Raw genomic sequence first — 549,193 nt, 5'->3', positions numbered from 1 at the left:
TCAGCGGGTTTAATGATGGAGGGTGATGAGCTATAAGAGGACTTCCTAAAATCTATAATCATGTCTTTAGTTTTTGACACATTAAGTGAAAGGAAGGACTCATCACACCAATCCACAACATCATCTACAACCTGTCCACGGCCTGACTCGCCCCCACTAGAAGACTGACGATCACTGTGTCGTCAGCAAACTTCAGGATGTGTCTGTTTGTGAAACTGCTGCGACACTCACTCGTGTACAGAATGAACAGAAGGAGGCAGCACGCTGGGATGATGCAGCAGAGCAGGAGAGCACATCAGGAAACACATGATTCACCCTCACACATTGTGACCTATTAGTCAGAAAGTCTGTCACCCAGCCGACCAGACTAGTTTAAAATGATTTTAAAGCCTGTCAGCAAGTAAGAGGGTTGAATTGTGTTGAATGCTGATGAAAAGTCAGCAAATAATAATCTTGCGTGGGTGTGGGGGGCCTCAAGATGCTTATACAAGATGCAGGAGTGTGACAGCAGCATCCTCCACACCTCTCCCTGCTCTACAGGCGAACTGGACGGGGTCAAGATGGTGTTCAACATGCATTAAAATCTTCTTCTTAATTATCTTCTCAAATGTCTTCATCACTAAAGAAGTCAGAGCCACAGGCCTAACATCATTCAGTGCCTTAGCAGAACTGCCCTCAGCAGCAGGAACAATGACAGCATGTTTCCAAAGCTGAGGCACCGTCTGTAGCTCTGAAGAAAGTGAGAAGATAAGGTGAAAATCCCACTCAGCTGATCTGCACAAGTTCTCAGCACCTGTCCACAGACGCTGTCAGGTCCAGGACTCTTACTCTTAGTGTGTCTGAAGAGATTAGCTATCCCCTCATCAATACAACATGATGGGGGAGTGATGGTGCCGGTCTGCCTAGAACAGTCAAAGTTCTCAAAACGCAGGTAAAAACTGTTGAGACTGATGCCAGACGTTTGTCAGAGGTAAACCCCTCTAACGTGATATTACTTTTAGCTTTGGTCTGTAGCCCTGCCATTGTTTTCATACCAAGCCAAGCTCTTTAGGGGGTGTTTGAGAGAAGTTTGAAGACTCCTCTCAAACACCCTCAGCTGCTGGGACCCAGTCGTACCAGTAGGAGTTGATAATCTTGCAGAAGGCCAGCTCGCAGCACATCTTCAGGTTGCTCTGATGTTCGGCCAGGTCTCCGGTGGAGCATCGGCTCGGGTCCACCTCGCAGTTCTCGTCCGACTCGTACAGAGCTTTAATGAACTCGCCTGCAGACACAGACGGACGATGCATGAAGACAAACTGACGACCGGGCGAATCAAACCACACAGGAAACAGTTTTTTAGGAGGCGGCTGAATTTACTGGACACGTCTTCCCTTCATACTCTTAACGTTTCACGAGTCACAGCACGTCTGAGCACATTATCTTATCTGAGCACCTGTGTTGAGGAGCCACCTGTCACACATGCTGTTTCAGAGTGAAACGCAGCCAGGTCCAAACCAGTATGAATTTAAATATGAACTGGAGCGACTGGTTTCACCTTTCTGGCTCTCTCATTAAGAGTGATGCCTTCACTGTCAGCAGAGAAACTCTGTATTTACAGCTTCCATCCCTGTTAATCTTTAATGAGTCATGACACGACTCGGCGAGCTGAAAATTTGATGAGCTGAAAATACGAAAATAAAAAGTCGCTGTGACAATCAAACGCCTTTAATCGATGAAACCTGCCGAGGAGGCAGGAACTTATTTCTATTTCCAGACATGAAGCTATAAATATTTTAACGAGGGTGACGCTGCTCGTGTCTTTGAAGCGTCTCTCAGTAACAGTTTGAAGAAGCTTTATTGGTTTGTAATGGCGGCGGTCTCAGCGGGCCTTCTGCTGTCACGGCCTCGACTATTTACAGCGTCTCTTCACAGCAGAGCAGAATCAGCCGGAGGAGGATGAGGATGATGCAGCAGAGCAAACACATAATTAAAAATAATTTAAAAACTGAGTCTGCTGACAAAATCTTCACCGACTTTCTTCTTCATGTGTTTTTTTCTTTTTCGTGGCGTCAGCTTTGCCGGCGAGGTGGCGTCTGCTCTGTGGAGCAGCTTTGCATGACTCACAGTTCATAATAATCCTCCTTTATCTGACACCAGGACTCTGTACAGCTCCTCAGTTTATCCTGTCTGAAACAAGCAGCTTTAGCTCCTCCTCCTTTAAACCAACTTTCAGAAACGGCGGGTGGGCGTGGCTTCTGAGATTACTATAAAAGGATACCTCATCTCTATGACATCGTACGAATCCAAGAGTACAAAAACTGTGTGAAACTGCACGGTTAGTCAGCGGCTCGGCGCTGCTCATAACTCTGATTCATTGATTAGATGCTAATTAATTATTTAACTGCCAATTATCAATACAGCTGATTATCATTTTTAAGACCTCTCTGAGACTAGATTTGGATATTTTGTTTTCTTAATTGTAAACCTCTGGATCCAATAACAGTTTAAAAATTCACAGGATAAACAAGGTGACTCCGCCCACCAGACGGCAGGTTACAGGTGTGTGCGAGGCTCACCCAGCGCGTCGTGCAGGTATTTCTGTCCCACCAGCTTCAGATACTCCTCGATGGCCTTGGTGGCCAGCGTGTTCTCCCTGAAGATCAGGACGTCGTGGTCGGCGCATCGATCCACCTCTGACATTACCAGGTCTGTCAGGAAGTCCTGAGGAAGAAGAGGCGGAGATGAAGAGGGCGCCATCATAGTTAATCGGCTCACTTACAACATTGGTGCATTTACAAACGCTGCACGCCTCCTCTGTGATCCATGACATGAGCTTCACTGACCAACTCTGGTTAATGTTAATGGAGTTATGGAGTAAACGTGCTTTATGGATCATTTTGGGCTTTTACTGAATCTGCACGGAATCCTCCGGCAGCGAGCATTTATGGAAACGCCGTCGTATTTGGGTCCGACTTTCTGCTGTTATGCTGATATTCAGGAACCCGTGTGAAGGCGGGTCCAGAGCGAGCGCTACCTGCAGTTTAAACCTCTGGGCCGACATGTTTAGCTAACAGGAAGTCAAACGTCAGCGTGGCTGATTCTGACCTTTGCCCTGCCCGTGCTCTGCAGGATGTGGACCAGCGCGCACGCCATCTCCTCCTTGTTCTTCACGCTGATGACGGGCTCGAGCACCGAGCACAGCATGGTGTAGTTGTTGGTGACGAACTCGGCGAACTCCTTGTACTGCTCCATGGGCAGGATGGAGATGGTCTGGAAGCGCGACTTGATGCGGATCGACGGCCCGCCGCCTTTGCCCTTGCTGGTGGTGGGCGTGCTCACCGGGTACCACTTCTCCACGAACTGCCGGCCCGTCACGCTCGCCACCGGGATGTTGACCAGGCCCACGTAGTTGTTCTTGTCCTTTTTCTTCTTCTTGTCCACGTCGCGGTAGATGTGCACGGTGATGCTGTGCACGCCGGGCAGGCTGGAGAAGTCAAAGTACTCGCCCCAGAACAGGCTGTCGTGGCGGGTCTTGCTGGTGGTCCGGGCGTACAGGACGTCGTCCAGACACAGCTCGCAGAAATATTTCTTCTTAGGCGGCAGGTCTTTGGCTTCGATGATCCAGAGTCGCAGCAGGTTCTCGGCGCGCCGGCAGTTGTCCTGCGAACGCAAAGACACCGTTTGTTAAACTGATTTTGTGACAGCACAAACTAACGGACTGCAACTGCAGTTCCTCTGATGGCCACTAGAGGCGTTACAGCAGAAGTAAATATTTCATGGGTGCAGCAGGACAGGAAGTCGGCGTTGAATTGAACAAACTCTAGTTAGAGCTCGTCTCACCTTGTTGGGCTGAATCGTCCTCCTCAGGTTCTCCATCCACTTGTCTCTCTCTGAGGCCGACGTGCAGCTGAAACACTTGCTGCCGCCCGAGTACGTCACCTGACAGGTGAGACAGAGAGGGAGGGTCATCGAAACAACCAGGGGTGCAAAGTGACACGACTACTTACAGGTACCTGCTAAAACATCCAAAGGTAACAAGACCGGGACACAAAACATATCTGCTCTTTTCTATATCCGTCTTTATTTATTCTACAGCGCTGAAAGGACCTGATCAAACTCATCGTTTATCAGTTTTGTGACGTGAAAGTGGAGCTACATCAGTCACAACGAGCAGCGTGGATCCACTTCACGAGCGTCAGTAAAAACGAACGCTGCCCTCCAACACAAACAACAATTAATTAGAAAATCTTTCTGCTGTTAATCATCAGCTTTAACTGAAGCTCAGCTCAGACGTTTCGCCGTGCTTCACCTCGAAGCAGAACTCCTGTCCCAGGATGCTGCTGTGCAGAGGCTTGATGAACACGTCCTCCTCCATGCTCAGGTCCAGAGCCTCCACCGCGCTGCCCGGGCTCAGCAAAGACTCATGGGAGCTCGACTCCTTCAGCTTGGGAAGCACGCGAGATCTGGAAGACAGGAAGGAGATGGAAAGGTAAACGGATGTTAGGGCGAGTTTAAACCACAGGGGGCGCCGCTGAGCCCGGTAAGCGGCGCCACCGGCTTCACCAAACTCCACCCGAGCCGAGAGCACCTACGAAAAACAACCACAGAGCCAGGAGAGGGGGGGGCCCCAGAGCATCCCTCCCACCTCGACCCTCCGGCAGACGCGCAGCAGCTCTGGTCACCGCCGCCGCCGCGCTTCACCCACACAGTCCAGCAGCCGGTAAACAAATCCTGAGACGGCCAATCGCATCCTGCCTGCGGGACCGTAACCGTGGCAGCGGCCCCCGCTGGGACAGCCGGCGCTTGGCAGCGAGTGTGACGCAGCGAGGAGCGTCTCAGAGGACGCAATAACGAGGAAGAGCTGCAGCGCTACGAGCAGCAGAAGAATATTGAATCATTCAATACAGCTCCAATAAATCAGAATAAACTCTGCAGCGAGGCTTCACGGTCACGTGACGGCGCCGACGGCGCTTTTGCAGTTCAGAGCTGATTTTTAAACAGAAACTGGTGAAGCTGCTTTTACCTTTAATGCTCTGACCGGCTGGACCCGCTCACATCAGCCACACCACAACTTCTGCTTTTTATTTGAGCCTCAAACAAAGTTTTCTGCAGATAAAATCTGAACCTGCGTCTCTGAGAAGCTCCTGTTTCAGGTGGTTTCACTTCCCCCATGTTTATCCAGCGCTGGTTTCCAAATGTTTCCCCGAAGCTCATCGAAGGGTCGGCTGGTTCATAGCCCCCTCCCACACATGTGCACGCACACACACACACACACACGGTTATGACACCAGAGTTTCCTCTGATTGGATCATGAGATGGAGACCCGTCCGTGGAGCATCTGCAGACCACAGCGTGTTGTGTAAGCGTTCACTGCTCTGCATGAGATCAGGGGTCATTTCGAATTCACTGAGTGTGTTTGTGCACTTTCTCTGCTGATGCAGTGACGACGCAGCTCTTTCTGCAGAGTCACACTGAGAGCAACAAAAACAACAGCGTGAAGTGAATCATCACGGTTTCCTGTGCAGACGTCCAGGTTAAACCAGAAGGAAACTAATCAATGTGATGGAAACGTGTGTGTGTGTGTGTGTGTGTGTGTGTGTGTGTGTGTAATCCTCCCGCTGTGTCAGATGAGTTACATAAACCCGGATTACCAGCCTGAGATCAGCAGTGATGCTGTGACATCATGATGCTGAATTAAACGCTCTGGCCGTTAGATTCCATCATTGTCGGCCTCGTGATTAAAAAACTGCTTTTATTAAAGCTGAGACTGAAGGTTAAACACCGAGCGATGCACGAGCTTCATCATCTGCCATCCTGATCAAGGCTGGTCACAAACCAACAGCGACGCTCAGCTGGAAGCATCGCTGTGCATTTGACTAATCCGAGACATTTGGCTCTCCGTCCACAAAGCACCAACCAGAAGAAGCTCTTCACTCATTTTAAAGCATCGTCACGCTTTCACTGAATTCAGGTGTACGATAAATAACCTCAGATCTATCTGTAGGTCAGCAGTTCGCCAAGTTTCACTCAAACCTGCAGTTCCTCTGACGTCCACTAGAGGCTCCAGCAGTGAGTCAGGTCTTATACACCGGCCTGTTAAAATCCAGCTTTACAGCAGGACTGCATCAAGATGCCGACACAGTGCAGAAACCAACGTGTGAGCACACGCATCGTTTGTATACAGTCTGTGGGGTTGACTTCCTGTCCCGTCAGCTGATTTCTGATCAGGTGTGCGTCAGGATGATTAAAGGAAAAAACTCCTTATCTGGAAATCCCTGCAGCTCGAAGCTTCAGACTGTGGATGCATTAATTAACCTTGAAGGCAGCTCCTAGCCTCGAGACTAATTTCCCCTGGTGGTCGCCTGTGGTATTACAATTTTAAAACTAAACCACTACTGAGCACGTGCAGAAGCTGGCACCCATCAACACAAACCCAGGAGTGGGAAACTTTTCACGCTCACGACCTGCTTTAGATCCAAAAACCTGCAGTTTCAGCGCGAGTTCAAACACGAGCAGAGGAATCGAGCGCTCCGGTTAGAAGACGTTTGCTAAGACCTGCCTGGTCATGTGACCTGCAGCCGCAACGCTCCATCGGTGAAACACAGTAAGCCATGTTTCACCAAATAAAAGAGACCGTCATAAAACACACAACCTGACTGCTTCTTTGAGTGTCAGCAGAGTGTAAACACACACACACACGCACACACACGCACACACACGCACACACACACACACACACACACACACACACACACACACACACACACACACACACACAGGAAGGGCTGGTCTCCTGCATTAGGACAGAAACCTGATCCACTCTGCTGCCAGAGGAAGACGAGGAGGAAGCACTTACAGGTCTAAGCGCGCGCGCACACACACACACACACACACACACCATCTCTGTCTATGGTAATTCCTGTGATGATGATGATGATGAAGGGCACAGCTGGGTGAATCAGAGGAAGTTTTCAGTTCGCTGAAGTCGAGAGCTCAGAACATCTTCTGGTGTGAGACCAGGAGACACAGAAATCCAGAGTTTTCTTAAAAGTTTTTCCCACAGTGCACCTCTCTGTGTACAGTATTGGCTCCTCGGGGCTCCCGTAGCAACATTATTGAAGCGCAGCAAACAGCAACGAGGCCGCGCTCGGCAGACCGGGTCACCTTCACGGTTCTGAGGCTGCTCGCAGATTTATTTTTGGCTGTCGACCCGTCGCGTGGGTTCTGCGGCACCACAGGACATTAACTCTGCTCCGTAACGAGCTCGACTTCAGCCGCTGCGCTCAGATAACACCGGAGCTCGCGGTGCGGCTCCCTGCGGCTCAGCTCAACCTCAAACTTCATCTGAGACGTCTGTCAGTGCTTCTCCATCGCCCACAAACCCGGAGACTCCCGTCCAAAGACAGCAGGAGTCAGTCAACCAATCACAACGCACCGTTTTCATCTCACACGCGCGAGTGCAGTCCTACCTGAATCGGAGCGATTTGGAGAGCTGAGCTATCCGAGCTCTGCGGAGGAGAGAGGACGAACCATCCATCAGGAGTCAGAGCTCAGAGCTGACTGAGAGCGAGGCTGTGTGTGTGTGTGTGTGTGTGTGTGTGTGTGTGTGTGAGTGAGTGTGTGTGAGTGTGTGTGTGTGTCTGTGTGTGTGTGTGTGTGAGTGTGCAGCATTATCCTGATGTCCAGCTGGCTGTCACTCTGTCGGTTATAAAGCTGCACTCAGCATCAGCACCACGCACGCAGAGGCTGGGACAGATGTTGTGCAGAGGTTCAGCAAACACTTCCTGGTGTCACACACTTCCTGTTGGCCGTTAAACCTCGCTCAGGCTTGAAGCTCCTCCCACACCTGCATGAATCCAGGAGGAGACCTGCATCTGGATTAATTCCTCACTAACAGTTTCCTGTCATGACACGCGCACGCCGACCATGTTTGTTCTCATGTTGGTGAATCAGGTTAATCGCTGCGGTCTGAAATCTGCCACGCCCCCATTTCTCCATATAAGGAAACACACTCACCTCGATGCTGACTCTAACAGTGCCGATTGTCTTAATAAGTCAGGACGCAGTAACCATGGTGATAAATGCTGTAATGCTCGGATTAAATCTGATTATTTTCCCTCAAAGGAAAAATAATCTTGGACTGGTTAAACTGTCGCTCAAAAAAAGCAGACAGGAAATGAGAGGAAGTGCTACCACAGCGTGTGAGGGCGTGGTGGACGGCAGCCCGTCTCTGAGCCTGCTCCTGCTTAAAGGGGCTTCTTCTCCTCACTGTCACCAAGTGCTGCTTGTAGGTGATGGTTGGTGTCGAGTCTTTACAGCTGTACAAACCGTCCGACTGCTGTTGTGTCAAATATCTTTGTTTACTATCATCAAAATCGCCGAGGAAACGAAAAACATTTTTGTTAAAGGACGTTTTTGAATGACATATTTTCTTGGTGACACACATGGATCAGAGCTCAGACAGGAAACGAGTCATTCACGACTTTAAAAATGATTTAACAGGAAAACAGAGTCATACCTGGAAGTTTTCCAGGGAAAAGATCTCATAAAAACACACTCAGGAGGAACCTTTCTCTTACAAACCCACCAAACCTCTGCAGAGTGCAGCAGATTCCAGTAAAACCACCTCCAGGCAGTGCTGGGAAGGCTGGGCGGGTTAATGGAAAGAGGGAAAACCCACAACCTCCACCATCGGCAGGAGGAGAGACCTGCTGCATATTCTCCGACCCGCCCTCTGTCTGCCGCACAGAGTTGTCACATGTGACAGAAGGACGCCGGGCGTCATTACTGGAGGAAACGCAGAGCGACCAGAAGCAGCAGCCAGAGCAGGAAATGAGCTGCAATATCAGAGTCTGCTGCTCAGCGTCACTGAGCATGAACGAACTGCAGATTCACTCAAACCGACGCGTCCGCGACTCTGACCCGGCCCACAGTCAGAAGCTCTCTCTAACAAACCAATCAAACCGTCACCGGCTCGCCGAGACCGAAGGAAACCGTCACATCACGATTCCCAGCAGACCTCTTATGGAGCCAGTTTCCTCCTTCATAACAAACGCTGTTAGAGACCGACTCAGTCGACCCCGCAGGCCTGAGCAAACCTGCAGTTCCTCCAAAGTCCACTAGAGGCTCAGAAGTGAGTCGCCCCCACATGTGAAAGGCAGACGTGATGTTGTTTGCTCATATCAGGGGTAAAAGCACTCAGCCTGGCTCGTCTGTGTTCATATGATCAGTTTACGTTTATAAATTCTGAATTTTAGGAACATTTGTCCGTAAATTCATGTAATTTGTTTACATTTATGTTCATTAACATGCACTGTCCTAAATAATGAAATTAAACTGAACAGACGTGGAAACACACTGTGCAGGACCTCAGTGCCTGTTCCAGGCCAGGCTGTCCTGTTTCTAGCAGGGGGGTCTGAACCGTCCATCTGGACCCTGCAGAACCAGCAGAGAGCCTGAGGTGGACCCCGAACACGCAACAGGAGGCCTGACAGCGTCGCCTGCGGGTGGAGATCATCAGGCTGCAGGCGGAGGAAGGACTGTGCACAGACATCCCGTCTGCACCAAGGCTGGAGTGTGTTTATGCTTAGATTTAATGGAGTAAAAGACTCAAATCTGAGCGAAGAACAGCTGAAGAACAGCTGAAGAACAGCTGAAGAACAGCTGAAGAACAGCTGAAGAACAGCTCGAGCTCTGGAGGTGTTACCTGTCGGCATCAGCGGGCCGGATGGAGGGCAGTCTGAAGCTGGTGTTTCTGTCCAGTTTGGTCTGACTCCTCGTCCTTTTGATGGAGCCTTTAAGACGTTTACTGAAAAACCCCTGAAGGAGAAACAGCAAAGGTCAGAATCAGTCACAGATGGTGATTTTCACGAGAGCAGCACTGATCTTCACAAAGACACGTTAACGTGGACTTTCATGAGCGTTGGATCGGTGAGTAATCGCTTCAGATATTCGACTGTAACCTCAAACCGCCTTCCAAGAATAAAAGCAGCTCCTGTTTCTACTGATCCACCCTAAAAACTCTCAGATCTCTCAACAGCGTCTCACACGTCCTTTTTCCATCCTGTTTCTGTCACAAGAGCCTCGCTGTGAGCGATGCTGCTGTGGCTCACACAAAGCTCCGCTCTGAGCCAGCGAGGTCCTTCACAGAAACACTTCTCCATCCTCCACCTCACAAACTCAACTCACGGGATCCAGGTGATCCACCAGAAAGATGAAACACTGATGCAGCAGCACCATCCCTCAGTCCTCAGCACAAACCACCACCTTCAGCTGCAGTCAGGTTTAATCTCATTATTTTGGTGATTACTGTACGCGATTCAGCAGCGATGAACGGGCTCAGGTGGACGTGCCTCGACTAGAAAACGCCCTCTGGTGGTGTTTTCATGCAGGTGGAATAAATGACGTGAGCACAGCATCCGCACACACCTGTGCGTTTCAGCTCATTTTAGAGCGACTGTAACTCCGTCACGTTTGCACTGAAGACACAACTCCAAGTTCTACAGCGATATTCGCCTGCGCCAGCTGCAGTGAAAGGCGGTGGGGTCTGAGTCGTCCACAGCACAGTGTAGTGTAATGTTTCACAGGTCGCTGAGCTCAGCAGCATGTTTGACCAGCACCTGCTGCCCCCTGGTGGCGTTTTCATGCAGGAGAAACAATAAATGTCTTCAGCTCAGCCACTCTGAGACTTCTGGTAGAAGATTCATGTGTCTGTTGTTTTGCTGGTATTAAAAATCACTCTGACATCTAAACACACCGACACCACCCAGGCCTGCTTCAGGCTGAGTGCTGATTGGTTCCACACTGATGAGTCATCCCTGTATCTCCATCTATGATCAAACTCTGATCAAACCCTTCAGCTCTCAGGTCGTCTGTCACAATAAAAGCCCCGTGCAGAGCTGTGGAAGTGAGCGGCCTCATTTCCGGAGATATTAATATCCTCAAACGCATCACCTCCTCCCCCCTCCCCTGCAGACTCCCTTCAGGCTCATTGGCTCCTTTTAATGCATCAGAATAAAGACGCATCCTGCCAGAGAGCGAGGAACACTTCAAACAGGCCGCCTGCACCCTTAAAAACCGCCTCCACCAAACAGCCAATCACACCTTATTGATCACGATTATTGGTCTCTGAGGATCGCTGAACAGACGACTGAAAGCTTCGTGTCACTTCCTCACCACTGATGAACTCCCAGCATGCTCCCCGGCCGTGTTTACTTAAATCTGCGTGAAGACGTCTGAAACTAAAAATACGACCTGAGAGCTGCGACACAAACTCTCAGCACAGAGTTTCAGCTCTGCTTCAAAGTGCTAACGACGGGAAAACAGTCGCAGCAGAGCTTCAAACAGAGACGCTGGAAACTAACAGAACAACAGCTGCAGTAACAAAAACAACAGCTGCAGTAATATCCTGTGTTCAGTTGCACCGACATTTTATTTACTGAGCACTTTCCTGATAACCAAGCTAGTTAGCATTAGCATGCCACCCTCCCTTCTGGCTGTGAAAAACTGACGAGGCGTTGATGAGTGATGCCACGACCTAAACACACACGTAACTTATTAATATCAAGTATTCAGACTTTAGCGCCACCTGCTGGTAACAGGAACTCTGCCTTATGTACAGCCTGATATACAGCAAACAGGCGACACGTGTCCGTGCTCTGAGGGTGGAGGAACACCAGAGAGGACGACGGAGCAGAGACGGGCCTGAGATCTCTGTGATGGCGTGCAGTAAATAAATACATGCAGAGACGCGTTCCCGTTACTCACCGGCACTTTGAACGGAGACGTGTTTGGATTGTCGACTGCGACGCTCTTCTCCGAGCTCCCCAAACCGGAAATACTCCTCCTCCTCGGAGATCTCTCCGAAGAAACTTCTGCAAAGAGAGAGAGAGAGAAAGGGAGGGTTAACCAGCATCATCATCATCAGCCTCTGAGCTGAGCGACGGAGGACAGGCGAAGACGTTCAGACATGACGGAGGACGAGGACAGACGTCGGGTCGCAGATATCTACACCTTCTGTCAAACGTTCTTCCAGTAATCACGGCGCCAACACACTTCAAGTCATTTTCACCAACCAAAGTGCTGCAAACGGACTGAAAGGTTCAAATAGGAAGAAAACCAGAGAGCGCCAACAGCACGTAACCATGACGACTGCCGCTGACCAGTGCAATCATCTGAGCCGCCACGTCTTATGGGTCGTGTCCTGATTTAACATTTAACTGAAACTTAAACATTTACTGGACTGTAAGTCAAGGCAGATGTTCCACATGAGGTCTACGGGAGAGTCTGATTGGTTACACATCAGAAGTAAAAGCCAATCAGAACTGAGAACAGAGAAACACATTCAGTCTGAAGCAGCAAAAACAAATGAGCTGAAAGAGTCACGATAATAAGAGAGTAACTTTAATGAGACAAACTTTAAAACATGGAGACAAATCAGCTGTGACGGCGCCACAGCGGCTATGCTAATGGCAAAAAGGCTAAATTATGCTAGCAGCTACATGGACAGGAAGCCTCAGACTTCCTGAAACCAGCTCAGCTAAAACTTGAACATGTGAACAGCAAACAGAAGAGGAGCAGACAGAAGCAGTGCTGGGACCATCTCTACGTTATTTAATATGAACACTAACCAGGATTTCCACGGCTCAATGACAGAGGATTCAAAAGTACACGACTAATAATAAATAACATCAGTGATGAGAGCATGACGCCAGATTCTTTCTGCACCTGTAAATCATTCAGATATCGCTCCTCTGTCTCTCCTCCTCTTTAATAATCTGTATCGGCCCGTCTGTGAAGCTCGCCAAGCTTCCTGCTGCAGAAACCAGAGTCTAACATTTCCGCGTCCTCCTCTGCAGCTCTCTGCAAACACATCCAGTGGGCCGGGTTGGGCCCCGAGCCACATGTTTGACACCTCTGTATGAGAGTTCATAACGCAGCCGTTTGGAGCATGAAGACACACACGAGCCACAATCAGCTGTGGGAGTTCCACCCCGACCCAGCTCAGGCCGCCGCCACCTTATACGGAGCCAGCAGCGTCATGGCGACACCAGAACAACATGTGGAGAGACGCTGGCGTCCGACCGGCAGCGTATGGAGCCAACATGATGTTTACATGCTGAGGAAACAAAACGTGCTGCTCTGCAACAGGAAGTGAGCGCAGCATGCAGCAGCGGGGAGCTGTATCAGGTTCCAGCTGCAGGACGAGGCGCTCGCCGCATGCACGCCGCAGGCATGCAGCGCTGCGAGGAAGCCGGGGACAAACTTTCATGCAACCCCCCACACCCCACCAACCGAACCACCCCTGACGATGGAGGAAGAGGAGCGCTGACGGGGACGCCATCAGCGCTGGTCTTTCACTCCCGGGACAAAGTTGAGGCAACATGCGGCAGGAAGCCCGGTATGACAGGTCGGTCACATGACACGGACAGAGACATACACAGAGGGAGAGAGAGGGAGACGGTACCTCGATCGCAGCTGTTCCCCATCATCTGAGGAGAGGACACACACAGAGTCAGACGGGATTGGCCGGAGCCGCTGCCACCTGTCAGCCAATGAGGTTAAGCTGCAAACATCCGTCTTTGTCCCGTCCTCCACTTTGGCATCCCCCAGCCCTCCCCTCTGCCACCCCTCCCTCCTCAGCACCGCATCCTCCTCCTTCACGCTGCCTCCTTTCCCATCTCCTCCTCCTCTCTCTCCACTCAGCAGTAATTCTAAGTCTCGCTCGTCCGCTCGCTGAGGTTTTACCGCATTTCTTCAATCAATCCCACAAACTGCTCCGTTCTGCTGTCTCTCCTCCTCCTCTTCGTGTCTTCCTTCCTCTCTGCAGACCCTCCTCTCCCTCTCCCTCTCTCTCTGTCTCTGCAGCACCTCCCTCCTCTTCCTCTCTCGCTGCGTTTATCGCTGCCCTCGGAGGATAATTACCAAATAAGTTTCCCCTCAGCCGGCTGATGTGGGACACAACTCTGGGGGCCGAATCACATCAGGCCTGCAAATTAACTCTATTTTCAGAGTCTGTTCATTGATCCGATCACTCGCTAATCACCATTAATCACTTTCAAAAGCATAATTTATGTCATCGGTGACCCGGCACTGAAGAGTCGACGCTTTTTAATAACACAAATGTTCACACTCTGGCTCTTTAACCATTCAGCACAGGATCCGACGCCTGTCTCTGAGTCTGAAGACTTTCAGAGTTTCTTAATGATCTGCTCTAAAATGAAAATTATTGAAACTTTTAGAAACTGTACCTGCAGCTGCGTGCAGACTATGAAACAGTAATCAGACGCGTCTGCAGACGCTCTGCCTGCTGTTCAGCTTAAATATTATTTCCTGTTTTTGCACCTGAGTCGTTCAGACCATCAGCATCAGTCCACACCTGCTGTTGTTGGCACACAGGTAGACTCAGTGCAGCAAAATTTAAACCCACTCATGACCAAGTGTCCTCTGTCACACTCAGTGGATCCTCTGATCATCTATAAATATCTATTGATCAGCTGTGTCTCAAATATCTGTACTCTGAGACAAGTAATCAGCAGATGAGCCACACCAGGAATCGAACCAGCAAACATGTGACGTGTGATCAACAGTAATCATCAGTTTGCTCAGGTTTTCACCTTCCTCCTCCTCCTCCTGCTGCTGCTAACGAGATATTGATCAGCGGGAACTCGGCTCAATCTGTCGTTTCAGCGGATCCACCAGAGACCGCGACCTTCACAGACGGGGTCACGGTCAAACCAGAGACCAGCAGCTCGCCAGTCTGGTGCTTTGGTCTATTTTTGCTTAGGTCTGTGACCTGTGGGCGTGGCTTACACTAACACTGTAGCTAACAGACTGAGGTAAAACCATGCACGTGCACTGCTTCTGAAACTTTGCACCTTTTCATCTAAATATGCTTTTAAAAAAAAAACAAAGTTGTCAGCTGATGCAGCTAGCTGCTAATTAGTGCTAACACCCACGTTTGTTAGCAGTAACCTCACAGCAGCCATGTTATTGGCTAGATGATGTCATTAAGCTTCCAACCGCACAAACACGCGCCATTGGTCCAGTTCAGGTCAAGCTAGCAGACAGCTAGCAGCTACAGCCGCCTGTCAGTCAAACAGGCCCCGCCCCCAATAATACGAACTTTAAGCAGGCTGTAAACATGTTGCAAGCATTGACTCACTGCCAGAGCCTCTAGTGGTCATTAGAGGAACTGCAGGTATAAAAGCATGAACGTGTGAACAGATGCACACTGAGGGACTCTGGACGGCTTTCAGTTGCTGGATCTTTCCGCCGCCCTCCCTCTGACCACCACGACTTTGGGTTAAATCGGCTCACGTGTCGGCTCGTAGGTATCGAGCTTCCCGGACGGACTCGTGGGAAAACCGCTGCTAAAAATAAGCCTGAGGGCAGAGAGAGGCAGAGCCGAGGGACAGGAGGAGGCTATCGGGTGTCAGAGAAAGTCATCCATCAGCTGCTGGTGTCGGCGCACGCGATGGTTTCAGCCTGTTTGAGTTTAAAATCCCGTCGGCCTCCGAGGGCTCTCTGAACATCTGTCCGCTCACAGCTGGCTGATTAGTTTAATGTCTGAGTTATCGACTCGACCGCCTGATGAATGAGCAGCTCTGTGAGGACAAACCTCCACAAACAGAAACCTGCACATAAACAACCAGGTAATACTGACCAATCACATCTCAGCAGACAGCGAGCAGGTAAACACTGAACCGTGAGCACCCTCCTCCCATCATAAGTGGTTCAACCTGTCACCTGTGTGTGTGTGTGTGTGTGTGTGTGTGTGTGTGTGTGTGTGTGTGTGTGTGGGTCTGTGTGTGTGGGTCAGTAGTGTGACACCGCTCAGAAAAGATGAATGGGTGGATGTGATGTCATCAGAAAGGAGCGCGAGGAATGCTGAAGCTGACCTCTGTTGAACTCTGGCTCATTCAGGAGTTGACACACCTGACACACACACACACACACACACACACACACACACACACACACACACACACACACACACACACACACACACCAGTCTGCTGCACAAAGAAACCTTTGTGTGAAGCTGTCTGCAGGGCAGAGTGGGCGGAGCTTTCACAGCAGCAGGTATAAGGTGAGATTCCCAGAAAGTCCTGGTTTTAGCGAATGTTTCCCAAAGTGGGAGCGTGTCTAAGAGCAGAGCCGTGAGGCCACAGCGCCTGCATGAAGGTGAAACAGCCTCATGTGTCTGGGCTCACGGCCGTTACATCACAGGTCTGATGGCTCATGACATCATTTATCAGTGTTTACACATTTTTTGTATTAACGGCTGTCAGCCTGCAGCAAATCTCACATATTTTATATGATTATTAGAAAACAACAAACTAAAAGATTCCTCTTAACGGAGCCGTGTAACAAAAAACACTGAAGAGTGACAGTGGGTGAAGGGATCACTTCTTTCCACATTTAAACAATTTCAAGTGTTTGAATGTGAAAATACTGACGGTAGGAACAGCGTGGATCCTGTGGAGGGCTACGACCGCGTTCTCTGGCGTTCGCCTTTTTTAAACTTGTTGTGCCGGCTTTGTTCCTTCTCTTCAGTTGTCATCAGAGTTTTTCTCAGCAGGACTGATAAAAACAACGAGACCCCGTCAGCCCTCCTCCTCACACTCAGCTCCGCTTTCACAACAAATATTCAAAGAATTTCTTTTCACATAATGAAACCAGTTCTGTTTGTCGAGCCTCGTTCGGCCCGTGTGCGTCGGCCGCCTCCTCTCGCGTCGCTTCACATTCCTCTGAATAAATTAACAGTATCAGTGAAACTCTGAGCCACCAGCTCGCCCCGCTGCCGCTGCTCAAACCACGACCACGGCGCCAGGATTCAACCTGCTGTCACCTGCCCGATCGGCTCGGATGTCGTTCGCTTTGTTTCTGTCATGAGGAATGTCGGGGCAGATTTAAGACGTTTGGAACGAGTGTCGGATAATAAACAGCTGGTCCACACACTCAGTTACACGTATTATTTCTATTACAGGTAATCAAAGCTGAAGTTTTGATCGTTTTGTCACATTTCGCAGACCTTAAACGTTCTTGCTTCATCAGACCTCCTGAAGCTGTGGCTTCATTAACAGTGTGGAGCATCAGGTCATCTTCACCTGCAGAGCTCAAACTGGGATCATTTAAAAGCAGTCCTGAGCCGCAGCTTGTATCTTTGAATTCAGGTGTTTTCAGTCTGGATGCCACAGGTGTACGAGATCCAGCTCCGTGAACTCGAGCGTGGGCTGCAACAGGACGCCACCGCGGTGCAGCGTTTGTGCTGATGTCAGAGCGGCAGCGACTCTGCTGAGTCGTGTTTAGGGACATTGATGCAGTTTAATGCATGAAAGTCGCTGCCGCTCTGCTGCCGCTCTGCTGCCGCTCTGCTGACTCAGTAGCTGCAGAATTCATCCTTTGACTTTAACATCAGCACAGACACGGTGAGCCGGGAGCTTCCTGGTACTTCCTGGCAGCTCAGCCTCTGAACGCTGCGCCGTCTTCACCTGATTTTTAACTCAAATGTTTCTGGATTTGAAAACATTTGCTGCTCTGTTATTTGGTAAGCTTCTTTAAAGTCCCGTTGCTGTTCTGAGCTCTACATTATTGTTTGCGACACTTTAATTTCAGATCAGCTCGAATGTAAAGCGTGAATTTGTGGCTGACTTCAGATTTGTTTCCACAGCTCTTAATTCCAAGTTCTGGAATAAACCTTTAGTCTGAATAAATGTTATTTTGTTTCGTCCTATTATTGCAAACTCCTGTTACAAACAGTCGAATCTGACCTGGGGTCAGTCGTCTTCCCGTGCTGCGAGGACGCCGCCCTCATTAAACTCCAGAGTGACAGAATCACAGTTACAGCCTCGATCAGAGCGAGCGAGGCGCCTGTGGAGACGCGTGGTCTCTGCTGCCACGAAGCATCTCTGTAGGTCTTTCATAACGCCGCCTCCTGCAAGGTCAAAGGTCAAACTCTCTAAAAACAAAACTGCAGGAAACAGTGGCGTGCTCCTTTAAAGGGAGCTCCCGTCATGCTGCGTGCATCCTCAGATGGGAGTCGTCTTCGGGAAATTTGGGACACAATGATCTAATCATAGCAGGAGCGGGGACAGCTGGAGCGCCGCGATTTAGGCTAACTGTCACAGCATCCGTTAATAATGACGAGCAGCCGAGCGCACGGAGCCGGAAGAAACGTGAGAGCCGCCGAGCACCAGGCGCCCGCAGTAAGGAGACGTCAGCGTACCTCCAGATCTGAGAGGCTGAAGTCATGTTTGCACACTGAGTGTGACTCAGGCTGGCCGTTATAGTAACCATCATCAATGAGCTCGTTAATACGCTTTAACTAGCAGGTCATTACTGAGCACTAATAACAATGAAACTGAGGTCACTCAGAGGTCACTTTGATCTTTATTGTTGTCCCTGATGACGAGCGGCTCTCCATTGGAGCAACAAGTGCATCATGGGACGGACGCTGACGACTCCGAGCAGTGAATGACTGTAAGCTGTGATAATGGTTGCCATGGTGCTGCAGCCACACAGGTTTTTGTTTTTTAAACTGTCCTCACACAGGAAGTGATGACAGACCGCAGGCAGAAGAGACTGGGCGGGGCTCGCCCGGTTTCTCAAGATGACATCATGTGTTGTGAATGAACTCGGAGATAAGAGGAAGAATCCTGACCTCAGGTGTCACCAGATTTGTTGCTGAGGTGACTACAGGACTGGCTGAGGTCACACCTCTGCATTACTGAGGACTGACAACGTCCCGCTGACTGTCAGCTGATGCTTCACACTTAAATATATATCATTTATTTTAGAGAAACGAGCTGGAAAACATTTATTTGCTGATTAAGTCAGAGGACTGTGAGTCAGGAGAGCGAGGGCCACAGCCTTCTCAACCTTTGTCATGTGCACTTGGTTTCTAACGACCTGGTTAGAAATAATGGTCGGTTTGATAAAATACAGGTTTAGTCGATCTTATTTTTTCCTACAGTCGAGCTCTTGTTCTTTTCCACACACTCGCTGTAGTCTCAGTCCAGTGTAATAACCCTGGAGCAGGTTTTACTCCCAGCATGCTCCGAGAGCTGGTTTTAAAGTTCAACCACGATCTGAAAGCTAAAGTCGGTTCTGCTTCAGATCTCAGCGTGGAGGTTTTAATGCATCATCATTTCTAAATACATGTTTACCTTTAATGTCTAAATGATTCTGACTCTCACCTGTCCTCCGCCATCACGCATCATGCCTGCAGTCTGGGCGTGACCTCTGACACGGAGCTTTGATTTGACATTCAAATCACCAACGGGCCGCAGCCATGTTTTCTCCAGGAACATGAGCCTCCATCATGTGGACTCTGACACAGCCCCACCTCAGCTACTCTGCACAGACTTCCTGTTACATACAGGGCTTTAACCCGCCCACATCACACACTCATGTACACCTGACGACCCGAGCTGCAGGACAGGGATGCAATGATCGGGACCAAAGAACCAAAAGGTGATTAAAGTGCCGCGCTGCGACAGCCCGTTACCTTGCTGGCACGCTCGCTGCGTTAGGTTAACACTTGTTAGGAAGCTTTTATTGCACCATAACAGTAACACAGCATGTCGTTAACTGCCTGCTCCACTCCGTGTGCGAGGAGCTGCATCGCTGCGAGCCGAGAGCAGAGGAAGGACAGACGACATGAACACATAACAGAGAGGTTTTGGCTTTCCATCCATCCATCCATTCGCTTCCGCTTATCCTTTTCAGGGTCGCGGGGGGCGCTGGAGCCTATCCCAGCTGTCATAGGGCGAGAGGCGGGGTACACCCTGGACAGGTCGCCAGTTTGTCGCAGGGCCGACACACAGGGACAAACAACCATTCACACTCACATTCACACCTAGTGACAATTTGGATTATCCAATTAACCTATCCCCACAAGCTGCATGTCTTTGGACGGTGGGAGGAAGCCGGAGTACCCGGAGAGAACCCACGCAAACACGGGGAGAACATGCAAACTCCACACAGAAAGACCCAGGCCTGATGGTGGAATTGAACTCAGGACCTTCTTGCTGTGCAGCAACAGTGCTAACCATCGTGCCACCGTGCTGTTTTGGCTTTCCTCCAGAGCAAAACCCACAGAGCTGACATAAAAACTGTTTAGTGCTTATATGCACAGTCATCCCTTCAAAGACGTCTGAGGCAGAAACACCCAGCAGTTCTCATCACCTCAGTCCTGCTGACTGTCAGGATCTTACTAAAAGACACTCGAGCTTAAATTCAAATTCTGGGGCCTGAGAAATCAGAAATGTGTTCTCCTGAATAATCATCACAACGTTGTCATCATTGTTCACATCTTCGTCGTCACTTCTTTGTGCCGTTTGTGTTTGAAAGCGCTGTATAAAGAAAGTTTATGACTGCACCTGTTAAAGCTCAGAGCTGAACGTCTCTTTTCTTTCATGTCTGAATAAAATTCAGACCAGCAGCAGCTCGACTGATCCATCAGCTGAACACGTTCACCTCTGATGGTGATCGATAACTGATCGATAACTGATGCCAGGCTGCTGATCGGAGAAACTAACTTCTCCTCTCGGTCCGACTCCTCGCGGAGCCTGAAGCTGCAGCTCTGCAGGCAAACTTCAACCGAACACGCGCCCGAACGCAGCCGGCGGAGAGCGCTCCGGAGGCGGGCAGCAGACCGAGCTTCTCCCGGTGTCTGCCCGACCTCCGGAGGTCCGACCGGAGGGTTAGAGAGAGACACTCACCCGGAAAGTCCATCACAACCGCGATAACTCTAAAGTCATGTCCTCACTCAGTCCGGACGGTCTCACTCCGTCAGCAAACAGCAGCTCAGCGCACACTTCCCCCGCACCTTCACAATAAAGGTCCGAACCAGGAAACTGCGCTGTCAGCGAAGCGCTCGGCCTTCAGTATAAAACTGTGATAACATCATTTACAACCCACGGCTCTCTAACACAACGAGCCAGCATTTAAAGCAGCTTGTTGGCAGTTTTATTTTCGTGGCTCTCTCTTGCTATTTGTGTCCCGTTACACAACGAGCTCAACAAGTTAAATTCAAACCTCACAAAACAACAACAAAAGCTTCTCGGAGGCTTCTATGATGGAGACATAAATAAAAAAAGGTGATGTTTAGATGTTAAACCTGCTTAGAGAGCAGTTGGAGAGTGTTTGCAGACACTCGCCAACCCTCATGACCAGCAGTTACATCACATCCAGTGTGGTGGACAGCCCCTTTATAATCTGCCACGTCCAGCAGGAGGAAAAATTAACCGTTAGAGTGAAAAAAACAAACAAGTATCAGTGCATTCAGTTTAAATATCAGTGGCCGAGGACACGTCAAAGAACAGATAAATCTGAATGATGCAAATATAAATGGTGTTTTTCAGATTTGTAGTTTTGCTGCTGATGGACCGAACTGATCTGACTTGAATGATTTAAGTCTGTGTGAACACGACAGAGTCACATGTAGCCTGAGGGAGCACTTTTAATATCAGCAGCATTTGTTTTATTGAGGAATTTATGGACTGAATCCAGACTTGTGTCACAGACTTTTACTTTGAAGGTGAGTTTGGAGCAGGAGGTGGTGGTTTTATTGTGGTGGAGCAGACAGGTGGAGAGCAGACAGGAATGCAGCAGATCCAGAGATGAAGCGAGACGAGAGATCAGCCTGAAACAACAACGAGGAGCGAAGACAAAAACCCGTTTTGGAGACTTTTGCAGCAGCTGAACAGAGAGCGCGGCAAAGAGTGGCGAGAGCTTTAAAAACAGCCCCAAACAAAAGAGCCTGTGTGGGACCCACGAGGAGAGACAGGCACACTGAAAAGCACTCCGAGAGCTCAGGTTAAAGGTCTGGCTTCAAACACATGAAGGAGAACCGTGCCGTTAACTCAGTACGAAGACGTTTCACAACCATGTCTTTGTGCGTGTGTAATAAGACACGTGTAATAATGTATCTATAATATACAAGTACACGGGGAACAGGAAGTGCAATGGTTCCCGTACGGCCACTCTGAAAAAATTCCCGTGCATTTGTACTGAGACGGGACGGAGCAGAGGAGAAGGTGTCGCCGGACTTCCTGGGATTTCTGAAAATGTGTTGTGTGACTTCCAGCTCGTACTCCGGTTGGCTGAGAGAAGTGAAAATCTCAGAGCTGTGAAACGATTCAAAAGCAGCCCGACAGCGATCACGTGACCAGAGAGACGACCCTTCAGCAGTCATGTCTTTACTAACACTGATTGGTCGAATGGATCCAACCAATGTTGAGTGAGTCTGCCACACACAGTATGAAACTCATCATTCAGCCTCAGTCAGACGGTTAAACCATAAATCTGTACTACAGTAGTCCAGCTTACCTAAACCCAGTATTACTCCAGTTAAACCAGTGCTGCTTTTATTTGACAGCCTGGATTCCAGTCCCGTGACCCTCAAAACTGACCGACTGCTCCTTTAACTACAGACTCTCCTGCTGTGACCACCTGCAGCCTGACAGGAAGTCACCTGCACAGGTGAGCGAAGGCGTGACCTGAGGCCTGGGGCTACGTTCACAAACAGATCATCTGCTGCGATCAGGCCGCGGCCCAGGAAGAACCTCAGCTGGACGCTCCTGTGTCACAGCGAGGAAGAGGAGGAGGAGGAGGCTGCAGAGCTGAGACACTTAATGAGCACGCAGTCAGCACTGTAATTAGACTGTACCGAAGACAGAGGACTACAATTATATCTCAGCTCTGTCACTGCTGCTCGGCCTTCAGTTTGCAAACAACAAGCAAAAAGAAGCATAGGAGGAAGAGGAGGAGGAGGAGGAGAATAAAACAGGGTTTAATTTCCTGATTTAGTATTTTGCTTCACGCCCTGGTTTTAAGTCTCAGAGAGCGTCGGGTGTTTCAAAACATCCAGTGAACTCAGAGAAAGGGTCAGAAATGTTTGATTCAAAAACGCTCTGGACACAGTCTGAACAGTAAAGACGAATCAGTTTGACTCCAGACTGAATTCAGCTAAAAACACAGAACAAATAAATCTAACAGCACTGGAACAGGATACAGACAAAGATCGCTCATCGTATTAATCCTGAACAGTCTACACCTGCGAATAAATCCACTTTAAATCCAGCATGAAATACAGGAAAATTCTAGTGTGAAACCAGTGACTCATCAAGCACAATTTCCAGTATTTCCAGTAGAACTTATTAAACTGCCTCAGACCTTTAAAATCAAACATTCAACCCAGTATTAAACCGCAGATTCAGTATTAACAGCCAACAGACACTGGTTTCATCCCCAGTAACAAACACATCATCCAGCCATAATCCAGCTTTAATCCAGATCTGCCAGTAACTACAACAAAATGGTTTTTGCAGATAAAACCAGTTGTAACCCAGAATTATAAACCCAGTTAAACCAGTATAAACTCAGGGTGAGTCTGCTCTGGACCATCAATAAAAACCAGGAAACTCCAGTGTTAAACCAACGATTGCCCAGTATAAATGTTGCCCAGTATAAATGTTGCCCAGTATAAATGTTGTATTGACTGTAAACACAGGAACATTTTCAATGACATCAGTTTGAATGAAGCATTAAACCCAGAAAATTCCATCATTAGATCCTGTAAATTTCCAGTATGAAACCAGTATAAATCTGATATTGTACCCAAGCTAAAAACCAGTGTTACATTCCCACCAGTAGCCTGGTATTAAACCAGTTAAGCTTTTTTTCAAACAAGTATTTACACCAGTATCCACACACTCACTTGCCTGATTTAATACCAGAATAATCCCAGTAGAGATCCAGTTCATACTGGTTGTTAGGGGCCTGTTTTGTGGGGGCAGACTGGCCACATTAACATATAAATAACCTCCCCCCTGTGAGGGGCCGGTGGGTGGTGGGGGATTAAGGAGGTCATTGAATGAATGGGCTCCTGTGTGGCTGAATGATGGGTGAGGGTCAGCGTGGGGGTGAGCTTGGGGGGGGGGGCTTCTATCAGTCCTCTAGCTGATCAATAAAGTCATCAATGCGGGTAACTCCGAGTCAAAGCTTTTTAAACTGTCGGCGTGTTGTTTCCCGACAGCCTCGCGGACCCCTGCAGCTCTGGGTGGGAATCCCCTCAGCCCGGGCGTCGGGGGCAGCGGGGGTCACCCGCGTTCCTTCAGACGGACGGACACTGGACGCTTTGTCCTCAGGCATTCCTCGGTCAGAGGCGACGTTCCCACACAGAGCCGCAAAATTACAGGCTGCACCCGAACGCCTCATTACAGCAGACAAACATCCACCTGAGAGACGCAGCATGCCGACACGTCACAGGAGCCAGAGCTGCAATCACAGGTTACACACAAACCTCCCAAACTGCACGCAAAAACTCTCACGCCTCAGACAGCTGTGAACATCTGGCAGCTGAAACATCCACCAGCAGAAATTCACCAGAAATGCTCCACGACTGGTTTCTAACTTCAAACTTGTGTAGGAGACATCATGAAAATATTCGCTTTTTCTTTTAGATGCAAACAAAGTGAATAAAATCAAGACTTTTTTATATTTTACACTTTTAAATCTTATATTTAAAATATATATGAATCCTTAATTTAGTAGAAAAATCTTTAATACAATGATTGTTATGATGCCGACAAACGTCATGAAAACAGGATCACTAAAAATCAAATAACCAGTATGAAACCAAGGATAGAACCGAGTTTATGGGTAAAACCAGTTTCAAACCCACATAAATCCCAAACTGACACCATCAGGGCCCAGCTTCATACAAACCACCACAACAACCAGTATGAATCCAGCTTCTAAGCAAATATCGTCCCAGTAGTCTCCAGTATAAATATATTTCTCCAGTCTAGTTAACCCAGTATAACGTCACAGTTAAACCAATATAGGATTAGTGTTTAACCCAGTATTAAAGTCAAACCACAGGTCGCCGTGACGCCGAAAACGCCAACAAGCACAAAAGCTCGACGCTAAAATAATTTTTATCTGTTTTATAGTTTTTAATCACACACACACACACACACAGAGCTCTGAAGAGTCCAGGATGAAGCTTCCTCTTCATGTGACGTCACATGACGCAGGTTTCTGTCTGTGATCACATGACCGTGAACATCGTCACAGAGATACTCAAACCCTCCTCATCACAGCCGTTCTTTTGTTTTCACTCTAATCCTCCTGATGACAGCAGGGTTTGGCCTCACACACACACACACACACACACACCTGGTATTACATAACCAGCTCTGATCTTACCGAGCATGGCGGTGGCGCCCTCTGCCTGGAACTCCGGGAACTGTCCCTCTGAGGGGACGCTGACCGTCCTGCGGAGGCTGCGAGCCTTCGCAGAGTCTGTGGGGCTCTCCTGAGCGTCACCTGCAACCTGAGGGGGAGGAAGAGGAGGAGAGGGAAGTCAGAGAGTGTGTTGTGGAGAGGTCACGACCTGTGGGAGCTGCTCAGTTTTACCTCATCATCCTTGTTGAGCAGGATGAGCTGGGTGTCGGTCAGGATGCAGAACTTCCTGTCCCAGGAGCCGCTGTTGGTGTACGGGCTCTGACCGCAGGAGAATCGGTGAGCCGGAGGACCTTTAACATCTGGAAACAGAAGTAGCTCAAATCAGAGGAAGATTTCTGCCAGTCAGGCGCGACAGACGCAGGACAGACGACTTTATTACGATTAGTGGCGTCAAACACATCAGAAAGATGGAGAGATAACATGAGAATAATTTGAGCAAAGAATTGTTCCCGTTCTACTTTCCTCAAAGAAAGGCCTCCAGTCGTTTCATAGAATTTAAATAACAATTTTAAAAAAAACCATTAAGATAACTGTTTTTATTGGCAAAAATAATTATTTTAAATATCTATATAGATCTCTCTCTCTGTTTCAGTTTAATATTTTTTATATTAAAATTCCAGAGTTGAAACACTAAATTCTTTATTAATCCAGAAATAATCCAGCATTCAAATCTATATTAATCTCAGTCAAATCCACTGAAAGTCTAATATCAGCACAGAAGGTCTGAAGCTGTCCCCACAACCCGGATAAGAGGTAGAAAACGATGGATGGGTGGATAAATGTGCAGGTTGCAGTCAGACTGAAGCCTGCAGAGCTCTGGCTGCTCCTGCAGGGGGCGCTGTGGATCTAAACTTCCCAGCCTGCTCTCAGCTCCAGCAGAGGAGAGGAGGAAGAAGGGCAAATAAAAACGAAAGTGATGTGAGGCATCAGCTGACTCAGCAGAGGTCAGAGGTCACGTCACTGTGTATTAAAGGGGAAGTCTTCACACTCCAGCTGCTCAGCTCTGATTTCTCACTTTTACTTTCAGCCAATCAGCTGTTGGTTTGTTGTTAAATTATTAATAAGAAGAAAAAAAGTTCCCACGATGATGTAAGCATCACGAACACAGCTCTGCGCTGCAGGCTGACGGGCTCGTTCACTGAAGCAGTCGTTATTATGTTACTGTTGTTACATGAAGATTGTGCTCATGTGCTGACGCAGGTTCATCACAGCCTGAGAAACTTTCTTCTAGGGAAACAGATTTCACAACCTGACACAATCAACCTCATCAACCTTCAGACGGGACTGAAAGATGCATTTTTCTGTGGAGGGTAAAAGCAGAGCAGAGGGGTGTGTGTGTGTGTGTGTGTGTGTGTGTGTGTGTGTGTGTGTGTGTGTGTGTGTGTGTGTGTGAAGAGGTGGACAACGCTGTGTGTGCCGGCGTCTGTTCGAGTAAACAGACAGTGCTGTCACTGCGCCTAATTGTGCTGGGATCATTCAGTGTTTGTGTGGCTCTGCAAGCACACACACACACACACACACACACACACACACACACACACACACACACACACACACACACACACACACACACACACACACACACAGTATCCAGGCTGTGGCTTTGTTCTGTTTAATTCACTTGTTCGTGTTTATTGTTTTTGTAAATATTTAATATTTTTAACAGCTCGAGATGTTCCACATTTTTTATAGTTTCTTCCCTTTCAGGTTAAATTTACAGCTGCAGAGAAAAGGGAAGACAAGCAGACGTTATCAACTTCCACATTCTTCAAAACTCAGCATGGTGGAAATAAAAAGCAGAAATCTACAGTCTGGCTCTTAGCGTCACCTCTTTAAGTCCTTCACCGTCTAAAGATTAGGATCAAGTTTCCTAGAATCTGCTTTCAGCTCTGTTCCTCCTCATATTCCATCAGGTATACCACAAGGTTCAAGTTTAGGCCCCCTGCTGTTTTTAATTAATGACTTTACTTGAAGATACATCATTAAATAAACGTCCTCTTGTAACTAAACAACCTAAATTAGCTTAAAACTAATTAAAAAAAGAACTAAACCCAAAGTTTGTCTGTTATTTACACTCACACACTGCAAATACACAAAAAGTTCATTAAGGATTTTATTTCGTAGGATAATTATCAACATAATTAAGAATAAACCAAACAAATGTGTTATTTGGGTCGATTTATCTGGAACTGTGAAACCAGACTCATCTGTGAATCTGTAACTTTATTAACACAAAAGCTCCATCACAATCTTGCAAACACACTCGGGTCACTCTGAGGTGGAGGTCTGTGGAGGTACCCTGCACCACCTTTGTGTCTGGGCTCCGAGCAGAAGGTGGAGAACACCGAGGATGCCGTGCTGCTGCAGAAAGCAGCTGAGCAGCTACATTTTCAGCAGACTATTTCTGGCTGCATACTAAATCACCCACGTCACGCTCGGGCCTCCAAAGCCCCCGAGACGGCGAGGGGACGCACACCTGCTTCTGCTCAGAGCCGCCGAGCGAGAGAGCGGCGAGCACGAACAGAAGGATAATTGGATGTTTCTGTCTCGTCCTGTCCACGAGGGACTCCAGCTCGGATAATTAGCTGATCTCAGGTCTGCTGCCACTGATGAGACATGTGGACGCCTCAGAGGGCCGAACAAAGACAGGAAGCAGAGATGGGACGCCGCCGCACGCCGGCCTTACATAACAACACGAACCTGCCTGAACCGCCACGGAGATGCTCGGCCAGGAGAGGAGGAGGAGGAGGAGAGAGACAAAGCTCGTCTGCTTTAAACCCCACACAGCTCCACACAGCTCCACCCATCAGAGACCAGCGGAGCTTCAGATGTTTGTTTTCGTGCTTCTTGCAGGGAAATCACTCCTCCCCAGTTTCTATCTGACATGCTCCACATATATTCACAATTCTCTCACAACTGATTATTATTATTAACTTTTAATCATGAGGCTCGTTAAATTTGAAGAAGTAACTTCAACTTCAAGGGCTAAAAAAGTGAAACTCCAAAAGCTGCACCTGCTCTGAGGTGTACAAGCGAGTCATGCCTCAGAGGCTCCGACGTTAAAACATCCAACTTTACAGCTTTGAACATGTTCGGTGTTCGGCTACAAAAAGCTTTTTGTGTCATCAGCTGTGCGTGGGGCAGAGTCATCACTGTACACGTTTTCATATCGCCATATCTGCTGAGATTAGCAGCTAACCGCCGCCATAACTCATCTGGCAGGATTCCAGGAAACGAGAACCTGAAGCTGCTCGTGTGACGAAGACTGAAAGCAGCCGGAGACATCGGACTTCTGCACTCCGTCACGAGTGGAGACGACTTATTCGGTCTCCGTCTGTGAAACTGCGCTGCGGTCTTTGAGGTGGCGGTCCACAGGAAGTCCCCCCCCCTCTGTTGCCGCCTGCCTCCCTGCCTGCGTGATGGATTAAGCTTCTATATTTGCCGAGCGGCTGGATGATCCAGGCCCGGTGAAAAGGTCAGAACCGGCCGGCGGGATGACGAGCTCACCAGAGAGTGAAAACGATTTGTCTGCTGCTACCGGACACGCCGCAATCTGCAGAGCGTTAATCAGCTGATGAGCCAAACAGGCCGCGTGATGGTCTGATGAACTCTTCTTATAAAGCGATTCGATGTCGGCGGCGAGGCGCGTCCGACTGCGAAGTGAGATGTTGGATCTCCGTCATCCATGCGCTCCACTCACACGCAAAGCGGACGCGTGTCGGGCTGAACTGCTCTGTGCACTTTGGGCCATGGATTCCAGCTTTTTATGGCCAACGTCTGAGCCGAACATGAGCTTCTTCACCTCTGAGTCACAGCTGAGGCCAGGATACACCTGTCCCACTCCAGCTGCAGACACACTGACACGACGACTCATTTATTTGCAGATAAAAGTCTTCTGATGCTCATCACAGAAATATCAGAAACTGAAACATAAAAAACTCGACCTGGGTTCACACAGCAGGTGGACACGCTCCAAAACTCACGGTCTAAAACACCGAACAGGTCTCCCCTCACCGCTCACAGACGTTCATTCCCACTGTGTTCAAATCACTCGTATCAACTGCTCACGTGCCCATGAGCACAGCACCTGCAGTGGTCACAACGAGGCAAGAGCAAAATAAACTTTGTGTTTGTGTGTGAGAGTGTGTATTCGTATCTTTGTGGGGACCAAAATCCACGTCCCCACAAATTTAGAGACATTTTTGAGACACAAAATGTGGTTTGAGTAACAGGTTACAGTTGTTATGGTCAGAGAAAGTATGTCAATCAGATGTCCCCACAAGATAGGACATCCCAACGTGTGTGTGTGTGTGTGTGTGTGTGTGTGTGTGTGTGTGTGTGTGTGTGTGTGTGTGTGTGTGTGTGTGTGTGTGTGTGTGGGGACAGGTGGTGGACTCTCAGACATTCCCAGTGGAGGTTTGGCCGGAGTCAGGTTTCTCCACACACACACACACCCTGGGCGTGCCCGTGACGCTCTCAGTGTGTTTGTGTTTACATGAGTATATCTGGACTCGCTCTAATTGTTTTTTCACACGGTTATTTTCGTGCTGCCGACTGACGGAGGCTGAAACTCCACCTGCCAGAAACCCGACCCCGCAAACCGAACACCTGCACGCCGCCCAAAAATGCGGACCAATGAAAAGTTAGACAGGTGAAGTTAGCGCGTCACAAAAACATACATGTGTGACTAAAACCAGTTTCTCCCCAAATCGTTCAAAAACAGATCAACGAAAGTCTCAAAGTCAAACTCAGGGAATAAGAATCCTGCTGTGTTGTTCCCAAAGTCGTGTCTAACACCTGCCGGGAAACCACAGCTCCCACACACACACACACACACACACACACACACACACGCACGCACGCACGCACGCACGCACGCACGCACGCACGCGCGCGCACACACACACACACACACACACACACACACACACACACAGGCCGCTTTGTCTGTCAACCTGTAGCAGCAGGCAGGCCCAGTTGCTATAGCAGCCGGTAAACACGGACGCTTTCCTCCAATCATACTGCGGTGACATCACACTGCTGCTTTATCAAGATGGGACGGTCCAACAGGAAGTCGGGAGGTGAAACCAAAAAGAGAACAGAGAGGGGTGTGTCACCGAGACTGACCCAGGCTGCAGATAACGCACACAGATCAATACCAGCACACACTTCCTGTTCTGATCAGACGTGGAGGTCAGAGGTGAAAGGCTGCACTTTGACACCTAAAGGTTCAACTCCTCCTCAGATGTTGCACAAACTTAATTCAACTGTTTCCTGACTTAAATAAAGGTAATCGAATATATCACTTAACGAAGACACGGAACTCTTCAGATTACAAATGTTCTGAGAGACCTGTGCTTGCCCCGATGTTGATGTGACACACATATAATCAACTCTGTGCAGCTTTGCCGCAGTTCTGGAAAACGTGATTATGGAGGGAGAACATGCGTCCTCCTTACATCAGGGAAGCAGCACAAACCAGTGATGGAGAAGTAAACAAGAGAATATTTGTTATATTTGCATGATGATAAAATATTTGCTGCTCCAGCAGCTGTTCAGGCTTGATGGGAAGATTTGTTGGACATGCAGTCAGAGGGGTTTACCCTGTGCAGACCTGAGCTCCCCCCGTGTGGCGCCTCCTTCAGCAGCAGCACTCTGTGTGGCGTTATCAGCCTCTCGCATCACTGTGGAGGGAGTTGGCCCACTCTTCGTTACAGCGCTGATTCAGTTCATTGAGGTTTGCAGGTATTTGTTTATGCACAGCTCTCTGAAGCTTCACAGCATTAAAGTCAGGCCGAGGTCTGATTGCAGCAGCTTGGATCAGATCATTGTTCATGGTCCACTCAGAAAAACAAACCATCATCCCTCCACCACTGTGCTTAGAGTTGGTCTGAGGTCTTTGACATGCTGGTTTTGTGTGTTATGGACGAACGTCTGCACTTTGGTCTCATCTGTCACGTTTGCTGAAGCCGTGTGGTTCGATCAGCTTTGCAAAGCTAAGCTGTGAAGATTGTATCCCACCAGAAGGCTCCAGGGCTGCACACTGACAAATGCTCTGCTCTTATAGCAGAGATCAGTCAATGTGTTTGATCACGAGCACCTGGCTGACCCTCCTAAGTCCTAACAGTGAGGGTGGAGTTTTTCACGGGAGTGCAGAGATCCTGGTGAAAACTGATCACGTGATCGGATAAGACGAGGAAAGCAAAGCAGAAAATTCACAGGAATAAGAGCAGAATTTATTTTTGGCGTGCTGATGGGAGAGAGGAGATTAAACGTGTCGCTGGAAGTCGATAAAATAAAAATGAAGATAATTCATTTAATAAGGTACGGCCAGCTCCTCCCCTTCCTGAGGAATCGCTCCAGCAGATGGAGCCGTGCGTTTGATTCGGCACACATTTTACTCCAGAAGCTCCCATTTATCCGAGCTTGGGATCGGCACATGGAGGACACCGACCTGTGACCAGTGAGGTTGAACCATGCGGTTAACTAGCTGTGCACACCCCAACATGACCAACACATCAAGCATAACCGCCGCAGTCGTCTTCTGACAGAAGACCATAACGACTCTGAGCCGAGCGACAGCCGATCCAAACACGGCATCGCAGTATCTCTCATTAGCCAACCTGCAGATAGCAGCGTTTGTCTGCTTGTGGCGCACAGTTGGAAACCGTGCTTTGGTATTTCTCTGCAGGCAGCTGTTCGGCCGTTAAACCCAGAGGAGCCATCGGCAGCTCTGAGGTGTTAAACAGGCTGCAGGGGAGCTTTTGTCCGAGGGAGGAAATTACAGCAATTAGCAGCCTGGACAGAGAAACAGTGTTTTTATAAAGCTGCCCTCCGTCCAGGCGGGAGGAGGAAAAAACCGTCGAGGTTGTGGACGTCTGCGGGGAGACGTTAAAGCTGCAAGTGTGAGAAATAAACGTGTTTTCATGATCGATGAGGGGACAAACTGAAGTATCTTTGAAAAGTTTCCAAAACTCGGATTTATGTAAATATATCATGACACCTCCTGGACACTAGGTGGCGATGGTGTTTCCACACCTAACCAATCACAGACAGAGCTGGAGCTAATAAATGTCAATATAAACAAGGTGACAAATTTAAACTCTGGCCTGATGGTGGCGCTATGAGTTGAGGATCAGTACTTTCACGTGTCTAAACCTTCCTGATTTAACAACTTCCCTTCGTGTACATGGACGTTGTGTAAAATTAAAGGTTCACTTTATAGTTTATGGCTGTAAGAGCTGCCGTGAGACTGACGTAATAAAACAAAGGGCTGTTAGAAATATCAGTGCGCTCATTTTGGGGAATTTACTGCAGGATCTGTACACTAACACTTCCAGGGACGGGACATGAAGCCGCTGCGCTGTGTTGTGAGTTCAAGCTGTAAAAATGTGCCGGATGAGCCGAAGCTCGCTCTGCTGCAGGTCCTCCTGATGTCAGCGCTGCTCTCTGGAGAGGACGCAGACAGCACTCAGCTCAGCAGCACAGAAACGTCAACACGAGTCTGCTAACAGCTCCTCACGCCGCGTACAGGGACGGTCTGGAGGTCATTTTTATGACATTTTACTTCAGCAGAAACTGAACTGTGCTGCAGCTCCTCGCTGCATTTAAACCTGCAAAAACAGCCGCGCGAGAGCAGCGAGCACAGCCCAAACAGGCCGCCCGAGGCCCACCAACCAGCCACATCGCTGGCTGAAAACACTGATCGCCTGGTTAAAGTGAAGCTTTCTGCTGGGAAACTTTGGGTCCAGTTATTCGTGTGGATGCCACCTAAACACACGTACCAACCCCCAACCTCCCCCACCCACTCCGAGGGACACGGTGAAGTTCCGCTCTGCTGATCGGGGAAAGCTGCAGTTTTCCTGCTCAATCATGTCGAGTTCATTTTATTTTATTGGTTTGTGGAAAATGAATCAGCTAAATCTGATTCTCTCACATCTCATTATGTGTGAAGCTCCAGCCTGCTGGCCCCTCACACTGTTCCTGCTGCTGCTCTGATAATGAATAAATAGTCTGAGTCTCCAATCAATCATTAATCGATGGTTTTTTGTTATCGCTTGTACTCGACGCGTCCTGGCAGCAGCGACGGCGGCTCTTTGATGCTCAGCCTGAAGTGAAGGCGGCTGGTTTAATATTTAAACGTGCTGACTTCAGCTGTACTCTGCTGCATTTGCATCTGCAAAGCAGATTCTCTCTCTCTGCTGTCAATCATGGCGGCAGCCTGCACAGAGGGGGGCGGTCTGAAGGGGTCAAAGGTGAGCGGCAATGTCGCTTCCCATCACCCGAGGGAGCAGCAGAGGAGCTCCCGAAGGACTGAAGGAGGTTTGCTGTGTTCACACAGGCGCCGCAGCACACGTGGAAACGTCCGGTACGACGGCTTTGTTTAACCCACCGGTTCTTGTGATGTCACGAGATGCCGATGAGCGCAGCTGTCACATGTCCTGTGGGAGGGGTGGAAAGTATCCTGACCTCATTCAACTGTGCGGTGTCCACGTAAGAGCCGCAAGATTAGCTGGATTTTGATTTCAGTCGCAATTTTAGTTTCCAGCAGAAAACAAATTATTAAAAATAAAAAAATCACTTTTCACCGCAAAGCTTTTGTTAATTTCCCGTGTTATAAATCAAGCGCACCCTCTGACACCTCCGTAAACACTCAAACTCAGTCGCTGGTCAGTTCAGCTCACAGCTAACGTTTCAGAAAAGTGTCAAATACTCGATCTGATGAAGAAAAGCCCGGGCACGAGTCCATCACGGGTATCGGCCTCGCAAACGAGTGAACAGCAGATCAGAGATCGATAACCCTCAAAGGAGGTCCTGCAGACCTCGACAGGAAGAGGACTGCTCACAGTACGAGACACAGATGTGAGAACAGAAAAGAATAATCCATCAATATTTTCCAGTCTCTGATCCTAAAAATCACATTTGCTTTGATATTGGATGGCCGCTAACTTTCTGCTTCTTAATTCAGATCAAACTGAGGTTATTGTACTCGGCCCTGAAAATCTTAGAAATATGGTATCTAAGCAGATTCTTACTCTGGATGGCATTACCTTGGCCTCCAGTAAGGCTGTGAGGAACCTTGGAGTCATTTTTGACCAGGACATGTCCTTCAACACACATATTAAACAAATATGTAAGACTGCTTTCTTCCATTTGCGCAACATCTCTAAAGTTAGAAACATCCTGTCTCAGAGTGACGCTGAAAAACTAGTTCATGCATTTATTACTTCCAGGCTGGACGACTGTAATTCATTATTATCAGGAAGTCCTAAAAACTCCCTGAAAAGCCTTCAGCTGATCCAAAATGCTGCAGCAAGAGTCCTGACAGGGACTAGAAAGAGAGAGCAGATTTCTCCTGTTTTGGCTTCCTGTTAAATCCAGAATTCAAAATCCTGCTCCTCACATACAAGGTCTTAAATAATCAGGCCCCATCGTATCTTAATGACCTTGTAGTACCATATCACCCTATTAGAGCACTTCGCTCTCGCTCTGCAGGCCTACTTGTTGTTCCTAGAGTATTTAAAAGTAGAATGGGAGGCAGAGCCTTCAGTTTTCAGGCCCCTCTTCTGTGGAACCAGCTTCCAGTTTGGATTCAGGAGACAGACACTATCTCTACTTTCAAGATTAGGCTTAAAACTTTCCTTTTTGCTAAAGCATATAGTTAGGGCTGGACCAGGTGACCCTGGATCCTCCCTTAGTTATGCTGCAATAGACGTAGGCTGCCGGGGGATTCCCATGATGCATTGAGTTTTTCCTTTCCAGTCACCTTTCTCACTCACTGTGTGTTAACAGACCTCTCTGCATTGAATCATATCTGTTATTAACCTCTGTCTCTCTTCCACAGCATGTCTTTATCCTGTCTTCCTTCTCTCACCCCAACCAATCGCAGCAGATGGCCCCGCCCCTCCCTGAGCCTGGTTCTGCTGGAGGTTTCTTCCTGTTAAAAGGGAGTTTTTCCTTCCCACTGTCGCCAAAGTACTTTCTCATAGGGGGTCATATGATTGTTGGGCTTTTCTCTGTATCTACTGTACAATATAAAGCGCCTTGAGGTGACTGTTGTTGTGATTTGGCGCTGTATAAATAAAATTGAATTGAATATTCAGCAGTCTGGTTAAAAAAAAAAAATCTTTCCCCTTAAAAAGGGTTTATCCTGCCAAACGCCTGTGGACCCGGAGCAGGACGGCGCCGTCACACAGTCCAGTCTGGAGGGTTCTGGCTGCAACACAAAACAACCTGTTTTCAGACGCATTCATGTGGGAGCCTCCACGTTCCCACCGCCGCTATTCGGAGCACCGAAAGGTTAATGAGCTCAGGGCTGCTTTTGTTACCCAGAAGCTTTTATTGTGGAGGGCCAATTTACATACAAAAGGAAGACACACACACACACACACACGTGTTGTTCTGTCAGTGTGAGGACCTTCGCTTACATAACGCATCAGTTGGACCTTCAGTTTAGCTTTAAGGATGGAAGTGCTGTCTGAACTTCCTGTCCACACAGGGTCACATGATCACAAACCTCCTCCCTGAACCTGACCAGCGTTGACTCTGCCTCATCACACTTTTCTGTATCTGTGCCTTGATGTACTGGTTATGTTAGATAACGTCTGGTAAGAGACTGAGCTGAGAGACTGATAAAGAGTCTGTGGCGCTACAGTCTGTGCTCACGTGCACGAGGTCCAAACACCAAACAGTGTTAGGCATAAAAACACTGGGTTAGGGTTGAAAAACGGAGAGTTAGGTGAGGCAGACCCAATAAGACTGCTTCATTTAATCTCTGGGAATGAGGACGAGCTGAGCTGGCTCTGAAGCCAGCCACACACACACACACACACACACACACACACACACACACACACACACACACACACCTCATTGAGTATGCAGGAGCTGTCCTGGCCTCAAACACACACACAGGGTTTCTGTAGGATGCCGTGAGCCAGAACACCACCACACATATCCTGCCTCAGCCACACACACACACACACACACACACACACACACACACACAGAGAGAGAAAAGAGCCTGATTCACCCTCCCAGTTCTCACACTCAGTTTCCATGTGAAAATGAACAGCTACTGCTAAGTGGGGTCTAATTAACCCAACTCTGTGTGTGTGTGTGTGTGTGTGTGTGTGTGTGTGTGTGTGTGTGTGTGTGTGTGTGTGTGTGTGTGTGTGTGTGTGTTTACAGAAGTGAGAGCTCTGTGGTTTTGATTACCCAGCATGCTCTGGGCATGCTGGAAACTTTCACACTGTGTCTGTTTACAGCCGCTTCTGTTCACGCAGACACATTTACTGCAGTCCTGAAACTGTGTACAAATACTTCACTGTGCTCCACGCTGTACGGCTCTGTGTGCTCTTCATTACTGCTGAGTCACAGCAGAATCAAACACAGTGACTTGAGGCTTTCTGCAGATTAAAGTTAAGCAACAGAAAGCAGAGGAAAGCCGATCTTTATTTATTTTTGTTAAAATGCTGAATTTTCTCACAGACTCTGGTCTGTTTGGGTTTCACTACTTCAAAGTCTCAGGCAGAACAAACTGACAGATCATAAAGTAGAGGGAAAAAGTTTTCACAATAAAGACCTGGGTTAGTTTCTTGTTTGCAGTCATGTCGTGTTGACTAACCCTGCTGGCACGGCTGGTGGGGCATCGCCGCTCTGAGCGACCACACGACGGTGTAGAAACCAGAAGCTCTGCGTGCTGAACCTGTCCGAGCGTTCACATGTTTTTAAGAAATACACCGAGCTGGCTGTACATCTGTGGGTGAACCACAGCAGGAACTAATACGCACACTTTTCTACAGCCTCCAGAGCATTGTAGGAGCTGTAGTTTATAGTTTGACACAAGACTGAAAGTAAAAGGAAGAACAGCCTGCAGCAGGCTGCTGACCTGTGCAGGTGTGCCCCGCCTCTCGCCCTGTGACGGGCTCTAGGGCACGGCGACCCTGAAGAGTATATCTGGTGAACTGAAGTTTTGAGCCAGGGTCAGATTACCACTCATCACAACCGCATGTGGGACCGGCTCAGACCGGATTTTAAAACTGATTTTAGGCCAAGTTTTAAAACTTGTTCATGACTGATTTTACACTGGTTCCCAGTTTGAATCAAGACTGGTTTAAAACCTGCTCTGGAACTGAATTTGGACTGTAGCCTGGGCTTGTTTTAGGTCTAATTTAGCACTGCTTTGAAACTGGATTCAAACTTGATTTTGGGATTGAGTTCAGACTGGTTTTAAACCACTTACGGGCTTAAATGTTTTGGACTTTGGACTTTTTAGAAACGTTTTACGGTAGATTTGAGACTGGGATGGAGCAGGTGATGAGTAAAGAAACCTAAGCCCAAACCCAGGCTGTGGGGTCTGCTTTAAAACTAGTTCCACACTTGATTTCAGTTTAGTTTAGAACTGGTTTTAAACTTATTGCAGACCAGTTTCTGGGCATAGTATTGGACTGATTTTAGGAGCACTCTAAGGTTGCTTTGAGCATCATGTCAGTAACCAGGTCAGGACCTGATTAGAAAGAGTTCAGAGAGAATTGTTAAGTTTTCGTCAGTACTGAGGTAAAAATCTGACAGTTTTCTGTACATCTGTGGGTAAAACCACAAGCAGGAACTTCTGATACCCAGTTCATGCTACAGTTCTACATTCCCCAAAGCATTATGGGAACTTGAGTTAATAATTTGAAGCAGGTTTAGAAGTAAAGCAAATGAGGCCTCTGCAGGCTGAGATGTGTTCTGCTTCTGAGCTCCCACCAGTGCTCCCAGCACATCAGCAGCTTCTGTTTCTGACTCTGCTCTCACACCAGTTTCCCATAAACCACCAGCTCAGACAGATTAAATTAAATCTTTTTCTACATCCCTGATCAGCTCTCCTCCTCCTCCTCCTCCTCCTCCTCCTCGATGCTGTGTTCAAATTTCCGGCGAGGCTGAACGCTCCGATGAACGTGGCATGCCGGGGACGCTGGGAGCTCACAGATAACACGCATCATCTCCGTTTCAGGATGATGGATGACGACAGAAATATATGCGTCTATCAAACAGGTCGGACTCTGGCGAAGCAGAGACACGATGCCCAAAGGCACACATTAATCTGACACGGTCACCAGAACGGTGTACCACAACAGATCCCATTTCCCTCATAACACAAGCTTTCAGTGAGAGAGAGGTCAGAGGTCACAGACAGGAGGTGGAATAAAATCTGTGATAAGGAACCTCTGGAGTCAGAAAATATTCGAGTTCACACATCGATACTATGAGAAGGTCCCAACCCTGAATCCTTTTATCAGTAAGCTCACAGGAACATGTATGTGCATGTCTTTAAGCTCACGGTGAACTCAGATCAGCTGCTTTGTGTTTTTTACATCACGTGTTTTGAGCAGCGTTTCAGTCCCTCATGCGCCTGAGCATGAAATATTTACTCTGCATGTGCAGTCTGTGAAACGTGCAGCATCTGATTTAAAAGGACAGCCTGAGCTCTGATGGTAAACAAGAGCCGGCGAGGTGAGGAGATCCGGCACGCTGCCAAAGATCCAAACCTGCACAGCAGTAAGGAGACCAAGGATAAAGCAGACCCGGTTCTGCTCGGTGCACCTGTGCACAGGTTAGCGCGACTTTCATTACTTCCTGGTTTCATTCGCCCTGAAATTATTTATAATTCAGGCCCGAACAAACTGGACTCCAGGACTGCTTCACACTTGGCTGGTTTAAATCTTGAATTTGGACTGAGATGGATTTTTGCAATGACTCGTTTCTGATTGCATAAAACTGATTTCAGAATCGGGTCTGTTTTTTCCCTGATGTTCAAAAGCTGCTTCTGCGTACATACATGGGTATTTTATTGTGTTTTCTGAATTTCTATAGACTTTGTCATTCAAAGATCTCTGTGGCTCTGATATCAGCCAAAGAAAATTAATTCAGACAATTATTCATATTCAGAGGAGCTGTGTTGCAGAACTAATGGGACTTGATGCAGCAGCGAGTTCTGCATGAAAACACACATTTATTATCTGCAGGCTCTAAATGTTTCCTCATGTGAGGTTGTAGTGGAAACTGCAATTAGCATGACTTAACCTTCAGACTGGCTGCCTGTCTGAGCTTTACACACTCTGCATGAATGTAAATGTTTGGTGAAGCAGCTGCAGACAGATTTCCAGCCTTCAATCAGGAGCAGGAGCAGGAGGAGGAGGAGGAGGAGGAAACCTCTCTGAGAGCACAAAGGACAGCCGAGGTTTTCCTCCCTTAGAGTAGAATGAAGCTGCAGGGGCCACAGGAGAGAAACATCACTCTGCTTTAACTTCACCATGTGGGAATTTTTGTATCATCGTCATAATAATAGTTCAGGTCAGTTTCTGAGGCAGTGATCTAGTGGAGGTAAATGAGGAGGTAATTATACCGTATTGATAAGACAGACTGGTTGAACTGCGTTTTAATGTTTCGCTCTACCTTATTCACACAAATGATGCTAATGCTTTTTATAGACCTGCGCGATCCAGCTAAATCGGACTGCTCTTAATTTAATTTGACCGCTGAGATTTTCACGGCCAGAGCGACATTACAAGGTTCAAGAAAAAGAAAACAGACAAACAAACAAATTATGCTGAATGTGTTGCATGTGGTGCATCACAGATACCTGCTAATTAATGCCCAAATAAAATCGTAGAACCCTGCAGACCTTAGTGACGGTCTAAGTGCAGTAACCTCACAGCAGCCACATAACTGGTCAGATGATGTCATTAAAAAAGCTCTGAAAGGCTCCAAAAGCACAAGCATGGCCCAGAGGTCCAGCTCAGGGCCTCCAACTAGCTGTGGTGAAGCCTAGTGGACAGCTAGCAGCTACACCCGCCTGCGTCTCCATCCACCTGCCAGGGAGAGAGGCCATCCCCCTACGAATGCAAAACTTTGATCCCAAAAAACAAACCAACTCTGAGCACATTGAAGCGAACACACCAACGGACTGCTCTTTAACATTCAGGTAAGGATTTAAAACTCTGTTTTAACAGCTCGGTTTCCCCCCGAACGAGGTTCCTGTTTATTCTGAAAGTTCTGCTGTTTGAGAGAAAACCACCCGGGAAGAATTCTGGGGGATTCCCTTTAGAGAATAATTCAGGCTAGTTCCTGGTGTCTATTTGTGTTGGCGTCAAAGCTTCTGAGCCGGAGGCAACACAACTGTCTTCTCTTCATCTCATCGTGCTTTTAATATGTTAAGTGAAAATGAAGCTGTTAAAAAGAAAACTTTTTAAAAGAGGACACAAGCATGACGTAGACACCCCTACCGTCCTCTCCTCCTTCATCTTCGCTGCCTCCGCCTTCTTCCCTCAGGACTTTGCCGATCCTTCGAGACAGCGAGCTGAAGAAGCTGCTGACGGATGGCGTGCTCCTCTCGGCGACCGATTCTACCTTCCTGAGCGGTTCCCTATTGTTGTCGTTGTTGGCGCCGGGCTCGGACATCGACCGGAGAAAGATCCTCTGCAGGGCGCCGGGCTCCCCGCTACGTTTTTTCGGGTTTGGGAGGGTGCCGAACCTCGGCAGGCTGAGCAGTCGCCGGTGAGAAGGCTCCATGGTTTGTGCTTTGCCCTCGGGAGTGGACGTACCGGCCGACCTCGGCGCCTGGCGAGCAGATGTCTCCCATTTGTATTTGTCCAATAACTGCTCAGAAGCCGGTGGGGTGTTGGTTCTCCGCCAGGGCCTCCTGTAAAAGTGCCAGTGGTACAAGGTCCCCTGGATTAGACCCTCACCGATCAAAGGGTGGGCGCCACTTCCACTCATAGTCTAGCACACGCAAGCTTCCTCCAGGCAGCAACGAGCAGATGGAGGCCCCCAAAATGGCCGTCACTGCTGGTTCGCCGACAGCTGTGCTGTGACACGGACACACGACCCCGGCGGGTCGGACGGATGAGGATTCGTCAGGTTGTCCTCATGTGCACGCCGAGCTGGAGCTGCCGTTCGCTCGCTTTCTGTGGGCTGACGTTCGTCTTCCTGGGAGGAAGTCAAGAGCCAGAGAAAGACCGAGGCCAGCCAATCAGGGCTGAGCAAAGGCAAAGCAGCAGACTGTGGTTTCCCCTATGAAGACTACAGCGTCGAGCATCAGCTTCTCCTTTTTCTGATCAGTTTCCTGGTTTGGTTCTTATTCAGCAGCAACGACGATGACGATGACGCAGAGCTCTCATAATGAATCATATGGATGGATTTAGATCTGTAGACTTGCTGCAGTTTGCAAACAGCCTGAATTTTGCTCCAAAATAGGTGGGAAATCCCCCTTTCATACTTCCCACATTGGCGATTTATGCACTTTGCGAGGGACCAGGATGGGTTGTAGTCTGTGGTGTAGGGTGGGCAGCTGGAAATAGTAGGTGGATGGAAAGAAAAAGGGTTTCGGTAGCTGAAAAGTAACCCACAGAGTGCCAAATTCAGTCAGTGATATCCTCTAATATTTATAATACCCATTTCCATTCATTCTACACGTAGCAGCAGAGAAGGATCTGAAGAATAGGAGGCAAGATCTGTACGTTTACTATCTATGAAAGTAACACAGGCCAGAACACAATCTGGACGCGCTGATACAAAAACATTTAACTGGTATAGTTGAGTGTAATTTAGTCAAGCTCTTACCCACATTCAGGCCAGTCATTCTCTGTTTATTGGGTTAAATTTCTGAGCTCTCAGGCCTCCATACATGTTGTGATCCCTAAATATTCATGAGGACTGAAGAATGTCCCCCCGCCCCCCGAGGCCTCTGTGACCAGAGAGGAAACAGGAGCAGAGTCCCAGAGAGCAGGGAGGAGCTCTGAGGACACTTTATTCAAGCCCCGCTGATAGAGAAGCTTTGAAGCAGCAGAAGCGAGATAGAAAAATCCCCGCAGCTCACTCCGCGAGTTTCATAATATGGAAATGAGGAGGTTTGTTGTCGTTGTTGTTCAGGCTGCAGGTTACATGTGAGAGCGTTCAGTCCTCCACGTGGAGCTGGAGGTTCACCTGCAGCAGGCCAAACGTGGCCAAGATACAAGCTGAGGGCGATCTCAGGCTGCAAACAACCCCCGAATACATATCATCACACACTTTGTGACAGTAAAAAAAACAAATATCAACCAGCTCTCCAACAAGCTCCTCCCCCCAGTGGCCGGACTGGAAGTGGACTCCATCTCCGCTGTTGTGGAACGAAGCTTGTGATGATAGTTTTCACCTCATGGCTCATGAACCAGTTCTCCACCTATGGCAGGTTCTGGTCAGAGTGACCGTTCAGGTCACAGGAACAGGAGGACCATCCCTGTCTGCGACACGTAGATCTACTGCAGCCCAACGCGGAGGAGGAGGAGTCTGTGGGACCCGCAACAATGACCTCACCAGCTTGGTCGGCTTGGTCTCATAAAAGTCGTTTGTCCCTGATCGTGGACACAAATTGACCTGTTTTTATGAGATGGTCAGTGCGGCTTTGTAACAGGAAGTACATTTCCTGTGAGTAGTTTTTGGCGAGCACGCAGTACCAAGAAAACGGCGCTTTGGGAGAAGTTTTAACTTTTTAGAATTTAAACCCAAAAAGTCGCTCTAAATAGTTTTAATGATTATTACTAACATATTTTAATAATGCCAACATTTTCAAAATAATACAAAATAAATAGAAACTTCTGACACATTTAAGAATCAACATGTGGTCTGTGAGCAGCAAAACCCCAACATCTCCAACCTCTGAGAATATTCATTTTGTGTAAATGGGTACAAACAGAGAGCGGACGGATGAACGATCATGTTCAGAGTCCCTGACTAGTTACAAACTGCCGTGAGACTGCGTTACAGAAAACAGAGCTGAGCTCCTGGAGGATTCAAACATGTGCTCCTCGTGGCCCTGATGCAGTTAGGAAAAAGATCAAACTCTCTCCAACTCTCAGATCAACCTTCTTCTTCTTGGGACTTTAAAGGCACGCCGCCCTGGCTGACCCACATATCAGCCCTGATTGGATAATGAAGCGACGCTGCATGTAGGTCAGAGTTAAGACTCGGGGAGGTTAAGCGGAATCAGAGGGAGGCAAGTCCTCCTCGAGCCAGCGGCGACTGACCGAGTCTGAGGCCAGAGGTCAACATCAGGACGAGCGGTTCCTCTTCCACGTCAGTTTAAACACATGTTCACGCCAAGTCTAAGCAGCTAAACGCACAACTGTAAACACTTCCTTTAGAAATTAAAAAATGAGAGCACGGGCGCTGCTACAGCTCACCTGACTGATCAGGCAAACGAAAGCTATCGTGTCCACCCGAGGTTGTTTCCTGCGTTTCATTCCTTCGTACTTGTCCCTGCTTTCCGATCTACACCGTGCTGTCCAAAAAAGGCCAAATGCAAAAAACAAATCTTACAAATAATGAAAGCTCCTCTTAAGAGGCTGTGGACAGATTTCTATGGATGGATTCAGGATAAACTTCCAATAAGATCGAAGGAATGGGACGTTTTAGACCGAAACCGGCTCGCTAACGTCAAACATAAATACCTCAGACAACATTACAAATCTAAATTACAATTTCCAGGAGTGGACCGCCAGTTCAGAAGCCACACATGCTTTGAGTCCTTTGTTTCGTCTGAAAAGTCGCCCAAAAGCCATCAAGCAGCAAAGAGAACATCAAGGCTCAGGCAGGTCTCATTTCACCTGCATTCAGATACCAGCCCCGATTCTAACAGCTCACTCTGACTGAACCAGACTGATGCTTCTCCCCAATTTCCTGAGTTTAAAGGCCAAACAGGAAGTCCTACAAACATTTATGCTCCTCCAGAGAAAGGAAACAAAACAGGAAGAGAGGAGACAAACAGGAAGTCAGGTGGAAGCCAGCAGTGACACGGAAGATGTGGATTAAAACTTCTCTGGTGAGTGTTGTGGTATAATTTAGTCTTATTGCATTAAAATGAATCAGTGTTATGAAAACTTCTGCACAAAATCAGAGTGGATCAGAAGCACAAACTGATCCGTGATCGATTGTCAGATTCAGCGACAGAAACCTCTCACTGACTGCAGACTCAGCTCAGCCTTAGTTCGGTCGTTTTTCCTCATTGACAGACTCGACTGCTCACTTTCTCTCATTCTTCATTAATGTGTCTGCATTCATTCAAGACGTGATGCAGAAATCTTCCAGGCCCACATGTTTACACATAAAACTGCTGCAAAGTGAGCAGAACAGGCTGCAGGACTGACCCGGGGCAACAGCTTAAAGTTGCTGGTGCCTTCATCAGGCACCACTTTGTTCACTTTTCATCTCCGTCCTGCAGGAAGCCAGGAGAAGAGCGGGCAGCAGCAGCAGCCTCCAGCTAAAAATAACTCGCAGCCATAAAGAGAGCTGTAAATCAGCAGCTGATAGCACCAAAGCCACTCGGAGCTCAGGAATCCAGGCTGGAGTCTCAGCTGGAGGCCGGCGGGCTGGCCCTCGACGGTCTGAGGACGGAGCACACTTCCAGAAAACAGGAAGTTCAAGATCAGCGGCTGGATGTGAGGAGGCCGCATGAAACACTCCAAAAAACATCATCTGAAAGGAGCCGAAGCAGCTCCAGATTTTAGCCTGTGACAGCAGTGGCACGGTAGATCAACGCAGCGGTCTGTGACACCACCACACGCCGCCTTCCCATCATTCACACATACTTCAGATTAGCTAAAACCCAGAGGGGCCCGTCCAACATTTTACAAAGTCACAAGTTCATTTGGAGAAATCAATCAATGATTCTTCCAGGAGCATATTAAAATAAAAGCCTCTGATGGATAAACTACTTATTTCCAAATTAATCGGCAGGTGACTGAAAGCCACAGCAGCTAACACACCGACCCCGAGGCAATAAAGTCAACTTCTAATCCGAGTTTGAAGCTAAACAGAGCTGAAAATATCTACGTTAGAGCCTCGTGAAGCGACAAACAGGAAGCGAGTCGGCTGATGTTCTCGAGGTCAAGTTAACTTTGAGCGGCTTAATCGCCCAAACACTCAGGTGTTGATTTAAACTACAAACAAGGTGTCTGATTGGTTGTTTGGCGGCGTGAGCGTCCTCCTCAGACAGCAGCAGCGTTTGGTGCTCAGACGATTGACTAATCCAATTTTCATCCACAACTCAGGCTTTAATCTGCAGCCGCTCTGACACAGTGATCCACTTCTGCTCTCCGCTCACAGCTTTCAGAGCAGCAGACGTCCTCTGAAGTAATCTGATTACTTCCTGCTGAATGCAGGAGCCTGCTATCATGTGACACATAAACAGGAAAGCTGGTTTCCCTTCATTAACGTCTGAAAAGGGAAGAAAAATACGAAGCATCTGGAAAATTCACCTGTCAGTCAAAGAGGCCACACCCCTATTTTTGTAAACTTTAGGCCCTAATACAATTGAATCAGGTGTGTTATAAAAACCTGACCCCACAGTTATAATGAGGTAGATAAATTAGCTATAGAGACCAAAACTGCTGCGACTGACCCACTAAAACCCTTTAACTCACTGCAGTCCACAGTCCACTGACAACAGCATCTTTTACCTCGAGGTAAAAAAAAAAATTGCTGGTTTACTTTGTGTGACTTTTGCATTTTTATTGGTCAGTTTAGATCCCAAACAAACAGTGAAAACATTCAGGTCCAAGACTACTAACCATAATCATTCAAGGAGGCAGACAAACAGCTTGTGTGTTATGAGATGTAAAATCATAGATTTTGTGAATGGAGTCTGGTAGAGTGTAAGAGCAAAATGCAAAGTATATAAAACACGCAGACAGGGTTTCTTTGTAAAGGTATAGGATGAACGATCATTTTATTTCATTTGACATCTATAAATAACAGACACAAATCTTTTTATTCACGGTTTCTTTCTCCTGAATCTAAAACAAACCCTGATTACCACAGCACTGATTTCCCTTCGCATCAGACAAATAAAAACACACATCCAGCGCTGTGTGATTACGACGAGTGCGTGTCGTCCCCGAGGATCCTCCGGTGCTTTTCCCACCCTGCCCTGAAATAGACAGCAGCTTTTTTTGGTCCAGAGAAGCAGGACTGCTCCTGTTTTGTTTCAGAGAGGAAATCCTGCCTCACCGCCCCCATCCTGAAAACAGCCAGGCCTGTGAGGAACTTTCCATTTCCTGCTCCCATCGGCCTCCATTGTCCTGCAGACCACCGCTCAGACCTGAACCCATTCCCCGACACTGATGAACCACACCGCCACTCAGACACGCAGACTCTGGGCGGAGATTCCCTGAAGATCCGCGAAGATCAATCCGACTCTTAGAAAATATGTTTACATGCGTCTCAGTTTGAAGAGCAAACGACCGCGTCTTCCATTCCTGCCCCGGAGCCTCCACGTCAAACACGAAGCACTTCAAACACACGCCAGTGGATCACATCCATCGTTCAGTCCTCACCAACTCATCATCAAAAGGTCAGGCACGGACACGCCCACGCCAAGCGCTGAGGCGAGCCCCGCGGTTGGATCCTGCGTTTGGGATCCGGCTCTAAATCTTGTCCCGTCTGTTTACGCACACACACAAAAGATCCAGGATTTTCTCAGCCGTCACAGACGACACACACTCATACAGAAGATCGAGCTGTTCCCTGAGCTAACCGCTTATTTCCAGCCAGATTTCTCACGTGGTGCAACCGACCGAGTCTGTCCACAACCCTGGAGACTGCTCACAGACTGCTTCGCCCCTTTCTCTCCAGCTTCTTCCTGCTTATAAAAGCTTCTTTGATTCGTGCAGACAGCTCCAGCTCAGGAGGAATCAGAAAATTGAAGTATTTCAATACGAGTTTGAAACGCTGACAGAAACCATCATATTGTTAAATAATCAGCTCGTGTGGCTCTGTATCCATGTTCAGGCAGATGGATTTTATTCCACTTCACATCTGAAGGAATCTGATCAAAGCTGGAAGAAAAAAACAACCCATCACCTTGTTTTTCTCAAACTTTGATTGCATTTCAGTAAAACAACCACAGCTGATGTACCGGCTCGTCTTTCCTGCACATCTGTCCCATCAGTAAACCTTTTTTCTGGACCTAAACATCCTGTTTTCCAAGATAAGATCTACTATATTTATCCCAAAAGTTGGGAAAGCACCCACTCACGACAGCTCTACGCTTTTTACAGAACAGACTCGGCCAAAGAAAACATCCGTTTCTGCTCGTTTCTCACGTGCAGCCTCAGAGGAACGTGACGTCCCGTCAGTCCCGCAGGAAGCTCAGGTGTGAATGGGCTCACCGGCAGCAAACTCCCAGAATCCCCGTCCAATATGGAGGCTGAGAACCTCAGTGGGGCTTCAACATGACAGCAGGAGGAAGGAAACCTTCGGAGTGCGAGTGTTAACTCCTGACACTCTCAGCCGGTGGGCTGGAGGAGGAGGAGGCTCTGCGATGTGTTTAAGCGTCTGTCTGCGGTCAGCTTTAATAGGCTTACGTACAGCAGCCTTTCTCTGGATAATGCACTCTGTCGATGCTTTCAGAGAGACGCTGGATCCAAACAGCGGCAGGAGGAAGCTTCACCTGCAGTTTGATCAACGTCTCGCATCGATCGCTCTTTCATCACTTCTTAGTGTCGTACGTCCATCGGGGCAGAACGCCCACCACAAATAAAGTTATTGCAACACAACGTAACACACACACAGACACACAAACACGGACACACTCTCTGCTTTCAGGATCGGGCAGGCTGGACTCTTGGGCCCAGAGGAGACTGTACACAGACCAGAGGGTGGATCACTGAGGTATCACCTCACACCTGGTTAGCTCAGAAAGGAAGGAACGTTATAGGTCACATGATGTCATTAAAATGCTCCAACAGCACCAACATGGTACAGGGGTGACAGCTAGGAGAGCGCTAGCAGCTACAGCCGCCTGAGTCGCCATCCACCTGTCGGTCAAAGAGGCCACACCCCCTAATCATGCTAACTTTAAACAGGCTTTAAAAAGATGTTTGTTTCTGCTGTAAAGGTGCACATTTTAACACAGGCATCTGTGGGACAGACTCACAGCTGGAGCCTCCAGTGGACGTTAAGAGGAAGTGCAGGTTTTGGTATTCTTTGATTAGAAATTCCAGTGCTAACCTCCTCCTGTCTGAGCGGGAAGCTGCTACAGCGTCTCAGCAGCACAAACTCAACACAGTCTGACACGAGGCCCCAGCCTGCTCTGTAAATACACCGGCAGGGTGGAGGAGACCCCACCCTCTGATGTAACGTGAATGCAGCAGAAAAACACAAACGACCCGCCGCTGCATTTTTCTGCAGTGAGGTGGACCTGAAGGCAGCACGGCGGCAGCCATTGTTGAATCTATTTGAGGAATGCGAGCCGCGGAGGGCAGCGAGGACCCGATGCCAGAGCCGGAGTCCTGCCCGGTGAGATCACCGGCACAAACTGGCTGCTGACATCACACCCTGCCAACAGCGGGAGGGTGGAGGAGGTGCAGGAGGAAGAGCAAACATCCTGATGCAGCCTCGCAGCTACAGATAGCAGCGCTGCATTCAGGCCTCTGTGAGCGTGCACATCTACGTTCAAAATAAACCGAGTTATAATCACGCTCAGGTTCATGAACACATCAGTGATGGGTCATAGCAGCCTTCAATGCTCCACCCTGTTGGTTCACAGGACGTCACCACCACTTCAGCCTCACTCATCCACTTTATTCCCAGTTTCGGATGAGTTCATGGGCCGCCGGAGCCTTTAGGTCTAAAGTGACAAACACGACTTTATTCTTACATTAACATCGAGAAACTCTGGGTTCAGTTTGAGACTGAATGAATTTAGAAGTTTTAAACTTTATAACTGGGATCATTAAGGTGATTAAAGGCAGTCAGACTATTCTTCAGTGTTTTCACTCTGTGCTGGTTTTGTCTTTCAACACTTTGGTTTTTTAGTTTTGCACCTTATTATTATTATTATTAATTTGTGCATCTGTCTGGTAGTTCTTGACTTGGTTTTTTGTGGCTTTCTTTGCTTACATCCCTTTGTGATCATTTTGTTCCATTTTTAGCATCATGTTGTGTTTTAGAGTCGTGTTTCATTGTTTGGTGGCCAGTTTGAGCCTCTTTGTGGTTGTTTGTGTTTCTTTTGTCATTGTGTCTCTTTTTTTGTTCATTTTGAGTGTTTAAGAAATGACTTTCCACGTGTTCGTGGTCATTTGGAGACTCTTTCCAGTTACTTTACGTCTCATTCTGAACACTTTGCTGCTCTGAATGTCTTTTGGTTATTTTGAGTGTTTTGGATGACTCTGACTTTCCATTCTGAATCTAAAAGGAGATTTGAAAGGAGAAAAACACTAAAATTCGCCCTCTGATGTCACATTAAGCAACACGATCCAGTCTCTTCTGCTCATCCTTATCAGGGTCGGGTCCAAACTCAGAACAGCGACTCAGACGCCCATTTCTCCCATGTTTTCAGGATCCTTTGAAAGTATCAACATCACCTGCAGGCTGTGTCCCTCAGGTGAATTTAAATAAACACAGAAGAGTTTCTGTAATTCACTGCAGCCATCAGTGATTACTCAGTGCATTCTCAGTCCTCGCCAACGCCGCCATGTGACCGCCTGTCCTGGAAAACTGTTCGGTCTCACAGAGCTCTGAAGCTTTTATTTTAGGAAGTGAAGCAGCAGCAGTCCTGCAGGGAAACATGAGACAGCAGCTGCAGCACCGGCCTCTCGTGTGAAGTCCGCGCAGAAAAACTGAGTCATGTTACCGTTTTCTGCCTCACAGGACGCCGCTGTGAGTCACAGCCCCACACGGCCCCATGTGACTGCGAATAAGACGTCTCCTTACAGTTTCAGCGACCTCTGACCTTTCTGTCAGCTTCTCGTTCGCTACACACTGGAAGCTGGAAACTTGTGGTTGTATTCATGTGGCTTTATTGTGGGTGTCTGAGGTTTGTTCGCTTTAAAACAGTAACATCAGCGACTCCACCTGTGAATAAAACTCAACACGCCGGATAAACTCAGCGCTCAGGACTAACGCCACTGTTTGCACTTCCTTTCCCATCACTTTACGTCTCATTCTAAAGATCTGGACACTTTAGACTTTAGTCATGTTTTGATTATTATGAGATTTAAGCGTTTCTGAAGTTATCTCGCATCCTTATTGGTTCATCTTGCGTCTCTTTTTGGTCACTTGGGACTTGTTTGTTTTTTGTGGGCTTTTGTGGTGTTTTTGCATCGCGTTGTGAACACTCTTGTTTTGTGGCATTTGTATGGTTACTTTGAATGTTTTGGGACGTTTCTGTGGTTTTGAGCCGCTTCCTGAATACACGCAGGACTGTGTGACCCTAATCTAATCTGAGAGGTTCCCCGACGATTCAGATTACTGAGGTCAGCTGGTTTGAGCGCAGATTAAGAGCAGTGTTGTTGCTTTATTTTGACAAACTAAACTCAGGGAGACCTTTTCTGCTTCAGCTGCGATTAAACGCTGCAGTGCTTCCTGTAAGGACAGTCTGTCTCAGGAGGTCTAAGCTTTAAACCCTGAACCTTCAGAGAACAAGAAAGTTTTAAGGGATTATTAAGAGGGTAAGGGAACCAGAGCAGTTTAAGAGTCTGGCCCCAGGAACCCTTCTCAAGGAGGCTGAGTCGAAACCTCACGGAGCTGCAGCTCCCGGTCCCCCCGGTGGCCTCCATGACCTCGGCCTGGGCTCTAGGTGGATACCTGGCTATCCGAAAGGTGGCCGGTGCCCTCTCTACCTGCTGACCCCGGTCCCGAGACCCGCCCGGCCGCCGGGTCTCGGTCCTGCCCCCCCAGTGTGTTCTTCTTACCGTAGACCCGGAGCCAGCCCTGCTGCTGTGACACAGCGTCCCCCAGGATCCGGTCCACCAGCGGATCCAGGAGGCTCAGCCCGCCGCGCAGAGAATCCACGTCGCCTGGAAGCGAGTCCGTCTCCATGTCCGAAAGCAGAGAAAAAAAACTTGCTGTGGCTTCAAGTGTCCCTCCACAAGTGTGAGACAGTCCCGGAGCGGCGAGTCCAAGTGTCCACGCGCGGAGAGGAAGCGGAAAAAGTGTCGGGAGGATCCGTTACGGGACAGTTTGGTCGCTTTCACCGCCCAGCTGCTCCCTGTTAGCCGTTAGCTCGGGTCCGGCTGCCCGGCTGGCTCTCCCTCATTGTTCCGCTTCTCGGCGTAGCTGAAGGGGCAAACTTCCTCCAAACCAGCGTCCAGGTGAGACCGGGAGCGCCCTACCTCTGTCCCCGAGAAAAGTCCACACAGAGGCAGCCGTTAGGTCCGCGAAAGCCGCTGGAAGACACCGAGAGTCACGCGGTGGTCTCTGTGCCTCCGGCGGGCTGCCCCTCTCTGCCGCTGCTCCGCTCACAGTCCACCGCACGGGGACGGGCACGAGCCTGACCGGGCGCGCTCCTGCCAGGAGAGTCAGGAGCGCGCAGGGACGTCTGGCTGACGGGATGTTTCCCTGAACCTGACCACGTGACACGAGTCAGTATTACCAGGTTCTAATGAGCCCGGAGGATCTTCTGCATCCGCACTGAGGTCCGGCTGTATAAGAGCTCGGCCTCAGCCCACAGACACGCAACGTGACGACACAAAAGACCGCGTAGGTGGTGCAAAGTAACCCCACAGACACGCAAACGACCGAAAACACCCGAAAAGAAACCCAACCCGACTGCAAGCTGTAATAAACATCCACAAAAACACTCACATTACAAACATGCACACAACAAGTGACAAGATGACCTGCAAAACAAGTCCAGTGACCCACTGAGACAAAGACTCAGAACAAAAGGACATTTATTCAATAACTTTAAAAATGCCACCAAACTAACAAACAAGCCCGAAACGAGTCCAGAGAGCCCGGGTGATCAAAAAAGGGCCTCAAAACAGCCAAAACAGATCCACGAGATCAGAAAGACACGTCAATACGAGGAAAACAGGTGCAACAATACTTTATATAAACACAAACAAGAACAACAAGAACAAACAATAATGAAAACGATCAAAAAGATGAAAAAAACTGTTAGCAGAGCTGCTCTGTGCAGCGTTATGGCATAATAATTTTAAGGGAGAATAAAAAGTCGACACACATATCTCATTCCTGACGGAGGACTCTACCACTACACTTCTCCAGTCCATTCACAGAGTCGTTGCATGGCAAGACATGGATAGGAAGTGGGCGGAGCCTTTTACCGTCATTTTATTACGACGCAAAGTACAAACACCTGTGGACACACAATCCAACAAAAACATTAAATGAATTCTAACAAAACAACAAGCTCACAAACATGCTAAATAACAAATTGACACAAAACAGGCCCGATGATGAAACAAGAACAAAGCGGCCCTCGAACAACTCGAACAACGATAAAAACACAAAACGAGCTCAGAAAAACGTCACACAAGAAAATTAAAAAGTTTCCAAATGATCACAAGAGGACAGAAAACACATTCATCACAACCGCGTGTTCAGAAAGCAGCAACAGGATGCAAATAAATAAATAAAAATGGAAAATGAAGAAGATGAATACTTCCACAAAATCAGATCAAAAGAGACAAATAAACACTTTGACTTAGTTTTATTATATCATTTTAACACGAACATACATTTAATGCAACACAAACACTCATCAGTCACTGAATAATCCATTCATAAACTTTTTAAAGAGTCTCATCAGAAACTTCCAGATTAAAATCCTTCATGACGTCACACGTTGGACGTTTAAATTACGGTGGAATCACGTGATCCTAAAAACCCACTAAAAACGTGTCCCAGCAGCAGTAAAACATGTCCTCCCGTGTCCGTGCGCGCTCTGTGTGTGTTTGCATCCATGAATCTCCCTCACGCTGTCATACAGGCACCGAAGCAGCGCTCTGATGCCCCCTGCTGGACGCTGCGGGACTTCACGTCATCAGCACTTCAACTATGAACGTATTAGCTAGGCTTTAGCTTCAGCCAAGTGGAAGCTAAATTGTCTAGTCATTCATATGTAAATTAGGTTGTTACCTGAGAATTCTGGAGGGGAGTGGGGGTGTGTGAATGAGGGGGTGGGGGAGCTGCTAAAAGCTGTGAACTTCCTTTTGTGTTCATCTTGATGCATTCTCAATCATCCAGGGAAATAAATCTCCAAAAGTCACCAACTTGGAGTGTTTCAGTTTGCCATCTTAGGGAGAAATCAACAAACATGGGTGTATGTCCTTTGTTGCTGAGATTTATTGATAAAAACAGTACAAAAAACCAACCATTTGTACACATATTTACAAATAATAATAAAAAGTGAGTGAGTACACTTCAACATTTTCAGCAATCACTCACAATCCTGGCACTGCCATGGTATCTGTAGTCTGCATTTACCACATGTGTATCTGTAGCAGTGAACACATCGCTCAGTGGCATGATTGTTCTTGCATTTGTGTTTGACCTGACACATGGCTCTTTTTCCAGGGCTTGGTGTGGAGGGTTGTGTCCAAAGCAACTGTTCTTTTCTTGCCTTCTTCCCAGCTTCCCAACACTACCAAAAGGAAGCCAAACACTGTCACCCTTTACAACAAAACAAAGTGTGGCGTGGATGTGATGGACCAGATGGTTCGGGAGTACACTGTCCGCAGAGGAACACGGCGCTGGCCAGTTGCCGTGTTTTATAACATGATTGACATGGCAGCACTGAATGCACATGTGCTGTATCAAGCATGCACCGGGACGAAGGAAAGACGGGTGGACTTCCTGGTGGAGCTTGCAAGAGAGTTGGCTCACTCTCATGTAGCTGCGAAGAAGGCAAGAAAAGAACAGTTGCTTTGGACACAACCCTCCACACCGAGCCCTGGAAAAAGAGCCACGTGTCAGGTCAAACACAAATGCAAGAACAATCATGCCACTGTGCGATGTGTTCACTGCAACAGATACACATGTGGTAAATGCAGACTACAGATACCATGGCAGTGCCAGGATTGTGAGTGATTGCTGAAAATGTTGAAATGTACTTGTGTGATTCTTACTCTGAATCTGAATAAGTACGCGGGACCACTGTGTGCGGTAAGACCATCTCTTTTACCTCCTGTATGACCATCTACCGGCATGCATTGCCAGTGCGTAACACGTAATTACACAATCAAACAGTGAACACATACTGCCCATACAACAAATGTACCAGAGACAATTATGAATACACCACAGTACTCACTCACTTTTTATTATTATTTGTAAATATGTGTACAAATGGTTGGTTTTTTGTACTGTTTTTATCAATAAATCTCAGCAACAAAGGACCTACACCCATGTGTGTTGATTTCTCCCTAAGATGGCAAACTGAAACACTCCAAGTTGGTGACTTTTGGAGATTTATTTCCCTGGATGATTGAGAATGCATCAAGACGAACACAAAAGGAAGTTCACAGCTTTTAGCAGCTCCCCCACCCCCTCATTCACACACCCGCACTCCCCTCCAGAATTCCCAGATAACAACCTAATTTACATATCAATGACTAGACAATTTAGCTTCCACTTGGCTGAAGCTAAAGCCTAGCTAAAAGCCTACCAGCCATTTGGAAGGCGGGTTTTAAAGGTAGAAAGGTGGAAGCCTGGGCACTGCTGCTCTCGGGGGACTCTAAGTGTTAAAGTGTTGCTTATGTGTGATTGTTCTCTAAATAGCATCATGTCTGCTTTTATGAGCTGCTTTTAGATTTGTGAGCCATCAGTCCTCTGATATATCAACCAATGAAGGCGCTGATGTACTTTTTCATTGTATTTTAGTAAAGTTAAAGTTGGGGCTTCATTGTTTGTCTGCAGTATCTCTCACCTGGATGACCGAGCATGCATCAAGACGTTTGTCTGCAGTACTTTTATTGACGGTGAACTGAGGTGCTGACAGCAACCATGACTCATAGACATCGGTTTTAAATATGGATCATTTCATAGTTTTTATTGGGTTGTAAACTCAGTTTCACTGTGAGGTCAAAGGAGCTTGCAAAGAAAAGTGTCTGGACTTCTTTAAGTTACTTGAAGACGTTTCACCTCTCATCCGAGAAGCTTCTTCAGTTCTAAGGTCAAATGGTGGAGAGTTTCACTGTGAGAGCTGACTGACGACGGCAGACAGAAGCAGGTGAGTGTGCTGGTGTCAGTGTTGAGTCTTTATAATAAAGAGTTTTATGTAAAACAGCTCTCTGTCTCTCTGTTTGCTTCTTGTCTCGGTGTGTGGAGCAGCAGCCTGGTTTTCCTGTCCGTGCTGAATGATGCTGCTTCAGTTGGTGGACTGTCTCTCTGTGTGGTTAGGAGGCTGAAACAACACCGTGCACATCCCTCTTCACATCTGCTCTGATTTAAACAGCTGGGGCCTGTTCTTCGTACCTCGCTAAGTGAGTTAGCTGGATGAGATTGTTGACGATTTCGCGTGATCCTGGATCGTTCGGTTCCCCGAAGCCCATCCGGGACTTGCTGTCATAGCAACAGAGCCGTAAGCGTAAACCTGCTGGGGAGCAGGTTCACTTTATGTAAACAGGATTAGATCGCGGCCACGCAGGTATGCCCGCGTCATTCATACGAAAGCAACAGCGATATTCCACCACTGTTTCACCATAAATAAATAACATCAATGTAACTAAAGATAATGCAGCACTTGATCCTTTTATTGATGTCACACAGATACATACAGGTCATTTCCTAAAAAAGGGAAATGTACTATTAACATTCTATTACATGTATGTGATTATTACAGATGTAATTCATATTTCAGAGTAGTAATTGTAAATTACTTCGTGTAATCAAGATGAGAGACCACGGCTATAAAAGCGAAGGTGGATTTGGGAAGTCTGTCGCAGCCATGTCCTGTCCGTATACGCGAGCCACCCATTGCGGAAGGTGCAAGATTGATAAGGAGAGTCCTCAGAATTCAGCGTATATTGCGGGATAGACAGGATCCTTTAGCTCAGCGCGACAGTGTGCTCATAGAGAGATATCGATTTTCCCGTGAGGGTATTATTCACTTAACCAACTTGTTGACGAGGGGGTGCAGGACCACCACCTGTCTTTTGTTGCTCTGCCCTTTTCTTGGTTGCTGTTATAAACAAACAGATTATTTCAGGGTCTCTTTCCAAGAGACTAAAAGCAATATAAGTGATAAATATTACCATTCTGTAGAATATTCTTATATTTCACTTTTACCTGTTTCCATGTTCTAGTGGGTCCTGTCGTGGCTCTAATGTGAAAGAGGATAAAATATAACATATTATAATATAATGTAATATAATATTGGATAATATAGTGTGATATGATAAATCTACCCTACCGCCTACTGGTGTTGGTCAGAGGGGCCGATGGCGCGATATGGCAGCCTGGCTTCTGTCAGTCTGCCCCAGGGCAGCTGTGGCTACAACTGTAGCTGCCTCCACCAGTGTGTGAATGTGAGAGTGACTGAATAGTGGCATTGTAAAGCGCTTTGGGTGCCTTGAAAAGCGCTATATAAACCCACTCCATTATTATTGTTATTATTAAATTACTTACGAGTTTGATTTGTCAGCAACTTTCTGCCAGCCCTCTCTCCTTGCTTTTGCAGCCTTTGCAGTGTTCCCTTGCGTTCTGATTAAACTCTGAAACTCCTGAAATCCCTCACTCAAGAGTTCTTGCTCTGCTGCCGAAAAATACCGAGCCGAGCGCGCTCCGTCGACATTTTCGCCGACCAATCAGAGGGTTGCCGATCAATGTTTCTACTATCGATGCGTAGCCCCTTTTACGACACCCAGTGATCTCACATTACTTCATCCAGCTATACTAATCGTCAACAGCAGGTGTGTTCGGGGAACCGGATTAGCGCGCTCACGGTTAGCGCGATGGTTTGGTCTTGGATGTTTCATTTGATCTTGGATGTAGTAAGCGACGTACGAAGCACAGGGCCCTGCTCTAGTTTCTGTGGATAAATCTGATAAACATGGTTGAGCCTTAGCCCCATGTTTAATTTCTGAAAACTGGCAGGTTTACCTGAAACAGGGTAAACAGCCCTGTGATGATTCTCTCTGAATTATTCTTTGACACGTCGTCCCCTGAGCTGCTTTGGAAGCTCACACTGTAACGTGATGTGTAATCACATGAGTGATTGAAGCTGTGCAGAGTTATGAAGGCCTGAATATATTTGCCAGCAGCATGTCCCAGCATTCATTTACTTAAAAATATTTGTAGCATAAAGCTGCTGAAAGTCATTAAGTCTTCTTGTTTTATTAATGTGTCCTGCTGAGTCAGCGCGCAGACACCAGTCTCTGTTTGCTGACACATCAGTGTCGTATCAGGTTACTTTGCTCTTTCCTCCTGTTCCTCTTTTTTACGCCACCATGTCCAGCATGGAGGTGTGGTGCTGCTTTCTGATTGGCTGGACTGTGGCTGGTCTGACGTGTGAAAGCCTCCTGCGGTAAAACACCCTTGTTTAACAGCTTTTTCAGAGACTCTGGAGCTCCCTGATTGTTTACCAGGAGATGAAAGCATGACCAGCTTTTAAATCAAACTTTATTCAGTCTTAAAACCTGCTCTGAAACAAACAGGAGGCCGTAACCTGCAGCCAGGTTTAACACTTAGAGTCCCCCGAGAGCAGCAGTGCCCAGGCTTCCACCTTTCTACCTTTAAAACCCGCCTTCCAAATGGCTGGTAGGCTTTTAGCTAGGCTTTAGCTTCAGCCAAGTGGAAGCTAAATTGTCTAGTCATTCATATGTAAATTAGGTTGTTATCTGGGAATTCTGGAGGGGAGTGGGGGTGTGTGAATGAGGGGGTGGGGGAGCTGCTAAAAGCCGTGAACTTTCCTTTTGTGTTCGTCTGATGCATTCTCAATCATCCAGGGAAATAAATCTCCAAAAGTCACCAACTTGGAGTGTTTCAGTTTGCCGTCTTAGGGAGAAATCAACACACATGGGTGTATGTCCTTTGTTGCTGAGATTTATTGATGAAAACAGTACAAAAAACCAACCATTTGTACACATATTTACAAATAATAATAAAAAGTGAGTGAGTACATTTCAACATTTTCAGCAATCACTCACAATCCTGGCACTGCCATGGTATCTGTAGTCTGCATTTACCACATGTGTATCTGTAGCAGCGAACACATCGCTCAGTGGCATGATTGTTCTTGCATTTGTGTTTGACCTGACACGTGGCCCTTTTTCCAGGGCTCGGTGTGGAGGGTTGTGTCCAAAGCAACTGTTCTTTTCTTGCGTTCTTCGCAGCTACATGAGAGTGAGCCAACTCTCTTGCAAGCTCCACCAGGAAGTCCACCCGTCTTTCCTTCGTCCCGGTGCATGCTTGATACAGCACATGTGCATTCAGTGCTGCCATGTCAATCATGTTATAAAACACGGCAACTGGCCAGCGCCGTGTTCCTCTGCGGACAGTGTACTCCCGAACCATCTGGTCCATCACATCCACGCCACACTTTGTTTTGTTGTAAAGGGTGACAGTGTTTGGCTTCCTTTTGGTAGTGTTATCAGTCTGAACCACGCTGTGCATGCTGCTAAGAATATAGACTGTCTTCTTCCGTTTGGCCGCATACGCCGTCAGCGTGGCATCAGAGGTTGAAAACACCTAAGAAATAAGATAAATTGTTATTTCCATAGCACTTTTACACACAATGAAACACATAAACATAGAACCACAAAAGACCTGTAACATACCTGAGTGGTGAATTCATTGCGATCTGTCTGTCTAGTGGATTGAGGAATTTCCCTGCGAATCCTGTTGACTGTGCCGAGGATGGTGGTTTTCCGTCCAAGAAGTTTTTGCGCAAGTGAAAGCGATGTGAAGAAATTGTCCGTGGTAACATTTCTGCCCTTGTCTAGGAATGGTTCCATCAGCCTCATCACTACATCTTCAGAAAGTCTCTCCTCACTGGGACGACTGGGGTCCTTGCCAAGATATGGGAGGACATTGCAAATGTACTTGGATTTTAGGTCGCAAGCCACCCAAAACTTGATCCCAAACTTGTCTGGTTTACTTGCAATATACTGCAGGAAACAGCACCGAGTCTTTGATGGGAAAAGCTGTTCATCAACGGTGATATGTAGACCAGGGTTGTAGCACGTGATGCAGTTGGTGACAAATGATCCCCACACACTGGAAATTGCAGCGAACTTATCAGTCTTTGCTCGATCACTGCGGGTGGACTTGTCATCAAAGCGTAGGTGTTGCATGATGTCTTGGAAGCGGTTTCGTGCCATAGTTCCAATGATCTGTGGGTTTCCCAGGTTTGCTGACCAGCAGTCACGTAGAGATGGAACCCTGTTAACTCCCCGCAAGATGACAATTGCAATAAATGCCATTAGTTCAGGGAGGTCCATGAACCAATGAACATGCTCCGTTTCCTGTGCATGTTGAATAGTCCATTCTTGAATGCTATGAAGCATGTCAAGAGTGATGAAACACAGGAAGCTCTGAAGGCGACTTGAGATACTTTTCCTGGCCTTAGCCGTTGGCTCTCCATCTGCAGCGTACGCTTCTATTGGGGTGAAAGGGAGACAGGTCCCCACCTGTTCTTCACGCCACACTGTGCCATCTTTCGCTGTCTCAGTCCCCAAACAAGCTCTCTTTTTAGGTGGAGAAGCAGTCTCCTCATCTGCAGTGTGAACAAATTCAAATTGTGAGCAATGGGAAGGTCAAACAAAATCACAAATGCATGCATAGATACTAATTATAATTCCAGTATCTCCTCATCTGTATCAGAATAATGTCTGAAATATCTTACTTACTACATCCACTTACTTGTTTGAAATGAAATAGGAAATGATATGAAATGAAATGTCTTCCTAAATAAAAAGAAACAACTAGAGTTAGGGTTACTAGCTAACCCTAATCCTGCTCTGCTTTTTTAGTATTTCTCACTTACTTGTTTGAAATGAAATAGGAAATAATATGAAATGAAACCTAACCTGAAGACTGATCAGACAGCTCCGAGTCCGAATCCGGCTGAAGTTCTAGGTCTTCTCCATCCGAGTCACAAGGGTTGACTTCGCTCAGGATCATTTCCAAGGCCTGCTGCATTTTCTTTCCTTGGAGAGGAGGTTCGTACACCACAGAATTCTTCAGGGCAATGAAGGATTAGGCTAAATGCAGTGAGATTGTATCCACCTCAACACAAAAGGAAGTCCCCCCCCCCCACACACACGCACACACAAAGAGGCAGTTGGCAGTTACACATCAGCAATCATTCACACACACCCACTCCCCTCCAGAATTCTCAGGTAACGACCTAATTTACATATGAATTGATGCTAAAGACTAGTGATGGTCCGCTTGAAGCTGACGCTCCGGTGCGTGTGTCAAAAAAATCAACACACTGCTTCAGAAGCTCTGTGTCGAAGCTTGATTCGTTTGGCCAGAGTCACGTGATCAGTGACGTCCGAAGCTTCATTTAGAACCGAACGGCTTCGGTGTCTGATTCAATGGTTTAAAAGGAAATGAATCATTCGCGGGATTTGTGGAGTGTTTTGATGGTGACAGCGAACCACTGATCATTCCACTGAGAGATTTGGAGCCAGCGAGGAATAAAGGAGGTTCTGTTGTGTGGGAGAATTTTGAGTTGATTTTGGTCGATCGGGTGGGTTTTCCAGCTTTGTGTTCTGGCTGTTTGCTTTTGTTTTGTGCGTGTTTATTATATCTGAAAACGGGAAAAAGGTAAAATGTCAAAAATCTGCTTCCATAATATAAATATCATTAAATAACTTTAGAAAAACTTCCACTTGACTCTTTACATGTAATGTTGTAAAACTATATATTTTATTGTTTAATTAATCTGAAAATGTTAGTCTGCCAAATGTGCAGCAATTGAATTTATCTATTCTCTTTAGCTGATAGTTTGTGGGGCCCAGGTAGACTGTATACCTGCATCTCTACCAGTTTCTCTGCACTCCAGCCTCCTCTGTGCCATGTGAAGGGATTTTCCTTAAGGCAGGAGAAATTATCGCCACGAAAAGGAACAGTTTCGGCCATCGCACAGTGGAACAAATTTTCTTCTTAAATACAAATGAAAAAGGGTTACCTTAAATGCATCATGTTTTTCATTTGCAAGTTCATAAGCATTTTCCCTTTCCAGTTCACAATCAGTTCTACCCCCAGGTCAAAAATATGTCTTGGAAAATTTCCCTAATATAATATTATTTATAAATACACCTGTCTAGCGATTAACTGCATAAGTGCATAGAGGCAGGACCTCACAGCAGAAGCATACTCCATAATGTGTTGTACATTATCATATGTATATTATATGTAATGTGGTATTTTTCAATTATTGTATTTACCAACATCAAGAAGTCACAAGCAAAGAAAGACCACACCATGATGCATGTTTAAACAAGGAAAGCTTACTGGTCAAAATTATTTATTAACCAAATAAACCACATTTTTAACCACCAAAGAATACACGTTCAACGCAACACAACGGCGGCCCAATATCAGACAGAACTCCGCTCTGTAGTGGGCAATCTTAATGAAGCAGTTGGTTTTATTTTGTGGATTCAAGCGGCTCTTCATATTTTTGGCCACCAGATGTCACCAGAGAGGACGGTGTTGAAAAGCTTCGAGTAATGAACCGTTTTTCAATACAAGCTTCAGAAAGCTTCATTTGGCCATCACTACTAAAGACGAGCCAAGTTCGCTTCCATTTGGCTGACAGAGGGTTAGAAAAGTCTGGGGCTCTACTTAGAGCCCCCGAGAGCAGCCAGTTGGCTTTTCTACCTTTAAAACCTACCTTTAAATCGCCCTGCATCGTCACAAGAGTTTGGACTTTTGCTCGTCAACATTTCAGCTAGTCTGTTTGATTTCATGAAATGAAGTCTTCGTCCTCTTCCTGCTGCAGGACGAGTTGGATTTATTAAAGCACACAGCGCCTCTGTGTGAGCGCGCACATCACTGACACCGACGTTTAAACCTGCTCCCATTCAACGGCACCGCCTGCAGAATATTCAGGTGAAATGTCAGAATAAGAAAATGCTTTATTTCCAATATTACTGTAGTTATTTTTGGGAGCGCTCAGGTTTAGAGTCCTGTAAAGGATCTGAACTCACCGATGACGGAAAGTCGCAGTCACACTTCATGTGCAGCTCTTATCTGGTTTTACTTTACCTTCATTAACCTTTGAACCAAAAACTCAGGACCGAAAAGAACGAGAAAACAAAAAAAATATCTCTCTCACACACATACACAGAGAGACTTGAGACTGCTAGAAAAACATTTCAAATCCACAAAACATATAAAATAACTTAAAAAAATATTCAAGGCTGCAGGATAACAGAAATATACAAATATAAGCTCTTATTGTGAAGTGTAAGTGGAACTTCCGTCTCCTGCTGTTGACGCAGCCGCAGTGCGCTGCAGGGACTAAAATCCGGCGGCTGCTGCCTGTTTTCGGCTGTTTTCGGGCTCTTCCGGTCAGCATGGCGCACCTGCGGCTCCTCCGCGCGGCGGTAACGGAGCGGCTCGCGGCGGCGGCGGAGGAGATCCTCGTGCTGGTGGAGAGAGTGATGGTGGAGCGCGAGGACGAGCTCATCCGCCTGTACGCACCTACGAAGCCCGCGACTGTCGGCGGGGACGCGCACACAGGTCCGGTCCAACGTGAGCGAGCTTCTGGTTCTGTTGTTTATTTTTCACAATAAAAGCTTCAGCGGAACGAAAACTGACAGACCCGCTAACGTCAAACTTCCTCACCTGGTTCCGCCCCCTGACGTCACAGGTTTGAGCTCCTCTGAGGGTGAAGGAAACACGCTGAATAAACTCTTTCATTAATCGGGTGATGTTTGACTCGAGCCGGCTCCAAGCTCTTTGAACAAATAAACAAACGTTCTGTTATTTCTGCTTTGGTTCGTTATCAGGGCTAGTTTTAGCCCCTCCCCCCCAGCATCAGTGAGCAGATCAACACAGGCTGACCTGATGGATTATAATAAATGAGTGTTTAATGTGCGAGGCTTTCACACTCTGAGTATAAAAACGAATAAAGACAAACGCAGGTGTTCTGATTTAATCATCGTAAAAGGATTGTAAAGTTGCTTTCAGACAACAGTCAAAGTTTCTCACTGAGGCTCTTCAGGTAGACTTCAGACCCTCCCACCTGCACTGAGGGGTCCTCCAGAGATCTGATTGGTCAGCAGGCAGGGAGACCTGTCCTGGGCTCGTCTATGGGGAGATGAATGGGTTAGCTAGCGTGGTTAAGTCGCCATGGCAACCTACACTGATCACACCCGGTGGCGAGCAGGTTATCTTCAGTGTCAGCTTAAAACTGTCACGTTCTTCCTGATTCTTTTATTCACGGCAGGGGTCTCGACCTCCAGTCCTCGAGGGCCTGAGACGTTTCCATGTGTCCCTGCTGCAGCACACCTGAATGCAACTAGTAGGTCATTAACAAGAGTACAGAACTTGACTGCATGCTGAAGTGGCGACCCCTAACCCCACTCAAGTAAATGCAAGAAAATTCAAGTGTTTGGAAAAATGTCCTTCTGACAATACATTTATTGCACCATGTTCATTCACTAATGAGCTGCTCGTCGATTTGTTTTCTGCAGTTTGTGGTTCTGTTTGTTTTCTTTAAGCTCAAGAATCTTTTTAATGTTTCAAATATTCTCCAGAAATTAAAAAAAACACGCTCTCGTCCTCTGCAGACACTCAGCACCTCCAGGAGTCTGAGCCGCCGACCATCAAGCAGGAGCAGCAGGAGCAGCAGGAGGAGGTGTGGGTCGCTCCTCAGGCAGCAGAGGAGGATGTTAAACCATTCAAGCATGAGCTGCCTGAGGAGGAGGAGGAGGCTCAGATGGTGGAGATAATGAAAGACGAAGCCCAGCCGAGCACTTCCTGTGAGGAGCCCGTTGCTCCTCCTCCGCATGGTGCTCCTGCTGTTGGTGAAGGCGGTGGAGGAGGTGGGACTTCCTGCAGCTGTAAAGTTTGCGGGATGAAGTTCAGCTACCGGGGCTCTCTGCTGAACCACGCCGAGACTCACGCTGCCACCGAGTGCTGCCTCTGCAGCGTGTGCGGCGAGCCGCAGGCTGACCGGCAACGCCTGCTGGAGCACCTACGGACACACCTGAAGAGCCACGTCTGCAAGTTTTGTGGGAAAAGCTTCCAGCGGCGGGTGGAGCTGAAGGTGCACACACGCAGCCACACGGGCGAGAAGCCTTTCAGCTGCCGGCTGTGCGGGAAGCGATTCACCCGCAAGAACAACATGGAGATTCACATGAGGACGCACACTGGCGAGAAGCCGTACCACTGCACCATCTGTGGGAAGGGCTTCAACATCACCTCCTCCATGATCCGCCACGCCCGCACGCACACCGGGGAGAAACCCTACAGCTGCCGCATGTGTGGGAGGGGCTTCACGGCCAGCTCGGACATGAAGATCCACATGAGGACGCACACGGGCGAGAAGCCCTACACCTGCCCCGTGTGCGGGAGGGGCTTCGCTCTCAGCACGCCACTTAAACACCATATGAAGCACCACACGGAGGAGCGGCCGTACTGCTGCAGCCACTGCAACCGCTGCTTCAGCGACGTGTACACGCTGCGGCGCCACATGAAAAACCACGGTGAGAGTGCGGCGTCCTGACGGGTGGCGAGGACTGTGGGCGGAAATCACACTTCCTGTTTTAACCACAGATTGGGTGGTGCCACTCCGTGAATCAGGACTTTTTTTTTTCCTTTTATAATCTGGATTATTTATCAGGCGCTGCGGGGTCGACCACCATTCGCTGTCAGTTACGGACCAATGAGAGCCCAAAAGTGGAACGAGGTCACGTGGGCTCGAGGACGCCGCAGACGCCACGGCCGTGACTTATTTCCTGTTAAAGTTCTGGAGGCCGCATTCACACCTGGTGCACTTTTAAACCTCCACGCAGTCTCACGATGATAAAAACCTGCGTGGTGTCTGCAGACCGCGGCTCACGGTTCACCTGCAGAAACACTTCTTCACGCCCTCTGGATCAGTGAGGCCCAGACTGTGTGTCATGGCCCTCTGGTGGGCCCTGAAGGTACTGCAGGCCGGACTGAGAGCTCATGCGCAATAAAAATCTCAGCTCAAAAGAGTTTAAAATCTTTAACATTCACACTTTCTAAACCTTTAGACAAGAAGAAGATTCAGTTTTGTACTCCTGTTAATTCTGACAGGATTTGGTTGATGACATCAGATTTTTCCATGAAAGTTTTCTTTTGAATGCCAGAAGAACTTTTTGACTCAGGTTTTACATTTTAGCTTAAAAATTCCTTTAAAATTTACACTGAAAGAATGAAACATCCACGGGACGTAAACAAGTTCCTCGCTGCTGTTCCTAAGTGATCGTTTTAAACATTTCTCAAAAGACAAGATTCAAAAACAGCACAGACACACAGGTCACGTGTCAGTTTCCTCTCATTTTAGTTTTTATTAAAGGCGATGCAGAAGTTTGAGACCCAATAAAATTTTCTTTTCATGTGATTTGCTTTGATCTGTGTTCAAAGGGAACCAGAGTAAATATGGTGTCAGTCTGATCAGAACTGATATTAATATTTTGTTTTATTTAAATGTTGGGATTTTGTGTGAAATATAAAAAAATGAATGCAGTGACCTCTGACCTTTTCAACAAATAAGACATCACTTTGTATATTTTATATTCAGGAATCTTTTGATGCACAAAAAAGGTTTAAATAAAGTTGATACAGGAGCTTTCACACAGCAGCAGCCCAGATGTTTTCAGGTGTCGCTTGATGAGTTCACCTGCTCGGCCCTCCGTGTTCGGTTTCATGACCTCAGGACGTCGGCGGTTAACTTTTGCGTGGTTGGTCTGGATGACGAGAGTTGGCAACAGAAAACACGTCAAACATTCGGTGTGCGCAAGGACTCAAACACTCTGTTTAGGAGGAAAAGCCCACGGATAGAAACATGCATGTAGTTATTCCCTCTTTAGTTCCCGGAGTTTTCCAGAGTTTTCCAATTTTCAGTCTTATAAAAACAAAAGTAAAAGCTAACCCTGCAGTTCCTCTAACGTCCACTGGAGGCTCCATGTTAAAATGTTTACAGTTAACACCTGTACAGGGGGAGGATGTTCTTACAGCTCACCTGTTTACATTTATTAAGGCTTAAGGTTTGCATTATTAGAGGCGTGGCCTCTTTGACCAGCAGGTGGATGGTGACAGAGGTGGGTGGAGCCGCTAGCTGTCTGCTGGGCTTCACTTAAGCTAACCCGACCCCTGGACCGTCTTTGTGGTGTTGGGACCCGATCCTCCAAATGTGTCTCCGTCATGCCTCCAGGAAACCAGCATGGCAGCCGTTGTAACACTAGCGCTAAGGCTCTGTGGCGTTTACGTCCATCTTTGTGTTACAGTCTGCTGAGAAAACAGGAGCACACGCGAACAAACTGTAGGAATTTATTTATTATTCAAATGTTACGTTTGGATTTACAGGCACGTGGGCACAAACAAGAACAAACACTCGGGTGGTTCAGGTCCTCACAGGGCTGCAGACGTGCGGCCCTGCACGCCGCGCAGCTCGCACATCACTGTCTGAGGCGACGTGGGGGGCGGTGCAAAACGAATAAGCGGTTCATTATAACTTAAAATACTGTTTATACATCACGTGAGCTGCACCACCTGCAGAGCGGCCGAATGGATGGAGGAGGGAAATAAAAACAGACAAAAGCCTCCCCAGCACTGGTCAGGGGAGGGGGTTTCAAAATAAAAGCACAATAGTCTAGTGGCATTTTAAATTCTGTTTGGGACCTGATTTTTAAACAACAGTACCGACACGAGGACAAAATGAAAGCATGGACGCCCTCGCAGGAACTTTAATATTAAGGCACAAAAACACTAATCAAAAGCTACTTTAGCCACATGTGACTTGTTAACTCCATTCAGTGAAATGACTGGTGAGGCAGGCCACGCCCACTCAAAAAACAACCTGATTGGTGAGAGGGTGAAAACAAACACGAGAATCAAAACACAAACGTAATGGTGTCGCTATGAGGCAGCAACACTGAGCCTTGTATACAAGCAAGCATAATAATAATAATAACTAGGCACATGTGATGAGATATTCATATTTATAGATATTTATAGATATTTATGCTGGAGGTTCCCGTTGATTGATTGTGATGGAGGCTGTTTGCAGGGTGGAGAAAATCAGCCCGTCCTGAATCATCAGATATTTACACACGACAAAAGTTCCTCACTCTGTGTCAGAATAATAAAAAAAACATTCACACAAAAATAGAACATTTGAAATAATTATTATTAGCACCAGTGTATCAGATAAAACTCTCGCTACGCAAAATGTACAAAGTTGCATAGTGTTGGATCGAGCCTGGAGCGAAGCGTTAACGCGTGACAGTCCAGACGGGAGCGTTGAAGCGTGGAGAGCGCGCCGAAGACGAAGCAGGAAAAGCCCCGAAAACACAAAACTGAAAAGACTTCCTGCCAAACACCTGCGACAGCTTATCGACACCGAGGAGCAGCAATGCTCGCGTCGCTCTCCCAGATCGTCTTGCGACAGGAAATCGTCAAGAACATCGAAATAACATCGAGATTTCATCTCATTGCAAGAAAGAAATCAGCGTTTTAGAGCCATTCTGGGTAAAAACGCTCACTCGGCATTTTATCTTTTTAACAACATCCTGAATCTCACATCTCTCACAGTCATGACGGCGCTTTCATTTTACCTTCGTAACTCGAGAGAATCTCCCAGGTTTACATCTTCAGGCTCAATATTCCAAGTTTTACATTTTTAATTTTTTGCAAGCTTGACGAGAAATCTTGATATCATCGCGATGCGTCATCTAGAAACGAGTTTAGTTTTGAAATGTTTTTGGATTTCTGCGGTTCGTCGCGGAGCGGCCGAGTTTGCATCTTTAACCTGTTTGGAGGAGAAAACACTGTCGGAGGAGGTGCAGGATGAGGAGGTCTCCTGCTGTTTGCATGGGCACGTAGCTTCAGAGGAAAAGCGAGGGTTCCTTCACTGTGTTTGCCGGTTAGAGGAGGCAGTGGCGTTCAGTGAGCGGACGCTGCGAAAGCGCCCCTGGGCACGATGGGAAATGGCTGGTGGGACACAGAAAACAGAAATGTGGGCAGAGCTTCCTGCGTCGCTCAAACTTCCTGCTGTGGAGCAGACGGCTGCAGTCACGTCGGGTTTGTGGTTCTGGTTCCTCCGCACGGCTTCTCGACGCCGTTTAGTTCGTTCGAGCGTAACCACGCCCCTGCGTCTCGGGAAAAAAAAAAATCAGCTGCTTCTCGGCGGCTGAAAACGTGATCATGGTTTCACACGTCGGCTTCTGTCTCGTCAAAGAAAAAAAAATCTGAAACAAAAAGTGTTTTTGGTAAAAGGCGGCGTGCTCGCCGGAGTGTTAGATGTGAGTGTGGGGCAAGGGGCGGGGCTAGAGGAAGAGAAGGGCGGGGTTAGGGTTAAGGATTCTCCAGGGACTGCGTGTTGAAGCAGCCTTCGGGTAATGTGTTCTTGATGTCGTTGAGGTTGGCGATGTCGGCGCGGATCTCGCGGATCTGCCGGTCGTAGTCGTCGATCATCGCCTCCTGAGTCTGCGCCACGTTGTTCAGCTCCTTAAGCTTGTTCTCCAGGTCGCTTTTGTCCATCTCGCCCTTGGCCTTCTTCAGCGACTCGTCGATCTCATTCAGTTTGCTCAGGTCGATCTTATCGATGTTTCCTGCACACGAAACAAAACCACAGTTAGTTTCCCCGTCAATCGCTCAGTTCTTTAATCAAAAAGGCAGCGTTATGGTTTCTCCCGAAGAAACGAGTCATTCTCAGAAGTTCAGGTGCTGCAGCTCGACTGGTGTTCTTACCGAGCTGGTTCATCAGGTCCGTGATGACCTTCAGGACCGTCTTCACTGTACTCTTCGCTTTGCGGGCGTTATCCTCGGCGTCCTTTGCACTGTTTGAAGCCTGAGGACAGGAACACGGATGTTAAACTTTTTATAATGTCCGGAGAAAGAGTCTGAGAGTTCAGTGACGAGCGAGTCGTACCATCCCCGCCATCATCATGTCCTGGTCGGCCTGGGCCTTCTTCTCCTTGAGCTCCTTCTCTGCGTCGGTCAGCTGTGCCATCAAGTCGTTGACCTCGTTGTCGAGATTGGTGGTGTCCTGGAAGGCTTTTTCCGCCTCCTCTTTGGTCTTGGCGGAGCCCTGCGAGGACACGAGTTTAATCACAGTGAGAGGAGAGAAACCGGCGAGCTGACACAGGCCAATGACGAGCCGCCGCTTTACCTTCTGCACATTACTGGCTATCCTCTCGGCGTCCTCCGCCTTGCTCTTTGCCTCTCGAGCATCGGCGGCAGCGTTGCCCAGCGCCTCCTCCGCCTGCCTGGTCTTCTCGTTGGCGGCCATGATAGTGGCGTTGATGATGGGGATCTTCTTCAAGGCTTCCTCTGCGGCGGTCTTGTTGTCGTTGACCCTCTTATCAAAATCTGCAGGAAGTCAGAGAGAAAAACCCCGCAGGTGGACGAGGATCAGAGTTACGTGACGAAAACGGCTTTATTTTAAATCTCCGTGCAGATTTGTACCATCTCACCCGGAGCCTGAAGCAGAAATGGTGCATTTCAGGAAAATGGAAAAGGGGACGCATTACAAACTATTAGCACCTTCAAGAGGTTTTTTTGTTGTTAAAGTCAACTCAAAGCCTCGATGGACAGTTTTACAGGATTTTTTTATTAATTATCTTGTTTTGAACGGACCAATAACGCAGCACGGACAGAAACCGGTGAACGGCGGACACTCGGGTACCTCTGAGGTTGTCCAGGATGTCCTGAGCCTCCTTAAACGTCGCCTGGCCCTTCTTCGCCGCCTCCTCGGCCAGAGCTTTGGCGGCGTCGGCTCGAGCGAGCAGCTGATCGGCCGTCTGTTGCACAGGAAGAGGAAACAGTTTTGTGTGTTGCGTTTTTTTCTCCTGAGAAGCTCCCAGAGGCCCTGAACTCACCTGCTGTTCACTTTTGCCTTTATCCAGCAGTTTGCGCACTTCCTGCTCTTTGGGCTTCAGGTCTTCTCGGAGGTCGTTGTACTCCTTCTCCGTCTTATCGATCAGCTTGTCGACGTCCGCCGCCTCCTTCTTGATCTTATTGGCATCCTCCTGAAAACAGAAACGTGAGTTACGACACTTTTCCTCCGCTGTTTCACATTAAACTGCGGCGTCCATCTCTCACCTCCAGGGCCTTGGTGTCGATCTGCGGGAGGCTGGTCAGGTTAGCGAAGAGCTTCAAAGCTTTGTTTCCGGCCTCCTCGGCCTCGGTCTGAACCTTGGTGGCCTGTTTCTCCAGGCTCTTGGCCAGTTCCTTCGCCTCGTTGTACCTGGACAGGACACAAAACACAGACGATCAGGAAGTCTGCTCAACGACTCTTCCTCTTCCATCTTTGAAGGAAATGTCTGACAACAAAAATCACTCTGGATCTGAAGCCAGCTGTGAGACCAAAGAACGAGCTGTACGTTTCTGTCCTTTCCAAAACGATCTGATGAACAGCTTGCTGGATGCACGAGAGCCCGTGTGGACGAGCTGCAGAGCATCAAATAACATTAAAAGAATCCCAAAAACTTCAGTATTAATTCCAGCGATTGGCATTATTATGGTATTATAAAGGGATGAAAAATGACTTTAAGAAGCAAAGTAACGACAAAAGGAAAATGACTGAAGGGGCGGAGCTCTAGACTAACGGGTCGCCACGGTTGCACTGGTGCCGCACCAGCAGAAAAGTTAGGCGCACCCAAGTTTTTCAACCGCATTGCTGAACACCGCAGTGTTATAATAAGAGAATGAATAATACAGAAAACAGAGATTTGAGATGAGAAACTGTCTGTGTGAGTTTTATTGTGGTGGAAGCAAAACAGCGACGCTCAGAGGGAATTCATGACGATGTTTATCAAATGTGGAGCGTAGTTTGATCTTCTTTTGCTGCTGGTTCAGTGAATTTTGGTTGGCGAGAGACAAAACCTGCAGCTCAGAATCAACACAAAAAAGACGTAAACACAGCGCGGACCCGACGCATCAGCGAGCTGTCGGCTTCCAGCCCCGACGGCGTGTCCGTGTACGGGCCGTCGGGTCAGAAAGCCGAAACAGAAAACTGATTCTGATGCTTCGGGTCTGTGTTTCCGTCTTTGTGTGGAGTCCGTGTGCCTGCTCTCATTTACTGTTTGTGGAAATATTTAACCTGAGATTCTGGCGTTTCTGGCCAAACACGGTTATACTTAAAAGTTGATTCAGGATTAAATGAATCGATATCGCTTTATTCAAGCTACTCACCTCCCTCTCTGCCTGCACTTTCAACTGGACCACGGCCAATCAGAGAGGTCCCGCCCTTGACTATCTCTGATTGGTTTAGACAACGATAACGTGCGTCTGTTGTTGACCACACGGAGACTTTCAGAGTTGCAGACACTTTTTCTTTTTTTACTCAAACAGTTGGTCGATGCGGTGCGACCTAAGATTTTTTTAGTTGCACCATTGAAAAATTTGGTCACATTTGCACTCCAGAGCCCTGGGGGGAGACAAACTGGCCAACAAAATGGGATGCAAAGAAACCACCAAGGAGTTCAGAAAGTTACTATAAAAATAGTTAAAAATGAAAAAAAAAAAATTCCTCACAGCTATAATGACCAGGAGACACAATATGACCACAAAGAGATGCAAAATGACCACAGAGCCGCGTATAATCACTACAAAGGTCCCAAGAATGAGTCGAAATAAAGCAAATTAACCACAAGAACAAGAAAAAAATAGAGACTCAAAAAAAGGGATGGAATAACTGAACAGATGTGACCGAAGATTCAAAAAACCACAACGTGGACAAAACCGAAGCAGAGCAACCGTGAAGGATGAAAAACAAATGAAGGGGAGACGAAACCTCCAAAAAACCTCCACAGGGCCAAACCGAGGAGGATTTCTCACACAAAGCAACAAAAACTCACAAATCAAAAACAAAAAGGCAAAAACCACCTGTAACCATGACGGCAGGGAAAAACTAACTAAAGTGAGGTTTCGTCAGGCGGTGGGACGTACTTCGTGTTGAGCTCCTCGATCTCCTCGCTCGTTTTCCTCTCTTTCTCCAGAGTCTTCTGCAGCAGGTTGTATGCTTTGTTGGACGTATCGTTGGCGTCTTTGGCGATCCTCTCAATCTGGTCAGCGTCCATCTTGTGTCTGCAGGGAGAAAAGTCCAAACGGTTTGTGTCTTTGACGAGTATTCAGGTTAAGGTCAGGCCGTCAGCGCGTGTTGATGACACGTGTCGTGGGGTCTTACTTGTCGGCGAGCTTCCGCGCCTCCTCGGCCAGCAGCGTCAGGTTGTTGGGCGCTCCGGTGCCGCCGGGCGGTTTGATGTCCTGTCGATGACATCAGTCGTGTTTTATAAAAAACCCCAAATGCCTTAGAGCTCGGTTAGTCGCCATGGAAACAGCACCCTCACTCACCACTTTGCTGATGGCGTCCTTGGCTTTGTCCAGCTCCTGGCGGGCGCGGTCGATCAGGTTCTCGGCGTCGCGTACTCGGCCCCGGGCGAGGTCGGCCTGAGTGCCGGTGTCGTCCACTGTGTTTCGGATGCTCTTCAGACGGTTCCACTGAGTGGTCAGAGTGTTGTTGATGCCGTTTAGGCGGTCCAGCAGGCCTTGGTCCGCTTCTGCGGGGTCAAAGGTCACAGACATTCAGTCTGGCTTTCTGCTCAGCAACAGGAAATAAACTGCAAACGTCAGATCTCAGTTCAGGCCTCACCTTTGCTGGCCTTGGCCTCCTCCAGCAGGTCCATGATGGCCCTCTCTGCCTCCTTCAGACGATCCTCGAAGGCCTGATCGCTGACGGTGTCCTGACCCGAGCCGAGGTTATCGATCAGCGTCTGCAGTTCGTGAAGCTTCTGCCTCTGCTGGTTCACCTGGACGCGCAGACAGAAACGTTAGCTCCTCTGTGCGAGGAGAGCGAAGGCGTTGCCTCGGAGTCGGGCTCACCTTGTCTCTGACCAGACTGTAGCAGGAAGGACACTGCTGGCAGCCCGGCACCGAGCGGTTGTAGAAGTAATTCTCCTCACACATGTCGCACCGAGCTCCGACGAAGCCGGGCCGACACTCGCAGCGACCGTCCTCCTTACACTGACCCGACACGGAGCCCTCGGGGTCGCAATCGCAGGCTGCAGGAACAAAGACGAGGACGTCGGTCCATTAATAACAGCTCTCATACACACAGCACAGCTCGTCGCCCTGAACGCTCAAAGGATTCTTAAAGTTACAGGACTCGGTTTTGTCTAACACACAGACTCGAGCCTGCCTGATGTGATGGAAGACGACGCGGCTCAGACCTGCAAACTGCAGGCTGAATAAAGTTGAACTTTACAGTTTGTTAGAGCAGAGAAGGTCTGAGTCTTCACTGAAGCAGGTGCTGCAGCGTCCAAGTGGGCAGGAATGCAAACTGGGATCCTGCCTTTCAGTCCCAGTTTACTCCACACTAACAGACGGCGCGCTGTGACATTACAAACTGCTGTGTTTACCTTAAACAGGTATCAGGGTTAAGGAAGTTCTCAGAGGATCTATTCTGGAGCCGTACAATATGATATCAAAAACAGCGTGTTGGCAGGTTGGATCTGTGCAGGTGCAGAAACTAGATTTAAACACTTCCTGGTGCACGGTGCACCTCGTGCACGCAGTTGATGCAAAGCCCTGAAAAGCTGATCATGGCTTCATGTTTCTGGTTCTAACAGACCTGAGCCGGTGCCTGCTGACCTCCGACCGGAGGAGATCCACCAGGATCTATTCTGGGTCCTGTTCTGTTCACGTAACGCTAAAACGTCACAGCGATGGACTCGCTGTGACATTATCGAGTTTCCTCACGTTTGCATCCAGACACGCTGAAGCCGAAGAAGTTGGTCTCGCAGCGCTCGCACCGAAGGCCGGTGACGCCCGGCTGACACTCGCACTGTCCCGTAACGATGTCACACTGGCCGTTGGTGGAGCCAATGGGATTGCAGTTGCACCTGTGGGGAGAAGTAGAAGAACATCATCTATGAGTAAACAACACAATGAAACACGTGCATGTTTGCATTTTCCTGGAAGAATTGCTCAGAATCGACTAATCACAGGTTTCCAGTCAGCTGGAAATGAAAGAGAATTTAAAGTTTATCGCTGTAAGCGTGACTAAGACTGAGGTTTCGTGCCGTGAGCCCGTGAAGGCGCTCAGAACCGAAGCACAGCTACAGATGTGTGGGCGTGATGGACGCACCGCTCGCAGCCATTCCCGCTCCGCAGGTTGAAGAAGCCGGGCATGCAGGCGCTGCAGTCGCGTTCGGCCACGTTGGGGAGGCACTCGCACTGACCCGTGCCCTGAGAGCAGCTGGTCTGCTGGTTCCTGGTGCCGAGCGGCGAGCAGGCGCAGGCTGGGGACAAATCAGAGATCACACTGTTTCCTCGCTGCGCTCGCAATTCAAACATCACGGGAAGGATTTCGGTTTTGGACTCCTCTTACGTTTGCACTTGTCGGCAGGCTCGGGGGCCAGCGCGTTGCCATAGAAACCCTCTTTGCAGCGGTCGCAGAAGAAGCCGTCGGTGTTGTAGATGCATTTGAGGCACTCTCCGTTCTCGCGGTTGCAGTTTCCGACGGCGTTGGGGTCGATGTTGCCGCTGCACTTGCAGCTCCGACACGTTCGGACTACGCCGCCGTTCTGACCCAGAGGGTCGCCGAAGAATCCATCATCGCACAGCTCGCAGCGCTTACCTGCACACAGGTGAGGTCACGTGATTGGCACACGTAACAGTTAATCAAGGAAACCTATTTTTAATCACTTCATGAAACCTACAGGGCACCGGGGACACGCCCGACACCGGCACAGCATGGAAGAACAACACACCTCACACTGGACTAATGGCTGACAGTTTAGCATCTGGTACCTGTAGTCCCAGTGGGGCAGTTGGTGCACACCACCTCTCTGGTTCTGGGAACGACAGCGCAGGTAGCTCCGGGCGGGCAGGGACATGGCTGACAGTCACCTGGCGTTCCCTGGGTGGCGTCGCCATAAAAACTGTCCTGGCAGCGCTCGCAGCTCAGACCGGCCGTGTTGTCCTGACAGTCGCACGCTCCTGGGTGGAGGACAGAAAAAGCAGCCGTGAGTATTAACGAACCCATCACTCAGCCCTCTGTGACGCGCTGACACCACCCTCACCTGTGTTGGTGTTGCAGGTCTCGCTGTGGCCGTTACAGTTGCACGGCTCGCAGGAGCTGAAGGGTCCGAGCTCCGGCTGGGCGCGGCGGTATCCAACCGTGCACTGCTCACAGTGCTGACCCTGGTAACCTTGAGGACACGTGCACTGCTCCACCCAGCGGGCCGGGACACCTGGTCCCCGCCTTGCTGTCACCAAGGAGACATCATCCAGGTAACCAGCACCTGGAGGGTGTGAGTGATTAGTGAACAATAGTAGACGATAAGAGTGTGTGTGTGTGTGTGTGTGTGTGTGTGTGTGTGTGTGTGTGTGTGTGTGTGTGTGTGCATGTGCGTGCACGCTGCATACTCCTGTCGCTGTAGGTGCCGCGGATCTTGATGGCCGTCAGGTTGTGGAGAAGTTTGTAGAATTCGGCGTGGCTGATGGTCGGCCTCCAGGGGTAATCTGTGCTGTCGTGGAGCCTGAACCAAATTTAATCCAGACCAAAGACAAAAGCATTGAAAAGGAAAATCAGATTATCAAATAATCTACAGGATTTAAATCAGCTGACATCATCAGCAGATTCTGAAACAAATCCTGAGAATCATACAAATATCACAGCTTCATCCAGATTATTTGCAAAACAAGGAGGACAAAACAGATTACCACCAAACCTCTAACTTAATCCAGATTAAGAGAGTATTAGTGGAGTTTAATAGTAATCACCCCGCGTTCACAATTCAACTAATCATTTTAAATCTTATGACCAAAATATTTTCAATTTAATCCAGATTAAATGACTATGAAGAAATTAACAGCAAATAATCTGTGTCAGCAAAACATGTCAGGGACTGCAACCAGACAGTCCAGATTAAATCAATCTATGTGAACAGGTTGTAAATAAAAACTGCATGATTATGTTCAGATTATGAGTTTAATTTACACCCAAAACTCCAGATTAACGCTGAGAGCAAACGTACTGGTGCAGATTATCTGCTCCAGTTTGCTGGATTAAATACTGGTTTTCACTGGGAAAACAACACACGGCGCCTCACCTGAACACATATGTCTGCGTGTTCTCATTGGGGTAGGAGTTGCCCTGGGCGATGAGGGGGACGGCCACCCGCAGGTTCGCCCCCTCTAGCACCAGATCCTCGGCCGACAGACGGCTGTCCCGCCGGTCCACTCGGAAGTTCAGGGTCAGGTTCTGCCCATAACTCAAAACCTGGTTCCCCAAAAACTTCTCTGTGACACAGAAACGAGTCAGAGTCACCGACCAATCAGCAGCAGCGTCACACAGGGACAAAAACAAATCCATGTTTTGTTTCTTGCCTCTGAGGTGGGGCCTCCACCTGTGTGTGGACTCCTGGGTCTGCACCCAGAACGCCCACCAGATAATCCACAGACGACTTCTACAGAGTCAGAAACGACCAAACCGCCAAAATAGGCCACCCCCCTCCTCCTCTGCTGGTGTGTGTGTGTGTGTGTGTACCTGGTGCCACAAAGTAAATGGGGAAGTAGTCCTCTGAGATGAGGAAGATTTCCTGTCCGCTGGATGACCACTGCACCTGGCCCCTGGCTCCATCACGCTCCTGACCAGTCCACTGCTCATCATCTAACACACACACACACACACACACACACACACACACACACATATTAGCGCATGTACAGTGGAGTTAGAGTGGGGTCATCTCTGTCCTGAGTGGGGCTTGCAGGCAGTGTTACCTCTGCTAAAGTCAGATTTGATGGCGTGGACGCTGAAGCCGTCGGCGCTGTCGCACACGGACGAGTGCTGGAAGCAGAAGCATGGCGTGCAGCCCTGAGGGTTGTTCTCATCCAGGTTAAAGTAACCCAGCTTACACCTGAGGGGCACAAGCAGCAAGAACACACCTGTGACGTGCTGCTGCACGAACTGCACTTTCACTCGCTGCATGTTAACGGAACGTGTGTGGGCGGGTCTGTGTGTGGGCCCCGCCCTGTGTGGGCGGGACTGTGCGTCACCTGTCGCAGCTGAAGCCCTCCACGTTGTCTTTGCAGCGACACTGACCCGTGTTCACGTCACACTCCTGCGTGCTGCCTGAGGGCGAGCAAGAGCACTGCCTGATGGGGGAGAGAGAGAGTCAGACTCATCAGGTTTTTTGTTTGTTTGTTTTCTCTTTCTTTTGTTGTTGTTTATTTGTCTGTTTTGTTAGCTTGGAGAAAAAAGGGGCATAAGTTCTATCAATCTGTAACAACCATGATACTTCCTAATAAAAGATGTTTGAAACAGTTCAGTCAGCAGGGGGCGCTCACAGCTCAGTGGTCATTCTCCAGCAGCCAACCACACTTCAGCTCATGTAATCGTGACCCTTGACCTGACCCTGTTTCCTCCTGGGTCAAAGTTCAAGTTCTTCTTCACTGAAACGGGGTTTAATACTCCTGACGTGGGAGAACGTCTCCTCTTTGGACGGTTCAGTTTGTCTCTGAGACGTCCGGCTTCTCTCTAACAAGCTGGCGCCGTGCAGCTGACAGCTCCGCTCAGCAGAGTCGTATCTGACCCACACAGGAACGCCACGGCTCCGTCACCTCCGGCTGGACTGCCGGAGCTCTGTGGATGCCCGGCTGCTGGACTTCAGAGAAAAAGCGTGTCAGCTCAGAGGACGGATCAGCTCGGCCTCTCACCTGAAACCCAAAGGTGGCCGGGCTCTCTGTTACTGCCCCCCACATAAAACCAAACACAGGACAATTTAAATCTGTCTTCAGTCCTGATTTATGTCCAGTTTTCTTCTGCTCCGACTTTATTGTTCCAATTTTTTATACATGATTTCATTTTTTAAATGTTTCTCACGTGGGGCAGCTCGGTGTCGCGACCCTGAAGAGGATGAGTGGAAGAGCATGGACGGATTTTTCACATCATTGTGATTTCTGCTGTTTTTCAGTCGAGTCGTGCTGCTGATGTGTTTTCTGCTGTTTCTGGAGACCTGGAATGTAAATGCGCCTGAACTGGGAAACCTCCTGCTCTTTCAAACCTGCTGCAGAAGGAAACGTGACTTCCTGACCGGCTGACGGCTGACGTCAGTCACCAAACAAGCTGGAAAACCAGCGAGTGACAGAGATACTCAAAGTGTTTGCTGTGAGAGAGCCGTGCACCCAGCAGGAGGTCAACCTGAGCTGATGACCTCTGCCGGGCCACGCTCGCGTGTCTGAGCTCAGCTGATGTTTGGGGTTAGCGGCGTACCTGCAGCCGGCCTCCATCAGGCTGTGGTGTCCCGGCTGGCAGCGGTCGCACTTCTCTCCGGTCACTCCGGGTTTACACGCACACATGCCGCGGTCATCACACTGAGGGGACACAGAGCCTGCACGCGCGCGCACACACACACACACACACACACACACACACACACACACACACGCACACACACACGTTAACCTCCAACCACATGCAAACAATCAGCTGCATTAATGAGCCGTTGCAGTGCAGAGCGGGTGGAGCAGCTGGCTCACATTAGGCGGTGGTTTCCTGCTGCGCTCCGTTAAAAACTGCTGAAAACCACAAAGTCCATGCCTGCGGTTTCACATGTTTTCACTCAAACATTTACAAAATCACCAAAACTGATCTTTAAACCTTTTCTGCAATTTGTGTTTCGATTCTCTGCAAACGACTCGACAGATTTCCTGAAAAATCACAACAGAGACGTCCGACAAACTGACACCAGAGAGAAAAACTGCTGCAAGGAGTCGACAGAATGTCAAGACGGGTGACAAAGAGCAAACAAGTGATTTCAACGTGCTGCAAAAACATCCAGAAGCATCACGAACACAAACATTTACCACATAAACACAAACAAAGGCCAAAAAAAGATCAAATAGAGAAAATAATCAGCAAACACTCGAAACAACGCGAGAACAAACGATCACACTCACACACACACACACACACACTCACACACACACGTCTGACTGTTGTGTTCAAGTGGAAATGTAAACGTGAGCACATCACTGTTCATTCATGGTGTGTTCAAATGTCCGTGGGAAAGGCCACTCTCTCTCTCACACACACACACACACACACACACACACACACACACACACACACACACACACACACACTCACACACACTCTCTCCAGTGTGCACCACTCACCGACAGGGTTGCAGAGGCAGGGCAGGCAGCGGCTGGCGCCCGGGTCTCTGTAGTAGTTGTCGAGGCAACGCTCGCAGTTGGGGCCGTCCGTGTTGTCGGCGCAGTTCCTGCAGTGGCCGCCGTGACCGGTGGCCCGGTACAGCTCGGCGTCGAAGAAACACTCGGCACTCTTCCCGCTACACTCGCAGGCTGAGAGATGGAGAGTTTCACAATAAAAGACCCGAAACAGGTAACAGTGAAAAAGTTGAAGATGCACCAAAATCTCTCGTGACGCAGTGAAATCATCGGTGACGGGGCAAACGTGCGGCGGCAGACTTACGCAGACACTCGTTGGGGCTGTCGGCCGTCGCTCTCCTCCAGGGCCGGTCGTTGAAGAACGGTTGGCACTCTTGGCAGTCGTCGCCGGCGGTGTTGTGTTTACAGTTACACACCGGCCGTCCTCCATCGTTCCTCGCGCACTCGCTGGCGTGGCCGTTACACTTACACCTGGAAGTAGAGAAGCACACCTGTCACACCTGGACCAGGTTGCTGCTAACGCTCACACACCGTCATTAAAGCTCAACTCTTTGTTCAGTTTACTGTCGTCATTGTTTTCGCTCCCGATGAGGTTTTTCCGCTCTCAGCTCCGAGCAAAGGTTTTCTCAAACCTCCCGAGGGAGCGCAGCCACCCGCCTCAGCAGGACGGGACTTGCTCAGCAGCCACCTTTGGCTATGGTCTCAGGTGTCTCTTGGCAGCGAGCTGTTGGAAAAACTGACAGTGGGAAGGAAGAGAGGCCTGGGTTCGTGCTTCGAGCTGTTAAAGCTGCACCGCCTCGGGCTTACAGCACTGAGTCAGTGTGCAGCGGGTTTAATACTGTAAACGTGCAGACTTCAGCATGCAGCCTGAGCCCTTCTGGAGCTCACGGCACAGAACGAAGGAGCGATAAAGCAGCGCACAGATAAACAGTCAGCGCGACTCACGAGCAGCGCTGAGGAATGTGTCGGAGATACACCGCCATCTAGTGACGCACAGAACCTCCGTGGGACAACACGTCCTTTATTCTCCTGCGGTGAGTGCGAAGGCTTCAGTGAGATGTCCCCACAATCACTCCTCAAGAGCAGAAGGAGGCAGTCTGTGGCCGTTAGCGGGACAGAGCCACACACTTTTGTGCAAAAGTTTCGAGTCCTTTCTTTATGTGCTGCTTCAAAGGAGCCAGACTTTACTGAGGTGCTCTCGAGTTCGGGATTTCTGAAGCTCTATCAAAGTTTTTCTTTGGACCACCGAGCAAAGAACCAGTTTTAAGCTCTTTGTTTCCATCGGCCCGTCGCAAAAACATCGTCTGCTCCCATTTCTTTAGTTCAAATGAAAAATGTTAGGGATAACAGTTTGACAACCAAGTATTTTTACACCAACGAGGTGATTCTCAGAGCTGAAAGCCTGGCTCACCTCGGCGCAGAGAAAGGACACCTGTACGCATCACTCCGCGAGGCTCCTGCCTACGATAGCCGTAATGCTCCGATTGATTGTAAGTGCGCCGTATTTTCCAAGAAACACGGTAATAACGACGGCCCGCTCGCATGCGCTACCAAAAATAGTGCTTTGTTGTGTATCTGAGGGACGAAAGCCAAACCAGTTCCACACCACTGAAGCTGCAGCATTTTTACAAACCAGTTCTGGTTCAATCGTGGCTCAAGAGTTGGGAGTTCGCCTTGTAATCGGAAGGTTGCCGGTTCGAGCCCCGGCTCCGACAGTCTCGGTCGTTGTGTCCTTGGGCGAGACACTTCACCCGTAGCCTGCTGGTGGTGGTCAGAGGGCCCGGTGACGCCAGTGTCCGGCAGCCTCGCCTCTGTCAGTGCGCCCCAGGGTGGCTGTGGCTACAGTGTAGCTGCCGTTTCATTTCATTCATCCGTTTCATTCAACGATCTGCTTTCGCCCTTCTCATTCTCCGTCACCGCCATGTGCGTATGAAAACACTGCACATGCGTGTTTTACCCATATTCTATCGCCATATTTCATTTTCTTATCGTTGCCCAACATTATACCAGTATCACCGTGAACGGTTTGATATGGCCCAGCCCCAGCATGCACACTATAGAAGACCTGGACTGATCAGTGGAACCGTTCTGATGGGAAATCTGATAAATCTAGATTTGGTTCAGGGAGGAGGTCGGGACAGAGGTCCTTCTGTGCAACAAGGTGGAGGCTCCATCGTGGTTGGAGCAGATTTCAGCTGGTGGGATCAGCCTGACGGAGAAGAGCTCCGAACGATACGTAAAGAAAGCAGAGCTCACGCTGTGCTGAAGGAGGTCACACCAAAGATTCACTCACGAGCCCGTTAAACTCCGTTTTTGGATTAAAAGCTGTATTTTCACGTTTGCACACAATTCAATAAATCGCTGCGCCCGCTTCACAGCAAACTATAAAGATCATCGTCTCCGTGGCTGTGTCCTGGGTTTACACAGGATCAGAAACCTTCCTGGTTACACATAATTCACAAGACCTCAAAAACAGAAAGATTGTTGGAGGTTCAGTCGAACCCGAGCAGGCACGGAGGGAGAAGCATGAAAGAAATCCTGAACATCACACATGTTAAGCTGGATTTAAACCCTTTGCTCCCTCCCGGCCAAAACGTGAGCAAACGGGAAAAACTCCAGGTGATCTTCTGTCCAATGAGCAGCGAGCTGCTGCTTTCAGAAAGTCTCTACCTGCTTCAAGCTGCTGCACGAGTTCAAGGAGTTCAAAGGAGCGTTCATGAGCTGTGTGTTTGCATGAATGAGTCACTGGCAGAATTGCACAATGAAAAGTGTTGATATAATAAAGTGCAGATAAATCTGCCCACAGAGCTGCCAGCTGAGCACGCTCAGGTAGATCCAGGTGAAGGTGCAGAAGGAAAATCTCCTCCTGGGACAAGTAAAGGTTAAATCCTCCAGGTGCTCGGCTCGGGAATCGCCCCTTTTCTTCCATCCGTCACGGCTGTCGGACCGCCTCATTCCGGTTTCCCTATAATCTGGCCCTGCCGGCTAGGAATTTCAGGAATGCTGGCGGTGTAAGGGAAATGTGCTCCACATTCAAACAGATTATGGCTGCAGAGTCGTGCTCCGTGCAACACTCGAGTAATGCCTGTCGAAAACGAATTCTAGTGTGGATCCTGCGCCGGTCACAAGGAAGCGGACCACACAGTGACACGGCGGGACCTGACCGCAGAGCAGAGCTCCGCCGGAGGACTCGACTGAAAAACAGGACCTGCAGTGAATCTGAGGCTTTACCTTCCTCCCACCGCGAAGTCAGAGATGGCGTAGTAGTAGGACTTGAGGACCTTGGGGTCATTGAAGACCTCGTCTCCGAATGTGTTGAGCCGGTTCAGGGTCACTCTGATGTCGGTGGCCGTCACCCAGTCCTGCAACAGACACAACATGGATGCTGCGTTAGACACACGAGGGCAAACAGAGGAGCATCACCTGCCAACGGAGCATGCTCATACACCTGACCATGCTCTGATGTCCTGATTGGCTGGAAATAATTTATGTCTTTATGATCCAACTACTAAAGAAATATTTAAAACGATTTGGTTTTTCTCCCGTTTATCCAAACAGCTGGAACGATGTCACTGCTGGATGAGCCTCAGCATGTTTGTGCCGATTCTGCCCCAAGAGTGATTTAAGATCACACTGAAGAGAGCATGACTACCTCACCCAGTAATCTGATTACTTTAATTAAACTCAAAGCAAACGCAGGCGTGTGAAACATCCTGGTTTTTGTACTCTGCAAACAGAGAAGTGGTTTCAGTTCCAGCTGTGGGAAAAACAGTGACGCAGACACCAGCAGGCCCTCACACTGTGACATTTCCACAGAAATGAATTTATTTTCTTGGCCTTACGATACAAGATCCAGATGGAGGGAATTACTCAGGACACCTGTTGTGTTTCAGAGGATAAAGAAAGTTACTCAACCTCCCGCCTCGTGGGAAAGCCAGCGATAGCTCCGTTCAGCAGGAAGCTCGTCAGGCCCGAAGCTTCGGAGAAGCTGAAGACGAAGCGGCGGCTCGAGGGGAAAGTAGAGCTGAATATAAGCGAGCTGGCCCGCTGTCAGACCTGCTCCATGTTTGTCCGCCCACTCAGAAAAACTGTGACTTCGCGCATGCCTGTTAAATCCTCGGACAAGTGCTGGGAATGTGGAACAGCCTGCGACTCACAGGCTCGGAAACAGGAAGTTTACCTGTCCTGAGGTAATCCTGTGAAGACCCTCACAGGAAACAAGCAGAGCATAAAACCTTGAAAGCACCGAGCACGACGGTTAAATGTTGATGTAACCGTGTCACACATGTAGCCTGGTAACACAGCCGACCGGCACTGAAACAACTTCCTGGGTTCATTCCCAACATGAGCAACACAAATAATCTGCTCTGAACACGACAGCCGGTTCCTGAAACATGAAGCTGTGCTTTCTTGTTATAGAGGCTACTCCATGACCAGGAGCTCCACAGACTCAGCGTGCCGGCCTCCACCACTCTTGGTTTTTAGAGCCAGATTTCTCCTTCACTGGCTGCCTGTTAAATCCAGAAATCCTGCTCCTCATCTACAAGGTCTTAAATAATCAGGCCGCTCTTCTGTGGACCAGGTGACCCTGAATCCTCCCTTAGTTATGCTGCAATAGACGTAGGCTGCTGGAGGATTCCCATGATGCACTGGGTGTTTCTTCTTCACTCACTATGTGTTAACAGACCTCTCTGCATTGAATCATATCTGTTATTAACCTCTGTCTCTCTTCCACAGCATGTCTTTATCCTGTCTTCCTTCTCTCACCCCAACCAATCACAGCAGATGGCCCCGCCCCTCCCTGAGCCTGGTTCTGTTGGAGGTTTCTTCCTGTTAAAAGGGAGTTTTTCCTTCCCACTGTCACCAAAATCCTGCTCACAGGGGGTCATATGATTCATATCATATCATTTTCTCTGTATGTATTATTGTAGGGTCGACCTTATAATATAAAGCACATTGAGGACGGTTGTTGTGATTTTGCACTGTATAAATAAAACTGAATCTAAATAAATTGAATAGAGGCCACGCCCCTAATGCAAACTAATCTAGGCGAGTTATAAAGGAATGCTGGAGCCTCCAGTGGACGCTACAGGAACTGCAGGTTTCTCACTTCCATGATGGCGTCCTGAGACCAAAGGCTGCTCTTTGAGGAAATGCTGGCCAATGAAGTCACAGCTATACTGCGTTTCCTCCTTTCAAACCCTCCACATGTGCATTACTAAGTTGGTCCCACAGTCCACCTTTATCCAGACACAAAACTTCTAAGATGCTCAGAGAAAGACGGCATTTATGCAGAATTAGCTGCCACGTAACTCTGTTACACTCTGATGTGATCGGTGGAGCGATATCAGCCGATTAGGAAGCTGTAAACTCATTTAAACGCTGATAAAACAACCAGTTCATTTTTTTATTGGTAATATTTTCAGTGTAACCTTTGACTATGTTTCAGTTCAGGCAGTCTGCCCCATCACATGACCCATCCCAGTTTGGAAAAGCGATCAGCCGAAGCCTTCTGGAAAAGCATTTTCACGGCTCGTCATTTCCTCCCTTGCTTCCTTCGAGCCTCGTACTTCCTCTCCGTGTAAATGAACAGATTTAGCTCTGCAGCTCAGCTCTAAACTTCCTTATTTGTCCCGCTGGCATCGAGCTATTTATACCAAAGCCAGGATCTTTTTGGAGGCGGCGGCCTGCCGGAGGCGTCAGACGGCTGTTTGTCGCTCTGTGACATTCCTGCTGTCTGTCATCTCTGAGCGGGAAATAACCAGCAGCTGAGAGCGTCCACCTCAACGGGCAGACGATCAACCATCACGCCGTTAAATACAGCCGAGAGCTGCTGGCACAAGTGTTTACAGGCCCGACTTTTCACCTCTAACTGTTTCTGAGTGAGCCGCAGAGAAATGCAACATCCCTGATTCACCCCTGCTGGACCATCCTCACCGAGGACTGTGGCCTTAGACATCCACAGGATCTTTATTACATTTAGATCGATCGTTTTATTCTTTCCTGTCAGACTCACGTCTGCAGCTGCTGAACTATAAACCATCTGCTGACCAACGACACCACATTTACTCCACTTTGTGCTTCCACGACAAAAATCAGCCTTAAATGTCGCGACCGTTACATGAAAGTTAGCTAACATGTTAAAGTGGCTGATGGAGATGTCACGCTCCGGGTTTCTTTTCCTACGGTGGCCCCGAGGCGGGAAACCCCTTCAAAAAACAGAAAACACAACATTTTGGAAAAGATAACGAGACATGGCAGATGCAGGAAAAGGACAGGAACAGTTTTTTATTTTTGAAATGAAGTGAACCAGACTTCCTGTTAGCTTGCTGATGTCATTTCCTGTCTGAGCTGTGTCCTTCGTTTCAAACAGACTGAGCTCAAAGGGTCTGAGCGCTCTGCTCGTTTACGGCATCGTGTTGGAATCGACGTCTTTGGGTTTTTAACCGATGTTTGGCTGAAACGAGCCAGCAGAGGGCGCCACCTCCAGTTACAGGCGCAGTGACAGTCTGTTCCCACGCTTTTAGGTGTGCGCTACAACCGGAGCTACAACCGTTAATGTTGCGTAACGTGGCCCCAGCAGGCTCACTGTTCCTGAGTTACACATTCTGGAAACACCCGGGAAGACACAGGTACATCTGCAGCTAGGGCTGCTCGATTATGGCAAAAATGATAATCACGATTATTTTCACTGAAATTGAGATCTCGATTATTTGACGATATTTATTTAACCCTTAAGACCTACCATAGAACCAAGTCTGCCAGAGCTTATATTATTTTTTTACATGTTGTAGTGCCATTTGTGGGAGCATTTCAAGTTGCTATACAACTGTTACAGCCCATATTTTAATAATATGTATGCATTAAGTCCATAGTAACTACATTAATTGCAAAAAAGTGCAATAAACTACAAAAAAATTGAAAGTCGTTTTTGTTGTTTTTACATATATTTCTACTTGGAGAAATTTAAGAGGTTTATCCCTCAAAACTTTAAATACAAAAAAGTTGCAAAAAATAGTTTACAACAACAGGAAATTTATTTTGAGTGTCTTCATAGTTTTATTTTGGAGATACACCAATTTTTATATACTGCAGGAAAAACAAAAAACAATCCTATGATGCAAATTTGCAAAGAAAACAGCAGGTGCATCAAAATAAACTATTTCCAGCAGTGCAATTCGAGTTCTAAGCATCCCAGAAACTATTCAGAAAAGTATAGAGTCAAACATGACTTATAAAAACACCAGTATAGGCTTTTAAGGCCTACAAGTAAAAAACTACATTTCCCGCGAAAATGACGTCGCTTCCGGTTTCGAGCAGGAAATGGCGGACATGCGATAGTTCGCGCTGACGTCTGTTTCAATGTGGGAAGTGTTACGAACAGCTGATGGATCGGCAAAGCGTGTTTCTGAAATATTATGTTTTTGTTCCTGCAAGCGCTTTTTATGCAGTTTTTGCAAAGCTTTATGTGGAAGGAAACCGTGACCGAGGACAAGCTGATGGCATCAGATGTAAGTACAACTCCTCCGGTTTCATATGCAAAACAAATTATTGAGCTAGCTTACACGGTTCAGGTTCTACAGGGATTTAAAAATAGTTACGCAAAACGTAGCGTGCTGCTCTGACCGGCTTTAAAGGGTTAACAATGACTTTAAAAAATAATATAACATAGTGTGCAACACCACTGAAGTTTTTTTTTACCTCTCTTTTCAACCAACAGCAGTCACTCTCCTCTCCAAATAACTTCTGCTTAGCTTTCCGAGCTTCCCTCGGGTCCTCTTAATCAGCGGTCTCCAACCTTTTTTGCGCCACGGACCGGTTTATGCCCGACAATATTTTCACGGACCGGCCTTTAAGGTGTCGCGGATAAATGAGGGAGGGGCTAATAATCGGCTCCGTCATTTTTAATGATCGTTGAAAGCCCAGATCGTAATCGTGATTAAAATTCGATTAATTGAGCAGCCCTATCTGCAGCTGACGTCGGTCGGCTAACGGAGACGAGTCGGATCTTTCGTCCCGGACGCTCACAGCGCATCTGGACAAAATCCCAGCAGCACTTTCAGGACATCTCTGGGAATTTCCCCCTCTTGGGCTCGAGGAAGAACGGATTAAGATTTCAATCCGTGGAGCAGTTTTAATGTGGAAGACTTGACACGCTGCAGACTAAACAGCTGAAGCTGGACGTTTATTCCACCTCTAAAATAATCACTGGCTGCGTCTCTGCTCGCTCTCGTTCGCCTCCTGACAGGCTGTTTGTTTCCAGGCTGAATGTTTGTGATGCCCGGAGGACTTCCTAAAACCAAGCAGCATTCTTCCTTCAAGAAAACACATCCCGGGCGAGGCCTCCACACTGGCACGGAGCTGCAGTTGATTGATGGCAAACAAATGTTCGCTACAGTTTAGACAGCGGCGATTTGGAGACGAGGCTGCTCCGGCTTCCTGGATGGGACAGCGTGAGGATCTGCAGCTGCTGGACGGGCCGGATGCGTTTATGCCGCATGAATGTCGGAGATAGGAGAAGAACCGGCCTTTAAAACGGTCAGCAGATAACCGGACCAGCTGCACTTTTTAACAAGCCTTCATCTGAGCCAATCGACACCTGAACCTCCGTCGGGGTTTAGTTATCTGAGGTTAAGGCGGAGAGCGCAACAGCAGATTTGTATTTTGAGTTCCTCGGATCATATACTTCCTGAGTTAATCACCAGCACACAGGTCACGTCAGGTCATGGCTGGTGGTTTATCATCAGCTGACTCTTCTCAACGTTTAGTCTTTGTTTTAATATCGTCTTTAAAATCAAGCCAAACTTAAATAAATCAAATGTTCTAAAATAAGAAAAGACTGAAAAATAACACGAAAGCGTTTCAGAGTTCGTGGGCTTCGGCTTTTTAAGGACCGACCTTACTGAAAACTGACGACGGTTCAGAAACAACGAGCTGCGTCAGATCCTGACTGAAACTATGATCCGTCCTTAAAAAGGATCTCCATGCATGAAGATCTGATCTCCAGCATGTCCCGGAGACCTGCAGCAGCTATGAGGAACACCGTCTGCAGACAGTGCACGAATAAATTCATCTGATAAAAACCGAACCAGCAAAGTAGACGAAACGCTGATGGACGGGCAGCTCCGTCCATCCATCAGGACCTTCTGTCACTCGCTGTTTTCAGAATAAATACTTACACACAGCCTCCTTTCAGGACCGTCCTGATTAAAACACATCAGCTCTAAATGAATAATGTGAGTCACTGATGCCACAAACTCTCCCGCAGAGTCTGACAGAGGAACATTCATCATGAGAGTCTCTCCCACTGCATCATTCGTGTTTCTTCACCTCCAGTGTGATGACTGTGGGAAACTCAGTGTTCCTCTTGTTACTGATAAAACCTATAAACTGTATTTAGTGCACTGTGTGTGTGTGTGTGTGTGTGTGTGTGTGTGTGTGTGTGTGTGTGTGTGTGCGTCTGTGTCTGTGTGTGTGTGTGTGAGAGAGTGTGTGAGAGTGTGTGTGTGTGTGTGTGTGTGTGTGAGAGTGTGTGTGTGTGTGTGTGTGTGTGTGAGAGTGTGTGTGTGTGTGTGTGTGTGTGTGTGTGTGTGTGTGTGTGTGTGTGTCTCTGTGTGTCTCTGTGTGTGTCTCTGTGTGTGTGTCTCTGTGTGTCTCTGTGTGTGTGTGTGTGTGTCTCTGTGTGTGTGTGTGTGTGTCTCTGTGTGTGTGTGTGTGTGTGTGTGTGTGTGTGTGTGTCTCTGTGTGTCTCTGTGTGTGTGTGTGTGTGTGTGTGTCTGTGTGTGTGTGTCTGTGTGTGTGTGTCTCTGTGTGTGTGTGTGTCAGAGTGACCTTACAAAACAAAAACTGAGGCGAGAGGAATGAACACAGACTCTGCTTCCTGCTCATGAAGCAATCACAAACACGCTGACGGGCGACAGGAAGAGGAGGGGACAACGAGGAGCGCGCTCCAGCTGCCGGGCGCTCGGGCCAAACCGAGCTGGGAAATCCGGGGGCGTCGCCTGGAAGCGGGTCGCAGCGCAGGCGGTGCTGCTCAAGAACTTCTGTCTGCAGAACGAGGGAACACTCGCTTACAAAAGCATTGCAGATGCTGATGTCTGAAACTTTCCCTTCATTCTGGGAATATTTCATCAGTTTCAGGCTCCAAGGGAACAAATCGAATATTCAAAAGACAAAGAATCTTTGATGGTTACGGAGAGTTTGTTTAGGGGAAAGCAGCGATCTGGTTCATGTGAGCTTTTCCGACTGTGTGAACGACTCCCACCGAACTCCGATTTCACGGAGCTGCTGCTCTTTATCAAACGAAACCTCCCTGTGCCCAGATGTGCGGCGTAACCTCCGGCTTCTCGTTCTGTGAGGGGAGGAGTCACGATGTCTCAGGTGGCGTCACACGCATGCCTTCATCCGTAGTTACTGAGGCTCAAACGGTGTCCTTATTTTATTTCTAAATAAGAACTTTATGAAGAACAGAAGACACGTTTAAAAGGATTAAAGGTCAAATTTGTGCCTCAACATGATTCTCGTCACATTTCTGTTTTCAGATTTTCTAACATCACTTTTCTGTGGAGCTGATGTTGTTTCTGCTCTCAGAGCCTTTAAAAGTGATTCATGAGGTAAAATCAGAAGTAAAAACACGCTCACCTGGAGGACGGGGCTGTTGTCGAAGTTGTAGGCGCTGGGCCGTCCCTCCAGCGTGGAGAAGGCCACGTTTCCTCCCGTGAGCGGCGAGATGTCGCTGAACTCGTCGGTGCAGAGCGCCTGCTGCTCGTCCTGGCCGGTGCGGATGAAGCCGCGGTTCGCTTTCTGGTAGGTCTTCTCGCAGGAGCTGCTGTAGTACTGGTACGGCACCCAGGGGCTGCCCTCGCTGGTCCGCTTGTAGATGGCGAAGCTCTCCGGCCGGCTGGTGTGGAACTTGAGGCGGACGTAGGTGATGTCGAAGGCCTTACCTGCAGAGAGAGGGAGGAGCGTTAGGTTAGGTTTAGTTTGTGTAACAGATGGAAGGAGACTAAAAACCTGCAGACCGAAAGAAGCTGAGAGTCGGACGAGCTGCAGGATCAAAAATACTGATGTTCCAGGGCGGAGGTTAAACCATGCACAGCACAGCTGGATGCAGCTGTACCTCCGCCCTGACTGTAACCTGAGGATCTCTGCGGAGCATCGTGTCTCTGCAGGACTGTTTCCTGACGCCCGCTCGGGCGCTGTCGGGGCGATGATCTCGGGCGATTTGGGAAATGCTGAGCAGGAATGTGAAGTGCAGTTCTTCCTCTGACTGCGACACTCGGGGCTGCGGACGGTCTCCGCATATTTGGCGAGTCTGAGCAGGTCGGCCTGAGCGCTCCAGCAGCCGTCAGTCAGCGAGCAAAGGGAGGCCGCCGCGTTTGAGCCGGGCGGCGGGGGGTACGGCTGTTTGCTCAGCCAAAGAATCTGCTCTGTAAACAGTGCGCTGACAGGGCCCCGGTCTGGAGGGGCCCCTCTGTGTCAACGGCAAATAAAGGTGAAGCTGCTGATAGGACTGAAGCGCACAAAGAGCTGCAGTTTATTACAGGAAACAATGAAGCAACAGCAAACACGCCGCCGGCGTCCTCCCCGTGTGTGCGTGACGCTCTGAGGACCACACCGAGTTTATGAGCCCATTTACTGCTCACAATCAAAGCCTCGGTGGATGCGACGTCACCGCTGAGGTTTCATTTTCTGAATTACCGGCCGCTCCGTTCACACAGCGCTGCAAACACAGGCGGCCAATCAGAGGTCAGGCTGAAGGTTTTAAATTTCACGCAGCGGTTTAACAAACAGCACCGACCCTGGAGCGCTGGATCAGGGACGCATCAGCACATCTCATGAAGACCAAACTGCTACTGTGCTGCTTTCATCTTCACAAACATGCTCGCTTCGTCTTTTCACCGCAAACCAAACTCGGCGTGAAACAAACAGAAGCAGATGTTTTTATTTCCTGATGTGACAGACGATTGAAACCAGCCGCCGTGAACCTGCTCTCCACAGCAGATCCAGGACCAACCGTCACGCAGAGCCGCCGAGTTATAATCAGGGGCCACAACACTGTAGACTGTCAAAATAAAAGCATGGACACTGGCCATTGGTAAGTCAAACATGGGTGGAGGTGTTTTCTTAGAAGAATGAAAACCAGACATGAAGAAAATGTTCAGAACGGATTAAATGTGTGTCACTGCGTTCCCAAAGTGTCGGCCTTGTGAGGCTGTTTACAGTAATCGAGTTTGAAATATCCTTCAAACATTCATGATTACATATTTACAGAGTCATAAAACAAAAGCTGTTCCCATCACAGGTGGGAAACGGCTCAAACGCAGAGATGGAGCAACAAGATCAAACAAAAGGAAGACGCTGAGGTGACGTTTGTGAGGGGAGCAGAACGGGCCTCGGGTGGACGGAGGTCTGAACACCAACCGTGCTGCTTTTATGTAGCCTCCCCAGAACGTCCCCTCACAGGCCGGTGTGCTCGCAGAGATCACAGCATGAAAAGGAAGCGCTCCGTCATGGTTTCCCACACATTCCTCCACAGCCGGTTCAGTTCCTGGAACAAACTGGGCTGAGTGAAGTTCACCAGTTTCAGAATAAAAGGCCGTTTCATTCAGATCTGACGGCGAACACGTGGGACCTGCAAATGTCCCGTGGAGCCTCGCCGGCCTCGGATCAAAGGTTTATGAAGAGGCGTCAGAGGAGACGAACGCCACTGACAGGAACACAAACCAGTCGGTGACGTCTCTTCAGAAACCGCACAGAAACACGCCTCCGCATCCTCACGGACGGGACAAAAGCGTCTGTTGTCGCAGCAATCGGGAGGCAAACAAAGTCCAGGTGGCTGCTGGGACAGGAGGCCGGAGGGGCCCGCAGGAAGTGACGCTGCAGACAGACGACAAAGTGCCATCCTGAGAACACAAAGAGGAAGCCACACAGACTGGAAAAACAAACCGAGGATGAACCGAGCTCCTGCTGACGAGGAGCCATCTTCATGCTGCCACCATCTTTCATCTGTTTCCCAGCATGCACAGAGGAAAGTTGATGAAACTTAAAACTCTGGAAGACGTGGCTCTATGAGAGCAGGTGGAGCCTTCCAGCAGAATAAACCCTCATAAATCTGAGATGATTCAGGTTTTATGGAGATGAATTACAGGGAGTTAACAAGAGCTATAGAGGTGAAGGGTTAACAGCCTCGCCTGCAGCTGGACGACGTGTCCGTTTCACATATTTGACATTTGTTTCATTCTCGTCTTTTTACCTAAATCACAGAACAGGTCAGCCATCCTTAAAATGACTACGAGCGCTTAGCTACAGCGACTGAGCACGCTGGTGGAGCGAAGCAAACATACCCCTCACCCAGGAGAGCCGGGTGCACCAAAGCTCCTTCACCCCAGGGATCGCTTTATTGTCAGAGTTTAAAAAAGTATTTTAATTAAAAGAAAAATAAACATACATCAAGTAAATCAGATTATTGTCCTCTGCACAGTCACAGGCCTCCAGACGCTGGATGTAAGCTGCAGGCTGTGACGTCACACACTGGTTTAAGTCTTCTCGGTCTGTTACCACAGTAACCTCACAGCAGGTCACATGGTGTCATTAAAAAGGCCCCAAAAACCTCCAACAGCTCCAGTTAGCTGCAGTGAAGCTAGCAGACAGCTAGCCGCCTGTGTCGCCATCCACCTGTCGGTCAAAGAGGCCACGCCCCTAACGATGTATCCGGTTGTTCAGTCTGACGTCACTAGCCGTGTCTGGACCTAAACTCCGCTGCAGGTCCATATATCAAACGATCACTCAGCATTACTGAGAGTTGAAAAACTGTCTAAAGTCTTTCATCTTTAATAAAATGATCAGCGTTCTGCTCTACCAGGTGTAACAATTGAGTTTAACATCCAGGCATCCATGAAAACGGAATTTATGACATTTAACGGAGTTAGAAGTTAGCAGGAACTTAGCTCGCTAGCTTCTATCTAAATACAATATAGCATGTCCTGACTGCGGGGTTTTGGAAACAAATTCAAACGTACAGCTCTGCTATCACTTCCAGCATAAATGAAGACAGAAAACTAAACAGCAGTGATGTTTGTAGGGTTACTGAAGTTTGGCTAGCTGGTATATAATGATGTGCTACGTGACCGCTAGCGACACAGCTATGTTAGCATAATATAAACAAGCTAACTTTTTTTCCACTCGATAAAAGTTAGCGTGAGTGTTCTCGGTGGTCAGGAACAAATGTAATCGCATGGCAGGATGCTGTAAAAGGACCAAACTTCAGCCAGGAGAACAACTGAGATAATCCATCCACAATACGAGGTTAGTCATTCATATACTGCTGCATGGACTGGGCTGTAGTTACATCCTAAGGTTTTAAAAACTGAGCTTAAATAAATGATTAGCGGTAATAAAAGCCGAGGGAGGTCAGCAGTGATCACTGACTGTTTTAGGAGCTTTTTGAGATTAAATAGAAGAAAATACAAAACATTAAACATGTTAACAACACAAAAGCCATATTAAACGCAGACTGCTTTAGACCCGGAAGTAGGATTCGTCGTGTCATCACTGAACAACCAGATAGCAACTACAACCAGAGCTGCAAACACGTTAACATGGGAGTTCATGGGGACTGACTCACCGGAGCCCCGGTGGACATTAGTGGAACTGCAGTTTCTGACTCGCACAGATTAAAGTGAACGTTTTTCCTCGATTTGAAAATGTGAGATTTGGTTTTTGTACAGCTTTATTTTTCTGATTTATTTCTCATCAGCAAAGCCAAGTATTCTATTATCTAACACGGTGACCTGGAATAAACCAGTTGAGATCATTTTTTACACGTTAAGCCTCCTAAAAGTGTAAGAAGTGAGTAAAAGAGGAGCTTTTGTCCTCTCATATTGTAAACAGGAAACGGCGCTTTAATAAAGGCCGGATTAAAAAACAGTGAACTCAACCTTTAAGCCAAATTCACTATAGAAGCTTTTTGTCTGCCCCTCCTTGGAGCCTCTGAGGATTTAAGCTGCCGTTAAGACGCTCCTGCAGCAAAGCCGCCGCTGAGAAACAAACGCAGACATCGTCAATTAGCTGGTTTTGCTTTAAGCGGCGCTAACCCGCCTTTTGTGGCACGCTGACCCTGCCAGAGTCTCCTCGGGGGGCCTCGGAGTCACGCCCGAACATGAAAAGAGCCTCCAGTCGTTCTGGAGAAGCAGCTTTTCTTTCCGAGGGACCGGTGGGGGTGACGGGGGTGACACGGCAGGAATGTGTTTCCGCTGGGCATAGTGACGCCGGACGGAGGGACGGACGGAGGAAGAAAGAGACCACAGAAACTCAAAGACGGAGAGGGGGCAGAGGGGGCTGCTGGGAGTTTTTCCTGCCCTGATATGGAAGACACGACGACTCAGTGAGCAGAAATGCAAACGAGCACGAGGGAGGACGAGCTCTGCTTAAGTGCCAGCGAGCAACGTAACGAGACCGACAGCTTCCGTAGCTGCATGTGACCTCTGACCTCTGGCCTGAATCTCCCAGTCTAAGCCTGGAGTCCAAGTTTGGATCAGAAGCAACAAACTTATCAGAACTTTAGCTGGAAAAACTCAAATGTACGGAGGCCCAGAGAGGCCACGATTACAGCAAACAGTCTCAAAGGAGTCGATATGAAGGCCGCTGCTGTGACTCACTGATCTGGTACTCTGTCTTACTTTGAGCTGCGTGATGATTCTTATTGCAGCCTCGCTCTCTGCAGCTCTGATCAACTGAGCATGTGCGCGTGTTCGGCTCCCCGCGGCACGTCTGCGTCACGCCACTCTGCAAGCGGAGGATCAGGTCGGCAACGGGATGGCAAAGAGGAATTTGTTTGGGAAATGCTTCCAAAAATATGAGAAGGGTGACGCAAACTGCCCGTAACCAGCGTCTGAATAAACCGGAGAGATGAATCAGCGCCGTCGCCATCTGAGCTTTTATTTTGGCAACTGTGGACACAGTCAGGTGCGTTTGGTCACAAACCTCAGATAGTCTCTTATAAAGGAGGCTTTATTTCAGAGGCAGATGTTCTTCGTCCACAGAGGACGGCGTTTAACGAGGAAGACGTCCTTCTGGAGGACAGATGAGGCAGGGGGAGGAAGCCGATGCAGTCGGCTCGCTCAGGCCAGACCTGAAAATCACGAGCTGTCCTTCAACGTGTTCGAGATGCAGCCGTTTCCTCTGACACACTCAAACCTGATGAACCCACATGGAAACAAGCAAAGACTGTAAAGAATCACGGACAAATAACCGGACGCAGGCCTCACTGCGAGCAGCCGTCACACGTCAGCCCGGCTGAAGAACAAAACCAGGATCAGGAGACGTTTTTTTCTCTCGTGGATTCCTGACATCGCTGCTCCGAACGTATCCGAGCCTCGGGGTCGGCCTGAGGGGTGGTGGGGGTGGGAGGGGCACGCCCCAGCACGCTGTGCGGCCCGGTGACATCATCGCATTTTTCTCAGAGCTGTGACATTTTCCTCACAGTAAAAAAATAAATTCTTGAAATGAATTCTGCTGTCACATTTCATAGCTGCTCTTCACTTTGAGAACATTCATTTCTGGCAGTTTGGCATTAAATCACGTTTTGAGAGAAACCAGCACACTGCACTTGGGTTGTTCAAGTACTCCGAGGTAACGAAATGACAGAAAAGGAAAAGGTGACAAATCTCAGAGCATCCGTGACTCTGATGAAGGCTAACAGCTTCACTGTGTCGCTCGCTTCCTGCCATTATAAACACATATTTCCTTAGAAGAAATGAAAATAAACGTGCAAACATGGCCGTTCGTAGCTTCTGTCAGGTCTTCAAACTCCGTGTTTTATAGTGTAAACTCCACGAAACTGGGGGCTGAGCTCCTTTAACACATTTCTTGGATGTTTGAGAGCTCTGGAAACTTCCCGGGCTCGTCCTGAGGGCTGGGAGGGGGGAGGGGGGTTACAGTTGTTGTGAAGGTGGGGGGGGGGGGGGGGGGGCACGCCTCAGCTCACAGCACGGTCCAATTAAATTTCCTCCCATGACATCACCGCATTCTTCTCCAGGGAAACGAACAATGGCCGCTTTGACTGTTGGACGTGTGGGCACCGCCGAGCTTCGAACTCACGCTGACGAGTCCGGGCAGCAGGTACCGCGCAGGAGAAAGGTCAAAGGTCGCACTGAGCGCGCTCTCTCTATTTACATCCACTCCAGTAATCCGATTATTGTCAGCTCAGGCGTGAACGCAGCGGGCTGAGGACCACTGCAGACTTTCAGTGTTTGGAAACAAACACGTGAAAATGTTTTGAATGCCGAATTCAGCCGAAGAGCCTAAAACATGAAGTCAGATCATCATGAGTGGGTTTAAACGCAGCTGCTCTCGCTGCGGGGGAAGCATCACCAAATCAGCTGATTTTAAAAGGGAGTTTGGATAAAGCTGCTATTCCAGGGCTGCAGGGTTGTAAAAAAGGATTTAAAGTGATGACAAACAAGATGAGGCAACAGGAAACAAAGAGGACCAAACTTTGTTACGAACCAGACGATTAATCAATGACCAAAATCAGCTGATCGATCGGCGATCGCTGCCGGAAACGTGCGAGTGTTTCAAGTGAAGCGTGTTTCACATTTACGTACAAACATGAACTTTGACCCAGTCTCTGACTGAACAATGGAACTAAACGAACTTTCATTAAAGACTAAACCCTGTCGAGAGCTGCGAGGATCCTCCACCAAGCGTGCTCGTCTCCCAGCAGGTGCCGGGGTCAGAGGTCAGCGGGCTGAAGCCGCTCACAGATAAAAAGCACCATCAAATTGGATTGGGCTTCTGTGAAAGGCTGCTGGGGATGACGCAGGAGGAGCAACGCGAGGAATGCAGCGGCGTTTAACCCTTTACGCCCCGCGGCGTTCCACGCTGCGTCCTCGTCTCCAAGGATACGTGACAGATATGAGAATCGGGTCACTGACTGCGGCCGCGACATGTGCAGTGCAGTTACACATTAATGTCCCGGTTAATCTCCAACCTGCTGCTACCTTAAAGGAACAAACCTCACACAGTTCCAGACTTCATTCACTAGTTGCTGAATTTATCTTTATTCGTAGATTCGTTTGCTTTGTGTGAGAAGCTGTGACCTCCTCCTGCCTCCGTGCACACGCTCATACGTCCAAGTAGAAACAGCCGACGCTTTAAAAGTTTCCTGAAAATGAAGAAGACTGAAGAATGCAGAACGCTGTACAGATGTGTGATAACGACCAGGTGTTATCTCTAAACATGCAGAGAGTCAGAGGGGAGCCGAAGACGAGTCCAAGCCGCTATCAGCTCCATCTGTTTGATAAACAACCGCTGGCTGAGCGAGCGCTCCGATTGGCTGTGAGGAGATTAAAGAGGCAGGCTGGATGTCGAGGTGAGAATGCAGAGGTGTGTGTGTGTGTGTGTGTGTGTGTGTGTGTGTGTGTGTGTGTGTGTGTGTGTGTGTGAGTGATAACGAGGCTGCAGGCGGAGCTGAACGCTCGTCAGCAGCTCCAACATAAACTGAGCCGAGCGTCTCCACCGCCGTGACATCAGCACAGGTCACGATGGTCACGAGCAGGCAGAGAAACTGTGACCTTCCTGTGGGAGTTTCACAGCTCGCTGATCATGTGACCGAGCAGTGAAATTAAAGCCGTTCTTTAAAATAAAAATGAAAGTTTCTGAGCACGAGCAGCACGGCGACGCTCACACGCTACCCCGACGTTCCATAGCGTGTGTTGGGGAAAGAGATGTTTCACTCTTCTTAACACGAGTAAGAGAATGACTGGAACATTTGTCTGTAACAGTGAGGCGCTGTGAAGCGCGGGGGCTTCTGATCCAATAATCAAACCCAGGAAAAGTTCCTCCTGCTCTCCTCTGAATCAGCCCATTGTGAAGAGAAACAGATTTTTATGAGCCTGCGAAGTAAATCAGGGTCATCCTGGACCTTTTATATTTTCAGGGCTGAAAAACACTGAAGCTGGAAACTGCAGTCACATCAGTTTTACACCCACACTCTCCTCATCGCTCAGCTTTGAGCTTCAGCCTGACACAGAGGAGCAGAGGCCTGGACGTTTCTGACTCTAATGGAGAACACATCAAGTGCATTGTGGGTAAACTGTGAAAGCTCGTGTCGGCGTAGACTTAGAGCAGATGAAAAGTGTCCTTTGAGCCTACATTTGGAAAGCAGGCTGACCTTCTAGCTGTGCGTCCTTCTGTGAGACGCAGCTGCAGAACGACACGAACAAAGTCTGCAAAGGTCAGGATGGAAGGACGGACTCCTGTGTGTGTGTGCACCTGTTTATACATCTTTGTGGGGACCAAACGTCACTTGTGAGGACAAAAGAGACAGACTGTGGTTTAGTGTTACAGTTACCCTAAACACAACCACCTCCTAAGGGTTAGGCTGGGCGGCTGGGAGAAGCATGGATGGATGTCCTCACTAAGGTATCAAAACGAGAGAGAGTGTGTGAGTGTGTGTGTCTCAGAGGGGGGATTTCCAATTAAGTGTTTGAGGGGGAGGGCAGCAGGAAGGGAGTGAAGGTGGGAGGCAATGATTGTTTTTAATGGCTGAGAAGAAGCCCTGTCATCATTCAGTGAGCGCTGCAACGCGCTCTTAATGTGAAAAGACCCGAAATGACTGATGAAGAGTTTGATCCAGTTTCCTTTATGAGTTTGAAGCTGCGAGTTCAGCTTGTCTGAAGAGCAGATCAGTTTCCACCTTCAGATATCTTATAAAGTAAAAAGTGAGTTTTTTCCCCAAAAGCTGGAAGAAAAAATCTGAATTTAATCCTTAAAAGTTAAAAGTTCAGCAGCAAACAGACGAGCTGGAACTCGTTTCTTTTCTCACTCGTTTGTCTCCTATTTCTTCTTTAAATGCGTAAAAACCAAAACGATTCCGCTCACGATGTTTGCAGAACAGGAACAATCGGCTCCTCCTCAGGACGTCATGACAAAATGCAGCCTTTTCTTCTTCACGAGCTCGGCAGCCCCCCCTCCTCGAGAGCCAGAAATAACCAGCAGATTCCCATCAGTGAAGAAGCTGCGATCTAATCAGAGGGCGCCCCTCCCCCTCCTCCACCACCTCCACCTCCTAACAGGAGGGTGTTTGGGGAGGATTTGGCAGCAGGACCACCAAAGAAGCGGGCGCCCCGCCCGGAGGTGTCACCACACCGGGACGTCAGGAACAAACAGCAGCGGCCCTCGTTACCACAGACTAAGAGTCCCAGCAGGGCGTCCCACCCCCGACACCACCCCCACCTACAGCACCACCAACAACCCCGACAAAGAGTTCACAGCTGCAGGGAGCCGAACCTGACGTCACAGAGTTTGGTGCCAAACACGGGGAGAGGATTAAAACCTGTGCACAGGTTGTGAAGACCTGACGGGGTCCCGGGTATTTAACCTTCGTGAGGTCATCGCCTTGCAGGTGATCCTGACACATCAGGACATGTTTGCGAGTCGTCCAATCCCACCGTCACGAGTGGTCAAGGTGGAAAGGGCTGACTCTGAGGAAGCCTTTCAGATGAGAAGAACCAAAACTCAACCGTGACCTGAGAACAGAGAGCCTGCAGAAACAAGCCACACCCACACAACCACTGCTTCCCAGGGGCGGAGAGAGACTGTGCTGATGTCCGGATTAAGATAAAGAAGGATTATTTTGAACTTTGCTCATGCAAAGCGGCTTCAGGAGAGCTCGGGAGCAAAAACCACAGAGCTGGAAATGAGCAGATCAGATCGGCTGTGACTGGAAAGGAAAACGAAGCATCGAAGATTCTTCTGTTAATTCAGGTGTAATAAACAGAAAGAGCGAGACGCCAACATGAAGGCCATCGAGTGTTTAATCTCGCTTTAATAATCCTCTGAAGACGAGAGGACCCGGAGACATGATGTCACCGAGTGAGCTTCACTTTGAACCAAAGAAAATAAAACTGGATGTGAGGGAGATTTCAGTCTCCACACAGCTGCCGCCTCTTCACCGAAGCCGTTTCATTTTGTTTTTATTGATGCGCCAGTCTCGCTTCGCCAAACGCCGCCTGGCTCCTGTCAGGTTTACTGGTGTCAGAGGAGAGCAGCTGGACACGAAGCTCAAACACTCCAACGCACTTCGGCGGGATTAATCGAGAACATCGTGTTCTGTCAGGAGAGCACAGGGGAGAGAAAACATCTGGAAATCTGCTGCAGCTCGCCTTCATATAAAAACCACATCAGTCGAGACGTAAACAAGCAGAACAATGAGCGAATGAGCTCAGAGCGCCCGAGGACGCTCAGCTACTATCTGCTCATCTGAACAAAGGAGGGGATTATTAAAAAAAACTCATATCCTGCTGAGATCGTCTCTGAGAGCTGATCAAAGATTAAATTAAGCTTCAGCTCTGCCTGCGCAAACACGGAGCCTGGAAACAAAAGCCGGGCCGCTGTTTACAGAAGACGACGGCCCAGGCCTCAGCGGGGACGCGTCAGGACAACAACACCACCCGCCCAGCAGCTGCACGGCGAGCCAGAGCGCCGGCCGAGCGGCAGCGTCACAACCAGGGCGTGAACGCGCCACGTCTGAACCGTCCGCCTCGTTACTCACAAATACACGTGCTGCTGTGACGACACCGCCATCAGTAAACTGTGCAAAATGGTCACATGGAGCAAACGCAGAACTTAAACAGCTTACATTAGTTTTAATGTTTGACTTTGTGATGTTAGGAATGTTATCTTCAGCTGTGAGTGAAGACGAGACGCTGTAATCTAATCCCAGGAGATTACGGGTCCGCGTGGTCACACCGAGGACGCTGAGGAGAAGATGACCGACTGTGTGCACAGCTCAACATCCTGCCATATTAAATTACACTGATTGTTTTTTGTGTTGGAATAATTTCCATCCACTTTTCACTTTTGGCCACGCCCACTGGCGACAGAGGTTTCCCATCAGCTGCAGCTCTTTCCCTGTGACCCGGAGTTCCACAGACCTGACGTTTCCACAGCCGGGGTTCGAGCTGGAGGGGCGAGGGACCGCCTCTCCATCAGCCGTGTAATTACGCCACTCGAGTGGAAGAAACACGAACAAACAGCCGACGATCGCGTTTCCCGGGACACAGTCAGCTCGCGTGTTTACCCTCAACCTGCTTTGATAACGTTTTACTCTCCCTCGCTATCTGCCCCCTCCTCCCAGGCAGCAGGGCTAAAATTACCCTGCATGCATCTGCTTGTCCCTGTAATGCATCTCTACTTGTTCACAGACTCCACGCCGTCTATAATAAGAGAAACCCCCCCTCCCCCGGGCTCCCTGCTCTCCCTGGGGCGCTGAATCACTTCCTGCAAAGCAAATCTCAGGCTAAGTCCACACTAATGTGGTTTCATTAGAAAACGCATCGTTCTGGCCTCCCGTCCACGCTGAGACGGCGTTTTCCTCAAGGACAAACGCTAACAAGAACGCATACATTTCAAAACGGAGCTGTCCCGTCGCAGTGTGGACGCTCGAAAGCGCAGACTCTCTAAAACGATTAAAACCAGTTAAACAAAGACAGCAGAGGCATTACAGTCGTTTTGATTACTCTCAATTTTGACAGCCCTAAAAAAGATGAATCAGTCTGCACATGCTCCAGAGAGCTTTCCTGCAGATTCTTCAACTCTCACTTGCTTTTGCAGGACTGGAACGTAAGCGTTTGGGCCGTTGCAATGTGCACGCACGACTCTGAAAACGCTAGTGTGGACGCAGCCTCAGAGTCTGAGCAGGACCGGGCCCACCGGGCCCCCTGCCCAGCCTCCCCCCGCTGCTTTAACAAACTCCGGCTCAGTTTCCTCCGAGGTCACAAGCCGCTTCCCTCAGAGCCTTTTCCCATCCTGCTGAATTCCCACAGCAGCTCGTCTTCCCACAGGAGGAAGCACTTTAAGTCAGCTTACAGTCAGGTCAAAGGTCAAAGTTTTCTGACAGGACTGGAAGTTATAACTGTAACCAGACCAGAGTCCATGCAAGAAAAACACGATTTAAAGAGGTCGGCTACGCAAAGTTTCACATCAGCATCAAAATGACGACTGAAATAATCGAATAACGTCTGAAGGCTTTTCAGAGGTTTGGTGCACCTGCGTGTTCACTCAGGTAAATGGCCTGTATTTATATAGCGCTCTACACATCCAGTCATCCACACACTGGACACTGGTGCCACCGGGCCCTCTGACCAACCAGGTACATATGAGAGAGAGAGAGAGAGAGAGAGAGAGAGAGAGAGAGAGTGAGTGAGTGTGTGTTGAAAAGAGACGTTATGATGCGGCTGAGGGGAACCAGAAAGTTAAGGGCCACCGACGATGAACGGTTTGATGAACCTGCCAGAATCACTCTGAGAAAATCTGCACATTTTTATTTCTTCTACAGGAACGAGGGATTACGGAGCAGCTCGGTGCTGCTAAGCTAATGCATTGATTCACTGATGTGCATAAAGTTTAAGCAGCTCTGTGCAAGCAGAGGTTTTGAAGCATTCGGGTTCGTGTTAATGACCCCATCTTTGGGGAGTGGACTCCCAGGGAATTCAGCCCAAGGTCAGAGCAGAAAACCCAACAGCTCTCAGACTCTGCAGGCCTCAGTGAACAGGTTAAAGGTCAAAGACTTCAGGAACAGTGTGCTTCAGGCAGACGAAGCCAAAGTAGAGATGCTTATCCATCAGGCACAAGAAGCAAACTCAGCACGAACAGCTGAGACCATCTGTCAGCGCGGTGCAGGAGCCATCTCCATCTGAGAGGACCTCCTCTGTCCACAGACTCAGAGCTGAAGCTCAACACAAACCGGGTCATCAGCAGCAAAGCTTTCTATCACCGAGACACAAACGTCTTTTCACATTTCTCACCTTTTTTGATGACAAGAGATTTCAGCACAAAATATCTGAAACTCACCAGCTTCTGGCATACTTTGCATTTTAGGACCAGCAGATTTTCCCCCAGATTGGAGGCATTCAAGCTCAGGTCAAAGCGTGATGACAAAGATAAAAGAAGAAGATGGAAGAAAAGAGGAGAGAAGATGCGTCTGTCCCGATTCCCCTCGTGTGTCTGCGCTTCCTGTCTAATCCTTTAAAGAAACACGATAAGAGAACAGACATCTTCCCTTCTTTCAGCCTCCACTCTGAACCCGCTCGCTTTATCTGATCTCGGTTTGTTTAGTCTGAGCCAACATGAGCGCATTTATTCCCATTTCTAATCTGACGGCGGGAAGAAAGGCGGAAACTTCACGTGATGGGAGATAACGGAAGTTAAAGGACCAAAGAGGTGATCTGTGACGTTGAGTTTTAAGGACATCCTGAGGTTTCAGGTGAGCAGATGAAACTAAACGCAACAAAAATCCAAGTTTCACAAAGTCACGGTGCATTCAATGACACGTCTGGAATCACCAGCTGCTAAAATCGAGTCATGCAGCGGAAAACCTGCCGGGAAAACGACGACTCCATGAAATAACAAACGCGCTTCATTCCTGGATCTAGGACGAGAGAAACAATCGGAGATTAAAGCTGCTTCAGACGCAGGAACGACCACCGAGCTGCAGCAATAAATCAGCTGCTGCTCGTTGTTATGTTCACGTGCAGTGAAACAGGTAAATCTGCAGCTCCTATAAACTCTCATCAGCTCGTCTCCGGTGGAAAGTATCCGACGTGAAGCTGTAATTACAGCTCTAACTTCCTGTGCGCGCCTGGCGTCACGGCGGAGGTTTGATCCAGATGTGAGTTTAATAACAGCCTGTCGCAGCTTCCACAGTTTAGGAGGTGACAGGAAGAATAAATGCACCGACGAGCTCGTACACGCCGCAGACGACGTCGCACACCGACCATCGTTCAGGTCACAGACTGTACACGACGATGGCAGCTACGCGCTATTAAGGCCCCGCCTCCTGAACAGATCCCTTTCAATTCATGCAGAGGGTCAAAACAATCGACATCAAGGGAGAACTTCCTGCAGCCAGCTCAAACCTGATTGGTCGGCAGAATTGTGGGCTGAACAGAGAAATGTTCCCTTTGCTTCAGCTTCTCATACACTTATTTAACTATAGAGAGACATGTGATGAATCAAAACAAACCCCCACAGTCTGCAACTCAAAGCACATCAATCGAACAAACTAAGAATAAAAAGGAAAAAGAATTCGTTTGCGACGCACGGCCGCCTCAGTGTTTGGGACAGGACTGGACTCGCGCTGGTACAGAAGTCCCGCAGTGACCCTGAACGCACCGCAGGCCTTTTAATTAGCGCACAGCAACAAGAATGTGGAGTTTGTACTCTAAAGTGAAGCGCGATGAGTGAACAAACAGCAGGAGAAGAAAAGGACGGCGTTTGTTGTGGGGGGAGGATGGAGGGAGTGAAGGGGGGGGGGGGGGGGGGGTAAATAAAGACGCTTCAGCAGCTGGAAACAAGCCTGGAAATTTCCAATTTTCAGGATTAAGACATCCAGACTCACTGTGGTGAAGTAATGAGTGAATTCTCAAAGTCCACGAGCACGTCAAAGCAAACGTGGCTGATTCTCAGAGATCAGGGAGACCTGTGGACGTTTATACGCAAATAAAATGAATGAAACAGATCCAGAGAGCGAGCGCAGCTTCTGGTGTAAGACGCCGTTCACCCACACATCGCACTCAATTTAACAGTTTGCACGCTGAAGTTGCTGCTCACAGTCACGGCCTGCAGGACTGCAGGATACTGATCAGCAGTGCCGGTGAGCGAGAATCCTCAGGATCCTCTGACGGCCAACGACAACCTGAGGTGACGGCAGGAGCAGATCGACCGCGGAGACGAGAGAAAACGCAGACAGAGCAGAAATCACAGCAAAACACCCCGAGGGAGGAAGAGGGTGATGGAAACCTGCAGGCTGGATCATATACAAACTCCCTCTGTGGGAAGCAATAAGGGGAATTCCCCCAACTTTGGAATATCTGAATTTCAGGCCCTGGAGCTGAAAGCTGGATGAACAAATAGTTCAGTCTGTTTGTTTGTGTCGGCTGCTTCACCTTCATTAGACCAACACCCCCCCCCCCCCCCCCCCCCCGCCCCACACCCACCCACAGGGCCCAGTTTCTTGTTCTGCACCAACATTTCCTTTTAACCATTTACACGACAGTTTCACAGCTCGCTGGGCTCTGCGGCCAAGTCGCCCTCTGCGGCCAGGTCGCCCTCTGCGGCCAGGTCGCCCTCTGCGGCCAGGTCGCCCTCTGCGGCCAGGTCGCCCTCTGCGGCGTGTTACATGCAAGCAGATGGATTTTAGGTATTCACAGAAACTGTTTCAGAGAAAAGTTACAGACGAATGAGCCAATCAGGAGAGCCCACGGGCTCAGAGTCCGTCCCACCGTCTCTGAGAAAAGAGCGGGAATCACAGAGGGCTAAACATCCAAACATCATCATCATCATCATCATATCTGTGACACCAAAACGTCCTCAGGACGCCCGACCTCAGCTGAGGCGAGTCCGATCGAGCGGCCGCAGGTTTCTATTAAAATATTGATATTTGGGCATAAACGCAGCATAAACCAAGTTTCTGTCACAGGCGGCTGAGACGCCGGCCCCTTTCCCAACACCGCCGCCTCCTCCACGTTAGAAAGCAGAGCAGAGGTTTGTGGGTTTGGAGGAGCCGAGGCCTCCTGCCTCTGATCTCCTGATAGGATTCATCCTGTCTCTGATGGAGGGGGATGGGAGCTCATCCCAGACTGTTTAGGTCTGAGGAAAAGTCTGAATTCCTGAGATGACTGACGGTTCAGAGCTGAGGGTGACGCTGCCGAGGAAGAGGAGGAAGTGCGGTTTCTTAATGCGATCTGAGGCAGCAGCCGGCTCGAGGTGACTCATATCAGGCAGCGCGAGACGGCGCCTCGGGCTCCAGACTTTGATTAATCCGTCCGGAGTCGTCAGAGCAGCTGCTCGGCAGGCGATTTAAGAGCAGCTAAAAGACTTTCTGTTAATGAATGCAGAAGAAAACACACGGCGAAGGACGGCGTCACGGACCCGAATGTCAGCCAGTGCTTCCTGTCACACAGCCAGCCCACTTTGACCTTTAAACTGTGGAGACGTAGAAACGGTGTGAATGAGGCTTTCAGACACACGGTGGGTAAAGCTTCCTCAGCGCGCAGCTGCTCCTCCATGTTTGTCCCGACCAATGAAACGCTGCAGGTGAATGTGCGGGGGTCACGCACGTGGATATGACATCACACCACGTCCGAACATCACGGAGCAGAAACTCGTGTTGTTCTGTTATAGAAGGACGGCAGCAGAATTCAAATATTCAGGTATTTGTTTCAAACTATGGACAGACAAAGCTGACCCACCTCTGAGAGGTCAGAGGTCAGAGGTGGCCAGATTCGATAATCCTGTGGATGCTCACATTGATTTTTCTTCCTGCTTCTCACACTGAAGCTTTTCTTTTGTCTCGTACGAGCAACGTGAATCTGGACAAACGCCAGTCGAGCAGGCGGCCCGGCCAATGGGAAGAGAAGCCGTTTGACTGAGAGCACCAACTGTGTCGCTACACCGCCCGGCTGGAAATCACATCCAGAATAATAAACACAGCTGACAGCCAACTGCGACTTCAATACTGCAACTGTTGCTTTCCAGAATAATAAAAGTCAATCACTCCCCCAAACAGAAACGGTGCGAGGAGGCGATCACGTGATTACAGCCCCGAGGTTTGAAACCACGTCCCATAAAAACCTGATTAAAGACACTTTCAGTGTGGAAGCCTCTCAGCTGCCGCTTCCCTCTGAGGGGAAATGTTTTCCCGTCTTATCTGCAGCAGACGAGTCACCTTGACTTTCAGCCCGAGACGTCGGCGCTTCGGCTTTAAGCTCCAAGGTTACGAGATATCAGATGGGCCCTAAACGCCTCGCCTTTCAACCTCGCAGACTCGCTTCCTTTTTGACCGCCGTCTCTGCCGATTATTTATCCTCTAAAGTTTCAAACTCACCTGGATTACAGCCAGCGTTGGCTTTAATCCAGCTGACAAACTGCAGTTCCTGTGCCGTCCACCAGAGGCTCCAGCAGCGCGTCGGTGGCCACAGACTCAGCTGTAGATGTGACAACTCTATGAAACCCATCTGTTTAAACAGGATCAGGGCTTAAAGTTTGGATTCTTAGGGGCGTGGCCTGTTTGACTGACAGGTAAATGGCGACACAGGCGGCTGTAGCTGCTAGCTGTCTGCTAGCTTCACCAGAACTGGACCTCTGCAGCGTGTTTGTGCTGTTGGAGCATTTTTAATGAGTTTTTTTATTGTCTGAGCTCTGCAACTTCACCACCCAAAGCTCACAAATGATTCAACATCTCATTTAACTGTGAAAACTAAACTTCAAGAACATGTTTAACACAAAGGATGGTAAAGTTCTGCTGTTGGAGGTCATAAGGTCTTCAGATGACCATCTCTGCAGTCCAACCAGACTCCAGGGAGAAAAACACTCATTTTAGCTGAAACAGTTGAGCCTGAGAGGCTCGCAGCACAAACATCAACCCAATAGAGGCACCTGCAGCTTCCACGCAGAGCGACGCGAAGGCTTCAGTGTGTAAAGGCTGTTATTCAAACAGGAAGAGGTAAAAACACCAGACGGCTGAACTGCGCTTCACCGCTGACCTCGTCCACAGCAGCAGATCAAGCTTCGCTTCAAAGATCCAAACTCTTTGGGATTAAGTTAAAGAAAGCGAGTTTCCTTTAAGACCAGCGGCCTGAGCGTCACATGCAAACAGCTGGCCTCGCTCCGACCGTCTGGGGAGGGGTCCGTTACTCGCTTCAGTACCCGAGCGTCTCTTTGAAGTCTGAACATGGACGCCGAACATCAGTGAATTCATCAAAAGATGAAAAACTCGGGAATCTTCAGAAGCAGGAGGAAGATTTAAACTTAACCTGTGACTCTGAAGAAACACCTGACGGGGGTTTAAACACCTCAGGCCGACGTCTGCCACGAGGCCGTCAGACCAGAGGGACCAGAGGGGAAATTTAAAGGTAGTGGAGGGTTAAGGGTGGCTTTGGGCTGGAGGTCTCTCTCATCAGCTGCAATGAGCCAGCAGCCATCGTCCAGCTGTGCAGCTCTCGTAATTGCTCCACATCCCAGTTTCCCACGCTGCGCTCATTCCTGAGACGCCAAACAATGCCCCCCTCCCCCTCACTCAGCCCCAGCCTGGTATGATTTGCAACAGCTGGACACTCCAGAGGAAGAAAAACGTCTTTTGATGGCACTGTGGGTTTTCCCACAGTGCACTGCTCTCTGACTCACAGCGAACAGACGCCTCACACATCAGCTGCTGTGGAGCGATCATCATCATCGTCATGTTCAGCCGAGGATCATCAGATCCAAAACGCAGCCAACTCCCAACATCTGGATGTTTGGTCTGCAGTGTGAAAGAGCTGGGGTGGTTCGGCATCCTGGGTGAGGCGTCTCACGTCCAGGAATCGGACCCGGGAGACAGATTTTATTTCTCGGCTGGTTAGGACCGCCTCAGCGTCCCCTCAGAGCAGCTGGAGGAGGTGGCCGGGGAGGTCTGCATATCTGCTGCTCCCACAACCCCGAAAACGTCAGAACAGATGAGTCATTATGAATGTAACAAACTGCATTTACTGAACTAACAGTTGGTTTTTTTTTTTTTTTTTTTGGGGGGGGGGGGGATCAATGGTGGGAAGAAGTGGAGGTGGGACACCAGAGCTGGTGTCTCAGATTCTCTGATGCACCCGTCACCTGGCTCCAAATCACAGCCACAGAATTTAGTCGCACACGTGCTTTTATTTTGACAGGATTCTTTACACCCTTCCTGTGTCTGACTTCCTGGCCCCCTCACCTGCTCTGGGCACCGCGACGCACCTTCCACACTTATGCCGGGTACACACAGGGAGCGCCCAGGAGGAAACAGCGGTACTGAACAGGCCAATCACAGCCATCGTGGACCGCGTCGCCCATTTTTCTCCTGAAGCGCCCGACAGGTGACGGCACGCGGTTTCAGAGGGTCTGCGATAAATGAGACCTACACTGAAACTTTCACTCCAGGCTCAGAAAAGCTTTTCTAAAACAGCGCTGCTCATCTCGCCATGGTAACCACCAATCTCTGCCACCACAATAACCACAGAAGAAGAAGAAGCGACAGCGAGTGACACCAAAAGCCAACCGACACTTGAAACCTCAGACATTCAGTAAATGTTGTTTCAATAATAGCTGGAAGCCGGTTTGGTTTCAGCTAGAAGGAAGTTTCCGATGTGGCGGGGGAGGCGGGGGAGGGGGGGGGGGGGTCACATTAATATTCAGCTCTTCACAGCAGAGGAATGTGGAGGGTTTGGAGGAGGAGCCTTCGTGTACGTTAGGTCATCGTGTACTGAACAAACTCAGACAGACGTGATAAAGTTCGTTTAATCAAAACGTGAAGAACCGAAACGTTTCTCCCTCAGTCTGTTACAGAAACCCACAAAGCTCTTCTTTGACCAGACTTCATTCAATTTTTGGTTAATTCTACATCAAACATTTGCCGTCAGCCTGTCCTGTGAAGTCCTCGTGCTGGTGAATCCAGATAAATGAGGGGCCCCTCTGCATCCATCTGCACGGGGTGTTCCTCTTTGTGGGTCTTTCATGTCACCCTCATCGAGTCAGGACATGTCGCTTTCCCGCTGCAGACGCACTGCAGCACATCAAAGAGTCCCCACACACACACACACACACACGCACACACGGGTTTCCTGAGATTAAGCTGCAGCTTTATCATCCGCACACTTTAAACTCATTCGCAGGTTTAGAGATGAAACACGAGCGCGCTGCGAGCACTCGCCTGCGTCTTCACCGCCTGCGTTACAGCACGAGCTGATTTCTAATCCTCTGCTCAGATTTCACTTTTGCACAAATTGAAGCTCATTCACTTAAATTTGCTCCACCTGTGAAACAGCTCAACGAAGCAGCACCTGACGTCGTTCACGCGCTCTTTACAGGCTTCGGTAAGAAGATTAGGAGTGATGTTACTGCAGACATTCAGCTGACTCTTCCTGAACCTTTAATATCACGCTCCATAAAGTGAAGCATCAAACCTGCTCTCAGCATGAACATGAAGGACCTGATTCTGTGTTACAGCCAAAGCTGAAGTGAAGACTCGCACTCGTAACGTTGAGCAGAGATGACTCGGACAGTTCCTCTGCTCCGTCTGAGCTTCCTGTGAGAAACGATTGTATTTAGGAGATCGGATCAGCAGGAAATGACCTCTTCACTCTGCGTTCAGGAAACTCAACGAGCTGTTCAACCATCAACAAACAGCCACGCGATGACTTCCTGAGAGATTAAAACCTGAGAACCGTCAGCGCGTCCTGAGGTTCGAGCGGGACCGCGGCAGAGCGCGAGCACTGACTGACTGACTGGTCCTCGATGCAGCGCCACGTAAACCGGATCTCCGACTGCTGAGGGCGTCTCGAGCAGAGGAGTGACCAGCACCACCAGCTGCTGATGGTGTAGGTGGAGACGGGACTCTCTGTGGAAGGTGCTGGAAGCAGATGTGTGTCGAACTCCAGGCCTCGAGGGCCGGATGTGATTCAGGTGTGTTGACCCAGGGTGAGATCTAAAACCTGCAGGACACCGGCCCCCGAGGCCTGGAGTTGGACACCCCTGGTTAACAGACGTGCACGCCGGTGCGCTCGTGGACTCATGTGTCCGTCAACCAGCAGCACGCCGACCTTCACAACTTCTTCGAGACTCCTCAGTAACACCCTGGAGGCTCAGCTGGGGGCGCTCAGGTGCTCACTGCCTGCTTTCTTTACATGGATCCCTGGACTGCACCGATCTGTGCCACAATGACTTCACACACCTGAAAGCAGCAGAGCTCCGATCACGCAGCGCCGCGGGCCGAGAGAAGGCGGCGTGTAATTAAGGCAGCAGCACCTGAGGCCACAAAGAGCCCAGCTCGGCTCCAAGCAACGGCATGACCGAAGGCCTCAGGAATGTGGAGCACTGTTAAAAACAGAGGAGGCCTCAGGCGGCAGAAATAGACAGGTATTTTTAAAAGGCCGAGTCAGGAAGACTGAGACGACTTCCAGCAGACACAGATCATCCTGACAGATCTTACAACAGCTCAACCCAAACCTTTCACTTCACATTCAGACGCACAGCAGCGACAGGAGGCAGCTGGGAGCGTTCTCCTGCACCTCACAGTTGGTGCATACTTCCTGTCAAATCAGAAAAAAATGCTCTTCAGGGTTAAACTTTTTCATCTAGCTTGAAAATATGCCAACATGAAGCGCACGCAGACTGAAGGAGGGCTGATGCAGAAGAAACGCAGCGATGCATAAATGACTGAGCTCATGAGCTGCAAGAGCTCAGCTGCAGTTTATTTACGTCATCCTGTTTAAACAGGGAGGATGAATATTCCCGGGGGAAGCAGGAGATGCGGCTGAAAGAGGTCAAAATAGACCCTGAGCATGTCTGAGAATCATAAACACCAACAACTGAAGCCAGTGCTGGTGGTGCGTTCAGAGGCGGCTGGGACACCGAGCTGCCAACTCAAACCATGAGCGAGCAAATGGCACAGACGTGATGGAGACCCAGCACGAGCTCCACCTGCTTTCAGTCAGGTCAGAAAATAGCTGCGACCCCCCCCAAACACACACACACACACACACACACACACACACACACACACACACCTCTGATTCCAGCGCCATCTTAAAAAATAGAACTCAAGTAAATACAAGTAGAATGTCATCTCTGACCCTGTTTGACGTCATACTGCCAGAAAACAGTCTTCTCTCCTGTTGAAGAAAGTCTCACCAGACTCCGTAGAAAATTCCACAGATTTAAATGTTCCCGGAGCCTTTCCACCTCTCACAGCTGTTCAGCGCGCTGCACTTAGAGCAGAAGCGCCAAGTTTATAGTGTAATTCTATTAAACAGAGAGTGCTTTGATGTGCTGACTGAGGCCGAATAAAAGAGAGGGACCCGCAGATGTGTGTTTGTGTCGTTTCGTGTGGCAGTTTTAACAGAAAAGAAAGAAACACGAAATTTACATTTTTAGGGGGGTTCGGCTCAGCGGAGAGGAGCGTGCAGGGGGTCAGACTGAGTAGAAAGTTTGAGTACACGGTGGTCACGTATGCCTCTCTTGTTTCTGACTGTTTGAAGCCATATCAGGTAATCAATCTCCTCCAGAGTTTCGCAACTTCTTTATTTCCCAGCCAGACTCCATAGAAAATTACACTACTTTAACTTTTCCATCCAGTTTGCTTCCACCGCAGATTTTCCATCTGCTTTGGAATGTGAGGACGTGCATTCAATTCGTGAAACAAACACTTCTCCAAACACACACACAGAGCTCACTGAGCTGCCCTCGGACCTAAAGCGCAGAAACTCGCAACACTAAATATGGGATTCCGTGTAAGACTGTGTGGTTTGAGTGTTTTGACTGTAAGCCGAATGAAAGACTGACTTATCCAGATGCGTAAACATTTGTGTCTGTGTTGGTTTGTGCAGCTGTTTTCAGCGGGGAGGAAAGAAAAGCTTAAATGTGGAGTTTCTTAAAGGAGGTTCGGAGCGGAGGTGAGCGCGAGAGGTGTTCGGGGTCTTACCGAGGTGCAGGGTGAGGTTGATGGAGTTCGGGTACTGAATCCCCGCCAGCATGGTCTGGCTCTGCCACCAGGTAGTGTCCTGCTGGTTGTTGTAGTCGGTCAGGTACGCGGCGCCGTGGTGGTTCCGCGGGTCCCGGGCGTCGCAGATGTGGCACGACTTGGTGACCCCGGTGGCGCCGGTCTGCACGCAGTACTCCTCGGGCGGAGAGCCGCAGGTATTGGTGGCCACCACCGTCACGTTGAAGGCAGCGTTGACGAACTCGGGCATGCAGCGCTGCGGCCGGTCCCGCTCGTCCGAGCACTCGTCCATGGCAGCGCGCACGCACAGCGCCGCCGCCCAGCTCAGAGCCACCAGAGCCCGGATCACACTCGGCATTTTTCCTGCCCCCTCCGTCCTCCCTCACGATCAGAAGACTGCGCGCGGCTCCCTCGCGAACTCTCCTTCAACTTTTCAGAGTTTGCAGAAACTCCCCGGTTACCGACATGAACCGTCTCCGGGCAGCGACTGAAGCGTAGGGCGGGTGTCTCCGTCCCGGCCGCCTCCGCAGCTCGTGTCCGGCTGTGCTGTGTACTGTGTGGGGGTGTGCGGGTCTGCGCTCGGCCTCAGCTCTTTGTGTCCGCCGCCGCCATGCAACAAACTCCAGCAGGAAAAGACGAGAGTCCAGACTACACCCAGTGCGCTACTGCGCAGCTCCGAGGCGCAGAGGACCCTCCGCCACTTCCGTCACAAATCTGCAGAAAAATCCTCGGAAATCACAGCGCGAGCCACTTTTTCACCTGCACACGTCCCGCAGGTGAAAAAGACCCAGAAAAGGCGGTGGACATGAAATCATTTCAGCATTTACAATAAAAACGCGCTTATCTGACCCAAAGAGCAACTTTGAAGCGCTAAGAACAGAGTAAAGAGTTAAATAAGATAAGATAAATGGCCTGTATTTATATAGCGCTTTACTAGTCCCTAAGGACCCCAAAGCGCTTTACATATCCAGTCATCCACCCATTCACGCACACATTCACACACTGGTGATGGCAGCTACATTGTAGCCACAGCCACCCTGGGGCGCACTGACAGAGGCGAGGCTGCCGGACACTGGCGCCACCGGGCCCTCTGACCACCACCAGTAGGCAACGGGTGAAGTGTCTTGCCCAAGGACACAACGACCGAGACTGTCCAAGCCGGGGCGCGAACCGGCAACCTTCCGATTACAAGGCGAACTCCCAACTCTTGAGCCACGATCGCCCTTTATAACCTTTATTAGTCCCACACGTGGGAAATTTGTTTTGTCACAGCAGGAAGTGGACAGTGCAAAAGTTATGAGGCAAAAATTAGAATACAATAAGAATAAATACAGTACACAACTGTACAGAATAGAATAAAATAAAATACTATATACAGTAGAATAAAATAAAATAAATATACAATAAGATAAAAATAGAATACAAATACAAATACTATATACAACTGAGTAAAAATACAACGATGACAGAAAGGATTATTGCACTTAGTATTATTGCACATGTATGGATGTGTGTGCTTGATCAGTTAAAGTCTTTATTATGGAGTCTGACAGCAGTGGGGAGGAAAGACCTGCGAAATCTCTCCGTCCCACACCGTGGGTGCCGCAGTCTCCCACTGAAGGAGCTGCTCAGTGCTGTCACAGTCTGCTGCATGGGGTGGGAGACGTTGTCCAACAGGGATGACAGCTTAGCCTCCATTCTCCTGTCACTCACCACCTCCACTGGGTCCAGAGGGCATCCTAGAACAGAGCTGGCCCTTCGGATCACCCTGTTCAGTCTCTTCCTGTCCCCAGCAGAGATGCTGCCGCCCCAGCAGACCACGCCATAAAAGATAGCAGAAGCCACCACAGAGTCATAGAAGGTCTTCAGGAGTGGGCCCTCCACCCCAAACGACCTGAGTCTCCACAGCAGGTACAACCTGCTCTGCCCTTTCCTGTAGAGGGCGTCTGAGTTATGAGTCCAGTCCAGTCTATTGTTCAGATGAACACCAAGGTACCTGTAGCTGTCCACAGCCTCAATGTCCATACCTTGGATGTTCAGTGGTTGCAGTGGAGAATGCTTGTGCCTGCGGAAGTCTACCACCAGCTCCTTGGTTTTACTGGCGTTGATCTGGAGGTAGTTCAGCTGGCACCAGTCCACAAAGTCTTGGGTCAGACCTCTGTACTCCTTGTCGTCCCCATCAGTGATGAGGCCGACTATTGCAGAGTCATCAGAGAACTTCTGCAGGAAGCACTGGGTGGAATTGTGGGAGAAGTCTGCAGTGTAGATGGTGAAGAGGAACGGAGCCAGAACCGTTCCCTGTGGGGCCCCCGTACTGCAGACGACCCTGTCCGACACACAGCCCTGAGTCCTCACATACTGTGGTCGGTCGGTGAGGTAGTCCAGGATCCAGGTAGTGAGGTGATGGTCCACTCGAGAGTTCACCAGCTTGTCCTTTAGAACCGAGGGAAGAATGGTGTTGAAGGCACTGGAGAAATCAAAGAACATGATTCTCACAGTGCTTCCAGCGGTCTCCAGGTGAGCGAGGGAACGATGTAGGAGGTGAATGACAGCATCATCCGCTCCAATGCCAGGCTGGTAGGCAAACTGAAGTGGGTCCAGTGATGAGCTTATTAGGCGCCGAAGCTGAGCCAGGACCAACCGCTCCAGGGTCTTCATCAGGTGGGATGTCAGAGCCACCGGCCTGTAGCTGTTGAGGTCCTTGGGGCGTGAAGTCTTATATTCAGGTCAAACACGAGTCTGACGAACAGCAGATCACCTGACCTCTCTTCTTCATCTTAACAATTTCACTTATTCATCAACACGGGCGGACATTAAGTCTGTGTGTCCTGGGGTGGGTGGGTGAGGGGGAGTGGGCCTTCTCTAAACATTCCCAGGTGTTTTCCGGTGAAGGTGAGATTTTATTATTTTTAATAGAAGGAACATCTTCACTTATTTAAAGACAAGAACACAGACGTCAGACACCAGAGGTTTGTGTTAACAATCCAGATCCAGACTTTGTGTAAGCTTTAACAACAAAGCCTAAACCCCACTCAGAGAAGTTAATCCAGACTTCCTGCTTCAGGCTCTGAGCGAGCTCCAATAAAAGGTCGTTTTTGACTCTTCTGCATGTTTCTGGATGTTTGAGGTGATGTCTAACGCAGTCACAGTCATCACCACAGAAACAGAAACACAGAGAGCTTCTCCCAGCTGCTGTGGCACATTTCCACAGCAGACCCTCTCAGGGACCTGCGCCCCGTCCTTGTCTCAGACAGGACCTTTTGCACATTTAGTTCACGTGTTCAGCACAGAGCCACGTCTAAAGGAAAACCACCGAACCTTAAACTGCGACTTGTATCAGTGGAGTTGGTGCAGCATGACTGGCACTCTGAGATTAGAGGAACTTTGAGATTTGCGTTAAATCCTCAGAAAAATACAGAGTCTGGTTTGTGGGGTTTTCTCTGAGGCGCCTTCAGACTCTCTTGACTTGAAAATGTAAATTTTTTTCTTGAGCTTCTCCTGCAGAGAATCCACGACAGCAGCTCTGCAGGACTCGGCTGTTTTCACTCACAGCACATTCAAAATGATCGTTAACTGAGTAAAACACAGAGGACACAGATAAACACCAGCCCAGAAAATAAGATAAAGAAAAACATGTTAAATTAATATATTTTAAAAAAAATGAATAAGTAAGAAAGTAAGTAAAGTTCATTTAGCGCTTTTCACAGACAGTCACAAAGATTAAAATAAACAGTACAATCAATGGACATTATACACAATGTAAAAGGTTTAAATGTAAATTAAAAATGTGAAGAATATAAAACACGTAGATCAGCAAAAGGCTTGTTTAAACAGAAACGTTTTAACTGCTTTTTCAAAGAATCCACGGAGTCAACCAAACGTAGAGTGATGGTAAACTGTTCCACAGCCGTGGTGCACAGACTGAAAGGCTCTGCCCGCTTCGGTCGTGTTCGAGGAACAACCAACAGACTCTGCGTCTGTGCGCGTGGACGACGAGCAGCGTATTTTGTAAGAAGCTCGGATGAATAATCTGGGGCCGTTTAGTGCTCTGCATGTTAAAACAAGAATTTTAAAACGAATTCTAGAATCTATTGGGAGCCAAAGTAAAGAATATAAGACGGGAGCTAGAACGAGTTCGTGGGCTGGCTGCTGCGTTTTGTATCACCTGGAGGCGAGACAGAGATGACTGATCCAAGCTGGTGAACAGGGAATTACAGGAATCTAAATGCATGAATGAGTTTTTCCAGTTCAGCTGCAGAGACCATAAGTCGTACAACACACAACACTTGTGTGTTGTTCAAACAGCGCTGTGTTTACTGCAGTCTGTGGTGTCATAATCATTTGTGGATTATTCTACATAAAAAATGTGGAATTTTCTGAAAGTTTAATCCTGGATTTTTTAAACTATCCTGGGATGAATATTTTCTAATGAACATTTTTATTGGTGGTCCTGATATGACGTCATAGTGCCAGTAAATTCATAAATAAAGCAGAAAAAATGAAAATATATATACAGGTGAAATAAACTGACTAAAGACAAATATATAAATTATTTGCCAAAAATAAAGTCGCTGGCCACTTTATTAGGCACACCTGCAGATATCTAATCAGCCAATCACGTGGCAGCTCAGTGCATTTAGGCACGTAGAGACCTTCTGAAGCACAAACCGAGCATCTGGATGGGAAGACAAAGCTGCAGCAGCTGCGTGATGATGTCATGATTACGTCATATCAGACCAGAATCAGAGGAATGTTTGCAGCTCCACGTTGAGTCAGAGCCGTGAAGACTCTGAAGGTAAACGAGGTCCAATCAGGCAACAGCAGGGTGGCGTTAGTAAACCGCCCGTGAGTGAACGAATTTATTTATACATTTAATTTTAATCAGCATTTATTTTACCTCAACATCTGTCCCCATGCCTCTCGCTCTTTTTTAAAACTCTCTTTTTTTGGTCCAAGTATATAAAAACCCAGACGATGTAAGTGAGACAGCGCCCTCTGCTGGTGATTCATGCGACTCAACAGATTAAAAAACACTCCGTTCAAACATTTCCAACATTTTTCTCACTTGTCCAAATCTGCTGAACCTGTCAGTTTTCTGTATTAAGCTGTGAAGTTACCTTTTCAAACTATTCATTTGTGCTTAGCTTTCAAGGCACCAACACGCTGCGTGATTTCCAGTATTGGTCAAGTTACTTGAAAAAAGTAATCAGTAACTAATTACTGATTACTTCCCCAACAAAGTAATCCCGTTACTTTACTGATTACTTATTTTCAAAAGTAATTAATTACTTAGTTACTTTTTAAAAACACGATTTACAACCTGAACAGGTGATAAAGCGATAGATCTTTCAGCCCAATTCTACTTTTTCTACATAATCATCATACAAAATGTAATCAAATGGAAAAGTCTCTTTTTAAAACTTGTTTATTAGTTTTAATCTTTTAACTTTATGCATCAAGTAAACATTTAATTATATGCAACATTCTCTGACTGGAAGAAATTAGTTTAACATTGAAACCTATTTTCTGCACATTCCAGCACATAAAATAAAATATTTTCTGTGTTTACACTCAGTCTTTCAAATACATGCAAGTAAAACACAGCAGAAAATAAATAAAGTCAAACACTAGCGGTCCTGTTGCTCTATTTTCACCTGTAAAAGCATGAGTGGGGTAGGCGGAGGGTTACCCTGGTGCAGGTGTGCCGCGGTCAGTGGAAGAATCCGCGAGTTTCTCTGTGAGTTTCCCATTACGTCGTAGCTACTCGGTGCTTGTTGGAAGTTTAGGGGTTTTTTTCGCTGTAAAAAGAAGTTTTCTTCCCACGCACAGCGGACACTAATGTTTTTGTCACTTTTTATGGAATCAAACTCAAAGTAAGGTCAGTACAGTGGGGCAAAAAAGTATTTAGTCAGCCACCGATTGTGCAAGTTCCCCCACCTAAAATGATGACAGAGGTCAGTAATTTGCACCAGAGGTACACTTCAACTGTGAGAGACAGAATGTGAAAAAAAAATCCATGAATCCACATGGTAGGATTTGTAAAGAATTTATTTGTAAATCAGGGTGGAAAATAAGTATTTGGTCACCTCAAACAAGGAAAATCTCTGGCTCTCACAGACCTGTAACGTCTTCTGTAAGAAGCTTTTCTGTCCCCCACTCGTTACCTGTATGAATGGCACCTGTTTGAACTCATCATCTGTATAAAAGACACCTGTCCACAGCCTCAAACAGTCAGACTCCAAACTCCGCCATGGCCAAGACCAAAGAGCTTTGGAAGGACACCAGGAAAAGTATTGTAGACCTGCACCAGACTGGGAAGAGTGAATCTACAATAGGCAAGCAGCTTGGTGTGAAAAAATCAACTGTGGGAGCAATCATCAGAAAATGGAAGACATACAAGACCACTGATAATCTCCCTCGATCTGGGGCGCCACGCAAGATCTCATCCCGTGGGGTCAAAATGATCATGAGAACGGTGAGCAAAGATCCCAGAACCACACGGGGGGACCTGGTGAATGACCTGCAGAGAGCTGGGACCAAAGTAACAAAGGTCACCATCAGTAACACACTACAACGGCAGGGAATCAAATCCCGCAGTGCCAGACGTGTTCCGCTGCTGAAGCCAGTGCATGTCCAGGCCCGTCTGAAGTTTGCCAGAGAGCACATGGATGATACAGCAGAGGATTGGGAGAATGTCATGTGGTCAGATGAAACCAAAGTAGAACTTTTTGGTATAAACTCAACTCGTCGTGTTTGGAGGAAGAAGAATACTGAGTTGCATCCCAAGAACACCATACCTACTGTGAAGCATGGGGGTGGAAACATCATGCTATGGGGCTGTTTTTCTGCCAAGGGGACAGGACGACTGATCCGTGTTAAGGACAGAATGAATGGGGCCATGTATCGTGAGATTTTGAGCCAAAACCTCCTTCCATCAGTGAGAACTTTGAAGATGAAACGAGGCTGGGTCTTCCAACATGACAATGATCCAAAACACACCGCCCGGGCAACAAAGGAGTGGCTCCGTAAGAAGCATTTGAAAGTCCTGGAGTGGCCTAGCCAGTCTCCAGACCTCAACCCCATAGAAAATCTGTGGCGGGAGTTGAAAGTCCGTGTTGCTCGGCGACAGCCCCAAAACATCACTGCTCTCGAGAAGATCTGCATGGAGGAATGGGCCAAAATACCAGCTACTGTGTGTGCAAACCTGGTAAAGACCTATAGTAAACGTTTGACCTCTGTTATTGCCAACAAAGGTTATGTTACAAAGTATTGAGTTGTATTTTTGTTATTGACCAAATACTTATTTTCCACCCTGATTTACAAATAAATTCTTTACAAATCCTACCATGTGGATTCATGGATTTGTTTTTCACATTCTGTCTCTCACAGTTGAAGTGTACCTCTGGTGCAAATTACTGACCTCTGTCATCATTTTAAGTGGGGGAACTTGCACAATCGGTGGCTGGCTAAATACTTTTTTGCCCCACTGTAGGTTCCTCTTCGCTGCCACAACAGTGCCTCTTCACGACCGCCATTCCTCCCCAGGTGAGTGAGCTACTCAAACATGTAGAGAAGTTATGGCAGGTAGATGTTGTCCCGGTGCCAGAAGGCAAGGTGGTTACCCTTTCAAGAGAAGACAACTATGCAGTTAGCCTGCTAGAGCAGAAGACAGTTCGTGTAGAAGTCGAGGGCATCCAACGTTATGCCACCCCCCTCCTTCGCCGCCAGAACATGCCACACCTTAAAGCTAGCCCTAACACTGTCGTTCCCAGTTTGACAAGTGTGGAGAGAAGGCTCCAGAAAGATCCAGAACGAGTTAAGATCTACCGGGCGGAGATAGAGAAGTTGGTCGACTTCAAGGTCTTCGTCGGTACCCACGTGGCTGAGATCCACGAAGTAACTCACTCGCACACCTGGTGTTATGTGGATTCAGCCCAGAACCCTGCGGATGATATAACCCGTGGGAAGTCCCTTCCCGAGCTGACCAGACCCAACAGATGGAGTCAACAGTGGCCTCCAGAGCCAAGTGGCACCCTGGCTGAGCCTCCAGGCCCATCTGAGCTCCGTAAAGAGACCTTTCGTGGAGTTTCTACCACCTTTGACCCCACCACCTCGAACTTCAGCAAATATGACACCTGGACACAGCTGCTGGAAGCTGCTATTACGCAGTTGCATGGGGCGGCCAAAGGCGGTGGAACTTCATCGGCTTATGACTATATTCGAGCAGAGATGCACGTCCTGAGAGAAGCTCAACAGGAGAGCTTCCCTGAGAATTATCGACTCCTTAAGCAGGGGAAATCTATCAGTCGCAGCAGTCGTTTCCTTGCACTATCCCCTGAGTTCGACCACGAGAATGAGGTCATCCGTGTAGGTGGACGTCTTCGCCGCTCTGAAGATCTCGCCTTTACCAGCTCCCATCCTTTAGTTTGGGATCCAACACATCCAGTCACCCGCCTGTTCATCCAGGACGTCGACAGTCGCCTGCGTCATCCAGGGCCAGAGAACTCCAAGCAGCTTTTGCAGCCATGACCTCTGACCTGCAGAAGCTCCTGGCTCCCCATAAGATTGTCTTCCACTTCAATCCACCAGCGGCTCCTCATTTCGGGGGAGTGTGGGAGCGGGAGATTAGGTCTGTCAAGACGGCACTCTACACTACAGTAGGATCCCAACCCCTTCTGGAAGAGGTCCTCCGCACGGTCCTTGTGGAGGTGGAGGGCATCTTGAACTCCAAACCACTAGGTTATGTCCCGTCTGACATCAGTGATCCTGATCCAGTGACCCCCAACTGCTTTCTGATGGGGCGGCCTGATGGAGCACTTCCTCAAGTGGCTTGCCCCAAAGAAGAGCTCCTGAGTCGCCGGAGGTGGAAGCACTCCGAGGTGCTGGCTGACCACTTCTGGTCTCGATTCATCCGGGTGTACCTTCCAAACCTGCAGCTTCAGCAGAAATGGCGGTCATCCCCCGCAGATGTCACAGAAGGTTTGGTGGTGATGATCGTAGATCCTCAGCTGCCTCGCGCTTCCTGGCTCGTGGGTCGCATCTCCAAAGTCCACCCCAGTCCCGAAGGGCACATCACGTCTGCTGACATCAAGGTGAAGGACTGGACCTTCACCCGACCTGTGGCGAGGCTGGTGGTACTGCCTGCCCTCCCGGACGAAGACAAAGGACAATCACCGCAGGGGCGGATCTAGAGAAATTTTCTGGTGGCATCAGGGTGGCAAAGAAATCAAATGGGGTGGCAAAATCGAAGCCCTTTTTTTCTTACACATATGCAGGTGGTTATATATGGTTAAAATAATCCAAATACAGTAAGCATACACGTCATATAACTTAATTATTGTCTGTAGCCCACATAATTAAACACTTTAGTTACATAAAACATGTGAGTTTTGATGCTACGTACTGTACAGCCTGTATAATAAATAAATATGTAGCCCAATAAGTATAAAATCCAGAAAGCTACACAACATGGGGCGGTTCATTTACAAATGCAAGTCTGTTTTTTGTCAGAAAACAGTCACATTGTTACAGCTTAAATTACACAAAATGTCAGAAATCTGCACTGTCATGAACAAAAATTTAAACCTAATTTTTTCATGATTTGTTGGATCAACCCACTGAGGTCTGAAATACAACCGGCCATTTTTGACTCCTTTTGAGTTTACGTTTGTATTTCACCCTCAAATTGTTAAATTTTTCCCCCCCGTTGCCTTGTTTGGTATCTTTTCAGCTCAACTGAATTTAGTTGTTTTGACTGACATACTGCATTAGTATTACTGATCTGAAATCACACAAAGAACTTAAAATCCTAGTAGTATTTTTTTTACTCTAAACAAAAACCCACAGACATGTTGAGCAAATGTTTATAACTTGAAATGCAAATATAAAATGTACATTTTGTAAACATATACAGCTATTTATCTAAAAATGCAGCCAATACACCTGCCGTTTTTTTTTTTTCATTTTGTATAAGAATTTAAAAATATTACTAAAACTAAAGTGAGAGAACAATCAGGTTTCGCAATAAGATGCCCCACAAATGATGTGTGACAGTAAACAAAGCTTGTCCACCAAAAGACAGAACAGCTCAGGGATAAACCTGCAGGCCTGACAACAGCAGCTGTATCACTCCGCTGGTTTTCTACTCAGTGACAGTGTTTATATTGCAAATGTGCCTTTGTGACACAAAACAAAACAACGACTACACAACACAACACACTAAGTATACACTCCACACTAAACGTCACAAATCTGCCACATCTAAACTCTCTCTCTCTCGCTCGCTCTGTCTCGCTGCCGTTACCGTCACCCCCAAAAGTTTTCCCTCTTCCTAAACAACCAAATCCCACATGTTGACTTTTGTTTTTTAAATTGGGCGACATGGTGCATTTTTCCACCGATAGGAAAGAGGGTTTTCGCGCTGTCCTTAGAAAACGCTTAAAACACAAACACACACACAAACGTGACGACAGTATTTAGAACGAAGCGTGGCTTCTATATATTATCATAACTCTGGATTTACTGGCCTGTAATTAAAATTTAAAAACTTTGAAGTCCGAACTTTCAATGTGGCTGAAACAGAGACTCAGCGTGGCTGCAGCTTGTTGCTGTGTCAGCTTACATTAGTCATGTGATCTGGAGGTGCAGCGTGTCCGTGGACCACAGAGGGTTAATAACACTCACCTTCCTTCCATTTCCAGAGTGTAACATCCACCCACCTGTGTAAAAAGCGAATTTCCCATGGTGTTGTTCAGAATGTGCTCTGGCACGATCATAAGCATCGCTTGCTACTGAAAACAAGAAAAAAGCCGGTCCTGCTATGGGCTGAACCATTTGTTACTGGTGCAGGGGGGGGACACTATGCAATATATTCAGTTTTAGCATTTATATTCACTGCTGACTGTAACTACGCTCAAAATGTTAATGCTGTCTTATTTTAATAAACAACACTGTCATATGCAAAACTGGGGTGGCAAGGGATCATTTTAGGGTGGCACTTGCCACCCCATGCCACCCTTCTAGATCCGCCCCTGTGCAGCTCTACTTCAATATATCAAATATTTGTGTCATTCTCAAAACTTTTGGCCATGACTGTACTGAGAAGCTACGAGAGGTGGCCAAAGAAAAGGACGGGTCTTATCCATCAGAGAAAAACCCAACATACACCCACCCCTGCCCAGCTCCTCTCAGGAGACTGAGATGAGTATGAAGATGTCTAGCACATATCAACAGCCGAGGGTCCCTGCCCACGGGGAGGTGATGCCACCCCATCCAGGTCAGTCCTCCTGCAGGTGGATGGGTCTGTGGTGGGGTGATTTAATTGTGGTCAATTTTAATCTATCCTCATGTTTATTTAACAAAAAAGTATTTTTAAAATCTGTATTTTACTTTTGTACCTTCATGTATTTAAAAAAACAGAAGTATTTAGAAAAAAGAAAGCGTGAGACAGCGCCTCCTGCTGGGCCCTCACAGCCAGAACCTTTTTAAGTTAACCTGCATTATTTAAAATAGTTTCTGCTTTTATTTTGTGGACACTCTTTAAGCAATAACTTCTGTTTGACACGAGTCCAAACTTGTGGGATTTTTAATTTTAAGTTTAAACTCAAACTAATCCTGATGAGTTGGATCTTCAGACTTTCAATGTGTGAAGAGGAAGAATGAGCCAACGCGATGAAGGAACAGGACAGATTTATTGAGACGTTTTCATTCACAGACCATAAAAACCAACATCAGCAGGTTCCAGTCAAACATCATTTTAACTGCGGCGCTCGATTTCACATTAATCTTTTACAAAATAAACGAAAGAAGAAGACGAGGCGACTGATTTTTAAGGTTAGTATCCTCCTCTGTACCCGCCGCCGCCTCTGTATCCTCCACCTCCTCTGTAACCACCTCCTCCTCCACCTCCGCCTCCCCTATAACCACCTCCTCCTCCACCATAACCACCGCCTCCTCTGTATCCTCCATATCCTCCACCACCCCTGTATCCTCCTCCTCCTCCATATCCTCCACCTCCTCTGTATCCCCCTCCTCCTCCTCCATATCCTCCCCTGTAGCCTCCTCCTCCTTGGTAACCTCTGCCGCCGCCTCCTCCATCAAAACGCGGCATCTTCGGAGGTCGTGGACCGTCTCCCATCCTGCACAGACACACAAACAGAGGAGATGAGATGTTTGAAGGTCTAAAGTTTGTTTTCAGAGGCGATGTGAGTAATAACAGGATGAAGCAGAGACCCAAAGAAGATCAAAACATCAAAGTTTCATCATAGAGGGAGAAAAATCTGCGATTTGAAAGGATGAACTAAAACGTTCCTTCATTCATGTGGAAAAAGGAAACAGGCAGGCTGCGTTTCCTGTCTGAGGACGTCCGTTACCTCTGGTTGGTGGCCATCATGTTGAGCCCGGCCGCCGACGGTTTGGAGACGTGTCTGATGACGTTCAGGAGCCGCTCGTTGGTTTGGTCCATCTGTCTGATGTACTCCGGGTCTTTGGTCACCTCCACCACCACCGCCTCCAGGGCGGCCCGCAGAGCCAGGATGTTCCCCGCCACCTCGTGAGCAATCGTCAGTTTGATCCTGCCATCATTAAAGTGAAAGGTCACTGAGAGGAGAGCGAATCGCAGTGCCTCAGAGGAAACAGGAAGTGAGTGAGAGTGCTGACGAGCTGCAGGTCGGTCGGTCACTCACCAGTCGTCGAGCTCCACGATCTCTCCGTTAGAGGTCACCTTCTTGCAGGCGAACAGCAGCAGCTGCAGAGGACTGACCAGAGTCATCCCTTTAGCCGAGATCGCTCTGGTTCGGATCTGAAAACAGAAACGTCCCCACCCGAGAGAAATGTTGGCTGTGATGCTGCGAGGGCCGTAAATTCATCTAAAAATTTATTTAGTGAGAAAACCTACAGAAAAAACCACCTGCTGTTGTTAATTTACACAAAAGCAATAATATTCATGTTAAAAGGTGAACGTGGCAGTTTTGGGTTTCACCTTCTCGCCGAAGACGAAGAACGGCGACGGGTAGATCATGTCGTGGCTGCTGAAGGGACAGTTGACGGAGGATTTGTGGATGAGGGCGTTGCGCCCCTCGGTGGTCAGGATCTTCCTCTTCTCTTTGTGGTAGCAGACGTTGGGGTACGAGCCGAAGGTCAGCAGAGAGACCACCACGTCCAGGTTGTTGTCCGGCCCCACCGTGTTGAACATCTGCGTCATGAGACACTCTGAGGGAAACGAAAGTGCAGGTGAGCTCCCGGCCGGTTCAATCAGCTTTGTGTGTCAGGATGGTGCGTTCGGGTACCTTCAGGAAATCCAGAGTTCACCAGGATCTCCTTCAGCTGGACTTTGGCCTCCCAGGTCATCCTCAGAGTCGACATGTTGAGACGTTTGTGGTCACAGAAGCGACTCTCCGCCTCCTCTCCGTTAATCCTGAGCAGAACAACAAGTGTTCACAAACGAGACGTTTCAGGGAGAAAACGACACCTCCTGTCACTCGTGTTGCAGAGGTCTTTTGTAACTTTACCGCTCTACATGTGAAGTTTACCATTTTTCTGATTTAGCTATTCATTTGTAAGAGCACGCGGCACAGACCTGACGTCGTCCCAGGCCTGGAACACGGACAGCAGCGCCACGTGATCCGAGAAACGACTGCCAGCAAAGTTTCTGTGCACGAAGCCGAGACGCTTCCCCTCGTTGATGAAAGGCTCTGGGAAACAGGAGGCGGCCGAGATGGTGCACATCGCATCGCCGACGCTGGAGGGAAACACGAAAATGAGAATTTCATTTAAAGACGGGACGCTGAGAGAATCAGAAAATCAGCAGAGAGACGAAAAACTGACTGGAAGATGCAGCCCATGATCATCATCTTCCCCAGCCGAGGTTCGATCGGCAGCCGAGCCAGAATCCGCCCCAGAGGGGTCAGCTCGTCGTTGGAGTCCAGAGCGTCCAGCTCTGCAACAAACACGGAGATTACAGTGAAAATAATTCATGTGGAAACTGACGGCAAAAAAAGGATCTTCAAAAACAAAACATAACATGTCAACTTTATGAAGTACAGACAAGAATCAGACCAAAGGGCATAGAACACCAACACAGGCATAAAAACAGGCCACAGCAGGGCTGATCATTTAAAATCTATAAATCAGAGCGTCAGATCTGTGAGAGGACAAACCAAGACACACAGAACTAAGTTCCCAGCAGCCCCGATAGTCCGTTTCCCTTCAGACCAGGCCTTTCGTACCTTTCAAGGTGTGTTCAGCCTCAATGACGGCGTCCAGTGGCGGTGGCTCGATAGCCTTAGACAGGAAGTGGCCGATGCCTCCGAGTCTCAGCAGTTTGATGCTCAGGGCGATTTCATGCAGCGGAGTTCTGAAGATCTCTGGAGTCATGTGAGTCTCCAACCTGCACAGCCACACAGAGACGGATGTTAACACCCAAACGCTGCAGCCCGCGGCGTGCCGGAGGATCAACGCGCCTTACTTGTCGAATCGAGCGCGGCTGCAGAGGTGGAAGCAGAACCCCGGTCGGACTCTGCCGGCTCGACCTTTCCTCTGCTCCAGGTTGGTCTTGGAGGCCCAGACGGTGGCGTAGTTGGTCATATTGTTGTGGGAGGTGAACAGCTTCACTTTCTGCCTGTTAGCACAGCAAACAGTGCGACCTTTAACCCCTAACCCGCTCAGACGCTGACCTCAGGAAGAGAAACTACACCTGTGAGCGCAGCGACACTTACTTGCAGGAGTCGATGACGTAGACGACATCGTTGATGGTGATGCTCGTCTCGGCGATGTTGGTGGACAGGATGACCTGAAACGTCAGCGTGTGGTTCAGACATGCTCAGTGCATGTAGCACATATCAGACACACTTCATCTCATCCACGTCGGTCATCGTTGAAACGGTTTGAATTCCACAAGTTAAATTTAGGATGAAGCTTTTATGTATTCCTGTCACTGACCTTTCTGATGTCATCAGGAACCGGTTCAAACACCCTCCTCTGCTCCTCTCGAGGTATCTGAGAGTGCAGCGGCAGGATTCGGTACCGGTTGCTTCCTGAAAAGCACAGCATACCAGATTTTTCACAGTGCTCTCGCACGATGAGCAACAACGCTACACAACACCAGCTAAAAACCAAGATCCAAGAAGTCTCTTGCTTTCCACTGCAGTGTCAGGGGGAGTGTTTCGGTCAACAGTCCCCACAGCAGTGACTCTCCACTTAAGGCGTTATTGGTGTTGTGTGGTGTGACGCGTACCGAAGTGTGGGTTGCTCTCCAGGTGTCTCTGCATGGAGTAGATGAGGTTCCAGCCGGGCAGGAAGACGAGCACGGCGCCGGCCACCTGCAGCGTCTCGATGTACTTCAGAAGCGCCTCCACCAGCTCGAAGGACGTTTCCTTCTCATTGATCTGAGACATCGAATGCTTCGTCTCCGGCGTATACTCCGGCCCGCAGATCACATTACAGTTAGTCTGGGGAGAAACGTTTTGCAATCACATGTAATTCTGACGTTCGTCACAGTGCAGAAGAATTTTAAAAACGTTTCTCACGTCGTCGTCTCCTCCCTCCTCGTCTTTGTCTTTCTTCTTTCGGTCCATCGGTGGAGGCACAAACTTTGTCATCTGGATGGAGTCCTCCAGGAAATACTCTGAAAACAAGGAAGAGGTTTTTTCAAACCCGCTGATATAACAATAACTGTTTACTACACTGATTATTGGCTTAAACAGTTTAGGGCAGGGGACCTCCAGGCCTCGAGGGCCGGTGTCCTGCAGGTTTAAGATGTCCTTCATCCAACACAGCTGATTTAAATGGCTAAATGACCTCCTCAGCATGTCCTGAAGTTCTCTAGAGGCCTGGTCATCAACTCATCATTTGATTCAGGTGTGTTGACCCAGGGTGAGATCTAAAACCTGCAGGACGCACCACGCTCACCATTACACCCAAACCTCCCGGCTAACGGGTCACCAAACACTTGTATGAGTGCTTATCCTCAGTTTATATTACAGGAAAGTCCACAGACAATCATCATTTTAATGTTTCCACACACAGGTGAGGCCGGTGAGTCGGAGGTACCTTGGACAGGGAAGGTGCGTCCAAACACCTCAATGACGGGGCAGCTGAAGAAGTACTCTCTGAACATGGTGGTGTCGATGGTGGCCGACATGAGGATGATGCGCACGTCCGGGTATGCCTGGACCACGTCTCTGAGGACCACCATGAGGAAGTCCGTCTGCACGGACACACAGAGGGTCAGACACATGGACAGAAGCCCCCGGGGTGTTTTTGGCTCAGTGAGTCCCTAAAAATCAGCGAACAAACAAACTCACGTTGATGTCTCTCTCGTGGATCTCATCGACGATGACGTGACTGATGCCTCTGATTCCTGCTTCCAGCTTCCGCAGAAGAACACCTGAAACACAGAAAACACTCAGATCTACACGGCCGGACCGCCAAATCGCTTCCCCCGCCCAGCGAAGTAACCACGGCTTCGCTGCTTAGTTGCTGAGGCAGCAGCACAGTGGTTTCCATACCGACGGTGCAGAAGAGGATGCTGGCGTGGGGTCGAGGCAGGACGGACTCAAATCGGACACTGTAGCCACAGCTTTTCCCAAGATCCTCTGCTCTCTCAAAGGCGACCCTCTCAGCCACGGACACGGCGCTGATCCTTCTGGGCTGCAGAGAAGAAGAAGGTCAGGGCTGCTGTGCGGAGGTTTACGGAGCACACGGAGCTCAAACACGGATCAGACCTCAAACTGCAATGAAGTGAGCTTAAAGCCGCTTAATGTTTGCTTGATCAACAATACAGAAGACAGGCTGTAAGCTCTCAGGTAAACGAGGCGGGTGAAAGGACGCCTCGGCGTTACCTGCGTGACCACGATGTTGCAGTCCGATGCTCGGCCCCCCTTGATGAAGCGGTCCAGGATGTACTGAGGGACCTGAGTGGTTTTACCGCAGCCCGTCGCTCCTCTGATGATCACCACAGGGCTTTTGTCGATGGCCGCCATGATCTCTTCCTCAAACTGTTTGACGGGCAGCTGCTCGCGCTCCATCAGGATCTGAACGACAGCATCGTTAAGTCTCACGGCACGCTTTCATCAACGCAGACGTAAAGGTAAAGGAGACTGACCTTCTGCAGGTTTTCATCATGCTCCAGCTGGTACTGCAGCTCGTCGTGCAGGTCGCCGCTGATCTGCTCCGGAGGGCACTGAAGGGGTTAGAACGGGGTCTTTACGGAAGGCTTTCACCACGACTCGCTCCGATTTAGAAATCAGAGTTTTGTCAGGAAAACAAAGGACAGAGGGAAGAGCTGCACGACTCTGATGACTGTAAGACACCGAGTGTCTGCACAGCCTGTGGGACTCGAATTAATAACATGATTTCTGAATACCTGCTAATAAAGATCAACGAGCCACAAACTGATCCTACTTTAGGGTTTCAGGGTTCGTGAGACTCACGTAGGCCAGCGGCCCCTCGTCGATGTTGCTGCTGGTCCAGGGGTTCCAGTTGACCTGAGGCGGCGACCAGGGGACGACTCCGGCTCCGGTCTGCCTCTGTGACGGCTCGAAGTACGCCAGCTTCCCCTGAACCAGAGACACCGGGCTGCTGGGGTCTGCAGACTGGAACATAAAAACCTTCATGTTACTGAATCGAATGTAAACGCTCCGTTTATTCTGACGATGACAGTTTGCTTTGAAGAGCATCACCACATCACATCTGCAGTCCGGTGCACTGAAGAGTGTTTCACTGGTTTCATGCGTACGTCCACGAACATCAGCGCGACAGACTTCAGATTCGTCACAGCACACTGCTTTATTTGCTACGTGCTGCCTTTGAAGGGTGGGTTCGATTGACAGACACTGAACAGCAAGTGCGAACGCTTTCATGCGACTCACCGGTGGGGGGACGCTGACTCCGAGCTCCTGGACCACACAGGCCAGCTGCTGCTGTAGGTCTGGGGACACGTTGACCTCAAACGCCTCCAACTGTGCCAAAATAACAAAATCCTGTTTTAAAAACGAGCTGCGTGATGTGTCGTTCAGTCTCTGCCTGTTTTTAAACGTACAGTTTCTCCCTCCTTCTTCTTGGTGACCCCGGAGTACGCCTCGATGACTCCCAGGTGATACAGCTGTCGCACCAGAGACAGAGCGCACGATTGAGCCGCCAGCTTCTTGTTGGAGCCGTGCTCTCGAGCCGTGATCCCTGCAGAGCAAACCCGGCAACGTTTGACTCACACGAACAACAGAAAGCAACTGGTGTTTCATGGTTTCTGATCACATTTATCACAATTTCTGTAACTTTTCCATCCAGTGTTAATCCGAGAACAGACTAATAAAAATCGAATTCTTCTCGGGCACGCTCGCACAGAGTCCGGTGTGGTTGCCATTTTGGTTTGTAGCGCTCTCTCTGCGTCCTGTTCTGACCTCTTTCACTGCTGATCATCTAAAACAACTTCAGCATTTAATAGGAAATGTTCTGGAGTCTTACTTCTGCCGAGCTGCTTCACAAAAAGCTGCATCTCTGCTATGAAGCTCCTGCAGACACAAAGACAAACGTCACGGCTTCACTCCTTGTTTCTAGAACAAAAGCATCAAACTGCACGTAGACTTAGGAGCTGAACTCACCTGCTGCACTCTCAGGAGGAAGCCTGCATGTTTTTCTGCCAGACTTTGGGATTTTTAAAGACCAATCAACAGCTTTGATTCTCCTGGCTGCGCTCTGCCCTGCGGTGAACAGCGACACCAGAAATCACAACCAGACTCCACCAAGCCCTGAGCTGCACCCATGGGACAGCTTTAGTGCACCTAAACACTGTCCCATGTCTTCCTTTGGTGTGGTTGTGAGTTCTGGCATCACCTCGGTGTTCTTTGATGGAGCAGGAAACTCACTCCAGCCTCTGAAAGTAACCTCCTGCCCAATTCACCAGCTGACATTTATCACAGCTCATTTCTCACATTACAACAATTCATCAACTCAAACCAGTCTGGGTTTGTCGGGCTCAGGTTCTAGTTATTCTAGTTGTTCTTGTTTCAGTGCGAGTTAGCTGGTGTCTGCGCTCAGTTCGAACAGTGAGAGCTCTCTGGTGTAGCCGACACACTCTGGAGGTCTCTGGGTTTACAGCAAGTCCAGCAGAAAAACACACAGGAACGTCCTGAACATCAACCACCAACCAACACACGTCAGCTCTGCAGCGCGACACACACCAGCTGGGTCGTATTCAGGCTACTGTCACACATTTATGTGCACGAAGACAAAGAAGACGTGTTTACAGGTGTCTGGGAATACGATGACGGCTGAGCTGAGACCCAGCTGGTGCGTGCTGAAAGAGAATATAACCTTTAAGAATTTCATTCAACGAGGAAAATAACAGGAGAACTGAGCAGGAATAAAGAGAAAGATGTAAAAAGATCAAAAGGAAGCAGGAGATGAAAACAAGAGGAAACAGAAAGAAACAGCAGGAGAAGAAGGGGAGGACATAAAATCAACACGTCCTGTAAAACCCTCGCGCTGCTCTTTGGAGGAAATTATTTTAGAATAATCAGAAATTCCAAGTCTTGTTTTACATAAACTGGCAATTTTTTTATTTTTTTACAAAGAAGATTCAATTCAATTTTATTTATAAAGCGCCAAATGACAACAACAGTCGGCTCAAGGCGCTTCTGAGCGTTACCACCCGTCACTTCAAGGACAGCGCTCGCTCTCCGGGCGGAGCTTCGATTATTTGTGCCGAAGCCCCGCCCCCACCCTGTTGATCAACACTTTCAGCTTACACCCTCACACGTCTCCTGCACATGCACAAAGTTCCACAACAGCTCAGTCTAGAGATGCCACCATCTCTGACTCCTCCCACAACACTGAAGAAACGCCATGTTAAGTTCATTCGTCGCCATCTTTACTGAGAAAACAACTAAAGCTGTTGTAAAGCTTTGCTGTAGCTCAGGCCAAAAATATGATTAGTTCGTGTTTCCCAGTCTGGTTGCCGAGCGGCTCTTTGGGGGCGGGGCCAATCTTTGCCATTATTGTATTTTCCAATGGATTTGATACATTTATGTAGAATCTGTGAGCTGAATGACTAAAATAAGCAGCGTTTATCAGAACGTATCAGTACAATCAGAAACTGAATGTCTGAACATGCAAGATAAAACAGGTGTGTGGCTGAAGGTCGGCTGTGAACTCCAAACCAAATCCAAACTGAAGGGAAACAAAAGACAAACACTTCCAGCAGAGATTCAATCAATTCTCTTCAAATGGAGAAATCAAGTCCTTTGGTCAAAATCACAGTTGCTTTTAGGAAATACTTCTGATTTTTCTTCAGCTAAAGAGAATTATTAAGCAGCTGAAGCTCATTAAAATCACAGTCACACCATCAGCGTTTGTTTCGGCTCCAGCTGTAACCCCTCAGACTGGATCTGGTTTAGAATTTCCAGCCGGTCTAAAAAGCTCTGAGATTCCAGACCTGTTGTGGTCCGGTCCCACTTGGCTGTATTTATACTCAGCACTGGTTTTCTCCTTCTGGAAGAACTGGTTCAGACGGGCCTTGGCGTTCTCCAGAGTCCAGTTTCCGTGAAGGTTAGCGTTCAGATCCACTTCCTCCGACTCCAGAGTCTGCAAACAAAAACACAGGCGGGAGTTCGTTTAGCGAGGGAGAGAAATCAAACCTGAAGAACAAATAAGGGAACTCATTCTGGTTCTAATGATGCATCTGCATATTATTAATGGCCAAAGTTTAAAAATAAAAGTAGAAACGTATTCCCCGAGTGCCAGTTTTCTTCATGAAAGCAGAGTCCTCGGAGTGTAAACTTGGCTGGTTGTTCCAAGTTTAGTAAATCTGTCCAAGGTTCTGGTTCAGATTTGAGCTTTAGGGGGACGACTGTAACTTAGGAGCAGCTTACTTCCTGTTAAGGAGCTTAATGTTAACATCACCAATGCTTTTCACTGCACTGTAATTTGGAATTATCTTGTACCGCCTGCGCTTCCTGTTCGTCTCTCTTGGCGTAATACTCCTTCAGGTTGGCTCCTCGGTCCCACTGAGCTCCTCCGTCACTTCCTCCTCTGCCCCAACCCGAGTTTCCTGCTCCTGCGTAACCCAGTCCGGTCACTCCTGGAACCGGCCCACTGACGCTGCTGTCCCCTGAGAACAATAAAGAAGGAGAAGCAGAAAGAAGCCGGCTGAATATCTGAACCCGTTTAATCCGACCCGCCTCACCACATTAAAGTAAGAACTTGTGATGTTTGGAGTCGTTAAAGCCACCATGCTGCCGGTACCTTGCTCAGCTTTCACTACCAGGTGAGGTGGTAGAGGACCGCTAGAAGGGAGGTTTCCAAAGCCAGCATCTGCAGCTGCATCAGGTTGATCTGCGATGGGAGCGCTCGCCTGATGGCAGAAAACGTACTTACTCATTTAAAAAAGACAAAGTGAGAGAAACAATCAGTTTTTATCTCTACAGAAAAAAACAGAAGGAAAAACAGGAACGGCTTCCTGACCCCGAGGGCCGGGACCTCTGCTGTGTTCATCTCTCCGATTCGGACCAGATAGTTGACAAAATCGCGGGCGGCGTTGGTCTGCGCGTCCTTCTTATTGGTGGAGTTTCCCATCCCAATGTAGTTGAAGCTATCGACTCGGACCTGCAGGGAGTGCGGTGTAAGGTTAACAAAAACCTCACCGAGTGAAACCCCCTGATGTCAGAATGAACGCTCACCTCACACATAAACTTCTGCCTGTTTTTGTTGCCCGCTGCTCGGATGTCGTAGTTTGGAGTCAGCTTCTTTTTCCCACACCAGGCGTACAGGAAGTTCTTGATGTCTGCCATGGTGGACTGACAGGAGGGTCCTTCTCTTCCGTGGACCAGTTAATCTGAGAAACAAACTGCTGTCAAACTCCTTGATATTTAGCTTAGATCTGGCACTTACTGTGAATCATTTGGTTTGGAGTCACAGAGGGATGAAAGTCAGTAAATGTTGCTGAACTGAGGACGGATAATATCACATCTAAGAAATTACTGCAATAACTAACTGGCCAAACTCTGGTAGAAGCCTTGCTGCTGTCTGCTTACCACCTTTTAAGACGAACTTTGGTCTTGCCTGAACACAAACGGATCTTTGATAGTGACTCACTTATGTAAACATGGCTGTACGGATCACTTTACTCAACATAAATATGCAAATTAAATGAAGTAACTCAAACCCAGTCTTGATGGATGCATTTACTGCCCACCGCTAGGATAAATCCCGCTGTCTGCGGTGATTCTGGATACAAACGATAACAGCGTCATTAGCACAGCGGGTTGTTTTTACTGTGGGCTGGATTTCATAAAACACTGTTAGCATTCATTAGATTCAACTCTGTAATGTTTGGCTAGCATTTAACATTAGCCTCAAAGTGTAAAATTAAATTGATGACTTATAATCACGAATTTAAGTCACTTATCTTTAAACTTTCAGTACAATTTATATAAAAAATTGTTTCTGATAAATGCGTGACTGCAGGCTAACGTTAGGCCCCTGCTAGCTACTTATCACCGGAAGTTCAACTCACATCGCGTCGCAAAAAAATATGATTAAATTAAGAAGAAATGCGGGGGAAAATAATCCGAAGTATTTGTACTTACAGCCAGGGCAGAAAATTGCAAAAGCTGCTCCACACTTCAGCAGCTAAGCGCCGGCAGACTATCAGCGTTGGCTTCCTCCGGTTACGCTTCACTTTCGGTTAAAAATAAACGTAACTCCCGGTGCTTCAGCGCCCCCTCAGGCCGGAGGGAGAATCGGCCTCCATCAAGTTCTGTTTCTTCTTCTTCTTTTTTTACTATCTTTTTTTGCCTTTATTGTTCTAACACAGTGGAGAGAATACATGAAAGCTGTGCTCCATGTTCCTCTTTTCATGAACACTTTGGTCAGTCATCTTTACACCAGCAAAACAGATTTGAGCTCCATAGTTATAAATGCCTGTTAAGTATAAATGATCAAAACAGTGAAAGTTTTAAAGCCAGGCCATTATAAACCTTTAGTTTATATTTAGTATAAGTATTAGAAAAGTATAAAAGAACAGAATAGAATAAAAAATAGAACAGAATAGATAAAATATACCGAATTGATATTTTTTTGTATTCAGGCATTAACTCCCGTGAAACCAGCTGATCTGGAGTGTTTTAAAGATGATGTTTCTTGTACATGACAGACTTTAAATAAAACTTCTGTCATCCATCAGTCTGTGTTAACCTGAGCTCCTCTCCTGAAGGCACCAGATATTTAACCTGAAGCACCTGAAGGACCGAGCTCAATAAGATTTATAGATCACCTGAAAACAATAGTAGAAAATGATCTAACAGCCCTACCTGCATCTCTTAGAGTGTTTTATGTTCTTTTTTTGAGGAAACAAATGGATTTTCAGTGGGAACTTGATTTAATTTAGGGCATCTGAGGCAGAAAAAGAGGAAACTAAAATAGTATTTTCACATCGTAAAGACAAAACTGAGTCATTTGGTTCAGGACATTGAAACTTTCTGCATTTAACTACAGAAATTGTAGCTGTTCAAACATTAACAGCAAAGCAACAAACTGTGTGATCACATCTGATGATTAATTTGTTCCAACAGAAGAGACTTCACAGTTTATAATAATAATATTTAGAGTATTTGCTTTAAACCAGGAGATTCTTTAACTGAGTTCAGCTTCTTGTTTAGATTTTTTAACCAGCGCTGAAATCAAACCAGAAAGTTTTGCAATTTCTTCACAAACTTGGCGATAAAATCTGCACTGAAGATTTATTATGACTCAATAAACTAAATGTGTGTGTGTGTTAAGGTGTGTTGGTACGGCAACACAGTCAAACTGGGTGCGACTCTGTGTGTAAGCAGGCAGGGTGTGTGTGATGGATCATAATGTGTGTGTGTGAGTAAGTGTGTGTCTGAGGCTCAGGGTGTGTCTGCTGGCTCACCTGCAGCCTCAGGACACATCTTACACATGGAAACTACCTGAGCAGCAGGAGGAGGAGAAAACGTGCCTGCAGGCGAGAGTCAGGGCTCCACAACACAAAACACAAACACTGTGTTTGCTCCAAACTCAGCAGGAGGTGAAATGTGCTTTAATCTGTGGCGACTGCAAATAAACGTCTGTGGCTGTCTTTGGTTTTTGAATAAAACTCTAACCCCGAGCACATCCTGAACCTTTTATATCTCCCTGAACGCACCACGGCGATAATAACTACAGTAAACAGTTTAATTAAAAGGAAAGAACAAAAAATATTTTTCCTCTTGGAAAAATCTCGATTCCTCATCAGAACTATTCCACAACTTTGATAGATGACCTCATATTTACTGTTTCAAACATACTTTAAACAGTAAATATTTAATATTAGTACTCAGATTTTCTTTAATGTGATATCTTTCATATATTATATAGAATTAATTTTATACATATTTGTATGTGCTTTATGTAAGCTTCCCACATGGTTTAACATGAATTATCACATTTAAGTTATGCTAAGCTTTAACATAAACTTTGTTAAGTTGTATTAAAAATATTCAAATTCCTTATATAATCCCAACTAGTCTTTTAACTAACTGATCACAATGATTATAGTAATAAAGAGATGTTACAAACTGGATCTGCTGGATCCACTCGACTGCACCTAGTGCTCCGATTACCACGGGGACCACCGTTACCTTCACCCTCCACATCCTCTCGAGCTCTTCTCTGAGCCCTTGGTATTTCTCCAGCTTCTCGTGTTCCTTCTTCCTGATATTGCTGTCATTCGGAACCGCTACATCGATCACTACGGCCGTCTTCTTCTGTTTGTCTACCACCACTATGTCCGGTTGGTTAGCCACCACCATTTGTCCGTCTGTATCTGGAAGTCCCACAGGATCTTAGCTCGGTCATTCTCCACCACCCTTGGGGGCATCTCCCATTTTGACCTCGGGACTTCCAGGTTATACTCGGCACAGATGTTCCTGTACACCTGGTTATGGCGTTCCATGTATGCCCTGCCTGCTAGCATCTTGCACCCTGCTGTTATGTGCTGGATTGTCTCTGGGGCATCTTTACACAGCCTGCACCTGGGGTCTTGCCTGGTGTGATAGACCCCAGCCTCTATGGATCTTGTACTCAGAGCTTGTTCTTGTGCTGCCATGATTAGTGCCTCTGTGCTGTCTTTCAGTCCAGCTTTGTCCAGCCACTGGTAGGATTTCTGGATATCAGCCACCTCCACTACATACCGTAAAACGCGCATTAATCCAAGCACAATGGAACGATTTATTTTAAGTTCAGAAACTAAAGGTCAAAATTCAATAAATGATCCTTGAAATAAATAAAAGAAAGTCCAGAGAGGAATCAACCAAAATAAGAAACACTGGTTAAAGCTGGTGTCTGCGTTTCACTCCCTGGTTATTTAAAAGTTAATAATAATAATTATAGGATCGATGTAATAATGCAGTGTTAAATGTAATGATAACAGGAATATTGCTGACTGGTGAAATCAAAAACATAAACCGGGCCTAAAACTGAGCCGTGGGGGACGCCACCTGTCTATTTTCTTCTGCTTCTGCCAGTCAGGGTCCATCCCAGCCGCAGTAGGCCGAGGTGGGGCACACCTGGACAGGTCAGTCACAGGGCTTTGTGTTTTCTCTAAGGTCCACACATTAGATTGTAAAACCCTCTGACATGACTGCTGCTGTGAATGGTCAGCCTCTGCACTGTTGCTGGTTTAATCTGAACTCTCAGCAGCTGCATGCAGAGTTCACGTTCAGGAAACATCTGTCATGTTTTCCACATCTGGAACAGAGCGCAGATTCACTTCATTCACAGAAATCTGATTTTTAATTCTCCGTCCTGTGAGACGTCTTTGTGTTGTACAAATGCAAATGTGAAGCTCCAGGACAACGGCTCACACTGTTACAACACACACACACACACACACACACACACACACACACACTGGAGCCGTCATATCCTCTGACTGACGGTGTGTGTTTTGTGAATCACACGTGAATAAGTGTGGCCTGTACATGCAGCGTGTACGGACCTGCAGCAGGAGAGGAGTTAAAAAGCATCACTCTGAGGAGCTGTGCAGGAGTTTTCCATCAGCTGCAGCTTTCGGATCTGATTTCAGGATTCACACAACATGAGGAATGGATGGATTTCACTCTGCGGGCTTCTGTTTGCTGTCTGCGCCGTCCGGGCGACCTACAGATACTACTGTAAGTGGCTCGGCTTCTTCTGTTACTGCTATCAGCAAGATGCTGAAAGACATTAAGATCCTTTAACTCTCTTCTTTAAACTCTAACCAACATACCTGAGCTCAGCCTGCTAATAGCTGTGGTAATGTTTAGGAGAGGCAACAACAACGTCATGAAATCAAGACGACAAACATAGGTCGGTAAGATGGGACGTTAAAAAACGACGTATTGATCCTCATTTTATAATAACAATAATCATTAAATACTGATTTCAGAGGTAGTACAGTATTTATTGCTGTGGATTTAATATGTTTGTTTTAAAGGCTCAGTCTGGTGATTTTGTTAATTATTGAAAAATGTGTTCAGCGCACAAACAAAGGAATCAAAGAAAATCACAGAGGGGAGGCAGCTGTGATATTAATGAAGTGTGTGAAGATAATATGAGATAAGACTGTGAGTTATTCATATTCATGTCACTCGTGTCTGAAAGTCTGCCGGTGCAGACACGAAGCTGCTGGGACAGCTGCAGATCAGATAAAGCTTCAGCGATGAGTCAGAGGAAACACAGCAGAGCCCAGAAGTACGATTCCTGAATCATTTTAAGTAAACTGCTCCTCAGATTTGATTAACAATAAGACACAAACAGCTGAATTAAGAAATCTCACTAAAGAAGTTTAAATAGACACGAAGGCTGATCCTTAAATTACGAGAAAGCTGTGACTATAAAGCTGTGACTATAAAGCTGTGACTATAAAGCTGTGACTATAAAGCTGTGACTTCAGGACAAAATAAAACGTTTAAAGAAAGTAAAAGAACAACAACATGCAGCTTAACAAACCCGTTCACACAGACGAGTCAGAACAGGAAGGCTTTCTATAACTTTTCATTAGGATCATTTCATTTTTCAAATTTGTCTTAAAAGATAACAAAGACTAGCTGGTGGAAAAAGGGAGACACCCATGGGTGAGGCTCACGAGAACCTGAGCTGTCAGAGGAGAACCGCCTGCCCCTCAGGGAGAGAAATTATTATCTGCTGAACTTTTACTGATGTGCTGAAGAAAAGAATCCAGCCTCATATGCTGAGACGAGACCATAGATAGATAGATAGATAGATAGATAGATAGATAGATAGATAGATAGATAGATAGATAGATAGATAGATAGATAGATAGATAGATAGATAGATAGATAGATAGATAGATAGATAGTAAGTAGCCGGGTTAAGGAAACATGGAAATATCTCAGTTTTACCAGCTTTGCTGTAAAAATACTGCGTTTTGTGGCGTTTTATTTACCCAAAATGAGAGAAATGTAAAACCTGCATTGTTCATCAAGATACATGCAGCTCTTTATTTTCTGATTTATTGATAAGCAGTGATTATTTTTATTATATTGGGCTGTTTGGCCTTTACTGCTGCTGAGTCAGTGCTCAATACAGGACAGACTGCGAGTGACTGTCAAATCATGAAGGTGATGAAAACCACGTCATCACCCGCAGGAGCAAAAACGCAGTTAAATTATTCCCCAAAAAACAACTTAAAGGTGGGAGGCAGTGCACTTTTCTACAAACTGGTTCAAAGCTTAAAAAAGCATCACCAAGTGCAGACGTTTGACATGTGCAGTGTTTTATCAGCTGAATCATGACATGAGTCAGTGCTCACAGCACAGACGGTGCTTTAGTCTTTTATTTGTTAAAGCATTAACCTCAGATTAAAAATGAAACCAGATTCGGAGTTGACACTGTGATGTAAGAAGAACCGTCTCTAGGTGTGTCTTTGTTGTTTTTCATTCCTCCGGGGAAAAGAAAGCAGAGTTATGAAACAGTGAGCACGTTCCCTTTGGAGAGAAAATGTTTCTTTAGGCTGAATATTTAGAGGCGCACAAGTTGGAAACTGTCCAATGAGAGACACAACACCTAAGCTCACCGCTGCCGGAGGCAATCAGGTGAACAATAAGTGTTATAAGAGAGTGAGTCAGTGTGATGCACTCTGAACTGTAGAGAACGAGCAGTTCACGTCTGCTGAATCTGACAGTCAGACAAACACACCTCAGCCTCCCTCTGAGCGCTTACATCAAAGAAGAAATTGATTACAGTCACTGTCGAGGTATTCAGATTCATACGGGGAGAAAAAACATCACAGTGAGGTTAAAATGACGTGTTCAAGAAAACCCCCAAAGTCAGACACACCCTATGAGCAGCACTTGGTGACGCTGGGAAGGAACAAGAGGAGACGTCCAACAGAACCTGGGAGGGGGCAGCCCTCTGCCACCGATCGCTGGGGGATATTTTCTCAACACACTTTCAAAAAACCCCAAAACCCTGTTTAAAATGAGTTTTTCCTCATCAGCTGTGTGAGGTTCATGTTGAGCTCAGGACAGTAACACAGGGACATGAAGCATTTCCTCTGCCTCCAAACTTCATGCTGATTAAGTCCAGCGGCTCGAGATGTTTGTGACTGAGGTCACCTCACCTGAGTAAACAGCTGGTGCCACAGTTGCATCAGCTCGGATTCTCCTGGCAGAACAACAGAGAGAAGCGTGGCTTATTGACGCTGACACACGGGAGATAGTCTGCGAGTCCGAGTTGAAGTTTGAGGGAAATCTCTGGCCTTCATGGTCACTTGGTAAACCTGGTTTCTGTAACTTGATCCCAGCTGTCGGTCAGACTCCCGATCGCCCTGATGTCGGTCAGGGGCGAACGTTCGCACGTGTGTTGTGCAAATATTGATGCAATAATGCTTCAGTGGCACAGCTTAACACACAAACACCAAACAGACCCAAAACACACAGAAAAAGATCTGCGGCAGCTTATTAGCTGCAGTGACATCATATCCTGTGGCTGCAGTGACATCATATCCTCCTGGATGAGAACAGTTTGGTGGTCGTCCCCTTTCTGCTGCATTGCCAGGATGGTCACTGCAAAGGGTGCAATAATAAAATCATGAAATGTTTCTCTGTACCAGGCTGCCCCTGCAGGCTGCAGGCTGCCTTGTGATTCACTTTTTTCATCATTGCTCTGGTTTACCACAAACTGCTGTTGCTGCATTCACTGCGGGGGAGATCGGCCCTCTCTGCCAACAGCAGGAACAAGCAGCAGCCTGTTGAAACTCTCCCTCAGTTTCAATCAAAGCTTTAAAGGAGCGGGTGCAAGTCTTTTCAGGGCTGCTTTTCTGAGCCGTGATCCCGGTGAGCTCGCTGCACACAGAAGGGGCTGAGGTGCTGGCTTTTTGGGCGGGGCTGGTCAGATTGTGATGATTTGTGTGCAGGCTCTTGCTGGGATTTCAGAACAAACTACAAACCATATGAAACGCTTCACACTCTGTAAACATCTCTAATGCTGCTGTTTGTTAGATTAAAGCTCAGGAAGCTTGTGGATGTGCCTTCTTTTCTTTCACCATCACAATACGAACAAAACAAGTAATTCACATGCAAGCTGGAGGGAAAGTGGAGAACAGAAGAAAGTGCACAACTGAAATGTAAACAGCCAGCTTCCTCCCACAGTCCTCACAATAATGCAAGCACTTCCTGTGGTCAGACTGGAAAAGCACCAGTCCAACACCTGTGAAGCCACAAAAATACATGGAAGTGCATCTACAAACAGTTATTGTACAAAAAATCATTTAAAAGAAATCAAAATAAACTTGACCTTTGACCTCTTACTTTCTCATGCAGCGATAATGCGTTGTGAGTGCAATGGGAGATCTCAGTACTGCCTGCACGACGCGTTGGGTTTGCACTGCGTCGACTGTCAGGGAAACACGGAAGGCCGCAACTGCGAGCGCTGCAAGGATGGCTTCTACCTGCAGGGGGCGGGACAGAGCTGCTCGCCCTGCCGCTGCAACCCTACAGGTGAGTGCAAGTCTCACAAAACCCTTATGTGTGGAAAATGTTAGACGTACAAACCAGAGAGCAGAGGTGGGAGGATCAATTCAAATATCCATAGTATCAGTACCAACGCTGGCACCAGATCAGATCGATACAATCCTCCACATATCCTGTAAGTTCATTATGTTTTTATTGGAAACGAAAACTACACCTCAAACACGCCTCATCAAAACTGTCTGAACCTTTCTGTGTTCCTGGCACGTCTTTAGAGGCGACACATTTACTTTCCCGGTCTCATAAAACAGTTTCCAAACATGAGAGGCTGAACGTTTTTGCTTCAATGTGTTAACTCATTGCTGTGGAAAAATGAAGCTGCAGTTCCTTTAATGGCCACTTGGGGCTGACGACGAACCGATGTCATCGTTTACTTGAGTTGTTCTGCCCGGGCTTGTTTTTCCTCAGGTTCTGTCAGCAAGTCATGTGACAGCACGGGGCGCTGCAGCTGTAAAGAAGGCGTCACAGGAGACAAATGTGACCGCTGCCCCAACGGACCAATCGGAGCTGACGGCTGCCCCCAAAGGTGAGAGACAAATGTTACCTCATATGCTTCAATTCTCAACACCTTCAGTGCACTTTAATGCATGTCATTGCTTACATTTGGTGTCTTTTATTTGATGAATGGTTTTGTAACTGCAGTTAAAAAATGTTTACATTGAATTCTGTCTTCAGTCACTTTACAGTTTTCAGTCCTTAACTTCAGCCCACAGCTCTTTTCTATTGATTTCAGTGCTTGCCTTCCATCTTTCCATTACAGGTTTTTAAGTAGCTTTAAGTACTTTATGTGCTTCAGATGAATACAAACACATCTGAGCAGTTTTAAACAGCCCACTTCTTCCACAGCCTTCTTTGCATTATTTTTCAGTTTTTAGTTCACAGAAATATTCTCCTGTCTTATTTTGATAGTACATGGCTCACTTCCTGTTGTTTCTTGCGTTTTCAGCCGTCAGCCCAGGCAGGAATCTGAGAGTCTGACTCTGCCGTGTTTCTGTTACGGCCACAGCAGCCGATGTTCAGCACGATCCGGTTACTCGGTCCACAAAATCACCTCCACCTTCACCACCGGTAAACCTTTCTCCTTCGTTACCTTCATAATAAAAGAACCCTAACATTTCCTACATTTCAAAGTAAAAGTGCACAATAAGTGAGGTGACAGACTCTGGTGTGCTTCAGGTGTGGAGGACTGGAAGGTGGGGACGATGCAAGGTGAGACTCCAGCCGATACTCACTTCCGCTGGTCACCAAAACACCAGGACGTGGAGGTGATCTCCAAAAACAGCCTGCCGGTTTACCTGTATGCCCCAGGTGAGTCAAGCCCCACCTCTTCTAACAGCATAGCCCCACCCACACTTCTTTGTCTTTCTTTTCATTCCTGTCATGACTGATGTTCTCCTTTCTCACAGACTCTTACCTCGGGAACCAGCTGCTGAGTTACGGCCAGAACCTCTCCTTCTCGCTGCGTTTGGACCGCGGCGTCCGATACCCGTCCGTCAACGACGTGATCCTGGAAGGTGGCGGCTTAAGAGTCGCTGCCTCTCTGGGTGACCTGCGATCTGTGGTCCCCTGTGGTCAGAAGATCACCTACAGCTTCAGGTCAGAAAATCCACGGTGTGAAGTCGCTGAAAGTTTGATGGTTTTGTCTGAAGCGCTAAACACGACGTGGAGAACAGATTTGATTGGTCGGGTGTTATTATTGGTCAGATAATTGGAGTAAAAAGGCTCAGAGGTCCAGCTAGCAGCTACAGCCACCTGTGTCACCATCCACCTGTCAGTCAAAGAGGCCACGCCCACAATAATGCAAACTTTAAAACTTAAGTCTTAACTCCCACGGGAGTCTGTGGGAGCCCTGCGACCTGTCCAGGGTGTACCCCACCTCTCGCCCTATGACAGCTGGGATAGGCTCCAGCACCCCCAGCGACTCTGAAAAGGATCAGCGGAAGCGAATGGATGGATGGGAGTCTGTGGGGACTCACTGCTGGAGCCCCTGGTGGGCATTAGTGGGACTGTCACTGCTGCTTTCTCCTCAGTTTCTGCTATAAATGAATGTTAGTGAAAGTCATTGAACTTTAATGCATTGTTCCAGCCGCCTGCAGCAGCTCTGCAGTTTGAGAACACTGGCCTGAAATATCAGGTGTCGTGTTTTGATGAGGCAGAATAGCTCCCACTTACACTGTGACTGGCATCTCTGTGTGACATCATTTGTCCAGCAGGAATGTGAAAACGTTTCCAGCCCAGCTATCAAAGGTTCAGACAGCCAGGCTTCTCTGAGGCGTGAACATTCCTGAGGCGAGGCTGTTAATCACAACAAGTAGAGACGCAGCAAGAATCTCAGGCACTCCGTTAGTACCTGGCTGTGTTTACGAGGGATTTACTGCATGAGCGATGTGGAGAAAGTGGGTGGAACAACACTGCTCCAATAAACGTGGAGTCTGACCTGCAGATGTTCTTCATGCCTCTCTCCTCATGCACACGTGGGTGAAACTATGATGGACCTTCGGAGCTGAATGCAATGAGCCGAATCAGAATTTCTCTCAGACTCTGATACATTTAATGAGATTTAATGTCATCGTGATACCAAATTCTTTCTTGTTTGCACATCTGGCTACACATCTGGATTGATTTAGTCAAGAAGTCACTTGCAGTCCAAATATTAGCAAAGCAATAAGAAGAAACACATCAAAATGATTCCTGTTTTCTCGGAGGTTCATGAGCTTCCATGTTGAAGGACAGTGCAGGGAGAAGACGTCGTCTTCCTGAAACATTGTTTGAACTTCTGTCTTTTTCTGAACAGACTGGACGAGCGGCCCGGCAGCAAGTGGAGGCCTCAGCTCTCCGCCCTGCAGTTCCAGACGCTCCTGCAGAACCTCACAGCCATCAAGATCCGAGCCACGTTTGGAGACACCGGTGAGCCCTTTTCCTTCTCTTCCACAGAGAAGAAAGAGATAAAATCCAAGAAAAGAACAACAAAGAGTGAAGGATGAGCGGCTCTCGCACACAGTTTCATGAGCTGTTGTTTCTTTTTTCAGGACGTGGCTACCTCGATAGCGTGCAGCTGGTGACTGCGCAGCGTGGAGACGGCATCCCGGCCCGCTGGGTGCACACCTGCAGCTGCCCGCCGGGTCATGAGGGCGAGTTCTGTCAGCGGTGTGCGCCCGGTTTCAAACGCAGAGACCCCGCAGATGGAGCCTTCAGCCCCTGTGAGCCCTGCAGCTGCAGAGGAGGCAGCTGTGACCCGCAAACTGGAGACTGTTACTCTGCCGATGAGACGCCCGCGGATCAGAGCTGTTCCCAGGGCTTCTACAGAGACCCGAGGCGGCCGGAGACCTGCGTGAGGTGTCCCTGCGCGGATGGCGTGTCCTGCTCACTGGGTCCTGGTTCTCTGGAGCCTCGCTGTGAGAGGTGCCCATCAGGAACCTCTGGTGAGACGACATCAACAACATGATGTTTAGTTGATGTTTTGTTTCAGCTCTTAAACGTCTTTAGTTGAATTTGAATAATTCTAGAATATTCTAACCTGACTGTGTGTCTCTGTCCTCAGGTCCTCGCTGTGACGTTTGTCAGGAAGGTTATTATGGCGACCCCCTGGGTACCGGAGGTGTGCAGCGTCCCTGCATACCCTGCCACTGTAATGGTCACATCGACGTCAGAGTGCTGGGAAGCTGCGACCGCAACAGCGGCGAATGCCTGAAGTGCGTGAACAACACGAAGGGACGGCATTGTGAGGACTGTGTGAGAGGTTTCTACCACAGGCAGCCCACCGACGCCTGCAAACGTAAGAACGACGCACAGTCAGAGGAGTTTCTGATGTAGACGTCTGGGTTTCATCTGCAGGGAAATCTTTGTGTTCTTTACTGTAAAATTGAATCTTAGATGTCAGAAAGCAGTAAAACAGTTTTTTACAAACAGAACTGACATGTTTCAGTTTCATGAGCTGCTCAGAGAGAAGCTGTTTAATAATCTTTTAAGCTCACAGCAAAGAAAATCATCAGAATTGTGGTTTTTGATGGTGGTGTTGGGTTGCAAAGCAGCATGCAGCTGCCCAGCAACTGTGTGCAGCTAAAACAGCTTAAACATGGCTGCGGTTACCTCGATGTGTTAAAGTGTATCAGCTGATCAACGCTAAGCTCAATCTTGTTTTTCTTTGGTGCTGTATTGATCATTTACTTAATGAATATGCAGAATAAGCATCAGTTACAGAAAACAGTGAAGTGAAAATTGAATTTAAATTTGAACCAAGTTTAAAAAACAACATGATCATTAATTTGAGCAAAGCTAGTTTATATTAAAGTTTCAAAGACCTTTAAAGCACAAAACATTGGCCCACATCTGGAAACTTCTCAACACCCCCACAGGTGGAATGCTGCCCCCTGCTGGTGCACCTTTTAATTACACTTTTTGTGCTGTGACGGTTTTCCCAGATGTGATCCAGCAGTAACATCTTTTCCTGTTTTCCCGTCAGCGTGTAACTGTGACGTCCAGCGCTCGGAGTCCGATCAATGCGATGCTTCCGGGCAGTGTCGGTGCAGACCGGGCTTCGAGGGTCTGAGGTGCCAACGATCCAGCTGCCCCGCCTGTTTCACCCCCATCAAAGCAAAGGTGGGGTACCTGTAACAGGCGCCTGCTGTCATACACAGAAAGTGTTACGTTTATTTTACAGAGCGCCCCCTGCTGTGTGGATGCTATATTTTCCATATCATACCACCTGAGGCTTTGAGATATTACATTTGCAGTTTATGATCATCATAATAAAACAATATTATCACAATATCACCCTATAGAAACTCTGAAGTTTCATCTGCTTATTAAGACACTGTGGCATCTAAACGTATTCCTTTTGGCTCAGATGGCTGCTTATGCTGCCAAACTGAGGGACCTGGAGTCTTTGTTCTCTGACACGGACGGAGGATTGAAACCAGCTAATAACAAGGAGATAGAGGCCGCTCTGACAGATGCTATGGAGCAGGTGGACGACATGATGGAAGACGCCAAGCAACTCACAAGTAAGACAGCATGTTATCTGTGCCATCACCGGAAGGCTTTTAGGACCCAGTACCAATTTGCCAAACACTAAACTAAACCTGTGACTGCTGAACATGTTGTGACTTCTTGTATGTTAAAAGTAAAATATGTGAGTATAATGGGAAAATGTACTAATTCCTATGTTTATAAGTGATCAGTCAGCTGCTGTTTGTTACAGTTACAGTTGGTAAAAATAAAAATCCACATTGTAGAAGCTTTAATAAGAAATTTTTACTCAATAACTTGGTTAAGTGAACTTGCAGTTTTTAGAAGAACTTAGTAGACCTGCAGCCGAATGGTTTCGCTCAGGTTTCCATAGCAGATGTACTGGAGAAGGTTTCATTGGTTAAAATAAAGTCGATTTCTTATTGTTTGTCTGTAACAGAAGTGGAGAAGAGGCTGCAGGACCGCCTGTCGTTCATCAGCAAGCAGCAGCTGGACGAGGAGGAGAATCTCCTAAACATCAAGGACGCAGCCGCTGACATCAAACTGCAGCAACAGACGTACAAGACGAAGGTGGGGGAGGTCCAGAAGCTGATCGAGGAGATGAAAGTCCAGCTGGAGAAGGCCAAATCTGACCGCGAGTTCGCTGTAAGGCTCCACGCTGACAGACGCAGAGATGAACACGTCGTGTTTGACAGAATCATTATTTTATTTTAGAGGGGTTGTGTTGTATTTGGGTGTGCGTGTATTTAGAGGCAACAGGCAAAGGTTTAGAGAAGACAAGAAATTTTGGGAAAACAGAAGCTGACAAATTGGCAACGATGTTTTCTTGTCTAACCTCTGTTTATTTTTCAGGATGTACCTCAGAGCGACTCTCCGCTGGGTTCAAACGACCTGTCTTCGCTGGTGACGACGGCTACCAACCTGGCTAACAAGTAAGTGCTGATTTCACAAATCAGTAAGACGTTTTTTGGCTACCATGCAGACCGGTCCATGTTACCCACCGTCTCTAACGCCGACGCCTTTGCCTTCCAGTCATCAGACGTTCGCAGACGCTGTGGAAAGAAACGCTAACAAGGCTCTGAGTGACTCGCAGCAGAGTCTGACTCTGGTCAGAAACCTCATGAACAGAGAGAACAAAGTGAAAGAGCTGATTGGAGACCTGAAAAGCATGTAAGTATCTCCTCTGAGCTTCAGAGACAAAGACTCTTTTAGACTCTGAATCAACCACTTTGTTGATTTACGTGCACTTTGCATGTAAACGCTTCAGATTTGTTAATGACAGCAGAATCTAAACCCGGTGCCTAAAGACTAAACTGGAGCCACCTGTGTGTGTCCAGGTATGAACAGACTTCAGCTCAGGTGAAGGGTTTTGAGAACCAAGCCAAACGTCTAAGCAGTGATGCCATAGAGGAGAGCAAAATGGCGGACGGCATGTTGAAAGACATCGCCAACATGGAGCAAAACCTCCCCCCATCTCTGCAGGTAATGGCTGGAGAGGACAGATTCTTCTTTTTATTATCATCTACTTGTTCAGTGTCTCTAACCTCCTTTGTTCTCCCATGATGCACAGGGGGCGACTGATGCGATGCGTTCCAGGGTGGATGGAGTGACAGAGGCGATGGATGAGAACCTCGCAGGCATTGATGCGCTGCAGCAAGACATACTGAGAGACAAGGCTGTCGCTGAGGACCTGCTGGCCAACGGCAAAGCTGCCCAGCAGGTACGAAAGTGTCACAGATTCACCTCTGGTGAGCAGGAGATGTCCAGTTAAAGGAGGAAATGGCTAAATGACCAAAATCGTTTGAGTATCAGTAAACATGTTTATTTCTGCTGTAACGTTGGACGTTTTAACAATCAACACCTCTGTTCTCAATCCCTCGCTGCAGGAGTACAACGGCCTCGTGGACAGAGTCAATGTTGCCAAAGCTGACACCGAAGGAGCCATCAAACTCATCAACAGCAAAAGTGATGAGCTAGAAGATGCCCTGAAAACCCTGAAAGGTAGGCTCACCGAGCGATGGGGCGGCACTCACCGAGCGATGGGGCGGCACTCACCACCATAACTCTAGCGGCAGGCTGATGCCACTCTTCTTTCTTCTCAGGCTTCGACCAGCAGATCGCAGGCAGCAAAACAAAGGCAGACGCTGCCATCAAGCGTCTGCCTGACATCAAGACCACCATCCAGCAGGCTGCTGGCAATAATAATGCAACGCTGTCCATCCTGGGAGATGTTCAGGACAGTTATGATAACGCCCTGGAAAACATCAACAAGCTCGGGGACGTGGTCACTGGTCTGGAGGTAGCATGAATACTGTGGCGTTACTTTATGACGCATTCTTTATGTTGGAAATGATAAAACAGGCGAGACGTCAGGGACAAGTTTACGTTTGTTGAAGAAAGCAGCTGTAGAATTGACTCTGTGAAATTTCTTTAAACAAATGTGTTTGATTGGTTATTTTTTAAGTTGAACGGAGACTTTTGTCTTTACCCTTCAGGGAGAATTTGCATCTTTGCCGGCTCATGACAATATACTGGAAGAAGCTACCAAACTGAACAGAGAGGCGACTAACCTGAAAACAACGGCGGGAGGCGTTGTTGGAGAGCTGGCCTCCGAGCTGGAGAAAGCTGAAAACCTGCATGCTGACGCCCAGGAGGTAAACTGACCACACTGAAGTAACCTGTCACAGACGCACAGACGCACTCGTATAAAACGATGGACACGGGGTTAAAGATGTAAATGTTTCCCCTGCAGGCGTCTTTGGGAGCGGGTGGAGCTTACAACAACGCCAGGCTGGTCAGCGAGGAAGTGCAGAAAACTCTGCGAGAGGTCCAGGGTCTGCTGGCTAAAACCAGTACGTACACTTTTTATCTGACTCACACTTTGGGAGTTTAACCTGAAGTCCTGTTTTATTTATGAAGTTGCAACGCGTTGCTTTTTATCTCCAAAAGTTGATTCTGTTCATCTGGACGTAGCGTTTGTGGGAAACAGAATCAACTGTTGGAGATTTCTTTTCCTGGAGACGTTGCTTTTTAACGGGGTCAGCTTCACAATCTCCAGAAAGGCCTGAGTGCCCTTCTGAGGCAGCACGAGCTGCTTCCTCACCGCGTCTACTCTCTTTTCTCAGACCAGTCCAGTGCTGTGGATTTAAAGAAGGTGAAGCAGCTGGAGGACTCGTTGGCTGGTGCTAAGAAAGCTGTGGAGGGCAATCTGAGCCCCCGACTCAGAAACATGGAGGAGCAGGAGGCCGCGCACATGCGCCAGCTCAACTCGATCAACCGCGACATCGACACCATCCTGGCAGACATCGCTAACCTCAGGGAGATCCTGGCATCCATCCCCAACGGCTGCTACAACAGCCCACCCATCGAGGAGGCCTAAAGCGTGACCTGACTTACTGCCATCACTTTGTGTTTTTGCACTTTTCAACTACTGACAACCTTCTTTTTGTCTGTAATACATAAAAATATTGAATTATTTAGAATCCGTATCTAACGTGCTAACTCGTTTCTAAACCTCTGAGTTTGAATCTTGCTTTTTAAAATTTAAAGACAAATCACCTCCGATGTTTTCATTCATTTGTCCCTAAATCTAAACTGTACGACACCTTAAACTCATCACGTAGGCATAAGACATGTGCTCCTTACACATTATTTTTCTCTATTGAATGATTTTGTCTAAATCATTCAGTTTTTAGTAAAAGGATCTTTTGGAGCAGATTAATGCACTGCTGTTTCCTTCTACGCTCAGCGGGGAGTATCTGCTGTTTTTATAAAAATATATTCTGTGTGTTTGCATTCTGTGAATATATGTTAGAGTATTTATAACTGTACATACACCATCGTTTTTAAACCTTCATGCATTCAGTGTTTTTGTTCTACCGAGTCTGACCACCAAGAATATTTATATGAAAATAAAAGATAAAAGTTCTGACATTTAAACCATGTTTCACTTCATTATTCATCACTTCTTAGATTCATGTAACTGGTATTTCTGTGTGTGGGTCAAACATCCGACGCAACAGACCGGACGCTGAAGACGAGCAGGATGAAATGAGCCCATCTGAGTCAGAGAGGCTGAGGTGCTTTAGTCAAAGAAATGTTTTATTTTGGCAGCAGCGAGGTGTGAATGTAACCACAGCTTCAAATCAGTTCAGAAGCAGAGCGGTGACGTGGACACGAACACAGCGAAACAAACAAACAGCTGAAAACGGTCAAACTCACGTTTCCTTACATCCTCTTTGGAGAGTGACACTGATGACTGTAATTAAACCTCTGTCCTGATCTGTAAACACACATTTGTGCTCATAAATCACACACACACACACACACACACACACACACACACACACACACACACACACACACACACACACACACACACACACACACCTAAAATGCCATCACAGATTACATGTAGAAGAAGTGAGTGCAACAGAAAAGGCAGATTAATTAAAAAAATACGAATTTTCAGCTACATGATACAAAAAAAGTGACTGAAAGCAACGAATCCTTTAAACACACACACACACACACACACACACACGCCTGACCGCGTGTAGAAATCGTACGTGTCCCGGGGATGCCTTCTGTACAGAGCGAATAGAAATGGCCGGACGTGGGAGGTGATGATCCCCGCTGCAGCGATGTTTTATTTTTTTCATATAGATATTTGATCTTTTTTTAACTTCTTTCTTTTGTTTTTCTTTTTTTGCAAACACGTTCACAACAGATTATAATCTACCAAGTGATAAACACTCATGCCAGAACCAAACTGTCTAAGCATGCAGTCTAAGAACGGGAGCAAACGAGGAGGAAGGATGCTGAACACTGCTGCCGCCGAGGACATCATCTTCATCACTGCAGAGCTTAAGCTTGGCTACAGCCTGATGGTTACCTGCAGTATGTGCCGAGCTCTGGTTCCTGGCGCATCTACGTGTGGAAGAGAGAGCTGGATTATGTGGCAGCAGCGTCGCGGTGTTACATTTTTGCAGAAGAGCTGCAGGAAACGACGGGCCTCATGCAAGAACGCCACAGACTGTAAATAAAGATGGACACAATGAAGCATAACGCCACCTGCTGGTGCTGCTGAGTCATCACGCTCGGACACTTGGTGTGAGCTCTTTCTAACTTTAGTTTTGAATGACGACTGAAGCTTCTAGACCCTTTCGCCCTGCGCTGCTCCGACCCTGGAGCTCCTTCCTCGGACACCGTGCGAGTGTGACGCCTGGGAAAAGCCTGGGAAGGATTTGGGGTTGGTGTTTCACAGCTTACTGGAAACACGGGTCAGTGTTAGCTACTGTAGCTGCACCGTGCACAGACTGAGCCTGGTGCTCTGGGTCCTTAAAGTATTTCTGGTGTGTGTGGAGAAAAGCAGTTTAGAGCCGGAGGTGGTGGCGAGACTTCCTGCACGCCATCATTACACATTTAGGTCATCCAACAAGAAGGTTTTGAACTGGAGTCAGCAACTAGTGGCCGTTACATGGTACTGCAACCTGAGTGACCCACGCACTGATCCAGCCTAGAGGTTTTGACTGGTCCACGTAGTCTAAGGAAATAAGGAGTGTCGATTCAGGGAGGCTCTGATCTTACCGCTGCAGCTCTCCGTCATCTTCAGTCAGCCGGAGGCGCTTCTTGGTTGAAGTGTGGTTAAAGGTGGAACCTGGTGGAACATCAGGTGTTTGGTGACGGGGTTAATTGTGCCGAAATCTTTAACAGCTCAAACAAATTCATGGGGATCATCCTGCTCTGCTGCAGCTGTCTGTCTCTTTCAGTGGACCGTATTTCAGATTGGGACTAAGTATCTGTGGATGTGTAAGCCGGGCCGGCATCCTGAGCTCATGAATGGTTCTTGCATGAAGCCCCGCCCAGCACGATCCTGCGCACACTGAGCATGCCCGACTGTGTCATGCATTCGCAGACCTTAATAAAGAACGAGAAAGAGAAAACACCGCCGTCGCCGCCACAGCCCTGAGGAGTTACCTCTGTGCATCGTCCCCAAGACCTCCCAAAATACCCCCCTCCCCCTCCCCTGATGTAAAGTCACATGACACAGACAGAAGGAGGAGCACTAACGCTCCTGTTGGAAAGCAACAGCTCAAAGAAGAGTATATGTTTGACACAGAAGACAGACAAGTTTTCGATTGAGGAGGAGGAGGGCTCGTGTTTTAAATAGATGATGGTAGTAGGTAGGACCCCCCTCCCCCTCCTCCTCCAGTCTCCCTGTTTTCATGCGGGCAGGTTGTTGTCGTCTCTATCCCGAGGCGTTGATGTACAGCTGACTCTGCAGGATGTAGTCGATGACGGGCTGACTCAGGTAGTCCACAACATGGCCGTCGCCATGCTGCAGCGCCAGTCTGTGGGCGGAGAAACAGACGGCGTAAAGGTCACGCTTTCAACAGTTTGGATCCAGAGTGAATTCATTTTAATGAACCTCTTTGAATGTTAAAACTTTGAAAACCATGAAACTGAAACGTGGACGCTGGTGCGAAAGCGTTTTCTAAATATCTGAGTTCCCACCTGCTCTTGGTGGAGCTGACGATGGCCATCGGGTGGCTTATCGCGTCCTTCACCACGATGATGTTGTCCTGAAACAGAACAGAAATGAGCTGAGACGCTGGAGGATGTTTCTCTGGGTCAAAGGTCATGTGATCTGGAGGTGAGCTCTGACCTTGAACTTGCGCAGAACGGAGGAGTGATTAATGATCCTCTCTGTGTCGGCGCCATCACGAGGAACCACCACGATCCCAAAATCTCCCACAATCACCTCCATCTGAAAGCAGAGGAAGACGAGCTTCAGGCTGAGATCGGTTTGAACGACGGGACGACGACTTCAGCTTCATCAGAGCAAAAGAAAAGCTGACTGAGCTGCTCTCTTTATGTCCTGTTCTGATGGCTGATGCTCATCTCCAGTTAACATGAATCTAAATCCTGTGAGCTGCTCTAAACTCTCCGTTTTGTTCCACTGTTGGCTACGTATGATGTCACAGAGAGGGTTTGTCCTTACATGGTCACCTCAGGCACACAGACTTGAAACCTTCTGTTTGTGAGGGATTAGCCAACCAGAAGAAGGATGGCTCAAAGGGGGAGGAGCTTAAAAAGCACATTTCAGACAGAGCATGAACTGAGGGGCTGCGTTGAGGCCCAGTATAAGACACAGTAGGATTATTTTAAACTGTAAATCATGCAAAGCTGCTCTAGAAGAATCCAAGAATAACACGTTAATGTGATGGAATCACCTGAATGATCTGATAAAATAAGACATTTCTGTCAGTTTAAGCGTTCACATGAGGAAGGTTACCGTTTCCTCGCCGCTTCAATCACAGCTGATGACTTCGTTTCAGCAGTTCTGGTCTCTCCGGTGGACGATCAAGTCACATTACTTCAGATTTATTTGATTTTTGGCGTTTCCATCGCGTTTTTATCTCAGACTGAAAATGTGAGTAAAAACAGGTGGATGGAAACACACCTGCAGTCAAATAAATTCCTCCTAGCTCTGACACACACACCAGGTGAGTGAACCACTGACGCTTTCTTTGACAAGCGGTCGATCGCCTCCTGTTCACTTCACCTCGGTTGTTGACGCAGGAAAGTTTGCTGCAACTTTTCAGTCCTCGCGAGTTTATAACGAACGTTAAAACTGGATCACAGCGTTTATGAGTCTTCATTTAGTGAGACTCATTTCTCCATGAAAACACAGAAAGTGACGTTTCTGCAAAACCTGAAGCTGCCTTTAGTGATGTCAGCAGCAGCACTCTCACCCCACCGGCATCGTAAATCAGCCGTCTGTGCAGCTCAGGCCCGTCACGCCTTGAAACGCTGCTATCAGGAAAACTGCAGCCAATCAGAACGGGACCATTCTGTGTCCTCCAGTTCGAAAGACTTCAAAATAAAAGTAACTAGCCTCATGTGTGAAGTGTTACGGTTTCACTGAAGTCGTACAAACAGACTGACACGAGGTGTCCCCGTTTATCTTCCATAGAAACGTTTCTTAAAGTCTTTCTGTTTCTCCAAATAAGCATTCGACAGGAAGTGAGAAATCTGGATTTCTTGTTATTGCTCAGGCTGTTTAGTAACTTTACATCTTCTAATGCAGCCGAAGGCTGAAGAGACAGCGCGGACACTTCCAGCCGGCCTCTAAAAACACCTCGCTGCGTTTCTGGTGAATTTCACTGCATAAATCTCATTTATGGATCGTCTGCTCTGCGTGCAGCGCCGCTTTGGAGAGAATAATGCTGGAAAATTTTCCCTTGTCAACAACATTCATCGTTACAGCCGAGTCCTGGGATTAAACTGTATATTGAAAATGGACATAGCCCCTGAAGTCCACTTTTGAAGCCTTGAGTTAAGCTTCTGAGAGCTTTAGCTGTGAAAGCTGCTCTCCGGGTTACTGCCTGCGTTACTTTGATGGAGACATTATTTCCAAAATGAACATCAAATAGTTTTCGAGGCACCGGCTTCACTTCGCACACCCAAAAGCTACGTCCATCTTTTATATCCAGCCTACAGTTTGGGAAAAGAGCTGAGGAGCTGGGCTACATGTGAGTGGGGCGGGGCTACATGTAAGTGGGAGGGGCTATGGTATGCTTACATCACTGTCCTTCCACAGGCCAGGGATGCAGAAGGACTCCAGGAGATCACTGCCACACAGGAGCAAGATGCGCAACTCTACAGACGGCAAACAGGCAGGAGGAAAGAGACACGCCCTCAGTAAACATCATGTTTACCGGATCCAAACAAACAAACACAGCAGGAAGGAAAACCGGAGGACACGACACACGAGTCCGCTCAGGTCCACACACTGAAGACCCCACTCACCGATCTCCTCGTATCTCATCGCAGTCCCCAGGTTGGCGTTTTCATCTGACACAGAGAGACAAACACATGTGATTACACGGCGGTGAAGCAAAACACGGGCACACACAGGCTCCTCGTGATAGTGCCGCCTTGTCTTCAGACAGCTCTTACTGACACACTGAGCTGTGAAGTGGAACCAAATGTTTTGTGACGCCGCTCATACAAAAACCCCAATTTGAATTTAGCTGATTGAAACTTTAAGGGCCTCTCGTTCTGCACCTCTGGACTTCTGCCACACCTGCTAGTTCTGACCAATCAGGCATCACCTTCTGTTCCACTGATCATCACAGGTGAGAAGAGCTGAGTCTGCAGATCTGACCATGCAGCACGCTCATCAGGTATCAGGTCAGGAGCATCACGAGGAGCATGTTTCATCCTTTACTTCTTCTTCTTCTTTCAGGCGCTCCCTCCAGGGCTCACTACAGTGGATCTCCTCACATCCTCCTCGGTCACACAGACCTTCTCTACCTTCATCAATCTTATTTGAGGTCTTCCTCTTTTTCCTCCAGCCTGGCAGCTCCATCTATGTCCCCGCTCTGCACATGTCAATGTTTGGTTTCTCCCCCCACTAGAAAACGTGCAGGCTTAATGCAGTCACATGAGCAGACTGCGCCGCGGCACGCTTGAAGAGGTGAGGGTGGCACCTGTGCTGTGAGCTTATCTACACCCGAGCACAAACTCCGAGGCTTCCTCAATTTGAAAATCGCTTTGTTAAGTAATTAGCACAAAGTTCACATCACCATTTCCAAAAAAATCCCCCAACTGAGGTTCAAACACTAAAAACAGCAGCTGTGCTGGAGGAAGTCCAGAGCAGCACGAGGAGGGAAGGGCGGATCGTCCAGATCAGCTGTGTTTTTGTTGCTTTTATAGAGAAATAGCAAAACTTTATGTTAGACAGTAATGAGAAAGAAAGAAAGAATGAACAGCACAGAAGAACATATTCATGTATCCACATAAAAACACTTGTTTATTGGTTATTTTCATTATGTGTGAATGTTGTGGTCGTGTGTGTAAAGTCAAGACATCAAATTCTGATTGCTTCTCCATCTCGTCCTCGATCCGAACTGGCATTTATAAGGGATCGAGCTTTTATTTTGTAACTTCAGCTTTTATTTTGTAATGTTCTTATTTGTAAATTCTTACCAACGAAGGTGAAGCGTTCGATGTGCGGGCGCGCGCAGCAGATTTTGCCCAAACTCTCGCTGATCTTCCCCCACAGCTTGACTGAGAGGCAGAGAGGACGTTTAGAGCCCAGCACCACACATCAGCTCATTAACACTCATTAAGAACCTGAAATATGACTCACTGGCTGTGGGCGTGTGGTTCATGTTGTTGTTGTTCTGGTAGATGGGCGTGGTCTGGTTCTGTGGCTGACCAATCACAGGAGTGGTTGACGGCGTGTTGACGTTGGATAGAATGCAGCCGGTGACTCTCTGAGGACGCAAACATCGTTAGAAACTCTTCTGTAACTTCATCTCGGAGTTGTTACAGGTGCTTTCTGTAACTCTTTCCCCAGCAGGGGGCAGCATTTCACTAGTGGGAATGTTTGTTGCTGTTGAGCCTCATTTCAGTGACGGGTGTAGAGCAGTTTAGAGCAGTTTTTTGTCACCTTCTGATGATGCTTTTTCATTTTGGAAGGTTTGAAATAATATTGAATACAGAAATTTAAAATACGCGTCTTTAAACTTTGAATTGCTCGTCATCTCCGAGCATGAAGTAAGGAGAGCCTTCAAGAGAGTGAACACCAGGAAAGCAGCAGGACCAGACGGCATCCCAGGTCGTATCCTAAGAGACTGCGCATACCAGCTAGCTCCTGTGTTCACTGAGATATTCAACATCTCTTTATCTCAGTCGGTGATCCCCACATGCTTCAAAGAGTCCATCATTGTTCCTGTCCCGAAGAAACCCCACCCTGCTTCTCTCAATGACTATCGCCCTGTAGCCCTCACCTCAGTAGTGATGAAGTGCTTTGAACGCCTGGTCAGAGACTTCATCATTTCTTCACTACCAGACACACTGGACCCACTACAGTTCGCTTACCGTCCAAATCGTTCCACAGACGATGCCATCTCTCATCTCCTCCACACATCACTCACTCACTTGGACACTAGAAGGGGGAATTATGTTAAAATGCTCTTCATAGACTACAGCTCTGCATTTAACACCATAATTCCCTCCACACTCACCACCAAGCTGGAGCATCTGGGACTCAGCTCATCTATGTGTCAGTGGATCTCCAACTTCCTAACTGGCAGACCACAGGCAGTAAGGATGGGCGGACATGTCTCAGCCTCCACCACTCTCAGCACTGGAGCCCCCCAGGGGTGTGTTCTGAGCCCCCTGCTGTACTCTTTGTACACATATGACTGTGTGGCCACTACCAGCTCCACCACCATCATCAAGTTTGCTGACGACACCGTCGTGGTGGGCCTGATCTCTGATAACAACGAGACGGCCTACCTGAAGGAGATTAGGAATCTGGAGAACTGGTGCCAGAGGAACAACCTCCTTCTAAACGTCAGTAAGACAAAGGAGCTGATAGTGGACTTCAGCACTAAGCAGGAGAGGAACTACCAGACCCCCGTCATCAACGAGTGCCCAGTGGAGAGAGTGGACAGCTTCAAATACCTCGGAGTTCACATCACGCAGGACCTGTCATGGTCCTGTCACATCAACACCGTGGTGAAAAAGGCCCGACAGCGTCTCTACCACCTCAGACGCTTGAGAGACTTCCAACTGCCCTCCAAGGTGCTCAGGAACTTTTACTCGTGCACCATAGAGAGCATCCTGGCGGGAAACATCTTAACCTGGTTCGGGAACAGCACCATGCAGGACAGACGAGCTCTACAGAGGGTTGTGCGGTCAGCTGAGCGCACCATCCGCTCCGAGCTCCCTGACCTGCACTCAATCTACAGCAGGCGGTGCTGGACCAAGGCCAGGAAGATCGTGAAGGACCTCAGCCATCCCAACAACAGACTGTTCTCTCTGTTGAGGTCAGGAAAGCGATTCCGCTCCCTGAAGACCAACACAGAGAGACTGAGGAGGAGCTTCTTCCCGCAGGCGATACGGTCTCTCAATCACACCACCACACAGTACTGACCCACACATACAGTTCTTACACACACACTGGACTTTCTGGACTTTGGTTTTGCACAACACTGGTCACTATATTCTTCATTTCCGGTTAATACTTGTACAGCTGCTGTTATTGTGTATATATTTATTTATATTTAGATTTCTTCATACATTCTTATATAGTTCTATATTGTGTATTGTGTATTTTGTTGTACAGTTATTTTATTTTCAACTTTAATTTATATATTTATCTTTATCTTATTCTTCCCAGTTAAATTTACCCTTCATTCTAATTTGTGTTGTACAGTTATTTCATTTTTAACCTTAATTTATATTCTATTCCTTCCTAGTTAAATTTACCCTTTTTAATTTTTCATATTTATTTCCTATCTTATTCATAGCCTTTTCCTTTTTTGTTTTCTTTAGGTCACGAGCAGTTGTCCAAGCATTTCACTACATATCGTACTGTGTATGACTGTGTACGTGACAAATAAAATTTGAATTTGAATTTGAATTTGAATTTGAATTGATCCTGAGACCTTTAGCAGCTCAACCAGTTAAAGTGAGACCAAAGAAGAGTCATGGAAATGACTCAACAAAGGGCTCGACGATGTCTTTCCAGCCGCTGTTACTACAATGACCGATTCTAATGGAAATGAAAAGACTGAGGGGCGTTGCAGATACACAGAGTCAGAAACGCCCACCTTCATCAGGTCGCGGTGATGCTCCAGCACGCTGCAGGTGGTCTGCCAGGTGTCCTGGTAACACTCCCAGGGGTCCACCCTTCACCAAACAAACAGGTAAAGAATGATGAGGACACAAATGCTAGTTTCAGTCTCAGCTGCCAATAAAACGTCCTGCAGATGTTTCACATTAAGAGCCTGCGGGGAACGACGGGGTTCTTTACAATCGTCTGGTTTTGACCAGTGTTTCACGGCTTCTCTCTGGACACGAATCACCTGTGGCTTCACTCAAATTCAGCAACCTGATTTTAGTGTCCTGTTCTCAGTTTCAGCCACCCAAACCCCAAACCTCGTGGGCGTTACTTGTTGTTACAGTGACCTCACAGCAGCCATATTATCGTTCAGATAAATGCATTAAAAAGGCTCCAACAGCACAAACACGGTTATGTGGACATTACAGGAGCACTTCATGTTCCGGCTCTGGCCACTGAGCACCAGCACAGCTGCTTTGTCTCTCTGAGGGGACATTTGTTCACTTCTTCTGTGGTTTTATTTGACGTTGGCTGTTTTTTCAACAAAAACGTGAAAACCACCGAGCTGATGACAGCATATAATAAACAATAAACACAAAGTGTTGATATCAGGGTTATTTCTATTAAATAATAATAATAACTCTCATGTTTCTACCTGCATGACGTCCACAACTCTGCAACTTATCTACCAAAAGTTTTGCTGCTTTTATGATTTACGGCCCCAAAATAAATAAATAAACAACGAGCCACATACTGGCATTTCAGAGCTTTTAATGTGAAACTCCTTGCAGGAAGTCCTGTCTCTAACATGGCTCAAACGTGTTTATTTCCAGAGTAAAAGCCTCTAAAGGGGGTAGAGTCTCACCTGATCCAGTCAGAGCTCTGCACGGCCAGCTGACACATGGTGAGGCGATGTCTGCTGGACACGAGACCCTGCAGACACAGAGCAGCGCCGTCAGCCACGTTTAAAAAACATGAAAAACAAGCATGAAAGGAAACTCATCCTAAACTCACTGAGAAGATGTTAAAAGTGAGCTTTTCCTTCCTGTTGCCAAAGCTCCTGCTCACAGTGGCCCATCTGCTTGTTGGGCTTTTCTGAGATTCCTCTGTGTTACTGTGGGATCTTTACCTGACAGTGTAAACTGTTGTGATTTGGCGCTGTATAAATCAAACTAAATTGAATTAAACAGAGTCCTGTAGTTCATGTGCACTAGTCACATCTTTAACCAGCAAATTAGGTTGAATTTAAGTCCTTCTCTTCTTCTTCATGTCCTCCTTCACTACATCATGAAGCTCCTCTGCGGTCTTCCTCTTTTCCTGCTGCCTGGCAGCTTTGTCTGATATATCCACCCTCCCGCCTGCACGTGTGCAAACCAGGCTCTGTGACTCTGATCCCGCCCATGCTGCTGACTCCCAGTGAACATCTGAACCATTCAGCTCGGCCTCCACAGTCTCCAAACCATCACAGCAGGTCTCACTGCCATCTTGTAAACATTCCCTTTCACCCCTGACACTCGTCCTCCACCCACTCCACCCTGCCTCGGACGGTTCAGCTCAGGTGTTTAATTAAACTCAGAACTAATATCCAGGTAACAGAAAGATGAGTTTTCCAACCAAAATAAGATCTAGATCAAAACAAATCTTCAGCTCTGACTGATTATCCTCGTTAGATTTGAGATTCATCCATCGATCAGGCTCTTATCTTTTCTTAAGCCACAGTTTTCTGTGTCGTCTCATGTGTTTCACCCCTGCGAGGTCCTCCTCCCACCAAAAGGATTAAAAAACTTCAAAGTAATTAAGAGTCTTTCTGGTAGCTCATTAAAGAAAATGTGTGCCGTTCAGAGGGGATGGTGGGAAATCCAGATCAATGAAATATGAAAGCAGGAGTCGTTTGGATAAAACAGACGGAGAGCAGGTGGGAAATGTTCTGCTTTCACGGTGGCTCTAAAGCCGGCCACGTCGCGTTTTCCACCTGTGAATAAAGCCTGACGCACTGCTTTCTGAGGACAGAGAGGTTTGTGAGTCATCGGGCCTGACACACTAATAAGATGAGCGATGTGAATAATCTCCATCGTTAACAATCCATCATTGGGATCGTTCAGCTGCAGGTGACGATGCTGGAAAACAAACATAACTGGAACGAACAGCAAAGTGGATGAAACTGGATTTCTGTAGCATCTATTATTCATGTTGTGTGTTTCTGTAGAGGCAGAGCAAAAGTAGGACGAGACCTTCATTAATTCCTGCAGGAAGCAGAGTGGAAAGCTGCAGCTGCAGACAGCGCGATCTGTGCTCGACTCTAACATACGAAACACAGTCTGCACTCTGCAGGAGGATGAAGCCGCATGTTAAAGGCATCTGTCCGCAATACTAACAATAACCAAGATGTAACATCTGTTTTTCAACCTTATTACCATTCGTGTGGAGCAGAAATTGTTTGGTTCTAACTGGATGATTTATATTTCTGCGCATGCCTGGCTGGCCTCATTCCAATCTGGTCCTCCTGGCGTTCTGTTTCACAGCACTGCGTACGTGTTACCGTCATTTCCAACGTGCAGTTTTATTTACTGAGGTTGGTTGCACTTCTGGGAAAAACTGTACCTAGATTTCAAGATTTAAATTATTTATTGCAGAAAAGTCCAATGATCACAAACTGTATATAAATGATGGAAGTAGCCACGTCACAAGGACATTTTCTTGTTTGTTGGTTTTTAAGCTTCACGTCAACATTTTGGCCATTTATGTTGTTTTTATGGTGCCAGCAGTGACGGGTTATTAGCTAATGCTAGTTAGCAAGCTACATCCAAGCACAGGATTTCACTGTGCACCCAAACTGCAGCTTAGCCGTCTTGACAGGTCTGTGAGTACAACAACCTCACAGCAGCCAACGGCACAAACGCCGTCCAGAGCGCCATTTCAGAGGCTACAGTTGGCTCAGATGAAGCCTAGCAGCAGCTACAGCCGCCCGTGTCACCATCCACCTGTTAGTCAAAGAGGCCACACCCCTAACAATGCAAACATGTGTTTTTGGTTTATTCTAGCTGAAGGAGCTATACGGGTTTTATCCTGAACAGGGCTGAACTCTCACGATGTTGACTTGAATAATTTTTGTCACTTTTCAGAAAAACTCCTCCTCATCATCAGCGACCTTCATCAACTAATAACGCCAGCCTATAAGGAAAACACAGCTCTGCACTGAAGCTACCACACAACACTGCAACAACAACGTGAACAGACAAGCTCCTGCATCATTGTATCTGGTTTATGCATAGAAACAATGAGGCATGAGGTCAAACTGAGAATTACAAAATGATCCTTTATCATCTTCATGAAGGAAAGTTTAGAAAAACAGAACGAACTGCCACCGACCCCATGAAACGATTCAAGGCTCACTCACAGTTTTCCCGTAGGAGTCGTGCACCGGTGAGATGATCCCTCCGATCACAATGAAGCGTCCCGTTTTGTGCAGATATTCTCTGGCTTTTTCTGCAAACAAAGGAACAAACATAAAAAGATTTTTTTTAATGTTTTATTGTCCAAGATTTTGTCAGCCATGATTCAATGTTTGCAGCAGGTTGGTTTACTTACAAACAAATACCAAATCTATGGCAAAGTTACGCTGAGCTAAGCCTAAAAACAGGGATGGAGAAACATTCAAGTTAAATAAAAACTACAAAAAATGAAGTGAATTGAAGTTGGTGGTTTGATGAGATCTTTACATGACGTGAGTTCAGTGTCCGTGCTGTAATACCAGCGCTGAATCCCTTCATCATAATTAGCTCCAAAGTTATAAAACACTAAACCTAGCTTAATCTAATTGAACCTAGCCTAGCCTAGCGCCCTCTGTGCCTCCTGCTTCTACCTGGGTGAAGCAGTGAGTGGCTGCACCTGAAGGGTGGATGTGGTGAAGAGTATAAAGCCGGCTCTCTCAGGCCGTTCAGCCTCTCTGGGCAGCTTCCACTGGTCTGTTGGGTTATTTAGGTTTTTGCACACTTTTTAACACACTGCATACATTAAACAGCATCCATCACTGACACTTTCACACTGCTACACGCTTCGCTACATAAACAGAGGGACTGGATTCAGTTTGTCTGTTGCCAGTTTGAGTCACAGTCAAAGCAATAAAAATGAAAGTGAAACAAAAGAAGTCACTCTGGAAAACACCTGAGACTAAACTGAAATGAAAACAAGAAAACAAAAATGAATCGAATAAACAAACAAACTAAAATAAAACACAAAAACTAGAAAAACTCTTTAACGACGGTCAGCGGGGGCACAGCTGGGTTTAGTTCCTTTGCTTGTTACATTCAAGCCCCAAGTCCAAATCATTTTTTCCTGTTTTTCTGTCCCACTTTAGGTTCTTGAAATATTTTGGCTGTGGTCTCTGCAGCGACTCACGGCCGTATCAAACTGAACACACAGGCGTCTCCACTGGAGCTCCAAGCTAACAAAAGAAAAAGGTGGATAATATAATGAGAGATGGAGGACAGAAGAGCCTACATCTTCACCGAGTGTAGAAGGAGCCTCGTTTATCCTCTAAGAACATCATTTATTCACAGAGAGCTGCTTCCATGTTTGAACCCACACATCAAGAAAGATGTGCAGTCGCAGGCCGAGAGCAGAGACGATGGCACGACGTTTCTCAGCCCAGTCGTGAAGCCTTTAACTTTTATTTACTTGAAGCGTCTTCAGGATCAAAGATCATTAACTTCCTTTTGTTTAATCAATGAGGATAAAACCTTTAGAAAGCTCAACAGTAAAGACTCATCGCTTTCTATCCGGCTGTATTTGCTCCACACTGTCAAAAGCTTACATTTGTATTTGTATCTGATTAAAACAAAGGCGTGGGAACCACGTTAGAGTTTATGTGACCCTCTGATCCAGAACTCGTCGCCTGTCCCATCAGGGGGTGACAGCTGTTAATGAAGAATCAGCCTCAACAAGCAAACTGTGAGCGGATGAAAAAGAAGCTCTGACCACATGAAGGCAGAAAACTTCAGATTAAAGAGTTTCAGAGTTCAGACATTCAGCGGGAGGAAGAACAACAAGCAGGACGTGGAGAAGAGTTCAGCAAGAAAACAGGAAGTCCACGAAACAAGGAGAGAGAAGCAAAGCCAGGCGCTGAAGAACAGGAAACAGGAAACAGAAGCAACAGGAACAGAAGAAAATCTTTTCTCATTTTAATGTTTTATTGTTTAAAGTTTGAACATTTTAACAGTGTGATCGTGAATATGCCTCAAACTCAGTGTGCAGTAACACAAACTAACAGCCTTCTTATAGATTTATATTTTAAATGTCATTTTGTGGGACGTAGTTGTGTGTAAATGGTGGGTGTCATATTTAAAGATCTCAAGTTCACAGTGATACAGAAACGTTCGCATCACATTTGCAGGACATCGTTTCAGGTTTTTTCCACATTTAGTTTTAATTCGGTGCCACAAACCTGGTTTTAGGTGACCTACATACACAGGGACACAAGTTAACCAGCAGGGAACTGCGTTTGGAGAAGAGCTGAGTTCACAATGACTTGATGTTTGTTTTAATGGATAAATTGCAGTTCAGAAGGATTTAAAGGACAAACAGCGATGACTCTTATCGATCTTTGCACTTCAAAGAGATCGTTGCTCGTTGAAAGGTCACGTGACACAGCCCAGTGAATGACATCAGCTGAACGTTAAACTCTGTTACGTTTTTCCATCTCTGTGAATTATTCATCTTCCAGAAATGAATCACGAGAATGTCTCCAGCTGAGAACAGACCGTTTCTGTTTGTGCCTCCTGATATTACAGTAAACCTGTTTATTAATTTGACTGTATTCGTGACGCGGTTCTTCGTGGGAGACTGATCGCTGACCGTCGTGTTTTCCGCTGTGACGCGATGAAAGGCCTCTGAACGTCCAGCAGAACAGTCACACTAACAGTCGCATCATTGATCCTGCAGTCGTTTTGATTCTATGATGAAAACATGTTCTGACCACACTCCGACCTGTAACCTCCGCTAACGCGCAGGGAAAGGCGGCCGAGCAAGGCACTAACACCCCCGGTCTGCTCCCCGCACGCTGACGGCCTCCTTACACCAGTGTGCGTGTTTTTGTCACGGTTTGGCTCGGAGGGTTGAGGGGCAGCTCCGTGTTTTTCCTGAACGTGGGCCCGGGCTGCTCCGTACTGCGTTTGTTTGAGTCGTCGGGATTTTACCGGAGCCGTCGCCCGTTTCAGCACCACCCTCCCGGACAGCGGCCGGAGTCCGGCTCGGAGCTTTAGCGCGGATATTCAGCACCGGGGTTCCGGTGATCTTTATCCCCAAACACACCAAACACACCCAGACCTGCCACCACCCCATCCCCCACCTCCTTACCGAACATATGGATGTGTCCTTTGGTGATGGGGTTGAAGCTGCCGCAGGACAGCAGGATGACGTGGGTCTTCGTGCTCTCCGTCATGGTTCTCCTCGCTCTTCTTTAGTCCCGGTCCCGGTCTTGGTCCCGGTCCTGTCGGTTCTGTGGAGCTCGCCTATAGAGGAGCAGCCGCAGCAGAGAGAGAGGGAGGGGGAGAGGAGGAGAGGGGGGGGAGGGAGGGATGGGGAGATAGAGAGAGGGAGGGAGGGGGAGAAAAGGGAGGGAGGGAGGGAGGGAGGGAGAGAGAGAGAGACGGGGGGGGGGGGGGGGGGGGGGCTGCGGCAGCGTCAGTGCGTTACAGACACCGCACCGCGTTCAGGGCACGCGCGCGGCGCGCGGGCTCAGTCGTTCCCTTAACGACCAGCAGCGCATCAGTCTGACCGGAGCCCTGACCGTCTACTGCGCATGCTCAGGAAGGGTCAAATTCCTTTGTCCTTGTTATCGTCCCACGTTCAGGATCTTTGGTCCAAACCAGCGACGGACAAACGAAGCTTTGAATCGTAATTAAAAACAGTTCATTGCTATTTTAAACACAGGCCTCTGGTGACACCTGGTGGACAAACATATGAAGAGCAGCTTGAATCTGCCTCAGTGTGACTCTGTTCTCTCTGCCCACTGTTATGTCTATTTTTGTAATAAATCATTTTGATGATTAAACCTTCCTTCGTTAAACGTGTGTCATGGTTCTCCTTTCGCTGGTGACTTCTTGTTACTACTAACACCAGGCTGGGAGTATGTCTGTGCTGTGAGGTCCCTGCTTCCACGTCATTATGCAATTAACCAGCGGACACATATGTTTATATAAAATACACTAAAACTTCTATAACTGTGCATTTCTTTTGTGCATTTTACACCTGGGAGCAGAATTGCTGATGAACTGGTTTTTATTTAGGAACAGGCAGAGCGTCTGGCTCCATGTCTCTGATCACTGATTCACTATCTCTCGCACAGAATCACCAAAACACAGCAAAACCCCACCAATGACTCACTTCCTTACAAACCATTAAATCAGGCACTGAAGCAGCCACGTGCTGAATGTCACTGATCACGTGACTCTGTTCAGATGAACCACGCCTCGGCCATGTTTCTGAAGCAGCGCTTTGATGTTTTTAAACTTCAGCTTCAAACATTTATTTATCAACACGTTCAGTTCCAAATATTAAAAACATTGTTTTTAACACTCAGATTTGTCAGAGTTCAGACCTGAATGGGCTGAAACAAAAGTTTTTCCACAGCAGTCCAGAAAATTCTGAATACCTCAGCTGGAAATCCCAGAAATGATGGATAGTCAGTTTAAATGCTTCCCATCAGGAGAGGACCAGAACATCTGTGCTGGGAGGAAGTGTCTGTGAGGCAGCTCTTTATTTTAAGCCCCTCAGGTGACATGTTCTCTGGATGAGAAGCCTGTGTGTGTGTGTGTGTGTGTGTGTGTGTGTGTGTGTGTGTGTGTGTGTGTGTGTGGGCGGGCTGAGGCCAAACCTGTTTGTGGAACTGTGTCCACATCTGAGAGAAAATCCACCCACGGACTCATCAGGTGTTTGCTCCTCCTTCCACTCCTAGTTTTTCTTGGACTGTCATAACATAGTGCATTATGGGACATAAAGTGGTCGCCATGGTGGCCTGCTGCATTATAAACTGTCACAACCGCACACTTGACCAGAAGGGGACCCCCAGGGAAATGACGTCAGGTTTTTCCAGTTTCCCATGTGGAAGCAGCAACAGGGACCCGAGATCTCTGAGCTCACGAGGTGGCGGCGTACGGCCTGGGTGGAGCTGTGAGGTGGAGAAGCCTCACCTTCAGAGACATCTTCATAAACACGTTGGTGCGCTCGCAGCACTTTCACGCCGGTGAGGCAGATTAAAATTAGTCTAGAATCTAGTAATCATCCGGGCCGCAGCCCGCCTATTGGTGACCTCAGCTAAAATGCATTTACGACTCCCTGATAGGTCAGCAGGCGATATCCTTCACTTCCATTGGTAGTTATTTGCTTTACTCACCTGAGACTTGAGAGCGGTTTAACTCTGCACTCGTACACCTGCTGCTGCTTCAGTCATGAATTTGACCAACGGTCTGTAGTCGTTGCGTGGCTTCAGATCGCAGCTCTGGGATGACTGATGGATGCCTCATGGTCCTCGCACTTCTCACCTGATGCACTCCCTTTGGAAACTCTTCATCTGAAAACTGGGTGGTAGCCCGAGACCCGACCATCATCAGCTCTCATCGCTGGATGAGCCACTGCAGGAAGTTTAGCTGGTCTGATGACACCCATATTACCCCCCCCCCCCACACACACACACACTCTAAGGAGCAGTGAAAGAAATGTTATCAGGTTTCTTTGACAAAAGGAATTTTATTTCTACAGGTTCATTTACAGCAGTGAGTGAAACAGTGAAAAGACTGTAATCATAAAATAGACAAAAATATAAACTAAGCAAAAGAAAAATTCTACTAAAACTGACCAAACTCAGGAAGTGTTTTCATGGAGAAACACTGATGTAAAAAAAAAAGACTCTTTGGAAACATATACTTAAAATAATGAGAAAACTATTGTAATATTAGACACTACACTAATGGTGCGGGAGCTGGAACACTTCCTGTAAATCCAGCCGCACAAAGAAAGAGAAAAGTGACGCATAAACATGCAAACAAAGACAAAGTAAGATGGAACCTCTGCTCAGCTCAAGCCAGTTTTATCAATAGAGCAAGTTCCAGTGTTGGGGAGTAATGGAAGACATTTAAAATACAAAAATGTGAGTAACTGTATTCTGTTACAGTTACCGTTTAAAAAGGTGATAATTACATACGATACATACATATGTTTCATATGTTCGGCTGTCCCCTCTCTAATTTTTAAACGCATTGTCAGAAACCCAAACAAACACACAATAAAGGCTCTGATGCAAGCGTCCTGTTAATGTTGGTGGCATCAGTTACACAATGGACCTGGAGCCAGCACAACAGAACCAACAGTGCACAGATAGGAATACATTTATTACTTGGAATTTCCAACAATACTTCATATTTAAAGAAGAAAGGGATGAAATCTGACCGTGCAATGAAAACTGTTTGTCAGCAACCAAGCTGCTCTCAGCGTCAAAAGACTCCAACGTAAAGAAACATCTGGAAGTAAGCTCTTTTTTAAAACTAACATTAGCCGACTGCAGCTACCTTGTTTTAGTTGTGGTAGCTACCTGGGTTATGTGCCACTTCAGTATCTTCGATTTTACTACTGCTGTGTGATTTATTACTATTAGAGTGCAGACTGCTAAACTTGGTGGAAAGCATTAACAGCCTGCTAGGTGCAAATAATCATGTGCAGTTCCTAAAGCAGTCTATGAACTAACCTCAGCTAACGCCAGCTAACAATATTAGCTCAGTGGCAAGTAGCCTTCAGTAATAGTAACAAATCACACAGTACATCCATGTAGTTGTAAAAACCATGACAATATATCAAGTAATCTAAAGTATTCAGAACATGTTACTGACATTAAGTAATTTAATGAAATATGTTACAAACTACATTTTGGGGCATGTATTATGTAATCTGTAGTGGAATACATTCTAAAAGTAACCTTCCAACACTGCCAAGTTCACAATAACAGTCATCTCAAAGAGCTTTATGGGTAAGGTTCACATCCCAGAATGAGGTCTGCAGATTTTTGCTTTCAATGATGAAAAAAATTATTAGGATTAAACCACTTTTTATTTTAACTATAAGGGTTGTGTGTGCGTGTGTGTGTGTGTGTGTGTGTGTGTGTGTGTATACAGTCAGTAAAAAGACATTTTAAGTTCAATAACTGGCCAATAATGATCTAAGTAATTGTGACTATGATTATCTCTATAACAGTAGCCTTAACTACACTCTTGAAGAGAACCAATCAGACACATGGAGCACTGTGGGGAGGAAGAACTCCCTTCTAACAGGAAGAAACCTCCAACAGGACCAGGCCCAGCGAGGGGTAGCCTGCACAACTGCCATGGGGGGGTGATGAGAAAAAGAAGCGAGATAAGAAAAAGTAAAAGCCTTAACATGTTGTAACATTAACTTCTTTTTCTCATGTTTACATCATGAGAACAGCACAAAAGTGAACAAAACAGGAGACGAAAGGCAGCATTTTTCAAAATATGCAACGTGTTTCTGTAAAAATCAAAACTTACAGACCGGACAAATCTGACAGCCTCACTGTCGGCTCTGAAAGATCAAATCATGATTCATTTGATCCATCGAGTACTTTGTCACATGCAATAAACTACAGAGCTCTGAGATCTGAAAGTTCCTCTGTTAACCTCTTTTATTTTCCTAAGCGTCACTTGAAGATAATCCCACAGAGATGTTTCAGGACGACGATGTCTCACCTGTGTGAGTTCGCATGTGGCGCCACAAATGACTGCTTTGAACAAAGCTTTTCTCACACATTTGGCAAGAATACCGCTTCTCACCTGTGTGAGATCTCATGTGGGAAGTCAAATGATGCCTTTGACTGAAAGTTTTGTCACATGTTTTACACGAGTATGGCTTCTCACCCGTGTGAGTTCTTACGTGTACAGTCAAGTGACCACTGCGACTGAATGTTTTCCCACATATTTCACAGGAATACGGTTTCTCACCTGTATGAACCGAGGTGTGACTTTTAAAGGTCGATAAGACAGAAAATGCTTTCCCACAGATGTTACAAACATACGGTTTTTCACCTGTGTGAGTTCTCATGTGACACTTCAACGTTGACGCGTCAATAAATCTTTTCTCACATACCTCGCAGGGATAAGGTTTCTCACCTGTGTGAATTCTCACGTGGGTGGTTAAGTGCACTTTTCGAATGAAACGCTTCCCACATGTTTCACAAGAATAGGGTTTCTTACCGGTGTGAATTATCATGTGAAATTTGAGCCTTGATGCATTTATAAATGTTTTCCCACACGTGTAACAGGGATAAGGTTTCTCACCTGTGTGCGTTTTCAGGTGGGCATTAAAGTGGCCCCTTCTATTGAAACCTTTCCCGCAGGTTTCACAAGAAAACATCTTCTTACTTGCATGAGTTCTCATGTGGGCATTAAAATTACCAACTCGATTGAAACTTTTCCCACATGTTTCACATGTGTATGGTTTCTCTCCTGTGTGAATTCTCACGTGGTCCACCAAATTGCATCGATGATTAAAACCTTTCCCACACGTTTCACAAGCATAGGGCTTCTTACCCGTGTGGTTTCTCATGTGGGCATTAAAATTACCAACTCTGTTGAAACTTTTCCCGCATGTTTCACATGTGTATGGCTTTTCACCAGTGTGAATTCTCATGTGGTCCACCAAATTACACCTGTGAGCGAAACCTTTCCCACATATTTTGCAACAGTATCTTTTGTCAACTGTCTGAATTCTTTCAAGATATTTCATTGTGTAAATACGATAGTACTTCTTCCCATTCTCAGCGTCAGGAGGGCTCAGAGGGGAGAGCAGAACATTGTTTGGTCCTGCGTCACTGCAGCCATCTTCCTCGTGAACAGGAGTCACCGTAAAGGTATCAGTCTCCTCCTTCAGCACGACCTGCTCTCCATCCTGACTGGTGCAGGGTTCCTTCCCTTCTTCTTTAATCTGTGAAGATTCTGGGTCCTCTGGACTGGTGCTAACTTCTTCCTCCTCCTCTTTTATCTGTGGAGGTTGGGGGTTCTCCTGACTGGTGCAGAGTTCCTCCTGTTCCTCTTTAATCCGTGGTTGCTGTGGTTCATCCTGGTCCACACCTGAGGGTCTCTCCTGGTCAGTAAGAATCTCCTCCTCTCCATTTTCACGTTGCTGTGGGAGGTCTGGAGGAACAAAGGCAATACGTTACTACACAAATGAAATCTGAAGTGTGCCAAATAATTTGGGCGACACATTTTCAGTCAGAGCAGACCTCAAAGCGGCTAACGGCAGATCAAACGTTAGCTCACTTCCTAACTTCATTACAGAGCATAAACCATCAGAGAGGAGTGTTTTATCTCGCTGATCTTTTGGAGAGAAAAAGGCTGAAGCAGCATGAGTCTGTTACACTGCCATAAATTCAACGTGCAGTTAGTCATCACTATTGCTTACAGGCAAACACTCTGTCACTTTACTCATAGATACCCGTTTGTTTCCTGTCATTTTTGTCCATAGGACAAACAACAATGTATTTTAAGCATCAGTAAGCGAAACCTTTGTGGTGGTGAGAATAAGGAACGGCGGGACCACGGAATATCATTTTGAGCCATTTTTATTCACACTCACCACAACAACAACCACACACACCTGAGTCCCCGTGTTTTAACCCGGCGGGCGTGATTACGGGTGCCGTGCAGGTGCGTCTGCCCTCCCTGCACGGCACCGCAGACCACGTCCCACCGCACCTTATTTTACCAAACTGTGCAACAATGTTTTTATCAGAAATCTGGTGAGTTTTCTTCGGTGGAAGGCCAAAACCAGCATTTCTGAAGTTCTCCCTTACAGTGAGACGTCCTCTCTAATAAAACCATCATCTCACAGTGACATATCAATTCCAGATCCGAATCTCCAAGTTAATTAATTGTGCTGATGCAACAGCTCACTTCTAAATTTTGAAGCAAAACGCCTCGCAGCCTGTTATATTATTGTGTGAGGCTTGATGGGGAATAGTGTGCTATGACTTTCGGTGGTGATTCGTCACATGATTTTCACAAAATCCAAAAAACAGAATTTTTCCCGATTCATTTGAATTTGAGAGTGTCTGAAAAAAACGGGCACCAATTTTTATCTAGAATTTGACTTTTCAAGGAATTTTGTTGCCACTGGATGATGTCATCACCTGCTCTAAAAACTGAGTCTGGAGAACAAAGTGGAAGAAATGTCTTTCTCTTTATTTCACGCCCAAAACTTTTGCCCTACACGGACCATATGTGCAGGTCCTTCTCAAAAAATTAGCATATTGTGATAAAGTTCCTTATTTTCTGTAATGTACTGATAAACATTAGACTTTCATATATTTTAGATTCATTACACACAACTGAAGTAGTTCAAGCCTTTCATTGTTTTAATATTGATGGTTTTGGCATGCAGCTCATGAAAACCCAAAAGTCCTATCTCAAAAAATGAGCATCACAGGATAGCCACTGTATTCCTCTTTCAAGTCATTCTCATTGAGATGGGAAGTTGCTGCTGCTCACAGTGAAAATATTTTTCCAATAAAATTTGTTGCAGAGCCACATTTCTGTTTGCCAGGCTCATTCTAGGTCTGACGCTGAGGTACAGCTGTGTGTGTCTTATGTTCTAGGTTTAGTCATATAACTCATATCAATATCAGCACCTTTGATGTTTTTAAGTAGCTACATATAAAGAGACTTTGTGTTAATTACAGATGTTCAGAGGATCCGTTTGCCATCAACCAAGACAGGAAACTTCTTAGGAAAATTAAAATTGAACTTGCTTATTATTTAAATGATTATTTATGTTTTGTTTGTTTTTATAAATAATGAATAAATACGAATTTTTGCCTGGGGGCCCAACAGACTCTACAATCACCACTGGAGGTTTTTGGTTTTAAATAACTACTCTCGCCACAAGGGGGCAGTAATGCAAAATTCCTTTTACTTTTAAAGCCCTTCAGGCCCTCAGAATAACAAATATTAACCTGGAAATTAGCATTTTAATACCTGGGGGAATTTTTCCTGTCACTGCTTACAGATCTCTACTGAAACTCAAACACCTATTACTGGTTCCACCTATTTCCTGACCAGGCTCCGGATCACGGGGGCCTCCCTCTTCCCAGCCAGCTTCTCCAACTCATTCCAAGCCATCTGAGACGTAATCTCTCCAGTGTGCCCCAAGTCTGCCCTGGAGGCTTCTCCTGGTAGGACATGCCTGGAACACCTCACCCAGGAGCCATCCTGGCCAGATGCCCGAATATCTCCACTTGCTCCTTGAGGAGCTCTGAGACGCTCCTGAATAACCAAGCTCCTCACCCTCCCTCTGACGCAGAGTCCAGACACCGTTTGGACGACGCTCGTTTTCTCCGCCTTCATCTGTGATCTCACTCACTCAGTTTCTGCCCACAGCTCATGAATATCAAACAATAAGAGATGTACCAAGCTGTGGTCTACACTCACTCATTAACACTAATCTCTAATCAGCCAATGACATGGCAGCAGCTCAGTGTATTTATGCATGTAGAGATGGTGACGACAATCAGCCGGGGGTCAAACTGAGCATCAGAAAATTGAGGAAGAAAAGTGATTTAAGAAACTTTTAGTGTCCTATTTCAGAAACTGCTGATTGGCTGGTTTTTCCCACACAGACATCTCAGAGTTTACAAAGAAGTAGGGCAGGGCGATATGACCAAAAATACTTACAACGATGTACATTTGAAAATTTGCGATAACGATATAACGGACGATATAATTGATGCGAGACAAAATACTGTACAACTCCACAACTTTACTAGTGCAAAAAAAACCCATGAATGTATTTTCACGTAAACAAGCAGCTGTTTTTATGTGTATATATAACATTTTAACAGTGCAAATGCAAATTCCTTGCTGACAGTTTAACCAAAAGGCAAATGGGCTGACATATGCTGAGCATAACCATGTATAATAACCACCAAAGGTAAAAAGAGGAGCTTTGAAACATGGAACTGCAGTAAAAAACAGTCAGATACGTCTAACTTGACTCAACTCATTCTTCACTTTTGTACCATTGACTCATAATGCTGAATTCTCTCACAGCTGCTCTGTTCCCATGTTCTACTGCATGACCGATAGCCTTGAGTTTAAAATCCGCTTCATGCGCACGTCTCTTAACAGCTGCCATTTTGGGTCCTTATACACAAACAATACGGTAACGTCATGTTGAAGCACGGTACGCATCACTCCGCGAGGCTCAGCCTACGATAGCCGTAATGCTCCGACAGTCCATCAAGCGGTGCAGCTTCGCAGCTTAGCAAAGTCGTACTGAAACATTTTTTGACAGACTTTTGAGTGCCGGACGAAAGCTAAACCAGCTCCACCACTGAAGTTGCAGCATTTTTACAAACCAGTTCTGGTTCATCCGTTTCATTCAGCGATCTGCTTTCACTCTTCTCATTCTCCGTCACCGCCATGCTTTTTCTGCCATGTGTTTATGAAAACACTGCACATGCGCCTTTTCCTCATATTCTATCACAATATTTCATTTTCTTATCATTGCCTAACATTATACCGGTGTTACCGTGAATGGTATGATACGGCCCAGCCCTACAAAGGAGGTCTGAAAAAGAGAAACTATCCGGAGAGCAGCAGTTCTCTGAGAGGAAGTACCTTCTTTGTGTCAGAGGAGAACGGCAGAACTCTGAGACAGGACGACAGCAGTAACTAAAATCGCTGCTCGTCACATCCAAAGTGATCAGAAGAGCATCTCTGAATGGGCGGCATGCTAAAGCCTGAAGCAGAAGACCACAGCGGGTACCACCGCTGTCAGAACGGACAAGACACCGAGGCTACAGTTTTCAGTCTCACTAAAACTAAAACACAAGAAGGAAAAACGTTTCCGGGTATGATCAGTCTCGAGGTCAGAGCAACCATGGAAACATGGATCCATCCTGCCGGCATCGGCAGCTCAGCCTGCCGCTGGTGTAACGCTGCTGGGAAATCGTCTCAGGTGACTATTACTGTTCTGCATCTCTGTGTCAGTGAGAGGACGAATAGAAACATTCGCTGACACGAATCAGGAGCAAACATGTGACCTCAAATCGCTTTCTGACTTTAAAGCCACAATTTTAGACAAGTGGAGGCTCCACCAGCTGTTCAGATACCACATCACCATCATCTTCCATTAGTACCATTCTCACACTGCTTTAATACAAACATGTGATGGCACAGACATGATGCAGCACCGATATCGATCCATGAAACGCAGATAAGGAAACAGAATGATTCCTTTGACTTTTGATTGGCCAACAGTAAATACTTTAACTGGTAGTTTATTAGTTTTATATTTTAAGTAACACATTTCAGGTTCAGGCAGGGAGGAGTGCAGCGTGCTGTCAGCATACTTATCAGAATAAAACAGCAGCATGTTCTAATCTGGTTTATCTTGTTCGACGTGGAAGATGGTTTTCTCCTCTGTAACAGTCACTGCATTACACTGATATGATATCAGAGCGACAATGAGCGAGAACAGCGTCACACAGTTTGGATATAATAGTAACAGGAACAAGTACAACAAAATGTTGTTTTTGCTCAACTTTCAGCTTTAATGTGTGACATCATCCAGCTTTTAGATTCTTAAAGAGCCGGATGTGCCTCGTGTCTGAGACGCTGTTACACCAGGACAGGTCTGGTTTCTACTGACCTCCCAACCTGCTGTCAGACTCGCGACATCCTTCACGAGCTCCGTGTTCAGAGATTTACCCTCAAACTGAAGAATCGAGCTCAGTGAAGCCGTTTACATTTCACAGCTCTACTATCGAGCCGTCACAGCTTCGTGGACCCTTAAAGTAAACCACTGACAGCAGGCAAACTTACATCAGTACAGCCAACGCATAGCCCAGAGGCGCAGGTTTGACACCAAAGGGGGGCGAAAGCTGAGGATGACGCCGGAAGTGACCCCGTGACTCTCGGCCATGTTGGCTCAGGCTGTCCGCGCGGACACCCGCGTGCAAGACCGCTGTGGCACAACTCCTCGCTAGCTTTTCGGCACGTGCAGGTTTTACACACCTGTGAGGAGCAGCTTCCGCTGCAGCCGCCGGTGACGGTCGAGCTCCTCCTCGTACTGCACGAAGGTTTTCTCCACCTCGCTGAAGATTTCCTCCGCGGCTGCCGTCAGCCTCCGCTGGATAAAGTCCTTCAGATACTCAAGAGTACACATGACTACTGCAGTAACCCGAGTACTGAGCGGGGGAATACTACACCGTGCTCCGGCTCGGTCCGCGCCTCAGGAGAGCCGCTGCTGCAAACCTGCTTCTTCTACGCATGCGCCCAAAGGGTTCTTCCTCTCCCGGAGTTTCACAATAAAAGCCCTGTACAGACGAAAAGCAACTTAGTGAAATGTCACAGAGACACAGAAGAAAATCGAAAAAAGGAAAAATGAGGATTTCTGCACAAAATAATAATAAATAAAGAACCATATTTTCATGTTTGTTCTTGTGTATTTCTTTTATTTGTAGGTCACCACAAGAAAGAGGAAGGATGTACCCGACTGGAGTCTCAACACACATTAAATACATAAAAGTTTAATATAAGTGTAGTGTCCATTTGAACTCCTTACAGTTCTCATGTTATTTATATTTAAAAGGAGCGCACCCAGGACACAAGAGTCAAACCACTTTGTTCACTCCTTTATTTTCCACACAAACCTTCACAATAAATTTCATGAAATAATCACAAATAAATTATTCTCAAATATCAAAATTCAGAATATGTATTAAAGTATGTCACCTCAGTAAAAATGTGACTGTAAAGGACACTTACAGGAGTATAAAGTTACAGATGTGTAAAGTTGTCTGGAGCTCGCTCTTCTTCACAGCGTCGTGTCACTCGTTCCACTTCCACCACAGCTCTTCTGCTGGGTTCAGCTGTGGACTCGGCCTGTGCCGTCGCAGACCTGAGTTGTGCTGCGTGCTCTTTCTATAGAGAGGAGGCTTTCTCCTGCAATTGTGATGTCATGAACTTTAACCTTTGACATGCTAACTGAAGCCTGTAGAGACTGAGATGGAGCTTTTGTTCCAGTTTCTCTGAGAGCTGGATGGATTGAATCTGCTGGGATTCTCCAGCAGAGAAGGACTGGGTGAGAGAGGGAGGTCGGGGTGAGAGAGGGAGGTCGAAGTGAGAGAGGGAGGTCTGGGTGAGAGAGGGAGGTCTGGGTGAGAGGTGGGCTCCTTTAGGTTAAGGGAAGAGAAACTTGAGCTTTTTAAAAACACCTCAGTGTTTCTGCTGGATTCTAATGTTGTTATTTACACACAGACCAAGAAAACATCCAAACACATGAGCCGCTCGCACTGCTCAGTCTTTACACTCATTTATTTCCCAGAACACTAACTCTAACTCAGTGACAGATGTCGGTGATCCCGCTCGGAGAACTAAAGAGAAACAAACAGGCTAAAAGACGGGGCTCACACCGAGCCACCGAGACTTCATGAAAACATGAAAGATTCACGTTTTTCTGCCTTGAACTGTTGGTGCTGTTTCCCTCAGACTGAAAACAGATACAGTGGGGCAAAAAAGTATTTAGTCAGCCACCGATTGTGCAAGTTCCCCCACCTAAAATGATGACAGAGGTCAGTAATTTGCACCAGAGGTACACTTCAACTGTGAGAGACAGAATGTGAAAAAAAAATCCATGAATTCACATGGTAGGATTTGTAAAGAATTTATTTGTAAATCAGGGTGGAAAATAAGTATTTGGTCACCTCAAACAAGGAAAATCTCTGGCTCTCACAGACCTGTAACGTCTTCTGTAAGAAGCTTTTCTGTCCCCCACTCGTTACCTGTATGAATGGCACCTGTTTGAACTCATCATCTGTATAAAAGACACCTGTCCACAGCCTCAAACAGTCAGACTCCAAACTCCGCCATGGCCAAGACCAAAGAGCTTTCGAAGGACACCAGGAAAAGTCTTGTAGACCTGCACCAGACTGGGAAGAGTGAATCTACAATAGGCAAGCAGCTTGGTGTGAAAAAAATCAACTGTGGGAGCAATCATCAGAAAATGGAAGACATACAAGACCACTGATAATCTCCCATGATCTGGGGCTCCACGCAAGATCTCATCCCGTGGGGTCAAAATGATCATGAGAACGGTGAGCAAAGATCCCAGAACCACACGGGGGGACCTGGTGAATGACCTGCAGAGAGCTGGGGCCAAAGTAACAAAGGTCACCATCAGTAACACACTACAACGGCAGGGAATCAAATCCCGCAGTGCCAGACGTGTTCCGCTGCTGAAGCCAGTGCATGTCCAGGCCCGTCTGAAGTTTGCCAGAGAGCACATGGATGATACAGCAGAGGATTGGGAGAATGTCATGTGGTCAGATGAAACCAAAGTAGAACTTTTTGGTATAAACTCAACTCGTCGTGTTTGGAGGAAGAAGAATACTGAGTTGCATCCCAAGAACACCATACCTACTGTGAAGCATGGGGGTGGAAACATCATGCTATGGGGCTGTTTTTCTGCCAAGGGGACAGGACGACTGATCCGTGTTAAGGACAGAATGAATGGGGCCATGTATCGTGAGATTTTGAGCCAACACCACCTTCCATCAGTGAGAATTTTGAAGATGAAACGAGGCTGGGTCTTCCAACATGACAATGATCCAAAACACACCGCCCGGGCAACAAAGGAGTGGCTCCGTAAGAAGCATTTGAAAGTCCTGGAGTGGCCTAGCCAGTCTCCAGACCTCAACCCCATAGAAAATCTGTGGCGGGAGTTGAAAGTCCGTGTTGCTCGGCGACAGCCCCAAAACATCACTGCTCTCGAGAAGATCTGCATGGAGGAATGGGCCAAAATACCAGCTACTGTGTGTGCAAACCTGGTAAAGACCTATAGTAAACGTTTGACCTCTGTTATTGCCAACAAAGGTTATGTTACAAAGTATTGAGTTGTATTTTTGTTATTGACCAAATACTTATTATCCACCCTGATTTACGAATAAATTCTTTACAAATCCTACCATGTGGATTCATGGATTTTTTTTCACATTCTGTCTCTCACAGTTGAAGTGTACCTCTGGTGCAAATTACTGACCTCTGTCATCATTTTAGGTGGGGGAACTTGCACAATCGGTGGCTGACTAAATACTTTTTTGCCCCACTGCAGCAGCAGCCTCGTTTCACACGAGGCTGCTGCTGCAGCGCGGTCCAGTCGATGTGTCCACACGTTTTCTGCCCATCGGTGCTTCAGGACGACCACGTCTCAGCTGCGTGGTGTAGCTGCCACAGTCACGGCCTCTCAGCTGCGTGGTTCTCACGTGGATTTTAAGGACATGCTGTAACTTTTCTTCCACATATTGCAGCACTGTGCAAAATGTGCTTTGTGCCTTTTAAGTGATGAGAACTCAGAGAACCTGGTCCCACAGCTCTTACAAACATAAGGCTTCTCCCCTGTGTGAGACCTCATGTGGCGTAACAGATTACTGCCTCGATTGAAAGACTTCCCGCACGTTTCACAGGAATAGGGCTTCTCACTCGTGTGGATTTTTGTGTGGGATAATAAATTACTGCGCCGATTGAAAGACTTGCCGCACGTTGGGCAACAAAACTGCTTCCTTCCTTCCTCACTTTCCTCATATGTGGCAGTCACCATGAAGGCATCAGGCCCCTGAGAGAAGAGCTGCTCCATGTCTGGTTCACTGTGCTCTCCTTCCTCAGCAACAGTCACCATGAAGGTGTCCGTCTCCTCCTTCAGTCCCAGCTGCTCTCCCTGCTGACTGCTGCACAGTTCCTCCTGTTCCTCTTTAATCTGTGGAGCTTCTGGTTCCTCCTGCTCCACACTGGAGCTCCTCTCCTGGTTCCAGAGCTGCTGCTCAGGGAGAACCTCCTCCTCCTTACCTACAGGCTGCTGTGGGACATCTAAACAAAGTTGCACAAGAAATAAGTTAACAGTATGATGATAGTAAAACCCACAGAGATCCTGGTGAGGGTTAGTGAACTCTGTGGTTCACTCACACACACGCAAAGGTCAGGAGCATCAGATTTAACATCCAGTTTTTAAATATGAGACATAAAAAAAGAAAGAATGGCTTCAAGAGGTTCATAACTAAAAACAAAGATTTTTCAGCTTTATAGGTGTATAACAAATCCAGCCATCCATTAAGTTCCTCTGACTCATCCAAGCCTGGGTCAGAGGGGTCTCAGCAGACGTGCCCTCCCTGCAGAAGGTGAGGAGGAAACAAAGGCTGATGATCTGACAGCTCTGTCTCCCAGCAGGCCGTGGACAGAGTTTCATTCCTGCTTATTGGATTCTACAACTAACTTCTCATAACTGGAGGAGTCGGTTTTGTTGTGTGGAGGCAAAAACAAAGTGATGTTATGTGGTGTGTATATTATGTTAGAAATATGTTCGTTATCATTATGACTGCAGATTATATCAACAAGGACGCTGATTGAATATTGACCGATAACTGTGGTGAAGGGGCGGGACATGCGCACTTCTTCCCACTCCTTTCCTTGTATGTTATTTTGTAAAGCTGTTTGTTTGTCTTTGCTAAATGAACTTCGATATATTGTTTACATGTTTGGAATAAAGCGGATCCAGCCAACCACCGATCGGCTCCAGAGCTCGTGCATCGGCCAGGTGTGTTCAGGTGAGCTGATGCGCAGCCTCCCTGTTGTTGCTGAGCTCAGCTCATCAGACAGTTTCTGGCACCTGTGCAGCACATTCATGGGTGGAGCAGGTCAGTGGCTGTATCCCAATCCAGGGTCTGCAGCCTTAAAGGCCGCATTTTAAGGCCGACTACGTCACAGCGGCGCGCCGAAGGCTGTCCCAATTCAAAGGCTGCTCGAAATGCGGCCCTCAAATGCGTCCTTCATTTCCCTGAATTTTAAGGATGTGGCGGTGTAGACTTCGTGGCCCAACATATCCCAGAATGCATAGCGCGGCGGTGGGGGTGGATAATTTTGCCGAAAAAAAAGAAGAGTAAACTTTAAGTAGTGAATATTATGTCACTTATTTATGTGCAAATATTTAATAACGAAGAACATTAAACATTGCTGTTGGCCACATGTCGGCAAAGTCATGTGACATTAGTGACGTTTGTACTAACTTGGTTTTAAAGCCTTTACTTTAAAATACACGCCGTCCAATAGCTGAGCTTAATCTCACAGAGAATGATCAAAGATCATGTAGAAACAAACAAATGCACAAAAGATTTTCTCCTTCATCTCTGTCAAACACAGCTGTATGAAACGTTTCCAGCTGTTAGTATCATGGTTGCTAGGCAACCTGGGCAGCGCAACGGAGGCTAGACCGTCCCACTTCACAAGCCTCGCACTTCCGGCCTTAGCGGCCTTTGAGCACGCGGCCCTTGAGGATCGTTGAGGCTGCAGACCCTGAATTGGGACACAGCCAGTGAGTCACGGGTACACAGCTGTGCTGCACACATTCCAAGTTTTACCACAGTTTACGTTCACTGCCGCCATCTTGGATGTGGGCTCGTGGGCTACGTTTCATAATAAAATTCCGACTCCCAGTTTGACCTCGAACGCAGCACCGCTGGCTGGATTTCCGGCACGTGCAGGTTTTACACACCTGTGAGGAGCAGCTTCCGCTGCAGCTGCCGGTGACGGTCGAGCTCCTCCTCGTACTGCACGAAGGTTTTCTCCACCTCGCTGAAGATTTCCTCCGCGGCTGCCGTCAGCCTCCGCTGGATAAAGTCCTTCAGATACTCAAGAGTACACATGACTACTGCAGTAACCCGAGTACTGAGCGGGGGAATACTACACCGTGCTCCGGCTCGGTCCGCGCCTCAGGAGAGCCGCTGCTGCAAACCTGCTTCTTCTACGCATGCGCCCAAAGGGCTTACTCGTGTTCCAGAGTTTCATAATAAAAGCCCTGTACAGACGAAAAGCAAATGTAAAATGTCTAAAATGGAGAGATTTGTGGCAGGTTGCAGGATTAAGATGAAAAACTTGCTTCATGAGTCAGAATCATCCAAAGTTTTAAAGCTAAACCAAATAAACCCGCAGAAGAAATCATTTTTTGTTTTTTTAAAAGCTTTACACTTCACACTTTACTCATCAGATAAGCTTTGTTTTTATAAAGTACATCCATCCACGAAGCAAAGAAATTATTTGAAAAATGCATTATTGCACAAAGTAGCAGTAAAAACAACAAAGACACATTTTCATATTTGTTCTTTATTCTCTTCATCTGTAGGGTACCATGCTGAAAAACACCTGATATTTATACACCTGATGAAAATGCGTTTAATCTTTCTGCCGTCTGGTTTAAACCCTGTGTGGTCTGGAGCTGTCGAGTCCAATAACACAGCATCCGCCCCATGATTCAGCTGAGAACACTTGCATATCCGCTCCACGGACGAGCAGGTGGATAGAGAGAGAGAGGTCTGTAAGTGGGAGAAAACTGATGGGCTACAAATGAGCTCGTGGCACAGCCACACTAAAGTTCAGGAGCACGTGAGCCACAGCGACGAATGTAAGGGTGAAAAGGTTCGTCGGACTCTGGAAGGAAAGAGAACTTATAGAAGCTGCTTGTTGAAAACTTCAGACTCCCAGTAGCTTCCCCTCCACTTCCCCACTGCTGTGACAAAATTCCACAGAGGCTGTTGTGGAAATTGACATTACCACAGGAAGCACATACAGGCACACAGACTGAATAACCAAGATTTTCTCAAAACATATCTTTAGACTCAAAAACACACGCCCACTCCCACTGCTAGTGCCACTCGATTAATTCAGTGGCGGATGTCATGGTGCACAGCAAGAGGACGTCTCCGCTGCGTGGTGCAGTAACGCTGATACAGTCACGGCCTCTCAGCTGTGTGGTTTCTCAGGAGGATTTTAAAGAAGCTTTTCTTCCACATTCAGCAGCTCCTCCTCTGTGCCTTTTAAGTGACGACGAGTCAGCGAACCTGGTCCCACAGCTCTTACAAACATAAGGCTTCTCCCCTGTGTGAGACCTCATGTGGCGTAACAGATTACTGCCTCGATTGAAAGACTTCCCGCACGTTTCGCAGGAATAGGGCTTCTCACTCGTGTGGATTTTTGTGTGGGATAATAAATTACTGCGCCGATTGAAAGACTTGCCACACGTTGGGCAACAAAACGGTTTCTCACCTCTGTGAATTCTGCTGTGGACGTACAAATCAGTTCTTCGATTAAAACCTTTCCCACATGTTTGGCAAGAATACGGCTTTTCATCTGCGTGGATAAACATGTGCATGTTAAACGTTGACAATTTAAAAAATCTCTTCCCACAGATGTTGCACAGATAGGGCTTCTCGCCGGTGTGCACTCTCGTGTGGACCAGCAAAATGGACTTTTGAGCAAAACCTTTCCCACACGTTTTGCAGGAATAGGGCTTCTGGCACGTGTGGACCGCGGCGTGCCGGGTAAGGGTCGATGAGGTCAAGCATCTTTTCCCACAGGTGTTACAAACATAGGGCTTATCACCTGTGTGTGTTCTCATGTGCACAGTCAGAGCATCCTTCTGAGAAAAACCTTTCCCACACATCTCACAGGGATACGGCTTCTCGCCTGTGTGGATTCTCTGATGTCTTTGCATCCGGGATCTGTACTTGAAGCCTTTTCCACAAACGTCACATGTTACAGATTTGCTGGCCGTGTCAGAGCGACGCTGGCTCGGAGCGTCGTCTGCACCGAGACGTCTGCGATTTCTCATTTTTGGCTTTAAACCGAAACTCACAGTTAATCCTGAGTCAGCATTCTTGCTTCCTTTCTCACTTTCTTCCACCATGAAGGTCTCAGTCTCCTGGCTCACCTCCTGACAGAACTCCTCCTGTTCCTCTTTAATCTGTGGAGCTTCTGGTTCCTCCTGGTCCACACTGGAGCTCCTCTCCTGGTTCCAGAGCTGCTGCTCAGTGAGAACCTCCTCCTCCTCCTCCTCCTCCTCACAGACATGCTGCTGTGGGACGTCTAAACAAAGGTGCACAAGAAATAAGTTATTATTTCCACTTTTGCATAGAAGAAATAAAAATGACCGATTAGTGAAGCTGAGAAGGAGATGAAGGTAAACTAATATTCTGTTGGTATGTTTGCATTTAGTCCTATTAAGTCTGGTACAAACACCGGGGGATAAATTAGGCTCAGAACATTAATGGGATGACTTGTGCCCGGTGGCTCCACTGACAGAGATCACAGGTTTGAGACCAGGAGGAGACACAGGCCTGTCTGTGCTTCCCAATGATCCCAAGCCTGGATAAATGTGCGGGCAGCATCAGGAGGAACAGCTGGTAACATGTCACTGAATGAAAACGTGGACTCTTCTGCTGAGACTGAATCCTGACTCAGATCCACAGGAGTCACACTCGGCTGTGGTTCACTGAAATGGTTTCATGCTACACACCTGTCCTTTGTGTCTTCATCTGTGGGCTGCAGGTGACGTCCTCGTGTTCCTGCTGAGGACTGCTCTCGTTCCAGATGATGACGTCTACACTCTCCTCCTTCACTACATGCTGCTCTCCCTCCTGTTCCTCTTTAATCTGTGGAGGTTCTGGATCCTCTTGGCCACAGAGCTGCTGCTCGGGGAGAACCTCCTCCTCCCTGCTGACATGTTGCTGTGGGTCGTCTGCACATGTTTAAAGCACAAGGCAAGCAAAGGTCGAGTGCTTTATTGAAAACACCACATTAAAACATACGACTACTGCTGATTATTTTTATTTGGCCAAAGCTTCAGAGATCCATGAAGAAACCGTGGATCCGACTTGACTCTTTAAACGTGAACATTTAAAACGTGAACATTTAAAATAAGCTGACAAAGAAATGCTCATTTTTTCTCACTTTAAACGATTTGTTTTCTGTTCTTTTGTGAATACAGTCCAGATTTATGAGATCAGCGCATCACTGGATTCATTTTCATGTGTCTGTATTTCACACAGCATCCAGTCTCTACTGCAACTACCAGGACGGACACGTGACAGAAACACCGGAAGTACTGAATGAACATTAAAAGTAAAAAACGTTCTCATGAAATCAGAGAAAAAATGTGCGCGTGCCCTGTCCACCGTGACCTCCCCACAGGCTGATTCTGTTCACCGGGACAAACTTCTCATCATCATCAGGTGACTTCCTCAGTCTCAGCTGACTGCAGGTTTCCAAACAAACAGCACGTGTGCACGATGACTGAAACCGTGACGTCACTTTATGATCACTAATATGCAAATTATCACGACCATCGATCAACAACCACTGATCAAAAACGTGACGTCAGTAATCTGTTAACGCCGTTTGCGTTCGCTGCTATGTAGCGTGACGCGTTTCTTCTGCTGGTTCTTTTACCCTCAGTGTTTCTGTCACGAAGCCCGTGGAAATGATTCTAGCTTTCCCACAGAGCTCCACGTCACAGACTCACCTGTCCTGTGCAGCTTGATTTGGGGTTTCCAGGTGATATCCAGCAGTCTGCGCTGACGGTCGATCTCTTCCTCGTACTGGACGATCGTTTTTTCAAACTCCAAGAATATTTGTTCAGCAGCAGCAGTTAGTCGCTCGTTGATGAACTCTCTCAGATACTGAACTGAAGGCATCGTTGCTGCCGCAGCTCACACACTCAGCTCACACACTCAGCTCACACAACAACAACAGTTTTCATTGATTACTTCCGCCGAATTTCTTCTTCGTCTGATGAATTTCCAGCAGCTTGCGGACTGTGAAATGTCGTGCTGCCCTCTACAGACAGGAGTCTGTTGGACAGCCGGACTCGATCACAGCCGATCTGCGATCTGTTTAGACGTTTGAGACTGAAGATTAAAATAAATAATAAGTAAAAATGAAGAAATTCAAAGAAAACTTTCACCAGTTTACAACAAAACAAACTAAGAAGCAAGAAAAATTAACAAAAAAGGGCAAGAAGCACAACAACAAACTGCAAAAACAAACAAAATAACAACAATAACAATAATAATAATACATTTTAATTTAAAAATGACCACTAATGGTACATTTCTGGTAGTTTAACAGTATAAAGGTTTTGGAGAAAATTGCAAAATAACAAGAAGGCAAATTTTAAATATTTGGAAAAATTATGAGAAAATGTTTGTACAAGAAAAATGGCGTCGAGTGGGCGTATTTAGGAAAAAACCCCAAAAAACAAAACGTTTTCCAAATTTGTTTCTAATTTTAATTTTGAGTTAATGTTGAGTTTGTTGATTTTTACACTGTTCTGTTTCATGATTATCTCAGTGTTTTTGGTTCTGTGTGTAAATGGTAAATGGACTGATTCTTATATAGAGCTTTTCTACTCTCCCGGCGTGCTCAGAGTGCTGTTACAACATGGCACATTCACCCAATCACACCCATTCTCACAAGCACTGACTCTAAACTGTGTTTTTCTAACGACGTTCGCACACATTCACACTCCGATGGATGCACCAGAGAGCAACTTGGGGTTAGTATCTTGCCCAAGGATACTTGGCATGCAGACACACACACACTTTCTTGTGCAGCCTGCATTATCTGAATGTAACCGTGCTTCTTCTTTTAGTGGTTGTGAGCTTCAGCTGCTTCAGGTCTGCCTGGTTGTTGGTTCAGGTCTTTGTCTTTGTGCTGCTGATCGTCCTCCTTCTGTCTCGGGCTGTTTTTATGTCTCGGTCGCTCTGCGTTCATGTTAGGTTTAGTCTCCTCTGATTATTTCCTGTTTGACTTTGAAGTTTGATTTTCTTTCATGCAGTGTGCTGGTTTGACTTCCTGCCCTGTGATTTTCCTGATTGTTTCCACCTGTAGTTTAATAAGCTGTGTTTGAACAGCTCAGTCTTCAGTTGGCCTCTGTGCTGCCAGTTAAGCTCCACGTGTGGTGCTCATGTTTTAGATGATCATGTCTGCAATATAAACACACATTTCAATTATAAAGGGCAGTTTGTTTGAACAGGAGATTTATGTGACTGCAGCTGAAGAATAAGGAAAACCTTGTGAAGCTTTAACAGGTATTTTTACTGGACTCAGGCAGCTGAGGCCCTTTTGAGGTCAACTTTAAGCCCTTTGAATAAGCAGATGTGCTCTGGAGTGAACTTAATGTGAATTAATTTGCTTTCATGTCATGTTGTTCACAAACAAATCATTTGAGGTCATGTGATACATGCGATCTGTAACTGGACAGTAAGTAAAATGTTGCAGATTAGACTCTGAAGTCTGCACCGTGGGGATGTTTTACCTTTACTGTAACTGACTTTACTTCTGTATCTGTGCTCGTTTCTTCCCCCTGCAGTGAAATAATCAAAGACATCGAAAACTGTGGGAAGAAATGATCCTGTGATCATCTCCCTTTGTTCTGCTTCCTGCTGATTAGTAAACAAAAGCTTCTTGGAAACACACAGATGAAACTCCTCCTCATGGTTACTGCAGTGTTGCTGTTAAACTCTGATGGTTCTGGGTTTGTTGTGCTTCTCGTTGCCGTCCTGGGTCCCTCTTCCTGTTTTATTTGAGCGATTGCTTCTCCTCACATGCCTGCCCTGTCTTCCCTTCCCCTCTTTGTCTTCCCTCCTGTGTGATTGCCGCCCCGCCTTGATTGTCTGCAGCTGTGCTCGGTTCCCAGCTGCGTCTCGTTGTGTAATCGGTCCCGTGTGGTCTCGTCTTTCCCTTTGTGGAGAGATGTTTTTGCTCCGTGTGCTTGTTTGTGCATTCCTCTCTGCTCCATCTTTCTCTGGGTTTCAGTCTCCTGCTCCCTTAACAAATGTATTAACTACTCAAAGTTAGCATTTAGTTTGGATCTTGATTGTTTTATTTTAATGGATTTGTTTGAAAATCTGATCACTGTCCAGACTTTATTACAAGGCTGAAACTGTGATGGTTTTAGCGCAGCATATTCTGTCTTTGACAGTGTTAGAGGAATCTGGATGAATGGTTCCCAAAAAACAAATTCCCTCCTGTTTCTTGTCCTCGATGGAAAACATTAAGGTGAAGGAAAGATGCGACTGTTCTGATGCAGTGTGCCTAATGCTGTGTCGGTGGATGTTGTTGATGTGGGTCCATTGTAATGAAACTACAACATCCTGAGGACCAGATGAGATCCTCCGAGCTCACCTGTGTGCTGTTACAGGCTTTATCAGTTTACTGCTGGCAGCTCAGCCATGCAGGGCGTGTTTCTGGGCGTGTCTTCATGCAGGCTGTATTAACACATCAAGATTATTCAGATTTACTTGATGTCAAAAACAGCCCATAAAGGGAAATCAGATGTTTCTCACATTCTGGTTAATTGCACTTCCTGTCCGCTCATCTCCTGCTGCAGAGACCCAGCACAACCTCAGGAAGGACTTCAGCCATGATGAGCCTGAATGCCGGTGAACCCTAAACCCACAGATACTTTTATACAGCTCAATCTTAACAAATTAAGATTAAATTAAATCGCACAACACAACTTTACAAGAAGCAGATTTTATTTGTATCACAATATGATGATCATACTTCAGCTGAGGGTTCATCACAGCCTGTAAGGGTCAAATGAATCAGAATAAAATGGAAAACACAGGATTAACATTTTCATGATCTGAGCCGCGTCGCTTGGTTCGATCGCTCGTTTCCCGAAACGGGACGGCATCGTCTCGTTTTCCTAAAGCAGGGGTGTCGACCTCCAGGCCTCGCGGGCCGGTGTCCTGCAGGTTTTAGATCTCACCCTGGGTCAGGGTTAGTTAGGGCTAGGTTGATTAGTTAATTACCAGCCCTCATGTTAATGAGATAATTCAGCCATTTAAATCAGCTGTGTTGGATCAAGGACACGTCTAAAACCTGCAGGACAGCGGCTCTCGAGGCCTGGAGTTCGACACCTGTGCCCTGAAGGATCCTCTGCTGAAGGACGTAGTGAAGGAAGCACTGTATGACCTTTCCTTAGTGTCCGGAGAATTCAGCCACCTCCGCTGATGCTGCAGAAACTTCAATGGCACTTAATGCGCAACAGGTCTGTATCACCACGCCATTTCTGGGGCCGTCCTTGCACTGGGAGCACTTTCATACTTCAGATATTCTGACCACACCTTCACGCAGACTCTGACCTTTTGCTTACAGCTCAGATATCCTCATGCGGCTGCAGACGAAAGCAAACATAATCCGGACAGAGGAAGATAAAGTTTGTACCCACGGTCAGCAACGCCTCGTAATTCTAAAACGATTCAAAGTTGACGCAGTCACAGAACACCCAGGAAGACAAAATGTGTCCAAACAGCCCACATGTAGCAGAGGTAGAGAGCTATGACGTGACACACGTGATGTGTTTTACTTGTACAAAGATGAAACCGTTTTCCCTTTCAGTCCTGAACACTTCGGGACTTCTCACTTGTGCTTCTTTTTGTGAAAATTCATCGTCGAGGCGTCCCGAAATCTTTTCCCGCATATGTCGCAGGGAACGGGCTTCTCGGCGGCGTGAGTCCTCGTGTGGCGCAACAAGTCGTTACTTTGGCAGAAACTTTTGCCGCAAATTTTACAGGAATGAGGTCTCTCGCCGGTGTGGATCCTCATGTGGGACGCCAAATTATCCTTCCGACCGAACCGCCTCCCGCAGAAGCCGCAGATAAACGGCCTCTCGCCCGTGTGGGTCCTCATGTGCAGGATCACGCTGTCCTTCCGAGTGAAACCTTTCCCGCACACGTTACACGAGAACGGCTTCTCGCCCGTGTGAGCCCTCATGTGGATCTCCAGATTAAAGCGTTTACGAAAGTGTTTCCCGCATATTTTGCAGGGATACGGCTTCTCGTCCGGGTCGCTTATGTCTTGTTGCATCATCAGAGGTTCATTCCTAAAGCCTTGCATGTAAACAGGGCCGCTAAATATCAGGCCGTTGTCCACGTTGTTGTACATCGCTTGCACAGCCGATCCCGAGTCCACGTGGTTGCCTCTGTCCTGACGTCGGCTCTCGGCCACGGGAGAGCTGTGAGAGGGGAGCTGCTCCCGCTCCGGTTCTGGGTCGCTGTCGTCACTTTCCCCGTACGTAACGGTCACCATGATGGTGTCGCCGTCCTCGTCCAGAACGAGCAGCTCTCCCTCCTGACTGATGCTGAGCTCCTCCTCCTCCTCTTTGATCCGTCGAGCTGCTGGTTCCTCCTGGTTCAGGCTGGAGTCCCTCTCCTGGTTCACGAGAACCTCCTCATCCTCGGAGAGGTGTCGCGGTCGGAGGTCTGGAGGGACAGAATGACACGAATGTGATGACAGAAAAACACCGGAGAAATATTTCACTTATAATTATTAGAGCTCTGCGGGGTAATGTATGTGCAAATGATCAAATAAGATAATAGCTCAGGACTCAGAGAGCAGCTTCTGTCTCCATAATTCGGTGGAGAAACGAGCTTTAGGGCGACGCCGCCGTCTGCACTCAGCTTTGTGTTTGCACAACAAGACTGACATCACGTCTCTGCCAGCTTGTTCAGCCTGATGACCAGAAGCTGCTTCAGAAATCCGCCTTCAGCTTCCACCAGGAAACAAAGTGACTGTAAAACCAGTGACGTGTAACATCCAGGCATCCGCGAGGAGGCTTTTCAAAGTTTATTTAGCCAGCTGACGTCTAAAGATCTGTTAGGATTAACTTTGCTATGACTGCAGACATAACAAGCACACAAGGTGGGAGTGGAGCTGGGAGATCAGCCTGGGGAAAATCTTCCACTGCGGCTGCTGGAGCAGGACTACCAGCCGACTTTGAGGCCACTCAGGCGGGGGAAGCGGTTCTCAGCCCACACTCCTGACGTCAGCTGGAGAGGAAGGAATGCTTGGATGATCTCCTGAATCCCACTTTCTAGTTTTTCTTCCACTCCTCAGGAGCAGCTGCAGGGACTCTGAAATGAACCTGTTTGCATGATCGCCGACAGAAATCAAACCTCAAAGACAGCGTCTGCTCCAAACTGGCTGCTCGTGGGTTAAAAAACACCAGTGACCGCAGGGATTGGATCTGCATGTTTATTCTGTGGAAGAGTGGCACACACAGTAACAGAACACTGGCAGAGCATGTGGGACTCAGCGCCCTTACACAATCCTCCACAAAAGTACAGAGAAGACGACAACGCAACACGACAACCGTGAGAGCAGCAGAAGAGAGAACAGACACACAGCCCGGCTCGCTCTGATTTCACAACCACGTTAGACCCAGACACGCATCAGTAACGAGCCCGCGCTCTGTTTTTACGCAGTTTAAAATACAGATGTGAACATTAAAGTTTCAGATGAGCCAAAGGAGAGAGAGCGACAGCTAATCTGACGCTACGAACAGAACCAGCTCGTCTGTGCGACGATCTTAACGAGCTGCTTATTAAAAAAGATCCTAAATATCCTCAGTTTCAGTTTGTTTGGTAAAAACGTATCGGCGCGTATCTGATGAGGCGCCGATGAAAGTCTGGAGATCTGCAGCACTGAGGCTACGTCCACACGTAGTTTTGAAGATGCAGCTCTTTCTCTGCGTTTGGCCTTTCATCCACCCTCCAAACGCCGTTTGGAGCACTGAAGACTGAGACTTAAACTCCTCCCAGGGTGGAGATTTTCAAAAACTCAGTTTTTGTGTTTACGTGTGGACGAGAGATTCAGTCTTGCAGCGCCTTTTGTTTACATGATGGATTTCTACAGTGGTGCAGACAAACTGTTGGTGTTAGTCGTGCTGCCTGCAGTATTTACACGCTTACACACTTTCTTGTTTTTTGCTGTTTCCAGTGTGATGTTGAGGAATAATGTCTGTCCACACGTACGACTCGTTTCTTTGTTTACTCTTTCCCTCCCGGCCTGCAAGACTTCTGATTGGCCAACATTTCTGCATGGTTAGGATTTGGCATGTTCTCGACAGCGTTTGACTTCATTTTTTCCGTTTACATGTGGACGGAGATCTCAAACATGCACGTGTGGATTTTATACTTTTTTGTTTTTGTTATTGAAAATGGAAAATCTCCATTTAGAAAAATACTTGTGTACGTGTGGACGTAGCCTGAGAATCGCCGCTTTTAAAAGGTTATTCTTTCTAATACCTGTACTGATGTTCAGTCTTGCCTCTGACACCCTCCGTACAACAATAACGGGCAGCCAATCAAAAAAAAGTCAGCTTAAAGGGAGGCAGGACGATCTCGGACGCTGCATCACAGCTCGCTGTCAGGTGAAGATCGCTTTGAGCAGAGAATCATGCAAAGCCACTGTAACAGCGTCACACAGGGAACGCACTCGGCCGTCGGTGCACCGTCGCTGAATGTTTAAGATTTCAGAGGCGGCGACCCGGGTCAGCGTCGGACACTTTACCAAATACTAGAACAAAAGCGATACTGTGAAAGCTACAAATGCAGTGCTGTTCGGGCCAGAGCCAGCTTTTATGACTCCGCCCTGCACGGTGCCGGAGCTCGTCCGAACGCTCTGCTTATTACCCGGGAGGGGGCGTTTTCACCCCGGCCCCCTGCTGAGATTTCAGGACGACTTCTCGTCTGTGTGAGTCCTCGTGTGGCGCAACAAGTGACTGCTCTGAGTAAAGTTCTTCTCACAAATTTTACAAGAGTAGCGCTTCTCGCCCGTGTGCGTCCTCATGTGGATCAGCAGCGTCCCGCTCTGACAGAAACGCTTCCCGCACGCTTTGCAGGAGTACAGCTTCTCGCCCGTGTGCGTCCTCATGTGGACGGTCAGGCTGCCCCTCTGAGTGAAGCTCTTCCCGCAGGTTTTGCAGGAATGCGGCCTCTCGCCCGTGTGGATCCTCGTGTGGCTCTTCAGGTTTGACGTGCAGATGAATCTCTTCCCGCACGTTTTACACCCGTACGGCTTCTCGCCCGTGTGGATTCTCATGTGGACCAACAGACTGTCGCTACACCTGAACTTTTTCGCACATATTTTGCAGGAGTACGGCTTCTCGCCCGTGTGAGTCCTTTCGTGATATTTCAGTAAGTATATCTGATAGAACTTCTTCCCGCAGGTGCTGCACGCGAACGGCTTCTCGCCCGTGTGGATCCTGACGTGTCTTTTTATTTGGGACTTATCCTTAAAAACTTTCTCACAAACGTAACATTTCAAAGGCTTTTTACCTGCGTCCGTATTACCCTGACTCTCTGACATGGGAGCGCGCTCTGCACTGTCACTTCTGCTTTTAGCGAGTCTCTTCGTTGGCTTTGGCTCTGCGTCTGCGCCCGATCCCGAGGCTGCGTTCGTGCTCCCTTCCTGATCTCGGCTCTCGGCTGCAGGCGGGCTGTGAGACAGGAGCTGCTCGCTGATTGGCTCTGTTTCACTGTCACTTTCCCCGTAAGTAAGAGTCACCATTAAGGTATCGTCCTCCTCCTTCACTATAAGGTGCTCTGCCTGGTAGGCGGTGCAGAGCTCCTCCTGCTCCTCTTTAATCTGCAGAGGCGCTGCTTCCACCCGGCTGGTGTGGAGTTCTTCCAGTTCCTCTTTAACCTGCAGAGGTTCCTGCTCCAGCCTGGAGTTCCCCTCCTGCTCAGGAAGAACCCGTTCCTTATTACAGTCATGTTGCTGAGGAGGATCCAGCTTCAGGCTGGAGGTCTCCTGTTCAGAAGGAGCCTCGTCCTTATTACGATCGTGTTGTGACTCCTGCTCCAGGCTGGAGAGCTTCTCCTGCTCTGTAGGAAGTTTCTCCCTGTTGGAGTCATGGTGCTGTGGGAGGCCTGGAGGGACAGAGAGAGAAAAGGAAGGTCACCGGTGCGATGACAGAGAAACATCTGCTCATACACACAACTGGAATTTAACGATAATCAACAGATAATCGGCTTCATGTGTGTCATTTGCAAAGCTCAGAGTACAAAATACTTTTAGCTGCACGTCCCCGTTTTTGACCCACAAACTTTACCTCCTGTCAGGTGTGTTTTATCCTTTTAAACTTTATTGATCAATAATTCTGTTTGAGATCAGTCTTTTCTGAGAGAGTCCCAGGAGCACAACGACCACACAGCAGCAGAGTGTGTGCACATCGATGGCTGAATGTAGTTCATGACTGGAAAGAGTCAGACAGCATTAACGTTTCATGCACCAACTTCAGCTCTGAATGCAAGTCTGTGATCAAGTCAAAATCCCAGGCATTAGTAACTGCAGGCTGCTGTATGCAGCACATGTAGTTTTCTGCATTTAAACGAGTCCTTGAACGCATCACCAGCAGACCGTAGAGGAGTGCAGATCTGAGCCGGAAAGGCTCAAAGATATTTCAAATTACTGGGTCAGCAAAAAGGCAGCGATTACAGTTCTGATAAGGAGTAATTATAGGATTCATGTACCAATAAAGATGGACGTGTGTCTCTGTGAGATCCAACCGTGACTGAGCTGAGGGCGAAACCATCAGCAGGGTTCAAATTTCAGGGATCTCAGGCTTTTCAACCACAGACTGCTTGTTTGGTTGACGTGGCTCAGCGTCTGCTGTCAGTAAAAGGAAAGTAAATACTGGAACAGAAAAACCAGGTATGAGTGTGGTCTGCATGTCACGGATGTTCTTCCTCAGCTGAATCACACGTGTCCGCTTTGATTCTTCATTTAGCTTTACTTCCTCTTATCTGGGCTCACAGAGCTGCTCAATAATAAAAACAGGAAGGTGACCACGAGCAGAGCTGCTGCTGCTAACAGTGTCAAGCCCGTTTCCTCATTCGGCTTCTCATTAATCTCCAGACACTGATTCTCCAGCCTCTCCATTCAACGCTTTCATTCACGACACATTAACGACGACGTGTTTGTCACAGGTCGCAGAGTAATGCCTTCATCCGGTGCCTTCAAATGTGATTCTTTCCTCTCTTGCTGCTATTTATAGGCGCTGCTCTGTCTTCAAGCAGGAAGTGGAAAATAAACAAACTCCCTGGTGTCTCTTTTTGTCTCCTTCCTCTTTCCTGAGCTGCAGCTGCACTCTCCTCTCTGAGCCACCAAACAATCAGCAATCAGCGCTACAGCGGGTGGCTCGCACTATTAATCATGCACGACATCAAATGACATCAAACCCCCGTCGCAGCTGCAGGAACCAACAACACGAGCGACTCTTCAAACAGAGGGATTCTTGGACTAACGCTTTGATCATGTGTTTGTTTGCATTTTCATGGACATCTGTACAAAACCATCCGTTCCATCTGTTACAGATGCGCCTCCTACGTGCTTAGTGTTTCCTTCCATTACTGACAGCACGTTGGTCACATGAGACCTCCCACAGTCCCCTGTGACAATCCCACAGGTGAGGCTCTATTGAGAAAGACATAGGAGTGTTTCATAGATGTATATTTGAAAAATGAGAGCAAAGACCGTCACAGATTTTGGATACGTTATGAACAGAAACGTGGTCTTTCTAAAACAGCTGGTTTTGGTACACGGTGTCATAACTGGGGAATATCACACAGGCTGGATGAAAGAGTTTCCATATTCAGGCTTTAATAAAGAAGACATGCGGCCGACTGTTTAAAATAATATTTTGCGCCTTGTGTATAAAAGTTACTTTTTTTTGCTTCTCTCTTATTGCTTTGCACAGCAGGAAGCTCCACAGGTCTGATTTACAGACTTTACACTGATTCTTGGTGCAACCCTGAAGGGATTCGGGTGTCATGCCTGGGAGGACGTGTACATGTCTGTGCCATCCGGGTCATTGTGAAGCACATTTTCACACACGACTCATGTAACGTCCCTCAGGACTGTCTCACAGGGGACAACCCCCACTAAGGGTTACATGCCTCCACCGTTTGCTGTAGAACAAAAACTGGAGGGGTTCATTCATAGAAGCAGCTATGTACCCTGAACCCTGTGAAGGACCGAGCTCAGGGCCGTTATAGATGCTGGAATCTTACACAGCCTCCCTCCAACCCTTCAAGGATGTTTGAGAGCACCAATGGCAGCAGGGCCCTGACACTTTGCAGACAGTCAGAGGTCGAACTTTCACCGGGAATTGTTTTCAGGTGAGAGGTATTTAATGACGTGACCCTCTGCCCACTCTGGCCCCAGCACTCCTGCTTCATCAATCACCCCGCGCGTAAAAGCAGAGCTGAACGCGGATCGCCACCTCGCTGTCCGCTGACAGCGGCTCTAGCCCGGCCCAGCTCTGCGTGCTGCTGGGCCCACGGACTGTGTGCCGATCACAGCCATGTTAGTTCGGCCTCACTCGTTTCTTCCCGCAACAATCCAAACCCCGCAGGAAATACACGGCCTACTGTCCCGCAGCTCGTGTTCAGCTCCTGGCTGAGTAAATGTGCCGTGGAGCTCCGGTTAGGATCCTCCGTGAAGTGTTTTTCTCGCTGAGCGTGGACTCACCTATTCTGTGCAGCTTTATCTGAGGCTTCCAGGTGATCTCCAGCAGTCTGCGCTGACGGTCGATCACTTCCTCGTACTGGACGATCGTTTTTTCAAACTCCAGGAATATTTCTTCGGCGGCAGCAGTTAGTCGGCCGTTAATAAACCGTCTCAGGTCCCGATGTAAGGTCATCATTACTGCACCTGCGGAAACACGGGCCTGAAACAGGGTAAGAAAGAAAACCCCACCGCCTTCCACTCCAGCCCTCAGAGGAGTTAAGCTAACAATAAACCTTGAGTGGGTTTTCTTCTTCTCCTGGCAGACTAAACTCAGCGCAGGCGCACCGCTGCCCCCTGCAGGTCATTTGTAGACATACACTGCGTGTGTCACCCCGCATCACAGACGCATTTGGGCGACTTGTTGCACTTCTGGCTCAGTTACGTTTGGCCTGAGTGAAAACTGCATTAGGCCAGTTTCTCCTGTCACCCAGTCTTAGTCTAGTTTCCACTGAACCGGCCCACTGAGAACCTGCTTTCACTTCCCTCCCTCCACTCTTGAAGCACCAAAAGCTGCAGTTAACTAGTAATAACAGAGCATCCAGGTAGTCCTGCTGAATGACATTCTAGGATTTTATGTGGATGTTAGTGAGCACTGATTATCAAGTATTTGTGTGATGTTGTGTGATCACATGGTGTGTGATCCCATGCAGGCCAGGGATGCAGCTTAGTGCATTATTTATTAATGATCTGGGTGAACAGAGCGATAATACTCAGATGGTGCACTGTTAAAAAATGTGAGCCAGCTTAAACTCTGAGTTGAGTCCCTGATCTGTTCTCTGGCCCCTTTTCTCCGTGACTAAACTAATGGTGTGCAAATCTGCTGGAGGCCAGGATGTAACCTCCAGCTGCGGAAGACGCTGCTTGTGATGAACGAGCAGTGTTGGGGAGTAACGGAATACATGTACCGCCGTTACGTATTTAGAATACAAAATATGAGTAACTGTATTCCGTTACAGTTACCGTTTAAAAAGGTGGTATTCAGAATACAGTTACTTTGTTGAAATAAATGGATTACACTGCGGTACTTTCCTGTTTCATATTGTCGCGGGTCAGGACTGTTTGGGTTTGTTTGACAGCTACGTTCTGTTGTTCCAGGCGGCAGCGTTACGGTTGCCATGGTTACAGGGCGACGCTCTCTCTCTCTGCGACTGTGTGTTTCCTGGGTGAGAGAGCGCCTTTTCGTTGTTGTTGTTGTTGTGCTAAGCTAACAGGCTGAATGCTACAAGCATAGCTCTAAAGAATGTAGCATCATGGGCAGTGTAGTCCGTGCTGCAGGGAGAATGGACTGCCATACACGTTATGGGTCTGTGAGCGCGAGGAGGGAGAAAAAGGGGAGTGGAAAGGTACGAGTTGTCATCGAGGAAAAACGGGAGCTGGAAGCATGTAAATATAATAATAACCACTGCAGCCAAGAAGAGTGCCTGACGAGCCCAGTTGTAAGTAAGCTATTAAGACTCGACTGTACACCGTGTTCGTGTTTCCCTCCGAAAACAATAAGTTCCGTTGGAGCAGCCTTTCAACGCCTCTCTCTGTCTCTGCTAGCAAAGTTGACCCACACAACAAAGTAAAGCTATTTTTCGGCTACGAGCCGACAGGGACCCCGCCGTATTAGTCAGAGGTCCCTTTACTACAGTTCGGAGTCGCGGACCTTCAGTAATAGTAATAAATCACACAGCAATAGTACATTCACGTAGTTGTAAAAAGCACGATAATATATTAAGTAATCCAAAGTATTCAGAATACGTTACTCAATGAGAGTAACGTAACGGAATACGTTACAGAATACATTTTGGGGCATGTATTCTGTAACGGAATACATTTTAAAAGTAACCTTCCCAACACTGTGAACGAGTCAGTGTCTGTGCCCTGAAAAGGTGGATAATGAGGGAACAATGTATGGACTCATGAATGTTTTCCTGAAAATCTGCCTGATATCGTACGCTTTCCAATCCCAGCCGATGTCACGCAGCCCTGTCTGTCTGAAAGATGACTCATTCTAGACATGCTTAGTTGATCAAAATCCTTTGAATTTAATCCAGATGTAATTTAATATATCCTCACATCATGAGCCATTTAACAACAAACAGTCTTTAACATTGTTATTGCACATACTTCCTGTTCCTCCAGGATCTGTTGTACAGATGTGGCTCCAGGGTAGCAGATAGTGTGGGGGTTTACATTTAACAAGTGAAAAATCCCTGGTTTGACCCCAAGAGCAGACACAAATCCTTCAGGGACACATCAGGAAGGACATCTGGAGTAAAAAGTACCAAAGCTAACATGTGGAGCTACCCGGTGTGAATAAAGGAGCAGCTGAAAGCAGTTTCATCTACACTGCATCCAGGCTTTGTGGTGACTCAAGAGACAACGATCGGGAAGTAACAGACTCCCATTATTAGATCTGAAAAACGGACAACAGGAATGTTCTAGAGTTTGTAACTTTTAAGCATCAAAAATGTTCTGATGGGTTAAAAATAAAATTCAAATCTCCACGAAGATGATTTTATATTTGACTTTCCTTCTTCACACCCGTTAGTTTTCAGTGTTTACCTTTTATCACGTGGACGCTTCGTTTGTGTAGGCGGAACGAAAGTTAGACGCCGATGCGCTGTCGGAACCTCTCACTGTGACACACAGAGGAAGTAAACAGATAGTAGTTTTATTTCTGTTGAGCGGAGACTGTGCTGCAGCAACGATGCCTTCAGTTCAGTATCTGAGAGAGTTCATCAACGAGCGACTAACTGCTGCTGCTGAACAAATATTCTTGGAGTTTGAAAAAACGATCGTCCAGTACGAGGAAGAGATCGACCGTCAGCGCAGACTGCTGGATATCACCTGGAAACCCCAAATCAAGCTGCACAGGACAGGTGAGTGTCCCTCTGAGGGAGGATCCTGATCACAGCTCTGCGGGACGTTTATTCAGCTGCGAGCGAACAGGCCGTGGGTTTCCTGCACAGCCTGAGTGTGAGCTAGTGTGGATCACAGGGTCTCAGGTTTGACGCACTGATGGACGTAGAAGGTGTTTTTGAGGTCAGCCACGAAATTAGCGCTCACGTTTACAACTGCAAACACAGAAAACATGTCAAAAGTCAACATCTTAGTGCAGTAAAAAAAAGAGGGAGACAGGGGAAGCTGAAGGGGGCAGCAGTAGATGAGTTTAAATAACTCGGGTCAATCATCGAAACAGGCAGGCAGGGTGGAGAGTGTCACGGGTGATCTGTGACAAAAGGACAGCAGCGTAAGTGAAAGGAGTGAAAGGGAAAGTTTAAAGCTGGCAGTGAGACCTGCTGGGATGGATGTTTGGAGACGGTGGCTCTGACACGAAGACATGAGGCCGAGCTGAAGATGATCACATGTTCAGCGAGCAGCATGGATCAGAGATGAGTCCATCAGAGAGGAGAGGCTGAGAGGGTTTGGACACGTGCAGAGGAGGGAGGGTGGATATATCAGACAAAGGAGGATGAAGATGGAGCTGCCAGGCAGGAGGGAAAGAGGAAGACCTCAGAGGAGGTTCATGGGTGTAATGAAGGAGGACAGAGGAGGATGCTGGGGTAGGAGGAGATGGAGGGTTATCAGCTGCGACGCACTGCCAAAGAGAGCAGAGGTGCATGTGTGAAAACAGGAGAACTCAAGACAACCGGTGTACATTTGAGACCTTTTAGTTTTTCCCAGTTTTCCTGAAATCGTTTGGAACTGTGGATTCACTCTGTGCTGGCCTCAAACCTTCACCAGTTTAACCTGATGGAAAAACAAAAGCCTGCTCCGACACTCCTGCCGGGCGGCCCCGTTTCTCAGTTCCTCTAACCTGTTTAGGTCGAGGAGCTCCCGTCTGCAGCTCGTCATAACGCAAACATGGGCTGAAAGCAGGAAGCTGCTTCCTGAGTGGTGACCAAATGTTCCCTACATGAGTGAAACCTCTCGTGGAAGCAGCCACAAAGAGCCGCAGATGCAGACTTTAAGTTTCACTTCCCTGTGCTGGCTTGGTTCATTTCAGGATAGATCAGACGTTACTTCCAGCTTTGAAGTTTTATGAACTGTTAAAGTTGCAGAGCCGCTACATTTTAAAAGATCAGTTCCTTCTTGTCCATTATGTTTTCCATGATAATCATCTTAATATTGACTCAGCAGCCCTGATTTCAAGCATGTAGATCAGCTGTGATCTTTTTTTCTTTTTGTGACATTATCAACCCTTTATCCCTCCAGACGTCCCACAGCAGCAGGTCTGTGAGGAGGAGGAGGTTCTCCCTGAGCAGCAGCTCTGTGACCAGGAGAGGAGCTCCAGTGTGGACCAGGAGGAACCAGAAGCTCCACAGATCGAAGGGAAGCAGGAGGAGCAGCTGGTAGTCGGGCAGCAGAGCGATCCCTTCATGGTCACTATACTTACACAGCACGCATAAACTGTGTGAACGACTCTCACATGTTAGAGCGCCACTGTGTGACAGACGCGGGAAGAAGACGGTGAAATGTGATGTTTGTGGAAAAGCCTTTCAGCACAGGTCCCGGATGATACATCGCAGGATCCACACGGGCGTGAAGCTGTACGCCTGCGACACCTGCGGAAAAGGCTTCGTGAGGAGCGATAAGCTGGCGCTCCACATGAGGACGCACACGGGAGAGAGCGCGTACACCTGTGACACCTGCGGGGAACGGTTCATTCAGTCCGCGATGTTAAAAACTCACATGAGAAGTCACACAGGTGAGACGCTGGACTGCAAAACCTGCGGCAGATGTTTCAGTCAGAAGAGCCACTTGTTGCGCCGCATGAAGATCCACACGCGAAAGACCAAGCCGGCCTGAAACGCCTGAGGGAGGGGGAGGGGCTTCAGGTATCAAGGTGATTTTCAAATCTGAGGTTTGACTATTTTTAAACTGAGATTATTTTTATTCGATTTAACCTTTGGGCCGTTGGTGAGGTCGTCCACCTCGATGGACGGGTGCTGGTCTTCGATGAGTCCTAAAAAAAATGTATGTTTCACTGATACAACACATTTCTAACATCAAAGTCACAGATTTGCTTCTTTGCTTTTCTAAATGATGTGTAAAGATTATTTATGTATCTGCATGTTTTATATGTAATTCAGTTCATCACAACAACCGTCACCTCGAGGCACTTTGTGTTGCAGGTAAACAGCTTCAGTATTCGATACATGTGTGCTGTTTGTCATCAGGTGACATTATCACTGCTGTGATTTTACTGACTGACTGAGTTGAGTTTCCATGGTAACGCCAGCTGTTTCAGGCATACCTGAGAAAGTTACCGAGGTTAACGTTTTCTGTTTTGGGTTGTTGTGCAATCAAGTCTCCATTTTCAAGACGTTTTCATGCTGAAAGCAGAGATGGAACATATCTGGGTCCCACTCATGAAGCTGGGTCGGTATCGGGGCACAGTGGGGCGATCTCAGCTTTCTTCCACGTGCTCTGCAGGCCACAGCTGCAGTTAGATGATGTGTACTGTTTGGGGGATCATTCTCAGCTGTGTGCTGGGCCAGATTTGGTCCTCAGGCTGTGAGGTTGACACATGAATCCTAAACCTAACAGGTCAAAGTAAATAAATATATGTGCTGCTGAGAGGTCGAGGCACAAGGCAATGTGATGAACATTTACTGCAGCAGGTTTCAGCAAATAAAAACATGCCTTTATCGTGTCGTCATCATCTGCTATCATTTTCCTGTCGTTTCACGTTGGAGCTGAATGTCAAACGGGTTTAAAGTGTCTGATATGCCAGTAAAAAGAAATCTGTATGTGTACGCTGAATAAAAAGACTTTAAAAAAGACGTTTCCAGTGTTTGGTCACTCACATTTATTTAACTTCAAAGAGTCGAGCTGTGGCATAAAAATAAAAGGGTGGCGTCTTTGTTTAGGTTCAAGCATGAAGCTCACATTCAAGGACAAACTGATGAATGTCACCATTTTTCATCAGGATCAAAGTGAAAATGTTGCATCTACATGTCGACTCTGAGTTTTCCAGATAACTTACAAACTACATAATTATGAAACATCAAAAGTGATGGAATCGTGCAAAAAACCAAAGCTTTCTGTTGACATAATGTTCGGTTGTGATGCAGGTTTGAGTCTGAACCCTGAAAAATAGTTTTCAGAGTTAAAATTAGAGGTAAAGATTGAACATCTATTTAGCTCTTTAGGCAGAGGTTAAACAGCAGCTGCGAGGAATGAGGGTAATATTCTTATATTATCCATAGATGTCATTCACACCCAGAGTGTCTCTCCTTCATGTTGCTCTGTCTGCTGATGATCACTTCCTGTCCTCATCTTCTGCCCCCGGTGTTTTCATCTGTAGGAAACTTCTTTCAGTTTGAAATCATAACCGGCTGCGGGGCTTTTCCACTTCTGGTGTCGCAGAAAAATGAAGAACTTCAGTTTGTGTACAGTATTGTTTACCCAGACTCTAACCTGACAACGACAACATCTGCAGCTGACTTCAGGTTTTTATTTATGATTTTTTTATTAAATATATTTTGTTATGCGTATTACTAAAATGCTTCGCCTGGTTTGATATAACATTATCACACATTTATATATATTTTTAATTATTGGTTAATTATTAACAGCAGCCCCCCCCCCCTCCTCCACCTCAGCGGCCCTGTGTGGGTCAGACAGGAACAATATGGCGCCGGGAGGAACGTTAGCATCGGGACCAGTCGTTGTCTGAGAGACTGGTGATCCGGCAGGATGAACCTCTGCGCCCAGTACCTCCGGTAAGTTCACCGCGGAGCGCTCTGTCCGTCGCTCGGTGGCCCAGGAGCGGTCAGAACCGGACGTTTTGACCCGACAGGAGGCTTGTTTGGCTCAGCTTTTAGTATGTCAGGAGCTAGCTGCTCCAGGGACCACCCCCTTAGCTAATGTTAGCTGTTAGCTTCATACATCAACAAACAATCGGCGCCTCTGCATGTCGCCGCCTCACGCTCCTTTAGTCTGAGATGTGGATTATTTATTTAAATCACATTCAGCTGCGCACAGGTGTGATGTTTGGTGTGCTAATTTAAGGCCAGATGAGCGTTTACCCGCCATACGTTTCCCACTGTGTTGTTGCTAGCTTTAGCCCGCTAGCTAGCTTCCACCTGCGTATGTCATGTTAGCATTTCCTTTCTGAGGTTGTCACATATGAACTCTGGGCATCTATTCACACACCCGCCTCCTTCAGCTTTACTTCATCAGCATGTTTAAGTGTTTGTGCCGATGGTTTACGTGCACAGGTGTTAATAAACAGCGCGTGGTCGTTAATCAGCGGGCGGGTTTGTAACGAAAATCTATTTGTATTGCTAAGTTTTTGTATCCAGGAAGTAGGCTGAGCCCGATATCTGTTCCGTGCCGTGCTGACGACGTTTAATCTGAGCTGTTAGTGCTTTAATGAAGCGATAACGGGCGGAGCCGCCTCCGTAGTATCTGTGGATCGTCAGTAATAAGGAAGTGCTGTATGAGGCTTTGTTATGACTGGAGACAGGTGCTGTCAGGTTGTCATGCTCTGTGTGTGTTTGTGTGTTCGCGCCTCTAACCTCCTGTTCTCTGTTTACATCCGAGCAGACAGGCAGAGGCCCTGAAAGCTGACATGACAGGTAAGTCCCCACCGCTGCTTACTCACACACCTGTTCATCCTTCACCTGCTCATCTCTGGAGGCCTGCAGTTCAGGCAGGTTCAGCAGTCTGAGGATAACTTTTCTTAATGTGGCTTCATTGAACCTGAGATCATCAGTTAGGTTGAGAGGTGGTTAAAAGCTTGATAAGTCAGCCTGGGTCAGTCCTTCATCGTTCAGACAAACGAGTCAGAGCATCTGACCAATCAGAAACATGGAGAGATCTGCTGGGAGCAGAGCGATGGAAAGGGAAAACGAAACTATGAGATGCACATACGATATTAAACACATTTCACTCTGAAGGCATCAGAATGAGCATATGTGTGAAAGGAAACCTCTGTAGGATTGTAAGTTTTGTGGACTTGGCTTTTAAGATGTTAATAAAGTTTAGTTTATTTGAAGCCAGGAAAGAGAACCTGCAAAAGTGTCGACTGTGCAAGTTAACAGACATGAAGACACGGGAGGATCGGATTACAGCTGCTCCACAAAGTGAATGTTTAGATGTGTGTGAGACAGGTTTATTGTTTCCTTTGCAGTGCTGGTTGTGTTTAATGCTCTGAGAGGAAAATGAAACAGAATTCAAACATAGACTCAGTCTGCTTACAAATCTGATACGAGGTAATAAAGTGTAAATGGTTCCCCGTTTATAGCCAGTTTTTTTTTTTTTTAAATAATAAATGTCAACAAGCTTCTTCTGAGAATTTGAACTTTAGACTTCCTTAAAGTTTCCGCTCCTCCTGTTTGCACACTGAGCTCTGAGGAATGGTAAAGTTGTTTTCATGGATCTGAATGGTCAGTATGCAAGGATTTTAAACCACTTGGTTTCTTATCTCAGACATGATCTACTCCAGAGCAGGTCAGGTCTGCAGCATAAGTTGCCATGGTGATGTATCCTGGTAAGATGTGAACCTCCTTCATAACAAAACTCAGGGTTAAACCTGCAGGTACCTCAGTAAGCTCCAAACCCGCCTCGCAATACAGGCATCAGGTCAGACACCCACTGGGTAACTCGTGTGTTTAAAAGGCATTAAGTGTAGTAAGAATAATAATGTTGATGATACATTTTATTTATAGATGCTTTTTAAGACACTCAGTGTGCATAAACAGCTGGAAGGCAACACAATTAAAAGGTCATTTATGCAGAAGTCTTGATGTGAATCTTTGTTTTAGAAGGTGAGTTATGAAGGTATTTAGACCGTACGCTGTGAAAAGAGAAGATGTAACAAACTGAAACTTCAGCCTTCAGCTTTTCTCTCAGTAATTTGTGCTCTCTCCAGTTATGTCAAGTCTTTGTTATTTATTTGTTTTTCTTGGCATTTGTGTGGGCTAATAAATAAATAAATAGAAGTTTTCTTAAATCATCTTTGAAAAATACTAAAAGTTGGAAAGCAGAATTAAAAAAGTTGGTAAATTCCTGTTACAGCAGAAACCTCCAGAAACTACAAAAATTGTTGCTTATTCAGGTTTTTTTTATTGAACTATATATATATATTTTTATATCTGACATTAACTTTGAAAGCGTCCCGCTGTGGTGTGTAGCTTGCTGAGACGAGCGGCTCTGCACTTTCTTTTTGTCATCAATGAAATGGAAAAATGCAAATTGGATGAAAATTGTTGGTTAAAGTGCTGCTGATGTGTGTGAGGCACCTGCTTTAAAACCAAGGTGAAGGGAAGCAGACGGACTTCCAGCAGTTTTGACTCACCGGCCTGTATCGAGCGGGTCGACGTGGACGCTGACAGATAGCCCTTCGTCACTTCTTTCCTTTCACTTCTCTGTAAACGACGACGCCAGGGTTTATTTAATTCACACTTATTTAGTTTACTTTAGATGAACGATAGTTAAAACTCAAAGATTGATTCAAAGTGATGATTTCTGTTTAAGAGACTTATGTGCATCACAAAGCTGTGAGGTATGTAAGCTGAAACAGAGACGCGAGCTTTAAATGAAAGCGTGAGCGCAGGTGAACGTTTCTTTGAAGAGCCTCAGGGAGAACAAACCCTGCTGGTTCCTTATTTTGCTGATGTGATGAAATGTTTCAGTTCTTTGGACCAGCTCAGCTGATGGTGTGACTGAGCTCCTGTCGCTCTGCAGTTATTATTACGCGGAGCCTGCACACACATTGGGAATCTGCTGTTATTGGGGGGACTTGGAGGTCTGGGGCTCACTTGCAGGCTTCATGCTAAAAAGAACTAAATCAGTGTTTTAGCAACGTAAAGCTGTAGCTCAGCTAAATATTACGAGTTAGAGAAAACAGACAAATACAGATGCAGCTCCTGGTTAATAAGCATTTGATCCACAAGTAAAACAGAAAAATGTCTAGAATGTGCTGTTTTTTGGCACCAGGTGATTTCTAGTTTGTGGTTCAGTCAGGGTTGAGCAGGCTTTGGTTGCCGGCAGGTACACAGTCCGTGTGGTCAGGACATTATCCGACAAAACCAGTCAACCAATTAGTATTCTCCCTTCATAGCACAGGTCATCACAGCCGGGCTTGAAGCTGGCTTTTTGAATGATTGCACATAACTACGCCTCTGTAGCTTCAGTTCCCTCTGTGAGTGTGTAACCACAGAGCTACACAAACACAAATCCGACATTAGCTTTCAGAGAGTCATCTGTAATTGTAAAAAACGATCATCAGAAGGCTCCTCCTTGAATCGCTACCTTATCGTGGTGGAGGGGTTTGTGTGTCCCAGGGATCCCAGGGGCTATGTTGTCTGGGGGCTTTTGCCCCCTGGTAGGGTCTCCCATGGCAAACTGGTCCTGGGTGAGGGACCAGACAAAGAGCGATTCAGAAGACCCCCATGAAAAGAATATCGAGGGAACAGTTTACCCTGCCCGGGATAGGGTTACCGGGGCCCCGCCCTGGAGCCAGGCCCGGGGAGGGTGCCCGAGGGCGAGCGTCTGGTGGCCGGGCCTTAGTCCATGGGGCCCGGCCGGGCACAGCCCGAAGAGGAGACATGGGCCCATCCTCCCGCAGGCCCACCACCCGCAGGAGGCGCCATAGGGGTCGGGTGCATTGTGAGCCGGGTGGCGGCCAGGAGCGGAGGCCCTGGCGGACCGACCCCCGGCTGCCAAGACTGGCAATAGGGACATGGAATGTCACCTCTCTGGTGGGGAAGGAGCCTGAGTTGGTGCGTGAGGTTGAGAGGTACCGGCTAGATATAGTTGGGCTCACCTCTACGCATTGTCTGGGCTCTGGAACCAGTCTCCTGGAGAGGGGCTGGACTCTGTCTCAGTCTGGAGTTGCCCCTGGTGAGAGGCGGCGGGCTGGGGTGGGTATTCTTATATCCCCTCGGCTTGCTGCCGGTACGTTGGGGTTTTTCCCGGTGGACGAGAGGGTTTGTTCCCTGCGCCTTAGGGTCGGGGAACGGGTCCTGACTGTCATCTGCGCTTATGCGCCGAGTGGCAGTTCGGAGTACCCAGCCTTCTTAGAGTCCCTGGGGGGGGTGCTGGAAGGTGCTCCACCTGGAGACTCTGTTGTCCTGCTGGGAGACTTCAATGCTCACGTGGGTAACGACAGCGAGACCTGGAGGGGCGTGATTGGGAGGAACGGCCTCCCTGATCTGAACCCGAGCGGTGCTTTGTTATTGGACTTCTGTGCTAATCACAGTTTGGCCATAACGAACACCCTGTTCGAACATAAGAGTGTCCATAAGTGCATGTGGCACCAGGATGCTCTAGGCCGTAGGTCGATGATCGATTTTGTAATCGTATCACCAGACCTGCGACCATATGTTCTGGACACTCGGGTAAAGAGAGGGGCTGAGCTGTCAACTGATCACCACCTGGTGGTGAGTTGGATCAGGTGGCGGGGGAGGACGCTGGACAGACCTGGTGCACCTAAACGCGTAGTGAGGGTGTGCTGGGAACGTCTAGCAGAGGCCCCAGTCCGCGAGATCTTCAACGCACACCTCCGGCAGAGCTTCAACAGCATTCCGAGGGAGACTGGGGACATTGAGTCCGAATGGACCATGTTCAGTGTCTCCATTGCCGAAGCTGCTGCATTGAGCTGCGGCCGCAAGGTGGTTGGTGCCTGCCGTGGTGGTAATCCCCGAACCAAATGGTGGACACCAGAGGTGAAGGGAGCCACCAGGCTGAAGAAGGAGGCCTATCGGGCTTGGTTAGCCTGTGGGACTCCGGAGGCAGCCGACAGGTATCGACAGGCCAAGCGGAATGCAGCTCGGGCAGTGGCTGAAGCAAAAACTCGGGTGTGGGAGGAGTTCGGAGAGGCCATGGAAAAAGACTTTCGGACTGCCTCGAAGAGATTCTGGCAAACCGTCAGGCGTCTCAGGAGGGGAAAGCGGTGCTCTACCTGCACTGTGTATAGTGCTGGCGGAGCGCTGTTGACGTCGACTGAGAAAATTGTCGGGCGGTGGAAGGAATACTTCGAGGACCTCCTTAATCCCACTGACACGTCTTCCGGGGAGGAAGCAGAGTCTGGGGATGAGGGGTGTGACCCACCAATTTCCGGGGGCGAGGTCACTGAGGCAGTTAAACAACTCCTTGGTGGCAGAGCCCCTGGTGTCGATGAGGTCCGCCCCGAGTTCCTGAAGGCTCTGGACGTTGTAGGGCTGTCTTGGTTGACACGTCTCTGCAATGTTGCGTGGAGATCAGGGGCAGTACCTGTGGACTGGCAGACCGGGGTGGTGGTCCCCATCTTCAAGAAGGGGGACCGGAGGGTGTGTTCCAACTACAGGGGGATCACACTCCTCAGCCTCCCCGGGAAAGTCTATGCCAGGGTGCTGGAGAGGAGGGTTCGTCCGCTAGTCGAACCTCGGATACAGGAGGAACAATGCGGTTTTCGTCCTGGTCGCGGAACACTGGACCAGCTCTTTGTCCTCTCGAGGATACTTGAGGGTGCATGGGAGTTTGCCCAACCAGTCTACATGTGTTTTGTGGACCTGGAGAAGGCATTCGACCGTGTCCCTCGGGGCGTCCTGTGGGAGGTGTTGCGCGAGTATGGGGTGTCTGGCCCATTGCTACGGGCCATTCAATCCCTATACAACCGTTGCAAGAGCTTGGTTCGCATTGCCGGCAATAAGTCGGACTCGTTCCCGGTGGGTGATGGGCTCCGCCAGGGCTGCCCTTTGTCTCCGGTTCTGTTCATAATTTTTATGGACAGGATTTCTAGGCGCAGCCAAGTGGCGGAGGGCTTTCGCTTTGGTGGCCTCAGAATCTCATCTCTGATTTTTGCGGATGATGTGGTTCTGTTGGCTTCATCGGGTGAGGGCCTCCAGCTCGCACTGGAGCGGTTCGCAGCCGAGTGTAACGCAGCGGGAATGAGGATCAGCACCTCCAAATCTGAGGCCATGGTTCTCAGCCGGAAAAGGGTGGAGTGCCCACTCCGGGTCGGGGATGAGTTCCTGCCCCAAGTGGAGGAGTTCAAGTATCTCGGGGTCTTGTTCGCGAGTGATGGGAGAAGGGAGCTGGAGATCGACAGACGGATTGGGGCTGCGGCTGCAGTAATGCGGACGCTGCACCGGTCAGTCGTGGTGAAGAGGGAGCTGAGTGTAAAAGCGAAGCTCTCAATTTACCGGTCGATCTACGTCCCTACCCTCACCTATGGCCACGAGCTGTGGGTAGTGACCGAAAGAACGAGATCGCGGATACAAGCGGCGGAAATGAGCTTCCTCCGAAGGGTGGCTGGCCTCTCCCTTAGAGATAGGGTGAGAAGTTCGGCCATCCGGGAGGGGCTTAGAGTAGAGCAGCTGCTGCTCCACATCGAAAGGAGCCAGCTGAGGTGGTTCGGGCATCTGGCAAGGATGCCCCCTGGGCGCCTCCTGGGCGAGGTGTTCCAGGCATGTCCCACCGGGAGGAGGCCCCGGGGCAGACCCAGGACACGCTGGAGAGATTATATCTCTCGGCTGGCCTGGGAACGCCTTGGTATTCCCCCGGACAAGCTGGAGGAGGTGGCTGGGGAGAGGGAGGTCTGGACCTCTTTGCTTAGGCTGCTACCCCCGCGACCCGACCGGATAAGCGGATGAAGATGGATGGATGGATGGATGGATCATCAGAAGGAAGGAGGAGAAGGTCTTGGCTCAGACACCAGGAAAATCATCTGTTACCAGACCACAGCTGTAATCAACACAGACGACGTGTTACTTCCAGTTTGGTTGAAGCTGAAGTCATTGTTTGGTCTTACAGCAGACCAGTGAATCCATTAGACCTGCTGCCTCAGCCTGATTTTAAAGCAGAGCAGCGGCTTCTCACGATGACTGGAAACCTTCCAGTTTGTCTAGCTGAGCTGCCTCCAGTGAGCCCGAGCTCGGTTATGATGGTTCATTTGCATGTTTTTATCTGGAGGCATGTCGGTATCTCTTTGTTGTCAGTCGGCGCAGGAACACGGAGATGCTGGACGCCATCACGGTTGGAGTTTATTAACATTTCAGACTCTTGGATTGATGCTGTTTTTGTCATAAAGGCTTCAAACTGTGTGTCTGCTGTCATCAAGGTGACTTTTGCCAGAATTTAGTATAAACAATTAGCTCTTGGGTGCAGATAATGTAAATAGTCATTAATACTCATCTCTGTTACACTTTAGATCAGATTGGTTGTGTTGTGTTTTCTACTCCACCAATCATATACATCCATGTACACGTCCTCCACCGGGCAGCTACAGGGAGGGGCGTGTCCAACAGAGATGCATATGTCATGCATGACAAAAATTAAACAGAAGAATTCAAATAAATAAAAATGTGAAGAAGAAAAACAATGAAGAATCAGGCAGACGTTCACTGTGTGTAAATCAGGTGACATATGATGCTTTGCTCTCCTGCAGGTGCATAAAATCCCAAAAACGTGACGCTGTCAAATTCTAAAGTGAGAAAACTTTAAATGAGCTCATTTTGAATTTGAGGGCAGCAGCAGGTGTAATTAAAGTTGGGACAGGGCCATGTTTCCACTGCGTAGCATCCCTCTGCTTTTAACTACAGTCTATAAACGGCTGGAAACCGAGGAGAGCAGCTGCTGGATGTTTGGGAAAGGAATGTTGTCCCATTGTTGCCTCATAGAGGATCTGAACTGCTCCACACATCTTCTTTGTTGTATTTTTGGATTCTTGGCTTCCAGTTGGTCACAGTCTTTCCAAAGTGGTTTGTCCCGATTGGACCGTTTGGTGGGATGGTTCTGGTCCCAAGGCCATATGTTTGACAGCTCGCCCTCTCGTGCTTGTAGCATCTCCTTTGTGTGGTCACGTACAAAAGCACGTGCTGCTAGTTGTTGTTTCTGAGATGTTATCGACTAACCGGGCTGCGGCCCCAACCGCAGCACGGCTCCCCCGTCTGCCCGTGACAGGAAGTTTAAAGTTGCACAAATGTCATCAGCACTCGCAAGAAGGTTCTGCTCGGTTTCGAAAATAAGCTCCTGTGTCTCAGAGACAGTGTATCAAGTATTTATAGGGACTTTCAGCTGCTCCCTTGTCACAGGGGCTCTCCCAGGGGGTAGCTTGTGTTTGATTTGGCAGTGTGAGGTCGCATGCCCTTCCTGACCCAACGTAAAGTGGATTCGTGTCTCTGACTGGAATCAAACCAGCACCCCTTTCTCCCCGAGCAAACGTATAAACCACCACATTTGAACTGAAGCAGTTTCCTGTGTTTTCACTGTTAAAGTCTCAGATTAGTCTTTTACATTTCCATCAGAACCACTTTGCTTTGGTGCTGTCCTTAAACCGTGTGTGTGTGTGTGTGTGTGTGTGTGTGTGTGTGTGTGTAGATTCAAAGCTGGGGGCAGCAGAGGTGTGGACGTCCCGGCAGGCCCTGCAGGACCTTTACCAGAAGATGCTGGTGACAGACCTGGAGTATGCTCTGGACAAGAAGGTGGAGCAGGACCTGTAAGCCGCCCCTCCTCCGCTCTGCATCACACAACATAATTTTCTCCAACAATTTCAGTTCAATTAATTTAGACCAGTTTGGATTTTTTCTGTGTTGCTGTAACTGCAGAGAAAAAGGACACGAGTGAAGGGAAATAACGAGCAATAATCTACAGGTATCAGTAAAAAAACTACAAGAAAGTCTTTCTAGAATAACCTGGTTCAAAAAGTGTGAACGGGAGTCGCTCACTATTAGTGTTTCGTAGCAGGCAGGTTCAGAGTCGCTGGTGGAGCTGATGGAGCTGATGGAGACCAAATCAGCTGCAGTGCTCAGTTTCTAACATCCTTTAACATTAATGCAACATTTGGTGGCTAAATGGTGATAATAAATGTGTGACTGAAGACAAACTGAGCTCAGCTTTTGGACCGCATGGTGTCACCATGGTTACAGCATGATGACAGAGGAGGTCCGACATCCATGAATCTGCAGAGTCCACTTTGTTCCCTCTGTGTTGATGTATTCAGCGCGCAGTCAGTGTGTGAAGCTTTGACTCATGTATCGCAGCTACAGGTCACGTCTCCGCCTGCAGCTGTGGGTGGATCATCAGTCGTAATAATGGACAGATGTGTCGATTGTGTTTCGTGCTAAACTGTCATTTCCTGCCCCCAGTTCAGCTCCACCAATAAAACACATCGTCACAGCTTCCAGACACACACAGATGTCTGATATATGAGAACCTGGAGACTGTTTTTAATATTTGGGGTCTGTGAAGTAAGTTGTTGAAAGCCTGTCGCTCCTTGTTGGTTACTGCAGAAATTCTCACGAAGCCAAAAGTTTGTCGGAATATTTAGAATTTTTGATGTGTTGACACCAAAGATCAGTTTCACATAAAAAGGCAGTAATATAGCCCTCGACTCAGTTTGTGGGCTTTTCCATCAGGCAGAAGGAGCTGGTACTTTTTAGGATGTATTTGTTCGAAGCGCTGTGAGCTGATCCGAAAATGTGACGTCAACCGACTACGTGCTGCTGATTGGCCAGTCAGGATCCCTTTACCAATCATCTGGGTCCTGATGTGGGTTTCTCTCTGCCTGCAGGTGGAATCATGCTTTCAAGAACCAGATCACCACGCTTCAGAGCCAGGCCAAGAACCGAGCCAACCCCAACCGCAGCGAGGTCCAGGCCAACCTGTCGCTGTTTCTGGAAGCTGCCAGTGGCTTCTACACACAGGTAGGCTCACCTTGTGTTTGTGAAGTTATGAAAAAATGTCCAGTTTTGCTCTAAAGAAATAATCCCTGCAGTCATTTCTAAGCTGGTCTAGGCTCCGCCTCTGGGAGGATTTTTGTTTGGAGTAATCCTGCTAACACACAGACAAAGTGAATGGAGTTAAAGCCCCACATCACCACCGATAGAAACCATTCAAACGACGTCTCACTGTGTCTGCCGTGTTCCAGTTACTGCAGGAGCTGTGCACCGTGTTCAACGTGGACCTGCCCTGCCGCGTGAAGTCGTCTCAGCTCGGCATCATCAGCAATAAGCAGAGCAACACCAGCGCCATCGTCACCCCTCAGCCCAGCTCCTGCTCCTACATCTGCCAGCACTGCCTCGTCCATCTCGGAGACATCGGTGAGAAAAGCTTCCCGTTCGTGAGCGGCGAACGGGAAGCTCATTTGAAAAACCAGCCCTGATGTTGGTTTTTCAGAGCTTATTTTCTTTGTCTTTGTCTTTCAGCTCGATATCGTAACCAGACCAGCCAGGCCGAGTCCTACTACCGGCACGCAGCTCAGCTGGTTCCATCTAACGGTGAGTCCCCGCACGTTTTCTTTAACTGGCTTTTAGATTTTGCTGTTTTTGGAAATCTGTCCCTTTATCAGCTGAGCTCTAAACACATTCAAACACTGAGTCGTTTCATCTGAATGTCATACGCGCGTAATTCTTGCAGCTTTCAAGTACTGAGAAAGAAATGTGGTTGAATTATGCTGGGGTTGCTATAGTTACCACTCTGCCTCTTGTAAATAGTGTCACATGTGAGGGACAGCTGATGTTAAAGATGAATTACTGACATTTAAAAGCTCTGCTGTAAAACACTGATACTGAATAATATAATCTAAAGAAATGATATGTGTGTTCTGGTGTTTGGTATTCATAATGACGAGAAGCAGCCATGTTTGTAGTTCTTCCCTGCTCATGTGCTGCCTCTCCGTGTCTCCTGCAGGTCAGCCCTACAACCAGCTGGCCATCCTGGCCTCCTCTAAAGGAGACCACCTCACCACCATCTTCTATTACTGCCGCAGCATTGCAGTCAAGTTCCCCTTCCCAGCAGCCTCCACCAACCTGCAGAAGGCGCTGTCCAAGGCTCTGGAGAGGTACTAGCTCACAGCACAAACACTATTTCACCCGCTGTAGAGTCAAAGGAAATGATCTAAGATTTCATCTGAAAAGGGAAAACCAAACTCTTTAAACTGTCTCGAAGTGTGACGATGTCTCATTTCCGCTCTGTTAAATCCTCCTTCTGTGGTCCTGCAGTCGCGATGAAGTGAAAACCAAGTGGAGCGTGTCCGATTTCATCAAGGCCTTCATCAAGTTTCACGGTCACGTCTACCTGAGTAAGAGTCTGGACAAGCTGGACGGCCTGAGAGAGAAACTGGAGGAGCAGTTTCAGGTACAACTAAACGCTGTTTGATGCACCGCGACGTGCAAATCTGTGCGAGTCCATTTGTATGACACGGGTGTTGCTGTGTGTTTGCGTGTGCAGAGGCTGATCCTGCAGAAAGCCTTCAGCTCTCAGCAGCTCGTCCACATCACCGTCATTAACCTGTTTGAGCTGCACCACCTCAGAGACCTGACGGCTGACGGCAGCGAGCAGAGCTACAGCAGCGAGCAGCAGATCAGCTGGTTCCAGCTCCTCGGCCTTTTCAGTAAGAACCGAAAACTGTTAATGGCCGATTACATGGATGGAGTCGTGGACGGCTCCTGCTTTGTTTGAATGATACTCATGTCAGATTTATATGGTGGCTTTTACGTTTATTAGAAGTACAGCGACTCATATGTGTAACCTGCAACAACTCAAAACTGTCTCCTCAGTGTCCTTCCTGGGCGTCATGTGCAGCCGCGTGCTGCTCAACAAGAACCGCGGGGAGGAGATCATGGGCGAGTGCCCGCTGCCGGCCATCAAGGTGTCGCTGGACTGGCTCAAACTGAGGCCCAGCGTCTTCCACGAGGCCGCTCTTGTTAAACGGCAGTAGTAAGTCCTGCCCACTTTCTCTCTCTTAATCAGCAGAGTTTTGTACTGAAGCTGTAACTCTGCATCCTCTTCCTCTCTCTCAGCGTTTGGCCCTGGCTCGTGTCCATTCTCAACAGTTTCCAGCCCAAAGAGGACGACCTGTCCTGCTCCTCAGGTGGGACATTGCTCCTAATTTCCTGGAAACTACTTTGTAACTTTAGGTTACGTTTTGATTCTTACACACAGCAGACGAGCTCAGACTGTTCTGTTATTCCTGTTCACACCGACCGCTGTAAAATACGCAAACGTCGCCTTAGTAAGTGACAGATCACTGAGAAAGCAGGAAAACTGCTGCTAGCGTGCTTTCATCTCACTACAGTTTCATTCTCCAGGTTAAAGTTGACAATAAAACAAAAGGCTGTGTTCACAGAATAAATCCTCTTATAATGACTCCATGACTGCTACTCTGTACGTTTCTTGGAGTAATTATTTTGAATCTGGAATCTTTCCTCAAATTTTAGGGAAGTATTAGGAAACATCAAAGATCCACAAGCCGCTTTACAGCATCCTCCAGATGTGCTGCTTCCAGACGGCATCACCTTCAGCCATCAAAACCAGCAAACGGGCGCCATCATGGGACGGCGTCCTGTTCTAAATCTTTAGTCGGCGTGCATTAGCAGAATGCTGGCGTTTTATGGGCGAATGGGGGGGGGGAAAGTCCTTTGCTTGTGAACAGTGAGCTAGTTCACAGGCGCCCCCTGTTGTGCATCTGCTGCATTTTCAGCCAGTTTTGATACAAAGAGGTTCACAGGAAGTGAAGTCCCTTCGGTCACTGTTAGCACTGCAGCAGTTTAACCTGCGACCCTCACAGTTTAAATCCTGTCTGAATAAACCAAAACATTTGTTTTTTAACTTTTAATCGAACTCGTTGGTTAATTTTTTTACAAAGTTCATTCTTGATTCTAGGATGTTTGTTTTCTCCACAGTCACACCCCTGCCTGAGGAGTTTGAGCTGCAGGGTTTCTTGGCTCTCCGTCCTGCTCTGAGGTGACGACTCGCCTCCCTCTCTTGGTGATTGTTTAAAGTGTTTGGTCAGCGCAGATGTTCTGATGTGTGTTTGTGTTTCAGGTGTCTGGACTTCACCAAAGGACATCAGGGCATCCTGGTGGACCGGGACGGCCTGCCGGTGCATGCCCGACACCAGCGACTCATCAGCCTGGGCAAATGGGTGGCTGACAGCCAGCCGGGGTGAGTGTTACTCCGCTCTGTGACGTCGTGCTGTGTACGGACTGGTGTGTCATGGCTGTTTCCCCTTTGCAGACTGATCCAGTGCAGAGTGAGCGAGGATGGCCTCCTCATCTTCATGACTGACATTCCAGAAGAGGCCATTGAGGAGCCGCAGGAAAAGGAGGTACCCGTCCTGCAGGAGTCGTTGAATGGCGAGCAGACGGCCAACGACGGCGGGAATTCCGGCCTGAAGTCCGTGCTTTCGGTGGGGAAGACTCAGAGCTCGTGGCCCGACAGCAGCGACCGTCCAGTGGTCACCTTCAAAGAGAACATCAAACCCAGAGAGCAGAGCCGTGACCCCACAAGGAACCACCATCAGAAAGATGGTGGCAAGGAGCGCCGAGACTTCTCCAAAGGCAACGGGGCCGCTGGGAAAACAGAGCTGAAGAGGGACGGTAAGAGGAAGAGCGAGCTGAAGAAGAGCGTCCATGAGAAAACGGCCGATGCTGGAAAACAGGTAGAGACGCTGAAATATTTTCACTGACGAAGCTGCAGGTTTGAGCCGGCGTGATGATGCGTTTCCTTTCGCTCAGGTGAAGGCACAGACAGAGCTGAGGAAGACTCCGGTGTCTGAGGCTAAGAAGACTCCTGTCACTCAGACTCAAACCACCTGCTCATCCCAGTTCATCCCAATCCATCATCCAGGAGCCTTCCCGCCTCTGCCCAGCAGACCCGGTACGTTTGGACCTTTTTCTTTAAATTTAAACTTTAAATTTGAACTGGTCCCAGAGGCACCATTAGGGCGATTTTTGCATGTTCAATGGTGGGAAAGACCAGAGCTTCTGTCTAAAACGTGCACAGCCACATGCAGAATCTGCAGACTTCACACAGAGGGGCTCAGCCTGGGTTTGAACCACTGAGCTCGTCCAAACTTTTTTTGTTGTTGAACTTCAGACCAAACTGTGGGTCTGCTGACCTCATCTTAAACGAATACGCCTCTCCGTGAGCTTCATCTCTGTTGTCTCTGTGGCTCCAAACTCTGATCCCGATCGCTTCCTCTGCAGGTTTCCCTCCCTCAGCCTATGTGATCCCTTCTCCCGTGGCCTTCCCTGGACTCCAGGTGAATCCGGGCTTCACCTTCTCCACCGGTGTGTCCGTCCCAGGGCCTTTCCTCCAGCAGCCTGTCCACACCCAGGCGGGCACCCAGGTCCAAGCTGGGAAGCAGTCTCACATTCCCTACAGTCAGCAGAGGCCCTCGGGCCCGGGGCCCGGTCAGGGGCCGGGATCCTCGGGACACGGCCCGTCCCAGGCTCAGCAGGGCCAGACTCAGACTCCCTCCCAGCAGGCCTTGCAGCAGTCAGTCCAGCTGACGATGAGTCAGCAGCAGTCACCCACCAAACCAGTCCAGCAGGTTGGGATGGGAAAGAGTCCACCTCACCACCCAGGACTGCAGCAGGTCAGGTCACATGACTGTCACTACCTTCATACAGTCATCAGCTGAAAGAGCGATTAACTCGGCTCCTAAACTGATTCCTGTTTGAAAGACTCGCGGCTGAAACACTTCTTTTTCCATTTTTTTAGTGAAATGTGATGTTTATGCTCAGAGTGCCTCTTTCCTGCTCACAGCTTTTATAGTGAGCATCGCTAATGAACTTGAGCACAACCAGCGTGCCTCGTTTCTCCTCTGTCTCTGTGCTGACCCCTCCCAGGCTCTCACACTGAGGCAGCTCATTGTTTACCTCAGCGTGTTTTACTCTCTTTACATCCATTAAATGTAACTTGGTTTCAGGTCTCAAAATATCAAAAACATGGAAATCTGAGTGTGAGCGCCTCAGATTTGAACTGTCCACTGATGTTTCCTTCTCGTTGTGTTCCCGCCCTGAGCAGTACATGCAGGTCCAGGAGCAGTCGAGTCACATGTGGAACCAGGCCCAGGCGGCCCTGCAGAAGGTGTCTCCCATGCAGATGCCCATCAAGCAGCCGCAGCAGCAGAAGCAGCAGCAGCAGGCCTTCTACATGGCAGCTCAGGATCCTCTGAAGATGTACGAGCACCAGCTGCAGTCGTCGGCTCAGGTCTCCAGCATGGACAAGAAGATGAAGTACCCCGACGTGAAGTTACAGGACTTCTACTGGGACTCGTCTTACAGGATCGGGGACAGCCTGGCTGTGCTGGCCGACAGAATGAAGAGGCCATCGCCGGGGGGTATCTGCTCAGAGCAGGATGGGCCCCGGGGACCCCCGTTTGAGGTGAGCTGCTGTCAGCAGACGCAGAGGGAGGAGTTTGTTTTGCTGCTTTTTGCTTTTTCTGCTTCTTTTTCTTTATTTTCCTGCTTTTTTTTTTTTTTTCTTTCTTTTAACTTTGGTTTTTTATTTATTTATTTTTTAGATGAACTAAAATCTAAATCTAAACTTGGGTGTAACTGTTGTTGCAGTAATCGTTTCTCCTGATTCAGGCTGTTAAAATTTGCCAAAAGTCACGTTTGTACTATTTAAATATTATTTATATATCGCACATAATATTTAAGTATCGCATTAATTCCTCAAGAAGGAAAAGAGAGGCGTGATTACTTGTGTCGGTGTGTTTCAATAAAACATGCCTTCTCCATAGCTACACATTACAAAGTAAATGGAGAAATTTGATTGGCTTATATGTACATCTAGGGCTGGGCCATATTATACCATTCACGGTAATACTGGTACAACGCTAGGCAACGATAAGAAAATGACATATCGAGATAGAATATGGGTAAAACGCGCATGCGCAGTGCCGAAAAAGCACGGAGAACGCACGGTAACGGAGAATGTGAACGGGGAAAGTAGATTGTTGAGTGAAACGGATGAGCCAGGATTGTTTTGTAAAAATGGTGCAACTTAACTGGTTTGGTGTTTGTCCGTCAGATACACAACAAAGCACTTTTTTTCTTTGTACAACATGCAAGCGGCCATCGTTATTGCCGTATTTGTTGGACCAAGGTGCTTGTAAATCTGGGAGTAATCTGGGTCCTAAACTCCATCCTTTAAAGTCCCGAAGTCAAACGAACATCACTGAGAGTTTAAAATTGTCTAAATTCTTTCATCTTTAATAAAACGATCAGCATTGCTGCTTTACCAGGTGTAACTATGACGTTTAACTTCCAGGCATCCATGAAAACAAAAGTTATTACATTTAACGGAGTTAGAAGTTAGCAGGAAGCTAGCGGAAGTTAGCTCGCTAGTCTCGCTAGTTACCTAAGCATGATATAGCATGTTCTGACTGAGAGATTTCTGAAAACATTCAAACGTACAGCTCTGCTATCACTTCCAACATAAATGAAGACAGGAAACTAAACAGCAGTGACGTTTGTAGGGTTACTGAAGTTGGGCTAGCTGGTATATAATGATGTGCTACGTGGTGGCTAGCGACACAGCTATGTTAGCATAACATAAACAGTGAAGCTGGAGGACGAACACTAACACTTTCCCACTCGATAAAAGTTAACGTGATGGTTCCTGATAGTTAGAGACAAATGCAATCTCATGGCAGGATGCTGTAAACGGACCAAACTTCAGTCAGGAGAACAACTGAGATAATCCATCCACAATACGAGGTTAGTCATTAATATACTGCAACAACATGGGAATAGAGCAGCTGTGATAGAATACAGCATTAATGAATCAATGGTACAGAAGTGGAGGAAGCAAGAAGAATGAGTTTAATAAAGTTTGATTTATCTGACTGCTTTGTTTCGCTTAATGTGCCTTATAATCCCGTGCACCTTATGGTCCGAAAAATGCGTACTGCACACTGCAGTTTAATGTTGCAAAGCACCTCTTTTTAACTTCAGTGGATATTATACATGGTTATGCTCAGGATACGTCAGCCCATTTCTACTGGAAATGCCTTTTGGTTAAACTTTCAGCAAGGAATTTGCATTTGCTCTGTTAAATTTTTATAAAGCTTTAATGTACATAAAAACAGCTGCTTGTTTAAGTAAAAGGAATGGATGGTTTTTTTTGCACTAGTAAAGTTGTGGAGTTGCATTTTGTCTCGCAGACATTATATCGTTATATCGTTATCACAAATTTTCAAATATATATCGTGATATATATTTTTGGCCATATCGCCCTGCCCTATGTACATCAGTCATTTTCCAGGTAATCTGGGTTTAAATGAGATTAAATTAGATTTTTAAAGAATTTCCTGCCAGTATAAAAATGTTTTTAGAAAAGTTTAATGGACCCACACTTCTTCTTTTCCTCTGCCTCTCACAGAAGGTTGATGAATTTGAAGCTCACTCTATACTGATATCAGAAACTCTGTGGTAGTTTTCCGCATGTGTAAAGAAACCTGGTCATGAGCAGACGCTCGGACTTGTTTAGTGATGATTTTTCTTTTTTCTCTGTCAGCTTGCAAGCTTTGGTAGCCTTCAGCGTAACTTCCCTTTTCTCCACCTCGGTCTTACTGGCTTGCCTTCTTTCGTTTTCTGTTCTTTACATTTCCCCCTCTCATTTTCTTTCTTCTTTCTGTTCTTCCTCTTCTTGCTTCATCTCTCACTAGGACAACAAGAGCTCGCCTCTTCTACCTCCTGACCTGTTAAAAACTCTAGCAGATTTTGAGGAGGAGGAGGAGCTCGTCTTTACTAAGCCTCCTGATTTCTTCCAGGCCTTGGCTGGCCCTCTTAGCACTGCTCCTGGACCAAATATATTTGTATGTAGCCCTGTCTTCCTCACCCAGCACTCTTCCCCATCCTTAAACCCTGACTTCCCTGCATCTAGTCTGAAGCCACCCTCTGCTCACCAGAGCTGCTCACATTTCCAGATGTTAGAGTTATTGTCACAATCTGCAGAATCCTCACATTTAGAGGGACAAAGGAGTTCATCCCAGCATGCAAGCATCATTCTTTGATAGACCTTACCTGATATGAATTTGGCTGATCTCCCAGCAGAGGTCACCCTCTCAGGTGTATCTAGACACCTTCCAGCTCAGCTGCTATGTTTAGATCGCTCCCAGGAAGTCGTGTTTTAATCACAGACTCACCCTCTTCTTGCTTATAAAAGCTTCAACTAAAAAAAACTACAGCCGAACTGTTTTTAGCCGCAAAGTCCAGCCGTGTTCATCCTTTGACTTTTATGGGGTTGTGCACCTTGAAGTCGTCTTCCACGGTGCCAGTTTTTACTTGTAGTTTAATGTCAGAGCTATCTGAGGGAACCAAGGGTCAAACTGACGCCTGCGGCTCAGAGTGCAGGGTTAACTCCGCCTTTCTCAAAATGAAAATCAAGTTTAAGGATGGTGTTGTCGGAGCTGTAGCGCTCCTCACTGAAGCTCAGATACACCAGGACAGAACTTCCTCCCAAAGCCGTAAAACTCATCCAAGCTGAAAACTGCTCTGAGGTGCACGACGGTGATCTACAACGAGAGATCAGCCAAGTTTATGTTGGGATTGGACTTTAGAGGTCAAACTGAAACATGCCTCATAGTCTCATTGATTTACTTCTAAGATGTTCAATGTTTTGAAGCACAGCTTGAATTTATTAATTGAAAGTATTCTCAGTCTTTGTTACGCTGACCTGGCCTTGTTTGTGACAGAAGTAGAGAGCTAACAGTGGAGGGGATTTTTCTGGGATGAGGCGGCTTCAGTAATCGCATGCTGTATGTTTTCAAACTTTAAGAGAAACACGGGGAAACAGCTGGAGACTGAAATATTATGGATCCTTTTTTCGGAAACAAATCAATTGAAACTGATTTGGGTTTCCAAATGTGAGGCTTGAGTTAGGAGAGCTGTGTTTAAGATTTGAGTGATTGATTACCGGCGCATTTAAATTCCTGCAATGACTTTCAAGGATCCAGTTTGGAAACCTCAGAAACCACCAGCTGCACATCACAAAGATTTACTTGATGTGTGATGCAGCTGCTTCACAATAAAACTCCTCCCCGGGGCTTTTACTGTGGAACAGCTTCATGACTCACTCCTGCACTGATCTGAGGTCAGTCATCATCTTCTCTCTCTCCAGCTGCCAAACCAGACCCGAGTGGACAGCGGCCCCGAGGTCATCAGCCAGTCGTCCTCTCTGCTGCCCATACCCGGCTTCCCCATGCAGGTCAGAGCCTTGGCCTCGGTCCTGCTGACCTCTCCAGCTCTACTTAATGCAAACACACACCATCACACATTCTTGTGAGACTCGATATTTGCGCAGAGTTTAGTTTTTAAGACCATCAGCCTGAGAAGAATGATGATGTTGACTGCGTGACTTTGCTTTAGTGAATAGGATGGATTAATAGTCAAATGAAATAAGTGAGAGTGGCAGGTACGACCACAGTGAGGAACAAACACAAAGAGTTTGCAGGCAATAAATGACAGCATCGGTTCACGGATGGTAAATGTGAACATTTGAATACTCGTGGTTTGCTCAGCTTGTTAGCAATAGATGATGTCACTGAAGTCTTCCTTCATAATAATGATAAATACGAGGCTGACGGCAGCTTGTGTTTGTGTGCAGGAGTACAACCAGAACAGCATCTTCAGTCAGGCCTACGGTAAAAACCTGCCGCCCAGCTCCAAGCCCGACGCTCCCATGGTGCACCAGGAGACGTCCCTCTACACGCTGTTTGAGGGCACCCCGTGGTCCCCTTCTCTCCCCGCCAGCTCAGGTACGTCACAGAGATGTGATTAATATTCATTCGTGCTGGGCGGAACGTGCGGCTAATGGAAACTGTGCTCTGATTGGCAGATCACTCTACGCCAGCCAGCCAGTCTCCTCACTCGTCCAATCCCAGCAGCCTGCCGTCTTCCCCTCCAACCCACAACCACGGAGCCATGCCTTTCTCCAACTTTGGGCCCATCGGGACTCCGGACAACCGGGACCGCAGGGGAATGGACTGCTGGAAGGCCAACAAGAGTGGTGAGCCTGGAAAATGCTCTTGCTAACGGAGCCGTTTGATGTCTGTGATCCTTTAGATTTTGACCATGTTTGGTTCAGTTTAACTTTTTCAAAACAAAAGTCTACGGTTTAACATTTTTATCAGAGGAGCAGCTGATCAAGAAGCGAACACTGTGGGCCAATAAACAGCCAGTAAAGGTCACGTGACAGAAGGGCCTCACGTGTGCTCGTTGTGTTTCAGGAGCAGTCGGCGGATTCGGTCTGGACTACCTGCCAACCACGGCCTCCTCTGCATCAGACAGCAGCTGGCACCAGGCTGGATCGACGGGCAGCTCCTGGACCAATCAGGACTCTCCAATGGAGGAGTCGTCCTCCACCGTGCTGCTTGACAGCCTCAAGGTAACACCAGGCCCACAAGTTCAGACGCCTGAGAAGAAATGAGTCGTGTTTATCGTCTGACTCGCTGATGTTTTCTCCCTTGTGCGACCTCTGCTGGATTTAGCCTCACGCTAACCCTCTGCCTTCCCCCACAGTCCATCTGGTCGAGCTCCATGATGCAGCCGGGCCCTTCGGCGCTGGAGCAGCTCCTCCTGCAGCAGAAGCAGAAGCAGCAGCGAGGTCACGGCGCCATGAACCCGCCTCACTGAACGGCAGCGCGAGGCGGCGCTTTGTGTCCGGACGTCAACAAACCACCACCAGGAGAAACGGAGGGGAAAAAAACCACAGATGTTTGACGAAAACAAGCTCCAACTCAAATTAAACCGGCGAGAAACGGTGGAGGCTGGGGAGGCAACACGACCCCCCGACGAGGCTGAATCACCACCCCCACCCCCCTCGGCTGTCAAGGAGCGGTGACGCCCCTCCTGGATCGGAGGGCGCGGGATCTCTTCGACCGCGGTGCCACGCACCACGCCACCGCCGGGTTTCATTCAACCGGTGGAAATCTGAACATTGAGGAACCACCCCCCCTTCACATCACTGCCCCCCCGTTATGGACAGACGCCACATCTCCACGAACTCGTCATCTGGAAGAACTTCTTCTTCTTTCTTTGGAAAAAGATTAAAAAAAATTAAAACGGAAAAAAGAACGACCTCCTGGACGTCTGCTCGGTCCCGATGGAGAGCCGGTTTTTAGCATCTCCGCCGCCGCTGTAGACTGAAGCGGGGCCGTTCGAGAGCCAGAATGATGTGGTTGTCGGGTTTGGGGGGAGGCCAGGTGATGCACGGGGGGGTCAAAACAAGACTGGACTTTCTGATCTCCATTCATTTTCATTACTGAGGAGGGAGGAAGGAAGAAAGGAAGGAAGGAAAGTTTTCAGCTATATAAATATATACGTGAATATATATTGCCATAGTTGGACTTGTGTCTTAGCCGTGAGAATCAGGACTGGACGTTGTGAAGCCGGGTGTAACGCCTCCCGGGCTGAGCGCCCGCTTGTGTCGGTGCCCGACGACGGGGTGGCTTCACGATGAACATCGCAGGAAAGACTGAGGAAAGATCATAAACACCCTGTCGACCGTAGGGATAGTGTCACTGTTAGCTTCAAGAGATTGCAGTTATTAACAAAAAAACACAAAAAATAGAAAATGTACTTTGTGATTTGTTCGTAGCCGTTTTAGCTTTGCGCCCTCCGGGTGATACAGGTATGTCTATTAGCTTCCTGCTTGGATATTTTCGGGGTTCTCTTCCTCTCTGACCTCTTCTTCCTGTTATTTCTTTACGTAATGAAGAAAAAATGGAAATATGTAACCCTGCTTGCTTACCTGCATTTACTGTTTGTTTTTGTTGCCGTTCTTCTTCACTGGTTTTATGCAGCTCGCCCAGAACGTTTTCTATTATCCTTTCTTGGAGAAGCACGACTGCAGCTCGAGGCTGTGCAGCAAATTTGTTTTTTTATTATTATTATGGAACGGAGCGTCTGGAGACCCTGTAGCTCTGCTTTTATTGAACCTGTGAGTGAAGCCCCGCCCCCTTCAGTGTAAAGCCACCCTAACCAGACTCAAAAGCTACCAAGAAATAACAGCTAAAAAAGTGTATTTGATTACTGGTTAATCTGCAGGTTCCAGTAGGCCAAAAATATTTCCCGGTTTGCTGTAAAATACAGAAATATTTAGTTTAATGACATAAAAGTAAAAACATGCAGGAGGAGGTGAGGACACGCTGAGTAACTCGCTCAGCACAGGCAGAGTGAAATATGAAGCAATTAAGAAATTATTTTAATGAAGAATCTATTTTCTTTATTTAATCAGTGAATCATTTGTGACGACTAAAAATTCCTTCAGTGTTTCGTTTCCTGCTGCTTCTAACCAATCCTGTAAGAGCGGCTCAGCTTCCTGTGACTGACAGAAAAAGGGCGGCGCTCTCATGGTCCTTCGCCGTTGCTGCTCTCCTTTCGTTCTTTAAGGGTTTAAAGATTCATTTGATTTTTTTCTAACAAACCTGCAACGTCGTTCAGAAAAAATGTAAAACGTCTAACTCGCTGATGAACGGACTTCTTGTTGCTTTCGCTTCATTTGAAAGAAGAAGGTTCACCTGCAGCCCAGTTTGATCTCACGCCAGTAAAACCAGAGCAGATATCTTTTTAAAATAGTTTTCGCTTCAGTGGAAAGAAGTACTGAAACCTTGCGAAAGCAAATCTTTGAATAATTGAGAGCAGATCACGAGCAGCTCTGCAGGGAAACAAAGTCTGCTTTAAACACTTTAGCTCCAAACACCAACGTCAGTATTTCACTTGTCTATTAATCAGCAGTGCAGTTTATTGAAAACATGTAATTATTAAGGTCTTTACTGCAGGTTTCACTTTTCAGAGGAGTGCGGGGGGGCGGGTCGGACCTGTGGAAAAGAAAAACCATCACAGAGTCCGCGTGAAACTTTGGATCTGCAGTCTGTGTGCTTTGTTTCATAACCTAAGGATTTAGCCCCAAATAGGTTTCACCGTTTTGTTTAGTTTATCCAAAAAGTCACGAGGTTCCAAACTGACGGGGAAAACAGGATAGCTCATTAACTGTCCTCTGAAACATCGTTCAGGCCGCCAGTGACCAGGTTTCAGGGCTGCGCGTAAACGTGAAAATGTTCTTTCAAATGAAGTCTCGTACGCCACCTTTGACGTCACGGTTTTCTGTGCTCGGACGACGGGAATGTTTATGTGTGAGCAGCAGGATCCTAAACAGATTTAACGTTGCCATGACACCAAACAGTTTCTCCTCATGAATACTGAAACGTTTTTCTGTCCTGTGACCTCTGAGCTACAGTGAAGTTGAACCATTGAGCTCAAGCTGCCCTCAAGAATCGGCTGGCCTGTGTTTGCTTCGACTTTGTGATCACGTTGTGGGAAAACTCAGGATCTGATGTAAACGCATCACGTTAGGAGCTGAACAAAGTTCACGGCTCAGTTTTTATCAGCCACTAACAATAAAGTGTTCAGTGTGGTATCATCAGCACACTTGTGTTTCTATATTTGCCGTTTAAAAAGATAAATACTAATTTCCAAACTGAGGCACTGAACTCAAACCCTTCCCCCGGCCCGGGTAATGATGACCTGCTGGATGTTATTCGCTTCGTTACTGTGGCTCGCCCTTCATTAAATGACGCAGGCAGAGGTTAGACTGCAGGTGTCTTGTTTTTATATTTTTGCCGTCGTATTTAACCGCTTTAAAACAACAAGCCAAACTCGATCCTCGTCCATCTTTAAGTAGATTTTTAGGTCTAAACGAGTTCCCGGGAAGGTTCATGCGGTGGGAACGGCTGATGCTGGATCTGGGGGCATCTGTGGCGTCACGCTGTCATTATTTTAGAGCGACAGCTGGCTAATCAGGATGCCAGGCTTGAGCAGGATTTGACAGTTTGAACCGACAGGAAACAGTTTTCCATGTTTAGAAAATAAAGTTCTGAGGAGGAAGAAATGAAAGCCTGTTTTTATTTTCCTGGTGGGGCATTTTACGAAAGCGGACTTCAGAGAGACGTGTCTGTTCTCTGTGTGATTGTGCTTTTCATGTTGCATTTACAAAGTGTATTTGAACAATAATAAAGATAAAATATTCCTGAACGTGAGGGCGAATTCGACCAGAAGTGTCAAGGAGAAGATCCTCTTTGTTTTCGTGTCAGAAGCTCACCACGTAGATCTCTGCTGACTCTCATATGAGTTACTTGATGTACTTGGATCGTCGATGACATTCCACTCGGAGATGTTTGGGAGGCTTCAGGGCGGCGGGTCCTCGTCGGTTTGTGCTCTGACAGCAGATTTGTAGTCACGTTTGAGATCTGAGCTTTACTTTAAGGCTTTTTGTGTTTCTGTCTCTCTGTAGACTTTCAGAAAAGATTGAATCAGACTTTAAATAAAAACCAACTATGTTCTCCTTTAATGCTGGGTCCAGTTTTCTGTGTGTTGACCACCAACCTTTAAATCAGGCCGTTAGCGTCGTTTCAGTCCAGAATCGGTTCAGGAGCTGGGTGTGGAGACGGGGTCAACCCTCGTGTTCAAATTTGACAGATTTAAACATTTTATCTCTAAAAGAAATGTCGCATGAGCATCAAGACGTCTAAAGAATGTCTGTTTAAATTGATCTGAGCTTCCATGTCTTTGTCCACAAAGAGGACTTCAACACACAAAATGTTTTAGTCTACATACAATTTTGTGTGTTTTTATCCAACATTCGTACACTCTTGGTGTTCCTAGTCAAAGATGACCGGTCATTACAAATGAATGGAGCAGACACCAGTTGGTGTAAATGAGTTCAGGTACATCCCCGTTTCTCAGATGGACATAGCAACACACATCGTTTGGGTTTCCTGGCAACCACCATAGGAACATTTGGCAATAGAGCCTCTTTTGCTTGGGAACAACTGTGTTGGTCGTTCTCACAGACAGCTGTGACAGATGTTTTTGAGGCCTTGCTCACAGATCACTGTGTGGCAGCACCGTGGCTGGTCGAGTGAGTGGTGAGGAGGCGAGAGGCCAGGAAATACAAAGTGAGGAAGTGTTAGAAGCTGAAAATGGCACGAAATATCATCCAGACCAAGAAATGATGAGGAGAAATTCAGTGAGAAGAGAATGACCACGGTGATGGTGCTGTCACAGAGTGGGAACTTCTCCCCACTTAAAAGTTAAGCTTTCAGCTGAAAGTCTCATCAGAATGACCACAGACAAAAGTATCAAGGATGTGGAACACGTAAAAACCAGCTTGAAGGGAAAGCAGATTTACAGAGACAACTGCAACGAGATAAGCCTGAAAGAAACCAAAGCACATGTGAGTCTTTTGATTTTTGGTGTTGTGCACAGAAAGTCATTCACCAACAGTTTACGGGATACAGAGTAAAGTCGGAGGTAAAGACCAGGCTGTCGACAACAAGGTAAGCTGGCAGTGATCAGAGAGGTTTGGAGCCTATATCAAAAACGTCGCAGTGGACGAGAATCGGGTGGCTTTAGGAGATGCTGCCCCTTCAAACAGTGTAATTATTCATACTCCTGGCAAATTTTGACTTAGTTACTTTTATTCAACCTGCAAGTTTTGTTTTGTTTTTCGTGACACAGGCATCTCCCAAAAGATAAGATGACGTACAAGAGGCATCACTGTGGGAAAAAATATTTCTCAGCTTTTATTTACATTTGAGCAAAAAGTGTCATGTCCAGAATTATTCATACCCTTCTCACTATTCTATAGAAAAGCCTTTATTGGCTATTACAGCAATCAAACGCTTCCTATAATTGCCGACCAGCTTGTCTCCACAGGTGTTTTTGCCCGTTCATCTTTAGCAATGAGCTCCAAATCTTTCAGGCTGGAGCGTCTTGTTGCCATCACCCTGATCTTTAGCTCCCTCCACAGATTCTCAGCTGGATTCAAGTCAGGACTCTGGCTGGGCCACTCCAAAGCATTAATGTTTTTGTCTGCTAACCATTTCTTCACCACGTTTGCTGTGTGTTTTGGGTCAGTGTTGTGCTGTTTCTCTGCAGACTGCCTGATGTTGTTGAGAATCTTCATGTATTGCTCTTTTTTTTCATGGTGCCGTTTATTGTGATTAGGTTCCCTGGTCCATTTTCTGAATAGCACCTCCATAGCATCAGGTTCCCACCACCATGTTTGACAGTGGGGATGGTGTTCTTTGGGATGAAAGCTTCTCCTTTCTTTGTCCAGACGCCTTATCTGAATCGTGTGTCGTATCTGAAGAAGTGGCGTCCTCCTTGATCTGCATCCTTGGAACCCAGCAGTGTGCAGTGTCTGTTGGACTGTCTGCTTCGAGACATTGGCTGTGTCCCAATTCAGCGACCGCACGCTTTGTAGTACGCATTTGTAGACCGATTACGTCACAGCGACGCGACGAAGGGTGTCCCAATTCGAAGTGTACTCCAAATGCGGTCGACAAATGTGCAGTTCATTTCCCCAAATTTGAAGTGTGGGCTGTATCCCAATTCAGGGTCTGCAGCCTTAAAAGACACCATGCTGAGAACTGGCTTTGGACTTTCAAGTACAACATTATACCAACAACTTCAGATGAGACATCCTTACTGGTGTAACATTTTCTCAGCGAATGTTTGCTTTTCCCGTTACATGGTGGTGGTAATACACAGCACTTTTATGTTTTTATTCTGAGTGGGGGGTGTGAAGATATCTTGCCAGTTGCCCGGCAGCTCCCTTCGAAGTGAAGAGGGGATGTTATGCGTCAGGTTCTGGGGGACGCGTTTTGGGGGGAAGGGCTGGGGTATGTTTTCATTTCCTCCTTGGGATGATGAATCCTGCTATGTTTGGAAGGAGAAGGGCTGAATCAAATTCAAAGATCTTTATATAGATGGAAAATTTGCATCATTTAATCAGCTTAAGCAAAAGTTCAATTTACCGCCTTCACATTTTTACCGTTACCTACAAATCAGGCATTTTATGCAATCCAATATGAAGAATTACCAAGATGTTCCACATGAACATTTTTTAATGTGCTCCTGAGCCCTCCTTACTCCAATCGTTTGATTTACACTATTGTACATTTGTTTGATGACAGCATTGAAGTGCAGACTACGAGGATAAGAGACGCTTGGAGGGAGGAATTGGTTATAGAAATATCAGAATCAATGTGGGACAAATGCTTATCAAAGATTCATTCCTGCTCTGTTAACAGCAGACATCAGTTAATACAATTTAAAATTGTCCATCGGCTACATTACTCCAAGGTTCTACACAAAATTTATCCTTCAACTTCCCCATATGTGACAGATGTAAAGTATCAGAGAGCACATTGGCTCACGCTTCCTGGCATTGACCAACTTCTGGTCCAAAATATTTGATTGGTACTCTAAAGCTTACGGGATCTCCATCTCACCCAATCCAGAAATTGCAGTTTTTGGCTGTGCACTTTCCAGATTATGGATACTTGTAGTTTCTAATCTCTCTTTTTTTTTGTCCTTCTCTATTGATTATTATTGTGCTATTTCTTGTCCTATTATCTCAGCACTTGAGCTGTATTTGTTTGTTGATGGGTTTATGGATAACCACTGCTCATCTACAATCACGATGAACACCGGTGTACCACAAGGCTGTGTGATGAGCCCTTTCCTCTACTCCCTCTTCACCCACGACTGCAGACCTGCTGATGGTTCCAACACCATCATTAAGTTTGCAGATGACACCACGGTGATTGGCCTCATCAGTGACAACGATGAGGCCGCCTACAGGGAGGAGGTGGATCGTCTGGCTGAGTGGTGCGACACAAACAACCTGCTGCTTAACACCGAGAAGACCAAGGAGCTCATCGTGGACTACAGGAGGAATGCTGACCCACATCCACCCATCCACATTAAGGGGACGGCTGTGGAGCGTGTGAGCAGCTTCAAGTTCCTGGGAGTCCACATCTCCGAGGATCTCACCTGGACGACCAACTGCTCCAAGCTGGTCAAGAAGGCTCACCAGCGCCTCTTCTTCTTGAGGACTCTGAGGAAGAACCACCTGTCCTCAGACATCCTGGTGAACTTCTATCGCTGCACCATCGAGAGCATCCTGACCAACTGTATAACAGTCTGGTACGGGAACTGCTCTGCCTCGGACCGGAAGGCGTTGCAGAGGGTCATGAAAACTGCCCAGCGCATCGCCGGAGCACCACTTCCTGCCATAAAAGACATCTACAGGAAGCGGTGTCTGAAAAGGGCTGGGAAAATCATCAGAGACCCCAGTCACCCATCACATGGACTCTTCACCCTCCTGCCCTCTGGGAGGCGCTACAGGAGCCTCCGGACTAAGACCACCAGGTACCGGAACAGCTTCTTCCCCACAGCTGTCAGACTCCTGAACTCTGCCTCCTGACATCTGACCCACGTTAAACTCATGGACTGAACATACACACACTAATGGACAACTGTACCCTCAAACACACAATAATAACATGGACTGAACCACCACTCACAACCACTAGCACTTTATATAGCCTCTGTAGAAACTATCTACACCCTCACTTATCTTAACTGCACTACTGTATAGCTCTGTGTAAACAATCATTCTGTACATTCGATAATTTTTAACCCTACAACTGTTTACAACTTGCACATTTCCCATTTCTGTATAGCTGTATATCTCAGATTCTGTAAAGTTATTTATTTCATATTCTGTATAGTTTTTCATATTTATATCCTGTTCATAGCTTGTACTCACTACAGCCTGTACATACTTATAGTTATAGAATATTCACAACATACTTCATACCGTGTACATTATAACATAATAGACCCATTTCTGTAATATACTCACATATCTATATTATTGCTAATATATATTGTAATATATCTATATCACTAAAGCACTTCTGGATGGATGCAAACTGCATTTCGTTGCCCTGTACCTGTGCATGTGCAATGACAATAAAGTTGAATTCTATTCTATGCTGGAAAAATTAAAATAAAATATTGAAAAAAATTGGCAAAAACATTCAAATGTACCTGTTTTAAGATTTCAGTGTTTTTAAAAAAGATAAAGTGAGCTATCAACAGAACGCAAAACAATTTCATCCTGTCACTTAAAAAGAGATTAACTGACATCAGGCAACACTTTACTATGCAATACCACTTTTCTACCACAAGATGGTGCAGTGACTATTTAACCAGGTAATTCATTAAGAGAAAATCCTGTTCACAGTGTTGGAGAAAAGACAAACCCTCCTGAGTAATGCAGATGAAGCTTTCTGTTCACCTGAAGAGACTGGTATCTTTATTTACTCTTTAGAGGTTTTCACAACACAGCATACACGAAATACAAATGGCTGTTGTGGAAGCTGCTAATGTCAGTACGGCTTGAAATATCCATGAAAACTATGTGAGTTCCTCATCTTACGCCCGGGAACATGAAGTAGAACAAAAGAACAGCCAGAAGATGCTGACGACCAAAGATGAATGGCTCTTCAGATCTGATCTGCTGCAGTGAGAGTCTGCTGCGACGCCCACAGTGACAGGAAACACCAAAACTGTGTACAAAAACACACTTCTGCACACTGCTCAGCTCCACTGGGGGCGACATCATCCAGTAGGCGGGGCTCTCCTTCTGCACTGTGTTCAACCATTGTGTCAATAATAAGTGCTGCTGTGAAGAGAACAATTCTCAGACTGAATGTTGAACATCAGCTAGTTTCTCCTGTTGATTTAAACCTTGTTGTACAGATGGAACATTGGCTGTGGATTATTCTTGCTGCTCTTTTCTTTGGTGAGATACAAACATCAACATGTTTCCTCTGCACACGACTCACAACAAGGACAGAAAGAGGAGATTTAATCATTTTACACTGTGGAACTTTTCAATAACTTCAATCATGTTTATTGATCCATCTCTTCCTCTGCATGTTCTGTTCTTCCTCAGAGTGTAAAGGAGAAGACAAAGTGATCCAGGAACAAGGAGATGTCATTGCTGCTGAAGGAGACACAGTTACACTTTACTGCAAATATGAAACAACTTCTACATATGCTACATATTTGTTCTGGTACAAACAAGATGTGAACAACTTTCCAAAGTATGTTTTAAGGCGAGACAGTACGGGAGCTGAAGAGAATGCTCGAGAGTTCCCGAAGGACAGATTTGATGCTGAGCTTAACAAGACATCAGTTTCTCTGAAGATCCAGAAGCTTCAGCTGTCTGACTCTGCTGTGTACTACTGTGCTCTGCAGCCCACAGTGACAGGAAACAGCAAAACTCTGTACAAAAACCTTTGGAGCAAAGACAACAGAATACTCCACAACATCCACTAGAGGGAGCCACACACTGTTAAACCTCTGATTCTTGTGTCATTGGACTGATGACAAAGACAACAGAGAAATGAAGCAGTAAAGATCAGAGACAGAGACAGAGCTGCTGTGGAAGCACAAAACTATTTGATTGGCTGAGCTATTAAACTGGCCCGCCCACTGAAGTTGAGCTCATCCAATGACATTATTTGTTGGTCATTGTGCTGCAGTGGAAGAACATTGTTCATGTGCTGTCTGTCTGGCTTTAATAACTCCAAAGACATGTTGCTGCACCTCTTTTTGCTTCTATCTCACATTATAGGTGAGTTTAAGAACAGGGATTAAAGTTTAGTTGAAGCTGCTGCATTAAGCAGATATACAGACTGCATTTCACTACTTTTCTTCTTTCTTTTTCCAGGACTAACAGCTGGAGACTCAATCACTCCTCAACAACCTGAAGTCACCAAAACAGAAGGAGAATCTGTCACACTCACATGTAGCTATGAGACAAGTGATAGTGTTGCTGTGCTTCACTGGTACAGACATGATTCTGACCTTCAGGCTCCTCAGTTTATACTCTGGAAACAAGGAAAAGGAGGCAGTCGTGAATATATTCCTGATAAACGATATGGATCCCAAACATCACCTACATCAACTAATCTGACCATAGCAGCCCTAACCCTGGCAGACACAGCTCTCTACTACTGTGCTCTAGAAACACAGTGATACAAAGTGTAGAAGAGGCTGTACAAAAACCTGAACACAGATATCTGACTACTCTTCAAAGAGGAGGGAAGTGGTATTCAAAGCACAGCTTCATATCAGATGGATTCTGCTAATTCCTGTTTTATCAGAGTCACTGTGGTTACAGCTGCTAATGAAACACTGTGGGAGGATTCACATGAGCAGCAAATCCACATCAACCACAAACCAACACTTTATATCAGCATCAACAGTCAGGAGGAAACATCGTCGCTGTCTGTGGTCCTGAAATTCAAAGCCTCTGAAGTGTAAATGTTGTGAAGCTGAAGGAAAGAGATTCACTTACTGGTTAAATAAAGGATAACATTAATTCAGTATTTCTTTTCTCAGTGTTTGTTCCAGAGTTGAAATGAAGCCTGATGAAAAATAAAAATGTATTAAAAGTCTTTAATTTTTGTCAACATACTGCAGGAAATGTTGATTCAGGTATTAGAGGATTGGAGGTTGCAGATTATCTTTGAGAATAACAGATATTTCAATCAGAGTCAGATATCGTCTCGTATCCTCCTGTTTTCAACAACACTCAGAATCCAAAGTGATGGAGGTAAAGTTTGTGCGACTCCGTCACAGGAGAAAATCTCAAAGGCTGCAGATGAAGACCATCAGCTGACAAAATGCTCCTCCGCTTTTTTAATATTTGAATGTATTGTTATAAATTTACGCAGTTGTAATAATATGACAAAGAAACTGCTGTAGAAAATCACTGAAAACATGCTGAACTCAAAGGTTGATTATAGCGTTATTAGAAAAGTTACAAAACCCTTCTTCCAGAATCGCAAAGCAATCTCCCAAAACTAGAAACTCCCTGAAATTCAAAAGGTCAAAAGAATGTGATCCCAGATATAGCAGCAGAAATGAGCATCCTCTGAAGGGTGGTGCTGGCCTTCCTTAGTGATCGGGTGAGGAGGTCAACTGTTCATGAGGGACTTCTTACAAAAAAAAGAAAAATGAACAGATATTATCAGAACAAATGCTGCCAATCAGAATAGTTGTTGGAGTAGTGTAAAGGTGTTTGAAATACGGTTTTCCCCACAAAACTTTCAGCACTACAACTTCTGCTGTTTGTGGGTCTTCATGTGCAACGACAAATGATGACTCTGGCGGAACATTTTCCCACAGGTTTTACAGTGATATGGTTTCTCTCCCGTGTGGATAGTTTTGTGGCTTTTAAGTGAGGTTGACAGAGTAAATCTTTCCCCGCAGGTCTCACAAACATACGGTTTCTCTCCTGTGTGCGTTCTCATGTGGCGCAGAAGGTTAGAGCGTGTAGTGAAGGTTTTCCCACATGCTTGGCAAGGATGAGGCCTCTCTCCTGTGTGGCTCGTGGTGTGGATTTTAAGCGATCCTGACGTTGTAAATCTTTCCCCGCAGGTCTTACAAACGTGAGGCTTCTCTCCTGTGTGGCATCGCATGTGGCTCAACAAATTACTACCTTGACTAAAGGTTTTTCCACACGTTGTGCAAGAATACGGCCTCTCACCGGTGTGGATTCGCTGGTGGGCCATCAAATTACCACTTTGATTGAAAGACTTCCCGCATGTTTTACAAGAGTATGGCCTCTCGCTGGTGTGGATTCTCATGTGGTTCATCAAATCACTGCGTTGAACAAAGGTTTTCTCACACGTTTTGCAAGAATGAATCTTCTCTCCCGTGTGAGTTTTTGTGTGACGCAACAAAACACTCTTTTCACTAAAGGTTTTCTCACACGTTTTGCAGGTATGATGCTTCTCGCTTGTTTGCATTCTGGGACGTGTCCTCTTTTGAGACTTTTTCTTGAAGGCTTTTTTACATTTTCTTAAGGGAAAACCATCTCCTTTCAAAGGCTGTTTACCTGTATCAGTGTTACACTTATCAGCTGGCATGGGAGAGCTTTCTGTATCATTGCTCTGACTTCTGCTTCTATTTCCAGTCGAACCTGAATTGACATTCCTGCTTCCTTCCCGATCTTGGCTCTCAGCTACAGCAGAGCTGTGAGCAGCGAGCTGGTCACTGTCTGGTTCTGCTTCACTCTGGTTGCTTTCCCCCCAAGTAACAGTCACCTTAAAAATGGTATCATTCTCTTCCTTCACTACAACCTGCTCGTCCTCCTGACTGCTGCACAGTTCCTGCTGTTCCTCTGTACTCTGAGGAGGTTCTGGTTCCTCCCGGTCCAGTCTGGAGCTCCTCTCCTGGTTACAAAGCTGCTGCTCAGGAAGAACCTCCTCCTTACAGATATGCTGCTGTGCAAGGTCTGGAAGGACAGAAAGAGACAAGAAAAATAAACAAACACGGTTATGACAATAGGACATCACCATATATTCCTATTACTTAGTCAGCGTGTCAATCACCGTTCATTGTAGCAAGTTAGGGTTTCAATCCCAGCTGTTGTGGCAGTGCAGAGTACTGAGAAGCAAGGTTTCTTTCACTTTGTAAAAATGGCTCCAAATTAATGGATGTCTACACTAATTCAGTATTTTGGACTAACAAAACCAAGATGCCCCCCTCCCAATGATGAAACTAACTGACCACCGACTCGTTTAGTAGTACTCAAATGTAAATTATTTTCCTGGTTCATTACAAACCACCAGTGCAGTGCTGTGAAATAAATGCACTGTGATTAACCGGGGTTTTTTCCACTGCCAACATGCAGGCCTCGTTACTGCCAGACCTGCTGAATGAAAAAAAAAAGAAGAAGCCATCTGACAAAGTGATTCCAGCGAACCACAGCAAGAGCCAACGTGAACCTTCCTCAGAGGAGCTGGCCTACCAAAATCTCTTCAAGAGCACAGCAACAACTCATCCAGGATGTCACAGAAAAACAGAACAACACATAAAGAACTTAGCTCAATATTCAACAGCAAGACAGAATCTGGGAGACCAGACGAGACTAAAGTTGAACTTTCTGGAAGGTTTGAGTCCCGTTTTAAGTGATGTAAAACTAACACAACATTTCAAAAAAGAACGTCATAGCAACAGTCAAACATGGTGGTGGCAGTGTGATGCTGTGGGGCTGCTTTGCTTCTGGGTGACGACCAGAAAGCCCTGACGGAAAATCCCAGTCCGACTTCAAAGTCTTAAAGGATTTCCGCACCGTTGTAAACCTTCCAAATGCTGAGCTGCAAAACTTTGGAACAGCTTTCTGCCTCCACTCTTGAGTCACTGGCCTTATGTAAGCATCTCCTCTTCATGTAATCTTTGTGTTTTGTCTTGATCTAATCAAAATGTAATAGAGATGGACCGATCCGATATTAGGTATCGGTATCGGTCCGATACTGACCTAAATTACTGGATCGGATATCGGAGAAAAATAAAAAATGTAATCCGATCCATTAAATATCACGAAAGCACCTCACAAAACTTGCAACACGCCGTAACTCACCTCAGAACGTCGGAGCAGTATGCATCATGTGATAGAGCAGCTGTGGCATGCAGGACCTGTCGGTGGTCTGGATAGCATGTGGAGCTTCGCTAGCAACCTGGCATTTCATCTCCGACATAGTTATCCCCGAGAGAAGTAAAGCAAGTGTGTAAGTCCATCTCTGAATGTTTGTAAAGCATTCCTGCGTTAAGCTTAACAAGCGACTGCCTCTCGCTCTCCGGCTGCTACTTCAATCGTGAAACTGCTTAAATCAGCTGATCGGCTTTTCTGTCGCGAGTCCGTCTGTCTTGTTTGTTTTTGGTCCACTTTGCGCCAGGAAGAGCAAACCAGCGGCTGAACAACAGCAGCACGTTTAAGCTTGATAAGCTGTTGTTAGAATTTATTTAATATTAATTTCTACACCAGGATCTTTTTCTACAGCTGACGGCTGGTAACTGTGCAGGGGCGGATCTAGCAAAGTTTAGCCAGGGGGGCCGATAGGGCATTAACAGGGAAAAGGGGGCACAAAGACATACTTTTCTTTCTTATTCTCATTTAAAATGTCTAGCTTTTAATAAATAATTATCTGACACCCAAAGTTTTAATCTGAAGTAAAATGAATAGAAGTCAATTACTGTATATAGTAACTATTAAGTCTAATATATATACCCTAGTAAGCTATAGTACTTTTTCCTTTGGGAAGGTACCATCTGTGCAGTCTGCAATTTTGTTGAAGAAAGATGTTGAATCTATTTAATATTTCTTGAAAAATAATTGATTTCTGTGCATTTTTTTTTCACACTGCATCAAATTAAGGTTGATTACGTCGATTAAGCATCATGAGGTGGAGCGTGAGGGGTGGTTCCCTATTTTTTATTTATTTATTTTTGTTGTTGCTGGGAGTTGGAACCCTATTAGTTAGGTTGCTTAATATTTACGCTAAGTACTCTTTAAAATACCAGAATAGGGAGGATGGTGTAGGTCTAAGTTTATTAGATTGATCAGTATTGCTGAACTATGAAATATTTTTTTTGTATACAGGTATAACAGAATAGCTTTAGTGTAGTTGTTGTTTTAAACTTGAGTATGAACTTGCAGACTTGCAAAATGCAGCAAGATATTTTAAAAAACAGTTTTGTTGATTAAAAAACACTATATCGGATTCATATCGGTATCGGCAGATATCCAAATTTATGATATCGGTATCGGTATCGGACATAAAAAAGTGGTATCGTGCCATCTCTAAAATGTAACTTTTAAAGAAAAAAAATTCTTAAACACAAAAAATATCAAACTTTTTTGAGTACAGTCGAAGGTCAAAGTCAAATAAAATTAAGATTTATATGGAATCTAAATTAAGGCAAAAAATGTACCTTTACTCTGTTTTCTTGGAAAAGTTTCTGACATTAAGTTTTTGTGCTGCTGAGAAGAGCACAAACATCAATTAATATTAATAATAATTCAGTGTCAAACTAACAACCCTCGGGCCCGTGGCTCAGAGTTTATTGGTTCATGTACAAATTTACTGACTTGTCAAAAAAGCTTTTATTTGCATATTTTAAAAATATTAATGCAATTTAATTGATACAATATTTTATATTATTTCACTTTTAATTTGAAAAATGTTATGAAAGCCTAGAAATGAATACGGTGGATTACACCCCACGCCCCCCTGCAGACTTAAATCTGGAGGCTGTGAGGACTTAATGTTGTTTATTCACACGCTGCTCCTGAATCTGTTTGTATTGCAGGTCTGTGTTTAGTTGCTAAAGTGGATGAAATGCTCGTGTTTACATCATTTAACACATCGGCGTGCAACAGAGCCGTGCATTAAACGAAGCATCAAAGCAAAGGTATGTATGTCTGTACCCATTACAGGTACTGTGCTGCAGTGGTTTGTATCATATCTATCTAATAGACTCCAGTTTGTGCATGTAAATGGAGAGTCCTCTTCACACACTGAGGTTAATTATGGAGTTCCACAGGGTTCAGTGCTAGGACCAATTCTGTTTACATTATACATGCTTCCCTTAGGCAGCATCATTAGAAGACATAGCATACATTTACACTGCTATGCAGATGACACCCAGCTCTATCTGTCCATGAAGCCAGATAACACACACCAAAGAGTTAAACTGCAGGAATGTCTTAAAGACATAAAGACCTGGATGGCCGCTAACTTTCTGCTTCTTAATTCAGGCTGGACGACTGCAATTCATTATTATCAGGATGTCCAACAATCTCACTGAAAAGCCTTCAGCTAATCCAAAATGCTGCAGCAAGAGTCCTGACAGGGACTAGAAAGAGAGAGCAGATTTCTCCTGTTTTGGCTTCCTGTTAAATCCAGAATTCAAAATCCTGCTCCTCACATACAAGGTCTTAAATAATCAGGCCCCATCTTATCTTAATGACCTTGTAGTACCATATCACCCTATTAGAGCACTTCGCTCTCGCTCTGCAGGCCTACTTGTTGTTCCTAGAGTATTTAAAAGTAGAATGGGAGGCAGAGCCTTCAGTTTTCAGGCCCCTCTTCTGTGGAACCAGCTTCCAGTTTGGATTCAGGAGACAGACACTATCTCTACTTTGAAGATTAGGCTTCAAACTTTCCTTTTTGCTAAAGCATATAGTTAGGGCTGGACCAGGTGACCCTGAATCCTCCCTTAGTTATGCTGCAATAGACGTAGGCTGCCGGGGGATTCCCATGATGCATTGGGTGTTTCTTCTTCACTCACTGTGTGTTAACAGACCTCTCTGCATTGAATCATTAGTTATTAATCTCTGCCTCTCTTCCACAGCATGTCTTTGTCCTGTCTTCCTCTCCTCACTCCTCACTGGTCTGCAGATGGCCCCGCCCCTCCCTGAGCCTGGTTCTGCTGGAGCTTTCTTCCTGTTAAAAGGGAGTTTTTCCTTCCCACTGTCGCCAAAGTGCTTGCTCAGGGGGTCATATGATTGTTGGGTTTTTCTCTGTATCTACTGTACAATATAAAGCGCCTTGAGGCAACTTTTGTTGTGATTTGGCGCTGTATAAATAAAAGGGAATTAAATTGAATTGAAGAAGGGCTCTAAAAAGATTTAAGAACTTGGAGGCCCCTAACATTCATTCACCAGCATGGTCACAGGGCGTCATCTGATTGCTGGAGTTTTTTCTGCACTACTGTAGAGTCTTTGCCTTACAGTATAAAGTGTCTTGATGCGGTTGCTGTTATTTAGCGCCATATACATTGAACTGAAATTAAAAATTGCTCTTTTGATCGTCTTATGTGTCCATTTTGGCGCTGGTTGATTATATTGATACCACTGTAACTCACACTGTGGATTTATTTTGCCCGAAAAATCGCTACAGAACAAACGTCACAGACTCACCTGTCCTGTGCAGCTTGATTTGGGGTTTCCAGGTGATATCCAGCAGTCTGCGCTGACGGTCGATCTCTTCCTCGTACTGGACGATCGTTTTTTCAAACTCCAAGAATATTTGTTCAGCAGCAGCAGTTAGTCGCTCGTTGATGAACTCTCTCAGATACTGAACTGAAGGCATCGTTGCTGCCGCAGCTCACACACGCAGCTCACACACGCAGCTCACACACTCAGCTCACACACTCAGCTCACACACAACACAACACGACACAACCGACCTCCTGCTGAAAAAAAGATTAGCGTCTCTCCCCCGTTTACTTCCGCCTGGTGCCACACGGTGAAGTTCCGGCAGAAGAGGAGAGTTGCCTTTTCGTTCCGCTTCGTAATGCTCGAACGTGTCTGTTTCTCTTGATCCCCAAACACTTTTATAACCACCATAAGTTTTCAGTTTCTGTTTTTCTCCGTTGCTGTGAGGGTCCATGCAGAGTGTATCCGGTCAAATTTCCACCAAAATCAGAAATAAATAAATAAACCAGCAGAGAGTTAGAGACCACAATCAAATTAGCTAAAATTCCACTGGTACTGAACGAGTTATTTCTGCTCATTATAAAGGAGAAAAGTAAAAAAAATAAAAGTCAGCCTGTTTATTGTATTTTGCTTTTATCTGTGTTTTTTACTTCAGAGGCAGCAGCAGGATCTATGACTGCTGTGCTTCTCTGACTGGGTGGACTGAGGTTTTCTGAGGGTCCCGGATGATCTCCATCACCTTGCTGTTTTCATTTGTTGGAAATTAAAGTTTTGAAATAAACTCTGCCTGAATTAATTATCCAGTTGTTCATTATATTTGTTCATTAAGTGGGTCACAGATGGTACTATTGTTTCCATCCAGGTTTCTAAAAACCTTATCAGTGAGCTGCTGATTAAAGGAGCTGATGATGTGATTTTTAGCCTTTGAAAAATGAAAATGATAAGTTTGTGATGACCACATCTTTAAAGTCCTAGGACCTGGCGTCCACATATGTGGACATCACATTTTGGGTTATTTAAACCAAAATACTCAATTTTGCTCTACAAGGGCCTGATATCCACTTACGAGGACGTTATACTGCCACTGTTCTATCGACATTTTAAACAAATATCCTCATATGTGGCTCTGATTTTTCTTAGAAACAAAAATCAGGTTTAAAAAAATCTGGTAATTCTTTGTTTTTACATTCATCAGGTCCCAATCAGCCCAAATATCAAAGAGAAATTAAAAACGCTGCTGTGGAAGAGTTCGGGTCTTAGGAGGTTAAAGTCCTTCACATTTAATAAAACAAACAACATAGAAGAGCTGAGCTTCAGTAAATGAAACATGAATGAAAATGAAACACAAAGAATGTTATGGAACCAGGTATGGCGCGAGGCAGAAACATCCCATTGTGTAGGTTCAGACTTTTTAACTAACAGATGTCAGCGTGTGAGAGTAAACGGCTCTTTTTCCAATCAGCTGAATTCTTCTGGTTCACCACAGGGATGTTGTCTCTCTCCCCTACTGTATATTTTGTACACCAATGACTGTCGGAGTACACAGCCTAACAGGCATTTCATTAAATATGTGGATGACACAGTCATGGTGAAGAATATTCCCATAGGCCTGTTGTGGATGAGTTTGTTTCTTGGTGCGATCGGTCATTCTTAAAGATCAACACCTTGAAAACTGAGGACCTGGTAACTGACTCCAGGAGGACATCCCCCCATCCTGTACTAACAGTAGTAAACAGTGCAGCCATTGAACTGGTGGACAGTTGGAAGTAAGTTTGTTCTCGATCATGCTCTGTCCTTTGAGTCACATCTTGATGCTACAGTGAAAAAGATCCAACAACAGCTGCACGTTTTAAGGAGATTGAAAGTTTTTAATGTTTCATGTGAAATGATGAACCTTTTTTTAAATAAAGGTTTGATTGAATCTGTTTTACTGTTTTGTATCATTGCTTGGTTTGGTGATCAGACTTGGTAACTTGGTTACAATATTTAAGTGCATATTAGAAGTCATTGTCCATTTGGCCCAGCTGGTTCCATTTTCTATTTTTCTTTTATGATTAAAAAGACAAATTAGGAAGTTTTTTTTTAAACATTTCTTTGATGGACATTTGAACCGACAGGCGTCACACGCTGTTTCACCACAGAGTTTAATCCTTCAGTCAATTCAAATCTACCAGCTTGTTTGCAAATCTGCTGCTCCACACACACAAATACAAATAACTTATTTTACTTTTTATTGCTAGTTTTTAAGTCTCTCTTCATGTATTGTGTTGTAATTGCTGTGTACTGGCTTTGTGAAACATGGATTCATAATGTTAAAGGCATGCTAAACAATAAACCATATATATGTGTGTGTGTGTGTGTATATGTGTGTGTGTGTGTGTGTGTATACACACACACACACACACACACACACACATATATATATATATATAAACACCAGGAGTCAGGTTCTGGAAATTCTTCTGGTGTCTCCACATTTATAGCTCATCTAATCTGGAAACATATCTGACTCTGAGTCTCACTTTTAGCTGAGTGATGGAGAACATTTGGCTCGTTGTCCTTGCACACAGTGCAAAGTGCTCCATCCTCCCTCCTCACAGTGATTCAAATGCTGCTAACAGTCTGTGAACCAGGAGGAAGAGGAAGTGAGAGAAGTGAGACTCAAAGAGGAGACAGAGGGCGACATCATCCAGTAGGCGGGGCTCTCCTTCTGCACTGTGTTCAACCATTGTGTCAATAATAAGTGCTGCTGTGAAGAGAACAATTCTCAGACTGAATGTTGAACATCAGCTAGTTTCTCCTGTTGATTTAAACCTTGTTGTACAGATGGAACATTGGCTGTGGATTATTCTTGCTGCTCTTTTCTTTGGTGAGATACAAACATCAACATGTTTCCTCTGCTTAAATAAATGTGTGAGTCTGATTAATGGTGAGTTTTTAATCATGTTTATTGATCCATGTCTTCCTCTGCATGTTCTGTTCTTCCTCAGAGTGTAAAGGAGAAGACAAAGTGATCCAGGAACAAGGAGATGTCATTGCTGCTGAAGGAGACACAGTTACACTTTACTGCAAATACGAAACAACTTCTGCATTTCCATATTTGTTCTGGTACAAACAGGACGTGAACGACTATCCGAAATATGTTTTACGGCGAGATGCTTCTGGAACTGAAAACGCTCAAGAGTTCCCGAAGGACAGATTTGATGCTGAACTCAACAAGACATCAGTTTCTCTGAAGATCCAGAAGCTTCAGCTGTCTGACTCTGCTGTGTACTACTGTGCTCTGCGGCCCACAGTGACAGGAAACAGCAAAACTCTGTACAAAAACCTTTGGAGCAAAGACAACAGAATACTCCACAACATCCACTAGAGGGAGCCACACACTGTTAAACCTCTGATTCTTGTGTCATTGGACTGATGACAAAGACAACAGAGAAATGAAGCAGTAAAGATCAGAGACAGAGACAGAGCTGCTGTGGAAGCACAAAACTATTCGAATAAAAAAGCCTTTATTTATAACAAAATGTTTCTAACAGCTTTGAACATCTACAGTTTGTTCATGTCTCCTTTAAAACTCAAACAGTTAAAAAAAAGAAGAAAAAGGAAAAATTAAAGCTGTTTTAAAGAAATTAAATTCTTTGACACTTTCAACGCTCCAAAATCTGAACCCACAATTCACAAATAACCACGAGACGGAAAAACAAGAACACACATTTCTATCAGTGAGAGATTGTCTCATACCTGCTGGTTTAAATGACACTCAGACGCACACAGAAACCAAAGTAACGATGAAAAGGTTTGTGTGACTGTTACAGCTGCTGTTCGAAAACTGCAGATGGATGACACCAGGTGAAAAACTACTTCTCCACTTCAATATTTACACCACCATTATAAATTTAAAATGTCAGAAAATGATCCAAAAGCTGCTGGAGAAAATCACTGAAAACGTGTTGAACGTACAAATAACTGGAATCTCTGAGAGGTCGATATAATGCTATTAGAAAAGTTAAAGTCCTTTTCCAGAGTGTCAAAGAAATCTCCCAAAACAAGAAATTAGGATAAAAAAAATGAAAGAACAAAATCACAGGATGCGGCCCCGAGGCAGATCCAGAACAATTACACCTCTCGCCTGACTTGGGAATACCTGAGTGTTCCCCCGAAGGAGGTCTGAGCTTCTCTGCTCAGGCTACTGTCCCAAACCCAGCAGCAGAAGATGGATGAACTCAGTCCTGCTGGTCAGTCAGACAGGTTCTCAGTGCATCCAACCAACCACAGCAAGAAGACTTTAAACATGGCTTTCTCCAAAAGGAAAAGGAATCTAACATGTAATATATTCTAAAAGACGCGTTATGTTTTCATTAGGGCAGTGGTTCTTAAAATGTGGTATGCGTACCACTGGTGACACATGTTAAAAACACAACAGCCTTAATAAATGCAGAGTAGTTTGTTCATACGTCATCACTTAAAGGTTGGATATCCCACCTGCTGAGAATGTTTTAATGCAGTACAGTTGTTATTGTCACCTGTCACATCCTGTTTATGACAGTTCTAATAAATAACATTCATATAAGAAACTGCATGTGGTGTTTAATAGGTGTATACTACTGTACTCTAATGTTGGTCAAAGGCTGGTAATTTAAGAGCCATATATTTTATGTGGTGGTACTCACTGTGAAAAGAAACCCTGCATTAGAGAAACAAAGCTTCATCGCAGAACGGAAAATCAAAATCAAATGAAGAACACAGTTTTACACGTGACAACATCAAAATAGTTGTTGGTAGATACTTGTTTTCTCCACAAAACTTTCAGCACTGCAGCTTCTGCTGGTTGTGTGTTTTCATGTGAAACAACAAATGATGACTCTGGCGGAACATTTTCCCACAGGTTTTACAGTGATACGGCTTCTCTCCCGTGTGGATCGCGTTGTGGCTTTTTAGCGATGTTGACAGAGTAAATCTTTCCCCGCAGGTCTCGCAAACATACGGTTTCTCTCCTGTGTGCGTTCTCATGTGGCGCAGCAGGTTACTGCGTTTAATGAACGTTTTCCCACATGACTGGCAAGAATGAGGCCTCTCTCCTGTGTGGATCACTTTGTGTAATTTAAGTGACGATGATTCGGAAAAACATTTCCCACAGTGATCGCACTGGTGCGGCTTCTCTCCTCTGTGGCTTCGCATGTGGCCCAACAAATGACTACTCTGACTGAAAGTCTTTTCACACATTGTGCAGGAATACGGCCTCTCACCGGTGTGGATTCTCAGGTGGATCATCAGATTCCCGCGTTGCCTAAAAGTTTTGCCACATATGTGGCAGGAAAACAACCTCTCTCCTGTGTGGACAGTCATGTGGCGCAGCAAAGTGCTCTTCTGAGCAAAACTTTTCTCACATGTATTACAGGTGAATGGTTTCTCACCTGTGTGGATTTTGTAATGCTCCTTCATTTGGCACTTTTTCTTAAAAGACTTTCCACAAATGTCACACTGGAGAGATTTTCGACCCGTGTCAGTGTTACACCGACTCGCTGATGGTGGGAATTCTTCAGAATTGTTGCTCTGACTTCTGTTTACATGAAGTTTTGACTCTGGATTTCCAGAGTCTGAATCGCCCTTCTTCCCTCCTTCCTGATCTCGGCTCTCAGCTGCAGCAGAGCCGTGAGTGAGGAGCTGGTCACGGTTTGCTTCTGATTCACTGTGGTCACTTTTGCTGTGAGCAGGAGTCACCGTAGAAGTTTTCGTCTCTGTCACTACGGACTGCTCTCCCTCCTGACTGCTGCAGAGTTTGTTCTGTTCCTCTGTGCGCTGTGGAGGTTCTGGTTCCCCCTGGTCCAATCTGGAGCTCCTGTCCTGGTTCCTGAGCTGCTGCTGTGGGAGGTCTGCAGGGACAATAGGAGCCCAGAAAAAGAAAAGCAGTGAAATACATTGTTCCTTTAATCATGTTCGGGGTAATGAACATGCTGTATCATCTTTAGGTGGAAACTAGCGAGCTAACTCCCTGCTAACTTCGAACTCGGTTAAACTTCATAAATTCTGTTTTCGTGGATGCCTGAATGTTAAACTTAACTGTTACAGCTGATAGAGCAGCCACACTGATTATTTTATTAAAGATTAAAGGATTTAGACAGTTTGTAACTCTGTGACGCCGCAGTGATCGTTTGCCCCGGAAGACAGCTACAGTCTGACTGGAATCACTCTACAAGAGATTGTTGAAGGTCTCAAATAACTGCTGTCTATTTTATCAATGCAGACTAACAGCTAACACGTCTCCACCAGTTTAAATGAGGCTTTGTTGGTGGATTTATTCTGTTTATATTCTGAAAGAACAGGAAGGTTACTGAGTGCAAATGTAATCCGGTCTTTAAGTCTGACGTCACCAGCCGTGTCTGCGCTCAAACTGCGCTGCAGGTCCATAAATCAAACGATCACTGAGAGTTACAAATGGTCTAAAGTCTTTAGACCGATTGTAACTCTCACTGACGTCATATATACACATCTTACTATATGTATCAGAATCAGAATCAGAATACTTTATTCATCCCGAGGGAAATTAGGGGTTACAGCAGGCAGCACGCTAATGGCGCATGCGCACTCAACTAAAATGTACTAGAGCTTTTCTATATATTCATCCTGTGTCGCGCCAACTGTAATGAAACTGTGTGCCTTGTACACTTGCTGTACACTGAATGACAACAAAAGCATGTCTTTAAGCACCAAGCCAACAACATTAACCAAACAACACTCGTAGGTTTGCAGCTGACATGGATCCACTCGTTTTATACATACTTTGAGTCTAATGCTGAAACTCTTTAATTATAACAATACTTCATGGTATTTCTCTCTGAAAAATAACTGCAGCTGCATCATAAATTGTGTAACAGGGCTCTGATTAGGACCAGACCATCAGAGTGAGACTCACCTGTTCTGTGCACATCTGTCTCAGCACTGGTGGTGACGTCCAGCTCTCTGGGCTGATGGTTGATGTCTTTCTCGATCTGGGTAGAATTATTTAAAACTTTGAATGCTTCTCTGGATTCAGTCCCAACAAACACACTGGAGTCAGAGTGAGTGGCGTTACTGAGGTCACTTTCCTCGTAAGTAGCAGTCACCGTAAAGGTATCCGTCTCCTCCTCCAGTCCCAGCTGCTCTCCCTCCTGACTGCTGCACAGTTCCTCCTGTTGCTCTTTAATCTGTGGAGGTTCTGGTTCCTCCTGGTCCAATCTGGAGCTCCTGTCCTGGTTCCTGAGCTGCTGCTGTGGGAGGTCTGCAGGGACAATAGGAGCCCAGAAAAAGAAAAGCAGTGAAATACATTGTTCCTTTAATCATGTTCGGGGTAATGAACATGCTGTATCATCTTTAGGTGGAAACTAGCGAGCTAACTCCCTGCTAACTTCGAACTCGGTTAAACTTCATAAATTCTGTTTTCGTGGATGCCTGAATGTTAAACTTAACTGTTACAGCTGATAGAGCAGCCACACTGATTATTTTATTAAAGATTAAAGGATTTAGACAGTTTGTAACTCTGTGACGCCGCAGTGATCGTTTGCCCCGGAAGACAGCTACAGTCTGACTGGAATCACTCTACAAGAGATTGTTGAAGGTCTCAAATAACTGCTGTCTATTTTATCAATGCAGACTAACAGCTAACACGTCTCCACCAGTTTAAATGAGGCTTTGTTGGTGGATTTATTCTGTTTATATTCTGAAAGAACAGGAAGGTTACTGAGTGCAAATGTAATCCGGTCTTTAAGTCTGACGTCACCAGCCGTGTCTGCGCTCAAACTGCGCTGCAGGTCCATAAATCAAACGATCACTGAGAGTTACAACTCTCATTGTAACTCTCACTGACGTCATATATACACATCTTACTATATGTACTAGAGCTTTTCTATATATTCATCCTGTGTCGCGCCAACTGTAATGAAACTGTGTGCCTTGTACACTTGCTGTACACGGAATGACAACAAAAGCATGTCTTTAAGCACCAAGCCAACAACATTAACCAAACAACACTCGTAGGTTTGCAGCTGACATGGATCCACTCGTTTTATACATACTTTGAGTCTAATGCTGAAACTCTTTAATTATAACAATACTTCATGGTATTTCTCTCTGAAAAATAACTGCAGCTGCATCATAAATTGTGTAACAGGGCTCTGATTAGGACCAGACCATCAGAGTGAGACTCACCTGTTCTGTGCACATCTGTCTCAGCACTGGTGGTGACGTCCAGCTCTCTGGGCTGATGGTTGATGTCTTTCTCGATCTGGGTAGAATTATTTAAAACTTTGAATGCTTCTCTGGATTCAGTCCCAACAAACACACTGGAGTCAGAGTGAGTGGCGTTACTGAGGTCGCTTTCCTCGTAAGTAGCAGTCACCGTAAAGGTATCCGTCTCCTCCTCCAGTCCCAGCTGCTCTCCCTCCTGACTGCTGCACAGTTCCTCCTGTTGCTCTTTAATCTGTGGAGCTTCTGGTTCCTCCTGCTCCACACTGGAGCTCCTCTCCTGGTCCCAGAGCTGCTGCTCAGGGAGAACCTCCTCCTCTCTGCAGAGGAGTCGCAGTGGGAGGTCTGGAAGTAGAAAAGGACACAAAAAAGAAATAAATAATATTATAAAAAGGCAAATACTCCGACACACACAAGCTTTCAAAGTTACTACACGGAGAAAAGCCAAAACAGAGAATACACGCGTGCTGAAAAAAGGCCTCTGAGTCGCTTATAGTGTGTCTATACTGCACAATGTACACATGTGGATAACACGGGTCGGTTATGTAGAAGAAGAAGAGGAATTCTGGAGTAAGTTGGATGAAGCAGTACTGAGTGTCTGCAGGGGGAGAGAGAGTTCAACAAACATGTAAGTGAAGGGAGGAGAGGTGATGAGGAGGCGCTGGGTAGGAGTGCCTTTAAAGAAAGGATAGAAAAGGTTGTGTTGAACTTTAACAAGAGGGAGGAACACAGAGGGATGTATGAGACTGCAGGAAGGTGCACACAGGTGAACTCCATCTTATACAGAAGGTGAAATCTGAAGGAGACATAGCTGGGGGCATCAGATGGAAGTCTGCAAGATAACTTTGGAAATCAATAAGAGGAAGTGAGAGAAGACAGAGGAAGGGAATAAATGGTGGAAGCTGCTCCGAGCTCAGGAGGAGCTGAGACGGACTCCGAGTGGCAGGGAAGAGTTCCCAGACGACTGGAAAGCACAGCTGACATGCTGAGGGAAACTCTCAGGAAGGGTTTGTGTATAGTACATATTGTGTATCTGTACAGAGGAGAGAGAAGGAGGTGGTTTGCTGGAAAGAGGGAAAATTTCTCCTGGAGCAAATATTCCGTCATACCAGAAAGTGTTTTGGAAAAGAGAGCGAAAAGGTCATGTGTTCTCCTGTGTGGACGGAGCAGGAAGGAGGCGCTGTTGTTGTCTCAGCTAAATGAGTGAGTGTGTCAGTACATACGATTAAAACTTAAGCACCAATGTCTTTAAAACAAACCCCAAAACACAGCCACTGATGTACAACACAGAACAGAGAAACTCCTTCTGATTGGTCAGCATTTACGTCACAGACACAAACTGTGATTGGACACTTTGAGTGCATCCAACAATCCACAGCAGAAACACACTGACTGTGATCCAGGGCAGCACGGTGCTGTGGTGGGTAGCACTGTTGCCTCACAGCAAGACGCTCCTGAGTTTGAATCCACCCCCTGCTCACGGCCCTGTGTGGAGTTAGCATGTTCTCCCCGTGTTTGAGTGGGTTCTCTGGATCCCTCCCAGTCCAAACACGTGCACTTAGTGGGGTTAGGTTAACTGGTGATGCTAAACGGCCTGCCCAGGGTGTACCTCTCCTGTGGTAGCTGGGATACGAATGAAATGAATGAAACTCTCCTGCTTCATAATGACGACACAGTCCGGACAAAGAGCAACCAGAAGCTTTTCTACAACTTTACACGACAAAGAGTTGAGCTGACAGACCTCAGCAGAAAAGCAGACACGCGGTTAAAACTGGGCTTCTTTGTTTTTTCTCTCATATGCGGATTAAATGCGTAGTTAAACTTTCCAGGGGCAGGAGGACGCTCACCGGTCCGGTGTTCCAGATCTACTGGCGTTTAGATCAACTGGTGTTGGTCGAACAGATGTGTGGCAGTCTTGCGTTTCAGGAGCTGCTACCGACAAACCAGCAAAAAAAACACCAAATGTGTCACCTGTGACACTTGTGAGGTTGTCTCAAACACACTCCGTCAGTCTTGATGCTGGTGAACAACAAAATGTTTAAAATGTGGCGAGTTTACCTGGTGATATCCTCACGCGCGACGCGATCGCGAAAACAGCAAACAAGTAACACCACGCCGTTGTTGTTCACAGGACACAAAGAGTAAAGATCGGGAGACTCTAGTCGTCGTTATCGTTCCCCTCGCACGGTTTATTTCTCCGGTTTCAGCGTTTTTGCTTCACAACTACAGCGAGCAGTTTACTTTGTGCACTAACATGGAGTCGAGTCAACCAGCGCCACCTCTGGCCACGTGCCACAGCCTACAGCCAGATCAGCCTGTGACACACATCTGCACCACGTTTGAATTCGTGTCATGCACATTTGTACCTTTCAATTGTGTCTGTTTGTGCGTCATGCAAATAAACCTTTGACAAGAATGAAATGACACTAATATTTCACCAGTGTTGTAACATCACATGTCGTTAGCGCAGTCTGTCTGTGTCTTTTCTCTGCGAACAAACATGTTAGAGTTGGTTGTTATATACAGTCTGTATAAGTGTGGTCAATCTAAGAAACATGTGTAAGGAGATGGCAGTTACTGTGAATGTACAGCAGGTGATTAGTAATAAACAGTCAGACAATGACTCTGACAATCTCATTCAATCTTGCAGACTGAATGCACCTTCTGTGGAAAGTGGTACCACACAGTGTGTGTGGACGTCCCCTGTGCAGAAGGCGACTACAAATGTTGTGGGTGCTAAATAAACAGAAACAAATGATCCCTGTTGTCTTTGCTTACTGATTGTTTTCAGTGTTGACAATCCACATTGCTGCCATTGCATCTTTCAACATGTTTGTGGGTAGATTTGGATGTACCAGGGGTAAGTGCAGCCACTCAGCCTCTACTCATCATAGCAGCAGGTGCAGATGTGTCACAAGTTAATCTAGTAGTGGGCTATGGTAGCAGTGGACTGAGCTCCATTTGAAACTGCTCCAGCTGCTGTGTGATAGTGGATCTGCTACAAATTGAAGATCATAAGCAAGTTTTGGAAATGAACCCTTGTACTATGTTGAAGAACAAAAAAGTGACATTGATTTTGTTGCAGGTCATTTTGACCCGTACTGTGTAAATCCACTCAGAATTATCCAAAAACTGCAATAAAACAATAGCAACTTTATTTTCCATCAGATAAACATGTAGAACACAGACATACAACAGTTAGACTTTCCATAACTATTTTAGGAACAGTTTGGTTTTTCGTTCTTACAAACACATTTCTGTTGAACTTGCCCAACGTTCTCAGTTTTTCAATGCTCAACATTTTCAGTTTTGTCCACATGATGGACAGAATGTAACTGTGTGCTTTCTGCAGATGTGCTTCTTGCATTTCTCACAAAAAGTGCTTATTTTCAAACAGGAATCTTCCTAACTAAGATTTAAAACAAAAGATTTCTACGTCTCCTCCAGTCTCACAAACAGATGACAAACCAAGCGACACACCTGAGTCACTGACTTTCTTAAATCCACTCACTCTCACTGGCTGTTTATTACTAATCACTGTGTAACTGCTGTGAATTCACAGTAACTGCCGTCTCCTTACAAATCTTCATTAGATTAACCACACTTATACAGACTGTATATAACTCCAGCCATGTTGATGGGTTGCCTATATTGGCTGGAAATATTCATTTCCAGGTAAAAGACACAGACTCTGCTTACAGGATGTGATGTGACAACACTAATGAAATATTGATGTGTCATATTTGTCCAAGGTGTATTTCATTGTTATGGAAAAAGAGAATATTAAAATCATGATGACCAATTGGAGTGGTGATTTCTATGACTTTGTGTATATAATTTGGAATTTTGTACAAATGTAGGCCAATAAGGAATATATGATATCATTTCATTCATTTCAAAGGTTTATTTGCATGACGCACAAACACACAATTGAAAGGTACAAATGTGCATGACACGGATTCAAACGTGGTGCAGATGTGTGTCACAGGCTGATCTGGCTGTAGGCTGTGGCACTACAGCGCCACGCTGGTTGACTCGAGTCCATGTTAGTGCACAAAGTAAACTGCTCGCTGTAGTTGTGAAGCAAAAACGCTGAAACCGGAGAAATAAACCGTGCGAGGGGAACGATGACGACGACTAGAGTCTCCCGATCGTTGACTCTTGCTGTCCTGTGAACAACATCGGCGTGGTGTTACTTGTTTGCTGTTTTCGCGATCGCGTCGCGCGTGAGGATATCACCAGGTAAACTCGCCACATTTTTAAACATTTTGTTGTTCACCAGCATCAAGACTGACGGAGTGTGTTTGAGACAACCTCACAAGTGTCACAGGTGACACATTTGGTGTTTTTTTGCTGGTTTGTCGGTAGCAGCTCCTGAAACGCAAGACTGACACACATCTGTTCGACCAACGCCAGTTGATCTAAACGCCAGTAGATCTGGAACACCGGCCCACTGAAAGTGGGCTGTTTGTGGTCCACGGAAGAACATCGGTTTGTGTGACTGAATCCAGCCCACCAGAGGGACACTCACCTGTCCTCCGAAGCTTGATTTGGGGTTTCCAGGTGATATCCAGCAGTCTGCGCTGACGGTCGATCTCTTCCTCGTACTGGACGATCGTTTTTTCAAACTCCAAGAATATTTGTTCAGCAGCAGCAGTTAGTCGCTCGTTGATGAACTCTCTCAGATACTGAACTGAAGGCATCGTTGCTGCCGCGGCTCACACACAACTCTACACTCTGCTACCTTCGAACTTTACTGACCCCGACACCTGTGGAAAGTTAAGGCTACTTCAGCTTTTTCCTGTTTACTTCCGCCTGGTGTCACATAGGGAAGTTCCGGCGGTGGAGGGCGGCTAACTTTCGTTCCGCTGTTGTCACATCGCTCTCACAGAAAACTTCATGTTTGATCTGAACAGTGATTTCAATCACAAAGTGACGACACAGCAGACGGACCCACAAATCTCACCAGCAGGTCTGCCTTCGTGGTTCCTCCGGGTTCAGTGACCGTTTTACCCACAACACAAACCGTTACCATGACTACCATGAATAGATGTCCAGCCCTCTATTTTAAAGTTTGGCATTAAATTATTTTTGGGTCTGTTTGGCTGAAATAATGTTATAATTCACTAATACTGGTTTTTGCACGACTCCAATCAGTGACAACACTCACATATAAATACATCTGTCTGCTTGCTTTCTTTGCTTAGTAGTAGTAGTAATAATAATAATAATAATAATAATAATAATAATAATGACATTATTGTACATGTCTTGATGCATTCTCCCTGCCATCACCACTGATCAATGGTGAAGACTGTTTGCATATTAATGATCATGAAACTGACCTCACAGCTCGTTGCTGGTCAAATTCAAATTTAAATTCAAATTCAAATTTTATTTGTCACGTACACAGTCATACACAGTACGATATGCAGTGAAATGCTTAGACAACTGATCGTGACCTAAAGAAAACAAAAAAGGAAAAGGCTATGAATAAGATAGGAAATAAATATGAAAAATTAAAAAGGGTAAATTTAACTAGGAAGGAATAAAATATAAATTAAGGTTAAAAATGAAATAACTGTACAACACAAATTAGAATGAAGGGTAAATTTAACTGGGAAAGAATAAGATAAAATATATAAATTAAAGTTAAATAAAATAACTGTACAACAAAATACACAATATAGAACTATATAAGAATGTATGAAGAAATATAAATAAATATATACACAATAATAGCAGCTGTACAAGTATTAACTGGAAATGAAGAATATAGTGACCAGTGTTGTGCAATCCACATTATGTCTTGTGCAGTGCAAATATGCTTAAAGTGATTTAAGTGATGAAGTGAAAACAAAGTCCAGAAAGTCCAGTGTGTGTAAGAACCATATGTGTGGGTCAGTACTGTGTGGTGGTGTGATTGAGAGACCGTATCGCCTGCAGGAAGAAGCTCCTCCTCAGTCTCTCTGTGTTGGTCTTCAGGGAGCGGAATCGCTTTCCTGACGCTGCTGGTGTCAGTCGCTGTGCAAAGGTACAGTTTATTGGCTGGAAGCCTGCAGTCAGCTAAGACTGAACGAGTTACCTGAATTAGTGACAAAACTTTTCTCCCACTGAAACACTTCCTGGGGTCATTGTTATACAGCTTTTTTGTTATTTCTTTATGACTCAAAAACAAAACAAACAAGAAAATAAAGAGTGTGTCTTCAAACTTCACTGAACCCAAATAAAGGAAACAATAACAGATAATGAAAATCCTATTGGTGTAATCACTTATCATCAAAGATGGGCAGTAATGCGTTACTGTAATCCGATTACTTTTTTTAAGTAAGGTGGATGTGTAAAGCGCTTTGGGGTCGTTAGGGACTAGTAAAAGCGTTTAAAGCGTGGAAGTACTGACCTTACTTTGAGTTAGATTCTGTAAAAAGTGACAAAAACATTAGCGTCTGCTGTTCACTGTGTGAAAGATCTATCACTTTATCACCTCTTCAGGCTGTAAATCGTGTTTTTAAAAAGTAACTAAGTAATTAATTACTTTTGAAAATAAGTAATCTGTAAAGTAACAGGATTACCTTTTTGGGGAAGTAATCAGTAATTAGTTACTGATTACTTTTTTCAAGTAACTTGACCAAGATTGCTTATCACACAAAAACATGAAACAGGTAAATATTAAATTATATGTTAAAAATGTGTGTTATTTACAGCATAAATTTGATATAAATTTTGAGTCAGGACTTCAGCATCTTGACGAGGAATGAGCATGAAGGGAAGAACATTTTCTAACGTTTCTGCTCAACGAATGTCAGCAAACACTCATGTTTGTGTCTGCCAGATAAAGGTCCAGCTGCTGTGTGATGTGACTGAGAGAAAGATGTAAGAAGGATAGCAGAGGAAGAAGAGAGGTGAGATTAAGGGTAAGGATGCCCAGTAAGATTTGATAAACAAACAAAAAACTATACAAACAATAATGAATGAATGAAACTCGAGCTGTGAGTGATCTTTGATCAGGTTCTCTTTGTTTGAGAGATGCTGTCAGTGTGTTTCTGACTGCGCTGTACCTTCATGATCATCCTAGATCATGAAGTTACAGAGTTTGTCAGCTGTGACGAAACAAAGAAGAGTCCAGTTTAGAGGCAGCACTGTTACTCTCCAGACAAGCTGAGAGCAACAATTCTTCTCGTTTTAACAATATCCAAGAAAACAACCAGAGTTCTTCATCTCTCACTTGGAAGTAGCAAATATAACCACACAAAGAACCAGGAAATCATTATATTTACTGTCAGGTTTAACTAATGAAGAAGCTCCTTTGTGTTTTCTCTTGTCCAGCTGTCATTTCTCATGGTGTACAGGGTCTTAGTCTTGATGCATTCTCATCCACCTAAGTAAATCTCCAAAAGTTGGAGAATTTGCATAATCATGATGGAGCTGACCTCCCCTTCAGTAGCTAATTTCAATGCAAATGTGCTGTTTATAAGGTTGGGGAAACCTGCAGTCAGCTGAGACTGAAGAAGTCACCTGGATGAGTGACGAAACGTTTCTCCAGCTGAAGACGTCCAGATGAACAGAATCAACTTTTGGAGATCAGCCTTAGGTCAGTATCCTCTGATCTGAGGACGTGATGGCTGCAGTTACAGCCACACAGTGGTAATATCCACCAAATATTAGTGTAGAGGCTTATATGTAACACTGCTAACTAGCAGAGCTGCTCTGGGCAGCGTTATGGCACGATAATTTTAAGGGAGAATAAAAAGTCGACACACATATCTCATTCCTGACGGAGGACTCTCCCACTACACCTCTCCAGTGCATTCACAGAGTCGTTGCATGGTAAGACCTGGATGGGAAGTGGGCGGAGCCTTTTACCGTCATTTTATTACGGCGCAAAGTACAAACACCTGTGGACACACAATCCAACACCCCCACTTGTACACAGGTTGGGGAAAAACAATCCTCCGGAAAAAACATCTTACATTCCAAACACAAATACAGAGAATTTTTCTAACTTAGACTTTGAAACTGGTTTCGTCATCATATCTGCTACCATTGACTCAGTTGGACAGTAATCAATGAGCACTTTCCTTTCATGTACAGCTGACCTTATAAAATGATATTTCACATCAATGTGTTTACATCTTTGTCTGTTCACTGGATCTTTTGACAAAGCGATTGTTCCCTGATTGTCCTCCAATATCATAGGTATTTCATACTCAAACTCATCAAGATCTTGAATCAAATAAGTCAAATACATACATTCCTGAACTGTTGCTGCTAATGCCATGTATTCGGCTTCACATGTTGATAGTGCTGTAGTTGTCTGCTTTTTGGTTTTCCATGATATCAAAGGACCATTTTCATTTAGGCTTACACAATAACCTGTCATACTGCGTCTATCAGAAACATCGGATGCCCAATCTGCATCACTGTATGCTTGTAGACCTAGTTTTCCACTTGAACATTTCCTAAAACACAGTTCTTTTCCTCGACTACCTTTTAGATACCTCAGAACATGTTTCACTGCTGTCCAATCATCAACAGTTGGCGCATTGAAATGTTGTGACAGTTTGCTGACAACATAGCTTAAATCAGGTCGCGTACAATATCTCAGATAAATAAGACATCCTACCGCTTCACGATATCTCCTCACATCTGGTAATGTCTCGAATTTATCAGAATGAGTCCATTTCTGTTCACAGGGTGTTAACCTTGGCTTACAGTTTTGCATGTTAAATCTCTTTAAAATGTTCTCAATATATATTTTCTGTGACATTCTGACACATTCTTTTTCTTGAATAAAATCTATTCCTAGAAAATGGTTAAGCTTCCCCAGATCTTTCATTTGGAATTTAGAAGAGAGCATTTCTTTCACGCCTGAAAGCACATTTTCATTGTTAGCTGCAATGAGTAAATCATCCACCCACACTATGATGATTACTTTTTCACTTTCAGTTTCTTTTGAATACACACAATGATCAGCAATATTTTGTCTAAATCCACAACTGCTTAAATAGTCATGTAAGGTTTGGTTCCAGTTACGACCCGATTGCTTCAGCCCATAAAGTGATTTCTTTAGTCTGTACACCAGTTTATTAGTCTCACTTGATTCTGTCTCAAAACCTTCTGGTTGTTGTATATATATTTCTTCATTTATTGGTGTGTGTAGATAGGCGGTTTTTACATCCATCTGGTGAACCAACATATCATCCTGAACCACTTTCTGCATCAAAACTCTCACACTCGATAAGTTAGCAGTCGGTGAAAAAGTCTCCTCATAATCAACTCCTTTTGTTCGACTAAAACCTTTAGCCACAAATCGAGCTTTATATCTGTCTGATCCGTCTGAGTTCTTTTTAACGGCATAAACCCATTTACCCCCCACTGCTTTCTTACCCTCTGGTAAAGTGGTTAAAGTAAATGTGTCATTCTCCTTAAGGGATTGAATTTCTTCATTCATCGCTTTTTCCCCATTCTTTTGACTCACTTGACACAATAGCTTCGCTAAATGATGTGGGTATTTCACACAACAATCTGTAGCAATAATCAACACTGGTTTGCATCTGTTCATTTTCACACTCTTTCACATCCGTGATATAATCACTCAAATAATCAGGTCTCTTTCTGATTCTGGATGGATAACGTGTAGCTCCAGCATCTACTTTATCATCGGTTTTAACCTCGGACTCAGTTTGACTGCTTTCACTACCATCTGGAATATCCTCATCCTTCGTCTGTTTGGGTTCACCATCTTTTCTGGATTCATAAACCTCATCTTCATACATCTGATCACTCTGTGTTTGTTGATCCATTGTCGCGGGATTTAGTATTTTTATCAATCTGTGCTTTTCAACTTTCCCAGTTTTTGGGAAATAAATCAAATATGCTGGACTATTTTTGTCATATCCCAAGAAAACACCTTTGTCGCATCTTGGATCCAGCTTTCCCCTATTTTGTTTATAAGCATAGCACAATGATCCGAATTTTTTCATTCTAGAAAGATCAGGTCTTTTTCCAGTTAACATCTTATACGCTGTCTGACCTGTGCGTTTGTTAAAACATCGGTTCCGAATCACTCCCGCGGTTTGTACTGCATATGGCCATAAAGACTTTGGCAATTCGCTCTCAACTAACATGCATCTCGCCATATCAAAAAGTGTACGCCAGTTCCTCTCTGCTGTTCCGTTTTGATGAGGCGAATATGGCGCCGAAGTTTCCTGCCTAATGCCGTGTCTACTTAATAAATCTCTGAACTGTCTGCTTGTAAATTCAGTTCCATTATCAGAACGAATGCACTTGATTTTCCCATATGACGCCACCTCTGCAATAAATCATTCAGTTGCTTGAGTTGTATCACTTTTGTGTTTCAGATTATATACAAATGTTGCACCTGAATAATCATCAACAAACGACAAAACATACTTAAACCCTTCTTTAGAGTTTGGCGTAATCGGACCAGCTAAATCCGTATGTACCAACTCTAATGCTGCCCTGGCCTTTTCATCGGGTTCTCGGTTCCTAGTTTGAGTAAACTTCCCTTGTATACAGGCTTCACATTGCATATTTTTGTTGATTTTACCCTTAATTTCCATTCCATCAACGACATTTTGCAGATTTTGAACATCCTCATAATTACAGTGTCCTAGAATTTCATGCCACGTTTGCATATCAAAACATCCATTACATTTCTCTTCAAACTCTTGCACAGTGTTTATAAAGAACAGTCTCTCGTGTTCATATATAGGGAATTTTGTTCCATCAACATGTTTAAGAAAACTGTCCCCGTGTTTGAAAACCACAGTGGCTCCGTTACTAGTAGCTGCTTTTACTGACAAAATGTCCTGTGGAAACGATGGAATGTAGAGTGCTTGTTTCAATGTTACCTTGTGACTGCGTCCTTTACTGTCAATCATACTTATCTCAGCATCTCCTCGCCGCTTTGCAGCTCCTCTGCTCCGCCTTCCGTCAGCCAACTCTACACAATGAGCCTCGGGTCGAAATGTGTCATCAAAAGTCTTAAAACTCTCGATCTTCGTAAAGATATGTGACGTCGCTCCCGTATCCACCAGTAGCTGGTTATTCAGCATCTCTTGGCCGCCGTCCGGGACCCTCTGGGGTTCGGAGCCCGTCCTGAACGCGTAGTCCTTCTCCACAACCCCTCTCGCTTCATCCCGTCTTAGCTTCCTTCTACAGGTCGCATCTTTGTGTGTACTACTCCGGCAAAAACTGCACCATACTCTGGATCGGCACGTTCTTGCAGTGTGTCCCTTTAGTCCACATTTAAAACACACAATCTCATTATTCTTTGATCTTCGGTCATCTGCTCGCCATGAAGTAGAATCCTGGTCTAATTGCACTTTTGTCCTCATTACGTTGTCATCAGTTACAGCCGCACGCATTCTCTCGGTTTCTTCATAACTTCTGAGTTTTACTTTAAACTCTGAAAATGTGATTTTTGCTTCGCTCTGTGTAACGTGCACAATCAGGGGTTTAAACCTCTCTGGTAGACCTCTCATTATCATTGCGATCAGAAGTCCATCAGTTAATGACTCACCCGCATTTTTTAACGCTGTGATAATTGCTTCTGCTCGGATAATATAGTCCGTCACACTTTCATTCTTTTCATTTGTGAGAGAAGTAAGTTCGGTGTACAGACTTATGATCCTTGGCTTGCCCACTCCTGCATAATGACCTCTCAAAATTTTTAGGGCTTTCCGTCCGTCATCAACTGCATCTCTCATAACTAACGATAAACTTTTGTCATCCAGAAATTGTATCAACTCTGCATATGCTTCTGCATTTTTGTCATCATCTTCACCATCGGCTTCTTCATCACCCTCAGCCTTTAAGATGACATCTTTCAAACCTTGTAGTCTGAGATGACCAAGGAACTTCGTTTCCCATATCTCATATTTCCTTTCATCTCCATCAAACTGCAAACGGGAATATCGACTGCCCGACTCTGCCGTGCGTCTGCTCATGATGCACAAAAACGCTTACTCACTCAATCGTGCCAAACTTTTAACACCTGCCGGTAACCTGCGGCTTTCCAGGAAACGCTGCCCTTCCTTTGGCAGTTACAGGATCTCTTTACTGCTGCTCTGGGCCCATAACCTGTTAGCAGAGCTGCTCTGTGCAGCGTTATGGCACGATAATCTTAAGGGAGAATAAAAAGTCGACACACATATCTCATTCCTGACGGAGGACTCTACCACTACACCTCTCCAGTGCATTCACAGAGTCGTTGCATGGTAAGACCTGGATGGGAAGTGGGCGGAGCCTTTTACCGTCATTTTATTACGGCGCAAAATACAAACACCTGTGGACACACAATCCAACAACATTCACACTTTTCTTTCTTTGAACATAGAATTTCATTTACAGGATAATAAATAACTGGGTTTGGTTTAGAATTAATTTAAATACTCATATAACACTGTATTCTAAAATAAGTGCGCACATTTTAGTTGACACTGTTATGTATGATTTAATCTTTTTGTTTTCTGAGTTACCTCAGCTGCAGCTGCTCCAGTCTCTTGATTGATGAGCCAAGAGGTGGAAAAGGGGCGGAGCAAGTCTGTATGGAGAACTGCAAACTGGCTCATACCATAACTCTGGATCATGGGGGGAATTGGATTTTTTTTAGTTAGTTTTTTTGTGTATTTTACCCCTTTTATGTGTTTTTGTGGGATGATCAGCCACTATTAAGTTTCTCCTTTGTCTCACTTACCTGACAGAGGGAGCTCGACGCGCCGCCGCTTTGACAGCTGGCTCGGGCAGGAGTTGTTCGGTTAGAGGCTTGCTGTTTGGAATAACACTCGATCGCCGGTGGATTGGCATAATCTGGACTGTGACTGGGTCAGAATGGCAAGTAGTAGTGGAGGGCTTTCTGACGATGAGGAAATGGACATTGATTGAAATAAATTGGACATAGTAGAAACGTGGGGGTTAGGAAGGACAGGTTGAAATCTGCGCCAACACGGAAGCGAGCACTTGAAGAGGAAGATGGTAGGCATGAAGTAATGATGGAAGAATTTAAAGTGATATTGAAATTCAAACCTGGGAATGAAATAATGGGACTGAGTCCAATTGCTCTGACTGAGCTCTGAGCTGGCTAAGGTGCTCCGAGACGGGTGATTGTTTGTGAAATGTAAAAATGCAGAACAAAAGTCTAAAGCGCTTGTGGCGGAGGTGTGGTCCAGGTGTTCTGGGAATCCATCCTACTTGGCAAACCATCCTACCCGTTGTTTCTGCGCATGCGCACAACATGAAATTAACTGCCAAACCATCCTACCTTTGTTAATGTCACCTGCAAGCATACTTAAACTGCTAAAATTCAGTGGCGAACCATCCTACCTTTGTCAACATGAGCTAGAAACGTACTTTAACAGCTAAAATTGCCAAAGTAGGATGGTTTGTCAGAACACCGGGCACGGCTGCAGGGGAGGAGTGGTGCAGTGAGCTCAACGGGGCGGTGCTGGAGACGCAGGTGAGAACAGCTGATGGCGTTCGGACTGATGATGGTTTCCTTCCCCTTTTTTAGTGAGATGGGAGAGGAGCGGAGAGGAAGCTGGGAATCAGCTGAGACCGGAGCTGTCAGACTGTGCACAGTCATAACAAATGAAAACTAAAAATAAACGTGGCATCTGGCGACAAAGAACTGTGCGTGTGTGTGAAGTGCATTTCACAGCGCTCAAGTTGAAAATGCTTTGTAAAAAAGGAGATTATGGACAGGAAGGTGGTTAGTGAGAGGAGAGGATGTAGAGGAGTGATTTCAGGTATTCCCAGTGGGGAAAATCTGGAGGAGATGAGGAAAGTGATCAACGGAGGAGAAATCACTGGAATAAAAAGACTGCAAGCTGTTAGAAATGGAGAAAAATAGTCCGTCAGTACTGCTTGAGTTCCAAGGGAATAGCTGCCAGAGAAAGTCATGGTGGAGTACATGAGTTTTAGTGTCCGTGTTTATGTGCTTCCTCCACTCAGGTGCTACAAATGTCAGAGCTTTGGTCCCATAGTGTGTAAAGGAAGAGTGAGGTGTGGAAGATGCGGGGGAGAACATATGTATGGTGACTGTGGCAGGAGTCAGGTTAAGTGTTGCAACTGTGGGTGGCCACATGCAGCAGCGCATGACAGGTGCACAGTAAGGAAGCAGGCAGCAGAGATTCAACAAGTTGGAACAGAGGAGAGGATATCTTATGCAGAAGCTTTGAGGAGAGTAAATAACAAGGGCAGAAAACCTGATGAGGAACAAGGAATAGGTGATGGGAGAGGGATGGAGGAGAAGGGCAGGAATCAGCCTGAAGTCCAAATGGATAAACGTGTCTTGTTCTTGGCGCAAGTCAAAACAGAAAAGATCAAGATAGTAGTAAAAGCAGCAGCAAAGTTTTTCAAAGTGAAGATTTGTCTTGGGGAAAAATACATTGAGATCTTAGTCATGGAGAATGTACATCAGACCCACAAGCTATAACTTAATGCTAATTCTTCAATGGAAAGCTAGGAGCGTATTGCAAATGGACAAGAACTGAAGGGAGCTATTTGTGCATTAAATTTGAAGCCGAGTATTATATGTGTACAAGAAACAGATTTAAACCAAGTCTAGACTTTGTTATTCAAGGATACTCGAGCATTCAGGTGGGTAAAAGTGGAGGATGTGCAACGTTTGTTAAGAATGAAATTAAGTATAGTCGGCTACAGCAGAGTTAGAGGTGATAGTTGTAGAAGTATGGTCTCAGAAAGGAAATATCAAAATAATTAATTTTTAGAGTCCGTTTAAAAAGTTGGAGAGGAAAGAAATGCAAATGCTTCTTAGGGATTGGAGAGGGAAACTACACCAAGCACTTTATAAGGGCAGTGTAATGACACCAGTGGGAAGGTGGTAGAGGATGTAGTTGAGGAGAAGGATTTAGTGGTTCTAAATGATGGCTCTGGCACAAGGGTGGATTTGGTAAGAGGTACAGAGTCGTGTCCTGATGTCACAATGGTTTCACAATGTTTGTCAGGTAGGAGCACATGGAAAGTGTTAAAAGAGAGTACGATTGGTAGTGATCATTATCCGATAGTTATTGATATTTGTGTAGACGCTGATGCAACAGAAAAAGAGGAAATGGAGGTTTGACGAAGCAAACTGGTGTTTGTGTAAAACATTAAGCATCAGTTAAATTCTACAGTTAGTCAGATTATGACTTATGCAGCAACAGCATCCATCCCAAAGAAAGGTGGCAGTAAAAGGATAAAGGTAGTGCCATGGTGGACGCAAGAACGTACAGCCATAATCAAAGCCAAGAACAAAGCATTTAAAATGCTGAAAAGAGCACTGTGTGTTTAAAAATCTCATATGCTACAAAAGGAAACGGGCAGAAGTAAGAACGGTAGTTAAATCAGCTGAGAGGGAATATTGGAGGAAGTACTGTAATACTTTGGGGAGATCGACCCCTTTGGAGAGTCTGGACAACTATAAAGAAAATGTCTGGGAAGAGGAACGAGTATGGTTATCCAGTAATGAAAGATAATGACAGATTATTAGTAGATAATAGGAGTAAAGCTGAATTATTGGAAAGAGCATTTGCAAAAGTTCACAGCACAGAAAATTATTGCAGAAATCAGCGGAAGAGAAGAAACACGAAGGTCTGATAAATATCATGTTTTCAGTAGCAGAGTTAAATAATTCATTAATGGAAGTAAGAAATACGACTCCAGGTAGAGATCAGATAGTTATTGTATGATTAAAAACTTAAGCAACCCTCCTAAGACTATATTAGTAAAATGTTCAAAGTATGGGAAGAAGGTAGAAACGATCATTGTTCCCGTATGTAAGCCAGGAAAGGATCCAGCCTTGGCGGAAAGTTATAGACCGATAGCTTTGACATCACATTTGGGGAAAGTAATGGAAAAAATGGTGAATGAAAGATTAATTGACTTTTTGGAAACTAATAGTAAGATCAAGTATTACCAAAGTTTAGAAAAGGAAGAAGCACGATAGATCCAGCTGTGCGTCTAGAGCATGAAATAAGGCGTGCCCAAGTGAACAGTGAGAGTGTAGCAGCCGTGATTGTAGATGTCGAGAAGGCGTACGATGTGATGTGGAAAGAAGGACTCCTGATCAGGTTGCATCAGATCGGTATTAAAGGGAGGACGTATAAATGGATTTGTAGGTGGAGAAACCGCGCCAACCCACACTCCAGTCCAGAAGGTGGCAGTAATGCACCTAAAGTTGTTTTGCCAACCGCCATTAAAATGTAGAAGAAGACGGTGATGCGGGCAGGTCTGTTTGAGTCATAATGTTTGTTTTACACATTGAGTAGAGTTCTGTTACTTTGACCTGTTTTATGGGCCTAAGATTTTGATGATCTTTTGTATAAATTTAACCAACTTTGATTTTGGGTTAAATGAAAAAACAAACAAACAAACAAACCTTTTTTGGACTTTAACCTGTGCCTGAGTTTCCTTCACTGTTCGGTCCATCACAGGTCAGTAATGGATTTCTTTAAAGCCCAGTGTTGATGCTGGCTGGTTTACACGTGTACTTCTGCTGTTTAATACATGAGTGAGATTATTCTACATTCTGCTAAATATTTCAAATATTCAAAGCTCTTTATTTACAGGCTCCACAGAAACCAGGGCCAAGCCTATCCAGAAGAAGCAGCCTTTGGAGGAGGAGCTACAGCAGTGAACATGAACGGCTTCATTTAGGAGCTGAAGAGCTGCTGTGTTCTCTCTATTGTTCATTCAGTCCAAGAGGAAATCATGTTGCTGCTTTTCATTTGGATGATGATAGTCTCCTTTCAGACTGGTGAGTCATCAAAAGATGGAGTGAGATGTAAAAGGAGATGATGGACATGAAAATATCTGGATGTTGTTTGAATTGATTCACTTTTTATAAACTAAGTTTAAAGATGCAGAAACATGATGGTGAAATATGTCTTTGTTGTTTTCAGGATCCTCTGAGGATTTACTGACACCATCTAAAGATGTAGTGACGAGTTTGGAAGGAGGCACTGTGACTCTCTCCTGCAACTATTCAGGCTCTGTCCTCAACCTCTACTGGTACCATCAGAAGTCTGGTTCACATCCACAGCTTGTTATGGCAGAACATTCAGAGCAAACAGAAAAGCTGAAGTTTATACATGACAAAGAAAAAAAGGAGTTTCATCTGGAGATCTCCTCTGCTGCAGTGACTGACTCTGCTGTGTACTACTGTGCTCTGCAGCCCACAGTGACAGGAAACAGCAAAACTCTGTACAAAAACCTTTGGAGCAAAGACAACAGAATACTCCACAACATCCACTAGAGGGAGCCACACACTGTTAAACCTCTGATTCTTGTGTCATTGGACTGATGACAAAGACAACAGAGAAATGAAGCAGTAAAGATCAGAGACAGAGCTGCTGTGGAAGCACAAAACTATTTGATTGGCTGAGCTATTAAACTGGCCCCGCCCACTGAAGTTGAGCTCATCCAATGACATTATTTGTTGGTCATTGTGCTGCAGTGGAAGAACATTGTTCATGTGCTGTCTGTCTGGCTTTAATAACTCCAAAGACATGTTGCTGCACCTCTTTTTGCTTCTATCTCACATTATAGGTGAGTTTAAGAACAGGGATTAAAGTTTAGTTGAAGCTGCTGCATTAAGCAGATATACAGACTGCATTTCACTACTTTTCTTCTTTCTTTTTCCAGGACTAACAGCTGGAGACTCAATCACTCCTCAACAACCTGAAGTCACTAAAACAGAAGGAGAATCTGTCAAACTCACATGTAGCTATGAGACAACATCAGAGTATGTACGCCTTTACTGGTACAGACATCATTCTGACCTTCAGGCTCCTCAGTTTATATTGTGGAAAGGAGCAAGATCAGACAGTCATCTAAAGTATATTCCTGATAATCGATATGACTCAGAAACATCACCAACAACAACTAATCTGACCATAGCAGCCCTAACCCTGGCAGACACAGCTCTCTACTACTGTGCTCTACAAACACAGTGATACAAAGTGTAGAAGAGGCTGTACAAAAACCTGAACACAGATATCTGACTACTCTTCAAAGAGGAGGGAAGTGGTATTCAAAGCACAGCTTCATATCAGATGGATTCTGCTAATTCCTGTTTTATCAGAGTCACTGTGGTTACAGCTGCTAATGAAACACTGTGGGAGGATTCACATGAGCAGCAAATCCACATCAACCACAAACCAACTGCAGGAACGTTCAGACACAATAAAAACTGTCAAACATCAAAAGCTGCTCATTTACACTATTTTATATTTAGTGGATGAGGACATGCAGAAATGCAGCAGAAGCAAAATAAACAGAGTAACAGAGGTTTATCTCTTTAAGGTAAAATCTCTCACATGAAGCTAAAAGTCTTCAGCTCAGTTTTTATTCTTTTGCAGAATTTATGTTGTATAAAATAAAAACAGTAAAAACTCTTTGTTCTCATATTTAAATAAAATTCAAATTTCAAGCTAACAGCTGTTTGAGAATCACCTTACTGATGTAGAAATATTTTATTATGTCAAACTGTTATCTTTTGCATTTTTTAGAGATTCAACCAACAAAATGTGAATATTTGTCTTTTTTGTAACATAGTCGAATAAATAAGATTCCAAATATACAACATAAAACTGGTTATTTGCTAGTTTTCTGTTCTGTGTAGAAAACACTGGTTCATGTGGGCGACCGTGGCTCAAGGGGTTGGGAATCGCATCTGTAACCGGAAGGTCGCCGGTTCGATCCCTGGGCTCTCTGTCCTGGTCGTTGTGTCCTTGGGCAAGACACTTTACCCTACTTGCCTACTGGTGATGGCCAGAGGGGCCGATGGCGCGATATGGCAGCCTCGCTTCTGTCAGTCTGTCCCAGGGCAGCTGTGGCTACAACTGTAGCTGCCTCCACCAGTGTGTGGATGTGAGAGTGAATGAATAGTGGTATTGTAAAGAGACAGTCTCAAAGAGACTGGAGAAAATAACCCCCCTCTTAATTCATCCTGACCAAACTGGTTTCATAAAAGGTCGGCACTCATCAACAAATACACGTAGATTACTTAATTTGATAGACTACTCATACAGTAAAAACCTAGAAACTACAATATTCTCTTTAGACGCAGAAAAAGCATTTGACAGAGTTAACTGGAAATTTCTATTTGCAACTTTACACAAATTTGGTTTTGGATCCTCTTTCATAAACTGGTTAAAAATATTATATAATTCCCCAACAGCTTGTGTCAGAACAAATGACCAGACATCCTCCAGGGGCACCAGGCAGGGATGCCCACTCTCCCCTTCACTATTTGCAATTTTTATTGAACCACTAGCAGCAGCAATTAGACAGAATTCAGTAATTAAGGGCATAAAATGCAAGAACGTGGAACATAAAATCAGCCTTTATGCGGATGATGTGTTACTCTTTCTCCAAAATTCACAAACCAATATCTCTGGGGTGATTGAATTGATAAACTCTTTTGCAAGAATATCAGATTACTCAATTAACTGGTCAAAATCTACAGTTCTACCGATTAATTGCTCCCTCCATAATTCCTCTTCTACACCACTGCAATCGGGAAATATAAAATATTTAGGTATTAATGTTTCTCCCAAGCTTGCAGATCTAACTAAATTAAACCATATCCCACTTTTAAAGAAGGTAGAAGATGATCTGGCTAGATGGAAATGTCTACCCATATCACTCATGGGAAGGGTTGCCGCTATAAAAATGATGGTCTTACCAAAAATAAATTATTTATTCTCAATGATCCCAACTAAACCGCCACAAGATTGGTTCAGATCTCTAGATTCATGTATGTCCAAATTCCTTTGGAAAAATAAACCCCCACGTATAAGCTTAAAAACACTACAAAAGACCAAGGATAAAGGAGGATTAGAACTGCCTAACTTTCAGCACTACTTCTTAGCCAACAGGCTTCAGTTTATTTCAGGATGGCTAAAACACACCCTCTTAGATGAACCTTGGCTAGATGTAGAACAAGCACTCTGCAATAATCTAGAGATCTCAGACCTACCATTTATCAGCTCAAACATCCAACGACATGAATGCTTTAAAAGCATCAACATCAGCTCTTCTCTGACAGCATGGTGGGAGTTTCTAAAATTGACGGCGTCTTCATTAATCCCATGCAAACGTACACCTATCTGGAACAACCCTGACATATTACAAAACAATAATATGATAAACTTTTCAGATTGGAGTGGTAAAGGAATCAAATATTTAGAACATATACTAGAAGGAACAGAATTTATTTCATTTGACGGACTAGTTACACAATATGGGATCAACAAGAAAAGATTTTTAGAATATCAACAAATTAAATCCATAGTAAAAAAGAAATTTAAACCGGGTCAAGTTGAACTACAAACACCACCAAGTGTGGTTCAATTTCTTACTCTTAAACCCCCCAAATTACTATCCAAAATATACAGAATGCTTTCTAAAACAGATGAATCAACATCACTTCCTATTGCAAAATGGGAAGCGGATTTATCAGTTAACTTAGACCTAAACTTCTGGTCTCAGATTTGCTTAAAAACCTTTCATCTAATTAGAAATCCCAGTCTTCAATTAATTCAATACAAAATATTACATAGAGTGCACTATACAGGTCATCGGATGTTCAAGATGGGCTTTACGTCTACCAACAACTGCTCACACTGCCAAACCAATTCACCGGACAATTATATCCACGCTCTTTGGTTCTGTCCACCAGTTCAGAAGTTTTGGCGCGAGATATGTGAAGACTTATCAAAGTGTCTGAAATGTAACGTTCCAACTTCCCCCTTAGTGTGTTTGTTGGGCAGCTTAGATAATGTCACTTCAGAAAAGAATATCGCCCATATGGTTTTCACTGCCCTATGCATAGCCAAGAAAACAGTCCTCATGAACTGGAAAAATAAAAATAATCTTAATTCTAACCAATATAGAAATTATCTATTAGATTACATTAGTCTTGATACAGCCTCTGCCACCACATCAGATCAATTGCTCTGGGCTCCTTTGATCAGCTCCATCACCTAGTGGGGGTGGGGGGTCATAGTTTGGTCCCGCCTTCACTGTTGTGATTGGTGTGGGGGTAGGGACAGGCTTAGGGCGTCGGGGGGTTCCCCGGAGGCATCTTCCTTGGGGGGCTCAACCCGGGGTAGCGGTCACGTCCGGTTAGGGGCTCTGTTGGCTCTCCGGTGACTGTTTCCTCGCGGCTGCGTGCAGCGGGGCTAGGGGAGGGTCTGTGCTGACGGACGTGGTTACTGACCTGGTAGCCTGGCTGCCCCTGGGTGGGTCCGGGATGGGCGTGAGGTTCTGGGGGCGCTCCGTCTCTGGGCTGGGACCCGGACCGGGCCTCGGGGGCTTGGGTCCTGGTTGGTGTGTTGCCGGGGTTGTGGGCGGGTGGGTGCATGGGGGCCCAGCCCTGGAGCAGGGTGCCGCCGGTGCGTCGAGCCACCTGGGGGGCTCTTCAACTGGTGGGGGAGATTGTCACATCTTGCAGGAGCTTTCCTCTCCTCAGGAGCTCCCTCTGCAGGAGGGGGAGATACAGGAGAGGTGGAGGAAGATCTCAGCCTGGGTGTTTATTGTCTTATGTAGTCTGGAAGATGTGTGGATGGTGGGGTGGGTGCAGTTTTCTCTGTGGTGGGGTTGGGTGGACTGTCCCGGGCTCTGTGGGGCCGGGCGGCGCTGCTGCACTGGGCCCGGTCTGGATGGGCCTGGGCCCCCTTTCCCTGGCGGGTCGCGGAGTATGGGGGTGCCTACTGGGGTCAGCGGGGGAGCTGGCCCCAGGGAGGGGTCACTTGCCCCTCCCTTCCTTCCCTCCCCATCTCCAGCTGCCTCCCTCTTCCCGCTCCACCACAACCACCCACACATGCAGGGCCTTGGAGTAGGGGTATGTCACCAGGGTGCAGAGGAGGCTACCCCCCCCCCCCCCCCTCTGTCCCCTTCTGGCTGCCTCTGCCTCAATTTTATCCCACAACTTAGACATTCACATTACTCACACTCTCATTACACATACATATAGGATCTTGGGGGTGGGCACGATACACGGAGCCCAAAGTACCATCAGGGTGTACACCCCACCCCTGGCATCGTTGCCCACCTCTCAATTTTAAATACACGTAGACATTGAGGGCTAGCAGGAGGGACCATGCGCTTACCTGCTGCTCTCTGGCAGGTAGCTCCATGCCCTCCTGGGTTTTAAATGCACCTTAGAACACACATGCATCAACACTACAATGAGCGGGTGGAGGGAGGTTCGGAGTCTTCTCTCACCCCCGTTCTCTGCGACCTGCTGGAGCAGGGGGGCTAGGACTAGGAGGAGGAGTTGGCTGTCCGACTGCGGTCTGGAGTGTGGAGCCTTCCTGCTGCTGCGGAGTCGGGGCGATCTGCCTCCCCCCACCGCAGGGAAAAGGGAAACACCACCTGGGTCTGGGTGCAGTTCCCCCCTCCAGGGGCGGGGGCACCTAGACCCGGTTTGTAGAGTACGCTTGGGGAGTGTGATCGTGTGTACAACGTCTCTTTATGTCTGTCTCCACGTTGGTTGAGTGTGGAGTAAGTGCATATGAGAGCATGAGGGTGGGAATGGATGTTTGTATCTGTGTGTGCCTGTATGTCTGTGTCTATATGTCAGGTTGGGTGTCAGGCGCCACCTCTCTGGGGACATCTCAGGCCCTCCAAGGTTTGGAGGCCTATCTCCCCCTACCACCACTTCCCCTGCCAGTGGCGGACCCCCTCAGACATCGGTGCATTGGTGGTTCTTTGTGTCCGGGGATGGGCGTCCAGGTACACACCGGCTCACTCCTTGGCGGCCGCTTATCGGGGCCTGGAGCCTGGGGCTCGCTCGGGCCACTTCGGAGGTGGGGTGCCCCCGGCCTCTCGGCCTGGGGCTCGGTCACTCAGGCACGGCTGGCTGCCGGCGGAGCTCACGGGCGCGTCACTGCAACTCCCCCTGGCTTCTGCTCCGCGGCTGCTGAGTGAGCCCTCATCTGGGACTCTCCTCAGCTCTTTCTGGGACAGTGGCGCAGCTGCCCCTCTGTTGGTCTTCCTTGGTCTCTTGTGCTGTGGGGGCCTCTGGATGTCTGGAGTTTTGATCTCCTCCACACCTGCTTCACGCCCTGGAGGACGGGGCTGTGGCCCCCCCACACCCTCTAGCAGATTATTACATGAAGGAACCTTTTAAAAAAACAAAAAACAAGCGCGTCCATGCTCACAGGTGTACACACGGGTGATCACACCCACAAACTACACCCTTTTTGGCTCCTACCTCAAAGCACACTGTGTTCTGTTGATCTTATGTGCTGCACAATAATGTTTAACATTTAGTATTTACTGTCATATTCCCATATATCATTGTGATGTTGTTTATTCTATTACTCTTGTTCTCTTCTGCTTGCTTTCTTTTTTCTTTCTCAGCAGGTGATCCAGGTGATTGATATATGCATTTCTTTTTCTCTGCCCGTTCTGTTGGTTTTTGTCTTTTGCCCTTCTCCCCTGTCCCTCTTCTCAGCTGTTTCTCTTTCCCTCTTTCTTTCTCCCCTTCTTTCCCCCAGTCAAGTCTGTCCCGTATTCATTAAGTGAAAATAAAATAAACAATAAAAGGTGAATCAAATGGACCATTACGGCAAGGCTGGGATGGTCAGTTTGGTAAAGTAAATCCGTTGGGCATCTTTCTTTGCCTTTAGACAACAATTCTGATGGCAAAAGAGCCAAACGGGACAGGCCAAAAAAAAAAAAAAAAAAAAAAAAAAAGTGGTATTGTAAAGCGCTTTGGGTGCCTTGAAAAGCGCTATATAAATCCAATCCATTATTATTATTATGTGTTGAGTTAGGAGCATTTTATGCTTGAAGGATTCATTACTCAGTGTTTAGTCTTAACAACAGAGCAAAGACAACAGAATACTCCACAACATCCACTAGAGGGAGCCAAACACTGTTAAGCCTCTGGTTTGTTAGCACACAGGAGGGTCTCAGTCTTGTTTAAGAGGTTTAAAGTTCAAGCTCTGGATCCAATGAGGTCTGTCTGACAAATCCTTTTTATGCTGCAAAGAGAAACTACCAGTTTCAGTCATGAGAACTGTGACCTTGTCAAAAGTGAAAGTGAAAGACACTGTAGAACATTCAGGACCTTTATTATGTGTATCTATTTATTTAAGCCTGTCTGTATACTTTAGAATCTATGTGAATTAGAGAAAATCCAAAATAAAGTCAAACTTGTGAAGCCAATTATTGTTTTTTAAAGATGTTAAAGGTGAATGTTGAACAGTCATTCCACCCTGGAACACTTCAAACAAATCATTAAAACCCAGAATTACCATGACTTTCATGCTCATGATGAGATTATATAAACTTCTGACCAATGCTCCCTCTAATGTTTCACGTGTCTGAGCGAACACACAAACTCCCTGAGCGTCCCTTGCACCACTGTGAGCAACAGCAGACGTGTGCACTGTGGTCACGCCAGCATCGAATCCATCCAAGTTACATGTTTATTAAAATAATCAGATTACAGCATTTATGTTAGACTACTTTTAATTAACTGCTTTATCACACTTACAATGAAAATTTAAAAAAAATCTTGTTCATGACCTGTGCAGCATGTTAACACTATTGGAAGGAAAAATAACTTGAACTCCAATTTTTAAAACACAACTTTCTTTTATATATATATAAAGCTCTGACTTGTATTATGAGCAGTGTTGGTCAAGTTACTTGAAAAAAGTAATCAGTAACTAATTACTGATTACTTCCTCAAAAAAGTAATCCCGTTACTTTACTGATTACTTATTTTCAAAAGTAATTAATTACTTAGTTACTTTTTAAAAACACGATTTACAACCTGAAGAGGTGATAAAGCGATAGATCTTTCAGCCCAATTCTACTTTTTCTACATAATCCATCATACAAAATGTAATCAAATGGAAAAGTCTCTTTTTAAAACTTGTTTTATTAGTTTTAATCTTTTAACTTTATGAATTCAAGCAAAGATTTAATTATATGCAACATTCTCTTAGTTGAATAAATTAGTTTAACATTTAAAGCTATTTTCTGCACATTCCAGCACATAAAATAAAATATTTTTTGTGTTTACACTCAGTCTTTCAAATAGATGCAAGTAAAACACAGCAGAAAATAAATAAAGTCAAAGACTCAGCGGTCCTGTTGCTCTATTTTCACCTGTAAAGCAGGAGTGGGGTAGGCGGAGGTTTACCCTGGTGCAGGTGTGCCGCGGTCAGTGGAAGAATCCGCGAGTTTCTCTGTGAGTTTCCCATTACGTCGTAGCTACTCGGTGCTTGTTGGAAGTTTAGGGGTTTTTCGCTGTAAAAAGAAGTTTTCTTCCCACGCACAGCGGACACTAATGTTTTTGTCACTTTTTATGGAATCAAACTCAAAGTAAGGTCAGTACTTCCACGCTTTAAACGCTGCACGCTCATACTCTCTCCCGCACTCGATATATGATCCATTGTTGATCTGCACACAGCTGTTGTCACGAACGTCGCACTCGCTTACGTCACTGTCATGAGACATTCTTGCAAAAAATCACGGTTTTACTTACTTACTTTACTCGTTACTTGAAAAAAGTAATCAGATTACAGTAACGTGCCCATCTCTGATTATGAGTCTGTGGTCTGGGAGAGAGTCTGTGACTCTGTCTGCAAAATACAGTAAATAATGACCAATGTTGGGCAATTAATTATATAGTTACTTCTTCAAAAAGTAACTGAGTTTTGCAAGTTTTTTGCAGCTGTTTACCTAAAAATGCAGCCAAGACGTTTTTTTAAACAAACATTTCAAACTATTTACAGAACAATCAGCTGTTCTGCATCAAATCTGATGCCACACAAATTATTTGTGCCACTCCAAAAAATAATTCCTGTCCACTATGAGATGAAGGAGAACAACAGCCTGATACCTGCAGGCCTGACAGCAGCAGATGTGTCACTGCTGTAACACCTGTAACACTCAGCAGGCGCCTCATTGTTCTGACACACATAACAAAACTACTGACTACACTACACACTAACTACACACTGACTACACACTAACTACACACTGACTACACACTAACTACACACTAACTACACAAGATTTGGGCTAAACGACGCAAATCTCTCACATCTCAAACACGCCGTCACTCCTAAAACTTCCCCCTCCCTAAACAACTAAATGTCATGTTGCCTTATCATTCTTTGATTGGTCCACATGGTACATTTTTCCACCAATAGGAAAGAATGGGGGGGGGGGGGGTTGGTTTTGCTCACAGGCTTTCGAGCGTTTTCCTTATAAAACGCCGTTTTTACCGTTTCTTCCTGCAGTAAATATAAACAACGACAGTATTCAGGAAGAAAAACAAACATTGCAGATATTTTATCATAACTCTGGTTTTACGTGGCCGATCAACACAATTTAAAAACTGGTATAAAGTCCACACTTTGTCCGTCAGTTGTTCCGTCTGTCCTGCTCACATCTCCAATGGTTGTACACGCTGTCATTAACGTGGCTTCACTCCACATCAGCCGCTTTGCTAAAACACCGGTGTCGGCACATAAAGACGCTGTCATAGCCTGTCAACAATGCTGATTAGCTGCGTATATACGAATGTGAATCACATCATTGGCTGGACTGTGGGATAAGGTGGCATCGTTCCAATCCCATACAGGAGCAGCCAGTCACTGACTCACACTGCAGAACAGAATTGTTAAAGTTTTAATTTCAACTCAGGTTAGAATTTTTTTGTGCGCAGAGACGTGCCAGCAGTGTGCACGCGCGCATCTTAGAGGGAACATTGCTTCTGACCACCACACCTCCTACTCTGCTGTGTTTCAAGCTGATTGAAGAGGAGGAAGTTTAAAGGAAGGAGGTGTAACAGAGAAGTGAAGCTACAAACCAAAGAGGAGGCACAGAGGTTCAGGGAGGAGCTGAGCTGTTACTGAAGAACAGACGAGAGAGAGAAACCTCCACATTCAACAGAGTTCAACACTCAGAAGATTCACTTTATTCAACATGTTGATGTTGGACTGTTATGAAACGTCTCTGTTAATGATCATGATTCTAACAGGTGCATGACAATCTGTCAACAACTGCTTCATCCTAATGTTTACATGTTATTTCTGCTTTCTTTGTATACAACACAGCATTTAACAGATTTCTGTTTCTTTAGGTGTCAGCTGTCAACAACTCACTGCAAACAAAACTGAAGAGTCCAGTTTGGAAGGCAGCACAGCTACTCTGTCCTACAGATACTTCAAACAAGCAGCTGGAGATGATTATTTCTTCTGGTATCGACAATATCCTGGAAAACCACCAGAGTTCCTGATCTCTCACTCGGGAACAGGAGTGGAAATATCAGATCCAGTCCCTGGAATCACTTTTAATGTGAGTGGAGATAAAACACTGATGACTCTTCAGATCTCCTCTGCTGCAGTGTCTGACTCTGCTGTGTACTACTGTGCTGTGAGGCCCACAGTGACAGGAAACAGCAAAACTCTGCACAAAAACCTTTGGAGCAAAGACAACAGAATACTCCACAACATCCACTAGAGGGAGCCACACACTGTTAAACCTCTGATTCTTGTGTCATTGGACTGATGACAACGACGAAAACAGTTACAAAAAAAATTTTCTTTAATAAAAAGAACAAGTACAAATACAGTCTATTTACCTTTTGTTGGTTTCCTGAAAAATTTGTTCAGTCTAAGTTCACCTGAGCCTGTGCTCTGAAGTGTACAGCACAGAGAGAGTTTCCTTGAATGTGCTTGATAAGTAAACAACATGTACTCTTTTTATGATTATGGTTTGCTGACTGTAACAGGCGTAAGGTGGGCTCACCTGTAGCCCCCGTGACTAAGCATGTAATCTCAATATTGCAGTGTGCAGTGTTGGGGATTAACAGAGTACATGTACCGCCGTTACGTATATAAAATACAAAATATGAGTAACTGTATTCTGAATACCACCTCTTTAAACAGTAACTGTATTCCGTTACAGTTACTGTTTAAAGAGGTGGTATTCAGAATACAGTTACTTTGCTGAAATAAAGGGATTACACGGGGGTCTTTTCCTGTTTCATATGTTAGGCTCTGCCCTCTCTATTTTTGGTAATTCCATGCCGGTGGAAACCCAAACAAAACACGCATTAAGAGGCTCAAATGCCTGTGTCTCAATCTCATGTCTCATAATGACGTGAAGAAATATTTTTTTAAATTATTTAATATGAAGGCAATAGCAGAGTGTTACAGGCATCACCTTAAAGCATGCAGCCTGATGGGCAGTGTAGTCCGTGCTGCAGGGAGAATGGACTGCTGTACCTGTGATGTGTCTGTGAGCGAGGGAGGGAGAACAAGGAAAAGTACGAGCTGTCACGGAGCAGAAACAGGAGCTGGAAGCATGTAAATATAATAATAACCACTGCAGCCAAACAGAGAGCCTGACGAGCCCAGCTGTAAGTAAGCTGTTAAGACTCGACTGTACGCTGTGTTCCTGTTTTCCTCTGAAACAATAAGCTCCGTTGCAGCAGCCTTTCAACGCCTCTCTCTGTCTCTCGCTAGCAAAGTTGACCCAGACAACAAAGTAAAGCTAGTTTTCAGCTACGAGCCGACACGAACCCGACGTATCAGCCAGAGGTCCCTTTACTACAGTTCAGACCTGTTTTATATACGCGAGGAATAGTTTCTATACGAGATCGCTGCAAAAAGAGCAGCCTTACCTAATGTCCACCTACTGTTACTCATTTATATTAAGATTTAAACATCTAGCTGGTGTTGGTGTGGAGAGTAACCTTCAGTAATAGTCATAAATCTCACAGCAATAGCACATTCATGTAGATGTAAAAAGCACGATAATATATTAAGTAATCACACGTTTCCACACTTCTCTATGGTTTAAACACTATAAAGTTCAAACCTTCGTAGAAAAATAAGACCAGTGTTATAGAATGAAACCAAAGGCATCCGCGGTTGCCTTTGATGGTGCAAAACATTTCATCAACATTTGTGTTTGTTGGAGAAAACTTACAAACACACAGTACAGCTCTTTAGAGGCACACTGCTAGTGATCGAAGATTTGACAAGCTGGACGCATTCTGTACTGTACAGGAGACACGGCACGAGATTGATTGACAATGGTCTACAGCCAATCAGAATGCAGATGTCAGGGTTGACCCAGTGATTTCAGTTTGTTCATGTTCAGTTTAGTTCGCCACATTAATGTTCTCACTTCCTGTTTTTCCCGTGTCAGCTTGTCTCTGTCTCTTGTGTCATTAGTCAGATTATGTTCAGGCTCACCTGTTTCCAATCATTGTCATCATTCAACCTGTGTATTTAAGTTCCTCGGTTTCACCAGTTCTTTGTCGTGTCATTGATGTGATGTTGTCGTTACTGTCGTTCCCGTCTGTGTTCAGTTATTCAGCCAGCCACTCAGTCTTCCAGTCAGCTAGTCAGTCTTGCCGTTCCTGCTTTGTCCATTCACTCGCTCCAATAAATCCTCTTCATTCTGCACAGTGAGTCCTGCGTTTGGGTCATCTCTTCCACGCCTCCACACACAACCCCTGACAGCAGAACACAATGCGCTGTAAAAAATACAAATAAAAAACAAACAAACAAACAAAAAGCATAAAAATTTGCACGAAAAAAATCTGTGAAACAACAAGACCATGAAAGGCGAATGACGTTATAGCTAGGAACCACTGTTCTGGGATCTCCCAATGCACATTGGAAATAAAGCCTTTGATGAAAATACTCCAGCCTCACCTGACCCTTCTTCTCCAGTTGGGATATCAAAAGGATCGATGAGGTCAAGAAGAAGTGAACCTCAACACCATCTTCTTCTGGGAAGTGACATGGCGGTCCTGCCGTCTCCCCTGCAGATACTTTCCTTCGCTCTGTCCACGTCTGACTTCGTCTAGCACCTGCTCCTTTCCTGGAAAAAAGATAGAGAATAAAAAAACATGCAATAGGTGTGTTTTTCTTTCTCTATCCTTAACCTAACCATGCTGCATTAAAATGATCTATCTATCTTTTCAGCCTGTTGATTCTACTTATTATCTGAGTCGAGGACATTCTGTTTGGACTCCCTTGGCCCAGAAAAAATATCAGCCTGACTCTACACACGATGTGTAAGCATGTTTGCAAAATCCCTTCTGCAGGTCTTTATATCATCCATCCATTCGCTTCTGCTTCTCCTTTTCAGGGTCGCGGGCGGCGCTGGAGCCTATCCCAGCTGTCATAGGGCGAGAGGCGGGGTACACCCTGGACAGGGCGCCAGTCTGTCGCAGGGCTAACACATAGAGACAGACAACCATTCACACTCACATTCACACCTATGGACAATTTGGATTAATCAATTAACCTATCCCAAGAAACTGCATGTCTTTGGACTGTGGGAGGAAGCCGGAGAAGCCGGAGGGAACCCACGCAAACACAGGAAGAACATGCAAACTCCACACAGAAAGACTCCGGCCTGATGGTGGAATTGAACTCAGGACCTTCTTGCTGTGCGTTATGGATATCAGCAATGCTGGGATTTCAGACCACTTCCCGGTTATGTTTAATGTTGAAATATGTAATGTGCAGTTGAACTGTGAGGGCTCTCTGTACCAGCTACGCATGATTAATCCTGAAGCAATCGCCCATTTCTCCACGGCCTTGACTAACTTTGCCTTTTATGATGCTAATTGTAAGACAAGTGCACCAGTAAATGAACACGCTCACTCCTGTATCTCTACATCTACCTCTATCTTGGACACTTTGGCTCCGATAAACACTAAACGCTTTAAACCCCCCAGGCAACTCTGGCTGAATGAATCTACGCACACTCTGAGACGTGAATGTTGAAAGGAGATGGAACAAAGACAAACTCCAGATTTCCTTGGAGATTCTGCACAACTGCCGTTTGAAATATCAGAAGGCTGTTAAAATCGCAAAACCTTCTTTCCTGTTGGAAATCATTGCGACTAATAGCCACAAGCCCCAAATCCTGTTTAGGATTCTTAATTCAGTGATGAACCCATCCTCTGCCACTCTAACAGAGACCTTTCAGGCTCTCTGTGAAAAATTCCTAAATTATTTTATAGATAAAATCTCAGCACTAAGGGCCTCAAATCCATCAGCAGCAAACCAAATTCCAATTTCTGAATGCTCAACGGTCTTTCAACAGTTTGAGCCTGTGACTTTTGTGACTCTCCCGACTCTCAAAGAAATAATAAACCAATTGAAAAGTTCGAACTCCTGGCACAACATTCTCCCTTCCCATATAATTAAGGATGCTCTGAATGTCATTGGACCCTGTATCTTACTCCTAATGAACTCGTCACTGTTATCTGTTGGGGTGCCTGGGTCGTTGACCCAGAGTTTAGAGGTTTCAATATTATTGTACTTTGGTTTTTGCCTTTATTTATCATTTCTAGTCTTTCGGTTTCTTTGTCAGAGTTGTGCCTTCTGGTTTCTGTTCTGTTCCATAGTTGCTTATTCCTGTGTCAGGTCTGCGTCTCCGTGTTATGTTTCCTGTTTTACTTTGAAGGTCCAGGTCTTATGTTAAGGCAGACACTGCGATTTTTTCAGTCGCGCTATTCAGCTTCTGCTCAAACTGCACGATTGACTCGCAGGGGTTAGAAGTTCATAGGTCACGATGCAGGTCTCACACTATACCGCCCGATGCTCTGATGCGACCTGAGTGCTCACACTGTGCGTCCATAACATGAAGGTTATAACAGAAAATCTGTCGCTCGCTCTCTGTCTTTCACTCACACAGACACACCACCACCATCAACTTTGTTAAATTGCTAATGAAAAACATGATCAGGCAGCTGTGATTGAGCAGCAGTGTAGATCCAACTATTTTCACGGTTGTTGTGGTCGTGATCATTTTGTGAGGCCACATCGAAAAGGCTCGGATGAGCTTTCCAAAGCTCTACAAGTTGTGCCTCCGTCGCTTGTGTCCAGATCACACGCTGCACAGCCGTGCTGCGCCGTGTTTTTCTCCGACGTTTACGTGTTTGTGCGTGTGCAGTGTGAGCGGCTGCGGTGACACCCTCACGACCAAGCGATTGATGATCGGGAGCTGGTCGTGAGGTGTCAATCGCTTCTCGTTACCCCACGTATACTACACGATGCACGAAGCACGATGAAGGCCAAAATCGGGCCGATCACCAAAACGGTTGCACGACTCAAAAATCAGCTCAAAATGGGCCAAAAGTCGCACAGTGTAAGCCCAGCTTTATCTACCCTCATTCATGCTGTGTGTTCTGCCTGCCTGCCTACGTTTATTCTTTGTATTTTTGAAAGTTGGTTACTTTGAGTTCAGCATTAAAGCTGTTTTTTGAGTTCACGTCTGTCTCGGGAGTCTGCACTTTGGGTCCTTTTCCTGCTTGCACACAGCCGTTTCATAACATTATCAGGCTGCGTTCCGACTGTCTTCAAACATGCAATCATGCAACTGTTCTCAAGAAAAGTAACCTTGATCCTAATGTTCTTTACAACTATAGCCCAATCTCTAAACTTCCTTTCATGGCAAAAATCTTGGAAGAAATAGTCCTTCATCAATTACTGACCTTCTTAGCGACTCATGGAATCAGTGAAGAATTCCACTCTGGGTCTAAATGGTGTCACCGTACTGAGACAGCACTACTAAATGTTTTAATGACCTCCTTTTAACTGCTGATTCAGGGCGCTCAGTGGTCTTAGAATTTATTAGATTTAACCTTGGCTTTCGATACGGTTGATCACAATATTCTCCTGGCAAGGCTAGAACATGTAAAAGTCCTTTGATAGTTTAAATCATACTTGTCTGAGAGGTTGCTCTCCATCACCATGGGGAAATACTCCTCCTCTTTTGACACTTTCCATTGTGGTGTGCCCCAGGGTTTGGTGCTAAGTCTATGTTATTTTCTTTGTACATGCTGCCCTTGGGACTCATTTTCAAAAAGCATAATCTCTCGTTTCATTGTTATGCTGACGACATCCAAATCTACTTCCCCCTGAATCAGGATGTCCAGTCCTCATTAGTGCCTTTGTTCAACTGTCTGCGGGACGTTAAAGTCTGGCTATTACAAAACTCTCTAACTCTAAATGAAAATAAAACAGAAATTGTTGTTTTTGATAATCACTTTCCCCGGACCAGCTATTTGATACACTGGGTTCCTGTGCCAGCCATCTCTCTTATACCGTAGGAAATCTTGGAGTGGTCCTGGATAGCTCCCTCAAATTAGACAAGCAAATGTTTTCAGTTGAGAAAACGAGTTTTACCCGCTATGGCAAATCTCCAAGGCAACGCCCTATACTCCACATAAAGACCTTGAAAAGCTTATCAATGCCTTTATTTCTTCTAGACTGGACTATTGCAACTCTCTGTACTTGGGCCTCCAATTCTTTGTCCTCCAGCGTTTGCAATTAGTTCAAAATGCCACAGCACGCCTCTTAACTGGCACCAGAAGGCATGATCACATCACCCCAGTTCTAGCCAGTCTGCACTGGCTCCACTTTAAATACCTAATTGTTTTTAAAATCCTTTTGTATACTTTAAAAATTGTAAATAACTTGGCGCCCAGTTACTGAACAGACCTTCTCGATGTGTATAGTTAGAGTGCTCAGATCCTCTAACCAACTGCTCTTAGTGCAACCGAGGCCCCGACGAAAGACTAGAGGGGATCGAGCTTTTGCAATTGCCGCACCCAAACTCTGGAATAATCTTCCAATCGATGTCCACGTGTCAGAATCCATTCAATCGATTAAATCACGCTTAAAAACTCACCTGTTCCATCTAGCATTTGAAGCAAATTAGTTTGGACTTCCTCCCGGTCTGCATTTGTGCAGTGTAACTGTAACTGTAACTGTAACTGTTTTATAACTGGTTTTGTTGCCCTTTGTTGTAATCCGCTTTGCTGCCTTGTGTGAAGCACTTCGTTGGACACTGTCCTTTTTACATATGCTATAGAAATAAAGATTGATTGATTGATTTACCTTAAACTTTAAACCTACAGGTTAAATGTTTAACATGGTGATTCTCATATATAAAAAGATTCCAGCGTAGTGTATCTGTATATATGATTATATTGTCCCGGGTCATTTGACCCAGCGCTTTGTGTTTATTATTATGATCTTGTGTTCTAGTTTATTCTGATTATGTGTTTGGGTTTAGACTTCTCAGTTTTTAGGGTTTTGGTTCTGTGCTTCCTCTTTTTAGTGTCTGCCGTGTGTTCCTTCTGTTCTCTGTCTGCACCGTGTCTCTGAGTCCAGTCTATGCATTTCCTGTTTTACTTTGAAGGTCTGTGTCTGATGTCAATGTGTTCAGTTTTGAACACATGTTTGCAAAATGTCTCATGCTTTCATGAACATAATACATGAAAGTTACAGTTCAGTACAGATAGATTTATAGTGTTTATAGGTATACATGTCATCCAAAAATCCAAAAACACCCTGAGCTCTTCATCAATTATAATTTCCAAGAATAGTTCAACACCATCCTCCCAGACAGTCTCAAACCTGTCCTACAGCAGCAGTCAGAGGAGCAGAACTCTTTCACGTGATGTTGACACTGAAATCTCTTTTTCCCCTGATAGCGGAATATAGTGAAAAGACTCGATCTCCTGCAAATATTCATTGCAGAGAAGTAGATAAAAGTTAGAGGAAAATAATTATAAGTTAGAATAAATAATTATTACAGGAGAACAAAGTTGAAACAAGCTGTGGGAGATAATCAGTGCAATTTGGAACCAGGTGCTCCACTGGAAAAGTATTTTTACCACCAGTTTATAACATAACTGCCTTTGAAAGGCAAATAAAATCTTCACAATGTAAAGAGAACCCAAGAGAATAAGTCCTTATGGCACAAACGCTTTAAAAAAAAATGAATAATAACTTTTATTTGTATGAAACTGTAATACTAGTATAACAGATATTTGTACTGTTTGTGATGTTGGTTATAAAAGAATCCCAAAGTGTGTGAAGCACAGGAGGAGGAGTGACTGAGAGCAGAGAGGAGGAGCAGAGATTCAGGGAGGAGCTGAGCTGTTACTGAACTATAGAAGAGAGAAAAACCTCCACATTCAACAGAGTTCAACACAAAACAAACTTTATGTTCCTCAACATGCTGTCATTACATCACTGTGTGTTTCCTTACTGGCTTCTCTTCCTGTTAACAGGTGAGTTCATATTTAATAACTCTCTCTGTTGTGTGTGAGACAGTAAGACTTTTCCATGTTCTGACTGAGTTTTTTCTGTCTGCAGGTGTGATCTGTGAGGAGCTCACAGCACTCGACACTCAGAAATCCAGTTTAGAAGGAAGCACTGTGACTCTGTCTTGCAGGTACTCTAAACCTGTTGTTGGTACCTATTATTTCTTTTGGTATCAACAATATCCAGGAAAACCACCAAAGTTCCTGATCTCTCACTCAGACAAAGGACAGCTGACATCAGATCCAGTCTCTAGACTTTCTGTTAAAGTGAACGAAACACTGATGACTCTTCAGATCTCCTCTGCTGCAGCGACAGACTCTGCTGTGTACTACTGTGCTGTGAGGCCCACAGTGACAGGAAACAGCAAAACTCTGTACAAAAACCTTTGGAGCAAAGACAACAGAATACTCCACAACATCCACTAGAGGGAGCCACACACTGTTAAACCTCTGAGATGAACATTAAAATGATGATGTCAAGAGGTAACTGGTCCTGCCTACTGAATCTCAGCCAACCAAGGACATTATTTTACTTCTGTATGTGGTCATAGATATAATCACCAGCGTTTTCTACACCACATCATGCCAATAATAAACATGAGTGAACTTACCCCCCCGCCCCCTTCTTCAAATAAAAGTGAAGTCAAAAGTTTGCGTTGCTAAAATTCTTGTTTTGCTGCTATCATATTAAAGACTTTAATAAAAGTTTCTAGAGGTCATCCAAGGTCAACCAGACAAAATTAAACAAAATTGATGTCAAACATTTGAGCTGCTTCTGTTTGAAAGATTTTAATAAAAGATTAAAGGCCAAAAACATCATGGCTGACGCCATAACTGCATTAACGCAGCAAATCCCCATTAGCGAGTTAACGCGGATCGCCCTCGTGTGAGGACTGTATCAACACATCATAGTAACACGATTAAGGCTCACAGCAACTTTAGAATGACAGCAGCACATACGTTTGATTTGAAAAAGGTGTGTGTGTGTGTGTGGGTGGGGCAACTTCACTCTGGTCAATAACAATTCTCATTCTTTGGAGAAGTCATAGTAGTATTATTTGTAACTTTCTTAGTATTTCCAGGAGGTGAGTTCTTCCTTCCCACTGTTGCCAAGTGGTTGCTCAGCTGGTGGAATTTTCCTTTAATGCTGTTGAGTCTTTATGACATGAAACACCTTGGGGTGCTTTTTTTTTTTTGATTTGGTGCTTTATAACAAAACTGAGTTAAACTAAATATTCAGATTGAAGGAGCAGGGAATTGCACCATCAGCCCTCCAGTTACTAGACTAACTTCCTCCCTAATACACATACTTCAGCCTGACTTACAGGCATGGGGTTAATGTCTGTGTATTTTTAGGCTGAAACTGATGAGGACTTCAAGCCTTCAAAGTTGTGTTCAGAGCACAGACATAAATCAGTCCAATGTAAAAACAACAGAGAGGTCAGAATACAACAGGAAACAAGGAAAAGATGACACTGAGATCAGGTTAATGTGAGGCAGTCAGTACTTTGTACAGTACTGTGTGAAAGTCTTGAGCCACCCATCACTGATTTCCTGTTGTCTTCTGACCTCTCACATAATTTACAGCATGAATCATCTGTGGACTGAAGCAGCACAGAGCTGAAATATGAGCTCCCACCTGAAAGTGAAGATGCTGCTACTAGTGTGTAAAGCAGGAGGAAGTGAGAGAAGTTCAAATCCAGATCAGAGAGGAGGAGGAGAGATTCAGGGAGGAGCTGAGCTGTTACTGAACTAGAAGAGAGAGAAACCTCCACATTCAACAGAGTTCAACACAAACCATAAACTTTACCTTCATTCAACATGTTGTCTTTGGACTATTTTGCACTTTCTTTACTGATTCTCACCATTCTAACAGGTACGTTACAATCTGTGTGTTTAAAGAAACACATTTGAATTGTGATGATTTATAAAAGAATAAAACATGTTTCTGTTCCTTTAGGTGTCAGCTGTGAAGATCTCACTCCAACCAACAAAGAAGTGTTCAGTGTAGAAGGCAGCACTGCTACTCTGTCCTATAGATTATCCAGAGAAGTGAAGACTAATGATTATTTCTTCTGGTATCGACAATATCCTGGAAAACCACCAGAGTTAATGATTTCTCACTCTGCATCAGGAGTAATAGGAATAGAAAAAATCTTTGGATTGAAAATTGAAGTGGGAAAAAACCAGCTCAACATGAGCATCTCCTCTGCTGCAGTGACAAACTCTGCTGTGTACTACTGTGCTCTGCAGCCCACAGTGACAGGAAACAGCAAAACTCTGTACAAAAACCTTTGGAGCAAAGACAACAGAATACTCCACAACATCCACTAGAGGGAGCCACACACTGTTAAACCTCTGATTCTTGTGTCATTGGACTGATGACAAAGACAACAGAGAAACGAAGCAGTAAAGATCAGAGACAGAGACAGAGCTGCTTTGGAAGCACAAAACTGTTTGATTGGCTCAGCGATTAAACTGGCCCCGCCCACTAAAGTTGAGCAATGACATTATTTGTTGGTTATTGTGCTGCAGTGGAAGAACATTGTTCATGTGCTGTCTGTCTGGCTTTAATAACTCCAAAGACATGTTGCTGCACCTCTTTTTGCTTCTATCTCACATTATAGGTGAGTTTAAGAACAGGGATTAAAGTTTAGTTGAAGCTGCTGCATTAAGCAGATATACAGACTGCATTTCACTACTTTTCTTCTTTCTTTTTCCAGGACTAACAGCTGGAGACTCAATCACTCCTCAACAACCTGAAGTCACTAAAACAGAAGGAGAATCTGTCACACTCACATGTAGCTATAAGACAACATCGGATTATGCTCACCTTTATTGGTACAGACATCATTCTGACCTTCAGGCTCCTCAGTTTATACTAAAGAAAGGAGCAAAGGACAGCAGTGGTTATGAATATACTCCTGATAAACGTTATGACTCAGAAACATCTTCTACATCAACTAATCTGACCATAGCAGCCCTAACCCTGGCAGACACAGCTCTCTACTACTGTGCTCTACAAACACAGTGATACAAAGTGTAGAAGAGGCTGTACAAAAACCGGAACACAGATATCTGACTACTCTTCAAAGAGGAGGGAAGTGGTATTCAAAGCACAGCTTCATATCAGATGGATTCTGCTAATTCCTGTTTTATCAGAGTCACTGTGGTTACAGCTGCTAATGAAACACTGTGGGAGGATTCACATGAGCAGCAAATCCACATCAACCACAAACCAACTGCAGGAACGTTCAGACATGAAGAGATCAGAAGTCAAATAAAGTAACTAGTAATAAACTCCCATCATTTTTGGTGCATTAATGATGTATTACAGCTGAAAGATTTACTGGTTGATGTTTCTTTCTGGTCTCTTTGTCGATGTAGGTTTGCCCTTGTGTCTCGCCCCTCTATGTCTCTCCAGTCTCTACTTATGTGTGCGCGAGTGTGTGTTTTACAGCCTTTGTCCCCCGTATCTGTTTCCATGTTCTTCTCCCTTTGTTCCTTTCTGTTCCTCGAGTCTATCATGTAATTTATGCCTTTGTGTTCTTTGTCCTATTGTCAAGTTTGGTTGTTATGCCTGTGTCTCCATGTTTCCTGTTTTATTTTGAAAGGTCTAGTGTCATCATGTTTAGCATGTTCAGTTATATTTCCCCCTGTAGTGTTCAGGTTCAGGTTCATTTGCATCAGCTGTGTTTCCCCAGGTGTTTCTACTTCCCTCATTATAATCCCCTCAGGTGTGGAGGGCAGTCCATAACATCACCAACTACAAACCTAGATCCAATGCTGTGGATGTTGATGCTGCACTCGTAGAGAAGTTGAACTGCTTCTACCCCCGCTTCGAACAGAAAACACCAGAAGTGGCTGCATCACATCCACCAGCCAATATCAGCCACATTTTCACTGTTGAAGAGCATGATGTGAGGCATGTACTAAGGGCAGTAAAAACCCCAAGAAAGCAGCAGGACTGGGCGGCATCTCTGGAAGTGTGCTAAAGGACGTGCAGATCAGTTAATAGGGGTCTTTATCAGGGGTTCTGATTAAATGTAAATGTATAATAATTGATTACACAGCAGTGGAGAGTAGACGTTTATCACAGTAGATGTCTTTCTGAAAGCGCTGTAACTAAGTTTAAGAATATAATCCACCCACTGTTATCATCTTCAATGCCCTGTACCAACATAGAGCAGAGCAGCTATCTGAACGCTACTCCAACAGAAGTCGATTATCTTGTTAATAATTTCACCTCCTCACTACGTACGACTCTGGATACTGTAGCTCCTGTGAAAACTAAGGTCTCTAATCAGAAGTACCTGACTCCGTGGTATAATTCTCAAACACGTAGCCTAAAGCGGATGACTCGTAAGCTGGAGAGGAAATGGCGTGTCACAAATTTAGAGGATCATCATTTAGCCTGGAGAAATAGTTTGCTGCTTTATAAGAAAGCCCTCCACAAAGCCAGAACATCTTACTATTCATCACTGATTGAAGAAAATAAGAACAACCCCAGGTTTCTCTTCAGCTCTGTAGCCAGGCTGACAAAAAGTCAGAGCTCTTTTGAGCCAACCATCCCTTTAACGTTAACTAGTAATGACTTCATGAACTTCTTCACAAATAACATTTTTATCATTAGAGAAAAAATGACCAATAATCATCCCACAGATGTAATATTATCTACAGCTACTCTTAGTACCATTGATGTTAAGTTAGACTCTTTTTCTCCAATTGATCTTTCTGAGTTAACTTCAATAATTACTTCCTCCAAACCATCAACGTGTCTTTTAGACCCCATTCCTACAAAACTGCTCAAAGAAGTCCTGCCATTAATTAATTCTTCGATCTTATATATGATCAACCTATCTCTAATGATCGACTATGTACCACAGGCCTTCAAGCTGGCTGTAGTTAAACCTTTACTCAAAAAGCATCTCTAAAAAACAGTGTCTCAGTAACTTTCCACTAGAGATGGTCCCCTCTTTTCTACATTTTCCCAGGCAAGTGTGACCGACAGTCTACAGCTTTCTCCTCCCCAAGGACACATGGTCTCATGCCTTTATTTTTCAGGGCTGTGTCCACTTAATACTATACTATATGACTTTATAACACTTATTAATAAAAAGCATAGAATTATTGATGCACTGCAAATTATTTGATCCCAACAGCTCCCACCTGAAAGTGAAGATGCTGCTACTAGTGTGTAAAGCAGGAGGAAGTGAGAGAAGTTCAAATCCAGATCAGAGAGGAGGAGGAGAGATTCAGGGAGGAGCTGAGCTGTTACTGAACTAGAAGAGAGAGAAACCTCCACATTCAACAGAGTTCAACACAAACCATAAACTTTACCTTCATTCAACATGTTGTCTTTGGACTATTTTGCACTTTCTTTACTGATTCTCACCATTCTAACAGGTACGTTACAATCTGTGTGTTTAAAGAAACACATTTGAATTGTGATGATTTATAAAAGAATAAAACATGTTTCTGTTCCTTTAGGTGTCAGCTGTGAAGATCTCACTCCAACCAACAAAGAAGTGTTCAGTGTAGAAGGCAGCACTGCTACTCTGTCCTATAGATACTCCAAAGCTGCTGATGGGAATGATTATTTCTTCTGGTATCGACAATATCCTGGAAAACCACCAGAGTTCCTGATCTCTCACTTTGGAACAGGAGAGAAAATATTAAATCCAGTCACAGGATTAAATGTAAAAGCAGTTGATAATAACAGACAAATGGATCTTCAGATCTCCTCTGCTGCAGTGACTGACTCTGCTGTGTACTACTGTGCTGTGAGGCCCACAGTGACAGGAAACAGCAAAACTCTGTACAAAAACCTTTGGAGCAAAGACAACAGAATACTCCACAACATCCACTAGAGGGAGCCACACACTGTTAAACCTCTGATTCTTGTTTAAGAGGTTTAAAGTTCAAGCTCTTCACTATGGTCAGTTTTGAAAATGAATGACAACTAAAACAAAACAAAACATCAGTTTGAGGATATTTTAAAACTGTTGATGAGTGAAGCCTGATTTCAGACACTAAAGCATCACAGTGAAGTTTTGACTTCTCTGAAAATGAAACAAGTGAAAGATTTTTCACAATAAAGCACAAAATTCTTCATGACTTAAAAAGAGTCCATTAAGTTGTCTTGATGCGCGCTCAATCATCCAGGTAAGGAAATCCCAGAAAGTTGAATCTGTAGCGTCTTCAGTGAGAGAACTTTTCTTCACTCCCCCAGGTGACTTCTTCAGTCTCAGCTGACTTCAGGTTTCCTTATAAACAGTACATTTGCATAATGACCAGCATCACAGATTAACAGTAAGCTAATGTGTCACCGTGTCACAACAAGCAACTATTCTGCCATCACTTCCCTCTGAGTGCTCCTAAAGATTATTCCAAATTCAAGCTTTTCCTTTCAGTCAGGTGTGAGATGGAAACACAGGATCCCTAAGCGTCTATGTTATAAAATCACTTTTGGACCTCACGTTGTACTTTTGTTTGAATCGATTATCTCAGAATCTGAACTTGTGTAAATCTACGTTTGTCCTTCTTTGATCTTCCCTGAGTTCCTTGGACTTTCATATTGTTCTGAGTATTGGTGGATCCCATGAGGTCTGTCTGACAAATCCTTTTTGTGCTGCAAAGATTTGGAAGGGGTGATTATTCACGCCGATGATGTGCTTATATATGGCAGAGACAGGCAGGAGCACGACCAGAGGTTGCACTGTGTCCTTCAAAAGTTTCAGAAGGAGGGTCTCACTCTGAATGAGAAGTGTGAGTTTTCTAAAAGTCAAATAATCTTTGTGGGACACAAAGTGTCAGCAAAAGGCATTCAGGCTGATCCCAATAACCTGCCACAGCCTCAGAGTGCGGCAGATATGCGCCGTCTCATGGGCATGGCCAACTATCTTGCCAAGTTTATGCCACAACTAGCCACAATCACCACACCATTAAAGGAACTGCTAAAAGACAGAAACGAGTGGATATGGGCGGAGCCACAGGATACAGCGTTTAGGAGACTAAAAGGCATATTAAGCTCTCCAGAAATGCTCGCTCTGTAGTCCAACTCAGCTGATACACGAGTCGCTGCAGATGCATCGCCATATGGTATCGGGGCTGTTCTCACTCAGAAACAGTCTGACAACTCCTGGTGACCGGTCACATACATCTCAAGAGGTCTCACAGGCACAGAGAAACGCTACTCGCAGACAGAAAAGGAGGCGCTCGCTGTAACATGGGCGTGTGAACGACTGTCATCTTATCTCATGGCCCTACAGTTCACTCTAATCACAGATCACAAAGCCCTGGTCCTCTTCTGAGCACAAGAGGCCTGGACGACCTGCCTCCACGCATCCTGAGATTCCGCCTCAGGCTGCTGCGCTTTACTTTCACCATTGTCCATGTTCCAGGGAAGAACCTCGTCACCGCTGATGCTCTCTCACGAGCACCGCTGGCGGGGCCTCCTTCTGCTGGGGCATCTTCAGCTGGAAAAAGAGGTGGAGGTTTTCATGCACTGTGTAGCTTACCATCTCCCAGCCACAGATAAAAGGCTGGAGGAGATAAAGCTGCTGCAGGAAATGGATGACCTGTGTAGAAAGGTGGTGTATCAATGTGGGACAGGCTGGCCAGAAAAAGGTAAACTAGATCCAGAGTTAAAGGGGTACTGGCAATACAGACTGGACTTCAATGTGGTTCATGGTCTTCTTATGAAAGGGGAGAGACTTGTGATACCACCTCAAATGAGAGCAGAGGTTTTGTCACGTTTGCATAAAGTCCACCAGGGCGTTTCAACATGCAGGGCCAGAGCAAAAGAGTCGGTGTGGTGGCCGGGCATCTCAACCCAAATACGTCAAATGGTAGACAGGTGCGAAACATGTCAAAAACACAGGTTACAGTGCCGTGAACCAATGCTGGCGACTCCTGTTCCTGACCGCCCATGGCAAAAAGTTGGCATGGATCTGTTCGAGTGGTCAAAGAAACATTTCCTGCTGATTATTGATTTTTTCTCAAGGTACATTGAGATAGCTGAACTGAGACACACAACAGCAGAGGTCACTATTAATGCTATAAAAGAGGCCTTTGCAAGACATGGTGTTGCCGAGACTGTCGTATCGGAAAACGGGCCGCAGTTTTCCTCAGAACAGTTCAAGCGCTTTGCCAAAGAGTATCAGTTCACACCTGAAACGAGCAGCCCCAGGTACCCCCAAGCCAATGGGGAGGCAGAACGCGCTGTTCGTACCATTAAAGACTTGTGGAAAAAGGACTGTGCCTTCAGCAGAGCACTTCTAGCGTACAGGGCCACCCCACTGGAACATGGGCTCTCGCCGGTGCAGTTGCTTATGTGTACCTCGCTGCCACAAGCTGCGGCAAAGCTGGTGCCAAAGTGGCCCGACCTACAGGCTTTTTTATCGCAAGCAAGATGGGGAGGGGAGGCGTAAGAAGGCAAAACACTACAACTGCAGTCATAGAGTCAGACCACTTCTGGAACTATTGTCAGGACAGAAAGTGTGGTCGAGTGGTGAGACCTCCTGAAAGACTGGATGTGTAATTCTCTGAAGTTATCCAATTATGCCCTATTCAAAGCTGGGTTAGGCTGCTGGAGATGTTTACAATAATGTGTTTCGTTTAAATGTAAGTGAACAAGTGTGGGACATGTGTAATTTTCACGTTTGATGATGCTCCGCATTTCTGTTCTTGTGAGCTGTTAGAGTTGTTATGAAGTATGTCTTTAGTTAAAAGGAGGAGGTGTAGCTGTGTGTGGGGGAACTTCCGGGTTACGAGTAAAGTTGGTAAACATCATCCGAACGTGCTGCGTCCAGTGTCATCATTTATACACTAATGAGACGCTAACAGTGGCCTTGTCAAAGTGAAAGACACTGTAGAACATTCAGGACCTTTATTATGTATATATTTACATGTAAATCTATTTATTTAAGCCTGTCTGTATACTTTAGGGTCCATGTGAATTAGAGAAAATCCAAAATAAAGTCAAACTTGTGAAGCCAATTATTGTTTTTTAAAGTCAATAAAGGTGAATGTTGAACAATCATTCCACCCTGGAACACTTCAAACAAATCATTAAAACCCAGAATTACCATGACTTTCATGCTCATGATGAGATTATATAAACTTCTGACCACCACACCTCCTACTCTGCTGTGTTTCACGCTGATTGAAGAGGAGGAAGTTTAAAAGAAGGAGGTGTAACAGAGAAGTGAAGCTACAAACCAAAGAGGAGGCACAGAGGTTCAGGGAGGAGCTGAGCTGTTACTGAAGAACAGACGAGAGAGAGAAACCTCCACATTCAACAGAGTTCAACACTCAGAAGATTCACTTTATTCAACATGTTGATGTTGGACTGTTATGAAACGTCTCTGTTAATGATCATGATTCTAACAGGTGCATGACAATCTGTCAACAACTGCTTCATCCCAATGTTTACATGTTATTTCTGCTTTCTTTGTATACAACACAGCATTTAACAGATTTCTGTTTCTTTAGGTGTCAGCTGTCAACAACTCACTGCAAACAAAACTGAAGAGTCCAGTTTGGAAGGCAGCACAGCTACTCTGTCCTACAGATACTCCAGACAAGCAACTGGAGCTGACGAGTTTTACTGGTATCGACAATATCCTGGAAAACCACCAGAGTTCCTGATGTCTCACTCGGGAACTGGAGTGAAAATATCAGATCCAGTCCCTGGAATCACTTTTAATGTGAGTGAAGATAAAACACTGATGACTCTTCAGATCTCCTCTGCTGCAGTGACAGACTCTGCTGTGTACTACTGTGCTGTGAGGCCCACAGTGACAGGAAACAGCAAAACTCTATACAAAAACCTATATTCATGATTTCCCTGCACACTCCCAGAATACTCCACAACATCCACTAGAGGGGGCCACACACTGTTACACTTCTCTGGTTTGTTAGAATGCAGACTGGTGACATTTAAAGGTGGCAGTCAGTCAATATATTAAAAATTAAAGATGTACAATGTCTGAAAATGATTAAACTGTTAACAATATTGTTACACACTGATGGAACTGCATTCTTTCTGGTGCTGCACATTGAGGTTCATTACTCTGAAACACAGCAAAACAGCAGTTCGGTGTTACTGTCAGCTTCCATGGCCATCACTGGCACTGGGTTAGTTTTTTTTTTTACTCGTAATGGCCATTTAGTAATAAATCAGTTGTAATCAGGGTAACCTAGATAATAGAACAATAAAAAGTTCATAACTAAAGACGTGCAGACTGGACTACTAAAACATTTCTTTTTTTTCACTGAATTTCATTTCTGGTGGAATAACACAGTTACTAAGTCAAAGGTAGGACCAACGTCATTTAGCTAGCACACCCACGTTACTTCCACTCTGTGCTATGATGTCAAACTATTGTCACAACAAAACCAACAAAGCATTTGGGAGGCGGGGCAACCACAATCACATTAAAACTACTTTTACAAGAATTCTCAAAATGGTCAGGATGCCAAGATGTCTCAGTAAAAATATTAAACATTGTAGATTGAAGTTTCTGTGTTGGTCTGTCAGGCTTCTGGTGTACCACAGGCCAGGCACTATTATGTGTAAGCAGTTTATATATCATCAATTATATGCAAATATGCTAAGAAGTTAAATAAAGTAATGAAATGTTAGTTTCAGAATTCACTAAATTCTTGTTGTTTACACCTGAAATATGTGCTGTGGGTTTTTTTTGTTGTTGTTGTTTCATCCTTTTAAGTCACAGTTAAAATTGACACTTTAGGTGAAACATTTTCTGCATTTTACAAGAATAAAGAATTTAACCTAATCTAACCTGTGTTTTTTTTTATTGGCGACATCCAGATATATGTTTTCCCGCAGGTTTTACAGAGGTACGGTGTCTCTCCTCTGTGGATTCTCTGGTGCACACTAGTGATGTGTCAGTCGTGAATGAAACGACTCTTCTGACTCTTTGAAAAGAATGAGGGGAGCCGGCACCTTATTGGGAGCCATTTTTTTCTCTCTCTCACCCTCGCTGTCTCTCTCTCTCTCTCACTCACTTTTTTCGCTTCACGCCACACGTGAGCCTTGTATTTGCGCTGAGTAGAGGGGCGGTAATTACTCTCACAGCAGCACACAAATGTAGCAGGAGAGAGAGAAAGAGTGCAAGGGGCAACAACAAGAGACAACACTGACACATTAGAAAGGTATAGTAAAGAAAATGAATGACACCAAGAAAAGGAGCTAAATCTTAAACCATTTCCATTTTATTGACATGACATAGGCAGAGTGTAGAGTCTGCAAGAAAAGAATATCAAATACAGCCGGCTCAAACAACCTGTACACGCACCTGAGAACTGTCCACCCATCAGTGCAATGGGAAGATAAAACACAGAGTGTTATATTAATGAAGGTGCCAGTGTGTCTACTGCAGCTGTTTCTGCTGCATCTACAACATCATGCTGTACATCACCACAACCACATAAACTAACCCAGAGCTCTGTGACTCCAGGAAGACAGAACTCAGTTGATAAAGACCTGGCTGTCATGGTCCTGGGTCTTTTGACCCAGCGTTTTGTGTTTTCTATTATTGTGATGTATTTTGGTTATGGTTTTCTAGCTCTTTGGTGTTTGGTTCTGTTCTTCCTCAGTTTTGTGTTTAGTCATTGCTGCCTGTGTGTTCATCTGTGCAAAGTCCGTGTTTCTTAGTCTGTGCCTTTGCATGTGTGAGTTCCTGTTTTATTTTGAAGGTCCGTGTCTCAGGTTGTATTCTGTTTTACTTCCCTCAGTCTCATCAGCTCTGATTTCCCCCAGCTGTGTCTCCCTCTTGTCTCCCATTCCCCGATTGCCCTGTATGTATTTAAGCCCTGTGTTTTCTGGTGTGTGTTGCTGGTTCATCTGCGTTATTTCCCTGCGTCCTCCTATATTGTTACCCCGGATCTCCCTGCATCTCTATTTCAGGTCTGCTTTTGTGAGTTTTTCCAGTTTAGTCAATCTTAGGTTCTGCACTTGCCACCTCCTTTGCTGTTTGTACCGTCACCATCACAATAAAGCTCACTCTCATCAGAAGCCGTGCTTGCATCATGGGTCCTACTTTCAACCTCCACTCATCTGCCACTGCAGACGTGACAGAACGAACCAGCCAACATGGACCCAGCAGCTTTCAATCCTTCTGAGGAGCTTAAAGACGACATAATCTACAATGTGGAGACACTTCTTAACCTGTGGCTGGATCATTCAGGGGAGGAGTTTCATCACACTGTGGAGGCCCGGTTGCAGCAGCTTATTTCCGGGCTTCCGTGGCTTCTGGGATCACTTCCCCCAATTGCACAGGATTTCATCCTTAAGATTCTACATCTGCATCTGCTACCTCTAAACTACCCTGTCCAGCAGAAGATTTCCAGCCGGTCCACTGAAGGATTCGCAGATCAGTGTATCTCCTCCTTCTCGGAAAAAGAAGTGGTCATGCCACCGTCACTCCACAGTTGGGGAGCAAACTCCTGTGTTGAGAGAAAGAGACTCTTTTCCCATTTTCTATGGTATTGAGACTGTTTATTCTGGGTCTTTCTTTTGTATGGCAAATGGGGATAACAGTGGTTCCCCGCTTTCACCCGTGATTGGAGAGACTTCCTTTTCTGAAGCCATTTCTGAGGCTGTCAACAAGACTGTTTTCCCTGAGACTGCTCTCACCCAGTCATCAGTTGTGTCACCTGCTCAGCAGCCACTAGCTCAGTCTCCAGTGTCCCCCGCTAGCTCGGGTTGCTATTCAGCCACTCATTCGGCCAGAACCACCACCTGCAGCTCCCACGCCATCGTCTGGTCCTGCCTCGTCTGGTCCTGCCTCATCTCGTCCTGCTGCTGCTCGCTGTCCACTGCTCGCTGCTCGCTGCCTTCTTCACTTATGTCGCTGCTGCTGCTGCCTTCCGCGCGGTTGGCCTCCGGACCTGTTTCGCCTGTGTCGCCACCGTTGCTTGGTCGGCCTCCTGAAATGGACTGTTTTGAACCTCTGTGCTGCTGGCCTCCTGGTCGGCCCCCTGAACTGCCCTGTTATGGACTTCTGTGTTGCCGTCCTCCAGGTTGGCCTCCCGAACTGTTTTTGAAGTGCTCCCTGTGCTCCAGTGTTTTTGTGGATGTTTTGTTTTCGGACTCTATCTCGACGGGATACTGTCATTGCCTGTCCCTAGCCTGGTAGAGGAGTTTAAATGTGCAAAAGTGAGGCTTGAGATGTCACTCACAAACTCCCAGGACCCCATAGTGAGAGGCACTGCTCCCACTCTAGCAACGGGGAGGAAGTGGACCCCAGCCACATCTGTGCTACAGGCCAAATCTGCCATTCGGCATTGTGATGTGGTGTGACGTCCAACAGGGCAGAGGAGGATTTGGTCTTGGAGCAGTAACACCTCGGTGACCAGTGTTGGTCAAGTTACTTGAAAAAAGTAATCAGTAACTAATTACTGATTACTTCCCCCCAAAAGTAATCTCGTTACTTTACTGATTACTTATTTTCAAAAGTAATTAATTAGTTAGTTACTTAGTTACTTTTTAAAAACACGATTTACAACCTGAATAGGTGATAAATAGATCTTTCAGCCCAATTCTACTTTTTCTGCATAATCCATCATACAAAATGTAATCAAATGGAAAAGTCTCTTTTTAAAACTTGTTTTATTAGTTTTAATCTTTTAACTTTATGCATCAATCAAAAATTTAATTATATGCAACATTCTCTGACTGGAAGAAATTAGTTTAACATTTAAACCTATTTTCTGCACATTCCAGCACATAAAATATTTTTTGTGTTTACACTCAGTCTTTCAAATAGATGCAAGTAAAACACAGCAGAAAATAAATAAAATCAAAGACTCAGCGGTCCTTTTGCTCTATTTTCATCTGTAAAGCAGGAGTGGGGCAGGTGGAGGTTTACCCTGGTGCAGGTGTGCCGCGGTCAGTGGAAGAATCCGCGAGTTTCTCTGTTTCCCAATACGTGGTAGCGCACTCGGTGCTTGCTCAGAAGTTTAGTGTTTTTTCGCTGCAAAAAGAAGTTTTCTTCCCACGCACAACAGACTAGGGATGGGTATTGATAAGATTTTCACGATTAGGATTCCAGTTTCGATTCTGTTTAACGATTCGATTGGTACCACTTTACAATAAGGCTCCCCTTATAGATGCTAATAAATAGTTTATAGCTATATTATTAATTAATTTGTAAATGCTTTATAAACCATTATTAATGGTTTATTATGCATTAGTTAAGGGTGAGAAAGAGGAAAAAAACTGACCGGTTTCTTGCCAAATAGTGAGCCAAATGTGTTCACCTATATATTTCATCTAGAGTTGCTATATTAAACATTTCAGACTAAGTTACTATCCTGTAAGCACAATCAGCATTTGTAAACATATTTTTTATCATATAAAATTGTACTTCAGAAATGCATTATAAATATCCACAACTATCAATCGGAGCTTTGTTGTAAAGTGTAAAGCATAAAACCATTTATTAATGAATAATAAATATTTATAAATGCCAAATGGGAGCCTTATTGTAAAGTGTAAAGCATGACACCATTTATTAATGACTAATAAACATTTATAAATGCCAAATGGGAGCCTTATTGTAAAGTGTAAAGCATAACACCATTTATTAATGACTACTAAACATAAATGACAAAAGAGAGTTTTGTTGTAAAGTTTAAAACATGTCAACATTTATTAAGGACTAATAAACATTTATAAATGCCAAATGGGAGCCTTATTGTAAAGTGTAAAGCATAACACCATTTATTAATGACTACTAAACATTATAAATGACAAAAGAGAGTTTTGTTGTAAAGTTTAAAACATGTCAACATTTATTAAGGACTAATAAACATTTATAAATGCCAAATGGGAGCCTTATTGTAAAGTGTAAAGCATAACACCATTTATTAATCACTAATAAACATTTATAAATGACAAAAGTGAGTCTTAAATGTATAATGTCACCATTTATAACACTTAGACCTAAATTACAATCAGTGCTTGAAATAACATTTAACTACTGTCAAAAATGGCAATGTATTGTAAGAGTAACACATGTAACATTAAATGTGTTTTTTAAAACACCAAACAGTCACCCACTCCAAAAAAAGTTCATGCCAGACTGGTTCAAACTGGAAATATTTTTTGTATGTCCTTAAATAAGCGTCCCAGTGGTCCATCAGGGTGTCGCGCTCCAGTTCCTCCTTAAGAAAAGTCAGTTTCTCTCGCTCCTTGTTAAGAAGGGCAGTTGCAGTAGGGGCAGGATTAGAAGAAGAATCTAAAGAACAAACAATTATTAAATTACAATACTAAAATAATTTATAATCTAAACTTGGGAAACTCAAATAAAATATTGATTAAAAACGGTTACAACTTGAATTTATAAAAAGCCACTTTGTAAAAATTATGTTATATACACATGTGGTGGTTCAGACATTTCTAAAACAAGGCAAATAATTCTTATGTGTACTGCCTTACCAGGGTGTTTAATATAAATTTAATGATGCACATAAACAAAACTAAAAATATACAACTAAGTGATATCAATCGTTTGGAATAACCAATAGTAATAGAGCTATTCACATGTTATGTGATGTTAGTTAGCCACTGTAGCTAGCAGCCAAATGGCTCGGTAGCTAGCTAGCTAGCATTATACTCACCTTCATGTCTAACTGCTGACGTCGTTGGCTTAGTGCAATCTAGATCATCCAGTCTCTGCTTTTTGTATCTCTTCGAACGTGTGCTAACTGTGTAAGTCGCAGACGCACACAAATTTTTATCTTCTGCTCCATCCATGGCGCAGCAACTTGAACGAGCGCCTTCAGTGTGTCTGTTCGTGCCCCTTTGGCTTGACCTTCCAGAGCGCTCCACTGCCTGTCGCGCTCTGAGAGGAGGGGCTTTCCTTAATAAAGTTAACTGTGATTGGATGGTTGTATAAGCTCCTCTGCGTTTAAATTAAATTTGTTTTCCCTCCCTTTGGCAGCAGAACATATTTTTTTAGCATGAATCCAGCGGGTTAGATCTACATAACAAAGTCGGAGATACATTATAACAGGTGAGACAATCCTCTTTTTTGCGTGGGACTATTTTTGATTATAGGGCTTGTTTTATATAGCATGTGAAGTTCTTTAACTCTGAACCGATTTGCACTAGACTCCCATAGAGTATTTTACGGTGTTTCGAGGTGATAATAAAATAAATTACTCATTTTTTTCCACCAGAATGTCTTTGGGAATGAGATTGCGCGCCAGAATAGAAGGAAAACAAACTAAATATAAGGCACTAAGGCTCATTAAATGGCTGCAGAAGAAACACCTGCTAAAAAAGAAGCTTAGATGTCCTGTTTGTCACCATAAGATGAAAATGATTTCCGTGGTGAAGAAAGACCAATATATGTGGTATGTATAATGCATGATAATGTAGTGCATGTAGTAAATATAACAAAATATTTCAGTTATCAATGCAAGAGGGAGCATTAACCTCTTTTCATTATTATTTTCTTCATACTTAATTTTGTGATTATCTTTTCAATTAATGCTCTTGTTTAAGGGTCCATTTCTTTACTTAACTCATTGATATGTTCTCAGGTGTTGCAAAAGAGCAAGTCATAGGAGAGTTTCCAGAACAATTAGAACTGGCTCCCTCTTTGAGAAATCAAAAACATCTCTTTTCAGTTGGATGAAGTTCATTTACAGGTATATGTAGATGTAGACATTAATAGCAATGCACCTTTCATAATTGAACACCAATACGAGACTTGTGAAATAAAATTAGGGCCTCAGTAAGTAATAATTGCCTCAATTTCTATCACAGATTTTCACAAGGGCTCAGGCTCAGACAAGTAGATATGATCGATGATCAGAATCAGAATCAGAATCAGAATCAGAATACTTTATTGATCCCTGGGGGAAATTATTTTTTGTTACAGTGCTCAGATGAAGTGGCTGGCAGCTCCAGAACACTAAGTAGCATGGCAAGACACATTCGATATGTTTGTATACGTGCAATTAAAAGACACAGAATAAACAATGGACACCGTCTTGGTGGTGACAGAGAATTTGTGGTTATAGATGAAAGCTGTCTCCGTCATCAGCGAAAGGTTGGTAAACTCTCAGACAGGTTTGTTAGAATCAATGCAGATCTGACTGTGTCCTCTAAACATGGAAACCTTTACCATAAGTAAAAAAAATTAGTAGAAGCAACCATCTTTTTGAATGTTTCTTTGTAGATATTTAATTTTATTCTTTTTCATTTTAATTCTGTTTAATTTTATTCTTTTTGTTTTCAGTATGCACGTGGACGCTTTGGAAATGCATGGAAAAGGAAGAAATGGGTATTTGGAATGATGGGAATTAAAGACAAAAGGCGAAGGCTCGTGTTAAAACTTGTTGAAAAACGATCAAGGCGCCACCTTGTTCCTCTGATCAGACAGCATGTTAAGTTGGGTAGTGCCATTATCAGTGATGAGTGGAGAGCCTAGAAAAATGTTTTGACAAACATAGGGTACAGACATTACACTGTAAATCACAGCAGGTGGTTTGTAGATCCTCAATCTGGCAGTCATACACAGCATATCGAAAGGGCTTGGATGACCATCAAAGGACATGTCCGTAGACTAAGAGGAAATCGCACTGAGAAGTTGCTGGAGGAACACCTGATGGTTCTTGAGTGGTCATCTTGGCTTGGTTCGCGACACCCTGATGGACCACTGGGACGCTTATTTAAGGACATACAAAAAATATTTCCAGTTTGAACCAGTCTGGCATGAACTTTTTTTGGAGTGGGTGACTGTTTGGTGTTTTAAAAAACACATTTAATGTTACATGTGTTACTCTTACAATACATTGCCATTTTTGACAGTAGTTAAATGTTATTTCAAGCACTGATTGTAATTTAGGTCTAAGTGTTATAAATGGTGACATTATACATTTAAGACTCACTTTTGGCAATTATAAATGTTTATTAGTGATTAATAAATGTTGACATGTTTTAAACTTTACGACAAAGCTATCTTTTGTCATTTATAAATGTTTATTAGTGATTAATAAATGGTGTTATGCTTTACACTTTACAATAAGGCTCCCATTTGGCATTTATAAATGTTTATTAGTCCTTAATAAATGTTGACATGTTTTAAACTTTACAACAAAACTCTCTTTTGTCATTTATAATGTTTAGTAGTCATTAATAAATGGTGTTATGCTTTACACTTTACAATAAGGCTCCCATTTGGCATTTATAAATGTTTATTAGTCCTTAATAAATGTTGACATGTTTTAAACTTTACAACAAAACTCTCTTTTGTCATTTATGTTTAGTAGTCATTAATAAATGGTGTTATGCTTTACACTTTACAATAAGGCTCCCATTTGGCATTTATAAATGTTTATTAGTCATACATAAATGGTGTCATGCTTTACACTTTACGATAAGGCTCCCATTTGGCATTTATAAATATTTATTATTCATTAATAAATGGTTTTATGCTTTACACTTTACAACAAAGCTCCGATTAATAGTTGTGGATATTTATAATGCATTTCTGAAGTACAATTTTATATGATAAAAAATATGTTTACAAATGCTGATTGTGCTTACAGGATAGTAACTTAGTCTGAAATGTTTAATATAGCAACTCTAGATGAAATATATAGGTGAACACATTTGGCTCACTATTTGGCAAGAAACCGGTCAGTTTTTTTCCTCTTTCTCACCCTTAACTAATGCATAATAAACCATTAATAATGGTTTATAAAGCATTTACAAATTAATTAATAATATAGCTATAAACTATTTATTAGCATCTATAAGGGGAGCCTTATTGTAAAGTGGTACCATTCGATTCTTTATCGATTTTTTTAAAAAAAAGGAGAACACTAAGGTCGATTAGCTCAGAACTTTGTTTTATATCTTCTCTTTGAACAAGATAGAAATTTAGGAGTAACATGGCCTTACAAACCCAGCAGTGAGATCTTAAGAGATCCAGCCTACGGCTCTTCAATGGGGTGTCACAGGGTCCCCAGGAAAAAAAATGTAAATGTAAAATAATAAAATAAATATTCTTCTGTAGCAATAACAAAGTATAACATAAATTATTCTGTAGCAATTACACAAGAATATCCAGTAATGTCCCTGCCTACAATTAAACACATTCACTTACCGAAAATCATCTGCTGTGGCAAATGGGTGGAAGCCTTTGACCACAAACTGAGTCACTGCTCGGTGACGTTCGTCTATCCTGCCTGAAAGGAGACGCTACCGGTAGACTGCAGCGAGAACTGCCAGCATCTGAGCCAGACTCTGTCTCTCTCATCATGGTCACTAAATGCACAGTAATGGCAGGTTTTGTAATAAGGCAGATCGCGCTAACATAATATCAGTTCAGTTCAGTTCATTTTTATTTCAAACATTTCAAACATGTGCCTTCACAATCATTACAAAATATCATTCCATTATTTGTTTGAAAAGGAGTAGGCTGAAGTATTTACTTATTTGTCCCTACCCCCTCAAGTTTTACCTCTCTTTCATTTAATTTTTTTTTGTCTTAAATTAAACAAACAACATATGAAACATATAAACATATGAAGTAAAACAAAACATAACATACATAAATCAAAAACAAGAAATTAGCAAGCCCCACCACAGTATAGTTTCTTTCATATGAAAAATACAGAATGTGTATATTTGCAGATACACAAGTTATGGAAAAACAACAAACCAAAACAAAACAAAAAAACAAAAAAAACAACCAAAAAAGAACCGCAACACCATTACCAGCAACATTACCGTCCTGGGTTAACCCCGTTTTCTTCATTCTTATACTTATTTAAAATTAGGTTTTTATATTTTACTTTAAACTGTTTTATGTTTTGACTGTCTTTTATTTCTTCTGTTAGACTGTTCCATAATTTAACTCCTGCAATTGAGATTGACATAGTTCTTAAAGTTGTTCTAGCACTTTGTATTTTTAAATTCCATTTCCCTCTTAAGTTATACCCACCTTCTCTTTCTATGAACAATTTACAGATTTCTTTGGGAAGCAATTTATTTCTGACTTTATACATTATTTGCGCTGTTTTAAGCTTCACCAAGTCTTGGAATTTAATAGCTTGCATTTTGACAAAGAGTGCATTTGTATGGTCCCTGTACCCTACATTATTTATTAATCTAATGGCCCTTTTCTGTATTATAGTTATTGTTTGTGTGTTACTTTTGTATGTGTTTCCCCAGACCTCTACACAGTAGCTCATATATGGCAGTAGTAAAGCACAGTATAAAATGTGCAGTGCTTTCTGATCCAACATATGCTTTGCTTTTCCCAGGACTGCAATGCCCCGTGCCAATTTCCCCCGAACATCAGTGCTGTGTGGCTTCCAACAGAGCTTGTGGTCAATGATCACCCCAAGAAATTTTATTTCATTTACTCTTTCTAAATATACATTGTCAACACATATTTCTACTTCGATGTTTTTCTTTTGGTTTCCAAACAACATAAATTTGGTTTTATCGAGATTCAATGATAATTTATTTATATCAAACCACTTCTTTAATATCGTTAATTCCTGTGTGATCATTTCCAAAACCTGTGGCAACTCCACACCTGCACACAGTATATTTGTGTCATCTGCAAATATTACAAACTTTAAAATCTCCGATACTCTGCAGATATCATTTAAGTACATAATAAACATTTTTGGACCCAGTACTGAACCTTGAGGTACTCCACAAGCTATATCCATCAAATTAGATTTATATTCATTTATTTGTACATATTGTTGCCTATTCCCTACATAGCTTTTTAACCATTCCAAAACCACTCCCCTAAACCCGTACTTTTCCAGTTTTTTTAATAGAATTTCATGATTAACAGTATCAAACGCCTTCTTTAGATCTAAGAAAACTCCGAGCGCATACCTCTTATTATCCATACATTCCGTTATCTTTTCCATTAAATCTATCAGTGCCAAAGCTGTTGATCTGTTGTTTCTGAACCCATACTGACTATCTGTCATTAATTCATATTTTTCCACAAAACTGTCAAATCTTTTTATGAAGAGTTTTTCCAGTATCTTAGAGAACTGGGAGAGTATTGACACTGGTCTATAGTTTGTAAAATGATGTCTTTCACCGGTTTTGTAAATGGGAATAACTTTAGCAACTTTCATTTTTTGTGGAAAAACTCCTTTTTGAAACGACAAGTTGAATATATATTTTAATGGTTTTACGATACCATCAATAACTGTCTTTACCGTTACCATATCAATATCATTCCAGTCTGTACTGGTTTTGTTCTTAAGTCCTCTAACCATGTCATAAATCTCTTTCTCTTCCACTGCTCTTAAAAACATTGAGCTACTATTCCTTTCAATATTTTCACCAGTGTCCCTTTCTATTCCATCAACCTTTATTTCTTCTGCCAGTTTTGGCCCTATGTTTACGAAGAATTCATTAAAGCCATTTACTATCTCCTCCATGTTATTAATACTTCTTGTCCCTTCTATAAAGTACCCAGGGTAATCATTATTCCTTGATTCATTTTTGATTATTCTGTTTAATACATTCCATATATCTCTTGTGTTATCTTTATTGTGTTCTAACCTTTTAATGAAATACTCTCTTTTACAGGATCTCATTATATTAGTTAATTTATTTTTGTAAGTTTTATACTTCATTTCAGTTTCTATTGTTCTCTTTTTTATGAATTCTCGATATAAGGTATTCTTTTTTTTGCTGGCATTTTGTAGTCCTTTTGTCATCCATGGTCTTCCTGCATAGTTGTGTTTCCTATTGATTTCAATTACTGGGCAGTTTTTATCAAGTAATGTGTTAAATGTTCTTAAAAATCCTTCGTAAGCTTTATTAACTTCTGTTTGTTCATATACAATATTCCAATCTTGCTTTAAAAGTTCATTTCTAAGACAATTTAAGGTCTTCTCTGTTCTTATTCTTTTGTAAATAATCTTATGTCCATCGTTGTTCACTTTATAATGGCATTTATAAGATGCAAAGACTGGTAAATGGTCACTTATATCATTGATTAACAGCCCACTTTTTATCTTTCCTTCTATTATATTTGTAATTATATTATCTAATAGAGTTGCACAATGAGATGTTATTCTGGTCGGTCTTGTTATCAGTGGAAATAAATCCATGCTGTACATGGAATCAATAAATTCTTCTGTACTCTTATTATGATTTGGATTCAATAAGTCAATATTAAAGTCCCCACAAATAAACATTCTTTTCTGATTTATATTTGTAAATAAGTCCTCCATATTATCCTTAAATATCTCAATCTTAGATCCTGGTGTTCTATATATACAACTGACAATTAGGTTTTTCCTTTTTTCTATAATTATTTCCACTGATAAACATTCCATCACTCCATCAATAACAGTTGTCATTCTTCCCATTCTTTTGCACTTTAGGTTTTTATCAATGTAAAGTGCCACCCCACCTCCTTTCTTGTTGATCCTGTCTACATGAAGGAATTCATATCCATTTATTTTAAAGTCTTCTTCTTTTCCAGGAGTTATCCAGGTCTCCGATATGGCTATCACATTGAATGGCTGTTCAAACTGTGTTATGTAGTCTTTGATGGATTGAAAGTTTGCATATAAGCTTCGACTATTAAAGTGAACCATTGTTATACCCTGTTCTACCTTGAATTCCTTTTTAAGTTGCTCATTTGTATAATAATTGCATTCATTTGTCTTATTGTTAAAGAAATTACAATCAGGATCTATGTTGCTGTCATACATCAATGTCTTATTTTCAATATCTATATGAGTTGTTAGTTGAAAATTGTCAGACATCTGCGTTGGTTGTGCACTTGGACGGTCACATCATATTTAGCACTGCTTTGCATTTATCGGTTATATTTTTCTAGTTCCGTCATCTCTTTGATGACTAGAACCTTAGCCTGCTCTGGTGTTCCATGTAACTTAATGAATATTTTACAGTCTGACGTCCAAGTTGACTGTATTTTCTTCTGTTTTCTTAATATTCTTGCTTGTCTTGCAATGTCTGCATTTTTCTTGATTAGGTGTTCATTTAAATAAACATTTGTACCTTTTAGCTTTCTTCCTTGCTTGAGCAGTTCTTTTTTCTGTTTTCTATTAACAAAACGGATGATAATGGCAGGTATTTGATTTTTTCTCGGAAGAGGATGGCATCCCTCAATATTTTTACTGTCCATTTCTATACCTTTGCTTTTAAAGAAGGCCATTACCTGCTCTTCCAAAGAGCGTAGCTCTTGCTCGGGTGGCTCCCCTCTCTCTGCTGCTGCTACCCGTGCGTATGTCTGATGCTTGGTTTCCAGTCCTGTCACTATCACATCATTTACTCTTGAATATTGTTCCAGATCTGACACCCGTCCTTCCAGCATAGCAATCTTCTTGTCCTTTTCCTCGCTCTGCCTTCTTAGTTCTTTAATATCATCCATTAAATTGAGTATCAGTTTTTGTTGTTTTGAAATTGTTGTTATTTCTTCAGACATAAAGTTTAGGGATTTCTTTATGTCCTCCAGTTCCTCCTCATTAACGTTGCTCCTCTTAGGCGGCATCTTAACGTTCCTGGGCCTGGTGGAGCAGGAGGATCCTGGGCCTAGTGGCTGCTGGAAGAGCCTGGGCCTGGTGGCTGCTGGAGGATCCTGGTCCTGGTGGAGCAGGAGGATCCTGGGCCTAGTGGCTGCTGGAAGAGCCTGGGCCTGGTGGCTGCTGGAGGATCCTGGGCCTGGTGGAGCAGGAGGATCCTGGGCCTAGTGGCTGCTGGAAGAGCCTGGGCCTGGTGGCTGCTGGAAGAGCCTGGGCCTGGTGGCTGCTGCAGGATCCTGGGCCTGGTGGCTGCTGGAGGATCCTGGGCCTGGTGGCTGCTGGAAGAGCCTGGGCCTGGTGGCTGCTGGAAGAGCCAGGGCCTGGTGGCTGCTGGAAGAGCCTGGGCCTGGTGGCTGCTGCAGGATCCTGGGCCTGGTGGAGCAGGAGGATCCTGGGCATAGTGGCTGCTGGAAGAGCCTGGGCCTGGTGGCTGCTGGAGGATCCTGGGCCTGGTGGCTGCTCACTTCATGTCAGTTTTACATGGGTTGTGCGGTGTGAATGAGTTACCTTGCTCTGCGAGGGATGATGATGAAACGCGTGTGTTGTTGTGTAATGTCGTTGGTGTTTTGGGGCGGAAAGTCGAATGATTTCCCGAGCTCACCTTGATGCTCTGTTAGTTGATTATTTACCTGCCGCATTAACGGGAGAGGACGTGCAAACGTTACCGCTGCTGCTGGGTTGAGATTCACGAGTCCGGAGCGGAATTAAAAACACGACATTCATTTGAGGTCATCGTGTGTTTTGTGAGCAAATGCTTTTGCATATTCGTAGTGTTTCCTCCCTTAAATGAAGTATCTACTTTGCAAGTATTGCAAGTTGCCCTGTTGTCATCTGTTCTCGTAAAGTATAACCAAACTTTTGAGCGTTTGAGCCGCTTAGGCGCCGTGTTTCCTGCCAGGTAAATGACGCTTTGCAACGTGGTGACGTCATTCAGGGCGACTGGAATCGATAAGGGAATCAATTCCAAGGAATTGAAACAGTGGGAACCGGTTTTCAACAAGAACCGGTTTTCGATACCCATCGCTAAAACGGACACTAATGTTTTTGTCACTTTTTATGGAATCAAACTCAAAGTAAGGTCAGTACTTCCACGCTTTAAACGCTATGAGCGTGCAATTGAATTGAATTGCACGCTCATACTCTCTCCCGCACTCGATATATTTCCACCAGACGAAGTGAGAGAAGTTCAAATCCAGATCAGAGAGGAGGAGAGATTCAGGGAGGAGCTGAGCTGTTACTGAACTAGAAGAGAGAGAAACCTCCACATTCAACAGAGTTCAACACAAACCATAAACTTTACCTTCATTCAACATGTTGTCTTTGGACTATTTTGCACTTTCTTTACTGATTCTCACCATTCTAACAGGTACGTTACAATCTGTGTGTTTAAAGAAACACATTTGAATTGTGATGATTTATAAAAGAATAAAACATGTTTCTGTTCCTTTAGGTGTCAGCTGTGAAGATCTCACTCCAACCAACAAAGAAGTGTTCAGTGTAGAAGGCAGCACTGTTACTCTGTCCTATAGATACTCCAAAGCTGCTGATGGGAATGATTATTTATTCTGGTATCGACAATATCCTGGAAAACCACCAAAATTCCTGATCTCTCACTTAGGAACAGGAGTGAAACTGTCAGATCCAGTCCCTGGAATAACGTTTAGAGTGAGTGAAGATAAAACACTGATGAGTCTTCAGATCTCCTCTGCTGCAGCGACAGACTCTGCTGTGTACTACTGTGCTGTGAGGCCCACAGTGACAGGAAACAGCAAAACTCTGTACAAAAACCTTTGGAGCAAAGACAACAGAATACTCCACAACATCCACTAGAGGGAGCCACACACTGTTAAACCACTGATTCAAGTTGAGAGTAGTGAGCTTTATTTGTATGTCCTGAAACTTTTGCATGTGTCCCTGCTGCAACAGACCTGAATAAAATTAGTAGGTCATTTACAACACTATAGGCTTGAGGAGATCTGCAAAGGAGATCTGGAGGAGATCTGAAGTGTAACCTTGCCTCAAGGTTACATTTCATTATTCATTATTTGTTTAAACAAATAATAGAACCTTGAGGTAGATTCTGTATTTAGCTGGCAGCCAAGTATCAAAGTAATACTCTCTTTCAGATCTTTAGATCACAAGAAAGTTTTGCGTTTAGAAATGCTCCTGAGCTGTAAAAAACTGCCACGAACAACCGAGTTTATTTGTTTGTTCAAGGTTCGAGGTTCTTTATTTGTCACATGCATAGTTATACAAGTATAACACACAGTGAAATGTAACCTGACATGCTCCTCAACTTGTGCAAGAAAAAGGGGCGGGTGGCGGGTAGAGAAAGAGCATTCTAAGGAGCTTGGAAAGAAAAGCGTCTGGACTTGATTAAGTGGCTTGAAGATGTTTCACCTCTCATCCGAGAAGCTTCTTCAGTTCTAAGGGTCAACCACCGCCTCTGTTCAAAGATGGTCGCTCACAGTGGACATAAATGGCTTCTTTCACTGAGGCCGGATGGCTTGGGGATAGAAGCTCCCCTTGAGTCTCTCTGTCCTTGTCTGGATGATGCGGAACCTTCTGCCGGATTGCAGAAGATGGAACAGTTCGTTGCCAGGATGGGATGGGTCCTTCAGCATCTGCGCTGCTCTAGTCCGGCATCTCCTGGTGTAGGTGTCCTGAAGTGGGGGGAGAGCAATCCTGCAGCAGCGTTCTGCTGCAGGAATGGTCACAGGTCACAGATATCTGACTACTCTTCAAAGAGGAGGGAACTGGGATTCATAGTACGTGCAAAGAAAAAACATGAATACAGCTAAAATGCAAAACCGGCTTATTTAAATACATGTATTCTATCTAAAAACAACATCCCATGTGATCATCACAGATTCGGTTTGAAAATTCCAGCGGAAAGCTTCAATTATTAGGAATTATTCAAGACTTCTTGTCGTTTTCAGGTATTTTCTCTCGTTCATTTTTACAGCGAAAAAATGCTTTGAGTATGACGCTTATGTGTAAGTTTGTTTGGGAAGGTCTGTAATTGCTAATCTGCATTTCAGACATTACTGCCACTTTCCCACACGGTCAGTCTCTTTGCTGACATCATGTTAGTCCAGTCACCTTCTCGCCCACCTTCTTTGAGCCAATCAGGTTCCAGAATATCGAGGTATGAACTTTGGCTATATCGCCCATCCCTAATCTGAAACATCTTAAGGACCGAGCTCAAGTGGCTTTACAATGACAGCATTCAGGTGGGAGGAGTCCGAGTAATGAAATAAAGTAATGGCAGGTGTGCTTTAATTTAATGCATGCAGAAGCTAACAGAAATAACCTATAAAAATCTATTCAACGGTTAGAAAGGATACAAGTACAATGCAAGTAAACCATTATCTTCATTTAACCCTAGTCTATTTTAGTCCATTTTTTTAAAACCCTTTCTTGTAAAGTGGTGCTGGATGAAAGATGAGCTCTGGAAGGTCCCCATGATGCAGGAAAAACACCTTTTCCTCACACTGTGCTGACGAGCAGAGAAACACCTGTGCAGCTACAGGAACGAGGTCTTTGAGCAAGGCTGGAAGATTCCAAGGGACACAATCGAAACTTTCTGCTTTACTACTGTCAAAATATTCATCCATTAGTTACTGCAGTGTACATAAAACACAACAAAACAAAGACCCTCCCCCATGCTGGTCCTGCCTACCCAACCTGATGATCCCATTAGCACAACACGCCTACATTCTTACAAAACGCAAAAGTTAAAAAACGACAAAAAACAAAAATGAAAAAATATGTCATCCTTAATGAATGGAATAACCAAAAGTGATACAGTGAGATGCAAAAGGTTGGGTAACATTGTTAATAGTCATTATTTTCCTGTATAAATCGTTGGTTGTTACAATAAAACATGTCAGTTAAATACATCATATAGGAGACACACACACAGGGATATTTGAGAAGTGAAATTAAGTTTATTGGATTTACAGAAAGTGTGCAAAAATTGTTTAAACAAAATCAGGCAGGTGCATAAATTTGGGCCCCACAAAAAAAAGAAATGAAATCAATATTTAGTAGATCCGCCTTTTGCAGAAATTCCAGCCTCTAAACGCTTCCTGTGGGTTCTAATGAGAGTCTGGATTGTGGTTGAAGGCATTTTGGACTGTTCCTCTTTACAGAACATCTCTCGTTCATTCAGATTTGATGGCTTCCAAGCATGGACAGCTCTCTTTAACTCACACCACAGATTTCAATAATATTCAGGTCTGGGGACTGAGATGGCCATTCCAGAACGTTGTACTTCAAATTGAGTTTCAACTTTGCCACAGAGAAATATATCAATAAATAAAACAGCTAAAATTCATTTTTTGATAGTCACCATATTTTCATTGACGCATTTGATGAGAACAGATTAACCCTATAACACCCTTAGTGTCATATTTGCTACATTAGTTTCTAAGACCTCCATCTCATCAAAACAAAAACATCAAATTATCAAAAGGGAAACAAAAAGTATATTTCTATTATATATCATAAACAACATGACATTAAAAATGTGGATTTTGTTATAAGGGTTATTAAACATCTCAGCCCCGCCCCAGAAAAATTATTTATTTTTAGAATTGATGGATTGGGTCTTACAGGGTTAAATCTGCCTTATACATGATAAACATGGTATTTAAAGGTATCTAAACTCTGAAAGTACTCATGTGAACCTGTATAAATTCTCAGATATTCTTCCACGCTTGGCTTCTCAGACATTGTTCTCTAAATGTTTCAAGACTACGATTTCTCACCTGTGTGAGTTTTCATGTGGCGCCATAAATGACTGCTAGATGTGAACATTTTCCCACATGTTTTGCAATGATACGGTCTCTCACCCGTGTGGGTTTTCATGTGGCGCCATAAATGACTGCTAGACGTGAACATTTTCCCACATGTTTTGCAATGATACGGTCTCTCACCTGTGTGCGTTCTTCTGTGTGCCGATAAATGACTACTACTTGAGAACACTTTCCTGCATGTTTTACAATGGTACGGTCTCTCACCTGTATGCATTCTCATGTGTATGGTCACACCACTGCTTCGCGTATAACTTTTCCCACATATTTCACAAGAATATGGTTTCTCACCTGTGTGGGTAGTCAAATGGCCTTTAAGTGTTGATAACATACAAAACTTTTTCCCACACGTTTCACAAGAATATGGCTTCTCACCTGTGTGGATTCTCTGATGTCGAGTCATTCTGTACTTACACTTAAAGGATTTTCCACAAAGATTACATGTTATAGACTCGTTACCTGTGTCAGAATTACTCTGACTTTCTAAGTTACTATTTGTCCCTGAGTCTAAATTCCTACTTCCTCCGTGATTTTGGCTCTCATCTATAGGAGAGGTTTGAAAAGGGAGCTGGTTACTGTTTGCTTCTGGTTCATGGTGGTCTCTTTCCTCAGCAGCAGTCACCATAAAGGTATCAATCTCCTCCTTCAGTCCAACCTGCTCACCCTCCTGACTGGTGCAGAGTTCCTCCTGTTCCTCTTTAATATGTGGAAGTTCTGGTTCCTCCTGGTGCAGAGAGTTCCTCTCCTGGCTCCAGAGCTGTGGCTCAGGGAGAACCTCCTCGTCCTTACAGACAGGCTGCTGTGGGAGTTCTGGCAGGACAAAAAGGAAATGAGGAAAAGGTAATGATGATAGACTGAGAGCTCCTTTTTTTTTTTGAATCTGCTTTTCTTTACAGAATCTCAAGAGATTATGAGAAAAACAGCGACCCAGGGTTGGATGTAACTTATAGCTGATTTTGTTTTTTGTTAGTGCATTTACAACTGTTGAAGTATTGCAGATAAGGTGGGTCCAAGTTTTTGTCAGAGTCTGCGCAGTAGTTACTTGAGGTGGAGCGTCTACATTACTTTCCCGCCCATACACCTGCTGGACGTGACCACGAAATCGCCGACCTTTAGATTTTATGTAGCCCGGCTGCTCCCACTGATGACTCATTAAATTAAGGTAAATACAACCACATTGCTCCTATTTATAAAAACAAAGAAACAAAAACCCAAACCCCCCAAACAAACAAAAAATGTTATATGTTGTTACACCCCGGCCTAGGCAACCGGGGTGCAACGTAGAAAAACAGAAATAAGGAAAATAAAACCACGAAGGCTCTCCACCAAAATCCCAAAATGAAAATATCCCATAACGAAAGCATTGACAAACCCATTCACAACTATTTACAACAAACTATTTATTTACAACACGGGGGGGAGATCGCGACCATGACATACTGAAACACAAGGCTTAAATACATAGAAGGAGCAATCAGGGAAGGGACCACAGGAGGGAAACACAGCTGGGGCAAATTAGACCTGACGAGGCAAGGAAAAGTAAACTGAACACACTAAGATAACACAGACTTTCAAAGTAAAACAGGAAATACATGACAGTCACGCAAAAAACAAAACACTGACAACACCGAAACGTAACAATGTCTACAACATCTAACAGCACTATGTTGGTAATTTGTTAGCTACATTAGCCGCTAGCATACACATTGTGATGTGAGAGATTTATGATATTTGGAGTGTGCAGTTAGTGTGTAGTGTAGTCAATAGCTTTGTTGTGTGTGTCGAAACAATGATGCAACTGCTGAATGTCACAGTTGCTGCCAAAAAGCCACCAAAGGCAGATTACAGAGCAAACGCTGTCGCCAGGTGGAGTGATACACCTCCGGCTGTCAGGCCTGAGGCTAAAAAGAAAGAAGAAGATACCAAACAAGGCAAAGTAAACTTTTTCTTTTTTCTTATAAATATACATCCTCTCTGGTTACTCTGGTATGAATGACTCTCAAGTACTTTATGGTAAATAATACAATATTGTAGATATTGGAGAAATTCTAGATTGAAGCCTTTAGTTCAACATATAAATGATTACCTTTGACCTTAATCGGGTTTAATTTAATGCTGTCAGAGAAAATCTCATGTGCTCTTCATGCAGCTGAAGCTGTGCATGTCTGAGATCAGCAGCTTTCTGAAACAGCAAACTAAGTTACTGGAGAATCTTGTCTTCGTTATCGTATGTTTTACTACTTCGATTTCAGCGTCTTCACCTCACAACTGAAACGTGCAGTTTACTTTGTGTGCACTCAAATGTAGGAAAGTCAACTAGCGCCACCTGTGGCCAAGTGCCACAGTGCATGAAGTTGATAGAGCCAGATTACCTTCTGACAAACATCTGGCTCTGGCTCTATCAACTTCTCTTTGCTCTTGACGAAGGCGGTCGCACTTTTCTCCTCTCCTTCTCCTCCCCCTTAGCTTCCCTGCTTAGCCTCTTGTGTCCTTGTCTAGTCTCGTGTTTGTTTGTATTACTTTCCCTGGAACAGTCTCTCACAGTCTGTTCTCTAAAACCTAAAAGAGGATTTACGGATTTGATCAACTGGTCCCTAAATGAAATTGACATCCTTTTCTCAATGAGAAGTCTGGGCTCGGGTGAGCCTGAGTGCTGAAGATATCTACCTATTCGGAACCATGATAACAGGGTTCTGGCTGATCGGAGCTGGCTTGGCCCTTATAGAAGAATTAAGGAAGCGGAACCGGCTGTTCAAACCCCAACAAGGCTGGATTGTTTTGGCCTCCTAAGCGAAGCAGTTGTTTTGTTTTATTTTATTTTAACTTGAGCCTTCAACTGCTTAATAAATTTAAGAAAATCCACTTTGAGCATATTTTTCTTTTCTCTCTAAATGAACCCAACATTGATCATCACCAGTTAATCTGTAACAGCAGCAGGGATGCAAAAGATGCAGTCGGGTTTTTATTAACCCTCACAATCAGAAACGTCCCGCAGAGCTGTGATCAGGATGCTCCCTCAGAGGGACACTCACCTGTCCTGTGCAGCTTGATTTTGGGGTTTCCAGGTGATATCCAGCAGTCTGCGCTGACGGTCGATCTCTTCCTCGTACTGGACGATCGTTTTTTCAAACTCCAAGAATATTTGTTCAGCAGCAGCAGTTAGTCGCTCGTTGATGAACTCTCTCAGATACTGAACTGAAGGCATCGTTGCTGCCGCAGCTCACACACTCAGCTCACACAACAACAACACAACAGAAGAGTCTCTGCTCAGTCACACAAGAGGAAAGCTAACAGTTTTAGCGCCTTTCCTTTGTTTACTTCCGCCTGGTGTCACGTGATAAAGCTCCGACAGAGCGGGACTGTTAACGCACCTCCCCCTCTCTCTCTCTTATTAATGAATGTAAAGTATTACAGAGAGCTCGGTGAGTCAGTGCAAAGCCGCTAACACCACAGTGATGTGCTGACTCTTTCGGTCCCACACTCCCGGCTCTGTTCACACACGCGCCTTTCCTTTCTTTATTTCCGCTTGGTGTCACACGGTTGTTGTTCCGGCAGAGAGCATTTACCTTTAACTGTTCCGCTGTCGAAGATTTCTCTGTTTCAAATCAGTTTCCAGCTGAAATCAATTTTTTTCTACATCCACGGAAAACAAGAAAATCGCAGATATTCTCATTTGAATTTTGCTTTTCTGTTTTGAAATGATCTGAATGGTTTTCTTACATTGAACTTTACTGTGTTTCCTATCTTGAATCCACTGCCTCCTTAAACCGATCAGCACCGCAGACTCAGATGACATTTGTAAATCTCATTTTTATAAAAGGAGTTACTGTTTGGATTTGGTGAGTTCAGAATAAATAAAAGAAATATGTTTTCACGCAGTTTAAATACAAAAAAATCCCTCACAAAGTAATGCCTGAATAAAATATTTGTTAATTATTATTACCGTTTAGCTGAGCGCTAATACATTTTTATTATATGCAGATGTTAAATATTTGGCCTATTGTCTATTAAATCAGATGTTCTGGTGCTCCATACTTTCATTTAGATGAGATGATTTAACTTATTACTGTTAACTTTGTTCTTTTCAATTTTAGTTTTGATTTAAATTCATTGTTCGACTTTTTTTTTTGTCTCTAATCATAACCAAGAGAAATTCTGTTTTGTTAAAAATTCTGTTCATGTCAAACTTAACCCTTAATATACTTAAGGAGCTCAGTGATGGGGAACATTTGGGTCCTTGTGATTGCACACAGTGAAAAGTGCTCCATCCTCCCTCCTCACAGTGATGTGCATTTATCTATGTATCCTGCAAAAGATGTAAAATGGATGGTGTAAGATACAGCAGTCATCATTTCACTGAAGACCTTGGAAGCCTTGACATGACTGGAAAGACTGAAGCAGTTCACATATGTTTTTGTCATTGGGTTGATGACAAAGACGAAAGAGAAATGAAGCAGGAAACAGGAGCTGCTGTGGAGGCACAAAACTATTTGATTGGCTGAGATGAACTGTAACTATGATGTCAAAATGTAACTGGCCCCGCTCACTGAATCTTGGTCATTGTGCTGCAGTGGAAGAACATTGTTCATGTGCTGTCTGTCTGGCTTTAATAACTCCAAAGACATGTTGCTGCACCTCTTTTTGCTTCTATCTCACATTATAGGTGAGTTTAAGAACAGGGATTAAAGTTTAGTTGAAGCTGCTGCATTAAGCAGATATACAGACTGCATTTCACTACTTTTCTTCTTTCTTTTTCCAGGACTAACAGCTGGAGACTCAATCACTCCTCAACAACCTGAAGTCACTGAAACAGAAGGAGAATCTGTCAAACTCACATGTAGCTATAAGACAACATCAGAGTATGTACGCCTTCACTGGTACAGACATGATTCTGACCTTCAGGCTCCTCAGTTTATACTCTTCAAAGGAGAAAGATTATGGAGTGGTGATTATATTCCCAATAATCGATATGACTCAGAAACATCTTCTACATCAACTAATCTGACCATAGCAGCCCTAACCCTGGCAGACACAGCTCTCTACTACTGTGCTCTACAAACACAGTGATACAAAGTGTAGAAGAGGCTGTACAAAAACCTGAACACAGATATCTGACTACTCTTCAAAGAGGAGGGAAGTGGTATTCAAAGCACAGCTTCATATCAGATGGATTCTGCTAATTCCTGTTTTATCAGAGTCACTGTGGTTACAGCTGCTAATGAAACACTGTGGGAGGATTCACATGAGCAGCAAATCCACATCAACCACAAACCAACTGCAGGAACGTTCAGACACAATAAAAACTGTCAAACATCAAAAGCTGCTCATTTACACTATTTTATATTTAGTGGATGAGGACATGCAGAAATGCAGCAGAAGCAAAATAAACAGAGTAACAGAGGTTTATCTCTTTAAGGTAAAATCTCTCACATGAAGCTAAAAGTCTTCAGCTCAGTTTTTATTCTTTTGCAGAATTTATGTTGTATAAAATAAAAACAGTGAAAACTCTTTGTTCTCATATTTAAATAAAATTCAAATTTCAAGCTAACAGCTGTTTGAGAATCACCTTACTGATGTAGAAATATTTTATTATGTCAAACTGTTATCTTTTGCATTTTTTAGAGATTCAACCAACAAAATGTGAATATTTGTCTTTTTTGTAACACAGTCGAATAAATAAGATTCCAAATATACAACATAAAACTGGTTATTTGCTAGTTTTCTGTTCTGTGTAGAAAACACTGGTTCATGTGTTGAGTTAAGAGCATTTTATGCTTGAAGGATTCATTACTCAGTGTTTAGAGTCTTAACAATCAAAAACATTCTCCTGAAAATGATCAGGTACAAGGACTGGACTGAAAATGAGTGAACAAGCAGCCAATGCAAGGAAAACTTTGAAAGACCTTCAGGAAGCTGGAGAATGATTTCTACCCAGTAATGCACATCACTCAATAACTTCATCATGACTGAGTCTAAAGAAACGCCTGTGATATCTAACAGAGCTGATACTGAACTCTGTATTTATTTTTTCACTCCTACAGATTTATAACTTGCCAAGTATGAGAAATTTAGGAAGAGCTACCAACAGCTGATGCTTTACATCCAAAGCTTCACTCTGTGCAGAAAACAGTGGAAAAGGATTTTTCTAATCAGGCTTTGATATGATAAACTGTGTTAGGTTGTTAAAACCAATCAGCTACAAATGAATCTTTAAAGCCCAGTGTTGATGCTGGCTGGTTTACACGTGTACTTCTGCTGTTTAATACATGAGTGAGATTATTCTACATTCTGCTAAATATTTCAAATATTCAAAGCTCTTTATTTACAGGCTCCACAGAAACCAGGGCCAAGCCTATCCAGAAGAAGCAGCCTTTGGAGGAGGAGCTACAGCAGTGAACATGAACGGCTTCATTTAGGAGCTGAAGAGCTGCTGTGTTCTCTCTATTGTTCATTCAGTCCAAGAGGAAATCATGTTGCTGCTTTTCATTTGGATGATGATAGTCTCCTTTCAGACTGGTGAGTCATCAAAAGATGGAGTGAGATGTAAAAGGAGATGATGGACATGAAAATATCTGGATGTTGTTTGAATTGATTCACTTTTTATAAACTAAGTTTAAAGATGCAGAAACATGATGGTGAAATATGTCTTTGTTGTTTTCAGGATCCTCTGAGGATTTACTGACACCATCTAAAGATGTAGTGACGAGTTTGGAAGGAGACACTGTGACTCTCTCCTGCAACTATTCAGGCTCTGTCAGTTACTTCTTCTGGTACAAACAAAAGTCCAGTTTATCTCCACAGTTTCTCATCAATGAATATTCAGAGCAAAACGAAAAGCTGAAGTTTAGAAAAGATCAAGACAAAAGTGAGTTTCATCTGGAGATCTCCTCTGCTGCAGTGTCTGACTCTGCTGTGTACTACTGTGCTCTGCAGCCCACAGTGACAGGAAACAGCAAAACTCTGTACAAAAACCTTTGGAGCAAAGACAACAGAATACTCCACAACATCCACTAGAGGGAGCCACACACTGTTAAACCTCTGGTTTGTTAGCACACAGGAGGGTCTCAGGATATTTTAAAACTGTTGATGAGTGAAGCCTGATTTCAGACACTAAAGCATCACAGTGAAGTTTTGACTTCTCTGAAAATGAAACAAGTCAAAGATTTTTCACAATAAAGCACAAAATTCTTCATGACTTAAAAAGAGTCCATTAAGTTGTCTTGATGCGCGCTCAATCATCCAGGTAAGGAAATCCCAGAAAGTTGAATCTGTAGCGTCTTCAGTGAGAGAACCTTTCTTCACTCCCCCAGGTGACTTCTTCAGTCTCAGCTGACTTCAGGTTTCCTTATAAACAGTACATTTGCATAATGACCAGCATCACAGATTAACAGTAAGCTAATGTGTCACCGTGTCACAACAAGCAACTATTCTGCCATCACTTCCCTCTGAGTGCTCCTAAAGATTATTCCAAATTCAAGCTTTTCCTTTCAGTCAGGTGTGAGATGGAAACACAGGATCCCTAAGCTTCTATGTTATAAAATCACTTTTAGACCTCACGTTGTACTTTTGTTTGAATCGATTATCTCAGAATCTGAACTTGTGTAAATCTACGTTTGTCCTTCTTTGATCTTCCCTGAGTTCCTTGGACTTTCATATTGTTCTGAGTATTGGTGGATCCCATGAGGTCTGTCTGACAAATCCTTTTTGTGCTGCAAAGAGAAACTACCAGTTTGAGTCAAACACTCATGAGAACTGTGGCCTTGTCAAAGTGAAAGACACTGTAGAACATTCAGGACCTTTATTATGTATATATTTACATGTAAATCTATTTATTTAAGCCCGTCTGTATACTTTAGGGTCCATGTGAATTAGAGAAAATCCAAAATAAAGTCAAACTTGTGAAGCCAATTATTGTTTTTTAAAGTCAATAAAGGTGAATGTTGAACAATCATTCCACCCTGGAACACTTCAAACAAATCATTAAAACCCAGAATTACCATGACTTTCATGCTCATGATGAGATTATATAAACTTCTGACCACCACACCTCCTACTCTGCTGTGTTTCAAGCTGATTGAAGAGGAGGAAGTTTAAAGGAAGGAGGTGTAACAGAGAAGTGAAGCTACAAACCAAAGAGGAGGCACAGAGGTTCAGGGAGGAGCTGAGCTGTTACTGAAGAACAGACGAGAGAGAGAAACCTCCACATTCAACAGAGTTCAACACTCAGAAGATTCACTTTATTCAACATGTTGATGTTGGACTGTTATGAAACGTCTCTGTTAATGATCATGATTCTAACAGGTGCATGACAATCTGTCAAAAACTGCTTCATCCCAATGTTTACATGTTATTTCTGCTTTCTTTGTATACAACACAGCATTGAACAGATTTCTGTTTCTTTAGGTGTCAGCTGTCAACAACTCACTGCAAACAAAACTGAAGAGTCCAGTTTGGAAGGCAGCACAGCTACTCTGTCCTACAGATACTCCAGACAAGCAGCTGGAGGTGACGAGTTTTACTGGTATCGACAATATCCTGGAAAACCACCAGAGTTCCTGATCTCTCACTCGGGAACAGGAGTGAAAATGTCCAACCCAGTCCCTGGAATCACTTTTAATGTGAGTGAAGATAAAACACTGATGACTCTTCAGATCTCCTCTGCTGCAGTGTCTGACTCAGCTGTGTACTACTGTGCTGTGCAGCCCACAGTGACAGGAAACAGCAAAACTCTGTACAAAAACCTTTGGAGCAAAGACAACAGAATACTCCACAACATCCACTAGAGGGAGCCACACACTGTTACACTTCTCTGGTTTTGGGTCATGTAATCGTTTCTGGTCGAGGTCACACCAACTGTGTAAATCAGTAAACACCGCAACGTGTCACGGATCGTCTTTAAACAATAGTATAGTAGGCCGGGGAGGACATGAGTACCCAGGCTGGTTAAGCTCTGGACCTTAACATTCATTGTTAGCACCCAAGATCAAAGTCTCTCAACTAAAGGCGTCTAATGATGTGTTGTGATTACTAACCCAATTATAAAGTTACATAATGACATCCTGTATGAAGGACAATTTTGACAGGTGACACAGAACTATAAATAAAGAATTGGAAGATTATTGTTACGGCTCACGTTATTGAATATTTATAATCATATAAATATATAAATAAATATAATGTGTTTTGGTTTATAATATTTTTAGGGAGGTCTCGAATGGAGAGTAGCCTTTGACGGAGGAGGTTATGGGCAGACTCCATCCAAGTAAGCTGGCTGCTCCAGGTCATCTGGTTGGAAGAGAGGAGATAACACAGGGTGTTTTCTAGCTCCTGGTTGGTTGGTTCAGTCTGACCGTTTGTCTGGGGATGTAAACTGGAAGACAGACTCACCTTTGTGCCAACGGTTGAACAGAACTCTTGACAGACCTGGGAAGTGAACTGTGGGTTGGAGGAGGTCTGAGGAAGCTGGTTGGTGGTGAGCTGGAAGACTCTCGGACTTCCCTCATGAGAGATGGCTACCGCAACGCTCCTTGCAAAAATGTTATTGTGCGGTTCATTCCATGGTGTCAGGTGAATTTCCCCGTATGGGCCCTATGAACTACCTGGAGTGGACGGACATAGGAATGTAAAACTGCCCGGGCGGACCATTCCCAAGGTCTGGTTCCCGGTTCCTGGAACCTCCCAAACAGCAGACTTGATTTATCCAGGCCAGGAACCCACCACACAGGCGGTAGGGAGGATGTTCGATTCCTCCGCGGGCTCGTCAAGTGAAAAAGAATTGCTGTGACAGTGCACCTGGTTTTGTGTTTCTTGATCCAAGTTTGCAGGAGACAATGAAAACCAACCGAGTGAAGCAGAGGGCCCACCTGGCTTGTCATGTATTTAGGGATCTTGCAGTCCGGAGATATGCAAGGTTTTTATCGTCCGTCCAAATGATGAATGGCTGTTCCGCTAGGGGTGGGTTTTGATTATCGATTTATTAAAATCGATTCTAGCTTGGATAACGTGATATCGAATCATTAAAATCCTGAACTGATTTTTTAAATATAAATTAATTTTGCCCGAAATGCCAGAATCTCAGGATAAACCTCACAAAATTTCAACAAACAGCTTAAACAGTAAATGAGAGCAGGCACACGGATTCTGCACAAAGATGTAACCACTGTAGTGTTTTATCACAAGCACATCCTTGTGAAGGGTTGTTTGATGTTTGGTCAGCTTCCTGCCCTTTTTATGGCTTCACTGTGTTGTGCATGGTGAACCAATACAGGAATTGAACCACATATTGAGTGTGGGGGAGATCATCATTTTACGACTAAGGATGTTGTTAGAAACAGTTGGAGGTCACAAACACAGAGAGACACACATTCTCACACTCACTCAAACCGGTGGGGCTTAAGTTAAGTCTGTGTTTAGGAGTTTTGTCTTTCAGGTGAACCAGTTTTTGTCTGAGCGTGTTGGTGGGTCTGAAATGCATCAGGATGTCATGCTTGGAGAAAACTCTCCTGAGTGTTTCTGATGCACCGGCTACATAGGGGATGACAATGTTGTTATTTTACATTTGACATGTAAAATCAGTCTATTTATGTAAATTTAATGATATTCTAGAAAAACAGTACAAGACAGTAAAATACTTTTATATTACAATTTGTTTTTACAGTGTAGATCAAAAACGAAAGAAAACCATTAATCAACATATGAACATTACCTGATGCTGCTGAAGTGAAACAAAGTTACAGAGGTTTTATTAGAGACACAGTGTTTTGCAATTTTGTATCATTTTAAAGTTTAAATTTGTTCAGTCTTCAACAGCAGAAATGAGACTTTCTCTTCGGAAGTTAAAGGAAAAAAAAAAAGACAGCGCTGCAAACAACGGTAGACTTGTGCGTAACAAGCAAGCGAACAATGCAGAAAACAGATTTTTAGACAGGAAACTGATCTTGAACTGCAGAGAGAGAGAGAGAGAGATCTCACATCTCATTGATTCTGATGCGTCGGCGGGTCGGCGCTTTGTGTTTACGTCTCTGTGCAGAATCCGTGTTCCTGCTGTCATTTACTGTTGTAGCTGTTCAGTGATTGTTGAAATTTTGTGAGGTTTAACTTGAGATTCTGGTGTTTCGGGCAAAATAAATTTAGATTAAAAAAATCGATTCAGAATTTTAATGATTCGATATCATGTTATCCAAGCCAGAATCGATTTTAATCGATAAATCGATAATCAAAACCCACCCCTAACTCCAACCGGTGATTGTATTGCATTCCCAATCAATGTTAGGATTATGGACCTTTAACGAAGCATGACCCAGAACTAACAGGGTACCAGGAGCCTCGATGAACCAAATGGTTTCCTGACAGAACCAGAGAGTGGCTTGGTTAGTGATTTAGCGCGGAAACCTGTAATGGCGCCAGAAGGAGTTCCTGGGGAATGTTGAGCTGAGTAACCAGGGAGTGACCTTGAATCAACTAATGGATGTACGGAGTGAGTGTTGGTGTTTAGTGAAATCTTAGTGAATAGCATGACTCTGGGCAGGGAAAATCTGCCAGAATCCTTGTGACTGCTAAGGGACGTGGCCGTTTGGCTGGGAGGGACAGTTGTGAATGTAATGGTAAATGGCCTGTATTTGTATAGCGCTTTACTTAGTCCCTAAGGACCCCAAAGTGCTTTACACTACAATCAGTCATTCATTCACACACTGGTGATGTCAAACTACATTGTAGCCACAGCAGCCCTGGGGTGCACTGACAGAGGCGAGGCTGCGGGACACTGGCGCCACCGGGCCCTCTGCAGTCTGCCAGCAATGCAGACTCTCTTATTTTTGGACTGAAGCAGCACAGAGCTGAAATATGAGCTCCCACCTGAAAGTGAAGATGCTGCTACTAGTGTGTAAAGCAGGAGGAAGTGAGAGAAGTTCAAATCCAGATCAGAGAGGAGGAGGAGAGATTCAGGGAGGAGCTGAGCTGTTACTGAACTAGAAGAGAGAGAAACCTCCACATTCAACAGAGTTCAACACAAACCATAAACTTTACCTTCATTCAACATGTTGTCTTTGGACTATTTTGCACTTTCTTTACTGATTCTCACCATTCTAACAGGTACGTTACAATCTGTGTGTTTAAAGAAACACATTTGAATTGTGATGATTTATAAAAGAATCAAACATGTTTCTGTTCCTTTAGGTGTCAGCTGTGAAGATCTCACTCCAACCAACAAAGAAGTGTTCAGTGTAGAAGGCAGCACTGCTACTCTGTCCTATAGATACTCCAAAGCTGCAGTTTATGATGATTATTTCTTCTGGTATCGACAATATCCTGGAAAACCACCAGAGTTCCTGATCTCTCACTCAGGGTCAGGGGAGAAAATATTAAATCCAGTCACAGGATTAAATGTAAAAGCAGTTGATAATAACAGACAAATGGATCTTCAGATCTCCTCTGCTGCAGCGACAGACTCTGCTGTGTACTACTGTGCTGTGAGGCCCACAGTGACAGGAAACAGCAAAACTCTGTACAAAAACCTTTGGAGCAAAGACAACAGAATACTCCACAACATCCACTAGAGGGAGCCACACACTGTTAAACCTCTGATTCTTGTGTCATTGGACTGATGACAAAGACAACAGAGAAATGAAGCAGTTTGGGTCAGGTGGCAACAATGGCAGATGAAGGTCTGATTCCTGGTTGCTGAAACTAGTTTTGGGTACTTTGTGATGTTCCCCCTCTGGCAGGTCCAGACTCTCCTCTGTGCTTCTGCTCTGAACAACATTTCAGAGTGCCTGGCCTTCTTGAGGTCTCTGAGCAGGATCCTGGACGCTGCATCATCTGGTAACTCTATTGTGCTTCTGAGGACTTTATGTGTCCGAGTGACACAATGGTGGTTTCTGTTTTACTGGACTTGTGTGCTAACCACAGTATAGGTTATGCTTGACTCTGTAATTGCATCATCAGGTCTGCAGCAGTGTGTTCTGGACACTCTGGTGAAGAGAGGAGCTGAGCTGTCATCTGATCACCATCTGGGGGTGAGTTGAGTCAGGTGGTGGGGGAGAATGCTGGACAGGCCTGGCGTATCAAAGTGGTTCAGGTGATCTTCAACTCCCACCTCCAGCAGAGCTTTGGCAGCAGTCTGAGTGAGGCTGGGGACTCATTGCTGATGGGGCTGTGCAGAGCTTTGGCTGCAAGCTGGTTGGTGCTTGTAGTGTTGCTAACCTCCTAACCAGATCTCATTAACTCCTCGTGTTTTGGGGAATGAAAGGTCCAGCTGAAACATCCACTCTTTGTCAGATTGTTGTCTTCATTCTGGTGGTAATTCAGCTTTAATTTATGACTTATGAGTTTGTGCTTGTAGCTTCTGTTACCTCACCATGTTCTCTTGTGTCTGCTCATAGCTCTGTGGACTTGAGTTACCTGAAACCTGAAGGATTCTCTCATTGTCTGCTGTTTGGAAAGGACTGACTTGTAACAGAGCTGGAAAACTCACCTGCCCATCCACTCTCCACCCACTCAGCCTTCTGAAGCCTTCACTTACCTCCCTGACACAGAAACTCTAAAAGTGAAACACAAGAAAGGACTCTAATAAATACTATATAAGCAATTCTGACTGCACTGATACTCAGCAGTCGTTCTCTCGGGCAGTTCTCTGGTGTCTCCCTGCTCTGTCCCTCTGCAGGAAACCTACTTACCTGCCCCCCTGTCTTTGAACCTTCTCAAAATAAAAGCATGTAAAGCTTTAGCCTCATGTGGGCTGCGTTAGAGTCGATGCATTCCTGTAATCATGACACTGAGAGGTTGCTCCAGGGATTTAAATCATGTATTAATCGTAGTGGAGAGAAATTAATATGAATATTTCCTGTGTGAAGATGATGGTGTGATATCAAGGGAAAAGTCCTGAGATTTGGTTCCAAGATGGTGCCAGTGTTTTCGGCGAGCCGTCTCCTCGAGCTTTGTCTACTGTTTGCTATCCCATTTTCTATGATGTTCATCCTGCCCGTATTTATAAGGAATCGCTGAATACTATTGGGCCTTGTATTTTATTAATATTGAATGCATCACTGTCCTCAGGCTGTGTACCATCTGCCTCCAAGCATGCTGTTGTTCAACCCGCTATTAAGACGACTAATCTTGACTCCAGTGTTCTTTCAAATTATTGTTGTTCTTTCAATAATTGTTGTTCAAATTAATTGATTTCTAAGCTTCCCTTTTGGTCAAAGATCCTGAAAAAAGTGGTCTGTAAACAACTTCAGACCTTCTTAGACACCAGTGGTATTACTGAAAAATTCCAGTCGGGCTTCAAGCCTCGACATAGTACTGAGACAGCTTTGTTAACAGTTTTTAATGATCTCCTTTTAACCACTGATTCAGGTTGCTCTGTGGTTCTAGTCTTACTGGATCTGACTTCTGCTTTTGACACAGTAGATCACAAAATTTTATTATCAAGATTAGATCAAGTAGTTGGTCTTAAGGGCACAGCCTTATTATGGTTTAAATCTTATCTTTCAGAGAGGTCATTCTCTATCGCTATGGGGCAATACTCTTCCTCCTCTGCTCCCTTTCTCTGTGGTGTGCCCCAGGGGTCTGTTTTGGGCCCTATGTTATGCTCTCTGTACATTTGCCCTTGGGATCTATTTTCCAAAGATATAATATTTCTTTCCATTGTTATGCCGATGACATTCAAATTTATTTTCCTGTGAGTTTGAATGTCGCAGATCCATTGCATACATTGTTTAACTGTCTTCATGATGTGAGAACCTGGCTATCTCAAAACTCTCTTACCTTGAATGACAGTAAAACTGAAGTTAGTGTCTTTGACAGCCATATCCCTCTGAACCAACTAACCATTACCCTTGGCCCACTTGCTAGCTACCTCTCCCACATTGTAAGAGACCTTGGGATACTCTTGGATAGCTCCTTCAAATTAGAGAAACAAGTATCTACTGTGGTTAAATCCAGCTTCTATCAGCTACGTCAAATTTCTAAAGCCAAGCCTTTTCTCTCCCCCAAGGACCTTGAAAAGCTTATTCATGTATTCATTATCTCTAGACTGGACTGTTGTAACTCCCTCTATTTAGGCCTAGTACAGAACGCTGCTGCACGCCTTTTATCAGGTGCCAGAATGCATGATCATATTACTCCAGTTTTAGCTAACTTACACTGGCTTCCTGTGAAATTTCGCATTGATTTTAAAATTCTTTTACTCACTTATAAAATCTTAAATAACGTTGCCCCTGGCTATTTAACAGAACTTCTCCATTTGTATAATCCTAAAAAAGCACTAAGATCTTCAAACCAGATGCTCTTAATGCAACCTAAGTCCAGGCTGAAAACCAGAGGTGATCGTGTCTTTGCTATTGCAGCTCCTGAACTGTGGAACATTCTCCCTAATGCCATTCGCTCTTCTGAGTCTATTCAGTCTTTTCTTGCTTAAAGACCCATCTTTTTACTCTGGCTCTGACTTAAGATAGTTTGACTATCATTTGGTTGGCTTCTAAGTTTGTCTTGTCTTGTGTTGTTGTTTGGTAAATTTGTCTTGTTGTTTTTAAATTTGCTATATAAATAATTTTGATTTGATTGATTGATATCGGGGCTGCCACATGAAGGGGCAAAGTGAACAATTTTATGAATACCCCCGAAAAAAACTTTAATTAGTGTAAATTATCCTCTAATATCAACAATATCCTGGAACACCAACAGAGATCGTTGTGTTTCACTGGGAACACAAAACAGAGAAAATTCCAGACTGTCTGTTAAAGTTGTTGATGGTCAAAGATGAATGGATCTTCAGATCTGCTCTGCTGCAGTGACAGACTCTGCTGTGAGGCCCACAGTGACAGCAAACCAACAGAGATGCTCCACTAGAGGGCGACATCATCCAGTAGGCGGGGCTCTCCTTCTGCACTGTGTTCAACCATTGTGTCAATAATAAGTGCTGCTGTGAAGAGAACAATTCTCAGACTGAATGTTGAACATCAGCTAGTTTCTCCTGTTGATTTAAACCTTGTTGTACAGATGGAACATTGGCTGTGGATTATTCTTGCTGCTCTTTTCTTTGGTGAGATACAAACATCAACATGTTTCCTCTGCACACGACTCACAACAAGGACAGAAAGAGGAGATTTAATCATTTTACACTGTGGAACTTTTCAATAACTTCAATCATGTTTATTGATCCATCTCTTCCTCTGCATGTTCTGTTCTTCCTCAGAGTGTAAAGGAGAAGACAAAGTGATCCAGGAACAAGGAGATGTCATTGCTGCTGAAGGAGACACAGTTACACTTGGATGTAGATTTGAAACCAGTGACCCAGGCCCGACTTTGTTCTGGTACAAACAGAAAAATAACTGCTCGCCAAAACTTTTAGTTCAACGATTTTTCTTATCAGCAGATAATTCTGAAGCAAAGGACAGATTTGATGCCGAAGTCGACAAGAAAGAAAAATCAGTTCCTCTGAAGATCCAGAAGCTTCAGCTGTCTGACTCTGCTGTGTACTACTGTGCTCTGCAGCCCACAGTGACAGGAAACAGCAAAACTCTGTACAAAAACCTTTGGAGCAAAGACAACAGAATACTCCACAACATCCACTAGAGGGAGCCACACACTGTTAAACCTCTGATTCTTGTGTCATTGGACTGATGACAAAGACAACAGAGAAATGAAGCAGTAAAGATCAGAGACAGAGACAGAGCTGCTGTCGAAGCCAAAAAGAAAGTCTTACCATGACAATAAAGGTATTAACTTTTATTTTTCCAGAATAGAAAACTAGGATCACACCATCAACTCAACAATTCAATGCCGTTCTTTAGCAGAACTACAAACCAAAGCTGGGTTGTACGTTATCCAAACTCCAAAAAGGCTCAGACTTTGTGTAAAATTTCAAACTGTTTGATTGGCTGAGCTATTACAATGGCCCCGCCCACTGAACCTGAGCTCATCCAATGACATTATTTGTTGGTCATTGTGCTGCAGTGGAAGAACATTGTTCATGTGCTGTCTGTCTGGCTTTAATAACTTAATAATAAATAAATAATAAATAATTTAATTCTTTCTTTTTCCAGGACTCACATTATAGGTGTGTAAGATCTCACCTGGATGCCTTCTGCCCTCACAAAATCAGGTTTTCGCCAGAAAACTTCCCTAATATCTACAAAGGTGTTTCAACACCATTCAGACAGACATCAGTTTATCTGCCAGTTTTGAAAACTACATAGTGGTGCATTGTTTTGGCAGTGTTACACACCGAATGGACCCAGTGCAGGTGGTGGGAGACAGAAGGACTCTGGCCAAAATAACATCTCTGATGGACAGAGTCTCCCACCCCATGCATGTAAATGTTGCTGAACTACAGAGCTCCTTCAGTGACAAACTGCTGCGTCCTCAATGGATGAAGAAGTGATTCAGCAGGTCCTTCCTCCCTGCAGCTGCCAGACTGCACAATCAGAACTGTTCCCAACAGAGAGGTTTACATCAGCGCTTCAACTGATTCACACTGCAACCTGGGTTCGCCTCTTATCTGTATTTAATTTTATGTAACTTTAATAACTGTACTGTAATATCTGAAAGACATTACAGGCCACCAGCTGGACCCTCTGCAGTTCGCCTACCGGGCAAACAGGTCGGTGGATGATGCAGTGAACATGGGGCTGCATTACATCCTGCAACACCTCGACCGCCCGGGAACTTATGCCAGGGTCCTGTTTGTGGACTTTAGTTCGGCTTTTAACACCATTGTGCCTGAACTTCTTTCCCCCAAACTCTCCCAGCTCAGCGTGTCACCAGATACCTGTCAGTGGATCGCCAGCTTCCTGACAGACAGAAAGCAACAAGTGAGGCTGGGGGAGATCACCTCTGAAACCCAGTCCCTCAGTATTGGTGCCCCTCAAGGATGTGTCCTCTCACCACTACTGTTCTCCCTCTACACTAACGACTGCACCTCCAATAACTCAGCTGTCAAACTCCTAAAGTTTGCAGATGACACCACTGTCATTGGCCTCATTCAAGATGGTGATGAGTCTGCATACCGGCAGGAAGTTGAGCAGCTGGTACTCTGGTGCAGTCAGCACAATCTGGAGCTGAACACTCTTAAGACTGTAGAGATGACAGTGGACTTCAGGAGACATCCCTCAACACTGCTCCCCCTCACCATATCAGACAGCCCTGTGTCAACTGTGAAGACCTTCAAGTTCCTGGGTACAACCATCTCCCAGGACCTGAAGTGGGAGACCAACATCAACTCCATCCTCAAAAAGACCCAGCAGAGGATGTACTTCCTGAGACAACTGGGGAAGTACAGTCTTCCACAGGAGCTGCTGATCCAGTTCTACACTGCGGTCATTGAGTCTGTCCTGTGCTCCTCCATCACAGTCTGGTATGGAGCAGCCACTAAACAGGACAGGAGCAGACTGCAGCGGACTGTACGGGCAGCAGAAAGGATCATCGGCGCCCCCCTGCCCTCCATCCAGGATCTGTACCTCTCAAGAACCAGGAAACGGGCAGGGAACATCATCACAGACCCCTCACACCCTGGACACAGACTTTTTGATCTGCTGCCCTCTGGCAGACGGTACAGAAGCCTGCAGACCAGGACCACCCGACACAGGAACAGTTTCTTTCCCCTCGCCATCTCCCTTCTTAACAGTTGACCTGTCACACTGCTCCCACTGCCAGACTGCAGCTGCACCTTATGTACATTTTGTAGTATTCACTCCACCTCATTCATTTCTGTATTTTATGTATATAAGTTTAGATTCGTTATTTATAGTTGGTTTACACAGCTTTGTGTACGTATGTGTAATGTGTATATAGACACGTGTGTGTGTGTGTGTGTGTGTGTGTGTGTGTGCTGTGCTTGAGAGCCACCATCTACCGGAACCAAATTCCCTGTATGTGTCTGCACATATACTTGGCCAATAAACACGATTCTGATTCTGATTCTGTACAGTACTCTGTTTTGGGTAACTCTTGTCCATGATGTAAATAATACATTGTGTTTGTTTCTGTTCTGTGTATTCTATTCTATTCTATTCTATTCTATTCTATTCTATTCGTTTTAGTGGTCTGTGATTGACAACCAGGAGTCATTGTGATTGATGTGAATGATCATTTTCTTAGACAATAGTTTCAGATTTTTATTTTAATGAGGTTTCATTTCAGTGAAGTTTGTGGTGTACTCTTTTTTTATCTGACCCAAACACGCGCCAATGAGAGGGACAAAATCCTCTGACTCTGCTTCCAACAGGAAGTGACTGCTAGTCGTTGCTATAGCAACATGTAAACACTGCTTTTGCGTGGAAACCAGTTAATGCAGTTCGCTCCAGGTTGACACATAATGTCGTTAAATACAGAAAAGCGCAACGCGCCCGGTCTTCAAACCTGACGTTTGAAAGGCTTTTGTATCATTTTCAATCATAACAGGAGCTGTAGTTTAGTTCAGTCACTGAAATCTGTCATGTCGGCGCAAAGAGGAAACCAAGAGCAGAAAGAAACAAACACAGAGCCAGGCGGAGACACCGCGGAGGAGGACGGCGGGGAGCCGGGAGGAGAGGAGGTGAGGTCCGGCAGCTCGGCTTCAGGTGAGTCCAGGTGGGCTGGAGCTCCTGACAGTGTTCGGATAAATACTCAGGAATAAAGAGAATGTGACCTTTTTCACAGCAGCAGAGACTCGTGTGGCGCAACTCACATCAAAGGTTTTATTACACTGGAGGGGAGAAATACTGAAATGCTGTTTGTCTGGATTGTGACTGAGCACGGCCAGACTCGATAGCACCTCTGTGTCTCTGTGTGTGGTTGCAGTCAAGGTGGTGCTGGTGCCGGAGGGCCACGTGATGACGGTGGCGTTTGCTATCGAGCTCAGCATTCACGAGCTGAAGCGTCACCTCGCCTCAGAGCTCCGAGTCCCAGCAGACGTGCTTCAGATCTCTCTGGACGGTTCGTTTCTTTCTCCTGACCCAGTATGAACCATCCAGATCCCTCAGCTCATCTGGATCCGGTCTTTTATCAGTTCCCAGAGTCAGAACCAGACACGGAGAAGCTGCATTCAGCTTTTATGCTCCTTATATCTGGAACAAACTCCCAGAAAGCCTCAGATCAGCTGAAACACTCAGTTTATTTAAATCCAGGTTGAAGACTCACCTGTTCTCAGCTGCATTTGAATAAAACACCAAATCCACACTTTTAAGATTAAACTTCAAAACTTACATTTAACTACTGATTTTATCTTTTGCTTGTTTTAATCAATTTTAAATCCTGCTTTTTATTTGTTTTTGTTTCTAATGTCTCTGTGAAGCACTTTGAATCACCTTGTTGTTGAATTGTGCTCTATAAAAAAACTTGCCTTACTTCCACAAGTTTTTCTACAGAGTCGCACTTTGAAGATGACGACTAGTGGACATAGGTGTCAGTTGTCTAGATAACCCTACAAAGTCTTTACTGTCCTGCCATATGACAGTCACTAGTATCCTGACTGGTAGTTGCTTCAGTTATTTGCCTTCAAGTTGAGAGGAGTGTTTTTTTCATTTCCTATGATGTTTGGTCACCAAGTCGCTGCGAGCTGCTGCCTGTGTGGATACAGATTAACGGGTCAGTGTGTTTTTAGGCAGAGCGGTGGAGGAACACAAGAGTCTGATGGAGCTCGGCGTCAGGCCTCACAGCTCCACCCGGATGGAAATGAGCTCCACTGACCCAAGCTTCCACCCACTCCGCCCTGTTCGCCCCCTAGAGCACGACAGCATGCCCGATGTTATCACCGTCCAAGTTGAAGCAGGTACGAATACACAAGCTGCTACCTGTCCGTATACACAAAGTGCTTCCATTAGACATGAAAGCACTAAGAAATCACGAGTTACATCTGATTTATATAAAACTACAAGACTCCATAGGAAATAACACTGTAAAGATAAGGATAAGAGAGAATCCTCATAATGTGACGTGCATTCATTTGAACCGACTTTTAGCTAAACAAGTTTGCCAGACCTGGTTTAATCCTGGTGCCAAGCTAAAGATTTCCATACAAAGATATGCCGTCTTTGAAAAACCTTCAGTCATTGTCTCTCAGATGGGGGGGTGCTTCAGGAGGTGGTGGTGGAGATTGAGCGCCCACGCCATCAGAAAGCCTTCCTCGGTGGCTACAGGCATCGGCTGACGGGGCTGGAGTACCATCACGCCGCAGTCCAGACGCTGCCCAAGAGGAGACCCGATAGAGGAGTGGCGGTCTTCAGCCGCGACACACAGGTACAGAAAACAGCTTCAAAAGCACCACAGTTTATATCAGAGTCAAAACTGGGACTAAATAAGTCTTTACATAAATAATGAAAAAGATCGGCACAGGACGCCCAGACTTCATGTTCAAATTAAACAATGTAATTCTAGAGATAAGCAGCGAGTGTAATGAGCTCCCTGGACCAACAGAGACAAACACCTCTGAGGATTACAGCGCTCAGCTGATGTGCTCATTTAAACATTCATCTACTTTTTTTGGTTAAAATCTCTTAAACTCTCCACACTCGAGGTTTTATATGGTCAGTGCTGCAGCTTTCTGTCAGTTTTACCTCACAGGGGATCTTTTCTTATTCCTTTCATTTATCCCATCACAGTCAATACTTACTTAATTTCAGTTTGAATTCAGTTTTAGTTACTACTCGAGTACTATTACACCCAATGTCAATGAGATTAACATTACAGTAATCTTATTATTTATTAAAAACCTTCCATTAACCACACTGAAACAAAACCCAGCCGAGTCAAACAAAACAAAGTCACGAGGTCTGTCTGCAGGCCGGAAGCTCCTCACACAACTTTCACATTTTTTGGTATTAACTTTGTCTACATGTTTAAAGATGTTGCTCTTAAAGCCAGTCAGCCCCTGATTTAGTTTGTTTTCTCTGTTTCAGACAGTAGAGCTGAAGTCTCAGGCTCAGCAGTGTCCAGTCAGTGCCTCCACCCAGATGACTGGCATCGGCTGCTACGTCTCCTGCATGAACGACAGGTTGGTGACTCCAGGGACCTACACCACTGCTGATGAGCACCACGACCGGAGGCTGAGAGCTGTGAGTGTACACTGAGCGTGTGTGGTTGCAATGCAGTGTTTCTGAGTACCTGCTGTACCAAGTGTTTGGACACACCTGCTCTTTCATGCTGTTTCCAGCTCTGTAGAACAAAACTGAAGATATCAAAACTAGGAAATAACACATTTGAGCTTCATAGTGCGAGTGATGATTCAGTGTTGCCTTGGCTTCTGAATAGAAATGTGACCAGCAATGCTGCGCTGTTAGAGCTCAGCATGCTTTATGGTGGGAACACATGCTCAGATTTCTGAGGCTTCAGGCTGCTGGCCCTCTGTGTTACAGTGAAGTCTTGCTCTGCTTCTTCATCTCGGGGATTCACGGTGTTTGAACTTTCAGATTTTTGGTGTTTGAAATGGTTTCGATGTCTTCAGTCTCGTTCTGCATCACAGAAGATGAAGAGCAGTTTGTGTGTGTAGTTATCATATACGCAGTCAATTCAGTCCCACTAAATATAAAAAATACATTTAGTGGGACTAAGTATATGACCCGTCACACACCCAGGTGATCCGTCTGCAGACGTTTGCTCGGCGCTGGTTGGCCCAGCAGGCGGTGGAGCACCTGCGGAAGGAGCGAGCCCGGCGGTTGGCCTGGCTGGAGATGCAGGAAAGGAGGAGGAACAAGGAGAAAGAGGAGCAGCTGAGAGACCGCCGAAACCGCTGGCTGAATCCGAAGAGGCAGGAGGACTTCAACCTGCTGTACCAAGCTCTGGAGAGTAGGCTTTAGGGGCAGGAGGAGTTCCCCGCTTTATGTCTGTGAATGCAGCAGAGCAGTTACGTATTTAACTTTGTGTGTCTCAGAGTGGAGGAACGAGGAGGAGCAGAGGATCAGCTCGTCCCTGCGAGGAGCTGAGAGGAAAGCAGCTCTCTGCGCGCTGCTGGACCAGGAGATGGATCTCATTGCTGCTATCGGACGCCATCACATCGCCGTTCACAGCGACAACTACGACAAAGCTGTCAGGAACTTCCTGGACAAGGTCAGAGGTCGCTCCACCTACTCTACTCCAGCTCTCAACCCAATTTCATAATTTATCTTTTATATGCAAATGAAAGTCATCAGTAAACACAAAAAGAGAACCATGGTTATGTGTGTAGTCACATCATCTTAATTTGATTTGGATTTTACGCACCTTCAGTTTGTTGCGGTGCTCGTTAGAAGATGTTTAATACAAGGTGGAGCCTGTTTCATTCTTATTCACGGCACTTCAGTCAGTGCAAGGCTGCTTGCTACACTTACAAGCACTCTCATCACATGCTTTCGTAGCACGATGTTCCAAAGAGATTCTAATGCTGTCAGTAATGTTTGGGTTTCTTATGGTGTTTCACACCAAATGTGACAATAAGCTTGTTGTTCGTTGTGAATCATCAATCGCAACCAGAATCTAAAAGTGTGCCGGAAGAATCTCAGCTTTCTTTACATAATGTAAAGCAAATTTTTGGCCACAGATCTAATATTTTATGCTGTACTGACATGTGTTATGAGGCATAGCTTCTAAGTTTGAAAACCTGATCTTGCATTCTTTCCGATGGCCAGCAGAGGGCGACTCCTCTGCTTGTAAAAAAAAACCAGTTCAGTTCTGCAGGAGTTTAAAGAAATGACTCGTTTGGCTCACTTGATTAGGAAAGACTTTCCTGATCAGTCTTTATTTAACGTATCCTCGTTGGAATCGGAGAGACCTTGCACTCTTTCCTTAGTGACTGTCCAAGAGTGGAGGGTGTTCTGGGAATCCATCCTACCTGACAAACCATCCTACCCGTTGTTTCTACACATGCGCACAACACGAAATTAAGTGGCGACCTGCCCTACCCTTGTGAATATGAGCTAGAAACATACTTTAACGGGTAAAATGAAGTGGCAAAGCGTCCTGGCTTTATGATTATGGGCTACAGCATACTCTGATGGGCAACGTGAAGTGGCAAACCGTCATACCTGTGTAAATTTGCTGGAATTACTCTGTGACAGCAGAAATGTGCATAAACTACTTACGGTAGGACGTTTTGCCAAAGTAGGATGGTTTGTGAAAATAGAGGGTCCCTTAGTTTCGAGTCAGATCCCCACCCACACGGTGATCACAGAAACACTCAACTTTAAAACAGGACTTGGGTGAGACCTTGGTGGCTACAGCCATCTTTTATATACAGTCTCTGGTTTCTCCGTAAACGCTGGGGTGACTGTGGGATGCTCAGAGCAAACTTCAGAGGAGCGTTCGGTCTCACAGGTACTGACACTGTGCTGTATCTGCTCCAGTCTGCGTCTCCTCATCAAAGGCGAGCAGCGGACGGTCGTCTGATTGAGATTGAAACTCAGAACACCATCAGAGCCCGAGAGCTGCGAGATCTGTACAACAGCATCAGCCTGACCACCGTCAGCCAGGAGCAGAGGCTCCACTTCCTCATGACACTGAAACACACTGTCAAGGTAAAACACACACAGTTCTTTCACAGCTAACGGTACTCTGATGTCGTCCTGTTATTATTTATATTATTTTGGGGCCTTTTGCCTTATTCAGTAACGTAGTCATGGGGAGGGGACAGGAAAGCAGGGACTCGCTGAGCACAAACAGGTCAGACTGAGACACAACATTTCAGCCTTGTAGCAGTTGGTCAGCTGCTCATGCTGTTACGTTTTTATCAAAGATAAGTGGAAGTGAATCGCGCACGGTTCATAGCATAAATGAGTCCTGAGGCTCAGTGGTTAGGACCACTGCCTGCACGGTGAGAGGTTACTGGGTTCATTCCTCTGGGAGCTTCAGTTTTTTCCCCTTTGAATGTTTCACTGTGTCACTCTGAATCTCATGAGTTTCACTTCTTGGTCAAAAGTGTTATTTTTAGAATAAAACAACCTTGGCGTTGTAAAGTGCTTTTGGGTGCCTTGAAAAGCGCTATATAAATCCAATCCATTATTATTATTAAAATGCCAAATATATGAAGCTCACGATATGAAGCTCAGACAAGTAGTGCCCTTCAGAATAAAAGTCTGTGCTTTGTGTTGCCTTGTTCATAATTTGACACATCAACTTTACTGACCTGGAGATACGTACGTACATCAAAATACCGTAAATATCTGTTTTACATGAGCAGTACGGTTGCGCTGAAATTTTCTTTCTTCCATGCTCATTGGACAGGAGCAGGAGTGTGCGCTGACCCGGGACATCGTGGATTTGGTTGACAGGGAGGTAGACCTGATGACTCGAGGGGTCAAATCAGCCAAGTTGGAGGGCCTGAGGAAGAGGATCTGTACTCTGTTACTTCAGTACATCAAAACTCCAGCTTTCAACCCTGAGGTGGCCAAGCTGCTGAAGGTGAGCGACCATCCCTCCTCATCTCACGTGTTTGGCACAATCTCAAATATGATTTCATATGTAAAATTAAAAATCTGCCCCAGGTTCCCCAGAATCCTTCCCAGCTGAAGAATGACATGATACTCTGCCAATACTGTCATCGTTACCTGCGCCTCACGGACTTCATTATGTCGGCCAGCGGCAGTCCGAACCGCCAGTGCCGCCAGTGCGCCAGACTCAACAACATAGCCAGATCTCGCCATGACTTCACCTTTTACAAAAGCATCCTGATGAGGCTGAGAGCCGACGAGCAGAGGCTCAACGCAGAAGCTAAGATCCCCTTCCTGCTGAAGGTGAACTGCTTTCATTGTGTATAATGAACAGCTCCACTGATTTCACTCTTTTGTCTACAGAAGTCTGCCATCTTCATCGTTTCAGGTGCAAGACATGCAGTACTTGGTGGAAGCAGTGTGGGCGTCCCGGTCGGCCCTCAGCGCCAACATCGATCTCTACAACCTGGCGTTTGTTCGGTGGGATCGTCAGAAGGACTGGAGCCCCTGGAACTGCATTCTGCTGTCCAAAGAAGAGACCTCAGCTCACTTAGAGGTGGAGGACGTCCACACGGTCTGTACATGTCTGAACAATATCAATTTATCTTTTGTTGAGAGAAAGTCCGTATTAGGACAGCCCCTCTCAGCTTCCACTAGAAGGAACTCTGACTCTGTTTCACTTCTGAATCGACCTCCTTAATGCTAATCTCTGTGAACAGGTACCTGCATACCACGTCCAGTCCACCGCCTACATTTCACGCTTTGCCCGTCCAAAACGTGAAGTGTTCACGCATGCAGAAGTTACAGCAAGTTGCAGTAACAGCAACAGAGGGAGATATTTTATTTCCAGCCAACATGAAAATTTAAACAGACAGCAACACATTTACATGTAAATACATATTAGTCCCTAGCTTAATCGATTCTGACGATTTAGGACCTTGGAATGTACTTATTGGCACTTTTTGCTCATTACCGACTTCTTGGCTTTAAATATATTATATATTATCTCGCCCTGCTGGTAATGCAACTTCTGCATACGTGTCCATTTCATGTTTTGGAGAGGTAAAGTGTGAAATGGACACGATGGACGGCGTGCCTATTACACGTTTTGCGGTTTGACATGTATCCAGAGCCTGAAGCCATCAGACCAGAGCTGTTGACTCGTTCCGTTACGGATGGTTTTTGGCGCAGCACCTGCTCATGTTTCTGGCTCCAATGTTGTTCTTAGCTTTGTACAAAGCTTACATATTTACACTGTAATTGTACATTTGATTGTTTTACATTTTATTTGTTTTGGTGGCATTTTACATTGTTAAGCACTTTGTGCAGCAGGGACTGTTTGGAAATGTGCTGTATAAATAGACTTGCCCTTGATGAATTCTCTAAGCCTGTGTGTGTTTGTGTGTTCAGACATACGACACAACGTTAATCCACGAGATCGAACGCAAACACGCACAAGCTCGACGCCACTTCAGCCAGGTTCCCGTTATGTCCGAGCAGCTGGATACTCACCCTGCTGCTGTCCTTGGCAACCAACTTGTCTCCAAGCCCATTACCATGGCAATAATCAAGCATACCAGAGACACTCAGACCTCAGATCATTAACACTCTGTGCAGTTTTATTTCTTCTGCCTCATATTTCTTGTAACTTTCATTTGAAGTCTACAGTAAAGCTTATGTTGGTTCTGACTTTTGTACATTTATTTCTCTGATTTGACTTTTAAGGTAGAGGCTCATCTTAAAATGTCTCATACAAACATCTCAAGGATGTTTTGAGTTTGCCAAGATGTTCAGCTTTATGAAAAGTCATGTGCTTAACAAGCTTTTATATTCATAGCTTGATGTTTGGCCTGGTATGCAGGGTGAACTGTGGGGCCTTATTCAGTATCAGCGCAAGTTGCCATAAGAAGACATTCAGTTTCTAGATGATGATACTCACACTTACCAGTGACGGCAGAACAGAATCCCAGCAGAGACGGGATATAGGACAGACTGGTTTTAGATTTTAACAAATTAAAAACTGTTCACAGTTACAGATTGTGTGTCCAAATGCAGGTTAAAGCTCCATCATGCAAAGCAATCTTCTCTGGACCATTGTTTCAAATTTGAACTTTTTTTTGGCAACTGTGGATGTGTTATTAGACTAAAGGGGGGGGGGGGGGGGGGGGGGCAACCCGCTCATTATCAGCGCAGAGTTCAAACACCTGCATCTCAGATAATGGTGGTGCCTCAGTGGAACCAGCAGCGTACTTGTAGAGTCCATGTGCTGAACTGGCCAGCCTGCAGTCCAGACGTTTTACTAGCTGAGAACATCTGGAGCCTCATAAAGCAAAAGAAACCATAAAGAATATTCGAGTATCGAGCAGCTACAATCATCCATCCTCCCCCAGGTCCAGGAGCAGAAACAGATGTTACACAAGCTGTCGCTGATTTGCGACCCCTGGACACTATCAACCTGTTATAAACAGGTAAATTCAAAGTGAATTTAAACAGCATCAACATCTTTAATGTAAATTGATGTCTGCTGCTCTCAGTGTAATTTACCATTGACCATGAACACCGCAGCTGCTCTGCAGCAGTCAAACATCGAGCATCACTGTAAATTTCACTGAAAACTAACCAGTGTAGCCTGCACGAAACTTTACCAGACTGACAGAATAACATCAACTATAACCGGTTATGTCAAAGCTAAAGATGTTTATTGACTCGTACAACAGACTGAGATGCTGAGTTCTACAAGTGAGAACTTTATTTACAACCACACATTGAGCAGTCTGTTGTAGGCAGTATTCTTTTGGAGATTGTGTTTTAGGTTTATCCCATGATCTTAAAAACTAAAGCTAAAAGGCATTTCCAAAACATTTCACTTTATGTTAGGAAAAATGCAAAAATGCACACAAAAGATGAGGCTAGAAATCAATGTTGACTGTTAGTGACCTTCAGGCCTTCAGATGGGTTTAGATCAAGTTTTATAAGAAAAAAAAACTAATATAGTGATATGAGAGGAGGAAGAGGCTGAAGGAGGAGCAACACTGTCACAGAGCAGAAAAGGACTCCCACTGTCAGATACATTCAATATGTGAAGCATACAGAACAGATAGTGTGTGGAAGATGCTGTCACTGCATTACTGGCTCATGTTTCCTTTGTTTGTGATCACACTAACAGGTCGGTTAAAGCAGGAAGAAGAAATGTCTTTAAAGGATCTGTTTGCTAGAAATCACTGGAACAGGCGCTCACAGTTTAACATCGTCTTTAACAACATTTATCTCTTCCTTTAGGTGTCAGCTGTGATCAACTCACTGCAGTCAAGGATGAAGAGTCCACTGTAGAAGGAAACACTCTCACTCTGTCCTACAGATTATCCAGAGATATTATAATTAATGATTATTTCTTCTGGTATCGACAATATCCAGGAAAACCTCCAGAGTTCCTGATCCTCATATCAGGGACGAACAATTCAAGACCGTCAGAGTTTCTGAAATCAGCTGCAAGATTCTCCACAAAACTGTCTGGAAAAAACCGTCTGGACCTTCAGATCTCCTCTGCTGCAGTGACAGACTCTGCTGTGTACTACTGTGCTCTGCAGCCCACAGTGACAGGAAACAGCAAAACTCTGTACAAAAACCTTTGGAGCAAAGACAACAGAATACTCCACAACATCCACTAGAGGGAGCCACACACTGTTAAACCTCTGATTCTTGTGTCATTGGACTGATGACAAAGACAACAGAGAAATGAAGCAGTAAAGATCAGAGACAGAGCCAGAGCTGCTGTGGAAGCACAGAACTGTTTGATTGGCTGAGCTATTAAACTGGCCCCGCCCACTGAAGTTGAGCTCATCCAATGACATTATTTGTTGGTCATTGTGCTGCAGTGGAAGAACATTGTTCATGTGCTGTCTGTCTGGCTTTAATAACTCCAAAGACATGTTGCTGCACCTCTTTTTGCTTCTATCTCACATTATAGGTGAGTTTAAGAACAGGGATTAAAGTTTAGTTGAAGCTGCTGCATTAAGCAGATATACAGACTGCATTTCACTACTTTTCTTCTTTCTTTTTCCAGGACTAACAGCTGGAGACTCAATCACTCCTCAACATACTGAAGTCACTAAAACAGAAGGAGAATCTGTCAAACTCACATGTAGCTATGAGACAGATGCAAGTTACCCACGCCTTCACTGGTACAGACATGATTCTGACCTTCAGGCTCCTCAGTTTATACTCTGGAAAGGAGGGAAACGAGAAACAACTCAATATATTCCTGATAATCGATATCAGTCCACAACAACAGATAAATCAACTAATCTGACCATAGCAGCCCTAACCCTGGCAGACACAGCTCTCTACTACTGTGCTCTACAAACACAGTGATACAAAGTGTAGAAGAGGCTGTACAAAAACCTGAACACAGATATCTGACTACTCTTCAAAGAGGAGGGAAGTGGTATTCAAAGCACAGCTTCATATCAGATGGATTCTGCTAATTCCTGTTTTATCAGAGTCACTGTGGTTACAGCTGCTAATGAAACACTGTGGGAGGATTCACATGAGCAGCAAATCCACATCAACCACAAACCAACACTTTATATCAGCATCAACAGTCAGGAGGAAACATCGTTGCTAGTTGATGATAAATTCTGTATTGTACAAATTGTAAAGATTTCCTATATGAAAACCTTTAAAACTCAGCTTTTGCAGTAAAAAAGAGACAAACCATTTGTCATTCTGTACACTGTTTTATATGAGAAGATAAGTCTAATTGAATGATATCAAAGGTAATGTACACCAGCTTAACTTTAAATGCAGACAGGATCATTTATAAAAGCAATTTAGCGAGGACAAAAGAAAGCATCTTTACACAGCCTGCACCTGGGGTCTCTCCTGCTGTGATAGACCCCAGCCTCTTGTGCTCAGAGCTTGTTCCTGTGCTGCCATGATTAGTGCCTCTGTGCTGTCTTTCAGTCCAGCCACTGGTAGGATTTCTGGGTATCAGCCACCTCCTCTATCTGCCGGTGGTACATACCGTGCAGGGGCCTGTCCTTCCATGATGGTTTGTCCTCTTGCTCCTTTTTCTTGGGTTTCTGCTTTCTTCCCGTATGTTACGTTCCCCTAAAAGGGTCCAGGCGGTGAGGGGGAAGTAACAATAAGTGTCCAGGTCAGAAAAAGGAGCCAAGGAGGCAACAGGGTTAAATTAAAGAGTTTTATTAAAATAGCTCAACTAAAAGAGACAGACAAGCCGCTATCACCATTTAAGAAAACAAACGAAACTCAAATGTTAGTCAAAGCACAAAGTAAGTCAAAAAGAGTGCAGCTCACAAGCTGCAAACACACTAAGGGCACTCTGGCCCAGAGCTCACCTTTCCCTGGGCTTAAATCTCCTTAACTACTGACGAGAGTCAGCTGCACAAAAGGGAAAGGTGGCACCTCAGGCAGAAGAGGTGGTGGGACACGCCCACACAGGCACCTTCAGGAGGAGGCCCTGCTAGGGCCGTAACACCGTAGCATACAGTCACAGGGTGCTGGGCTTTGGGTGAAACCCTCTGTGCATGGTCAGGAGCTTCCTCATCTAAATGTCATTGGCTTCTAGCTCAGGAATGTTTCTTTATATGTTGAAGCGCATGCATTTAGGCTCCTACATGTGTGATCCTGGATCTTTCAGTCAGTACACTGCAACAAAATCCAGATGAAATAATGACCAATCATTAACCAGAAAGAGTTTGATAGTCCTCTCCACTTTTCCCTCATGTCATCATCCAATTATATCCAATCATTTGATGACGAGCCGCACCCTGGTGTTCTCTCTCTACTTCCCTCTGCAGCAAACGTTTCTTTATTAGTTACATTTATTCAACATAATTCAGTTTGTATAATTTTAACCGGACTTCTTATCATCTCGATTAGAAACACAGTTCCCCCTCTCGTACTCTACATAGTTCACATGCAGTTTCCAGTTCTGATTCTGAATCAATAAAACTGAAAAAGAATTGCTGCAATGAAATAATAATAATATTTAAACCTTTCAACCTGTGTGTGTGTGTGTGTGTGTGTGTGTGTGTGTGTGTGTGAGAGAGAAGAGCAAACATCTGATAAAAGTGAAGCAGGCACAAAGGTTTTGGACTTTATACATACAGAAGACTCTGTTAAAGCTCTGTGTTACATGACGCCCATGAAGGCTGGATTTTCGGCCTTTAACTGGAGCCGAGCTCAGGGATCTAATCTGCCTGACAGTACAAACATACACAGAAAAAGCAAACTTAATATTTCATTCAAAAGACCTTTAAATTTGACTTTTTCCAAAGTACAATTTAAATAAAAGACCTTCACCGTGTTTTCACTTGAGCATTTAAAAGCCTCCACGAGACTCTGCAGGCTGACACATCTGTTGTTAGACTGATCTCACACCGTGTGACATGTAATAAAGTGATGGAGCAGTGTGAAGGTTTGTAAACCTGGAAGCTCTGCTCTGAGATTCTGTGAATCCTCGGATGGATATTTATCAGCCTCGGCTTCACAGACAGTTTGTCTCTAAGACTTTTGCCACGTGTGAATTTTATTGTGGCGCCACAAATGACTGTGACACCTGAACATTTTCCCGCATGTTTTACAGGAAGACGGCTTCTCGCCTGTGTGGATTCTCATGTGGATCAACAAATTACTCCTTACAGTAAAGTTCTTCCCACATGCAACACAAGGATACGGCTTTTCACCCGTGTGGATTCTCATGTGCACAGTCAAATTATCCATCTGAGAAAAACCTTTTCCACATATGTCACAAGAATACGGCTTCTCACCTGTGTGCATCGAATAATGTCGCTTCATTCTGGAAGTATACTTAAAAGATTTTCCACAAACATCACATTTTATAGACTTTTCACCAGTTTTGTTGTTACACTGACTGTATGACACAGGAGGGCGATCTGCATTGTTGCTGTGACTAATGTTTCGATTTCTAGTGGATCCTGAGTCGGCGCTCCCGCTTCCTTCCTGATGCTGACTCTCAGCTCCAGCAGAGCTGTGAGAGAGGAGCTGCTCCCACATCGGTTCAAGTTCACTGTACCCACTTTCCTCAGCAGCAGCAGTCACCATGAAGGTATCCGTCTCCTCCTTCAGTCCCAGCTGCTCTCCCTGCTGACTGCTGCACAGTTCCTCCTGTTCCTCTTTAATCTGTGGAGCTTCTGGCTCCTCCTGCTCCACACTGGAGCTCCTCTCCTGGTTCCAGAGCTGCTGCTCAGGGAGAACCTCCTCCTCCTCCTCACAGACCTGCTGCTGTGGGACACCTGAGACAATCATAAGCTTGTATGGTGAATAAAGTCAACTACACTTTAAAGAAACTATCATCTTTACATGTGACACGAGTGCAGCCTCTCACACTATCCATCCTCAGACCTCTCTTAGCTTGGTCTTATATACAAATCTGATTCCTCAGCTAAAAAATCCTCAAGAGGAAAATATTCTGACTTCAAAGCTTTAAAGCGCAGCGCAGTCCTGTCCTCTGTTTGCTCTTTGTTAGCTCACATCAAAAAGTCCTCACAATCAGAAACGTCCCGCAGAGCTGTGATCAGGATCCTCCCTCAGAGGGACACTCACCTGTCCTGTGCAGCTTGATTTGGGGTTTCCAGGTGATATCCAGCAGTCTGCGCTGACGGTCGATCTCTTCCTCGTACTGGACGATCGTTTTTTCAAACTCCAAGAATATTTGTTCAGCAGCAGCAGTTAGTCGCTCGTTGATGAACTCTCTCAGATACTGAACTGAAGGCATCGTTGCTGCCGCAGCTCACACACTCAGCTCACGATCGATGTATGCTTCCGCGCTAAATTGCGCTCTTTCTCGGAGATATTACTCCGCTTTCAGCCGCACAGGTGTGAGCTTCCACAGACGGTGTCGCAGATTTTTAAAATATTCAACGCAGAACTCTAAATTAAGCCTTTTCCAACAGAAAAGCCTCCCTGCTCACTCCTCACGCAGGAAACAAACACTTCCGGCTTTTCTTTCCTTACTTCCGCCTGCTGTCACACATAAAGCTTCCTGCAGAGGACAGTTGCTTTTTGTTCCGCCCTGTACAGCCCGCAATGTCTGCGTCGCTTTTAAATCCACAGGTTATAAAGTTCATCAGTCAGACTAACTGAACGCATCAGCCTGGAGAGCAGCTCGATAACAAAGTGTACAACAGTTTCTGTCAAAGCTGAAGATTTTTCTGGACTCATACAGCAGACTGAGATGATGGACTTCACAATCGAGGCTTTACTTACGACCACACATTGATCAGTCTAGTGTAGGTGGTATTCTGTTAAATCGAGACTGTGGATTCTCATCCAAACTGACGCTATAAAGCTCGAAATGTTTCACCTCATGTTAGTAAAAGATTCTGAAAAATGCTCTGTACAAAAGACAAGGTTGAAAATCAGTACTGACTGTCAGCCTTCCGACGGGTTCAGACAAAGTTTAGGAAATGTTTGTAATGTTCTTATTTTCAGGATGTCTCTAAATAAAATGTTTTAATGTATTAAAGCTGAAGGACATTTTAAGAACAACAGCCACACTGAGAGCTTCAGGACAAATGTTTAAAAAAATGCAAGATTGAAAGTTTGGTGAAGGGTTTTCTGTTGAATGCTTTAAATGCTGCCCTCTCTGTCTCAGTGCACAAGTCACAACACAACTCAATGAGCTGCAACTTTCTGCAGCTAAATGAAGATAAGACTGAACATGCAGAGATATGAGAGGAGGAAGAGGCTGAAGGAGGAGCAACACTGTCACAGAGCAGAAAAGGACTCCCACTGTCAGATACATTCAATATGTGAAGCATACAGAACAGATAGTGTGTGGAAGATGCTGTCACTGCATTACTGGCTCATGTTTCCTTTGTTTGTGATCACACTAACAGGTCGGTTAAAGCAGGAAGAAGAAATGTCTTTAAAGGATCTGTTTGCTAGAAATCACTGGAACAGGCGCTCACAGTTTAACATCGTCTTTAACAACATTTATCTCTTCCTTTAGGTGTCAGCTGTGATCAACTCACTGCAGTCAAGGATAAAGAGTCCACTGTAGAAGGAAACACTCTCACTCTGTCCTACAGATTATCCAGAGATATTATAATTAATGATTATTTCTTCTGGTATCGACAATATCCAGGAAAACCTCCAGAGTTCCTGATCCTCATATCAGGGACGAACAATTCAAGACCGTCAGAGTTTCTGAAATCAGCTGCAAGATTCTCCACAAAACTGTCTGGAAAAAACCGTCTGGACCTTCAGATCTCCTCTGCTGCAGTGTCTGACTCTGCTGTGTACTACTGTGCTCTGCAGCCCACAGTGACAGGAAACAGCAAAACTCTGTACAAAAACCTTTGGAGCAAAGACAACAGAATACTCCACAACATCCACTAGAGGGAGCCACACACTGTTAAACCTCTGATTCTTGTGTCATTGGACTGATGACAAAGACAACAGAGAAATGAAGCAGTAAAGATCAGAGACAGAGACAGAGCTGCTGTGGAAGCACAAAACTGTTTGATTGGCTGAGCTATTAAACTGTCCCCACCCACTGAAGTTGAGCTCATCCAATGACATTATTTGTTGGTCATTGTGCTGCAGTGGAAGAACATTGTTCATGTGCTGTCTGTCTGGCTTTAATAACTCCAAAGACATGTTGCTGCACCTCTTTTTGCTTCTATCTCACATTATAGGTGAGTTTAAGAACAGGGATTAAAGTTTAGTTGAAGCTGCTGCATTAAGCAGATATACAGACTGCATTTCACTACTTTTCTTCTTTCTTTTTCCAGGACTAACAGCTGGAGACTCAATCACTCCTCAACAACCTGAAGTCACTGAAACAGAAGGAGAATCTGTCAAACTCACATGAGTCTTCAACCTCAGTCTGCGACTGGGGAGAGTGCCCGCCCTATGGAAGACATCCTGCATCGTCCCAGTCCCCAAAAAGAACCGGCCCAATGAGCTGAATGACTTCCGACCGGTGGCACTGACGTCACATCTTATGAAGACTCTAGAGCGGCTCTTCCTCAACCTCCTCCGACCACAGGTACAACATGCCCAGGACCCACTACAGTTTGCATACAAGGCAGGTGTCGGAGTGGAGGATGCCATCCTGTACCTCCTACACAGAGCCCACTCACACCTGGATGGGGGAAAAGGCACGGTCAGGATCCTGTTTCTTGACTTTTCCAGTGCCTTTAATACCATCCGGCCCTGTATGCTTCAGGAAAAACTGAACAGGATGGAGGTGGACCCCTGCCTGGTGGCTTGGATCTCCGACTACCTCACCGACAGACCACAGTACGTCAGGCTGAAGGACATCACGTCTGACACTGTGGTCAGCAGCACAGGAGCACCACAGGGAACTGTGCTGTCCCCTCTTCTCTTCACCCTGTACACCTCTGACTTCTGCTACAACTCTGAATTATGCCACATTCAGAAGTTTGCAGACGACACAGCCATCATGGGGTGTATCTGGGATGATCAGGAAGAGGAGTACAGAAGTCTGGTGAGGAACTTTGTCGCATGGAGTCACACAAACCACCTGCAACTCAACACCTCAAAGACTAAGGAACTGGTTGTGGACTTCGGGAGGTCCAGAGAAGGTCCACTGCCGGTTCAGATAGAGGGGGAGGAGGTGGAGGTGGTCAACAAGTACAAGTACCTCGGGCTGTGGGTGGACAATAAACTGGACTGGTCATGCAACACAGAGCACCTGTATAAAAAAGCCCAAAGCCGACTGTACTTCCTCAGGAGGCTGAGGTCTTTTAACATCTGCAGGAAGCTCCTGAGGATGTTTTACCAGTCAGTGGTTGCTGGAGTACTTTTCTATGCTGTGGTGTGCTGGGGGAGCAGCACAGCAAAGAGGGACTCATCCAGGCTGGAGAAACTGATCAGGAGGGCTAGCTCTGTGGTCGGCATGAAGCTAGACACTCTGGTGACAGTGGCAGAGAAAAGGACATTAAAGAAACTGATGGACATTATGGACAATGCCAGACATCCTCTGCACACGGCCATTAACAACCAGAAGAGTCTGTTCAGTGACAGGTTGCTTCTCCCAAAGACAAGAACTAACAGACTTAAAAACTCCTTTGTCCCACACGCCATCAGACTGTTTAACTCCTCTCTGGAGGGGAGAGGGAGGGGAAACAGGAGGACAAAGGAGGGGGGAACAACTAAGCTGTAGTGCCTCTTCACCTCACTGTACAATACCTTGTGCAATACTTTTGTAAATAGTCAACAGTGCAATAGACTCAATACTTGAAATGTGCAATTCACTTGTATTTTTATTTTTTATTCCTATTTATTCTATTTATCCCCTTCGTATATTTTATTTATATTGTCTCTGTATTTATATATATGTGTGTGTGTATAACTCTGTAACTTCTGTCGGTGCTGTGCTTTTTTGGAAATCGAATTTCCCAGAGGAACCCACCCGAGGGATTAATAAAGTTCTATCTTATCTTATCTTATCTTATCTTATGTAGCTATGAGACGAGTGATGATACTCCTTGGCTTTTCTGGTACAGACATCATTCTGACCTTCAGGCTCCTCAGTTCATACTCTGGAAAGGGGCAAAGGGGGACACAACTCAGTATATTCCTGATAATCGATATGACTCAGAAACATCACCTACATCAACTAATCTGACCATAGCAGCCCTAACCCTGGCAGACACAGCTCTCTACTACTGTGCTCTAGAAACACAGTGATACAAAGTGTAGAAGAGGCTGTACAAAAACCTGAACACAGATATCTGACTACTCTTCAAAGAGGAGGGAAGTGGTATTCAAAGCACAGCTTCATATCAGATGGATTCTGCTAATTCCTGTTTTATCAGAGTCACTGTGGTTACAGCTGCTAATGAAACACTGTGGGAGGATTCACATGAGCAGCAAATCCACATCAACCACAAACCAACTGCAGGAACGTTCAGACATGAAGAAACAAAGTTCAATTCAATTCAATTTTATTTATATAGCGCCAAATCACAACAAAAGTCACCTCAAGGCGAGTAACTGTTGCAACACCTGCTGAATTTTAATGTACTGACAACTTATAACAACGAACATTATTTATAGATTTCATTAGTTAGAAGGTGCAAAAATGCACCTGAAGCAAAATAAACAGAGTGACAGAGGTTTATCTCTTTACGGTTAAACTGTCACATCCATATGCTGTGATGTAAGCATCGTCCTGTAGAAAAGACAAGTGTTGGATACCAAGAGTACACGTTATTGCAATCTGATGACAGAAGCACGCTGGCAGTTCAACCTGATGAACATGAACTTCAGACTTTCAGAGAAGAATCAGAAACATTCCCACACAAGCTGAACTCCAAATCTCTGTAAAAATGCCAAAGGCAGAAGTTTCCTTTCACATGCTGCACCTTGTTCTGAGCAGCCACCTATCTAACATGCTGTCAGGATCTTTGAATTTCATTCTGAGGAAGCGTAACAGGAACCTGAAATAAAGACCAAGAGGAGACACAGACTGTGGGAGGAGCTGAGGTGAAGTACAGAACAGAAAAACTCCACAGTACACAGAGTTCATCATACAGACCACACAAACCCTCTTTATTCAACATGCTGTCGTTCAGCTGCTCCACACATCCTCTGCTGATTATAATGATTCTAACAGGTACGCTAATATCTGTACATTTAAAAATGCTTTTCATTCCAGTGATTCATAAATATATTTCAATATTTATAATTCGTATAAAGCATATTTCTCTCATTTTAGCTGTTTGCTGTCAAGATCTCACTCCAACCAACAAAGAAGAGTTCAGTGTAGAACGCAGCACTGTTACTCTCTCCTACAAATACTCCAAGGAAGCAACTGGGAGTGATTATTTCTACTGGTATCAGCAACATCCAGGAAAACCACCAGAGTTCCTGATCTCTCACACAGGAACAGGAAGGAAAATATCAGATCCAGTCCCTGGAATCACTTTTAATGTGAGTGGAGATAAAACACTGATGACTCTTCAGATCTCCTCTGCTGCAGTGACAGACTCTGCTGTGTACTACTGTGCTGTGAGGCCCACAGTGACAGGAAACAGCAAAACTCTGTACAAAAACCTTTGGAGCAAAGACAACAGAATACTCCACAACATCCACTAGAGGGAGCCACACACTGTTAAACCTCTGATTCTTGTGTGACTGATGACAAAGACAACAGAGAAATGAAGCAGTAAAGATCAGAGACAGAGACAGAGCTGCTGTCGAAGCCAAAAAGAAAGTCTTACCATGACAATAAAGGTATTAACTTTTATTTTTCCAGAATAGAAAACTAGGATCACACCATCAACTCAACAATTCAATGCCGTTCTTTAGCAGAACTACAAACCAAAGCTGGGTTGTACGTTATCCAAACTCCAAAAAGGCTCAGACTTTGTGTAAAATTTCAACAAAAACAACATGCAAATCTCATAAGTCCGTATTTTATTCACAACAAAACAGAAAAACATTTTTAAAGTCAGTTTTTTTTCTGAAAAAATATTTTTCCAAATTTTGAATTGAACTTATTTTGAATTGAATGGTAGCGACACATCTCAGGATTGGGCAGCAAAAAGCTGGAAGAGTACGTTGTACTGAAAGAAACAGTTGGAGGAACATTTGGCAACTAATGAGGTTAATTGGCCACCAGTCAGGAACAAGACTGGGTATAAATCAGTGCCTGTGGATCTGGCAGCTGGCACATCTGGAAAGGCACCATCAACACTGAAAGGTGCTTACAGGTGACATATTCTCTACCCAGACGACTTTTTCAGAGGTCTTCATATTTTAGCAGGACGACGCTAAACTGCACACTGCATCTATTCTAACAGCACAGCTTCATAGCAGAAACATCTGGGTGTTGAACTGACCCAGACCTTTCACCAGCTGAAACATCTGGATCATCATGAAACAAAAATACACCAAAGAAGACCCAGGACTGCTGAGCAGCTAGAACCCTCTATCAGACCAGAATGGGACAACACTCCTCTTTTCAGGTCACGGACGCTGCACAGTGGAGACCTGACCCAGCTTTTGAGACGTGCTGTTGCCATCAAATCCAAAATAAGATTAATCATATTTTCACTGAATAATATAAAAGCCTTACATGTAAGAGTCAAACAATCATTGGAGAGGTCAGAAGATGATTTCAAGCCAAGCCTCTACTTTTGAACCATCATGAATTAATGTTTGCGTTAAACTTGGCTTCAAAGGTGTTGCTTTTTCTAAAGATATTTTTCGGTTACACCTTTTCACCTGTGTGAATTCTCATGTGGCTAGTCAAATCAGAATTTTGATTAAAGCTTTTCCCGTATGTTTTGCAGGAATACAGCTGTTTACCTGGGTGGATTTTTGTGTTTTTTAAGTCCTGTTATATTTAAAAATCTTTTCCCGCAGATGTTACAGACGTGTGACATCTCACCCATGTGGATTTTCATGTGCTCCATCAGAATACTCCTGTGATGAAAACTTTCCCCACAAGTGTTACAAAGATGTCGCTTCACACATGTGGAGAACCAAATGATTACGGCAACAAAAACTTTTCCCGCATGTTTTGCAAGAGTACGGCTTCTCACCTGAGTGGAGCCGTGCGTGATCTTTAAGTGAAGAAGATGCACAAAACTTTTCACTACATGTTTGACATTGATACGGTTTCTAACCTGTGTGAGTTCTCATGTGGATGGTCAAATGATAGTTTCGACGAAAGTTTTTCCCACATGATTTACAGGAATATGGCTTCTCACCTGTGTGGATCTTTGTATGCTTTCTAAGTACTGATTGGCTAGAAAACATTTTACCACAAGTCTTAATAAGAATAAATTATTCGTTAAAGTATTTGTTAATCATTAGTATTGAAATTTGCAAATTTATTTTTGTGATATTTAAATTTGAAATATTTTGCATCTTGTATATTAAATCTGAATATCTGGTGCTCCATTCTGTCATACAGATAAATATCGCTCATTAGTGTTAACGTTATTCTCTTCAATTTTAGTAATTCTCTTGATTTAAATATTACGTGTCGTCTGACAAATTGTGTCAGATGACATGTCTCATCCTTGTGTGAACCACGACACTGCGGGTCGTTGTCCTTGCACACAGTGCAAAGTGCTCCATCCTCCCTCCTCACAGTGATTCAAATGCTGCTAGCAGTCTGTGAACCAGGAGGAAGAGGAAGTGAGAGAAGTCAGACTCAAAGAGGAGACAGAGGGCGACATCATCCAGTAGGCGGGGCTCTCCTTCTGCACTGTGTTCAACCATTGTGTCAATAATAAGTGCTGCTGTGAAGAGAACAATTCTCAGACTGAATGTTGAACATCAGCTAGTTTCTCCTGTTGATTTAAACCTTGTTGTACAGATGGAACATTGGCTGTGGATTATTCTTGCTGCTCTTTTCTTTGGTGAGATACAAACATCAACATGTTTCCTCTGCTTAAATAAATGTGTGAGTCTGATTAATGGTGAGTTTTTAATCATGTTTATTGATCCATCTCTTCCTCTGCATGTTCTGTTCTTCCTCAGAGTGTAAAGGAGAAGACAAAGTGATCCAGGAACAAGGAGATGTCATTGCTGCTGAAGGAGACACAGTTACACTTGACTGTAGATATGAGACCAGTTATGCAGCTACACTGATCTGGTACAAGCAAGAAGTAAATAGTTACCCAAAGTATATGCTCAAATGTGTCTCAGAAACAACAGTTAAAGCTGAAGAATTCAACAACAACAGATTTGATGCAAAAATCAATGAGAAGCAAAAGTCAGCTCCTCTGAAGATCCAGAAGCTTCAGCTGTCTGACTCTGCTGTGTACTACTGTGCTCTGCAGCCCACAGTGACAGGAAACAGCAAAACTCTGTACAAAAACCTTTGGAGCAAAGACAACAGAATACTCCACAACATCCACTAGAGGGAGCCACACACTGTTAAACCTCTGATTCTTGTGTCATTGGACTGATGACAAAGACAACAGAGAAATGAAGCAGTAAAGATCAGAGACAGAGACAGAGCTGCTGTGGAAGCACAGAATTATTTGATTGGCTGAGCTATTAAACTGGCCCCGCCCACTGAAGTTGAGCTCATCCAATGACATTATTTGTTGGTCATTGTGCTGCAGTGGAAGAACATTGTTCATGTGCTGTCTGTCTGGCTTTAATAACTCCAAAGACATGTTGCTGCACCTCTTTTTGCTTCTATCTCACATTATAGGTGAGTTTAAGAACAGGGATTAAAGTTTAGTTGAAGCTGCTGCATTAAGCAGATATACAGACTGCATTTCACTACTTTTCTTCTTTCTTTTTCCAGGACTAACAGCTGGAGACTCAATCACTCCTCAACAACCTGAAGTCACTAAAACAGAAGGAGAATCTGTCAAACTCACATGTGACTATGAGACAAATGCAGGTGGTGCTTTACTTCACTGGTACAGACATCATTCTGACCTTCAGGCTCCTCAGTGTATATTGTGGAAAGGAGCAAGATCAGACAGTCATCTAAAGTATATTCCTGATAAACGATATGACTCAGAAACATCTTCTACATCAACTAATCTGACCATAGCAGCCCTAACCCTGGCAGACACAGCTCTCTACTACTGTGCTCTAGAAACACAGTGATACAAAGTGTAGAAGAGGCTGTACAAAAACCTGAACACAGATATCTGACTACTCTTCAAAGAGGAGGGAAGTGGTATTCAAAGCACAGCTTCATATCAGATGGATTCTGCTAATTCCTGTTTTATCAGAGTCACTGTGGTTACAGCTGCTAATGAAACACTGTGGGAGGATTCACATGAGCAGCAAATCCACATCAACCACAAACCAACTGCAGGAACGTTCAGACACAATAAAAACTGTCAAACATCAAAAGCTGCTCATTTACACTATTTTATATTTAGTGGATGAGGACATGCAGAAATGCAGCAGAAGCAAAATAAACAGAGTAACAGAGGTTTATCTCTTTAAGGTAAAATCTCTCACATGAGGCTAAAAGTCCAACCAGGAAGACCATCTCATGCTTAGTGCAATATGTTGCCATCAGGGTGTGAATTTCATGCTTAAAACACAACCCTGGATGTAGATGTGACTCCGTTACATCTCATGTCTAAATCAGGGGTGTCAAAGCTCAGCTTGCTCAGTGTTTGAGTGTCTAAATGAGTCTCACAGTCCTAATTGTGCACTTGAAGCCATTTATAAATATAACTTATAATTCTTAACCTGTTTGAATTCTTAACCTGCTCACCACAAACAAGCACAAGCAGACATTTTTTGGACTGTTCATAAGTGTTACAGTTTTTCCTATTGATACAAACTTATGGCCATTCATACCACACAAAGAAATCTAGCAACAAACAATTAATGCCCCCAGTACAGGAGCAGAGCGAGAGAACATGTGGTTGAACAGGATGTACCACCAGATGTGTTGTTTATACAAAGACATGTGTGGTATCCACGGAAACGTTAGAATCTCAGCTAAAAGCTCTTAAAACAGTTTCAACGACCACCAAACAGCCAAAACAGCAAACGATTAAAGAGCAGGTAAACAGATTCAACAAAGAGATGTAAACATAATGAGCTGATCGTTCACCCGGCAGCAGGAACACGAACACGCCGCCCGTGATGAAAGTAGACATCTCACTGGAAATGCAGATTCCGATGATTAGACCAACATTCACTGAACCAGCATGAAAGAAGACCAAAACTACACCTCACGTTTGAAAAACATTTTCATGAATTCACTCTTTCTTTGGCTGTTTTGCTTCCACCATGATTCCTGCACATCTCTCTCCCTCTTTCTGCTTTGAGACCATCAAAAATCTCTGTTTTCTGCATTATGTGCTTGCTTATTACACACCAGTCTACCGTTGTGTATGCTGCTGTCGGCCGCTGTTTTTGTTTATTCCCCAAAATGGCTTCTGACAAGAAAGCCTCATTTTTGCTTTTCAATACAGAAGAAATTTCAGCTTTCACAAATGATGCCAAACTACAAAGTGCTCAGCTGTGTCTCTAACAAAACCTCTGTGACTTTGTGAGAAACAGAAAAGTTGATCTTTTTCACTTTCTGCTATAGAAGTTTTAGATTTTTTACAACTACAGTTAAAAAAAACTGGACAGTTTGGGCAATGAGCTCCCAGAACTTCTTCTGTCGTTGTATTTCTCACAGTTCTTCATGTAACTTATTTACACTGACAGAAAAATTCACCAGTCTTGCCTACTTAACATCAAAGTGGGCTGTATGTGTCATGTGGTGTAAAATGAGTTTGATACCCCTCGTCTAAACCTCTGTAGCACAGGGGTGTTTCAGAAAGACGGAGGTCAGTGCTGATGGGAACAAGAGCAGTACATGTCTGACCTGTTCTGGAAGCACTGGTTTCAGAAGTATCTGCCTCAACTTCAGGACAGTCAGAATTGTCAGAGAACCAAAAAAAGCATCGCTCCTGGAGATGTTATCATCATGACTAAGTGCCTCGGTACTCATAGCTGACTGAAAGACATACTTCCTGACAGCAGATGGCTTGTATAGTGGCTATACATTAACACAAGGATTATCTCGATAGGCTCATCGCAAAGATGTCTTCTTCAAGAACAAAAGGAGCTATGAGGAGCTGCTTTGACCTTTGCCCTTGTTGGAGACGCTGACTTTTGTATTGATATAGACCTATTCTTATTCCAAACACATCTGGGACTCAAGCTTTTGTTCTTTAAATATTTACATTAATTGACTTTGACACAAGGATTTGTGATATTTTTGTTGATGTTATTTCTCCTATGTGGTGGTACGGTATAATTACTGGTGTTGAATAACTGTGGGCTGGAATATTCGAGTCATTCATGTCAGTTTCTGTCAGTATTTCTAAAAAATTTAAATTAACAATGTCATATTTTTATCATGATATGTTATTTTGCGATAATTATCTTTATCATCTTTATCACCAAGCCCACCATTATTTCCATTTACCCCTAGTTTATCTTATCCTGCACTACTTACAACCACCGTGAGCCTCATGAAGCTTGGTTGGATAACAGATGAGCTCAAAGGCAGCTGTCCTCAGCTCTGAGAGGATCCAAGGAAGAAGGAAAACGATCTTTCCCTCAGGCTGTGGCCTCATGTGGCTACTTGGCTCAGAGAGCAGAGGTCTCCTAACACCTCTGCAGGTACAGGAGTGAGGTCTTGAGTGACCTCATCCCTTCATGCAGACTTTTTCTCTTTGCTGCCCCTCCTGTGCAGGTATTTAAAAAAACAAACAAACAAACAAACAACCAGTGCATGCTGGTCCTATACCTGCTTACCCTATCTATACAACCTGAGATTTCCATATTCTATCTTGACTTTTTAATCACCCCCCCCAATGAAATGAAAAACAGCAGTGAAACAAATAGAGCAATAAAAATATACAAATATATAATAGCTTCAACATCTGCCATTTATTTAAAACCAAACAGCTCATACATGTTATTTCACACCATAAGACACTAATAAAGTAACAACTGTCAGTTATTTATCCCCCACTATGTACCATAATATCTCAGTTTGGACCCACATAAAACATTTGTAGCTACAAACCTAACAAATCAGCTTCATCTATCGAATCTATCCAGAGTTCAGAGAAAACCATTGGTGATTGGTGTTTCTATATGGTCAAAGTTAAACATCAATTATCAAAAATCAGTACCAGCAGGACACCCAGAGAAAAATCTGAAATGGCCAAAAAATAATTTAGTGCGTGCATCTCTAGTTCCAACATACTCTAAGACTTCTCAGCTGTGTGAGTTTTCATGTGGCGCAAGAGCTGACTACTATAGGTGAACATTTCCCCACATGTTTTACAATGATGTGGTTTCTCTCCTGTGTGCATTCTTATGTGCACCGACAGGTAACTACTACGTGTGAACATTTTCCCGCACATTTTACAAGGATATGGTTTCTCTCCTGTGTGAGATCTTACGTGCTCCAGCAAACGACTACTGCGTGTAAACATTTTTCCACATGTTTGACATGGATACGGCTTCTCACTTGTGTGGATTCTCATGTGGACAGTCAAAGTACTCTTCTGACTAAAACGATGCCCACACATTTCACAAGAATACGGTTTCTCACCTGTGTGGATTCTGTAATGTCGTTTCATTTCATAATTATCTTTAAAGCATTTTCCACAAACGTCACATTTTAAAAACTTTTTAGCTGTGTCAAAATTATACTGACTCCCTGATCTGGGAGGAAATTCTTGACTTTCATTTTTATTTCCAGTTGATCCTGGATCTGCACTCCTGCTTTCTTCCTGATCCTGGCTCTCAGCTACAGCAGAGCCTCCTTCTGATTCACTGTGGTCTCTTTCCTCGTTAGCAGCAGGCACCATTAAGGTATCAGTCTCCTCCTTCAATCCAAGCTCCTCTCCCTCCTCACTCCTGCAGAGTTCCTCCTGTTCCTCTTTAATCTGTGGAGGTTCTGGCTCTTCCTGGCCCAGGCTGGAGCTCCTCTCCTGGTCACAGAGCTGCAGCTCAATGAGAACCTCCTCCTCCTTACAGACAGGCTGCTGCGGGATGTCTGGAGGGACTAAAGGAGACAACAAAAACAAAAGTGAACTGAACATGATTCTCTGAAATGCACAAAAGGTTTCCACTTGTTGTCAGTGCTGCAAATCGCTACCTTATCGTGGTGGAGGGGTTTGTGTGTTGTGTTGTCTGGGGGCTTTTCCCCCCTGGAAGGGTCTCATGTGGCAAATTGGTCCAGGGTAAGGGACTAGACAAAGAGAGATTCAGAAGACCCCTATGAATACCACACTGGTGCTCCACAGGGGTGTGTACTGTGCCCTCTCCTGTACTCACTCTACACCTACGACTGCACAGCCACTAACAGCTCCAACATCATTGTGAAGTTTGCGGACGACACTACAGTGGTGGGTCTTATCACCAACGGTGATGAGACGGCTTACAGGGAGGAGGTCAGCGCCCTGACCCACTGGTGTCAAGACAACCATCTCACCCTCAACGTCGCAAAGACAAAGGAGTTGATAGTGGACTTCCGGAGGTGCAGAGAAGTACACACCCCCATCACCATCAACGGCGCTGCTGTGGAGAGAGTGAGCAGCTTCCGGTTCCTTGGAGTACATCTGGCTGAGGATCTTACGTGGTCAGTACACACAAACAAAACAGTGAAGAAGGCGCAGCAGCGCCTCTTCTTTCTCAGGAGACTGAAAAGATTCGGCATGAGCCCCCGCATCCTCAGGACCTTCTATCACTGTGCCATTGAGAGCATCCTCACTGGATGCATCACCACCTGGTATGGCAACAGCACCGCCTACAACTGCAAAGCTCTCCAGAGAGTAGTGCGGTGCTCTGAACGGATAATTGGAGGTGAGCTTCCCTCCCTCCAAGACATCTACAGGAAGCGCTGCCTGAGGAAAGCGGGGAGGATCATCAAGGACTCCAGTCACCCCAGCCATAAACTGTTCAGACTGCTTCCATCAGGAAGGAGGTTCTGCAGCATCCGGTCCCGTACCAGCAGACTGAGAGACAGCTTCTTCCACCAGGCCATCAGACTGCTGAACACGTCATAGACACCTCAGCTTCACTACTGGAACTTCAACATTATGCACTCCACACTGTATATAAATGCCACTGTTTTGCACATATTCAACTCTGTATATTTTATTCCTACTCCTTTTCAGACCAAACATTGTTACATTATGTCAGACGATTTTGTTTTATTTCATTATATATTTTTTGTTTATCTGAACACATACGTGTGTGTGTGTGTATATCTACATATATATTCGTATCTGTAAATGAAAATATATGTAGTGTGTATATATTGTTTTTTGTTTTATATGTCTGAAACAAATAAAGATACAATACAACACAATACAATATATTTTATTATTATTATTATTATTTTATTTTATTTTTTTTACTATTTAATTTGTAAAAATGTGTATACACACACACACACACACACACACACACACACACACGTAGGAAAATATTTAGTATACACATCCAGAAATGCATACACTATTATATATTGTACATATATTTATTAGTTTCAGGTTGGCCATTCTTGTATTTTGCTCGTTTGTGTTGTTGTGTTTGCACATCTCTGTTGCTTGTGGGGCTCGCACACAAGAATTTCACTCGCATGTGCTGTGCCAGTGTGCCTGCACATGTGATGTGACAATAAAAGTGATTTGATTTGATTTGATTTGAGTGTAAGATCAAGGGAACAGTTCACCCTTCCTTGGATAGGGTTACCAGAGCCCTGCCCTGGAGCCAGGCATGGGGAAGGGTGTTCATGGGCAAGCGTCTGGTGACCGGGCCTTAGTCCATGGGGCCCAGCCTGAAAACGGGACACAGGCCCATCGTCCTGCAGGCCCACCACCTGCAGGAGGCGGTGTAAGGAACCCAACCTCTAGGAGCGGAGCGGAGCGGAAGCCCTGGTGGACCGATCCCTGGCTACCAAGACTGGCAATTGGGACATGGAATGTCACCTCTCTGCGGTGACAATGGGGAAGGAGCCTGAGCTAGCCTGCCTACTCAAAAGTAGGCCGATAGAAGCCAGACGTGTCTCCCTGCCAGCGGCTTAAAATAGTTTCTGGTGACTTGTATCAAGGTGTTACCCTACTGTGACACAAACTCAAACTCTTTCAGGTACCTGTAATCAAGGGAGGTGAAAACTGTTTTTCTCGCTATGATAGCATATAATCGATATTATGTGGTACAATCAACCTTCACTTTTCTCTGGTGGTATATTCAAGGGAGCAAACACTGAAAAATGTAGCCTAAAGAAAATGGCATGAGGTAAAGCTAGTATTGTTTTTAGTCAAAATCATGAATTCACGAACGTAGAGTGAGTATAGTTCATGACAGTGGAGGGATGGATGAATGTTACTGCACTAACTGAGTTTACAGAAAAGCACGTGTGCTCCCCTGTCCTCCTCCTGTGTAACACACCTGATAAACCACACACATGTACCTGGATTAGCTGATTTCATGAGACTGATGCTGCTAACCCTAACCCTCCCAGGGGGGGCACTTCACAGGTGTTTATAGCTAATGCAGTGATGTAGCCGCCATTCTGGATCAGGACATGGCACACGATACATGACTATATCAGCTACTTCCACTGGAAACTGTGGTGACAGCAAAAAAGTCCATTTTTTACTTCAACAGAGACTGCTTACTAAGATATTTCCTTATATTAAAAAAATTTATTTATTTATCAGATTTTCTGTCATGTTTAATGCTGCACACTGTAGACCAGGGGTCTCAAACTTAAACGAGCTGTGGGCCACTGCTGGCACTGTCATCTCATTGGAGGGCAACTTTAGTGATCAAGTAGTACAAAAACAAACAAACAAACAAACAGCCACAAATATTTCTGAAAATGTTTGTTTTTAAAATTTCAAATATTCTACAACAGGGCCGTGCAGAGAGGTTTAAAGGGGCGGGTGCTCAAAGTTAAAAAGGGGCACATTGAACCAGGCTGAATAACAACAACACACATTCATCAAGAATCTAATATGGGAAGGGCAGGGCTGTGTTGATCTGAGACTGTAGACATTAAAAAGTCCACAGGAGAGATGGTAGCTGATTAAACAAGTGTCATGAGATAATAACAAAATGCAAAGATTGGTGACAGCGCTTGGAACCATAAGGCAACAAAAAACTGTGAGAAATAATTTAGGCTCTGCCTGTGAATCACTCTTTGCTTCTCTTCTTCCTTCCATCATTTCATATATCACTCTCCACTTGCTGTCTATCTGAGAACAAGGCACAACTTGCTATTGCAATAAACTATAATCTAATTATCCACACCTAACAACTCCTGCACTTAATCTATAATAAAATGATGACAGAAAAATGTTATAGCCCTGCCTTTAGTAGCCTCACACAGCTCCTGCTGTTTCCTCCTCATGTCCTTACCAGCCATGTCTGGACAATGTTATATCATGAGTAATAATTTAAAATAATCCATATACATAAAACACACACATGCACACACAGTGACATTTTAGACCTTCTTCAGAATACTGTATATACTATGGGCATCCTTACATTATTATTTATTACTAGAGCTACAATAATAAAGCAATGAGGAGGGGGAAGTAATAAATATGAAATAATGTATTTATGATGATTCCATTTGTTTCACTATCCACTCTGTGCAGGGCAAAGCTTATTACATGTTTAAACTGCAGAGATACAATCATTTTACTGCTGTAAAATCCAAATTTTGTCTTATTTAAAATATAAATCTAATATAATCTGCTTCTTAATGTATGTTCTTTAAAATACAGCGTGTGTTTTTAATATATTATAATTATAATAATGCATAATTATGTGGACATGCATATTAGATCGTTTTTTAGTGAAATATAATCCCTCCAGAAAGGCAGGAAAAGCCCGGAAACTTACTTTAAAACTAAATATGTTCCCTAAAACGGTGACAGAGCTACAGACCCATGACAGCCTTACACAGGTAGCCAGCAGCTGTGACCAGCACTACCTGTGCAGTTAATAAAAGGACAGGTAATGTTTGTCGCGCTGTTGCACACACAGCACGCTCGTTTGTTTCAGTTCGTCAGTTGCAACAAGACAGCTTACCAACGTGTACGTAATAAGCTAATACTCCTGGGTGCTACACACTACAGTGTACGCTGTACACCTACTTACTGGTTGTGTCGCATCAGTCTGTGTCTCTGAGTTAACTTGTGTTTCTCCTACAGCTCCGGACCGCAAAAAATGCGCGTGCTCTTTGTGAGCTCGTTCCCGGCTCGTAACCAGCGCGTTCTGCCGTCGAGGGCGACCATTGGTTAAATGTGATCATGTGACTGATGCAAGCCAGATCCTTTTATTTAGCAAAACTGTGATTAATAGTTAAATATTATTGTTGAGGGGCACAGACAGGACTCCGCACTCACACACACATAAAAAAAAAATATATATACATATTTTTTTAAAAGTTGCCTTATCAAAAGGGCACTTTGGGCACCCATCAGGAAAGGGGCGGGTGCTCAAGCCCCTCTAGCCCCCCCCCCCCCCTCCCTCCCTCACGTGCCTGTTCTACAACAAGACAAAACAGCAAACATGAACACACATTTCTTTGTCCCACTCTTCACTAACTGCAGCCTTCACTGATCTACCAAACAAACCCATCGGTCCTCTCTTCCTGTTCAGACACGTGGCAGCACTTCTATCATTTTGTTTGTATTTAACAAAATAAAAATGCAGACATAAGAGAACACATTCGTCTTTGACTCTCTCCCTGAACTCACACCTCAACATGTTTGTACTCTTTGCTCATATTGCCTTCATATCAAATCATTTTTGGCTTTTAAAGAACTTATTTTAACATTGCACTCAACAACAAACAAATCCTCCCTAACACAAAAAGTCATTTTAACGGCCAAATTGCAATATATAAGTAAGGAGGGGTGACGTGGGCTGCAAGTGGCCCCCGGGCCGCGAGTTAGAGACCCCTGGTGTAGACAACCATAGAGACATTTACTAATGTCTGCTACATAACTACTACTTCACTTCAAATAAATAATATTAAAATACATTTATTATTATGAATATCTGGTCACCTGACATTATTTGCTCTATCAAAGACAGTTTCACTTCATCATCTTCCTCTTTCTTAAATTTATACTTCATCCTCACAGCGCAGTCCTGTCCTCTGTTTGCTCTTTGTTAGCTCACATCTCCAAAAAGTCCTCACAATCAGAAACGTCCCGCAGAGCTGTGATCAGGATCCTCCCTCAGAGGGACACTCACCTGTCCTGTGCAGCTTGATTTGGGGTTTCCAGGTGATATCCAGCAGTCTGCGCTGACGGTCGATCTCTTCCTCGTACTGGACGATCGTTTTTTCAAACTCCAAGAATATTTGTTCAGCAGCAGCAGTTAGTCGCTCGTTGATGAACTCTCTCAGATACTGAACTGAAGGCATCGTTGATGCCGCAGCTCACACACTCAGCTCACACACTCAGCTCACACACATAAATTGCGCCCTAACGCACAGAAATTGCTCCACGTTCAGTCCGCACAGGTGTGAATGTCTCATAAAGTCTAAATTAAGCCTTTGAAGACGCAACAGCCTTGCTGCTCGCGCGACACACAAGAAACGGAACCACTTCCGCCTTTTCCTTGTTTACTTCCGCCTGCTGTCACACAGAGCGCTTCCTGTCGATGAGGAAAGTTGCTTTGAATTCCGCTCTCGTGTCTGTATGTTCTTTTAAATTCCCAGTTTGTTCTTCAAATAGAAGATGAAAAATACACAAACATATACCAGAGCTCCCGCACATCAATGAATTAATAAAGTTCATAACTGCGCTAAAATAAAGGTCACAATAATCTTTATTAAGCCTTTTTCTGACATTGTGCTCACATTAAGGTGAAGGTGACATTTGAACATGAACAAACTGTCTGAATGTGAGATTCACCAAATCGACCCGATGAGCTGCAACTTTCTGCAGCTAAATGAAGATAAGACTGAACATGCAGAGATATGAGAGGAGGAAGAGGCTGAAGGAGGAGGAAGAGGCTGAAGGAGGAGCAACACTGTCACAGAGCAGAAAAGGACTCCCACTGTCAGATACATTCAATATGTGAAGCATACAGAACAGATAGTGTGTGGAAGATGCTGTCACTGCATTACTGGCTCATGTTTCCTTTGTTTGTGATCACACTAACAGGTCGGTTAAAGCAGGAAGAAGAAATGTCTTTAAAGGATCTGTTTGCTAGAAATCACTGGAACAGGCGCTCACAGTTTAACATCGTCTTTAACAACATTTATCTCTTCCTTTAGGTGTCAGCTGTGATCAACTCACTGCAGTCAAGGATGAAGAGTCCACTGTAGAAGGAAACACTCTCACTCTGTCCTACAGATTCTCTGGACAAGCTAATGTCAATGATTATTTCTTCTGGTATCGACAATATCCTGGAAACCCACCAGAGTTCCTGATCTCTCATTTGGGAAATGGAGATTTATTGAAGCGAGAATTCTCCAGAGTGTCTTTTAAAGTCGTTGATGATCAAAGACAAATAACGATCTCCTCTGCTGCAGTGTCTGACTCTGCTGTGTACTACTGTGCTCTGCAGCCCACAGTGACAGGAAACAGCAAAACTCTGTACAAAAACCTTTGGAGCAAAGACAACAGAATACTCCACAACATCCACTAGAGGGAGCCACACACTGTTAAACCTCAGTGCTTTGGTTGGATATAATCCCTTCTTTTCACTCCACTTCACTAGTGTGACATGTGACTCAGTCCACTGTAAATCATTAAGTGCTGTTGTAAGTTTTGTGAGTCTAAAGTAAGCAAGTATAGCAGAAACTAGGTGATTTATTATTTCTCATAAAGAGTTATTCTTGGCCTGATATGAACCATTTAGCAAACTGAGCGTGTTGAGCATCAATTTTTGTGGCTTCAGTTTTACTCTCACAATAACACCTGAAGAAAGAACTTTTCAAACAGCCTGTGTACAGACTGAAAGCTGGGACACCAAGTTCCAAAAAGTTGATTCTGTTCATCAGTGTGAGAAACGATTCGTCACTCATCCAGGTGACTTCTTCAGTCTCAGCTGACTCTAGGTTTCCTCAACTTTATAAACAGTACATTTGCACAACTGCTGATCAAAGAAATGGCTTTGGGACATCAAGGGTTATACAACAATGTATTTTAGTCCCTTTGCAATCCGGTATTATGAAGCTGTCAGCTGAGGACCTGTAAGGAGTCTGTTTTTCAAATAATGACTCAGACGCTGGTCCAGTTACATGAAAATAGTAATTAGTTACTAATTACTGGTTACTTCTCAAAGAAAGTAATCTTGTTACTTTACTGATTACTTATATTCAAAAGTAATTAGTTACTTATTACTTAGTTACTTTTTAAAAACATGATACACAAGCTCAGTACGTAATAAAGAAATAGACCTTTAGCCCATAATCCATCATATGAAACTGAATCAAATGAAAGTCTCTTTCTAAAATTTGTTTTATTAGTATTAATCTTTTAACTTTATGCATCAAGCAAAAATTAAATTATATGCAACAGTCTTTGACTTGAAGAAACGTGTTTAACATTTAAACCTATTTTCTGCATATTCCAGCATAAAATAAAGTTTTGTGTTTACACTTTTTCAAATAGATGCAAGTAAAACACAGCAAAAATAAATAAAATGAAAGATTCAGCAGCACTGAGTCCTGTCGCTCTTAAATCTATTGTCACCTGTTTAGCAGGAGTGGGGCGGGTGGAGGTTTTCCCACAGCGGTCGTGTCAGTGGGGGCATCCGGGTGTCTGTCTGTGAATGTCACATTCCCGTGGCAGCGTGCTCGCACAGATTTGAAGTTTAATTTTTTGCTGTAGATTCAGTAAAAGGACTCGATGTTACGGTCCCTGATAATGCATTGCTTCAGATGGAGAGACTCTTGAGGGACGGCTGTTATGAGGAAAGCCCAGAAACTTTGTCAGCAGCACGCATCGTTGTGCCTCAACTTTCGGTCTTTTACCCAGGCTAATCTGCCATTTTCCTTCCTTGGTTAGGTTTAGGGATTAGAGATCTGATCTAGATTATCATTTTAAATTTGGGACACATCATCAGTTGTGGACCTTGGATTCATCGGGTGTTTCGGCCATTATCACCAGACACCCTCATCCAAGGAGGCCCTGCCAGGGTTGGTCAGGCCCCGGAGTGTCAGTGGTTTGTGTTAAATTGTTATTTCTCTCCTTCTTTCTTCTGTTTAGTTTCCTACAGTTTATTTTCTATCTATTTCTATCTACTGCAACTGAGAAATAATATTTACCTCTTTAGCATTTATGGAGCCTAACTTCTTCAAAGGGATAGAAAAGGTGATCGAGAGAAGTAAGACAAACGGGACAAGATAGGAGAGAGAAGAGCCGGAAGGGGGGCGCCCGGTCTGGCTTCCCACACCTCCCCGCCGGATCGGGCTGTACGCTCTACCTCCCCACTGCCTCCCAAAAAAGGGAAGAAGAACAGAATATTTATTTTCTCATGGTTAGCTGACTGCCTTAGCTCCCCAAGTGATGTCAGCCCTTTTTAACCATGGCCAGTGACTGCTCCTCTCAGCACTGTTAGCTAGTTCTCTTATAGCCTGCTGTTGCGCCTGTCCTCTGATCCCAGTCTCTCTGAGCAGTTTTGCTGTTGGCCACAAAGCCCCTGCACCCCACTTCCACCGGGCCCACCATGATCTTCCAGCCTCTCTCCTCTGCCTCAGCTGTTGTTGGCATAGCGCAGCTTCTTACGCTCAAATGCTCCCTCAATTGCTTCCTCCCATGGAAGTTTTCTGCCCACACAGAGTGTACAGTGGACGCTAATATTTTTGTCACTCTTTACAGACTCAAATTCAAAGTAATGCGATTACTTCCACACTTTAAACACTGCGTGTTTGTACTCTCTCCATCACACCATATTATACATGTTGATCTGCACACGTCTGTTGCTGCCACGGACGTCACTGTCATGAGACACATTCACAAACAAAATCACAGTTTAGTAATGCAGCATGGCTACGGGAAAGTAACAGTAATCTAATTACTTTTTTGCAATACTGCTCATCTCTAATGTCCACTTCTCAGCGTGCAACAGGAACTCTGTGCTGTAGAGGGAGTAACACATGGTTGTATTCAATTCAGGTTTATTTATATAGCACCAAACAGTCACCTCAATGGGCTGAACACTGTAAGGTAAAGATCATCATCATCATCATCAACTTTATTTATAAAGCACTTTAAAACAACCACAGCTGACACAAAGTGCTGTACACTGGAACTGTAAAATAAAATTACATGAGATATAAATAAAAACAAATAAAAGAGTGAAATCATTAATTAAATAACTACTTCAATTAAAAGAGAAACTAAGTCTCACTGAGGTTAGAAGCCAAGGAATAAAAGTGGGTTTTAAGACGGGATTTAAAAGTGGACAGTGAAGGCGCCTCTCTAACATGCATGGGCAAATTATTCCATAATTTTGGAGCCACGATAGAGAAGGCCCCGCCCCCTCTGAGCTTCCTCCTGGATCTCGGTACCTCCAGGAGCAGCTGGTCAGCTGACCTGAGAGACCGACAGGGTATGTGGGGATGAAGAAGCTCAGAGAGGTAAGGCGGGGCAAGACTGAAGGCATTTAAAAACAAACATGAGAATTTTAAAATGAACTCTAAAAGACACAGGCAGCCAGTGCAGAGAGGCCAGCACGGGGGTTATATGCTCTCTTTTAAGAGTTCCTGTTAGGAGTCGTGCAGCCGCATTTTGAACCAGCTGCAGACGTGAGAGCAACGACTGACTGACCCCCACATAAAGTGAGTTACAGTCCAGGCGGGAAGAAATAAAAGCATGGATCACTGTTTCAAGGTGCTGCCTCGAAAGAAAAGATTTTACTCTTGCCAGTTGCCTTAAATGATAAAAACTGGACTTCACCACTGCTCTGATTTGGTTGTCCAATTTAAAATCACTGTCCAACTTAAAACCAAGGTCAGTAACAACAGATTTAAAATAGACTTCCAGGGATCCTAAAACAACAGAGGAGGACTCACAGGGACCACTGGGTCCAAACACCAACACTTCTGTTTTCTTTTCATTAAAATTTTAAAAGTTTAGAGCCAACCAAGCTTTAATGTCATCTAGACATGTCAAGAGAGGTTTTATGGAGATGCCATCCTTGTGCTTTAGTGGCAAACAAATTTGGCAGTCATCGGCATAACAATGAAATGAGATCCCGGGCCTTCTAAAGATACAGTAAAAAGAGTAGTGGCCCTAAAATTGAGCCCTGTGGGACGCCGCATGACAGAGGAGCAGAAGACGATTCGTAACCGAGAAGGCTGACAGAGAAAGTTCTGTCTGACAAATAAGACCTAAACCAATTAAGTGCAGTGCCACCAATACCCACTACATCACTTAATCGAGAAGTTAGAATATTGTGGTCTACGGTGTCAAAGGCAGCAGTTCGGTCGAGCAAGACAAGAACAACATGGCTACCAGAATCACATGCCAGAAGGATGTCATTAAAAACCCTTAATAATGCAGATTCTGTGCTATGAAGTGTTTTAAAACCTGACTGAAAAACCTCAAAGATGCCATTACCATCTAGAAAATCTTTCAGATGACTAAAAACTATTTTCTCTAAAACCTTGGAGACTAAAGGCAGCTTGGAAATAGGCCTATAGTTCGCTAAAACTGTGTGATCAAGGCCAGGTTTCTTAAGCAGTGGCTGCACTACTGTATGTTTGAAATTTGGAGGAACCATACCAGAAGACAGACTGCTGTTAATAATGTCAAGGACAGACTGCCCTATACCAGGAAAAATTTCTTTAAAGAATCGTGGAGGGAAAGGACCACGAGGGGAACCTGTGGGCTTAATATGGCGAACCACATCCTCTAAAGTGGAGAGCGTCACAAGCTCAAACTGAGTGAAAACAGCAGTGCAAGGGACAGAGACAGAGGGCTCACAGTCAGGAGCTGTGATAAGAGCCCTGGTGGTGACAACCTTTTCAATAAAAAGTTCAGAAAATCATTGCAAATCTTAGGAGAAACTTCCAAACAGACATTCAGTGGAGTATTAAGAACAGAGACAGAGAGAAAACCCCAACAATAACATAAACACCTATGAGCAAGCAAAGGCAACAGTGGGAAGGAAAAACTCCCTTTTAACAGGAATAAACTTCAAGCAGGAAAAGGCTCAGGGAGGGGCGGTCATCAGGTGAGAGGAGGAAGCCAGGACAAAGTCACGCTGTGGCAGAGAGCCAGAGATTAACAACTAATGATTAAACGCAGAGAAGAGTAAGTTTGTCTCACCAAACACAGTTGGTGTCTTAGAACAAGAACACTGTCAGGAGTTTCAGAAGTTTTCCTGTTGCTCATTTTAAAACTATAATTGAAGCTCTGTGCTGTTAACTTTGTAAACTTCTTTTTGTTGCTCGAACATGTTTCAGTTAGACCATGTGTGCAGGATGCAGTCGGAGCTCTGCAGGCTCCTCCTTCAGTCTGACCTTCTTGATGATAATGATGATGATGATGACTGCAGCATCACTGTCAAAGCTTCATCAGCCTGAATGGAAACAGAGCTCAGCAAGAGGAGGAGCTACAGCAGTAAACATGAACGGCTTCATTTAGGAGCTGAAGAGCTGCTGTGTTCTCTCTATTGTTCATTCAGTCCAAGAGAAAATCATGTTGCTGCTTTTCATTTGGATGATGATAGTCTCCTTTCAGACTGGTGAGTCATCAAAAGATGGAGTGAGATGTAAAAGGAGATGATGGACATGAAAATATCTGGATGTTGTTTGAATTGATTCACTTTTTATAAACTAAGTTTAAAGATGCAGAAACATGATGGTGAAATATGTCTTTGTTGTTTTCAGGATCCTCTGAGGATTTACTGACACCATCTAAAGATGTAGTGACGAGTTTGGAAGGAGGCACTGTGACTCTCTCCTGCAACTATTCAGGCTCTGAAACTTACTTCTTTTGGTACCAACAGAAACCTAATTCACATCCAGACTTTCTCATCGCCTACTATTCAAAGCAAACAGAAAAGCTGAAGTTTATACATGACAAAGAAAAACAGCAGTTTCATCTGGAGATCTCCTCTGCTGCAGTGACAGACTCTGCTGTGTACTACTGTGCTCTGCAGCCCACAGTGACAGGAAACAGCAAAACTCTGTACAAAAACCTTTGGAGCAAAGACAACAGAATACTCCACAACATCCACTAGAGGGAGCCACACACTGTTAAACCTCTGATTCTTGTGTGACTGATGACAAAGACAACAGAGAAATGAAGCAGTAAAGATCAGAGACAGAGACAGAGCTGCTGTGGAAGCACAGAACTGTTTGATTGGCTCAGCTATTACACTGGCCCCGCCCACTGAAGTTGAGCTCATCCAATGACATTATTTGTTGGTCATTGTGCTGCAGTGGAAGAACATTGTTCATGTGCTGTCTGTCTGGCTTTAATAACTCCAAAGACATGTTGCTGCACCTCTTTTTGCTTCTATCTCACATTATAGGTGAGTTTAAGAACAGGGATTAAAGTTTAGTTGAAGCTGCTGCATTAAGCAGATATACAGACTGCATTTCACTACTTTTCTTCTTTCTTTTTCCAGGACTAACAGCTGGAGACTCAATCACTCCTCAACAACCTGAAGTCACTAAAACAGAAGGAGAATCTGTCACACTCACATGTAGCTATGAGACGAGTGAAAGCAGTCTTCTACTTCACTGGTACAGACATGATTCTGACCTTCAGGCTCCTCAGTTTATACTCTGGAAAGGAGCAAGATCATGGAGTGGCAATGAATATATTCCCAATAATCGATATGAATCAAAAACATCACATACAACAACTGATCTGACCATAGCAGCCCTAACCCTGGCAGACACAGCTCTCTACTACTGTGCTCTACAAACACAGTGATACAAAGTGTAGAAGAGGCTGTACAAAAACCTGAACACAGATATCTGACTACTCTTCAAAGAGGAGGGAAGTGGTATTCAAAGCACAGCTTCATATCAGATGGATTCTGCTAATTCCTGTTTTATCAGAGTCACTGTGGTTACAGCTGCTAATGAAACACTGTGGGAGGATTCACATGAGCAGCAAATCCACATCAACCACAAACCAACTGCAGGAACGTTCAGACACGAAGACATAAAAAATACAAAATTATAAGTAAACAAACTTTTATTACAGCAATATAAAGGAAAAACTAAATTCACTGCATGATTTTATCTCAGGACACTAAGGCAGACACAGAGGAAACTGTTTGTCTTTTCCTGGACTACAATCCAGGATCGAACCATGTTCTCAACAATTGAATGTTGTCCTTCAGCAGTTATACAAACCCAATTCCAAAAAAGTTGGGACTTTGTGTAAAATGGAAATAAAAACAGAATACACATCTCAGAAACACGTTTTATTCAAAATAGGACAGAAAAAACAAAATGTGGAAAAAACTACAATTATAAGAAAACTATGAACTTGTTTTGACTTTAATGCAGCGACATGTTTCACGATGGAACAACAAAGGCTGGAGAATTAAGTGGTGCTAAAGAAAACAGGTGGAGGAGCATTTTGAAAACAGTAAGGTTCATTTGTAGGGCTACAATGATTCGTCGACATAATCGATCACACGACATAGAAATTTCTTGTCACATCTTAAAACCACATAAATGTTTTTTTTGTTTTTATTTAAACTAAAACACACTACAGGAAGCTGTGGGGGCAGTATCACCTACAGTGGGGCAAAAAAGTATTTAGTCAGCCACCGATTGTGCAAGTTCCCCCACTGAAAATGATGACAGAGGTCAGTAATTTGCACCAGAGGTACACTTCAACTGTGAGAGACAGAATGTGAAAAAAAAATCCATGAATCCACATGGTAGGATTTGTAAAGAATTTATTCGTAAATCAGGGTGGAAAATAAGTATTTGGTCACCTCAAACAAGGAAAATCTCTGGCTCTCACAGACCTGTAACGTCTTCTGTAAGAAGCTTTTCTGACCCCCACTCGTTACCTGTATGAATGGCACCTGTTTGAACTCATCATCTGTATAAAAGACACCTGTCCACAGCCTCAAACAGTCAGACTCCAAACTCCGCCATGGCCAAGACCAAAGAGCTTTCGAAGGACACCAGGAAAAGTATTGTAGACCTGCACCAGACTGGGAAGAGTAAATCTACAATAGGCAAGCAGCTTGGTGTGAAAAAATCAACTGTGGGAGCAATCATCAGAAAATGGAAGACATACAAGACCACTGATAATCTCCCTCGATCTGGGGCTCCACGCAAGATCTCATCCCGTGGGGTCAAAATGATCATGAGAACGGTGAGCAAAGATCCCAGAACCACACGGGGGGACCTGGTGAATGACCTGCAGAGAGCTGGGACCAAAGTAACAAAGGTCACCATCAGTAACACACTACAACGGCAGGGAATCAAATCCCGCAGTGCCAGACGTGTTCCGCTGCTGAAGCCAGTGCATGTCCAGGCCCGTCTGAAGTTTGCCAGAGAGCACATGGATGATACAGCAGAGGATTGGGAGAATGTCATGTGGTCAGATGAAACCAAAGTAGAACTTTTTGGTATAAACTCAACTCGTCGTGTTTGGAGGACGAAGAATACTGAGTTGCATCCCAAGAACACCATACCTACTGTGAAGCATGGGGGTGGAAACATCATGCTATGGGGCTGTTTTTCTGCCAAGGGGACAGGACGACTGATCCGTGTTAAGGACAGAATGAATGGGGCCATGTATCGTGAGATTTTGAGCCAAAACCTCCTTCCATCAGTGAGAACTTTGAAGATGAAACGAGGCTGGGTCTTCCAACATGACAATGATCCAAAACACACCGCCCGGGCAACAAAGGAGTGGCTCCGTAAGAAGCATTTGAAAGTCCTGGAGTGGCCTAGCCAGTCTCCAGACCTCAACCCCATAGAAAATCTGTGGCGGGAGTTGAAAGTCCGTGTTGCTCGGCGACAGCCCCAAAACATCACTGCTCTCGAGAAGATCTGCATGGAGGAATGGGCCAAAATACCAGCTACTGTGTGTGCAAACCTGGTAAAGACCTATAGTAAACGTTTGACCTCTGTTATTGCCAACAAAGGTTATGTTACAAATAGGGCTGAACAATTATGGAAAATAATCTAATTGCGATTTTTTGCCCCAATATTGCGATTGCGATGCGATATGCGATTATTTTTTAAGGTCTTTGTCTTCTGTATTATTAAACAAAGACAAGCAATACATCATATAGTATGGCCAATACTATATTACATTAATTTTAAACTGTTCTTTCCTGGAAGACAGACCTCTGTTATGATGACATGAGGTGATGCATGAATTGATGACTGACATTTTTATTTAACTTCTTCAATCACAACAGTATATTTGAACATACACAATAGTTTATTTTTAGCTTACAAACATCTGAGCATAAAGTGCTGACAAGGAACCCTGGTGTAAACATTAAAATGAAAGTCAGTACAATGTGCAGATTGCAGAAATATACATAAACAAAATCAGTGGCTTTACCACACTCAGTTTTTCGACATCTGTGAACTACTAGACAGTCATTCAATTAAAAAAATAATATTAAATAAATAAAACTAATAAATAAAAAATACACACATCTTACTGATCTCTGCAGTCAGTAACATTACACATAAAGTGCAAACATAATAGCAATTGTATAAACACACACACAAACACGCCTTTAAAGTTTAAAGGCGTGAAATTGGACGGTCTAGTTCTGATTAGCGTCACCGCTGTCTCGGTGGAGTTTAATAAACTCGGCCGTCTGCTTCTTGCTATCTAAAATATAACCAGACACTGGTGTAAATTCTCGACTGTCTCATACTTCTGTTTAATAAGTTTTCTGTTTGACGTTTAGTCAGCTGTGTGAAAACCAAGGAGGAACCCACCCGGGGGATTAATAAAGTTTTATTTTATCTAATCTAATAACTTTAATCTCAGCCAAACCGATTTACTCACGAACAAACAAAACACTGAAAAAAGCCCAACAATAACATTTTTAGGTTGTCTAAGTGACTTATATATTACGTTTAACCCGAGCAGCGAAACTCCGCGGTGATCTGAAAATGATGTGCCGGGAGTTGTGCCGCTCTCGGCCGCATCAGTAATCCTCGAGCTCCCGGCTAGCTGTCGAGCTGGTGGGTAGCAGACGCCTCTGAAAACGTCGAAGCACTTTTGCAAATATGGGATATCTTGATAAACCGAGCAGATATTTGATGTTTACACAACTACTTTCTCGCCTGAAAATATGTTAAAAGTTTATTTTGTGACCCAGAAAGATTAGTATGAGTAATTTTAAAACTTAGTAGCGGCCGCCATTGTTGGAAACTGGAGTTTGGCTGGGCCGCGCTATGAATTCTGGGATATGGTAGTAATTTGGACAGCCTTCGGCGCGTCGCTGTGATGTAATCGGTCTACAAATGCGGCCTCAGGAGGATGCAGCCCATGAATTTGGACATGTCCAGAGTATAATCGCAGCCTTTGCGGTTAGAAAATTGCACTTGATCATGTCGCGATATTATCGCAAATGCGATATATCGTTCAGCCCTAGTTACAAAGTATTGAGTTGTATTTTTGTTATTGACCAAATACTTATTTTCCACCCTGATTTACGAATAAATTCTTTACAAATCCTACCATGTGGATTCATGGATTTTTTTTTTCACATTCTGTCTCTCACAGTTGAAGTGTACCTCTGGTGCAAATTACTGACCTCTGTCATCATTTTAAGTGGGGGAACTTGCACAATCGGTGGCTGACTAAATACTTTTTTGCCCCACTGTATGTTGTCTGCCAACACTGCACTCAACACTGACGAAGAATGCAGTGGAACAGCAAAACAGCATCATCTGTAAACTTTGGAAACTTGTTATTTTGGACTGGAAAACAAAATCTTTTTTTATTTACTTTAAAGCTGAATTTTTGGTTCAAATACTACTAGAATTTAATTCATATTACTTAATATTTGTATTTATTTCATTTTTATTTGGACAGTCTTATTGAGTAAAATAGGACTAAATATTTAAGTATTGATGTTAAAAATACATTATTTTCAAATTCATGTCTCCTGGGTCATTGTTTTAATTTTCTGTGGGACGAGACGAGAGGGTGATACTCACAGGTGGGCAGACCTGAGCAGGTGAGGTACTAAAGCCTAGAACAGGAAGTCTTCCCACAGGAAGCGGAGACAAGATTTATTGAAATAATCGTTGACTAATCAAAGACAAATTGAAATCTCTGGAGCATCAGAAAATCAAAAACACAACAAAGAGCCGGGGGACTGCTGAGCCTCTAGAATCCTCTATCAAACCTTTTTTGAGACCTGGTGCTGCCATCAATTTCAAAAAAAAGATTTATCATATTTTCCCTGACGAATGAAAAAGCTTCAACATGATAGGTATCATCAGATTTAGTTCACACATTGCGACATGTAATACAGTCAAACGATCATTGTCTGAATAGGTTTTCAAGCCAAAAGCAAAAACATTTGAACCAGCATGAATTTGTACATTTGTGTCAAACTTAGCTCCAAATATTTGACCTTTTCTAAAAATATGTTAAGACTACAGCTTCTCACCTGTGTGAGCTCTCAGCAGGAGGAAACAGCTGATGTTCAACATTTACGTGGCCAGTCAAATGAGGATTTCAACTTTCCCCACGCTTTGCAGGAATGCAGCTATTTACCTGAATGAATTTCTGTGTGTTTTTTAAGTGATGTTGAATTTGAAAACTTTTTACTGGAGGTGTTACCAACATGTGACCTCTCAACTGTGTGAGTTCTTATGTGGAAAGACAAACTTTTATTGTGATAAAAACCTTTCCCGCATGTTTTGCAAGAGTACGGCTTCTCACCTGAGTGAAGTCGTGCGTGTTGTTTAAGTGACGATGACCTGGGAAACCTTTTACCGCATGTTTGACAAGAGTACGGCTTCTCACCTGTGTGCAGCCGTACATGGTCTTTAAATGACGATGACCTGGAAAACAATTTACCGCATGTTTGACAAGAGTACGGCTTCTCACCTGTGTGAAGCCTTGCGTGTTCTTTAAGTGACGATGACGCAGAAAACTGTTTACTACATGTTTGACAAGAGTACGGTTTCTCACCTGTGTGATATCTCATGTGGACGGTCAAATGACAAGTTCGACGAAACTTTTTCCCACATGTTTTACAGGAATATGGCTTCTCACCTGTGTGGATCTGTGTATGCCTTCTAAGTACTGATGGCCTAGAAAACATTTTACCACAAGTCTTACAGAGATTTTTGCACGAACGAGAGCTTTCTGCATTTTTACTGTTTGGATTTCTCGTTGATCCTGGATCTGCACTCCTGCTTCTTCCCTGATCTTGGCTCTCAGCAAGAGGGGCGTTATTAGTGATGAGACGATCATTATCTGGTTCACTGTGCTCTCCTTCCTCAGCAGCAGTCACCATGAAGGTATCCGTCTCCTCCTTCAGTCCCAGCTGCTCTCCCTCCTGACTGCTGCACAGTTCCTCCTGCTCCTCTTTAATCTGTGGAGGTTCTGGTTCCTCCTGGTCACAGAGCTGCAGCTCAAGGAGAACCTCCTCCTCCTTACAGACAGGCTGCTGTGGGACGTCTGGAGGGGAAAAAAAAGACAACTAATGAGATTATGAGAGACAGAGAGAGACAGACAGAGAGAGACAGAGAGAGACAGAGACAGAGAGAGAGAGAGACAGAGACAGAGAGAGTACATACAATACAAACATCACATTGGGGATGGTCAGGCTAGGTAGTGAGGAAAAAAAAAAAACAAAAAACAAAAAAACAACAGTGAAATGTGTAACACAAAAGGATAATACAGGAATATCAGCACACCATAACACAATAAAACACAGACAAGCAACATGGGAGAGTATTCCAGTGTGTACAGCTGATCTGGGACAATCTTCGCCTGCGCCTCCAGCTGATCCGTCCACATTGGATGGGAGGCGTTGGATTCAGGGGAAGGAGGGTGATAGTGAGGGCGCATCAGTATCAGTGTACATGTTTCGTGCGTGTGCATGTGTATCCCGTATTCAGCTGAGAGAAAGTGTCACCACGCCCGGTTAAGCAAAGGTCAACAGTCTCCAGTGGACGCAGGTGGCCTTGAAGGAGGGACAAAGAGTTCTGACAACAATCCTGTAATCATGGGAACAATTTGTTGTTCCAGTCAGCTTCGACCTTGGCGCCAGTGGGATAGCTGCATGAGTGAAGATGGTGAATGTTTGGGTTTAGTGCGAACAACTGCATCCAATTTTTACAGTTGGTCTAATGTCCGTCACTGGTCACCAATTATCTCAATTCCCGTTGTTCTTCTCCAAGATCTTATCAAAACACAGTCTGAGTACTCACAGCCCTGCCCATCGTCTATCATGTCAGCCAGCCTTATGGGATTTTGAACAGCAGTAGCAATAAAAAAAAAAAAATAAAAAAAAAAAAAAAAATGCGGCCTGAACCTGAATTGGGATACAGCCATTGAGATGAGATGAGATAGCCTTTATTTGTCAGTTGCAGGTCTTTTGGCCACAACCGAGATGACAGACCTTGCCGACCGTACATACAATACAAACATCACATTGGGGAGACAGGTCAGGCCAGGTAGCGAGGAAAAAAAACATTGAAATGTGCAACACAAAAGGATAATACAGGAATGCACAGATATCAACACACCACAGCACAATAAACACAGACAAGCAACATGGGAAAGAGTTCCAGTGTGGACATCTGATCTGGAACCGCTACAATCTTTCGACTGCGCCTCCAGCTGACCCGATGTCCACATCATGGGGGAGGTAAGCGTTGGAGGTGGCGTTGGATCCGGGGTAGGGAGGGTGATGCGTCAGTGAGTGCTTATCAGTATCAGTACAGGGAGTGCAGAATTATTAGGCAAATGAGTATTTTGTCCACATCATCCTCTTCATGTATGTTGTCTTACTCCAAGCTGTTTAGGCTCGAAAGCCTACTACCAATTAAGCATATTAGGTGATGTGCATCTCTGTAATGAGAAGGGGTGTGGTCTAATGACATCAACACATATATCAGGTGTGCATAATTATTAGGTAACGTCCTTTCCTTTGGCAAAATGGGTCAAAAGAAGGACTTGACAGGCTCAGAAAAGTCAAAAATAGTGAGATATCTTGCAGAGGGATGCAGCAGTCTCAAAATTGCAAAGCTTCTGAAGCGTGATCATCGAACAATCAAGCGTTTCATTCAAAATAGTCAACAGGGTCGCAAGAAGCGTGTGGAAAAACCAAGGCGCAAAATAACTGCCCATGAACTGAGAAAAGTCAAGCGTGCAGCTGCCAAGATGCCACTTGCCACCAGTTTGGCCATATTTCAGAGCTGCAACATCACTGGAGTGCCCAAAAGCACAAGGTGTGCAATACTCAGAGACATGGCCAAGGTAAGAAAGGCTGAAAGACGACCACCACTGAACAAGACACACAAGCTGAAACGTCAAGACTGGGCCAAGAAATATCTCAAGACTGGTTTTTCTAAGGTTTTATGGACTGATGAATGAGAGTGAGTCTTGATGGGCCAGATGGATGGGCCCGTGGCTGGATTGGTAAAGGGCAGAGAGCTCCAGTCTGACTCAGACGCCAGCAAGGTGGAGGTGGAGTACTGGTTTGGGCTGGTATCATCAAAGATGAGCTTGTGGGGCCTTTTCGGGTTGAGGATGGAGTCAAGCTCAACTCCCAGTCCTACTGCCAGTTTCTGGAAGACACCTTCTTCAAGCAGTGGTACAGGAAGAAGTCTGCATCCTTCAAGAAAAACATGATTTTCATGCAGGACAATGCTCCATCACACGCGTCCAAGTACTCCACAGCGTGGCTGCAAGAAAGGGTATAAAAGAAGAAAAACTAATGACATGGCCTCCTTGTTCACCTGATCTGAACCCCATTGAGAACCTGTGGTCCATCATCAAATGTGAGATTTACAAGGAGGGAAAACAGTACACCTCTCTGAACAGTGTCTGGGAGGCTGTGGTTGCTGCTGCACGCAATGTTGATGGTGAACAGATCAAAACACTGACAGAATCCATGGATGGCAGGCTTTTGAGTGTCCTTGCAAAGAAAGGCGGCTATATTGGTCGCTGATTTGTTTTTGTTTTTGAATGTCAGAAATGTATATTTGTGAATGTGGAGATGTTATATTGGTTTCACTGGTAAAAATAAATAATTGAAATGGGTATATATTTGTTTTTTGTTAAGTTGCCTAATAATTATGCACAGTAATAGTCACCTGCACACACAGATATCCCCCTAAAATAGCTAAAACTAAAAACAAACTAAAAACTACTTCCAAAAACATTCAGCTTTGATATTAATGAGTTTTTTGGGTTCATTGAGAACATGGTTGTTGTTCAATAATAAAATTATTCCTCAGAAATACAACTTGCCTAATAATTCTGCACTCCCTGTATATGTATGTGTGTGCGTGTCTATAGTTCAGCTGAGACAGTGTCCTTCGCCCTGCCAGGCTAAGTAAACAGTCTTCCAGCCAACCCAGGTGGCCTTGTAGGGAATGGGAAGGAACAGACTCAACACAGTCGTTATCAGGGAGTTGTTGTTCGGCTCCAGCCTTGAGCTGGCGCCGAAGGGGTAGCCAGGTTATGATGGTAATTGAGAATTTCAAGCTGTTTTTTAACACTCCGACACTGGTCTCTCAGTCTCCCGTTAATAGCTGCGAGCTTCTCCGTGATGCTATTAGCCGTCGATTCTGTGGTCTTGTCACTCTTTTTGCTCACAGAGCAGATTCTGAGACCTCACGACCGCAGCCAACTGATCCGAGGTGTAATCCAGCTCCACCCAGAGATGTTGTTCTGAGTTGATTCTTTCCTGATATAATCCAACATACATACGCTCAAAGGTGTTATTCTGAGCATTCACTGCAGCCGTTAGCGCCTCCAAGCTCTTAACCATGCTGCCTTCAGTGAGCCCTTTCTGAGAAGTCGCACCTGTCGTTCCAATCCCAGCGGGCAGCCTTGGTGGGGTTTGAACAGCCGGTTCCGCTCTCTTAATTCTCCGATAAGTCAGGGCCAAGCCAGCTCCGATCAGCAAGAACCCTGTTATCGTGGTTCCGAATAGGTCGATATCTTCAGCGTCCTCGATCGACAGTCCCGCCAGGCACACGATCCTCTGCCACCCGTCCATCGTGTATCCGGCAGGGAAAGTCCCTCCAGGGCACTCGGGTTCTCCCGAGCCCAGACTTCACGTTAAAGGGTGTCAATAGCATTCAGAGACCAGTTGATCAAATCCATAATTCTCTTTTAGGTTTTAGACACAGACTGTGAGAGAGTGTTCCAGGGAAAGTAATACAAAAAAAGACATGAGACTAGACAAGGACATAAGAACTAGCAGGAAAGATAAGGGAGAGGAGAAAAGTGCGTCCGCCTCCTCCGAGAGCCAAAGAAAGTGTGTGTCTGTTTTATACTGATGCACGAAGGCCCTGACACTGAGAGGGTGGATCTACCTGTATGTGACCAGGCTGCATCCTCAGTGCTCAAACATCTGAAGATGAAAACCTGTTTTATGTTTCCTACATCTAATCAAGCGCACGACACAAACACTCAGCAAGTACTGGTCTCTGTTTATGGATGGGATAAAGAAAGGCAACGGAGTTGATGCCTTGTAACTAAGCAACAACCTATATGATGCACTTAGCAACGCTAAGTCACACTGAGTCTGAACTTTTACAAACCAAGCTACTGAGAACACAGGACACAATCAGCAGAATGTCTGTGATGAAAATGACCATGAGCTGCCTGAAATGACACTGATGCGTTCATATTATTGGAGACCCACAGGAGGACTTCTATCGCTGTATCTGCATCTGCATCTTAATGCATTCATACATGAGGGTATTTTACATTACACTTTCTTTTAAAGCGATACTTTCACAGTTCTAACTTTATGCTGTTACTTGCATAAAGAAAACTCAAATCCAGGCTGATTTTAGTGCCTGCTGTTTGAATGGAGCACAGTGCAGTCCTGTCAGTGAAGTTGCCCCCCACCTTCTTCAAATCCAACAAAAGTGGTGTCAAACGTTTGTGCTGCAAATTTTTTGTTTGTGCCGCTTTCATTTTAAAGATATTTATAAAATTCCATCAATCCATCCATTCGCTTCCACTTATCCTTTTAAGGGTCGCGGGGGCGCTGGAGCCTATCTGAAGAAATTTAAAGGGGCATGCCCGTAGGTGCGTATCAGTTTATAATTAGATATGGTGTTTTGAGCCAATAAGCTGGTTGTGGATCACTGACTACCATGTTTCTTAACATTACCTTACTCCATCTAGTGTGCTACCAGCAGGGTATATGCTAAAATGCTAATGGTTGTTAAAACATTAACCTAATAATATGTGAACTGTAGCTTTTAATTCAAATGCTAATATTAACAAAAGTGCTGTCATTTGTATGTGGGCTGTCATGAGCAAGTTGTATAAAATTAACGTGCACTTCAGTGATTCAGCAAATCTGAGCTCAACGGCTCCAAACAGCCTGCAGAACTGTGAATCTCAGGTAACTGTCAATGTTACCTGAAAGAGCCAAACTTCTGTAGCCATGGTCCCAAAGGGCTATTAAACACGTGTGGCATTGACACACATTTATCTCAGAGCCTGGATTTATCTACAAGTATTTTGATGATGAGCTATGAACATTGACTAAATTCATTTTTATGCCGATCAAATGAATTTTGAACTAGATCTTGTTAAGGATAAACTGGTACAACTCTGCCAAAAAAGCAAACATAGCGACCTGTGTTCGGTTTGTGATCACCAGGGGGCGCTATCACACACATTCTACTTCTGAGAGAAAAAAAACAAGAGTTGAAGAAAACATGTGCTAGCTCTCTCATTTGCATTTTTAAGCTAGCTTCCATGAGCAACAGCAATCATCAACACTTCAATTCACTACGTCAAAACAGTGTATCAAAGTAAGTAATTTTATGTCCACTTAAAGATGTAGAACTAAAGTTATAACCAAATTATGGCAGTAATATATCACATTTGTCATTTTTGCTTGACAGATGCCAAAGAAATCAGTGGTGGACAAAATTGCAGTATTTGAAGTCCTTCGTGCTTCTAAAGAAGCAGTCATAAAAAAATGGAAAAGTTTCAACTCCAAGTGACATATAGAAAAATCTATGCAAACAACTTGGCGAAAAGATGACACCAAAAGCTCTTTACACTTTTGTTAAATTAAACAGACAATGTATGGGCTGCTCTGGATTACAGTGACGAATAGAGACTGACACAGACAGCAGTGACAATGATAATGATTTTGAACAAAGCAGCTCTCCTTTTCAAAACAAAGACTGCAAGACTGTGGAGCTCCCATTTGAACAGTGGATACATATGATATGTGGATACATATGATTCCACATAAAGTCACATACAAAAAGAATACTTTCAAGAAAAGGGAAGCTGGCCAGCTGTACATTACATGTGAAAAGGAACCTGAAAATCACTGCCCAATGGTGCTGAAGTGTGTAATGGCAAACACGGATGAATCCATGCACACTGGCTTTTCTAAGAGAGCCATGCCCGGAAGGCTGAGGGCAAAAGTAACAAAAGAACTTGGTGAAGGCAGACTGCAGCCCCATGTGTGGAGAGCATCAGAGGCAGCAAAGCTGATGGACTTTGGTGATCCAGAGCCAAGCCATCTACCAAATTTGACAACTCTGCGCAAAGACAAACACGAACAAAATCAACTAGAAGTTGCTCATAAAAACCCAATACTTTCTCTCCACTCATTAAAATACAGTTCCCCTCCCAGTGGAAGCATTTGGGACATTGGATTAGACAAGTTCTTCTGTCACTACTGGAGTCAAACTCAAATGCTGTACAAGACTGCAAAGCACCCATAGTCGCCTTTGATGCGACTGGCTCAGCTGTAAAAAAGCTTCTCAGGCCTAATGGTTTGTCTGGAAACATCTTCCTGTATCAAGGTGTGTTAACAGGAAGGGACAACTCTCACGTCCCAGTGGTGCAAATGTTGTCAGAGAGACATGATGTCCAGGCAATCACAAGATGGTTATCGGAATGGATTCGTGCTGGAGCACCAATCCCAAAGGAGGCCATCTGTGATTTCTCCTTAGCTTTACTTGGTGCTTTAGTTAAGGCTTTAACACATCATTCAGATTTGAAGCTACATTAATGAATGCTTTGGTGTCTTGCTTCGGAAAAAATCCCCCTTATGTCAGGAGTGTCCAAATCAAATCTGAAAAGAAAGATTGCAGATGAGACTATGTCTGTTTCTGATGACAAGGAAGAAGAAGACATTAGATAACTTCAGCTAATGTTGAAGCAGAGTTCAAGAACATTAAACATGGTCTGTTCAAGCATGAAAATCTCCCTATAAGGATAGATAAATTCACTGCACGACATCTTGGTTTCATTGAAGGAAACATGCAGATCTGTTCTGCAACACAAATACGAAAAGAAGCAGAGGTTGCCAGACAGGATGGTACAGTGAAGCGTCAGGATCCACACAAAGCCTTTGTGGAGCAGGAAGTGGATGATAACCCCTCTCAGGAGCCCAAAATTGGCACAGACATGGACATTGAAGAAACAGCAGCTTTGGAAAACTGGAGAGGCCTTGCAGTTCCACCAAACCATACCTCTCCCCTTGTCCTGAATGGCTCCACTCAGATCCAGCTGTGAAAAAGAAAAAAGTAAAGCTATGGCTGTTAAAAAATGGAAATAATCAACAGCCAGTCAAACTTGGCAAAGGACAATACTGTGTCATGAACACCTGTGCCTTTGATGCCTTCTGTCAAAGTCTGTGCTGCGCTTTCTGTGACAGTCTTACTGCTCAAAACATGTTGAATAGTTCAGAGGAGAACAAAGTATTCCAGCTTGTGAAATCCCTTGCTTCAAAGGGTGTCACTCAACATGCCTATTCATTGAGGGCAGAGGTGCTGAGCTCAATATTCTGCCCTGTTCAGTTGAAGACTGCTGTTCATCGTGTTGATGCACAGTGCCATGTGTCCACAGTAATTCAAAAAACAATGACGGAAAATCCAAGTGTTCACTTCACAAGACAGTGTTCCTCCCAGTACTGCAAACTTTACACACCAAACACAAGGCAAATCCCTTTTGTTTCCATTGATCTGTCAGCTTCTGGCATAGCTCACCTTCAGTCTGCTGTTGAACAAGGGCTCAACCTTCCAGCATCGCCATGCCTAAGACCAATCGAAAGTCCTGATGCATCTCCAACAGCATTTAAAACAGATTCATCAGGAAAGCAACTTTGCACAGGGACTGTTTGTCACAGTTTCACCCTGAGAGAGCTTGTATGGATTGACACAGACCTTGGAAAAGGCTCTACAGAAACTCTGGAGCACAGTTTTCACAGTCCAAAAAGGTTTTTGCTTACTGAATTCCCATCCACTCTGCTACTTCAAGGAGAGAAATTCACACTGAAAGCAGTCATTACATTTCAGGAGGGCCCAACACCAGAAACACTCGGGCATTATATGACATTCTGTAACAGGACCCCGTACATCTGGGAGATGTATGATGACCTAAGGAAGGATGTAACCATAGCATCTGAAAACACCAGCGCATGTCCGCACGCTGTGCTCTACACAAAGGAATGATGGCAAGATTTCATGAAAGAAAGTCCTTTTCTAGTTTGTGAGTTAGATGATGGAAATAGCTGTTATTTTTCAGTTATTGTATTAGACTTGTGAGGCTCAGACAGTTCCATGTATTTACCTTTTCTAACAGGAAACATAAACCACGTTGTTCTCGTAGTTTTGTATTTTGTTACCAGCAAATAAAGTTGTTTCTCCAACAGAATGCATTAATTATTTTAAATGCTATATTTAACCTAGTTTTTAAATAGGTTATAGCAGTTTGATTACTAGGTTTAAGAGTGTGATCATGAGAAAAAAATATCCAATGCTGGTTAATATCTCTCAATGTTTTTTACAGCAAAGGAAGTGGCTGGTTGAACTTTAGAAGCTTATAATAATATCTTTAAAACGACAGCGGCACAAACAAACATTTTTGCAGCACAAACGTTAGATACCACTTTTGCTGGATTTGAAGAAGGTGGGGGGCAACTTCACTCGTGCAGTCCTGTCCTCTGTTTGCTCTTTGTTAGCTCACATCAAAAAGTCCTCACAATCAGAAACGTCCCGCAGAGCTGTGATCAGGATCCTCCCTCAGAGGGACACTCACCTGTCCTGTGCAGCTTGATTTGGGGTTTACAGGTGATATCCAGCAGTCTGCGCTGACGGTCGATCTCTTCCTCGTACTGGACGATCGTTTTTTCAAACTCCAAGAATATTTGTTCAGCAGCAGCAGTTAGTCGCTCGTTGATGAACTCTCTCAGATACTGAACTGAAGGCATCGTTGCTGCCGCGGCTCACACACTCAGCTCACACAACAACAACAGTCTCTGGAAAGCTAACGCAATTTGCGCCTTTCCTTTGTTTACTTCCGCCTGGTGTCACGTGATTAACGCACCTCCCCCTCTCTCTTATTAATGAATGTAAAGTATTACAGAGAGCTCGGTGAGTCAGTGCAAAGCCGCTAACACCACAGTGATGTGCTGACTCTTTCGGTCCCACACTCCCGGCTCTGTTCACACACGCGCCTTTCCTTTCTTTATTTCCGCTTGGTGTCACACGGTTGTTGCTCCGGCAGAGGGCATTTACCTTTAACTGTTCCGCTGTCGAAGATTTCTCTGTTTCAAATCAGTTTCCAGCTGAAATCAATTTTTTTCTACATCCACGGAAAACAAGAAAATCGCAGATATTCTCATTTGAATTTTAAGCTTTCTGGTTTGAAATGATCTGAATACGTTTCTTATATTGAACTTTAACATGATCCCTATAAAAAGAGTTACTGTTTGATCTGGTGAGCTCAGAACAAACAAACAAAAATGTGCTTTCTGATCAAAATATATAAAGTTTGATTAAAAACTTACAAAGTAATGCCAGAATAAGTTATTAATTATTATTATTGTTTGACTGGCCACAAATAAATTCTTATTATATTCAGTTGTTAAACATTCGGCATATTGTTTATTAAATTAGAACCTCTGGGGCCCGTTCTTCGTACGTCGCTTACTACATCCAAGATCAAATGACACATCCAAGACCAAACCATCGCGCTAACCGTGAGCTCGCTAATCCGGTTCCCCGAACACACCTGCTGTTGACGATTACTACAGCTGGACGCAGGAATGTGACATCACTGAGTGTCGTAAAAGGGGCTACGCATCGATAGTAGAAACATTGATCGGCAACCCTCTGATTGGTCGGCGAAAATGTCGAAGGGGCGTGCTCGGTATTTTCCGGCAGCAGAGCAAGAACTCTTGATTGAGGGATTTCAGGAGTTTCAGAGTTTAATTAAAACGCAAGGGAACACTGCAAAGGCTGCAAAAGCAAGGAGCGAGGGCTGGCAGAAAGTTGCTGACAAATTAAACTCGTAGGTAATTTAATAATAATAATAATAATGGATTGGATTTATATAGCGCTTTCCAAGGCACCCAAAGCGCTTTACGATACCACTATTCATTCACTCCCACATTCACACACTGGTGGAGGCAGCTACGGTTGTAGCCAGGCTGCCATATCGCGCCATCGGCCCCTCTGGCCAACACCAGTAGGCGGTAGGGTAGATCTATCATATGACACTATATTGTCCAATATCATATGGCATTATATTATATTATAATATGTTATATTATATCCCCTTTCACATTAGAGCCACAACAGGACCCACAAGAACATGGGAACAAGTAAAAGTGGAATACAGGAGTATTCTACAGAATGGTAATATTTATCTCTTAGATTGCTTTGCGTCTCTTGGCAAGGTAATACTGGCCTGTAATACTCTGTTAGTTTGTTCATAACAGCAACCAAGAAAAGGGCAGAGCAAAAAAAGACAGGTGGTGGTCCTGCACCCCCTCGTCAACAAGTTGGTTAAGTGAATAATACCCTCACGGGAATATCGATATCTCTCTATGAGCACACTGTCGCGCTGAGCTAAAGGATCCTGTCTGTCCCGCAATATACGCTGAATTCTGAAAACTCTCCTTATCAATCTTGCACCTTCCGCGTAAACGGACAGGACATGGCTGCGACAGACTTCCCAAATCCACCTTCGCTTTTATAGCCGTGGTCTCTCATCTTGATTACACAAAGTAATTTACTATTACTACTGTGAAATATGAATTACATCTGTAATAATCACATACATGTAATAGAATGTTAATAGTACATTTCCCTTTTTTAGGAAATGACCTGTATGTATCTGTGTGAAATCAATAAAAGGATCAAGTGCTGCATTGTCTTTAGTTACATTGATGTTATTTATTTATGGTGAAACAGTGGTGGAATATCGCTGTTGCTTTCGTATGAATGACGCGGACATACCTGCGTGGCCGCGATCTAATCCTGTTTACATAAAGTAAACCTGCTCCCGAGCAGGTTTACGCTTACGGCTCTGTTGCTATGACAGCAAGTCCCGGATGATCTTCGGGGAACCGAACGATCAACGATCACGCGAAATCGTCAACAATCTAATCCAGCTAACTTACTTAGCGAGGTACGAAGAACGGACCCCTGGTGCTGGTCACCACCAGCTCCCTCACAGGGAAATCTTCAAAACTCCTCCGTAGGCCCACCCAGAAGATGGATAAACTCAGCATTTCATGAACACTGTGATGGAGATGTTTGTGTAATGTTATAAATACTCGGATACTCCTCAGAGGCTCCGGACATAAAGATATTATATTCAGTCCTGTAGAAAGTTATATATTTACAAATATATTATCATCTCTGGTTACTGTGGTATGAATGACTCTGAATTACTTTATGGTAAACAACACGCTACTGTCAAAAAACAGTGAAAGAATTCCAGATCACAAGTTTGTAGTTAAACATACAAGTGACGACCTTTGACCTTCCTCAGGTTTTATTTAATTGTGTCTGAGAAAATCTCATGTACTCTTCATGCAGCTGAGTACATTCAGTGCACATTCTTATCTCTCGCCTCAGTCTTGAATCCTCCTCACCTGATTCATCACTGACCCCAACCAGCAAAGGCATAAGAGCTTGATCCACATAGCTGGAAAGAAAGCGAATTTGTTCCTGGTGGGTGTTGGACTCTGCGCTCTGCAGATATGAGGAAACAGTGACAGGAAACAGAGCTCAGCAAGAGGAGGAGCTACAGCAGTGAACATGAACGGCTTCATTTAGGAGCTGAAGAGCTGCTGTGTTCTCTCTATTGTTCATTCAGTCCAAGAGAAAATCATGTTGCTGCTTTTCATTTGGATGATGATAGTCTCCTTTCAGACTGGTGAGTCATCAAAAGATGGAGTGAGATGTAAAAGGAGATGATGGACATGAAAATATCTGGATGTTGTTTGAATTGATTCACTTTTTATAAACTAAGTTTAAAGATGCAGAAACATGATGGTGAAATATGTCTTTGTTGTTTTCAGGATCCTCTGAGGATTTACTGACACCATCTAAAGATGTAGTGACGAGTTTGGAAGGAGACACTGTGACTCTCTCCTGCAACTATTCAGGCTCTGAAACTTACTTCTTCTGGTACAAACAAAAGTCCAGTTTATCTCCACAGTTTCTCATCAATGACTATTCAGAGCAAAACGAAAAGCTGAAGTTTAGAAAAGATCAAGACAAAAGTGAGTTTCATCTGGAGATCTCCTCTGCTGCAGTGACAGACTCTGCTGTGTACTACTGTGCTCTGCAGCCCACAGTGACAGGAAACAACAAAACTCTGTACAAAAACCTTTGGAGCAAAGGCAAGGCAAGGCAAGTTTATTTGTATAGCACAATTCAACAACAAGGTGATTCAAAGTGCTTTACAGAGACATTAGAAACAAGAACAAATAAAAAGCATGATTTAAAATTGAATAAAACAAGCAAATAAACTAACTAACTAATTAACAAACAAACAAACAAACAACAGTATATAAAATCAAAACAGATAAAATCAGAACAGTAGATAAAATCAGTAGTTAAATGTAAGTTTTGAAATTTAAGCTTAAAAGTGTGGATTTGGTGCTTTATTCAAATGCAGCTGAGAACAGGTGAGTCTTCAACCTGGATTTAAATAAACTGAGTGTTTCAGCTGATCTGAGGCTTTCTGGGAGTTTGTTCCAGATATAAGGAGCATAAAAGCTGAATGCAGCTTCTCCGTGTCTGGTTCTGACTCTGGGAACTGATAAAAGACCGGATCCAGATGACCTGAGGGATCTGGAAGGTTCATACTGGGTCAGGAGGTCATCGATGTATTTTGGTCCTAAACCATTCAGAGCTTTATAGACCAGCATCAGAACTTTAAAGTCTATCCTCTGACGGACAGGCAGCCAGTGTAAGGACCTCAGAGCTGGACTGATGTGGTCCACTTTTTTGGTCTTAGTGAGGACTCGAGCAGCAGAGTTCTGAATGAGCTGTAGTTGTCTGACTGATTTTTTAGGTACACCTGTAAAGATGCTGTTACAGTAATCAAGCCTACTAAAGATGAATGCATGGACTAGTTTTTCCAGGTCCTGTTGAGACATCAGATCTTTTATCCTTGATATATTCTTGAGGTGATAGTAAGCTGATTTTGTTATTGTCTTAATGTGTTTTCCTAAGTTTAGGTCTGCATCCATCACTACACCCAAATTTCTCGCCTGGTTTGTGGTTTTTAGATGTATAGATTGAAGTTCTCTGGTGACCTGTAATCGTTTTTCTTTGGCGCCAAAGACTATTACCTCAGTTTTGTTTTTGTTTAGCTGGAGAAAATTGTGGCACAACCAGTCATTAATTTCCTCAATGCATTTACCAAGAGCCTGTACAGGGCCTCGGTCTCCTGGTGACATTGTGATATATATTTGTGTGTCATCTGCATAGCTGTGATAGTTTATTTTGTTGTTGTTTATAATCTGTGCCAGTGGGAGCATGTAGATGTTAAACAGAAGGGGTCCCAAGATGGAACCTTGGGGAACTCCACATGTGATACTTGTCTGCTCAGATGTGAAGTTACCTATTGATACAAAGTATTTCCTGTTTTCTACGTATGTTTTGAACCAGTTTAGTACAGTTCCTGAAAGACCTGCCCAGTTCTCCAGTCGTTTGAGTAATATGTTGTGGTCAACTGTATCAAATGCTGCACTGAGATCCAGTAAAACTAGGACTGACATTTTTCCACTGTCTGTATTCAGACATATGTCATTAAACACTTTTGTCAGAGCGGTTTCAGTGCTGTGGTTCTGTCTAAAACCTGACTGGAAGGCATCGTAGCAGTTATTCTGTTTTAAGAAGTAACTGAGCTGTTGAGAAACTGCTTTTTCAATGATCTTACTTAAAAACGGGAGATTTGAGATCGGCCTGTAGTTGTTCATTTGTGTCTTGTCAAGATTGTCCTTTTTCAGTATAGGTTTGATTACAGCAGTTTTTAGTGATTCTGGAAACACACCTGATAATAAAGAAAAGTTGGCGATCTGTAACAGGTCTGACTCTAAAGTCTTTGAGACCTTTTTGAAAAAACTTGTTGGCAGGACATCTAAACAGCAGGAGGAGGAGTTCAGTTGACCTAAGATGTCCTCCAGGTCTTTGCTGTTAATAGGTTGAAACTGTTTCATGGTGTTTAAACAGTTTTTTGGTGGACACAGTACATATCCTGGATCTGCTGTTGATGTACCAATTGCTTGTCTAATTTTTTGGATTTTTTCAGTGAAGAATTTGGCAAAGTCATTGCAGGCCATGGTCGAATGAAGTTCAGCTGCCACTGACACAGGAGGGTTTGTTAGCCTGTCAACTGTAGAAAATAAGACCCGAGCATTATGGCTGTTTTGAGTGATGATGTCAGAGAAGTAGGACCTTCTTGCACTCCTCAGTTGTAAATTATAATTGTGAAGTTTCTCTTTATAGATGTCATAATGAACCTGGAGGTTTGTTTTTCTCCATCTGCGCTCAGCTTTCCTACACTCTCTTTTTTCATTTTTCACCAGTGTGGAGTTTCTCCATGGAGACTTTTTCCTTCCAGAGATAACCTTCACCTTAATGGGGGCAATAGTGTCCATTACATTTAACATGTTAGCATTGAAGCTATTGACGAGCTCATTGACTGACCCTCTGGGCAGGTCAGGTGTTAATGGGAAGACCTGGTTAAAAATTGCACTACTGTGTTCAGTTATACACCGTTTTGTGATCACTGTTGTTGATATATTTGTGTGGGCTGAGATTTTACTTTCAAAGAAAACACAGTAATGATCAGACAGGCCCACATCAGACACAGTAACCTTTGAAATGCTCAGGCCTTTGGAGATCAGTAGGTCAAGAGTGTGTCCTCTATTATGTGTGGCCTCTGTTACATGCTGAGTCAGCCCAAAGTTGCCCAGAGTGTTACTCAGGTCTTTAGTCCCTTTGTCCTGAGGGTTGTCCACATGAATGTTAAAATCCCCAGCAATAATTACACAGTCAAAATCAACACAGATCACAGACAGCAGTTCACTGAGGTCATTAAAAAAGTCTGTGCAGTATTTGGGAGGCCTGTAAACATTAAGAAACACAACTTTGGATTTGGCCTTCAGCTGTAAAGCCACATATTCAAAAGACTGAAAACTTCCAGGAGATAGCTGCTTACATTGAAATGATTCATTAAATAAGACAGCAACCCCTCCTCCTCTCCTGCTCGCCCTGACCTCACTGATAAAACTGTAGTTAGGAGGGGTCGTCTCGATGAGAACAGCTCCACTGTTACTTTGGTCCAACCAAGTTTCAGTTAAAAACATAAAATCAAGGCTGTGCTCAGTGATTAAATCATTAATTAAAAATGTTTTCCCAGCTAGAGATCTAACGTTTAATAAAGCCAACTTAAGTGTTTTAGAGGTATTACTTGTCCCCTCGTGTTTGGGAGCAGTCTGTGGCACACAAGGTATGTTTACTATGTTTAAAGATCTTTTAGAGTGCAGCTCTCTGTGTTTTGACCAGGCCACATGTCTCCTGTCACCTAAAAGTACAGAGATTTTAAAACCTTCTAGTAAACAGGGTCCCAGCTTCTCCTGGGAAAAGTCATCACTGCCATAATCCTCACAGCCCGGACCCTTCACACATCACGCATCAGACTGCGGAGACAGGGCATGAAGAGGAACTAAGGGGGGCGAGGCTGGGCAATGTGACTTCGATTGCTCTGTTGAGGGTGGGGCTCGATGGCGAACCTTTGGCCGCTCTGGTGGGGGGTTTATGGGGGACAAAAAGGGATTGGGACGGGGGGTAGATCTGAGCCCAGCATTGACCCGCTCCATCATCTCCTCAGTGAATTTCAGGTGTGGGGAGGAGGGAGAAAGGGAGGGGGAGGAGGGTGATGGCCTGTCAGGGGTTTGGGGGACTGGGGAAGGTCGTGGTCCCTTGTCCTGGTCGTTGGTGTTGTTGAGAGAGTTGGAGGCAAATAGGGACCCCTCTTCTTGCCTTAGATGTCTCTCCTTTCTGAGGCTCTTCCTCAGATGCCATGGATGTCTCTCCTTTCTGAGGCTCTTCCCGGGTGGGGGCAAATGGAGCTCCTCCTCAAGGTTTCTGCTGGGTTTGTCTGTTCTTGGAGTACTGTTTGTTCCTCTTTATGAGATAACTCCTCGTTTATCTCAGCCTTGGCACCAAGCACGGATGGATGACGTATGGAATAAAACAAGTTGGAGGTGAACAGTTTCACCCCTGACTTGTTAAAATTAAATCCATTTGCTTTGAACAGATGCCTGCGTTCCCAAAAAATATTAAAGTTGTCGATAAAGTGCACTGAGTGGTCAGCACATGCTGATATAAGCCATTTATTCAGTGTAAACAACCTGCTGAATCTCTCGTCTCCTCCTCTGACCGGCGGTACAGGTCCACTGATGAATACAGCTGCATTCAGAGAGTTTACAGTATTTAATAATCCAGTAAAGTCCCGTTTCAGAACCTCCGACTGTTGTTTGGACACATCGTTTGACCCTGTATGCAGAACAATGTTTGTCACAGTTGGATATTCATCTGCAATTTGAAGAATTCTCTCCTTCAGGTTGTTGACCATATCGTTAGGAAAGCAGAGGACTTTAGTGTTCTTACCACACATCCTTTGTACATCCTTTACGGCAGAGTCACCCACAATCAGAGTTTCAGGCCTAGCCGTTAGCTTTCCCTGTGGCCTTTCACTTTTCAACAGATTTTCAGACCTTATTTTGCTGCTTTTAGATGGATGGTTGTCCGATATAGATCCAGGGTCCTTTGATAGTGGAGCAAATCTGTTCTGCAGTTTCACATTCAGTTGTTTTGGAGGTTTGTTGTTAACCTTCCTATTCACGGTTGTCCAGTCCTGTTTCCTCCCGTATACAGGGGTAGAAGAGCTTCTCTGTCTCGTAGGAAGTGAAGGCCAGTCGGTTTCAGAGATTTCAGCTCGCTGTGCCCTGCCTGTGATACGTCCTCCCCCTTCCAGGAGACATGATTTATGTCTTGGTTTTGCACCAAGACAGTCTAAGGGGGGATTATCACTTGAGGATTTATAATAATGCACAGAGTCTACTTTCTTGGTCATGTTATCTGTGCTCCTTAGCTGTGTGCTAGCTTGCTCATTGCCATTGTTTTGAATCAAAGGCAAGGTTGTTTCATTTCCACACAGTCCATTTACCTCCACGTTTACTTCTAAGCGATGAAAGACAACAGAATACTCCACAACATCCACTAGAGGGAGCCACACACTGTTAAACCTCTGATTCTTGTGTCATTGGACTGATGACAAAGACAACAGAGAAATGAAGCAGTAAAGATCAGAGACAGAGACAGAGCTGCTGTGGAAGCACAGAACTGTTTGATTGGCTCAGCTATTACACTGACCCCGCCCACTGAAGTTGAGCTCATCCAATGACATTATTTGTTGGTCATTGTGCTGCAGTGGAAGAACATTGTTCATGTGCTGTCTGTCTGGCTTTAATAACTCCAAAGACATGTTGCTGCACCTCTTTTTGCTTCTATCTCACATTATAGGTGAGTTTAAGAACAGGGATTAAAGTTTAGTTGAAGCTGCTGCATTAAGCAGATATACAGACTGCATTTCACTACTTTTCTTCTTTCTTTTTCCAGGACTAACAGCTGGAGACTCAATCACTCCTCAACAACCTGAAGTCACTGAAACAGAAGGACAATCTGTCAAACTCACATGTAGCTATGAGACAAGTTATACACATCCAGAGCTTCACTGGTACAGACATCATTCTGACCTTCAGGCTCCTCAGTTTATACTCTGGAAAGGAGCCAAAGACTACAGTGGTCGTCAATATATTCCCAATAATCGATATGGATCCCAAACATCACCAACAACAACTAATCTGACCATAGCAGCCCTAACCCTGGCAGACACAGCTCTCTACTACTGTGCTCTACAAACACAGTGATACAAAGTGTAGAAGAGGCTGTACAAAAACCTGAACACAGATATCTGACTACTCTTCAAAGAGGAGGGAAGTGGTATTCAAAGCACAGCTTCATATCAGATGGATTCTGCTAATTCCTGTTTTATCAGAGTCACTGTGGTTACAGCTGCTAATGAAACACTGTGGGAGGATTCACATGAGCAGCAAATCCACATCAACCACAAACCAACTGCAGGAACGTTCAAGCACAAAGAAATAAAAAAGCAAATTCACACAGCTGAAATTCAAAACCCACTGACTTTAAATACATATTTATGCATTTAATACTAAAATGTGAATTTATGTTCTTAGTACTAAGTTATGTGCAATTTAGATGGAACTGTTTAGAAACTTCAACTAAGGATCTGACTTAGCCACAAAATCTGTATTTCTACATGACTTAGGAGAGACTACTGACATTTTAAAGAAACCACTGATACAATAAGCAGGGGAGATTTATTTTAACCAGTGGTTTTCTGTTTTATTGCAGCAGTTATAAATGCATTCAGAAAAAAAAAAGTCAACTATTCTAATCTGTCCTTGGTTCTCTTTCCCTGTACTTGTAACCACCTTGGATCTTGAAACATGGCTGGATAATAGATGAGCTTAAAACAGTTATTCTCAAAGTATGTGGCGTGCGCCACTGGTGGGGTTCTGACAGGTGGGGCACCAGTTACCTGGCAGAAAAACCATGCGCAACTAATGTTCAACATTAGTTGCGCATGTTAAGCATCTGCTGAAAAGCTGCGGCCACGTGTGTAAGTTGACAGTTTCAATAAAGGAGTGTACTAAAAAGTGCGATCATGTGGTCAGGTCTGTTGTGCATCTTTTACAGTGGTGCCGAAACCCAGGACTGGGGCACGAGACCCAACCACATTTTATTTTATAAGACTGAACTTTCTTTCCCATGTCTGGCCACGTTCACGTTCTGTTTAACTTGTTGCTTTTTTGAAGAAGTGTAGCAAACTAATGAAGCAGTCCAGTGACAAAAGTTACAAATAGTTTGAAGTGAAAGTTGTTTGTTTGAAACAAAAATTGTTGAAGGATTTATTGGGAATGAGTTGAATGAGGCAGCTGTTGTCAGCTGTGATTGGTCCCCATGAAGGAGAAAAAGCATCTTTACTTCAGGCTGTGGCCTTATTTGTGCTTCTTGGCTAAGTGACCAGAGGCCTCCAAACATCTAGGTGGGTCCAGGAACAGGCTGAGGGAGTACGAACGACCAAAAACAGCCCGTGAGGATTTTTAATCAGCATCTGCTTTTTGAAAATCTTTGACACAGACAAGCGAAGAAACTGCACTCCTGTGCCGCTGTGTAAAAAAAGCAACCCAAAATCTCCCGAGTGCATGGTGGCCCTTTACCCATCTTTGGATTCTAAAGTCATGTCTAGATTTTAACAAAACCCCAATGCACAGCATCAGTATTAAAATGATGCAAAAAAATTATCAAAATAAAGAAAATTAAAGAAACTATAAACAAACAGTTGCCTCTGCAGGTATGGGTGCAAGTCTTTACTGCAAAGGGGATTCTGACCATCTGTAGCACAAAAAAGATAAAACAAAAAAATAAATAAATGTTTTTCATGCCTTTCTTCATCAGTATTGTTTTCTTCAGAAACCTCTCCAGAGTAGAGGAACATTTGAATTGGATGCAATGATCAGCTTCTCACAGTGAGCGAGCTTCACCACAGTAAACCACGAGGGCACCAGCTTGTAACAATAGGCATGTAACAAAATGACGGAGGTAAAGGGGAAAACTGTTTCTCTAACACAATCTGGATTTTACATCACTCAGGAAAGACTACTGAAAGAAACTACTGAATGAAATAAAGTAAGGACAGATGGGCTTTAATATAATCATAGATTGAATTTATTTAATGCAGGCAGAAGGCTAACAGCAATAATATATAAAAATCTATTCAACAGTTATAAAGGATACAATTTAAGTAAACTGTTATCTTCACTTATCCCTGTTCCAGCTTATTCTACTCTGCTTAAAACCCTCTTTGACCTTTTAAAGCGATGCTGAATGAAAGTTGAGCTCAAACCAGCCTTCCTCAGCTCTGGCAGGTCCCCATGACGCAGGAAAAACATCTTTGCCTCACACTGTGCTCTCAAGCAGAGAAACATATGTGCAGCTATAGGAACGAGGTCTTTGCTGCAGGCTGGAGGAGTCCAAGGGAAACAAATGTTCTACTTTATCACTGTCAAAATATTCTTTCATTAGTTACTGCTATGCAGATAAAACACAACAAAACAAAGACCCTCCCCAATGCTGGTACAGTTATAACCTGATGATAACAACGCATAACAACGTCTACATTCTTACAAAACTGAAAAGTAAAAAACAAACAAAAACAAAACAAAGTCAATGAACTAAATAACCAAAAATGATATGAACCAAATAAACTGAATAGCTACAAAATGTAAAAAACAAAATTAAAAAAAACCTTCAACATTTTCTATTTATTAAAAAACAAATAGCTCAAATGCACTTTTACATCACAAGACACCAACTCCAAATCAGCAAAAGCTATCAGCTATCAACGAATAGACAGCAAATATAAAACTTGATATTCAAATTGAGTTTCAACCACCCAGTAGATAAATATTCTCTTAACAGCTCTCCTGTGAACCTGTATAAATCCTTAGATCTTCTGTTACGCTAGGTCTCTCAGATGTCAGTCTCTCTAAATTCTTCAAGACTACGACTTCTTCTGTATGGGAACATTTTCCCACATGTTTTGCAATGATACGGTTTCTCACTTGTGTGCTTTTTTCATGTGTACCGATAAACAACTACTACTTATAAATTTTTTCCTGCATCGTTTACAACGATACGGTCTCTCACCTGTGTGCAGTCTCATGTGTATGGTCAAACTAGCCCTCTGTGTTAAACTTTTCCCACAGGTTTTACAAGAATACAGCTTCTCACCTGTATGGGCAGTCATATGTCTTTTAAGTGAATATGAAAAATAAAAACTTTTTCCACAAGTTTCACAAGAATACGGCTTCTCACCTGTGTGCATTCTTATGTGTTCAGATAAACTTCTTCTACGAATGAACATCTTCCTGCATATTTTACAATGATACGGCTTCTCACCTGTATGTGCTTTCTTGTGCCTATTTAAATTACCCCCGTTTCTGAAACTTTTCCCACATGTTTTACAAGAATATGGTTTCTCACCTGTGTGGACATTCTTATGGTCTTTAAGTGATGATGACAAATGAAAACTTTTCCCACACGTTTCACAAGAATACGGCTTCTCACCTGTGTGCGTTCTCATGTGTACAGTCAGATTACCCTTCACTGTGAAACTTTTCTCACATGTTTCACAAGAATACGGCTTATTACCTGTGTGGATTGTCAGATGTCGATTCATTTTGTACATTTCATTAAAGGATTTTCCACAAAAATCACACGTTAAATACTTTTTACCTGTGTCAGAGTTACACCGACTCTCTGAGTTACTATTTGTCCCTGAATCTAAATTCCAGCTTCCTTCATGATTTTGGCTCTCATTCATAGGACAGCTGTGATAAAGAAGCTGGTCAGTGTTTGCTTCTGGGTCATTGTGGTCTCCTTCCTCAGCAGCAGTCACCATAAAGGTATCAGTCTCCTCCTTCAGTCCAAGCTGCTCTCCCTCTGTGATGTGATAATAGAAAAACATGCCTGAGAAAATACATTGTCAAAATAACACTTTTACAGAGACTATAAGTGTCATCCACAAAGGCTGCTACTCCAGATATAAGCTCATCAACAGAGGAACATCAGCAGACGTGCAGCAGTAAAGGAAGAGAGAGGTTAAACGGCAAGGTAGAAAAGCTGCAGGCAGTGAACATATACTGAATGAATAAATGATCAGTATGACCTGGATCACCTGCTGAGAAAGAAAAAAGAAAACAAGCAGAAGAGAACAAGAGTAATAGAATAAACAACATCACAATGATATATGGGAATATGACAGTAAATACTAAATATTAAACATTATTGTGCAGCACATAAGATCAACAGAACACAGTGTGCTTTGAGGTAGGAGCCAAAAAGGGTGTAGTTTGTGGGTGTGATCACCCGTGTGTACACCTGTGAGCATGGACGCGCTTGTTTTTTTAAAAGGTTCCTTCATGTAATGATCTGCTAGAGGGTGTGGGGGGGCCACAGCCCCGTCCTCCAGGGCATGAAGCAGGTATGGAGGAGATCAAAACTGTTTTTTTCTTTCACAGCAGGTGATCCAGGTGATCGATATATGCATTTTTTATTTCTTTTTTTTTTTCTGCTCATTCTGTTGGTTTTTGTCTTTTGCCCTTCTCCCCCGTCCCTCTTCTCAGCTGTTTCTCTTTCCCTCTTTCTTTCTCCCCTTCTTTCCTCCAGTCAAGTCTGTCCCGTATTCAGTAAGTGAAAATAAAATATTGGTAAAGTAAATCCGTTGGGCATCTTTCTTTGCCTTTAGATAATAATTCTGATGCAAAAGAGCCAAACGGGACAGGCCAAAAAAAAAAAAAAAAAAAAAAAAAAAAAAAAAAAAAAGATCAGTATGACACGACAAACCAACTTTCTAACAGTAACAACAACATTAACAAAGATTACCTTCTGATGCATCATCTGACTGTTTGTGATCATACTCAGACTGAAAATGAAGCCATTTCCAGGCTCAAGGTGATATTGTACGGTGGATTAAATCTGCATGTACTTTTCCGCATTTATAATTCCTTCAGTTTTAACCCTTGTATGGTGTTCGGGTCTGTGAGACCCATGTTCAGTTTTTTTCAAAAGAAAAATTAAACAATTAATTATTTTTTCACGTGTAAATGTGTTGTGTCTTTCCACTCACTCCACTTGATTATAACTGATTTATTTATAACATTTTATATAAAAGAAAAACGAGAAGCACATTAATTCATAAATGTGATCTAACAAAGGTAAAGGGAAAAAATTAACCATGTTTGCTGTTCATATGTCTTGTAATTGGGATGAAGTAAACATCTGTTGAGTAATTTAACATAAAATTGTTTGATAGTGTTAACCCTTTACAGCCGATCGGAGCGGGCACGCTCCATTTTGCGTAACTATTTTTAAATCCCGGTAGCTCTGCAACCACGTAAGCTAGCGCAATAATTTTTTTTGCATATGAAACCAGAGGAGTTGTACTTGCATCTTATGCCATCAGTTTGTCCTCGGTCACAGTTTCCTTCCACATATAGCTTTGCAAAAACTGCATAAAAATCACTTGCAGCAACAAAAACATGATATTCCAGAAACACGCTTCGCCGATCCATCAGCTGTTTGTAACACTTCCTACGTCCATCAGCGCGAACTATCACATGACCGCATGACCTGCCCGAAACCGGAAGTGACGTCATTTTGCGGAAATGTAGTTTTTTTACGATCGGGGCCTTATGAGCCTATACTTGTGTTTTAAAAAGTTATGTTTGAGTTTATGACTTTCTGTGTCGTTTCTGGGATGCTGAGGACTCATATTGCACTGCTGGAAATAGTTTATTTTGATGCATATGCTGTTATTTTGCAAATTTGCACTATAATATTTATTTTCGTTTTTCCTGCAGTGTATAAAAATTGGTGTATTTCAAAAATAAAACTATGAAGACACTCAAAATAAATTTCCTGTGGTGGGAAACTATTTTGTGCAACTTTTTTGTATTTACAGTTTTGAGGGATAAGCCTCTTAAATTTCTCTAACTAGAAATATATGTTAAAAAAACAAAAACGATTTTCAATTTTTTTGTAGTTTATTGCACTTTTTTGCAATTTATGTAATTACTATGCACCTAATGCAGACATATTATTAAAGTTTGGGCTATAATGGTTGTATTGATGTATAGCAACTTGAAATGCTCCCAAAAATGGCTCCACAGCATGTAAAAATATACTATAAGCTCTGGTGGACTTGGTTCTATGGTAGGTCTTAAAGGGTTAATTTGGAAAGCCAAAACTCTAGCGGGTCCACCAGACCCATGAACACTGGCTGAGTAACAAAAATACGAACACCACACAAGGGTTAATATGAGCTCCAACACTGGCTGAAATGCAGCGCAAACCATGACAGCACCTCCACCGTGTTCAACAGAAGGCTGCAGACGCCGACTGTTAGACCTCTCTCCTGACCTCCTTCAAACATGTTGATCATGATTCAGATTCATAACTTACACAGTGCAGTCTGTTTGCTCTTTGTTAGCTCACATCTCCAAAAAGCCCTCACAATCAGAAACGTCCCGCAGAGCTGTGATCAGGATGCTTCATGAGTCCCATTCATGTGTGACTTCATTCAGACTTTTACATACCTGTAATGTGAAGCTGTATTTCGGGTTTCCAGCTGACATCCATGAGTCTGTGCTGATGGTCGTTCTCTTCCTCGTACTGGATAGAATTATTAATAACTTCAAATATTTCTTTAGATTTGGACTGAAGAAACGCAAAAATATCAGAGCTGTGAGAGGGGAGCTGGTCAGTGTTTGCTTCTGGTTCACTGTGCTCTCCTTCCTCAGCAACAGTCACCATGAAGGTATCCGTCTCCTCCTTCAGTCCCAGCTGCTCTCCCTCCTGACTGCTGCACAGTTCCTCCTGTTCCTCTTTAATCTGTGGAGCTTCTGGTTCCTCCTGCTCCACACTGGAGCTCCTCTCCTGGTTCCAGAGCTGCTGCTCAGGGAGAACCTCCTCCTCCTCCTTACAGACGTGCTGCTGTGGGTCGTCTGGAGGAAAAAAAAGGACACAAGAAGAAGAAAAGTGATGATGTTAGACGTTGGACTCATTTTTTAAAATCAGCTTCGCTCCTCAGAATCTCAAGAGGTTGTGAGCAGAGCCGATTATACCCAGAGTTACATAAAAGTAATGGCTGACTTTTGTATTTGTGCATTCGCGACTGCTGAATTATTGCAGATGAGGCGGGTCCATAGTGGAAGTTAATGTCAGCTGCTCTGGAACATGAAAGCTCGTCCCCTGAGCAGTAAAAGCAGCTTAAAAACTATCAGCAGCTCCATTCAGAAGAGCTGCTGTTAACCAAAGTGCTTCTGCAGGTTTTCATGTGATCAGCGAGCTGATAGGGCTTTGGGAAGAAGTCAATTTTATTAAATTTTATTTATATAGCGCCAAATCACAACAAAAGTCGCCTCAAGGCGCTTCATAGATACAGAGAAAAACCCAACAATCATATAACCCCCTATGAGCAAGCACTTTGGCGACAGTGGGAAGGAAAAACTCCCTTTTAACAGGAAGAAACCTCCGGCAGAACCAGGCTCAGGGAGGGGCGGGGCCATCTGCTGTGATTGGTTGGGGTGAGAGAAGGAAGACAGGATAAAGACATGCTGTGGAAGAGAGACAGAGGTTAATAACAAGTATGATTCAATGCAGAGAGGTCTGTTAACACATAGTGAGTGAGAAAGGTGACTGGAAAGGAAAAACTCAATGCATCATGGGAATCCCCGGCAGTCTACGTCTATTGCAGCATAACTAAGGGAGGATTCAGGGTCACCTGGTCCAGCCCTAACTATATGCTTTAGCAAAAAGGAAAGTTTGAAGCCTAATCTTAAAAGTAGAGATAGTGTCTGTCTCCCGAATCCAAACTGGAAGCTGGTTCCACAGAAGAGGGGAAGAAGTCAGTTGGCAGACATTTTTAACCAAATCATCATTTCCTGTAGATACACTGACGCCGACGATTCAATTCAATTTATGTAGCGCCAAATCACAACAAAAGTTGCCTCAAGGCGCTTTATATTGTACAGTACATCCTATAATAACAGATACAGAGAAAATCCCAACAATCATATGACCCCCTATGAGCAGCACTTTGGCGACAGTGATCTGGCAGAAACTGTTGATCGTTTCGTTTTCATTTGCTGAATTCTTTAACGCCTTAGAAGGACCCCCGGCTATTATGACAAGTTACTCTAAATATGTTACAAATTATCTTCACTACATAAAAACATAGTTGAGAATAACTACAATTTTTGTTTTTCCATTAAATCTTTGTTGTTTAAAACTATTTTTGGAGCCGTGGGAGCGGCCATGTTTTTTCGTACACAATGCATTCTGGGACGATGACACGTATTGGTTGTCGGCGAGGGTGTTAATTAACTTGCCTACTAGTGACCTGGTTACGACTTGGTAAACCAGTACTATGCCGGTCATGGAGGCTAACGAGGGCTGCCCAAAGAACATCTGTATTAAGACATACGGCTTCAAAGTTTTGGTGCACTGTGTTGCATGGAGAATCTGTAAGAACAACAATATCGTAATTTCACTATATAATAAAAATTAAAATGTGTTAATGGTTTGATCATGCAGTTATGCGATACCATGGATAGCTGCTGCCATAAAATTGAGCTCTTTATGCTCTCAGTCACCGTTGCCATTGGCAAGCAGCAGCCGCATAGACTATGGTTGACTATTTTCATCCTCTCTCGGTTTGCACTGGTTCATACTGGAAAGGTTGAACAGAACCCATTTTCAGTGCGCTGCTAACTGTGAACTCAATGCTGTGCAACCGTATGACATCATTACCCAGAGTGCATTGAGAAGTTAATAACAATGGTAGCCTACTGGTAAAATCGGATTTATATAAAATGTGCTTAAAAGGAAAACATTTGGTGTATTTTAATACTAGGGCTGCCACGATTAGTCATTTAGTTATGATTATGTCGACTATCAAAATTGTAGACGACTGATTTAATAGTCGACGCGTCGTTTGAAGCTTTGCAAGATCCCAAAAGACGCAGGAATAAGTAGCAGGATTTAAGAGTGTAATATCGGACTGAAACAGAAGATGGCAGCACTGCATGTACAAGGATGCCAGCTGCTGTTAATCCACGAAGAAGAAGAAGAAGCAGTGTCCGGTATCGTAGCTGTGTCCAAATTGAGGAACCGCATCCTCCTGTGCCCGCATTTGTAGGCCAATTACGTTACAGCTACACAACGAAGACTGTCCAAATTTAAAGACTCCGACAAACGCGGCCGACAAATGCGTCCTTCATTTCCCCAGATTTGAAGGATGGGTTGGGTGCATCCCTCGTGGCCCAACCTGCCCCAGAATTCATAGCGCGGCCCAGCTCAGTTTCCAACAATGGCGGCAGCTAGTTAGTTTTAATGTTACTCTTATTATTCTTTCTGGGTCACAAAATAAACGTTTAACATATTTTCAGGCGAGAATGTAGCTGTGTAAACCTCAAATATCTGCTCAGTTTATCAGGACACCGCATATTTTCAAAAGCGCTCCGACGTTTTCAGAGACGTCTGTTACCCACTAGCTCGATAGCGAGCCGGGGGCTAGGCTAACTAGAGCCGTGAGAACACCAGACTCCCGGCAAATCGTTTTAAACCCCTCAAGATTTTTTGCCACTCTGGTTCAACAGGATATATGAGTCACTTAGAGAACTTAAAAATGATATTGTTTGGCTTTTTTCAGTATTTTATTTGTTCCTGAGTAAATCGGTTTGGCTGAGATTAAAGTTTTTACACAGCTGAATAAACGTCAAGCAGACAGCTGATTATCAGAAGTGTGAGATGCTCGAGAATTTACTCCGGTGTCCTGTTATATTTTAGATAGCAAGGATCAGACGGGTGAGTTTATTAAACTCCACCGAAACAATCTGCAAATATCATCAAAACTTAATAAACTATCATCTTGTCTTTGTTTTTAGTTAGTACATACCTAAACACTAGGGGTGCAACGATACTCGTATCGACATTGAACCGTTCGATACAGTGCTTTCGGTTCGGTACGCATATGTATCGAACAATACAAAATTTTTCATTTATTTTATCAACTTTTCTCCTGACGATGCTGTCTGTGTTGAGAGCTCAGTGGATCTGCGTTCGACTACTCTGCCTAGGCTGCACTGTCGAGCGCAGATCCACTGAGCACAGCACAAGCTAGCAAGACAGAAACTAAGCTCGTTGCAACATGGCAACTGCCTCAACGCTACCCGAAATTGAACCTCCCCCACCCTCATTCAGATCTGGCGTTTGGAACTAATTTGGTTTTCATGTGACGGATGACCCTGAAGGTAAGCGCGTCATGGACTAAAGTAAAACAGTATGTTGGATGTGCCACGCAATGCTCAATTACATGGGTGGGAACTAGTGTGTTAGCGCAGTTAGCTTGTTAACGTGTTGGCCGTCCAGCCCCACGCACGGGGCGATCCACGGTAGCTCGTTAACGGAGATTTGCCGTGTTGTGACGTTAACGTCATTTTAACGAGATTAACGCTGACAGCACTAGTGGGAACACAACGAATATGACTGCACATTTACTCCGACATCATCCTAGTGCAAAGACAAGTGGAAGCAGACAAAAACAACAAGCAGCATGCTACAAACTTTACCCGAGTCATTTAGACAGCCGTTAGCACAGGATTCTCCTTATGGGGACCTGATATGTTTAATATGCTGCTGAGAATATAGCCCAGAAGAAGCGGATAGTATAGCTTTTATTTTGGAAAGAGACATTTCTCTGTAATAAACTCTCTTTTCCAAAGATGAGTGATTCCTCAATCAGATAGATTTTTTAAATTACTTTGTAGTTTCAGCAACATTAAATTAAAAACTGTACTTTTCAGTTAAAATATATATTTATAATTTTAATAAATGTTAATTAAAAAGGCATGAACATTTTTTTGTATTGAAAAAAATATCGAACCGTGACACCAAAGTATCGAACCGAACCGTGAATTTTGTGTATCGTTGCACCCCTACTAAACACTTAAAGCTGTAAGCTAATCACATATAAGAGCAGATTCATGTTGGTGCAATAAGCTGTACGTTTTACGTCCAATGGATGATAATCTGATTAGTCGACTAATCGCAAAAATAATCTGTGACTAGTCGACTATGAAAATAATCATTTGTGGCAGCCCTAAAGGGCACTCAAATGATTGAAGCTGGAAGCCAACGAGTCTCTGGCTGAATATCTGGAACAAGCAGCCAAACTCTGAAAACATCACACAGGTGTGCGGCCTGATACGAGTGAGGCAACCTTACTCTTGTGGAGAAATCAGTGCCAAGATCTGTACAAGACTCGCTGGATGGGGTGGTCGACTTGAGTGCTATGACAGACTCGTTATGGAGAGAGTACTTGCAACATCATGTCAGGAGACATGGAGAGAAACCAGAGCAAAAGATTAAACAATTAACCAAAAGGTTGCTTAAACATTAGATGGAAGAAAGGGACTCAGAGTTTAACATGAACAAAACAAAAGCTAAACAAATGGTGGCTGTATCAGCTGACTTAAAAACAGAGATACAACAATCTGTGGCTGCTGCATTGGCTACACGAGCACAGCCTGAGCGTGAACCAAAGCTACAGCAACAACAGCCAGGACCACGATTTGTCCCAATATGGAATGCTGGCAGAGGTGTCGGTTGGTGGCTTTTGGCATGAGAGATTTCAACACAAACCATGGAGTAGTGGCATTTTTGAGCTCAAGTGCATTCATTTAGACACCAGCCAGGAAGACAAAGATCTCCAGCACGCTTACACAGCTGCATATCACCTATGGCACACATTCAACATGGCTGAAGGAATGGCAATAATCGACAATCAACCACATGACTGTGCAAAGACAGCAGTTAAGGATATCAGATCTGCCTTTGCCTGGAATTGGGCACGCCACCCTTTTTCAGCTGAGAGTCATGGCTCTGGACTTTGAGATGCTAAATTCTCATTTCCGCTGTTTCACACTCTGCACCAGGTGACTTACAGCTGCAAAGTGCATCAAGTCACCACCAAAAGAAACAAGTCGTCTGTTGAACACAGTTAAGATTCTGGGACCACCAAACCTGAGACTCTCTGCCACTTTGCTGTACCAAGAAGTCCTGATGATATAAAAGTAGAACTGGTGATGAAGGGCAGCACTGCTGGAACCCATCATCCACCAGGAATGAGTCCAACTTATTGTTGCCAACATGGACCAAGTTCAGGGCAGCTGTACAGGGACTAACTGCCCTTTGACAACGGCAAAATAGCCAATAGTTCCAAAGCACCGTTCACAGGACACCCCAAGGACTGCAGTCGAATACCTTCTCCAAGTCCACAAAGCACTGTAGACTGTTGGGCAAACTCCCACACACTCTCGAACAGCCTCAAGAGGATAAAGAGCCAGCGTTCGATGACCAGGATGAAAACTGCACTGTACATCCTCCATCTGATGTTTGACTAATGGATGAATTCTCCTCTCCAGTACTCCAGCGTACACCTTCCCAGGTAGGCTTAGCAGTGTGATCCCCCACACAGCTGGAGCACACCCTCCCTTCTTAAAAGACAGTACCACCAGCCCAGTCTGATAATCCAGTGGTCACACCCTGAGTTCTTTTCTGGATAGAAAATAGTAAAAATAAGCCCAAGATTCTCATTTTAATCAGCAAAGGAGCTGGTCAGATGAAATGAAACATTTTATTCCAATTATAATTGGATGAAGGGTTTAAGAGTTTCAGCTCCTTAACATGTGCCACCCTCTTTTTAAAGGGACCAAAAGTAATTGGACAGTTGACTCAAATACCATTTCATGGGCAATACTTTTGTTATGTCATTATCAATTAAGCAGATAAAAGGCCTGGAGTTGATCTGAGTTGTGGTGCTTGCATTTGGAAGATTTTGCTGTGAACATACAACATGCGGTCAAAGGAGCTCTCCATGCAGGTGAAACACGCCTGCAAGCTGCAAAACAGCAAAAACCCACCTGAGTGGCAGAAATGGGGATCAAACCAACCTTCTAGTTGGTAGGTGAGCTGCTCTACAAACTGAGCTACAGACATTTGACTATAGTTTCAGTCATGTGGTCAGTTTCTTTATGGATCAATGACCTGCTCCTCTGATCCTCCTGATAGGATCCTCCCTGAGACTGACTCACCTATTCTGTAGAGCTTTATTTCTGGTTTCCAGGTGACAGCCAACTGCCTTTGTTGATGGTTGATGTCTTCTTTGTACTGGAAAAAAATTCTAAAGTCTTCCGTGTCTGTTGGTTTGGTACAAAAAAAGTTATCAGAGCTGAGAGATGGAAGCTGTTCACGGTCTGCTTCTGGTTCACTGTGCTCTCCTTCCTCAGCAACAGTCACCATGAAGGTATCCATCTCCTCTTTCAGTCCCAGCTGCTCTCCCTCCTGACTGCTGCACAGTTCCTCCTGTTCCTCTTTAATCTGTGGAGGTTCTGGTTCCTCCTGGTCACAGAGCTGCAGCTCAGGGAGAACCTCCTCCTCACAGACAGGCTGCAGTGGGACGTCTGGAGGGATGAAAATAATAAAACAGATGCGATGATTAAAAAAAATGTACAAATCAGTAAATATCCTCTGCAACCATAAGCTTGTACGAGTAAAAAAAATTGAAAAGGGGAATAAAGTCAACTACATGAAGATACTGTCACCTCTACAGGGAGTGCAGAATTATTAGGCAAATGAGTATTTTGTCCACATCATCCTCTTCATGCATGTTGTCTTACTCCAAGCTGTATAGGCTCGAAAGCCTACTACCAGTTAAGCATATTAGGTGATGTGCATCTCTGTAATGAGAAGGGGTGTGGTCTAATGACATCAACACCCTATATCAGGTGTGCATAATTATTAGGCAACGTCCTTTCCTTTGGCAAAATGGGTCAAAAGAAGGACTTGACAGGCTCAGAAAAGTCAAAAATAGTGAGATATCTTGCAGAGGGATGCAGCAGTCTCAACATTGCAAAGCTTCTGAAGCGTGATCATCGAACAATCAAGCGTTTCATTCAAAATAGTCAACAGGGTCGCAAGAAGCGTGTGGAAAAACCAAGGCGCAAAATAACTGCCCATGAACTGAGAAAAGTCAAGCGTGCAGCTGCCAAGATGCCACTTGCCACCAGTTTGGCCATATTTCAGAGCTGCAACATCACTGGAGTGCCCAAAAGCACAAGGTGTGCAATACTCAGAGACATGGCCAAGGTAAGAAAGGCTGAAAGACGACCACCACTGAACAAGACACACAAGCTGAAACGTCAAGACTGGGCCAAGAAATATCTCAAGACTGGTTTTTCTAAGGTTTTATGGACTGATGAAATGAGAGTGAGTCTTGATGGGCCAGATGGATGGGCCCGTGGCTGGATTGGTAAAGGGCAGAGAGCTCCAGTCCCACTCAGACGCCAGCAAGGTGGAGGTGGAGTACTGGTTTGGGCTGGTATCATCAAAGATGAGCTTGTGGGGCCTTTTCGGGTTGAGGATGGAGTCAAGCTCAACTCCCAGTCCTACTGCCAGTTTCTGGAAGACACCTTCTTCAAGCAGTGGTACAGGAAGAAGTCTGCATCCTTCAAGAAAAACATGATTTTCATGCAGGACAATGCTCCATCACACGCGTCCAAGTACTCCACAGCGTGGCTGCAAGAAAGGGTATAAAAGAAGAAAAACTAATGACATGGCCTCCTTGTTCACCTGATCTGAACCCCATTGAGAACCTGTGGTCCATCATCAAATGTGAGATTTACAAGGAGGGAAAACAGTACACCTCTCTGAACAGTGTCTGGGAGGCTGTGGTTGCTGCTGCACGCAATGTTGATGGTGAACAGATCAAAACACTGACAGAATCCATGGATGGCAGGCTTTTGAGTGTCCTTGCAAAGAAAGGTGGCTATATTGGTCGCTGATTTGTTTTTGTTTTTGAATGTCAGAAATGTATATTTGTGAATGTGGAGATGTTATATTGGTTTCACTGGTAAAAATAAATAATTGAAATGGGTATATATTTGTTTTTTGTTAAGTTGCCTAATAATTATGCACAGTAATAGTCACCTGCACACACAGATATCCCCCTAAAATAGCTAAAACTAAAAACAAACTAAAAACTACTTCCAAAAACATTCAGCTTTGATACACTCAACAAAAATATAAACGCAACACCTTTGTTACTGCTCCCATTCCCCATGGGATGGACGTAGAGACCTAAAATTCATTCCAGATACACAATATAACCATCCCTCCCAAACAGTGGTCACAAATCAGTCCAAATGTGTGGTAGTGGGCACATCTGCCATATTGAGATGGACTCCATGCGACGATGTGTTGCACTGCATGAGGCAAATGGTGGTCACACCAGATACTGACCGGTTCTGGGTCCCCAGACCCCCAATAGCGCAAAAAACTGCACATTCCAGGGTGGCCTTTTGTTGTGGGCAGTCTGAGGTACACCTGTGCACTACTCATGATGTCAGATCAGCATCCTGATGTGGCACACCTGTGAGGTGGGATGGATTATCTCAATATGGCAGATGTGCCCACTACCACACATTTGGACTGATTTGTGACCACTGTTTGGGAGGGATGGTTATATTGTGTATCTGGAATGAATTTTAGGTCTCTACGTCCATCCCATGGGGAATGGGAGCAGTAACAAAGGTGTTGCGTTTATATTTTTGTTCAGTGTATTAATGAGTTTTTTGGGTTCATTGAGAACATGGTTGTTGTTCAATAATAAAATTATTCCTCAAAAATACAACTTGCCTAATAATTCTGCACTCCCTGTACATGTAACACATGTGCAGCCTCACACACTATCCATGCTCAGATTTCTCTTAGCTTGGTCTTATATATAAATCTGATTCCTTAGTTAAAAAACCATCAAGAGGAAAAAGTTCAGACTTCAAAGCTTTAAATGATTTCAGCGCCTGCTGTTTGAATGCAGCGCAGCGCAGTCCTGTCCTCTGTTTGCTCTTTGTTAGCTCACATCAAAAAGTCCTCACAATCAGAAACGTCCCGCAGAGCTGTGATCAGGATCCTCCCTCAGAGGGACACTCACCTGTCCTGTGCAGCTTGATTTGGGGTTTCCAGGTGATATCCAGCAGTCTGCGCTGACGGTCGATCTCTTCCTCGTACTGGACGATCGTTTTTTCAAACTCCAAGAATATTTGTTCAGCAGCAGCAGTTAGTCGCTCGTTGATGAACTCTCTCAGATACTGAACTGAAGGCATCGTTGCTGCCGCAGCTCACACACTCAGCTCACACACTCAGCTCACACAACAACAACAGTCTCTGGAAAGCTAACGCAATTTGCGCCTTTCCTTTGTTTACTTCCGCCTGGTGTCACGTGATAAAGCTCCGACAGAGCGGGACTGTTAACGCACCTCCCCCTCTCTCTCTCTTATTAATGAATGTAAAGTATTACAGAGAGCTCGGGGAGTCAGTGCAAAGCCGCTAACACCACAGTGATGTGCTGACTCTTTCGGTCCCACACTCCCGGCTCTGTTCACACACGCGCCTTTCCTTTCTTTATTTCCGCCTGGTGTCACACGGTGTTGTTCCGGCAGAGAGCATTTACCTTTAACTGTTCCGCTGTCGAAGATTTCTCTGTTTCAAATCAGTTTCCAGCTGAAAACAATGTTTTTCTACATCCATGAAAAACAAGAAAATCACAAATATTATAAATTTAATTTGAAGTTTTCTGTTTTGAAATTATCTGAATGATTTTCTTAGGTTGAACTTTAACATGATTCCTATCTTGAATCCACTGCCTCCTTAAACTGACACCGCAGAATAATATGACATTTTTAAATCTTATTTTTAAAAAAGGAGTTACTGTTTGGATTTGGTGAGTTCAGAACAAACAAACTGCTCCTCGGGTGTTGGCCCGGCAGGTGCAGTTTCTGACCTCGCTGGAAGCTCAGGTGAGCCCGTCCAGCTGTTCTCCTCGTGTTCTGGAGGCTCAGGAGAGCTAGCTCAGCTACCTGCTAATCCACCACTACAACAAACACAGTTTGATTACATAGGAACTCACAAAGCATTTCCAGAATAAATTATGTGTTAATTATTATTACGATTTGGCCATGAATTATTTTTTATTATATTCAGATCTTAAATATTTGGCCTTTTGTCTAATAAATCAGAAGTTCTGGTGCTCATACTTTCATATAGATGAGATGATGTGTTCTTTTCAATTTTAGTTTTGCTTTTAATTCCCTGTTCGACTTATGCCATGTGTATTTTTCTCTAATCATAACCATAAGAGGCTCAAGGTTCAAGGTTCTTTATTTGTCACATGTATAATTATACAATTATAACACACAGTGAAATGTAACCTGACACGCTCCTCGACATGTGCAAAAATAGTGGTGGTGGGGGGGGGGGGGGGGGGGGGGGTAGAGGAAGAACATTATATATATAGTATATACATTAGGTGAATGTGCAGTAGTAGCAGCAAGCAGGTGAATTCTGTAAGAGATTCTGTTTTGGTGAAATTCTGTTCATGTCAAACTTAAGCCTCATATAATTCTTAAATTTCAAGTATTAATCAGCTCAGTGATGGAGAACATTTGGCTCGTTGTCCTTGCACACAGTGCAAAGTGCTCCATCCTCCCTCCTCACAGTGATTCAAATGCTGCTAACAGTCTGTGAACCAGGAGGAAGAGGAAGTGAGAGAAGTCAGACTCAAAGAGGAGACAGAGGGCGACATCATCCAGTAGGCGGGGCTCTCCTTCTGCACTGTGTTCAACCATTGTGTCAATAATAAGTGCTGCTGTGAAGAGAACAATTCTCAGACTGAATGTTGAACATCAGCTAGTTTTATTGCAGATGGTAAACTATTCAAAATATGAGGACATTTGAAAGAAAACGAGGACTCACCAAGTAATGTTTTGGATTTTGGTAGTTTGCAGGCTCCCTGAGCTGACTTTTAGAATCATATTGGTCACTAACTCTGGGACAAGGCCAGTGATGCATTTGAAAGCCAGTTTTAAAAAAGAGAGAAATCTGTCTTGGCATCTAAAAAAACCATCTTTAGAACAACACAGAGCAAATAAACTCATTTCCATTGTTAATTCAGTAACTTGGCAAAAAACAAAGGAAATATTCAGTTCAGGGACTTTAAATATCACGAATGTTTTTAACTAACTTCCTTTTTTCTTTTATTTGTTTTTTTTTTTATGTTTTCTGTTCATATAAAGTATCTGTCTATATATCATCATTTAGTGAAAATAGATAATTTAAGATTCATCACATAAGTCATCATTTCACTGGAAACTTTGGAAGCCTTGACATGACTGGAAAGACTGAAGCAGTTCACATACGATTTTGTCATTGGACTGATGACAAAGACAACATGAAGCAGTAAAGATCAGAGACAGAGACAGAGCTGCTGTGGAAGCACAAAACGATTTGATTGGCTGAGCTATTACACTGGCCCCGCCCACTGAAGTTGAGCTCATCCAATGACATTATTTGTTGGTCATTGTGCTGCAGTGGAAGAACATTGTTCATGTGCTGTCTGTCTGGCTTTAATAACTCCAAAGACATGTTGCTGCACCTCTTTTTGCTTCTATCTCACATTATAGGTGAGTTTAAGAACAGGGATTAAAGTTTAGTTGAAGCTGCTGCATTAAGCAGATATACAGACTGCATTTCACTACTTTTCTTCTTTCTTTTTCCAGGACTAACAGCTGGAGACTCAATCACTCCTCAACAACCTGAAGTCACTGAAACAGAAGGAGAATCTCACATTATAGGTGAGTTTAAGAACAGGGATTAAAGTTTAGTTGAAGCTGCTGCATTAAGCAGATATACAGACTGCATTTCACTACTTTTCTTCTTTCTTTTTCCAGGACTAACAGCTGGAGACTCAATCACTCCTCAACAACCTGAAGTCACTGAAACAGAAGGAGAATCTGTCAAACTCACATGTAGCTATGAGATAAGTGGCACCCCTTATGTTTACTGGTACAAACATCATTCTGACCTTCAGGCTCCTCAGTTTATACTCTGGAAAGGAGCAAGAGGATCCACAACTCAGTATATTCCTGATAAACGATATGGATCAGAAACATCAGATCGATCAACTAATCTGACCATAGCAGCCCTAACCCTGGCAGACACAGCTCTCTACTACTGTGCTCTAGAAACACAGTGATACAAAGTGTAGAAGAGGCTGTACAAAAACCTGAACACAGATATCTGACTACTCTTCAAAGAGGAGGGAAGTGGTATTCAAAGCACAGCTTCATATCAGATGGATTCTGCTAATTCCTGTTTTATCAGAGTCACTGTGGTTACAGCTGCTAATGAAACACTGTGGGAGGATTCACATGAGCAGCAAATCCACATCAACCACAAACCAACTGCAGGAACGTTCAGACACAATAAAAACTGTCAAACATCAAAAGCTGCTCATTTACACTATTTTATATTTAGTGGATGAGGACATGCAGAAATGCAGCAGAAGCAAAATAAACAGAGTAACAGAGGTTTATCTCTTTAAGGTAAAATCTCTCACATGAAGCTAAAAGTCTTTAGGTCATTTTTTTTTCATATTTTTGATTCCTTTGCGTAATTTCTCTTTTATAAAATAAAAGACTAAGAACTCTTTCTTCTCATATTTAAATAAAATTCCCATTTTCAAGCTAGTAGCTGAGAATCCCCTCATTCATTTCATTATGTCAAATCTTTTGCATTTTCATAGATTCAACCAACCAATGTGAATATTTGTCTGTTTTTTGACAGAATCGAGTAAATAATAGTCTAAATATAAAACTGTTAGGGTCCTTGGGTTTCTGACTCTTTGTTTTGTCTTTATGCTTTTTTGAGTCTTGTTCATTCATTATTGTTTTCTCTGTGTGACTTGTTCGTAGCTTAGTTATCGGTATTTCTAGTTTTGATTGTCTGGTGTTAGATTGTCCAGCCTGGAGCCTGGGGCTCACTTGGGCCACTTCGGGGGTGGGGTGCCCTCAGCCTCTCGGCCTGGGGCTCGGTCGCTCTGGCACAGCTGGCTGGGACTCTCCTCAGCTCTTTCTGGGACAGTGGCGCGGCTGCCCCTCTGTTGGTCTTCCTTGGTCTCTTGTGTTCTGGGGGCCTCTGGATGTCTGGAGTTTTGATCTCCTCCATACCTGCTTCATACCCTGGAGGACGGGGCTGTGCCCCCCCCCCCCCCCCCCACACCCTCTAGCAGATCATTACATGAAGGAACTTTTTAAAAACAAGCGCACTCATACTACATAGTTGTATTTTAGATCACTGAGGAAAGGCTACTGGCATTTTAAAGAAACCGAAACAGTCAAATAAAATAAAGACAAGAGTTTTACTTTAACAACAAGTTAAATGCTTTATTTACAGCTTGCAGAAGCTAACAGCAATATTCTGTGAAATTATGTTCAAAATAATAAATGCATGAAGACAAAAATGAATCTTCCATTATTTTCATCCAACTCTACTCCACCTTATCCTCCTCTACTCATGACTGCCTGGGATCATGTGACGCATGGCTGTACGATGAGCTCAAAGGAAGCTGTCCTAAATAAAGCTAACAATAAACTGATTTAAATTAACTTCATAATCGAAAATGAGCCAAATAAACTAAACAACTGTCCATGTTTTGTTTTTTTTAACAACAAAATCTAATCAGAATAAAGCTTCACTGAACATCACCGAGAAGCCTGATGTAGATGGATAACAGATCAGACTGATCAGTGTTACATGTAATAAACTCAAACACAAAAGGAGTTTGAACTCTGAAAACTGAAACATGTACACATTTTTGGATGTTTTGCCCAAAGCTGGATTCCCTAATAATGTTTAACTGTCAAGACTAGGACTTCTGACCCGTGTGATTTTCAGTGTGGCGTAAAACAGCGGTCCCCAACCCCGGGCCTCACACTGGTACCGGTCCGTGAGTCGTTTGGTACCGGGCTGTGAGAGTTGAGGCTCAGGTGTGAAATGTATGGCTTTCAGGGTTTTTATCGGTTTTCAGCGTTATTTTGTTATCGTTTTTATCGTTTTTCTTGGGTCTTTTCACGTGTGTTATGAATAAATCTTTTTTTCGGTACTAGTTGTATTTTGTTGTATTTATCCGCGACACCTTAAAGGCCGGTCCGTGAAAATATTGTCGGGCATAAACCGGTCCGTGGCGCAAAAAAGGTTGGAGACCGCTGGCGTAAAATATTTCTACACAATATGAATATTTTTCCACATGCTTTACATTCATGTTTGTCACCTGTCTGAGTTCGTGTGTGTACTGACAACTAACTCCTACATTGAATGTTTTTCCGTGGGTTTCACAATGATATGGTTTCTCTCCTGTGTGCGTTCTCATGTGGACAGTCAAAGTACTGTTGTGAGTAAAATGTTTCTCACATTCTTTACAAGAGCAAGACTTCTTTCATGTGCGGATTCTGTGAAATTTATTCATTTGTAACCTTTTCACATTTTAAAGACTTTTTACTTGCACCAGAGTCACACTGACTCTTTGATAGAAGAGAGTCTTTTACATTTTTGCTGTGATGTCAGTTTATGTGAAGTCTCTTCTTTGACTTTGACTCTGAATTTTTAGATGATCCCAAATCTTTATTCTTTCTTTCCTGATCTTTTCTCTCAGCTACGGCAGAGCTGTGAGAGAGGAGCTACTCCTATTATGGTCTATGATCTCTTTCCTAATAAGCAGCAGTCACCATAAAGGTATCAGTCTCTTCAAATGCAAGTTGCTCGCCGTCCCGACTGCTGCAGAGTTCCTCATCTTCCTCTTTAATCTGTGGAGCTTCTGGTTCCTCCTGCTCCAGACTGGAGCTCCTCTCCTGGTTCCAGAGCTTCTGCTCAGGGAGAACCTCCTCCTGCTCCTTCATACAGATGTGCTGCTGTGGGACGCCTGGAGGAACAAAAGGAAACAAGAAGAGTAGAGTAACACACAGAGGTAAAGACAGAAATAACCTCACAGACTGACCTGAAACTGTTTCTGACTTCACCCACTGATGTTGAACTCAACCAATGAGATGATTTCTGTCTGCACAAGTCAAAGCACAACCAGCCTGATGTTGGACTGCAGTGGACTCTCCACTTCTGAGAGTCCATATTCATGGAGCCATAGTGCCAGATATTTAATCTCAAACATCTTAAGGGCCGAGCTCAAGTGGCTGTATAATGACAGCATTCAGGTGGGAGGAGTCTGAGGAACAGACATAGACCCCTGTGTAACAGTTTTCAACAAAGTTCAGGTGTACAAAAACCAAAATGATGGAGGTAAAGGGGTAAAAATGTTTCTCTAACACACAATCTGAAAGAAACTATTGAATGAAATAAGTAATGACAGGTGGGCTTTACTTTAATAACAGATTCAATTTATTTAATGCATGCAGAAGGCTAACAGCAATAATCTATAAAAATCTATTCAAACATTATAAAGGTAAAATTGAAGTAAACCCTTATCTTCATTTATCCCTATTCCATCTTATTCTACTCTGCTTAAAACCCTCTTTGACCTTTTAAAGCGATGCTGAATGAAAGTTGAGCTCAAACCAGCCTTCCTCAGCTCTGGCAGGTCCCCCTGATGCAGGAAAAACATCTTTGCCTCACACTGTGCTCTCAAGCAGAGAAACATATGTGCAGCTATAGGAACGAGGTCTTTGCTGAAGGCTGGAGGAGTCCAAGGGAAACAATCATCCCCTTGAAACTTTCTACTTTATTATTGTCATTAGTTACTGCTATGCAGATAAAACACAACAAAACAAAGTCAGTCTAAATGAACTAAATAACCAAAGATATTATGAACCAAATAAAGTGAATAGCTTCAAATATAAAAAACAAAATAAAAAAAACGTCAACATTTTCTATTTATTAAAAAACAAATACCTCGAATGCAGTTTTACATCACAAGACACCAACCAGCAACAGTCATTGGTTATCCATTAATAGACAGCAAATACAAAACTTAATATACAAATTGAGTTTCAAACCCCCTGTAAATAAAGACTATATCAATAAATAAAACCAAACTAAAATTCATTTTTTAAGAGTCACCATATTTTCACTGAAGAATTAGATGAGAACAGATTAGATGAAACTCTGCTTTATACATAATAATCATGCAATAAATGATGCTTGTCGGAACACAGTCTAAAGATATTTGAACTCTGAAAGCTCTCCTGTAAACACGTATAAGTCCGCCAATCTTCTTTCACGCTTGGCTTCTCTCCACATGTTTCAAGACTACAATTTCTGAAAATGATACGCTTGATACAACGGTGTGAGTTCTTCTATGTCCAAACAGACACTTCTGGATGTGAACATTCTTCCGCATTTTGTACAACATTATGGTTTCTCACCTGTGTGAGTTTTCATGTGACGCCACAAATGACTGTTATATGTGAACATTTTCCCGCATGTTTTGCAATGATACGGTTTCTCACCAGTGTGCGTTCTTATGTGCCCGAACAGCTGACTTCTGTATGTGAACATTTTCCCGCATGTTTTACAACAATATGGTTTCTCACCTGTGTGTGTTCTTATGTGCACTGATAAATGACTGCTACATGTGAATATTTTCCTGCACGTTTTACAATGATACGGCTTTTCACCTGTGTGCGTTCTCATGTGTATAGTCAAACTACCCCTCTGTGTGAAACTTTTCCCACATGTTTTACAAGAATATGGTTTCTCACCTGTATGGGTAGTCTTATGGCTTTTAAGAGATGATGACACATAAAAACCTTTCCCACATGTTTCACAAGAATACGGCTTCTCACCTGTGTGGATTCTGTGATGTTGATTCATGTTGTACTTATTCTTAAAGGATTTTCCACAAAAATCACACGTTAAGGACTTTTTACCTGTGTCAGAGTTACACCGACTCTCTGAGTTACTATTTGTCCCTGAATCTAAATTCCAGCTTCCTTCATGATTTTGGCTCTCATTTATAGGACAGTTGTGATAAAGAAGCTGGTTAGTGTTTGCTTCTGGGTCATTGTGGTCTTCTTCCTCAGCAGCAGTCACCACAAAGGTATCAGTCTCCCCCTTCAGTCCAAGCTGCTCTCCCTCTGGTTCCTCCTGGTCCACACTGGAGCTCCTTTTCTGCTTCCAGAGCTGCTGTTCAGGGAGAACCTCCTCCTCCTCACAGACAGGCTGCTGTGGGACGTCTGGAAGGACAAAAGGACACGAGAAAAAGAAAAGTGATGTGATAATAGAAAAACATCCCCGAGAAAACACATTGTCAAAATAAGACTTTTACAGAGAAAATAAGTGTCATCCACAAAGGCTGCTACTCCAGAAATCAACAGAGGAAGAGAGAGGTTAAATGGCAAGGTAGAAAAGCTGCAGGCAGTGAACATATACTGAATGAATAAATGATCAGTATGACACGACAAACCAACTTTCTAACAGTAACAAAATAAAAAGATTGTGTTTGTGTCGTTTTTATGGCATTCATGCAGGTTTTTGTCTTTTAGTCGATTCTTTAAAGAACTTTCAGTTTGAATACATTTCCAGTACATTTAAATAAATGTTTATATTTTGCATGTGTATTTTAAAAATGTCAGTTGGTAAAAATTTACAGACGAGTGAGATAAATAAAAGTGTAATACTGTGCAAAAGTCTAAAGCTATCCTTCATTTATGTTTTGCCTGGAAAATGAGGAAATGATGTAGCAAGTTAATGAAACGGCAGATTTATTGAAATGTGTGCAAAACCAAATGCATTATACAGTATACAAAGCAAAGGTTTGTACAATTTTAAATATTTGGTATTGATTGATGTGGTTTGGCTACCTTTAATCTTCACCACAGACTGAACAGTTTGGCAGCTTTTGTCATTTATTCAGGTAGTGTTGAAAAAAAGAGTTCTCCAGGGTTCCTGAAAAAGATTTAGAGATATTCTTTGGATATTGACTGAATTTTGTTTTGTTGCCTGTCAAAACCCTACACTTCTTGAACAATGTTGAGGTCTGAGTTCCAGGGAGACTGATCCATGACTCATAGAAAAAACACACAGTAAAGCACCATCTAGATGACCTTCCGATGCATCATCTGACTGTTTGTGATCATGCTCAGACTGAAAATGAAGCCATTTCCAGTGTACGGTGTATTGTACGGTGGATTAAATCTGCATGTACTTTTCCGCATTTATAATTCCTTCAGTTTTAATATGAGCTCCAACACTGGCTGAAATGCAGCGCAAACCATGACAGCACCTCCACCGTGTTCAACAGAAGGCTGCAGACGCCGACTGTTAGACCTCTCTCCTGACCTCCTTCAAACATGTTGATCATGATTCAGATTCATAACTTACATGAGTCCCATTCATGTGTGACTTCATTCAGACTTTTACATACCTGTAATGTGAAGCTGTATTTCGGGTTTCCAGCTGACATCCATGAGTCTGTGCTGATGGTCGTTCTCTTCCTCGTACAGGATAGAATTATTAATAACTTCAAATATTTCTTTAGATTTGGACTGAAGAAACGTAAAAGTGTCAGAGCTGTGAGAGGGGAGCTGGTCAGTGTTTGCTTCTGGTTCACTGTGCTCTCCTTCCTCAGCAGCAGTCACCATGAAGGTATCCGTCTCCTCCTTCAGTCCCAGCTGCTCTCCCTCCTGACTGCTGCACAGTTCCTCCTGTTCCTCTTTAATCTGTGGAGCTTCTGGTTCCTCCTGCTCCACACTGGAGCTCCTCTCCTGGTTCCAGAGCTGCTGCTCAGGGAGAACCTCCTCCTCCTCCTTACAGACGTGCTGCTGTGGGTCGTCTGGAGGAAAAAAAAGGACACAAGAAGAAGAAAAGTGATGATGTTAGACGTTGGACTCATTTTTTAAAATCAGCTTCGCTCCTCAGAATCTCAAGAGGTTGTGAGCAGAGCCGATTATACCCAGAGTTACATAAAAGTAATGGCTGACTTTTGTATTTGTGCATTCGCGACTGCTGAATTATTGCAGATGAGGCGGGTCCATAGTGGAAGTTAATGTCAGCTGCTCTGGAACATGAAAGCTCGTCCCCTGAGCAGTAAAAGCAGCTTAAAAACTATCAGCAGCTCCATTCAGAAGAGCTGCTGTTAACCAAAGTGCTTCTGCAGGTTTGAAGTCAGCTGGCAGACATTTTTAACCAAATCATCATTTTGCAACATTTCCTGTAGATACACTGACACTGACAGAGATCTGGAGAAACTGTTGATTGTTTCTGTTTCATTTGCTGAAGTCTTTAACTCCTTAACACCTGGTGTATCATATTTGTGAGTCTTTGTGAGTTTTTGAGACTTACATCATCAGTGGGTTTCTCTCCACTGAAAATCCTAAATTAATTAAAAATAAATAAATAATAAAAATGCAACCAATGCATTGAAAAAAACCAGCTGTAACAAATATGACACAAATTAAAGTTCATATATGAATTTTTATTGTCAGAAGCTTCACACTAGCCAGCGCTGCAGTTCCATTTTAAGACACTGATAAGCTCTAAACTCATAATTTCATACGTGCGTCATGTTCTCAGTTTATCGCTGATATAAACAGCACATGCTCACAGCCTGATGGCAACAAATGACACCAGCCAGCTTCTCCAATAGACTCTGAGCCCTGTTTTTACATCTATCAGTTTTAAAGTTCAAGCTGTCTGAAGGTAAACACACTGATCACAGATAAGAAGCAGCTGAGCTGCATCTCACTGAGCAGCTGCTCGGATTTAACTGTCATTAAAGACAAACTCAGAGTCCATCAGCTCAGAGTTATTTACACACACACACACACACACACACACACACACACACACACACACACACACACCGGCTCGGTGAAAATGATGCATTCAGGTTTTTCTACCTCACAATCAGAAACGTCCCGCAGAGCTGTGATCAGGATCCTCCCTCAGAGGGACACTCACCTGTCCTGTGCAGCTTGATTTGGGGTTTCCAGGTGATATCCAGCAGTCTGCGCTGACGGTCGATCTCTTCCTCGTACTGGACGATCGTTTTTTCAAACTCCAAGAATATTTGTTCAGCAGCAGCAGTTAGTCGCTCGTTGATGAACTCTCTCAGATACTGAACTGAAGGCATCGTTGCTGCCGCGGCTCACACACTCAGCTCACACACTTCGTGCTCAGACACACGGGAGGAAAGCTAACGGTTCTTCCGCCTTTTCTTTGTTTACTTCCGCCTGGTGTCACAATGTGAAGTTCCGTCAGTTGAAGGCAGATATTAGTGGTTGGAAAACAGGGAAATAGTGCATTAGCGCCATCTGCTGGTGGGAAGTGTGAACGAGCGCGTCACTGAGAAAAAGAACTGATTCTGTTTAACAGGACCTGAAAGTTTCGCTGTCAGCGACTTTAATGAGGTTTGGGGTCAGTCTGCAGCTCTCAGCCGCATGTTTCTGACAGCCTGGTGTAAGATGATGCTTGGTTTCCTCACCGCTGTCACATGTCCTTGTGTCCTGTTTCCTGTTATGAACCATGTGCTGTTTAAACCAGAGCATCCAAATCAACGTGCTGATGTCCTCTCTCTCCTGCTTTCCTCTGAGTCCTGTAACACCGTCATCCTTCTTTTTCCTCCGCCCACTGCTTTTCCAACGTTTCCACCATTTCTGCTTTATCATGCTCTTTATTTCTGCCTCGCTCATGTCGATGCTGAAGTATTTACTACACATCCATAAGACTCACAGCACCGATCAACCTAACCAAGTCCACAGTCACATCCAACGCATAAACACATAAAACATCAAAGTTGCCTCAAAGAGCAAAGACCCTGCAATATTATAAAGAAACCAACAATCCGACGACCCAGTGCCCACTCGCCCAAATCCATGTCGTGATCATTATCTACCCAAGACACCGCTCCAGTCCAACCACCCACCAGAAACCCAAAGAAACAAGTTCTGTTTGTGACCATTTATATTTTCTTTCATTGCTCTTCTCGTGGGAGCTCAGTGATGGAGAACATTTGGCTCGTTGTGCACACAGTGCAAAGCGCTCCATCCTCCCTCCTCACAGTGATTCAACTGCTGCTCACAGTCTGTGAACCAGGAGGAAGAGGAAGTGAGAGAAGTGAGACTCAAAGAGGAGACAGAGGGCGACATCATCCAGTAGGCGGGGCTCTCCTTCTGCACTGTGTTCAACCATTGTGTCAATAATAAGTGCTGCTGTGAAGAGAACAATTCTCAGACTGAATGTTGAACATCAGCTAGTTTCTCCTGTTGATTTAAACCTTGTTGTACAGATGGAACATTGGCTGTGGATTATTCTTGCTGCTCTTTTCTTTGGTGAGATACAAACATCAACATGTTTCCTCTGCTTAAATAAATGTGTGAGTCTGATTAATGGTGAGTTTTTAATCATGTTTATTGATCCATCTCTTCCTCTGCATGTTCTGTTCTTCCTCAGAGTGTAAAGGAGAAGACAAAGTGATCCAGGAACAAGGAGATGTCATTGCTGCTGAAGGAGACACAGTTACACTTGGATGTAGATATGAAACAACAGACAATTTCCCCAGATTGTTCTGGTACAAACAAAAAGTAGGAAGCTTTCCAGAGTTTGTACTACGACGCTTCTCTGGATCAACAGAACATGAAGACTCTGAGAGGAGCAGATTTACGGCTACGCTACAAGAAAAGTCAGTTCCTCTGAAGATCCAGAAGCTTCAGCTGTCTGACTCTGCTGTGTACTACTGTGCTCTGCAGCCCACAGTGACAGGAAACAGCAAAACTCTGTACAAAAACCTTTGGAGCAAAGACAACAGAATACTCCACAACATCCACTAGAGGGAGCCACACACTGTTAAACCTCTGTGTGGATATCTCTAAAAGTTGATTCTGTTCATCTGTTCGTAGCGTTTTGTGGGAGAAACGTTTCATCATCATCATCATCAGGTGACTTCTTCAGTCTCAGCTGACTGCAGGTTTCAATCTTATAAACAGTCTGTGTGGATACAGACTGGATTCATTTCACTTATGAAGCAAAATATAAGAAATAACATTGATGTTGATGGAAACTCACATCAACCACCCCTAATTATTATCATTATTTAAAGACAATAATGGCAACTAATTGAACTGATCTATTTACATCATAATGTCTTCCTAAATGTAAGAAAATTACAATAATAGTAAATAATATATTAAATTCAATTTAAATATTCGAAATTGTTGTCAATAAAGAAAACTGATACCTTCATGGTGTCTGCTGCTTTCTTCTCCCACTGAAACGCTACAGATGAACAGAATCAACCTTGTGGGATTTCCTTACCTGAATATTCGCCCGTGCATCAACACGTCTTTAAGAAAGAAGCTGTTGTGTTGTCCTGTCAGACTGTAACGATGAGCGAGTGGACTGAGCACTCGGGCTGGGCTGTTAGACCACCACAGGCCACACATAGCCCACTGTGATCTTAAGTGGGTCAGACCGGTGAAACTTTCTCTCAGTGCAAAGAAGTTACATATTTAACTGTTTTTCTACATGATGTTTGCTGGACGTTGACACTGTTTTTACACAGTCATTTACAGTAAGTAAAGGTTTAATCCTTTAACAGCTGAAATGATTTAAGGCTGCCATTGGTCATTAGGCAGGATCATGATTTTGTTGCTTGAGCTGCCGTTACTTATCCATGGCGTTATATACAGTGGGGCAAAAATCAGCCACGGATTGTGCAAGTTCCCCCACTTAAAATGATGACAGAGGTCAGTAATTTGCACCAGAGGTACACTTCAACTGTGAGAGACAGAATGTGAAAAAAAAATCCATGAATTCACATGGTAGGATTTGTAAAGAATTTATTGGTAAATCAGGGTGGAAAATAAGTATTTGGTCACCTCAAACAAGGAAAATCTCTGGCTCTCACAGACCTGTAACGTCTTCTGTAAGAAGCTTTTCTGTCCCCCACTCGTTACCTGTATGAATGGCACCTGTTTGAACTCATCATCTGTATAAAAGACACCTGTCCACAGCCTCAAACAGTCAGACTCCAAACTCCGCCATGGCCAAGACCAAAGAGCTTTCGAAGGACACCAGGAAAAGTATTGTAGACCTGCACCAGACTGGGAAGAGTGAATCTACAATAGGCAAGCAGCTTGGTGTGAAGAAATCCACTGTGGGAGCAATCATCAGAAAATGGAAGACATACAAGACCACTGATAATCTCCCTCGATCTGGGGCTCCACGCAAGATCTCATCCCGTGGGGTCAAAATGATCATGAGAACGGTGAGCAAAGATCCCAGAACCACACGGGGGGACCTGGTGACCTGCAGAGAGCTGGGACCAAAGTAACAAAGGTCACCATCAGTAACACACTACAACGGCAGGGAATCAAATCCCGCAGTGCCAGACGTGTTCCGCTGCTGAAGCCAGTGCATGTCCAGGCCCGTCTGAAGTTTGCCAGAGAGCACATGGATGATACAGCAGAGGATTGGGAGAATGTCATGTGGTCAGATGAAACCAAAGTAGAACTTTTTGGTATAAACTCAACTCGTCGTGTTTGGAGGAAGAAGAATACTGAGTTGCATCCCAAGAACACCATACCTACTGTGAAGCATGGGGGTGGAAACATCATGCTATGGGGCTGTTTTTCTGCCAAGGGGACAGGACGACTGATCCGTGTTAAGGACAGAATGAATGGGGCCATGTATCGTGAGATTTTGAGCCCAAACCTCCTTCCATCAGTGAGAACTTTGAAGATGAAACGAGGCTGGGTCTTCCAACATGACAATGATCCAAAACACACCGCCCGGGCAACAAAGGAGTGGCTCCGTAAGAAGCATTTGAAAGTCCTGGAGTGGCCTAGCCAGTCTCCAGACCTCAACCCCATAGAAAATCTGTGGCGGGAGTTGAAAGTCCGTGTTGCTCGGCGACAGCCCCAAAACATCACTGCTCTCGAGAAGATCTGCATGGAGGAATGGGCCAAAATACCAGCTACTGTGTGTGCAAACCTGGTAAAGACCTATAGTAAACATTTGACCTCTGTTATTGCCAACAAAGGTTATGTTACAAAGTATTGAGTTGTATTTTTGTTATTGACCAAATACTTATTTTCCACCCTGATTTACCAATAAATTCTTTACAAATCCTACCATGTGGATTCATGGATTTTTTTTTTTTCACATTCTGTCTCTCACAGTTGAAGTGTACCTCTGGTGCAAATTACTGACCTCTGTCATCATTTTAGGTGGGGGAACTTGCACAATCGGTGGCTGACTAAATACTTTTTTGCCCCACTGTATGTGTGTGGAAATAAACACCCCCTGCTTCCACCGTACTCGGTCTCACTGTAAATCCATTGGCAAAAGGCCGCCTTGACAAAGGCTCCCACGTACAGACATACGTCAGTTAATAACTGACATTTGAAATGATCTCGTAGGCCTAATGTGACGTGTCTGTGCGTTTCTACAAATCAAGACAACTAATCTGAGAGAAATAAGTCAAAACTTTCTGTTCATGTGAGGCTCACTGCTCACATCACACTTTTATTATTAGTGTTTCATGTGCATCGGTATACTGAACAAAACTTCTGTAAGCAAATGTGACGTGTGGAAGATTTTTACAAAGTCCAAGCTGCACTGCAAGACTGCAGGCAGCAAGAGTTAGTCGTTAGTAATTCATCGGCCTTTTTAAAAGAAGCAACAACAAGTCCTGCAGCAGCTTTGGAAGGAACACATGGATGATGTAAGATTTTCATGTTTTAATCATTTTTATTCAAAAGAGCAAATTTTCTTTGTTGCACATAATGGAAAAGTTTTCAAAACAGTTGAAACCTTCATCATCCCAACTAGCATTTGTTGGGATGATGAAGCAACCAGCAACTCTGGTTATAAAGTGTGTGAAGCACAGGAGGAGGAGTGACTGAGAGCAGAGAGGAGGAGCAGAGATTCAGGGAGGAGCTGAGCTGTTACTGAACTATAGAAGAGAGAAAAACCTCCACATTCAACAGAGTTCAACACAAAACAAACTTTATGTTCCTCAACATGCTGTCATTACATCACTGTGTGTTTCCTCTGATTCTTCTCACTCTCACAGGTCTGCTCACCTACACAGGAAACTATGTTCAATTAAATGATTCATTAACGTCAATTATTGATTGAAAACGTTCTCTCTTCCTTCAGGTGTCACATGTGATCAGCTCACTCCAGTCAAAGATGAAGAGTCCAGCGTAGAAGGCAGCACAGTTACTCTGACCTACACTTACAAAGTGTCACCTTCTGATTATTTCTTCTGGTATCGACAACATCCAGGAAAACCTCCAGAGTTCCTGATCTCACACTCACCTTCAGGAACAGTAGGAGAAGAAAAAGTTCCTGGACTGAAGATTCAAGTGAAGGGAACAGAAATCAAGATGAACATCTCCTCTGCTGCAGTGTCTGACTCTGCTGTGTACTACTGTGCTCTGCAGCCCACAGTGACAGGAAACAGCAAAACTCTGTACAAAAACCTTTGGAGCAAAGACAACAGAATACTCCACAACATCCACTAGAGGGAGCCACACACTGTTAAACCTCTGATTCTTGTGTCATTGGACTGATGACAAAGACAACAGAGAAATGAAGCAGTAAAGATCAGAGACAGAGACAGAGCTGCTGTGGAAGCACAAAACTATTTGATTGGCTGAGCTATTAAACTGTCCCCGCCCACTGAAGTTGAGCTCATCCAATGACATTATTTGTTGGTCATTGTGCTGCAGTGGAAGAACATTGTTCATGTGCTGTCTGTCTGGCTTTAATAACTCCAAAGACATGTTGCTGCACCTCTTTTTGCTTCTATCTCACATTATAGGTGAGTTTAAGAACAGGGATTAAAGTTTAGTTGAAGCTGCTGCATTAAGCAGATATACAGACTGCATTTCACTACTTTTCTTCTTTCTTTTTCCAGGACTAACAGCTGGAGACTCAATCACTCCTCAACAACCTGAAGTCACTGAAACAGAAGGAGAATCTGTCACACTCACATGTAGCTATGAGATAAGTGGCACCCCTTATGTTTACTGGTACAAACATCATTCTGACCTTCAGGCTCCGCAGTTTATACTCTGGAAAGAAGCAAGAGGATCCACAACTCAGTATATTCCTGATAAACGATATGGATCAGAAACATCAGATCGATCAACTAATCTGAGCATAGCAGCCCTAACCCTGGCAGACACAGCTCTCTACTACTGTGCTCTAGAAACACAGTGATACAAAGTGTAGAAGAGGCTGTACAAAAACCTGAACACAGATATCTGACTACTCTTCAAAGAGGAGGGAAGTGGTATTCAAAGCACAGCTTCATATCAGATGGATTCTGCTAATTCCTGTTTTATCAGAGTCACTGTGGTTACAGCTGCTAATGAAACACTGTGGGAGGATTCACATGAGCAGCAAATCCACATCAACCACAAACCAACTGCAGGAACGTTCAAGCACAATAAAAACTGTCAAACATCAAAAGCTGCTCATTTACACTATTTTATATTTAGTGGATGAGGACATGCAGAAATGCAGCAGAAGCAAAATAAACAGAGTAACAGAGGTTTATCTCTTTAAGGTAAAATCTCTCACATGAAGCTAAAAGTCCAACCATGTTAGGATGCCTGGGTTGTTGACCCAGGGTTTTTGAGTTTATTATTATTATTATTATTATTATTATTTTTTTTTATAATTTCTAGTCTTTGGTTTCTTTGAGTTCTGTCTTATGGTTTATGTCTCTGTCTTCTCTAGCTGCTCTGTCTCCCCTGTCAGCTGTATCCCCTTGTCTAGTTCGCGTCTCTGTGTATCCTTAGTTGTTATATCCCCGTGTCCAGTCAGTGTCTGTGTCTGCCCTGGTCCCACGTCTCTGTTCCCTCTGTTGCAGTGCGTGCGAGTCAGTGTCTTTAGTTCAGTCTGTATCATGTTTCCTGTTTTATTTTGAAGGTCCTTGTCTTATGTTAATGTATCTGGTTTTGCTTCCCCTGTCTCGTTAGGCCTGATTTGCCCCAGCTGTGTTTCCCTCCTGTTACCCATTCCCTGATTGCTCCCTCTGTGTATTTAAGCCCTGTGTTTCTCTGTGTCGCGATCTACCGTTTACCTAGCTGTGTGTTCTGTCAGTCCTCTGGTTTAAGTTTATTTTGATTTTTCCAGTTATGTTATATTTTGAGTTTTACATTAAAGCTGTTTTGAGTTCACGACTGTCTCCGGAGTCTGCACCTTGGGTCCTATTCCTGTCTGCACACAGCCTACACATAACAAACCAGGAAGACCATCTCATGCTTGTTCCATTTATTCTCTTTGAACTCATCACATCAGATGATGATGCTCTCCTTCAGATTTTCTAGTCACGAGTTTCATCAACATCACATCCAGACATTATAAAATCACCAGTATTTTGATTCCAACTGTTGGTAAAAACTGATCTCATATGAAACTGTAGACTGCCCCACATGGTGAGCTATACACACGTCCTCATATTAACAACTAAAAAGGTTTTTATTGTTATTTTCTGCAGATAAAAAAATCCTTCCAGTGCTGAGCTCTTACAGGAGTAAAGGTCTCTGTAACACAGTTAAAGAAGTCAGCTCCCACAAAGCTGCAAACTAACAGGAAAGAAAACTGTTGAGAAATCTGCACGAGTTCTGTTCATAAAGAGCTTTTTGTGGAGACGAACAACATTCAGCTGGAAATGACACAAAATCAGAATCAAGTCCAGTGTTGATGCTGGCTGGTTTACACGTGTACTTCTGCTGTTTAATACATGAGTGAGATTATTCTACAGTCTGCTAAATATTTCAAATATTCAAAGCTCTTTATTTACAGGCTCCACAGAAACCAGGGCCAAGCCTATCCAGAAGAAGCAGCCTTTGGAGGAGGAGCTACAGCAGTGAACATGAACGGCTTCATTTAGGAGCTGAAGAGCTGCTGTGTTCTCTCTATTGTTCATTCAGTCCAAGAGAAAATCATGTTGCTGCTTTTCATTTGGATGATGATAGTCTCCTTTCAGACTGGTGAGTCATCAAAAGATGGAGTGAGATGTAAAAGGAGATGATGGGCATGAAAATATCTGGATGTTGTTTGAATTGATTCACTTTTTATAAACTAAGTTTAAAGATGCAGAAACATGATGGTGAAATATGTCTTTGTTGTTTTCAGGATCCTCTGAGGATTTACTGACACCATCTAAAGATGTAGTGACGAGTTTGGAAGGAGGCACTGTGACTCTCTCCTGCAACTATTCAGGCTCTGACACTTACTTCTTCTGGTACAAACAGAAACCTAATTCACATCCAGACTTTCTCATCGCCTACTATTCAAAGCAAACAGAAAAGCTGAAGTTTATACATGACAAAGAAAAACAGGAGTTTCATCTGGAGATCTCCTCTGCTGCAGTGTCTGACTCTGCTGTGTACTACTGTGCTCTGCAGCCCACAGTGACAGGAAACAGCAAAACTCTGTACAAAAACCTTTGGAGCAAAGACAACAGAATACTCCACAACATCCACTAGAGGGAGCCACACACTGTTAAACCATTCTATTTTGAGAGGATGCAGCAGGGGTCAGCAACCCTAGGCACGCGTGCCGAAAGGTTAACTGATGGCACGACCATAGCTGGACTGGCCATCGGGCATTTGCTCGGTGGCCGATGATTTTTTTTTCTTTGTAACGGTATAAACAATGAAAGGTGGTGGATTGGCCAGATGCTGGCCGGTGTGTAAAAATAACTCAGTTGTTTGGTGGTGGCTGTGTTGGAGCTTCCACAGATTCAGTAACAAGTGGTGGAGGCCAGCAGGTGGATGAGGGAAGGGGAGGCAGGAGGAGGAGAGACCCGAGGCAGACGCCGGTCCCAGTGACAGGTGAACTGAACTTCAGGTAAGAAGTTATGACCTGCAGTCTATCTGGGTCAGATATAAACCAAGTTTAGGTGGAGTTTATTTTCTTTTCTTTTTGTCCCGTTTGGATCTTTAGCCATCAGAATTGTTGTCTTAAGGCCAAGAAAGATGCCAAGTGGATCATCATGGCCTTGCCATATTGGTCCATTTGATTGACCTTTATTATAATTATGAATTTATTTTATTTTCAGTTGCTACAAACGGGATAGGACAGGGAGAAAGAATGAAAGAAAGAGAGGGAGAGAAAGAAAACCAAAGGGGAGAAGAGACGGTGAGAAGGGGGGGAAGAAAGAAAGAAAAACAAAACACCTGGATCACCTGTATGGAGAAAAAAAAACAGAAGAGAAAGTAAACAACAAAGAGCAACATAATAAATGGAGTTTATGTTCGTTGTGCTGAGTTTTTACAGTCAGTTACAATAACTCGTACTGTGTACTAGCTAGCATGACGGAGTCTCTATACAGCTGGGTGGGTGCTATGATGTTACTGATAGTGAACTTTATTTAATTCATTAGGTTCATTAGTAGAGTTGCCAACTGTCCCGCAAAAATAAAGTGGTTCTACATAGTGTGTAACTGTTAATATAGAGCGTTATTAAATCTATTGCTAATGCAATCATATGGCCCGTTGACTTCTGAGGAAAATTTAAACAGCACTCGTCATCAGAAAGGTTGCCGACCCCTGGGATGCAGACTACATTTATTTCATCGTATTGTTACGGTGGCCCTGAGAGGCCAAAAGGACAACTTAAGAAAACATCAGCAATAATAAAAAGACTGCAAAAGTACACAAAACACAACGGAAATAGGAAAAATGGAAATACAAAAAATCTGATTTCCAAAAGCACAAGGGAAGTGTTTTTTTAGGGAGACAATAACCCGTCGCAGTAGCAGGAACCAAAATATGATAGGTTTGTTTGTTTTAATCTCATGATTCATTTAATACTGACGACGGATTGTTAGGTTAACACACTTACCTCTCATCTTTTCTTTGTTGTCACAGATCCAGAGTACATAAATATGTTGTAAGTGTAAGTGAAACAGCTGACTCAAGAGAGTAATTAAATGTTCCCAGAATTACATTTATCTATGATTGTTAACTATTTTTATTTATCTTCTTCTTCCTAATATTTCCAGCAGATGTTGTTGTTGTTCATCTTAAGTAGGAATAGGTATCGTTTAGGTTTTATCTGATACCGGTGCCAAATCGGTACTTTAGAAACGGTGCCGGTGCTCAAACGGTGCTTAAAGAATGGAGAACACAAAATTGGTCCAAAAACCTCTCATGTTCAGCTGGTTTTTTGTAAACAGATAACAATGTTAGCCTTTTCTGCAGCTATGGGGCATATATGGCATCACTCTTGGCTGGAAGCAGTGCTTAAACAATGGAAAAAAACACAGACTTTGTCCAAAAACCTCTCATGTTTAGCTGTTTCCCACTTTTTCTTTGGTCATTTTAGCCTTTTTGGCCAGGGTGAAGGGAGCATCTGCCATCAAACAAGAGGACAGCCGCATGTAGCTATGATGATGTTTGCTAGTTCACCTTACATGCATTAATGTAATAACGTGGTTAGCCTACTCAGCGTAAATTACACACGAACATTAAGCAACTCACGCAGAGAAGAACGGCTGCTGCTGCATCATCATCCTCATCATTTCTGCTACACTGGCAGGGCTAGGGGCCAGGACTCTCCTCTTCGGGTTTTTGGGGGATGTTGCTAACTCCGGGTCCGATAACAGGCACCACACCCGCAGTAGATGTGCTCGGTGTGAGGTCTCGCAGCAAGCTATCAAATACGGCGCATTTCTGGGCTTTTAAAAAAACGCTATGCGTCGCCAGGTGTTTCATCGGATTTGAGGTGTTACCTCCTTTGACAGTATCACAGTATCAGCTTAAAGCACTTGTTGCTGCTGAGTTTGCATATTTTGCTGTGAAGTACAGCCAGACTTTTGCCCGCTTCGCCTTGGGCATTTTTAATCTGTAGCTCTGCTCTAAAAGAACGTACATACCTGGCCCCGCCTACTATCCTCGGAAACGTAAAATGATTGGCTAGAATCTAAAGTGTATCACAGCTCAGGAAAAAAAAGCACCGAAATAAAGCACCGAAACGTGCGCTGCTTTTCGGTCTGGTTACTACCGTTTATGTCAGAACCGGTGCCATCATGGCACCGGACACCGGTACCCATCCCTAATCTTAAGTTTAAGAAGTTTGTTTGGGACCCGGTGGCTTATATTGCCAACTGAGACTCAGCTCACCAAGTGAACCTGAAGAGGGGATGCAATGATTTTCTGTCTGTGAATTGTAAAATCTCTGCACCTGAAGTGTAACAAAATATGACGATTAAACTGTGAGTGTTAGGCTTTCAGGTTTGACGGAAACCTGATGCCAGTTCTTTTCTAAGCAGCTACATTAAGATTTAGAAAGGAACGTCTTTGAGAACTGACATCAAACTCTGTAGGCAAATACATAATTAAGCAGTGCAGGTATATGTATTAAATATTTAAAATGTTAGAAAACTTTAATAGTGTTACCAATAATGTTTTCTTTGTATTTTATTCATCTCTATTAAACAAGTTTCTGTGTTTTGGCCTGTTAGGCCAAGATTTCTTCTGGTGTACCACATGGTTCAATGTTAGGCCATCTCATCTTCTCCTTTACATGTGACATTAACATCATCTAGTAAACTCTGATAAAGTGTCAATAAAAGAATATTACAAATTCCATTACTTCCCTTTTTTCTTTCAACTGTATAATAAAGTAGAAGTTTTAAATGATCTTCTTATCTAATCTTTAAAATATTTCATGAGCTTCTCTGGATGACGACATCAGTTGAAAAGCTCAGGTTCTCTTTGGAATGAAAAAAGCAGAGAGATTTTCAGTCATTAACTTTCAATGATCTTTTTAAAAGTTACCTAAAAAAACATCAAAAGAATAAACAGATTTCTTATGTCATCTTTGTAGAACAAGTTTCTGCGAAGGATTGTCAGGATGGATTCAGTGAGAGTTCCTCAAGTGCATTCTTTACATGTTGTCCATCCAACCATTTTCCTCCACTTATGTGGGGCCGGATCACAGGGGCAGCAGCGTAAGCAGAGAAACCCAGACCTCCCTCTCCCTGGCCACCTCCTCCAGCTTGCCCAGCAGAACACCAAGGTGTTCCCAGGCCAGCCGACAGACCCAGCATTTCCTGAGTCTGTCCAGGGAACTCCTCCCGGTGGGACTGGAACACCTCACTCAGGAGAAATCCAGGAGGCATCCTTGTCAGATGCCCGAACCACCTTAACTGTCTCTTTTCGATGTGGAGGAGCAGCAGCTCTACTCTGTTGTTTTTCTGACAACAAATTGTGTTATTTTAAAAATCTGAATCTTTGGCAAGTTTGTTTATTATATGGGAGGTTTTTTTTAATTCCAGATTTTCCAGCAGCTCCACTTCAAAAACTTCAAAAACTGTTGAGAAGGTAATGGAAATTATTTCAGCCGTATATTAAACTGAAAAGAATACAAAAATAACAGCTTTTGGTTTTTAATTTTTTTCTAATAAACAAATAAATGTTAATTTTGAATTTGACGCCAGTAGTAATTTTTCAAACACTTAAGTAGGGCTATGCTTAGTGCAGTTTTTTTGTTTCATAATGAAGAACCAAATGGAGACATTAAAAGCATCAGAACAGACAAACACAAACTTACTAAATGAAGATGAGCTGGAATCAAATGTGCTGAACCGGCAGATTTTCATGAAACAAAATCAGAGACACAAAGAGATCAAAGTATAAACGTGACAGGTTTTTGTAATTTGAATTGCATATAGAGTTTAAATTATTATTTATTCAAGTCACTCGGTCTTCATTTTTAACAATATCCAAACGTTTTGGTGGCTGTATAATTGAGCTCCCACCTGAAAGTGAAGATGCTGCTACTAGTGTGTGAAGCAGGAGGAAGTGAGAGAAGTTCAAATCCAGATCAGAGAGGAGGAGGAGAGATTCAGGGAGGAGCTGAGCTGTTACTGAACTAGAAGAGAGAGAAACCTCCACATTCAACAGAGTTCAACACAAACCATAAACTTTACCTTCATTCAACATGTTGTCTTTGGACTATTTTGCACTTTCTTTACTGATTCTCACCATTCTAACAGGTACGTTACAATCTGTGTGTTTAAAGAAACACATTTGAATTGTGATGATTTATAAAAGAATAAAACATGTTTCTGTTCCTTTAGGTGTCAGCTGTGAAGATCTCACTCCAACCAACAAAGAAGTGTTCAGTGTAGAAGGCAGCACTGCTACTCTGTCCTATAGATACTCCAGAGAAGCAGCTGGAAATTATTATTTCTTCTGGTATCGACAATATCCAGGAAAACCACCAGAGTTCCTGATCTCTCACTTTGGAACAGGAGAGAAAATATCAGATCCAGTCCCTGGAATAACTTTTAATGTGAGTGGAGACAAAACACTGATGACTCTTCAGATCTCCTCTGCTGCAGTGTCTGACTCTGCTGTGTACTACTGTGCTCTGCAGCCCACAGTGACAGGAAACAGCAAAACTCTGTACAAAAACCTTTGGAGCAAAGACAACAGAATACTCCACAACATCCACTAGAGGGAGCCACACACTGTTAAACCTCTGATTCTTGTGTCATTGGACTGATGACAAAGACAACAGAGAAATGAAGCAGTAAAGATCAGAGACAGAGACAGAGCTGCTGTGGAAGCACAAAACTATTTGATTGGCTGAGCTATTAAACTGTCCCCGCCCACTGAAGTTGAGCTCATCCAATGACATTATTTGTTGGTCATTGTGCTGCAGTGGAAGAACATTGTTCATGTGCTGTCTGTCTGGCTTTAATAACTCCAAAGACATGTTGCTGCACCTCTTTTTGCTTCTATCTCACATTATAGGTGAGTTTAAGAACAGGGATTAAAGTTTAGTTGAAGCTGCTGCATTAAGCAGATATACAGACTGCATTTCACTACTTTTCTTCTTTCTTTTTCCAGGACTAACAGCTGGAGACTCAATCACTCCTCAACAAGCTGAAGTCACTAAAACAGAAGGAGAATCTGTCAAACTCACATGTAGCTATGAGACAACATCAGAGTATGTACGCCTTTACTGGTACAGACATGATTCTGACCTTCAGGCTCCTCAGTTTATACTCTGGAAAGAAGCAAGAGCAGTGAGTGGTGAATATATTCCTGATGATCGATATGAATCAAAAACATCACGTACAACAACTAATCTGACCATAGCAGCCCTAACCCTGGCAGACACAGCTCTCTACTACTGTGCTCTACAAACACAGTGATACAAAGTGTAGAAGAGGCTGTACAAAAACCTGAACACAGATATCTGACTACTCTTCAAAGAGGAGGGAAGTGGTATTCAAAGCACAGCTTCATATCAGATGGATTCTGCTAATTCCTGTTTTATCAGAGTCACTGTGGTTACAGCTGCTAATGAAACACTGTGGGAGGATTCACATGAGCAGCAAATCCACATCAACCACAAACCAACTGCAGGAACGTTCAGACAGAAAGAAAAATATAACGATGAACTCTCAAATTAACTAGTTTTATTCAGTATTTTACTCTAAAGTCCACAGATATGTGCTGGGGTTTTTTTTCAAAACATAAATTACAAAAACTTTACATAAACAAGTTTTATGAATACAAGAAATCATAAAATGCTTGGAAACATTATAGGATTATGAAACAAATCAAATGGATTAAAATGTGTTGGTTTCTTTAGTGAAATTCTTTTCATATAAAATTAATGTTTCCTAAGATTTGTTTGTGTTGAGGTTTGGTTTTGGTGTTTGTAACATGCAGAGATATGAGAGGAGGAAGAGGCTGAAGGAGGAGGAAGAGGCTGAAGGAGGAGCAACACTGTCACAGAGCAGAAAAGGACTCCCACTGTCAGATACATTCAATATGTGAAGCATACAGAACAGATAGTGTGTGGAAGATGCTGTCACTGCATTACTGGCTCATGTTTCCTTTGTTTGTGATCACACTAACAGGTCGGTTAAAGCAGGAAGAAGAAATGTCTTTAAAGGATCTGTTTGCTAGAAATCACTGGAACAGGCGCTCACAGTTTAACATCGTCTTTAACAACATTTATCTCTTCCTTTAGGTGTCAGCTGTGATCAACTCACTGCAGTCAAGGATGAAGAGTCCACTGTAGAAGGAAACACTCTCACTCTGTCCTACAGATTCTCTGGACAAGCTAATGTCAATGATTATTTCTTCTGGTATCGACAATATCCTGGAAACCCACCAGAGTTCCTGATCTCTCATTTGGCATCAGGAAACATATTGAAACAAGAATTTCCCACAGTGTCAGTTAAAGTGCATGACGATCAAAAACAAATGGATCTTCAGATCTCCTCTGCTGCAGTGTCTGACTCTGCTGTGTACTACTGTGCTCTGCAGCCCACAGTGACAGGAAACAGCAAAACTCTGTACAAAAACCTTTGGAGCAAAGACAACAGAATACTCCACAACATCCACTAGAGGGAGCCACACACTGTTGACTTCTCTGTTTTCTGCATTACTTGTGATGATTGTAGCATCCCCAATTGAAAAGATGATCTCAAACCTATTGAACAGCCATGTCTTCTCCTCTTCCTGAGCTTCACTGTGTCTTTTTTAGCTCTCCGAGGCTTACCCATAGAGGCGGCGGCTTAGCCTCGGTCTCTAAATGTAAATACAAAGTCCGACAGCTAACCTCTCCTTTCTACCTCAGCTACGAGGCTCAACTTTTGGAGATGACCGCCCCTCGAACTACTCTGTTTGTTCTGGTTTACCGGCCACCTAAATATAATAAGACTTTTATTCATTAATTTGCTGACCTTCTTAGTTCTGTTATTTTTAAATATGACTGTGTGATTATTATTGGTTATTTTAACATTCATATCTGCTGTAAGGACGATCCGTTAGCTAAAGACTTCCTTGCATTAACTGATTCTTTTAATCTTGCCCAGTGAGTCAACCAATCAACCCACACTAAGGGCCATACTCTCGATCTGTTTTTTCACATGGTTTGGACATTTGCATTAGGGATATAAGCAATGTTGGGATTTCCTGTTATCTTTGATGTTAATTTATGTAATTCTGAACTTCTGAACCATCCCATGGTTGATGACTTTGCCAGCACCTTTTTTTTTCACATGCTCCTCCATCCTCAATACTTTTGCCCCTATTAAAATGAAGCAACCTAGATCCTTTTCCCAATGTTGGCTAAATGATTCTACACGTGCCTTGCGACGTGCGTGCCGCAACGATGAGAGAAGAAGGAAGAAAGCGGCATGCCTCAAGGATCTGTCCTTGGTCCCCTGCTCTTCTCACTGTATATGCTTCCCTTAGGCGCAATCTTTGAGAAGTACAACATTGCACATCATTGTTATGCCAATGATATTCAGATCTATTTCGAATTAACTGATGATCCTGCCATGTCTTGTACCGTTTTCGTGAGCGTATGCACGAGGTCAAAGATTGGCTCTCTGGTAACTCTCTTATCTTAAATGACAGGAAAACCGAAATCATCGTGTTCGACAGTAATATCCCTTGCGGCCAACTCCGTGACGCCTTTGGTCCGACACTGTTTGTGACCTGTGTGATTTTGGATAGCTCATTTAAATTCGACAAACAAGTGTCTTCTGTTGTTAAATCCTGCTTCCACCAATTTCGTCTTATTAGCAAAGCCAGACATTATGTCCCGCATAGAGACCTGGAAAAGCTCATCCTCGCCTTCGTGACATCTAGGTTGGATTACTGCAACTCCCTTTTATTATTTTTTATTTGGCCTGAACTCTACTCTTCTCCATAGACTGCAAATTGTTCAGAATCCGGCGGCTCGTATCCTTACTGGTACGGTGTGTCTCCATTACCCCCGTCCTTGCTGACCTGCATTGTCTTCCCGTTAAGTACCCTATTTAATTCAAAATCCTGCTGCTCACCTTTAGAACTATTAAAAATAAAGCGCCAAATCACCTCATTGAACGACTTAGATCGGGGTGGCCAGCTCCAGGTCTCAACAGCCGGTGTCCTACAGGTTTTAGATCTCACCCTGGGTCTCCACACCTGAATCAAATGATTGGTTCATTACAAGGCCTCTGGAGAACTTCAAGACATGTTGAGGAGGTAATTTAGCCATTATATCAGCTGTGATGGATCAAGGACACATCTAAAACCTGCAGGACACTGGCTCTCGAGGCCCGGAGTTGGCCACCCCTGGCTTAGACCATACACCCCTGCTAGGGTACTAAGATCATCTTCCCAGTCATTTTGGTACAGCCGAGACTGCACGTTTGCCTTGGCTGCCATGAAATAAAATACGCTATAATACAATTGTCTTTGACTTTGCACAGCATATAACAGTGAACATTGCAAACCTTTGCACTGCCGACTAAGCGTGACAAACTTATCGTGGTGCGTTAGCACCCTCTGGTGGGTGAAAACCCTTACACTTACGGTCAGCTGCTTTATGCTCTGTGAAATAACAAATACACATGTACACAACAAAACTTTGATACCAACCTTGTTCCCGCATCAACCTGGCGCTAAGGAACCATTTGTGACACCTTAACTGCCATCTGTTTCCTGTTTCTTAACCGCTGAGAACGCCACATTCAAGCTCGCGCTGTTGCTGTATCGTTTATGTAAACTGACTTACGACACCGTGTAGGTCTATACCTTTTCAAAGTAAAAGCATCAACTGTTTCCAAGCTGAATAGTAAGCGCTTATGAACCAATTTTTAATAAAGTAAATATTAATAGGTTATTTACAGCGATAATTACACAGATTTAAATAAATAATTTCACAGAAACTTCATGTCAGTCAGTAAGTAAACACAGAAACAGTGACAGACAATCAGATTTATAGATTTATGTTAACTCCTAAATTAGATTGTTCAGATAAGGATCTACCAAGACTGTCCTTTCTCTTCACTTCTTCATTTTCTTCTTCTTCTTCTTCCTCAGTAAAGTACAGTATAATGAGTAAAGTATAATACCTTGATGCTTTTTTGCCTTGGTGAATAAAAATGTAAGTAAAAAACAATAAAATGAAATAGCTTGTTAAATTCATTGCAGCAAAATGAAGCAGTGTTAAGTGTTTCAGTGCAACTGATTATAAAGTGTAAATACAACGCATGTTTATCATCAGAAAACTCTTGTTCTCATAAAGAACTGCTATCAGGAAATTTCAGTGAGGTTTTATTACAGACACAGCTCAGCTGGAGGCAGAACAACAGAAGAACTCCAGAATAAACCAATTTCATCCATTATTTTACTCCAACCACAGAGCCAGCCTTCATGGTCATTCTCTTCATGTCTTGCAGGAATACAAGACATTATATCAGCAGGGGGAATAACACAGGGCTGTGAATGAGTCCTGTCACTGTGATCAGGCTCCTCCTTCTAATCCACCAACTTAGTGTTGATGAAGACTAAACAGAGAGATCACAGCTTCTTTATACTTGCTGTAGCTCACAGTTACTCTACACTGCAGATATGACGCCTCTGTTCATCTCAGTGCTGCTGGCTGCTATGTGCCTCGGTATGAACACAACTCTGTTTCTTTGATATCAACATTGACGTGATTCTTTAACAGCACACTGATACTGTTTGTTGGTGTTTTACAGAATGCAGAGCACAAAAAGACAACGTGCTGCAAGCAAAAGGAGAAGAGACTGCTGCTGCAGGAGGCACAGTAACACTTCACTGTCTCTATAACGTCAGCATTACAACAAATCATTATCTCTTCTGGTACAAACAGGATGGAAACAACAGCCCCAAATTCATCCTGAGTCGTGTTAGTGGGGATCAAGGAAACACAGCAGCCGAGTTCAAGGAGAGATTTTCCTCCACACTGGATTCCAGCATCAGATCAGCTCCTCTGAAGATCCAGAAGCTTCAGCTGTCTGACTCTGCTGTGTACTACTGTGCTCTGCAGCCCACAGTGACAGGAAACAGCAAAACTCTGTACAAAAACCTTTGGAGCAAAGACAACAGAATACTCCACAACATCCACTAGAGGGAGCCACACACTGTTAAACCTCTCTAGCTTATTAGAATACAGACTACATTCATTTTCATGGATTTACCAACAAAACATTGTTTCTTTACCTTTTTATAAATAAAAGCACATTAAATATAATAAGAATCATCTGAAGTCCCTCAAGAGAAGAAAAGTTCAGAAAGAAAAATACCCTCAGACCACAAATTACATTTTAAATGATTAATACACTACGAGATAAGATAAGATAACCTTTATTAGTCACACGTGGGAAATTTGTTTTGTTACAGCAGAAAGTGCAAAGTTACATCGCAAAATTTAGAAAAACTCTGGAATAACATAAAAATAAGATACTCTCTACACAATAGAATAGAATAAGATGAAATACTATATACAATCGAATAAAATAGAATAAAATAGAATACAAATACAAATGCTATATACAACTGAGTATAATACAACGATGCCAGAAAAGAGTATTGCACTTAGTGTTATTACACATGTGAGGATGTGAGTGTTGATCAGTTGGAGTCTTTGTTGTGGAGTCTGACAGCAGTGGGGAGAAAAGACCTGCGAAATCTCTCCGTCCCACACCGTGGGTGCCGCAGTCTCCCACTGAAGGAGCTGCTCAGTGCTGTCACAGTCTGCTGCATGGGGTGGGAGATGTTGTCCATCAGGGATGACAGCTTAGCCGCCGTTCTCCTGTCACTCACCACCTCCACTGGGTCCAGAGGGCATCCTAGAACAGAGCTGGCCCTCTGGATCAGCCTGTTCAGTCTCTTCCTGTCCCTGGCAGAGATGCTGCTGCCTCAGCAGACCACACCATAAAAGATGTCATAGAAGGTCTTCAGGAGTGGGTCCTTCACTCCAAACGACCTGAGTCTCCACAGCAGGTACAGCCTGCTCTGCCCTTTCCTGTAGAGGGCGTCTGAATTATGAGCAATGTTCCCTCTAAGCTGCACGTGTGCGCAATTGCTGGCTTGGTCTCTGCGGACAGAAAATCTGCGTTGCGCACAAAAAAAAATCTAACCTGAATTGAAATTAAAATTAAAACTTTAACAATTCTGTTTTGCAGTGTTAGTCAGTGAGTGACTGGCTGCTCCCGTATGGGATCAGAACGATGCCACCTTATCCCACAGTCCAGCCAATGATGCGATTCACATTCGTATATACGCAGCTAATCAACGTGGTTGACAGGCTATGACGCGTCCTTATCCGCCGACACCGGTGTTTTAGCGAGCAAAGCGGCTGATGTGGAGTGAAGCCACGTTAATGACAACGTGTACAACCATTGGAGATGTGAGCAGGACAGACGGAACAACTGACGGAAAAAGTGTGGACTTTATACCAGTTTTTAAATTGTGTTGATCGGCCACGTAAAACCAGAGTTATGATAAAATATCTGCAATGTTTGTTTTTCTTCCTGAATACTGTCGTTGTTTATATTTACTGCAGGAAGAAACGGTAAAAACGGCATTTTATAAGGAAAACGCTCGAAAGCCTGTGAGCAAAACCAACACCAAAAAAACCCCGCCCTTTCCCATTGATCGAAAAATGTACCATGTCGACCAATCAAAAAATGACGCAAGATTACTAATTACTAGTAATCAGATTACTTTTTTCAAGTAACGAGTAATATAAGGGATTACTATTGCAAAACAGGTAATTAGATTACTGTTACTTTCCCATAAACACACTGCGTTACTGCGTTACTAAAACCGTGATTTTTTTTGCGAGAGTGTCTCATGACAGTGACGTAAGCGAGTGCGACATTCGTGACAACAGCTGTGTGCAGATCAACAATGGATCATATATCGAGTGCGGGAGAGAGTATGAGCGTGCAGCGATTAAAGCGTGGAAGTACTGACCTTACTTTGAGTTTGATTTCATAAATCAAAATAAAGTGACAAAAACATTAGTGTCCGTTTTTCACTGCATGGGAAGAAAACGTCTTTTTACAGCGGAACCCCCCGCTAAACTTTACGAACAAGCACCGACAGTACGCTACGACGGGAATGGGAAATTTACAGACAAACTTGCGGATTCTTCCACTTCCACTTATTTTATGTGCTGGAATGTGCAGAAAATACGTTTAAATGTTAAACTAATTTCTTCCAGTCAGAGAATGTTGCATATAATTAAATTTTTGCTTGATGCATAAAGTTAAAAGATTAAAACTAATAAAACAAGTTTTAAAAAGAGACTTTTCCATCTGATTACATTTTGTATGATGGATTATGTAGAAAAAGTAGAATTGGGCTGAAAGATCTATCGCTTTATCACCTCTTCAGGTTGTAAATCGTGTTTTTAAAAAGTAACTAAGTAACTAAGTAATTAATTACTTTTGAAAATAAGTCATCAGTAAAGTAACAGGATTACTTTTTTGGGGAAGTAATCAGTAATTAGTTACTGATTACTTTTTTCAAGTAACTTGACCAACACTGCTCACAATACAAGTCAGAGCTTTATATATATATAAAAGAAAGTTGTGTTTTAAAAATTGGAGTTCAAGTTATTTTTCCTTCCAATAGTGTTAACATGCTGCACAGGTCATGAACAAGATTTTTTTTTAAATTTTCATTGTAAGAGTGATAAAGCAGGTAATTAAAAGTAGTCTAACATAAATGCTGTAATCTGATTATTTTAATAAACATCGAGGCTGGCGTGACCACAGTGCACACGTCTGCTGTTGCTCACAGTGGTCCAAGGGACGCTCAGGGAGTTTGTGTGTTCGCTCAGACACATGAAACATTAGAGGAAACACTGATTATGAGTCCAGTCCAGTTTATTGTTCGGATGAATATCAAGGTTCCTGTAGCTGTCCACAGCCTCAATGTCCCAACCTTGAATGTTTAGTGGTTGCAGTCGAGGATAAGGAACCATCTCCGTTTCAACCTGAGATGCAGACAAAGCAGAGTTGTTCCTAAGAGCCTGCGCCTTGGATCCACTGTCAGGGGATACAGAGCGGACTTGATTCTACGGAGAGCACAAAATCAGCTTCTAAGTGAAAGGATAAGACAGGTCCATTTCACTATAGATCCCTCCAGAGCAAGATTAGCCAGACTCTGCAGGAACTGGAAACCCTTCTACCCTCTCCAATTTTAGAAGAGGTTTACAAGTTTGTGGACAAGGCTCAGCAGGCCCAACACTCTAAAGGAAAAGAAAGACAACGCAGGAAATTCCACACCTTGCCTTCAAAAACACACACTCCTCAGTCTGAATCCACACAACTCAGAGAAGAACACACACCTGAGGACAGAATCCTTAGACTACGATGACCTGGATGACTGAGAACCTTCACAGACAGTCGAGGATGTTTGTGCCTGCAGAAGTGTACCACCAGCTCCTTGGTTTTACTAGTGTTGATCTGGAACGTGCCAAAACTGTTGAAATTTGTCAGACATGCTCTCCATCAATATGAGAAAGCAGCCCTGTTATTGACACATGACTTCTTCCTTTCATTTAATCTGATATTGTAACAGAACCTGAAAGGCACACAGGGAGACACGGCCAAAGCCAACCATCCACAACTAATGGAAATGATCAGTGGGAACCAGCAACAAATAAATTCATCCAGTTGTTGATGTTTTTTTGAGGATATAGACATCGAAACTGAGGTGATCTAGAAGTACATTTTTCTATTCAGTAATACATAAATGAAAACAATAAAAGTTGTTTTCTTTGTGATGCTTTAGGCAGTAAGAACTATATTTCATGTATTTACTTGAAATAGTTGCTCTATTATTGTAGGGTCTACCTTACAATGTGCTGTATAAAAAAATGAATTGACCTGAATTCCATCTCTAGTTCATTTAAGTACACAGTTTGGGTGAGGTTGGGATACAGCGACTAAACCATTTGTATAGATCTTCACATATCCTCTGCCAGAAGCTGTGGACAGGCATTCAAGAACAAAAAGCATGGATATAGTTCTCAATGGTATTGCCTTTGCAGTGGGTGCATGTTTGAGTCTACAAGAACCATTTGTCTGTCCTGTATAGTGTCGTCTGTGGAGAGTTTTTGTATTATATGAGTCGTAAGATGGGGCTTTTAGTACTTTTGAAGGTATGTAAGTATATTTGTGTCCAGAAGTATTGATCTGGATTCATGGAATGGTCCACAATCACCAATATTTAACTTCTACATTTTCAATAACAATTTGGGAATAAAGAAATTAAAATAAATTAAAATTATGTTAGCCAGATGGGTATTTCTAAATTCAGTTGATTGAGATTAAAAGTGGCGAGTGTTGGTGTGGTTCAGTGGGTGAATGTGAGGCCGTGCTGGACATGGACGTGCCTGAAGGCTCACAGGCAGCTTGGCAGATGGCTGGAATTCCGGGACCACACTGTTCCAAAAAATAGTAACGTCAAAGTATCTCACTGTATATTTTACAGTTTTGTCTTTCTAGAATATCATTAAATTTACATAAGCAGACTGTGATTTTACATGTCAAAGGTAAAATAACATAACATCACTGTAAATATAGTAAAACACAATTTACTTTTTTAAAATATATTTTTAGTACATATGCATGTTTAGATTGTAAAAATACATCCAGAAATGTATCATAACTTCACAAATATTTCTCTGTTATGTGAGAGAATGATCTGTTAAATCCAAATGTAATACTATGGAAAAATATATAAAATGATCGAAAATCAATGAGTATAATCAATAATTAAACAGTATTTGAATTATAATTGTGCTGAAAATTTCATGTCATCTAGGTCTGATTCAATAATTCAGAGGTAACAAGTGAAAATATAATTAATAGGAATAAAAACTTAAAAAAAAACATTGCACGGCCACGCTGTGCTAATTATATATTTAGAAAAAGAAATGTAGAGGCAGGAATTGCAATTAATATAAATCTCAAAGTATTCCCAACATTCCTGAACAGAAATAGGCCTCTGCACCTGGGGTGAGGGTGTGGCCATGACAACAATGTGACATGCCATTGGATGTTGGGACACATAATAACATGACGCTAAGCATCGGCCAATGAACGTGAACTAACAACCACAAGGTCGCGGGTATGGCTGCACTGTAGGAAAACATCCTAATATAAAAGTATTGTACTGCATTTCACAGTTTTGTTCTGTTCTTCTAAAATATCACTAAAGTTACGTAAATAGACTGATTTCACATTTCAAATGTAAATTAACATTAAATCACTGTAATGCAATAAAACATAATTTTCATGATTATTAAATGTATCTGTCTGTACATATGCATATTTAGATTGTTAAAATACATTCACAAATGTATCAGGATTTCACAAATATCTGTCCGTTATTTGAAAGATTGAACTGTTGAATTCAAATGTGATGCTATGGAAAAGTATATAACATGATTCCTATAAGCTTGTGTTACATCACATAAGTATTATAATTGTTGCTATTTAGGGCGATCGTGGCTCAAGAGTTGGCAGTTCGCCTTGTGATCAGAAAGTTGCCGATTCGAGCTTCGGTATTGTGTCCGTGGTCAAGACTCTTCACCTACTGGTGATGGCCAGAGGGGCCAATGGTGCAATATGGCAGCCTCGCCTCTGTCAGTCTGTCCCAGGGCATGCGATGCATTATTTTTTAAACCAACTGTTAACTGTATATTTCTGAACATTTACATATTATGATTCATATTGCCACATTCATTGACCTTGTTTATAGGTAATTTCATTGTTTGATCACGTTAAAAAGTTCCTAATTTAATGTCTAAAAGCACTTGGAAAAGGCAGAACCCCATGTGAAATTAGCGCAACAAACTGTATTGTCATTACTGGAAATAACCGTATTTTTATGAGGAAGTTATTTTCTGTTATTTTACGGTGGTATTTTGGCGCCCCAGCTGCCAGAATATTGTGCTTTTTACAGTGTAGCTAACATTAGTTGGAAGGAACACTGAAATACTGGAAGAGGTCACAGTTTCAGGCTGTTTGTGTCCTGCTTCACTGTCTTCATGGGACTGCCAGTGTCAAAGTTTGAACTAATAGATCGTTTTCTTACATATTTTTAAGATGTTTTTTTTAACAGTGCAGACGAGGCATGACGAGACGAGACAGGAGGGCCCGCTGACCTCTGGCAGAGATGGCGCAGGACCGGACAGCGTGCTGACCACTGGTGGAGATACAGCTTGACCAGATGGCAGCGTGGCAGTTGCCAGTTCAGCTAGTGGTGGCATGGCAGCCATGGTTGGTTGAGATGGTGTTTGAGTTTGCAGTTGAGAGTGGAGTGGCTCTCCTGAGCCCCCAGCGGAATCAGACGGCTGCACACCAGTTTTATTTAATATCATCTATCGTCCACCTGGGCCTTACACAGAGTTTCTCTCTGATTTCTCAGACTTTTTATCTGATTTAGTGCTGAGCTCAGATAAAATAATTATTGTGGGTGATTTTAACATCCATGTAGATGCTAAAAATGACAGCCTGAACATGGCATTTAATCTGTTGTTAGACTCAATTGGCTTCTCTCAAAACCCACCCACCACTTTAATCACACTAGATCTTGTTTTAACATATGGCATAGAAACTGAACATTTAACAAATGAGTTTTTAAACTAGCAGAGATGTAGGATAAGTATAAAAAAGTGTGGACAAAGTATTTACAGCATGAATCATCTGTGGACTGAAGCAGCACAGAGCTGAAACATGAGCTCCCACCTGAAAGTGAAGATGCTGCTACTAGTGTGTAAAGCAGGAGGAAGTGAGAGAAGTTCAAATCCAGATCAGAGAGGAGGAGGAGAGATTCAGGGAGGAGCTGAGCTGTTACTGAACTAGAAGAGAGAGAAACCTCCACATTCAACAGAGTTCAACACAAACCATAAACTTTACCTTCATTCAACATGTTGTCTTTGGACTATTTTGCACTTTCTTTACTGATTCTCACCATTCTAACAGGTACGTTACAATCTGTGTGTTTAAAGAAACACATTTGAATTGTGATGATTTATAAAAGAATAAAACATGTTTCTGTTCCTTTAGGTGTCAGCTGTGAAGATCTCACTCCAACCAACAAAGAAGTGTTCAGTGTAGAAGGCAGCACTGCTACTCTGTCCTATAGATACTCCAAAGCTGCTGATGGGAATGATTATTTCTTCTGGTATCGACAATATCCTGGAAAACCACCAGAGTTCCTGATCTCTCACTTTGGAACAGGAGAGAAAATATCAGATCCAGTCCCTGGAATAACTTTTAATGTGAGTGGAGACAAAACACTGATGACTCTTCAGATCTCCTCTGCTGCAGTGTCTGACTCTGCTGTGTACTACTGTACTGTGAGGCCCACAGTGACAGGAAACAGCAAAACTCTGTACAAAAACCTTTGGAGCAAAGACAACAGAATACTCCACAACATCCACTAGAGGGAGCCACACACTGTTAAACCTCTGATTCTTGTGTCATTGGACTGATGACAAAGACAACAGAGAAATGAAGCAGTAAAGATCAGAGACAGAGACAGAGCTGCTGTGGAAGCACAGAACTGTTTGATTGGTTGAGCTATTAAACTGGCCCCGCCCACTGAAGCTGTGCTCATCCAATGACATTATTTGTTGGTCATTGTGCTGCAGTGGAAGAACATTGTTCATGTGCTGTCTGTCTGGCTTTAATAACTCCAAAGACATGTTGCTGCACCTCTTTTTGCTTCTATCTCACATTATAGGTGAGTTTAAGAACAGGGATTAAAGTTTAGTTGAAGCTGCTGCATTAAGCAGATATACAGACTGCATTTCACTACTTTTCTTTTTTCTTTTTCCAGGACTAACAGCTGGAGACTCAATCACTCCTCAACAACCTGAAGTCACTAAAACAGAAGGAGAATCTGTCACATTCACATGTGACTATGAGACAGATGCAGGTGTTGCTGACCTTCACTGGTACAGACATGATTCTGACCTTCAGGCTCCTCAGTTTATACTCTGGAAAAGAGGAAAGGGGGGCACATATGAATATATTCTTGATAAACGATATGAATCAGAAACATCAGATCGATCAACTAATCTGACCATAGCAGCCCTAACCCTGGCAGACACAGCTCTCTACTACTGTGCTCTACAAACACAGTGATACAAAGTGTAGAAGAGGCTGTACAAAAACCTGAACACAGATATCTGACTACTCTTCAAAGAGGAGGGAAGTGGTATTCAAAGCACAGCTTCATATCAGATGGATTCTGCTAATTCCTGTTTTATCAGAGTCACTGTGGTTACAGCTGCTAATGAAACACTGTGGGAGGATTCACATGAGCAGCAAATCCACATCAACCACAAACCAACTGCAGGAACGTTCAGACACAATAAAAACTGTCAAACATCAAAAGCTGCTCATTTACACTATTTTATATTTAGTGGATGAGGACATGCAGAAATGCAGCAGAAGCAAAATAAACAGAGTAACAGAGGTTTATCTCTTTAAGGTAAAATCTCTCACATGAAGCTAAAAGTCCAACCAGGAAGACCATCTCATGCTTGTTCCATTTATTCTCTGAACTCATCACATCAGATGATGATGCTCTCCTTCAGATTTGGTGAAAACATCAATGTCCTGCTCTCATTTCTCAAAGTCTCCCCCTCTCTGCTGTTCTTAGTTTTCATTTCAGTGTCAGATGGATGCAGCCCTCCTCCCCCCCACACATTTCATCAGGACCAGAGTCTGTGGGTCCTTCCACTGAGTTCTTCAGCAGTCCTGCTCCACCACCAGGCTCCCTCTGATCTAAACACTGAGGACCGCTCACACATTTCTGCAGCAGCAGGGAGAGTTTCCAGTCAGCAGAGTTCATGAGTTCACATATTTTCTTTCACAGGAACTGCAGCAACATTTCAACATCACATCCTCTTTAGATTTTATAATCTTACAGAGATTATAAAAGACAAAAGTATGACTTTGGACGCAGGATTCCACAATAGCAAACTTTAAATCTGATGAACCAGCAAAGACAGACTCGACATAGCTGCTGTAAACCAAGAAGAAAACACGTGGAGGAAACCTGACAGCATTACTGTATATGTGTGAAACCAACAAGGCAAAACAAGCACAGAGTAAACATCCAATTTATCAAGAAGTGGGGACAAGGAAAGCACTAGAAATGAAGAGGATTAGGTAGACGGGGAAGCATCAGAAACATGAGGAAATAGTAAAGAGAAGAAAAACAGGAGAAGCTGTGAATGTGACAACCTGTGAGATTTGAACTAAAGACATGCTGGAACAGTGGGGACGAGATTTTCTCACCTTATTGTTTTGTACAAGAATATTTAAGGCATTCACACAGCTCAGTTAGATGTGGTCAATATAATGTGACTGGTACATGGTCAATGAACCTGATGGAGGAAATCAGAGATGACCCGGAGCCTGCGAGCAGAACCAGGTCCTGCATTTTTAGCTCCTGAGCTTGATACAAGCAGCAGAAATTAACAGTTGGTCTTCTTTCTTTTAAATTCATAATCTTTTGACAAACAAACATTTGTGTTAGTTGAAATTTGGCGGCTCAAACTGGTGCTGCTTGAAAGCTAACTCTTGGTCTGGTTTATGTCCTGAGTCTAACACACTGATCATGAGGAAGTTTTGGATTTTTAATGAAGGGTTTTCCCCTGACGCTGCTTCTTCAGGAAATCATCTGATCTACACTTATTATCTGTCCTAATGCAACATTTACCTGCAGGCCAGGTTTGACGCAGCATTGCTGAGCGGCCTCATTCTTCTGCTGGGAGTCAAAAAGAAAACGATCTATTAGTTCAAACTTTGACCCTGGCAGTCCCATGAAGACAGTGAAGCAGGACACAAACAGCCTGAAACTGTGACCTCTTCCAGTATTTCAGTGTTCCTTCCAACTAATGTTAGCTACACTGTAAAAAGCACAAAGCTTCCATCCAACAACCAAACACAAGCCCAGGTTTGGTGTAAAAGTGCAAATAGCCAGAACCCGTTCCAGGGATGCAACTCTCCTGTCCACCAGCAAAAATCCCAACATAAAGGCATCAAGCTGGGGGAAACAGATGTATCCACCCTGGTTATCGCCAGGGCCTCCAACTTTGGCTGCCACCTAACCCACACTCTCTGTGGAGCCCCTCCCCTGGGCCTGGTCCAGCTTAGAGCCTCAGAAACCCCATCCCACGTACCCAGACATGGTCCACTGGTCAATGCAGCATGGATGTCTTCTGATTCATTCTTAGTCTTACCCCTCTCTCAGGACCAGTGTGCATATAGGGACCCTGCCAGGGGCAAATTACCATTGAAAACAGAGCTCCTGGTATCATTTGGCACCATATCCCTCCACCATGATAAGGTGGAGATTCGTGGAGGAACATTACATCAAGTAGTTCCTGAATTATCTCTAAACATGTCCATGAGTTAATCGGTGAAGAAGCAAACGTATCACCTGTGTAAAGGAAAGCGAGCCTCATTCCTGTGTTTGTTCTGGCATATTGTGAAACCAGTTCGGTGAGTTTCTTTTCAGGAAACTGGAAACCTCCCAAACAGCCAAAGCAAAACCAGTTTGGTCCAAAGAACTCAGCCTTCACGTTATCATGAAGAAGAACAATTCTAACTAGATTCCAGCTCAGTATAAAAGAGCATCCAGTCAGTCAGTCAGTCAGCAGGTGTTTCCAGTGCAGGTACAGTTGAGTCCTTCTTTTCTGAGCAGTCTGAGCTCTTTAATCAGAGGACAACCAGGACTCAGCATCTCTGCTGTAAGTCTCTGATTCTTCATTTCTCATTTGTCTTAGCAGCAGCAGCAGATGTTGTTTCTGTTTTACGTTGAAGAAGGTTTTTCTTTCATCTGTCACATCAGAGATGGAGGATGTTGCAAAGAAAGAAGACATGAGAGGAACATGATTATTTTGTGTTCTTATTGTGAAACATCTTGGGACAGAAATGACATTATTCAGATTTTATGTCAGTGAAAGTGTTAAGTTTGCAGTACTGTGGTAAAGCTGAGAGGGGTAAACTTGGACTGGTGAAGAGTAGCTGAGCTGTTTGCATACATTTAATCAGACATTGTTTAACTGTAAGGTGCTGTTTGAGTTAATTCACCAAATTCTAGGTTTTTTGGGTTTTCGTAGTGGCTGGAAGCTGGAAATATGTAACATCTGAATTTGGTCGGCTAAATCCACAAAGAGCAGCTTCAGCTGATCACAACCTGGATACAAAGAAAACCTGAGTGGAGCTTCCAGTACAGGGTCTCATTTCCAAGTCGCCCACGCTGCCCCACTGCACCTGGGCTTAGAGTTTCCCCACCTGCCAAATCTCACTTTGATGCCTGATTAGGATCCCGTGTGTCTACATTCAATAGTCTTCAGGTTTATTAGGCTCAAGTCTTATTATCTATTAATCAGTATCAGCAATACATTTTCTCATTAATATTTTTAAAAATCAGTCCTGAATAATCCACAAGAAGCAGAGATGATGTGATGCACAGTGAAAATCCCAAGAGCTGATGTGATGTGACACATTCTGTCCCTCCAGCTCAACATGTCCTCTGATTTCTTTCTAGGTCAGAGATGGAGACGTGGACAGACAGTCAGGGTAAAAAAGTATGTTACTGTATGATTCATATGAGATATGTTGATTGTTTGATCTTAGCCTCTTGTAGTAACTTCCAAACCAATAATAATAATAATTACTGCAAATGACTGCATAAAAAAATCAGCTTGTGTTAAAATAATCTGAAGAGTTTCTGTTTGGTCTCTCAGATTTACCCAGTGACTCAACAATCACAGTCAAATCGCATCGCCCTGCTGATCAACATTGAAACGTTTAATACAAGTTTATACAAATGTAGAGCTGCGAAAGATGAGAAAGTCATGCAAAGTCTACTTCAAACTCTTGGATATGAGGTAGTGAGATGTGGGGACATCACTGCAAAGGTAACTTTTAAAAGCAGAAAAGGTTTCTTCACTTGCACCCAGTTTTACAAACTGGTTAAATGATCCAGTGACGGATTTCTTCTCACAGATGATCGATAAACCTCTGAAAGAATTTTCTGAACACCCAAAACTGGCCCTCACAGACAGTGTGTTTGTGACTTTGGTGTGTTATGGAGGCACGGGAACTGAGGAGTTTGAAATTGACCAAATCTTTCAGCACTTAAACTCAAAGAACTGTCCTGCACTGAAGGACAAACCAAAGATCGTCATTATTTACGCCTGCAGAGGAGGTGATTCTCATCTGTCCTCACACACCCAACAAACAGCATGAATGAATCTTCAATGAATTTACTGTTAATATTTGTTCATTTGAAAAGGTAAAAGATCGACACGTTTCAGTAAGTCTGTGTGTTTGTTTCAGTGGGGGAGGAATCGGTGGATTTACTTGATAGGACACAATTTGTGCCCACAGACGACATCGAATCTCTGTCAGTGAACTCTGTCAAAGGTCCTCGGACACACAATGAAAAGGATTTCATCATTTTTCATTCCAGCACCACTTGTAAGTGCACCACCCTCCAATAAGTAACATTTAGAACAATCAAACACCGCCTAACTACAGATATGATCTGGTTCTGTTTGCTTGCAGACACAGGTTCATACACTCATGAAACATACGGTTCTGCCTTCATCCAACACATCTGTGAGGCTGTCAAAAAGCACTGCCTTAGAGATGACATTGAGGAAATATTCAGAACGGTAAGTTTGGCAAGTGGAATATATGGAATACACAAATACATACGACATCTATCTATCTATCTATCTATCTATCTATCTATCTATCTATCTATCTATCTATCTATCTATCTATCTATCTATCTATCTATCTATCTATCTATCTATCTATCTATCTATCTATCTATCTATCTATCTATCTATCTATCTATCTATCTATCTATCTATCTATCTATCTATCTGTGTGTGGAATCATGTTAAGTGCAGTCTAACCAACAGGTCATGCAAAGCTTTGAAGAATTCCCATCTGAGCAGATGCCAACCAAAGAGAGAGACACTCTGACAAAGCGCTTCTACGTGTTTCAAAGTTAGTGTTACAGGTTTTTGATGTGACTTTAAGATATTGTGTTGTTTTGGGATGACAGGACACACGAGACTGCATGAAATGTTCAGTCTGGTTTATTCACATCAATGAGCGACTGATGGAACTAAAGAGCAATGATGATGATGATGATGAACAAAACAGAAAAGCATCCCACAACATTACAGTTTTTCTCAGTCGCTTTGGTGCGTTTCTCAGATCAGAATTGAAATTCTCATAACTATTAGTTCAACCTCCACAACACTCAGTCATTTGTGCACATCATAGTAGCAATTTCTCCTCTCTCTGAACAAACTGCAAATGATTTTGGACATGAATCAGTTGCTTCCATACATTTCCCTGCTGCTTTCTGACATTTCCATTTGCTTATGTCATGTCAGTCAAAAGTAATCATACCTATGGATGCTGAATAGTCGTTCCCAATAAAACTAATAGTCATACATCCATTGCTTGAGTCATCACACACAAAATTGTTGAACTAGTTATCACATGCCAAATATTGGCCATCTGTCAAGCAAATCCTATACCTTCCTGTATCATTGTTCCTGGAAATGTCTCCGAAATTGAACAATTGATCTCGGGTGAATTACAGCTGTCACTCATGAGGAGGCGTGTGAAAGTTTAGTTGTAACCAATGACAAACAACTTGTTCACTGTCAATTATGGATGAATCCTGTGAATCCCCAATTGGCAAGCATATATAAACTGCGCAGGAGCTAGTGTGTACCATTTCTACACTTCTGTGACACAAAATGGAAGGTCAGCACCGTGGAAGAGGGGTGAAGATGCGGGGAGGAAGGGGAAGAGGGAGAAGAGGCAGATATAGGCGGATTCCTAATGAAATAAGGGCTACAATTGTGGACCATGTTGTCAATCACGGCCTCACCATGGAGGAGGCTGGTCGAAGGGTGCAACCCAATATTGGAAGAACTACTGTCAGTTCAATCATTCAAACATTCCGTAGGAAAAACAGGTATGCAAACAGTAATACACTGTACTGTACTGTGCCATCTCAGACACATCACATGTTACTGTACTGTATTTGCAATTTCACAAAAAGTTCACTCTGCACCACATAGGATTGTAAGACAACCTCGCGGAGGCGGAAGAGGGCCCCTTTTTACCCCACAGCAAGAAGAAGCCATTTGTGCAATGGTCATTGCAAACAATGCAATAAAGCTGAGAGACATACAAAGCGCTGTCATAGAGAATTACACGGTATTTGGCAATATTGAATCTGTTCCAATTTCAACAATTGACAGAGTACTCAAGACAAATGAAATCCACATGAGCAAATGGCCCTGCTAGCAGCCATGGATGCAGCATGTGACGACATCACAGCAGGGTCCTGCAGAGGATGGATTCGCCACTCCAGGAGATACTTTCCTCGCTGCATTGCGAGGGATAACATCTGTTGTGATGTAGATGAAAATATGTGGCCAGACAGACAGGAACGTCTGGATGTGCCAGAATGATTTACTGTACTGTTACATGTGCTGTTTATTGTTCACATTAGTGCACAGCTCTACCAAATGGGTGATTTTATGTTTACATGTATTCTACAGTGAACAGGTGACTGTAGCATATTTTTCTTTTGCACACTTCTGTAGGATTACAAACACTTCTACACAATGGAAATGTGAAACGTACGTATTCAGTGTCTCAGTTACTCCCAAGACTCCCATAACATCTACAGTGACTTCACTGCACATTTCAGATGGCTGTACAGGTAGGCCATAGTGCTGTCGTCAGCATTTTCAGGTGTCACCAATTGTTTTTGCAATGGGAAACACTGAAATTATAAACTGTCATAGTGGAAACATGACAATGCCATTTGACTATCTTGTTCATAAAGATGGTGTCAAGACTTTTCATTTTGATGGCACTGACAGTTTCATTGACATGGATACTTGCTTTTGAGGTATGGATAATCAATTCTGTGCATGTGACGTGCTTTTGCAGGCTATCCACTAGGTTTTGCAGTTTGCACTAATTGTTTTGGGAAATGCACTAACTGCTGTGCAAATGTTAATGGTGTTCTGAGGAACGCACCAAAGCGACTGAGAAAAACTGTAATTTCCCCGTGGACAGTTCTGTGTGGCATCAGTCCATATGAGAGTCCTCCATGATCCCACAGGGCTTCAATAATGAGGTCCAGGCTCTGAGGAAGCCGGTGCATGGCTCACAGTGTTTCATTGTGTTTGTGTTTCATTGTGTTTGTGAAGTTCACCTGATCGACACACCAGCTGTCAACAACTGTACCATCCGTGCTCCAGTTATGTTGAGTCTTCCCAGGCACCTCAACCCCTACTCACATCTTGCGTCTCAATGGGTCACATGATAGAGTGAGGCAAGGTTTCACCATAGTTTCATCCAAAAGCTCTGCTGATAATGACCCACACCTTTTTTTATAACTTGGATCTTGTGATGAGGCACATGATCAATAGTGTGCCAATGATCCTCTTAAGTGGACAACTCCCACTAGAGTTTAAACACCAAAGGAGAAACCTCTTCAAAAAGCTTCATGAGGTCCAGTCGCCGTCTTCCAAAGCTGCTTAGATCGAATAAACGGTAAATGGACTGGTTCTTATTTAACTCAACACAACGTGCCTCATTCACCTTTTCTATATAAGAGCTTTCTATCTAACATGCACACATATTTATATTCTGATGGATGCGTTGAATCCATCAATCTTCTTCAGTAGTTTATGTAGACTAAAAATGACCATGACAAGCAGAGGACGAATGTCAGCACATCAAAGTCTCTTGGTGGCTTTACTGCTTTCACTCAACTGATATATGAGGAAAAAACACTTTGACTTCCTACTTTTGTTCTGTTTCATTCAAAAAAACAAAACATGTAGGTGTTGTGAAAATTGTAATATTTGATTTTAAAAGAGCAATTCTGATTCAAGATGCACCTGAAGAAGTGAAGCAGTGGTCTGCAGGAAAGGAGTCTCTAAACAGGTATGAACAGATCCCTTCACTCAGCCTGTTTGTTTTATGCAGATGTAAGAGCTACATGAAGTCTTCCCTCTGTGACAGTATGAGTGATGATGTCCATGTTAGCATGTTGCCAACGACTGTGCTGGTTTGACCCCTCCTCTCCCTGCAGGGTGGAGCCTGATGGCGTCCGACGGGTGAGCTCGGATCTGAAGAAGTGTACGTTTGATTTTATGATGATTCTTGGAAACAAATCCAGCCGTCTTTAAACTACTGTGTCGCTCATTCATATCTCTGATATCAGGAGTCACCATCAAAGAGCCGATCAACGAATAGATGATCGATCAATAACTGCAGCTGGATTTATTTGTTCTCTCTATCAGATTCCTATCAACTCACAATCGACCCAAACACAGTATACAAATGGATCCAGCTGTCTGACAGCAACAGAGAGGTGATGCGTTTGAATGCACAGCAGCCATATCCTGATCATCCAGAGAGATTTGACCGCCCTCAGCTGCTGTGCACAGACGGGCTGACTGGTCCTTGTTACTGGGAGGTTGAGTGGAGTGGATATGTTTCTATAGCAGTGAGCTACAAAGGAATCAAACGGAGAGGACACAGTGATGACTGCTTGTTTGGACTGAACAGTCAGTCCTGGAGCCTGGACTGCTCTTACTCTTACTCTGTCTTGCACAATAACACAGAAACCTTCATCCCCAAAGACGTTGTCTCCAACAGAGTAGCAGTGTATGTGGACCATCCTGCCGGCACGCTGTCCTTCTACAATATCTTCTTGGACTCTCTGATCCACCTCCACACCTTCAACACCACATTCACTGAACCTCTGTATCCTGGATTTGGAGTCTGGTCTCATAATTCTTCAGTGAGAATAATGAAGCCGGTCCATGTGCACTGCTCTCCTCCAACAGAGTAGCAGTGTATGTGGACCGTCCTGCCGGCACAGCAAACAACCTCTATCCTGGATTTGAAGCTTGGTTTCATAATTCTTCAGTCAGTCTGTGCTTAGTTCAGTATAAAACTCTGAGAAGCACTGCTAAATAGACCTTTCAGTCTGCATCTTGCACTCAAAAACACTTTCAGATTCATGGATTCAATGATTTAAACTCCTCTAAATGATTCCTTCTTAATTTCAATCCGTTGAAGATTGAAGCTTCCAGCAACCGTAGAGTGTGAGCCAGGGTCCAAGCTGGACAGGTCACCAATCTGAGACAGGGCTGACATTAACTTCATTCCACTAACTGCATGTCTTTGGACTGTGAGAGGAAGCTGGAGCACCCAGAGAGAATCCAAACAAACAAGCTGAGAACATACAAACTCCACACATGAAGGTGAAGCTGGACTCGGGACTTTGTTGCTGTGAGGTGACGGTGCTGACCTCTGCACCAAAGCTCTTCTGACATGGGGCTGAGAAAATATTTTGCACTGCTGATCAGAAAGAGAAATTCCTGCTTGAACAATGTTCTTTGTGTGATAGAGACTAAATATATATTGATCTTCAGTTTTCTTTACTGATGTGCTTTGTGTGAAGTGTGTTTCTTCTGCTTCGAGTATTTTAAAGTCACTGATACAACAACCACGTTTTTCCTCACCTGGAGACTTTCAATGAGAGCTTTAGATGAGAAATTCATCATGATGTTTAAATTGAATTCAACTTTATTTACACAGCACCAAATCACAACAACAGCCGCCTCAAGGTGCTTTATATTGTAAGGTCGACCCCACAATAATACACGCAGAGAGAAACCCAGCAATCATATGAAGTCCAGATATGTAATAGTCATTAACATGATCAGAGCCACGAGTGGTTTTAATCTCAGGAAGTTTATACAACAACTTGTAGCACCAACTGTAGTTAAATGAGGCTGCACAACATGAAATGCAGACTACAGAATTTCACTTTAATAATACTGAATGAGAGGAGCAGCAGCTAAGTCGTCTACATAAACCTGGAACAGTGTTTATTGATAGGCTGCGGACACTGCGCTGGTTGCCTGGGGTCAGGAAACTCTCAGGGTTTGCCTGCTCTCGTTGTGCCTAACTGAGCTAGTCTGGGTAAACAGGCACAACATTCACTGGCTTCATCTGGACTGAACCACGGGGAGAACCGGTGACAAGAACACTCTTCCTCCTGGAAGAGGGAGCATGGCTCCTCATCCTCCCACCACAACCACACCAATGATGAAGCTGGTTCATTCATGGAACTGTCTGGAATGCCGAATAACAGGAGCTCTTACAAGCTGGGCACCAGCGTCACAGCTTGAATGCTGGGTGGCAGCGGTGATGGTGGTGACCTGGGTGACCGGTGCAATAAGACTGCTGACTAAGAAGGCAGCAACAGACGAACTCCAGAAAACTCATCTCCAGTCAACCAGGGAACACATGATGGTAGGTCAACATAGACTGACACAGACACTGAGGAATAAACAGCACTATTTAAACACCCGAGGGTCAGAGGCATCAGGAGAAACAAGAGTGTAACAAGACGCAGGTGAGGATCATCAGAAGCAATGAGACAGAAGGTAAAACTAGACCAGCAACCGTCAGGACGTCAGAACCTTTAACTAGGGGAGCTGACACGAGAGGACACGATCGGAAAGGGAACAAATTAAACTCTGAACCAGGTGAACAACATTACTGCAAATACTTTGTGTTACAAATATTTTTCAGAGTCACCTATTTTAATGCAGCCCTTCACTCTGACAGTGTAATTTCACAGGATTAACTAATTTATTTGGATCACGTTTGAAATGTCATGATTTTTGCTGTAGATTAACAGATGGGAGCATTCAGACCACTGCAGTAGCAACAACCAGTTCAGTCAGCGCTACTTTCTCCTGAGATGAAGCCAAAATGTTCCTTTCTTTCTTTCCGTGTTTAGAAGCATCTGGACCTGCTCGTCATCACTCGTGTCCACTTCTTACACTTACAGTGCATTTTTGAGGAACACCTTTACTGTGTATATATCACGGTTATTATAGTGAACTAATATAATCTGCATGTGAAAAGCCTTTTGGTTAACTAAAACAAAAATAAAAACTAGACCTGAAATTATTTTGTGAACTTGGAAAAAAGAAAGATTAACGGTGGAAATCCCCGTAGTTTCAATATTTGTGAATTTGATCAAAACGTTCAAAATGTGCTTTATGAGGCTTTATAGAATAGAATAGAATAGAATAGAATTCAACTTTATTGTCATTGCACATGCACAGGTACAGGCCAACGAAATGCAGTTTGCATCCATCCAGAAGTTTTGGATGAGGCTTTATGAGGCTTTATGAGGCTTTATGAGGCTTTATGAGGCTTTATGTGACGTTTGCCATCCAGGCAATAATAATTAATAAAGACTAAAACTAAAACAGACAATGACAGTTAAAAATAAATATTCTTAAACATTGCAAACTAAACTGAAATGATTCAACTCAATCTAAAAACTTATTAAACCTACATTGAATTAAAAGCCAAATGTGATGGTCTCTGTCGTCTCCGGCTGATTTCTCGGTTTGTTTGCTGTCTGTCTCTGGACTTTAGTTTTCTCTCTCTCCTCTGTCTGTGTTCCTTTGTTGTTGTTTGTGTTCCTTTGTTGTTGTTTGTGTTCCTTTGTTGTTGTTCGTGTTCCTGAGTGGGCCTCGTCTCAGCTTGCTGCCTCTGACCTGACCCACGTGTCTCCGATGATCTCAAATGCAGAATTGAGCTGGCTGTCATTCTTCACTGGACTGTTGGATTAGAGTTAGTGAAGCCCTGGCTCCTCCTGCTCAGTGTTTGTGCTGCTTCTGATGCTTCAAGATACTTGCTGTGTGTTTCTTCTGTGTAGACTCCTGGTTTTGATCTTCCCAGGTGTGTGGTAAGACAAACCCTGAGTTGAGAGAGTGTTGTGTGGACTCCTTTCCTCCCTGGAGTCCCTGGAGCACTATACGCCTCCAATGAACTTTACAAATCATATATTTGAGTCCAACCTGCCTACCAACACAGATACACAAAGTCAAAATATGTAATGTAAAGCCTTAAGACTGCATTATAATAAACAACTAAATGTTCCAAAATGCAAAACAGAACTACGAATGTTGAACAACCTTAAAAGTTCAAACATTATTAATCGCACCAAATTCCAACAACAGTCCCCTCAAGGTGCTTTATATTGTGAGGTAGACCCTACAATAATCAGACCCAAGATCATGTGCAGCCGATATTTTACAGAATCTGTCCTCTGTGTTGGAAAGGCTGTCAACTGTGTGTGGGAGCCCCCTTGTGGCGAGAGGGCACAGGTGCACTATTGAACACATGTTCCAGGGATCAGAGTTTGAGCGGACTGACTCAGCGGGGGATGTCGACACACAGTGTGAGTCGTGCGCGTTGCTAAAGAACTGAGTGGACGTGGAGCCCTGCCTGGAAAGGACAGCTTTAGTCTTTTAGGCATTTAGTGGATGTAGAAGTGCAATGTGTATTGGCCTGTTCACCTGTGTGGCCAGTTCATGCTGCTAACGTTGTACACAATAATAATACTGCACACTTTGTATTGATCCCCGTGGGGAAATTCACTCAGTGAAGCAGTGGGCAGACACCAGTGCAGCGCCCGGGGAGCACTGTGTGGGGATGGTACCTTGCTCAGGGGTACCTCAGGGTAGCCGTTCAGGGGATTCGAACCCCTGACCTTACGATCATGGGGCGACCGCTTTGGTTGATTGGCTGTTTTGTGTTGTTGGGTGTATTGGCAATTAATGTCATGGACTGTAAGGTTTTCTGAGTAGTGCATGGAGATCTTCATATCGGAATTTCCATTTGTAGTTCTGGTCAGACTGGAAGAAAGCTCATGAATCTTAATTCATGACTTAAATGTTTGTTATATTCAGTATTTTGTATATGTTCTGCTCTTGTTAGCTAACAGCCAGCCTGATGTTGAGGAGAAGGCTGTGCAGCAGAGAGGCTGCTTAGTCTTTTCATTCTGCTGAACTTTGTTCATCTGCTGTGTGACTTCAGCACCTGAAACATGTTCCTTTACCTGTTTGTACTTTTCTCTCACTGCATAGGTGAGTGTTAGAACACAGAAAAGTCTCATGGTGACAAGATTTGATCAGGAAATAAAAACCAGAGGAGACACAGATTCAGGGAGGAGCTGAGCTGCGACTGAAGAGCAGACGAGACAGAGAAACCTCCACATTCAACACAGAAGATTCAGTCCAACATGTTGTTGTTGGGCTGTTATGAAACTTCTCTGTTAATCATCATGATTCTAACAGGTACATGTGAAAAAACTTCATCCTAATATTTTAATTATTATTCACGATTTCTTTGTAAAATATTTACAGATTTCTGTTTCTTTAGGTGTCAGCTGTCAACAACTCACTGCCAGCAAAGCTGAAGAGTCCAGTTTGGAAGGCAGCACAGCTACTCTGTCCTACAGATACTCCAGACAAGCAACTGGAAGTGATCAGTTCTACTGGTATCGACAATATCCTGGAAAACCACCAGAGTTCCTGACCTTTAACTTTGGAACACAAAACACAACAAATTCCAAACTTTCTGTCAGAATGGTCGATGACAGAAATGGTCTGAACCTTCAGATCTCCTCTGCTGCAGTGACAGACTCTGCTGTGTACTACTGTGCTGTGAGGCCCACAGTGACAGGAAACAGCAAAACTCTGTACAAAAACCTTTGGAGCAAAGACAACAGAATACTCCACAACATCCACTAGAGGGAGCCACAGTCTGTTAAACCTCTGTAGACTCTGAGAGAATGAGGCACAGCTGTGACAGTGAACTTCAGCAGCTACAATAACGTCACGAGTCTCCTCCTGAGTCTTGTAATCACAGTGTTCAGCTCAGGTGAAGCCTGTCATGCAGCAGCAGAGCAGCAGAGCTGGAAGAAACACAGCCGTGGGAACATTCCTGTTTCAAACCAAACACTCATCTTTCTCTGTTTTGTTTGCTCACAGAATATTAAGAATATTTTAACAGATGATTTTATCTCTTGCAGATGATTCATTCAGCAGATTACAACTAGAAAACAGATTTTTACGGGAGGCTTTGATTAACCTGAAATTGCTCTGAGTATAAATGTGTGTGAAAGGGTGAATGAGGCTGTTGTATGAAGCACTCTGAGCGCTCAAGTAGAAAAGTGCTTTATGAGAAGCAGGAAGCTGAAGCTGATAAATGGAGCAAGTCTTGTTTTTCTTCATTTTACTGAAGCTCTTTATAAACCTTTTCCTTCTTAAGGCTTTTTTCTTTTGTATGAAAAATAAATTCCTCGCTAATACACACGTCAATGCCAGACTTAATAATGAACCTACTTTAAAAACATGCACATTACATTACATGACCTAAAAGGTGGTGTCAAAGACTTATCCACGTTCTATCTGAACATATTAATGCTCACAAAGATGAAAGTTTCCCAAGGCACGAGCATGTACATGATCTATTTCCTCTTTTACTCCTGCTGAAACATTTGTTCACAACATTACCGGAGAAGATACGCCAAAGACAGGGTCATGGCCAAACGCTACTGTTGCTCAATGCATAACACAACAGAGATCATTTGTGACACATGTCTTCCTCTGATCAGATTTCAAAGCCAAAACATTTTAGAATAAATTTACAGGTAGCTCCATGCCCTCCTGGGTTTTAAATGCACCTTAGAACACACATGCATCAACACTACAATGAGCGGGTGGAGGGAGGTTTGGAGTCTTCTCTCACCCCCATTCTCTGCGGCCTGCTGGAGCAGGGGGGGGCTAGGAGGAGGAGTTGGCCGTCCGACTGTGGTCTGGAGTGTGGGGCCTCCCTGCTGCTACGGAGTCGGGGCGGTCTGCCTCTCCTCACCGCAGGGAAAAGGGTAACACCACCTGGGTCTGGGTGCAGTTCCCCCCTCCAGGGGCAAGGGTACCTAGACCCGGTTTGTAGAGTATGCTTGGGGAGTGTGATCGTGTGTACAGCGTCTTGTTATGTCTGTCTCCACGTTGGTTGAGTGTGGAGTAAGTGAGAGCATGAGGGTGGGAATGGATGTTTGTATCTGTGTGTGCCTGTATGTCTGTGTCTATATGTCAGGTTGGGTATCAGACACCACCTCTCTGGGGACATCTCAGGCCCTCCAAGGTTTGGAGGCCTATCTCCCCCTACCACCACTTCCCCTGCCGGTGGCGGACTCCCTCAGGTGTCGGTGCGTTGGTGGTTCTTTGTGTCCGGGGATGGGCGTCCAGGTACACACCGGCTCACTCCTTGGCGGCCGCTTATCGGGGCCTGGAGCCTGGGGCTCGCTCGGACCACTTCGGAGGTGGGGTGCCCCCGGCCTCTCGGCCTGGGGCTCGGTCACTCAGGCACGGCTGGCTGCCGGCGGAGCTCACGGGCGCATCACTGCAACCCCCCCTGGCTTCTGCTCCGCGGCTGCTGAGTGAGCCCTCATCTGGGACTCTCCTCAGCTCTTACTGGGACAGTGGCGCGGCTGCCCCTCTGTTGGTCTTCTATGGTCTCTTGTGTTCTGGGGGCCTCTGGATGTCTGGAGTTTTGATCTCCTCCATACCTGCTTCATACCCTGGAGGACGGGGCTGTGGCTCCCCCACACTCCCTAGCAGATCGTTACATGGAGAAACCTTTGGAATACAAGCGTGCTGATCCACACAGGTATGCACACGGGTGTTCACTGCTCGTAGACTTAAATTACACCTTTCTTGGCTGCTACTTCGAAGCACATCTGTCCTGCGTGCTGCACAACAACATTGAATATTTAGTATTTACTGCTGTTTACACTTAGCTAGATTAATGCGATGGTGTTGTGTTTAGTATGTTGCTTTGGTTTTTTTGTTTTTTTGCTTGTTTTCTATTCTTCTCTCAACAGGTGATCCAGGAGATTCTTATTTTTTTTCTCCCCCCCTCTCTCACTGTCCCTCTCCCCTTCTGTTTTTCCTTTCCTTCCTCTTTCTTTCTCCCTTTCCTATCCCCCACTCATGTCTGTCCCGTCTGTAACATCTGAAAATAAAATATAATAAATAATAAAAACAAAGATCGACCAAATGGACCAATAAGGGAATGCCACGATGATCCAATTGGCAAAGTAAATCCATTGGGTATCCTTGTTGGTCTTCAGACAACAATTTTGATGGCTAAAGAACCAAATGGGACAGGCAAAAAAAAAAAAAAAAACATACACAAACTATTCTGAGATGTTTCTTGAATTCAGGACTTCTTACACATTTTTCTCCAAATGTCTCAAGTTTCAGACTTTTTAACTGTGTGAGTATCAGCGACTCTCTGACTCTGTCTACATGGTTAATGTGACTTCTGCTTGTGTGACGTGTCACACGGCTCCCTTAAATCATTTTGGTTATAAAGTGTGTGAAGCACAGGAGGAGGAGTGACTGAGAGCAGAGAGGAGGAGCAGAGATTCAGGGAGGAGCTGAGCTGTTACTGAACTATAGAAGAGAGAAAAACCTCCACATTCAACAGAGTTCAACACAAAACAAACTTTATGTTCCTCAACATGCTGTCATTACATCACTGTGTGTTTCCTCTGATTCTTCTCACTCTCACAGGTCTGCTCACCTACACAGGAAACTATGTTCAACTCAAATTATTCATTAACGTCAATTATTGATTGAAAACGTTCTCTCTTCCTTCAGGTGTCACATGTGATCAGCTCACTCCAGTCAAAGATGAAGAGTCCAGTGTAGAAGGCAGCACAGTTACTCTGACCTACACTTACAAAGTGTCAACTGGTGATTATTTCTTCTGGTATCGACAACATCCAGGAAAAGCACCAGAGTTCCTGATCTCACACTCACCTTCAGGATCAGTAGGAGAAGAAAAAGTTCCTGGACTGAAGATTCAAGTGAAGGGAACAGAAATCAAGATGAGCATCTCCTCTGCTGCAGTGTCTGACTCTGCTGTGTACTACTGTGCTCTGCAGCCCACAGTGACAGGAAACAGCAAAACTCTGTACAAAAACCTTTGGAGCAAAGACAACAGAATACTCCACAACATCCACTAGAGGGAGCCACACACTGTTAAACCTCTATGATTTGTTAGGATGCAGGTTGTGATGATTAAAATGAAAACTATTTGAAGTATAAAATAACAATTCTTGTGGGATGAACTTTCAGCTGGCGTTTTTGTGGCCTCGGCAATAATGTTCTCAGCTACCTCGTGTTGAATTATAATATTATTTTATGCCATGTTAGACCCCTAATTAAAGATTGTGAATTATTATGTAGTTTTAGTTTGCATTATTCTCCTGAATTAGAAGAAGGTGATAACTATTGCATTTGTTAAACTGATTTGCATTACATTAAACTGCTGATTTATTGTGAATGAAGGATATTGTTTTATGATGCATTATACTGCTGAGTTATAAGAAAAATACTGTTCGCAGAAAGTCATCGCCTATTTGTCTGATTAGAAGAGAACAGAATATACTGGAGTTTTCTGCCCCATCTCAGCAGGAGCAGATAAATGGGGAGCCAAGGTCGTAGCTTAGGCGCCGTGTGAGAGAAAAGCATGTGAATGTTTAGGCTTTTATGATAAGGTGGGGGCACCAGAGGCTATAAAAGTTTGAGCAATGCTCCACCATTTTGAGATCTGAGGCTGTCTGCATACAGTGTCCATCTCCCACGCGTGTGATCATTAAAATCATCGTTTGACTCAACCCGGCCGGACCAGTGTTGTTATTGTGGTTTTTTCCTCTTGTATCCATCCCCAATTTTGAACTCGTAACACTCGTCCTCTCTTATAATCCTTGAACATCAGCCTCAGGAGCAGCAGAACATGACACTGCAAAGCAGAGCCCTGACACAACCAGATGAGTCCAACCAAATATTCAAATTCTTTATATTCTATGAAGTTGTATTATATTCTATATAAAAGTTCAAAATTGCAAATTTACAGGTCAGGACAGATAATAACAGTTTGACAATTAGTCAGTGATTCAGCAGCCTGATGGATAGAAACTCTTTTTGAGATTGTTCTTCCTTGCTTTCACACTCCTGTAGCGACTGCCAGATAGCAGGAGTGTGAACAGTGTGTGCTGTGGGTGGGGCCTATCCTTGATGATGTTGTGAGTCCTTTGCATGACCCGAGTGTTGTAAATGTCCTGTAGTGGTGGGAGGGGTACTCCATAGACGAGTCGATTACACGCCGGAGAGCCTTCCTGTCCTGAGTGGTGCTGTTCCCGTACCACACTGTGATGGAGTTTGTCAGGATACTCTCCACTAGGGATGGGTACCGGTGTCATGGCACCGGTTCTGACATAAACGGTAGTAACCAGACCGAAAAGCAGCGCACATTTCGGTGCTTTGTTTTCCTGAGCTGTGATACACTTTAGATTCTAGCCAATCATTTTACGTTTCCGAGGATAGTAGGCGGGTCCAGGTATGTACGTTCTTTTAGAGCAGAGCTACAGATTAAAAAGGCCCAAGGCGAAGCGGTCAAAAGTCTGGCTGTACTTCACAGCAAAAGATGCAAACTCAGCAGCAACAAGTGCTTTAAGCTGATACTGTGATACTGTCAAAGGAGGTAACACCTCAAATCTGATGAAACACCTGGCGACGCATAGCGTTTTTTTTTTAAAAGCAGAGAAATGCGCCGTATTTGATAGCTTGCTGCGAGACCTCACACCGAGCACATCTACTGCGGGTGTGGTGCCTGTTATCGGACCCAGAGTTAGCAACATCCCCCAAAAACCCGAAGAGGAGAGTCCTGGCCCCTAGCCCTGCCAGTGTAGCAGGAATGATGAGGATGATGATGCAGCAGCAGCCGTTCTTCTCTGCGTGAGTAGCTTAATGTTCGTGTGTAATTTACGTTGAGTAGGCTAACCACGTTATTACATTAATGCATGTAAGGTGAACTAGCAAACATCATCATAGCTACATGCGGCTGTCTTCTTGTTTGATGGCAGATACTCCCTTCACCCTGGACAAAAAGGCTAAAATGACCAAAGAAAAAGTGGGAAACAGCTAAACATGAGAGGTTTAGGACAAAGTTTGTGTTTTTTCCATGTTTAAGCACCGCTTCCAGCCAAGAGTGATACCATATATGCCCCACAGCTGCAGAAAAGGCTAACATTGTTATCTTTTCACAAAAAAACAGCTGAACATGAGAGGTTTTTGGACCAATTTTGTGTTCTCAATGTTTTAAGCACCGGTTTGAGCACCGTTTAAGCACCGGCACAGTTTCAAAAGTACCAGTTTGGCACCGGTATCGGATAAAACCTAAACGATACCCATCCCTACTCTCCACTGTGCATTTGTGAAAGTTGCTGAGCAGTTTAGAGGTTAATCCAGATTTTCTCAGCTTCCTTAGGAAGAAGAGTTGTTGTTGAGCCTTGTTGATGATCTACTGTGTGTCATGGGTCCAGGTGAGATCCTCACTGATGTGAGTGCTGAGGAATTTGAAGATCTTCACCCTCTCCACCCGAGTCCTGTTGATGTATAGTGGGGCGTGCTGCTCTCTCCTGATTCTTGGGTCAATAATCATCTCCTTAGTCTTAGCATTTAAGGAGAGATAATTTTCCAGGCACCATGACAGCAGCTGAGCCACCTCTTCCCTGTAAGCAGCCTCCTTTTTACTAGTGATCAGCCCCGTGATGGCTGTGTCGCCAATGAACTTAATGATGGAGGTGTTGCTCTGGAAGGGGACACAGTCGTAGCTGAAGAGGACGTACAGGAGTGGACTGAGCACTGGTTCCAAGTGTCTGTCTCCTGTTTCATAATCAGGAGACAGACACTATCTCTACTTTCAAGATTAGGCTTCAAACTTTCCTTTTTGCTAAAGCATATAGTTAGGGCTGGCCAGGTGACCCTGAATCCTCCCTTAGTTATGCTGCAATAGACGTAGGCTGCCGGGGATTCCCATGATGCACTGGGTGTTTCTTCTTCACTCACTATGTGTTAATAGACCTCTCTGCACTGAATCATATCTGTTATTAATCTCTGTCTCTCTTCCACAGCATGTCTTTGTCCTGTCTTCCTTCTCTCACCCCAACTGGTCACAGCAGATGGCCCCGCCCCTCCCTGAGCCTGGTTCTTCCTGTTAAAAGGGAGTTTTTCCTTCCCACTGTCGCCAAAGTGCTCGCTCATAATCATATAATTGTTGGGATTTTCTCTGGTTTCTTGTGTTATTGTGGGGTCTTTACCTTATAGTGCAAAGCAACTGGAGGCAACTTTTGTTGTGATTTGGCATTGTGTAAATAAAACAGAATTGACTTGAACAAGGACAGCTGTAAAAATAACCAGCAGATGTTTTGCTGTTCATAAAGACCCTAAACAGGTTTCTGTCTGGCTCCACCCACTGATGCTGAACTCAGCCAATGAGATGGTTTCAGCCAGCCTGATGTTGAGGAGAAGGCTGTGCAGCAGAGAGGCTGCTTAGTCTTTTCATTCTGCTGAACTTTGTTCATCTGCTGTGTGACTTCAGCACCTGAAACATGTTCCTTTACCTGTTTGTACTTTTCTCTCACTGCATAGGTGAGTGTTAGAACACAGAAAAGTCTCATTGTGACAAGATTTGATCAGAGTTATTATTAGCAGATTTCTTCATCTCATTATGCTCACAAAGGAAGAAAAAGACTGACTGACATGAATCATTCATTTGCAGCTTTGGGCTCCATGAACAGCATAAAGCAGGAACGTGCTGAAGAAGCTGTTGCAGAGCGAGGAAACATCAACCTGACCTGTACATATGATGGTTCTATCTACAATATCCAGTGGTACCGACAGTACCAGAGATCCAGACCAGAGTTCCTGCTCTACATCACAGAGGAAGGATCAGTTCATCGAGCTGTGTCGGGATTCTCAGCTCACATTGACAAAACAGAGAAACGTGCAGATCTGGAGATCTCCTCTGCTGCAGTGTCTGACTCTGCTGTGTACTACTGTGCTCTGCAGCCCACAGTGACAGGAAACAGCAAAACTCTGTACAAAAACCTTTGGAGCAAAGACAACAGAATACTCCACAACATCCACTAGAGGGAGCCACACACTGTTAAACCTCTGATTCTTGTGTCATTGGACTGATGACAAAGACAACAGAGAAATGAAGCAGTAAAGATCAGAGACAGAGACAGAGCTGCCGTGGAAGCACAAAACTATTTGATTGGCTGAGCTATTAAACTGGCCCCGCCCACTGAAGTTGAGCTCATCCAATGACATTATTTGTTGGTCATTGTGCTGCAGTGGAAGAACATTGTTCATGTGCTGTCTGTCTGGCTTTAATAACTCCAAAGACATGTTGCTGCACCTCTTTTTGCTTCTATCTCACATTATAGGTGAGTTTAAGAACAGGGATTAAAGTTTAGTTGAAGCTGCTGCATTAAGCAGATATACAGACTGCATTTCATTACTTTTCTTCTTTCTTTTTCCAGGACTAACAGCTGGAGACTCAATCACTCCTCAACAACCTGAAGTCACTAAAACAGAAGGAGAATCTGTCAAACTCACATGTAGCTATGAGACAACAGGTTATCCCCGCCTACACTGGTACAGACATCATTCTGATCTTCAGGCTCCTCAGTTTATACTCTGGAAAGATGGACAAGGATACACAGGTGAATATATTCCTGATAATCGATATCGATCAGAAACATCAGATCGATCAACTAATCTGACCATAGCAGCCCTAACCCTGGCAGACACAGCTCTCTACTACTGTGCTCTACAAACACAGTGATACAAAGTGTAGAAGAGGCTGTACAAAAACCTGAACACAGATATCTGACTACTCTTCAAAGAGGAGGGAAGTGGTATTCAAAGCACAGCTTCATATCAGATGGATTCTGCTAATTCCTGTTTTATCAGAGTCACTGTGGTTACAGCTGCTAATGAAACACTGTGGGAGGATTCACATGAGCAGCAAATCCACATCAACCACAAACCAACTGCAGGAACGTTCAGACACAATAAAAACTGTCAAACATCAAAAGCTGCTCATTTACACTATTTTATATTTAGTGGATGAGGACATGCAGAAATGCAGCAGAAGCAAAATAAACAGAGTAACAGAGGTTTATCTCTTTAAGGTAAAATCTCTCACATGAAGCTAAAAGTCCAACCAGGAAGACCATCTCATGCTTGTTCCATTTATTCTCTTTGAACTCATCACATCAGATGATGATGCTCTCCTTCATCATTGTCCTGCTCTGGTACTTTGTGATGTTCCCCCTCTGGCAGGTCCAGACTCTCCTCTGTGCTTCTGCTCTGAACAACATTTCAGAGTGCCTGGCCTTCTTGAGATCTCTGAGCAGGATCCTGGACGCTGCATCATCTGGTAACTCTATTGTGCTTCTGAGGACTTTATGTGTCCGAGTGACACAATGGTGGTTTCTGTTTTACTGGACTTGTGTGCTAACCACAGTATAGGTTGATGCTTGACTCTGTAATTGCATCATCAGGTCTGCAGCAGTGTGTTCTGGACACTCTGGTGAAGAGAGGAGCTGAGCTGTCATCTGATCACCATCTGGGGGTGAGTTGAGTCAGGTGGTGGGGGAGAATGCTGGACAGGCCTGGCGTATCAAAGTGGTTCAGGTGATCTTCAACTCCCACCTCCAGCAGAGCTTTGGCAGCAGTCTGAGTGAGGCTGGGGACTCATTGCTGATGGGGCTGTGCAGAGCTTTGGCTGCAAGCTGGTTGGTGCTTGTAGTGTTGCTAACCTCCTAACCAGATCTCATTAACTCCTCGTGTTTTGGGGAATGAAAGGTCCAGCTGAAACATCCACTCTTTGTCAGATTGTTGTCTTCATTCTGGTGGTAATTCAGCTTTAATTTATGACTTATCAGATTGTGCTTGTAGCTTCTGTTACCTCACCATGTTCTCTTGTGTCTGCTCATAGCTCTGTGGACTTGAGTTACCTGAAACCTGAAGGATTCTCTCATCGTCTGCTGTTTGGAAAGGACTGACTTGTAACAGAGCTGGAAAACTCACCTGGAAAACTCACCTGCCCATCCACTCTCCACCCACTCAGCCTTCTGAAGCCTTCACTTACCTCCCTGACACAGAAACTCTAAAAGTGAAACACAAGAAAGGACTCTAATAAATACTATATAAGCAATTCTGACTGCACTGATACTCAGCAGTCGTTCTCTCGGGCAGTTCTCTGGTGTCTCCCTGCTCTGTCCCTCTGCAGGAAACCTACTTACCTGCCCCCCTGTCTTTGAACCTTCTCAAAATAAAAGCATGTAAAGCTTTAGCCTCATGTGGGCTGCGTTAGAGTCGATGCATTCCTGTAATCATGACACTGAGAGGTTGCTCCAGGGATTTAAATCATGTATTAATCGTAGTGGAGAGAAATTAATATGAATATTTCCTGTGTGAAGATGATGGTGTGATATCAGGGCTGCCACATGAAGGGGCAACGTGAACAAGTTTATGAATACCTCAGAAAAAAAGCTTCAATGAGTATAAATGATCTTCTGATATTAACAATATCCTGGAACACCAACATGCACGCTCAGTCATCCAGGTAAGCAAATCCCAAAAAGTTGATTCTGTTCATCTGGATGTTTTCAGTGGGAGAAACGTTTCATCATCATCAGGTGACGTCTTCAGTCTCAGCTGACTGCAGGTTTCCAACCTTAGAAACAGGACATTTGCACAATGACTGAAACCAGCAGCACTGAATGAACACTGGGCTGTGAGGTCAGTTTATGACCATTAGTATGCAAATTGTCACAACCATTGATCAACAACCACTGATCAAGGGTCATGAGTACCACTCTCTGTTAATCATACTAAGCTGCTGTGGAATCAGAAAAGTATTTGATTGGCTGAGATGAAGTTACAAAAAATATTAGAGCTCCTCCCACCTGAAAGTGAAGATGCTGCTACTAGTGTGTAAAGCAGGAGGAAGTGAGAGAAGTTCAAATCCAGATCAGAGAGGAGGAGGAGAGATTCAGGGAGGAGCTGAGCTGTTACTGAACTAGAAGAGAGAGAAACCTCCACATTCAACAGAGTTCAACACAAACCATAAACTTTACCTTCATTCAACATGTTGTCTTTGGACTATTTTGCACTTTCTTTACTGATTCTCACCATTCTAACAGGTACGTTACAATCTGTGTGTTTAAAGAAACACATTTGAATTGTGATGATTTATAAAAGAATAAAACATGTTTCTGTTCCTTTAGGTGTCAGCTGTGAAGATCTCACTCCAACCAACAAAGAAGTGTTCAGTGTAGAAGGCAGCACTGCTACTCTGTCCTATAGATACTCCAAAAAGGCAACTGGAAGTGATAATTTCTACTGGTATCGACAATATCCTGGAAAACCACCAGAGTTCCTGATCTCTCATTTACCATCCGGAGAAGTGATGAAAAAAGAAATCTCTTCACTCACATTAATCTCTATTAATGTGAGTGAAGATAAAACACTGATGACTCTTCAGATCTCCTCTGCTGCAGTGTCTGACTCTGCTGTGTACTACTGTGCTCTGCAGCCCACAGTGACAGGAAACAGCAAAACTCTGTACAAAAACCTTTGGAGCAAAGACAACAGAATACTCCACAACATCCACTAGAGGGAGCCACACACTGTTAAACCTCTGATTCTCGTGTGACTGATGACAAAGACAACAGAAACGTGACGATCCAGTTCTGGGACCAGGAGTTGCAGTTTTAACAGTCTTCCACACCAGCTTATTGTGTTTTTTTTTATATTTTTTTATTTTTAAAAATTTTTTTCCAAAATTTAAAACAAACACAAACCCCAAAACAAACAAAAACAAACAACCATGCACTTCACAAAAACCACAGGTACCAAAAGCTACCAAAACATCAAACCTACTTCCAGTGGCCGCTGCACTTTAAACGGGAGTAGCTCAGACGTCAGAGAACATCTTCACTCACATTAATAGAGATTAATGTGAGTGAAGATCAAACACTGATGACTCTTCAGATCTCCTCTGCTGCAGTGTCTGACTCTGCTGTGTACTACTGTGCTCTGCAGCCCACAGTGACAGGAAACAGCAAAACTCTGTACAAAAACCTTTGGAGCAAAGACAACAGAATACTCCACAACATCCACTAGAGGGAGCCACACACTGTTAAACTTCTCTGGTTTGTTTCACTCAGTTAATAAAATGTCTTTTGCATAAAAGCAGAAGCTTTAATTCACTTCGTAAAGGAGAGATTTCTCACATAAATGATTCATTCTCTCTCTTCACTGCAGTTTCTTTAAAACTGTCTCTTCATGATCAGATGTGCAGATCACAGCCTGATGGTAGCAGACCTGTTAGTGACTTTTAATCTTCATCCATCATTCTATGTTTCTCAGATATTTTTGCTATATGTTTTTCTTACACATATTTCATGAATGTTGCTTCTTAGACAGGTGTTTAGTTATATTTATATTATCAGAATCAGAATTGCGTTTATTGGCCATGTATATGCACAGACACATGCAAGGAATTTGGTTTCGGTAAATGGTGAATCTCAAGCACAGCAATGTAAACAACACAATTTACACACACACACACACACACACACACACACACACACACACACACACACACACACACACACACACACACACACACACGTATATAGAGCTAAACATACATACACAAGCCTACACAAGCTGTGTAAACCAACCATAAATAACCAGTTTAAATGTCTTGATGCATCTCAATCATCCAGGTAAGTAAATCTCCAAAAGTTGATTCTGTTCGTAGCGTTTTGTGGGAGAAACATTTCATCATCATCCAAGTGGCTTCTTCAGTCTCAGCTGACTGCAGGTCTCAATCTTATAAACAGGACATTTGCATAATGACTGAAACCAGCACACTGAAGGAACAATGAGCTGTGAGGTCAGTTCCTTAATCTTAATTATGCAAATTCCATTGATCCATCACCATTGATCAACAACCACTGATCAATGGTCATGAGTCCCATTCACAGAGAGCTGGGGAATGGCTGCAATCACAGCGGCGCCATCTTTAGCACAGCTCAAGAAAATACAACAAGAAAGGAAAGCAGCTTCATTGTGCAAAAATACAAAATACAGTGGTATGGTTTCTCTCATCTGTACATGCTGAAGTTGAACCCACAGCAGAGATGATCACTGTCACCTGTGTCTGTCCTGGGTTTCTGTACTTTTTGTCTACTTCATTTAGAAAACAACATTTGTGAAATGAATCACTTCCTGATCATCGTTCAGAAATCTGAAAATCTTTTTGTTTTTCCTAAAAAGGTCATTTTTTTTTAACTGGAAATCAAAAGCTGACATAAACACAAAGTAACTGTCGTGTGAGACTGTAGCAGGCAGGAAGTGGACCTAAATGCAGGATTCAAACACCAAAGGCAAACTTAAGGCTGCAGCTTTATTGATGGGAGGATTGTCCAAGAACATAAACTCACAAAAAACAAAGTGAAACCCTGAACATGAAAACTAGGAACAGAACACTGAGAAACAAGAACTAAAACACTAGGAAACGAGAAAACGTGGAACTAAAACTGAAACAGTGTGGCTGTGGCTCAGGTGGTGGAGCAGCTACTTATCGGAAGGTTGGTGATTCGTTTCTTGGCTTCCCCAGTCTGCATGCCTATTATCCTTGGGCAAGATACTCACCCCGAGTTGCCCTCCGATCATCGGAGTATGAATGTGTGTGAATGTAGTTTAGTTTGCACTTGTGTTTAGAAGTGCTTGTATGAGTGAATGAGACATGCTGTATACAGCACTTTGAGGACTCCAGGAGAGTAGAAAAGCGCTATATAAGAATGAGTCCATTTACCAAACACAAGGAGACTTACACACATGAGGCAGTACGATGCCACAAAGGGCAAAAGACATCACAGGGCTTAAATATACAAGAGAGTAATGAGGGAAACACAGCTGGAACTAATCTGATACAACGACACAGGAATCAAACCTGAATGCACTAAACACAGGACACGGGACTATCAAAATAAAACAGGAAACACACAGACACAAACTGACGCAGCGACTGGGGAGACAGGAAGAAACACAGAGAGAGACTTACTAACCACAAGAGAAGATTAGAGTCAGAGGGAGGGAGAACTATGATCACTAAGAACCTACGACCCAGAAACTAAACAGAAACTAAACGATCTAATAAGACCTCCAAATGACAAGAAAACCAAACATCAACCCATCCCCAGCTCTTTCTGTCCTGGTCGTTGTGTCCTTGGGCAAGATACTTCACCTACCGCCTACTGGTGATGGCCAGAGGGGCCGATGGCGCGATATGGCAGCCTCGCCTCTGTCAGTCTGCCCCAGGGCAGCTGTGGCTACACCTGTAGCTGCCTCCACCAGTGTGTGGATGTGAGAGTGAATGAATAGTGGCATTGTAAAGCGCTTTGAGGGCCTAGAAAAGCGCTATATAAATGCAATCCATTACTATTATGAGTAATGTTCAGTATTCATTTATTTTCCAGTGTACTATTACTATTCTAGATTTAGATTAATGCATTTGTCACTTGTTCCTGAAGCGATGGTTCTACTAGTCAGTGATTTATCCTCAGACCTGCTCTGGACTGTGGAAAGGAGTTGTATCTGGCTCTACTCGTCCAGGAAAAGTTTCAGAAGACACACAATCAGAGGAAGCTCTACAATATAAAGGTAACATTAATGTGGGCTAAAGCTACAGTGTTGGACTGCATGCATGCAGGATCCAGGTATGATCCAGTTCATTTTACTTTGCTAGCCCCTCCCTCTGGAAGACACCACTGCTGCTTTAATCACAACTACGTTAAATGATGGCAGCTAGTAACCGATGACTGAGCCGAGAGCGTGTCTGGGTCTCTGTTATCTGACGACCAGTTAAATTCTCTTTTTCATGTCGCTTGACTTGACAGAGGCTGTGTTTCAAAGACACACGCCTTAATGACAAGTTAGTTTTTTATTCTTTAACTTTTATATATTGTGTTTATGTTATTGTTTAAGGTCACTGATGCAGGTCTTATTCTTTATTTCTTCTTCTATAAATGTTCACTCTGGTAGATTCAGTTTTATTTATATAACAACAGCAGTTGTTGCTTTACATTGTGAAGTCCCTGCAATAATACAAGAGAGAAAACCCCGACAATCATGACCCGCTATGAGGAAGCAGTTTGGCGACAGTGGGAAGGAAAAACTCCCTTTTAACAGGAAGAAACATCCAGCAGAACCAGGCTCATCTGTTGTGACCAGTTGGGGTGATGGGAGGAAGACAGGACAGAGACCCACTGTGGAAGAGAGCAGAGATGAATAATAACGAATGAGTCAATACAGAGAGGTGTATAAACACATAGTGAGTGAAGAAGAAAATCTCAGTGCATCATGGGAGTCTCCCAGCAGCCTACACCGACTGTAGAGTAACTGAAGGAGGTCTTGATGCACAATCAGTCATCCAGGTAAGTAAATCTCCAAAAGTTGGTTCTGTTCATCTGGACATAAATGCTACGTCCAGATTAACTAAAGGAGGATTCAGGGTCACTGGTCCAGCTCTAACTATATGCTTTATCAACAATATACTTTAATATAAGTGTAGCATTTAAATAAACTGCAAAGTAACTAAATATTTCCTGAAGGATCACAAACCATCAAACTGACCAAACAGCCACAAAGTAAAACAGATGTTGTGTCCAAAAGCGTCAGCTGTAACTGGGACTGCTGCTGCACCACAACACTCCTGCATGTCGTGTCCACAGACATGACGTCTCTCAGGTTTGTGTTTGAAGATCAAATCAAATAAGATGATGCTTCATTTGAACAAACAGTTGTGAACAAAAATCCTTCCCAACATACACAAACTATTCTGAGATGTTTCTTGAATTCAGGACTTCTTACACATTTTTCTCCAAATGTCTCAAGTTTCAGACTTTTTAACTGTGTGAGTATCAGCGACTCTCTGACTCTGTCTACATCGTTAATGTGACTTCTGCTTGTGTGACGTGTCACACGGCTCCCTTAAATCATTTTGGTTATAAAGTGTGTGAAGCACAGGAGGAGGAGTGACTGAGAGCAGAGAGGAGGAGCAGAGATTCAGGGAGGAGCTGAGCTGTTACTGAACTATAGAAGAGAGAAAAACCTCCACATTCAACAGAGTTCAACACAAAACAAACTTTATGTTCCTCAACATGCTGTCATTACATCACTGTGTGTTTCCTCTGATTCTTCTCACTCTCACAGGTCTGCTCACCTACACAGGAAACTATGTTCAATTAAATGATTCATTAACGTCAATTATTGATTGAAAACGTTCTCTCTTCCTTCAGGTGTCACATGTGATCAGCTCACTCCAGTCAAAGATGAAGAGTCCAGCGTAGAAGGCAGCACAGTTACTCTGACCTACAAATACACCACAGGTGCTAATTATTTCTTCTGGTATCGACAACATCCAGGAAAACCTCCAGAGTTCCTGATCTCACACTCACCTTCAGGAACAGTAGGAGTAGAAAAAGTTCCTGGATTGAAGATTCAAGTGGAGGGAAAAGAAATCAAGATGAGCATCTCCTCTGCTGCAGTGACTGACTCTGCTGTGTACTACTGTGCTCTGCAGCCCACAGTGACAGGAAACAGCAAAACTCTGTACAAAAACCTTTGGAGCAAAGACAACAGAATACTCCACAACATCCACTAGAGGGAGCCACACACTGTTAAACCTCTGATTCTTGTGTCATTGGACTGATGACAAAGACAACAGAGAAATGAAGCAGTAAAGATCAGAGACAGAGACAGAGCTGCTGTGGAAGCACAAAACTGTTTGATTGGCTGAGCTATTACAATGGCCCCGCCCACTGAAGTTGAGCTCATCCAATGACATTATTTGTTGGTCATTGTGCTGCAGTGGAAGAACATTGTTCATGTGCTGTCTGTCTGGCTTTAATAACTCCAAAGACATGTTGCTGCACCTCTTTTTGCTTCTATCTCACATTATAGGTGAGTTTAAGAACAGGGATTAAAGTTTAGTTGAAGCTGCTGCATTAAGCAGATATACAGACTGCATTTCACTACTTTTCTTCTTTCTTTTTCCAGGACTAACAGCTGGAGACTCAATCACTCCTCAACAACCTGAAGTCACTGAAACAGAAGGAAGAAGAAGAAATACATAAAAACAGCCGCTATAATGTGATATTCATAGACTGCTTTACACAGTAGTTCTTAACAGACTTACTTTCTGTGATCACTAAAAGTTTGATTTTTTTTTTAATTCATTGGTCCCGCTCCACAACAAGTCAGAAAAGCTTCTTTTACTGCGAGACAAAGACACTACAATACAGTATCAGAAAGAAAACTGAAAATCTGAGAGGAAGCGCCTGACAAAAGTTTGAAGGAAGAACTCCTTATTATCAGGAAGAGCCCTCCAAGAGAATCAGGCTAAGACAGGGGCAGTCATCTGCCTCTGCAGGTCGGGTGGGAAGAATAGGAAGAGAAAAGACAAGCTGTGGCACTGAGACAACAAAATTTAATGACAGGCACCAGTGGCTACTATTTGGTTGTGCTTTGCTCTGTAGTCCAGTCGTCCAACCTCCATGATGCACAATGTGGGGAAAAAACGGTGAGAGAGAAAGTAGCAGGAGTTTCTCAGCTGAAATTGAAGAAATGTTTAGATGTTAAGTAGAATCAGAGCCAGTGTAACACTGATACTGATAAAAACTTTGTGACATGTGACATTTGTGGAAAAGTCTGTAAGAAAAAGTCCATCATGAAGAATCCACACAGATGAGAAACCATATCATTGTGAAACTTGTGGGAAACATTTTGGTAAAAATAGTAATTTCTTGACCCATATGAAAACTCACACAGGTGAAAAACCATATTCATGTAAAACATGTGGGAAATGTTTTACTATAAGGAGTTGGCCCACATCAGAATCCACGCAGGTGAGGAACACTGTAAAACTGTAAAACCTGCAGGAAAAGATTATCTGCCTCATCAGCACTTAAAAGGTATAATGCAGTGTATACAGGGGAGAAACCATATTCCTGTTAAACAAGTGGCAAAAGTTTGCCTGAAAGTCGTAGTTTGATATGAGAAGCCATGCTGGTGATAAACCGTACCACTGTAAAACCTGCGGGAAAATGTTCACACACAGAAATCATTTAGTGGTCCACATGAAGATTCCCACAGGTCAGAGGTCATAGAGCTGAAATGTTGGTTGGGAAAATAATGTGTGTAAAGCCAAGCTTAAATAATAATGAAGATTTAAAGTAGAGCTTCAGTGGGTTTCTTGAATGTCACACTGTGCGGGATCAGCCTGATTATATCTGTTTTTCGGCAGTGATGAAGCTTTCAAATTCTCTAATGAGACTTCTCCTGTTTGCCTTGCAGAAGTGTGTTTCAGCTCCTTAAGGAAACAAATTAACCAAAGAACTTTTTTTCTCTCTGACCGCCATTATTTTGTTCTGTGTCTTTAACTAATTGTTATTGAAAAATTGTGTATTCTTTAGGTCATATTCTGACCTTTGACTCAGTCTGCACCAGTTATTTGTGGCTTGAGAATTGTATCGTTGAAGTGTTGCAGTGTTGGTTCAGTTCATGTTTCTATGTATTCAATACTTGTTACCTGTTACAGTGGTGAGAGACAACAAAGCCCTCTAAGTATAAATGACATTTATAGTGACATCATGTCCTTCTCTTAAGCTGAAAGTGGAAAAGAAATAGAAGCAAACCAACAAAGATTTTATTCTCACAAAAACAATACAACAGTGGTCAAAGGTGAGAAATCGTACTGTTACGAGACACTGGAGAAAGATTTACTTGAACATTGTAGCGCGCACAAAGCAGACGTGTTCTCTTGAAGCATGTGGGAAAGCTGTCAAATGCTGTTGGCTCTCACTGCCATACAGTAGCACTTCCTGTTCCCATATCTGTTCTGTCTGCCCTCTGACGTTTTTTGCTTGAATACTTACAATCTTTTAGCTCCAGAGCTCTACCTGTTTCATATTCAAAACTATGCTTGCGATCTAAGCACATATTCCTGCTTAGTCACCTGAAAATTGTGACTGTGTGGCAGCAATCTTCATCTCAGGCTTATTTATTTATTTATTTATTAACCTTTATTTAACCAGGAAGATCCCATTGAGATTAAAAACCTCTTTTTCAAGGGAGACCTGGCCAAGATAGGCAGCAGCAGATGTCTCACAGTTACAGAAATTACTCAAACACAGGCAGCAACAACACACATGCAACAATAAGTGAAAGAATACAAATAAAATAAAAATAAAATTCAATAAAATTCAAATAAAATAAAAAGTCAGTTAAAATGACAATCAATCTAATTGAAACAGTTGCATGTTATGGACTTGGCCTCAAGGATTCGTAGTTTAGATTTAAAATCACTTAATGAAATGAATTCAGTCATTTTCCATTCCTTCTGCAGTTTGTTCCAGGCCGAGGGTGCTAAATGGACAAAAGCTTCTCAATCAACCAAAGATCCAGACAGTTTTCATTCATTCGGGGGGGGGGGGGGGGGGGTCCTATTCCTCTGCGGGGCAACCTGCATATGGCCAATAAAGCATTCATTCAATTCAATTCATTCAATTCAATTCAATTCAATTAGAAATGTTGAGTCTTGGACCTGGGGTATAGAGTATGTGTGGGGAATGTGATTGTGTCCATTTCTGTTTGTCTCCTTGTTGGGTGAGTGCCAAGTATTTGCATATGTGTGCATGAGGGTGGGAATGCACGTTTGTGTCTGTGTGTGCCTGGGGCCTGGATCTCCTCCATGCCTGCTTCATACCCTGGAGGACGGGGCTGTGGCCCCCCACACACTCTAGCAGACCATTACACGGAGAAACCGTTTTAATACAAGTGCGCCCGTCCGGACAGGTGCGCACACAGCTGTACACACGGGTGTTCACAAACTACACCTTTCTTGGCTGCTACCTCAAAGCACATTGTGCGCAGTCGCTCTTGCATGCTGCACAACAATTTCAATATTTAGTATTTACTGTTACTTACATTTATTTAGGTTATTGCAGTGATGTTGTGTGTATTGTGTTGCTCTATTTTTGCATGTTTTCCCTTTTTTATCTCTCAACAGGTGCCATGGTCCTGGTTTATTTTGACCCAGCGCTCTCAGTTTTCTTGTGTTTTTGTATTACTGTTAATTTCATTTGTTATTTTAAGGATTTATTCTATGGTTCCTAGGGTGTTCTGTTTATTTTTGTTTATTAGATTCCCCCCTTGTGTCTTTGCTCTTCCTCACGTTCCTCCATACTCTCTCTCCAGTCTGCATCTCTGTGTACTTCCTGTTTACCTTGACAGTCTATCATCAGTGTACACAATGTCCCCTCTAAGCTGCGTGCATGCACAATCACGTACAGAAGATCTGCGTGGCACACAAAAAAAATCTAACCTGAATTGAAATTAAAATAAATACGTTAACAATTCATTCTGTTTTGCAGTGTGAGTCAGTAAGTGACCGGTGACTGGCTGCTCCACCCAATCACGCGATTCACATTCGTATATACGCAGCTATTCAACGTCATTGACAGGCTATGACGCGTCCTTATGTGCCGACACCGGTGTTTTAGCGAGCAAAGCAGCTGATGTGGAGTGAAGCCACGTTAATGACAACGTGCACAACCATTGGAGATGTGAGCAGGACAGACGGAACAACTGACGGACAAAGTTTGGACTTTATACCAGTTTTTAAATTGTGTTGATCGGCCACGTAAAACCAGAGTTATGATAAAAATACCTGCAATGATTGGTTTTCTTCCTGAACTCTATCGTTGTTTATATTTACTGCGGGAAGAAACGGTAAAAACGGCGTTTTATAAGGAAAACGCTCAAAAGCCTGTGAGCAAAAACAACACCAACCCCCCCCCCCCAGCCTTTCCTATTGGTGGAAAAATGTACCATGTCGACCAATCAAAAAATGATATGGCAACATGACATTTAGTTGCTTAGGAAGGGAGGAAGTTTTAGGAGTGACGGCGTGTTTGAGATGTGAGACATTTGCGTCGTTTAGCACAAATCTTGTGTAGTTAGTGTGTAGTTAGTGTGTAGTTAGTGTGTAGTGTAGTCAGTAGTTTTGTTGTGTGTCAGAACAATGAGGCGACTGCTGAGTGTTACAGGTGTTACAGCAGTGATTCATCTGCTGCTGTCAGGCCTGCAGGTATCAGGCTGTTGTTCTCCTTCATCTCATAGTGGACAGAAATTATTTTTTGGAGTGGCACAAATAATTTGTGTGGCATCAGATTTGATGCAGAACAGCTGATTGTTCTGTAAATAGTTTGAAATGTTTATTTTAAAGCGCATTGGCTGCATTTAAAAAAAAAAAACATAGCTGCAAAAAACTTTCTAGCTACCAGACCACATACTCATAATACAAGTCAGAGCTTTATACATATATACATATATACATATAAAAAAAAAACACCCAGCACGCCCCTGCGGGCGGTTTATCCTTCAAGCTCGCGTCCTCTACCAGAGGCCTGGGAGCTTGAGCGTCCTGCAGTATCTTAGCTGTTCCCAGGACTGCGCTCTCTTCTGGACAGAAATCTCCGATGTTATTCCCGGGATCTGCTGGAGCCACTCGCCTAGCTTGGGAGTCACCGCACCTAGTGCTCCGATTACCACGGGGACCACCGTTACCTTCACCCTCCACATCCTCTCCAGCTCTTCTCTGAGCCCTTGGTATTTCTCCAGCTTCTCGTGTTCCTTCTTCCTGATTTTGCTGTCATTCGGAACCGCTACATCGATCACTACGGCCGTCTTCTTCTGTTTGTCTACCACCACTATGTCCGGTTGGTTAGCCACCACCATTTTGTCCGTCTGTATCTGGAAGTCCCACAGGATCTTAGCTCGGTCATTCTCCACCACCCTTGGGGACATCTCCCATTTTGACCTCGGGACTTCCAGGTTATACTCGGCACAGATGTTCCTGTACACTATGCCGGCCACTTGGTTATGGCGTTCCATGTATGCCTTGCCTGCTAGCATCTTGCACCCTGCTGTTATGTGCTGGATAGTCTCTGGGGCATCTTTACACAGCCTGCACCTGGGGTCTTGCCTGGTGTGATAGACCCCAGCCTCTATGGATCTTGTGCTCAGAGCTTGTTCTTGTGCTGCCATGATTAGTGCCTCTGTGCTGTCTTTCAGTCCAGCTTTGTCCAGCCACTGGTAGGATTTCTGGATATCAGCCACCTCCTCTATCTGGCGCTGCTACATACCGTGCAGGGGCCTGTCCTTCCATGATGGTTCCTCGTCTCCCTCCTCTTTCTTGGGTTTCTGCTGCCTGAGGTATTCACTGAGCACTCGGTCAGTTGGGGCCATCTTCCCAATGTATTCTTGGATGTTCGTTGTCTCATCCTGGACTGTGGTGCTGACACTCACCAGTCCCCGGCCCCCTTCCTTCCGCTTAGCGTACAGCCTCAGGGTGCTGGACTTGGGGTGAAACCCTCCATGCATGGTAAGGAGCTTTCTTGTCTTTATGTCAGTGGCTTCTATCTCCTCCTTTGGCCAGCCTATTACCCCAGCAGGGTACCTGATCACGGGCAGGGCGTACGTGTTGATGGCCCGGATCTTGTTCTTACCATTCAGCTGACTCCTCAGGACTTGCCTGACCCTCTGCAGGTACTTGGTGGTTGCAGCTTTTCTAGCGGCCTCTTCATGGTTCCCATTTGCCTGCGGGATCCCCAGGTACTTGTAACTGTCCTCTATGTCTGCAATGTTGCCTTCTGGTAGTTCAATCCCCTCAGTTCTGACTACCTTCCCTCTCTTTGTTACCATCCGACTACACTTCTCCAGTCCGAACGACATTCCAATGTCATTGCTGTATAGCCTGGTAGTGTGGATCAGTGAATCGATGTCTCGTTCACTCTTGGCATACAGCTTGATGTCATCCATGTACAGGAGGTGGCTGACAACTGCTCCGTTCCGTAGTCGGTATCCGTAGCCAGTCTTGTTAATGATCTCACTGAGGGGGTTCAGGCCTATGCAGAACAGCAGTGGGGACAGAGCATCTCCTTGGTAGATCCCGCACTTGATGGTGACTTGTGCTATGGGCTTGGAGTTGGCCTCTAGTGTTGTACGCCACATCCCCATTGAGTTCCTGATGAAGGCTCTTAGGGTCCCATTGATCTTGTACAATTCTAGGCATTCCAGTATCCAGCTGTGGGGCATTGAGTCATAGGCCTTCTTGTAATCAATCCAGGCAGTGCACAGGTTGGTCAGTCTGGACTTGCAGTCTCGGCTGATATATATATATATCTATATATATATATCTATATATATAGATATATATATTTAGATATCTATATATATATATAGATATATAAATGTAAATATATATCTACATATATATATATTTATATATTAGGGGTGCAACGATACTCGTATCGATATTGAACCGTTCGATACAGTGCTTTCGGTTCGCTATGCATACTGTATGTATCGAACAATACAAAATTTTTCATTTTTTTTTATCATAATTGGTGATATAGGTTACAAGCAAGTCTGGCGCTGAACAGAAATTGTGGCGCTATGCTCCTTTGTTTATTGTGCATAAATAGTGAATTGTCCTGACACAATATTGCGTTTCGCTTCTGTTATTATGGTACATTGACAAAAACATATACTTTTATTCACAGGATAAAACAGGTTTTTTGTATCATTAATTGCCCAGTACGATTACAGGATACAGTATTATTGTCACTGCTACATTTCTGTGATGCTACCAGAAATTATTTCCACTGCTAATTAATTACCATTGAGCTCAAAGGTTATATTAATAAACGGTTAACGAATGTGTATTTATGACGACGATTTGTGAGACTGGTAAACTTACCTTTGTTCTTACGATGGTCTTTCGTTCTACACGGTGCATTTCAAGGTCCTGCACCCATCCGTCGGTAAACTGTACCTCGGCTTGTTGCAGTGACCTGAAGTTACTAAACTTCATGAGTGTATGCACTCACTCCAAGAACCGTATGATTATAAATATGAGCGTGGTGAAAGTTGGGCAGCACGCTAACGTCTTTTGTCCACTCTGTGTGCTCGTAAGGGTCTGACCCTTTCACTCCTTTGATTTTTTCCTCGTATCTTTTCTTTGCCTTTTCGTCGAGTCTGTCTTTGACCGGCATTGTTCTCCTTCGTTTTGTACATAACTTTTTTGGGGGGCAAACAAAAAGCAAGAAGGTATTGGAACCGGAGAATGAACATTTTGCGGTGCTGCAAATGCTTGCATTTGATGCGATACTTGGATTGTTTTGCCACTAGTTCCCGGCATGCAATGCGCAAAAGTCACGTGGTCTGTCAGTCTCTATTCAGATCTGGCCTTTGGAACTATTTTGGTTTTCATGTGACGTATGACCCTGAAGGTAAGCGCGTCATGGACAAAAGTAAAACAGTATGTTGGATGTGCCACGCAATGCTCAATTACATTGGTGGGAACTAGTGCGTTAGCGCAGTTAGCTCGTTAATGTGTTGACGCCGTCCAGCCCCACGCACGGGGCGATCCGCGGTAGCTCGTTAACGGAGATTTGCCGTGTTGTGGCGTTAACGTCATTTCAGATTAACGCTGACAGCACTAGTGGGAACACAACGAATATGGCTGCACATTTACTCTGACATCATCCTAGTGCAAAGACAAGTGGAAACAGACAAAAACAACAAGCACGCATGCTACAAACTTTACCCGAGTCATTTAGACAGCCGTTAGCACATGATTCTCCTTATGGGGACCTGATATGTTTAATATGCTGCTGAGAATATAGCCCAGAAGAAGCGGATAGTATAGCTTTTATTTTGGAAAAAGCCATTTCTCTGTAATAAACTCTCTTTTCCAAAGATGAGGGATTTCTCCATCAGTGTCATGGTCCTGGGCCATGTGGTCCCAGTATTCTTAGTTTCCTGTATTTTTGTATTTCGTTCCTTATTTAGGCCATGTTTCCTGAGTTGTCCTGGTGTGTTGTTCCCAAATATTTTCCCTTCGTGACTCTTACCCCCTGTGTGCCCCTCTGTGTATTTATGAGCCCTCATCTCTCTTTGTGTTTATTCCATGTTTCCCCTGCCTGTTATGTCTATGTTCTTCCTGTGCTCTCTCTCTCCCCTCCTGTCTAAACCCCCATGTACTTCCTGTTTTACTTTGTGACTCCCGCGCCTGTATACGTCATGTTATGTTCATCCCGCCCTGTCTCGTTATGATTATCAGTGTCACCTGTGTTCCCCATGTGCTCCCACTTCCCTCATTATCCTCCTGTGTGTATTTAGTCCGCGTGCTTTCAGTCATTCCTTGTCAGGTCGTCTGCTCATCCATACCCTCACTTCAGCATTCTATGTCAGTTCACCACGTTTAAGGTTTTTTCATGTTTATCTTTAGTTCACCCAGTTTAGGTTATGGTTTAGTTTTCACCTGTGCACCTTTTTTGCTGGCCTCAATAAACGGCTTGTTTTCTGTTAAATCTACGCCACGTTCAGTTTTTGGAGTTGCATTTGGGTCCTTTTGCCAACACCTACAGTCTGCCCTCGCCAGACTGTGACAATCAGATAGATTTTTTAAATTACTTTGTTGTTTCAGCAACATTAAATTTAAAAACTGTACTTTTGAGTTAAAATATATATTTATAATTTTAATAAATGACAAATTAAAAAGGCATGAACATCTTTTGTATCGAAAAAATATCGACCCGTGACACCAAAGTATCGAACCGAACCGTGAATTTTATGTATCGTTGCACCCCTAATACATACATACATATATATACATATGCATACATATACATATACATGTATATATAAAGAGTAGCACCGCCTACTCTTATTATACTTATTATACTATGAAAAAAGAATGTATTTAAAAGTTTTTAATTAAATTGATAAGCTACTCAGAAACACCACTGTGTTTGAGCAGGAACAGGAAGTGATACTCTGATACTCTACCGCAGAGTATGAGAGCGAACACCAAGAGTAATAATAATAACAATAATTGTTATTATTAGTATACTTTTATCATGTCGATGTTTTCTTGTATTTGAATATCAACAAGTAAATAAGCAAATAAAAGAGAGAGTGTGAACACTGTGTGATTCCTCGGTGTGAAACTTTATGATGTGAATATTGTGACTCTGAGGGAGCTTACATGGTTCTTATCTAATGGATGACTTCATCTACTGAAAATGGAAAGTATCAAGTCAGAATGTTTTTATAACTTATCATCATTTATGAAGAAAATTAAAGGAGGATTCATCAGATGTGAGCAATTAACGTCCATCAGGTTAATCAGTAGTTTAAAGCCTCACTTTAGCCTCTACAAGATATTTATGCAGAAGTTCAACCAAACAGAAGACATCAGGTCCTGAGGTCACAGACTCAGACTATCACATTATCAGAGAGAAGCTCGAGTGTCTGTGACCTCTGCAGACCTGAACCTATGAAGAAAGACCTACTCTAAAAATATCAAAAGAAACCAGCTTCAAAATCAACAACCAACCTCCTCTACATGGACCACTGACTTCATGATATTTTCTTTAGTTTGTAACATTTTGCCCTGTAAAACAATTAAAGACCACCTTAAATAACTTTGGTTATAAAAGAATCCCAAAGTGTGTGAAGCACAGGAGGAGGAGTGACTGAGAGCAGAGAGGAGGAGCAGAGATTCAGGGAGGAGCTGAGCTGTTACTGAACTATAGAAGAGAGAAAAACCTCCACATTCAACAGAGTTCAACACAAAACAAACTTTATGTTCCTCAACATGCTGTCATTACATCACTGTGTGTTTCCTCTGATTCTTCTCACTCTCACAGGTCTGCTCACCTACACAGGAAACTATGTTCAATTCAATCTTTATATGAATGTCGATTATCCACTGAAACTATTCAACATTTCTTCCTTCAGGTGTCAGCTGTGATCAACTCACTCCAGTCAAAGATGAAGAGTCCAGTTTAGAGGGCAGCACAGTTACTCTGACCTGCACGTACACCAAAGGTGCTGCTGATTATTTCTTCTGGTATCGACAACATCCAGGAAAAGCACCTGAGTTCCTGATCTCTCATTTGGAATCAGGAGAAATACTAACACCTCCCAGCAGCTCCAGACTCTCTGTTGGAGTCAGAAAGGAAGAAACAAAAATGAGTCTTCAGATCTCCTCTGCTGCAGTGTCAGACTCTGCTGTGTACTACTGTGCTGTGAGGCCCACAGTGACAGGAAACAGCAAAACTCTGTACAAAAACCTTTGGAGCAAAGACAACAGAATACTCCACAACATCCACTAGAGGGAGCCACACACTGTTAAACCTCTGATTCTTGTGTGAATCAGTGGTTGTAAACTTCTGGAGTTTGTTAGGATGGAGTTAAGATAGCTTTCAGTCATCAAACAGTTATGAAGAAAGAGTTTTAGAGGAAACAGTAAAGAAGCATCAGAGTCTTCCTGTTTGAAGAAACTGGAGGTATTTTTATAGGATATTGAAAGAAATGAAAAGTGTGTAAATCTCCTGTTAAACCAGTACAATCTTTCTCTTACTGGCACCTTTAGTGAAGCTTCCAGCAGAGGACCTGTGAGGCGTCTGTTTCTCACAATACAGACTCTCGTGTACGTGTCCTCTTGCTCAGTGTGTATCAGTGGAGATTTCAGTAGAGCCAGTTTGTGGAGAAGGTCGTTCTCATCGGTGTATTAAACCTTCATCAGCCTTTGTTTGGAACAAGAACTCTGCTGAGTTTCATAAGAAACTTCTTTTGGTTTGGGTCATTTGAAACTAGCCTGGATGTGACAGAAGCTGATGTTCTGCACACAGTTTGGTAAATGTATTGTTTCTTTGAGCATCAGATCATTCTCAGCTACGCCAACGTGAACTGGAATGTTTTTACTCCTCATCAATGATCCTGTAAACATGACAAATGTGAATTATGTGACACAGAGCAGCATCTGAACACGGGAGCTGTGAGTGCTGAACAACGGCCCCCATGTGCTCAGTCTTATAGTAAATTACATTATACTGTTGGCAAAGTGTTACATTACTGTTATTAAATATTAAGTTTAAAATAAGATTTTGTTGGATTTGATTGTCATTTTTATGGAAGAAGTTTCTGTGATTTTCTGTTAGGTAGAGATTTCATATGGTGAACAACAGGGGGCGCTGTTACACAAAACTATTTGATTGGCTGAGCTATTAAACTGGCCCCGCCCACTGAAGTTGAGCTCATCCAATGACATTATTTGTTGGTCATTGTGCTGCAGTGGAAGAACATTGTTCATGTGCTGTCTGTCTGGCTTTAATAACTCCAAAGACATGTTGCTGCACCTCTTTTTGCTTCTATCTCACATTATAGGTGAGTTTAAGAACAGGGATTAAAGTTTAGTTGAAGCTGCTGCATTAAGCAGATATACAGACTGCATTTCACTACTTTTCTTCTTTCTTTTTCCAGGACTAACAGCTGGAGACTCAATCACTCCTCAACAACCTGAAGTCACTAAAACAGAAGGAGAATCTGTCACACTCACATGTGACTATGAGACGAGTGATGATACTCCTTGGCTTTATTGGTACAGACATGATTCTGACCTTCAGGCTCCTCAGTTTATACTCTGGAAAAAAGGAAAAGGATGGACAGCTCAATATATCCCTAATAGACGATATGACTCAGAAGCTTCACCAACATCAACTAATCTGACCATAGCAGCCCTAACCCTGGCAGACACAGCTCTCTACTACTGTGCTCTAGAAACACAGTGATACAAAGTGTAGAAGAGGCTGTACAAAAACCTGAACACAGATATCTGACTACTCTTCAAAGAGGAGGGAAGTGGTATTCAAAGCACAGCTTCATATCAGATGGATTCTGCTAATTCCTGTTTTATCAGAGTCACTGTGGTTACAGCTGCTAATGAAACACTGTGGGAGGATTCACATGAGCAGCAAATCCACATCAACCACAAACCAACTGCAGGAACGTTCAAACACAATAAAAACTGTCAAACATCAAAAGCTGCTCATTTACACTATTTTATATTTAGTGGATGAGGACATGCAGAAATGCAGCAGAAGCAAAATAAACAGAGTAACAGAGGTTTATCTCTTTAAGGTAAAATCTCTCACATGAAGCTAAAAGTCCAACCAGGAAGACCATCTCATGCTTGTTCCATTTATTCTCTTTGAACTCATCACATCAGATGATGATGCTCTCCTTCATCATTGTCCTGCTCTGGTACTTTGTGATGTTCCCCCTCTGGCAGGTCCAGACTCTCCTCTGTGCTTCTGCTCTGAACAACATTTCAGAGTGCCTGGCCTTCTTGAGGTCTCTGAGCAGGATCCTGGACGCTGCATCATCTGGTAACTCTATTGTGCTTCTGAGGACTTTATGTGTCCGAGTGACACAATGGTGGTTTCTGTTTTACTGGACTTGTGTGCTAACCACAGTATAGGTTATGCTTGACTCTGTAATTGCATCATCAGGTCTGCAGCAGTGTGTTCTGGACACTCTGGTGAAGAGAGGAGCTGAGCTGTCATCTGATCACCATCTGGGGGTGAGTTGAGTCAGGTGGTGGGGGAGAATGCTGGACAGGCCTGGCGTATCAAAGTGGTTCAGGTGATCTTCAACTCCCACCTCCAGCAGAGCTTTGGCAGCAGTCTGAGTGAGGCTGGGGACTCATTGCTGATGGGGCTGTGCAGAGCTTTGGCTGCAAGCTGGTTGGTGCTTGTAGTGTTGCTAACCTCCTAACCAGATCTCATTAACTCCTCGTGTTTTGGGGAATGAAAGGTCCAGCTGAAACATCCACTCTTTGTCAGATTGTTGTCTTCATTCTGGTGGTAATTCAGCTTTAATTTATGACTTATGAGTTTGTGCTTGTAGCTTCTGTTACCTCACCATGTTCTCTTGTGTCTGCTCATAGCTCTGTGGACTTGAGTTACCTGAAACCTGAAGGATTGTCTCATTGCCTGCTGTTTGGAAAGGACTGACTTGTAACAGAGCTGGAAAACTCACCTGCCCATCCACTCTCCACCCACTCAGCCTTCTGAAGCCTTCACTTACCTCCCTGACACAGAAACTCCAAAAGTGAAACACAAGAAAGGACTCTAATAAATACTATATAAGCAATTCTGACTGCACTGATACTCAGCAGTCGTTCTCTCGGGCAGTTCTCTGGTGTCTCCCTGCTCTGTCCCTCTGCAGGAAACCTACTTACCTGCCCCCCTGTCTTTGAACCTTCTCAAAATAAAAGCATGTAAAGCTTTAGCCTCATGTGGGCTGCGTTAGAGTCGATGCATTCCTGTAATCATGACACTGAGAGGTTGCTCCAGGGATTTAAATCATGTATTAATCGTAGTGGAGAGAAATTAATATGAATATTTCCTGTGTGAAGATGATGGTGTGATATCAGGGCTGCCACATGAAGGGGCAACGTGAACAAGTTTATGAATACCTCAGAAAAAAAGCTTCAATGAGTATAAATGATCTTCTGATATTAACGATATCCTGGAACACCAACATGCACGCTCAGTCATCCAGGTAAGCAAATCCCAAAAAGTTGATTCTGTTCATCTGGATGTTTTCAGTGGGAGAAACGTTTCATCATCATCAGGTGATGTCTTCAGTCTCAGCTGACTGCAGGTTTCCAACCTTAGAAACGGGACATTTGCACAATGACTGAAACCAGCAGCACTGAATGAACACTGGGCTGTGAGGTCAGTTTATGACCATTAATATGCAAATCGTCACAACCATTGATCAACAACCACTGATCAATGGTCACGAGTACCACTCTCTGTTTATCATACTAAGCTGCTGTGGAATCAGAAAAGTATTTGATTGGCTGAGATGAAGTTACAAAAAATATTAGAGCTCCTCCCACCTGAAAGTGAAGATGCTGCTACTAGTGTGTAAAGCAGGAGGAAGTGAGAGAAGTTCAAATCCAGATCAGAGAGGAGGAGGAGAGATTCAGGGAGGAGCTGAGCTGTTACTGAACTAGAAGAGAGAGAAACCTCCACATTCAACAGAGTTCAACACAAACCATAAACTTTACCTTCATTCAACATGTTGTCTTTGGACTATTTTGCACTTTCTTTACTGATTCTCACCATTCTAACAGGTACGTTACAATCTGTGTGTTTAAAGAAACACATTTGAATTGTGATGATTTATAAAAGAATAAAACATGTTTCTGTTCCTTTAGGTGTCAGCTGTGAAGATCTCACTCCAACCAACAAAGAAGTGTTCAGTGTAGAAGGCAGCACTGCTACTCTGTCCTACAGATACTCCAAAGCTGCAGTTTATGGTGATTATTTCTTCTGGTATCGACAATATCCAGGAAAACCACCAGAGTTCCTGATCTCTCACTCAGGGACAGGGGAGAAAATATTAAATCCAGTCACAGGACTAAATGTAAAAGCAGTTGATAATAACAGACAAATGGATCTTCAGATCTCCTCTGCTGCAGCGACAGACTCTGCTGTGTACTACTGTGCTCTGCAGCCCACAGTGACAGGAAACAGCAAAACTCTGTACAAAAACCTTTGGAGCAAAGACAACAGAATACTCCACAACATCCACTAGAGGGAGCCACACACTGTTAAACCTCTGATTCTTGTGTCATTGGACTGATGACAAAGACAACAGAGAAATGAAGCAGTAAAGATCAGAGACAGAGACAGAGCTGCTGTGGAAGCACAAAGCTGTTTGATTGGCTGAGCTATTAAACTGGCCCCGCCCACTGAAGTTGAGCCCATCCAATGACATTATTTGTTGGTCATTGTGCTGCAGTGGAAGAACATTGTTCATGTGCTGTCTGTCTGGCTTTAATAACTCCAAAGACATGTTGCTGCACCTCTTTTTGCTTCTATCTCACATTATAGGTGAGTTTAAGAACAGGGATTAAAGTTTAGTTGAAGCTGCTGCATTAAGCAGATATACAGACTGCATTTCACTACTTTTCTTCTTTCTTTTTCCAGGACTAACAGCTGGAGACTCAATCACTCCTCAACAACCTGAAGTCACTGAGACAGAAGGAGAATCTGTCAAACTCACATGTAGCTATGAGACAAGTGCAAGTGATGCTTGGCTTCACTGGTACAGACATGATTCTGACCTTCAGGCTCCTCAGTTTATACTCTGGAAAAGAGGAAAGGGGGGCACATATGAATATATTCTTGATAAACGATATAACTCAGAAACATCAGATCGATCAACTAATCTGACCATAGCAGCCCTAACCCTGGCAGACACAGCTCTCTACTACTGTGCTCTACAAACACAGTGATACAAAGTGTAGAAGAGGCTGTACAAAAACCTGAACACAGATATCTGACTACTCTTCAAAGAGGAGGGAAGTGGTATTCAAAGCACAGCTTCATATCAGATGGATTCTGCTAATTCCTGTTTTATCAGAGTCACTGTGGTTACAGCTGCTAATGAAACACTGTGGGAGGATTCACATGAGCAGCAAATCCACATCAACCACAAACCAACTGCAGGAACGTTCAAACACAATAAAAACTGTCAAACATCAAAAGCTGCTCATTTACACTATTTTATATTTAGTGGATGAGGACATGCAGAAATGCAGCAGAAGCAAAATAAACAGAGTAACAGAGGTTTATCTCTTTAAGGTAAAATCTCTCACATGAAGCTAAAAGTCCAACCAGGAAGACCATCTCATGCTTGTTCCATTTATTCTCTTTGAACTCATCACATCAGATGATGATGCTCTCCTTCAGATTTGGTGAAAACATCAATGTCCTGCTCTCATTTCTCAAAGTCTCCCCCTCTCTGCTGTTCTTAGTTTTCATTTCAGTGTCAGATGGATGCAGCCCTCCTCCCCCCCACACATTTCATCAGGACCAGAGTCTGTGGGTCCTTCCACTGAGTTCTTCAGCAGTCCTGCTCCACCACCAGGCTCCCTCTGATCGAAACACTGAGGACCGCTCACACATTTCTGCAGCAGCAGGGAGAGTTTCCAGTCAGCAGAGTTCATGAGTTCACATATTTTCTTTCACAGGAACTGCAGCAACATTTCAACATCACATCCTCTTTAGATTTTATAATCTTACAGAGATTATAAAAGACAAAAGTATGACTTTGGACGCAGGATTCCACAATAGCAAACTTATATCTGATGAACCAGCAAAGACAGACTCGACATAGCTGCTGTAAACCAAGAAGAAAACACATGGAGGAAACCTGACAGCATTACTGTATATGTGTGAAACCAACAAGGCAAAACAAGCACAGAGTAAACATCCAATTTATCAAGAAGTGGGGACAAGGAAAGCACTAGAAATGAAGAGGATTAGGTAGACGGGGAAGCATCAGAAACATGAGGAAATAGTAAAGAGAAGAAAAACAGGAGAAGCTGTGAATGTGACAACCTGTGAGATTTGAACTAAAGACATGCTGGAACAGTGGGGACGAGATTTTCTCACCTTATTGTTTTGTACAAGAATATTTAAGGCATTCACACAGCTCAGTTAGATGTGGTCAATATAATGTGACTGGTACATGGTCAATGAACCTGATGGAGGAAATCAGAGATGACCCGGAGCCTGCGAGCAGAACCAGGTCCTGCATTTTTAGCTCCTGAGCTTGATACAAGCAGCAGAAATTAACAGTTGGTCTTCTTTCTTTTAAATTCATAATCTTTTGACAAACAAACATTTGTGTTAGTTGAAATTTGGCGGCTCAAACTGGTGCTGCTTGAAAGCTAACTCTTGGTCTGGTTTATGTCCTGAGTCTAACACACTGATCATGAGGAAGTTTTGGATTTTTAATGAAGGGTTTTCCCCTGACGCTGCTTCTTCAGGAAATCATCTGATCTACACTTATTATCTGTCCTAATGCAACATTTACCTGCAGGCCAGGTTTGACGCAGCATTGCTGAGCGGCCTCATTCTTCTGCTGGGAGTCAAAAAGAAAACGATCTATTAGTTCAAACTTTGACCCTGGCAGTCCCATGAAGACAGTGAAGCAGGACACAAACAGCCTGAAACTGTGACCTCTTCCAGTATTTCAGTGTTCCTTCCAACTAATGTTAGCTACACTGTCAAAAGCACAAAGCTTCCATCCAACAACCAAACACAAGCCCAGGTTTGGTGCAAAAGTGCAAATAGCCAGAACCCGTTCCAGGGATGCAACTCTCCTGTCCACCAGCAAAAATCCCAACATAAAGGCATCAAGCTGGGGGAAACAGATGTATCCACCCTGGTTATCGCCAGGGCCTCCAACTTTGGCTGCCACCTAACCCACACTCTCTGTGGAGCCCCTCCCCTGGGCCTGGTCCAGCTTAGAGCCTCAGAAACCCCATCCCACGTACCCAGACATGGTCCACTGGTCAATGCAGCATGGATGTCTTCTGATTCATTCTTAGTCTTACCCCTCTCTCAGGACCAGTGTGCATATAGGGACCCTGCCAGGGGCAAATTACCATTGAAAACAGAGCTCCTGGTATCATTTGGCACCATATCCCTCCACCATGATAAGGTGGAGATTCGTGGAGGAACATTACATCAAGTAGTTCCTGAATTATCTCTAAACATGTCCATGAGTTAATCGGTGAAGAAGCAAACGTATCACCTGTGTAAAGGAAAGCGAGCCTCATTCCTGTGTTTGTTCTGGCATATTGTGAAACCAGTTCGGTGAGTTTCTTTTCAGGAAACTGGAAACCTCCCAAACAGCCAAAGCAAAACCAGTTTGGTCCAAAGAACTCAGCCTTCACGTTATCATGAAGAAGAACAATTCTAACTAGATTCCAGCTCAGTATAAAAGAGCATCCAGTCAGTCAGCAGGTGTTTCCAGTGCAGGTACAGTTGAGTCCTTCTTTTCTGAGCAGTCTGAGCTCTTTAATCAGAGGACAACCAGGACTCAGCATCTCTGCTGTAAGTCTCTGATTCTTCATTTCTCATTTGTCTTAGCAGCAGCAGCAGATGTTGTTTCTGTTTTACTTTGAAGAAGGTTTTTCTTTCATCTGTCACATCAGAGATGGAGGATGTTGCAAAGAAAGAAGACATGAGAGGAACATGATTATTTTGTGTTCTTATTGTGAAACATCTTGGGACAGAAATGACATTATTCAGATTTTATGTCAGTGAAAGTGTTAAGTTTGCAGTACTGTGGTAAAGCTGAGAGGGGTAAACTTGGACTGGTGAAGAGTAGCTGAGCTGTTTGCATACATTTAATCAGAGATTGTTTAACTGTGAGGTGCTGTTTGAGTTAATTCACCAAATTCTAGGTTTTTTGGGTTTTCGTAGTGGCTGGAAGCTGGAAATATGTAACATCTGAATTCGGTCGGCTAAATCCACAAAGAGCAGCTTCAGCTGATCACAACCTGGATACAAAGAAAACCTGAGTGGAGCTTCCAGTACAGGGTCTCATTTCCAAGTCCCCCACGCTGCCCCACTGCACCTGGGCTTAGAGTTTCCCCACCTGCCAAATCTCACTTTGATGCCTGATTAGGATCCCGTGTGTCTACATTCAATAGTCTTCAGGTTTATTAGGCTCAAGTCTTATTATCTATTAATCAGTATCAGCAATACATTTTCTCATTAATATTTTTAAAAATCAGTCCTGAATAATCCACAAGAAGCAGAGATGATGTGATGCACAGTGAAAATCCCAAGAGCTGATGTGATGTGACACATTCTGTCCCTCCAGCTCAACATGTCCTCTGATTTCTTTCTAGGTCAGAGATGGAGACGTGGACAGACAGTCAGGGTAAAAAAGTATGTTACTGTATGATTCATATGAGATATGTTGATTGTTTGATCTTAGCCTCTTGTAGTAACTTCCAAACCAATAATAATAATAATTACTGCAAATGACTGCATAAAAAAATCAGCTTGTGTTAAAATAATCTGAAGAGTTTCTGTTTGGTCTCTCAGATTTACCCAGTGACTCAACAATCACAGTCAAATCGCATCGCCCTGCTGATCAACATTGAAACGTTTAATACAAGTTTATACAAATGTAGAGCTGCGAAAGATGAGAAAGTCATGCAAAGTCTACTTCAAACTCTTGGATATGAGGTAGTGAGATGTGGGGACATCACTGCAAAGGTAACTTTTAAAAGCAGAAAAGGTTTCTTCACTTGCACCCAGTTTTACAAACTGGTTAAATGATCCAGTGACGGATTTCTTCTCACAGATGATCGATAAACCTCTGAAAGAATTTTCTGAACACCCAAAACTGGCCCTCACAGACAGTGTGTTTGTGACTTTGGTGTGTTATGGAGGCACGGGAACTGAGGAGTTTGAAATTGACCAAATCTTTCAGCACTTAAACTCAAAGAACTGTCCTGCACTGAAGGACAAACCAAAGATCGTCATTATTCACGCCTGCAGAGGAGGTGATTCTCATCTGTCCTCACACACCCAACAAACAGCATGAATGAATCTTCAATGAATTTACTGTTAATATTTGTTCATTTGAAAAGGTAAAAGATCGACACGTTTCAGTAAGTCTGTGTGTTTGTTTCAGTGGGGGAGGAATCGGTGGATTTACTTGATAGGACACAATTTGTGCCCACAGACGACATCGAATCTCTGTCAGTGAACTCTGTCAAAGGTCCTCGGACACACAATGAAAAGGATTTCATCATTTTTCATTCCAGCACCACTTGTAAGTGCACCACCCTCCAATAAGTAACATTTAGAACAATCAAACACCGCCTAACTACAGATATGATCTGGTTCTGTTTGCTTGCAGACACAGGTTCATACACTCATGAAACATACGGTTCTGCCTTCATCCAACACATCTGTGAGGCTGTCAAAAAGCACTGCCTTAGAGATGACATTGAGGAAATATTCAGAACGGTAAGTTTGGCAAGTGGAATATATGGAATACACAAATACATACGACATCTATCTATCTATCTATCTATCTATCTATCTATCTATCTATCTATCTATCTATCTATCTATCTATCTATCTATCTATCTATCTATCTATCTATCTATCTATCTATCTATCTATCTATCTATCTATCTATCTATCTATCTATCTATCTATCTATCTATCTGTGTGTGGAATCATGTTAAGTGCAGTCTAACCAACAGGTCATGCAAAGCTTTGAAGAATTCCCATCTGAGCAGATGCCAACCAAAGAGAGAGACACTCTGACAAAGCGCTTCTACGTGTTTCAAAGTGAGTGTTACAGGTTTTTGATGTGACTTTAAGATATTGTGTTGTTTTGGGATGACAGGACACATGAGACTGCATGAAATGTTCAGTCTGGTTTATTCACATCGATGAGCGACTGATGGAACTAAAGAGCAATGATGATGATGATGATGAACAAAACAGAAAAGCATCCCACAACATTACAGTTTTTCTCAGTCGCTTTGGTGCGTTTCTCAGATCAGAATTGAAATTCTCATAACTATTAGTTCAACCTCCACAACACTCAGTCATTTGTGCACATCATAGTAGCAATTTCTCCTCTCTCTGAACAAACTGCAAATGATTTTGGACATGAATCAGTTGCTTCCATACATTTCCCTGCTGCTTTCTGACATTTCCATTTGCTTATGTCATGTCAGTCAAAAGTAATCATACCTATGGATGCTGAATAGTCGTTCCCAATAAAACTAATAGTCATACATCCATTGCTTGAGTCATCACACACAAAATTGTTGAACTAGTTATCACATGCCAAATATTGGCCATCTGTCAAGCAAATCCTATACCTTTCTGTATCATTGTTCCTGGAAATGTCTCCGAAATTGAACAATTGATCTCGGGTGAATTACAGCTGTCACTCATGAGGAGGCGTGTGAAAGTTTAGTTGTAACCAATGACAAACAACTTGTTCACTGTCAATTATGGATGAATCCTGTGAATCCCCAATTGGCAAGCATATATAAACTGCGCAGGAGCTAGTGTGTACCATTTCTACACTTCTGTGACACAAAATGGAAGATCAGCACCGTGGAAGAGGGGTGAAGATGCGGGGAGGAAGGGGAAGGGGAAGAGGGAGAAGAGGCAGATATAGGCGGATTCCCAATGAAATAAGGGCTACAATTGTGGACCATGTTGTCAATCACAGCCTCACCATGGAGGAGGCTGGTCGAAGGGTGCAACCCAATATTGGAAGAACTACTGTCAGTTCAATCATTCAAACATTCCGTAGGAAAACAGGTATGCAAACAGTAATACACTGTACTGTACTGTGCCATCTCAGACACATCACATGTTACTGTACTGTATTTGCAATTTCACAAAAAGTTCACTCTGCACCACATAGGATTGTAAGACAACCTCGCGGAGGCGGAAGAGGGCCCCTTTTTACCCCACAGCAAGAAGAAGCCATTTGTGCAATGGTCATTGCAAACAATGCAATAAAGCTGAGAGAAATACAAAGCGCTGTCATAGAGAATTACACGGTATTTGGCAATATTGAATCTGTTCCAATTTCAACAATTGACAGAGTACTCAAGACAAATGAAATCCACATGAGCAAATGGCCCTGCTAGCAGCCATGGATGCAGCATGTGACGACATCACAGCAGGGTCCTGCAGAGGATGGATTCGCCACTCCAGGAGATACTTTCCTCGCTGCATTGCGAGGGATAACATCTGTTGTGATGTAGATGAAAATATGTGGCCAGACAGACAGGAACGTCTGGATGTGCCAGAATGATTTACTGTACTGTTACATGTGCTGTTTATTGTTCACATTAGTGCACAGCTCTACCAAATGGGTGATTTTATGTTTACATGTATTCTACAGTGAACAGGTGACTGTAGCATATTTTTCTTTTGCACACTTCTGTAGGATTACAAACACTTCTACACAATGGAAATGTGAAACGTACGTATTCAGTGTCTCAGTTACTCCCAAGACTCCCATAACATCTACAGTGACTTTACTGCACATTTCAGATGGCTGTACAGGTAGGCCATAGTGCTGTCGTCAGCATTTTCAGGTGTCACCAATTGTTTTTGCAATGGGAAACACTGAAATTATAAACTGTCATAGTGGAAACATGACAATGCCATTTGACTATCTTGTTCATAAAGATGGTGTCAAGACTTTTCATTTTGATGGCACTGACAGTTTCATTGACATGGATACTTGCTTTTGAGGTATGGATAATCAATTCTGTGCATGTGACGTGCTTTTGCAGGCTATCCACTAGGTTTTGCAGTTTGCACTAATTGTTTTGGGAAATGCACTAACTGCTGTGCAAATGTTAATGGTGTTCTGAGGAACGCACCAAAGCGACTGAGAAAAACTGTAATTTCCCCGTGGACAGTTCTGTGTGGCATCAGTCCATATGAGAGTCCTCATGATCCCACAGGGCTTCAATATTGAGGTCCAGGCTCTGAGGAAGCCGGTGCATGGCTCACAGTGTTTCATTGTGTTTGTGTTTCATTGTGTTTGTGAAGTTCACCTGATCGACACACCAGCTGTCAACAACTGTACCATCCGTGCTCCAGTTATGTTGAGTCTTCCCAGGCACCTCAACCCCTACTCACATCTTGCGTCTCAATGGGTCACATGATAGAGTGAGGCAAGGTTTCACCATAGTTTCATCCAAAAGCTCTGCTGATAATGACCCACACCTTTTTTTATAACTTGGATCTTGTGATGAGGCACATGATCAATAGTGTGCCAATGATCCTCTTAAGTGGACAACTCCCACTAGAGTTTAAACACCAAAGGAGAAACCTCTTCAAAAAGCTTCATGAGGTCCAGTCGCCGTCTTCCAAAGCTGCTTAGATCGAATAAACGGTAAATGGACTGGTTCTTATTTAACTCAACACAACGTGCCTCATTCACCTTTTCTATATAAGAGCTTTCTATCTAACATGCACACATATTTATATTCTGATGGATGCGTCGAATCCATCAATCTTCTTCAGTAGTTTATGTAGACTAAAAATGACCATGACAAGCAGAGGACGAATGTCAGCACATCAAAGTCTCTTGGTGGCTTTACTGCTTTCACTCAACTGATATATGAGGAAAAAACACTTTGACTTCCTACTTTTGTTCTGTTTCATTCAAAAAAACAAAACATGTAGGTGTTGTGAAAATTGTAATATTTGATTTTAAAAGAGCAATTCTGATTCAAGATGCACCTGAAGAAGTGAAGCAGTGGTCTGCAGGAAAGGAGTCTCTAAACAGGTATGAACAGATCCCTTCACTCAGCCTGTTTGTTTTATGCAGATGTAAGAGCTACATGAAGTCTTCCCTCTGTGACAGTATGAGTGATGATGTCCATGTTAGCATGTTGCCAACGACTGTGCTGGTTTCACCCCTCCTCTCCCTGCAGGGTGGAGCCTGATGGCGTCCGACGGGTGAGCTCGGATCTGAAGAAGTGTACGTTTGATTTTATGATGATTCTTGGAAACAAATCCAACCGTCTTTAAACTACTGTGTCGCTCATTCATATCTCTGATATCAGGAGTCACCATCAAAGAGCCGATCAACGAATAGATGATCGATCAATAACTGCAGCTGGATTTATTTGTTCTCTCTATCAGATTCCTATCAACTCACAATCGACCCAAACACAGTATACAAATGGATCCAGCTGTCTGACAGCAACAGAGGTGTGATGCGTTTGAATGCACAGCAGCCATATACTGATCATCCAGAGAGATTTGACCGCCCTCAGCTGCTGTGCACAGACGGGCTGACTGGTCCTTGTTACTGGGAGGTTGAGTGGAGTGGATATGTTTCTATAGCAGTGAGCTACAAAGGAATCAAACGGAGAGGACACAGTGATGACTGCTTGTTTGGACTGAACAGTCAGTCCTGGAGCCTGGACTGCTCTTACTCTTACTCTGTCTTGCACAATAACACAGAAACCTTCATCCCCAAAGACGTTGTCTCCAACAGAGTAGCAGTGTATGTGGACCATCCTGCCGGCACGCTGTCCTTCTACAATATCTTCTTGGACTCTCTGATCCACCTCCACACCTTCAACACCACATTCACTGAACCTCTGTATCCTGGATTTGGAGTCTGGTCTCATAATTCTTCAGTGAGAATAATGAAGCCGGTCCATGTGCACTGCTCTCCTCCAACAGAGTAGCAGTGTATGTGGACCGTCCTGCCGGCACAGCAAACAACCTCTATCCTGGATTTGAAGCTTGGTTTCATAATTCTTCAGTCAGTCTGTGCTTAGTTCAGTATAAAACTCTGAGAAGCACTGCTAAATAGACCTTTCAGTCTGCATCTTGCACTCAAAAACACTTTCAGATTCATGGATTCAATGATTTAATGTTTTAAACTCCTCTAAATGATTCCTTCTTAATTTCAATCCGTTGAAGATTGAAGCTTCCAGCAACCGTAGAGTGTGAGCCAGGGTCCAAGCTGGACAGGTCACCAATCTGAGACAGGGCTGACATTAACTTCATTCCACTAACTGCATGTCTTTGGACTGTGAGAGGAAGCTGGAGCACCCAGAGAGAATCCAAACAAACAAGCTGAGAACATACAAACTCCACACATGAAGGTGAAGCTGGACTCGGGACTTTGTTGCTGTGAGGTGACGGTGCTGACCTCTGCACCAAAGCTCTTCTGACATGGGGCTGAGAAAATATTTTGCACTGCTGATCAGAAAGAGAAATTCCTGCTTGAACAATGTTCTTTGTGTGATAGAGACTAAATATATATTGATCTTCAGTTTTCTTTACTGATGTGCTTTGTGTGAAGTGTGTTTCTTCTGCTTCGAGTATTTTAAAGTCACTGATACAACAACCACGTTTTTCCTCACCTGGAGACTTTCAATGAGAGCTTTAGATGAGAAATTCATCATGATGTTTAAATTGAATTCAACTTTATTTACACAGCACCAAATCACAACAACAGCCGCCTCAAGGTGCTTTATATTGTAAGGTCGACCCTACAATAATACACGCAGAGAGAAACCCAGCAATCATATGAAGTCCAGATATGTAATAGTCATTAACATGATCAGAGCCACGAGTGGTTTTAATCTCAGGAAGTTTATACAACAACTTGTAGCACCAACTGTAGTTAAATGAGGCTGCACAACATGAAATGCAGACTACAGAATTTCACTTTAATAATACTGAATGAGAGGAGCAGCAGCTAAGTCGTCTACATAAACCTGGAACAGTGTTTATTGATAGGCTGCGGACACTGCGCTGGTTGCCTGGGGTCAGGAAACTCTCAGGGTTTGCCTGCTCTCGTTGTGCCTAACTGAGCTAGTCTGGGTAAACAGGCACAACATTCACTGGCTTCATCTGGACTGAACCACGGGGAGAACCGGTGACAAGAACACTCTTCCTCCTGGAAGAGGGAGCATGGCTCCTCATCCTCCCACCACAACCACACCAATGATGAAGCTGGTTCATTCATGGAACTGTCTGGAATGCCGAATAACAGGAGCTCTTACAAGCTGGGCACCAGCGTCACAGCTTGAATGCTGGGTGGCAGCGGTGATGGTGGTGACCTGGGTGACCGGTGCAATAAGACTGCTGACTAAGAAGGCAGCAACAGACGAACTCCAGAAAACTCATCTCCAGTCAACCAGGGAACACATGATGGTAGGTCAACATAGACTGACACAGACACTGAGGAATAAACAGCACTATTTAAACACCCGAGGGTCAGAGGCATCAGGAGAAACAAGAGTGTAACAAGACGCAGGTGAGGATCATCAGAAGCAATGAGACAGAAGGTAAAACTAGACCAGCAACCGTCAGGACGTCAGAACCTTTAACTAGGGGAGCTGACACGAGAGGACACGATCGGAAAGGGAACAAATTAAACTCTGAACCAGGTGAACAACATTACTGCAAATACTTTGTGTTACAAATATTTTTCAGAGTCACCTATTTTAATGCAGCCCTTCACTCTGACAGTGTAATTTCACAGGATTAACTAATTTATTTGGATCACGTTTGAAATGTCATGATTTTTGCTGTAGATTAACAGATGGGAGCATTCAGACCACTGCAGTAGCAACAACCAGTTCAGTCAGCGCTACTTTCTCCTGAGATGAAGCCAAAATGTTCCTTTCTTTCTTTCCGTGTTTAGAAGCATCTGGACCTGCTCGTCATCACTCGTGTCCACTTCTTACACTTACAGTGCATTTTTGAGGAACACCTTTACTGTGTATATATCACGGTTATTATAGTGAACTAATATAATCTGCATGTGAAAAGCCTTTTGGTTAACTAAAACAAAAATAAAAACTAGACCTGAAATTATTTTGTGAACTTGGAAAAAAGAAAAGAAAGATTAACGGTGGAAATCCCCGTAGTTTCAATATTTGTGAATTTGATCAAAACGTTCAGAATGTGCTTTATGAGGCTTTATGAGGCTTTATGAGGCTTTATGAGGCTTTATGTGACGTTTGCCATCCAGGCAATAATAATTAATAAAGACTAAAACTAAAACAGACAATGACAGTTAAAAATAAATATTCTTAAACATTGCAAACTAAACTGAAATGATTCAACTCAATCTAAAAACTTATTAAACCTACATTGAATTAAAAGCCAAATGTGATGGTCTCTGTCGTCTCCAGCTGATTTCTCGGTTTGTTTGCTGTCTGTCTCTGGACTTTAGTTTTCTCTCTCTCCTCTGTCTGTGTTCCTTTGTTGTTGTTTGTGTTCCTTTGTTGTTGTTTGTGTTCCTTTGTTGTTGTTTGTGTTCCTTTGTTGTTGTTTGTGTTCCTTTGTTGTTGTTTGTGTCATTCTTCACTGGACTGTTGAATTAGTGAAGCCCTGGCTCCTCCTGCTCAGTGTTTGTGCTGCTTCTGATGCTTCAAGATACTTGCTGTGTGTTTCTTCTGTGTAGACTTCTGGTTTTGATCTTCCCAGGTGTGTGGTAAGACAAACCCTGAGTTGAGAGAGTGTTGTGTGGACTCCTTTCCTCCCTGGACTCCCTGGAGCACTATACGCCTCCAATGAACTTTACAAATCATATATTTGAGTCCAACCTGCCTACCAACACAGATACAAAAAGTCAAAATATGTAATGTAAAGCCTTAAGACTGCATTATAATAAACAACTAAATGTTCCAAAATGCAAAACAGAACTACGAATGTTGAACAACCTTAAAAGTTCAAACATTATTAATCGCACCAAATTCCAACAACAGTCCCCTCAAGGTGCTTTATATTGTGAGGTAGACCCTACAATAATCAGACCCAAGATCATGTGCAGCCGATATTTTACAGAATCTGTCCTCTGTGTTGGAAAGGCTGTCAACTGTGTGTGGGAGCCCCCTTGTGGCGAGAGGGCACAGGTGCACTATTGAACACATGTTCCAGGGATCAGAGTTTGAGCGGACTGACTCAGCGGGGGATGTCGACACACGGTGTGAGTCGTGCGCGTTGCTAAAGAACTGAGTGGACGTGGAGCCCTGCCTGGAAAGGACAGCTTTAGTCTTTTAGGCATTTAGTGGATGTAGAAGTGCAATGTGTATTGGCCTGTTCACCTGTGTGGCCAGTTCATGCTGCTAATGTTGTACACAATAATAATACTGCACACTTTGTATTGATCCCCGTGGGGAAATTCACTCAGTGAAGCAGTGGGCAGACACCAGTGCAGCGCCCGGGGAGCACTGTGTGGGGATGGTACCTTGCTCAGGGGTACCTCAGGGTAGCCGTTCAGGGGATTCGAACCCCTGACCTTACGATCATGGGGCGACCGCTTTGGTTGATTGGCTGTTTTGTGTTGTTGGGTGTATTGGCAATTAATGTCATGGACTGTAAGGTTTTCTGAGTAGTACATGGAGATCTTCATATCGGAATTTCCATTTGTAGTTCTGGTCAGACTGGAAGAAAGCTCATGAATCTTAATTCATGACTTAAATGTTTGTTATATTCAGTATTTTGTATATGTTCTGCTCTTGTTAGCTAACAGCTAACAGCCCCCCCACCTACGAGTTCTTGTACATCCTCTGAAAGCCTGCGGTTGCATTACTGTGCTGCTGTGCTGCGCTGTTAAGCTACAGAATCACAGTAAAGACGGAATAACCTTATTTGTGCGTCCTGTGTGTTCTGACACCACAAGGTGAACACCACTGCTATTCAGCCAACGCCGATACAGTCCTGGGTTCAACCCAAATTACCTCAGAATCAGAACAGAAGCAGAAAGAATGGCTTCTAAGTACACAGCAGATTGTCTCTCTCACTCACTGTCTGACTGCTACAACTATCACAGCCGAACATAAAGACAGGTTCAGATATGCTTTTTTCCCTGCTGTCAAATAATTGTGTAGTTATCAGTGAATTCACTGTCACTGATGATTCCAGGGAATCCTCTCCTCCCCAAACTTTACAGTCTGAACGGGAAACTTGTGCAGACACTGATGTGGAGAAGCCAGCCGTAAAAGTCACTGTCTGGATGTACTTGTACTTGTAACTGCACCTCTTTAGTTTCTTTTAACACCAGCAGATGTTTCGCTGTTCATAAAGACCCTAAACAGGTTTCTGTCTGGCTCCACCCACTGATGCTGAACTCAGCCAATGAGATGGTCTCTCTGTGCAGAACTACAGCCTGATATTGAGGAGAAGGCTGTGCAGCAGAGAGGCTGCTTAGTCTTTTCATTCTGCTGAACTTTGTTCATCTGCTGTGTGACTTCAGCACCTGAAACATGTTCCTTTACCTGTTTGTACTTTTCTCTCACTGCATAGGTGAGTGTTAGAACACAGAAAAGTCTCATTGTGACAAGATTTGATCAGGAAATAAAAACCAGAGGAGACACAGATTCAGGGAGGAGCTGAGCTGCGACTGAAGAGCAGACGAGACAGAGAAACCTCCACATTCAACACAGAAGATTCAGTCCAACATGTTGTTGTTGGGCTGTTATGAAACTTCTCTGTTAATCATCATGATTCTAACAGGTACATGTGAAAAAACTTCATCCTAATATTTTAATTATTATTCACGATTTCTTTGTAAAATATTTACAGATTTCTGTTTCTTTAGGTGTCAGCTGTCAACAACTCACTGCCAGCAAAGCTGAAGAGTCCAGTTTGGAAGGCAGCACAGCTACTCTGTCCTACAGATACTCCAGACAAGCAACTGGAGGTGATCAGTTCTACTGGTATCGACAATATCCTGGAAAACCACCAGAGTTCCTGACCTTTAACTTTGGAACACAAAACACAACAAATTCCAAACTTTCTGTCAGAATGGTCGATGACAGAAATGGTCTGAACCTTCAGATCTCCTCTGCTGCAGTGTCTGACTCTGCTGTGTACTACTGTGCTGTGAGGCCCACAGTGACAGGAAACAGCAAAACTCTGTACAAAAACCTTTGGAGCAAAGACAACAGAATACTCCACAACATCCACTAGAGGGAGCCACACACTGTTAAACCTCTGATTCTTGTGTGACTGATGACAAAGACAACAGAGAAATGAAGCAGTAAAGATCAGAGACAGAGACAGAGCTGCTGTGGAAGCACAGAACTGTTTGATTGGTTGAGCTATTAAACTGGCCCCGCCCACTGAAGCTGTGCTCATCCAATGACATTATTTGTTGGTCATTGTGCTGCAGTGGAAGAACATTGTTCATGTGCTGTCTGTCTGGCTTTAATAACTCCAAAGACATGTTGCTGCACCTCTTTTTGCTTCTATCTCACATTATAGGTGAGTTTAAGAACAGGGATTAAAGTTTAGTTGAAGCTGCTGCATTAAGCAGATATACAGACTGCATTTCACTACTTTTCTTCTTTCTTTTTCCAGGACTAACAGCTGGAGACTCAATCACTCCTCAACAACCTGAAGTCACTGAAACAGAAGGACAATCTGTCAAACTCACATGTAGCTATGAGACAAGTGTTAGCTATATCGAGCTTCACTGGTACAGACATCATTCTGACCTTCAGGCTCCTCAGTTTATACTCTGGAAAAGAGCAAGAGGATCCACAACTCAGTATATTCCTGATAAACGATATGACTCAGAAACAGCTTCTTCATCAACTAATCTGACCATAGCAGCCCTAACCCTGGCAGACACAGCTCTCTACTACTGTGCTCTACAAACACAGTGATACAAAGTGTAGAAGAGGCTGTACAAAAACCTGAACACAGATATCTGACTACTCTTCAAAGAGGAGGGAAGTGGTATTCAAAGCACAGCTTCATATCAGATGGATTCTGCTAATTCCTGTTTTATCAGAGTCACTGTGGTTACAGCTGCTAATGAAACACTGTGGGAGGATTCACATGAGCAGCAAATCCACATCAACCACAAACCAACTGCAGGAACGTTCAGACATGAAGACATTTTATTCCTTATTTAGTGATGATGTGTGTAAAAAGCATCAGAAGTCAAATACAGTAACTAGTAATAAACTCCCAACATTGTTGGTGCATTAATGATGTTTTACAGCTGAAAGATTTACTTTGTTATTCTCACATTTTCTCCTGCATGGTTTAAACTTTTCCTTCATTTTTTTTATGAGAATCACGTCTTTGTGTTTTCTCACGATGATGTCGTAGGTACAGTTTCTCCTCTGTGTTCTGATTGGACATTTAAATCATTGATGGTATCAGATCCATTTCACACGTTGTTGAAGTTCAGTCTGAAGTCACTTTAAGTCTCAAAGCTTCACTTTAACCTGCAAAGACCAACAACGTCTCATTTCCTACTGATTCTTCTCCCCACACTGCACCACTACACCGGATATCAGGACTCCACACTCTCCAAATTCCCAGTGTTAAAATTCAGTCATGAAACATTCTGGCAGATACAAGAAGATTCTTCTACTGTTTTCTCTTCTTCAGTTGTTAAAGATGAACATCATGATCCACACTGACACACATTCATATTCTTCGGTTTCCTGGATTAAAACGGAGCCTCTGCTCTTTATTTATCCTGTGCTTGTTTCTCGACTCACAGTTCAGTCTGTTAAACCTGCTTCCTGCAATAGGAGCAAATATCCACTGAAAGCAGCAGAAAGACGTGCTGAGTGTGAAGCTGTCAGCAGGGGGAATAACACAGGGCTGTGAATGAGTCCTGTCACTGTGATCAGGCTCCTCCTTCTAATCCACCAACTTAGTGTTGATGAAGACTAAACAGAGAGATCACAGCTTCTTTATACTTGCTGTAGCTCACAGTTACTCTACACTGCAGATATGACGCCTCTGTTCATCTCAGTGCTGCTGGCTGCTATGTGCCTCGGTATGAACACAACTCTGTTTCTTTGATATCAACATTGACGTGATTCTTTAACAGCACACTGATACTGTTTGTTGGTGTTTTACAGAATGCAGAGCACAACAAGACAACGTGCTGCAAGCAAAAGGAGAAGAGACTGCTGCTGCAGGAGGCACAGTGACACTTGACTGTCTCTATAACACCAGCAGTTTAACAGGTACTTCTCTCTTCTGGTACAAACAGGATGGAAACAACAGCCCCAAATTCATCCTGAGTCGCTATAGTGGGGATCAAGGAAACACAGCAGACGAGTTCAAGGAGAGATTTTCATCCACACTGGATTCCAGCAACAGATCAGTTCCTCTGAAGATCCAGAAGCTTCAGCTGTCTGACTCTGCTGTGTACTACTGTGCTCTGCAGCCCACAGTGACAGGAAACAGCAAAACTCTGTACAAAAACCTTTGGAGCAAAGACAACAGAATACTCCACAACATCCACTAGAGGGAGCCACACACTGTTAAACTGTCACCTGTAGGTCTGAATTCTCTGTTCTTATGATTAAACAAAGTCTTATCTATAACTCGTTATGTTACATCTTATTACTGTGCTGTTGTTTGATGTTTCCTGTGTTTCTTACATTATGTATAATATGAAGAATTGTTTTATGAAAGTTTGATATTATAGATATTATTTTGCTGTGTCTCTGGACCCTCTGAAAAACACTTTTACACTACAAATGTGTCGACGCCTCTCATGTAGTTGCTGTGTTTTCTGGGACTGTGCTGATGTGTCTTCCATGATTAAACACAGCTGCAGTCATCAGAGCCGTGCACTACTTTGTGTTAGAGAACTTCAGGGTTGTCCCGGGTTTCTGTGTTACGAAGGTGGTTCACTTCTCACCAGGACAAATCACCAAAGAAACTTATGCTGTGAACTAACCTGCCACACAAAAGGTTCAGTTCCACATTAGAGATCAACAGGTATGACATCACCACCCACCGACCAATCAATTCTCCAGGAAACAGGTCATCATTCCTGGCAGATCCTTCGGACCTCCGTGCAACAGTAGGAAGGTCCAAAGTTTTTTCTTTAATATAGAGTAATGTCCTTCAGTTTCCCTGGTGAGCATCAGTAAGAAGTAATAAATAATCCAGATTTTTATTTATTGATTTTTTCCTTTGGTAAGAAACAAACGTACAATAAATGTGTTGCTTTATTGGCAATACAGGGAGTGCAGAATTATTAGGCAAATGAGTATTTTGTCCACATCATCCTCTTCATGCATGTTGTCTTACTCCAAGCTGTATAGGCTCGAAAGCCTACTACCAATTAAGCATATTAGGTGATGTGCATCTCTGTAATGAGAAGGGGTGTGGTCTAATGACATCAACACCCTATATCAGGTGTGCATAATTATTAGGCAACGTCCTTTCCTTTGGCAAAATGGGTCAAAAGAAGGACTTGACAGGCTCAGAAAAGTCAAAAATAGTGAGATATCTTGCAGAGGGATGCAGCAGTCTCAAAATTGCAAAGCTTCTGAAGCGTGATCATCGAACAATCAAGCGTTTCATTCAAAATAGTCAACAGGGTCGCAAGAAGCGTGTGGAAAAACCAAGGCGCAAAATAACTGCCCATGAACTGAGAAAAGTCAAGCGTGCAGCTGCCAAGATGCCACTTGCCACCAGTTTGGCCATATTTCAGAGCTGCAACATCACTGGAGTGCCCAAAAGCACAAGGTGTGCAATACTCAGAGACATGGCCAAGGTAAGAAAGGCTGAAAGACGACCACCACTGAACAAGACACACAAGCTGAAACGTCAAGACTGGGCCAAGAAATATCTCAAGACTGGTTTTTCTAAGGTTTTATGGACTGATGAAATGAGAGTGAGTCTTGATGGGCCAGATGGATGGGCCCGTGGCTGGATTGGTAAAGGGCAGAGAGCTCCAGTCCCACTCAGACGCCAGCAAGGTGGAGGTGGAGTACTGGTTTGGGCTGGTATCATCAAAGATGAGCTTGTGGGGCCTTTTCGGGTTGAGGATGGAGTCAAGCTCAACTCCCAGTCCTACTGCCAGTTTCTGGAAGACACCTTCTTCAAGCAGTGGTACAGGAAGAAGTCTGCATCCTTCAAGAAAAACATGATTTTCATGCAGGACAATGCTCCATCACACGCGTCCAAGTACTCCACAGCGTGGCTGCAAGAAAGGGTATAAAAGAAGAAAAACTAATGACATGGCCTCCTTATTCACCTGATCTGAACCCCATTGAGAACCTGTGGTCCATCATCAAATGTGAGATTTACAAGGAGGGAAAACAGTACACCTCTCTGAACAGTGTCTGGGAGGCTGTGGTTGCTGCTGCACGCAATGTTGATGGTGAACAGATCAAAACACTGACAGAATCCATGGATGGCAGGCTTTTGAGTGTCCTTGCAAAGAAAGGTGGCTATATTGGTCGCTGATTTGTTTTTGTTTTGTTTTTGAATGTCAGAAATGTATATTTGTGAATGTGGAGATGTTATATTGGTGTCACTGGTAAAAATAAATAATTGAAATGGGTATATATTTGTTTTTTGTTAAGTTGCCTAATAATTATGCACAGTAATAGTCACCTGCACACACAGATATCCCCCTAAAATAGCTAAAACTAAAAACAAACTAAAAACTACTTCCAAAAACATTCAGCTTTGATATTAATGAGTTTTTTGGGTTCATTGAGAACATGGTTGTTGTTCAATAATAACATTATTCCTCAAAAATACAACTCGCCTAATAATTCTGCCCTCCCTGTAATGTCTGATGCTAAAACAGGAAACCTGTTCTGTGCTTGCTGCCTTCATATCAAATCTGCAGTAAAGTTTTATTCTATTTTTATATTGAATCTTTCCTCTGAAACTGCAGCTGGTCTGCATGTGAGGGAATCAAAGCTCACCAGCTGGTTACAGTGGGGCAAAAAAGTATGTAGTCAGCCACCGATTGTGCAAGTTCCCCCACTTAAAATGATGACAGAGGTCAGTAATTTGCACCAGAGGTACACTTCAACTGTGAGAGACAGAATGTGAAAAATAAAATCCATGAATTCACATGGTAGGATTTGTAAAGAATTTATTCGTAAATCAGGGTGGAAAATAAGTATTTGGTCACCTCAAACAAGGAAAATCTCTGGCTCTCACAGACCTGTAACGTCTTCTGTAAGAAGCTTTTCTGTCCCCCACTCGTTACCTGTATGAATGGCACCTGTTTGAACTCATCATCTGTATAAAAGACACCTGTCCACAGCCTCAAACAGTCAGACTCCAAACTCCGCCATGGCCAAGACCAAAGAGCTTTGGAAGGACACCAGGAAAAGTATTGTAGACCTGCACCAGACTGGGAAGAGTGAATCTACAATAGGCAAGCAGCTTGGTGTGAAAAAATCAACTGTGGGAGCAATCATCAGAAAATGGAAGACATACAAGACCACTGATAATCTCCCTCGATCTGGGGCTCCACGCAAGATCTCATCCCGTGGGGTCAAAATGATCATGTGAACGGTGAGCAAAGATCCCAGAACCACACGGGGGGACCTGGTGAATGACCTGCAGAGAGCTGGGACCAAAGTAACAAAGGTCACCATCAGTAACACACTACAACGGCAGGGAATCAAATCCCGCAGTGCCAGACGTGTTCCGCTGCTGAAGCCAGTGCATGTCCAGGCCCGTCTGAAGTTTGCCAGAGAGCACATGGATGATACAGCAGAGGATTGGGAGAATGTCATGTGGTCAGATGAAACCAAAGTAGAACTTTTTGGTATAAACTCAACTCGTCGTGTTTGGAGGAAGAAGAATACTGAGTTGCATCCCAAGAACACCATACCTACTGTGAAGCATGGGGGTGGAAACATCATGCTATGGGGCTGTTTTTCTGCCAAGGGGACAGGACGACTGATCCGTGTTAAGGACAGAATGAATGGGGCCATGTATCGTGAGATTTTGAGCCAAAACCTCCTTCCATCAGTGAGAACTTTGAAGATGAAACGAGGCTGGGTCTTCCAACATGACAATGATCCAAAACACACCGCCCGGGCAACAAAGGAGTGGCTCCGTAAGAAGCATTTGAAAGTCCTGGAGTGGCCTAGCCAGTCTCCAGACCTCAACCCCATAGAAAATCTGTGGCGGGAGTTGAAAGTCCGTGTTGCTCGGCGACAGCCCCAAAACATCACTGCTCTCGAGAAGATCTGCATGGAGGAATGGGCCAAAATACCAGCTACTGTGTGTGCAAACCTGGTAAAGACCTATAGTAAACGTTTGACCTCTGTTATTGCCAACAAAGGTTATGTTACAAAGTATTGAGTTGTATTTTTGTTATTGACCAAATACTTATTTTCCACCCTGATTTACCAATAAATTCTTTACAAATCCTACCATGTGAATTCATGGATTTTTTTTTCACATTCTGTCTCTCACAGTTGAAGTGTACCTCTGGTGCAAATTACTGACCTCTGTCATCATTTTAGGTGGGGGAACTTGCACAATCGGTGGCTGACTAAATACTTTTTTGCCCCACTGTATGTGTGTGGAAATAAACACCCCCTGCTTCCACCGTACTCGGTCTCACTGTAAATCCATTGGCAAAAGGCCGCCTTGACAAAGGCTCCCACGTACAGACATACGTCAGTTAATAACTGACATTTGAAATGATCTCGTAGGCCTAATGTGACGTGTCTGTGCGTTTCTACAAATCAAGACAACTAATCTGAGAGAAATAAGTCAAAACTTTCTGTTCATGTGAGGCTCACTGCTCACATCACACTTTTATTATTAGTGTTTCATGTGCATCGGTATACTGAACAAAACTTCTGTAAGCAAATGTGACGTGTGGAAGATTTTTACAAAGTCCAAGCTGCACTGCAAGACTGCAGGCAGCAAGAGTTAGTCGTTAGTAATTCATCGGCCTTTTTAAAAGAAGCAACAACAAGTCCTGCAGCAGCTTTGGAAGGAACACATGGATGATGTAAGACTTTCATGTTTTAATCATTTTTATTCAAAAGAGCAAATTTTCTTTGTTGCACATAATGGAAAAGTTTTCAAAACAGTTGAAACCTTCATCATCCCAACTAGCATTTGTTGGGATGATGAAGCAACCAGCAACTCTGGTTATAAAGTGTGTGAAGCACAGGAGGAGGAGTGACTGAGAGCAGAGAGGAGGAGCAGAGATTCAGGGAGGAGCTGAGCTGTTACTGAACTATAGAAGAGAGAAAAACCTCCACATTCAACAGAGTTCAACACAAAACAAACTTTATGTTCCTCAACATGCTGTCATTACATCACTGTGTGTTTCCTCTGATTCTTCTCACTCTCACAGGTCTGCTCACCTACACAGGAAACTATGTTCAATTAAATGATTCATTAACGTCAATTATTGATTGAAAACGTTCTCTCTTCCTTCAGGTGTCACATGTGATCAGCTCACTCCAGTCAAAGATGAAGAGTCCAGCGTAGAAGGCAGCACAGTTACTCTGACCTACACTTACAAAGTGTCACCTTCTGATTATTTCTTCTGGTATCGACAACATCCAGGAAAACCTCCAGAGTTCCTGATCTCACACTCACCTTCAGGATCAGTAGGAGAAGAAAAAGTTCCTGGACTGAAGATTCAAGTGAAGGGAACAGAAATCAAGATGAGCATCTCCTCTGCTGCAGTGTCTGACTCTGCTGTGTACTACTGTGCTCTGCAGCCCACAGTGACAGGAAACAGCAAAACTCTGTACAAAAACCTTTGGAGCAAAGACAACAGAATACTCCACAACATCCACTAGAGGGAGCCACACACTGTTACACCTCTGATTCTTGTGTCATTGGACTGATGACAAAGACAACAGAGAAATGAAGCAGTAAAGATCAGAGACAGAGACAGAGCTGCTGTGGAAGCACAGAACTGTTTGATTGGCTCAGCTATTTCACTGGCCCCGCCCACTGAACCTGAGCTCATCCAATGACATTATTTGTTGGTCATTGTGCTGCAGTGGAAGAACATTGTTCATGTGCTGTCTGTCTGGCTTTAATAACTCCAAAGACATGTTGCTGCACCTCTTTTTGCTTCTATCTCACATTATAGGTGAGTTTAAGAACAGGGATTAAAGTTTAGTTGAAGCTGCTGCATTAAGCAGATATACAGACTGCATTTCACTACTTTTCTTCTTTCTTTTTCCAGGACTAACAGCTGGAGACTCAATCACTCCTCAACAACCTGAAGTCACTAAAACAGAAGGAGAATCTGTCACACTCACATGTAGCTATGAGATAAGTGGCACCCCTTATGTTTACTGGTACAAACATCATTCTGACCTTCAGGCTCCTCAGTTCATACTCTGGAAAGAAGCAAGAGGATCCACAACTCAGTATATTCCTGATAAACGATATGGATCAGAAACATCAGATCGATCAACTAATCTGAGCATAGCAGCCCTAACCCTGGCAGACACAGCTCTCTACTACTGTGCTCTACAAACACAGTGATACAAAGTGTAGAAGAGGCTGTACAAAAACCTGAACACAGATATCTGACTACTCTTCAAAGAGGAGGGAAGTGGTATTCAAAGCACAGCTTCATATCAGATGGATTCTGCTAATTCCTGTTTTATCAGAGTCACTGTGGTTACAGCTGCTAATGAAACACTGTGGGAGGATTCACATGAGCAGCAAATCCACATCAACCACAAACCACCTGCAGGAACGTTCAAGCACAATAAAAACTGTCAAACATCAAAAGCTGCTCATTTACACTATTTTATATTTAGTGGATGAGGACATGCAGAAATGCAGCAGAAGCAAAATAAACAGAGTAACAGAGGTTTATCTCTTTAAGGTAAAATCTCTCACATGAAGCTAAAAGTCCAACCATGTTAGGATGCCTGGGTTGTTGACCCAGGGTTTTTGAGTTTATTATTATTATTATTATTATTATTATTATTTTTTATAATTTCTAGTCTTTGGTTTCTTTGAGTTCTGTCTTATGGTTTATGTCTCTGTCTTCTCTAGCTGCTCTGTCTCCCCTGTCAGCTGTATCCCCTTGTCTAGTTCGCGTCTCTGTGTATCCTTAGTTGTTATATCCCCGTGTCCAGTCAGTGTCAGTGTCTGCCCTGGTCCCACGTCTCTGTTCCCTCTGTTGCAGTGCGTGCGAGTCAGTGTCTTTAGTTCAGTCTGTATCATGTTTCCTGTTTTATTTTGAAGGTCCTTGTCTTATGTTAATGTATCTGGTTTTGCTTCCCCTGTCTCGTTAGGCCTGATTTGCCCCAGCTGTGTTTCCCTCCTGTTACCCATTCCCTGATTGCTCCCTCTGTGTATTTAAGCCCTGTGTTTCTCTGTGTCGCGATCTACCGTTTACCTAGCTGTGTGTTCTGTCAGTCCTCTGGTTTAAGTTTATTTTGATTTTTCCAGTTATGTTATATTTTGAGTTTTACATTAAAGCTGTTTTGAGTTCACGAATGTCTCCGGAGTCTGCACCTTGGGTCCCATTCCTGTCTGCACACAGCCTACACATAACAAACCAGGAAGACCATCTCATGCTTGTTCCGTTTATTCTCTTTGAACTCATCACATCAGATGATGATGCTCTCCTTCAGATTTTCTAGTCACGAGTTTCATCAACATCACATCCAGACATTATAAAATCACCAGTATTTTGATTCCAACTGTTGGTAAAAACTGATCTCATATGAAACTGTAGACTGCCCCACATGGTGAGCTATACACACGTCCTCATATTAACAACTAAAAAGGTTTTTATTGTTATTTTCTGCAGATAAAAAAATCCTTCCAGTGCTGAGCTCTTACAGGAGTAAAGGTCTCTGTAACACAGTTAAAGAAGTCAGCTCCCACAAAGCTGCAAACTAACAGGAAAGAAAACTGTTGAGAAATCTGCACGAGTTCTGTTCATAAAGAGCTTTTTGTGGAGACGAACAACATTCAGCTGGAAATGACACAAAATCAGAATCAAGCCCAGTGTTGATGCTGGCTGGTTTACACGTGTACTTCTGCTGTTTAATACATGAGTGAGATTATTCTACATTCTGCTAAATATTTCAAATATTCAAAGCTCTTTATTTACAGGCTCCACAGAAACCAGGGCCAAGCCTATCCAGAAGAAGCAGCCTTTGGAGGAGGAGCTACAGCAGTGAACATGAACGGCTTCATTTAGGAGCTGAAGAGCTGCTGTGTTCTCTCTATTGTTCATTCAGTCCAAGAGAAAATCATGTTGCTGCTTTTCATTTGGATGATGATAGTCTCCTTTCAGACTGGTGAGTCATCAAAAGATGGAGTGAGATGTAAAAGGAGATGATGGGCATGAAAATATCTGGATGTTGTTTGAATTGATTCACTTTTTATAAACTAAGTTTAAAGATGCAGAAACATGATGGTGAAATATGTCTTTGTTGTTTTCAGGATCCTCTGAGGATTTACTGACACCATCTAAAGATGTAGTGACGAGTTTGGAAGGAGGCACTGTGACTCTCTCCTGCAACTATTCAGGCTCTGACACTTACTTCTTCTGGTACAAACAGAAACCTAATTCACATCCAGACTTTCTCATCGCCTACTATTCAAAGCAAACAGAAAAGCTGAAGTTTATACATGACAAAGAAAAACAGGAGTTTCATCTGGAGATCTCCTCTGCTGCAGTGTCTGACTCTGCTGTGTACTACTGTGCTCTGCAGCCCACAGTGACAGGAAACAGCAAAACTCTGTACAAAAACCTTTGGAGCAAAGACAACAGAATACTCCACAACATCCACTAGAGGGAGCCACACACTGTTAAACCATTCTATTTTGAGAGGATGCAGCAGGGGTCAGCAACCCTAGGCACGCGTGCCGAAAGGTTAACTGATGGCACGACCATAGCTGGACTGGCCATCGGGCATTTGCTCGGTGGCCGATGATTTTTTTTTCTTTGTAACGGTATAAACAATGAAAGGTGGTGGATTGGCCAGATGCTGGCCGGTGTGTAAAAATAACTCAGTTGTTTGGTGGTGGCTGTGTTGGAGCTTCCACAGATTCAGTAACAAGTGGTGGAGGCCAGCAGGTGGATGAGGGAAGGGGAGGCAGGAGGAGGAGAGACCCGAGGCAGACGCCGGTCCCAGTGACAGGTGAACTGAACTTCAGGTAAGAAGTTATGACCTGCAGTCTATCTGGGTCAGATATAAACCAAGTTTAGGTGGAGTTTATTTTCTTTTCTTTTTGTCCCGTTTGGATCTTTAGCCATCAGAATTGTTGTCTTAAGGCCAAGAAAGATGCCAAGTGGATCATCATGGCCTTGCCATATTGGTCCATTTGATTGACCTTTATTATAATTATGAATTTATTTTATTTTCAGTTGCTACAAACGGGATAGGACAGGGAGAAAGAATGAAAGAAAGAGAGGGAGAGAAAGAAAACCAAAGGGGAGAAGAGACGGTGAGAAGGGGGGGAAGAAAGAAAGAAAAACAAAACACCTGGATCACCTGCATGGAGAAAAAAAAACAGAAGAGAAAGTAAACAACAAAGAGCAACATAATAAATGGAGTTTATGTTCGTTGTGCTGAGTTTTTACAGTCAGTTACAATAACTCGTACTGCTACTAGCTAGCATGACGGAGTCTCTATACAGCTGGGTGGGTGCTATGATGTTACTGATAGTGAACTTTATTTAATTCATTAGGTTCATTAGTAGAGTTGCCAACTGTCCCGCAAAAATAAAGTGGTTCTACATAGTGTGTAACTGTTAATATAGAGCGTTATTAAATCTATTGCTAATGCAATCATATGGCCCGTTGACTTCTGAGGAAAATTTAAACAGCACTCGTCATCAGAAAGGTTGCCGACCCCTGGGATGCAGACTACATTTATTTCATCGTATTGTTACGGTGGCCCTGAGAGGCCAAAAGGACAACTTAAGAAAACATCAGCAATAATAAAAAGACTGCAAAAGTACACAAAACACAACGGAAATAGGAAAAATGGAAATACAAAAAATCTGATTTCCAAAAGCACAAGGGAAGTGTTTTTTTAGGGAGACAATAACCCGTCGCAGTAGCAGGAACCAAAATATGATAGGTTTGTTTGTTTTAATCTCATGATTCATTTAATACTGACGACGGATTGTTAGGTTAACACACTTACCTCTCATCTTTTCTTTGTTGTCACAGATCCAGAGTACATAAATATGTTGTAAGTGTAAGTGAAACAGCTGACTCAAGAGAGTAATTAAATGTTCCCAGAATTACATTTATCTATGATTGTTAACTATTTTTATTTATCTTCTTCTTCCTAATATTTCCAGCAGATGTTGTTGTTGTTCATCTTAAGTAGGAATAGGTATCGTTTAGGTTTTATCTGATACCGGTGCCAAATCGGTACTTTAGAAACGGTGCCGGTGCTCAAACGGTGCTTAAAGAATGGAGAACACAAAATTGGTCCAAAAACCTCTCATGTTCAGCTGGTTTTTTGTAAACAGATAACAATGTTAGCCTTTTCTGCAGCTATGGGGCATATATGGCATCACTCTTGGCTGGAAGCAGTGCTTAAACAATGGAAAAAAACACAGACTTTGTCCAAAAACCTCTCATGTTCAGCTGTTTCCCACTTTTTCTTTGGTCATTTTAGCCTTTTTGGCCAGGGTGAAGGGAGTATCTGCCATCAAACAAGAAGACAGCCGCATGTAGCTATGATGATGTTTGCTAGTTCACCTTACATGCATTAATGTAATAACGTGGTTAGCCTACTCAGCGTAAATTACACACGAACATTAAGCAACTCACGCAGAGAAGAACGGCTGCTGCTGCATCATCATCCTCATCATTTCTGCTACACTGGCAGGGCTAGGGGCCAGGACTCTCCTCTTCGGGTTTTTGGGGGATGTTGCTAACTCTGGGTCCGATAACAGGCACCACACCCGCAGTAGATGTGCTCGGTGTGAGGTCTCGCAGCAAGCTATCAAATACGGCGCATTTCTGGGCTTTTAAAAAAACGCTATGCGTCGCCAGGTGTTTCATTGGATTTGAGGTGTTACCTCCTTTGACAGTATCACAGTATCAGCTTAAAGCACTTGTTGCTGCTGAGTTTGCATATTTTGCTGTGAAGTACAGCCAGACTTTTGACCGCTTCGCCTTGGGCATTTTTAATCTGTAGCTCTGCTCTAAAAGAACGTACATACCTGGCCCCGCCTACTATCCTCGGAAACGTAAAATGATTGGCTAGAATCTAAAGTGTATCACAGCTCAGGAAAAAAAAGCACCGAAATAAAGCACCGAAACGTGCGCTGCTTTTCGGTCTGGTTACTACCGTTTATGTCAGAACCGGTGCCATCATGGCACCGGACACCGGTACCCATCCCTAATCTTAAGTTTAAGAAGTTTGTTTGGGACCCGGTGGCTTATATTGCCAACTGAGACTCAGCTCACCAAGTGAACCTGAAGAGGGGATGCAATGATTTTCTGTCTGTGAATTGTAAAATCTCTGCACCTGAAGTGTAACAAAATATGACGATTAAACTGTGAGTGTTAGGCTTTCAGGTTTGACGGAAACCTGATGCCAGTTCTTTTCTAAGCAGCTACATTAAGATTTAGAAAGGAACGTCTTTGAGAACTGACATCAAACTCTGTAGGCAAATACATAATTAAGCAGTGCAGGTATATGTATTAAATATTTAAAATGTTAGAAAACTTTAATAGTGTTACCAATAATGTTTTCTTTGTATTTTATTCATCTCTATTAAACAAGTTTCTGTGTTTTGGCCTGTTAGGCCAAGATTTCTTCTGGTGTACCACATGCTTCAATGTTAGGCCATCTCATCTTCTCCTTTACATGTGACATTAACATCATCTAGTAAACTCTGATAAAGTGTCAATAAAAGAATATTACAAATTCCATTACTTCCCTTTTTTCTTTCAACTGTATAATAAAGTAGAAGTTTTAAATGATCTTCTTATCTAATCTTTAAAATATTTCATGAGCTTCTCTGGATGACGACATCAGTTGAAAAGCTCAGGTTCTCTTTGGAATGAAAAAAGCAGAGAGATTTTCAGTCATTAACTTTCAATGATCTTTTTAAAAGTTACCTAAAAAAACATCAAAAGAATAAACAGATTTCTTATGTCATCTTTGTAGAACAAGTTTCTGCGAAGGATTGTCAGGATGGATTCAGTGAGAGTTCCTCAAGTGCATTCTTTACATGTTGTCCATCCAACCATTTTCCTCCACTTATGTGGGGCCGGATCACAGGGGCAGCAGCGTAAGCAGAGAAACCCAGACCTCCCTCTCCCTGGCCACCTCCTCCAGCTTGCCCAGCAGAACACCAAGGTGTTCCCAGGCCAGCCGACAGACCCAGCATTTCCTGAGTCTGTCCAGGGAACTCCTCCCGGTGGGACTGGAACACCTCACTCAGGAGAAATCCAGGAGGCATCCTTGTCAGATGCCCGAACCACCTTAACTGTCTCTTTTCGATGTGGAGGAGCAGCAGCTCTACTCTGTTGTTTTTCTGACAACAAATTGTGTTATTTTAAAAATCTGAATCTTTGGCAAGTTTGTTTATTATATGGGAGGTTTTTTTTAATTCCAGATTTTCCAGCAGCTCCACTTCAAAAACTTCAAAAACTGTTGAGAAGGTAATGGAAATTATTTCAGCCGTATATTAAACTGAAAAGAATACAAAAATAACAGCTTTTGGTTTTTAATTTTTTTCTAATAAACAAATAAATGTTAATTTTGAATTTGACGCCAGTAGTAATTTTTCAAACACTTAAGTAGGGCTATGCTTAGTGCAGTTTTTTTGTTTCATAATGAAGAACCAAATGGAGACATTAAAAGCATCAGAACAGACAAACACAAACTTACTAAATGAAGATGAGCTGGAATCAAATGTGCTGAACCGGCAGATTTTCATGAAACAAAATCAGAGACACAAAGAGATCAAAGTATAAACGTGACAGGTTTTTGTAATTTGAATTGCATATAGAGTTTAAATTATTATTTATTCAAGTCACTCGGTCTTCATTTTTAACAATATCCAAACGTTTTGGTGGCTGTATAATTGAGCTCCCACCTGAAAGTGAAGATGCTGCTACTAGTGTGTGAAGCAGGAGGAAGTGAGAGAAGTTCAAATCCAGATCAGAGAGGAGGAGGAGAGATTCAGGGAGGAACTGAGCTGTTACTGAACTAGAAGAGAGAGAAACCTCCACATTCAACAGAGTTCAACACAAACCATAAACTTTACCTTCATTCAACATGTTGTCTTTGGACTATTTTGCACTTTCTTTACTGATTCTCACCATTCTAACAGGTACGTTACAATCTGTGTGTTTAAAGAAACACATTTGAATTGTGATGATTTATAAAAGAATAAAACATGTTTCTGTTCCTTTAGGTGTCAGCTGTGAAGATCTCACTCCAACCAACAAAGAAGTGTTCAGTGTAGAAGGCAGCACTGCTACTCTGTCCTATAGATACTCCAGAGAAGCAGCTGGAAATTATTATTTCTTCTGGTATCGACAATATCCAGGAAAACCACCAGAGTTCCTGATCTCTCACTTTGGAACAGGAGAGAAAATATCAGATCCAGTCCCTGGAATAACTTTTAATGTGAGTGGAGACAAAACACTGATGACTCTTCAGATCTCCTCTGCTGCAGTGTCTGACTCTGCTGTGTACTACTGTGCTCTGCAGCCCACAGTGACAGGAAACAGCAAAACTCTGTACAAAAACCTTTGGAGCAAAGACAACAGAATACTCCACAACATCCACTAGAGGGAGCCACACACTGTTAAACCTCTGATTCTTGTGTCATTGGACTGATGACAAAGACAACAGAGAAATGAAGCAGTAAAGATCAGAGATAGAGACAGAGCTGCTGTGGAAGCACAGAACTATTTGATTGGCTGAGCTATTAAACTGTCCCCGCCCACTGAAGTTGAGCTCATCCAATGACATTATTTGTTGGTCATTGTGCTGCAGTGGAAGAACATTGTTCATGTGCTGTCTGTCTGGCTTTAATAACTCCAAAGACATGTTGCTGCACCTCTTTTTGCTTCTATCTCACATTATAGGTGAGTTTAAGAACAGGGATTAAAGTTTAGTTGAAGCTGCTGCATTAAGCAGATATACAGACTGCATTTCACTACTTTTCTTCTTTCTTTTTCCAGGACTAACAGCTGGAGACTCAATCACTCCTCAACAACCTGAAGTCACTAAAACAGAAGGACAATCTGTCAAACTCACATGTAGCTATGAGACAACATCAGAGTATGTACGCCTTTACTGGTACAGACATGATTCTGACCTTCAGGCTCCTCAGTTTATACTCTGGAAAGAAGCAAGAGCAGTGAGTGGTGAATATATTCCTGATAAACGATATGAATCAAAAACATCACGTACAACAACTAATCTGACCATAGCAGCCCTAACCCTGGCAGACACAGCTCTCTACTACTGTGCTCTACAAACACAGTGATACAAAGTGTAGAAGAGGCTGTACAAAAACCTGAACACAGATATCTGACTACTCTTCAAAGAGGAGGGAAGTGGTATTCAAAGCACAGCTTCATATCAGATGGATTCTGCTAATTCCTGTTTTATCAGAGTCACTGTGGTTACAGCTGCTAATGAAACACTGTGGGAGGATTCACATGAGCAGCAAATCCACATCAACCACAAACCAACTGCAGGAACGTTCAGACAGAAAGAAAAATATAACGATGAACTCTCAAATTAACTAGTTTTATTCAGTATTTTACTCTAAAGTCCACAGATATGTGCTGGGGTTTTTTTTCAAAACATAAATTACAAAAACTTTACATAAACAAGTTTTATGAATACAAGAAATCATAAAATGCTTGGAAACATTATAGGATTATGAAACAAATCAAATGGATTAAAATGTGTTGGTTTCTTTAGTGAAATTCTTTTCATATAAAATTAATGTTTCCTAAGATTTGTTTGTGTTGAGGTTTGGTTTTGGTGTTTGTAACATGCAGAGATATGAGAGGAGGAAGAGGCTGAAGGAGGAGGAAGAGGCTGAAGGAGGAGGAAGAGGCTGAAGGAGGAGCAACACTGTCACAGAGCAGAAAAGGACTCCCACTGTCAGATACATTCAATATGTGAAGCATACAGAACAGATAGTGTGTGGAAGATGCTGTCACTGCATTACTGGCTCATGTTTCCTTTGTTTGTGATCACACTAACAGGTCGGTTAAAGCAGGAAGAAGAAATGTCTTTAAAGGATCTGTTTGCTAGAAATCACTGGAACAGGCGCTCACAGTTTAACATCGTCTTTAACAACATTTATCTCTTCCTTTAGGTGTCAGCTGTGATCAACTCACTGCAGTCAAGGATGAAGAGTCCACTGTAGAAGGAAACACTCTCACTCTGTCCTACAGATTCTCTGGACAAGCTAATGTCAATGATTATTTCTTCTGGTATCGACAATATCCTGGAAACCCACCAGAGTTCCTGATCTCTCATTTGGCATCAGGAAACATATTGAAACAAGAATTTCCCACAGTGTCAGTTAAAGTGCATGACGATCAAAAACAAATGGATCTTCAGATCTCCTCTGCTGCAGTGTCTGACTCTGCTGTGTACTACTGTGCTCTGCAGCCCACAGTGACAGGAAACAGCAAAACTCTGTACAAAAACCTTTGGAGCAAAGACAACAGAATACTCCACAACATCCACTAGAGGGAGCCACACACTGTTGACTTCTCTGTTTTCTGCATTACTTGTGATGATTGTAGCATCCCCAATTGAAAAGATGATCTCAAACCTATTGAACAGCCATGTCTTCTCCTCTTCCTGAGCTTCACTGTGTCTTTTTTAGCTCTCCGAGGCTTACCCATAGAGGCGGCGGCTTAGCCTCGGTCTCTAAATGTAAATACAAAGTCCGACAGCTAACCTCTCCTTTCTACCTCAGCTACGAGGCTCAACTTTTGGAGATGACCGCCCCTCGAACTACTCTGTTTGTTCTGGTTTACCGGCCACCTAAATATAATAAGACTTTTATTCATTAATTTGCTGACCTTCTTAGTTCTGTTATTTTTAAATATGACTGTGTGATTATTATTGGTTATTTTAACATTCATATCTGCTGTAAGGACGATCCGTTAGCTAAAGACTTCCTTGCATTAACTGATTCTTTTAATCTTGCCCAGTGAGTCAACCAATCAACCCACACTAAGGGCCATACTCTCGATCTGTTTTTTCACATGGTTTGGACATTTGCATTAGGGATATAAGCAATGTTGGGATTTCCTGTTATCTTTGATGTTAATTTATGTAATTCTGAACTTCTGAACCATCCCATGGTTGATGACTTTGCCAGCACCTTTTTTTTTCACATGCTCCTCCATCCTCAATACTTTTGCCCCTATTAAAATGAAGCAACCTAGATCCTTTTCCCAATGTTGGCTAAATGATTCTACACGTGCCTTGCGACGTGCGTGCCGCAACGATGAGAGAAGAAGGAAGAAAGCGGCATGCCTCAAGGATCTGTCCTTGGTCCCCTGCTCTTCTCACTGTATATGCTTCCCTTAGGCGCAATCTTTGAGAAGTACAACATTGCACATCATTGTTATGCCAATGATATTCAGATCTATTTCGAATTAACTGATGATCCTGCCATGTCTTGTACCGTTTTCGTGAGCGTATGCACGAGGTCAAAGATTGGCTCTCTGGTAACTCTCTTATCTTAAATGACAGGAAAACCGAAATCATCGTGTTCGACAGTAATATCCCTTGCGGCCAACTCCGTGACGCCTTTGGTCCGACACTGTTTGTGACCTGTGTGATTTTGGATAGCTCATTTAAATTCGACAAACAAGTGTCTTCTGTTGTTAAATCCTGCTTCCACCAATTTCGTCTTATTAGCAAAGCCAGACATTATGTCCCGCATAGAGACCTGGAAAAGCTCATCCTCGCCTTCGTGACATCTAGGTTGGATTACTGCAACTCCCTTTTATTATTTTTTATTTGGCCTGAACTCTACTCTTCTCCATAGACTGCAAATTGTTCAGAATCCGGCGGCTCGTATCCTTACTGGTACGGTGTGTCTCCATTACCCCCGTCCTTGCTGACCTGCATTGTCTTCCCGTTAAGTACCCTATTTAATTCAAAATCCTGCTGCTCACCTTTAGAACTATTAAAAATAAAGCGCCAAATCACCTCATTGAACGACTTAGATCGGGGTGGCCAGCTCCAGGTCTCAACAGCCGGTGTCCTACAGGTTTTAGATCTCACCCTGGGTCTCCACACCTGAATCAAATGATTGGTTCATTACAAGGCCTCTGGAGAACTTCAAGACATGTTGAGGAGGTAATTTAGCCATTATATCAGCTGTGATGGATCAAGGACACATCTAAAACCTGCAGGACACTGGCTCTCGAGGCCCGGAGTTGGCCACCCCTGGCTTAGACCATACACCCCTGCTAGGGTACTAAGATCATCTTCCCAGTCATTTTGGTACAGCCGAGACTGCACGTTTGCCTTGGCTGCCATGAAATAAAATACGCTATAATACAATTGTCTTTGACTTTGCACAGCATATAACAGTGAACATTGCAAACCTTTGCACTGCCGACTAAGCGTGACAAACTTATCGTGGTGCGTTAGCACCCTCTGGTGGGTGAAAACCCTTACACTTACGGTCAGCTGCTTTATGCTCTGTGAAATAACAAATACACATGTACACAACAAAACTTTGATACCAACCTTGTTCCCGCATCAACCTGGCGCTAAGGAACCATTTGTGACACCTTAACTGCCATCTGTTTCCTGTTTCTTAACCGCTGAGAACGCCACATTCAAGCTCGCGCTGTTGCTGTATCGTTTATGTAAACTGACTTACGACACCGTGTAGGTCTATACCTTTTCAAAGTAAAAGCATCAACTGTTTCCAAGCTGAATAGTAAGCGCTTATGAACCAATTTTTAATAAAGTAAATATTAATAGGTTATTTACAGCGATAATTACACAGATTTAAATAAATAATTTCACAGAAACTTCATGTCAGTCAGTAAGTAAACACAGAAACAGTGACAGACAATCAGATTTATAGATTTATGTTAACTCCTAAATTAGATTGTTCAGATAAGGATCTACCAAGACTGTCCTTTCTCTTCACTTCTTCATTTTCTTCTTCTTCTTCTTCCTCAGTAAAGTACAGTATAATGAGTAAAGTATAATACCTTGATGCTTTTTTGCCTTGGTGAATAAAAATGTAAGTAAAAAACAATAAAATGAAATAGCTTGTTAAATTCATTGCAGCAAAATGAAGCAGTGTTAAGTGTTTCAGTGCAACTGATTATAAAGTGTAAATACAACGCATGTTTATCATCAGAAAACTCTTGTTCTCATAAAGAACTGCTATCAGGAAATTTCAGTGAGGTTTTATTACAGACACAGCTCAGCTGGAGGCAGAACAACAGAAGAACTCCAGAATAAACCAATTTCATCCATTATTTTACTCCAACCACAGAGCCAGCCTTCATGGTCATTCTCTTCATGTCTTGCAGGAATACAAGACATTATATCAGCAGGGGGAATAACACAGGGCTGTGAATGAGTCCTGTCACTGTGATCAGGCTCCTCCTTCTAATCCACCAACTTAGTGTTGATGAAGACTAAACAGAGAGATCACAGCTTCTTTATACTTGCTGTAGCTCACAGTTACTCTACACTGCAGATATGACGCCTCTGTTCATCTCAGTGCTGCTGGCTGCTATGTGCCTCGGTATGAACACAACTCTGTTTCTTTGATATCAACATTGACGTGATTCTTTAACAGCACACTGATACTGTTTGTTGGTGTTTTACAGAATGCAGAGCACAAAAAGACAACGTGCTGCAAGCAAAAGGAGAAGAGACTGCTGCTGCAGGAGGCACAGTAACACTTCACTGTCTCTATAACGTCAGCATTACAACAAATCATTATCTCTTCTGGTACAAACAGGATGGAAACAACAGCCCCAAATTCATCCTGAGTCGTGTTAGTGGGGATCAAGGAAACACAGCAGCCGAGTTCAAGGAGAGATTTTCCTCCACACTGGATTCCAGCATCAGATCAGCTCCTCTGAAGATCCAGAAGCTTCAGCTGTCTGACTCTGCTGTGTACTACTGTGCTCTGCAGCCCACAGTGACAGGAAACAGCAAAACTCTGTACAAAAACCTTTGGAGCAAAGACAACAGAATACTCCACAACATCCACTAGAGGGAGCCACACACTGTTAAACCTCTCTAGCTTATTAGAATACAGACTACATTCATTTTCATGGATTTACCAACAAAACATTGTTTCTTTACCTTTTTATAAATAAAAGCACATTAAATATAATAAGAATCATCTGAAGTCCCTCAAGAGAAGAAAAGTTCAGAAAGAAAAATACCCTCAGACCACAAATTACATTTTAAATGATTAATACACTACGAGATAAGATAAGATAACCTTTATTAGTCACACGTGGGAAATTTGTTTTGTTACAGCAGAAAGTGCAAAGTTACATCGCAAAATTTAGAAAAACTCTGGAATAACATAAAAATAAGATACTCTCTACACAATAGAATAGAATAAGATGAAATACTATATACAATCGAATAAAATAGAATAAAATAGAATACAAATACAAATGCTATATACAACTGAGTATAATACAACGATGCCAGAAAAGAGTATTGCACTTAGTGTTATTACACATGTGAGGATGTGAGTGTTGATCAGTTGGAGTCTTTGTTGTGGAGTCTGACAGCAGTGGGGAGAAAAGACCTGCGAAATCTCTCCGTCCCACACCGTGGGTGCCGCAGTCTCCCACTGAAGGAGCTGCTCAGTGCTGTCACAGTCTGCTGCATGGGGTGGGAGATGTTGTCCATCAGGGATGACAGCTTAGCCGCCGTTCTCCTGTCACTCACCACCTCCACTGGGTCCAGAGGGCATCCTAGAACAGAGCTGGCCCTCTGGATCAGCCTGTTCAGTCTCTTCCTGTCCCTGGCAGAGATGCTGCTGCCTCAGCAGACCACACCATAAAAGATGTCATAGAAGGTCTTCAGGAGTGGGTCCTTCACTCCAAACGACCTGAGTCTCCACAGCAGGTACAGCCTGCTCTGCCCTTTCCTGTAGAGGGCGTCTGAATTATGAGCAATGTTCCCTCTAAGCTGCACGTGTGCGCAATTGCTGGCTTGGTCTCTGCGGACAGAAAATCTGCGTTGCGCACAAAAAAAAATCTAACCTGAATTGAAATTAAAATTAAAACTTTAACAATTCTGTTTTGCAGTGTTAGTCAGTGAGTGACTGGCTGCTCCCGTATGGGATCAGAACGATGCCACCTTATCCCACAGTCCAGCCAATGATGCGATTCACATTCGTATATACGCAGCTAATCAACGTGGTTGACAGGCTATGACGCGTCCTTATCCGCCGACACCGGTGTTTTAGCGAGCAAAGCGGCTGATGTGGAGTGAAGCCACGTTAATGACAACGTGTACAACCATTGGAGATGTGAGCAGGACAGACGGAACAACTGACGGAAAAAGTGTGGACTTTATACCAGTTTTTAAATTGTGTTGATCGGCCACGTAAAACCAGAGTTATGATAAAATATCTGCAATGTTTGTTTTTCTTCCTGAATACTGTCGTTGTTTATATTTACTGCAGGAAGAAACGGTAAAAACGGCATTTTATAAGGAAAACGCTCGAAAGCCTGTGAGCAAAACCAACACCAAAAAAACCCCGCCCTTTCCCATTGATCGAAAAATGTACCATGTCGACCAATCAAAAAATGACGCAAGATTACTAATTACTAGTAATCAGATTACTTTTTTCAAGTAACGAGTAATATAAGGGATTACTATTGCAAAACAGGTAATTAGATTACTGTTACTTTCCCATAAACACACTGCGTTACTGCGTTACTAAAACCGTGATTTTTTTTGCGAGAGTGTCTCATGACAGTGACGTAAGCGAGTGCGACATTCGTGACAACAGCTGTGTGCAGATCAACAATGGATCATATATCGAGTGCGGGAGAGAGTATGAGCGTGCAGCGATTAAAGCGTGGAAGTACTGACCTTACTTTGAGTTTGATTTCATAAATCAAAATAAAGTGACAAAAACATTAGTGTCCGTTTTTCACTGCATGGGAAGAAAACGTCTTTTTACAGCGGAACCCCCCGCTAAACTTTACGAACAAGCACCGACAGTACGCTACGACGGGAATGGGAAATTTACAGACAAACTTGCGGATTCTTCCACTTCCACTTATTTTATGTGCTGGAATGTGCAGAAAATACGTTTAAATGTTAAACTAATTTCTTCCAGTCAGAGAATGTTGCATATAATTAAATTTTTACTTGATGCATAAAGTTAAAAGATTAAAACTAATAAAACAAGTTTTAAAAAGAGACTTTTCCATCTGATTACATTTTGTATGATGGATTATGTAGAAAAAGTAGAATTGGGCTGAAAGATCTATCGCTTTATCACCTCTTCAGGTTGTAAATCGTGTTTTTAAAAAGTAACTAAGTAACTAAGTAATTAATTACTTTTGAAAATAAGTCATCAGTAAAGTAACAGGATTACTTTTTTGGGGAAGTAATCAGTAATTAGTTACTGATTACTTTTTTCAAGTAACTTGACCAACACTGCTCACAATACAAGTCAGAGCTTTATATATATATAAAAGAAAGTTGTGTTTTAAAAATTGGAGTTCAAGTTATTTTTCCTTCCAATAGTGTTAACATGCTGCACAGGTCATGAACAAGATTTTTTTTTAAATTTTCATTGTAAGAGTGATAAAGCAGGTAATTAAAAGTAGTCTAACATAAATGCTGTAATCTGATTATTTTAATAAACATCGAGGCTGGCGTGACCACAGTGCACACGTCTGCTGTTGCTCACAGTGGTCCAAGGGACGCTCAGGGAGTTTGTGTGTTCGCTCAGACACATGAAACATTAGAGGAAACACTGATTATGAGTCCAGTCCAGTTTATTGTTCGGATGAATATCAAGGTTCCTGTAGCTGTCCACAGCCTCAATGTCCCAACCTTGAATGTTTAGTGGTTGCAGTCGAGGATAAGGAACCATCTCCGTTTCAACCTGAGATGCAGACAAAGCAGAGTTGTTCCTAAGAGCCTGCGCCTTGGATCCACTGTCAGGGGATACAGAGCGGACTTGATTCTACGGAGAGCACAAAATCAGCTTCTAAGTGAAAGGATAAGACAGGTCCATTTCACTATAGATCCCTCCAGAGCAAGATTAGCCAGACTCTGCAGGAACTGGAAACCCTTCTACCCTCTCCAATTTTAGAAGAGGTTTACAAGTTTGTGGACAAGGCTCAGCAGGCCCAACACTCTAAAGGAAAAGAAAGACAACGCAGGAAATTCCACACCTTGCCTTCAAAAACACACACTCCTCAGTCTGAATCCACACAACTCAGAGAAGAACACACACCTGAGGACAGAATCCTTAGACTACGATGACCTGGATGACTGAGAACCTTCACAGACAGTCGAGGATGTTTGTGCCTGCAGAAGTGTACCACCAGCTCCTTGGTTTTACTAGTGTTGATCTGGAACGTGCCAAAACTGTTGAAATTTGTCAGACATGCTCTCCATCAATATGAGAAAGCAGCCCTGTTATTGACACATGACTTCTTCCTTTCATTTAATCTGATATTGTAACAGAACCTGAAAGGCACACAGGGAGACACGGCCAAAGCCAACCATCCACAACTAATGGAAATGATCAGTGGGAACCAGCAACAAATAAATTCATCCAGTTGTTGATGTTTTTTTGAGGATATAGACATCGAAACTGAGGTGATCTAGAAGTACATTTTTCTATTCAGTAATACATAAATGAAAACAATAAAAGTTGTTTTCTTTGTGATGCTTTAGGCAGTAAGAACTATATTTCATGTATTTACTTGAAATAGTTGCTCTATTATTGTAGGGTCTACCTTACAATGTGCTGTATAAAAAAATGAATTGACCTGAATTCCATCTCTAGTTCATTTAAGTACACAGTTTGGGTGAGGTTGGGATACAGCGACTAAACCATTTGTATAGATCTTCACATATCCTCTGCCAGAAGCTGTGGACAGGCATTCAAGAACAAAAAGCATGGATATAGTTCTCAATGGTATTGCCTTTGCAGTGGGTGCATGTTTGAGTCTACAAGAACCATTTGTCTGTCCTGTATAGTGTCGTCTGTGGAGAGTTTTTGTATTATATGAGTCGTAAGATGGGGCTTTTAGTACTTTTGAAGGTATGTAAGTATATTTGTGTCCAGAAGTATTGATCTGGATTCATGGAATGGTCCACAATCACCAATATTTAACTTCTACATTTTCAATAACAATTTGGGAATAAAGAAATTAAAATAAATTAAAATTATGTTAGCCAGATGGGTATTTCTAAATTCAGTTGATTGAGATTAAAAGTGGCGAGTGTTGGTGTGGTTCAGTGGGTGAATGTGAGGCCGTGCTGGACATGGACGTGCCTGAAGGCTCACAGGCAGCTTGGCAGATGGCTGGAATTCCGGGACCACACTGTTCCAAAAAATAGTAACGTCAAAGTATCTCACTGTATATTTTACAGTTTTGTCTTTCTAGAATATCATTAAATTTACATAAGCAGACTGTGATTTTACATGTCAAAGGTAAAATAACATAACATCACTGTAAATATAGTAAAACACAATTTACTTTTTTAAAATATATTTTTAGTACATATGCATGTTTAGATTGTAAAAATACATCCAGAAATGTATCATAACTTCACAAATATTTCTCTGTTATGTGAGAGAATGATCTGTTAAATCCAAATGTAATACTATGGAAAAATATATAAAATGATCGAAAATCAATGAGTATAATCAATAATTAAACAGTATTTGAATTATAATTGTGCTGAAAATTTCATGTCATCTAGGTCTGATTCAATAATTCAGAGGTAACAAGTGAAAATATAATTAATAGGAATAAAAACTTAAAAAAAAACATTGCACGGCCACGCTGTGCTAATTATATATTTAGAAAAAGAAATGTAGAGGCAGGAATTGCAATTAATATAAATCTCAAAGTATTCCCAACATTCCTGAACAGAAATAGGCCTCTGCACCTGGGGTGAGGGTGTGGCCATGACAACAATGTGACATGCCATTGGATGTTGGGACACATAATAACATGACGCTAAGCATCGGCCAATGAACGTGAACTAACAACCACAAGGTCGCGGGTATGGCTGCACTGTAGGAAAACATCCTAATATAAAAGTATTGTACTGCATTTCACAGTTTTGTTCTGTTCTTCTAAAATATCACTAAAGTTACGTAAATAGACTGATTTCACATTTCAAATGTAAATTAACATTAAATCACTGTAATGCAATAAAACATAATTTTCATGATTATTAAATGTATCTGTCTGTACATATGCATATTTAGATTGTTAAAATACATTCACAAATGTATCAGGATTTCACAAATATCTGTCCGTTATTTGAAAGATTGAACTGTTGAATTCAAATGTGATGCTATGGAAAAGTATATAACATGATTCCTATAAGCTTGTGTTACATCACATAAGTATTATAATTGTTGCTATTTAGGGCGATCGTGGCTCAAGAGTTGGCAGTTCGCCTTGTGATCAGAAAGTTGCCGATTCGAGCTTCGGTATTGTGTCCGTGGTCAAGACTCTTCACCTACTGGTGATGGCCAGAGGGGCCAATGGTGCAATATGGCAGCCTCGCCTCTGTCAGTCTGTCCCAGGGCATGCGATGCATTATTTTTTAAACCAACTGTTAACTGTATATTTCTGAACATTTACATATTATGATTCATATTGCCACATTCATTGACCTTGTTTATAGGTAATTTCATTGTTTGATCACGTTAAAAAGTTCCTAATTTAATGTCTAAAAGCACTTGGAAAAGGCAGAACCCCATGTGAAATTAGCGCAACAAACTGTATTGTCATTACTGGAAATAACCGTATTTTTATGAGGAAGTTATTTTCTGTTATTTTACGGTGGTATTTTGGCGCCCCAGCTGCCAGAATATTGTGCTTTTTACAGTGTAGCTAACATTAGTTGGAAGGAACACTGAAATACTGGAAGAGGTCACAGTTTCAGGCTGTTTGTGTCCTGCTTCACTGTCTTCATGGGACTGCCAGTGTCAAAGTTTGAACTAATAGATCGTTTTCTTACATATTTTTAAGATGTTTTTTTTAACAGTGCAGACGAGGCATGACGAGACGAGACAGGAGGGCCCGCTGACCTCTGGCAGAGATGGCGCAGGACCGGACAGCGTGCTGACCACTGGTGGAGATACAGCTTGACCAGATGGCAGCGTGGCAGTTGCCAGTTCAGCTAGTGGTGGCATGGCAGCCATGGTTGGTTGAGATGGTGTTTGAGTTTGCAGTTGAGAGTGGAGTGGCTCTCCTGAGCCCCCAGCGGAATCAGACGGCTGCACACCAGTTTTATTTAATATCATCTATCGTCCACCTGGGCCTTACACAGAGTTTCTCTCTGATTTCTCAGACTTTTTATCTGATTTAGTGCTGAGCTCAGATAAAATAATTATTGTGGGTGATTTTAACATCCATGTAGATGCTAAAAATGACAGCCTGAACATGGCATTTAATCTGTTGTTAGACTCAATTGGCTTCTCTCAAAACCCACCCACCACTTTAATCACACTAGATCTTGTTTTAACATATGGCATAGAAACTGAACATTTAACAAATGAGTTTTTAAACTAGCAGAGATGTAGGATAAGTATAAAAAAGTGTGGACAAAGTATTTACAGCATGAATCATCTGTGGACTGAAGCAGCACAGAGCTGAAACATGAGCTCCCACCTGAAAGTGAAGATGCTGCTACTAGTGTGTAAAGCAGGAGGAAGTGAGAGAAGTTCAAATCCAGATCAGAGAGGAGGAGGAGAGATTCAGGGAGGAGCTGAGCTGTTACTGAACTAGAAGAGAGAGAAACCTCCACATTCAACAGAGTTCAACACAAACCATAAACTTTACCTTCATTCAACATGTTGTCTTTGGACTATTTTGCACTTTCTTTACTGATTCTCACCATTCTAACAGGTACGTTACAATCTGTGTGTTTAAAGAAACACATTTGAATTGTGATGATTTATAAAAGAATAAAACATGTTTCTGTTCCTTTAGGTGTCAGCTGTGAAGATCTCACTCCAACCAACAAAGAAGTGTTCAGTGTAGAAGGCAGCACTGCTACTCTGTCCTACAGATACTCCAAAGCTGCAGTTTATGGTGATTATTTCTTCTGGTATCGACAATATCCAGGAAAACCACCAGAGTTCCTGATCTCTCACTCAGGGACAGGGGAGAAAATATTAAATCCAGTCACAGGACTAAATGTAAAAGCAGTTGATAATAACAGACAAATGGATCTTCAGATCTCCTCTGCTGCAGCGACAGACTCTGCTGTGTACTACTGTGCTCTGCAGCCCACAGTGACAGGAAACAGCAAAACTCTGTACAAAAACCTTTGGAGCAAAGACAACAGAATACTCCACAACATCCACTAGAGGGAGCCACACACTGTTAAACCTCTGATTCTTGTGTCATTGGACTGATGACAAAGACAACAGAGAAATGAAGCAGTAAAGATCAGAGACAGAGACAGAGCTGCTGTGGAAGCACAAAACTATTTGATTGGCTGAGCTATTAAACTGGCCCCGCCCACTGAAGTTGAGCTCATCCAATGACATTATTTGTTGGTCATTGTGCTGCAGTGGAAGAACATTGTTCATGTGCTGTCTGTCTGGCTTTAATAACTCCAAAGACATGTTGCTGCACCTCTTTTTGCTTCTATCTCACATTATAGGTGAGTTTAAGAACAGGGATTAAAGTTTAGTTGAAGCTGCTGCATTAAGCAGATATACAGACTGCATTTCACTACTTTTCTTCTTTCTTTTTCCAGGACTAACAGCTGGAGACTCAATCACTCCTCAACAACCTGAAGTCACTGAAACAGAAGGAAAATCTGTCAAACTCACATGTAGCTATGAGACGAGTGATGATACTCCTTGGCTTTATTGGTACAGACATGATTCTGACCTTCAGGCTCCTCAGTTTATACTCTGGAAAGGAGCAAAACGCAGCACAAGTGATTATATTCCCAATAATCGATATGGATCCCAAACATCACCTACAACAACTAATCTGACCATAGCAGCCCTAACCCTGGCAGACACAGCTCTCTACTACTGTGCTCTACAAACACAGTGATACAAAGTGTAGAAGAGGCTGTACAAAAACCTGAACACAGATATCTGACTACTCTTCAAAGAGGAGGGAAGTGGTATTCAAAGCACAGCTTCATATCAGATGGATTCTGCTAATTCCTGTTTTATCAGAGTCACTGTGGTTACAGCTGCTAATGAAACACTGTGGGAGGATTCACATGAGCAGCAAATCCACATCAACCACAAACCAACTGCAGGAACGTTCAGACACAATAAAAACTGTCAAACATCAAAAGCTGCTCATTTACACTATTTTATATTTAGTGGATGAGGACATGCAGAAATGCAGCAGAAGCAAAATAAACAGAGTAACAGAGGTTTATCTCTTTAAGGTAAAATCTCTCACATGAAGCTAAAAGTCCAACCAGGAAGACCATCTCATGCTTGTTCCATTTATTCTCTCTGAACTCATCACATCAGATGATGATGCTCTCCTTCAGATTTGGTGAAAACATCAATGTCCTGCTCTCATTTCTCAAAGTCTCCCCCTCTCTGCTGTTCTTAGTTTTCATTTCAGTGTCAGATGGATGCAGCCCTCCTCCCCCCCACACATTTCATCAGGACCAGAGTCTGTGGGTCCTTCCACTGAGTTCTTCAGCAGTCCTGCTCCACCACCAGGCTCCCTCTGATCTAAACACTGAGGACCGCTCACACATTTCTGCAGCAGCAGGGAGAGTTTCCAGTCAGCAGAGTTCATGAGTTCACATATTTTCTTTCACAGGAACTGCAGCAACATTTCAACATCACATCCTCTTTAGATTTTATAATTTTACAGAGATTATAAAAGACAAAAGTATGACTTTGGACGCAGGATTCCACAATAGCAAACTTATATCTGATGAACCAGCAAAGACAGACTCGACATAGCTGCTGTAAACCAAGAAGAAAACACATGGAGGAAACCTGACAGCATTACTGTATATGTGTGAAACCAACAAGGCAAAACAAGCACAGAGTAAATATCAAATTTATCAGGAAGTGGGGACAAGGAAAGCACTAGAAATGAAGAGGATTAGGTAGACGGGGAAGCATCAGAAACATGAGGAAATAGTAAAGAGAAGAAAAACAGGAGAAGCTGTGAATGTGACAACCTGTGAGATTTGAACTAAAGACATGCTGGAACAGTGGGGACGAGATTTTCTCACCTTATTGTTTTGTACAAGAATATTTAAGGCATTCACACAGCTCAGTTAGATGTGGTCAATATAATGTGACTGGTACATGGTCAATGAACCTGATGGAGGAAATCAGAGATGACCCGGAGCCTGCGAGCAGAACCAGGTCCTGCATTTTTAGCTCCTGAGCTTGATACAAGCAGCAGAAATTAACAGTTGGTCTTCTTTCTTTTAAATTCATAATCTTTTGACAAACAAACATTTGTGTTAGTTGAAATTTGGCGGCTCAAACTGGTGCTGCTCGAAAGCTAACTCTTGGTCTGGTTTATGTCCCGAGTCTAACACACTGATCATGAGGAAGTTTTGGATTTTTAATGAAGGGTTTTCCCCTGACGCTGCTTCTTCAGGAAATCATCTGATCTACACTTATTATCTGTCCTAATGCAACATTTACCTGCAGGCCAGGTTTGACGCAGCATTGCTGAGCGGCCTCATTCTTCTGCTGGGAGTCAAAAAGAAAACGATCTATTAGTTCAAACTTTGACCCTGGCAGTCCCATGAAGACAGTGAAGCAGGACACAAACAGCCTGAAACTGTGACCTCTTCCAGTATTTCAGTGTTCCTTCCAACTAATGTTAGCTACACTGTCAAAAGCACAAAGCTTCCATCCAACAACCAAACACAAGCCCAGGTTTGGTGCAAAAGTGCAAATAGCCAGAACCCGTTCCAGGGATGCAACTCTCCTGTCCACCAGCAAAAATCCCAACATAAAGGCATCAAGCTGGGGGAAACAGATGTATCCACCCTGGTTATCGCCAGGGCCTCCAACTTTGGCTGCCACCTAACCCACACTCTCTGTGGAGCCCCTCCCCTGGGCCTGGTCCAGCTTAGAGCCTCAGAAACCCCATCCCACGTACCCAGACATGGTCCACTGGTCAATGCAGCATGGATGTCTTCTGATTCATTCTTAGTCTTACCCCTCTCTCAGGACCAGTGTGCATATAGGGACCCTGCCAGGGGCAAATTACCATTGAAAACAGAGCTCCTGGTATCATTTGGCACCATATCCCTCCACCATGATAAGGTGGAGATTCGTGGAGGAACATTACATCAAGTAGTTCCTGAATTATCTCTAAACATGTCCATGAGTTAATCGGTGAAGAAGCAAACGTATCACCTGTGTAAAGGAAAGCGAGCCTCATTCCTGTGTTTGTTCTGGCATATTGTGAAACCAGTTCGGTGAGTTTCTTTTCAGGAAACTGGAAACCTCCCAAACAGCCAAAGCAAAACCAGTTTGGTCCAAAGAACTCAGCCTTCACGTTATCATGAAGAAGAACAATTCTAACTAGATTCCAGCTCAGTATAAAAAAGCATCCAGTCAGTCAGCAGGTGTTTCCAGTGCAGGTACAGTTGAGTCCTTCTTTTCTGAGCAGTCTGAGCTCTTTAATCAGAGGACAACCAGGACTCAGCATCTCTGCTGTAAGTCTCTGATTCTTCATTTCTCATTTGTCTTAGCAGCAGCAGCAGATGTTGTTTCTGTTTTACTTTGAAGAAGGTTTTTCTTTCATCTGTCACATCAGAGATGGAGGATGTTGCAAAGAAAGAAGACATGAGAGGAACATGATTATTTTGTTTTCTTATTGTGAAACATCTTGGGACAGAAATGACATTATTCAGATTTTATGTCAGTGAAAGTGTTAAGTTTGCAGTACTGTGGTAAAGCTGAGAGGGGTAAACTTGGACTGGTGAAGAGTAGCTGAGCTGTTTGCATACATTTAATCAGAGATTGTTTAACTGTAAGGTGCTGTTTGAGTTAATTCACCAAATTCTAGGTTTTTTGGGTTTTCGTAGTGGCTGGAAGCTGGAAATATGTAACATCTGAATTCGGTCGGCTAAATCCACAAAGAGCAGCTTCAGCTGATCACAACCTGGATACAAAGAAAACCTGAGTGGAGCTTCCAGTACAGGGTCTCATTTCCAAGTCGCCCACGCTGCCCCACTGCACCTGGGCTTAGAGTTTCCCCACCTGCCAAATCTCACTTTGATGCCTGATTAGGATCCCGTGTATCTACATTCAATAGTCTTCAGGTTTATTAGGCTCAAGTCTTATTATCTATTAATCAGTATCAGCAATACATTTTCTCATTAATATTTTTAAAAATCAGTCCTGAATAATCCACAAGAAGCAGAGATGATGTGATGCACAGTGAAAATCCCAAGAGCTGATGTGATGTGACACATTCTGTCCCTCCAGCTCAACATGTCCTCTGATTTCTTTCTAGGTCAGAGATGGAGACGTGGACAGACAGACAGGGTAAAAAAGTATGTTACTGTATGATTCATATGAGATATGTTGATTGTTTGATCTTAGCCTCTTGTAGTAACTTCCAAACCAATAATAATAATAATTACTGCAAATGACTGCATAAAAAAATCAGCTTGTGTTAAAATAATCTGAAGAGTTTCTGTTTGGTCTCTCAGATTTACCCAGTGACTCAACAATCACAGTCAAATCGCATCGCCCTGCTGATCAACATTGAAACGTTTAATACAAGTTTATACAAATGTAGAGCTGCGAAAGATGAGAAAGTCATGCAAAGTCTACTTCAAACTCTTGGATATGAGGTAGTGAGATGTGGGGACATCACTGCAAAGGTAACTTTTAAAAGCAGAAAAGGTTTCTTCACTTGCACCCAGTTTTACAAACTGGTTAAATGATCCAGTGACGGATTTCTTCTCACAGATGATCGATAAACCTCTGAAAGAATTTTCTGAACACCCAAAACTGGCCCTCACAGACAGTGTGTTTGTGACTTTGGTGTGTTATGGAGGCACGGGAACTGAGGAGTTTGAAATTGACCAAATCTTTCAGCACTTAAACTCAAAGAACTGTCCTGCACTGAAGGACAAACCAAAGATCGTCATTATTCACGCCTGCAGAGGAGGTGATTCTCATCTGTCCTCACACACCCAACAAACAGCATGAATGAATCTTCAATGAATTTACTGTTAATATTTGTTCATTTGAAAAGGTAAAAGATCGACACGTTTCAGTAAGTCTGTGTGTTTGTTTCAGTGGGGAAGGAATCGGTGGATTTACTTGATAGGACACAATTTGTGCCCACAGACGACATCGAATCTCTGTCAGTGAACTCTGTCAAAGGTCCTCGGACACACAATGAAAAGGATTTCATCATTTTTCATTCCAGCACCACTTGTAAGTGCACCACCCTCCAATAAGTAACATTTAGAACAATCAAACACCGCCTAACTACAGATATGATCTGGTTCTGTTTGCTTGCAGACACAGGTTCATACACTCATGAAACATACGGTTCTGCCTTCATCCAACACATCTGTGAGGCTGTCAAAAAGCACTGCCTTAGAGATGACATTGAGGAAATATTCAGAACGGTAAGTTTGGCAAGTGGAATATATGGAATACACAAATACATATCTATCTATCTATCTATCTATCTATCTATCTATCTATCTATCTATCTATCTATCTATCTATCTATCTATCTATCTATCTATCTATCTATCTATCTATCTATCTATCTATCTATCTATCTATCTATCTATCTATCTATCTATCTATCTATCTATCTATCTATCTATCTATCTATCTATCTATCTATCTGTGTGTGGAATCATGTTAAGTGCAGTCTAACCAACAGGTCATGCAAAGCTTTGAAGAATTCCCATCTGAGCAGATGCCAACCAAAGAGAGAGACACTCTGACAAAGCGCTTCTACGTGTTTCAAAGTGAGTGTTACAGGTTTTTGATGTGACTTTAAGATATTGTGTTGTTTTGGGATGACAGGACACATGAGACTGCATGAAATGTTCAGTCTGGTTTATTCACATCGATGAGCGACTGATGGAACTAAAGAGCAATGATGATGATGATGATGAACAAAACAGAAAAGCATCCCACAACATTACAGTTTTTCTCAGTCGCTTTGGTGCGTTTCTCAGATCAGAATTGAAATTCTCATAACTATTAGTTCAACCTCCACAACACTCAGTCATTTGTGCACATCATAGTAGCAATTTCTCCTCTCTCTGAACAAACTGCAAATGATTTTGGACATGAATCAGTTGCTTCCATACATTTCCCTGCTGCTTTCTGACATTTCCATTTGCTTATGTCATGTCAGTCAAAAGTAATCATACCTATGGATGCTGAATAGTCGTTCCCAATAAAACTAATAGTCATACATCCATTGCTTGAGTCATCACACACAAAATTGTTGAACTAGTTATCACATGCCAAATATTGGCCATCTGTCAAGCAAATCCTATACCTTTCTGTATCATTGTTCCTGGAAATGTCTCCGAAATTGAACAATTGATCTCGGGTGAATTACAGCTGTCACTCATGAGGAGGCGTGTGAAAGTTTAGTTGTAACCAATGACAAACAACTTGTTCACTGTCAATTATGGATGAATCCTGTGAATCCCCAATTGGCAAGCATATATAAACTGCGCAGGAGCTAGTGTGTACCATTTCTACACTTCTGTGACACAAAATGGAAGATCAGCACCGTGGAAGAGGGGTGAAGATGCGGGGAGGAAGGGGAAGGGGAAGAGGGAGAAGAGGCAGATATAGGCGGATTCCCAATGAAATAAGGGCTACAATTGTGGACCATGTTGTCAATCACAGCCTCACCATGGAGGAGGCTGGTCGAAGGGTGCAACCCAATATTGGAAGAACTACTGTCAGTTCAATCATTCAAACATTCCGTAGGAAAACAGGTATGCAAACAGTAATACACTGTACTGTACTGTGCCATCTCAGACACATCACATGTTACTGTACTGTATTTGCAATTTCACAAAAAGTTCACTCTGCACCACATAGGATTGTAAGACAACCTCGCGGAGGCGGAAGAGGGCCCCTTTTTACCCCACAGCAAGAAGAAGCCATTTGTGCAATGGTCATTGCAAACAATGCAATAAAGCTGAGAGAAATACAAAGCGCTGTCATAGAGAATTACACGGTATTTGGCAATATTGAATCTGTTCCAATTTCAACAATTGACAGAGTACTCAAGACAAATGAAATCCACATGAGCAAATGGCCCTGCTAGCAGCCATGGATGCAGCATGTGACGACATCACAGCAGGGTCCTGCAGAGGATGGATTCGCCACTCCAGGAGATACTTTCCTCGCTGCATTGCGAGGGATAACATCTGTTGTGATGTAGATGAAAATATGTGGCCAGACAGACAGGAACGTCTGGATGTGCCAGAATGATTTACTGTACTGTTACATGTGCTGTTTATTGTTCACATTAGTGCACAGCTCTACCAAATGGGTGATTTTATGTTTACATGTATTCTACAGTGAACAGGTGACTGTAGCATATTTTTCTTTTGCACACTTCTGTAGGATTACAAACACTTCTACACAATGGAAATGTGAAACGTACGTATTCAGTGTCTCAGTTACTCCCAAGACTCCCATAACATCTACAGTGACTTTACTGCACATTTCAGATGGCTGTACAGGTAGGCCATAGTGCTGTCGTCAGCATTTTCAGGTGTCACCAATTGTTTTTGCAATGGGAAACACTGAAATTATAAACTGTCATAGTGGAAACATGACAATGCCATTTGACTATCTTGTTCATAAAGATGGTGTCAAGACTTTTCATTTTGATGGCACTGACAGTTTCATTGACATGGATACTTGCTTTTGAGGTATGGATAATCAATTCTGTGCATGTGACGTGCTTTTGCAGGCTATCCACTAGGTTTTGCAGTTTGCACTAATTGTTTTGGGAAATGCACTAACTGCTGTGCAAATGTTAATGGTGTTCTGAGGAACGCACCAAAGCGACTGAGAAAAACTGTAATTTCCCCGTGGACAGTTCTGTGTGGCATCAGTCCATATGAGAGTCCTCATGATCCCACAGGGCTTCAATATTGAGGTCCAGGCTCTGAGGAAGCCGGTGCATGGCTCACAGTGTTTCATTGTGTTTGTGTTTCATTGTGTTTGTGAAGTTCACCTGATCGACACACCAGCTGTCAACAACTGTACCATCCGTGCTCCAGTTATGTTGAGTCTTCCCAGGCACCTCAACCCCTACTCACATCTTGCGTCTCAATGGGTCACATGATAGAGTGAGGCAAGGTTTCACCATAGTTTCATCCAAAAGCTCTGCTGATAATGACCCACACCTTTTTTTATAACTTGGATCTTGTGATGAGGCACATGATCAATAGTGTGCCAATGATCCTCTTAAGTGGACAACTCCCACTAGAGTTTAAACACCAAAGGAGAAACCTCTTCAAAAAGCTTCATGAGGTCCAGTCGCCGTCTTCCAAAGCTGCTTAGATCGAATAAACGGTAAATGGACTGGTTCTTATTTAACTCAACACAACGTGCCTCATTCACCTTTTCTATATAAGAGCTTTCTATCTAACATGCACACATATTTATATTCTGATGGATGCGTCGAATCCATCAATCTTCTTCAGTAGTTTATGTAGACTAAAAATGACCATGACAAGCAGAGGACGAATGTCAGCACATCAAAGTCTCTTGGTGGCTTTACTGCTTTCACTCAACTGATATATGAGGAAAAAACACTTTGACTTCCTACTTTTGTTCTGTTTCATTCAAAAAAACAAAACATGTAGGTGTTGTGAAAATTGTAATATTTGATTTTAAAAGAGCAATTCTGATTCAAGATGCACCTGAAGAAGTGAAGCAGTGGTCTGCAGGAAAGGAGTCTCTAAACAGGTATGAACAGATCCCTTCACTCAGCCTGTTTGTTTTATGCAGATGTAAGAGCTACATGAAGTCTTCCCTCTGTGACAGTATGAGTGATGATGTCCATGTTAGCATGTTGCCAACGACTGTGCTGGTTTCACCCCTCCTCTCCCTGCAGGGTGGAGCCTGATGGCGTCCGACGGGTGAGCTCGGATCTGAAGAAGTGTACGTTTGATTTTATGATGATTCTTGGAAACAAATCCAACCGTCTTTAAACTACTGTGTCGCTCATTCATATCTCTGATATCAGGAGTCACCATCAAAGAGCCGATCAACGAATAGATGATCGATCAATAACTGCAGCTGGATTTATTTGTTCTCTCTATCAGATTCCTATCAACTCACAATCGACCCAAACACAGTATACAAATGGATCCAGCTGTCTGACAGCAACAGAGAGGTGATGCGTTTGAATGCACAGCAGCCATATCCTGATCATCCAGAGAGATTTGACCGCCCTCAGCTGCTGTGCACAGACGGGCTGACTGGTCCTTGTTACTGGGAGGTTGAGTGGAGTGGATATGTTTCTATAGCAGTGAGCTACAAAGGAATCAAACGGAGAGGACACAGTGATGACTGCTTGTTTGGACTGAACAGTCAGTCCTGGAGCCTGGACTGCTCTTACTCTTACTCTGTCTTGCACAATAACACAGAAACCTTCATCCCCAAAGACGTTGTCTCCAACAGAGTAGCAGTGTATGTGGACCATCCTGCCGGCACGCTGTCCTTCTACAATATCTTCTTGGACTCTCTGATCCACCTCCACACCTTCAACACCACATTCACTGAACCTCTGTATCCTGGATTTGGAGTCTGGTCTCATAATTCTTCAGTGAGAATAATGAAGCCGGTCCATGTGCACTGCTCTCCTCCAACAGAGTAGCAGTGTATGTGGACCGTCCTGCCGGCACAGCAAACAACCTCTATCCTGGATTTGAAGCTTGGTTTCATAATTCTTCAGTCAGTCTGTGCTTAGTTCAGTATAAAACTCTGAGAAGCACTGCTAAATAGACCTTTCAGTCTGCATCTTGCACTCAAAAACACTTTCAGATTCATGGATTCAATGATTTAATGTTTTAAACTCCTCTAAATGATTCCTTCTTAATTTCAATCCGTTGAAGATTGAAGCTTCCAGCAACCGTAGAGTGTGAGCCAGGGTCCAAGCTGGACAGGTCACCAATCTGAGACAGGGCTGACATTAACTTCATTCCACTAACTGCATGTCTTTGGACTGTGAGAGGAAGCTGGAGCACCCAGAGAGAATCCAAACAAACAAGCTGAGAACATACAAACTCCACACATGAAGGTGAAGCTGGACTCGGGACTTTGTTGCTGTGAGGTGACGGTGCTGACCTCTGCACCAAAGCTCTTCTGACATGGGGCTGAGAAAATATTTTGCACTGCTGATCAGAAAGAGAAATTCCTGCTTGAACAATGTTCTTTGTGTGATAGAGACTAAATATATATTGATCTTCAGTTTTCTTTACTGATGTGCTTTGTGTGAAGTGTGTTTCTTCTGCTTCGAGTATTTTAAAGTCACTGATACAACAACCACGTTTTTCCTCACCTGGAGACTTTCAATGAGAGCTTTAGATGAGAAATTCATCATGATGTTTAAATTGAATTCAACTTTATTTACACAGCACCAAATCACAACAACAGCCGCCTCAAGGTGCTTTATATTGTAAGGTCGACCCTACAATAATACACGCAGAGAGAAACCCAGCAATCATATGAAGTCCAGATATGTAATAGTCATTAACATGATCAGAGCCACGAGTGGTTTTAATCTCAGGAAGTTTATACAACAACTTGTAGCACCAACTGTAGTTAAATGAGGCTGCACAACATGAAATGCAGACTACAGAATTTCACTTTAATAATACTGAATGAGAGGAGCAGCAGCTAAGTCGTCTACATAAACCTGGAACAGTGTTTATTGATAGGCTGCGGACACTGCGCTGGTTGCCTGGGGTCAGGAAACTCTCAGGGTTTGCCTGCTCTCGTTGTGCCTAACTGAGCTAGTCTGGGTAAACAGGCACAACATTCACTGGCTTCATCTGGACTGAACCACGGGGAGAACCGGTGACAAGAACACTCTTCCTCCTGGAAGAGGGAGCATGGCTCCTCATCCTCCCACCACAACCACACCAATGATGAAGCTGGTTCATTCATGGAACTGTCTGGAATGCCGAATAACAGGAGCTCTTACAAGCTGGGCACCAGCGTCACAGCTTGAATGCTGGGTGGCAGCGGTGATGGTGGTGACCTGGGTGACCGGTGCAATAAGACTGCTGACTAAGAAGGCAGCAACAGACGAACTCCAGAAAACTCATCTCCAGTCAACCAGGGAACACATGATGGTAGGTCAACATAGACTGACACAGACACTGAGGAATAAACAGCACTATTTAAACACCCGAGGGTCAGAGGCATCAGGAGAAACAAGAGTGTAACAAGACGCAGGTGAGGATCATCAGAAGCAATGAGACAGAAGGTAAAACTAGACCAGCAACCGTCAGGACGTCAGAACCTTTAACTAGGGGAGCTGACACGAGAGGACACGATCGGAAAGGGAACAAATTAAACTCTGAACCAGGTGAACAACATTACTGCAAATACTTTGTGTTACAAATATTTTTCAGAGTCACCTATTTTAATGCAGCCCTTCACTCTGACAGTGTAATTTCACAGGATTAACTAATTTATTTGGATCACGTTTGAAATGTCATGATTTTTGCTGTAGATTAACAGATGGGAGCATTCAGACCACTGCAGTAGCAACAACCAGTTCAGTCAGCGCTACTTTCTCCTGAGATGAAGCCAAAATGTTCCTTTCTTTCTTTCCGTGTTTAGAAGCATCTGGACCTGCTCGTCATCACTCGTGTCCACTTCTTACACTTACAGTGCATTTTTGAGGAACACCTTTACTGTGTATATATCACGGTTATTATAGTGAACTAATATAATCTGCATGTGAAAAGCCTTTTGGTTAACTAAAACAAAAATAAAAACTAGACCTGAAATTATTTTGTGAACTTGGAAAAAAGAAAAGAAAGATTAACGGTGGAAATCCCCGTAGTTTCAATATTTGTGAATTTGATCAAAACGTTCAGAATGTGCTTTATGAGGCTTTATGAGGCTTTATGAGGCTTTATGAGGCTTTATGTGACGTTTGCCATCCAGGCAATAATAATTAATAAAGACTAAAACTAAAACAGACAATGACAGTTAAAAATAAATATTCTTAAACATTGCAAACTAAACTGAAATGATTCAACTCAATCTAAAAACTTATTAAACCTACATTGAATTAAAAGCCAAATGTGATGGTCTCTGTCGTCTCCAGCTGATTTCTCGGTTTGTTTGCTGTCTGTCTCTGGACTTTAGTTTTCTCTCTCTCCTCTGTCTGTGTTCCTTTGTTGTTGTTTGTGTTCCTTTGTTGTTGTTTGTGTTCCTTTGTTGTTGT

At 44.1% G+C, this 549,193-nt stretch overlaps 23 protein-coding genes, 4 long non-coding RNA genes, 2 pseudogenes and 1 gene segment (V, D, J or C); 14 read left to right on the top strand and 16 right to left on the bottom strand.

Annotated features, from left to right (window-relative positions):
• Positions 1-51,603, bottom strand: part of rasal2 (RAS protein activator like 2) — a 61,252-nt gene extending 9,649 nt beyond the window's left edge. For 2 of the 7 annotated variants that reach the window (XM_086271651.1, XM_086271653.1), the window contains exons 1-10: positions 50,949-51,603; positions 25,408-25,535; positions 25,198-25,324; positions 11,746-11,852; positions 9,686-9,798; positions 4,289-4,442; positions 3,820-3,918; positions 3,085-3,639; positions 2,556-2,700; positions 1,117-1,261 (exon numbers count right to left, since the gene is read on the bottom strand). In XM_086271651.1, the coding sequence (XP_086127777.1) occupies positions 1,117-1,261; positions 2,556-2,700; positions 3,085-3,639; positions 3,820-3,918; positions 4,289-4,442; positions 9,686-9,798; positions 11,746-11,852; positions 25,198-25,324; positions 25,408-25,535; positions 50,949-51,075 (1,700 nt within the window). In that variant the 5' untranslated portion in view covers positions 51,076-51,603. Of the gene's footprint in view, positions 1-1,116; positions 1,262-2,555; positions 2,701-3,084; positions 3,640-3,819; positions 3,919-4,288; positions 4,443-7,448; positions 7,604-9,685; positions 9,799-11,745; positions 11,853-13,444; positions 13,549-20,705; positions 20,802-25,197; positions 25,325-25,407; positions 25,536-40,505; positions 41,314-50,948 lie in introns of those variants that run through there. The other 5 variants (XM_086271650.1, XM_086271657.1, XM_086271655.1 and 2 more) reach the window with 5 other exon arrangements.
• Positions 51,604-62,457: 10,854 nt separating this feature from the next.
• LOC147307599 (uncharacterized) lies at positions 62,458-65,784 on the top strand. Of its 4 annotated transcripts, none has more exons than XM_086271838.1 (3): positions 62,458-62,697; positions 63,407-63,481; positions 63,750-65,784. In XM_086271838.1, exons 1-3 carry the CDS (start codon positions 62,532-62,534, stop codon positions 64,685-64,687), a joined length of 1,179 nt encoding a protein of 392 aa, XP_086127964.1. In that variant the 5' UTR covers positions 62,458-62,531; the 3' UTR covers positions 64,688-65,784. The 4 variants fall into 4 exon arrangements, with proteins under 4 accessions (XP_086127964.1, XP_086127963.1, XP_086127966.1 ...); XM_086271837.1 differs by having other exon boundaries at positions 62,458-62,709; XM_086271840.1 differs by lacking the exon at positions 63,407-63,481.
• Positions 65,508-113,505, bottom strand: lamc1 (laminin, gamma 1). Its single transcript, XM_086271649.1, has 28 exons — positions 112,844-113,505; positions 89,995-90,299; positions 82,585-82,715; positions 79,658-79,824; positions 79,339-79,527; positions 78,434-78,551; positions 77,218-77,316; positions 76,942-77,078; positions 76,706-76,828; positions 76,269-76,458; positions 75,583-75,695; positions 75,237-75,458; positions 74,965-75,153; positions 74,543-74,791; positions 74,300-74,453; positions 73,912-74,054; positions 73,036-73,214; positions 72,806-72,962; positions 72,508-72,713; positions 72,341-72,420; positions 72,103-72,240; positions 70,255-70,399; positions 70,032-70,181; positions 69,839-69,953; positions 69,323-69,522; positions 69,083-69,241; positions 68,902-69,001; positions 65,508-68,762 (listed from the first exon to the last, which is right to left on the bottom strand). Exons 1-28 carry the CDS (start codon positions 113,217-113,219, stop codon positions 68,506-68,508), a joined length of 4,791 nt encoding a protein of 1,596 aa, XP_086127775.1. The 5' UTR covers positions 113,220-113,505; the 3' UTR covers positions 65,508-68,505.
• Positions 113,506-124,532: 11,027 nt separating this feature from the next.
• On the bottom strand, positions 124,533-135,596 carry dhx9 (DEAH (Asp-Glu-Ala-His) box helicase 9). Its single transcript, XM_086271660.1, has 28 exons — positions 135,442-135,596; positions 134,533-134,687; positions 134,318-134,458; positions 134,099-134,207; positions 133,798-133,964; positions 133,290-133,438; positions 131,321-131,367; positions 130,899-131,035; positions 130,729-130,818; positions 130,291-130,452; positions 129,963-130,040; positions 129,700-129,891; positions 129,367-129,508; positions 129,163-129,245; positions 128,909-129,065; positions 128,386-128,483; positions 128,094-128,307; positions 127,799-127,893; positions 127,576-127,649; positions 127,326-127,478; positions 127,087-127,247; positions 126,686-126,797; positions 126,438-126,599; positions 126,148-126,275; positions 125,841-126,070; positions 125,545-125,660; positions 125,233-125,433; positions 124,533-124,998 (listed from the first exon to the last, which is right to left on the bottom strand). The coding sequence occupies exons 2-28, from the start codon at positions 134,641-134,643 to the stop codon at positions 124,695-124,697; spliced, it is 3,813 nt and encodes a 1,270-aa protein (XP_086127786.1). The 5' UTR covers positions 134,644-134,687; positions 135,442-135,596; the 3' UTR covers positions 124,533-124,694.
• Positions 135,597-138,870: 3,274 nt separating this feature from the next.
• Positions 138,871-151,804, top strand: lamc2 (laminin, gamma 2). Its single transcript, XM_086271680.1, has 21 exons — positions 138,871-139,026; positions 142,678-142,854; positions 143,293-143,410; positions 143,831-143,952; positions 144,061-144,192; positions 144,291-144,480; positions 145,679-145,791; positions 145,914-146,306; positions 146,426-146,659; positions 147,347-147,483; positions 147,731-147,887; positions 148,292-148,497; positions 148,705-148,784; positions 148,885-149,022; positions 149,190-149,334; positions 149,423-149,572; positions 149,739-149,853; positions 149,955-150,151; positions 150,348-150,506; positions 150,605-150,704; positions 150,978-151,804. Exons 1-21 carry the CDS (start codon positions 138,951-138,953, stop codon positions 151,229-151,231), a joined length of 3,393 nt encoding a protein of 1,130 aa, XP_086127806.1. The 5' UTR covers positions 138,871-138,950; the 3' UTR covers positions 151,232-151,804.
• A 128-nt stretch (positions 151,805-151,932) lies between these two features.
• Positions 151,933-167,053, bottom strand: nmnat2 (nicotinamide nucleotide adenylyltransferase 2). Its single transcript, XM_086271895.1, has 11 exons — positions 166,850-167,053; positions 163,893-163,981; positions 161,361-161,428; positions 160,485-160,563; positions 158,012-158,138; positions 157,849-157,929; positions 156,667-156,711; positions 156,440-156,516; positions 154,520-154,621; positions 154,369-154,436; positions 151,933-154,205 (listed from the first exon to the last, which is right to left on the bottom strand). The coding sequence occupies exons 1-11, from the start codon at positions 166,932-166,934 to the stop codon at positions 154,103-154,105; spliced, it is 924 nt and encodes a 307-aa protein (XP_086128021.1). The 5' UTR covers positions 166,935-167,053; the 3' UTR covers positions 151,933-154,102.
• A 2,200-nt stretch (positions 167,054-169,253) lies between these two features.
• LOC147307594 (uncharacterized) lies at positions 169,254-183,229 on the bottom strand. Of its 2 annotated transcripts, none has more exons than XM_086271766.1 (3): positions 183,095-183,229; positions 177,568-177,869; positions 169,254-172,689 (listed from the first exon to the last, which is right to left on the bottom strand). In XM_086271766.1, exons 2-3 carry the CDS (start codon positions 177,716-177,718, stop codon positions 171,227-171,229), a joined length of 1,614 nt encoding a protein of 537 aa, XP_086127892.1. In that variant the 5' UTR covers positions 177,719-177,869; positions 183,095-183,229; the 3' UTR covers positions 169,254-171,226. The 2 variants fall into 2 exon arrangements, with proteins under 2 accessions (XP_086127892.1, XP_086127891.1); XM_086271765.1 differs by lacking the exon at positions 183,095-183,229 and adding an exon at positions 178,321-179,101.
• LOC147307593 (uncharacterized) lies at positions 180,648-187,150 on the bottom strand. The gene is made up of 5 exons (XM_086271562.1): positions 186,896-187,150; positions 185,891-186,112; positions 184,363-185,460; positions 183,095-183,310; positions 180,648-181,416 (listed from the first exon to the last, which is right to left on the bottom strand). Exons 1-5 carry the CDS (start codon positions 187,065-187,067, stop codon positions 180,812-180,814), a joined length of 2,313 nt encoding a protein of 770 aa, XP_086127688.1. The 5' UTR covers positions 187,068-187,150; the 3' UTR covers positions 180,648-180,811.
• Positions 187,151-189,909: 2,759 nt separating this feature from the next.
• On the bottom strand, positions 189,910-199,418 carry LOC147307592 (uncharacterized). The gene is made up of 3 exons (XM_086271768.1): positions 197,695-199,418; positions 194,499-195,092; positions 189,910-191,642 (listed from the first exon to the last, which is right to left on the bottom strand). Exons 1-3 carry the CDS (start codon positions 197,867-197,869, stop codon positions 190,801-190,803), a joined length of 1,611 nt encoding a protein of 536 aa, XP_086127894.1. The 5' UTR covers positions 197,870-199,418; the 3' UTR covers positions 189,910-190,800.
• Positions 198,615-492,431, top strand: LOC147307576 (uncharacterized; annotated as a pseudogene). Its single transcript, XR_015126014.1, has 8 exons — positions 198,615-199,169; positions 199,861-200,600; positions 201,937-202,429; positions 480,250-480,410; positions 491,708-491,804; positions 491,928-491,998; positions 492,085-492,161; positions 492,365-492,431. The product of XR_015126014.1 is annotated as an uncharacterized LOC147307576 (transcript).
• On the top strand, positions 204,043-228,796 carry smg7 (SMG7 nonsense mediated mRNA decay factor). Of its 2 annotated transcripts, XM_086271675.1 has the most exons (24): positions 204,043-204,176; positions 204,330-204,449; positions 205,276-205,307; positions 213,034-213,151; positions 214,226-214,358; positions 214,583-214,754; positions 214,860-214,931; positions 215,344-215,494; positions 215,655-215,790; positions 215,884-216,046; positions 216,213-216,372; positions 216,456-216,526; positions 217,338-217,398; positions 217,480-217,599; positions 217,672-218,095; positions 218,172-218,313; positions 218,643-219,034; positions 219,466-219,825; positions 222,116-222,265; positions 223,570-223,656; positions 224,056-224,206; positions 224,287-224,457; positions 224,678-224,835; positions 224,970-228,796. In XM_086271675.1, exons 2-24 carry the CDS (start codon positions 204,424-204,426, stop codon positions 225,081-225,083), a joined length of 3,564 nt encoding a protein of 1,187 aa, XP_086127801.1. In that variant the 5' UTR covers positions 204,043-204,176; positions 204,330-204,423; the 3' UTR covers positions 225,084-228,796. The 2 variants fall into 2 exon arrangements, with proteins under 2 accessions (XP_086127801.1, XP_086127802.1); XM_086271676.1 differs by lacking the exon at positions 222,116-222,265 and having other exon boundaries at positions 204,045-204,176.
• LOC147307590 (uncharacterized) lies at positions 235,524-242,329 on the bottom strand. The gene is made up of 2 exons (XM_086271811.1): positions 242,086-242,329; positions 235,524-237,615 (listed from the first exon to the last, which is right to left on the bottom strand). Exons 1-2 carry the CDS (start codon positions 242,255-242,257, stop codon positions 236,432-236,434), a joined length of 1,356 nt encoding a protein of 451 aa, XP_086127937.1. The 5' UTR covers positions 242,258-242,329; the 3' UTR covers positions 235,524-236,431.
• On the bottom strand, positions 245,596-255,337 carry LOC147307589 (uncharacterized). The gene is made up of 4 exons (XM_086271734.1): positions 254,855-255,337; positions 250,288-250,668; positions 249,017-249,361; positions 245,596-247,976 (listed from the first exon to the last, which is right to left on the bottom strand). Exons 1-4 carry the CDS (start codon positions 255,024-255,026, stop codon positions 246,910-246,912), a joined length of 1,965 nt encoding a protein of 654 aa, XP_086127860.1. The 5' UTR covers positions 255,027-255,337; the 3' UTR covers positions 245,596-246,909.
• LOC147307588 (uncharacterized) lies at positions 287,191-291,339 on the top strand. The gene is made up of 3 exons (XM_086271486.1): positions 287,191-287,345; positions 287,430-287,711; positions 290,960-291,339. The coding sequence occupies exons 1-3, from the start codon at positions 287,291-287,293 to the stop codon at positions 291,337-291,339; spliced, it is 717 nt and encodes a 238-aa protein (XP_086127612.1). The 5' UTR covers positions 287,191-287,290.
• On the top strand, positions 300,407-302,311 carry LOC147307587 (uncharacterized). The gene is made up of 3 exons (XR_015126036.1): positions 300,407-301,515; positions 301,682-301,858; positions 302,048-302,311. It is a non-coding gene; the product is annotated as an uncharacterized LOC147307587 (long non-coding RNA).
• LOC147307586 (uncharacterized) lies at positions 307,889-309,024 on the bottom strand. The gene has a single exon (XM_086271923.1). The coding sequence runs from the start codon at positions 309,022-309,024 to the stop codon at positions 308,329-308,331; it is 696 nt and encodes a 231-aa protein (XP_086128049.1). The 3' UTR covers positions 307,889-308,328.
• On the bottom strand, positions 312,601-317,383 carry LOC147307585 (uncharacterized; annotated as a pseudogene). The gene is made up of 2 exons (XR_015126028.1): positions 316,905-317,383; positions 312,601-314,682 (listed from the first exon to the last, which is right to left on the bottom strand). The product of XR_015126028.1 is annotated as an uncharacterized LOC147307585 (transcript).
• Positions 333,123-340,934, top strand: iqub (IQ motif and ubiquitin domain containing). The gene is made up of 12 exons (XM_086271728.1): positions 333,123-333,428; positions 333,649-333,783; positions 334,451-334,618; positions 334,910-335,085; positions 335,745-335,900; positions 336,420-336,630; positions 336,716-336,891; positions 338,163-338,333; positions 339,040-339,216; positions 339,300-339,548; positions 339,634-339,819; positions 340,656-340,934. The coding sequence occupies exons 1-12, from the start codon at positions 333,305-333,307 to the stop codon at positions 340,848-340,850; spliced, it is 2,124 nt and encodes a 707-aa protein (XP_086127854.1). The 5' UTR covers positions 333,123-333,304; the 3' UTR covers positions 340,851-340,934.
• On the bottom strand, positions 344,438-347,528 carry LOC147307583 (uncharacterized). Its single transcript, XM_086271898.1, has 2 exons — positions 346,833-347,528; positions 344,438-346,522 (listed from the first exon to the last, which is right to left on the bottom strand). Exons 1-2 carry the CDS (start codon positions 347,002-347,004, stop codon positions 345,771-345,773), a joined length of 924 nt encoding a protein of 307 aa, XP_086128024.1. The 5' UTR covers positions 347,005-347,528; the 3' UTR covers positions 344,438-345,770.
• On the bottom strand, positions 358,634-365,365 carry LOC147307582 (uncharacterized). The gene is made up of 2 exons (XM_086271886.1): positions 365,001-365,365; positions 358,634-359,781 (listed from the first exon to the last, which is right to left on the bottom strand). The coding sequence occupies exons 1-2, from the start codon at positions 365,170-365,172 to the stop codon at positions 358,976-358,978; spliced, it is 978 nt and encodes a 325-aa protein (XP_086128012.1). The 5' UTR covers positions 365,173-365,365; the 3' UTR covers positions 358,634-358,975.
• Positions 374,711-388,748, bottom strand: LOC147307581 (uncharacterized). The gene is made up of 2 exons (XM_086271861.1): positions 386,954-388,748; positions 374,711-378,364 (listed from the first exon to the last, which is right to left on the bottom strand). The coding sequence occupies exons 1-2, from the start codon at positions 387,123-387,125 to the stop codon at positions 377,445-377,447; spliced, it is 1,092 nt and encodes a 363-aa protein (XP_086127987.1). The 5' UTR covers positions 387,126-388,748; the 3' UTR covers positions 374,711-377,444.
• LOC147307580 (uncharacterized) lies at positions 397,983-412,401 on the bottom strand. Its single transcript, XM_086271736.1, has 4 exons — positions 411,929-412,401; positions 409,032-409,400; positions 402,474-402,881; positions 397,983-399,819 (listed from the first exon to the last, which is right to left on the bottom strand). The coding sequence occupies exons 1-4, from the start codon at positions 412,098-412,100 to the stop codon at positions 398,936-398,938; spliced, it is 1,833 nt and encodes a 610-aa protein (XP_086127862.1). The 5' UTR covers positions 412,101-412,401; the 3' UTR covers positions 397,983-398,935.
• LOC147307579 (uncharacterized) lies at positions 418,695-423,006 on the bottom strand. Of its 2 annotated transcripts, XM_086271804.1 has the most exons (4): positions 422,740-423,006; positions 421,205-421,612; positions 420,642-420,726; positions 419,879-420,014 (listed from the first exon to the last, which is right to left on the bottom strand). In XM_086271804.1, exons 1-3 carry the CDS (start codon positions 422,909-422,911, stop codon positions 420,683-420,685), a joined length of 624 nt encoding a protein of 207 aa, XP_086127930.1. In that variant the 5' UTR covers positions 422,912-423,006; the 3' UTR covers positions 419,879-420,014; positions 420,642-420,682. The 2 variants fall into 2 exon arrangements, with proteins under 2 accessions (XP_086127929.1, XP_086127930.1); XM_086271803.1 differs by lacking the exon at positions 420,642-420,726 and having other exon boundaries at positions 418,695-420,014.
• LOC147307578 (caspase-1-like) lies at positions 453,172-458,677 on the top strand. The gene is made up of 9 exons (XM_086271829.1): positions 453,172-453,204; positions 453,364-453,537; positions 453,626-453,827; positions 453,959-454,099; positions 454,187-454,296; positions 454,552-454,639; positions 457,570-457,621; positions 457,770-457,816; positions 457,981-458,677. Exons 1-9 carry the CDS (start codon positions 453,172-453,174, stop codon positions 458,532-458,534), a joined length of 1,401 nt encoding a protein of 466 aa, XP_086127955.1. The 3' UTR covers positions 458,535-458,677.
• On the top strand, positions 460,132-463,077 carry LOC147307577 (uncharacterized). The gene is made up of 3 exons (XR_015126033.1): positions 460,132-460,242; positions 462,646-462,855; positions 462,941-463,077. It is a non-coding gene; the product is annotated as an uncharacterized LOC147307577 (long non-coding RNA).
• A 5,718-nt stretch (positions 492,432-498,149) lies between the features above and the next one.
• LOC147307575 (caspase-1-like) lies at positions 498,150-503,773 on the top strand. Its single transcript, XM_086271828.1, has 9 exons — positions 498,150-498,182; positions 498,342-498,515; positions 498,604-498,805; positions 498,937-499,077; positions 499,165-499,274; positions 499,518-499,605; positions 502,540-502,591; positions 502,740-502,786; positions 502,951-503,773. Exons 1-9 carry the CDS (start codon positions 498,150-498,152, stop codon positions 503,502-503,504), a joined length of 1,401 nt encoding a protein of 466 aa, XP_086127954.1. The 3' UTR covers positions 503,505-503,773.
• A 1,340-nt stretch (positions 503,774-505,113) lies between these two features.
• LOC147307574 (uncharacterized) lies at positions 505,114-508,517 on the top strand. The gene is made up of 3 exons (XR_015126038.1): positions 505,114-505,220; positions 508,087-508,296; positions 508,382-508,517. It is a non-coding gene; the product is annotated as an uncharacterized LOC147307574 (long non-coding RNA).
• Positions 508,518-510,537: 2,020 nt separating this feature from the next.
• On the top strand, positions 510,538-511,497 carry LOC147307573 (T cell receptor alpha variable 19-like). The segment is given in 3 exon segments: positions 510,538-510,583; positions 510,669-510,968; positions 511,370-511,497. Coding segments are annotated over 3 exon segments (474 nt in total).
• Positions 511,498-541,229: 29,732 nt separating this feature from the next.
• On the top strand, positions 541,230-546,876 carry LOC147307572 (caspase-1-like). The gene is made up of 9 exons (XM_086271821.1): positions 541,230-541,262; positions 541,422-541,595; positions 541,684-541,885; positions 542,017-542,157; positions 542,245-542,354; positions 542,621-542,708; positions 545,643-545,694; positions 545,843-545,889; positions 546,054-546,876. Exons 1-9 carry the CDS (start codon positions 541,230-541,232, stop codon positions 546,605-546,607), a joined length of 1,401 nt encoding a protein of 466 aa, XP_086127947.1. The 3' UTR covers positions 546,608-546,876.
• Positions 546,877-548,216: 1,340 nt separating this feature from the next.
• The window catches only part of LOC147307571 (uncharacterized), a 3,404-nt gene continuing 2,427 nt past the window's right edge, over positions 548,217-549,193 (top strand). Inside the window, exon 1 of the long non-coding RNA XR_015126037.1 lies at positions 548,217-548,323. This is a non-coding gene — a long non-coding RNA (uncharacterized LOC147307571). The remainder of the gene's footprint in view (positions 548,324-549,193) is intronic.

Source organism: Aulonocara sp. 'chitande type north' Nkhata Bay, linkage group LG18 (genome assembly GCF_057382095.1).
Source record: "Aulonocara sp. 'chitande type north' Nkhata Bay isolate Kocher_YH1m ecotype deep benthic linkage group LG18, A_spYH_male_GT1.1, whole genome shotgun sequence".
NCBI lineage: Eukaryota > Metazoa > Chordata > Actinopteri > Cichliformes > Cichlidae > Aulonocara > Aulonocara sp. 'chitande type north' Nkhata Bay.
This window is presented reverse-complemented; position numbering and strand designations above follow the sequence as displayed.

What these genes read in the sequence shown, in the direction of transcription:
- LOC147307599 (XM_086271837.1), top strand. Translation starts at nt 62,532, where the DNA reads ATGGCGCACCTGCGGCTCCTCCGCGCGGCGGTAACGGAGCGGCTCGCG. An exon ending in GCACACAGGTCCGGTCCAAC is followed by an intron (nt 62,710 to 63,406) that starts GTGAGCGAGCTT and finishes TATTCACGGCAG; the next exon opens with GGGTCTCGACCTCCAGTCCT. An exon ending in AGCACACCTGAATGCAACTA is followed by an intron (nt 63,482 to 63,749) that starts GTAGGTCATTAA and finishes CGTCCTCTGCAG; the next exon opens with ACACTCAGCACCTCCAGGAG.
- lamc1 (XM_086271649.1), bottom strand. Translation starts at nt 113,219, where the DNA reads ATGCCGAGTGTGATCCGGGCTCTGGTGGCTCTGAGCTGGGCGGCGGCG. An exon ending in GCGCGGAAGCTCGCCGACAA is followed by an intron (nt 72,241 to 72,340) that starts GTAAGACCCCAC and finishes TTCTCCCTGCAG; the next exon opens with ACACAAGATGGACGCTGACC. An exon ending in ATCGAGGAGCTCAACACGAA is followed by an intron (nt 70,400 to 72,102) that starts GTACGTCCCACC and finishes TGTCCTGTCCAG; the next exon opens with GTACAACGAGGCGAAGGAAC.
- dhx9 (XM_086271660.1), bottom strand. Translation starts at nt 134,643, where the DNA reads ATGGCAGACATCAAGAACTTCCTGTACGCCTGGTGTGGGAAAAAGAAG. An exon ending in CAGAGGTCCCGGCCCTCGGG is followed by an intron (nt 134,208 to 134,317) that starts GTCAGGAAGCCG and finishes TTCTGCCATCAG; the next exon opens with GCGAGCGCTCCCATCGCAGA. An exon ending in ACGAGGGGCCGCTGGCCTAC is followed by an intron (nt 130,041 to 130,290) that starts GTGAGTCTCACG and finishes TAACCCCTTCAG; the next exon opens with TGCCCTCCGGAGCAGATCAG.
- lamc2 (XM_086271680.1), top strand. Translation starts at nt 138,951, where the DNA reads ATGAGGAATGGATGGATTTCACTCTGCGGGCTTCTGTTTGCTGTCTGC. An exon ending in GCTGACGGCTGCCCCCAAAG is followed by an intron (nt 143,411 to 143,830) that starts GTGAGAGACAAA and finishes TTGCGTTTTCAG; the next exon opens with CCGTCAGCCCAGGCAGGAAT. An exon ending in TGCATGCTGACGCCCAGGAG is followed by an intron (nt 150,507 to 150,604) that starts GTAAACTGACCA and finishes TTTCCCCTGCAG; the next exon opens with GCGTCTTTGGGAGCGGGTGG.
- nmnat2 (XM_086271895.1), bottom strand. Translation starts at nt 166,934, where the DNA reads ATGACGGAGAGCACGAAGACCCACGTCATCCTGCTGTCCTGCGGCAGC. An exon ending in CCGTTCTGCGCAAGTTCAAG is followed by an intron (nt 154,437 to 154,519) that starts GTCAGAGCTCAC and finishes GTTCTGTTTCAG; the next exon opens with GACAACATCATCGTGGTGAA. An exon ending in GTCAGCTCCACCAAGAGCAG is followed by an intron (nt 154,206 to 154,368) that starts GTGGGAACTCAG and finishes CTCCGCCCACAG; the next exon opens with ACTGGCGCTGCAGCATGGCG.
- LOC147307594 (XM_086271766.1), bottom strand. Translation starts at nt 177,718, where the DNA reads ATGTGTACTCTTGAGTATCTGAAGGACTTTATCCAGCGGAGGCTGACG. An exon ending in GCGGAAGCTGCTCCTCACAG is followed by an intron (nt 172,690 to 177,567) that starts GTGTGTAAAACC and finishes TTGTTCCTCCAG; the next exon opens with ACCTCCCACAGCAACGTGAA.
- LOC147307593 (XM_086271562.1), bottom strand. Translation starts at nt 187,067, where the DNA reads ATGCCTTCAGTTCAGTATCTGAGAGAGTTCATCAACGAGCGACTAACT. An exon ending in AATCAAGCTGCACAGGACAG is followed by an intron (nt 186,113 to 186,895) that starts GTGAGTCTGTGA and finishes AAACATGTGCAG; the next exon opens with ACGACCCACAGCAACATGTC. An exon ending in GCGGAAGCTGCTCCTCACAG is followed by an intron (nt 181,417 to 183,094) that starts GTGTGTAAAACC and finishes AACTTTGTTTAG; the next exon opens with ATGTCCCACAGCAGCCTGTA.
- LOC147307592 (XM_086271768.1), bottom strand. Translation starts at nt 197,869, where the DNA reads ATGATGACCTTACATCGGGACCTGAGACGGTTTATTAACGGCCGACTA. An exon ending in GATAAAGCTGCACAGAATAG is followed by an intron (nt 195,093 to 197,694) that starts GTGAGTCCACGC and finishes CTGTCCCTCCAG; the next exon opens with GCCTCCCACAGCACCATGAC. An exon ending in TCAGGGTAATACGGACGCAG is followed by an intron (nt 191,643 to 194,498) that starts GTAAAAAGCCTT and finishes CTGTCCCTCCAG; the next exon opens with ACCTCCGACCGCGACACCTC.
- smg7 (XM_086271675.1), top strand. Translation starts at nt 204,424, where the DNA reads ATGAACCTCTGCGCCCAGTACCTCCG. An exon ending in CCTGAAAGCTGACATGACAG is followed by an intron (nt 205,308 to 213,033) that starts GTAAGTCCCCAC and finishes GTGTGTGTGTAG; the next exon opens with ATTCAAAGCTGGGGGCAGCA. An exon ending in TTCTCTCCCCGCCAGCTCAG is followed by an intron (nt 224,207 to 224,286) that starts GTACGTCACAGA and finishes TCTGATTGGCAG; the next exon opens with ATCACTCTACGCCAGCCAGC.
- LOC147307590 (XM_086271811.1), bottom strand. Translation starts at nt 242,257, where the DNA reads ATGCCTTCAGTTCAGTATCTGAGAGAGTTCATCAACGAGCGACTAACT. An exon ending in AATCAAGCTGCACAGGACAG is followed by an intron (nt 237,616 to 242,085) that starts GTGAGTCTGTGA and finishes CTGTCCTTCCAG; the next exon opens with ACCTTGCACAGCAGCATATC.
- LOC147307589 (XM_086271734.1), bottom strand. Translation starts at nt 255,026, where the DNA reads ATGCCTTCAGTTCAGTATCTGAGAGAGTTCATCAACGAGCGACTAACT. An exon ending in AATCAAGCTTCGGAGGACAG is followed by an intron (nt 250,669 to 254,854) that starts GTGAGTGTCCCT and finishes TTCTACTTCCAG; the next exon opens with ACCTCCCACTGCGACTCCTC. An exon ending in GACAGATGTGCACAGAACAG is followed by an intron (nt 247,977 to 249,016) that starts GTGAGTCTCACT and finishes TTGTCCCTGCAG; the next exon opens with ACCTCCCACAGCAGCAGCTC.
- LOC147307588 (XM_086271486.1), top strand. Translation starts at nt 287,291, where the DNA reads ATGTTGTCTTTGGACTATTTTGCACTTTCTTTACTGATTCTCACCATT. An exon ending in GATTCTCACCATTCTAACAG is followed by an intron (nt 287,346 to 287,429) that starts GTACGTTACAAT and finishes CTGTTCCTTTAG; the next exon opens with GTGTCAGCTGTGAAGATCTC. An exon ending in AAACTCTGCTGTGTACTACT is followed by an intron (nt 287,712 to 290,959) that starts GTGCTCTGCAGC and finishes CTGTTCCTTTAG; the next exon opens with GTGTCAGCTGTGAAGATCTC.
- LOC147307586 (XM_086271923.1), bottom strand. Translation starts at nt 309,024, where the DNA reads ATGCCGCCTAAGAGGAGCAACGTTAATGAGGAGGAACTGGAGGACATA.
- iqub (XM_086271728.1), top strand. Translation starts at nt 333,305, where the DNA reads ATGTCGGCGCAAAGAGGAAACCAAGAGCAGAAAGAAACAAACACAGAG. An exon ending in GCTTCAGATCTCTCTGGACG is followed by an intron (nt 333,784 to 334,450) that starts GTTCGTTTCTTT and finishes GTGTGTTTTTAG; the next exon opens with GCAGAGCGGTGGAGGAACAC. An exon ending in AGATCCCCTTCCTGCTGAAG is followed by an intron (nt 339,549 to 339,633) that starts GTGAACTGCTTT and finishes TCATCGTTTCAG; the next exon opens with GTGCAAGACATGCAGTACTT.
- LOC147307583 (XM_086271898.1), bottom strand. Translation starts at nt 347,004, where the DNA reads ATGCCTTCAGTTCAGTATCTGAGAGAGTTCATCAACGAGCGACTAACT. An exon ending in AATCAAGCTGCACAGGACAG is followed by an intron (nt 346,523 to 346,832) that starts GTGAGTGTCCCT and finishes TGATTGTCTCAG; the next exon opens with GTGTCCCACAGCAGCAGGTC.
- LOC147307582 (XM_086271886.1), bottom strand. Translation starts at nt 365,172, where the DNA reads ATGCCTTCAGTTCAGTATCTGAGAGAGTTCATCAACGAGCGACTAACT. An exon ending in AATCAAGCTGCACAGGACAG is followed by an intron (nt 359,782 to 365,000) that starts GTGAGTGTCCCT and finishes TGTCTCCTTTAG; the next exon opens with TCCCTCCAGACATCCCGCAG.
- LOC147307581 (XM_086271861.1), bottom strand. Translation starts at nt 387,125, where the DNA reads ATGCCTTCAGTTCAGTATCTGAGAGAGTTCATCAACGAGCGACTAACT. An exon ending in AATCAAGCTGCACAGGACAG is followed by an intron (nt 378,365 to 386,953) that starts GTGAGTGTCCCT and finishes TTTCCCCTCCAG; the next exon opens with ACGTCCCACAGCAGCCTGTC.
- LOC147307580 (XM_086271736.1), bottom strand. Translation starts at nt 412,100, where the DNA reads ATGCCTTCAGTTCAGTATCTGAGAGAGTTCATCAACGAGCGACTAACT. An exon ending in AATAAAGCTCTACAGAATAG is followed by an intron (nt 402,882 to 409,031) that starts GTGAGTCAGTCT and finishes TTTTTCCTCCAG; the next exon opens with ACGACCCACAGCAGCACGTC. An exon ending in AATACAGCTTCACATTACAG is followed by an intron (nt 399,820 to 402,473) that starts GTATGTAAAAGT and finishes ATCACATCACAG; the next exon opens with AGGGAGAGCAGCTTGGACTG.
- LOC147307579 (XM_086271803.1), bottom strand. Translation starts at nt 422,911, where the DNA reads ATGCCTTCAGTTCAGTATCTGAGAGAGTTCATCAACGAGCGACTAACT. An exon ending in AATCAAGCTGCACAGGACAG is followed by an intron (nt 421,613 to 422,739) that starts GTGAGTGTCCCT and finishes TTTTTCCTCCAG; the next exon opens with ACGACCCACAGCAGCACGTC. An exon ending in AATACAGCTTCACATTACAG is followed by an intron (nt 420,015 to 421,204) that starts GTATGTAAAAGT and finishes TTGTCCTTCCAG; the next exon opens with ACGTCCCACAGCAGCCTGTC.
- LOC147307578 (XM_086271829.1), top strand. Translation starts at nt 453,172, where the DNA reads ATGGAGACGTGGACAGACAGTCAGGGTAAAAAA. An exon ending in GTGGGGACATCACTGCAAAG is followed by an intron (nt 453,538 to 453,625) that starts GTAACTTTTAAA and finishes TTCTTCTCACAG; the next exon opens with ATGATCGATAAACCTCTGAA. An exon ending in GCGCTTCTACGTGTTTCAAA is followed by an intron (nt 454,640 to 457,569) that starts GTTAGTGTTACA and finishes TTCTGATTCAAG; the next exon opens with ATGCACCTGAAGAAGTGAAG.
- LOC147307575 (XM_086271828.1), top strand. Translation starts at nt 498,150, where the DNA reads ATGGAGACGTGGACAGACAGTCAGGGTAAAAAA. An exon ending in TTTTCATTCCAGCACCACTT is followed by an intron (nt 499,078 to 499,164) that starts GTAAGTGCACCA and finishes GTTTGCTTGCAG; the next exon opens with ACACAGGTTCATACACTCAT. An exon ending in GAGCTCGGATCTGAAGAAGT is followed by an intron (nt 502,787 to 502,950) that starts GTACGTTTGATT and finishes TCTCTCTATCAG; the next exon opens with ATTCCTATCAACTCACAATC.
- LOC147307572 (XM_086271821.1), top strand. Translation starts at nt 541,230, where the DNA reads ATGGAGACGTGGACAGACAGACAGGGTAAAAAA. An exon ending in CAGACAGACAGGGTAAAAAA is followed by an intron (nt 541,263 to 541,421) that starts GTATGTTACTGT and finishes TTGGTCTCTCAG; the next exon opens with ATTTACCCAGTGACTCAACA. An exon ending in TTTTCATTCCAGCACCACTT is followed by an intron (nt 542,158 to 542,244) that starts GTAAGTGCACCA and finishes GTTTGCTTGCAG; the next exon opens with ACACAGGTTCATACACTCAT.